Source organism: Apis mellifera, linkage group LG8 (genome assembly GCF_003254395.2).
Source record: "Apis mellifera strain DH4 linkage group LG8, Amel_HAv3.1, whole genome shotgun sequence".
NCBI lineage: Eukaryota > Metazoa > Arthropoda > Insecta > Hymenoptera > Apidae > Apis > Apis mellifera.
Window position 1 is genome coordinate 6,920,181 of NC_037645.1, and position 576,716 is coordinate 7,496,896.

General features: G+C 30.4%; 45 protein-coding genes, 7 long non-coding RNA genes and 6 other non-coding genes across 133 annotated transcripts in view; 38 read left to right on the plus strand and 20 right to left on the minus strand.

Annotated features, from left to right (window-relative positions):
* LOC551806 (aquaporin) overlaps positions 1-12,523 on the minus strand; it is a 34,204-nt gene extending 21,681 nt beyond the window's left edge. Inside the window, exons 1-5 of one of the 2 annotated variants that reach the window (XM_006563770.3) lie at positions 12,290-12,523; positions 9,408-9,567; positions 1,990-2,177; positions 1,123-1,266; positions 381-814 (exon numbers count right to left, since the gene is read on the minus strand). In XM_006563770.3, the coding sequence (XP_006563833.1) occupies positions 395-814; positions 1,123-1,266; positions 1,990-2,177; positions 9,408-9,543 (888 nt within the window). In that variant the 5' untranslated portion in view covers positions 9,544-9,567; positions 12,290-12,523 and the 3' untranslated portion in view covers positions 381-394. The remainder of the gene's footprint in view (positions 1-380; positions 815-1,122; positions 1,267-1,989; positions 2,178-9,407; positions 9,568-12,289) is intronic. The other variant, XM_026442515.1, reaches the window with a different exon arrangement.
* LOC113218961 lies at positions 5,578-13,549 on the plus strand. The gene is made up of 2 exons (XR_003305227.1): positions 5,578-6,449; positions 12,271-13,549. It is a non-coding gene; the product is annotated as an uncharacterized LOC113218961 (long non-coding RNA).
* Positions 13,550-19,581: 6,032 nt separating this feature from the next.
* Positions 19,582-25,728, plus strand: LOC409990 (coatomer subunit beta'). Its single transcript, XM_003250292.4, has 8 exons — positions 19,582-19,946; positions 20,509-20,860; positions 20,938-21,876; positions 21,973-22,208; positions 22,282-22,620; positions 22,691-23,290; positions 23,473-23,559; positions 25,433-25,728. Exons 1-8 carry the CDS (start codon positions 19,944-19,946, stop codon positions 25,469-25,471), a joined length of 2,595 nt encoding a protein of 864 aa, XP_003250340.3. The 5' UTR covers positions 19,582-19,943; the 3' UTR covers positions 25,472-25,728.
* A 4,354-nt stretch (positions 25,729-30,082) lies between these two features.
* Positions 30,083-43,499, minus strand: LOC726165 (fork head domain transcription factor slp1). Of its 3 annotated transcripts, none has more exons than XM_026442307.1 (9): positions 43,224-43,499; positions 40,859-41,242; positions 38,154-38,286; positions 31,930-32,517; positions 31,655-31,853; positions 31,532-31,580; positions 31,359-31,437; positions 31,139-31,258; positions 30,083-31,021 (listed from the first exon to the last, which is right to left on the minus strand). In XM_026442307.1, exons 2-9 carry the CDS (start codon positions 40,913-40,915, stop codon positions 30,858-30,860), a joined length of 1,389 nt encoding a protein of 462 aa, XP_026298092.1. In that variant the 5' UTR covers positions 40,916-41,242; positions 43,224-43,499; the 3' UTR covers positions 30,083-30,857. The 3 variants fall into 3 exon arrangements, with proteins under 3 accessions (XP_026298092.1, XP_026298091.1, XP_026298090.1); XM_026442306.1 differs by having other exon boundaries at positions 31,139-31,279; XM_026442305.1 differs by having other exon boundaries at positions 31,139-31,288.
* LOC102655491 lies at positions 32,524-40,849 on the plus strand. 2 transcript variants are annotated; one of them, XR_003305171.1, is made up of 4 exons: positions 32,524-36,730; positions 37,596-37,758; positions 38,446-38,953; positions 39,098-40,849. It is a non-coding gene; the product is annotated as an uncharacterized LOC102655491 (long non-coding RNA). The 2 variants fall into 2 exon arrangements; XR_003305170.1 differs by lacking the exon at positions 32,524-36,730 and having other exon boundaries at positions 36,792-37,758.
* A 4,108-nt stretch (positions 43,500-47,607) lies between the features above and the next one.
* Positions 47,608-50,273, plus strand: LOC409991 (dnaJ homolog subfamily C member 11). The gene is made up of 8 exons (XM_393479.7): positions 47,608-47,679; positions 48,058-48,187; positions 48,261-48,504; positions 48,570-48,883; positions 48,967-49,174; positions 49,284-49,848; positions 49,922-50,051; positions 50,127-50,273. Exons 1-8 carry the CDS (start codon positions 47,608-47,610, stop codon positions 50,147-50,149), a joined length of 1,686 nt encoding a protein of 561 aa, XP_393479.3. The 3' UTR covers positions 50,150-50,273.
* A 576-nt stretch (positions 50,274-50,849) lies between these two features.
* Positions 50,850-51,897, minus strand: LOC413612 (uncharacterized protein C1orf50 homolog). 2 transcript variants are annotated; one of them, XM_397054.6, is made up of 3 exons: positions 51,602-51,897; positions 51,200-51,531; positions 50,850-51,085 (listed from the first exon to the last, which is right to left on the minus strand). In XM_397054.6, the coding sequence occupies exons 1-3, from the start codon at positions 51,630-51,632 to the stop codon at positions 50,903-50,905; spliced, it is 546 nt and encodes a 181-aa protein (XP_397054.2). In that variant the 5' UTR covers positions 51,633-51,897; the 3' UTR covers positions 50,850-50,902. The 2 variants fall into 2 exon arrangements, with proteins under 2 accessions (XP_397054.2, XP_006563827.1); XM_006563764.3 differs by having other exon boundaries at positions 51,200-51,528; positions 51,602-51,758.
* Positions 51,898-52,156: 259 nt separating this feature from the next.
* LOC409992 (importin-13) lies at positions 52,157-56,302 on the plus strand. Its single transcript, XM_393480.7, has 8 exons — positions 52,157-52,619; positions 52,694-52,858; positions 52,934-53,083; positions 53,205-53,458; positions 53,680-54,442; positions 54,610-55,519; positions 55,618-55,764; positions 55,830-56,302. The coding sequence occupies exons 1-8, from the start codon at positions 52,479-52,481 to the stop codon at positions 56,099-56,101; spliced, it is 2,802 nt and encodes a 933-aa protein (XP_393480.5). The 5' UTR covers positions 52,157-52,478; the 3' UTR covers positions 56,102-56,302.
* Positions 56,303-56,326: 24 nt separating this feature from the next.
* LOC409993 (5'-3' exoribonuclease 1) lies at positions 56,327-63,324 on the minus strand. Its single transcript, XM_393481.7, has 17 exons — positions 63,066-63,324; positions 61,975-62,866; positions 61,646-61,896; positions 61,442-61,569; positions 60,991-61,373; positions 60,631-60,926; positions 60,286-60,551; positions 59,950-60,229; positions 59,605-59,883; positions 59,361-59,524; positions 58,905-59,287; positions 58,388-58,836; positions 58,123-58,170; positions 57,886-58,050; positions 57,585-57,806; positions 57,072-57,500; positions 56,327-56,992 (listed from the first exon to the last, which is right to left on the minus strand). The coding sequence occupies exons 1-17, from the start codon at positions 63,138-63,140 to the stop codon at positions 56,801-56,803; spliced, it is 4,902 nt and encodes a 1,633-aa protein (XP_393481.2). The 5' UTR covers positions 63,141-63,324; the 3' UTR covers positions 56,327-56,800.
* A 711-nt stretch (positions 63,325-64,035) lies between these two features.
* Positions 64,036-65,564, plus strand: LOC409994 (INO80 complex subunit E). Its single transcript, XM_006563763.3, has 6 exons — positions 64,036-64,144; positions 64,453-64,609; positions 64,675-64,856; positions 64,925-65,051; positions 65,115-65,287; positions 65,356-65,564. The coding sequence occupies exons 2-6, from the start codon at positions 64,466-64,468 to the stop codon at positions 65,438-65,440; spliced, it is 711 nt and encodes a 236-aa protein (XP_006563826.1). The 5' UTR covers positions 64,036-64,144; positions 64,453-64,465; the 3' UTR covers positions 65,441-65,564.
* Positions 65,565-65,679: 115 nt separating this feature from the next.
* On the plus strand, positions 65,680-66,740 carry LOC102655138 (E3 ubiquitin-protein ligase MARCH3-like). The gene is made up of 2 exons (XM_006563759.3): positions 65,680-66,072; positions 66,146-66,740. The coding sequence occupies exons 1-2, from the start codon at positions 65,830-65,832 to the stop codon at positions 66,644-66,646; spliced, it is 744 nt and encodes a 247-aa protein (XP_006563822.1). The 5' UTR covers positions 65,680-65,829; the 3' UTR covers positions 66,647-66,740.
* LOC409995 (sin3 histone deacetylase corepressor complex component SDS3) lies at positions 66,530-68,504 on the minus strand. The gene is made up of 8 exons (XM_393483.7): positions 68,099-68,504; positions 67,935-67,998; positions 67,762-67,875; positions 67,465-67,666; positions 67,207-67,387; positions 67,032-67,146; positions 66,878-66,962; positions 66,530-66,794 (listed from the first exon to the last, which is right to left on the minus strand). The coding sequence occupies exons 1-8, from the start codon at positions 68,220-68,222 to the stop codon at positions 66,699-66,701; spliced, it is 981 nt and encodes a 326-aa protein (XP_393483.2). The 5' UTR covers positions 68,223-68,504; the 3' UTR covers positions 66,530-66,698.
* A 923-nt stretch (positions 68,505-69,427) lies between these two features.
* On the plus strand, positions 69,428-77,613 carry LOC726339 (protein ELYS). 3 transcript variants are annotated; one of them, XM_006563757.3, is made up of 7 exons: positions 69,428-69,457; positions 69,562-69,945; positions 70,010-70,298; positions 70,381-74,172; positions 74,323-75,744; positions 75,910-75,985; positions 76,217-77,613. In XM_006563757.3, the coding sequence occupies exons 1-7, from the start codon at positions 69,428-69,430 to the stop codon at positions 76,383-76,385; spliced, it is 6,162 nt and encodes a 2,053-aa protein (XP_006563820.2). In that variant the 3' UTR covers positions 76,386-77,613. The 3 variants fall into 3 exon arrangements, with proteins under 3 accessions (XP_006563820.2, XP_001122084.3, XP_006563821.2); XM_001122084.5 differs by having other exon boundaries at positions 70,381-75,744; XM_006563758.3 differs by having other exon boundaries at positions 70,381-75,744; positions 75,910-75,981; positions 76,217-76,586.
* A 408-nt stretch (positions 77,614-78,021) lies between these two features.
* LOC411435 (coiled-coil domain-containing protein 50) lies at positions 78,022-79,795 on the minus strand. The gene is made up of 5 exons (XM_394908.7): positions 79,504-79,795; positions 79,350-79,412; positions 79,168-79,285; positions 78,933-79,098; positions 78,022-78,859 (listed from the first exon to the last, which is right to left on the minus strand). Exons 1-5 carry the CDS (start codon positions 79,559-79,561, stop codon positions 78,233-78,235), a joined length of 1,032 nt encoding a protein of 343 aa, XP_394908.4. The 5' UTR covers positions 79,562-79,795; the 3' UTR covers positions 78,022-78,232.
* Positions 79,796-82,436: 2,641 nt separating this feature from the next.
* Positions 82,437-83,858, plus strand: LOC726380 (protein-S-isoprenylcysteine O-methyltransferase). Its single transcript, XM_016913810.2, has 3 exons — positions 82,437-82,708; positions 82,802-83,281; positions 83,369-83,858. Exons 1-3 carry the CDS (start codon positions 82,511-82,513, stop codon positions 83,549-83,551), a joined length of 861 nt encoding a protein of 286 aa, XP_016769299.2. The 5' UTR covers positions 82,437-82,510; the 3' UTR covers positions 83,552-83,858.
* Positions 83,859-85,444: 1,586 nt separating this feature from the next.
* Positions 85,445-239,156, minus strand: LOC409722 (basement membrane-specific heparan sulfate proteoglycan core protein). Of its 33 annotated transcripts, XM_026442391.1 has the most exons (53): positions 238,611-239,146; positions 185,800-185,953; positions 185,606-185,730; positions 185,359-185,509; positions 185,118-185,286; positions 184,798-184,958; positions 184,287-184,436; positions 183,691-183,900; positions 183,388-183,504; positions 133,776-133,883; positions 126,416-126,532; positions 124,050-124,163; positions 123,526-123,639; positions 120,999-121,106; positions 115,466-115,582; positions 113,813-113,962; positions 111,579-111,728; positions 111,023-111,133; positions 109,748-109,861; positions 105,104-105,211; positions 104,656-104,793; positions 103,414-103,635; positions 102,258-102,365; positions 101,795-101,938; positions 101,630-101,689; positions 101,478-101,492; positions 100,799-101,026; positions 100,577-100,714; positions 100,249-100,497; positions 99,280-100,156; positions 99,087-99,211; positions 98,836-99,013; positions 98,536-98,746; positions 98,097-98,237; positions 96,214-98,020; positions 95,772-96,068; positions 95,279-95,418; positions 95,032-95,212; positions 94,936-94,965; positions 94,397-94,657; positions 93,753-94,307; positions 93,048-93,465; positions 92,780-92,966; positions 92,421-92,700; positions 92,069-92,329; positions 91,730-91,996; positions 91,192-91,359; positions 90,379-90,648; positions 90,060-90,211; positions 89,667-89,974; positions 89,101-89,567; positions 88,812-88,977; positions 87,621-88,550 (listed from the first exon to the last, which is right to left on the minus strand). In XM_026442391.1, the coding sequence occupies exons 1-53, from the start codon at positions 238,692-238,694 to the stop codon at positions 88,436-88,438; spliced, it is 11,796 nt and encodes a 3,931-aa protein (XP_026298176.1). In that variant the 5' UTR covers positions 238,695-239,146; the 3' UTR covers positions 87,621-88,435. The 33 variants fall into 33 exon arrangements, with proteins under 33 accessions (XP_026298204.1, XP_026298176.1, XP_026298184.1 ...); XM_026442399.1 differs by lacking the exon at positions 183,691-183,900 and having other exon boundaries at positions 238,611-239,145; XM_026442395.1 differs by lacking the exon at positions 126,416-126,532 and having other exon boundaries at positions 238,611-239,145.
* On the plus strand, positions 197,742-199,898 carry LOC113218951. Of its 2 annotated transcripts, XR_003305206.1 has the most exons (3): positions 197,742-198,835; positions 198,990-199,065; positions 199,759-199,898. XR_003305206.1 is itself a non-coding variant. In XM_026442420.1 (2 exons), exons 1-2 carry the CDS (start codon positions 198,683-198,685, stop codon positions 199,847-199,849), a joined length of 474 nt encoding a protein of 157 aa, XP_026298205.1. In that variant the 5' UTR covers positions 197,742-198,682; the 3' UTR covers positions 199,850-199,898. The 2 variants fall into 2 exon arrangements, 1 of the variants encoding a protein (XP_026298205.1); XM_026442420.1 differs by having other exon boundaries at positions 197,742-199,065.
* Positions 204,683-237,156, plus strand: LOC100577444. Of its 2 annotated transcripts, XR_003305208.1 has the most exons (3): positions 204,683-204,873; positions 205,073-205,332; positions 236,214-237,156. It is a non-coding gene; the product is annotated as an uncharacterized LOC100577444 (long non-coding RNA). The 2 variants fall into 2 exon arrangements; XR_003305207.1 differs by lacking the exon at positions 204,683-204,873 and having other exon boundaries at positions 204,973-205,332.
* Positions 212,218-213,273, minus strand: LOC102654944. Its single transcript, XR_001703931.2, has 2 exons — positions 212,530-213,273; positions 212,218-212,461 (listed from the first exon to the last, which is right to left on the minus strand). It is a non-coding gene; the product is annotated as an uncharacterized LOC102654944 (long non-coding RNA).
* A 3,488-nt stretch (positions 239,157-242,644) lies between the features above and the next one.
* LOC107964797 lies at positions 242,645-244,702 on the minus strand. Its single transcript, XR_001703836.1, has 3 exons — positions 244,615-244,702; positions 243,823-243,920; positions 242,645-243,085 (listed from the first exon to the last, which is right to left on the minus strand). It is a non-coding gene; the product is annotated as an uncharacterized LOC107964797 (long non-coding RNA).
* A 1,691-nt stretch (positions 244,703-246,393) lies between these two features.
* Positions 246,394-248,596, minus strand: LOC552151 (dnaJ homolog subfamily C member 1). Its single transcript, XM_624530.5, has 7 exons — positions 248,203-248,596; positions 248,019-248,120; positions 247,737-247,955; positions 247,410-247,654; positions 247,024-247,318; positions 246,738-246,956; positions 246,394-246,669 (listed from the first exon to the last, which is right to left on the minus strand). The coding sequence occupies exons 1-7, from the start codon at positions 248,350-248,352 to the stop codon at positions 246,604-246,606; spliced, it is 1,296 nt and encodes a 431-aa protein (XP_624533.1). The 5' UTR covers positions 248,353-248,596; the 3' UTR covers positions 246,394-246,603.
* Positions 248,597-249,064: 468 nt separating this feature from the next.
* Positions 249,065-253,834, plus strand: LOC413006 (leucine-rich repeat flightless-interacting protein 2). 5 transcript variants are annotated; one of them, XM_396457.5, is made up of 9 exons: positions 249,065-249,438; positions 250,290-250,500; positions 251,019-251,145; positions 251,217-251,356; positions 251,456-251,719; positions 251,799-251,940; positions 252,031-252,156; positions 252,259-252,473; positions 252,543-253,834. In XM_396457.5, the coding sequence occupies exons 2-9, from the start codon at positions 250,417-250,419 to the stop codon at positions 252,651-252,653; spliced, it is 1,209 nt and encodes a 402-aa protein (XP_396457.1). In that variant the 5' UTR covers positions 249,065-249,438; positions 250,290-250,416; the 3' UTR covers positions 252,654-253,834. The 5 variants fall into 5 exon arrangements, with proteins under 5 accessions (XP_396457.1, XP_006563816.1, XP_006563814.1 ...); XM_006563753.3 differs by having other exon boundaries at positions 250,319-250,500; positions 250,993-251,145; XM_006563751.3 differs by having other exon boundaries at positions 250,319-250,500.
* A 314-nt stretch (positions 253,835-254,148) lies between these two features.
* LOC100577382 (targeting protein for Xklp2 homolog) lies at positions 254,149-256,672 on the minus strand. The gene is made up of 2 exons (XM_003250290.4): positions 256,501-256,672; positions 254,149-256,419 (listed from the first exon to the last, which is right to left on the minus strand). Exon 2 carries the CDS (start codon positions 256,348-256,350, stop codon positions 254,308-254,310), a length of 2,043 nt encoding a protein of 680 aa, XP_003250338.1. The 5' UTR covers positions 256,351-256,419; positions 256,501-256,672; the 3' UTR covers positions 254,149-254,307.
* Positions 256,673-258,112: 1,440 nt separating this feature from the next.
* LOC113218968 lies at positions 258,113-258,303 on the plus strand. Its single transcript, XR_003305264.1, has one exon. It is a non-coding gene; the product is annotated as a U2 spliceosomal RNA (small nuclear RNA).
* A 106-nt stretch (positions 258,304-258,409) lies between these two features.
* On the plus strand, positions 258,410-258,581 carry LOC113218972. Its single transcript, XR_003305268.1, has one exon. It is a non-coding gene; the product is annotated as a U2 spliceosomal RNA (small nuclear RNA).
* A 106-nt stretch (positions 258,582-258,687) lies between these two features.
* LOC113218971 lies at positions 258,688-258,859 on the plus strand. Its single transcript, XR_003305267.1, has one exon. It is a non-coding gene; the product is annotated as a U2 spliceosomal RNA (small nuclear RNA).
* Positions 258,860-258,965: 106 nt separating this feature from the next.
* LOC113218970 lies at positions 258,966-259,140 on the plus strand. The gene has a single exon (XR_003305266.1). It is a non-coding gene; the product is annotated as a U2 spliceosomal RNA (small nuclear RNA).
* A 109-nt stretch (positions 259,141-259,249) lies between these two features.
* LOC113218969 lies at positions 259,250-259,425 on the plus strand. Its single transcript, XR_003305265.1, has one exon. It is a non-coding gene; the product is annotated as a U2 spliceosomal RNA (small nuclear RNA).
* Positions 259,426-260,199: 774 nt separating this feature from the next.
* LOC107964909 lies at positions 260,200-266,056 on the minus strand. Of its 3 annotated transcripts, none has more exons than XR_001704091.2 (4): positions 265,982-266,056; positions 260,696-260,890; positions 260,540-260,588; positions 260,200-260,449 (listed from the first exon to the last, which is right to left on the minus strand). It is a non-coding gene; the product is annotated as an uncharacterized LOC107964909 (long non-coding RNA). The 3 variants fall into 3 exon arrangements; XR_001704089.2 differs by having other exon boundaries at positions 260,696-261,004; positions 265,982-266,051; XR_001704088.2 differs by lacking the exon at positions 265,982-266,056 and having other exon boundaries at positions 260,696-261,046.
* Positions 266,057-266,159: 103 nt separating this feature from the next.
* LOC100576880 lies at positions 266,160-268,523 on the plus strand. Its single transcript, XR_120200.4, has 3 exons — positions 266,160-266,224; positions 267,673-267,811; positions 267,924-268,523. It is a non-coding gene; the product is annotated as an uncharacterized LOC100576880 (long non-coding RNA).
* Positions 268,524-269,502: 979 nt separating this feature from the next.
* LOC552623 (vacuolar fusion protein CCZ1 homolog) lies at positions 269,503-272,019 on the plus strand. Its single transcript, XM_624997.6, has 10 exons — positions 269,503-269,902; positions 269,990-270,084; positions 270,195-270,288; positions 270,407-270,622; positions 270,698-270,873; positions 270,937-271,080; positions 271,148-271,293; positions 271,384-271,645; positions 271,738-271,865; positions 271,967-272,019. The coding sequence occupies exons 1-10, from the start codon at positions 269,828-269,830 to the stop codon at positions 272,017-272,019; spliced, it is 1,389 nt and encodes a 462-aa protein (XP_625000.3). The 5' UTR covers positions 269,503-269,827.
* A 637-nt stretch (positions 272,020-272,656) lies between these two features.
* On the plus strand, positions 272,657-278,584 carry LOC413460 (sorting nexin-13). Of its 3 annotated transcripts, none has more exons than XM_396904.7 (10): positions 272,657-272,848; positions 273,443-273,555; positions 273,640-273,739; positions 273,801-273,887; positions 273,982-274,106; positions 274,184-274,745; positions 274,809-276,371; positions 276,608-276,796; positions 276,878-277,092; positions 277,185-278,584. In XM_396904.7, the coding sequence occupies exons 2-10, from the start codon at positions 273,443-273,445 to the stop codon at positions 277,513-277,515; spliced, it is 3,285 nt and encodes a 1,094-aa protein (XP_396904.4). In that variant the 5' UTR covers positions 272,657-272,848; the 3' UTR covers positions 277,516-278,584. The 3 variants fall into 3 exon arrangements, with proteins under 3 accessions (XP_396904.4, XP_006564567.2, XP_006564566.2); XM_006564504.3 differs by lacking the exon at positions 272,657-272,848 and adding an exon at positions 272,883-273,341; XM_006564503.3 differs by lacking the exon at positions 272,657-272,848 and adding an exon at positions 272,883-273,336.
* Positions 278,585-283,174: 4,590 nt separating this feature from the next.
* On the minus strand, positions 283,175-284,126 carry LOC113218943. 2 transcript variants are annotated; one of them, XM_026442335.1, is made up of 3 exons: positions 283,989-284,126; positions 283,665-283,912; positions 283,175-283,495 (listed from the first exon to the last, which is right to left on the minus strand). In XM_026442335.1, exons 2-3 carry the CDS (start codon positions 283,789-283,791, stop codon positions 283,287-283,289), a joined length of 336 nt encoding a protein of 111 aa, XP_026298120.1. In that variant the 5' UTR covers positions 283,792-283,912; positions 283,989-284,126; the 3' UTR covers positions 283,175-283,286. The 2 variants fall into 2 exon arrangements, with proteins under 2 accessions (XP_026298120.1, XP_026298119.1); XM_026442334.1 differs by having other exon boundaries at positions 283,665-284,038.
* Positions 284,127-284,168: 42 nt separating this feature from the next.
* On the minus strand, positions 284,169-294,536 carry LOC726657 (transcription cofactor vestigial-like protein 4). 4 transcript variants are annotated; one of them, XM_026442331.1, is made up of 5 exons: positions 294,341-294,536; positions 292,489-292,763; positions 286,662-286,826; positions 285,813-286,016; positions 284,169-285,717 (listed from the first exon to the last, which is right to left on the minus strand). In XM_026442331.1, exons 2-5 carry the CDS (start codon positions 292,544-292,546, stop codon positions 285,638-285,640), a joined length of 507 nt encoding a protein of 168 aa, XP_026298116.1. In that variant the 5' UTR covers positions 292,547-292,763; positions 294,341-294,536; the 3' UTR covers positions 284,169-285,637. The 4 variants fall into 4 exon arrangements, with proteins under 4 accessions (XP_026298116.1, XP_026298118.1, XP_026298117.1 ...); XM_026442333.1 differs by lacking the exon at positions 294,341-294,536 and adding an exon at positions 294,208-294,336; XM_026442332.1 differs by lacking the exon at positions 294,341-294,536 and adding an exon at positions 292,883-293,177.
* Positions 284,295-284,394, plus strand: Mir29b (microRNA 29b). Its single transcript, NR_034291.1, has one exon. It is a non-coding gene; the product is annotated as a microRNA 29b (primary transcript).
* A 379-nt stretch (positions 294,537-294,915) lies between the features above and the next one.
* On the minus strand, positions 294,916-305,006 carry LOC726637 (ubiquitin-like modifier-activating enzyme atg7). Of its 3 annotated transcripts, none has more exons than XM_006564506.3 (9): positions 304,991-305,006; positions 297,862-298,064; positions 297,301-297,769; positions 296,908-297,224; positions 296,521-296,821; positions 296,108-296,455; positions 295,920-296,035; positions 295,480-295,774; positions 294,916-295,402 (listed from the first exon to the last, which is right to left on the minus strand). In XM_006564506.3, exons 2-9 carry the CDS (start codon positions 298,053-298,055, stop codon positions 295,346-295,348), a joined length of 2,097 nt encoding a protein of 698 aa, XP_006564569.1. In that variant the 5' UTR covers positions 298,056-298,064; positions 304,991-305,006; the 3' UTR covers positions 294,916-295,345. The 3 variants fall into 3 exon arrangements, with proteins under 3 accessions (XP_006564569.1, XP_001122360.3, XP_006564570.1); XM_001122360.5 differs by lacking the exon at positions 304,991-305,006 and adding an exon at positions 298,750-298,923; XM_006564507.3 differs by lacking the exon at positions 304,991-305,006 and having other exon boundaries at positions 297,301-297,780; positions 297,862-297,994.
* Positions 298,758-303,873, plus strand: LOC413462 (cyclin-G-associated kinase). Its single transcript, XM_396906.7, has 7 exons — positions 298,758-298,978; positions 299,535-299,596; positions 299,673-300,258; positions 300,321-301,105; positions 301,409-302,128; positions 302,202-303,290; positions 303,386-303,873. Exons 1-7 carry the CDS (start codon positions 298,855-298,857, stop codon positions 303,491-303,493), a joined length of 3,474 nt encoding a protein of 1,157 aa, XP_396906.3. The 5' UTR covers positions 298,758-298,854; the 3' UTR covers positions 303,494-303,873.
* A 390-nt stretch (positions 305,007-305,396) lies between the features above and the next one.
* LOC100576645 (probable serine/threonine-protein kinase DDB_G0276461) lies at positions 305,397-307,886 on the plus strand. The gene is made up of 5 exons (XM_006564505.3): positions 305,397-305,773; positions 305,878-306,172; positions 306,247-306,411; positions 306,488-307,609; positions 307,698-307,886. The coding sequence occupies exons 2-5, from the start codon at positions 305,882-305,884 to the stop codon at positions 307,800-307,802; spliced, it is 1,683 nt and encodes a 560-aa protein (XP_006564568.1). The 5' UTR covers positions 305,397-305,773; positions 305,878-305,881; the 3' UTR covers positions 307,803-307,886.
* A 433-nt stretch (positions 307,887-308,319) lies between these two features.
* On the plus strand, positions 308,320-315,860 carry LOC552552. 3 transcript variants are annotated; one of them, XM_006564511.3, is made up of 8 exons: positions 308,320-308,684; positions 309,035-309,561; positions 309,632-310,647; positions 310,723-311,584; positions 311,663-312,012; positions 312,092-312,464; positions 312,533-312,603; positions 312,696-315,860. In XM_006564511.3, the coding sequence occupies exons 2-8, from the start codon at positions 309,118-309,120 to the stop codon at positions 313,636-313,638; spliced, it is 4,059 nt and encodes a 1,352-aa protein (XP_006564574.1). In that variant the 5' UTR covers positions 308,320-308,684; positions 309,035-309,117; the 3' UTR covers positions 313,639-315,860. The 3 variants fall into 3 exon arrangements, with proteins under 3 accessions (XP_006564574.1, XP_624931.3, XP_006564575.1); XM_624928.6 differs by having other exon boundaries at positions 308,320-308,640; XM_006564512.3 differs by having other exon boundaries at positions 308,320-308,640; positions 312,536-312,603.
* A 1,527-nt stretch (positions 315,861-317,387) lies between these two features.
* LOC411679 (kelch-like ECH-associated protein 1) lies at positions 317,388-320,811 on the plus strand. The gene is made up of 7 exons (XM_395147.7): positions 317,388-318,330; positions 318,419-318,718; positions 318,815-318,979; positions 319,064-319,731; positions 319,831-320,079; positions 320,155-320,453; positions 320,546-320,811. The coding sequence occupies exons 2-7, from the start codon at positions 318,428-318,430 to the stop codon at positions 320,722-320,724; spliced, it is 1,851 nt and encodes a 616-aa protein (XP_395147.4). The 5' UTR covers positions 317,388-318,330; positions 318,419-318,427; the 3' UTR covers positions 320,725-320,811.
* A 777-nt stretch (positions 320,812-321,588) lies between these two features.
* Positions 321,589-323,347, plus strand: LOC552516 (glucoside xylosyltransferase 1). Its single transcript, XM_624892.5, has 2 exons — positions 321,589-322,465; positions 322,541-323,347. Exons 1-2 carry the CDS (start codon positions 322,028-322,030, stop codon positions 323,189-323,191), a joined length of 1,089 nt encoding a protein of 362 aa, XP_624895.1. The 5' UTR covers positions 321,589-322,027; the 3' UTR covers positions 323,192-323,347.
* A 465-nt stretch (positions 323,348-323,812) lies between these two features.
* On the plus strand, positions 323,813-327,646 carry LOC552503 (PDZ domain-containing protein GIPC3). The gene is made up of 6 exons (XM_624878.5): positions 323,813-324,222; positions 325,133-325,461; positions 326,336-326,432; positions 326,518-326,900; positions 327,015-327,096; positions 327,221-327,646. Exons 2-6 carry the CDS (start codon positions 325,141-325,143, stop codon positions 327,376-327,378), a joined length of 1,041 nt encoding a protein of 346 aa, XP_624881.1. The 5' UTR covers positions 323,813-324,222; positions 325,133-325,140; the 3' UTR covers positions 327,379-327,646.
* Positions 327,647-328,069: 423 nt separating this feature from the next.
* LOC409157 (succinyl-CoA:3-ketoacid coenzyme A transferase 1, mitochondrial) lies at positions 328,070-330,830 on the plus strand. The gene is made up of 7 exons (XM_392681.6): positions 328,070-328,589; positions 328,824-329,204; positions 329,277-329,702; positions 329,789-329,897; positions 329,962-330,178; positions 330,292-330,503; positions 330,606-330,830. The coding sequence occupies exons 1-7, from the start codon at positions 328,500-328,502 to the stop codon at positions 330,794-330,796; spliced, it is 1,626 nt and encodes a 541-aa protein (XP_392681.2). The 5' UTR covers positions 328,070-328,499; the 3' UTR covers positions 330,797-330,830.
* Positions 330,831-331,080: 250 nt separating this feature from the next.
* Positions 331,081-334,188, minus strand: LOC726513 (ATP-binding cassette sub-family G member 5). 2 transcript variants are annotated; one of them, XM_006564513.2, is made up of 7 exons: positions 334,100-334,188; positions 333,566-333,689; positions 333,117-333,345; positions 332,470-333,045; positions 332,177-332,399; positions 331,879-332,093; positions 331,081-331,801 (listed from the first exon to the last, which is right to left on the minus strand). In XM_006564513.2, exons 3-7 carry the CDS (start codon positions 333,310-333,312, stop codon positions 331,134-331,136), a joined length of 1,878 nt encoding a protein of 625 aa, XP_006564576.1. In that variant the 5' UTR covers positions 333,313-333,345; positions 333,566-333,689; positions 334,100-334,188; the 3' UTR covers positions 331,081-331,133. The 2 variants fall into 2 exon arrangements, with proteins under 2 accessions (XP_006564576.1, XP_001122245.1); XM_001122245.3 differs by lacking the exon at positions 334,100-334,188 and having other exon boundaries at positions 333,117-333,566.
* Positions 334,189-334,190: 2 nt separating this feature from the next.
* LOC413844 (ATP-binding cassette sub-family G member 5) lies at positions 334,191-342,176 on the plus strand. Its single transcript, XM_397283.7, has 7 exons — positions 334,191-334,330; positions 339,122-339,246; positions 339,316-339,812; positions 339,906-340,188; positions 340,252-340,757; positions 340,900-341,366; positions 341,429-342,176. The coding sequence occupies exons 2-7, from the start codon at positions 339,134-339,136 to the stop codon at positions 342,023-342,025; spliced, it is 2,463 nt and encodes an 820-aa protein (XP_397283.1). The 5' UTR covers positions 334,191-334,330; positions 339,122-339,133; the 3' UTR covers positions 342,026-342,176.
* A 6,553-nt stretch (positions 342,177-348,729) lies between these two features.
* Positions 348,730-353,730, plus strand: LOC411820 (dual specificity protein phosphatase Mpk3). Its single transcript, XM_006564514.3, has 5 exons — positions 348,730-348,859; positions 349,575-351,726; positions 352,237-352,422; positions 352,526-352,768; positions 352,849-353,730. Exons 2-5 carry the CDS (start codon positions 351,333-351,335, stop codon positions 353,226-353,228), a joined length of 1,203 nt encoding a protein of 400 aa, XP_006564577.2. The 5' UTR covers positions 348,730-348,859; positions 349,575-351,332; the 3' UTR covers positions 353,229-353,730.
* A 1,067-nt stretch (positions 353,731-354,797) lies between these two features.
* Positions 354,798-358,723, minus strand: LOC409219 (phospholipase A-2-activating protein). Its single transcript, XM_006564515.3, has 6 exons — positions 358,327-358,723; positions 357,343-358,212; positions 356,911-357,241; positions 356,602-356,836; positions 356,084-356,502; positions 354,798-355,994 (listed from the first exon to the last, which is right to left on the minus strand). Exons 1-6 carry the CDS (start codon positions 358,500-358,502, stop codon positions 355,677-355,679), a joined length of 2,349 nt encoding a protein of 782 aa, XP_006564578.2. The 5' UTR covers positions 358,503-358,723; the 3' UTR covers positions 354,798-355,676.
* LOC552051 (dolichyl-diphosphooligosaccharide--protein glycosyltransferase 48 kDa subunit) lies at positions 358,511-361,449 on the plus strand. The gene is made up of 4 exons (XM_016913662.2): positions 358,511-358,667; positions 358,916-359,168; positions 359,877-360,503; positions 360,596-361,449. Exons 2-4 carry the CDS (start codon positions 359,036-359,038, stop codon positions 361,138-361,140), a joined length of 1,305 nt encoding a protein of 434 aa, XP_016769151.1. The 5' UTR covers positions 358,511-358,667; positions 358,916-359,035; the 3' UTR covers positions 361,141-361,449.
* A 383-nt stretch (positions 361,450-361,832) lies between these two features.
* Positions 361,833-377,566, plus strand: LOC412701 (vacuolar protein sorting-associated protein 13D). The gene is made up of 24 exons (XM_026442033.1): positions 361,833-362,230; positions 362,423-362,613; positions 362,682-362,913; positions 362,978-363,174; positions 363,262-363,429; positions 363,503-363,740; positions 363,810-370,585; positions 370,695-370,851; positions 370,922-371,150; positions 371,235-371,478; positions 371,549-371,917; positions 372,021-372,209; positions 372,272-372,595; positions 372,710-372,902; positions 372,979-373,161; positions 373,234-373,464; positions 373,988-374,014; positions 374,217-374,377; positions 374,963-375,577; positions 375,640-375,822; positions 375,888-376,259; positions 376,326-376,438; positions 376,507-376,936; positions 377,000-377,566. The coding sequence occupies exons 1-24, from the start codon at positions 362,134-362,136 to the stop codon at positions 377,099-377,101; spliced, it is 12,021 nt and encodes a 4,006-aa protein (XP_026297818.1). The 5' UTR covers positions 361,833-362,133; the 3' UTR covers positions 377,102-377,566.
* An 825-nt stretch (positions 377,567-378,391) lies between these two features.
* On the plus strand, positions 378,392-380,297 carry LOC726713 (tumor protein p63-regulated gene 1-like protein). Of its 2 annotated transcripts, XM_006564516.3 has the most exons (6): positions 378,392-378,725; positions 378,906-379,116; positions 379,192-379,368; positions 379,472-379,579; positions 379,906-380,039; positions 380,105-380,297. In XM_006564516.3, exons 1-6 carry the CDS (start codon positions 378,611-378,613, stop codon positions 380,290-380,292), a joined length of 933 nt encoding a protein of 310 aa, XP_006564579.2. In that variant the 5' UTR covers positions 378,392-378,610; the 3' UTR covers positions 380,293-380,297. The 2 variants fall into 2 exon arrangements, with proteins under 2 accessions (XP_006564579.2, XP_006564580.2); XM_006564517.3 differs by lacking the exon at positions 379,472-379,579.
* Positions 380,298-380,996: 699 nt separating this feature from the next.
* Positions 380,997-383,153, plus strand: LOC100577546 (C1GALT1-specific chaperone 1-like protein). Its single transcript, XM_003250459.4, has 4 exons — positions 380,997-381,183; positions 381,265-382,234; positions 382,303-382,604; positions 382,680-383,153. Exons 2-4 carry the CDS (start codon positions 381,433-381,435, stop codon positions 382,830-382,832), a joined length of 1,257 nt encoding a protein of 418 aa, XP_003250507.1. The 5' UTR covers positions 380,997-381,183; positions 381,265-381,432; the 3' UTR covers positions 382,833-383,153.
* A 483-nt stretch (positions 383,154-383,636) lies between these two features.
* LOC411597 (hemocytin) lies at positions 383,637-398,640 on the plus strand. Of its 4 annotated transcripts, XM_026442034.1 has the most exons (28): positions 383,637-383,784; positions 383,852-384,001; positions 384,072-384,199; positions 384,284-384,443; positions 384,523-384,650; positions 384,796-384,891; positions 384,958-385,331; positions 385,425-386,004; positions 386,085-386,372; positions 386,456-386,880; positions 386,961-387,222; positions 387,303-387,533; positions 387,600-387,825; positions 387,901-388,106; positions 388,186-388,548; positions 388,648-388,986; positions 389,223-389,561; positions 389,637-389,971; positions 390,044-392,753; positions 392,946-393,096; positions 393,178-393,536; positions 393,610-394,025; positions 394,104-394,402; positions 394,486-395,128; positions 395,204-395,534; positions 395,600-397,543; positions 397,783-397,986; positions 398,177-398,640. In XM_026442034.1, exons 1-27 carry the CDS (start codon positions 383,687-383,689, stop codon positions 397,971-397,973), a joined length of 11,772 nt encoding a protein of 3,923 aa, XP_026297819.1. In that variant the 5' UTR covers positions 383,637-383,686; the 3' UTR covers positions 397,974-397,986; positions 398,177-398,640. The 4 variants fall into 4 exon arrangements, with proteins under 4 accessions (XP_026297819.1, XP_006564581.2, XP_026297820.1 ...); XM_006564518.3 differs by having other exon boundaries at positions 397,783-398,640; XM_026442035.1 differs by having other exon boundaries at positions 383,766-383,784; positions 383,941-384,001; positions 397,783-398,640.
* A 530-nt stretch (positions 398,641-399,170) lies between these two features.
* Positions 399,171-411,986, minus strand: LOC409122 (mitochondrial carrier protein Rim2). Its single transcript, XM_006564524.3, has 7 exons — positions 411,847-411,986; positions 411,710-411,772; positions 410,063-410,248; positions 409,251-409,528; positions 403,802-403,920; positions 401,294-401,504; positions 399,171-400,847 (listed from the first exon to the last, which is right to left on the minus strand). Coding segments are annotated over exons 1-7 (1,137 nt in total). The 5' UTR covers positions 411,849-411,986; the 3' UTR covers positions 399,171-400,569.
* LOC411596 (pachytene checkpoint protein 2 homolog) lies at positions 410,081-414,309 on the minus strand. Its single transcript, XM_026442046.1, has 7 exons — positions 414,058-414,309; positions 413,733-413,889; positions 413,476-413,667; positions 413,037-413,264; positions 412,625-412,972; positions 412,273-412,567; positions 410,081-410,248 (listed from the first exon to the last, which is right to left on the minus strand). Exons 1-6 carry the CDS (start codon positions 414,105-414,107, stop codon positions 412,274-412,276), a joined length of 1,269 nt encoding a protein of 422 aa, XP_026297831.1. The 5' UTR covers positions 414,108-414,309; the 3' UTR covers positions 410,081-410,248; position 412,273.
* A 138-nt stretch (positions 414,310-414,447) lies between these two features.
* Positions 414,448-428,062, plus strand: LOC409243 (A-kinase anchor protein 9). Of its 11 annotated transcripts, none has more exons than XM_026442042.1 (22): positions 414,448-414,715; positions 414,949-415,071; positions 415,125-415,382; positions 415,456-415,638; positions 415,702-418,302; positions 418,794-418,934; positions 419,073-419,347; positions 419,428-420,110; positions 420,170-420,297; positions 420,715-420,771; positions 421,378-421,545; positions 421,941-422,009; positions 422,299-422,613; positions 422,677-423,048; positions 423,127-423,333; positions 423,398-423,550; positions 423,612-425,196; positions 425,268-426,259; positions 426,335-426,619; positions 426,693-426,866; positions 426,938-427,321; positions 427,402-428,062. In XM_026442042.1, the coding sequence occupies exons 1-21, from the start codon at positions 414,653-414,655 to the stop codon at positions 427,319-427,321; spliced, it is 9,216 nt and encodes a 3,071-aa protein (XP_026297827.1). In that variant the 5' UTR covers positions 414,448-414,652; the 3' UTR covers positions 427,402-428,062. The 11 variants fall into 11 exon arrangements, with proteins under 11 accessions (XP_026297827.1, XP_026297824.1, XP_026297821.1 ...); XM_026442039.1 differs by having other exon boundaries at positions 425,268-426,253; positions 426,938-427,317; XM_026442036.1 differs by having other exon boundaries at positions 414,449-414,715; positions 426,938-427,317.
* Positions 428,063-428,329: 267 nt separating this feature from the next.
* Positions 428,330-432,193, minus strand: LOC409244 (2-phosphoxylose phosphatase 1). The gene is made up of 4 exons (XM_392767.7): positions 431,012-432,193; positions 430,418-430,585; positions 429,737-430,302; positions 428,330-429,674 (listed from the first exon to the last, which is right to left on the minus strand). Exons 1-4 carry the CDS (start codon positions 431,100-431,102, stop codon positions 428,934-428,936), a joined length of 1,566 nt encoding a protein of 521 aa, XP_392767.4. The 5' UTR covers positions 431,103-432,193; the 3' UTR covers positions 428,330-428,933.
* Positions 432,194-435,881: 3,688 nt separating this feature from the next.
* LOC413676 (patched domain-containing protein 3) lies at positions 435,882-463,716 on the plus strand. 4 transcript variants are annotated; one of them, XM_026442146.1, is made up of 10 exons: positions 435,921-436,230; positions 452,419-452,695; positions 453,359-453,569; positions 454,242-454,427; positions 454,491-454,834; positions 457,187-457,387; positions 457,474-457,605; positions 459,883-460,196; positions 460,695-462,315; positions 462,437-463,716. In XM_026442146.1, the coding sequence occupies exons 2-9, from the start codon at positions 452,419-452,421 to the stop codon at positions 462,171-462,173; spliced, it is 3,144 nt and encodes a 1,047-aa protein (XP_026297931.1). In that variant the 5' UTR covers positions 435,921-436,230; the 3' UTR covers positions 462,174-462,315; positions 462,437-463,716. The 4 variants fall into 4 exon arrangements, with proteins under 4 accessions (XP_026297933.1, XP_026297934.1, XP_026297931.1 ...); XM_026442147.1 differs by lacking the exons at positions 435,921-436,230; positions 452,419-452,695; positions 453,359-453,569 and adding an exon at positions 453,811-453,835 and having other exon boundaries at positions 454,232-454,427; XM_026442148.1 differs by lacking the exons at positions 454,491-454,834; positions 457,187-457,387; positions 457,474-457,605; ... (1 more) ...; positions 460,695-462,315; positions 462,437-463,716 and adding an exon at positions 453,790-453,835 and having other exon boundaries at positions 435,882-436,230; positions 454,242-454,374.
* Positions 463,717-506,762: 43,046 nt separating this feature from the next.
* Positions 506,763-576,716, plus strand: part of AChE-2 (acetylcholinesterase 2) — a gene marked incomplete in the record, with an annotated part of 134,894 nt that continues 64,940 nt past the window's right edge. Inside the window, 6 exon segments of the mRNA NM_001040230.1 lie at positions 506,763-508,107; positions 538,308-538,316; positions 538,319-538,325; positions 538,327-538,329; positions 540,724-540,729; positions 551,135-551,146. Of these exon segments, the coding sequence (NP_001035320.1) occupies positions 506,960-508,107; positions 538,308-538,316; positions 538,319-538,325; positions 538,327-538,329; positions 540,724-540,729; positions 551,135-551,146 (1,185 nt within the window).

Here is a 576,716-nt window from a genome sequence, read left to right on the forward strand (position 1 = left end):
CAATCTATTTTCACATTTCTCTTTCTTGGTTTCAGTGAAATAGATTGGATAAAGGAATAAATAAAAAGGATGAAAGAAATTTCTTGTATAGAGAAGAAAATACAATACAATAGAAGAAATTGTATAAAACTTATGTGAATCAACGTTTTCAAGATCATTAGGATTTTGAAATTATTAATAGATTTGATTCGTAGAAATAATACGTGATTTTTTAATATTGAAAATTAAAGAATGAAAATAAAAATAATAATTAAAAATATTAGATAAGATATTTTAACCAAGGAAATGAACATTTGCGTCATCTTTAAATTAAAAATAATTCTAATTTATGAAAAGAAAATAGGATTGCACAATCTTTGCCTATTTTCATCTCTACCTACCATTATTTTCCTTCCTATTCTCTTTGTCCAAAATCAGTCTCGCTTCTCTTGTATAGAAATATATATCGATATATCATCGACGCCACAATTGCGCCACAGATTGGACCTAACCAGTAGACCCAATGATTTCTCCAATAGCCATTCCATATGGCTGGGCCCAATGTCCTTGCTGGATTGAGACTGCATCCGGTATAAGGAATGAAAATTAAGCAAAGCACCGTAATACAAAAACCAAATCTTATGGGCACCGAATCTGTGTTCTTTGAATTCCTATCGTCCCATAAACCGCACGCGAATAAAACCAGAACCAAGGTCGCTAAGAATTCCGCCATTATGCCCTGAAATATGTTCAGATTTGTGTGGATGTCGGTCATGCAGAAAGACGATGCTGTGTCTGGAGTAGTGGTGTACATTAGATTCACTGGGGTTATCACCTGGTGGAAAGAAAAAGTATGATGATTGATGAAATAGGCAAATGTCTTATTAAATTACATCATTAAGAATCAAACAGTGAAGTAAATTTTTAATATAATAATTATCTTTACTATAATAAATACACATAAACGGGAATGTAAAAATATATTTAAAACAAAAAAAGAATAGAAAATAAAGCATGTAAAATTTTGAAATAAAATAAATTAAAATATATTATGGATATTATGCAAGAATGTATAAATAGGAGAAAAATAATAAATTTAGAAAATAAAATATTAAAGCATTGATCTTTAATATAGCGTTTTACCTTAAGAAGGCCATAGCCTAACACTCCACCGATACATTGGGCAATAATATACAAGATTGACATAGATAAAGATTTTTTCCCTAAGATCAGTGCTGCTACTGTTATAGAGGGATTTATGTGTGCACCACTGATATGTCCAATGCTCTGTGAAAAATAAAATAAAAAAATTGGAAGGGGTATAAAATATATTTAAAATAAAAAAAAAGGATTTATGGAGGAATTTTATAATCGAAATGAACCAAAGATCTCTAAAGTAAGTTTTTATTTAAAAATAGAATAAAATAGAGCTTTAGAGGGAAAAAAGAGGTTGTACATGATTGAAATGGAATTGGACTGCCGGAAATTTAAAAATAAAATTTCAATTTAATCATTGACCTTTTGATTTTCTGTTTAGATTGGCTTGATTAGCAATTGTAAATAGAGGATGAGTTTTAGAAGTATCAAACAGAAAAGTCGAATTGAATCAACTATCTGAACTTCATTAACATCATTTCTTGTCCAACGAAACGAAAATTTAAACTAACATTGAATTAATTATAATTAAATCTTATGCGCCATGCAAATTCTGAACAAATATCAAAAACTGTTAATTAGAACATTGTAAAAGATTAAAATTCTTATATTTTTCTGCTCTAATTCTTTTTTAAATTAGATGATTCTTTTCACTTAAATTTATTAAATATTTTCTTAATCTCTTCTCTTATTAAAATTCATTTACATCTTTCAGAAGATAATAAAAATTCAATGAAATTTTGAATCATACACTCCAAAATACAATTGAAAAGTTAAAAACAAAATTCATTTTTTCTTATTTAAAAAAAAATAGCAATCTGAAATAATATAGAATCATTTTTCAAGACTTCTCACCTGTATAGCTATCAAGACAGCTAGTCCAAATGTTAAAGAGATTTGTAATACTGAAGGATTAATCCCCAAACTCCCAATGCAGCCTGCACATCCTATAAATACCAAAATGGCGGTGCCAATTGTCTCACTGAGGGCAATGGTAAATATTTCCCAATTGCTGACAGTTTCATCTGTCAAACTGTTCAAGCCTGGAACGAATAGAAAAAAAAAACAAATCTATGATTTTCTAAAACTAAAAATTGAATTCGATCTTGCTATAAAAAAATTTTTGTGAAGAAAATTTGATGCATCATCGTTGTAACACTTAAAATATGTAATACAAAATATTTAATAATTGCAGGAAAAATATTTCACTTTTGGTCATTTTTAAAAAAGATAGATTTCTTTCAAAAAATTTCCTAGATTACATAATAATCATATATTTTCTTAAAATTCAAGAACATATTTTTGCACAAAAAATATAAAGTATTTTTAACCGTATTTGAATACAATAACACGTTATTTTGTTAATCAAATTTATCGGCAAAAGAATAATAAAAATTCGTAAAATCATTTTCTTCATTTTCGATTTAAAATCCTAAAGAACTTTTTCGTGATGGTATATGAGAATACGGCTTATATAATACATCACTTCCCTAAGAGTTCGTGCGTCAAAGAGAATGAATTTTCCTTAACGCACGTGAAATTGAACGGTTCGAATAATTGTGAAAAATTATAAAACCAATTGCAGCCACAATTCTGCGGATGAATTTCCATTTAAATTTTTACCGCGCGTTACATAACCTAACATCTAGATCTCCCCAGTTAGGGAGATTGGGCGAAACGGCTTAGAAACATGGTAATGGGAGATGGTGGCCGATATCGTTGGCGCCAATGTAAACAGAGGCTTCGGTGGAATACAGATGTCAAGGAGATGGGTATTGGTCGAAGAAAGAGGTTTAACGAAGGGACACGCGGTGAATGCATAATGAAGAAACCGCGGCAGGAGAAAGGTGGAACATTAGAGGAGCCGCCGTGGCTTGATATTCGAGCCGAGATGGAATAATGCTCGCAAGCACGTGCGAGATTTTCGTGGCGCACGGTAGATCCACGCTCGATCGGCTGCAATTTTCTTAATTACGTCGGCAGCCCCTCCCCGACTCATTAAGGTAACCGTGGACGTGCACGATCGATGCCGTTTCCAGATGGAATTGCCCCTGGATCATGCGAAATTTCCTCTTTGCACCACTTGCACTACCATCTACAATCTTGTAGGGTAGGGCATTAGACGAGGGGTGGAAATGAGGTCTCTGGAAATTTATTCGCTATTCTGCTATTAGAATTGTTGTTTAATTGTGTTAAATTACGTTACTTTAAAATCATTCTATATATGAAATCTTATATACATATATATTTTGTAAGAAATGTGATAAGAATTTAATTTACCTTTGGTTTTCCTAAAAAGTTATATTTAAAAATTTATTTGAACGAATTGATGTTATGTTATTTTTAGGATATTTTGTAAATCTTGTGTAAGAGTGTTGAGGATCTTTGATTTGATATGAGGTGTTCTAAATAATCTGTTTGTATCTTGAATTAATTCATTTTGAAGCACTTTGTATGTGGAATCCTAGATTTGTAAAAAGATGTTGAGAATATTTATCCTGTGTATATGAAACTATGTGCTTATAAGGGAAACTAACTTACCTTTCAACACTATACAATCTTGAATTACTCACTTTTGTATTATTCTGTATATGAAATTACACTTATAAAAATGATTAAAAATTTGCAGAAATTTTGACTTTGATTACAGACTTTGAGAACAGATTACTCAAAATCAAATATATCTGAAAGTGGAAAATGAATTAAATTTTTTTATCGAGAAAATTCAATATGATTATGCATAGAAATATAAATTTGCAGAGTGATGATCAGTATTATAAAAATTTATCATCTCTTTAAAAAATCTCTTAGGATTGAGAAAATAAATAGTTTTAAAAGAAACTTAAAAAATTTTCCGAAATAAATGAATAATTAAAAAATTATATTTTTATAATCAATATATATTTTTTCGATAAGTGATGTAGCAAGAATTATATACTTTTATTTAACAATATCCAAGCCTGATTATAAGTATTTCTGTTCCATTTATCGCAGCGAGCCACTAATCTCGGGTCACTATTACGTATACATATATTAAGAATGATAAAATAATGCTATCAATGATGAAGAAATCAATAGCATAGGTCATATGAATTTCTGGATAAATGTGAAATATAGAATCTAAGATTTTTCATTCACAATATTTATAACATAATTATTATAAAAACTATATTAACATTGAATATATTTTACTAGATTCTTTTTTTTATTCAATCTCATTTCTGATATATTAAATAAAACAAGTTGATATAACTGATAATAAATGATAAAAAAAATTATTTATATTTTTCATATAATATGTAAAGTATACATATAAACTTCTAAATTTTTTAGTTCTATAATTTATGAGAAAGATTTTCTTGGAATATTAAATATGAATCACTATTAAAATATACCTCTTAAATATTTTGTTAAGTAATTTTCAAAATCTTCAGCAGTATTACGATAAATGAATTATTCTATGTATTCAGCCAAATCATCCACATAATTTCTGAAAATATATTTAATGAATCATTCTGTATACTTTAATAAATCAATTAACTTTGAATTTATCTTTTAACATATATGAAAAAAATCACTAAAAAAAAAAATCTATCATCGTTAAGGCAAAAATTTTTGTATATTTTATAAAGCTGTAATAAAAGAATCACAATTTTGGTTAGAAATTTCGAAACTCGTTGACAATTTTCAGATAACCCAATTTTATCCATAGATTCTCTCGTGTGCATAGTTAGACATAGGATATGCGGAAACACGTTTGGCCCAGAATTACGTAGAGTTCTCGTGATTAACCGTATACCGGCCGGATATAATTAGAAGGCAACATGTGTCACGCACAATTTCCATTAACGTCCCATCGAGAGTGACAGCGATCACTCATTGACGTTTACCTCGGTTTTCAGGTTTGATTCCATATTGACAAAAGCCTAATTATTGGAAGACCCAAGTATTATTCAAGTCTATAGAAATCCACTAACTTTTACAGAGTATACATTCTTTATGTAAAAAAATTAGGTTATGTATATTTGTATATTAGGTTATGTATATATGTATATTTTATTCGAATTGTAAAAAAGAATAATTTGATGTGAAATAACTTTAAATTGATAATATATAAAGTAGGAAAAAACTGGTTTTTAGATTTATAGTATATTTTTAGATTATGAATATGAATTTTTTATATGTAAATTAAAAAAGAAAAACATTTAATAATATGGAAACCAGAATACATAAAAACTGAGATCAATCGAAATGTTCTGATATAATATTTAAACTGAATGTAATAGCTTATTAATGCTGTAAAATATCTTTAATGTATATTTAAGCTATTACTTTTTTATGTAACAAGAATTTTCTTGTTACATAAAAATGTAAAGTAATGTGAATTGCTTGAAATAGCAATTAGGAAACTTTTTTTTCACAACATGGTACAAATTTTATTATAATTTATTTAAGAATGAGGAAGTTTCAGAAAATTATATATAGCTAATAGTAAATTAAAATTTTTGTTTCATAAGACTGTTTATATAGAAGTTTGTTGATGGTATCTGAGTTTCATAATTGTGAGTAGAATTATAAGAAGTTTAGGTGATACCTGTAATTATGATGAAAGTTACTCGCCCATAATTAGAAAATATGATTTAGAAAAGTGAAAGGATCATCATTTACCTTTCGAACTCGATAAAAAATCCACGTTCTCCTCATTTCCTATACCAATTACAATTTATAATGCTACTCTACACGCCATCTATTCATAATGAAAAGAATTACCAATCACTCAATCGTATGGCTCGATAAAGAAGAAAATGATTATGTCGATGAAAAATCCTGATGATAAGTCTGATAAATTGATAATTTTATCATATAATATGCACTTAATTTATCTGAAATAGAATGAAATTTTTTCTTTCGTTCTTTCTTAAGTCAGAAATTTTTTTCACTTAATATACGCTTGTAATGTAGCGTCATAAACTTGAAGAAAGTACATCACGATTTCTCGATATATCTAAAACCGAAACAATAGAATCCCTCTCGAATTAATAGCGTGTCGAGAGACTAGAGTAGAAAGCGCGCATGGAATTAATTTCTGTCTCGCCGCAGTTTAGTCGCTGCCTGGTTCATATAGCACACGATTCGATGAGAGCACGCGCAAAAGCTCCCTAAGATCGAGGACTACTTCTTGCTCGAGCGTTCCACGCTCCAATTAACGTCGCTTCCGTGCTTTCCGCAACATGTTCACCTCAGCATCTCTTCGCTTGACAAATTCTCTATAATCTAAATAAGAAAAAAATTTTTCTTCTTCTAATTGAATTCAGGTTAGTTTACTGAGATAATAATATGCAATTAAGATTAACTAGATATTGATTTAAAAAAATATTTAAAGAACATTGAATAGTTAGAAATCTCCTAAGAAATCTTTATTATTATTATATTAATTTTCATAATTTTGAAAAAAAAACATTCAAAATATCAGGCTAAGATTAGTTATAATGATTAATTTGATCATTTCATTGAAATCAAATTTTATCTTATCAATAGATTAACTGCATCTTTTCATATCTGTTAAACTCGAATGAGTTTCAAGTATGACAGTAGGTCAAGTTCGCAATGAGTGTCTATAGACCGGTTTCCAAAACAACACTATTTATATTCTTTTCATATCATATCGTATGTCAACTATATAAAAACTCCAAGTAATTAGCGTTATGTTTAATAATAATAAAATCTTCATTTAAAGTTTCTTCATTGAAACATAATATTTATTTCATTTTCAGGGTTATTTTATTATTTTGTATACTTTTTAATATTTTGTATACTTTTTAATATTGCATATTTCATAAAAATACCATAACCAAGGGATTTTCACATTAGCAATATCATATCACTTTATAGAGAACAAATTAAATTCCTTTCACTTATACACATTCATAAGATAGTGCATCTCGTTAACTTTCTAAGTCAAAGTAAAATATCGTAAACAGAATTTATGGATCGATTTTCATGAGATGAAAATACGTTTGAAAATCCTCCTGAAGGATCATTCAGTCGAATTTACGAATCCAAATAATAGATAAATTATGAGTTGAATATGTTCTAATTAGAAACCTCTTGAAGAATCAGGTTTATCGATAACTTTTACGAACTGGAAAGAAAGTATCACTCGAAAGTATTTGGAACGAAGAAAATGAGGGAAATCACTATGATTATATCGATATTGTGGCGCCACCATAAAAGATGTTGTTTCACGCGATTTCGCGTTTCGCAAGTGGGACAACCATAAGAACGTATTTTGTTAATGGATCTAAATCAGAATAAATAATCAGTGCGACGATAAAGTATTTAGGAAGTGGAATTTCGTTTTCTTTATTTTAAAACCTTATTCAGATTATTCGAATTACTACAAATTCAATCATCAATTGAAACTACTTTATCATTGTGAGTCTGTTATTTCTTTCAATTGAAATGTCTTTTAAAGTTTTGTCATCATTAGACAAATCAATTCGTATTAATTTAAAAATTTTTTATTAATTAGTCGTTTCACGGTGGATTATTCGAATGAAATGATAAAATGATTATTTTTTCAATTATATATGTAAATATTCAATTATATTGTATTACATATGTAAACATTTCTAATTAATTTTTTTATCGAGAAATATAATTATATTAAAAAAAATATATCTATTTTTTTGAATCAATAATTAGTTTACTTTATGCAAGGATTGTTGATCAATGATTGATAAATATTTGTTTCTCATATTAATTCAAGATACGTTATTATACATTATAAAAAAGGCTTAAAAAGTTGGAAATTAACACGATACTTTCAACAGCCCTCAGTTTCCATAACGGTGCTTCTAGAAACCGGGTTTAAGTTGCTGAGTATCGACATAGTTTTGTGGACTTGATAGAAGACGAAGATACCCTTGATATTTCTTGAAAATCATTTTCATGGTATAATCTCATTTCATTTTTAAAATGAGGCATTAAATTTTCAATATCACAATTAATTTATCAATTTTTTAGGGAAAAATATTTATTTTTGTGATCATATTCGAAGAAATATAAGATTTTAAGGTTAACGATCCCTAGAAATATTTTTCTAACCTTAACAATTCTCAAGTTCAAATAATAGATCTGCTAATTTAAAAATAAAATTAGATGAAGCGTAGTAAAGTCATATCAAATACACGATTTTATTATCCGGCAATTTGTAGCTTGTTGATTTACACACATGGTAATGACTGTTTCTCAAACGGTGATAATTACTTCACACTATGTCACAACTATGTAACGAATGAGCTATCTTCCGGGTTATTATTCATCATAGAATCATTCAAATCTCTGACATATGCAAATGCAATTCATCGAATATTTTTCAAAATTTAATTGAACTAAAATTTGACACGCAAGAACGAAAGTTTAAAATTTGTATGTATAGTTTTCATTTATAATCTAATGATATTTATAATAGTAAATTGAAGCCACAAAACTGCCTTAATCTTTCTCGCGACTAATGACATCCATTTAAATGGTATTCTAATTATTTTTTTTATTCTAAAAAAAGAATTAAAGGAATAAATGCACTATAGATAGATATTCTCCACTATGAAACATTTTTTCTAGCAACATAGGCAAATTTTTTTCGTTTTTCACAATAAATGACTATATGGAGCGTGGAATATAATTAAGGTCGATTATTCGCCGCTCACAACTTCCGTTTCACGTGATGTACTTTCCGGTTGATCTCTGGCATCTTGTTTTCTTGAAATGCATGCCGCGTTCCCCGTACTTTCTTTTCTTTCACCGAGTAGGATCGAATGTACAACGTTCACCTTTCTAAGCGGTATGCTCGAATTTTTATATCTGGTAGAATTTCATCGGGATTAAAGGAAACTCCTCCTCCAATCATCTTTTCATTTCCTTTTCTTTTTTCTACGCGTCATTTTTTTCAATCGTTATATTTTACACGAAATTAAGAACGAAAACTTTCGTTGCTCTTTCATTGAATGGAATCGTCTTTGATTTAATTTTATAGAATTAAAGGAAGAAAGAAAATAAATAAATTTTTAAATTTTTTTTTTTATATTCAATCCTTCATACTCGAAATAATTGAAAACATCCCTCAAACTTTATTAGGTACTATATTTTTTTTAATATCTTCGAAATTAAAAGGTTTTTTTAATCTTAAAGATCTTCCAAGATTTAAGAAGCTTTAAAAATTCAAAATATCCGCGGAAGCTGAGATAAATAGTTGAAAATAGTTGACTTACATGGTGTCACGATCTTTTCCTTTGCAGCCTGTATGCTCGAGCTCGGATTGAACGTGATGCCAAGGTCTTTCGATTTTCCACCCGCATTGTCCGCGATTCCATTCGTCTGTATTATCGAGATTCCAGCTGGTTCCATGTCGATCGAGTTTGCCTATCGAATCTGTCAAAAATTCAACCGAATTATATTTTTCTTATACTGGATAGACGAGAAAATCGAGTATTTCGGGATAAGATACTTGAAGGGGAATGAAAAATGAGTTAAAAATTTTGAATAGAGCACTTTTATATAGAGAAAAAAATTTTCACAAGAATAAACGAAAATTTCTATTTTTGATCCAAGATTATCTCTGATCAATATTGTGAAATTAGCATACGTCGTTTCTCGACTTTCTTTGTCGGAAGAACGAAGTTTTTTTTTTTTTTTTTTTTTTACGAAAGAAACCGTAAATCGCGCGTTGATTTACGAAAAGCAAAAAATAACGCGATTGTAAACCATTTCGATATTCATCTGCGTCGAAAATGAAAATTGATAAGGAGGATAACGTGTCTCGTTGCAAATCTGATATTACGTTTTCTGCATTCTCAATGTCAAGAGTATTACGTACGGATTTTACTTTTCTTCGCATTATATAAATTAATTTTCAATTTCTTCTTCAACGAATTAATTGGAGCATCTCTATATTCAAAAAATCAAAATTAAATTGATTCTATATTTATTCTTATTTATTCTATATTTATTCTATTCTCTATTTATTTATTCTATATTCTATATTTATTCTTATTTACAAAAAAAACCTTTTACTTAATTTTCTTTATACATCTTCGATAATTCGAGGAACATTGAAATATCCTTTATTATTTTTTTATTTTAATTACAAGAAAAAAAAATTATAATGCAAATAAATTAAAAATCCTATAGATACCATTCACAAATGTTTTAACGCGGATTCAAAACGGCTTAGTTAATTATTCTTCAGAAAAATGCACGCAAGTTCGAGGATTTGATTAATTTTTCTTTTTTTTTTTTACAGCCAAATTTAATTTCCAATCGAGAAAACTAAAAATAGAACTCGATCAAATACTTACCATCCTGATCCTGCGTGCGCCGGATAATATTCGCGAGATGACAGGAAATCGAGGGTGTATAATCGAAACAGAAGCCAGTTAATTAGCCAACCGCAGTCACACTTTGACGCCGCGGATAATTAAATTCTGCCGATTGAAACTGAATTCGTCTAATTGATACCGAGTTCCGCTAATACCCTGCCAAGACTTAATGACCGGCGTTAACGAGCCACATTATCATCGTGTTCCCATTACACCTGGATAATTACTTATGGAAAAACAATTTCGTATCTTCTCATCTATCGAGATTGGATTAATGGGGACGTGACAAAGAGGATGTTTCTTATTTAAAATAAAATTTGAAACCCTTTATCTTGGCAATGAAAGAATATTATTAGATTTAATCCATTGTCACGCTTGCTAATTTCACATTGTTTGTAAATTTATTATCAGAAGGCATTATCGATAACAGAGGTTTGACAATGTTGAAAATTCTGGGTGAAATTGCATTACTTGTTAATTCACATTTGACACGTTTGTAAATTTATTATCAAAAGGTATTATTGATTTAATAATGTTGAAAATTCTGAGGATGGAACATGATAAAAGGTTAAAAATAATTGGAAATTAATTTTAAGAAATTTTGTCGAATCGAACAACTAATTGAAATTTATTTTTAACGATTTCATCTTTGAATTTGTAAAATCGTTTTATTCTTTTTTTTAATTTGTGGAAAGGACAAGTTTATTTGCATTGACGATTCGATTCATGATAAAGAAATGGAACAAATGATCTCAAAATAAAAAAATAACATTGTTTCTCCATTATTTTGCGTCTTACGATTTCAAACTGGCTCAAGCTAACCTTTTGATATTTACAACTTTAAAATTCTCGTTCCTTTATTTGAATATATATCTTAGAAATACAAAATATTTCACCATAGTGATTAACTTATTGCTGCATACACGATTCACGTTTATTTAATATTTTGTAAATGTATTTGTATTTTGTATTTATAAATAAAGTAATAATCATTCGGTTGATTATCATAGACAAAAGAACTTTACTGCAACTTATTCCGGGCCCTGTAAAGTCATGGATAATCATATTTTAATCCCGAACCAAGGATTTCACGATAACGATGTAATCTTTCATGCGCGCGCGTAAACATAGGCATTGTTGGTAATCAAAAATCATGTATGTGTGTGCATACATACGTGAAATTTAACGTACCGTGACCAAACTGTAAATTAGCAGTTTCCAATGTGAATTGCCCTTGCGATTAGAATTCGTATTAGAAAGAATTCAAATAATTTCTCAATCTTAACAACTCTTTTAATCTCCCCGCGCGTTATCCGAATTTAATTTTTCCTTTTTTATAAAATCACAATCACACCTTTACTTACATAATTCACCTTTCAATTTCATCATTTTATCCCATTTATTCGTTCATTCTTCGTAAATTTAATCATTATTTAAAATAAAATTTGAAACCCTTCATCTTGGCAATGAAAAATATTATTAAATTTAATCATCAAGCTTGCTAATTCACACGTTTTGTAAATTTATTATCAGAATTCATTATCGATAACAGAGGTTTGACAATGTTGATCTTCAAAATTCTCGAAAATCACGATTTTCTTCACAATTTTAAATTATCCCTAAATTCAGAAATTCATATCTCTCGATTAATTTTTTTAAATTAATCCAAGTTCCAATCCAAAAATTACAATTATTAAATATCTTACTCGACTATTTCGAGAAATAAAAAAAAAATTCGAATATTATTAATTTCCAGGAGAAAAATTACGACACACCTTAAGCGAGCTGGAGATCGGCCAAAGGGGTTAATTTATCTCGCAGCCACCTCCCTCGCATGGGGCGCCGCAGATTGGAAACACGTGGTGCACCAGCACTTCCCTTCGATGCTGCGACCACGTTGGAGAACGGCTACCGTCACACCTGGACGAGAGAACAGATGCGGTTTTACTTCCGCGATTCGGCACCGAATGTCGCGTGGCTTCGACGAGACTGAATCGTTTCGCGACTCGTTTCTACCTCTATATGTAGAAACCTCCTCCTCTGCCAGACACCGAGTCTCCCGTTACTTACTGCCAAATCGATCTGCCGACACAGTTTCCCATCCTTTTCGATCGTGAGGACGATACTCTTGGAAACGCTTCTTTTTTCTTTTCTTTTTTTCTTTTTTTTGAAATTAATTTACAATAATTAAAAAATTTTTCCTAAATTATTTTTATAATTACGAAATAAGACAGTATATTTATCGAGAATTGTATCAAACATGATTTTGATTGAGAAATTATTTTTATCATTTTTTTCGAAACGTGAAGCGGGATTAGTTTATTTAGGTCGGATCGGTTGTTATTGAGACGTTCGATTGATTATATGAAATTCCACGCAACGTGTGAAAAGTATTTGTCGGGAAACATAATAATATTTTTCTCTCGTTAAAATTGCGTTCTCCGTAAAAACATAATTTTTCTGCGAATACAATAACACATGGAGATAAGAAAGTTTCTTTATCTCGAGAAAAAAAAAGGAAAATTTTCCGTCTTGAATTAATAAAAAACAAAGAGGATATAATGATTCATATGCGAGTAAAAAATTTATTTCTCGATTTCAATTCCCCTTGATCCGAATATATTCATTTATCCGTTCAAAGGATATTCTTGTGGAATCTCTACGATATATCTTTTTTAGAAAACGTTGCAAAATTACGGAAATACGGGGATTTCGATTCGGTGATCGTAAATCTATGGTGGGAACAGTCAGAATTGGAAACTTCACGGTGACAGGGATCGGTAAAAGCGCAAGTTTTATTGCGGAATACTTTCAAAGAGAATGGATTGTTATGTCACGTAGTAGTACGTGAACGAGCCTCGTCTTTTACGAGGTAAAAAAACCATGGCAATAGTTCAAAGATCCTTAACGTCGGTTTATTAAAAAGCTGATCTTTTTCTAAACACGTAGAGAGCTTATATACGAGAGAGCCTCCGTTATTATACAGCTCGACGAGTCTTTCTTATCCTCCTTTTTTTTTTTTTTTTTTTTTCTTTAAGAGATAACAGATCACCGATGATCGATCGTGGAATAATAATCGCAATAAGTTCGCATAAATCGCGATGCACGTACACTCGCGAGCACACGAGCAGAATTTAAATTTTCGTTTCAATTTCTGTGAAACTTTAATTTCCCTATGTAAATGTGTTCAATTTAAGAAATATTACAACAAATTTAGGTAAGTTCTCTATAAACAGAATGAACGATTGAACAATTTATCGTCAAAAGATGAAATTGGTTTTCTAAAAAACGTAGAATTATTTCTAACCTCTTTAACCTCTTTGTGTCAAATGTGTTTTTCGATAATATATTTGTTAGATTCAGAAACTTTATTATACTTTATAAGGAAATTATATCGATTCATTGATTTTCAGAGTATAAATAGGAAAAAACACATTTTCTATATTTTCAAAAAATATATCATAGTATCTGGATTTATATGTAATATCCAATTTAAAAGATACTGAAGGATATCGATAAAAAAACAAAAATTGTTCGTTCGCTGTGACTATTCATTTGTTTCGTTTAAGAAAAAAAATCAAAATTCAAAAACTTTCTATTACAAATCATAATGCGATTTATTATTGGTTTTTATAAACATGTGTCGTATGCATAAAACGTAAAATTTATGATTTTTCCAATTTGATGCACGTGAAAAAAATAATAAATTAATTCAATTTTCAATTTTTCTCGCGTATGTAATGCAATGTAAAGAATTTTCGTTCTCATATAGCTCGATTTATCGTTTATGAACCGGTCAGAAATAGAGAAGAGAATTATTTGCGTTGCCAAATATTCCCGCGTTATTTCTAGCCACGCGTATTCTTGCACTGTTGCAATGTTGCATAATTACGCGTACAATCACTTAATAGAGTGGAAAAATTGCACGGAAACGAACAAGTTCGATCTATCGATCGATCATTTTCTAAATAGGAATCTTCGAATCGCGTTATCGATCCATAATTTCCATCATCGAATTGCACGATAATGAACGAGTGAGGTAGCAATCGAAAAGATTCGTTTTCTTGGTGAAACAGTTGTTGAATTATTGTTTCAAAATTTTTCAACTTCGTTAACATTAATCGAACGAACTCGTTTCCCGAAGAAAATAAAGAATGCATGCATATTAACGTTTTATCGTTTTTAAATGAAATATTATTTTTTTTAAGAAAAATAGCATGCCTTTTGCATTAACGTTATAATATTGATAAGAGATAGAGAAGTAAGTATGTTAATTGCCAAATGGTTGTTACCTTGATGAATACTTACCATTGACGTAAGGGGGTCACAGATGATTGGAATTGAATGAGATATATAAATTAGATAAATAGTTTTTTTTTTTGTATAATTTTAAACATTTTTAACATTGTAATAATAATATATTGTAAAAAATATGAATTTAATTAATTAATTTTTTTCAACAAAGTTATATAGAATATATTCCATCAACTCTATCCACCTGAAATACTTTTGTCACTTGAAATAATATGACAAAAACATCTATTTATAAGATTTAAGACGAAGAAAAGACATAATATGATTTAATGATTTTACAAGTGGAAGTATGTGACAGATTTTAAGGTTAATTTTATTTTTCTTCAAATGAAACATCTAATTTTTTATAACAAGTTCATTTATATAAATAATTGAATATTAAAATAATAAAATCAAATCTTATATATGTAAATTTTACTTGCAAATAAATCATTATTCATAGTATTATCTCTTTTCTGAAATAAAATTTCATGCAATCATATTTATTCCGATTGTATTTATTTCAATGTGAATCAGCTATTTATATTATCTCAATTCTCATGTGATAATCAAAATGAAAAATCAAGCTATATAAATTACTCCTGGTATTTAACCTGTCAAGAATAGATTGTAAATGATTGTAAACAGTGATATGACATTTACGTTGACACTAGTTTTGATAGATTCCTTTGGCGCGAATCGATGATTAAATTAATCGCGACGGTAAATATGTAAACGTGGGATTTACCGATTGAGAAAAAGTAGGTAAATTCGAGCAAATTGCGCGGATTTTAGAGGATCATTTTCCATCTGTCTCAATTTTCTCATATTAATCGATTTTATTCTAACCATAGTAAAGGATTTTACAGGATATCGAATGTGAAGCTAAATGTATGCAATCGATAGTGAATCGTTCGATAGAGAAAAAAAATAAAAATCGAAATGATTGTGATTCTTATTTATTTTATTTTCATGATTGTATTTATAAAAAATATTTATATAAAATACAAGTATTAAAATATTCTGTTTATAATAAATTTGATAAAAAAAGAAAGAGATTCACATAATAAATTTTATAAATTCTTAAATATTTATTTATCCTATTTGATTTGTAGTTATGTAAATTATGTAAGAGGGCTCTGAGGGTTCTGAGAAACTTCAGACATAACCTAAGTTAATGTCATCACGTTTGTCATAGTGACTGATTTCAAATTTCAATAATGAAAATATTTTTCCAATAAATACATTGTCATCTAATATTGTAAGAGATCAAGAACATTTTTCTTACCCATCCTGTATGAAATATTTAGTAGGCACGTTCTTGATTTATTGGTGACCCATTGTTCCTTTCCAGGTAACAAGAACTTTACTACAATTACGCGGCGAATACATTATTTATTTATTTCTCCTTTTGTCATTAATGCTTTTCGTATTTTTTTTATTTGTTATTATTTTTTTCAGTTCTTTGCACAGATTTTTGTTTCACAGTTTCATCGATCATACATCATGTTATTCCATAGATGGAAACGCTCTTTCTTTTCTTTTTTTTTTTTGTTTTTCTTTCTTTTGAACGTGATCGTCGATCAGTCTGTGATCTATGCTATCGATCGACGCATTGCTTTGGAAAATCGTCACAGCAGAAGTTATATCGCGTATTGATATACGAGAACACGAAGATTTAAGATTGGAGACAGTTTCACGGGAGGAAATTCCTTTCCCTTTTTGCTAGTATTGGTTGTTGGTTCTTGCTTCCGGCTACCAGAGACTTCTGGTATCCGTTTCCCGGTCGGGTTTTGTTCTTTTGAAATATGACATCCAGGAAGTCAGGTATGTACCTGAATTACTCTCACATGATCATTCCTATAATCACTCATTTTTCCTGAGTCTTATCCTTTGTTTTCGTTTTTTTCTTTTTTTTTTTTTAGTTATTCATGAAAGAGAGAATTGAATATTTTTTGAATTCTTTAAGCTGATAGTTTTGCAAAATTAACATGTTAGAAAATAAGTGATGACTTGACTCTTAGAAAATAGGTTATGTTTAAAAAAAGATTAGAAAAAATTGTTTTAATATATATATTTCATCTCCTCAAGAAATAGAATATATAAATCATCTTTTATAATAATTAACAAAATAAGATCGTTTAATGTATTTTAATTTTAACGATAAAAACTATTATTTATTGACATATCATTATGTCATTTATTATGCAGTATATATCAAGATATATATATAATTTAGCTTCTAACTAAAATTATTTTATTTTCATAATTATGTAAGAGAAAGTTCTATTACATTATAATCAATAAAACTTGCATATGTTTTCAGATGTCAACTTTTCACTCTGCATAGTCCGAAATCCAATATTCATCGATATAATTGGTGCAGCTGTTAACAAATATAATTATGCATATTCGAATTGATAAGTCGATCATCGTTATCAGTGAATATCGATATGATTTTCTATTTGTCAAACAAATTTAGCTAGCTAAAATATAATATCAATAGTATTTCTGGTTGAATCGTGGTCGATGATAAGCCAACGAATGGGCTAACTAACCGATCATGGTTTCGCAGAACGTTTTTTCGCAACCGAGACGGGTCGACGACTCGAAGGTAGAGACGAAAACGTTCCCTTCCGTATTCGTGGAATTTCGAGACGAGTAACTCGGTAAAGCAGTAAACGGTGTGTAATATTAAGTTGAGTAATAAGTTCGCGTTTCTCTAATAGAACATTAACGCTGAGAAAATTGAAGAGAAGTTCCTAGATTTATTATTTAGAAATTATAATTTAAAAATATAAAAATAATAAATATATAAAAATATGGAAATATAGGAATTGAAATATCTTTTAAAAATATAAAATATCTTAGATAAAAATATAGAAATTTAAAGATATGAAAATATGGTATTTTTTGTAATATTATAAATTTAAGAAAAAATTATTACTTATAACTTCAAAGTTGTTATTAAGAATCAATTTTGATTTAATAAATTTAAACCATTGAACTTAAATTAAGTACAACTTGAAATAAATTAATTATATATTTATTACATATTTCTAATTTAATTCATAGTTTTAATACAATATTCATATACGTATCTATTATATATTTATATTTGATATATTTGATAATTATTTCTCATTAAACAAACTATAAAAGAATGAATATTTAATGAAATAACGACATTATCTAAAATCAACCATCAAATATAATTACAAATTACATATTTTGCCAATTATTCATCATTAAATAAATATTATTGTCATGTTAATAATTCTAACAATTCTATTTGTATAATAGTAGTTGATTATAGTCTAAAATGTAAAATGTAAAATGTAAAATGTATATATAAAATATTCTTATAAAGTATGAAGAATAAAAAAAAAAAAGATGAAGAAATCTTATTTCAAATCTATTCTACTTTACTTATTTTTTAATATTCATATTTCCCTAGAAGCAAAAATAATTCGACCGCAAAATCATGATTACCAGATCTTCAGAGGCCATACCTAAATGGTTAAAGTTCAGAAAGCGGGTCACCTCTTTCTGGATCGAGAGGAAATAATCACGAACTCATTTTTTCTTTAGAAAAACTTTTATAATGATAATTTCAGCTGTTCGTTTGGATAATTATGATTTGACGATAGAAAATTCACAGATTAATTAATAAAACAGACTTGTCTTGTAATAATCATCTACTAATAAACAAATTCTAGAATACATGAAGATTATGAAAGAAATGTTATTATTATTTGATAATTTATTAAAAATTACAATTATTATTAATCGTAAAATTTGATAGAAAACTGCTGAAAGATAACATATGCAATAATAATTTAAAATTTTGAATATTACTATACATTACACTAAAAAAATTGCGAGAAAAATATTGAAATTTTCAATATATAACAAATTTAAAATTTATATTCATTCCACAAACATGATATTTGTAATTCATAAATATTTAAATGCTTCATGTTTTATACGTTTTATATTTCGTAATATAAAACTTGGAAGGTTAAGAAAATTAAGAAAGAAAATATAATTAATCGTTACTCAGTATTTTGAAGTTCTTAATAATTAATAATCCAAATATAATTTATTGGTATAAATAGTATCGTTATTACACAAATTGATCTATCATAAATATTAAAAATATCATAATTTCGATAAAAAATAGTTTTATTTATCAAACTGAAAATCCATCTTTTCTCAAAAATTAATGCAATACTTGAAAATCAACTTACAGAATAATAAAATCAATAATTATGAAATAAATGTTTCATTTTTACTCAAAAGAAATATTGTACACTAATAGATATAAAAATAATTACATTTTCAAATTATTTCGTGAAGATATAGAATAAAAATTAAACATGTAACGCCATCTCTAGAGCGCCATTGCTACAAATAAAATCAATATATAAACAAAGAAAACGGTAAAATGGATAAGAATTAACATTCAACGCTATATCAAAAAATATCTTTCTGAGGCAAAAGTTAGAATAAGAATTGAAGATTAACGCCATCTCGCGTTTGAACTTCTAGTTTTAAAGCAGAATGTTAGTTAAACATTTTCATTATTTTATTTTTAAAATTAAATCATATATGAGATAATATATAATATTATATTGAATATTAGATCTATATCTCGTTTGTAAAATAATAATCATTTTTATTATATTACTCTATAATATATATTTAGTTAATGATTATTAAAAGAATTCTATTTTATCGATATTTGAACAATATTTAAGGGGTCACATATGATTTCAGACAGTACGTCATGAAAGTTCAGGTTAAGAATTTGACACATTGTATATTGCATCATTAATTTATAAATAAATCTTTTAATTTAATAAGTTTAACTATAAAAATTGTCAATAACATTATTATAAGATCGGATAGTATATTCTATGAATGATTCATCTAATGATAAATATATTTAGTCGATTGTTCAATCCATGTGTAAGAACCTTTAGATCAACGCCATTTTTAGGAGGTGTATATTATTGTGTAGTGGCAGAGAGGTTGGGCCACGTAGTTACTTCATGGGAGAAAATTTAAATTTTGTGTCTACGTTATTGGGCTCGGAATTGTTTAATATTGTAAATATACATTGTACAATAAAAAATGGTATGTATTTTAAAAATGTAAATAATGTAATTTAACAAATTTATCTCCTATATTCCTACTCCTATATTCTAGTTTTAATGGTAGTTTTTATATTTCGCTTTAATGGTAGTGACAAAAAATTGTAATAATAATAGCTATATTATAACTTATTCTGTAATAAGTAATTATTATATGATTCTTCTGATATAAAAATTCTAAATTTAAATGATTTTTAACGATACATCATTTTATTTTTTTATTTATTTTTTTTCTTATTTTTGACAGCTGGTTATTTTTTATGATAACTATATATTAAATAATAATAAGTTCATATTAAAAAATGTATATAATATGTATATCATTCATTTAATGATAATTCATGCAATATACTTTTAATACATAATTTTTTTTATTAAAATATCATATATTAAATATCAAGATATTCCAAAATTGTTTATTATTATTTAAATACATAATTCTTTTAATGAAATTCCTTTATTATATTAACATTATGTTGTTTTATATATATTTTGTTATATTTATTATATTTTAAATAATAAATTTATATTTTCTTTTTCATTAGCCTCTGAGGTTAGATATCAAACGAAAACTGACTGCAAGGTCAGACAGAGTAAAAAGTGTAGATCTTCATCCGACAGAACCATGGATGCTTTGTTCCTTGTATCAGGGAAATGTTAATATATGGAATCATGAAACCCAAATGCTGGTCAAAACATTTGAAGTGTGTGATTTACCAGTTCGTACAGCTAAATTTGTGCCACGCAAGAATTGGGTTGTTACTGGTTCAGATGATATGCAAGTTAGAGTATTTAATTATAATACTTTAGAACGTGTGCATTCTTTTGAGGCACATAGTGACTATGTCAGATGTATTGCAGTACATCCAACGCAACCATTTATATTAACAAGTAGTGGTATGTATTCATTTATTTTTTACTTTTAATAATTTTTTAATTCTTTTTAAAACTAATTTTTGTGTATTTTTTTTTAGATGACATGTTAATCAAATTATGGAATTGGGAAAAAGGTTGGATAGGACAACAAGTGTTTGAGGGACACACACATTATGTAATGCAAGTTGTATTCAATCCAAAAGATAACAATACATTTGCAAGTGCATCATTAGACAGAACAGTGAAAGTTTGGCAACTTGGATCTTCAACCGCCAATTTCACTTTAGATGGCCATGAAAAAGGTGTAAATTGTGTTGATTACTATCATGGTGGAGACAAACCATACTTAATATCAGGAGCGGATGATAACTATGTCAAAATCTGGGATTATCAAAACAAAACTTGTGTACAAACATTGGAAGGACATACACAGAATATTTGTGCTGTTTGCTTCCACCCTGAACTACCAATTATTCTCACTGGTTCTGAAGATGGAACAGTTCGAATATGGCATTCTGGAACATACAGATTGGAATCTTCTCTTAATTATGGTTTTGAAAGAGTATGGACAATTGCTTGTTTACGGGGTTCGAATAATGTTGCTATTGGTTATGATGAAAGTAGTGTTATAGTAAAAGTAGGTAGAGAGGAACCTGCAGTTTCAATGGATTCATTGGGTGGTAAAATCGTTTGGGCGAAGCATAGCGAAATACAGCAAGTAAATTTGAAAGCCTTAGGAGAAGAAACACAAGATGGAGAAAGGCTTCCATTAGCTGTTAAAGATATGGGTGCTTGTGAAATTTATCCACAAACAATTCAACACAATCCAAATGGAAGATTCTTAGTTGTTTGTGGAGATGGAGAATATATTATTTACACATCTATGGCATTAAGAAATAAAGCCTTTGGCCAAGCATCAGAATTTATTTGGGCAGCTGATTCAAGTCAATATGCTGTTAGAGAAAGTAACACTACTGTAAAAGTTTTTAAAAACTTTAAAGAAAAAAAAAGTTTTAAACCCGATTTTGGTGCTGATGGTAAATATAATAATTATTTATTCTAAAAAAAAAATATAAAATATAATAATTATTTTTCTCTCTCATATTTTATTTAGTTATATATTTTTTATTTAGGTATTTTTGGGGGATTTTTATTGGGCGTTTCATCCGGATCTGGCTTATCATTCTTCGATTGGGATACATTAAAGTTAATTCGTCGTATAGATATTCAACCTACACATGTCTATTGGGCCGAAAATGCCTCTTTAGTAGCATTAGCAACATCTGATCAATACTTTATTTTAAAATATCACACTGATGCTGTTGCAAACGCACCAGAAAATTCGGAAGATATTGAAGATGCTTTCGAGGTTTGTCATTTCCATCATTAACATTTAAAATAAAAGATAATGTTTTAAAATCTAATCGTTTAATATCATACAGATGGTAGCAGAAATGAATGAAGTTGTAAAAACTGGTCTTTGGGTTGGTGATTGCTTCATTTATACGAATAGTGTAAATCGAATAAATTATTTCGTTGGTGGAGAAGTTGTGACTGTATCACATTTGGATAGACCAATGTATCTTCTTGGATATGTACCGAGGGATAACAGATTATATTTATGTGATAAGGAATTATCTGTTGTTTCATATTCACTATTGTTGTCTGTGTTAGAATACCAAACTGCTGTTATGCGAAAAGATTTTGAAACGGCAGATAGAGTTCTTCCCACAGTTCCCAAAGAACATCGTACGCGTGTGGCTCATTTCTTGGAGAAACAAGTGCGTATTATTGAAGAAATATACTGCTTAATATATTTTCCATATTGCATTAATATTTCAAATACTCTAGGGTTTTAAAGAACAAGCATTAGCCGTGTCTACGGATCCAGAGCATAGGTTCGAATTGGCTCTAGCGTTGGGAGATCTCGTAACGGCACATTCTCTTGCTAAGGAAGCAAACAGTCACCAAAAATGGCGACAATTGGCATCTCTTGCAACGCAAAAAGGAAAATTGTGTTTAGCACAAGAGTGTTTGCATCAGGCACAAGATTTCGGAGGACTTTTATTGCTCGCCACAAGCACAGGAAATGCGAGTATGATTAAAAAATTGGGCGTAAATGCAGACGAAACTGGCAAGAACAACATTTCTTTCTTATCAAATTTTATTCTTGGAGACCTCGACAAGTGCCTAGATATTCTCATAAAGACAGATAGAATTCCAGAAGCTGCATTTTTTGCAAGAACATATGCTCCTAGTAAAATTTCATCTATTGTAAAATTATGGAAGGAAAAACTATCAACTGTAAGCAAGAAAGCCGGACAAAGTTTGGCCGATCCTGAACAATACGAAAATCTGTTCCCTGGATATAGAGAAGCATTGAAAGTTGAGCAGTTTCTTAGAGAAGAGAGTAAAAAAAAGATTCCGGCATCTGCATTTCCGGAAGTACAAGTAAAAATATTTTTTTTATATTTATATTTTTTTTAAATATTTTTTAACTTTTTTATAAATTTAATATACGAAATTTTTATTTTTTCGATAATTTGAAATATCATAAAACATATTCTATAATATTAAGTTTCCAAAATAATTAAGTTTCTAATTATAATTTTAATTTTACGTTTTAATTATAGTCGAATGTCGATCGAAAACCATTCGAAGAGATGTTGGCAGCTGATTTGGATCTCGATCTCGAAATTGACGATACTATCGATACTACTGTAAGTAGCTTCAGGTGATATAAAAAAGTTATATGAAATTGAAGTGATATAAATTCAAAATTATTTAACAATTAATACAAATTAGAATTTGGTATACAATTGTTTTGATTTTTTGTTATATAATTGCACATTTGTTTTAATTGTTTTTAATTAAAAAACAAGAAAATATATATTATCATCAGTGAAAAGTCGCTTACGTGTACCAAATCTAATATTGACATGATATTATTAATATTATAACATTAACATTTACAATAAATAATTATTTATTTTAAATTTTTTATTTTGACAAAATTTTTAGAATATTTTTTTTTTCTTTTTCGATAGTTACGTTAAAGTTATATCGTTAAATTAATTATCCTTATGTTATAATAATGTGATTTCTTATCGTGACAGTATCAAAAATCAAGTATATTTTTTCGTATTATAAATTCTTTTTTATCATTTCTTTGGTTTTGTTTTTATTTTATCTTATTTTTTTGCGTTTATTAATAATAGCTTAACTGTAGAAATAATTAATATAAAATAATTTTATTATTATAATCAATTGCAATAAAATAATTTGGTTATAAATAACCGATCATATACACCATCATATACAAATCATTTATTGATAGAAGTTGAAATAATATTTATAAATATGTATTTTTATTTTACACCGATATGTATATCAGGGCGAGATAAGGTTATATCAATATGTAATAAGATCAAGATATTAAAATTATAAAAAGGAAGCAATAGGTGAATTGAGATCAAATGGAAAAGTAACAAGGGGGTGGGAGAAATAAAAAGGGGATAACTAGACGATGCCTTAATACCCTTAAATACAGACGCGTAATTCTAGAAGGGTATTACATTACTAAAACAGGCTGAAATCAAGCGTAACACGCACACGCGCGTTTATAGCGAATGTATGCGTGACGATATATCGATCTTGACCGATGTATGTGAACACGTTCCAGCTATCGAGCAGAACGAACACTTCATTAAATAAAGCAAAGAAAAGTGAAACATACGCAGGTATAAAAGGAAGGGAAAAACCGTCGCAGGTATGTGAAAGTAAAAGATTTTGAGACATTTATTCCAAGATCGATAATGATATTTTAAGAAATCATTTTTTTTCTTTTCTAAAAGAAATTTTTTTACTCTTTTAAATATTGATTATCAAGATTCTTGAGTCATCAACAATCATGTAGAGAGAGTTGTGGGACCATAAAGTTTGTTGACTTCTCGCCAGTCACGGTTCATTCTCTTTACAGCCTTATTGCCATAACATTCGTGTACAGAATCCCTCTTTGTGTACCCTTTCCTTCGTTTATATTGTTTTATCACACTTTCTTCTTTCAGACAGCAAATATTTCTTTTATGGAATCTATATGTACCCTCATTACATATATGGTCTATCTATTTCTTATTAAAAATTGTCAATAAGAAATAATCGATTATTTGTTCAAAAAATTATAGATTCATTTTCACGAATCGAATTTTTTAAAAATAGTAATTATTATTAAATCCTTTATTATATGACAATGAATTTGTTGTGAGTGCAATTTTGATTTAAACAATCTTTTATAACATAAATATAATGAAAAAAATATTAACAAATTTGTAAATGAACTTTAATTTAAAAAAAAAAACTTATCAAAATTATATTCTTATAAATTTTAATTAAATATATATTTCTTTTAGTTAATCATTTTATTATATTACATAAACAAAAATAATTGAAGAACTTTGTTAAATTTTCTCAAAGAAAAAAAAATTGAAAGAAAATTAATTTATGGTAGTGACAATTAAATATATCGCATAGCACATAAGTTCATGATTTTTTAAAAATTGTTAACTTAATACAAAATGCAATTTTTTGTTCCAGGGTGTGAATCTTGACGATGACCTTCTTGAGGAAGATTAGTCGATTGGAGGCTAGGTAACGTGTATTTCACACGTGTAATATCCATTCTTCTTCGTCAATCATTCCCCACGAGCCAATCAGAATTGTTTAAACTCAAAGTATTAAAAAAAAAAAAAAAAAAAAAAAAAGAAATCGCGAAAGAACATTTTTGTGCGCGAGTGTTTTTATCATGCACAATATTCAACCTGTGCACGCAGACTTTATTCATGTACCGAGAATTATATAGTATATTGTAATATAACAAAATATTCACATAAGTTTTCACCTGTTTTTTTCCATGGCCATCATTGCCCAATCTTGAGGTATCTTTTTTATCGATGCTTGGAAATTTAGGAAATCTATCAAATACAAATGTTAATATATAAAAAAAAAAGTTCAATATAATTTAATCTCCATTTTATTTTGCAGATAAATAATTTCCGTGTTGGAGAAATAAACAATAAATATTTATATTCTGAAAACAAAAAAAAAAATATTATATTTCCAATTTTGTTGTCAATCCGGTTATAATCAATCGCAACAAAATGAAAGAATGATTCTCCATATCACCATCATCCAATTTTTTCCATGCTGAACAAATGCTTCCCTCTCAAAGGACCCAAAAATAATTCAAACACTTTATAAGGAACACTCTTAACTCTCTTTGAAATCCGAATAGTCGACGATTTTCATGCATGCGTACGTGTCGTGAGCCACTAGAAAGAGAAAGAGATATATTTTGCGTGACTGGTACGTGCTCTGAGGTTCCCTAACACAACGTGCACTCAAAGAAGTCGTTAACTATCGTATTCCATCTTTATTTTCATTGTACCAGTTACAGATCAGATAAAAAAAAAAAAATAATACATTTAGAAAAAGAAACAGCAAATCTCATGGATCATGCAAAAGAGAGGTGTAACAATTTTTTTTCTTTTTCAAATCATTTTATTGTCTGCAAAAAAAGGTTAGAAGTATTCAATTCTTTTTTTTTATTTCTATTAATTAAAAAATAACAGTAATGAGAAATTGTGATCAATTCTGTAAAGAGATTAAAATTACCGCAATTTTTTTTTTTTATTAGTATTTTTATATTTATCTCTGTGTCTTTTTGCATTTTTGTTATTTTTATGGAACAGATTGAGGAATCGCGTGTCTGGATAACAAGAGACGGCTACGAGGACGGATTAATCGCGTGTAAATTTACGCCACACCGGGGTAACTCGGTGCAACAGGCTGAAAAACGATGGAGTAGTAGGTGGAGACAGAGAAAGACGAGGGAACAGGGCGGAAAGATAGCCACGCACGTCGTCTCGAAAATAGAATCAGCTTCGTTGACACTCTGCTACAAATTGTCCGCGTCGTTATGCTCTTTGTAAGAGGCGCTCTTTCTTTCTCCCTGAGTGCTCATTCGAATACTTAGCAATTTTTGAATTCCGATCTCTGCCCTTTGACTAATCGGGCATTAAACATTAGAAATATATAAATATATAAAAAGCTATTACATATCACGTGAAAAATTTTAAAAGATTAATTTACAAAACTAAGGTTAAAATTATATCATTAAATTGATATATTTTCACAGGAAATTAAGACAAAATAATTTAAAAAAAAATAATAAAGAAGTTGGATTTTAAATTATTATTTAAATTAAGTTAAGGTAAAGGTAAAGACAATCGTATATTTTTTTTTCTTTTTTTAGTTTTGAAGAAAAAGAGGAAAATAATAGGAAACAGTATTTATTTCTTATAAGCATATAAGCTTAAAGAATTGATTCATTATTGATTAGTCTATATAAACTCTAATCTAATTTTTACCAACAATAACAATTTCAGAGAATAAAGGTTCAAGCATTTGAAGAAATTTAAATACCTATTATTTCTATGCGGCATCCATTTCCGAGTTTAAATGGAATTCCTTTCTCTCTAGTGTTTGAGATGATTCCCGGGCGAACATTACTAAAAACTAAAAAAGCTTATAACAAATAAATACTGTATATTGATTCTGCTAGGCCAAGTGGTTGGGTGTGTAGATTATAATTAACTGATTTTAGGTGACGTCTCGAAAAGTAAATGGACCGCGTAACACCAGTCCTACTCTCCAACCAGTGTCGCTGAGAATTTATTACCATCCGTTCTGTGCGAGGATTACCAGAACTCGGTCGAACGATATCTGACACACTCTCCCTCGTTTCGTCCAGTTAAATCCACTCTAACGACCGCGTAAACGAGCCGAGTAATTCTTAAGGCGGAGCTAAATATAGACCGGCAAAAATTATTCCAATAAGATTCGACGTTCTCTTTCTTTGCTTATTCTTTCATAAAATATAGAGATCTGAGGAAGGAGGAAGGTATAACTCAACTCTTGAACTCTCCTTTGATATCATATCCTATCATCCTTCTTTCTATAAAAGCACTAAACTAATCCTGAATCCTGGTGAGTTAACAAAAAAATAAAAATAAAAAAATTCAATTTATAACTAATTAATTAATAATTAAAATAAATCAATTATAATATATATTCATTCAGGTACTGTATTCCTTCGATTGTTTTTTTTTAATTTCGAATATAACGTCTTCATAATTATCGAGTATCGTTTATTATTGCTATAAAATGATGCAATTATTGATTGTGAGCAACGCACGGAGGAACAATTTAACCGGCACCAAAAGTCGGAAAATAGTATCGAATCGCACGTGCGTGGAAGAAGCCGTGAAGCTGCTAATAGTCGCCTAAATGGTCGACACGCTTCCTCTGGCTGTCGCTATATGTCACCTCCGCCCTCTATTTACACGACATGGACGATGCACGTGCGTGTGAATCTCGACGCGACTCGAAACGAAAGAATTCTCGGCCGCTTGCTACATTATACTCGTTCAAAAACTCGTTTATAAAGAGAGAGAGAGAGAGAAAAAAGAAAAAGAAAAAAAAATGCAACCGGTCGAATTTTCCACATTAAAAATTAATTCCACTTGGTTTCAGTAATTTCCTAAGCTAATATAAGCCATTTACGACTCTACTTTAACGTCCGTAAACAATTACATACACTGTCGCTCGTAAAGTCAAGAAAATTATTGTCTCTGTGATTGTCAGTCCAACTAGAACTGATTCAATGGGAAACAATAACTGCATAGTGGTCGTGTCCGTTGTAAAGCACTGCGACCACATCTCTGTAATCTGAACCTACAGAGAAACACCAGGAATGATTTACCTGACTCCCGGTGGATTCGTTCCACAGAGAGGGGAACCACCGATGATTAACGCCAGTGTTTGCTTATAGAGACTCTTTGCGTGAACCGAACAGTAGCCGACGTTTATGTTTCGAGTTTCTCGTAAGATTTACCTATTGTATACTTTTTTCCATCCTGGCCAGATGAATGGTTTATTATTTCATTTTCTTCAGGACACCACACTCGATGCTGCTCTCTTCTTTTTAATCTCACCTGTTTCACCCAACCAATGAGAATTTAGATGTTTCCATCTGTCTCCGCGATGCCTTCTGTCTCTCGAAGGAAGAGGGACAGAGTTGCTTCTACTTGTGCTTCTAAAGTGACCAATGAGAGAGTCAGAATAACGTAGACCCTCCCCGTAGCTGGATTTACATTGTACCTCATTTACGGTGAAATACACGCTTCTTTTTTTCATAATGTAGAAATAAAATGTATAAAAATTTTAAAAGTTTTATAGAAAAAAATTTCATCAATTATATACATATATATATATGGAGAAAATTTAATAATTCAGTTTACAATTCTAAAATGTTGTATTTATTATCTTTTTAAAATGATATAAATTACATTACCAAACTATATATTACTATACCTGGTTAATTTGTAATTAAAAAAAAAAAAAAAAGAAAAAAAAGTGAAATTATAAAGTAAGGAGATATTATAAAAACAGTAACATGAAAAATGGAATTTCTGAAAATTGAAGAAAGAAGAAATTATAATGATGGAGAAATAAGAAGATTTCTGTCCATTCCATTCATGCCATGCGTGCTCTTTTCCATCGAGCTGGCAAGATTTATTTTGAGGCGGGCATGCAGAAGGGACGTGGCCGTACGATCGATTTCCAGACGAAAAATAAAGTGCACGTGCTATTCCTGCGCTGATGCACGTACGGTGTTGACTGGCTGTGCACGGCCAACCTCTCTTTTACGGAGAATATTAAAGCTCGCTTGTGTGCACCGTGTTTGTAAAACATCCTCGTCGACGCAAACATCCCCATTGCTGGCCATTGGCTACTTTTCCCTCTTCCGCTCTTTTTCTCATTTTGCCAGGGATATTCTGAGCCCTGGAGCTCGCATTGAATCACAGGAAGCGACTATACTTTTGTTCTGAATATCGGGCAAAAATAGAATCACCATAAGAATGGATGATAATGTCTTCTAATATTTTGTAGAATTAGAATAAATTGGAGATCACGATGATTAATTAAATTAATTTACAGGGGATTGTGGATTTTGTGTTAAAAAATTTTTTCATAATTAATTATATGCAAAATCTAATTACACAATCATATACATCATATAAAATACAGATTATAGAAATGTAAATTGCATTTGATTTCTTTTTTTCTTTTTTGGAATAAATGATATGATGAAAGGTAAATAATATATTCTTGTGACAATAGAGATTAGACGATAAATAATAGAGATTTATTTTTGATTTTTCCATCTAATTACAGGAGCTGCCACGTGCGTTCGTCTTTGGAATAGCTCACAATTAGTCAATCAAACTAAGTACTTAGGCTTAGATATGTACAACTGATGAATAGTCTTCCAGAGAAATTGTTTTTTTTTCTTTTTCTTCTTCTTCTTCTTCTTCTTCTCACTATTGCAACCTACATATTCAGATACACATTTATCTTTTTTCTTCTACAATTACTAGTTATTTATATAATATATATATATATATATATAAAAGGAAACATCTTCGATGTGCTTTCCTATTTCGCGAATACGCCTTACAAACTACTCGTTAATTGTTATCTCTAAATTTGTCCCTCGCAGATCCATCTTTTCTCTTCTCTTCTCTTCTCGGAGAAACCAATTCACGAGGCACGAATCGGCCCCTTATCTCGTTTTAAATAATCGAATACTGTGCAGCAGTCGAAAACGCACGAGGATAGGGTTGCAGTGTTTATCGTTTTTTTTCAAGTGGAAGAGAGAAATCTTTCACACTCCTCTACGGGCCGGAATTATGTATCACTACTAGGCGACCAGCAGTTCCAGCAGTTTTCCCATAGAATTTCATCATCAATGAAAAGAAATACTTTGGAATATTTCGCTTTTCCGATCGAGAGCCACACTCGTGAAAGATGATCATTTCAATTTGAAACGTCGTGGAAACGATCCCTTTCAGACTCTTATGAGATGCCCAGTTTTTTATAACTCGGGTGACAAATCGATTCACATGAAGCACTTGGACCGCGATTGGAACTCCATGGGTGCGAATCCGGTCGTGGAAACCCCTGACGGAGTTGTAGAGCCCATCATCCCCGAAGGGACGCCCACGCTGCCCACGCTGGTGCTGGACACTGCCACAGTCCCTGGCTCCTCTTTCACGTTCACCACTGGAATCACGAAAGAGAAGTGCTTGGATTCGTTTACTTTTAACGAGCGAAAGAACGAGTACAAAATATTAATGTAAAAAATTGTAAAAACACCGGGACATGGAAGAAATTAATTACTTTCAGGCCAATAGCACCTGGTAGGCACCGTTTCTTGCGTCATCGCTGCATCGTGCCTCCTTGCGAAACTACTGCCGAAAGAACCGCTCGTCATCGAACCCGAGGAACTCGTGGTCCCACCTGGAACATCCAAGTAATTGCCTTGAAACGCTTTGTCTGATCGTGAAGCATTTCACCAAGTCGAATATCGAATGCGTTGAAGATCAGAGTGGAGACTCACTTAATGAGGTGCCCAATTGACTGTAACCATTCATGTTAGGTATCTGCATGGACTGCATCGGTTGCAATTGCGGTTGAAGCTTCAAGAAAAATCCAAATTTTTTTTTTTTATTATTATTGACCATACGCGATAAAAATGGCGAGACACTGATGATGAGAGGAAGAATCACTTACTGATGGACAGTGGCTGTAGGGCAGCTGGGACTGTTGAAGGCTCCATGCACTGGAATAACAAGGAATAAGTAGTAGAAACTTTAAGAGGCGGATTCCAAGAGGCGAGGGAGGGACAATTGATACCTGGTGTCGTATCTGGTGTACGTAGACGGAGCGTAGGACGGTGGTGAGGGGCCGAACAAGTTCCTGGGGCCTAAGTGGACGTGCGTGGGTGTGAAAGGGTCGCCGAATAGAGGTTTGTACGGTGCGTTCCTGTACGGTCGCTTCATGCGCCTGCGCCTCCTATAGTTACCATTCTCGAACATGTCCACGTATTGCGGGTCTAGAAAAATGGAATATATCGCTGATCCTAAAATCCTAATTGTATTTTTCCAGATTTAAAAAGAGAGGGCACGAACCGAGAGTCCAAAAGTTCCCTTTCCTCTCGCCACCTCCATCGCGCGGCACTTTAACGAAGCACTCGTTCAACGACAGATTATGCCTGATGGAATTTTGCCAACCCTTTTTGTTCTTCTGAAAGTACGGAAATCGGGCGGTAATGTATGCGTATATCTCGCTCAAAGTCGCCCTCTTCTGAGCGCTGTGCTGTATAGCCATTGCGATCAGAGCGACGTAACTGTAGGGCGGCTTCTTGCTGGCCGAATCGTTGCTTGCATTCCCATTTCCGGTCACCGTCGCCGTCGAGGAACCGTCCGCCACCGTCGTAGGGGTGGAAGGCGTCGACGGAGTCGATGGATTGCTGTTGGTCGTGCTGTGTAGGGCACCGGTCGGCGACGACCCCTTCTCATCGAGGTGATGATGAGTGGAACCCGTCGAGTGCATGGAAACAGCGGAATTCGGGCTGTGCAGGCTGTGATGAGAGTGATGATGGGTCAGAGACGTGTGGTGAGACGCCAGGCCCCTGGTCAGGTTCACGGAAGAGTCCAGCTCCTTGGACGATGCGACACCGATGCAGCCATTTTGCATCTCCGATACAAAGCTGCTCACTGAAATACGTTGGGGATTATTCGATGTATATTTTATTTATAAATTATTAAAAAACTCGAGGGAGGATGGAATCTTTGTCGTTAAATTTCACGGATTCAAATCTGGAAGAATCCTCCTCCTGTTACCGGAGGAGGAGACGAGAGAAGAGAGAGAGATTAGATGATTTTTAATTCGAGACTAAACGTAGTCCTCCGAGAAATTGGACAATGGAACCGACTCGATCGATCTACACGACTGGTACGACTTCCTAGAAATCTCAGTCGAGGTAAAACAATTCAACCTTTGAAAGGAATTCACCCGGCGTCATTTGAGCTTCGACGATAAGCTGTTTGGAGAAATGAACGTCTCAGGCACACTGGGTGTCCTTAAGAATAAAATTATGTTTTTCATCAAGGGAGGGGAGAGGGAAAGAAAAATAGGGAGGGAATTTGGAAGAGAATTTGTAAATATTTCACTCAATTTTGATGATAAATAAGGTAAATGTAATTACAGGATAATTTATATAATTTAATATTTAATTCGTAATCCTGTTTTTATTAAAGCATACATACTGGACGAATCCAGTTGGATAATTGGCCATCAGAGAGTTTTTAAAGGTGGAAGAAAATCAGCGGGAAACACGGAGATATGAGTCAGAAAAGGAGTGCGTACGTGCATGGCGTCGAATATTCACCGGTGCCTCGCGGCACATGTAACTGGAACCGTAACTAGACACCGATAAGTTAAGCACGGCGCACTTGCACAACAGAGAGGTTTGGAACAAAAAGAAAAACAAAGTATGAATTTTCGCAAATTCAGTCGGGTCGGTTACGAGAATAGAAGAGAGCCAAGAACCCAATATTTCGCGATTTAAGTAACAAAACGATAGAATATCCAATTTAATTCCCGTTAATCTTCCGCAGGATCGATCCGAATGTTATCAATCGCTAGAACCTGGCCCCCACGAACATATCCATTCCCAGCATGATACGCGAATGATAGGCAAACATGATATCCCTAAACCAAGCTCCAGGGTATATGATTTTCGACGCAGAGAGGTCTCGTCATTTGGGAGGAGAAGAGGATAATATACTCCATATTACATGTTCTCGTGTCAGGTGTTTAAACTCGAGAAAAATTAATTAATAAATATATTATCATGGAAAAGAGTAATTATTCGTATATGCTGGATAAATTAGAAATTGGAATAAGTTGCGTTTAATTATCTTCAAGATTGAACATCATCTTTTACAGATCACGTGCCGGAGATTCGATATACGATATCGACCTACGAACACCTAAACATGTTCCACACAAGCTCGTAGGCCCCCGCGTGTAGATTTAAGGTACACAAGCGGACGACGAGATCGCGATAACCCGAAGCGTTTGCCAACACACCTGACTGCAACTGGAGATCCATTGCTACGCGACACCTACGAGACCGCATCTGCTCTCGTCATGGGATCCCTTGTTTCAAATTGTATGCGACAGACAATCGTCGACGAGTGAAAAAACATTCGGAGGAAAAGTCGAATAATTTTTCCTCCTCCCCCTCCTCGACCTGTTCTTCTTCAAAAAATTGAAATTGATATTAATATTAACTGGTGTAAGTAGATCATCGTACGATGATATATATTTCACAATGTGAATATGGAAGAAAAATGCAGTGTTCAGCTGTTGTGAAAACTGTTGTGACGTAATCACAAGCTTGCGAAAATTTGTTGGCCTTCGTCGAGGTATTATATTTGTAACGATGATTTAACGATGTCTGCAGATTTATAAAACAAGTTCATCAGTTCTCGATAAGTCTAATTAGGTTATGAATCTGTTTCGTTCTGTCTTATATATATTATAATGTCAAGGATCGAGAGAAAATTCAGCTTCCTACGATGAAAAAGAAAACGAGAAGATAAAGAGGAGAAAAGAAAGTTTATGCGAGGATCGATTAAAGCGATCCTCGGGGCGAAGGTCGTTGTCTTCGTGATCGTTGTCGCGCTGAAAATCATGGCATTCGCATTCCTGAAATGCTGCGGGTTCCGCGAGGAATCGGCGTCGATAAGCGAAATACAATACATCGTGACATCACGCTGCGAATCGCACGCCTTTGTCCTCGTCGTCATTGTTTCTCTTTGATTAGGTCGGCTGGCTACTCCGATCCTAGCATCGACCTTTACTTCGTATCTTCCTATAATTCGATTTTCCATTATCAACAATTCCTTCTTCTTCTTCTTCTTCTTCTTTTTCAGATAGGATCTTTTTTCTGAGCCGATTAATTAGCTCAACTGAGCGAGCGAGTAATCGTAATACGATCGTTGAAATAAGGTGAAAGTCATACTCCTTTCGATATCGAGTATCATGGCGATTGTAGCGAGGCTAGGGATAAGCATTAGAGGGCGTCAGGGCACGTGTTCGATGATTCCATTCCTGCCCAGCTACTAAAGGGATCCCATCGGGCTAGGCCACTCCCACTCTCCCATGGAATAGCACGTGCCTTCCTACAACGATACCCATCAACCCCGAACCCCGTATTTTATGACCCGTGTACAACGGTAAGTACTCACTTCCAAGTATCACGTTCCACTTACTTGTATGATCAATCTTGGCAATCTTCGTTTAACGAATTTGAGAGAGAAATGCTCTTCTCGAAATTTTTTTTTTTTTTTCTTTAAAAATAATATTACAGGGATATTTAAGCGGGACGAAATCGAGAGCGAATTTCTCTTTAAAGAAGTGAGCGCGAAGAAATTATGAAGTAAATCAAGGGGCCAGGGGGTCATATGCACGATAACTCATCTTACGATATCTTCCACCGTAAGCCAATCACCGAGTGGTATCTCGACCTCGTCAAACGTAGCGACATCTTCATAGGTATTCCCCTTCTCCGTTTCGCAATTAACAAAGGAAATAAATATTAATTTTCTTGGTTTAATTTCGATCAACAATTGATCGGCTTTTCATCCTCCTTTTTTTATAAAGTAGAATAATTTCTTTGTATCTTCGCTTCTCCATCTAACAACCTGTTACTGTATAGAATTTTATTTATATATACATTCAATATTTTGCAGCGAGGCCGAATCTGGACGAGTCAACTTAGATACAAAGAGATGATAATAAATTGAGGGGGCCCGACTTGGTTCTTGCCACTTGGTTCGTCGTCGAACATTTATCTCATTTTCTTTTCTCGCGGCCGTTTTGCAACCGACCACCCGTCATTTCTGATCGTTTTATCGTTTTAGAGAGCCAAGGAGCCGGTCGGTTTAGACGCCGATAAGGAAATCGAGTACAAATTGCGTGACTCTCCACCTCCTTATCTGCCTTCACTGGACTTCTATGCAAGCTGTAAATGACACTTCTCAGATTTACCTACCTTACGTGGTAGGACATCTAACGACGAAATTATCAAAAAATCAAAAATTATCGTTTATCACCGGCTGGCTCGTTTGTTAAATTTCGATCGATCGATCGAAATTTCCATTCGAGGATCGAAAATTTTATTGCATTAACAGTTGTTGTTAATTGGAATGAACGCCCGCGATTTCCTTATCAACTAAAGAGTAACCCAGAACCGTGCCCTTGTTTACTAGAAATCTATTTTAACGCGGGTAAAATGATATTACGTTTCGCGGCCTGGTTTCCGAATAAATAAATAGAATTACGTTATCGACGATGTAAATGAGGCGCTATCTGGTTGGTTTTTTCGGAAAGGAATCATCGAGATTCTTGAACTCGTTCGAACAGGAGTTGATAAAACGGATAACTGTGCTTTAAAAAAGGAGGAAAAAAAAAAAAAAAAAAAGAAGAAGAAGAAAAAAAAAGCGAGTATTATAACTACGGTATAATTATGATAATGGAATTATCAACGTTTTGTTTGTTAGTTTCGTGTAATTAGAAGGCTCTAAAGAAGCTAAACTACGACCCCAGTTAATCAGAGCACCGCTCAAGCGCTGCACAATTAAACGTGTCAACTTTCTATGGAGCTTTATCGGTGAGTTTTTATTAGCCCGATAAATATGCATGCATAATCGTGAATATGACTATTAAACGCACCACGAAAATGTAGAACATCAGTCGAGACACTTATTAGCTAGTATTTATACTGTTTACGATATTTTTACAGCAAAAAAAAAATTTTTTTTTTTTTTTTTTTTCAAAAGTCATCAAAAAGTGCCGAAGTTTCAAGATCGAGGAAGAAAAAGATCTTAAATACACTTTTAACACTTTTGTAATAATGCGGTAAGTGGATGATCGATTGTAAAAATATTATCGTTCGCCAAAATTAATAAATTAATGATTTGAAATCTCTTTCTGTTCAAAAAAAAAAAAAAAAAAAATAAAGAAGAAGAAGAAGAAGAAAAATCATCGTTCGTTGTCTCTAGAAAAACTCGTATCTAGAAAAATTTTTCGACTGCTACCTACGAGGAAGATCCTCGTCGTAGCCTCGTCGTCATCGAGACTGACTAATAGCTTTATCTAATCGAACGGAGCAGACTAAAGATTTTTGCGACGTGTACGCGATCAAATCGCGTGCACACGCGCATAACTCGCTCAAGATATTGATACCAAGCTTCTTAGATTTCAACGGAGCCCCGTCTATCTTCAGCGATTAGCGAATCAGAAAAATCTGGTAACACGAAACTCCGGGTGCGATCATTTCCTCCTTTATCAGAGGATTTATATGCTCTTTTAACTCTTCCGACGTCATTCGTCTTCCATCGTGTACAAGGAAAAACTCACTCTCCCTATATTTCCCTATGAATCGATGTTATTTTTTTCTTTTTTTTTTTTTTTAATCACAATCTACTATATATATATAGTAGTTATCGCAACGAACCGAAGTATAGATAAGAATTTTACTTCAGTTTTTGATCGGATTCATTATACTTCCATAAACAAATCTATCCACCGAACGTGCCTTTTTGCATCATCCCGACGAATGATTAATGGACATTGGCGTTAACAACCAACGTATGAAGCTGGACACGTCCATCAGCAACATAATATTAATACAACGTGTATACACCATCTATACGAAAACAATGCATCTCGCTGATTGTAATTGATAAATCATCAGAGTATATATATATATTTCTGTTTCCAGGTATACACGCATCATTTGATACACAGGGTATATTTCCATTAGTGATCATTTTTAACCCGAAACTGTCGAGGATGAGCAACTGACAGCTTCTCGAAGAAGCGCAATCGAGGCAGAGAATGTGAACTGAACGACACGTGGAGAGATTAGGATGCAGCCTCCACCGGTATATCATCCATTACTGTCTTTCTCTCTCTCTCTCTCTCTCTCTCTTTTCCCTCCAGTTTTTACTTTCTTTCCTCGTTCTATTTATTCCCCCTTCCCCCGTAACAGTTCCATCTTCTTTCAGATTATTCTCGACCGGTTTTTCCGTCTCTTTTCCGGCTCCCTGTCCCGTGCCTTTCAGTCAGTAAGGAGTCACGCGACACTTGAGCAGCATTTTGTATTATTAGAACGCGGTTTTCGGCTACCGTGAACACGAAGAAATCATTGGTGGCGGCATCCCGATGACGTCAAGCCAGTCTTTCAACGTCACTCAACACGTTTTTAGATACATGCTCGGATGGTAACGATTTTTTGTTGAACGTGGTTAGGCACGGCGCGAAATGGAACGCTACTTACCTTGATGCAGGGGGGGAAGGGGCGATGGCGGGGACACCTGAAAAGGCTCCTGCTTGATCTTCAACGAGTGAGACGACTCCTGCATCCCGCCCAGCCCCGTGACACCCAGATTTCCATTACCTTGCTGTAATTCCTGAAATAAGGAAATTCGTTTATTTTAAACGTATCCTTCCCTTACCGACGTAAGGGAATATAACCTAACAAATCATTTCAAAGGAAGAATTTTTCTATATTCTATGTATAGTGAGATATATATATATATTATATTTTAATATCTATTAATACGTTGTAGGACGTGATTTAAACGAAAAAATGATAAAGTGGATCGTGTAAATCTATGTGGAGGAACAATCGGACGGTATGAATTTGTATATGAACAGTATTATGATGGACAAGGGGAGGGCAGTGATGAAAGGTGAACGAACCGGAGAATCGTGCAACGTGAACGACGTTGGCGCATCCACGAGGCCGGGCCAAAAAGACTTCTGGCTCGTAGCTGGCAATGTTTGAAGTGCCGTCGCCGGAAGCTTACAAACACCGGCCCGGTGTTGTGACATCGTATTATGCCAAGCGAAACTTACGATCTCGCTAGATCGTTAATTTGCGATCCAGCTTTACGACGTCTAGTTTGCACCGAACCACCGATGTACTTGGCAAAAATTCGTCAAACAACTAGCCCACCAATACTCCATATAACTATCGCACGATCTCCTCCGTTCCAGGCAAATTATTATTCAAACAACGAATATAGTAAAATTTTGTAAGAGTACAGTGCAAAAATATTGCATCAGTAGAGATAAGTAAGTAACTCTTGTTCTTTTTCAAAGCAAAATTAATAGATTAATATGTATATATATGTATATATTTTGGATTTATTCTATTATTGATCGGACAAAGGGCAGTGTCGTTGACCCAGAGTTTATATAATCCGTTTCATCTTTCAGTTCACAATTATTTTCGCGGGTAGGATTGTCAAAAGCGGTTTGCAAATGTGGCAGAATATACAGAGATCGCGTGGAAATATACCGGAGAAGTGCATCAGGGGTTGACACTGAAAAACGTTCTCGAGAAATCTGTCGAGGCGGTTGGCTGGAACACGTGGTCACCTCGTTAATTCGCTAGACAGCCATTAAATTAAGCTCCTATACCGGTGAATGCTTTGAACGAATAGGGAAAAAGAGGATCGACATAGCTGGATTCTTCAAAGGACAAAAATTTTAGAAATAACTTTTGGATTACTATCGGTGTACTTGCTGGAAGAAATATTGCTTGGAAAGAAAGTGGTAAATGATTAAATGAAGTGATATATCTCTAATATATCATTATATATCTATATATCTAAGTGTGTTAATCATGAATCCACAGAATCCATAGTCTTTCATAGAGATATTAAGAATTGGTGAATGATAATTTCAATTTTTGTAAATTAAAAGAGAAATAATAGGTGGAAATATGGGGAAATACCGCTTGATAAATTACATGTTTTATAAACAAACAAATGAAAGTTGGTTTATTGTTTCTGATGATTTAGCTTGTTTGCACTACATACAGAGTTCAACATGACTAAAGATAGAGGGCCTATAAACACTTCTGTAGATCAACAAATGAATGAGATTTAGAACGTCAGGATAAACTTATATCTTTGATCCTTTGTTTTTCATCATATTTTAACTCTATTTCATATAAGAGAGACGATCAAATAATTATAAATCAGCAAATTAAATGATTCTTCTCGGAAAATTAATAGGTTAAACTCATTGAAAATTTTGAAAATCGATCAAATGTAATCCGAGATTGAAAGATTGAATTATGCTTTAACAATTTACATTCTATTCCTTTCCCTAACAAGTGTATCAACATACAAGCGATGGAAGTCAGGTCGTGGGAGAGGAAAGATCAGCATAGGTCGACAATGTGAGAGGCAACTCTTCTCTTATCTGCTGCCTCGATAAAAAGCTCCTCTCCGCTTTTCCTTCAACTTATCAGCGGTTCGTTTATTTTGAATAACTAGTTCGCGTGTCTGCCCCAGAATTATCGTCCCATGACCACCTAATAATCACATATTCTTCCTTCGATATTGCTTTAATTTAAACTCGGCACGGAGTACACTCCTACACAACTGGCCTGATTTAGCCTGTTAGCCATAGTAAGACGAGCTTCTATCGATTTCTCGAGCTCGCTTTGTAAGCCTATACCACATCCGATCGATCCACAGGTTGAATCAAATATAAGTTCATTCATGGAAGAGGGCTATTCAATAAATTCAACTGTCTATGCTCAAACTGGACGATTCTACTCTCTACTCGAAATTTGAATAAAGAAGAGACGACGATTATTTAGAAATGGAATGGTTAATAATAATTCGACGAAGAGACGCAGATCGGATAGTTGCGAAATTTTCGAGGTCACGACCTCCATTTTTCTCTTTTTTCTTTCCCTCGTATGCGACGATAAGCAACGCTGCTCAACACTCTCGATTATCGGTACACTCTCGACTGAACTGTTTGACGAGCGTTAATTTGAAAATCCATGAAAATTCAATGATTTATAATAATCAATCCTTCGCGATGATCAATTGCCTGTGTGATTTTACAATTGTAAAAAAAATTCATGGAATACCATGCAATTATTTTTTAAACAAACGATCTCTCATGGTCCTCCATGATTTTACAGATAATTAAATGATTAAGATTAAGAAAGATTACCCCAGCGACGGGAATGACGTGCGAGACCATCCTCGGTTTGTCCAGGTCGTAATTCATAAAAATGCTGGCCGTTGCAGCTGCATTTACACTATGCTGCACGGCTAAGTCCTCCCAATAGGCGGGCAAGCCCTCCACTGTTCAACACTGATTCTTTCAAAATGTTCTAATTTTTTTTCTTTCTTTCTTTCTTTCTTTGAAAGGGATTTGTTTTTCAAAGTTTCTCAAAATTGCACTGGCACAAAATTGTTCAACAATTAACAATCACTGATCACAAGCTACACCTTTCAATAGTTGATGTTACATCTTTAAGAGGAGGCTACCTTGGCACACAAGAACAGCATCAGCAAAAATGGTTGAAAATAATTATTCTTCCAACTTGTTGATCTGCAACAAAAAAGATAGGAGATACAAGTATCCATAAAACTAATTATAATATTCTTGCTTAATTTATTCAATATTAAAAAGAACAATTTTCAAATTATTTTATCAATATTTATGCATCCTAACATCTTCATTAAATAGGAAATAACCGAAATCCCCCTGACAAATGAAGCTAACACAATTCCCTTCAACGATTCTCAACGTTGTTGGAAAAACTCGTGTTGGAAAACTCAAAGCCGCCGATTCGATGGGATAAGGAGTTCGACACAGGTCTGGAAGGGAATTCGTTGACGGGTGAGCAACAGCTGAACACTTAGCCGAGAGGAGAGAGACCCCATCCCGGGGGAGCCGTTGAGACTTCCGGCGGCCGCCGACAGAGGATCCTGGACACGTCCTCTGACGGACATCATCGTAAATTTCGACAATAAGAGGATGCACCGTGGCCATTTATTTCAAGTTTAGGACGCGCGCATTAAGAAATATTCATGCCGGTATTTATCGGTGTTGAAGGAACTCGTTAATTGGATATCAGCATTAAAGAGCTGTGGATTTCTTAATGCATTAATGTTTCTTTAACAATTAAGATTATTAATATTGAAAATTAATTAATAAAATTTATCTAGAGAATCTACTTATAATTGAAAAACACTGATTGCAATCCGCTATTGATGATCATCAAGGAAAACTTGTTGAACGGATTCAATGAATATCTATTAATTAATATTAAACAGGGAGAATTGATCTGAATAATCGTGAGAAAATGTAAAGTCTTAGGATTGTAAAATAGGCAGAAAATTGATTAATACAAGCAAGCTTTGAAATCAGTAAATTAATTCAATAATGAGTGATTCTCTTGTTGAAATCTTTCAAGAATGTATATTATATATTAATTGATGCCTGATTTATGGAAGTGGAGACAGTTGTTTTGACGTAATTAGGAGATCCCCTTATCTTACTCTGACAGAAGGAAGAGCCGTTTTATCTGGCTGTTTACTAAACACACGCGTTAAGTTCATAGAAATTCTTGCTCGATCGAAAAACGAAGTTTATAAACTCCACTTCCCGCTGATGATATTTTAGACATTTCAACAATAATATTGCACGAAATCCATCTTTTTATTTTGGCTCGTGTGTTGTACGATAGTAAACCGTCTCTCATTCATAAGTTTCTCAGATCATAAATGTAAGACGCAAGACGTTTAGATCAACAACGTTTCAAGATCCGCAGTTTCTTCAGAGGTGATGAACTTTGCACATGACGTTGCAAACGAGATCGTCGACATCCGACGGCATCGTAGGTTAAGACCGAAACCTAAGTTAACCGAGTTTCCCTTCCTTTTTCTTTCTTTCTTTCTTTCTCTTCCTTTTTTATTTCTTTTTTTTTTAAATTACGATTATTTAAAAATAATCGAAACATTTGCACACCGAATCTTCGATGATTGTTCTTAATAAATGCAGATATAATTTTTACAATAATTTGATACGAAAAATTGTATTTTAAAAAACAATTTTCATATATTTCGTTCTTCTCTTTAATTTTCTTTATCTCTTTAAGGCCCGTTAAACTTTCTTAAAGCAAATCTCTGGAGATAGGAAGAAGAGAGAGAAGATATTAATAAAAAAAAAGAAAAGCCATACTCATCTCCTTCGTTAAAATAATCCAAAACTCTTCGTTCTCTATTTTCGAAGAACGAATAGAAGATTATGAATATCTGAAAGCTTGAAAGACCCTCATTAAATAATCACCAATAAGGAAAAAACCAATCACGTTTTCTGCAACTGAAATCACGAATCAAAAAAGAATCAAAACCTATTCGAGATAAAAGGAAATGTAACCAAGAAAAGAAAAAGGAAAGAGAAGCACCACGATGGTTTGATAAAATAATAAGATGATTAAAATTCTGATTATCAGAATAATTAAATCAAACGGATCACTTATAAAAAGCTTATAAAACTATGAAACAAACTGAAACAAACAACTCACAGTGATCAAGAAGCCTATCTGAAATCTTCGATTCGGGCGACGAAAGATGGATCACCAGGGAAGTTTTTACCTCGTTCTTAGCACTTAGCGAGGACGAGATTTCTCTTTTTTTTTTCTTTTTTTCTCTCTCTTTAAACACTTGTGTCGAATCGCGATCGCGTGGAAACGGTCGGATAGGAGCGGAAACACGATGAGCTTGAGAGGAGAGCCAACCGAGATTGAAACTAATTGAGAATGTCGAAGCGGACCAGCGAGTGTTTCGAAGCGGGTGGAGGCGCGCAGAGGCGGAGTTTCGTGGTCACCGAGCCGTCCAACTTATCAGAGACCTCCCACGTCTCGGTTCTCCGCCCCTTGTGACTAGAACAGCCAAAAATCCTGTCTTCGTAGGCTACTTCCATACATACTCTCTCTCTCTCTCTCTCTCTCTCTCTCTCTCTCGGCTTTATTGTTACGTACTCGTTATTAAGGCAATGTCAAGTACCCATAAAATACCCATTTTGATAAACTTCTTTTACAGGAAATCGGGCGGAAAAGAAGGATAAAGAAGGATGCGTTTGTCGGAGGAGGAAGGAAGGATTATTTTTATTGAGACTGAAGAAAGGAGCAACAAGTGAAGAGAATGATAGATTAAGAATAAGAATGTCTGGCTTATTCGTTATTGTTGATGCGCTGATTTATTATTTGTTATACTTCCAATGGGGAAGTTTGTAAAGAGAGTAGAGTGATTATTAAATGGTATGAAACAAATATTACATTTAGAATGATAATATTATTTATTTATCAGGTTTTACAAGTTGTTGAAATTTCTGGATTATAAAAATGTCTTGGATGAAATACGTAATTGAAAATGGATTATTGGATATTGTATTATAAGTAAGATTGAAATTATATTTATTTATTTATTCTGAAATTTCAATGTTACATTAATTTATATTAATGAAATCATATATATATCTAGGTATTGTGCGGCCAAGACCTTTTTTTACAATCTATCTGACATCCTTCCGATTTCGACCAAATAAAACACGTTTGTTGTGCTCTACTTTAGAAAGAATTGGTCCAATATCGGTCATCAAGCGCAATTATGTAAGCGTGTTCAGGTAGCGCTTAAGAAATCACATTAGGCAATCGTGTTTTGCACGATAATCATTACCCAGAATCCTGAAGGAATTAACGAGGTCATCGACGAAAGAATTGCTGAACTCGATGGAAAACGCCTGGTCAGGTTTTAATCGCGCCTGGTCTGATCATTGGATTGCCGTTTCCACTTTGCCGGTTTTCAATGCGCACGCGTTCATTTGGATCGATACCGTGCAAAGTTTATATCTATCTAGTGAAAAAAAAAAAAAAAAAGAAGAAGCTTCGTCTTATCAATTATTACATTCAAATTATATTTCTATATCGTGTACACAATATTCATTTTTCAAATCAAAGATATTAATTTTTTTTTTTTTTTTTTCTTTTGGTTTCGAACGAAAGATTTACAAATTGTTTGGTGGAATCGTAAATCTTTAACACGATGGGCCTTTTTTTTTTTTATTTCAAAAATTGAAGCACGCAGTTAATTTATCCATTAGAAACGTGTTTCTGATCAAGTTCCGTTTTTCGTGTTACACAAAGCATAGAGGGGAAAGAAAAGCGGTCGCCATGCTTTGGGCGGAGACTGCGTAACATTTGCCTCCTCCATTGGATGAAAAGATCGATCTGGTGCATCAGCTGCACGCGCCTGCTCAGTAAACGTCCTCTAATACCTCGTGATTCGTTTCGCTACGGAGTACTTACAGATTCCTACTGTACAGAATATCCTTTCACTTCCATAAAAACAATACCCATTGTTTCCCGGATAGAAAATATGTTTGAAGTTATTAGAAGGAGACTGTATTGAAATTTTTTCGAACCAGATCTGAAGCATTTCTGTTAGTTGCTATAATTAAATTATAGAATTTCGTTAAAATTTTATAATAATTGTATATATATTCTGAAGCTATTTTTTTTTTTTTTTGATAAATTTCTGAACAATTATAAAATTGATGGAGAGTGAAATTCATTGTTGAAATATGATTGATCCTTCAAGAAATTTATCGTTGAAAATTTTTAATTAAATAAAATTCACAATTAATAATTTTTATCGAAAATTATTTCGAAAGAAGATATGGTTTTATTTCAAATTGATTTTTTCTAGATCTCGCAATCGGTGTACAACAATGGTACACAGTCATTCTAAGGAAGAATTCCAAAGGATCAGTTTCTTTTTATGGCATCTCTATCGGAATCGAAATCTCCGGACAAATAAACATCGCACAAGTTCCCAGCCATTGATCGTGAGCAATATAAATACTTCTTGCTTGATACGAGTATAATTCTGAGAAATGGGACCGTGATACGTGCCACTGATTACGTAATGATTTAGGCAGGATACTGATAAGCTCTGTAAAACCGAAGGGGTTAACATTTCTTTAACTCTGCCTCAGAATGATTTTTTTTTAATCATTCTAGTAATTATTATATGTCTATTTTATATATTTAATTTATTGCTAAAGTAATATGAATTAACAGAAAAATAATTCTTAAGATTTTATAGCTTAAAAAGGCTTTTATTATTATTCGTATAAAATTATTATATTATTCATATAAAATATTATTAGAATTTATATTTTTCTATCTCTATTGGATACTTTCATTTTTAGAATGATTTTCTTATTACATTCTTTTTCTTTTTTTAATATATTCCTCGTGATCAGTTTATCATTGATTCATTTATCTAGCGTTATGTCACATTGATAAAATATAGAATAAAAATTCAGAGAGAAGAATTAAGTTGATCCACAATCTTTTTTCGAAGATATAAAATATTAGATATCGCAATCGTAAATCTAAATATTATTGCATTGATCATACAATTGCTCGATAAATGTTTTTAATTTAAATTTATGATAGAATTTTTATGATAGAATTTACTATATCACTCGGCACTATTAAGTCCTTAAGTATTGAACTATTCATTGAAATTTCCTATTCGAAAAAAAAAAACGATGGCCGGATATTTTTCAATGGTGATAACGGATTGTTGATCTAAGGCTAAGACTCACCGTCCTGGATGTTGTCACTGTAACAGTGTATTGTTAGAGTAGTACAATGAGCGTGTTTAACAATACCGCCGGCCGATCCAGCCGATTGTTTCCTCGCCTCTTAACGTTACTGTTGCCATTAGCCGCGGCGATTGCGATTAATTTGCTACTAAAACAACGTGTGCCTTGCCTGTCCAATTATTATCACGTGCACGATAATCTATTACAAGCGAGCTGATTATATCAAAAGAAATATACCATCTCTCAATTTGTTTGAAATAATTTTTAATCAAAACTTATGCGTACATAATACTTTAATTATTTTATATAAGCTCAACTTGGATTCTTATAGGCGAGGAGCAAGGTAATTATTTTTATGAGTATAAGCTATGGAGAAACTATAAAAATTCCTGTCATTCATTCGTAACAAGTCACGCTTATGAAGAAACGATAAATTATTAGGAAATTCAATCCTTCGGTCCCTTTAAAAATTATAACTGACCTAACAAGCGCAAGGAAAGACGAAAAGAAAGGGAACTCTTGTTTTGATTAGGGAATGTCAAAGCAAACTGACTCCGTAGCACTGGGCTGCCCTTTTTTCTTAGTCTCTCCCTACCAATTTTATTGGATTTTTATGGTGGTTTGTCGTGACTGGTCGTGGTCACGTTCTATAGCAAGTCACTGCAAGCTATTGTGTCACGGTTATAGTATTCTTAAGTTAGCAAAAGATATATGTAAGCGTAGAATTATTTAAAATTATCGATTTGAAATATATTTTTTTTTTCTCAAAAATAAATAAGTATAGAAATAAAATCATCGTTAGAGTATAGAAAAATTGTTTAAAAAAAAAAATTATTGCAAACATTTCGTTTTTTTATTGGGAATGCCATAATGAATTATATGATAAATGATATAAAAATTAAATATTTACCTTTACAATTTTTTTTCTTTTTTTCTTATTTATGAGTAATCAATCTTATGTAGACAAAAATAATAAAAAAGAAGATAAAATGCAAAAATTTAAAAAAACAAAGAAATGAAGAAAAATTCTTGTAATCAAATCATTGCAGTTGTACTTAAAATGAATCGAATAAATTTTTATCGTTATATTTATAATTGTTGAAAGTCGATAATGCAGACCAACAAAAATGAGCTTTTGCTCATCTAGCACCATCCGACGATGATCATAAGTACTAAATGATAACCGGTTCTCGACTGAGTCTTTCGTAACCTATAGAAGCAGAAGACTAAGTTTTAGGGAATCATTAGTACTTGTAATTCGTCTGAATCAACGAAGAAAAAATCGAAATTTCGAAATGGATGACGACAATGATCAGGAACATTTAATAGAAGATGATTATTACACATTCCTGAATATCCCAAGAAATGTGAGTCAACACGACATTTCGAATTATGAACGTGTTTTTCTTGTCCGGTTTATTGTGAAGATCAATTCCTAATTTTCCACGTGACACACTATTTCTCAATGTCTGATGTAATCGATCTCTTCGTAACAATATAATATAAACTTTATTGCTAAGAAAAATTATCAAGCACTATTACGTTCTGATATTAATTAATTTCTTTCAACATTGTAACATACTTTCGTCATTTTTATTACTTTTTTTGTTGTAAATCTTTTCTTTTCTAATCTAAATAATATAAAAGAATATATATTTTAAAATTGAATACTTTTATAAAATTTTCTGATATTAAACGTAAAAGTTATTTATAAATATTTTAGTTACATTAGATTTGTTCGTTAGGCTACACAGGAAGAGATCAATTATGCTTATCGTAGGCAGAGCAAACTTTATCATCCTGACAAACATGTCGATCCTGTACTCAAAAAGGAAGCAGAAATTTTATTTAATCGCACTAAAGCAGCATATAAAGGTTTATATAGATTAATATTGTAAAAATATTTCAATCTATCTGTTATATAAAATTAATATATTGTTTATGTTAGTTTTAAGTAATCCCCATCAAAGAGCTATTTATGATTCAGTGGGTATTAGAGGATTACAAACTGAAGGTTGGGAGATAGTAGAGCGTACTAAAACACCTCAAGAAATTAGAGAAGAATATGAATATCTTGCAAAAGAAGCAGAGGAAAGAAAATTATTAAGGCTTACAAATCCCACTACTAGTATCACAATGAATATCAATGCTACAGATCTTTTTAATAGATATGACAAAGATTATGAAGATAGGTAATGTTCTGCAAATTTTAATATAGTTGTACATATTATAAAGTATATTGTATTTTAAAATATAGCAGGGACATACTTTCATGCATAGAAGTCAGTGGAATGTCTTTCACACAATCCATTGAGGCACCTCTTACTTTGCAAGACATTATAACAATGTATGGTCAATTAAGTACAAGAAATGGTATAGGTTCTGGTTCCATACATATAGCTGCAAAGCGATTACTTTCATCAAAAGGTTGGATAGAATTGGAAGTTGGTGCTGGAAATGGACCGACAATATCATTTAAAGGTTTCCGTTTACTACCTCATAAATTGATGTTTAATGGAGCAACAGTACTTGAGTTCACTCCGGTCGAAATTAAGGCTAGTCTTGTAGGCAGTATGTTCATTCATCTTATTAATTGTAGATATGAAGCTAATGAAAAAATATGTATAATTTTTTAATTAAAATATTAATTTTAGCACTTACAATGCAATTAGACACACATACAATAGGAGAGCTTACATACAATGCAGGTTCAGAAAGTTCTATGAGCACTGGCATTGTTAGAGATACAGATAGATCTTATACATCATTTTCCATACATCTTGGTATCATACGGTCATTTATTAGTTTTAATTACGTATATAAAATGCATGAGAAAGAGATGAAATTACGCGGAAGTGTGAAGTTAGTATTAACATTATTATTTTATTCATAATTTTTATATATAATTGTTTATATAATATATAGTATTTTCAAATTATACGTGCAAATTATAATGTTTTGTTAATTATAGAGCTGGTACATTTGGATTAGTTGTAGAATATGGTGCGGAAAAAAAAATTTCGCGACACACTAGACTCTCTGCAACAGTATCTGCAGGAGTGCCAACAGGAGTCATGTTAAAACTTAAATTGAACCGTTCCTTTCAAACTTATGCATTTCCTATTCATCTTAGTGATGAAGTTCTTCCAGCCACTGTGTTCTATGCTACTGTAGTTCCAATAATGACATGGGTCATACTAAAAAAAATTGTGATAGATCCCATGGTAAAAAAACGAGAAGAGCGTGAAAAGGAGAAAGAAAAGGAAGTAAATAAAACGAGAATGATGGAAAAGCAGAAAGAAGCAGAAAGTGCAACCAAATTGATGAAAGCCACTGTAAGTAGGATAAGAGCTACGGAAGAATCAAAGAAGGGCTTAATTATCTCAAAAGCTCTATATGGAAGATTTGTTTATCCTCAACAAGATCAGTATAATTCAGATCAACGGCCCATACATAGAGATGAAGTAATAGATGTAACTATTCCTTTACAATGTTTAGTAAAGGATTCAAAGTTAATTCTTTATGATGCATCTAAGGTATTATATAAAATTATTTACATTAAAATTAGTTCATCTCTTTTATTGTAAAATGTAAATTTTAACATTGCAGAGTGAACTTCCAGGATTTTATGATCCATGTGTAGGAGAAGAGAAACAATTATTAATACAATATCTATTTCGTAATCAAACACATGAATGCATAGTAAAAGATAATGCACCAGTCAGAATACCATTACCATGTAAGAATTACGAAAATATTTTATAATCTTAATTATAATTTTACAAATATTAATAAAAAAATTATTTTGTTTTAGCACATAGAGTAAATACAACATGACGCATGCGCTATCATAAAAAATTAAAATAAAGTCACAGTGGTTCATGGTAATAGTCTGTACTGCTTCACTGAATTCTTTCGATCATTTTTAGATTAAACTTCTACAGATATTTTGTTGAAGAAATTGAGTGTTCATTAATCATTAATTAATTAATCAATCATTTGATGATAATTTTATTTTCCTTGATGTAATCATTTGCATGAAGTCCCATGTAAAAAACACAGTGAAAGAATCAGAATATTGTTTTCATAAATACTGCCTATGAAATAGAAACGAATTGCATTAGATAAAACGACTAAATTGTCGTTATATAAAAAATCAAGGGAGAACAAACTTATTATGTCTTTGTACAATTATAATAGACATATTTTTCATATCTACTATTCACATTATCTTGAAGATTAATAATTATTTAAAGAACCGTTTGTTGATAAAAAAACTGTATATCTAATATGCAATTCATTAATATTTAAAATATTTTTGTTGCATAAAGTGCAAAATGTATATAGAATTATATACATTATTTTTTAGAATTCGTATATTTTATTTGTTAATAATAATAGTATCATATGAATTACTATGAAAAGTGTAATTGATAAATTATACGAAATCGTGTTTTAGATCACTCATACATAATTTCTTCCTATAATTGTTTAAAATTCGAAAAAAATAAAAAATAATTTAAATTTTAGTTGAATATACATGTTTGAAATGAACAAATTTATTTAAATTGAATACATTATATATTATTTTTACATATTTACATTTAAATCAAGACTTTTATAAGTAGGAGTTGAAATATTAGACCAAAGATTGGCCAACATAGTTATTTCTTTATTTTTTTTATCAATTTCCTCTAAAGATGTCCATGAACGATCATGTTCTAATCTGTAGGAACCTTTATAAATTTGAATTGGTCCAGAATTACCCCATTCCTATACATGATTAATATATATTTTATATATATATATATATATATATATATATAAAATAGTTAAATTTTTAACATATTTTTAAATCTAGAATAAAATAAAATATAATTGACTCACTTCTGGACTAATCATTGAAAAGTACAGTTGTCCAGTTTCTCTTTGATATAAATGATATACATGTCCAGGATGTTTTACAAAATTACAAGAAACATGATGTAATTTCATATTCCAATCTGCTTCTGTGAGGATATTTTCAGCTTGTTTCTTTAGAGCTTTTATTTGCTCAACAATTATTTGCAACTTGCTACAGGTATTTGCTTTGATAAAGTTGTCTGCTTTTTCAATTTCTGTTGCCAATGTAATTAAGTCTTGTTGACATGTTTTAGCTACTGATTCTGGATCATTTAGCAGAATACCTTGTGGTTTAATATTACGCTCTACAAGAGCTACTGTTTTCATATTAATAATAGATATTAATTATTATATTAAGCAAAAAATTTAATAATAGAAAAATTATACCTTTAGTAAGCAAATCCTTAGAATTATCCATATTGCTAGGTTATCATTTCATAAATATTTCATATTTTACTTTTAATTAAGAGATAATTTATAAACACTTAGAAATAATTTATAAAAATTGTAAATTAGCCGTAATAGTACAAAAATATTAATGCAATAAAAACTTTATAATATCATGGATAAAATAGATCAAAAAGTTCAAATAATAAATAAAAAATAAACTGCCTTTGAATTATGACAATCTCAAAAAAAAAAATATAAAGTGCACATCAATGTCTCTCTGTCACAAAGGTAAGTATAGGTAACTAAACTTAACTAAAGCAAGGTTATTTTATTAAATTCTTGTTCACATGGAATCATATTAAAATGTAAGATATAAATTTTCTATAGAAATATTTTAAGAATATGCAAAAATTTGTACAAGATTTTCTTTATTAATATATATTTATTTTTCTCAAATATAATAAATTTATATATGCTCAATTCATTTTTCAATGATTGAAAATTGTAATAAAATTAAGGTGTGTTTCTAAAAAAATATAATAAAAATAGAGCTGTTGGCCGATAACGAAAGATGTCGTTTTTGCGCGCAATCATGAAATTTTGAAGACGGTCGAAAAATCGAAAAGGACTGTGTAAACAGGGATTAAGCAATTTATGTGCAAGAATTTCATACGGGACCACGCTTTAAATGATTTACAAAGAAGATGATAGAATACTTATTAGTGAAAGAAACATTGAAACGAACTAAATATAAAATTCTGACGAAATTAGACGAAAGAAGTAGTTCTTTAATGACAATGAGGTCTTTTCAAGTATAGATTTAGTAGTTATCGAACATATAAGATTATTTATAAAATTTAGCAAACAATTTACGATGGATTATGCAACTGTAATTGATCAAGCTGTGAAACAGTTTTACGCGGAAGGAAATAATGATGTGCATGCATGGCTCCTCAGGGTTCAGGCCTCTCCAGAAGCCTGGACTTTTGTCTGGGAACTTCTTGATCCTTCCAAGGTACATGAAATATTCTTTTTTCCATGTAAATATAAATATCTTGTTAAAAATAACAATTCTGATTTTTATCATAGTCAAGAGAAGCTCAATTTTATGCAGCTACTACATTGCATGCCAAAATTTCTAAGCAATGGGAAGAAGTACCCAAAAGTGAGTATCCTGCTTTGCAGGAACGTTTGATAAACTTCATGAAGCAGCCAAATATGCCAAAGGTTGTTCTGTCTAAACTCTGTCATGCGGTAATATTTTATTTGAATTTATTCAATTTAATTTAAATTAATTAGATAATTAAATAAAAAATTTTATTGTTATAGTTAGCTGGATTTGTAGCAAATACTTGCGCAATGGCAGAGAATGATGACAAGAATAAAAATGTTGTAGATGAACTGATGCGGATGTTATCATATAATTCTCTTCCCATGTTAGAATTATTATTACGTACACTTTCTGTCTTACCTATAGAGGTAAAAAATATATATATATAAATATATATATATAAATAATATAATTTATAAATTTAATAAAAATAATAAATAATATAATAAATATAATAAATAATAATATTAATATTGATAATATTATCAGTTTGAAAGAAGACATGAAGCAAGAAGAGCCAAATTACATGAATGTTTAGTAAATGGATGGTATAAGACAACCTGGCTTTTACAACAAGTTTTTTTAATGTGCAATCCAAACTCTCGTGACATTGATAATGATATGCACTTATTAGCTATGGAATGTGCATTAGCTTGGCTTAAAGTTGGTCAACTTCCGCTTGAGGCAACAGGACAAATATATTCTCATTTGTTAGCAGCTGCAGCATATTATGCTCCAAGCAGGTATAATATACATATATGATAATAATAAATAAAATATAAAAGTATATTTATTATAAATTAATAATATAAAGTTAAATATATATGTATACTATATAATATATACTAATATATACCATATATATATATAAATATAAATAGCATATTTTTTATATATAAAATTTAGTATATTTATGTATATATGTATATAGTATATTTATAAATTAAATTGCACTATTTTAAAGGGAAGGACATGATGAAGAAAATATCAGAGGCTGGGAAGTTGTACAAGAATGCTTGAATATGATAGTAACTCATAGTGAGCTTACAAAAAGACCACAAACATTGTGGGAATGGACACATAGTTTGGTAACCATGGCAAGGCAATATAATAGAAAATATTTTTGTGAAATTTTAACTGCAATTGGAGAGGCTCATAGTAGAACATTTCTAAATGCTTTAGTGGAAGAAGGAAACGAAACACAAAAATGGACTGTTGAAGGTTTAATTGAATTACTTTTACAATGTTCTGAACAAGAAGGAAGATATCCTACAAATGAAACTCGCAGTTCTATTCCATTTGGATTTTGGTACGCCTTACAGGACTATCTTCCTACTCTCGACCAGCCTTATGAAAGTCGTGCTTTGTTGATTCTGAAACCTGTTTATGCAAGATTAGTTCAAGCATTATTAAGAAAATCAACACTTCCTTCGTCTCTTAGCGAAGCAGGAGATGCAGATGAACGAGAACTTTTCAGATGTTATAGACAAGATGTGGCAGATGCTTTGGATTATTGTTACAGAGTGTTAGGACAAGATTTACTAGTGCTTCTAGGACAAAGGCTGAGTCAGACATTAGATAACTCCGGAAAATGGACAGAAGTAGAATCTACATTGCATGCTTTTGAGGCTTTAGCAGACAGTGTTGGTATTGAGGAATCCCACTACATTCCTGCTTTGATGGATTTGGTTCTTAGTCATATCCCATACGATCATTACCCTGGAGAGGTACAACAAATTCTCTTGTATTAAAATGGTGCATAATCAAATTATATGTTATGATTGTTTGTTTATAAAAAAAATATTATCATGTTTATAAAAAAAAATAGTAAATTTAAATTTACTTTACTTTATTTAGTAGTATAAATATATAAAATTTTATTTTATGTTTTCAGGTACTTGCATGTGCATGTTCAACAATGGGAGCATATGCGGAATGGATTGGAGAACATCCAGATCCTTGGCTTGAAAGGGTGCTCCGAATTGTTACTTTAGGATTAACAAGAGGTTCGGTAACAGCACCTTTTGCTACTATGGCTTTAAAAGATTTAGCTCGAGAATGTGAGCAACAACTTACACCTTTTGCTCCATCTATTCTCAATACTATTGAACGAACTCTTCCAAATGTTACTCCAGGATGTGCAGAGGGTTTGCGATTAATGTATGCAGCTGGAAAATTATTGAATACTTTACCTTCTGTTGATGAACAATTAGCTCATTTAGATGCTACATTAGGTTTATGTATAATAAAAATTCGAGAACTTCTGCAACAGCCTTGGTTTATAGCACGTGGTGCAGTGATAAATCAATTAAAAATGGCTACCATGTTTTTCTCTACATTGGAAGGTTCTATTGGAAAGGCTGTGTTAGATGGTTTATTACCAATATTTAGTCAAATCGTTGCTCATCCCGAATGGGGTCAAGATAATTTCACATTAGAAGAAATGTATATTTGTGCTCAAAAATCCTTAACGTCATTGTTGCATCCAGAGGAAGATGCTCGACCTCTGCTTCTTATCTTGGCAAACTCATATAAGACTTGGCCTCATCCCGCTGCCTTAAATCTTCTTCGACAACTTGTATTATTATTTGGACGAGATCCGAACAACATAATAGGTCCCGTTTTCGCGGATATAAGCTCAATTACTCTATGTGGTGTTAGAGCTTGCAGATCTGTAAATGGAAATTTATCTGACTGGGCAGAATTAATGGAAGCATATCTTGGATTATTGGCTCAAATTTGCAAAAAGAATACCAGAATGTTATTACAAATTCCTGATCAAATTCCTGAAATGTTACAATGTGGTAAATTTTAAATTTCAATTTACGTTATTTTTTTATTTATAAAACTTAAAAATCTATAGTAAAGAGTAGAATTTTTAAAAATGTAATTTTTATTACAGGAATTGACTGTTTGACGTTACCAGAAACGGGTACTGTTAGAGCAGCTGGACATTTTCTTACTCATGCTATTACTCAAAGTCCACACTTACAGACGTTCGTACAACCAATTGGTCAACAATTAGTTTCTGTGATTTTACAGTGTGTGGGTACGTAATAGATAAATATATTTGTAAAAATTTTGAACATTTTCGTAATAATAAATATATAATAGGAGGCGAAGTACCAAGGAGTAATCTGGAGCCTCACGCAGAAGTTTTATTGACATTAAATAAGACATGCATAGAATGGACAGCACAGTGGCTTCGTGTTGCCTTCGAGAAACATGGTGCCTTATTCACAATTTCGCAAGCACAAAAGGACGCTTTCGTTAAAAATGTGCTGCGAGAACGAACGAACAAACGGATGTGTGAATTATTGCAAAATTTTAGCTTGCAGAATTTATCTTCAGCAAATAATTGGAATGTAATGACACGCAAGCAATAAAAGAGAAAAAGAAAAGGTAACAAAAAATAATTAATCACAATAATGAATTAAAGAATAAGCCAATTATTAAATAAACGCTACTCTATTCTATGTAAAATATCTTTTGCCGCGGATTGATTTGATAAGGGTAACGTTTATCTTTTATATAACAAATAATTTTAAATAAAAACTATAATGTGTATATTAAAAAAATTACATATACAAAGAAAAAGCGATAAACAAATGTATATTACATAATACATTGACTTTTTTTTATTCATTCTTATTGATCAGCATGTTTTAAAAGTTTACAAACGAGTCATTTTTCTTCAATATGATGTATATACTGTAGCTTATAGTAATCAATACTGTTCTTCATAAAACATTGAAACATATAAAATACTCATTTATCCTTGTTACTTCGTAATTACATTAAGTGAATATTACGAATTAACTTGGACATTTTAACATCATTCACACGTATAACGAGTTCATATGCTTACAAAAAGGGGGCAAAAAGGAAACTTTAAAATAAAAATTATTTATAATTGAGTATTATACGCATGATGAACTTCAATGTTTTTGAAGTTTTTTTCTGCATACATGCACCTTCATTTTTTTTGGAATTTTTATTACATAATATCAAAAAGAAATATATGAAAAAGAGATAAACACGTCGAAGTGCATTTATTGCTTATCGACGAATATTCTTTTTCTTTTTTAAGTTGAACTTTTACTGTGATTGTTTTCTTCAATTTGTGATGATATGCAAAATTTTGCAGCAACTCGCGATTTTTTAGGTTTAATCACGGTCTGTGTATTTTGTACTTGGTGTGATGGTACTTGATGTGAGGTACTTTGCACTGGTTTTTGTTTTTCGACAATTGTGCTGACGGTTTCTACTTTTATCGTCTGAAAAAATTAAGTTTAAAATTGAATATTTACAATTTATAATTATTTCAAGGAGAAAAGATATATTTTTTTAACAAACCTTTGTAGGCAATTCCTTTTCTTTTTGTTGTATTATAGGTTGAGGATTGTCTTTGGCACTTTGATTTGCACTATCTTTACTAATAGCCTTTTTAGCTATTATATGTCTACTTTTTTTTTGTGCTTGTAAGGGTACAAAAGTTGTTGGGCACTTCTTTGTCTCTGACTTTGGTTCATTTTGAGATGTTTTTGATTGAATGTGATGCTTATACTGATTATTCTGTTTGGACGTATCTTGAGAACTAGTACTGCGATCTTTTTTGACCCATTCAGGGGAAAGTTGAAGAAATTTAGGTTCTGGTGGATAATATGGTGTGGCTGGTGATCTTATATTTTGTGACCAATTACTATTCTGGGGATTAGAATACCAATGTTGAGGAGGTGGCAAAAGTATTTTCATATTTGGCAATAAGTTAGCTAATTTTAATTCCTGTTAAAAAATTGGAAATAAATTTAATTAATTAAAATACAAAAATTTAAAAAGATAATTCAATGAAATAATTAAATAATTTACTGCATAAACTTTTTTTGCAGCACTTCCTGCTGCCTGTTCGTGATTCACACATGGATCTCCCACAAATATCCTCTTATCTGGTAGAAGAATTTGTGCTTGAATCAAATTACTTTCTCCAATACAAAAATAGCTATATCGAGGCATTCCTGCTCCACTAAGTTGATAGTAATTCAATAATTGCGAGCAATACCATGTTGGTGTCTTATCATTCTGTCGAGCATGCTGGAATAAAACAATTATTTTTCTTCTAAAAAGTGAAACAATATTTAAATAACAAATAAGTATTGAAATAAGTATTTACATCGAACATTTGTTGCACTAAAGGTGGTGTATCTAATGCTTTGTTTTCTTTCTGTGAATTATTTGAACATTTAGGTGTTTTACATACTCCAGATTGTTGATGTTCTTGAGCACTTCCATCAGGAATTTTTAACACTGCCTTCAAGAAAGCACTAGGATCTTGAGGCTGAAATATGATTGATAATTGTAAGTAAATTATTATAGTAAAATGAGAAGAGAATTATGTAACTATGCTTACCGGATTTTCGAGTTTTGTTGAAACTTGTGATGTAGCTTTGTTTAATTCCTATAAATTATATTTAATATTTAAAATTTATTAAAATATTATTAGACATAATTAAAATAATTTCAAGAATTATTTTACAAGAAATAATTCTTTCAAAATTAAATATAATATACAATATAGTATATATATTATAAATTCGAATATATTAAAAGCAAAAAAAAAAAAAATTTTAATGATTTTGTTTAGATAAAACATCTTATATTTATAAAATACTAACTTGTTTTTTATGCAATTCATTCCATATTGCCTGGAATTCAGATGTTGGTTCTATAGATGACTTTTTCTGTGTGTTCTGAGGGAGTTGCATATTTTTCATTGTTTTATGCGATTTTCGAATATTCACAGTATTCTGTACATTGTACTGTTTAAATTTGTGAGTTAACTGATTCTTTGCCGTTTCTTCGGTATTCTTATGGACAATCCATTTTGGTGACATCGCTGCCTCGATTGGCAAATGATTTTCATTCTTATACGATGTACTAGCATTTGTGCGCGATTGTGTTTCCTGATTAGACATAAGATTTTTCCATTGTTCTGTAGATTCTACACTTGTATTTATAGTTTCTTTACTATGTTCTATTCTTTGTCCATAACTAATATTTATAAAATCAAGAGCTGCTAAACGATATGCGCGGAATTCAGAAGAGCCATTTATACTAAGACCACCTAAAAATAATAAACTGAATCAAATTTATTGTTAAAGAAATAGTAAATAAATGGAAAATTACACACACCTATGATTGGTTTATCGAACAAAACATCATACATAGTATCTGACACATTTTCCATTTTTTGTATTCCAATTACAGTTCCTTTATATCCAAGAGGTACAGTGAAATTATCTTTAATGCAACAAATTCTATCTAACAAATAAGTTTCTGCTTTTGGATCAGGTGAAAGATTGCGTACACGCAAACTTGGTGTATAAAGCAAATATGGTTGTACTTGCATATCTACAACTTTTCCTGTACTGTTTGGTGACTTCAGATATGTATCCACTTCTTCTTCAAGTTTTTTTACTATAGAACTTTCAATGGTTTCCCTGCCACACGTCCGGCTTTCTATTCCATGAAGTTGTTCTTTCAACCATGCCACTGTATCATTTAATTCTCCAGAACTGTAACATCAAAATACTGCAAATCAATGATCAAACTTGCTAAAAATTGATTGTTAATTAAATTACTCTTTACCCTTTAATAAATAGATCTTCCTCTTGAAAGATACCTGTGGTTGGATTTTGAGCTAATCGCTCAAACAGAGTAGGACATCTCAACATATAACTACGAATTAAATCGAGAACTTTGGGACTGTAAAACCAAGGACCATCTTCTGCTTTTCGAGTATAACCAGGAATCTAAAATTATGGAAAAAAATAAAAATTGTTATATTAAAGAAAAATAGAATATATACATATGTATATATATATATGCATACCTCTGCATTCTTCTTAGTGAATTTTAAATTGAATCCAATGTTGTGTGTAACTTCATCTTGTTGAAGTCCATTTGAGGATTGTTTTACAAAAATCGTACCGGTAATTCTGCTTAAAAGTAAAGGACTTATACCCAATCTTTGTGAAGCTATATTTCCGCGCATATATTGAGTTTGAAGATCAGCTTGAATTTGTTTAATCCCTTCGAAAGATGGTTCTCGTACCGTAATTACGGATACTTTTATCCGACCTGATTTTTTACAAATCGCGGATTCGCGAACCTATAAAAAGAAAAAAAAAATGGAACTTAAAGGTTCATTGTTTTCTTATTACTTTGCACATCATACTTTTCCCATTGCTCCATAATATGGATGTCCCAACATAAAACATGTAATCCCTGGTTCGAAGATATCATTAACAGTTTTATATATTGGTATATTATTATTACAATGAATTGTGATTTCTTTTACTATAGTTTGATAAGCATAACAACTTGGTATTTCACTCCAATGCTTTTCAATATGCACTTTTCCATAAGAACCGAAAGTATATTTTTTGCCTACCAATAATCGTACATGAACTAAAAATTTAGTTTCTCCGATATCCACTCCGAGACGATCTTTATACCTGCAAATAATAATTATTATAAAAATGGTATTAAAAAAAATTTTTTAATTACTTACGTTTCTGTTATACGTTTTTTCTCCACAGTCCATTCTGATCCATCAATAGTATCATATAAACGTTTTATTTGCGGATTAATTAAATTCATTTTCATACAAGAAGAACTGGAAACACCAATTACCAAAGCTTCCTTTAAATGTGGCCAATTTACAAATACTATTTGACCTAATAATTTTGATCCTATGGTCGTTAAATTAATCTTGGGTTGTGGTTTTATATGTAAAATCATACTTTCTCGATTAGATTGTCGTTGAAATACTTTTATCTATACACGATGATAATACTTTAATAAAATAAATAATAGAATAGATAAAATAACGAAGAGAAAATTTTAGATAATTTACTTTAGCTTTTTCCAAACTTGCAGTATGCTCTATATGTTGTATAGTAGAAAAACCAGGATAGTATATATCTGGTCTTACACCAGAACACAAGCCCCGTACTAATTTTTCTCGAGGAACGTAAATATCTTCACGATTAATTAGTTGCACTTTTGCATAATTATTAATAACATTAGGAAAATATTCAGGTGCATGATACATGCCTAATTCTTCTTCTGTGTAAGTGAATAAACACATTGGTCCATGCTTGTTTCTTGCTTGTTCTTCCAAAGATAATTTTGAATAATGAGGTGCCATTGCTGTAAAATTTTAATTAGTAATTTTAGTTTATAGAAAAATGAAATTTTGCAATCTTTTAGTTACCATCTAATAGATCTTTTTCATTTATAAATGGAATAAGTACTACAGCTTCCCACTCTTGCTCTTTGCCATTTAAATCTGTTTCAAATTCTGATGGATAATAGTTAATTATAGGAGATTGCTCTTCAGTTAATAATGTTTGGAATGCTGATGGTAATAATTCTTTACTATAAGATGGTAACACAGCCAATAATTGTTCGAATGGTAAAAATGGTTCTCCTAATTCAAATTCCAATTTCAAATCTTTAAAATCTTTTATATCAGAAATATAAGGTGCATAATGATGTGGATAATACCACGACCAGCTACAACATCCGTTATAATAATAATTTAAATTCCATTGAATTGCTCTAACATAACCCTCAGCTTGTGAACGTAAAAAATCTCTAAAATAGTTAATATAATATAGAGAATATATAAATTAGATTGCATAATTTTTGTTAATTACACTTACTCATCTATATTTTCATATTTTAGTTTATTAATATAATAATCTTTCTTGCATTGAACAAATTCCATTGTATACATCTCACTATCTGACTTATCATCTCCACCGTCTTCATCATCATATCTTCCTAATGACTGCATTAAGAATCAATATTAAAAATCAAGTATTATAAATTTCCATTATTTAAATAAATAAATACGATTTAAATACCATTTCCGCGGCAGTTCTAAGTAACATATCGAATTCTTTATCTTGTACTTTTTTTGGAGAACGAATTTCTTCATTACTTGATTTTTTCTCATTGAGTTTTTCAGTTTCAATAAGAGATCTTCCTGTTTTACTTTCGAGATATTTCAAATCTGCATAATACTCAGAAAATTGTAATATATCGAAACGACTAAGTCTTTCCATGAATTTTTCGAATCTATCTAATCTTAACGTTCCCGCTTCATTTATATAACCTAAAATAAATTTTTAAATTTAAATAACTTATAAAGTATATTTATATTATATGCTTTTTTTGTTTTAGATTATCTGACCATCTAATGTAGGCATTACGTCGATATATACTTGATATAGTACAGACAATGCACCATGTATAATATGTAAATTTGGCAGATGTGGTATAAAATCATTTCCTATAAGAAATCCCATTAAAATCCAGTCATCGATTATCTTTTCTAAATCATATGAAAAAGGCAATTTTTCCTTTAATGAGGAAAACTCATGATTTATATATTCTCTTAATAGAGATAAATGAAATAGACAAAACTTTGTCTCCTCTGGAGTTAAACAAACTTTTCTTTGTTTTTTACCAAATGTCAATTCTTCCCTCAACAATGTAAAATGTATTTCATGAGTGCATAAACCTAACATTATTAAGTCTGCATCTAAACCATATAAACAATGTTTAGTATTTACATCATAATTTGGTTGTGCTTTCATATGACGTATGTAGTCCATTATTTTGTGTTCTCCTTCTCCAGGAACCTGAGATCCGCTTAATATAACTTTACATTTTTGCCAAAGTTTGTCAGTTGATATTTTATATGTAATAAAATATTTTAATTGTTCATCCAGTTTGGACATAAAAAGTGTTCCTGGAGTTATACAATTAGAATCAAATCTTTTTTCTTTAGGTAAATTTATACCTTTAGCTCTTGCTTTAGCTTCTTGAATTTGTGCATCTTTCGCAGCTTTAAAACGTCTGCTTCTTTGTTGATTAATTTTCGCACGTGGCGCCACGCCATCAATCGCTATAAAAAATAACTTTTGAGGCTGGATCATGCAAAATAATACCTGAATATAACGAAATATATTTTTAAATATAATTTCTTCTGAAATGCGGAACGTAATATCCGTATCGTCCGGATGCGAGCATTCATGTATAATACCATTTAAATCTAAATATAAATTATCAAATTCAGGTATCTGGAAATAATCATACATTGATAATACATGAAGATATATTTATTTTTAAGATATTATTTATATAAATATTTTAAGAAACTAAAAAATTTACAGTAATAGAATGTATGAGAAAAATGCAAAGAAGACACTATCGAGTAATGATAAAGAATCGTAAAAACATAAAGGGCAAGTACTGTTGACAACTTTTTTTTTTAATTACCTGATAGTCCTTCAATTTTTCTGTGAGACAAGGATATCTTTCATTTATGTATCGAAAGAACTTTGGTATACCCATTTGGAATGCAAAAATCCTTTTTTAACTATTAAAAACGTTTTAAAAGATTTGCACTGTGACAGTAACACTTAATAATTTCTTCTCTAAAGACTGTTTTATAAAAACTAAAAACTTCGACCATGTAAGTTTATTAATTTTACTTCAATATATTCATAGACAATCAGTTTTGAGAAGATAGGAAACTCTTTGAAACAAATTAGAACATGTAACATAGCGCATCGATGGCGACAATTATAAATTATTTTTTTAAATATTTTAAATACTCATTAAAAAAGAAGAAAATATGGTTTTTTAAAAAAATAAAAAAATAATAACTATATCGACTTTTTAAATATTAAAAAATATTTTATTTGTCATTTCAAATTTAAAAAAATTTATTTTATTTATAATATTTAAATTTTTTGACGAAAAATATGTATTATAAACATTCATCATTTTATTATTTATAATTCAATCTTTTATTTTTATCATCATTATATATTAATTAGATATAATCAATATTCATTTATGATTTATTATTAAAAGATACATGATATAATAAATAATTAATAAATAAAATAATATATTTATATATTATAATATATAAAGATAATATATTTTTATATATTTTTTGTATGATTTATTTATTTAATAGATATTGCACAAAATTATGAAATTTTAATTTAATAATTACATAAATTTATCGCTTATTTCATAAATAAGAAAATATTAATTTTTCTATTATTATAGATTTAAAAAATATATTTAAAAACTATTGATTTAATATTTAAGAAATTTATAAAAATTTTTATTGTTTATCTTTTAAAAGAAAAATTTATTAAATTGTAAATATTTAATTTATAAATATTTAATTTAATATTTCTTATCGAATGATAGCATTTTGAATTTACTATAGAATCGATAAAGAAATTCAGAATGGAAGCCAGTCATAAACAACTTATTTATCTTCCTAATTGTTCATCTCGATTATTCGCATCACAAAAGAAATCATCTTAAAGTTTTGCGTAAGTGTTACTGCATTTTATTTTATTTTAATTCAGATTTTACAATTCTATCTGATCATTCTTTAATTATTTATTAAATATATTGTCAACCTATCTTCTATTGCTGAGAAGTTAACCTTAAATAGCATTAAATTGACATTAATAATATATTTATTATAATATATAAATTATAGAGAAATTATATTGCATAAAAATATTTTTTATAATTATACGAATAAACAATATTAAAAATTTATTTTTTTATTACATTTTTATAAAATATATATAAAATAATGTTTGTAAATAATTTTATGTTTATCAATTTTTAGTTGCGGATGATCAATGTTGGAAGAATGGTATTGTCGTTCAATTGCAAACAACAATGCAGATGCAGAAGATGATGACGATGATAGTCCAGAGGAGGAAGTGCCTAATTACAAGGATCAATATCGAAATCTTAAAAGAAAATTAAAATTTTTAATTTATGTGTGTATATTTAATATTATTATATATATTTTAATTGCAATTGTATTATTTAATAATTATTTTAGGAAAATGAATGTTTTCAAGAAGCTTTACGATCTACACAAAGAAAACTACTTAAAGTAAATAGGGATAAAAGTTTTTTATTGGATAGATTATTACAATATGAGAAGGTAGATGCTTCATTCAGTGAAAGTGATGAAACAGAATCATCTGATGAAGAAGTTACACGTCTTGATACTTCAAAAAGGTAATAATTAAAGGAAATTCTATTATAAACAAATTACAACTTATATTGATTTTATGTTTTGTTCTTAGAAAAAAAATAGAAATAGGTATTAGTAATCACACACCACATCATATACCAACAGTAACAAAACCTCTTAATACAAGTAAAAAGAAGAAACCCACTCCAAAAGTGACAAAATCAAATAATACACCCATAGTAAGTAATTATGTGTAATTTTAATGAATAAACAAGTTAGTTCATAAACATTTTATATTTTAGGTACAATCATCAAATAATATAGTACCAATGTCTTTAATGTCAGATGGTCATATGACACCAGAAGAAGTAGAAAGACATTTAGAGTCTCGACAAACTTACTTGGAATTAGTACCAGAAAAAGCACCACCTACTGTTCCAACTGAAATGTTTAGCAATGACCCTTCATTAGACAGGTAAATAATGATATTTTAAAAATTTATATTCTAAAAAGTTTATAAAAATACATATATGAAATTTACAGCGAATCTAATGAAATCGGAGAATTAGAAACATCTCCGAGTAATATAGGTGAAGATTGCCCCAGTGTGGATATGATGGCTGAGTGACAAACGTTTATTCATAATTTAGTGATTAATTACAAACTGCACATTATTACATATTTCATTAATAATATCTTAGTTAACTTAACTGTATTCTTCGTAACATAATACAAGTTTTTATACATGTAAAGAGATACTTCGATCCTCTTTTCCCTATTCATGTGTATTTATAGTAATTAGGATAAAATTATATAAATACATAATGAAAAAAATTGTCATTTTATAATGAATTTTATCTCTCCATAACTTCATAAAAAAATATATATATCATAAAATGATATAAACAATAACTGTAACAAACTGAAATTATCATGTAATTGATATATTTTCGTTTGTCTTTTTTTCTTCTGAATACATTAAAAATATTCAGATTAAACAACTAAAAACAGTTTATAATGACCAGTCAAAGGAGTTCTATCGAAAGTGTGCTAGAAAAAATTATAGCGAAAGTCGAAGCGGAATGCGATCAAAAGAATAAAGATGTCAAGCTGACAATAAAACGGAAACTTGATATAAAACATGATTCGAATAAAAGGCCGAAATTAAGTTTACCCGAATCTTTTAATGAGGAGATACACTGTCGCATTTGCTATGATTCTTCCCAACATTTACCTATTACATATCCTTGCAAGTGTAAGGTTAGCTAATTGTCATTAACATTAATGAAATTTCATGAATTCCAAAGAAATTAAAAGATAAAATTTTTTCAAGGGAACTATGGGTGCAATACATTTAAAATGTTTAGAACGTTGGCTAGAGGAAAGTAACAGGAATAGTTGCGAATTATGTGGATATCACTTTGATGTCAGGAGAACTCCTCGTTACAATATTTTACATTCTATAATAATTTGGATGTGCCTTAATCAACAACAACATCAATTATACGTTCGCAGTTTGAAAGCTGATTTACTTCGGAGCATTATTATTACGCCTATGGCGATAGGATGTTCTTACATTTGTATAGTTGCGGCCGATTTTTACGCAAAAAATAATTATGATAATTTTCCTCCAGCACGATGGACAACTTATTTATTATTAGCTATGATGTTTCTGTTACTTTTCTCTTATTTTATATGGATGTATATGGCAATACAATATCATCAAAAAGTTTGGTTTTATTGGTGGCAAAAAACAAGTACAGTAAGAGTTATATTGAATCCAGAAAATAGAACTTCAATAAACTACAAGTCTAATATCATATCACAAGTGTAACAATTACTGAACACTTAAATTTATAACGATGAATACTTCATTATGATAGTCATTATGATGCTCTTCTTTTGATCGAAATCTTCCCTCGACTTAATTGGGATAAGTATATCCGCACTTTACTTCCATCTGAAACTTTCTTCACCCAAATCTATGAAATGAGTAAATTATTATTAAAAAAAAAATATAATAAAAAAATAAATAATGTGAATTTATTAATATTTATTTACTTACGGCTTCTGTTCCTATCGCAGAAATATTTGCAGCAAACCTGGTTAAATCTTTTCCCTCTACATATACTGGTTGTCCGCGATGGAACCTAATAATTTATTTATTTGAATAAAAAATATATCTACATTTTATATGAAGATGTAAAAATTAAAATTACCATCGCCTTTCATGTAAAAGTTTTCCATCTTCTATTCTAGTCTCTATCATAGGACTATCAGAGGGTGGAGGAATATGTTGTGAAGGCATGTTGATTGCATTGTAATGTGGTAATACTGTTGTAAGATGATGCAAAATTAATGTATGCATATTGTTTTAAAATTTTGAATCAGTACCTGGTTTGCGAACAGTGGTCAGTACTTTACCGCGACTAATAGCTTTTAAATCACTTTCTATTTCTTTTTCATCTAATAGATAATTTAATTGAGCAGGAGGTGGTTTCCTCCGTTTTTCTACTTTTTCAGGTACAGGATCATTTGGTCGTCTTCGTAATTTTCTTGTCATTACAGGTTTCACCTAACAATGAATATAAAAATGAATATTTTATAATAATCATAAAGTATGTTGATATACTTATATCAAATTTATATTACTTCCATTGAATCACCAGTAAGTTCCATTGTGTGTCGATCAGATTCTATCATTTTCCGTTTTTCTTCCATGTCGGTTAGTAAATTTTCTTTTAAATCTATTTTCTTTTCCTCAAATTCTTTCACTGCTGCTTTTTTTTCTAATATGTAATCTCGTTCCACCCATTCTGTCAAATAATCGCGATAAATTATATTCAATCGTAATCTGTAAATAAATAATTTAATTGAAGCAAGAATATGATATATGAACATGATATTATAATTATATTTAAAACAAATCTTATAGCAGAAAATATGAACCTTTCTTTATATTGAGTCTCTAAACGTTTTAATTTACGATTGTATTCTGGATGTGTTCCATCCTTTAACTGTTGTAATTGTTTTTTCAAACTAGCTAATTTATCTTGATAAACCCTGGAAATTTTAAGTTTCATTATTAAAAGAAAAAAATTAATATAAATTTATTTATTTACTGTTCTTTTATTTCTGTGTATTCTTCAGATTTTCCAAGATCTGTCTCACTTGCTTCCTCTGTGTCTGAAAATTTATATTGAGTAAATATATAAATATTATCTACAAATAAAATTTTTTATAAAATAATATAAATAAATTATAATATTATAATAAATAATTATACCTTCATCACTTTCATCTTGTTCTTCAACATCTCTGTCATCCTCTAAATACTCATCATTGTCTTCATCAATATCATAATCATCTTGACCATACATAGTCGAAAACGGCGAATCTTGATATGACATTTTATAACACAATAATCATTTCTTAATATTTTGTTAATAATTTTAAACTTTGTAAGCCAATTTAACAAAGCTAATATTAACAAAGGTTAGAATTATTAATTAGTATATATTTATGATAATATTATTATAGTTTTAATTTTCATAATTTACAGAACTTATTCTAATAATAAAATAATTATAATTATAGTATTAGATAGTATTTATTGTGATAAATAATATAATAAATATTAGTTTTGAAATTTATAAAAAAATATTTTGACACAATCAACTGGAGACTAGCCACTATAGAAATATCATTAAGAACATTTAATATATTTAAGATATTTTCATTTTTTTAAATAAATTATTTAATAGTTAAAATAGTTGAATAAATAATTATTAATAAATAATAATTCACATCATTTTAAATATATATAATTATAATAAATAATATAACAAATTAAATAAAATAAAAATATTTGAAATTTAATATTTTAAGTGCAACATATGTAAAATTTAAATATAGGAACTTTTAAGAAATAAATTCATCTATTAAAATATTAATTTTAATAACAATACAAAAAATAACATAAAATTGTTGTTTATTAATTTTATATCTATTTACATTCTCTTTTTTTATAAATATTATTTAGATTTAAAATATCAAATATTTTTTAAATGATTAATATAATTAATTAGAATTTAATAATTAGAAACAATGCTTTCTTTCTATGAACATCGAATACGATAGATAATCAAAATTTTTTATTTCATAATCTTTTAGTATAATTATTCTAGAATATTTTTAGATTTCATTATCTTTTTTAAATTTTCCATATTTCTTTCATTTGATTATATTTAAAATTATATAGTAATTAATATTTTATGTTTGTATTAAATGTCATTGATAAATCATGCTATTGGTAACACTTCTTAACGTACTTCGCAGTTGTATAGTTACAGTTTTAAAATGTACGCACGAATAGCGGAACGAATTTAAAAGTAATATAAATTTTCTTCTGTATGATTCTAAATTACGCCGTTTTCCGAATACTCTATCATATTTTACTGTGAATGTACGCTATTCAAGCTTATGCCAATCGTCATTATCGGTATGTAACAGGATCATTGAAATTTGGCGGCAACATAACCTTATGGTGATCTTAGTGAGAAAGTTTATAAATGATTCTTCCTTATTTCATCTATTTTAATATCACGTGTAAAATATGAAAGAATTAGAAGAAGTTAGCTGCGAGGTAATTAATAATGTTATATTGCATTTTTAAAAAAATTCATATGATTATTACAATACTTGTTTATTATAGTGATATTACTTCTAATCATATTATTTTTTTTATAGAATCGTAATGTTATAGATATTCAACATTCTATAACAAAATATTTAAATAATATAGAAGATGATGATCATAGATGTGGATCATCAAATATTTCACGAATATATAATAATACTGATAATGTACATGGAGGTTTTCTAAATGATATTACGTATGCTTGGCTAAGTTATGGTTGTCATTTAGTAGTTCTTAATGTAAAAACTGGTGAAAGTACCAGTTCATGGACTTTTCGAGGAAAAATCACTTGTGTTTGTCAATTTCCTGCTCAATGTGGTGAATTACCTTTACTTCTTGTTGGTTTAGATAATGAAGCAACAAGAATTAAAGATTCTATGGGTTTATTGTGTATATTTGATTGTACTACCTCTCGTGTTTTAAGAGCTATTAAAGTAAGTATTGAAATAAAGCATTTAGAATGAAATAATGTTTATAATATTTATATTTTTTTTTTAGATGCCAGCTGGTATAGAACAAGTTTGTATTGTATCTGGTGGAACACAATGGGAAGAGTTCAATGATAAAAGACCAGAAAATATTCTTATGCAAATGGATGGTATAGCTTGTGTAGTATTACGCAATCTTCATCATCTTATGATTGATCTTCAGAGATCTATTTGGGAGGTTCCTGATTTATCTGTGATGATGGATGAAATTTCTCCTGCTGAAATAGAAATTTTAACAACAAAAGATTCCTTCCATAGAAATAATAGCAAACATATGACTTGCAATTTGCTAACTCAACGTAAGTTGCTAAAACAATAATATTTTTCTTATTCTTTTTTTATTCTATTCTAATATATATATTTTCATTTTTATATTTGTAGGTATAGAAAAACATATTGGCTTTAATAGAGAAGATTTTGAATCTAATGGTTTTTTAGATGAAAAATTAACGAATACAATAATTAGTTCAACAAAAATTGGTTGTTTAATATCAGGATGTTTAGGCAGAATAATAATATGGCAAAATAATGGTTCTGTGGGATGGATTAGCATGCCTGTAGATGAAACTATGATAATAACACATTTAGCATTGTTAGAACCAACAGATGATCCCAGACCTTTTTATTATTTATGGGTGGTTTTTCAAGATGACTCATTTAAGATGCCTCCTCTCTTGAGAATGTTTGCCTTGTTGTTTGAACGAAAATATTGTGATAGAGGAACCAATTTATATTTTAATCTGGAAGCTGAGCCTAGTCTTAAATTTGAGATCGAATTAGATCCAAAAGATAAAGTGATTAGTTTGTCTACAATTGAAAGAGGAAATAATCTAGATCAAACAGAATCAGAATGTAAGAGAGGTGAAGATAGTTTGCTTTTAATTTCGACTATAAATAGAACTTTCTTATTTGATTTGAATCAATGGTATAAGGAACAAATGCCTCAAACTATTAGTGAATGCAAGAATCCAAATAGCATATTAGCCTGTTATAATACAAATAATAGGTCTTACAACATGAATAATAATGAAATAATAAGTTGTGCTTATATTCCTCGCACTCTGCAAGAATTTCCTAATAATAACATAACTTCGTCAGAAGAATTATTCTATCCAAATTCTTTATCTCTTGAATGGATAGAATTAAGTTTATCAAAACTAACTTTTTGGCTTTCTAGAGGCGTTCAGGCCGAGTTGCTTCGTGAAATTGCCATTACAGGCCCAATTATATTAATGCAACCTTCTGAAATATTTCACAAATGTCTCTCTGTTGGTTTGATACCTTTCAATACAGAAGTTTCTTTTTCTAGTGATCATAATGTTCAAAGAGATATGTTATTATCACTTTGCTTGGAACAACGTTGGGCGACTTTTTTAATCAGATGTGCTAAAGAATGGTCAGATGGAAGTGCCGCTTACATGTATCCAAGTTTTTTAAAGTGGGGAATACAGCGTGCATCTTCTATAAAAATGATTGCTGATCATTTATGTGTTCCTTTATTTGACCAATCAGGTAATAATATAGGAGAATCCGAAGTAAAAACATTAAGATTTTGTTATCAGCAACTGGAATGTTTATCTAACGTAGTAGGAAAACTGCCTTTCGAAACCAATAATTTAATGAAACAAAAAAGAGCATTGAAACGAGTATCTATGTATTTCAAAGTACTGCTATGGTTTTATGACGTAGGTTTATTACCTGAATCACAAAATTTAGATGATAGTCCATTACCAATTTCTCTTACTCTGAAGATTCCATATCCATTTGAAAAACTGTTCACTTTATATAAAGAGAAACGAGAATCAATTAAAAATAATAATCCGAAAGACGAAAAAGAAGAAGTACTTTTCATAGATGAATTAATTAGTCGAGAATGTCCTGCTTTAAATTTACAATGGGAAAGAGAAGCTGGAGATGCAAATACTAATGGTTATTATCCTCCACCTTCTTTACAGTCATTATTAAGAAGTTATTTGACTGATTGTGATCAAACAGAAACAAATGAAATTGAATGTAAACATCAAATTACTATATATCTTTTGATGGATTTAGCTATGTTATTGCAAGGATCTTATCCTGGAGTTGATCAATTAATCAAATATCCTTCCTCTTTTAAAATGAGACCAAGTCTTATAAAACTTACTCAAGCTTTTTGGCTACTTGATCATGAAGACTATCATGGTTTTCTGGATATGATGACTGGTCAATTAGTTAGTGATTCTGATGTCAAAGATTGGCATCATAAACTTGTATTAAAGACATTGATAAGAAGTAATCAACACAAATTAGCTTTAATGTATCTACGTATAAAAAAACCACCTTTGTCATCAATTCAAGATAAAAGTACATTAATAAGTTTATCAGTAGAACATGGATTAGTTCAATCTGCTTTTCATCGCAGACCACACTCACATTATACACAGTTACTTACGTGTTTCTTTCAAGCTTGTAAAAATTATGATAAACTCGGAGATATTTTACATTTGGCTCTAGACTCTGAAGAAGAAGAAATGTTTGTCAAATTTCTGGAGGATTCAAAATCTGAAGATATAAAATTATTATATTATTTACAGCGGTGTCGTTATATGGAAGCAAATAGTGGAAATTTGAATATGTGGTTCAATTCTTCTGTTTCTAAAAATATGCATACCGATATGTTAAACGCCTATAATGCAACTTTACCTGATGTAGTGAAGCGATTTTCTGTAAGCATAAATAAAACAAATTTAGATACAGGTTTAGAATCCAGATATCCCAGACCCATGACTCATAAAAAAAGTTCTCAAAAAAATTTAAATATTTATGAAACAGTTATTAAGAAAGCAAAAGAGACTTATCTTAGAGAAGAAAAATCTGTAATTCCTTTTGTCACTGCTCCTTGGGCTACATTAAAACCAAGTAATGAGAGAGTTAATATAAGCTGTGTAATGACTCCTAAAATAGTACAAAATAATAGAAAACGCACTTTAGAACAAGTTACACATGATGAAGAAGATAATGAAATGAGAACGCCAGATAGAACAAAGCGTAGAAAGTTGCTGGATGATGATGAAACAGTTTTAAATGCTGTATTTAATACTCCATTGGTAAAACGAAAAATATCCAGTAATAGAAATACTCCGATTGAAACTCCGCATTCTATTCTGAAAATTCGGCAGCTTATAAGATCCTCAACTTCTCCGACTATAGGTAGTTTACAAGAAGAAATCATGGAAAGTCCTGTATTAGATAAAGAGCGTAAAGTTAATCGACAAATACGATTCAATATTAGTCAATCAAAGAAAAGTAGTTCTGATGACGAAATTAATGGAAAAGAAGATTTTTCTAAACTTAATACTTCAGAATTAAGTGAAGAAGTTTTTGAAAGTCCAACAGTGAGTGAAAAATCTTCAATTGAAAATGCAATCTTATCAAATAATGATTATACTTGTAAAAATGTTTACACAGCTCGACCTAGACCAAGTCTTAGAAGAACTTATTTGCAAACATCCACAGAATCTATAAACGAATCTTTAGCTAATTATTCAAAGTCAAAAAATTATGTAAATTCACATTTAAATACTTCTTCAGTTAATGTATTGGATGATCATTCCATAAAAAATATCCCACAAATATCTAAAAGATTTTCTATGTTATCTTCTTCCATTCATTCTACTGCAATACTTTCTCCAGATAGCAGTTTTGAAACAAATGTTTCTTTAAAAAGAACTGGTGAAAATGAATTTCAATGTTTATCAAAAATTTCTAAGGAACAGAATACTAATTGTATTTTTGCGTCGACTCCTTTGATAAAAAGTTCTATTCCAGAAGAATCGCGATATAGTTCAAAAGAATCTATAAATACAGAGATCGAAAAAGATATTATTCCAGAAATGCTTTGTAAAGATGGAAATAAACTTTCAGAAAGTATACATCAATCAAATCATTTAGAATTATGTGATGATGAAAAATTAAAAAATGAAAAAAATAATTATAAGGATGTTTCGAGTGTTAAAATTTTGGAAACTATTAGAGAAAATTACAAGAATAATGAAGAAGAATGTAAAAATATTTCTAATGTAATGAAAAAGAATTTAAATCATTCAGAGAACAAAGAGCAATGTTATCAATCATTTCGCGATAAACCGAATGAATTTATTCACGACATTGAAGAATATACAAGTTCAAAGAATGGTGAGCATTTTGACATTACTGATGATGAGTCTTCAGATAGTGATAATGAGATAGTTTTAGTTCTTGATGAAATAGAGAGTAAACAAAAACAAGAATCGAAATCAATACCTTCAGACATTAATAATATATATGATGATTTAAACATTACAGATGATGAATCTGATTCCAATATGGAAGTACAAGATACTCTTCAAAGAAGTGTTATATCTTTAGATAGACAAGAAAACAGCCAATCCAAATTTTCTATAAAAAAGAAAGAAGTAGCAGATGAAACTAAGATAAAGAAAGAATCAATACGACTTGATAACAATAATTCTAATAGAAAAACAAGAAAGAACTCAGTCCATGATATACCAGAATGTACAAATTCAAAAGATATTGTTAATATATCTACTTTAAACTTAGAAGTTACACCTAGAATAACCAGATCACGTAGAGCTTCTTCCATAACAAAAGAAATCAATTCATCTCCTTTAAGTTCACCTTCTAAAGTTCCATCAAAAACGTCACGGTCGAGACGAGCCAGTTCGCTTGTGAAAGAAGTATTACTTGGATCTATAGTATCTACAGATGAAAATATTAAACAAACGATCTCTTCTGGATCAGAAGGATTATCTGAAATGTCAACTCCAAAAAGAACTAGAGGTAAACGAGCATCTTCTATAACCAAAGATGTTTCTATAGAAACAGAAGGTGAAGAAGTCAAGATTCCAATAAGAAGAAGCAGTAGACGTTCTGCTTCAGTACAGAAAGAGCTAGAACCAGTAAAATCTTTATCAAAGAACGATGAAATATTGTCAACATCTAATATATCAACAGAAGGTAACATGAAAAAAGTTCAAACAAAAAGTACAAGTTCAAAGATGAAACAATCTTCTGGAGGAGCAAAAAAATCGAATGCAAATTCTTCTAAATTAACAAAGGAATATAAAACAAATGAACAAGAAATAGAAGAATCAAGTACTATTAAATCGTCAAGAAAACGTAGTAGTTCTGTATCTAAGGAGACAATTAGTCTAATACAAAGTCGGAGAACTAGTAATGTAACTAAGGAAATTATCTCACAAGAAATTAAATCACCATTAGAAGAAATAGAAGAGCAGTTTTTGATGAAACAAGTAATAAATAGACCAACTGCGAATACACGTAGTCGTAGATCATCGATACAGTCAATACCAGAAGAACTTGAAGAAATTCTAAGCGTTCCATCAAAAAAGAGAATATCCACTGCAAATAAAAGGCAACAGAATTCCCGAATGAGAAGAGCAGCAAGTGTTGATTTATCGCAAACAGAAATAAAAAGAAAAACCAGAAGTACTCGGAGCAAAGGAATCTTTGAGGAGACAATAATAGAAGAAGAAATAATAGAAACCACAAATCCAGTAGATGATTTTAATAATAAAGAAGTTGTTATGAAAAAAAAGCGTACTACTTCAGATTCCTCTAATCAAAAAATAGATGGATCAAGGAAAACTCGAAAATCAATAAAACAAGATACTAAGGATAAAGAAGCTAACCAATTTTTATTTTCACAACCAGAAAAAACAAAAGATCTACCATTGGATCAAAAAGGTATTTTTAATACTATATTGAGATTTAAATATGATATTTAAATGATATTTAAATTTTTTTCATTAAAATAATTTATGAAAATAATGCTATGAATATAAATTATTGAATATAATTATTGAAATAATTATATTAATTATAATAAAAGTAATATTATTTTATTTACAGCAATTGGAGAAGTTCCAAAATATATGTTTTCACCTCCCCATACTAGATCAAAAACTACAACTTCCGATCTTCGTAGGTGGTTACTTTTCAATTAGATTAATTTGCTTTTTTTTTTAAGCATGTTATTAGCTTACTTTTTTACCATTATTCCATCAAATAGTTTTAAGACTTTTCACATTCTATGCTCTATAACAAGTGCATTTCATTTATACTTTTACTAAAGCGGCTAAGAATTTAATGATTTATGCTTTTTAAATATTTTAAATACGCAAATTTAATATAGATTTTTTTCATTATTATTATACAGGAAGATAAATTTCATTCCGATATTGAGTGATGATGAAGATGAGGGAGAAGATGGAAAAGAAACACAGAATATTATACGAAAAACCACAGAAATGAGAAAGCCAGGTTATTATATTCGATGTAGAACCAAATTTGTGCTACCCATGAGATCAAAACATACATCAAATTAAATAATTGTAATTTTATGAATATTTTTTAAACTCCCTTTTTTGCTCAATCGTACATTCAATATTGTCCAATTTTAAATAATTCACAACTTACAATATATGATAGATAATATACAGTGCTTTCTTCCAAATAATATGTACAGTTATATGTAAAAAAATATGCAGTTGTTTTTCGAAATACTTGGTTGCACAGGGAGAAAAAGATGAATTAGAAATTATAATATGTGGGACCATGTGAAACGAAACTTTTGTTACATCATAATGATGCAAAGTTTATCACAGAGCAAGATTAATTTCTAAAATATACAACAAAAGAAGCAGGTAGTTTTTTGCTATCAATTTAATAATATTCAGTATAAGGTATATTTTATCAGTAAGTAATCTCATATGATGTTAATTGTATACTAACATAATATTTTGCAAAGTATATTTTTTAAAATTAATGTTTTATGTAAAAGATTATTTTGTATAATCTATAAACTTTTTTTGTTTAATTAGTTTAATTAACATTTTTGCGCCATAAAATGAAGTGTTTTGTTCTAATTAGAGCCATTAAGTTCCTAAATGTGTGGACAACTGTACAGAAAAGATCTTTCACTGACTTATATTTTCGGAGTATTAAAACAGCAAAGAATTTCAAAAATGTATTATAAAAAACAAAAATAATTAGCATATTCTGTAAATTGTAAAACTAATTACTTTTATATTCATATGGCAAATATATTTGTTACTTTAAATTGATCCTTTCTTTTTATCGTAATAAGTTCATGGAATGAATTATTGTCGTGTATTTGTACGGGGAATTTTGATGAAAATGTGTATCATAACTTTGTAAATAATTTATTAATATACCATGTATAGAGCTGTATTCATACAATAAATGTAAAAAAGAATTAATATTATCACTATTGAATAAATTTCCAATCACCATAAATAATGAGTTAAGCTTAAATATTGAAGCAATATTAAATAATAATACTATAAATACTGCGCGTCTATATTATAATAGATTAGTAAAAATTATAACATAATCATTAAATTTGTTTTTTAAAATAAAGATTATTAAATTTACGAAGCACTTTTTTTATAGCACGCATTCGTAACTTCATTTTTCAAATATTTAAAAAAAAAATATATATTCTCATGTTGCTAATACTAAACTTTGTCTAATGTAAAATGAACGTTATGAATGTCTTCTTTGGCAGTAAGTTATTCTTGGTTTTGCCTTAAATAATTAAAAGAAAAAATATTGCTCTAAGAAAAAGACAATGAGAATGCATATATTAGATATATAGTAAATTTAGAGAGCAGTATTTATGTTTAATTAAAATCTTTAGATCATTTAATATTCAGTCTAAATTGTCAATATTTGTACATTATTACTTATTTAATATAATTAAATATAGTAACTGAATCTTCTTTTTTTAATTTTAATTCTGATTGTCTATCTACTATTTGTTTTTATTATTTCTTTCTTTTTGCATAATTTTTTTTTTGATATTATTAATATATATAACTGTCAATATATTATTTTCAATTCGATAAATATATATAGAAAAAGGCAGATTTAAAATTTAGGACGGTGCAATTTGTTAATAAATTGATGAATTATTGATATTCGTCGATTTCTTACACCGTATCATTTTAAAAGGCACATTTATTTTTATATTGCTTTCGTTAACTATATTTCGTCGTAAACGAAGGATACAAATTTAATTCTATTTTGTATTGATTTTTAAGTTGCATATATAATAAGAATTTCTATGAAACTTATGATAAATAAAATATCATTTCTTCATGGCAACGAAAAAAAATATCAAAAAATATTTCATTAAAAAAACAGACTATTTCTATTGTTGTTTGCAACCATCTTTCACTCGACGTTTATGCTTTTCTTCATGAGTTTGGGACGGAGATTGCATTTGATTTCTTCGTTGTCCTTGGATGGGCATGTAACATGGAACATCATCATTCATAAGCTCCTGTGGTGGTGTAGGCAATGCATATGTAGGACTTACTGTACTGCTTGAACTACTTGAAGTATTTTTATGTATATTTCCATTATATGTAGGATCAATAATTGCAGCCACATTTTGCACTTCTCTTATATTTTCAATTGAATCATCTAGTGTTTGTATTTCTTCAGGATCAGGATATGGAGGATAATTTAAAGACTGTTGTATTCTAGTCTTACTTTGCACATTCTTCAATTCTAATCTATCAGGTCGTTGAGGTTTCTCTGTGAGATTTTGCTCTTCTAATTCTTGAAGTTGTTGACGTTCCAATTTTCTTTGTCTAGCTTTTTGTCTAGCTTTTCTTATTTTTGCACGTTCTTTTTCTTGAAGCATTCGTGCTAGTTCAGCATCCTGTGCTTCCATTGCAATTTTTTGATCTAATAATAATTGCTCATTAACAGGATCATCATGGTTACTTATAGCACTTTCTTCTTCTTCTTGCTGCAATTTTCTTGCTAATTCCTTTATTTAAAAAAATAGATTAAATTATGATAATGCATATTAGTAAGTATAAAATTAAAATATCTTTAAATACCTCATCTTTCTCTTCTTGAATATGTCGTTCAATTTCAAGCTGTGCAGCTTCGTCATCCAACCTCAATTGCAGTCTCATTTGTTCTTGTAATTCTCGTTCTCGTTGTCTTTCTTCACGTTCTAAAGATAATGCAATCTGTTTTGCAACAAGTGCATCTCTTTCTTCTCTAAAAATAAAAATATTTAAATGCAAAATAATAAATATTTAATAAATAGTTGAAAATATAAATACTAACTGCTGCTGAATGTAGGATTGATATTTGAGAGTTTCCAATTCTTGTTCAACTTTAGCTCTTGGTAAATCTTCTCTGACTTGTGCATTACGCATTTTGTTGCTAGAGTAATGTTCTCTAACTATAAAACATAAACATAATGCTAGAATAAAATCAGTAATATTTTATAAATGATCTAATCTTACTTTCTTCATCCTGTAAACGATATGCGAGAGCTCCATCCTCATGCACCAGCCATTCACGACATACTGCAACATTTTTAAACAAACGATTATTAGGATTAATTAAATGAGTTATTTTAATAGAGAATGACAGGAGATATTCAAAAAAAGAAATTACCTTCATTTACCCGACCTGCTTTTGGCAATGTGTCAGAACTCAATACAGATTTTGCCATTTCTCATTGATTATTATTTATTACTTAACAAATAGATATTTCTTTCCAATTTTCTTGTTTACAACCACCTTACAGAAAACATACGTTGTTTTCTCTCCATCTTGAATAGCAATAGAATACATTCATGTATTAGTGCCGTTCTCATTATATATATGCATTTCTCCTTTCATAGTCATATAAGAATGTATCTAAACACATTGAAGACGTAGTACAAGACATGAATACACATATATATCGACACACTTTTGTGCAGCTTCTTATTAAATACAACTGATAGTAAATAATGTTATTTATGAGTTTTAAAATTATATGTTTATTTTCTTAATAATATTCGATGTTAATAAATAACTATTCATTATTTAAAAAATATATTAAATTTTTATTTTTAGTTTTTATAGATATAAATAATATAATATAATAAATATAATAAATAATATTGAAAATATTTATAAAAATTAAATTTTTAGAAAATTATTATAGAAATTATTAGGTTAAATCCATCACTACTTTACATAAAATACATAGCTATAGAGTAGTAATAGTAGTAGTAGTAGTATTTCTGCTAAGAGTAGTACATTAGTAATAAGGCAAGTGTACTCATGTCAAACATTAGTGAAGTGGATAGATATTTAAGACTTTTCTATATTAATATCTCTCTTAAAAATTACTTAGTAATATAATCTAATTGAATAAATGATTTACTTTTCATAAAAAAAGAAAAATAAAATTTCTTCATTTAAAATATATTTCATTTAATTATTATTTTATTGTTCATCATTTCTAAATTATAAGAAATATATTTTTACATATGTTTTATATATAAATTAGTTTTTCTATATATTGTACACATATTTTTATTTTACATTTATTTTTATACTTTTTAATGTTATATATACTATATATATACTGTATACATTTTTTTCTTACAGTTTCAATCTGCTTGAAAAGATAAACATATATAAGATAAGTATAAAATTAGAGAATAAATATATCGAATTAAAATTAAGTAAAATGATGATAAAAATCATTTTTAAAAATATGATAATAAAGAAATAAATATTTAAAAGGTAAGAAATAAATAAGTACAAATTATATTTTATTGATTAATATTTGACAAGTAGTATAAATTAATCATTTATTTCGAGAAGTAGTATAAATTAATTATTTTATCAGATAAGTAATGTACATTAATAATTAAGTCAAAGAAAATATAATATAGATCAATAATTTTATTAGAGAAGTAATATAAATTAATAATTCAATTAGAGAAATAATATATGAAACGATACAAAATCAAAATTTACATTTTATATTAGAGAATATAATTCGACGAAAAATGGCAAAATTTTTTCAAAATAATTATTTCAAAATAAAAATTTTCAATTTTGCATTAGAAGAATGATTTGAAAATGGTATACAAAATTTTTTTACTATCTGCAAAAACAAGAAATTTCTTGAAATTTTAAATATTTATTTAAAATATTTACTTTCATAAAAATTTTATTTTTATAATACTGAATGTTTCTCGACGTTTTTTTTTAATTCTAAAAGATTCAGAAATATAATGAGAAGGTTACAAATAAGTAAGTAAAAATTTAAAAAGTTAACATTTTAAAAATTAACTATCTACGCCATCTATTAAATGTCAAAATATATTTCTAAAAAAATTCAAAAGATGGCAATGATCTACGATTCTTATTCTATTGCTTTGAAAATAGATGTCTTCTGAAAATAGATTTAAAAAATGATATTGATGATTAAATCTTATCTTTCTTTTATCATTTGTTTTATTTATTTCTTATTTGTTTTTATTTTTTTATTTATATTAATTTTATTTGCGATATTCTGGATATGGCATTAATTTCCATATTTTTATTTTTTTTTTCAATATTTAGTCTTTTTATTTATATTTCCAATATATATATATATATATATTGATACATGATTGTGATCACAAATAAGATAAATTAAAAAATAGATAATATAAAATATAGATAGATCTGTAGGATAATGATCTTATAAAACGTAATATCTGATATATAATATGATTTGAAATGAGGATTTAAAAAAAACTGACGCAACAAACAAAAAATTTTTAAATATTTTATTGAAAAACAATACAATATAAAATATTCGTTATCAAATATGTATTAATATGTATCAAATACATTTTTTGCCATTTGTTAAACATGTAAATACTTTATTGAATACGAGATTTGATATTGTATAATTTTAATGAAAAATCATTAAAAATATAATTCACAAATATTATATAATATTATTTAATTAAAAATTCATAAAATATTAATATTAATAAATTATTTTTTATTATTATATATTATGTTTATATATTTGATGTATTATATTTTATCATTTAATTCTTTAATTAGTAATCATTTGATATATAAATATTTTTTAAAAAATTATATTTTGTAAATATTTCATAAAAAATATATATATATAATAGGATTGTATAAAAAAAAAAATCCTGTTAACAGTATTATATATAGTAAACAATATAATAGTTTACTATATATTATAAAATAGGATTAATCTTTAATGTTATTATTGTATAATTAAGTACAATTTTAATTATTTTAAATGTAATAATTTTATTATTTAATCTTTAATTTATTTAGTATTATATATATAACTTATTTATGTATTATAATTTGTAAATAACTGAAGTATATTTACTTGTCAAAAATTGTTTTTTGTATTTATAAATACAAAATTATTTGTAAAAAATGAAGTTTGACTATTTATATTATTTATTTTTACTTTTTAAACGTAAAAGATAATTAAAAACATAGTTCACAAAATTTTTGTTCCGCAAAATACATTTAATTTTATTTATATTATATATATAAGTGAGGTTAAAAACAAATCTATAATCAAAATTTGATAGAATTATTTAAAGAAAAAGAAGTTAATATAAACTTTAGAAAAATGTTATGTTATGATGGAAAACTTAGTTTTTTCTGTTTTATATTCACTGGTTTAATCGCGGTTTTATCAGAAATATTATTAAGGTTAGAATTCGATATTTTTCGAACATATTTCAATAATATTTGGCTTATGCATTTATTTCAATATGGATTGTTAAATATACTTTTACTTCTTGTATTTTATGGTTTCTCTTATCAGGTATTTTAAATATGTTATTATAAATTATTATAAATTATATGAATTATTATAAATTATTATTAGTATAAAGCACTAAATATTTATATTTAATAGGTTGCTGTAAGAGCTGTATTTTTAGGATATGGATTTGGAATTGGAATTATATTGTTTTTTGTTGCACCACCTTCATGGCAGATGTTTGGAATATACATTACAGTTCTAGCAACATTTCATTATACAGAGTTTTTAAGTATTGCTTGGATAAATCCGTCTTCACTTTCTATCGATAGTTTCATTTTAAATCACAGCATAGCTTATGGAGTGGCAGCATGCTGTAGTTGGATAGAATTTATTATAGAAAGACTATATTTTCCTGGGATGAAAAAAGCTTCCTTTATATCATATTTTGGATTAGTACTATGCATTTGTGGAGAGTTTTTGAGAAAGCTGGCAATGTTTACTGCCAAACATAATTTCAATCATATTGTGCAAAGTGAAAAAATGGACAATCATGAATTAATTACCTATGGAGTTTATAAAATTTGTAGGCATCCTAGTTATGTAGGCTGGTTTTATTGGTCTATAGGAACACAGGTAATTTAATTTTATACTTATAATAATATATTTTACAATATTTTATTAAAATACAAACATATAACTTTTATGTATTTGTTTTTATAGTTAATACTTCAGAATCCATTTTGTCTCTTTGCATATACTGTGACATCTTGGAAATTTTTCCATGATCGTATTTTAATTGAAGAAGTCACTCTGCTTAATTTTTTTGGACAAGATTACATAGAATACCAAAAAGAAGTTAGTACAGGACTACCTTTTATATCTGGTTATAAATTGGATTTATAGCAGCCAATATATATTTGAAATATTGTGATTGTTTCAATTTCTTGGGAATAATCATATCATTATTTATATTAATATTCTTTTTTATTGTACCACAAACAATAACAAAAAATTAAGAAAAGTTTTTAACAAAATTATATTTATTGTCTCATTTCATTTTGAAGAATTATTCATATAACAATAGACTATACTTTCATATATGATTACTTTCAATTGATTCAGATTATACACTTATTTGTATATTTACTTATTATAATATGTGTATATATACATATGTATGAAATGTAGTAGATAATAAATATGTATAATGTTGCAGTTAATACTTGCATTAATATACCTAAAGCATTCAAGTCGAGTAATAAGAAAAAAAATTCCAGCAATATTTTAGTAATATTACAATAATTTCATTATGTCTGTACATGATCATTTACAAATCTTAATACTGACAAAGCTTTTTATCATATTAATCAATTCTGTTTGAATATTTCTATCTATTTATTATCTTATCTTAAAATCAAAGAATAGATTGAAATGAAGAGAGAATATATATATTATTATTTGAAATAAAATAAAAAATTTTGTTGTGCATAAAAATTAAGTCATTAGAATTATATTATCACATTTTGTTTATCATACAAATTAAAAAACGTTTAATTTTTAAAAATTTTTTTTTTATGTAAAATAATTTGCATTTGTTAATTGATAATTTAATAAATGGTCACATAAAAAAAACGAAACGATAATATATTGTTATATTTGATAATTAAATAAGTAACGATTTGTAAATATATTCTTCGTCATATTATTCATTCCATATCTATTTCTTTTTTTTAACAATATTATCGATAATACGATATTTTTTTTGAGAAATAACGGTTATATAGAATGTAAGAAAATGTGTGAAGGTTCGGGAGACTAATTATAATTATTTACATATGTTTATCGTATTTTGTTAAATACAAATTTCCTTAGAACTAGCAACATATTATACTAGCACCGTATTTTAACTATGCAAATATTTGTAATTTTTCTTCGTTAATATCACATAAATGGAGATCGAAATGTTTTGATAAAAAAACAATTCTTATAATTATTAAACAATCAATAATAGGACCTATATTTGGTCCAGATAAATATTGATAAAAATTTAATTCTAAAACATAAATCATTTTTTACAATTTTTTGTATACTGAAGGCATTGATTTATTATATCTAGGCCTTCTCATTTTTAATTCAAAGATAATTCAACTAGAATCATAATTAGAGTTTGCTAATATATAATTAACATATATTAAAGACTGGAAAATGCCTATAAAAAACGAATCAGACAATGGCAGTGAAAACTTATATGAGATATAATATAATATTGTTATATTCACAGTCGCCTTAATGTTCATTTTATTTCTTTTTTTAATGTGAAAATTAATTAATTTAAAAAAATATTATTGTCAAGTAAAAAATAAATTCAAGAAAAGAGGAAAAGAAATCTAGCTTATTTTATAAAAACAAAGATTTATATAAAATATAATTATATAATTGTAGAAATGTAATTTATATATGTACAGATATAAATCTGTTTATATAACATTTATCGCGCTTATTTTCATAATGAAGAAAATATTTAAATTCTTCTTTATCATAAATAAACTTTTTCATATCTTTATAAAATCCAAATCTTATTGGAAGTATCTTATTGCTTAAATAACTATAATAATAATATAAAAAAAAAAATTAAAAAAAAGAAAATTGTTATTTAAAATTAATAATTTTTATTGTAAAATATTATTAATTTATCTTGCCTTCAACATTAATAGTAGTTAAAAATAATAAATAATTTACAAATTTAATCTTTCAATTAATTTCCACAAATTATAATTGAATACGTAATTTTTCGTTATAAAATGCGCTATTAACGAAGAAATACGTATTCATTTGAAAAATAACATTTAACTTAGTATACATTTCAAAATGTCTATGTATAATATTGTAAAAAATACGCTTTGTTCTCTTACATCTATGATAAAAACGAGCAGATTTTGAAATAAAATTAACAATGAATAATGTTTGATATTATAAGCAGCTAAATTGGCCGCTGGTTTTGGGTGGATTATATTAACAGGAGGTGGAGGAACGAATGCATCGAACATATCAGTATCTGCATTAGTAAATACCAAAGAAGAAGGAATCCATCTTGCTCTAAATAGCGTGAAACATTTCATTTTATATAATTTTTATAATTTTCTTTTTAATAATAATCAAAAAATAATTCAATCATTTACCTAGTACATGGTGAAACATTTTTTCCTCTTATAGCTTTGTCTCCGATGTCTATGGCTCCAGAATCTTGCACTTCCATAGTATAAATGCAACCAGAAAATCCTTCTTGATATTTTCCATAAGTCATAGCATAATCTGGCACTCCTCCCAAGTACACATTACCTTTGGTATTTAAATCTTGTTGTGTTCCATAACTAGTACTACTTTCCATATGTTCACCATTTAATTCAATACTACCGTCACTTCCTTGACGTTTTAAAATTATTCTATGTCTTTCTCCATCATCTACTTTCTGTGCAGTGACACGAATCACTACTGGACCTGTTCCTAAATCATATTGATATTCTACATAGCTGAAAAAATAAGAATAAATTAAATATTAGTTTTAAAATCAGAAATATTATTAATAGTTTCTGCTTAAGTAATTATAGTATTTATTTAAAAATGATTATTTATGATTACCCATCAACCACAGCAAGAGCCATATAATGATCGGGATTCAAATTATTTGGCATCTGTCCATGCCACATGATCAATCCCCTAGTCTTATTCGTCGAAATTTCAAAACCTAATACTTCGCGCTCTTCTTCATGTATCATTACATTCTTATCCAACTCTAACCAACCATCTCCTTTGAATGCAACGTCATATGTTATTTCTGCGACTAGAAATGAAATATAAAATATGAAATATTGATCATATGATAAAATATATTTTATATTGAATTTCCTGAAGCAATTACGTTTTTCACAATTTTGTCCATTGTAACCCAATTGACAATCGCATTTGTAAGATCCATGTAGATCTGTACACGTGCCTCCATTTCTACAGGGAAGGAGTAGTTCACATTGTTTTAGAATATTCTCACAATTTCTGCCTACATAGCCATATTCACAAGTGCAAGAATAGTCATAAGAATCAGTATTCTGACATATTCCATGAATGCAGGGATTCGAGGCACATGGATTATAGGGAGTCGTAGTAGATGATGTTGTGGTGATTACAGTAGTTATTTTGATTTGATTAGGATGCAAAACGTTACAATCATCTATATTTGCTGAGTCTATAGCTGATTTTAATATGTCTACATTTACTGAAGAAACTCCAAGCTGAGAACATAATAGAATATATTTTAATTAAATAGGTTCTTTATTTTTTAAAAATTTTCATAATGAACTTACATCACTGATGCAACCTCGAAAAGTTTTATTCACACCAGCATTTTTGTTTATTGTGATTTTTCTGCGATCAATACCTCCAATGTAAAGGGGTGTATTAAGTGTCATAATGCGATCACTTCCTGGAGATTTGCCTATTACTGTAGGTTCTCCATTCACAGTCAAATTTCCTTCCTTGAAGTCCCTATTTATGGATACATGCGTCCATACACCTGGCTGAAGGATATGATTTGATGTAATGATTGCAGGACCAGAACCAATGTCGTACCGGAACTCGACGCGTTTTTCCTTGATTATTAGTGCCACAAAGTCTCCTAATCCTTCGTCACTTTGAGCACAATACATCAGGATGCCGTCCTCGTTATCCAGAGGATTAAAGTTCAAAGCCACTTTTAACCTACGATAACATTGAAATTATTAAAATAATTGTTCTAGTTTGATATTAGATATACATAGAAAATAATTCCTGTTAGTGGGAAAAAAGTATTAAAGTTAATGGAAAAGCCATGAAAAAATATGAAAAGGCAAATTCCTTTGTATTATGTAACTTACCTCCTTGATGTTCATAAACTATGGAGATGGGTAATCAGCAAAATGAATATATAATTCGGTAAAAGTCCTGTTAAATCAATTTTTATTTGCATCTCAAGACATATATTTATACTTATAGCATCGTTCGAAGCCCGTCGAATACATATAAACGGTCATTCTGGCCCTAGAAACACACCACTTATGGCACATATACCAAATAGGTTTTTACAAAATAAGTACAAACATTTTAAGATGTGCCTGATTTGAGGTGTGTGTGTGTTGCGTGTGTGCTTAATACACAAGTCAATGCCACAACACTAATAATTGTTTTAATAAGCTCTTCATATTACTGTAAAATGCAATTCTCGTTTGGCAGTGACCTTATTAATGGTTTATTTTAAACAATAATTAAAATAACTAATACAATGCGTTAAAATGTACTATTTTAAGAAGCTGTACAGAGAACTCTTTACGGTCCATTAGGCAATGATCTAAAAGCTATCTTAATAAAAGAGAGCTTTCTTTAACAATAAAAAATTGTTTTTATATTGTTACTATAAAAAAAATTGGATCCGTAAAAAGTCAATATATGAGAATAATGTAAATATATTGACTGATATTCTAATATTACAGCACCATGAGGTTCATTCCAAGGAACTACTCACTATACAGGCTTCAACATAATTATCTATGATACGTATGAGGCAGACACAAAGAAAAAATCTAATTGTAAATAAAATTCTCATAAAAAAAATATATATAATATACATATATGCTGACTGACAACTATAAATAGCAGTTAATGTTTTCTATAAACATTTAATAATAATAAATGACTTTTCCTTCTTTTTTCTTTTTCTATCATTATGTGCATCGAAAAAGTTTGATTGTGAAAAAAGGACTAATGTTTCGTGTGGTGCAGCTTATTGTGGTGATGTGGCCTTGATCGCGGCTTTCTAACTTGTGCGTTGCGTGCTCTTAATCGACCGTATGTTTTGATCGGGTTCATTCTCGCCCTGAAAATTATTGTTTTAATTAAGATCAAGATTCCTTTTCAATTGAACAAGTTAATGTGCGCCTGAGGATCCTCCAGGAAGATTTTGCATCCATTGATTAACATTTAAACATATATAATCAATTATTGAACATGAAATTCTAAGATAAAAAACTTTCTAATTCTCTACTGACAAATATAATATAAGAACTATAGAATAGGATATATGCAGAAAATCTGAATTATTTTTTCTAATCATGCATCATGCACTATAGATAATTACCGTCTGAGAGCTTTTGGTGTTTCATGTGCTATAAAGGATTTATCATCATAGAAGGCTGGTTCGTAGATTTTTATCGAGTTCTCACAACGAGGGCCGGTTCTTCCAGGAGGACAATAACATTCGAAGCCAGTTTCCTTGTTTACGCAATTGCCTTCACCACAAGCACCTAATATAAAAAAAATAATTACAATTCTCTGAATAACTCTAAGAAAAAAAAGAAAAAGAAAAAGAAAAAAATCAAAAAGAAAATAATTAAAAATAACGAAAAATAATTAAAGAATAATTTCACCTGGATAACAGGATTGGCCAATGTAGTCACAATGTTTTCCACTATAGCCAGCACGACATAGACAAAGGTATCCATTTTTTGTAGCAGCTTCTTGACATACACCACCGTTGTTGCAAGGATTTTCAGCACAAGTTTCACAATTAGTGATTCCAACACTATCAGTTTGATCACCAATCAAATCGATTTCTTTCTCTCCAATTATTAATCTGCTAATACAGCCAACAAAACCACTATTGATTTCTGCATATTGAGTTATTATGTTATCACTGGGAACTCCACCGATAAACAATAGTGCTTTCAAATCTAATCCTTGCTTTTTGCCAACTGCGACACCTTTGTAAGGACCTTCACCATCAACTAACATAGTTCCTTCTTTTCTATTCCGTTGAAGTTTTATAGTATGCCATTCTCCAAGTGTTACAGATTTATCCGCCCGAATGATAGCAGGTCCAGAACCGAGATTGAAGCTTACATACAAAAATTATTATTAGTTAAAAATAATTTAATTCATATAAATTTTGACTAATTTATATTAATTTAATTATTTTAATTAAATTAATAATTACCTGAATTGTGGATAGCCTCTAACAAGTGATAACAAAACAAAATCACCATTTCCACTACTGGATTCATCATTATATAAGATTATACCATCATAACTTTGAGGTTTGAAAGAAATTTCGATATTGAATTTTAGATAGGAATCACGTAATGGAGATAAGGCAATAAAACTTCGAGGAGCCTGACTGAAATATGGGACAACTCCTGTTACCACAAGTACTGTGGGTATTTCTATATTTTCATGATTGTTATTTACACTGCAGATATAGGTTCCTGCATCCTCTGCTTTGACATTAATTAACTTCAATTTACTCTAATAGAGAAATAATAGATGAAATTATAATTCTTAGCTTATTCTTAATTATTTTTTATTGATCATAATATTATGATTAATGTACCTCGAAAATTTGAGCATCAGGTGGCAGAAAACCTCCCAATTTACTCCAATGAAATTTCATTGGTGGGTCAATATTAGGACGGCAATCCATTTCTAGGCTAGATCCATAAGGAGCGTATTTAGTTTCAATTGCTGGTGCATCATTATTTCCACCTATAAAAAATATTCTCAATTAAAAAATTTTATATATTTAAAAGATTGCAATGAATGTATTACTTACATTGATATATTATTTTGTTAGCAGGTAAAATAAAGATTATATTAATTATATTAATCTAATTAATAAAGAATTAATAAAGAACTTAATTATAAAAATTTACCATGTACAACAAGATTGAAGTCTTGTTTGAAAACACCTTCAGGAGTATCAGCAGTACATCTATATAATCCACTGTCACTAACAGCCACGTTAGATAATCTCAAAACATTTCCATATTCTTGAGCATTTTCTGGTAGACTCATATGGTTAGGTCTAGACCAATGATAACGTGGATTATGAGTTCCAGAACATGCACAACGTATATCAATGGTGTCTCCGATATTCACTGGATCCTGAGAGACTTCCACACTAACTGCAGGTATCGGAGTAGCTAAAATATAAATAATAAAATTAGCAAAATATATTAAATAATATTTTTAACATGTACATAAATATGAATTTTTTCCAATATTAAATACTTGTTATAACATTGATTTTTAGGATAAATTTCAATAGATGACAATAGACAACTGCATACCACTTAAATAAGGAGCAGACTACTTCTATTGAATAATAAACATGTATGAAAAATATTCAAAACTACTAATACTCTAAAGTATTAATAATACTAATTATCTAAAATATTAATTTCCTTTTGTATAAAAAGGACATTGTGTAAATTTTCTAATTTTCTTCATGTTTGATAATTTTTTAAAGATGTCTAAAATGTTTTAATATATACAATGATTAACACTTTTGTGATCATTAATATAATATGTCATTGTTTTATTTTTATTGAAAATTTAATAGGTATAATGCAATATTAGTGAGAAAAAAATGACCACAAAAATGTTAATTTGTTTAATAAAAAAAGAAAAAAGCGTTAATTGTTCACGTTACACATCGGGAACACATAATTTTTTTCAAAACAAACCGCCTCGATTTTGAAGATAGTGGTGAATCCACCGTTTGCTGTTGAAGTAGCGGTTATCACCAGAGAAGAGAGGATTGACGTTGCAATAGTAATCCAATAGAAAGCATCCTTGAATGCCGCACATACAATTGTTTTGCCTGCACTGCGTTTGGTTCACACGCATGCAATCTGTACGCAAATTAACTACTAATAAACAATACCGTGACAACTATGAATAAACCTCTGTTCTCTTAGATTTCTGATCATAACTTTTCGATGATGATTTTGTATTAAATTATGTTTTGCATTTTTGCAATTTGCATAATTGTATTTGAATTATGCGAACTGCATATAATTTAAGGTATTTGCTAAGAAGAAGAACAATCTAATACAATTTTTTTTAATTATAATAAATATTTTGATCATGAATATTGTTTAATTTATATTAAAAAAAAAATAAAAGATGTAAAATAATTTTTAAAAAAGTCCTAAATTAGAAATGAAGTCCTAAATTAGAAAGAAACCATGCATGATTACTAGATTACAAATTCCAACTTACGCGAAACATTTAAATTAATATAGTCACTGGAGACTCCATGAGAGGTTTGTATTTGGCAGATGTATCTTCCACTGTCTTCTGGTCTTACTCTAGGCAGCTCTAAATAATCCTCTTCTATTCTAACATTAGATGGCAATGGTTGTCCATCTCTGACCCAGTGTATAGTAGCTTTTTCTCTAACCATACATTGTAAACGTACAGGTTGTCCTATATAAGTGACAATGTCTCTTTGGGTAGCTTTGACTTCTGTATTTTCATATGGATGTTCTGAAAAAATATTATAACATATTTTATTTGATAACTACATTTTTGAAATTAGAATTTATGCTTTTACCATACCATTCACCAGAACTTCAGCGACAGCTTCAGCAGTTCCTGCATCGTTAGTAGCTTTACAGACATATTTTCCGGCATCAGAATAAGTGATTCCATGGAATTGAAGAAGTCCACGATTGTGTGTCACTGAATAAGGTAAGGAGCGCCCGATAGCATTCCATTCTATAGTCATGGGTTCATCTCCATTTGTACGACATTCGATTGACGGACTTTCTCCAGAACGAACAGTTTGTCTGGGTGGAATTAATACAATCCTGGGTGGAGCTGAAAGAATATTTTATAAACATATATAAACAATTTTCAATTATATTTATTTATTTATACAAACAAAATGAAGATTAATCGAGAATCTTACATAATACTTCAAGATGAGATTTAGCTTTAAAGAGAAGATTGCCGGCTTGATCCATTCCAGAACAAACATATTCTCCTGCAGCGCTCTTATCTACAGCTGGAATGATTAGTACACCATTGTGAACAGAACTACCATTTGGCAAAGCTCTATGATCTGTTCTCTTCCAGTCTAGATAAATATGATTTCCATCATTATCATGCACATGGCAACGCATTTCTACCTTGCCTCCATTGGGAATTCTAAGATAATCTTTTGGTATGGGGTCATCGCTTGTAGTATCCTATAATGAATATTGTAATAATAATATTCATTATATTTTAATGCGGACTTTAATTCCTAATAATAAGGAAAAAACATACATGACAAGGAACATCGCCTCTGCAAGGTGGGTAAACCTCTGAATCCTCTACTCTGATATAAACGCGTTCTTCGACAATTCCTGCTGCGTTATTTGCATGGCAGGTATACGAACCTTCATCATTCGGAGATGCAGAATATATTTCATAAACAGCTTTTTGAGGGGTATCAATTACTTCATTTGTTGTACTATTATAAAAATTCAAACATTATTTCTATTTTATTTTTTTAAAATCATTTAAAATCATTTTTTTTTCAAAAGTAACTTACAGAGGTACTATATTCATGTGTTTACTCCAAGCGACTGTAGGTTGCGGATATCCGGTTGCGCTACAAACTAATCGTACTCTATCTCCAGGTTTCACGGTTAAAATTCCAGATTTAGGTGTTATTAAGATGATAGGCACAGATTGAACTTCTATATATACAGTTGCAGAATTTGAACCAACGGAATTGACAGCAGAACAAACATAAGAACCCCCATCATTAGTTGTGATATTGGAAAGCCTTAAAACCCCTCCAGGAAGATGTTTAATATTAGAAGCGAATGGTCGGCCATCTTCATGGGACCATTGAAGCACTGGTATAGGAATTCCAGCGATTGCTCGACATTGAAGATCTGTGGATCCACCCAGAATAACTGGAGGAACGTTTTTGGGATAAATCTCTACCAATGGAGGTTCTCTCGCTGTTTAAATGAAATCAAAATTACTTGAATATAATAAGATAAATATAATATACAATCATAATATAATTACACATATATTTAATTATGTTGACTAATGGAATGACACTGAAACAAAGAAACAATTTCTTTCTTATATGATCTTATTTGTAGATAATTTTTGGATAATATGCGCATTTATTTTTATAATGTAGATATAAATGTATTTATCGAAAACTATTAATTCCGTATTCCTTTCATTCCATTAGTTTTTTTTAAATTTTATGGTATTAAGTTTGATGATAACTCACGTTCAACTTCAATGATAGCGCTAGCTTCGTGACTTCCACTTGATCCTGTGACTCGACAGACGTAAACACCACGATCAGCAATCTGGATGTTAACAATTCTCAAAGTATCTCCAATTTGTTGCACATTAGGACTCATTTGTTCAAGATATTTACTCCATTTTACTTGTACACCAGGTTCTCCGGTTGTGAAACATTTTACTTCAGCTATACTACCTTGAGGAACAGTCTGTTTTTCAGGTGTTACTTTAACAGTTGGCAAAGGTCTTCTAGGTGTTACTGTTATGTTGATGGTTTTTTGAGCTACTGTTCCGATATAGCTGATTGTAGTGCATTTGTAGATACCAGAATCATACGTGCTTGGATTTACAATTGTTAAAATACCATCGCGTTGATTGGCTGTAGGAGGCAATGGAATATTTCTTTCTCGGGTCCAAGTAACATTGGCATCTAGAGATGGGATGCAAGTTATCACGATTGTATCTCCAACTGATCCAATCCATTGTGGAGGAGTTATGATAGGTGGTATTGAATGTGATGGTGGAGTTTCGAAATTATCTATAAATAAATTTATTATAAAGATTTTGATATGCTATTATACTTATTATACTATTAGTAGAATAATTTTGATTAAAAATTAATACTACCTTTAACGTAGAGAATAACAGTTCTTTCATCTACACCAATATTATTTCTTGCTATGCATTTATATTCGGCGGCATCACTTTTTGAAACAGCTTTTAGAATCCACGCTCCATTGTAAACTATGACTTCCGGATTCATGGGACCATGAACACGAATCCATTCAATTTGTGGCGGTGGATTTCCGCTGGCTTCGCAACGAAATTCCGCAGAATGTCCCTCTACTACTTGTAGAGATGGAGGTATGACAATAGTCCTTGGTGCAGCTGATTTTAATGTTTAAATAAAAAATATGTAATTTATGATAAATTATGAATTAAAATGTATAAAATGATGAATCTCTTCGTATATAGATAATATTAATGAAATTTTATAATTCACAAATCAAATTCTATATAGTTTTTATCAATCCTTATATATTGTTGTAAAAATATCATTTTAAAAATAAATTTTATGGAATAAAATTGTAAAAAAAAAATCTATTAAATTTAATTTATCAATTCACTAATATTATTATTTAAATTATTATTCATTTCAATCTTACTTGGAATATCCAATAAACTTTGTGGAAAAGCTGCATAAGGTATATGATATTTTAAATATAATAAATATTTCCAAAAAATTTCAATTTCCTTCTTACCTCCAACAGTCAGAGTAACATTTTTGTAACCAATGTGTACTCCATCACTGACTTGACACACATAAATACCGCTATCAGATACTTTCACGTCTCGAATAACTAATAAACCATGATTATCATCTACACTTCTTCCCGGCGGTAGTTGACCACCTTCTTTCTCCCATTTGATATATAAAGATCCCTATATGTTAAAAAATATATTTATATTTTTTAAATATTTAAATATTTCACAATTTTCTCTGCTTACATTATCTACAGATGTTCCAGAACAATGATATCTAACAGTGGTTCCTGTTTCAATTATTTGGAACTCTGGTCCTCTAATATAAATCAAAATCATTGGTGGAGTTATAGTAGTAAATGGAGTGGTTGGTATAGTAGTACCTTCTGTAACAAACAGTAAAAATTAAAAAATTAATTAAAGATGCAAATCTTCAAAATGCTTCACAATCATATAACATAGAAACATATAAATAAAGATTCCACCACTGCCCATATCCTTTCTAATTTTCTATAATCAATATAAATACAATTAGAAGCTCCTGAATTAAAAATATGATTGAAAAATAGGAGAGCTAGCAAGCAATTGATAATGTACACCTTTTATTGTATAGGCGTTACTACGGGAAATGATCATTTGATGAATTGTCAAAACACAAGAATGAAAATGAAGATCATGATATTTCTGCCTTCCACGGACGGACAAACACGAATTATTCCTTTCATTTGATCCGTCAAACCTGGTAAGACTGTCGACACAACTTTGATTAACTCTTTTCCGTTCAGATCCGAGATACAGCATTCCACATTGAAAGGATGTTGCCGGACGTAAACATACCAAGTCCTCAACGATCCGTTTGTTGTTGTTTTGAGAGAATACGGCTCGGTGGCAGTCGCGGTTACAGGATAGCCATCACATGGACTCATTGTAAAAGAGATATATAACGGGTTTGAGAACTTGTAACTGCATGTGAACAGAACCCACGAGTTTGCCTTTACTTCACCCGTCATTGGCGTTAGACTTACCATCAGTTCACCTAACCGATCCAATGTTTGAAACATTTTATTTAATTTTTTATTTTTTATTCGACTTTTGCAGAATTTTTTTAAATCCTAATTAATATCTAATTAAATTTTATATAATTTTTTTAAAGTTCTTTAATTTATTTATTTTATACATACCAGTATCTTGACAATACTGGCCCACATATCCTGGTTGACAATGACACTTCACTTGACCAATTCGTGTCATCTCACAGCTTTCCTCATTGTTGTTGCAAGGGCACAGAATGCAGGATCCCAAGTAGCTGACGGATCGATCATTAGTATCTCTATAATAACCCCTGGCACAGGATTCACAGGATGTTCCTACATAACCAGTAGGACAGCGACAAACTTCCACTTGAATCGCTCTCTTATTACCAGTTTGATGCTCTACAGCTGTATCTAGACTTATGTCGCTGATATAAGTAGCTGTCATCCATTCACTATGCGTTGCACGAACCAAAATTGCTTCCAAATTAGATAGCACTGTCATCAGATCGATTCTTGATGTAACACGAGGTCCTTCGGTAGTTAAACGTTTCCATTCCGATTCTCTAAATGGTACTGAATAGGTCAATGGTATATCAGGTTGAATTTCAGTAGGATTTGTCCAGAATAAAGTGATCCCATTTCCAATTAGTATAATATCTTGATCCTTGTAACTTTGAGCACCAGAATAAGCAGTAATGTGTTGAGTTAATGTTAAATTACCACCATAACTTTTGACTTTATTGCCAGTGAAAATAGTTGGTAAGGACCAGAATAATCTGCGTCCTCTGCTATCTGGATAACGATATCCTATTTCGTTTGTAGCAAGATTTAATTCGAAACCATCATCTATGATTTCTTGTCTCGATGAATCTGTTAAAGTGAAACCGTGTTGATTGTCATAGACCCACATAGGTATTTGTTGAACATATAGAGAACTCTCATGACATTGATCGGTTAATCCACTACAGTAACATTCGTTGCACCCATTCGGATTTTCCGCAGATAATCCAAATGTACCTGAACGACACCTATTACATTGAGATCCCTCAACGTTCCGTTTACAGTCACATGTATTTCCGATACATACACTACTGCGTGAACCAAGTTCGTTACACATACAAGGTCGTTCTGTACTATAAGTACAATCATAAGGAGTTCCTCGAGTTGCATCACCCTCATATCCGCTCTCGCAAATGTCACAAAAGTCACCAGTGGTATGATGAGCACAATTCTCGCATACTCCAGTGTCAGGATTACATTGGTTGGAATGACCATTGCAATTGCAAGGTTCACAAATACCCAAATAGAGACCTTCGCTTGCTCTAGTATAGCCAACATCACAATCCTCGCAAGATAATCCTTTATAACCAACTGGACAAGTGCATTCTTCTACTTCTACCGCTCTAATTTTTCCTGTATTGTATTTTTCGGCTGTATCTAAAGATACTAGTGATAAAGCAGCCTCATCGGTATGAGTAGTATATGTGGCTTTGATTTTAATTGCACGAATATCAGCAAGGGCCATTAGCAAATGCTCTCTGTCAGCTTGTGTTCCATCATTGCGTTGCCAATATTGTTCTAAGAGAGGAACGGTAAATGTTTGTGGAGTATTTGGTTCGGGAAACTCTCGAGAGAAATATAACAGATTGATATCATTGGCACTAATTAATTCAACATCAGCAGCATTATTCTTTGAGCTCTGACCACCTGGTGATGGTACATAACGAACAGTATATTTGAGGTTTCCACCGTATGAAGTAATTTGGTCGCCTAAAAAGATACTCGGCAATTGCCAATAATAAACATCATTGTTTCCGCGATTAGGGAAATCACTATAGATAATTTCACGATTAACTGCGTCTAGACGAATACCATTTACAATTGGTAAAGTGTCTGGACTTTTAGATTCGATAAGAGAGAAATCTCTGATAGAATTAGTAAAAGAAACTCGAATCTGAAAAAAATATTATGATGTCATGTTAATTTTATAGAGGATAAGTTTTTTATTAATTGCAATATAAAATACTCACATCATTTCTATACCAATTGGAGGAAACGCATTTATTAGTAATGCCCATGCAAAAGCAGCTGATACAACCAAACTGATTTTTCGTTGCCAAATTGAATGTATTTGCCTTGCATTGATTGCAAGTAAGACCCGTGGCATATAACTATAAACCATTTTATTTAAAACCAATACACCAATATCCTTTATCATACCATAGTTATAATTATTTTTATCTATTTCAAATTGTACTTACTTTATAAAAGAGTAGAAATATTTCCGAGTTAAATGACAGCATAAATAACATCGAATACATCATACAAACTTATTTTATATGAATAAATAATTTCTATTCTTTTTCTTATTTCTATTTTTTTTACAAATTTCTATATAATTATTCGATTTATAAATTATATAGAAAAAATATATATATATAAAAGAATTAAAAATTTAATTTTAATTACCTTGCACCGACATCTTCCAGTGATAGGATCTGCAACTAAACTAAGGCTACCATCAGGATCGCAATGAGATATGGGAACACACATATCTCCTGGAATAAGAGGATTTCCTTGATATCCTACATCACATTGTTCACACCTACGACCTATATATCCTGGTGGACAATTGCAGGTAGGCTGACCATCTGAGCCAAGCTGACAAGTACGTGCAAATCTATTTCAGACAATTTATATGTAGCATAATCTTTTCATTTTAAAATATTTATAATATTTTTTATTAAGTATTCAATTATACTATCTTACTGATTGGATGGATTGGTGAGCGGGCAAGGACACATTTGACAAGGAATGTTTCTTGAAGGATCTCCATAATATCCTGAAGAACATGGTGGTTCATCTCTGTAACATTGACCAAGCCAAGGACCAGACTGTCGTCTTAAATATCCAGGCGCACACTGCTCGCATGACAAACCACTATATCCTAAATAATTATCATATGTCATGATTATTTTAAATAGAAATTGAAAGATATATTAAATTAAAATAACATTTACCTGAAGGACATTCACATTCTTCGACATAAGATGCTGATCCAAGTCCAGTATTTCTTACATCAGCTGTGTCCATTACTATATTAGTAATTCGGATATCCAAGTATGGAGAATTATCATACTGTGCTCTAATAAATATTTTTTTTTATCAGTTTCAGGTAATTTTATATAATATTTATTAAATTAGCATACATACTTAATCAAAATATTGTCTACATTCTCTAGTGTCATCATGATATCTTCTCTTGTAGCAGGAATTTCATTCCATCCTTGTTGTTTATACCACTCGCCTTGAAAAAATCTCACAATTTCCTCGTTATCGTAATTCGGTATTAACTGTTTTCCTCTATGCACTAGACGATAATTGTTTCCGCTTAAAATAACTGATGGTGCAGAATTTGCTACACCAGTTCCGTTAAAACGTACTCTGTATTTCAAATAACCACCATAAGATTTCAATTGATTTCCATAGTAAGTTTCAGGTAGGGCGAAGTAAGGAAGTTCCTTATCGGTATTCGATAGTAAGTCTTGTTGATATAATTGTACACCATTTCGATCTATGCTTCTCAGGATTGAGATCTGTCCAGTAATATCATTTAGAATTTGAATATTTGGTTGAAATTTGACTTCTATGATATTATGACGATCCATTGGTGGAGGAATATGATAAGTGAAGAGATTGGCACTATGACATTCAGTAGCGACACCGAAACAGAAACAGGAGATGCACTCATCTGGATTTCTGGCTTCAGAATTGAACATTCCTTTAGGACAAATATCTCTCATAGATTTATTTACCATGACAATAGCGTCAGGTATGGCAAATACGAAACCAGCATTGTTCAATCCTTCACAAGAATAAGCTCCTTGATCTTCTGGTTGAATGTTAGGACATGTGAGTGTTCCAGTTCCATTTATAGATGTCATGGTACATTTGGGAGGGACATGGCCCCAATTAAGACGCCAATTGATTTCAGGAGTAGGCACACCAATTGCTGTACAGGTGATTGTTAAAACTTCCCCTATATTCAGTGTAATCATAGGGACAGGTGGCTTCACTATAAAAACTGGAGCTATAATAAAAAAAAAAAAAGGAAAAATTATTTGTATCAAACTTTTTTTTTTATATATTCTATATTTAGATTATATCTGAAAAAATACATACAACATCCTACTTCATCGCTAGCATCTAAACAATCTTTTTCCATATCACAATGATAACTTTTAGGTATACATTGGTTATTACTGGCACAAGCAAATTCTGTGAAGCGACAGGGAGAGCCTGGTTTGTTCGGAGCACAATTTTCTTCATCGCTGCCATCGGCACAATCTTTGTCACCGTCACAACGCCATAGTTTACTTACACACTGAGTATTATTGCAACGGAATTGATTGGGTTCGCAACCGTGTGGACCTGTTCGATACAATTAATTTCCCTCCAGTAAGAAAATTTCCAGAAAAATATCAATGTTAAATAAATTATGAAAACTTACTGCAACGCATTTCATCAGAACCATCGGTACAGTCTAATCTATCATTGCATACATATGACTTAGGAATACATTCACCGTTGCTACAAGTAGCTTCATCATATTGACACACATGAGGTCTGCTTGTCGCTGGTGGGTCAACTACGTGAAAAATGAAAAGGTGATTAATTTTATGTTTTATGTAGTTTTTCAAACTATAAATTTTTCAAGTTCAAAGATACATACATTTTTCTACAGTAAGATATACGCTAACTTGTTGGCCAGGAGTGGATGGAGGATAATCAACAGCCTCACAAATGTATGATCCCGAATGATTCAACTGGATATTTGGAATTTCCAAACGTCCATTGATATCTCGACTTCCAGATGGCAGAGGAAGATTATTTCCTCGTAGCCAGCGTACTTTAGCCCGAAGAGGACCTTCGTCGCGACATTGAAACACAACTTCGCGACCTGATTTTTAAAACAATAATATTCTATTAAAATAAAAATAATTTTCTTCCTTTTTGTCATTGTGTGTTATTTGTGTGGAATTATTTGTAATGTTTTTGTAAGTAGCTTATATTAAGAGGAAATTTTCATTATTTGGTGTGAGTAAAATTTGTACATGTAACGATATATGATGTTGTTTTGAAAATTTTTTAAAAACGATTTCACAAAATCATTAAATTAAAATATTTATCGTTGTATGAACATATTTACATGCATATTGTATTTATTATCAATTATAAATTAATTAATGCGAAGCTTTCAAATATGTAAACAATTCTGGTATTATAATTCTTAATGAACAAAATGGTTTTCTTAAATGGATATCCATAATTAAGATGAATCATTAATCACATATTTTATAAATCAAAAAATTACATAAGAATACTTGCACTTTTTCTCCATAAAATCTTACCTTGCTTCGCCGGATCTGGCCAAGATAATAATTAAAATTAATTAAAAATCTTTATTATTAATCAAGAGTTTATATTCTACTGTATGTATATTTTGTGTAATTGAATTATTATTATTTTATAATTATAATCATTGCAAGTTTTTCAAACTTACTTTCTTTAATCACTTGCTCACTTGGATAAGTCTTCAAGCTAAGGCTAGATGGTTCTGTGGCTATATAAATAAGTAAAAAAAGAAAAATCAATAATATGAATTACATGATACAACTAAATTTTAACTTTAATTTTAACTTTAATTTTAATCAACTTAATTACGTACTACAATATTCTTCATCAGATCTATCTCTACATTCTGGTATTCCATTGCAAAGAGAAGATTGAGGAACACAATCTCTGTCTCTGATGCACATGATGAAACCAGCTGGACAAACTCGACCAGACATTGGATGGGGACCAAAATGATCTGATGGAATTTACAATTATTAATTAAATTATTAATTAAATCTTAGAAAATTATCATATTAATTTTAAAAGTCTAAATAAACTAAAAAGTATACAAAAATAATAGGAGATGATGATGTGACAAAAATCTCATCCTCAAATAAATCTCAAGATATTTTTTTTTTTTTACACTATAACTTTTGTATTTATTTTGATTTTTAAAATCAAAAAATATTTCACGAATATAATATAATATAATAATAGCCTATATATATTATAAAACAGTATATTATTATATAATAATAGTTATATAATGTATATAACTAAAATATTATACTTACCACAATCATCTTCATCAGTTCCATCAGCACAATCAATATAACCATTGCATTGGTCCTCAATCCTAATGCAATTTCCATCTGCACATTGGAATTGATCTTTGCCACAGCCTAAAAATACATTAAACATTATAACAAATAAAATCTATATCTTTATTTTAAAAAAATGATTGTTCGTTAAGAAAAAAATGTGCGTTCGTTTAAAAATTTGAACAAGACACAAAGAGACTCTAATAATCTGGAAATAATAATGTTCTAAGGGATGAAAAAGAGCATGAATTACCAGGTACCTAAAAATGCTAAAAACAGATATAAAATTATTAATATATGTACAAAAATCTGCACGCATAAAAAAACAACGCATAGAAAAATTAAACATCTCATATATATTTTTCTATGCGTGTTAATATATACTAATCAGAAACTTTCACTATAACTACTATAACATTTAAAATACTAGATAACATCAATCGCTTCCAAGGAGAATATTTATAAAATACTAAGATATACTCTTTCTTTCTAATTTTTAATCTACTAGATTAAAGATTAACTATATCACATGCCATAACAACAGTATCTATATTAAGTTTGTATTAACTGGAATTCAATACATCATGTCAGGCAATGGATGCATTAAAAATTACATAAGAATGCGTTGCACGCGCGACTGTGCAAGTAAAATTCATTCAAGTATCTACTCGAACAACCTATACTATTCGGCTGCTAACACAAACTCAAAAACAAATACAGAGTCCAGAGAATCTGTGGCGTCCAGGATTTCCAACAAATGTCTAATTTCATTCATCAAATCATAAATAATCTTTCAACCAAATTATTTTCAGTTCAATCAGATTATATTGAAATTCCAAATACATAAATAGTACACTAGGATAATTAGTTCCTGTTTTAAGTGATTTCATTTCTTTCATTTTCTTTTCTTGGATCTTATTTATTTATTTATTTTTGTTTTTAATAAACTTTCACAAATAATCTTATTAATCTCATTTATCCAGGAACTATAGTAATTGTTTGGATAAATGCTAACATACGTATACTATTTAATTTGACAATTGGAGTAGAGCTAATTGTATTCAAAAATAAAATGAGGCGAAGAGAGATGGACGCCAACAGATCATCAAGATCTGCCCAGTGATCTAACCGAAGCAATACTGTTCGTCGGTAAAGTCGCGGCAATCGTAGAAATGGTCGCAGTGGTGAGTTTCAGGGATGCAAGTGCCATCAGCACAAACAAAATCATCGGGAGCACAACTTCTTGGAGTACTGTGATTAGCAGGCGCTTGATAATCCGGATTGTAATCCTTGTTATCCCGAGTCTCGTGGATTAGCCCTACCAGGTTGGTTCTATCCGACGTGTTCTTACCTAGAAGTAACCGAAACTGAACAAAACACCTCGTACATGGTGTTTCTCTTTCATTTTGCTTTTCTTTTTTTTTTTTTTTAACGATCTTTGCCATCTCTGCAATTTGAAATTTAATCCTACTGACTACTTACTACTTGAGAATCCAGTTTTGTTTTCTCATCTCTGTAGGAAGAGGTAATCTGATCAACTATTTTATATGTGATTTTCCACGTACCTCAGATTGACAGTGTATCATGATTAGCATAAGAAGATTGATATTAATATAAAATGAATTTGGATTCTAGAATCTAGACTATAATGTCTGACGTTATACATCTCAGTGTGATGTACAATCTGAAGCACTTGTGACTGAATCAGTGCACGTACAAACTGGGTGCGGCACAATTTAGATTGCCTCTAGCAAGCGGTGAACACGGTGTCACGGCCAAACACTGCGTGTGCACCTGGTGCGTTGCGTGATCTACTGTGGATCAAGTGTGCAATATCGAATAGAGCTTATGTACAAACAGTGGAAACGGCCACGACCTGGTCAGACATCAAAAATCCTCATGGATCTCTTATTAGAAACCTTGAGAAACGTATTTCACTATGAATTATCATTTGTTCATCCTGCACAAGTATTTTTCAAATATTGAAACAATATAATTCTCCTCATTAACAGTAGTTCTCATTTGAGAGTACACACATCAGAAATGCATGTAAAAAAGTGTTTAAAAACCTTCTTTTTCTTTTCACATATTGTACACAAACACACACACATACATATCAGAGAAATAAATAGCTAGCAAACTTGACAATATTTTTTTCTCATGGAATTAGACAAAGCTTAAAAGATGTTCAAATGATTCTTTGTTCTTTGCTCCTGGTACTTGCAGCCTTTTCCACCAATTTTTGGCCAAACTATATTTCCCTATACATGTGATAACTAGGACATGTTTCTGCCGGTGCACACGTGTTCCTGCTCAATTTCTCTTTCCCACCATTCTAACCTGTCTCTTGGTGACGTGTCCCTTGACCTACCTTGAAGACAATTGGCCTCGTCCTCCGCGTAAGGACAGTCGGGTCGTTCGTCGCAGAGGGCTGATTGCGGAATGCAGGTTCCATCGCGACAAGTAAACTCGTCCTCGCGACATCTTGGTGGTTGAGTCACGGCATTATCTGTAATTTTAAATATTTTTGTAACTTTTTTTTCTCAACAATATATCACTACTGACGACTCAGGATAAGTTGGATGCACTAAGACAACATAATTGAATTGGTTTTTTCTTTTAACACTATAATAAGTAAAGAAAAGAACTGAAACTAAGCATTTTCAGAGATTGATCGTCAATTCAAGAGAGAGAGAGAGTTAGAATGCTTCGAAGAAAAAAAGAGAAACAGATAAAGAGTTCCAGAAAGATCCGGAACATTGAAAAAGCACCATCTCGAACAGGTTCGAAACAGTTCGAAACGGTTTGAAAACCCTTACTGCAATCGCGTTCGTCGCTCCCATCGTGACAATCGATGTTGTTATCGCAGAAGAAGTTTTTGTTGATGCACACTTTGTTGTCACATGGTAACTGACCATCGGGACATTCTGAAAAGACGGGCGACAATTAATAGAGGAAATGACGATTTCAAAATCGATAAATCCAAAAGAAACTAAAAAATGAAAAAAAAGAAAAGAAGAAGAAACAAAGAGAAAGAGAAAAAGAAGTAGGTAGCAGTGTGCTCGCTTCCCTAAAATCCATAAATACCATCCATAACATAATGCCGTGTATATTATTCTAAAGCGACAGGAGAGAGAAAGAAAGAGAAAGAGAGAGATCCGACTAAATAGTGAGAATTCAATAGAAGAAAAAAAGGAAACTAGAAAAATAAAAATGGATGGACAGCCATTTGATCGATTTTCTACAGGCCTGTGGCATAATTAAATGTAGAGAAAGAGAGAAAGAGAAAGAGAAAGAAAGTATAATAAGTGGCCTGTGATAATTAAACCGATCGATATAAACCGTCGAGATATCAACAGGGATAAAAATCGTCGGACAAACAGCGTGCACACTGCCGGATGTCATGCGACGTTTTAAGGAGCGCACATGTACACCGAACCCAAATCGGCCAACTCTCTACGACGTTTATCATCGGTATTTATAGATAACGATAAGTAGAAAAATAATAATACCAATGGAATATTGTACTAACTTTCTTTTTATCGTTCCTTCAATATTATTTTTTATACATAGTCTTCCATTTATTTAATTTTAATTTCGAATCTTGAATCTTGAATCGTTTCGAATTCTTATTCATATTTCGATATTTTCCTTCTAGGAAAATCGGAGGAATTTAACATGAGATTTCTTCCAAGAAAAAGAATTTATAGATATATCAAAATCGTTTCGTTGCACGATAGCCCTTTATCAAAGAGCACCATTGTTATTGCGTAACAAAATGCTCTTCGATTTTGAACATCGTGTTACGCTTTACTGTGATTTCAACACGGGAAGAAGCAATACTGTTTCTAATAAACGATTTCGCGATATTAATCGCGCGTGAGTCGATTCGATAATGGAGAAATTGATAGCTATTCCATTGGTATTGTATATTGGTAAGAATATCGGTAAGTAGGAGAAATTCTACTATGCAACACGATAACTCCACGTGAACTACGTCCTCCCTAGGGAGCAAGAGTGTGTAATGTAATTTCAAAAAGCTACATGAACGGTTTATAAACGGTATCAAACAGAAAGATCTAAAGGCAAAAGGCGATGCCTTCGTAAATTCTAAGGCTATGAGGTGTGTGATATAAGATGGAAAAAAGAAATGGTGAGAGAAAGAAGAGAGAAGAAGAAGGGAGAGACATACACTGGGGCTGGATCGAAAGTTTTCCTATAATTTGTGAAAATGAATAATTGCGTGCAAAGAAATTGTAAAACGTAATTCAAAATTTTCCTCTCGACTCCAGTGTATGAGAAGGAAGTAATAATTTGTTAAATTTATCGATCTTAGGATCCAGTGTACGTGCGCTGTGTTAAAACTTATGATCTAATAGAGGATGGAAAAAAGATATGTAATATATAAATTTAAATTTAAATATATATATATATATATATAATGTACATAGGTATATATACAATCAGATATGTAGAATAGAAGAGGTAATACATAACAAGATCAGGCAACCTGTGCTGAAAGAGAAGATGAAGAAAAAGAAATGAAACAACATATGTGTGAGAAACAGAGAGAAGAAAAATGGGAAAGAAAATATAAGACAGATAGAATATTCGAGCCACAGGGAGATATATATAGTATGTATATATATATATAGAATTCCTTGCAACAAAGTGTTTCAAGTATTTTCAAAGTATCAGTTAAATAGTTTTGAATTTATTAAAACGAGATTTGATGTCGCGCTGAAACATAAAGATACGTCGATAATTAAAACAAAGCTATATAGAAGAGGATATGCAAAGAGAAAGAGAGAAAAAGAGGGATAGATTACTTGGAATTACATTTCTGATATTATCCCCATATATAATAAATACCTTCAATAGGTCAAAGGTTCTAATGAATCTTACAGGCAAACAGTACATTTAATGCTCTTAAAGCAATTAAACCAGCTTTGTTTTTGCCGGTAGAACCGACGATTTATATTTGATTGTTATTCTAACGCGAGAATAGCTCTTCTGTAGGATTCATTCGAAGCAGAGTATTTTTTTTTTTTTTTAAATAAAATACGAAATAACTTGCGAGAGTGAGTTAATCGTGCGATTGTTAATGGAGAAACGAGTCAAAAATGTGCAATGCATTTTTTCAGCCCGAGTTTCCGTTCTCAAGAAAAACGACTTGAAAGTCGGTCGCGAGTGAGAGCTTTTAACGTAGCTATTCCAACGGTTCTCAACCTATTGCTTTTAAACTTAATTAATTCGTTTCATTTTTTTTAATTAAATATCAAGATAAATTTTTAACGCAAAATCAATTGCTCTTTCAATAACTTCAATACATAAACAAATGAAAATCGTTAAATTTACAAAGATGTTTGAAGAAAATTAAAAATTAATTGGAATTAAAGATAGATTTGAAGATATAATGAAAATAATATTACAAACAATTTTAAAGAGAACCACTGAAATGCCACGAAGAAGTGCACCACCTTTCAAGTTCGATTAAAAAAAAAAAAAAAAAAAAAGCTTCTTAAGAAGGAACTTTTCCTCCATATTTTTTTCTCTAAAGAACAGTCCCACATACAAAAATCAAGACCACTACCCATGTGAAAAACCCAAACTTTTTTTTAAAAAATTCATCAATTCCCCTTCGAACCAGTCGATTAATTTACATCTTTCGTTTTAGAAGATTTCAAGCATCGAAATCTCTATGTTGTACATGAAAGCTTCCATAACCTCAACGATGTCCCTCTATCGTGAGATTCTGATCGCGGCGTCGGGATTCAAGCAGCGAAAGACGGGCAGTCAATGTCCGCCTCGGTCGATAAGAACGTGGAAACGAGATTAACGGCTCTGCACGGGCGGACAAGAGCAGGCTGGCATTAGTTACAGCTTCTTAATTGCCGTCTTGAAGACCGAGCCGCGACCAGGGAAGAGGTGGAGGGCTCTCTCCACTATCCCCTGTGTACGCATCGATTTCCATTCTCTGGCTTCTCCTCGTTTTTCACGCTCCACCTTGTTTCCTCGCGCGTCCATCCGATGAACCGACACGTTCTATCTTTTTAAGGTACTCTCTAGTTCCTTTCTACCTTTCTACCATCAAATTTTTGGATGGAGGATACGAGGAGGAGACGAAATTTGTTACAATCTGAAACTTTTTAATTGGAATTCGAAATTATTAATTGTTAAAAATTAAAAATTAAAGTTTCCTGAAAGATTGATATATCGATATATTTTTTAGGTTAGGTTAAGTGATAGAGATGTTAAGTAAAAGTTATTTATATTATTTCAAATATGATTTCAGTGATCTTATTATATTTTAAAAGATCATAGTTATATATAATACGACTTCTTGATTCTATGCTTTTTTTTTGTCGTAATAATCCTTCATTTTTCGAACTCACAAAATATTGATATATGTGTCATTCGATTTCTGAAAGAGTTACAATCCGATGAAACTTTGAAATATTACTTTCATAGGATGCGTCTTATATCGAGAAGTCTCAAATTGTAACAATGATACGAATTCAAGTCACGAAAGTTTAAAATTTTTCACAGTGGAACATCTTGCGTACGTTGTCATCGAAGAAAAGTTAAGATATATGGAATAGATGCATAAAAAAAAAAATTAAAAAATATATGTTAAAAAAGCTTCTATTTTTCCCTCCATGAAAATCGGTTCTTTTTACGATACAGTCCCAAAAATATCGAAACCCAATCATGGAATAATTTATGATGCGATTTCATGGGTTTAATCCGAAAAGATTGGAAATTGACAGACAAGGAAAACGAGAATAAAAATAGAGAACCAGTCCAAAATTGGTTGATTTGTATTACAGGCTGCTATATCGCGATCGAAGGATATTAAACATTGATTGTTTAATCGCAATCCTCTGTGAAACGACTTTTTTCTTTTTAAATTTAGAAATTTATTCTTTGAGATACTCTATTGTCTAAATATAAATTCGCAAAAAATGGAAATGTGTTGTTGCAGAAGAAGGGTGAACCCTTTCGCGCAAATTATGCTCCTTGCATTATGAAAAATAGGGCGCAGGTGGTTTATGACAGCAGTTCTCAACTTATTGTCTCAGTAATCATAAATTAAAATTTTTAATTCATAAATTTTTATTACAAAATAAAATTAAATCCAAGTCAAAACAAAGCAAATTTTATTTAACGATAATAACTTCGTCAATAATAATTTTCTTTTATTCAAAATCGTATAAAAATAACACGATCAAAAAGAAATTCTCAGGAACTTGATTAAAAATTTGCGACATTAAGAATGAGAACCACTGATATATCAATTTGCCCAGGGGATTCCCATATAGTTTTTCTATATCGACCGTCGATCACTAGAGGACCGATCCCATTCGAATTTATCGATATAGCATAGCTTGCAATGCGAATCAGTTTAAATCGATAGATAAAAAAGAGGCAAGCAGATAAATTGAGAAAAGTGGCGATCGTACGGCAGTTGATTTCGTCCGAGCCGTCCGAACATTGTGGTCGACCATCGCAACGTCTCTTATTGTCCAGGCACAATCCGTCGTTGCATCGAAACATTCCAGCTGGGCATTCACTTACTACAAACACGATCCCCAAAAATAGCCAGGTGGTTTTTCATTAGAGCATTTCGTGCAATGGCGCGTATACGGACGAAGAAAATAACCTTACCGACAGAGTCCATGTCCACTTTTAATTATCATATGTCGATAACTTTTGCGATTAATATATATTCTAATATAATATATTTATTCAAGAAAAGAATCGTTGAAATTATTAAAAGAGACATATGAGACTCCGTTACCACTCTTGGCCTTAGGCTTCTTTGCGTGCACGTTGGTCCATTAATTCAAAAATGGAAATGAAAGTACTCACATCTATTTGATATCTCCAATAGATATCCTGAGGTGTATACACAATTCCTTAACCCTTTCATTGTACAAAACACATTTTATAATGCTTAATTTACTATTATATAATTTGGAATTTTTTTTTTAGTTATGAAACTTGGAATTTAGAAGACTTAGAAGAATAATATCGTTTCAATGTTACTTTGAAAATATATGGAATAAAAATTTTCTATTTTAAACCCAAAATATAGTTCAATACAAGGTGTGGTAGTCCATTTCAGAAATGAAACAATTATCACTGATGTTTTACAGAAGAAATAATACACTAAAAGTCGAGATTTAAACAACGAATGGGTTAAAAAATGACTAGTATACGTTTCAGGAAATGAAAATATAAAGAGTATCCATGACGCAATATTCATGATGCCATACATGCATTTATAAGAATAACATGCAGAAACATGCATTTACATCATAACGGATTAAACAGTCACATTCTGCACGTATAAACGTTTATAAAAAAAAAATCCTGCTTGCATTGACACGAAAAAGAGCGAAATTGATTTTTAATAATATCAATTATATATTTTCCAGCAAGGAAATGCGAATTGTTAATTAATGATTAAAATTGTGTCGTTTTGCATACAGATGATAATAAAGGATCAGGGGATGGAGTTAGAGATGCCATGAAATGTGCCTCATCTGTTAGTAAGTCTTTAAATAATATCTACTTATCAGATCCTAGTGTTCAAAACTAGTTTCAATCAAATTAAAATATCTTCGATTTTGAAACGATAGATATATATATATATTTTTTCTGGAAAGTCACACGCAAAGGAACAAGACCAAGTGGGCCAGGACACTTTTCATCGATTGTCAGGACATAGTTACCGCATCCAGATTCGTCAGATCCGTCAGCACAGTGGATAACATTGTCGCATCTCTCGATTTCCGCTATGCATTCACCACTGGCACATTTCCATTCGGCAGGTGAGCAGACACCTTGACACAAGTCACAACAGCTCAACAACAAGCGTTAAAGAAGCTTCGACAAATAAGGTATATAACGAGGTGACCTTCGGTGCCTCTAAAGTGACCACCAGGATCATATTACCTCCTAGTCGTCGCTCAATCCTCGCGAGTGTTTTGTTTTGTTTTGTTTTGTTTTCACGACGGTTGAAGGCACCAAAGTGGGGGGGGGGGGGAGGAGGAGGAAAAAGGATGGTAAATGGAACAAATTCGTCACTCGAAATCTTGCATCTTCTCAAATTTGAAAATCTCACAATTCGATCATATTTTTATCATTAAAATAATAAAATCTCTTATTCTTATCTCTTCGATATCTATAGTTTAATTTTTTTCTTGCTTGATGAAAAAAAAAGTATATATTTGGAAAATGGCAAGAATTGCTCGAGTGACTCGAAACGGAAGCACAAAGGGGTCTTACCACAACCACGCTCGTCACTGCCGTCGAGGCAGTCGAAGATATTGTCGCATTTGCGTCGAAGCAGAATGCATTGTCCGTCGTCGCAACGCATTTCCTTGCTCGGATCGCATTCCCTCCGGCTCTCGGTTGCACCGCCCGGCCACGGCTGGCCTGAACGTACATACACAGACAAGCACATTGCCAGCTACTAGACACAAGCTTTTCTACCAATGTGGAAGAAAAAGAAAGAGAGAGAGAGAGAAAGAGAGAGAACGAGGACAACGATGCTGTTCGTGGAATTAATTCAGAATTGAATCTAACTGTCCAGTCAGTCAAGGTCAACTCTACACAAGTTTCTTTTGCACGCGTGAAGAAAGAAATTTAAGGGGTCAAGAAAGTTAAACGCGTAACGTAAACAGGGATCAATGAATTCGTTGGCCGTCGGTGGCCCTCGAGTCATTTTTAACCCGTCTCTATCTTGAGTTGACATTTTGAATTTATCGACGCGAGCAAGATCACTTTTTATCCGGATATATTTTTCGTCTTTTTCGTTACAATATCACGAGGTTTGAAAAGAGTTAAATTAGGTATCGAGCGGTTAGAAGTATTCGTGGGACACGGAGGTCGGAACGAATATATAAAAGTTGGTATGCAATAATTCGTCCGAGTTCGTTCCGACTAATTTAAGTTCTTCGTTGAACGAAGAGAGATGGATAGAGATCGATATTTTCCTTATATCCATTTCGCTTCGACTAAATCGGAGTTAAAAAATTAGTTAATAAATTGATAAATTCAATTTTTTTTTTTTCGTATCTAGAGAGAATCTAAAAGTGTTTCTGCATTCAGAGTGTCGAATAGTCTTCCATTTAAAGCGTACTCAATCTTATCGATATTATAATGTCAATAATATAAACAATAATCAACACGAGAAAAATTTGTTTTTACAACCATTATTTGTCCGATTAAAACGAGGTCGGATAAGTAGGAATCTACTGTACTTTTTCGCTCTCGCAATGGCCATTTTCAATCCAATATGATATGAAAAAAGTCAATCAGTTCAAATTTTCGATCAACAAAATCAATTAATCGATTTGTCAACTGAAAATTTAAAAGAATTTAAAAGAAATTCTTGATCCCCGTTTGACTTCTCCCAATCAGTGTTAGACTCTCACACAACAAGGGATATTGATTTTTGAAAAAAAAAAAGAGAAAAAAAAAAGGACGCGGTTTCAGTAAATTGGAAAAACTAAAGCCGGAAACGAAGGAGGCTTCTTAGCCAAGTTTTGCTTATATATCAAGCTAATGAATTAATTAGCGGTGAGTAAGCCAGCATCGTCATCCCCGTTGTCAAGTGCTAAGCAAACGAGAAAAACGCGTCTACCCAGCCAGGGGTTTCTACTACCCTACGTGAAGAGGAGGGAGGGAGGGAGGAGGCCCTCCCTCCCATAGTGTATTCGTAAACACGTTTCTTTGAAACGTGCAGTAGGGCAGAGATGGAGTGGGGGGGGAAGGAGGAGGAAAGAGAGGTCGAGTGTAATCGAATAGTGGATGGTATTATACAGCAAGCGAAATGTATCGTAGGGCTCATTTGTCGTTGGAACAAACTATCCTAATGTTTCCCGCCATTCTCTCGAAATATATAAAATCTCGCGATATGAAAAATTTTTTTTCTCCTTTGTCGAGATGTAAAATTTTTCAGGATTTACAATATTAAATTATATGGAAAAGAGAAACGTGTTAATCAAATTTCCTTGAGATTAAATTTTTATTCACTTTTCTCCGAAATCATCGTAAAATCATTGGAAACAGAGGGAACGTTTCTTCCAACATCGTCGAACGCATCACATCGCATACAACAAAAAACTCGCTGGATCAATGTTTAGATTAATGTTCAAAAATTGCATCAATTGATTTCGTTCGAATTTTTTTTTTTATTCCATTGAATTATTCTTTATTTATATCGATCCAATTTTTACGAAACCATTGATCGAGCAAATTTGTGGATAAAAAAAAAAATGCATTATATCACAAAACTCTCAAGATCAATGTTAATGATTTGAATTGCATTGGTTTTGTTCACACTTTTTTCCCTTTTTTATTTTTGTGTCCTTCCATCAACTTCTTCTATTCTTTAAATGATGATAAACACATGCATGTAGCAGTATCAATTTTTTTTTTACGGAACCATTGATCGAGCAGATTTGTGGATAAAAGAAAAAAAAAAAATAAATGAAGAGGGTGAAAACTGAGCGTACTGATAGGTGGAGTGGCGTGTGTAATGGTTTCGTTAGCGCAATCTTCGTCGCTCTGATCCGGACAATCCGGTTGGCCGTCGCACCTGTAGATACCCTCGATGCACTTGTTCCCGGTGATACATTTGAACTGGGTAGGTGTGCATTCCCGTTCTGTTTATTGGGGGGTCGTTTGTGTCGCAGCAGGAATACACAAGAGCAGAGAATACACATTTATATATATATATATATATATATATATACACAAGTTGTTATGTCGACAATGAAAATGCTGTTTTTAAAAATGCTGTTTAAAGGGAAGGAATTTCTTTTTGTCCTCGGGAGGGCAAGAGTAATCGTCGTCGAAGAAGAATCAATCTTTTTCTCAAATAAAATTGAAATTTTTCTAGCCCTTTCGATGGCAATATTTATTTATTTCTTTTTGATTGGAATATCACGAATAAAATGTAAAATGTTAAAAGTTTTATAAATTAATTTAATTTGTGTTTGAAATGGTTTTAAGATAGTTTTCCAAAGAAAATTCGAATTTTAATTTGGGAATAGATTTTGCAAGACGAGTATAATATATTAATTGGATTTTTTCCACTTCTTCACTTTCTCTAATTTTATAAAAGAAAAATGATTAAATTTTATCGATATTTTATAAAAGCAAGAAAAATTAGGTTCCTTTTTTTTTTCAATTTCCTTCTTCGACGTCGAGAGACACCTTGTCCTCCTCGATAAGGGATAATAGTTGATTAATCAAGAGGGGTATCAGTTGTAGGGTTTCGATTCTGTTATGACATCACGAAAAGCTCGAAGCTCGTCCACGAACAACGAAAGCGTTCGACGAACAACGATACAGAAAGCTATATTTGCTTATTGAACGATACGCGAGGAACTCGTAGAGAATTCCTCACCGTTCTATTCTAGCGTTTTCGAACTGGAATTAAGAAAATTTCTATAACTTTCTCGTATAAGACTCGTGAATCTATGTACAATTAATGATCTTGGAGAGGCAAGGGTTAAAACTTTGAAGCTATCAAAATGTACAAATGTAGGCACCGTGGATGAATGAAAGCTTCAACATTCTCTTCTTTAAAAAAGAAACAAGAAATTATCGTGAAAAATATTCCATAGAAAAAGAAATAAAAAAAATTGTGTTTACAAATTATTTGTTCTCAAAGTTTTAATTCAAATGTTTTTCATCATTGTTATTCTCCTCCAACCGTTACGAGGATAATCCTTCCTTCGATCTTAAAAATATTAAAGCTTTCTTCATCCAGGTTGATGATCCACTGTAAGTTCAGATTACTTTGCAAGCAGAAGCAGAGGCCATCAGAACACCGGACGATATTTTCAATTCCAACGCGTCTCGAACTTCCCCTTACTCGATTCCAATTCGTACAAAAATATAATAATAAAATAATCCAAATTTCGTTTCACATTTTTACATTCAACGAAGATTAAAATATTAAAAATCTCGAATAAAGTTACTTTAAATTAAATTTATTCTATATAATTATAGTTGATAATCTATATATTGTTTCAATTTTTTTTTTATTACAATTATCTTCAAATTCATCATTATTTCGAATAAATTATGACAAATAACGTTAAATTAAATTTTCCCCGGCGTTGTAATGGCCTCACACGATACGTAAGTGTTTAATATACCGCAGTGAAGCTCGTCTTCTGCCCGTGGGCAGTCGTCGAATCCGTCGCAAACGGAGCTCTTCAATATGCAAGAGCCGTCGCTGCAGGTGAAGTCCATAGAAGGGCACGGGGCCAAATCTACAGGGGCGCCACCGGCAAAAACAGACACAGCCTGGTATTCATGGTCAACGACCGCCGTCTCGAGCTCCTCTTTGTTCCTATAGTTTTTCGGCCCGCACCGATAATGTCGAAGCTCGAGCCGAGGTGGTGATGGTGGGGTTTACACGTGGTTCACACACATGTATTTATATATATTCGAATGTAAATACACGTATGTACACAAAGCACGCGAGAGGATCCACCACGTGGAGACGAGACGCACGTGTGGTGAGAAACACATTTAAAGCGTGGGGACATATCGGTGTATATATGTATTATACATTGAAAGCATTTGTTACACTGCTGAAAATGGTATATATTTTTATTATATGGGGAGAGGGGGGGGAGGGGGGACTGCCAGACTGCGATACTGGATCATGACTTCACTTCGTGCTCATCCTATTGTTAGTTCATCCGAGTTTTCAATAACTATTGTCCATTGCTTTTGGTATTGTGCGTGTCCTTTTTTGAATATATATTTTTTTTTAACAGAATATCGCTGCATACGTGTTTCTTGAACCGATGATTTAATTTATATCTTTTGGTTGTTTTCTCGAATAAAAGAAATTCTGATTACTATACGATATTAACATTTTTCACTCGAGAGAGCACCACTTGCTTGACGTGAAAGTTTTTATAATTTCTGCGCGGAATTATTTTAAGTTAAATTGTCTTCAGTAGTTGGTTCAAATGAGCTAAAAAAGGTTAAAAATATTTTTATATAACATACATTTCTCACTTTTCTGAGAATAGAAGAGATTGGAGACTATGCTTTTGCACGAGGATCAAGATAAAAAAAAGTGGAAAAAGAATTTACAATTTTTTGTTCGTTTCTTTTATAGTTTGACATATATCTCGAGCTTGCTTTAGTTGCATAAAAATCTAAAATCAATTATTCTTCTTTAAAATTAAAATTGAAAAAAAAAATAATTCCTCGAGTCATTTTTCATCGATCGTCTTTCTCCAATGGCAGAAGGATGAATTACACGAGCCACGATACAATATTCACAACCTGGCAGAGCATCACGACTCGTCGATTACTGGGTATCATTTTATGTACAAAGGATTCCTTCGAAGCTGACTAACACTTAAAGCAATCCGAACCAAGCCTCCCCCTCGAAGGCGATTAGGTATTATATAAAAGTTTTTTGTACAGTGTGTGAGTTTGATGGACGTGTAACTAATTTCTCGTGTCTGCCTTAACCGAGGCTTTAACTGAGAATCTCGAACGATCAACCAAAAGAAACGGGAACGACGTTGTTTGATTTCCAAACAGAAATTCAATCCCCAGTCTCGGATCGTTCAACCTCGAGGATAAATAAACGGATCAACGAATTACCTTACTGTAATTCTTTAAACGGATAAAAAAACGGATTGTTAGATCCAGATACAACTCCCTTTGCATTCGTTATTGATCTCGACATGATCTAACAAAAAAAAAAAAAAAAGAAAACTAAGTTAAGCTCATTCAAGTTTCTCAAGTGCAATTGAGAAAATCTTACGGATCGAATGCAAAAGAAGAATCCAACACGTGTGGAGAAAGAAAACTATTAACATGTTCTACTCTTCAAGGCCTTTGTACAGCAAGAAATTGAACGTCACAAATTAAATACTGACACATACACAAACATATATCTTCTTCTTCATAACATCTCATATTCTACCATTGAAGAAGCCACCACATTTTACAGCACTTTCAATAGAACGTATAGAATCCCATATTCTTTTTTTTTTTTTCCCCTCTCTCGACATCCAACGATATCATCGAAGAGCAAGTGTTTCGAAGATTTCCCACGAAGAGAGAAGTTAAAGAGTTGCAGTAGTAGAGTGGAAGAGAGGATATGTCGAAGAGTTAGCCTGTTTCTACCTTCCGTCTCACAGTCAGCTTCGTCAAATCCTTCGTCACAATCTATCTTGTTATTGCAGAGGAGAGAGAGATTGCTGATACAAGTCCCGTTGCAGAGTAACTCCCATGACATGCAAGTCGGACCTTCGTCAGACTCGTTCGATCCGTTCCCATTTCCATTCCCATTTCCATTTCCATCGTTCCCATTGTTATCACAGTTGAACTCGTCAGTGCTGCCCTCACAGTCCATCACACCGTCACAGACCTTGTCTTTCTCGATGCACGTTCCATCCTCGCAAAGAAATTGATCCTGATCACACTTGAATGTCTCGGTATCCCACCAATCCGTGCTAGTCGCATCGACGAACACATCGCCGTATCTTTTGGTAATCGTCTCTTCGTTCGGATTGTAATCTGTTATCCATTCCATCGTGCTATCTTTCTCGCAATTTTCCCCAAATTCGTCTTCTCCATTTTTACTATTTTTGCACTTTGTTCTACTCGTGGGAAAGCTGTTAACCACTGGGAAATTCGTGGAATACGTTTTACCATGTTGAGCTTGCTGCTCCCTTCGTTGGTCCACCGTTTCTCTCGATTGGAATTCTTTGAAAGTGTGCTCCGTCGGTAATGTCGAGTTCACCGAAGAATTGGAATTATTATTGAAGTTGATCCGATCAACGTTACCTCTTTTTCCCTCCTTGCTCGAATTTTCTTCTCGAGTTTTCTCCTCGCTAATAATCTTTATCAAATTCGGTGGTTCGGTCGGTAACGAACGATTTTGATAAAGAGGTCTCGCGAAGTTATGACCGAATACCGCGAATTTTGAAACGTCTCGAGAGGAATCGGGGGAATTGTCGAAATCGGGATTGGAAAACGTGATACTTTTCTCGAAATCGATCAATCCGGAATCGATCCTCCCGTCGTTTTTCAGAATTTTCTCGATTAACTCTTGATAATTCTTTTCTTTCATCTCGTACAACCTCTTCCAATAATTCACGCACTTCGATGTACAGTCGTACACTTTGTCTTTGAAATTTTCCCTCGTAGGAATGGAGAGATCTGTGGACAATCTCGAATCGCTCAACAGATTTATGCGAACTTTGGAATCGTTTCGACCCGTCTCGAACAATTCTGTTTCTACTTTCGCCGATAAATCGTAATCCTCGCTCGGTATCGTAGAAATCGTCGAAACCGATTGAGTCGCGTTTTGAAAATACAAATCGGTAAAATCGTGCTCCTTTCCATTTTCCCATTCTGCATCCGTAGAAATGCTTGAAATGGACGGCGTCACGCTGTACTCGCGAAAATATTTAGTGAAACGTTTTTTTGCCTTCGAATTAACAATATCCGATTCTATAGAATTCTTACTGGAATCGTCGACGAATACGTCAAATAAATTTGAATTTTCCGTGGTTCTGGAAGAATTTTCCAACGATACAATCTCGTCCAACAGAGATGTCGTTCTTTCCCAAGCCATGTTTTCCTCGGAAGAATTTTTTTCTTCATCCGCGATGGCCCCCAAACGTTTGTCCAAATCTTCCTCGGAGGACCAATTCGTGTTCGAAACGTCCGAAGAGTCGACGAAGCTCTCTCGTCGCCTTGATATCCATTCCATAACTGTCTCTGTACTTGTTCCGATACCTTCTTCCAGATCTTCACTTTTGGTCGACAATAATTTTTCACTTCGTTCCGTGGACGTAACGAATTCATCGCTCGTAAAAGACGACACATCTTTCATTTCTGATTCCGTAGTTTTCGCCTCGACTTCAACTCCATTCAACTTTTCATCCTCTTTCATCGTGGAACGCTTTATCTCCGTCGTAACCGAGATACCTTCCTCAAATTTTGAGACTGTGATACCGTTTGTAGTACTGGTCTCATCACCTTTCGAACTCATAGTTTCTAATTTATTGCGAAACGTCTCGCTTTTCATTGTATTCGTTTCATTATCTATCCAAGTACCATTCTCTTCGTTTCCTCCCTTAGAACCGATAATTTCCAATTTATCGTGAAATATCTCGTTCTCCATCGAGTTTGAAGTGGTCGAGCCGATAATTTCCGTCGAATTTTCGGGGATCGCGTGGCCAAAAACTGGAAATACTCGATTTCTCGATTTCTCCTTCTCCCGTTCTGCCGTTTTCTCGCTTTTCTTCGATTTCTTCTTCGCGCGCACCCTTCTCCTCGACACACCGGCCGAAGATGTCTCGTTTCTCTTGTCGCTTTTGAACCTCCTCTCCTCCTTGCCCACATGCTTCTTCCTGTTCCTGTTTCTGTTCTTTCTCCTCTTACCGACAGCAACATCTCGATCGGTAACGTTTCTCGCTTCCTTCAACGAACGTTGAAAATTTTTGCCAGGTTTCAAGTAATTATCATCGTCAACGACATTCTTAACCTCGTTCAAATAACTTGGAAAACTTTTGCCCGATATTTTTGAATCGTCCCAATTATTTTCCTCGAATCTTAAAATATTCTCTGGATGCATCTTGAGATACTTTCTCGCGAATGGATCGACGCTTCTCTTCAAATATTTCTCTCGATTCCTCTTCGAGTTGCGCCGTTTATTAAAACTGTTGTTATTGTTGTTCTTCTCGTTGTTGTTATTCGAATTCCGTTTTCTCGATTCCAAAAACTTGAGAAACAAACTTCTATCGTTGTACACGTTCCTCCACAACGATTTTTCTGCGACGATCATCACGATCAACATATATATATATATATATACGATTTTTCAACCAATTTTTTTTCTCCTCTTCGAAAAGAGAGAGAGAGAGAGAGAGAGAGGAGATGAAAAAGGGGAAAAGAGAGATGATATCGAGGGAAAATCCTAGAAATCCCTCGACAGAGGGAGACATCAACGAGGGAAAGAAGAGGAAGAAAGAAACAAGATGGCGCAATCTCTCCAATTGATTTTGTTAAAAATTCAAACGAATTATTATAGACGCATAATATATACAACAATTGAATGATTTCAATTTTAAATATTCAATAACAGGTGTGTGTATGTGTGTGTGTGTGTATTCGAATTCTATTTCCAAATATTACTGTAATAAAATTTCTGTCAAAAGACACGAATCCAATCGAATCGAGTTTAAGGGTTATTTCCCCAATTTCTTCCTCTTCTTTCCAGTCTCCGAATCAATTATTAATATTAAAACCTCATTCTCACCACGCACCAAGACCTCTCCTACACAATCCAATCCAACGTTTATCGAAATCTTATCGAATCTTTCTATCCAACTCTCGCCATTCCGACTGAACAATAAAATCTTATCCCTCGATATTATCTAAACGAGTGAAACAATCATTATTTATTATTATTATTAACGAGAAATACAAAAAAAAACACGCGAATTACTCTTCGATTTCAACTTCATTCTCATCGAGTTGAAAGAAGAAGAGAGGAGGAGACAGACACGGTGTTTCAAAATCCATCAGAGTGTGCGGTATCGGTGTGTGTGCGTGTGCAATTGTGAGGGTATATATATATATGTGTGTGTGCGTGTATGTAACAGTAACAGGTGTGTAGAATGGTGTGAATGGCATAATTACCGCAGTCCCTCTCGTCAGAGCCGTCTGAGCACTCCTCCACCCCGTTGCACTGCAACTCGTAACCGATGCATCGTCCATCCGTGCAGCGAAACTCGGTCGCTCCGCAACCTGCTCCACACACCACACTCATGCACATTTAACCCTTTAACGGATGCCACCCGATCGTAGCAGCCGTAACGGTTCGACGCGGGGTGGAATGAATAAAAAATGGAGGGAGAGGGGGAAAAAAATGTTTCTCTCCTTCTCACTCAACTATTAATTATTTATGGAGGAGGAAGAGGAGGAGAATTCTTGCTCGTTGGATTTTGGATGTTTGGAAGAAATTTCGTAAATCGTATAACTGATGTTTCAGAATATCAATTGTAATAATTGAATGACAATGTGTTAATTAAGGACATTGCAAGCATTTGTAAGAGCCTCTTGATGACAGTGTTTTGATAATGGGAGTAACGATGTTAATTGAATTGACGAGTAGATTGTATAAATTTTAGGATAAAATTATCGGTTTTTAGTTCTGTTGTTGAGATATATAATCAGCTAGCATCTGTGATTGATTTTTAAGTTCTATATTAACTTTTATCAAAAGTTTCTTGTTATTTTTCACTACGTATCTTTCTTTTTTTTATAGAAAATTCAATTGTTCAAACAAATATAATTATTGAAGAATACTCTTTCCATGATATTGATTAATAAAATTTAATCTTGTTAAAATCCATATCAAAAGAAGGTATCTTAAAAAGAAAAAGAATTCACTAAACTGTGATTAAATCCATAATCAAATAGGAAGGACAAATAAATGTATTTAACTCCATCGAAATTAACGTCCACACACACAATAGTGGATCATCAAGTAACGTTCTTCTTTCCCTCCACTGTCTCGTCGAGGAAGAAGAGGAGGAGGAAGAGGAGGAGGGAAGGGGGACTCTCCTCCGTCCAATTGGTGATTTGGAACGAAAAGAAGACCCGAGTGAATGGCACGGTTAAAGGGTTAAAAGCGCAGTCAAGCTTCTCATCAGCTCCTGCTTCACAAAATAAAACACGCGCTGGCTTACGATTCACAAGCGTGCTCCCCCTCTCGACGTGTTTTTCCCCCTTTTCACCCTTTCCAGCCGTCGATACCCTCATTGTAAAACCCCCCACCCCACCCCTTCCCCAGTTACAGATCGTTGGACCGTTCAGAATTCTCTTGCGATGATCAATAGCTTGGCCGAGTGAGCGATGACTTCAGTGCGATTCATGATTAATGAATGGTGAATGAGCCAATGATTCCGTGAAACTTCGAATCACTTTGAATTTTATGAATCGCGGAGAAATTCTTTTTATATACAGGGTGGTCACTTTGAAATTGTGGAAAAGATGACGATTTTGGATTAAAGAAGAGATGAACGTTGAATAACTGAATAAAGTATTTTAAATTTTGTGATGTAATAGGAAATTGTTATACTTTAATAGATGTTAATTTAATGAAATATTCTGACTTATATTTTTTTTATATATATATATAAAAAAATGGATTTTTATCAAGTATTTTTCTTTTCGTAGCGTTTAAAATCGAAACACGAAGAGAAAATCCCTAGCAGAAATGGAAAATCCCTAACTCGGGATTGCACCACGATTTCAGGGACATCTAGTTACATTTTCGAACGAAAGATTACTTTTTTACGCGAAACACGTATTAAATAGATTTTTTTTCGATCGAATTATTAAAATTCGAAAGTGATTCGAAGTGATTCGAAGGTTGTGGCCCGATCGAAGGGGTAATCTTCGGGGGGATGGAAATCTGTTGAAGCGTGCCATGGTGGAAAATTACAATTGGGGATGGGGAAGAGGCCGCTTCCGGTCAGGGATTTCCAACACGGAGGAAAAAAAATACGTTCCAACCAAATTCACTTTGGATTCAATTTCCCATCGCTGAATAAATTTTCTTCTAGGGATAACTTTAGGGGAAAAAATTATATCTGCCTCTGGACAATTTTTCCGAGCGAAGAAGAGAGATTTCATTCATTTATTCGGAGCTGACGCGATTCTTTTTTTCTTTTTTTTTTCGCTCGAAATCGAAGACCAAATTGAAAATAATATAATTCATCGTGGAAGAAAACGAGAATTAACGATAAATAATAGTGGACCCGATGCAAAACTCGTCTCTTTCTCGAAGAGAGAATAATAAATTAAAGAGAAATGAAAAAAAATCTTGTCTCTCTCTGTTCTGCAAATTGAATAAACGTTTTTTCCACAATGAGAGTCAATCCGGATCAATTAACAGGTCACGATCACGATCACTGTTTCACGATCGACTTGTTGCTTTCAAGAAATGAGCTCACACACGACTAGTTCTCAGATACCTGCCAGATAACGATTTCGAAATTACGAGCAAACAACACGGTAACGATGACGAGGTTATCGATCGTGACGAAGATTCCATCAGATCATTGGAATCCAACGTCTCTTTAAGATTCCTATCGTAACTTGGCAATGATTAAAGCAATTTCTTCTGTTCTGTTAAAAGGCAAGAACTGGGCTGACTCACCACACTGCTTCTCGTCCTCCCCATTGCGACAGTCTATGTTGTGATTACACCTTTTGTCGATGCTGATACAGGTACCGTCTAGACACCTGAATTGATCCCCGCTGCAGGTGGTCACTGGTGGGAAAAAAGAAAGAAAGGAAAAAAAGAAGTTAATTTAGGAAAAGAATTCTTTTCTGATGTTATTAAAAATATATATGTTTAATATTTATTAAATAATGTTAGTGGAGCAATAAAAGTAAAGAGAAACAAAATGAAATTGGAAAATTGAAATTGAAAGTGAAATTGAAATGATTCTTTATAAATTGTTTTTTTTTAAATTTTTAATTATTTAAAAAAGATTGAACAAATCAAAAAATAAAATTAAAAACTGGACCGTGGAGAAATCTTTGGAATTTGGATCATTTAATTTTTATTTTATTTTGTTTTATTTTTTGTTTTAGATTAGAAGTTGTATAAAAGTATATAAGTGATACGTCTCCACGGTCCAGTCGAAAGGAAATAAAAAGAAGGAAACATAATGATACCGGTGCAATTGTACTCGTCAGAACGATCCCTGCAATCGGATCTTCCATCGCATCTCGCGGTTTGGCTCACGCAACTTCCGTCTAAGCACTCGAACTCGTCTGACCGACATCGAACTACGAGCCGAGGAACAGAAAATAACGTAATAAATAAAAAAGGTGCGAGATGTAAAAATATAAAATTCATTTTAAAAACAACGAGGCGCAACATAAATTTTAATTACAAAATTAAATAAAAAAAAAAGAAGAAAAATGAAATACAAGGTACGATAAGAATGTGACTATGAGCCTCATAAATTAATCATTAGAATTATATTTAAAAATAGAAACGTTTTTCTTATTAGTAACTTTTGTTTCTTGAATACGGTATAATTAAACTAAACGAAGGAATAAAGATATTTTATTTTTAAAAATTTTTAATTCTTTTAAATATTCGTTTTTAAAAAAAAATATATCAGTTTGATCTGGATTAGATTTCTTTTCTTTTAAAAAGAAAAAAAAATTGTAATGATAAAAATATAAACGAAGACTTTATACTTTATACTTTTTCTTTTCCTATAAATAATTTTTTACATATTTATTGCGTGATTTATTACGTCTCTCTTGGAATAAAATATATATTTTATTATGGTCCAACCCGAATGAGATTACTTTAAAAAAAAAAAAAGAAAAAAATATAATTTCTACAAAAATAATTTATCTACAAACATCATATGCTGAAATATTTCACATATACTTTTTTAAATACGCGAAAATAAATTTCAATTCAATTCTGTACAGGTTAATTTATTTTAACGAAAGAATTTATATAAATAAATATGTATAAACGAGATATATACAGTATGTACATATCTACATCATATATATATTTTATCATATATATATTTTATATATTTATTATTTAAAAAATGCAAGCTGACATAACCTATTTATAAACTGTTTAAAATTGCTTCGAAATATCTATAAAAAATTATATCGAAATATATATATATAGATTCAGTGATCAAACTTTTAAAAATGGAGGCCGACAAACATAACCTATTCGTAAATTATTCAAAATCGTCTTAAAAAAAATTTAAAGCAAGATATAAAATTATACACATCGATTCGATAATCAAATTTTTGAAAATGGAAATTATTCTCAAATCTAACTTATCTTCGTAATAAGATCGTTCAAAATCGATTTAAACGAAATTGAAAGGTGACAAACGTAGAAATATAGGGCACGTCTGAATGGATAATCGATACGCGTCGTTCGAGCGATCGAATTTTTAAAAATGGCCGACAGACCTAACCTGAAACCGTCGTAAACCGTCGTTTCAAACCGTCTGGAACAGATTTTGAGGGGGATTGATCGGCAAGGGGAGGTGAAATGGAGCCGGGAAGGTCGGTTTATCGGGTCGACGCTTGTTCACAGTGGATAATTAGGCGGTGGAACGATGATAATGAATCGGATTATTCCGTTGCGCCTCGTCTCGAAACGGGGAGGAAAGGAAGGGAAATAAGATTGCAAGGGAGGAAAAGGGGGAGAACGATCGCGACTGCTCTCTCCGTGCAATTAATTACTCGAGAAACAAGCGTCCATTATCGGGGCCAGTAATATGCTTCGGCTCGAACGATTACTCGGCCGAATAACCACGCGACGAGCGTTTCCGTTTCATCTGAAATCGAATCTTGCGCCATGTTCGCACGTACCCCTTCTTCTTTTCCACTTGTTTCTCGAACGTACCGGGTGTCTTTTTTTTCCCAACACATATCGAAACATTCTTTTCCTTTTTTTTGCAATTTTCTTAAAATACAGAGAGGAGAGTTTGGAGGAGGAATTACGTTTCATTAAAACTCGTATTTTAGATTCGATCACTTTACGAATTTTCTTTCTTATATCTAGTCGATATTTATATAGGACACCCGATATGTATATCATTCCCCTCAGAGAGGTTCTTTGAATGTTGAAAGAAAATTAGTTTCGGCGTAGAAATTTTGCTGAAAGAAAAGTATTTTACATATTGACACCATTGCATAAAAGATTCGTTCGTTAATTAAACAGAACTATCATCATGCTTGAAAAATTCTTCTCGTGTCATCTGGTATTAAAATAAAAATCATACTTATTTTAAATTTCGCAGAAAACAAGCATCTTTCTTCAACGCGTGTAGCAATTGTGAATTTTAAAATATAGGTTAGGTTATGCATGTTCTTCAATCAAAAACCAAACGTTTTCAAAACCAAAAAAAAAAAAAAAAAAACGCATGCCTCTCGTTCACATGCTTTCACGAGGCAATTAGAATGAGCCTTTTTTTTTTTTTTTTTTTTTAGTCTTCCTAGAGTTCCTGCTTTGTGCTTTTCGTTGGTGCGGTTAAGTTTCGTACTTATTTTCCGACAATTTTCTTCATCCTTCCCATTGTTACAATCCATGACGCCATCGCATTGTTTCGACTTGGATATGCAAACGCCCGGGGTGCATTCGAATTGGTCCTTTCCGCAAGCTGCAAGAATCGTATATATTCGATCTGATAGGATGAAAAAATTGTCCCAAGGACTTTTCCTTTCCTTTCCTTCCTCCCAATTTCCTTCGTCCAATGGATAGACGATGACGGCACACGAGTTGAAAAAGCTCCACGAAGGCGAACAGAGAAGTTACGAAGACGAGCACACAAAATATATATATATATATATATATGTGTATCAAAAAAGAGGCACAGTAGAGAACACATATTGCCATGAATGAAGTTTTATTTTTCGATAGACGTGACAAGCTCGATGTTTGAGGTTAAGGAAGGGTTAGATTTGAGAAATGATTCGCGCCACTTATGCTTCCATGAATTTTTGGAAAAATTTCTTACAAATACGAGCAAACGAGATTCTATACAAAATCACAGATTGAAAATGCTTTCTTGTTTTAAACATCATCTCGTTATATACATAGAATATATATCCATCCAATTGAAAGTATCTTGAAAACAATATCACGAAAAACTGTCGACAGGTGTGAAGCACGACGTACGAAAAATTAATCAATTTTTCCATTTCATTTAAAAATATATCTTAAAAAATTGCGTATAAATATTTATATACGAATCGAATTTTACCTTTCATCTCGAAACGAATCCTAACATTGAAAAATATGTAACATTGTATCAGGAATTGACAAATTTTTTTTACATCTTAAATTAACCTTGAAAGAAAGATGAAAATGGGGGGAGGAATAAGAGGCATAAGTAGGTGAATGGAAGAGACGAAGAAAAGCAGTCGTGGAATTAATTAGTGGGCAGATGTGGGATAGAGGAATGGCCCGCTGGGCTACTGTGGTGTGGTCATTAATTAACACGCACCTGAGGAAATTTCGCGGAAGAGATTATAAATGAACAAGGAGTTACGGGCACGCGGTGCCTGTCTAATTTACAGCGGCAATTAGCTAACGATCGAGGATGAACGGCACTTCGAACGAAGCGCACACGGATGAATGGAAACGGAAGGCAGGCCACGAATTTCCATCAAACTTCTATCCACCTCTCCTCAACCGATTCACCAACTGAAAAATAACTTAACGCTTATTCGGGATCTCTTCTCTCAAATTTAAATACCGGGTGTATGTCGATTTTCGATCGAATTTCACAATTTTTTAAAACTTTTTAATACACGCACACACACGATTCGTGCTTGTTTTCAAGTCCATGAAAGTGAACTGAAACTTTTTTAGAGTGTATATACCGAGTGTCTATTTCGAAAAGAACTCAAGCTTGGAGAAATTTTCCAAAAAATTTTCTAACAAACTGTCGTAACTCGTAACTCATATCATCGACTTTAAAAAGTAAGGTGAAACTTCGAAATTCTTAAGGTATACAGTGAACTCAAGTTAGAAAATTTTGTAGAAAAAAATTTTCGAAAGAGACACGCGTCACAAGCATCGAAGTTTTTTTTTTTTTTTTAATGAAAATTAATACTCCTCCTTTATACCATACCAAATCGTAAAAAAATTCGTGGAGACGGTGTGTCGATAAGATCGAGACGAAATTGAAAGATGGATCAACGACAAAGGACGGGCCAACAATACTCTGCTCCGTTTTCACACGATGTATTCTTATCGGGGAAAGATTGAAATTTTTGTCGATTCATTGTCCTCTCCTCTTTGGAGAAAAAAAAAAGAAACTCTCAGATCGAAATCTATGCATAAAAAAAAATTTGACCCGGCAAACGCCATAAATAATTAAACACCCCGGCAGAATGATAGAACGTTCGCGATAACGGACACACCAAGTATAATATACTTAGAGATGCGTTTCTAATTACAATAAATATACGCGATATACCGGGTATCCAAAAAATTATTATCAACAAACGGTAAAAAACTATCGCTTCTTTTTCTTTTTTTTAAGAGAGGAGGGGCTGAAAAACAAACACGGGTATAGTAATTAATAGGGACAAAAGGTGGCCACCGCCGTTCTTTCAACCAATCCCTCCCTCTCCCCCTCCCCTCCTTTTCTTTCCCCAACGAAAATTCGTTCCAACGTGGCCGGCGAGCATTGTTACTCGTCGACATGCGAAACACAACTCTCACGTGCGCAATAATTACACAGAAGCTCGACGTTACGAGCGTGTCCCCGCGTGTTTCCATTAAACGTCGACGTTTACAACGCGTTCCTCCCCTTCCTCCCTTCGTCGTCGTCGTCGTCACCTTTGCACGCGAAAAATGGCGGGGCACGCGATCGCCGGTTGAACGCGGTTATAACTCTCGTTCTGGATCTGAATTTTAATCCACGGGGATCGGTCGGCCAATTGCCTGTTTTTCTGCCATTATCTCTTAAATAATAGTCGCCGTACGTTTGGCCAACTTTCCTGCAACGATAAATGCATTTCCGCGGAGGTGGAGAGATTCGTATTCACGATCGAAATCGTAATCGTAATTTCTTTAAAACGGTCGTGTTCACTTCGAGTTTTAATTGTCGTCGATATATCTCTTCCTTATATCAATTTGATTCGATCTCTCGTTAAGAGACGAATTTCTTTTCCCACGAAAATTGATGCGATCTTCAACAACACACATTGCAGAAAAGGGGAAAAATTATCACGAAATGCAACGATTTCGAACGATATTCGACGCTCAACGACGAGTCGAAACGATTCTCGATAATCACGTTCCTTCATTGGACGAATATTCGAGAGAGAGAGAGAGGGGGAGGGGAGATAGAGAAAAAAAGAAGAAAGGGGAGAAAAAATGGACACAAGTCCAAATTAATTTGATTCCATGGAGGCAACGAATCGAACGGTACGTGAGGTCGCGACTGCGCGAAAATCCAGTTACGATTGTAACGCGATTTGCCAAGTGCGTGCTCTCCCTTTCTCGCGCTCTAACCGCGGTGATCGACGAATATAAAGCGAATATATCGCGGCCACGCAAATTGGGGAAAAACGGGCGTGACACGCCTCGCCAAACGGCAAGTTTTCAGAGAGATTCCGCGCAATTTCTTTTTTTTTTCTATCTCTATCACATCTTCTAAGTTCGAGGTTGGGCTCGTTGTACGAAACGATCAGATTAATAGATGAGATCGCGACGATTCTTTTCTACGATTTCGTTTCGATTACGCAGAGCGAAACTTTCTAACCTCACTTTTTGAGGTTAGGAATCGAAGAAATAATGTTTCACGATATCTTTTGGAGGAGTTCAAAGAGTTGCAGTCGATGAATTTGAATATGTAATTTTATTTACGAGAAAGGAATCATATATTTTCGATTTTTTGAACAGAAAAGAGAAATACGGTGGATATTTCGAGAATAATTTATATAAACACGTGCGAAAATCGAATATGTTAATCTAATCTTTTCTTTTTCGAAAAAGATAGAATGATTTTTGAGAGTTAGAGTGTACAGACATCGATCAATATATTGCATAGATTTTAAAAGAAAAATCTGAGTTCCCAAAGATTAAAAATAAAAGAAAATTAACTTTTTAAAACGTAGAGGTACCACTAAAAAAGAGAGAAAATTGGATGAAACAATCAGTTTTTGGACAACTTTTTTTCCCTTCCCTGTTAATATTTCTCTCCCCCCTTCTTTTTTTTTAATAATTCGTCATTCAACAAACGTCATTAAGCGGCATTAATATCGACGTCGCAAAAACGGACAACGCGGCCCTCCCCAAACGCGGCCGAATTTAAGGCAGCCCCCGTGGCCGAACGAGATTTACTCGCGTTTATTAAGCCGCCCTAATAACCGGCTGCAATTTTAATCCGACGTTAATCTCCAGCGAAGCTTGCCGGCCCTTTCGCGGCCTCGGCCCTGGAATTTCATCCGTTTTCACAGCGTTTAATCCAATTCTGATTCATGTCTGGACCCTTCACGTGTTGCCACAACGCACCAACGTTGCGTATCGGACTTTTCACCCTTGTATATATATATAAAATATATATATTCATGATTTGGAATAATTACGTATATATAATTACGTATTCTTGGGTAATTTTTAAAATTTTCTTTCTCTCATTTTACTACTTGAATATGAGATAAAATCTCAATGAAATTTTTCGAAAAATCATTCGAAAATATAGCGAGTTGTATTCGATATTTAATATGAGTAATATTCGATATTTTTAGCTTTTATCTATTTTGTTATTGGATCTTAAATTATTGGCCAATTTCATTAATCTGTAAAAATTATAGAATCGTTTACATGGGTAATTGTAATTGTTGGATGAGTTTTGAAAATCACGATATTCTTTTAAAAGCTTTTTGCTCCGCTTATTTTATCTTATCTTATTATCATTAAATTGATGCATACAAAATGGTCAATTTCATCAATTTGTAAAATTGTAAATGAATAAATGTATCATTGAGTAACTTTTTTTTTATCAATTGTTTCATTATAACAAATAATTCGATTTTGTTTTCTTACACAGTTTTAAAATTCAATGCAACCTATAAATCTCTCTCTCTCTTTTTTTTTAAACTATCCAATCAATTCATCTATCCAGTTTTGGTAGCGAAGAAGAAACATAAGCCTGGATATGGTATCAACTCGTGAAATTCGTTTTTTCAAGAAAGAAAAATCAACAGCGTTAACGCGATATCCCCAATCCTGCGGTTTTATTGAAGTTTCCCAAGCTGAAACCCAGTTTTCCTGCTTCTTCCAAAACGCGTGCCAATTTTCAGGATCGGTGGATCGAATAAATTTTTCAATACTCTTTTCGGAAGAATAAAATTTAATAAGACTCGAACGCAATTAACCATTTTCCTCCAATATTTCAATTCTAATCCAAATTCTAATCCATATTTAATTTTTATATAAATCCAATATTTCAATTCTAATCCAAGCTCGTTCCATTTCTTTTTTGAACAATCAAATATATATTTGAATCATCAAATATAAATAGATATAATTAATTTTCGCACCATCATGATGGAATCAAAATATTCGAGAAACAACAATGTTCCAACAAGATTCCACAAAAGTCGAAACAAGCGGAAAAATTGATTGTATAAAAATTATAAAGTGATCGAAGTTTATCTTACGTCTTCTTCTCGATTTAACGTTAAACTCGAAATTTAAACTCGTAAAAAACAGCAATAAACCAAGGCTCGAACACTTTTACGTTTATTTCGACTTGGCAAGAATCAAAACACATATTTTCCACGCATCAAATACTCTACAAATAAATTACTGTGTAAAATAAAAAATGTGTAATATTTAATAAATGTGCCACAATAATTACTTTCAACGAAAATTCTAATCGTCATTTTCAATAATATCAAATATATATAGTTTCCACACTTATTGCTTATGCGTTATATCGTGGCCACCATGCACCAGTTATCTTGGTGTGCTGCTAAGGGTTAACTATGAGCGTGCAGCTATACGGAGCGTGCCTTCGCAAAAGACGATGGAAATAATAAGAGGTTAAAAGGAAGACAGAGGGTAGCTTGGAAAGGAAGGGGGAAGGAGTGCAATGGCCTGAAAATGACTGAAATGCAACCCCTTCCTTCTCTAGAATCTCTACTACCTTTGCATACCTGGTCATCTTTTGAACAAGTTATTGTCACACAGTTTTTGCAATTATATCTTGTAATATCCGAGCGATTAGTGAGGATATTGTGGATTCTATGGATGGTGTAATCAGAAAATTGGCTTTTTCACGTGGATTTTATTCGATTTTAAGTGTAAATTGTTCATCATTTGGATATATATTGATAATCATTATGAAGGATAATATAGATTCAATAGAATCTAAATGATTGTGAATTTGTTGAGAAGAGAATCTTAGAAGATTTAAATATAAGTTGTTGATTATTTGAATTCTCAAGTATGGATATTATTATAACATGATGTCAAGGAGAATTGAAAATTTGGATATTTTTGGATCTGGTGAATATATGATTGTGAGAGAATTTGAGAGATATGAAAAATCTCAGAAGAATGAGGATTAATTATGATTTTAAGTATAGATATTATGACATGATGTGATAAGTTTGAATATTTTTGGATCTGAACCTGTGATTAGGATTGAGAGAAGATTTAAATAAGAATTAGTTGTGATACTATTTGTTATGATATTTATACATATGACAATGGTTATGTAAGTGGAATTTTATTTTTGGATCTAATGAATATTTGATTGTTTTGAGAGAATTCATAAGAATCTAAGAAGATTTAAATAATTTGATTCTATATGAATTGAAAAATATTATAATATTTATACATATTACACATGACATGATTATAAATGAAGCTTAATTTTTGAGTCTAATGAATCTTTGATTGTTATGGAGATTGAAGATTTAAAAGAGGTTTAAGGAAATTTTGTTTGAACGTAACACTGGTAATTATTACTGCAAATTTGACTTAAGACAACACTAAATTGAAACATTTAAAGCTTAATAAGAATTTACTGAATATTGTTTTGAGCAAATGTTTTTTATATAAATGTTAGAATAGTGTTGTGGTGTTGAATAGTATGTATACATAACAATTTTAAGATAATATTGATTGATATGTAATAAATGAATCAATTTGAAACAAAAATCTGAGGATACTTAAAATACACGAAATAAATATAAAATAATACTGATATTGATTTTCAGAAAACGATTAAAACTTGTTTAAATCTTTTTCCAATTTTTCAGTTTGAAAACTATCCAGACTAGACTAGACTATCTACGTTAGACTAAAGATTTTAAATGAATATTAATTTGTTCGAGGACATACGAGAGAATTATGCTCATCACTACCACACTATTTGCATTTCTGAATGTCAACAGGGAATTGGGATAAAAAATTCAAGCGCATTTCAATTTCAATGGGATACAAGAACAAAAGGAACACGATAATTCCAGTTCCAGTCATTCAAGCGATAATTCTACTACATTTAGTGATCCAAAATAGCAACATAATTGGCAAATTATTTCCAGATGCATGCCACAAGCCAAAGGAATTATCTATCAAAAAAAAACTTCGCCTGGTAAAACTATTATAAATATAACGTGAAGACAAATTATTAATTCTTCGAACAAATAATTCTTCGTTAGCAACAAGCAATTCTTCTACACTGTTCGATTCATGCCATGGTTACGCGCTCATATCTATCACGTAACACCCCAACAGATCTATCGCAAGACACCAAATACCAAATTTTACCAAACCCAACGAATTAAACGGATCAAGAAAATAATTATCCAAAATGATCGTAATAGCTAATAGCAAATCTATGATGGAAAGGGATAAAATTTTCTGATACTCACGGCAATTTAACTCGTCGGAATGGTCTGAACAATCGTTCACGCCATTGCACCGTGCGCTGCTGTCAACGCACTGCTCGTTCCTGCATTTGAATTGCGACGCGGTGCAAGCTGGAAAGTGGAAAAAAAATCACGTGAAGAAAGAGAGAGAGAGAAGAGAAGGGGGATAGAAAAATTCCCGATCGGATGGAAAAACGGTGGATGGAAGTAAATGATGAGGGAGGGGAGGAATATTTCAAACTACTTGACTCGGGATTCGATCCGTCTCGGGTCCATCTTGGATCACATAGTGCGCGGGAAATTGGAATGGCGAAAGTGGCGACAAAATTTCCCAACTTGATTCTCGATTCGTAAATTCGATGTAAATAAAGTTTAAAGAGAGATTCTGTGGTTAAAAATATAATAAATTCTTAATTATATATAAAAAAATTATACAATAAATTCTTTGTGAATGAATAATAGGTTATGTCGAATTATGTCGAAAATAAGGAAAAATAGAGAGAATATACTTTCTTATGAATAAATTCATCGATTCCTTGATTTTACATCTTGATGATTTTTTTCAAAAAGTTTAAATTAATTTTATTCTTATTTTTACAATATACAAATAGAATCCAATCAAGAATTAATTCTTTCCCTCGAAAAATGTTCAAAACTTCGATTTTTATTAGAAAATGAAAAAGATTTAATTCTATATTTTTGTTTTTTTATTTTTCGAACTATGGAATCTCTAACCTCGTTTCTATCATTCCGTAAATAGTCTCGATATAATTTATTTAACAAGTACATAACGCGTCTCGATATCTCCACATTTCGTGATAAAATGAAATAATTCATGTATGAAATCGATATTTCGGGATTTAATTTATTTTTCAATAATTTAATCAAAAGGATGTCGTGGTTAGAAATTATAACAGTCGACTGTGATTTCATTACACGTTCGATTTTAACTCTGCCTCGGATAATTGCTTTTATTATTATTTGCAGATCTTGGGATTTAATGATTTTTATACGTGTTTATGTTGCATCGTGTGGTGAACGTATCAACTTGAATTTAATGTACCTTCCACATATATTATTTGAAATCGTTCTTCTTCCTTTCTTTTTTTTTTTTTTTTTTTTTTTGAATTACAAAGAGAATGGACATCAATAAGACTCGAATTTCTGTTCCCTTATATACGAATAGACGAAATAGGGAATCCAATAATGTCACTCGAATACCGTTTAATATAAACTCGTCGAGAAACGAGGAGGAAAGTCAAGTTTCAAAGAGCGGGGTTTTCCATGCCCGTTTCTACGCCATTTCTTAACGTTCGTACTTTTTAATAAAACGGTACAATTATAAATGTGCAATTACAACAATTCCTTTTTTTCGCTTATTATTAATTACGGATTTAAACGGATATTCTTTCATCTTTAAAAAAAAAAAAAGGATCTTCTTCTCGCGAATACATTATTTTCCCGCGTTCAACTGATGGAATGGCACTGGTTATGAAATTATGCGCCACCTGATAATGGAAACACCGCTTCTGATAAATTCTCACCGCGTGTTTTAAACCGCGTGAAGATTTGCAAAGCGATTCGAGATAAGGGGGAAGAATATATTTTTTTTTCGTTCCCTAGGCGAGCCATTAAATTTTAATAATCTCGCGAATAGAGATAAGATATAAAACATTAATAATAACAATCCCTTTTTTTTTTCAAAATTTTCCTTCAATTCGAACGAAAAGAAAAATTTATCTCGATATAAATTTGAAAAAAAAAAGAAAGAAAATTACATTTCGAAGAATTTTTTTTTCAATCTGAATCGTTTCCTCTACGAAGAAGGGCATCGTAAGATATCTCGTAACTCATTTCGAAAGAGTTAACAAAAGAAATATTATACGAGCCACGATCAAACGTTGCTTATCACACGTAACTTTTTCTTAAGAGTTAACCTCTGTGCAATATAATTATATATATATATGTGTGTATGTATAAATACATATATATGGGTATATACAATCGTAGAACAATACTGTCAAAAGTACCCCCTCCCTCGTATTACGTTTCAGATAAACACAAACCGTGGCTGGATGCTCTTGTTTCAAGCTGACAGACCGGACTTCGCTACCACTTCAACGTGATATGAGAGTACGTCGACCACGGTGTTGTTTCAGCAATTGGATCGACACTGGTTCATCTCGTTTTCACAATTATGTCATGCTCATTCGAGACAATCCGATCGCACCCCGTTTCGGATAGCGTTACAGTGAGAAGAGAGTACGTGTAAAGTAGATCAGGTTCGTATTTCCACCGATTTCCCGCGCTTTCGTCCGACTTTAGCCGATATTGTTACCGACCAACGGTAACACACGGCCAATTTCAAGAGAATCGAGTAGTACGTTCTTTTTTTTTTTTAGTTTGTTTTGTTTCTCGTTTTTTTTTTTCTCAAAAATCATCGAGAATTCCTAAATGTATTGGATTGTTTGTTCTATGTAATTTTAAACGTTGAAATGCGATTTAATTTTTTAAACATTTATTCGACGATAAAATTAGTACTACGGAATATTGATTTTGAGATTGATTTATCTCTTCAGACGATAATAAGAGAGAATTTTAATGTCTTGCGGTTATTTCAAAGTTTAGATTAGATTATTTTCAAACAATAGATAAATATAAAGTATGATAATTCTTTCTATCGAAGATTTCTTTTTTCAGTTTTGAAAAAGTTTTCGATTCGAGAGTTTATTAATAAATAAACGAAACCTAACCTCGTTCCGTTTATCAAAGGTATATCTTCATTGGCAAAAGACACCTTTTGTGCACCATGATCTCCGTTGCTTGGCTATAAAGTAATACGAGATTTAAGGTGACCAAATTGATTTCAACCTCTCTGACGAAGGTTAAGGAGAATTCCTGTTGGTTTTCATGGCAATATAGCGGCGAATGGGCAGTCAGAGTCAAGTGAGGAGATTGTGTGACAATCTCTCGTGTCAAAGCATACTTCAAGTCCCTTCACCAGACATAACCTGATCGTGCCTCGTGTTTTCCATATTCTTATTCCTTTCCACTCTTTGAATACCATAATGGATATGTCCATAGACTCGTACTCAGCAAAACTAGTTATATATCCTCGAAAACGACTTTGGAATCCATCTTTTCCATCCATTTCGAAATAATTTTTATTTCATGAAGGTAGACGAACGTTTAAACTGATGTCGATGAACCCTTTCTTTCTCTCGTATAATATCGAAGTCACACACAGACTTGTATGTATGTGGAATTTTAATTCAACGAAAGCAGATTGTCTTTGATAGAGAGATCAGCTTAGACTTTAATTTCAATTCTACGTTACGTGCAATTTAACTTTCGTTTTGTAGAATTAAAATAATTTTTCGCTCCTTTTTTTCTTCTTTTGCGTGTATTCTTAATAGTAAAACTCAACGGGAACCTAAAAGTATCATTTTTTAAATTTAAGAAATTTATTAAATATTTATAATTAAAAGTTTTATTTTGGATTGGATTCGTAATTACGCCATTACGTTTTTTAATTTTTAATTTCTTCAAAACCAAGTTTTCATTTTATTTCTATAATGCAGCATTCGTTCCATCTTCTAATATTCAATAATTTCACGCATATTTCTATCCTTCTAAATACAGTGCGTTACAGATGAATCACTAACAAGAAGAAATCTATTTCTGAAAAATATTTACCACTCTAGAAATAAGGGACCAGCTACCAACCACTCTATAAAATAAACTTTCGCGAAATTTCCTTCCAACTTTTCCACCATCATTTCTCGTGAAATTCGAAACAATCGAATTCCATTGAAATTCAGCATTAACATCTTTATCGAGAGCGAGGAAGCAGGAAGGAGAGAGAGCCGCGAGATGGAGTGAAATATTGAGGGAACAAGGTGTCGCGAGGATGTTGGAGGTGGTGTGCCAAGGTGGATGGAAAAGTTTCCCCGGTTTCCTTTCTTTTCTTTTCTTTTTTTTCTTCTTTTTTATGCTCTAAAGATGCATGAGAGCGTGTCTCGAGGCTCGAAAAACCCACGGCTTCAAGATGCATCTTTTTACAGCCGCGATTCTCTTATCACTCCTCCCCCGCCCCATCCCCTCCCGACATCCTGCCGCTCCTTCGATCATAACTATTTAAAGCACCGAGAAGTTCTGCAAAATTGCCGCTCCGCCGTCTTCCAACCACTTTGACGTCGCGAGTTTACCAACCCAAAGGTTGATAAAACACGCAATTTTTGCAGACTTGAAACGCCATTTTACCTCTCCCCCTTGGACACCCGTGGATGTAACCATCGAAACAGGGTCAAAATAGCACGCAATATATAATGATGAGAGAATCGCGGCTGTATATATGTCGCAGTGTATAGGTTACCATCATTCGTACCATCATTAAAAATAAAAAGATTATTTGAATCATCGATATTCGATTCGTCGAAAAATCAATTGACTTTTTTTCTTTCTATTCGTCCATAATTTTCGTTCTACTATCTATTCTGTTTTATCTTTCTCATTTTTCTACTATATTCGTTTATAAAAATGTCAAGGTCGATTAGAGAGATGATCTCCCTTCTCCCTCCTCCCTTCTCCATCAAGAAGAAACACACAGTTTTTCGAGCGCAGTAACGAGGACATTAGTATCGCGTGCAACAACCCGTGCGAAGCTGCACCGCAGCTTTTTCACTAGCATCAACCTGGAAAAGATACCATCTTCGAGAGGTATATCACGAAAGTTGAATTAATTTGTCATATACAAAGGAAGGAGGAAGAAAGAGAGAAGGGATTTTACTTCTTTTTCGAACAATCGTTTGCAACACCACGTTTCTTCGAACGGCAATTAACGGATGATCCCGTGGTTCTCTCGAACAACAATTTTGGAAATTGCCTTTTTCTTCGTAAATTTTTTTCCTCCTATCCTTTTCTTTTTTTTCCCTTCTTTCTTATGACACACGTTTATTAGAAAGCAGAGGAGAGAGAGCTGAAAGCATAAGGGGTATAGTGGGTGATGAAGAAGGAACAACCCCATGGGGACAAACTTCCCCCGCTGGCACTCCATTAGAAGAGCACGGACGATTTAGCAGAGGGGCCGCTCTTGCTTTTAGGTCCAGCAATTTGATGCTGCCTTTTGCCTGTCATGTTAATATCCCAAAGCTTTATATCGAGTCGAGTTTTTTCTTCACCGCGACTGATGTACGTTCGCTCCGCGTAAGCATTTGAGGGGACACGCGCTGTTGAATATCCCCGAGACGTTGTGCTTTTGTTGTTGTTTGTTATATTGTTGTTGAAGGAATTTTTCCTCGAGAAATAGTGTGGTTGTTGGTGGCTTCTTGAGAATTTTTTTCTCTTCCTTTGCACACAAATTTGTGTTCTATCTTTCTCTTTGATACCATTTTACATCGTTTTTTTTTTAGAATTTTGAAACTTTTTATTATTATTTATTTATTATTTATTTATTATTATGAGTATTATTATTTGATTTTATTTGTTGTTTAATCAGAATCAATTAACTTCACAGTCATTAACTAAAGAATTTTATTTTAAAATGTATTCTAAAAACCACAAAGCAACATTAACATTGGTACTTTTTGCAAACGGTCACCCATCCAAGTTCGAACCGTGACAATCGAAACTTGACTTCGATGATCAAATAAGAATCAACTGTACCTACGTCGCAAAGATTATTAACTCGAAATTCTTTGTTTAATATTCCATATAATGGTTTTTCTTATTAATGTCATCTCTCATTTATATTTTTCATTTCATTTTTAATTTCTTTGAATATCTGGAAATCTTTTCTACGCTTTATACATAATCTAATAAAAAATTTTTTGAAAAATTCATCTTCTTCCTTCTTATCACCTTCGCATTTAACGTATGTACATATACATAGATAACTTCAAATTATATCACAACAGATTTACTATAATATTATCGTAATTATCTTTCGATTTCTTATCATTGATCCAAAAATGAATATTGTATTGATCCTAATCCATTCGTTGGATTAGGATAAAATGATTTTTCGAACTAATCGGATTTTTTTTCAACTGTATATTCGAATATTCACGAAGAGGAACGAACTGCGTTTTGCAGTTCGGAAAAAGCAGTACGGTAGATGAGCAAGTATTCTCGCAGTATTCGCGTGATTTAGGAGATAACGAGTTCGGGGCTCGTCCTAATGAGACACGGAAACAAAAAGGGCGTGATTTCCCTTCGAGAAGCGGAAGCAGTTCCCACTCTACTTTTCCTCTCTTTGCAACAATAATAATTGTCGAACAACAATAATAAAAATTACGAAAATCAATCTCTTTCCAAGATATGATAATTACTTTTGAGATTAGAATTTTTATCATCCATATACAGTTTTCAGTCGTATTTAAAAAAAAAAAAAGGAAGAAAATGAAGATGCGTTTCTTCTTCTCTCCAAAGATAGGAGTAAAAAATTCAAAATTTAATTCTTCTTGGACTGAAGTAATAAAAATATATTCAAGTATATCGAGTATTAATTTTATTAAAAAAAGAAAAACTTATCTCTATTTGCTCAATTTTAGATCGTTTAGATTTATAATTAATAATTGGAATAATAAATATACATATATAGATCTCACAGTTACACGGAATACTAATCGTTTCAGAAGAATTACCATCGATCTAGCGGGCAAATTTGCATGAAAAATCGCCCCTCGATGGGCAACGGGCGAGCCAACGTTTCCAACGGGACAGTCGCGATATATGAACGCGGCATATAAAGTACAATCGCGTCATACATCCGAGAACGTTCTCTTCCCCCTAACCACCAGGGATTCGACATATTTTACCGGCCGATTTGCAATTTAAACGTTATAATTAATCACCGTATATATAGCCGTATATACTTGGCTAAATCCAAGATAATTCTTCGAAATTATTTTTAACGAAAAATTCCACGTCTTCTTTTTTTTTTTATCTTATCTTTAATTTTTATTTTTCTTTTTTTTTTCGCATCGAAGGATATCGATATAAGCTTTTTCTCCTGGCAACGTTTCCTTTGCATCGTGTATTATCATATATACATTGTGTATGAAAAATAAAAAAAAAAGAAGGAGAAGAATGGGACGAGGATCGATGAATAAATCGTCGAACGTTCGAATCGTGTGCACAATGAAGCCGCGCGCCGAGTGGCGCAATCGATAACTCGTTTACAATTAATTTCCCCCCGAATGACAAATACTTTGGCGAGTAGGAGCGCGACTCGAGCCGGGCGGAAGTCGCGGCTGCGCCTCGATTTAAGCGTTCTTCCGAACAGTGGCTCTCAACTTCCGTTTAGACTTACTACTCGTAAAAAGGAAACCGCCTTTTATCCTTGTATCTCTTTTTCTTTCTTTTTCCTTCCTATCCGGATCTTATTTTTATTTTCTACAACGCGAAGAAATCTTAGAAGTAACATTGTTACACTGGTTCTCTTTAGATAGCAAATTCTTTTTTAGGTTTATGATTCGTACCGGTGGAATTCTTCCAAGCAGTGGTTCTCGATCTGTTTAACTTTATTTATTTGTTTGCTTTAAAAAAATTATACATACTCCGAGTTAAAAATACAAACAAATAAATCGATGTAATATAAATTTTTCCATAAATCTGAACGAGTTCTGTTAGGAGAGAAAACTTATTCGTCTTTGAAAGTAACAATTTTTTTTCAAACTCTCTATCGATAATCACCTATAGTTTTTTTTTTTAATAATTCAAAGCCTTTCGAACTAGGAAAAATTAGGAATCGAAGTGGTTAACGACTCGAATGTACGAAGTTGAAAATTTTCGAAAAGAAATACTTCCTTTCGTAATTGAATATTAATTCCTCGAACGTGGTGGCCGCTTCCGTTATATTTCTAGAGCGTGAAGCGTTTAGCCTTTCGCGCGCGTGCAAAATCAACCGAGTAATCTACACCGGTCTGCATGCGTAAACTCGTGCGATAACCACGGCTGAGCGTACGTCTCGGCCCCTTATCGCGATCCAACCCGCCATAATTCCCATTTCCACGGCCGGATCATTGCTATCTTATGAAATCCAACGCGGAATTGCTCGCGGCCCTCTCGAAAAACGGCTGCTCCAAGCGGGGAAAAAAAATTCCTCGCCCGCGAGAGGAGATCTTCGCCTTCGATCGATCGATTCCACAATCTTTTTATTATTTCGAAAATCACGAGTTGAAGAAAACTTGGATATAACATTGGTTCGAAACAAACTTTACGAAAGAAGAATTTCTTTGTCTTCTGTACACGTTAAAAGGAGTTAAAATGTATCATTTGATAGAATTTTTCAAGTGTTGGTATATATATATATATATATGTGGCTCACGAATTCAGTGAATTCGAATAATTTTTGTTTTATTAGTATGTTAACGAACGTTTTGTATTTTTTAATGAAAGGACACTGTGTGTGGAACTGTATACCAAGGGAATTTCCTTTTTATCAGAAATAATAAAATTTTAAAAAGGCTAAATTTTCGTGTCTTTAAATATAATGATTACTAAACAGAGAAAATTGTTAAATTACAAAATATTTTAATTTACTGTTTTTCTCGTTCTAAAAATTCAAAAATTGTATTAAAAATTGAGAAAAATTATTATGTTCTTCGTAGGACATCAGAAGTTGAACGAATTAAAATAATGTTCGAACATTTTCTGTCTTTAAATATAATGACTACTAAACAGAGAAAAATATTAAATTATAAAATACTTATAATTTACTGTCTCTCTCGTTCTGTAAAAGCTCTAAAAATTCAAAAATTGTATTAAAAATTGAGAAAAATTATTGTTCTTCGTAGGAAATCAGAAATTGGACGAATTAAAATAATGTTCGAACATTTTCTGTCTTTAAATATAATGACTACTAAACAGAGAAAAATATTAAATTATAAAATACTTATAATTTAATGTCTCTTTCGTTCTCTAAAAATTCAAAAATTGTATTAAAAATTGAGAAAAATTATTATATTCTTCGTAGGTGGAAATCAGAAGTTGGACGAATTAAAATAATGTTCGAATATTTTCTCAAAAGTCCCATTGCATATATATATATATATATATATATATATATATATATATATATATATATATATATATATATTGAAACACGAATTATTGACAAATTATTAATATTTTTCGATGATTAATCGCATGAAAGAAGGCGTTTGAACGAAGAAAAGTATTTCTTCATCATCCCACCGCCTTATCTCCGCAATATAATCGCACGTTTCTACAAACCGACTACAACGGACTATTCTGTTCTCCCTGCGGAATCGTGCCGCTTGTAAACGGGCCCCGTGGCTTGTCGTTCAATCAATGGAGAGGTTGGCAAATTGAGAGGGACGCGAAAAATCGCGGCAGGAATCGAGGCAACAGTTTCGCGCGTCCCCACGGGACGACTACGGATGAAGCGTTGCTTGGATTAATAAAGATATGCACTCAGAGTTCTCAGAGGTTAGGTTGAAAAATTGTAATTGTCAAACCGTCTAATTGCTCCCCTTTGATTAATTTCGACATTGTACGTGAAAATAGTTTAAAATTGATTATTATCTTAATCATTTATCCTTTCATTTTCCTTCGAAAGAGATAATTTAAATATAATTCAAAAATATTCGTACGTATATAAAAAGCAATATCGAAGCAATAAATTTAGTCATCTCGAACGAGGCTTCAAAAATTCTAACCTAACTTTAAAATATTCAAAACAGTTCCTAACCTGAATATTCTCTTCTATTATACAAACCATTCTTTAAAAAAATCTTCCTGCTACATTTAAACTTCATCATTAAATAAGAACAATCTTTTTCAAACAATCTAATATAATTCAATAATCTGCCTTTCTTCTCCAAAAGACGAATATTCTTCGAAAGTCTAACCTAACCATTTCCGTTTCCATCATGGAAAGAGATAATATAACTCGAAATTCAGATTAAAATATTCGTATAAAAAGGATTATTAATTATTTGTCATCTTGAATAGATTTCAAATATCCTAACCTAACCTCTTCTTTCCTTTCAACAATATTCAAAACTAACCTAAATATTCTCCTCTCTTATATATATCTTCTTCGAAAAATCCTGCTGCTTTAATTTAAACTTCATCATTAAATAAGAACAATCTTTTTCAAACAACTTAATATAAATATAATTCAATAATCTCTTCTCCAAAAGACGAATATTCTTCGAAAGTCTAACCTAAGTTCCGTTTCCACCATGGAAAGAGATAATTTAACTCGAAATTTAGATTAAAATATTCGTATAAAAAGGATTATTAATTATTTGTTATCTCGAATAGATTTCAAATATCCTAACCTAACTTCTTCTTCCCTTTCAACAATATTCAAAATTAACTTAAATATACTCTCTTCCCTTATATATCTTCTTCGAAAAATCCTGCTGCTTTACATTTAAACTTCATCACTAAATAAGAACAATCTTTTTCAAACAACCTAATATAAATATAATTCAATAACCTGCCCTTCTTCTCCAAAAGACGAATATTCTTCGAAAGTCTAACCTAAGTTCTGTTTCCCATGGAAAGAGATAATTTAACTCGAAATTTAGATTAAAATATTCGTATAAAAAGGATTATTAATTATTTGTCATCTCGAATAGATTTCAAATATCCTAACCTAACTTCTTCTTCCCTTTCAACAATATTCAAAACTAACCTAAATACTCTCCTCCCTTATATATATCTTCTTCGAAAAATCCTGCTGCTTTACATTTAAACTTCATCACTAAATAAGAACAAATCTTTTTTTCTCTCCCTCTAAAAAAGAACGATCCAATAACTTGCCCTCCTTTCCAAAACAGGAATATATTCTTCCAACCTAACCGAACCATTTCTATTCGAGGTTATCAGCAACAGTCACGAGAACGATCGGCAGGATCGATCAATCGGCAAGCGGAAAAATTTGCCGCGGACAAAGGGAGTCTCGTCGAATGGATAGGTTAGTCGACGCGACGAGTGGAGGGCACCGATTTCGACAACGGTCAACGATAACCGTACGCGGCACCCAGCCTCTTTCCGCCCTCGAGTGTCGTAAATAACGTCCAGGTAAAACGAATTGTCGATAAATAAATGCTCGAGCCGCGGATACGTGTCACGCGTGGGTGGACAGCGGCCGACCGGATCGTTATTTCATAACAGGTCACGCTATCGTTTGTCCGCCGAGCATATGCAGTCATTGCCATCTCTCTCTCTCTCTCTCTCTCTTCCTCCTCTCTCATCTCGCTCACTCACTTTTTCTCCACGCGACGCGTTTTCGTTCGTTAACTGACGTGCGGTTTGTTCTCGCCAGACACAATTAGAATTCAACCGAGCGTCCCCTTCTTCTCTGTCGATCGGCCATCCTATCTCCTCCCTCGACTTTTCATTCTATCTTTCATTCTATTGTTTTTTTTTGTCTCTGTTCTCGTAAACGTTCGTTCATCCCCCGTTTTCGAGGGAGGAGGGAATGAATTTCATTCCACGGATCAAATTCTGTGGATCCACGCGACACTGGCGATAAGCGACAAAGTTAAAAATACTACAGAAAATCTAACACATTTTCTATTTGGATTCTATTCTCTTTATGGATTTGATTAATGGGATAATTTTAGAGAAGAAGAGATACGTAAAATCGTTTGTAAAATTGGATAAGACGGGTAAATTTGATTGGCAGATTATTTCGGAATTACGTTTTTTTTTTTTTTTTTAAGAAATATTCCTTTGGCAATTCTAGTTCTTAAAGGTTGGCGAGAACGGTAAAAGATGCCGAGCCTTCGTAGAAATATTCATATTTCGAATTGAAAGAAGTTTCGTGCGGAAGATATCTCTTTATCAACGAGAAATTCTCGGCTATGCAAGTCTCCTAGCCGGTGGGAAGGAATCATATTTTACTGCATCCGCAGCTGATACGCCGAGAGGATGCCTTCCACCGGCACATTTTTAGACACCGTTCGAAATCCCAACATAGCTTCGACGAGCAGACTTTCGAAAGCCAGATTTTGTTTGACACTGTTCTCTCTCTCACACATACATATCCGTGCTGTAAATTGTCTACAAATTCCCCAATTCGTGTATGTATATATATATTTGTATCTCTCATAATCCGATTCTCTCGTTGACAGTTATCTTTCGCATTACAGTTATCCATAATAATTATTTTTTATCTTGTGCTCGTTCGATGCCATTCAACCAAAACCGCATCAACTTTTATTTCGCATTGGGAAACTTCCCTCTTGCTATTTTAAATATAATAGATAAGCTATGAAGTTGAATTTTCATGGAAATAATTGTTGCAGTATCCTCGAACTTGATAACACAGTTAATGGTCGAACGTGTTTAGAAACTCGACAATGAATGTATCATAAACAGATATAAATATTTTTGGATTTAAGGATCGACAAACGATTTAATTTTCAATATAATCAATCATCTTAAAGACAGAATATAAAAATATATTTTTAAAAAATGCATTCGAAATAATTTTTTCGTTTGTAAAATCCATTTGTTTTCTTTAATTGTCGATGCATAATTCATGGATCGATTCAACCGAACGATTTTCGCATACGACATTTCTGCATTCACAAAATTCGCCCGTAATTGGCGGCACGAGTCACCTGGAGGACGCTTCCTATTGCCTTTTCAATCGGTTGACAATGCACGGTTAATTACTCCACAATTATGTGCACGAATGAATATACGCAACGACGCACACTCAGAAGGGGAGTCGAGTGTCCCTCTTCTCTTTCTTCTTTTTTCTCCTTTTTTGTCCTTTTTCTTTTACCAATATACACAACTCTTCTTTACGAATCTATGCGAAATATATGACACGATCGAATCACGTTAAAGGGAACTCGTTGATGGTGTGCACATGCATCGCCAGTTATGTCACCAGTCGTGCGTTGCACACGATGAGTTCATCGAGCACGGTATCGGTGGTATATCGCGGAAAACGCGGTGACATCACTTCCCCTTTTCCGCTCGGCGAGATCTCGATCTTTTATGTTCGATCAAAAGAGGATGAGCAGAGCCGAAGGAATCTATTCGATATCGGAGAAGAAAACTGCAGAGAAAATGTTGTGTTGCCAACGGTTATTATAATAATATTAATATCACATACGTATTTGGATCTCGTCATCGAGATGAGAAATAACATCCCCCCTTTCTGGTTCCATCATCGGTTGTGAGATCATTTAGCATTTTTTTTCTCTTAGAAAAATCATATTAATTACAAATTTGCGATAATTCGATATTATAGAGATATTATGATGGGATAATGAAGAAATTTGAGAGAAAAAACCTGGAAAAACTTTTTCGTGGAAACTAGGGATCGAACTCGGAATCTTCGAGTTACTGGTCAATGTCTTAATCGATGAAGCTAATCAGACAATCGATATACGATACTTTTTTAATTCATATAATGGAACGTCATAACTGCGATACAATATTGACGTATATTATATATTACATAAGGCAATACATATAATAATTGAATATTATAATCTATTTTATATATATAAACGAAAGGATCTGTTATTAAAAATGATTAAAAGTTAAATTGGAGGCATTTACCAAATTTCTTCAGAATTTTCTTATTTTTAAGAAACGTGATACAAACATCTTCAATGACGCAATGAGTCAATTTAAGTTCTCGTAACATAATCGAACCGCGACATTCAAGTAGCGCACATTGTAGGCTAATTGTTCATCAAGCCACGAGTTTCCTTGGAAATGATTCGTCGCCATTTTGTTAACGGCGACATTATTATGTATCCGGCCAAGACACTGGCTGACCTCACTTTTCGTCATGTGAGTTACTGTGTCAATGTCTAAATGAATATCCAGGCGAAAGCCTCTCTTTTTCGTGAAATGTATCAAACCCACCTACGTGACCATTATTAGTAGTCTGAAGATTCTAATCGAGCGTTGGATGGAATATTCTCGATTATGCAAACGGTGAATCGGCTTAGATTCGATCAATCAACGATATTCAACGATAATGAATACGAAGATGATTGATGTGTTTTGACAGTTGGACAAAACAGGAAGTTTTACATCTTCATACTAATTACTTAAGAGATGGTAATCTTTGGTAATATAAATTCTTATCGTTCCTCACGATTTCCTATCTTCCTAGATCACCATCTACGAAGAGCAGTGTGGGTGTGAATGGAAATTCAATGAAACGTATAAAAACTTATACAACGAACGTGGGTCCGAATTGTCACGAGTGATTTATCGGCGGCAGTGAACCATGCTCGAAACGCAAGAGAACCCGGCTCTGGCCGTATAAGGTGATTTGATATATAGAGACGCCAGAAATCTAACCAGAAGATTGAGAAATTCCACCCGTTTGGAAATCTCTGATGCGTTGGCAGATTGAGCAACAAGATAAATTTAAGTTGGTATCTGATGATGACATCGGAAGATCTCAACCAAAGAAACTTCCTTTTTTTTGGGCGAACCGAAAAGCTTTTGCACGTAGGAACGTATAACAATTAAACAAATTTAAGATAAACACGTCGTGGAATCTTGCTTGCGTATTACACGCAACACACAATTCCGCAGAACATTGTCCAACGGCCGCCTTTGTCACCGGCCGTTTAGCTTTTGCAAGAAGCGCCTCTAATTATAACAGTGGTTCAGTCTGTTTCTTTTTTCTTCTTCTTTTTTTTTTTTTTTGTTTTTTTTTTCTTTGTTCCGTATCACGCGGTGACATCAGCGGACCGCTAATTCTTTCCGTTGGTTCGAATGCTCGACACCCACGGCCATGATGAGATCAACCGAGCAGAGTGGCGTTTTAATTACCGCGTATCGTGGGTGTTCCTCCACGTGGCTCCATTCCTTTCGTACCCAGCGCACGAGGAAACCGAGAGAACCAGACCTCTTTAATTATTTATCAGCACGGCTAGAAGGTTCGTTTGATCCGGTCGCGCCTTTTTCTACCACTCCAATTAACCTTTCTCGCGCATGCGCTCTACTGAGGATCGTTCTTTACCACTGCGAAGTCGCTGTTGTGCGTGCACAACGAAGTTTCATTGATTTGAAGTACGAATTGGACGATAAATGATTCGACGAATGTCTAAAAAGGGAGGGAATGTTATGTTATATAAATGTTATAAGCAAGTTATTGCTTATGGGATATTTAGAGTTCCATTTCGAATCTTTCGATTCGTTTCAGGTGCGGAATTGATCAAGCCAAGTTTTACATTCCAGATTCGTACGGTTTTAAATCGTTTGAAATCGTTAGAGACGAATTACAATTACTATTGATACGGTTTTTTGCAACGCATTATCTATTACAATTATATTTCAGTTGTGACGAAACCATAGAAGAAACTCTTGGCGAGAACAACAATCAGATTTATTCAAATCCGTCCAATTGGTGTCAATAAGTAGTCACAGTAAAAGGCAAACAGAAGGAACTGGTTTTGCCGCCGCTTTGATTGCCCCTTGGGGGTCACTTTCATTGAGCTTCGTCACGCATATCGCCTCGTGTGAAATTCTTTCGAAATTATCAATAAATCATCATTCATCATATCATCAATCCTTTTATCTCGAATACCAGAAGCGCCTCTGGTGTCCATTATTTTATCGTATCGAGAGAAGATCTAATTGACAACCATTCTATATGCGCGCTAATCGCAAAGTTGGCTATGTTGGAGAATTTTAACAAGACATTCTTCTTCTTCTTCTCTATCTAAAGATATTTTTTTTTCTACCAGAAAGCTAAACCTGTGTGTGGCAGCGAGATAATGCGTTTCACAAGCATTTATATTATTCACGGTATGATTTCTAATCACACCGCATGTAGAATGAATAATTCACAATGGAACATTGTTAAACAAGCATGACGACAAATATTTGAGATCAAAATCGATCGATATGGAGAACAAAGTGAGAGGAAGCGAGAAAAAATGGATGAAAAAATTTCTGGGGGATAACCGAGATTCGATCTTGAGCCACACGCGTGGAAAACAAACACGCTGATGACTTATCCAATATGCTATTTTTATGTTTCGTTCTTATTCTTATTTAAAAAGATAAAAATCACTTGTAACGTATGTTGCAATAATATAACTTCATAACAAACCGATTTAAATTTTAACTAACTCAGTTTTTCTTTTTTAAATTTGCAAATTTCATTCAATTTCTCATATTGATTAATGAAGAAAATCGTGCTTAGAAAGGACTCGATGGTTACAATTACAAGGACTCGATACAATGATTTATCTTATATAATAATTTTATCATCATTATACTGGTGTTGAAGAAACCTTGGCATTACAATGGTATAATATAATTGATCGCACTATCGATCAGAAACGAAGTTCATTTGTATAATAGGGATGTAATTGTGTTAACGATGGCAATTATCGCACGAGAAACATCTAATTCAAGGATCATTTATCAATAATTGATACAGCATAGATGATAAAAAATAAATGAAAAAAATTGTTTCGATATTCTTTGAGAAAATACAAATAGGATTAAAATAGTTTTGTTTTTTTTACATTGACATTGAAACAAATAAGGAACATTAATGAATTTAAGTAGGTATGAAAAAAGTTGTCATAATCATAATTTATATATCGATAAAAATATTTATGAATATATTTATGTAAATTTTCAATATTTGAATTTTTCAATTTTTTTCAATATAATATTTATATATTTACTGGAATAATATGCGGCGAATGAAAATACAGTTTTATACAAATTTTCAAATTTTATTTTCAATTAATTTTAACGTAAAGAGAGAGAAATATGGATATACTGTTAACCCGAGAAGAAATTGCTCATTATTTGAAAATGCTTTTTTTAAAACATGAAAACAATAAGAGTCAGTTAAATGAATTTTGATAAGAGAAATAACGTTTCGACCGACATCTTTAAAAAATTTTTTCTTTTCCCAAATTATTATATTATTCACGTTTTTAAAAATAACAAAGATTAAATTTAAGCATCGTCCTCGTTTCGTGAAACGTTTCATTTGTTGCAATCCTTGCAATTCTTAACGGATAATTAACCTTTTTTGCTCAAAGAGATATCGAGATGAAAGGAACGATATATTTGATACAAAAGTTGAACAATCGGAGATCGAACGATTTTCCATCCGCTAAAAAAAGGAATGAAACCATAAATAACAACAAATTGAGATTGAATCGAATGTACACATGTGGAGATTAGGTATTTTCGCGTATGAAAATACGCGAGATATCATTCATCAATGAAATGATGACACGATATTGTAATCAAGCGAAACAAGCGTATTATCTCAATCTATTATATCAACGATCCACGTATAATAAATTACATCGAAACGTAAATAAAATTCTTAATTATCACACACACAGCTTTCGTTTCGTAATCTTTTATTTCTCGTAGACTCCTGTTGTCTCCTGTTATACACATGTGACGTTACACACGTATACGTTCAAGTATATCGCCATACATTTTCATCATCACGCGAGAAATCTGAGACGTAACGAACCATATCGAGAATCTTATCGCCGATTGGATCTATTAGATTCATCGAACAAGAATTCCGTCGATAACGGAATGCCAACGAGGGGAATAATCGTGGAGAATTTAGGGAGGGGAGTATCCGCCACCACTGAAAATTTCTAAAATTCACTTAACGCGATTAAACCGTGCATTTTCGCGAGCTTCATCTTCGTAAGAGCTTAATAAAATATTGAGGAAGGAATGGTGGCGAGGAATACCGTAAGAGAAGGAGAAGGAAGGAGCGAGGTGGACGAGCAGGGGCGGGGGGTTGGAGTTAGGATAAACGCGTTAAATCTGAGAAATTCGGTCGACCTTTGTACTTGGTCGAGACCGAGTGCACGACCATTATGCACTCGAATCGCCGTGAACTCTAATCTCGTCCTGCCAGAACGGAAGAACGTAACACCTACACCTCTTCCTCCTCCTCCTCCTCCTCCTCCTCCTCCTCGCTCGTCTCGCGTGACGAACATTTGCTCTTCTCAGGATTGCGCACGGCCCTTGAAACGTTTCCAACTACCCGTACATTTGAATTATTATTAATATTAATAATTAATTATAATAATTATTAATTATACACGAATCAAAATGTTCGTTATCGAGATTATTGAGCTGAAAAAAGTATAGTCACCTCTCCCTTTGTAAAATTCACGAAAAGTTATTTTCTAGGGTTACCTAGAATAGCTAAGAACTTGAAAAAGATGCATCTGTCTAGTGACTTTTCCTATTCCCCTTTCTGTAAAATTTCTAGGGATAACTAGGATTATAGAAAAATATCCCTATCTAATATCCTTATAATCTTCTAATCTTTATTTTTTTATATAGTTCTAAGAGACTTCCGCAATTATTCGCGCAATTAGCTGACATATTGAAGACGTAAAGTTATTTTCCTTCTTTTTTTTTGATAATTTCGAGATGAAATTAACGATTAGCCACGGTTATCTAGAATTGGCCACGGCACCGTGTTGAGCAAAGGCTTCGATCAGGGAATCTCCTTGGTTACAAGTTTGGAAGAGATTGCACTCGAATAATGAGATTTACGTAATCTAGATAAAGAACACGGAAGTGGGAATCTCGATCAGATAGCGGAATGGCGCGGAGCGACAAACACTCGTGGCAAGCGGAAGCGGCGATGAGGAATGATGGAGTTCGCACAAAGGAACGTTTTGCGTGCTCAACCGCGCGTGTAATCATCACTTTTCACCGATCCAAGCCAAATCCATTTCTACGATTACTCTACCCTGCAAAGGAAAATCTAACTTAACCTTAAATCATCCCAAGCCTTAGGCGTCAAATCCGATACGAAATTATCGTTTATTTTCGAATCGAACGTATAAAATCGAAGTCAAAAATTGGCACACTTTTTACGCGAGATTTGATACATTTGATGTAATCCAATGAACCAGATTTCTTTTCGTCGTAACAACGCAATTTTTCTAATTTGAACTGGCACTGCTCAAGATTACAGTACAATATCCCCACTGGAAACATCCATCCTTAAATAAATTCTTTGCGCGAACTCAAGGGGTTACGTACGAGTGGCTTATTTGCGTACCATGCTATCTAAATAAACACACGAACTTTACAAGATTGTACAACTTTACGTACGCCTATATACCTTTACATTATTCAATTCAAATTGGAAACAACATCGAACAACATAGATTTTAACTTTCGAGAACAATTTTCAAGAATATTCTAATCATTCAATAGTAAAAAATCCATCAACTTGCCAAACACAAAAGAGAAATAAAAATAATAAAGTGACGAGACTCTTTTTCAGACCCAGCTCAAGGAGAAAATCATCGAAAGAAACAAAAAGCCAAAAGCGCAAGGATTACAAAAATCATGCATGTTCGAGGCTGCACTCGAAACGTCTAAAAACAGAAACGATAATGTTCCAGGTGAAATTCGCGCGCGCGCAACTTCGCGGGGATAAGTGGATCGACTGCATCACGGGAGAAACATCTTAACCGTATTCGAGGCGCGCGTGCACACACACCCACGATAAAGCTGTTCCAATATGCATTAGAACGCCGTTACATGCCAAGGTGAACGCGACCGAATAATTTATTATACCGTCACCGCGAGCTTGCGCGCGCGCGCACACAGTCATGATCCTCCCGAGTCTTACACATTTAGCATTTATTATCGCATTGCGTGCCATTTTCACGGTTACGTTTCCTGTCATCTCGCTCGACCTGCTACGACTCCAACATATTTTCCTCCTTTCTTTTCTTATTTTCTCCTTCGAGAAAATAAGAATCGACATGGAGGATATGGAAAGTTTCGACCTGACCAAACGTTATTATATTATTTTTAAAAAAATGAAATCGTTACAGAGATTCTTTGGTATGATTTTCTTGGACTACTTTTGATTTTAATCGTGAAAGAAACCATGCTGAATAAGGTTTATTTAACATTTTCAACATTCTGTTCTTCTGTACGAAAAACAAATAAAAATTGTTACGAAGATTCCTAATAGACTTTAACGTTCACACGTAAACAATCGGATATGTATAAAGATCTAACATTTCTTCCATTCTTTCCGCAGTAAAAATAATTAAAAAATGTTGGAAAGATTCTAAAAAGATTTCTACATCCACATTGTTTCCATTAAAGCGCTCGTCATAAGAATACGTAAGAATCGGATGTATCTAATCTAACCTAACATTTTTAACGCTCTTCTCTTATGTGTTTTCTTAACTAGAAATAATTGCAAAATATGTTAGAAAGATTGTGAAAAGATTTCTAAATTCACATTGTTTCCATTAAAGTCGTAAAGGAATCGATACGAAGGAAAAATATATTTAACTTAATCTAATATTTTTTCTTCTGTTACTTGCATAAATTAAAAATAATTGAAAACTTGAATTACAGAGATACACTTCCCATATTCCCTTTTGTTCCCATTTAGAATTCGTGGTAATAGAACAAAAATAGAAGAATACGAAGAATGTCTCGATCCAACCTGATCTAACATCTTCGAACATCTCTCATTTATTTCCGCCCTAAAAATAATTTGTTGCACAGATTCCTCGTGCACCTCTACATCCACTTTGGTTCAGTTTCAGCACTGGATAATCGTTTCCTCCCTCTGTCAAATCTCAAAATATACCTGGTACGTATATATATATATGGTTCGATGAGGTCACGGTTCGGCGTACGTAACATCGTGGCGTAATTTTAGCCGATAGAATCCCGATGAATATGAACAAAAATACTCCAACGGTTTGCGGAATTCGCTTGCTTAAGCCTATTACCATAACATATTCTCATTCCACAGAAATACAGAGGAGGAGGAGGAGGAGGAGGAGGAACGAATGATGAATCCAGAAGCCGACACAGAGGAGGCCACCGAGATTGCAGGCTTTTACGATCCTCTCGCGACAGTCGAACATTGTACTTAATCGCAATCGTATACGAGATCATGACGCATTCCTTGTCGAGATGCAACACGAAGATGGCCGTTGGGGTCGGCTGGTGTTCGTCAGCCTCGTAAATATCGCAATTCAAACCCCTCTCTCCACACGTGGATTCCATAACGGGGAGGTCGATGATACCCGAGGCGAGCGTGCCACGATTCTAAGCCCTCCGGATAGATGCGCTTTCTAATGGTAATTTAAAATCGCTTAACGAGACACGGTTAACGGTTGACGTATGGATCAGGCCAATGGAAAATCCGAGTGCCAAATCAATACCCGATCATCCTTTGACATTTCTCCTACGATTTATCCATGCACGGTGGATTTTTTGCGAAGTTCGATTTCGATTTAACCCTTTGAGGGCCTAAATAACGCTCTAATAACGCTGAATCCCGAAAAAGTTATCCAAACTCTTTTTAATCTCCTATCGGAATCTCTTAAAATCCGTACGCAGATTTTTTTCTGGATTTTTTCGGTTAATTATTCGTGAAAATGTTTCTTTCGAGAAATGTTTGTTTGATATTTCGCAACGTTGAGGAAAAGCAAAGAGGCATTTGTTCCTATTTTCGATTCGAGGGTAGATCATAATTTCCACAAGATTGTTTTTGCCTTGGAATAATAATGTTTCCTTCGCCGATTGTCGAAATTTGAACAGCTGTACGGGATCAAACTTTCCCCCATACGGTTTTTAATCAAACAAGCAAGTTTGGAAACGAACGATATAAACGAAGGATTAAAAACTGAAACTGATCGAGAGCAACCGAAGAATTCGAGAGAATCCGACTATTCGCTCGAAGCAAGAAGTAAATCTAACAAAGTGTTCGATAGGGAATCGAATTTAACTCTTACAAACTCGATTCTCGTGTATAATGAAATCAAGAATACTCATCAACAAGTTCTCAACTAATTTTAAAGATTCACGATTAAATATATATATATATTCTCTCAAGAATAATCACCCCCCTTCTCCTTTTCTCTTTTGATTTCATCGATTATGAGATATATCGTTCAGCGTTTTCTTTTTTTCTCTTAGAGAAATTATATCAATTATATATTTGCGTGAATAATTCGATATTATAGGGATATTATAACGGGATAATGAAGAAATTTGAGAGGAAAAACTTGGAAAAACTTTTTAATGGAAACTAGGGGATCGATCCCAGAATCTTCGAGTTACTGGTCAATGTCTTAATCAATGAGGCTAATCGAACAATCGACATACGATACTTTTTTAATTCATATAATATCATTATATATTATATCAACTATTATATAATATATATAACCAAGAAACAATAATCTAAATCTAACAAAAAAAAAAAATATCGAAATCGAATTTACTTGCAAACTCGATTCTCGTATATATATAAAACGGGCCAAGAAAAGGACTCATCAACAGTTTCAACTAATTTAGAGAGATCCACGATTAAATATCCCCCGCCCTCTTGTCTCGGATTGCCTGGATCCAAGTTTTCTCTCATCGATCGTGGTCTAGGATGAGCCTTCGAGGGTGGAGGGAGGGGCGAAATTCGATAGACAACCGTGGAACATGTGTATATCTCGAAAAGTGTGTTTACCCCGGCAGGGCCACGAAAGTCAGCCAGAAAATCTAATAACTCGGCAGATCAAATATATTGGCGGAGGAAAACGTAGTTTTCGACCCGAGGGCTAAGGGTTGTTCTCGCCGGCCGGGAAGAAAAAAACTTTTCTCGATCAGCAGTTCCAGATTAGGCGAGATACCGGTCAACTTTGGACCGAGTTACGTTTTTATGGATCTCGATTTGTCGTCATTCTAATTTTTTCTTCAATCTATCGCATACAATGAATAAAAACAGAGACTTTAAATATCACGTGTTATCGATGCTGATTCGTCATTAGACATAATAATAATTTGGTTAAATCTATATTCGTCCAGTAATTTCGTAAGCAGACTGTTAAGAAACGATTCTCTGACCGTTGTAATTTATTTATAGAAAATTTTCATAAATTTTCTCTGCAACTGCTTGCAAAATCAAATAAATATCCAAAATATCAAATATCCATCGGATGCATCGATTATCTTACATTTGTTTCAAACGTGTTTCTCCGCTACGTATTTTGAAACAAATTACATTTTGCATATTAAACGATGGGAAAGAACGTCGAAACATTTTATCTCGTCAGATTCGATCGGGCGAAATTGGGATCGTGAACGAAAGATAACGTCAACTAACGCGGTTCGTGTATCAAATAGTTCAATTTAGGTTAGTCTTGGATTGGATTGTTTGTACGGTTACGCTCTTAAGTTGGAGGGAGTCACGGGGTGTCAAGTGCTCGCGTGCATCATTTGCAAATAGATTGATGAATTCAGGGTGACGTTGAAAACAATCCTTACGATTCTTACAAATATTCGTACAATATACCGCCACTTATCAATATTAAATGGCCAACTTTAACAGCAATTGGTGGATCAGGATGTTAAACGATTATCTGGTTCGTGTTAAAGTGACCGGATGTCGGATATTAACCGTTTCATTCCGTTTGTTAAATGGTTAGATTCGACTTCAAGGCCAACCATCACTGCGTGTATCACATATGTGTGTATTGTTCCTCTACTTTTAAACCCATCCATATCCTTCCCCATATTCTTCGTTCAACAATTTCTCTCAAAGCAAGAAAAAGAAAAAGAAATATACTCGTCGATCGAATTTTCCCTCCCCTCCATTCTTTTTCCTTGCTCGAACATTCTCCAACATTCTCCTGACGGTGGACACACCGTGTGGGATAATTTATTTGCCAATGGTACGAGAAAGCAGCAGGAAACGGTGGATAAGGGCCGCCGAATAAATCCTCTCAACGGCGCAGGAAGTAGCTGCATCTAAGACTTTGACCGGAAGTGGTACGTCACCGGCACCCCGTGCACCCCGAGAACCAATCGAACGGGACGGAGAAGAGAAGTGGTAACGATTAATCGATACTCGAATAACAGGGGGAGGGGGGAGAAAAAGAATCGTCTCGAGTTGCTTCGATATATATATATATATATATATATATAAAGGGAGATAGATAACTTTGTATATATAAATACCGCGTGTTTCTATACACGATATTTATCCTTTACGATAAACATTGGATAAGTGGTTCGAAACGATCTTAAGGCTTAAGTGCTACGCGCTATACACCGTTAGTCATTGCCCATTCGCCATTCGAGGTAGATTGATTCTCCTCCGATACAAGAACGTATCGCGTATATATTTTTATCCCTTTTTCCTCCCTGTTTTTTTACAAAGGAGGAACAGGAGATCGATATTGAATTTCGATTTTTATCCACTGTTTATTCGAAGTTTTTATACGTCAATTTCAGTTTTTTTCGATACATGGATTTCTTGATTTTTGAGGAAAATTCGGAACTTTGAACTCGATATAATAATCGATTAATTAAATTTCATTCGGTTCGAATGCTTGGGAATTTTTTCTGCATAAAACAAATTTCTTGTCATTTTACAGAATGAATGCTCCTCGAAAGTTGTATCGAACGGAGAGGGAAGAGAGAATGGATTCTCCTCGAAGTAACTTACACTTTTCTTTTCTTATCTCGATCTTGTTGGCAAAGGAAAAAAATAGAATATTCCTTACATTATATTACATATTATCATGTATCTACAAACGCAATATAAAAGAATCAAGAAGGATGAGACGAGAAATCGGGTCAAGCATTTTAAATCATTACACGCTAAATTTAAAGATAATCGTAAGGGATCGTTCAATTCGAAGGGAGAAGAAAAATTATTTCTTCAATTTTTAATTTAAATTCTTGATAAACGAAGAAATCTGCGGTTTCGATCGATTCCGAGCTTTCCTCGCCGTCGAAACAATTCAAGGAGACGAAGGAGGAGAGATATGAAGAAGTTAAATGGTATTCGAACCGGTTGAATAATACGTGGATGAATCGCGTTGTTGCTGACTTTTCGCCGAAAAGGGGAGGAAGGAACGATGGAGGAGAAGTTTCGCAACAGTTTGTCGCAAGATGGAAGGCAAGAGGCGTCTATGGATCGTCAAAAACTATCGAGAAAGTGTATTCCGCCGCTTGGAAATATCCAGCGAGAATAACCAGTTGCATTCGGGTCAGAGGAAGATTCGCTTGGATGTACGTAACGCGCACGATGCTCATCGACAACTGTTTCCACTTTCATACGCGAAATTTACGATCCGGTATTACCGTACACCAGTAGCAGTTGGGAAAGCGTGTACTATATATCCTCCTACTGCGAGGAGGAAATTTATCGAATTCATCGGGCCAAGAAAATTTATCGATCCCGATAAAAGTTTGAGCGCGATATGATGTAAATGCGGTTATCAGTAAAACGGTGTGAAAATAGATCACGTTATGCGTGATCGTTTTTTTTCTTTTTCTTTTTTTTGGAAGGAAAATTTCTTTCGAATTCTTGTGTAAAAGAAATAAGAAAAATTTCGAGGATTAATAAAACGGAGTTTCGTCATTTTTTTGGAGGGAAAATTTCTTTCGAATTCTTGTGTAAAAGAAATAAGAAAAATTTCGAGGATTAATAAAACGAAGTTTCGTCATTCTTTTTTTTATCGAATAAAAATATAGTGAATTTTTAAAAAAAGTCACTATATATAGTATTGTGACCGATCGATGGTAATGAAATTTTTTTTCATCGGAAAATTTCCTTGAGAAATCAATCTTCGTTTTGGGTGTTATTTTTCTTTTTTCTCTTTCGAATACACTCGTGAATTTTTGCCTTTTTTTTTTTACGATTGGCTAATTGATATAAAATTTCAAATTCGAATATTTTTCACATTTCGCAAGTTTCACTCTATCCCGTGCTATTACAAATTTATTTACATACGTAAAAAAGGGAAGGGGGGTACGTTGAAAAAATTGTGAAAAATTTACGAGTTCATTTTACCTCTCAAAGTGACTTTTCTCTGTAATAAAAAAAAAAAAATAATAAAAAAAAGAATAAATTACGACCTATTATACATCTATCTATCTATATATATATTCAAAGTTTTATTGAAAACAAAATTGGCATTGATTACACGCCTGTGTATAATTTCGCCACTGATTGTACCTGCATCTCATAAGTGTGCATTGTTTGACAGATACGATTATTGATTTAGAATATATGCAAAGTTGTGGCAGTTGTGTACCATTTAAACCGTGGAACAGATTTTACATCTAGATTGGTAGAAATTAGTGTGTACAGATCGGGTCAGGTTAATAGTTTACACTTTGGATTGGGTCACTGGTTAAAACTGGGTTTTGATCATATTGATCGGTATTGATCTATACCGAGTTGTACTTGCCGAGTTCGTAAGCCTTTGTCAAGCCTCGTTTCCAATTTTAATACGAGAAAGAGATACCACTTATTCTTTAAACGCGAGCTCGTTTGAAAAATCGTTGCATCATTTTCGAAAGCTGTCGAACGGTTTAAAAACGTGTTTAAGGCGCGTACGTAATACGAAGAAAGGAACGGAGAATCGATAAAAGAGCAAGTTTTTATACAAGTAGTTTATTACGAATATTATTATTTTGTAGGGGAATTTAAATAAAAACTTTGTCCCAATTTCCCCACATATGATTTATTACACTCTATTCTCATAGTTTTTTTATTAAGCAGAGATGAAAAATTGTTCGTTAATATATAGTTAAAAATAATAAAGATGAGATAATTACTCATTGTATTAGTCATTATTACATTAATCACTCGCTGTATTTATCTTCAACTCTTATGGTTTTTAATTGTGAGAGCGAATTCGAAAAGAAAAAAAAATAAAGAGTTTAAGAGGAATCAACTATGAGAATAGAATTGTATTCTCTCCTTTTTTTTTTTTTTAAAAATTCTATATCAATTTTTAATGATTATCCATTACCAGTCAAGAAAGAAAAAAAAATAGAGGATTTAAGAGGAATCAACTATGAGAATAGAATTGTATTATTCTCTCCTTTTTTTTTTAAGAAAAATTCTATATCAATTTTCAATGATTATCCATTATCCGTCAAGAAAGAAAAAAAAATAAGTTTAAGAGGAATCAACTATGAGAATAGAATTGTATTATTCTCTCCTTTTTTTTTTTAAGAAAAATTCTATATCAATTTTCAATGATTATCCATTACCCATCAAGAAAGAAAAAAAAATAGAGGATTTAAGAGGAATCAACTATGAGAATAGAATTGTATTGTTCTCTCCTTTTCTTTTTTTTAAGAAAAATTCTATATCAATTTTTAATGATTATCCATTACGTCAAGAAAGAAAAAAAAATAGAGTTTAAGAAGAATCAACTATGAGAATAGAATTGTATTGTTCTCTCCTTTTCTTTTTAGGAAAAATTCTATATCAATTTTCAATGATTATCTATCACCCGTCAAAGTGGCGTAATTAAATGTCAACCATCAAGCGAGCATCAATTATGATATAAAAAAAAAAGGAAAACGTGATTTTATGCCAGGAGCTGTGACGATTTAAAATTGGACTTTGATTTACTTAAATCGGCCATTTTCATCCTGTCTTAATTAAATCTCGATATTCTCTTTCCATTTTTAGAATTTTTTTTAATCAAATTCTTGGTGCAAATTTTAATAATGGATAGTGTGTAATAACACACTATTTTAAATAGAAAAGAAGAATTAATCAACCATTCACAAGATAACAATATAAAAGTTAAGTTAACCTGAATGAAACGAATATCAACGATGTAGGTTAATTCTCATTACAATTAGAATTAGATCTACAACTATAGTCAAAATTATTCGAGACAAATCTTGATCACAAGATCCAGAATGAAAACCGTTTCTCTCTTAATAGGAAAGAGGTCGTACAAAAATGAAAAGAAAAAAAAAGAAAGAAAGGAAAAAAAAAGCAAAGGAGCTTGGATATTCGAACAATGCTCCATCCCCGGAGTAACCAAGTTACTCCCCCTCCCCCCCTAAAGGGAAATAAACCTTCCACGGAAATCTTCGCCCAGGCAAAATTAAGCGACGAAAGGACATTCTTTCTTCAAGAAGGAAAGAATAATTCCACGGAATACACGAAATATTCAAGGATTCGCGCGCTATATATAATCACACTATGGCGTAGTAATTAAATCCTTGGTCGATTCTTTCGTGCAATATGCATGAGAGCAAATTCCTCTTCTTCTTCTTCCCCCTTTCCTTTTCTTTTTCCCTTCAAATGTCCACGGAAGAGGAGGAAGAACACGATGGTGGACAAGGAAAGCATAAATTTTTCTCGAATAATCTCGGCTCACACAATTTTCTCCCCCCCCCCCCTGTTTAAAATGTAAACTTGGGAGGGGGAGAAATTTCTCCGTTGGATTTTCCCATCTGACCCTCGATCGAGTCAATTTAATCGGACCCCGATTATTCGACCGCTAATTTCTACCGCTTTGTCCACAACCCCCTCCGCCCACGTTTGTTTCCTCGAGGCTCGAGGTCTCAACACGACTCTCCTCGTCGAGATTTCGCGCCAATTTCGATTTCGACGCATAAAAGTTTCGAGCGATTGAAGTTTAGAAGATAAAGGGAGATGATGATCGAAGAAGATATTGAGATTGTACATGTGAGATATGTACATTGCGTATAAATTGTAGATTGAATTTGAATTATTTCCATTATTTTTTTTTGTGATTTCATTCTTTGGAAAAATAACTCTCCGATAAATGGAAACGGGATGTGAATGCGGTTCACAGTTTTATATTTACATGGTAACGAATGTGAAAATGTCATTCCTTGCAAGAATAATTCTTGAAATAAATGGAGTACTATTATATCTGGGGAAATCTCCGAAAGATTCGGGTAACTGCAATTAATTTTGACCGTAATTTCGACTACTAAAGCCATTCGGCTCTAATCCATATTTAAGTCAAAACCTAACCTCAAACCTGCCAGGGATTTAATCTATTTATATAAACATAATCTTCCATCGATTCGAGTATTAAATTCGAAGGGGCGCCACCGAACGAATTTGAAAATTCGTTACGATCGAACCTAACCTCACTTTCTTCGAAGGCAAAACACGAAGATATTATTATTTTCGACTCGATGAAAAATAATCGGCGTTTATTTAAATCGGCCGATATTATAAAACGGATCAAAGAGCGGAGATTGTTGCGAGCTTTTTTCCTTTTTTCGTTGGAATTTAAAAAATTTACGAGGTAATAAAAAACGATCATTCCACGTTAATTATTCCGGGGAACGGGTGGTAACCCAGATTTCATGGCTTCGTCCATCAGAATCGAGGATTCTGCGCGAGGGAAGAGGGAGAGAGAGAGAGAAAAAAAAGAAATTTCTCCGGGTGGAGGAAGGGAAGAGAGAGAGAGAGAAGAATCTACGTTTTTCCTGTTTATAAACATAACATTTACGCGAATAACTACGGTCGAAGTAGTCAACGACGCATGCAAAAATGTCCACGTTTTAGTTCGCGAAAAGAAACAGCGTTGGTTAAGTCGGAACAATTTTCGAGAGAATTGAAAATATTCAACCAGAGGAAAAACACTTTTTTCTACCGAATTTTTGAAATTCACTTTAAATCATTTGAATTTTTATAAGAGTTGTTTCCTAAATTTTAACTTAAATATTCGTGTTCGTGATAGATAAAAAATTAATTTCATTCTTGTGATTCGATCGAAGAAAGCTTCGATATCTTTCGAATATCTTCGATAAAGAAAGAAGAAGAAGAACGATCTTCCGTCAAAAACATCGCACAATTAGAGTTTTAATTGCTGTTTATTAATCTATTCGCGTAATTTTGCGCTATTTGTTCCTCATTTATCTTTTATTTTAGTTTCTTTCATGCAAGTTTCACGCTTTAGTTGTCGGTTGGTTCTAGTGTTATATAACATGTACGCTTTACGACTTTCAAACTCGAATTAGCACGTACTTTCACGATATGCGTGAACGCCAACTCCGATGCAGATAAAAATTAAAAAATTACGAAATTCTCGTGGAAAAAGAAAAAGAAAAAAGAAAAGAAACATTCCTGTAATAATACGTTAAATAAATATGTATTCGGAATCGTTGTAACGATAAAAACATTATTAATATTCGAAAACGTATAAAAATATTCATAAAATAAACCTCGAGAGGGATGGATCGATCTTTTTTAAAATTATTAAAAGACTTCTTTGTCCTCCAAACCGATTCTCGGAATAAAACTCGTCAATCCCTGCCACAAATCCTTCCTCCAATGCAATTTTAAGATTTCTGTAAGATTTGTATTTAACATCGAACGGTTTTAAATTTTGTCGCGATTCGTTACAATAATTTTTATTATTACTTTATTGAGAAAAGAGAGGGAAGGAAAGAATAATACAAAGCTGGAAGAACGAACACAGTGATACACATTTTCCAATCGAAAGAGATATCAAACCCGTTGATAGGGAATATTGATGACACCTTGTCATTATTTCCCGAATGAAAAGGACTTCCAATCCTGTGTCCGTTCGTATTCCAAACCTATTGAAATCGACCGAGGATCGTTCCATTAACGGACATCGTAAATCCACGTTGACGCGACGCAGCTTCCAGGATCGGTCACCTCTTCGACCGTTTCTCCCTCTTTAATACCTTTCGACCAAGTTTTACGAACGATCAACTCTCTATTGTAAAAAAAAAAAAAAAAAGAATCGAAAGTAATAAAACTAGCGATAGTGGTGTCACGATATCTAAAAAGAAAAAAGAAGTGAAAATAATTGATTGAATTCCTCGCCTTTACATCGAAAACATTATTGGATATCTATAAATAATTGGATATCTAAACACCTGGTACGAATCAAAATGATCGAGTAATTGTAAGCTGCATTGTTGGTTTGCAATCGACTGAGCGAGGATTAAAGTGATTCAGAAATTGATGAATCGCCTAGAAACATGTATTAAACTTGGGGATAAAGAGGTTAGAAGGAACTAGACACGCCTCCTCTTTTGAAATTACCCTACTAAAACTTATTAATGGAATTAAATTCTTGTAAGAAGTTATTAATAGTGTCTATCAACGATCTTAAATTATTGCATTAATTAACTTTAATATATCCCTCCTCCGTATCGCTAAATTCATCTCTCTGTATTCCTAAAATACGGAAATATAGATTTACAGGATTTATTCATTGATCTAAAGATTAAAAGGATTAAAAGTTTATTTCTTTTTTGGTAACTCTTGACTTGTCTTCCTTGAGACAAATTTTCTCATCTTTCTTCCACAAATGCATTCTATTCATTGGCTAATTATAATATATAAATTTGATTTCTTTTCTAAATTTTTATTTATACTTGAAAAATAAAATAAAGTCATAAAGTACTCATCTTCCTTGAAAAAGAAATTCTAAGAGTTCTGAATCTTCCAAATTCTTTTTTCTAACACTCAAAACAAAATATTCAATAGGATTTATTCATTGATTCAAATTAAAATCTACTCCTGTATTCTACATTTCTGTTCAACTTGTCATCAAATATTTATCTTTTTTGAGAAAAAATTCCAATAGAGATATTTTTGATCTTCCAGATTCTTTCTTCTACTATTTCTCAAAATTAATGACAAATCATTCAATAGAATCTATTCATTGATTAATATGGATCAAACCAAATTATTTATTTTTCTAAATTTTTATTTTAAACTGTCAATCAACTACTCATCTTTCTTGAGAAAAAAATTCTGAAAAAAAAAAAAAGAAAAAAGATTTCTTCTTCTTCAATTACATCGATTGCTCCATCAAAACCAACAACTATCCCAAGCAACAATAGAACGCTCAATGTTCTCTTTTCTTCTCTAACAAATGAAAAACCGATGCCCGACAGGCATAGAACACGAGGGGTGACCATCGAACACGTAAGAAAAGGAAACTGGCCACGACAAATCGAATTATTCTTAGCGAGGGGTTGGAAAGACTAACAGAAGCTTACAAGGGGAGAACACATAAACAGAGCAGATCGTTAACGCCGGTTATGGACCTTCCTGGTTTCCCGGCCATTAGGCGTCGTCGTTTTTCGTTCCCGCAACTTGTATTTTATCGTACAATCGTAAACGTATTAATAAATAATAAGGAAGATTCTACAAACTCTGCGTTATGAATTTGCCTTTTCCACACGTCTATAATTACATTTTCTCTTTCCCTCTTTCTCGTTGTCACGTCCGTTTACGACGAGATGTTAAGTTGGATGATATTAAATATTAAGACGACGAATAGAATATTAAACATTTTGTTATGGAAAGAGATAATGCAAGAGATAGGTACTCTTGTATTTACGTCCTTTTACTTTATCTTTTTTAGACGATAAACGTTTTTTGCAAATGTTACAATTTTTTTTCTAAATTAACGATTATTTATTAATTTATAAATAATCATATTAAATAGAACGATAACAAAATGTTATAGTTTGTAAATAAAAAATTTAACAGGTTTTTGAATCAAGCACAATTTTAAAAATGTTTGCTTGATCCAACAAAAATGAAGTTTGTAAGAATTAAAATTAAAAATTGAGAGATACCTTTAATTATCGATGATCTTGTTTATAACATAAATCTGGAAATTTCAAACAAAATGCAATGTAGCAATTCCAAAATAGATCTCCAATACTTGTCACTTCTCAACCGTTTTATTCGCCATTTCGTTATATCAAAGCTCGCACTACAAGATTAAAATTTTATAGGTTATGTACCACATGGTAACGAATCTTTTCGCACATAACGATAATTTATACCATGAATGATCGACCAGGCTGAATGAGGCGCATACACACATATACACAAGGCAGGCGTGCATTGGTTAAAATAAACGTAATGCATGCTATGTACGCGGAGGTAACGGTTTTCACGATTGTTTCATCCCAAAAATGATATTCACGGGCCGCCACGCCGGCAGCTCGTAAAAGGACTTATCTTCCTCTCTCGCATGCTTCTACCGTTTCCCTATTCTCTATCTCTGTCCTCTTCTACACTTAACCATGCCTCGTCCTTTCCTCCAAAGCTCGGCTGTCGTACTTTTTTAACAAGAGAAACAACGTAGGTAAGATTTACCCGGAAAATACATCGCGGGTCCCGGCATCATGCAATTAAACGTGAGTACATCGGGGTAGAGGGGGTATGGAAAGGAAAAACTATAGAGCAGTAGATGGCGCACAGAAAAATCTATTGTCGGTATGAACGATGGCTAAATAGTCGACACTTTGTCGATGACAATCTCCAGTCTCTCGAAAAGTAATGTAAAAATTATTTTAATTTTTCTCTCGTTCGTTTTGAGTTTTATATTAATCAAATATTGAAACTACTCTTTTCATATGTATATATAATAAAGTATATATCAAAGATGATTCTACGAACATTCGTTTGTAAGTTAAATAATTTCTTTGTCATTCGAAGGTATTTATAAATATTTAAATTTATCTCAGTCTAAAATTAATTTATATTTCGAATTGAAAAGTAGATTAAATTTAGGTTAGAATAATTTTTAAATTTGATCACAACGAATGAAATTTAATATAGATTTAGAGGTTAAGTTAAATTTGTTGTATTTAAATTAAAAGATTAGTAATATTTTATTCTAATTTTATTCTAATTTTTATTCCAAAGTCAATTTAGTTATAAATATAAATTAGATATTGTTATCGCACATAATTTAGATACGAATATCGACAATCGTAGCGATTATTCGAGGAATGTAATCAGGTCAGGTTAGGTTAGGTGTATGACATAAAATTCCACGATCAACCTTCGGGGAAACGTTTCACGCGATTTTTCGTCGCGTAAGGGAACAAACGGGCAAGTAATCGATACCGACGACGCTGCTCTTCGAGTGCTCTTCATTAATGCATAATACGAGGAGGCGCGCGATACGATTTCGAACGAGTATAAGTGAGATTCTCCCCATGGAGTTTAACCCTGATGCGAGGGACAACGAAACCCGACAACTATTTCTCGCATCTACATCGAAATTCAAACTTGCATTGAAATTCATTTCAATACCGACTCCCCTCCCCTCCCCCCTTCTCTACAATTTATTACACAAAATAAAATTATCACGTAGAAATTCCTTCTTAATAATAGATTGCATAATATAATTTATGCATTTAAAAGTATGTCGAAATATGCATATAAAATAGAATATAAAATATATGTTATGTATGCAAAATCATGTGCAATATAACGTGTTACGAGTAATAAGAATAATGAAAATATTCTATGATAATAATGCACAGTTATTATCGAAGTTATTTTAATTATAATTTAACTTCTCACGAAACTATAATTTTTCTTTACATTTACTAGTCGTAAATCATTATTGATTCAAGCTAATTTTTAATCTATTTGTAATTCGACACATATACGTTCCATATAAAAATATAATTTAAATTTTACCTTTAATGAAATTGATTTAGCTCAACACGATCATTTTTAAAATGTTATTGATTCATAAGTAGTTTGACCAAAAATTTAATTTAAATTGTTACAAAGTGATATAGTATTCAATTAAGAATTAAACAGCGAGTCGACACAAATTTCTGGCGAGAAATCGTGACGTTGAGTGGAGGTTAGGTTCAACAGGTGCATAAATCAGCAAAGATTCCTAGTAGTGTAGTTACCTCTGTTCCGTTGACGATAAGATCTCCTCTGCTTCTGGCCAAGGCTCGCCTGTACCAGTGCCAGCAGGAGTAAAAGGATCACGAGGAATCTTCTCGCCGGAAGTTCCATTTCACTCTCGACTATCGTTCACTAGCGTCTCATTTGCAGCGCAACAAACACCTTCCAACGATTTTTTCCCTTCTTTCTTCGCTCGATCGAGCTCTTCACAGGTCGCAGGACGGAACTATTTTCACCAACTGAATTTAATTTTCCGAATTAATCGATCACGATTGGGATACGAGTAACACCTTCTTCGAGGTTGTGGAGGATTCTGGTAGAGTTTTGAAATTTTGATCGGTTCAACACTTGGAGCAGTGTGTTAATTTGTCTGCACTCTTCTTGAGGAGAAGGTGTGTTAAATCTTTTGAACTATATTTAACGATGTTAAAAATTTAATTACTATCTGATTAATAACAAGTACTGGTTTCACGGACCTTTTATTATTTCGTTTAAAAACTAATGAAAATAATTCATTACAATTCTTTTCTAAAGTATAAAATATAAAAATAAAATAAATAAAATAAATTCTTGTGTTGTTAATTCGTCTCATTCGAGAAGAAAGTATCGAGTATCATTTGCTATGGCGAAACGATACATGAAATGTAATCACCACCGATAAGAAATATTCTTCTTAGACAGATAAAACGTAAATCCGCCTGATTAATGAGAATGGTTTCACGATGATAGACTTCCCATTGTTTACGCTACCGATTCTAAAAACAATATATATTGGAAATAATCCATAATTTCTTAAAAAAAATCAGCGTAAATTTATATTAACAACAAGCTCAAATCTTTCGTGAGAATTCCATACACGAAACCAATCAAGCTAACGTGACGAAAACAAATCAACACGCACGTGTGCGCGTAAAAAAAAAAAAAGAAAAAAGAAAAATCGATCTCGCGATGCATAGATGTAAAAAATAAAAAAACCACCCGCATATTCCCGATATTTACAAAAAAAAAAAAAAAATCTAAAATTCGTCAATTCCACCTACTCCATCCATCCATCCATCCTCGAAGAAAACGATTCGAGGTGGCGACAAAACTAATCGAACTGAAAGAAGCTCCCAGAAGAGGAAGAAGAACTCCGGGAAACCACGGGCAAGAAGAGGAAGCCACGATGATCGCCGCCGAGTCGTTCGACAAGGGCGCAGCCCGAGGTCGATGAAGATTCCTTCGCCATCGATCCCAACCCGATTAATCACCCGTGCTCGTGAAGAAAAGAGACAGAAGAGGGAGAAGAAGAGAGAAAGAGAAACGGAGAATTCGAAGAGTACTCGAAACCGGGAAGAACCGAGCTGGTTCTCGTTAGTTACACGAGCTTTTTTCCACTTTGGAGGAGGAGGAGGAAGGGAGGGGAGGTCCGACAATTCGGTTTTTGTTTTCGCGGGATTACCAGCACCGTGGAAACCGGGAGGAGGAGAAGAGGAGGAGGAGGAGGAAAGGAAAAGCGCGCGACGGTTCGCGGCAGAAAGGCAAGGAAATTGTGCAGCGAGCAAAGCACAATGGTTCCGCTGTGGCGCGGCGACACGCTGTGTTTTTCAATTATTTTTAATTATTTTCTGAAAGCCGCGACCGCGTTTGATGCACACCCCCCCTCCCCTCTGTTAACTCCCCCTCCACCACCCTCTCACCCTATCGATCCCTCTCGCTTTTCCACGTCCAATTTAAAAAACACCACGTCCACTACCGTCCCACCACCCCTTCATCATCTCCGTCTTTTGCCCCCACCGCCTCCCCTTTGTTTCTCGCTTTTTTCTGTTCTCCTTTCATTCCTTCCTTCCGCAACGGGATGTGTCTGATCCGATGACCGGACAAAGAGAAGAATTCGAGAGAGAGAAGGAAGGGGAGAGAAGGGAGATTTGAGGTTCTAGCTTTGTGGTGCGGGCGAGAAAGATGGAAATAATTGGAGGAATGCACCATGGGTTGAATAGAGGAGAATGGAATCGAGAGAATATATCGGGGCGAGTTTCTTTGACGCTGGATTTTTAATATTTTTTCGATATGAACGGGCGGTGATCGAAGAGATCTTCGAAGTAAGAAGAAATTATTTGGAATTATAAATATTCTTCTCTGCAAGAATATTGTGATATGGTAATGATATTTCTTTATTGATATAAGAATCATTGTTACTCTTTAAAAATTATATTATCGTAAATAAATTTAATTTCGATATTCCGCTCGTGGCTGATTATCGTAGAAATAAAAAAAAAAAACGACGTATCTTTCTTTATTGATATAAGAATGATTGTTACTCTGAAATTATATTATCGTAAATAAATTTAATTTCAATAATCGTGGTTGATTATCGTAGAAATAAAAAAAAATGAATGAAACGAGTGAAGAGGAAGAAGAAGATTAATCAGAGACATGGTATTTCTTCCGGAAAAAGGAAAAATCCAAACATTGGAAAAATATTACTTACGCGACCTTTCGTGATCTTGATATTGCATTAATCGATGAATTTTTTCATTACGTAAAAAACAAAATATTATTACTACATAATTATCTTCTCCGATAGCATACTTGTTTTCCCAAACACTCAATGGAAAGATAATTCGATAGAACAATCCATCATCGTGACGACATCACAAAGATTATCCTCCTCCCTGCACGCATCCTCCTATTATACATAACGCACAACGATATAAAAAAAAAAAAAAATAGATCCATAAAGATCGATTCGAGAAATTTATCATTTCCGAAAGAAGAAACACTCCACCACGTATTGAAAAAAATTTTTCCTTTTTTTAAGATACGTTCCAAAAAAACACACTTCACCAACGCTCCAGAAATATCTTCTCCTCCAGAATCCTCCGGAAGAAGGTCCCTCGATCGGATCCTCGGCGAATTCTCCCTCCCCTCCCCTCGCAAGAGATAAGAGGGCGGCCGGTATAAATTCACGAGGTGTAAATTTTAATCCTCTGGAGGATATTCGCGTGGAAAAGTAATACGAGGGGGATACGCACGTTTCTTCGATGCAGAAGAAGCACCGCGCTGGTTCGAGGCTCTGACAGACTGGCGAACTGGCTGGTCGCCATCAACCGGACCAAACAACAGAGAGACCACCACCCCACCTTCGGCTGTCAACAAGCGTGGGAGGCACTAAGCTACTTTGAATTTTTTTCCTTTTTTAGTTTTCTCTCTCTGTCTCGAGTTAACATCGCGACGAGTAAACGTTTGTTCTGGTATGATCGAGTTTTTTTTTTGAATTTTTGACGAGTGGAGAAAAAAGTTTGGAAAGTTTTTCGTTTCCTTTCCGCGAAAAATTTCCTTTCTTTCGGGTTTTGAGAGAATTAATTTTGGGATAAATCGTAGATAAAAGATATTTTAAAAGGGGGGTATTTTGTTGAGAAAAATTTGTAGGAAGAGTAGTTCTTTTTTTTTTATACACGTTTTTGATTTAAGCTGATTGAATGAAAAGAAGAAAAAAAAATTGACGATAAATCTGTAATAATTATCGGCTATCATGACAATTTAATCAAATCCGTTTCGAGATAATAAAAAACAAATTTGTACGAATCAATCGTGATCCCCAAATGAAAATTTATTTATTTTGATATTTTATTTTAATTATTTTATATTTATATGAATGAAAATATGTGATGAATGGTATGGAAATTTTGAGAAAAAAAGGTATTAATTTAAAATAATAATCAATCTCTTGTTTTTTTTTAGAAGTTTAGAAAATCTTCTTTCTTATATTCAAGTTTTAATTGGTGAAAAACTTTGATATATCGTTGGAATGGTTTTCATTTAAAAAAAAAAAAAGAAATACGGATTAAAATTTTTGGAGATTTGTATGATTTAAGAGAAGATTCGGAAGAAGATCGTGGTAAGTAGGCTCGTTCTATGAACGAGCGTGGATTTGTGTAATTTGTGACAGTAAGTTGAAAGGATTTGCTCTGGTTCCGTGATCGGCCGGTGCTTTAAGAGATTAGGAGCGACTGACTTTCTTTCTCTCCTCCGCCTCCGCGGAACTTGTAACGCGACACCGGTTTCGAACAGAACTATAAACGAGAAAAATACGAAAGAGGTAAAAATACGAAGGAATTAGAATCGTTTCAAAATATTTCCATTCGAGCAGCTTGAACAGCCACCACATGATGCACGTATAAAACTGACTATAATACGATACAAAAGAAGAAGAAGAAGAAGAAGAAGAAGAAAATAGAAAAAAAAGAAACAAATTTTTCATGCCATTCAAAAACTCTCTCTCTTTCAATGTTCGTTTCCACGAGGTATTTTAAAAATTGAAAAAAAATTCGAAAATAAAAATCAACCATCGAAGAATAATTCAAAAAACGCTTGCCGAGGAGAAGTAAAAAAAAAGATAAAAAAAAAGAACTCGATTCATCAGAGGAGAATTCAGCTCGAGGATCGTCACCCAGGCCTCCCCGGTTGGCGAGGATCGACGATTTACCGAAATCGAAAGTTGAAAAAGCGTGGCCGTCTATCTCTCGAAGGAACGAACGAACCGACCCGCTTCGATTCGAACGAGTGACTGGCGGACGCGTGCAAGGTGTCGCAGCCACGGCGGCTCTGCCGCATCGCGATTGCAAACGCACCGTTTGCCGCGCGAAAATTCATCCGCGCATGCGCACCAGCGCGCGAGAGCCGCGCACGATAAATTGAAAACCGTTCGATCGGCGGATGATTTTATCGGCGTCCGATACCTCCGTTTCGAACGAATATTTTTCGCATCGATGATTATCAATTGAATCCTTCGTTTTGGGGACGATTATACTCGTAGAGAGAGAGAGAATTTAAAGATAGTCGAACGATCCGAGAATGAAAATCCATTTGACGAGAACCTAACCTCTTTTGTTACTTATGCGTAAAATTAATTGCACGATAAACGACGAAGTAAGGGAAATCAGGACTCGAATCTAGATCACTTATGGAGTACTTAAATTCGAAATTTAAATTCTTTCGTGATTCGAGGTGTTGTTATTTAAAATTAAATCTGAAATTTGAAATGAGCGCAATTAAACGAAACAATGCGATCTTAAAACGAGTAATTTTAAAAATACGGATTAATATTCAGATTCAATTATTTCTAAGCTAAGAATTTGAACTGAAAAACGAATTAATTTTAGATGACAAAATAATAAGAGGTTGAACGAAATTTAAGATTCCGATATTTTCGGATTCGTCTTCGCATGAATAAAAAATAAGATAATATTCTCCGATCTATTTAATTCTCTCCGAGGAAAGATGCCATCCTCCCCTCTCCAGATCAGAATTCTAATTAACATGAGGCAAACGAGATTATTCTACAGGCTGATCCAATTTCCATCGTCATAAAGCATCCCAGGCCTGGGATGAATGGACGAAGCATAAGAACACGTTCCGTTCCGCGGATTATAAAAGTTTAAATAAAATAAGTTCAGAAAATCACGGTTCGTGATATGACGGCGGCGGTGGGAAAAACGTGTTGGTCCCGCGCTCCGTTTATTCGAACGAGGAGCTTTCGAGCTCGCATTTTCATACTAATGGACTTCTTCAACTTCCTCGACACCGGTGTAACCACTCCTCGAATTATCTTTTTTGTCAGTCGGATTGACGCCCGTGTCTCGAAAACTTGCAACAAGAAATAGAATTTTTCCAAAATTTACAAACAATGTGTTCGATCATTCATGTATTCGAGCCTTAAAATGCATCGAGATTAAAAAAAATTATTATATAAAGGAATATAATATAAGCGTGAATTTCTCATATTCAAACGCAAAAAGAATAATAACCAATCTCCACTCGTGTCTCTTTAATAAGCCAGGAAAATTAAAAAATAATTTACATTAAAAAGTTCTATTATTATACTTCTTTCACCTCAGACATTTCGAATCGAAAACTTGATCCAAATCAAGATGAAATCTCTCGATATCCTAACCAACGATTTTAAAACTTCTTACCCATCAAAACCTTAGAAAGAAAGACGAATACTCCTCCACCCGAATTTTCCAATCCAATCGCAACTTTCTCTCTCTCTCCGACCTTCGTCCTGAATATTCCTTTTCCACGGATTAAACGAACGAATTCGGGGGAGTCACGGCGGGGGGGATAGCAATTCGCGCGGTTTCGTATCCTCGTAAATTACAAAAAAGCCCGGGAATTGTTGCCTCGAAACAACCCCTTCTCTACGCGAGCAAAGCGTCTACGAAGCGAACCTTCTCGCCCATCCTCGATGATGTCCCGCGTGCATGCAGAAACGGATTGTCGAGGGAGGAAGAGGAGGAGGAGAGGAGGAGAGGATGGCGAAGGGGTGGTTCTCGTTACTCGAGAGAGACCTTAAGTGCGGCAACAAGCATGGGTAACGCCTACCAATCTGCCGTTTGTCCCCTCATCCCTCCTCATCCCTCTCCATACCTGGCGCCAGCTTAATTCCGCCCGGCCGAGAAATGAAGCTTAAAGCCGAAAATGAATTCTAAAAAGCGCGGATGATGTGGAAGTGTGGTTGGTCGGTTGGCTGGTTGGTTGGTCGGTCGGTCGGTCGGTCGGTTGGTTGGTCGGTTCAGCTTGGTCTAGGCGGTGGAGGTGGGTGCGGCTGATGGGGGATTGCCTGGCTGTCGTAAATCTGGCTGAAGTGTCGCGGATGGATTATAATTGCGACGTGACCGAACTGACGATAAATCCTCGGATTCGTCGTACTTTTTCTTTTTTTTTTTCTCCTGCCATCTTTTTTTCGTTTCGTTTCGTTCTTGTTTTTTGAAGGGAAGAGGAAGGAGGAGGGAAGGGGGATTTTAATTCTTGGTTCTTTCTTCTTCTTCTTCTTTCTTCTTCTTTTTGTTCTTTTTGTCTTTTGGAAATAGGAAGTTTTTAGAATGTTTGGGGATGTTGAATAAGGGGGGCGACGAGTGGAGAGGTTCTTCGAGGGAGAGGAATATTTTGAGGGTTTTTCTTCTTTTTTCTTTCGGAGAAAAGATGTGTTTTAGGATGTGTTTGGGAATTGAAGAAAAAGGGAGACGAAAATGGATTTGATTCTTGGTTCTAAAAGAGATGTTGATTGTGATTTGGAGGAATATTTTTAATTTTTTTCCTTTTACTCTTCTTCTTTTTTTTGGATTTTAATTGTTGGTTTCTTCTTCTTCTTCTTCTTTTGGAAAAAGAGATGTGTTTAGAATGTTTGGGGATTGAAGAAAAAGGAAAAATGGAGTTGATTCTTGGTTCTAAAAAAGATATTGATTCAATGATTTGGAGGAATATTTTTAATTTTTTTTTCCAGCTTTTTTTCCTTCTGCTCTTCCTTTTTTGGATTTTAATTGTTGCTTCTTTTTCTTCTTCTTTTGGAGAAAGAGATGTGTTTGGGGATTGAAAAAAGATGGGGACGAAAGTGGAATTTCCTGGTTCTAAAAGAAATGTTGATTCGTTTCGAGGGAAATATTTTTGACACAACGAGAGTTTTTAACATATTTGGATACTTAAACGCAAAATAACAGAGTTTAAAGTTTGGAATTTTTATCTTTTTGAAAAAAGGCTTTTTAGAGTGACATTTCAGAGGAGATCGAATAATAGAGGGTAGGTAAAACAGAGACAAAGTCAAAGAGCTACCAAAGTATTTGTACACATTTTTCTGAAATTCTGTTAGACTTACAAATAAAGGAGAAGCATAAGTTTTTACACCGAAGAATCGTTCGAAGGATTTAACGAATTTAAAAATTGCAAATTTATTTTCACCACGTGCGCCGTAGTTATTCCGATAATGGCGCTCGATATCTGACCGATCGAGGCCTCGATGACCACGCCATTATCCCACGGTGTTGATTATTTATGAAATGAGCTCAAGGCGCATACGAAGCTCGTTCGTGCAGAAACTTACAGTGTCCACGAAATTTCGTGGCTCGTCGGAGTTCACGCGACCGATCGGGAATTATTTAGACCCAGCCTCCCTGCTCTCTTATCAGCCAATAACACACGACGGGTTAATTGCCTTAGGCTCGATCTCTCAATCTTTATCGGGATAAATCGGGAAACCGATTGGGAAAAAGAACAATTGGAATTCGAACTTTGACTTTCGTCCCCATCTTTTTTCAATCCCCAAACACACCCCTTTTTCCAAAAGAAGAAGAAGAAGAAGAAGAAAAAACCAATAACTAAAATCTGAAAAATCGACAATAATTCTTTTTCCCAATCAACGACGAATCGTGCTCCAATAAAGTAACTTGGAAAAAAAATATGTGTTCAAAAATGAATTTGAAAAGAAATTTTCATAATTTCTCTCAAATATCGTTGAAAGTAAAGTGAGATAGATCGAATTTTGGACATAGAAATTAAATTTAAATATCTAAAAATACAATAAAAATTAAAGTTTGGAATTTTTATCTTTTTGAAAAAAGAAACTTCTTAGAGTTTTAAGGGGATCGAATAATAGAGGGTAAAAAATAAATAATAAAAATATAATAAATATATAATTCATACTAAAATATTTGATTATTTGAATCGATTTGGATTGGATTTGAAAGAAAGAAAGAACTTCTTCCTTTTTTCTTTACCTTTAATATAACGTAATTGGGTCACGTGTTAAATTTAGATTTAACTGGAAATTGAATAAAAAAATCTCCCATTTTTTCCCCCAGAAACTGTATTAAGACGCGATTACGATATTTCTGGTACATTACAGAAATTGGAGGAAGAAGATGTAATGATTTAATACTCACGCATGAAACGGGCACAAGAAAAAATTTAAACCGGAAGTTAAGTGGTCTCGTTAATTTATCGATCAAGAATCACGCGATGCGGCTGAAATTCGTGACGTGATTTATAGGCGGAACGAACGACTCGGGCGCAGGAAGTTTTCAGACAAATCACGCCGGCCAACCATTCACGACACATTTGCATGTGCTTATTTTGTCAATAAACCGTGCTTTTTTCCTTCTCTCTCGGCAGAGACGAAAAGAGGAAAACAACAACAACAAAAAAAGAAAAAAGAAAAAATTGTATTCGAAGAGTTGGGAAAGAGTTTCTTGTTCAAACAAGTGTCCGATCGAAACTTGTTCGTAAAAATATTTTTTCTTCTGGATATCAAAACTTATTTAAAAAAAAAAATCACCGTATACAGATATCACAGAATCAGTTGAAACCAGGAGAATTTAAAGAATCAATTTAAATGTTACGTTTCTAATATCTTTAGAAATGTTATCATCTCTGATATTTTTTTTTTTCCTCCTTCAATCATCTCCATCCTCGAAAGAGCAATACATAATAATATTATCGATATATTATGATAAGATATAATATGTTAAATAAATTACATCTTGATTTCTTGAATAATAATTCATTGAATAAAACTATTTGAAAAGATGCTTTAAAATATATCGAAAAATAAAAAAAAAAATATCATCTCCATCTTCGAAAGAGGAATAATATAAGAGAATATATAATAATATTACAGATATATTATAATAAGATATATTATGTTATATTATAAAGAATATTATAATAAGAAAAATAAATTACATCCTGATTTCTTGAATAATAATATTCATTGAATAAAACTGTTTGAAAAGATGCTTTAAAATATATCAAAAAATAAAAAAAAAAAATATCCTTCAATCATCTTCATCCTCGAAAGAGGAATAATATAAGAGAATATATAATAATATTACAAAGAATATTATAATAAGAAAAATAAATTACATCCTGATTTCTTGAATAATAATATTCATTGAATAAAAATAATAAACTGTTTGAAAAGATGCTTTAAAATATATCAAAAAATAAAAAAAAAATATTCTTCAATCATCTCCATCCTCGAAATAATATAAGAGGAATAATATAAGAGAATATATAATAATATTACAGATATATTATAATAAGATATATTATGTTATATCATAAAGAATATTATAATAAGAAAAATAAATTATATTTGATTTCTTGAATAATAATATTCATTGAATAAAACTGTCTGAAAAGATGCTTTAAAATATATCGAAAATATAGTGAGATAAAATGAATAAAAATTAAAGAACTTAATATCAATATATGAAATAAATGTTAAATGAGACGTTTCAACTGAAAAAAAAAAAAAAGAAAAAGAAAAAAGGTTTGCGAGCCTATTAAAGTAAACCGTGTTTTAGATGTATCAAACTTGTATCATTTTCGTTATCTAATTAACGTTGTCGTTACTGCCGCTGCTAAGTGTGCTGGGTCAAAAATGACTCACGCCATCTGATCGCGAGGGTTAATCGCGGTTTATATTTATCTTGGCGAACGATTCGAGGCCGAAGAACGTAAAAACGTACGATCTCGAATCTAGAGATTCGATGTTATTCCGTGGAAAATATCGAATTTGCTTGAGCAATCGGTCATAATTATAATACGGTGAACTTTGTTGGAACAACAACCTTGGAAGAAATCTCCGACAAATCGATTCTGGCGCCGTTCCAACCCATAACAGGTGATCGAATCATCCAGATCTGGATATAAATCTTGGTGTATATTTTCTCTCGAATTCGTTCGCGATATTAAATTATCATAGCGACAATTTTAAAATTTCATTGACGATGGAAAATAGAAGAAAAGGAATTGAACAGCGAAAAATCGAGGAGAAAAAATTTCTCCGTTCATGGAAAATAAAATTTGGTTTGAGATAGAAGATTAATTTTCAATTTGTTTCTCGATGAATTTTATGGAAATCCGAGGAACTTTAAATTATTAGACAAGTAGTTGTTCACTTATCCGTAATATATGTACGAATTCTTGAATTTGAAATTCGTAAAATATCGAATCGCGTTCAGTTTTACGATCACCTTTGACGTCGAGTCGACGTTGATGTATTGTGCGCCTGTTAAGTATATTACACACGCTCATTATCTAACTATCTGAGTGGATAATCCTGAAGATACGGCTCGCAAACAACGGCAGTGTATTCTACGCGTGAGTTTTATCTGGAAATTATGATTTTAAAAAAGTATTGTTACGTACGATAATTACGCGTGATAAGAAACGATCAAAAAAATTGATGTTTTTCAAAAAGAATTCGCGATTTGATTCTACCGCAGATCCTTCTTAATTCCTGCCAAATTACGCACAAAAAAAAAAGAAAATATTCTCAAGAATAAAACATTCACAAACATTTCTAAATTTCTAAATCTAATCTTAATTAAATACGACATCATCTTCGACATACAACACACAAAAAGAAGAAGGAAATCTTCATCTATCCAATTAAATTATCCAAGAAAATTAATAAAAAATGATATTAAATTATAGAATTTCGATCAAATTACGCACGAAAAAAAAAAAATATTCTCAAGAATAAAACATTCACAAACATTTCTAAATTTCTAAATCTAATCTTAATTAAACACAACGTCATCTTCGACAACATACAAAAAGAAGAAGGAAATCTTCATCTATCCAATTAAATTATCCAAAAAAATTAATAAAAAATGATATTAAATTACAGAATTTCGATCAAATTACACACGAAAAAAAAAATATTCTCAAGAATAAAACATTCACAAACATTTCTAAATTTCTAAATTTCTAATCTTAATTAAACACGACGTCATTTTCGACATACAACACACAAAAAGAAGAAGGAAAGATTATTATACCTATCTTCATCTATCCAATTAAATTATCCAAGAAAATTAATAAAAAATGATATTAAATTACGGAATTTCGATCCCCGTATACGGTGATCAAGTTTGAAACTTGAATCAATGAGACTCTGTGGTGGCAAACTAAAGCTCAACACCCTCCTCGCCCCTTCCCCCTTGCTGTATATATAACAAAGGGCAAAATATCGACGACGGGTTGTAACCCGGTGTCACCAGGTGACATCCTTTTCGTAACCCTAATAAATATCCCAGAAACCACCACCATTTTCAACCGCCGCTACCAGCGCTCATTATCGATTAAAGGGGGAGGGGAAAAAGCAAAGGCAACAACCGCTTACAAATTCATCCCGGCATGATGATGCAGCACCGGTTGCCGCATAGATGAACTACGTCTTTTTTGCACACACGGTATATATATATATATATATATATATGTATATATACACACACAGGTGGAGAGGACGCAGCTGAATAATGTCCTGGGACGTTGAGCAGTTGACGTTTGTCGTGGCGGTGCCTAGCGTGCCGTCGTTCCACCTACCAGCCTAACGTAGGCCTTCCCCCCCCTCCATGTTTCCACGTTCCGCTACACCGAAGCCTCGTTTTCCGCCTTCCAACCAACGCTGGGCTCATCCCGAGCGCCCACCAACGCTCATAATTGTCCCCGTCCGAGTTGGCATATCGCGGAAGCAGCCAGGAGGGAGCACGAAAGTGGTTATGCGCATTCCTATCCACTGTGGTGGTGGTGGTAAGTGAGAGGTGAGAGGTGGAGGGTCATCGATAGCGATGGCCTCAACGAGGATGAAAGGAACGCGATGATCAAGAGAGAAAGAAAGAGGTTTGATATTCATAGGAATATGAAGTTCATTTTGCAAAAATGTTTGGTGTAAATTGGGGATAGAATAGAGTTAATAGAGCCTCTTTAAGATCTATGGAGGATTATTGGAGTAAAAATTTTGAGGTGAGAGGTGGAGGGTTCATTGATAGCGATGGCCTCAACGAGGATGAAAGGAACGCGATAATCAAGAGAGAAAGAAAGAGATTTGATATTCATAGGAGTGAGGTTCATTTTGTTTGTTACAAATGGGGTTGAGGATATAGAATAGAGTTAATAGAGCCTCTTAAAGATCTATGGAGGATTATTGGAGTAAAAATTTTGAAGTGAGAGGTGGAGGGTCATTGATAGTGATGGCTCAACGAGGATGAAAGGAACGTGATGATCAAGAAAAGAAAGAAACAAAGAAGTTTGATATTGATAGGAGTGAGGTTCGTTTTGCAAAAATGTTTGGTGTAAGTTGAGGATAGAATAGAGTTAATAGAGCCTCTTTAAGATCTATGGAGGATTATTGGAGTAAAAATTTTGAGGTGAGAGGTGGAGGGTCATTGATAGTGATGGCCTCAACGAGGATGAAAGGAACGCGATGAAAGAAGTTTGATATTGATAGGAGTGAGGTTCGTTTTGCAAAAATGTTTAGTGTAAGTTGGGGATAGAATGGAGTTAATAGAGCCTCTTTAAGATCTATGGAGGATTATTGGAGTACAAATGTTGAGACACAAAGAGATTATATTAAAAAGGTTTGAAAAATTATTGGAGATGACTATTTAAGGAAGTTTGGGGATGTTTATAGAATATTAAAGTTTGAAAAACTTATTTTAAGGAGGAGTTATTTTGGGTGCCAAAATATAAAACTTGTTAAGTTCAAACTTGAGAGATAATTATTAGAGTATTTGAAAGTGAGATTTCAAGGAAGGTTACTAGAGTACCAAGTTTTGGAAACTTGAATTAAGATTCATAAAGGATTACTTTTAGAGCACCAAACTCTAAAAATCTATGTTAAGATTACCAGGCTTTAGTTAAAATCTGAGAAAAGTACCACTTAAAGTACCACCAACTTTGAAAATTTGAATCACTAGAATTCTTACATACTAATGTTAACTGTAAAATTAATGTTAAATTTAATATAAAAAAAAAAGATTTCGCAAAGTATAAATGAAAATCCAAAAATTCGAAAAATAAGAGACAATGTTCTGTGAAAGGATCGCGACATGGGGAAGTTGAATACCCATCGCTAGTAATGAGAGGATAAGGTCGATGGTTTCACAACGGTTGAATACTTGAATATTGATTAAGCATGCACATCGCGATTACTGGAAGCAGTAAAAGCGCTGGGCTGCGTGTCTGCAGATATTTATAAGGAATGTTGGTTTATCCCTGTCTCTTTTTTCGTTCTACAACTAGGAAGAATGTCAAGTTGAAAATGTACAACCAGATCGGGCCACGTTTCGTACAATCAAACTTTCCAGGATTTAACCTTTAGGCTTATTGTTCTGTCGCGATCTGCCCTACTTTCTGGCCTCTTTCGAACGATGAATTTAATATCCTTTGTTGCGTTTCTAGACCTCGCATAGATGACGTATACACTCTATTAGCCGAGAATAATTCTGATCGAGAAATTTGACGAGATTCAACTTTTCCCAACTTGCTAACTTATAGATGACAATTGGTACTAGAAGTTTATATATACTTTGGTTTAATCTGAAATTCGTTAGAATAATATGAAATAGAGGATTGATTTGAGGACAACAGTTGTAAACTGTTGCTTCTTCTAATTCTTTTTTTTTTTTTCCCCATTTCTCTTATCTTTATTCCCCTTAATTTTTTTTTGTTTTCACTTATCAAATGAATACTACTTAGGTGAAAATTTAATTACACAAATGGATGGATAATAGAATGATCCATTTTATATATAAAAATATTTTTATAACTTCGTGATAAAAAATGATCGGCAACTTTATGATTCAATCTAGAATCACTAATTTTTATAACAGACTTGGTGACACGCCATGCTTACAAAAAATTCGCGTTCCAGCATCACGTGACCGACTTCCGTGACCGTTGACATAATCATCCGCCTCTCAACGACGAAAAAAGCGCGGTAAAACAGAGCGGAAGGGGAAAAGCCCTCGAGTTTTGAATATTCAGTAGGTATATTCTGGTAGACTTCCACCTGACCCTTTTTTTCGTGGGAAAAATTGACGTTCCGGCTTGTCTTTCGCGTTGTTTCATGTCTCTTTTTTTTTTTCAACGAACCAGTTATATTACTTATAATTAATTATTGATCAAATAAAAACTCAAATCAAAAGATATTCAAGATGAATCTGATATGTGGTTAGAAATCTCGTCGATTTAACGTATCGATAAAACAGTTTTACACTCTACCGACGAAACGAGTTAAATTATTTATCAATAGAGCAAATCAGTCGATATTTAAGTCTTCGAAGGTAAGTTACACGGTCGGTAAAAACGAGAAGTAGATACCTATATTTTCCCTAAATGATAAGTAACGTGTTTTAATAATGCAATTTAGCAGTCGATTTTGTTTCTTTTTTTTTTAATTTGAAATAACAATCGACTGTTGTAAGTTGGGAATATTTGTCGCGACTTAATAATTAAAAATATCTTATTTATTTTACATACGAAAAATAAAGTTGTATATAATAGAAAAAAATAACTTACCAGGATAGCTGCAGTCATATTCGTCACTTCCATCGTCACATTCTTTTATGAAATTACATCGATGCGATGCGAGTATACACCTAGATACGTCGCAGGCGAATTCTCCAGGACTGCATCCTATAAAATCGATCAATTCATAACTTTCTAATCATCAAAATTATTAACTTTTTTTTGAAAACAAAAAAATACAAAGAATGTGTAATAAAAATGTGTAATAAAAGTTTAATTTTATATACAATTCTATGTACAAAAATGTAATTGTGAGCAAGCATTATGTAATTGTGAGCATCGGATAACCTATACCTGGATGGGGACAACCAACTTCATCATCTCCATCATCGCAGTCCTTGACGCCGTCACATTTCTGTACAGAGCATATGTAACGACTTTCATCGCTGCAACGAACAGTGTCATCGGCGCGACATTTGCTTAATTTTACTCCTTCAACGTCTTCTTCCTTTTTAATTTCCTTAGTTATTTCCTCGTAAAATTCTGTGATATTCTCGCTGACATCTATTGTTTCGATGATTAGGACAGTCGGAAGTAGCGTAATATCGAAGCGAAGATTAGCAGGATGAATATAAATTATAAACATAAAGAAAGAAAATAAATATATATGAAAAGAATATCATGGCAATAATGGAGTTTATGTAGTTGTAAAATTAAAATTGCAAAATTAAAATTGTAAAATTAAAATACGTAATCATTCTATTCTCTTGATAAAAGATTGATAAAATAAAAAGAAGAAAAACATGCAATAAAGTTAATTACAAATGAATATGTAATAATACAAGTCATCAATATGATGTAATATTACACACTATTAGAAATATACAATTGTGTGTATATTTACAAATGTCGGATGATTTGATTTTGAATTTTGATCTACTACTACTTACGTGTCGTCGTTTCAGGACAACCTTCTTCGTCAGAACCATCCTTACAATTAGAAATCCCATCGCATCGCCATTCGACCGGCACGCATGTACCATCTTTACACCTTATCTCGGTCGATTGGTCGCATTCCGGTTCCTCTATCTCTTCTCCAACTAATTGTGTGTGTTTCGTACGTGTATGGGTGTAAATACGGTATCGTCGGATGGATAAAATAATGCAACAAAAAAGAAATGTCAAAAAAGAAAAGATAAACGAAAATTCGATGGAGGAAAATAAAATTTGATCGTAAACACTATCAAAGCAAGAAGTAGTATTTTACATGCAGATCAAGAGTGTGAAAAAAAGGACTGATCGATTCTTCCAAATTCATATACTTCCAAATAATCATCCATCTTATTTTAAAAAGATTCTCCTCCCGTTCCGGATAATCGATTTACAGATGATATAAGAGGAGTTCGAAGTCTTCGAGGAGGAATCGATCATTTCCACGTCACTCGAATAATTTCAACTTGCCTTGAAATACTCTAAACGAGAATTCTTCTGGTCGAACTTGGACGTTGCCCAACGAATGTAAGTGCAGCTGTTGCTCTATGACGTTCCGCACCTCCATCTCATCCGTGAACGTCGAACCGATGTCTAGGGTAACTTGTGACGTGAAGCTGTCGGACGTTGGCCTGAACAGTAAAGAGAAATCGTTATCGTTCCATAAATACTTGCTTGGTTGAATCATTTCGACTCAGCATATCAAGCATATCATTCTCCGTTTTCAAAGAAGACTGGTACTTTTTTTTCAGAATATTATCTTCTAAATGTACATATCATATTGCACTCACGAAATTTTAATAACGTTGGCATGGTGACTTTCATTAGGAATATAACGGTTCAACAACTCTTCCAAAGGTTGAGTTAGATTGCCACTTAGCTCCTTGTACTCTCTGCTGTTCCTATCCACATACTCTCTTCTGAACGGTTCTCCAACTGTCAAGGTTATTCTATAATACTCTGCAAAATTATCGCCAGAAAGTTAGTAAAAGTTCCAATTAGATAAATGACAATGAAATACTAGTCGTCTACTTTTCTCTTCTCTTATTGGTATAAAACTGTGCAATCGCGTATCATCAGCGCTGCCCTCCATTTCTCCAGATCCAGCAAGATCCTCGTCGTCGCTGTTTCCAAAATTTGCTGATTCTCTTCGACCTTCAGCCGCATTTCCAACTTCATTGTCCTAACAACATCAATGATATTTGTTAAATATTAGTATTTATTTGTTGTTGGAATCGAAAATTTAGATTTAGGTTAAATTAGATTATTGAAAACTGACCTCATCAGCTTCCACTTCGAATTCATCTGCAGTATCATGGGCTGATTTTTCCAAATATTCGTCATCGTTGGATTGAACGAGAGGATCGTTGTCCAACTCATTGTCCGCGTTATTTTCTCCAGGTTCTGTTAACATACAGCGATTTCAACGATAATAGTAAAATTTATTGTTAAAGTATGGCACAAATTATTTACCTGAAGGTTCAGTAGAAGTAGATGTAGTTGGATTAAAAAAATCGAACAATCCTCTTCTTAACCTGTGAAGTATGGAGTCTTGTTGGCGTGTCTCAATCAAAGGTATCTCGTCTAAAGATTGCTTGCCATCCTGATCAAATACTAGATCGTCATTCTGCGAAAAAAGAAACTTACATGTTACAAATATCATTTTTCTTAATTTTAGCAAGCATTCATAGAGATGGGCTCAAATAATTTTTTAATTAATGTGACAAATATCATTCTTTAATCTTTAGAGCTGATTATAAATTAGATTTGTTTGAAAAACTAGTACATTAACAATATATAGAATGTCTTGACAAAAATAGATAGAAAATTAAAAAATTGGTAAATAAAAATTAATTAAAATTTATTTAAAAAAGAAACAAAACTACCTTTAATTTCCGACAAAATTAAACTATATTTAACTTAATAAACAAATCTCAATCGAATTTTTGCATATTTTTTAGTATCATCTTTAGAATCATCTTTTCTCCGAACATCCAATATATAAATATATATGAATTACACATCATGAACATCTTTATAAATATTTATAAGATATCTTACGCAAAATGTCTTATGTCAAAGTACCTTTCTAGTTCTTTAAATGTTAAAAGATTAAAAAGAAGACGACATTATGAATAAACATACGAGTTTTAAAGAAAACAACCGTTATAAATGAGAATATTTGGTGCAATCAATATACGTAACGAGTCAAATCTATCGAATATATTTTGAATAACGACTATATCTTGAATATCGACTCTATATCGAGTATCGACTATATCTCGAATATCGACTATATCTCGAATATCGACTATATCTCGTATATCGATGTATCGCGTAGTGTGCTCACGTGCGATTCATAAAGAACCAATTCTCACCTAAACACGCGATATAAATTCAGGATCGGCCGCCCATTCGACCGGCCAAGATTCGACATCGCGGGTCAACGACGTTTCCTTTCCTCAAGGAACAACACGATACACGTATATAGAGCGAGAAAAAAGAAAGAGCATTGGTTGGTCGAGATAAAGTATCGTTACGCGAGAAAACGACTGACGAGCTTATGCAACCCGGCACCCGTGTCGATATTACGACTACGAGGCGAATAACAAACCTAATGTTTCCCACGAATCTATACGTGACAAATCAAACGTCAATGTTCCAATGTATGTAAAATCTCTTTTCTTTGATACTTTTGCATTTGGAAAGATTTCACGTTTTGAGCTATATTGAATGCCTTCGAATGAATCCGAATTCTTTAGATACCTATATTTGAAAAAATCCGATTTTTTTTAAATATTAAATATCTTCAAGTATATTGGAATTCCTTCCTTTTGCATTTGGAAAATTTTTTTTGAATATTAAATGTTTTCGAATGAAATGAATTAGAATTAGAATTAGAATTAGAATTCTTTTCTTTGGATTTTTTTGCATTTAAAAAAAATTAGATTTTTTGGAATATTCTTTGTTCGATCTTTTATCTTTCCAAAATGATTTTTTATTTTTATTGAAAAAAATTTGTAAATATTTCATTTAATGGTTTTTTTTTTCTAAAATATCCTTTAACTTGTATATCTTTTTATATTTCAGTTTTGTGGAATATTTGATTGAGTTGAATTTATAATTTAAAAAATATTGGATATATAAGGAATAAATGTAAGAATAAACCTGAAATATCATTTAATTCAAACAAACTTCAAGAACCCATTATGGTACATCAATGACAATAAAAATCCAATCTACTAAAATCACCAAAATTACTATAGAATCTTACAATCCCTTACTGTTTCCATGTTTAGAAAACGATGACTTGGAATTTATATTTAGGATAAAAACGAGCACTTGAGAGAAAATAAAAGTTACAGAAACATCTGAAGACAATTATCAAGGCAACTCATGCTAGGATTCGAAAAATTGATCGAAAATAAAAAAATTTCATATTTACCTTTAAATTTTCTGAAAGTTATTTTAATTTTCCGAATAATCCGAATTCTAATTCCTTTATACATAAAAAAAATCTAAATCACATAAGATTATATTTAAACATTCGTAACTTTTCAGGCAATAATTTCCAAAAATTAAAATTCATTCCTTAAAAAATTTCTTCAATTCATTTCAAAGATAATATAATTTGTTTTTAATTATCTTACATTTTATCGATTCCCTTAACAAATAACTCACGCACTAACCTCACTGCCATTCTCTTAACATCGTGACGCGACAACACGTGGCATCCGTTTTGTGGCGCCCAATCAGTGTTGAAAAGCATGATCCAGCAAAAACCGGCCATCTGGCGGATCTTGCTAATCGCGATTAATATCTTGGGTGTCGCGTTTCCTTGCGAACGAGATGATGTTTGACCACGTGACCGGAAGCGTATACGCCACTTCCTGCTTATAAACGATATCAAACCGATTTCTAATCGATTTCCAATGCTTCCATTTAGCGCTAAAATGATGATACGCGAAATAATAACGAAACATAAGAAGGAATATTATTTATAAACAGAGAGATTGTCAATGATACGTTTATTTTTTAACGTACGAAAGGAAATGAAACTTTGAGGTTCATTTAAGCAGAATTACCTAGGTTAAGAATTCTATTTCCGCATGCAAAATGGTATACGCGTGGGTAGGAGAATCGACGTAACGTTACGTAACTGGGAACAAAAAACTTCATGGAGGATAATGACACGAATGTCGACTCATTAATTCTCCAGTTAAAATTAGTTTCAAGCTTCGAACGATTTGCAACTGTTTCTGATGAATGAACGGTTTATTTTTATAAATGATTGATGAATAGCTGGTAATATGTAATGAAACGAGAATCGTTTCGATCGATTCTATAGAATTGATAAGACCAAGTAAAGATATATTATTAGTATTATTAGAGATAGATAAGCTACGAGATATTTTATTATCTGCCTTTTGCCAATCACGTATCTGGAACACGTAAGACTTATCCTAGAGGAAATGAACATTTTTTCGTTACGTATTTAACTTTTCTTACAAGGCTGTCGAAATTTATTTAATGGAATTTATGAGATTAATAGATCATGGAAACTTAGATAAGAAGATATCGGGAAATGTTTGTTAATGATCAATGATAATGTGAAATCGTATGTTTAACAATTAAGATTTATTGTTCCCTGTTATCTCGTTGTAATATCAATGGCGAAAAAATTGAATTAAAAGGCTTACTTGTGGTAACTGGAACAATTTTTTCATACAGCTTCTTCAATATTCTTCTTCAAAAATTTTAAATAAACATTTATATTCTTTCGTTTAAATTTGTCGTAAAATTTTGTTTTGAGGTTATATCATTTAACCCTTTTTTTTCTTTTTTAATATGAATAGATATAAATATTTATTTTATACATGTAAATTATAAGAATGAAAAAATAGAATGATTGAGTTTTATCAAGATTTATGAAGATAACTCGTAATCATGTTAAAGATTTTACTACTTACTATAGATACTGATATTAAAGATAAATTTCGTCACTTATGTTATTTGGCTTTTCTTCTTTTTCTTTTTGAAATATTAATCGAAATAAATATCGATTCACTCTATGTAAATAATAAAAATGGAAAAATAAAAAAAGATAAATAGAATTTTGTCAAGATTTGTGAAAGTAACTCGTGGCCATATTAAAAACAATACTGATGTTAAAGAAACTTTGTCAGTTGAGGTTATATTGAGTCATTTACCGCCTTTTTCTTTTTTCGACCAATTAATATCGATATATGTAAAGAGTGAAAAAAGATCTAGTCAAGCTTTGTCAAGATTTCTAAAAAATATAATATAATAATAAATATAATAATAATTTACCATATTAGGAATGGTATTATATGTGAGAAAGAAAAGTGTTTGGACAGAGTATGTAAAATTATCGTACAAATGAAGAGGCAACCTAAGATTTTACGACATATTTGAATCCGTACGATCAATTATAGTTAAATAAATTCAATAATCAAATTAGGACTGATTTCTTTTATTAAACTATTTAATTTAAAGAAGAAAGAAAAGAAAAGAGAAATATGTAAATACCATTTATTTTGAAAAATTTAGTCAAAAAATCAAAGAAAATGAAGTTAGGTCGATTAAGGATCGTTTCCATGAGGGCAAAGAATTAGAAGATGGAGAAGGTAGGAGACAAAACTTTGTTATTCCAGCCAAGTTTTACACGGGATTCCCGAGCTAAGTCCACTCTATGATCCTTTCACGACAACTACGTGCTCATACTTCGACAAAACACCGGGCCCCTCACACTGTCCGAAATCCTTAAAATGCATGGGAAATACGTGTCGGCGCAGTTTAAGTGGCCAATGGGAAATTCGTCCTCGAAACTTCCACTGTGGCAAATATCGAATCCCTTCGATCAACTTGTCAACATCCTTGATCAATTTTCTTGCATTTTACTGTTGTCTTTTAATCAGCTGATCAATTGTGAACATTTTTTATTTATCATAATAAATAATAATGAATACTTATGTATTTTATAATTTAATAATATTAATTTTTATTGTATTAAATAGCAAACAAACATTCTTTATGGTAATAACGATTATGAATATTATTCCTATCTTATTGATAAAAATTTGTTTTATTGAATAAAATAAAAATTCAATTCTAATTTCGTAATAAAATATTCTCAATTATCTACATATTATTCGAAAATAAATCTTTATATATAATATACAAAAATCAATTATAAATTAAACGGTATTACGAAACGAATTTCGAAAAGCATCCAAATTTCAAGATCTCGAGAAAAAAAAATATTAACGCAAAAACAGGTCGATCAACGAGCTATATAAAAGAGAAAAGAGAGAGATAGATACAGATAAACGGGGTCGTTAAACCTGGTGCAAAAATGAGTCCAGACCGATGACTCACCGGAGAACTGGTCCCGAAAAAAATAAGCGAGCGCGTCTGCATATCGTTAAGCCAATCCCGTGCAGTTTGCACGCACGTGTTGATTGCATAACGCGAGAATGTTGATTCAATTCATTACTCGAAATTTTTGACTTTGAAATAGAAATAGTAATATAGATTTTTTGATCTTGATCACTTCTTTTATAAATATATATATAGAAACTGAAAAATAATAGATATTGGAAATTAAATTGGAATTAGATTAATAGAAAAATAATCAAGCGATAATTTTAACCTGAGCTTTTTTTGTGAGGTTAAGTGATGTTGGACAATATTTGATAATTATAAATAATTCGTTCTTTTATGCAAATCTTAATCAAATAATGTAATTTGTTATTTCGAATATGCATTCAGAAATTGAATCTTGAAGTTCTAGGTCTTTTGGTTACTTTTGGACTATTGGATTTTAAATTAAATTTTATTGACTTTTAAAATGTCTTTGATATTTCAGATTTTTTTTACAAATCCTTTTAATCCTTAAATTCCTATATATTCAAATTTATGGATTCTTTGAATTAAAATTTGATCCAAATCCAAATTTTAAAGCACAACTTTCGTTTATACTTATTTACTCTTTCATCTACACTTATTCACTTGATACACTCGTTTCCAAGGGTCTAAACGTAGAAGATACATATTACACATCATACAGAAAAATCCTCTGATCGTCAGGATCACTATGTCCCTTCCAATCACTCTTCCTTCCTTTCAAAAGTCAAGATTCAGCACGTATGGAGGAGAGCAAGAAATCCTCCAATTTAAGGGACTTTCAGGGGCTTCAACTTAACGAAAATTTACGCGCTAGCAAGCTAGATGGCGCTGCAGTCAAGTACACCTTTCTCGAAGGGAGAAGGGCTACAACGCCGATCGTCTTTTGTCTTAAGCCGCTCTATATTAATGTGAAGAACATGCCTCGTCGAAGCAGGTTACCGTGGGAGGATGGCCGTGGACGGTTAGGCGTGGAAAAGAGGGCTGTCAGCACATAGAATACTAAACAGCGGCGAATCTGAGGCTACATAGGTGGCGCTAGTCTTGTTCGACCAAGCCTTTGCATTTTAACTGCCTTTCAAGCTCGAGAAAAGACCTCGTGCAGATCTTTGGCAAACATAATAACTTTGGATAGCTACCCTGTACATGTGTTTGTTGCGAAAAAAACAAAATTATGATTTCTTGAAGGAAAATACATAGTGTCAAATATTGAGGTTAGTAACATTCATAACATAATTAGCCTTTGAATAATATTTGAATCGAATTTCGATTTCTTAAACAAGTTATAAGTTATCAGAGCTATGGAATGATACATCGTGATATTTAGAAATTTATATAAATTTGTATTTTTAAGAGCAGTTGTATTATCACGCATTTAGATTAGATACTCCAATACTACAATAATCACTATACACTATAAATATTAATACTTTTGAAAAGTCAATAGGATCAATTCTAGTTCTTCTTTCAATTCAAGTTTTTGAATATTTACAAATATGAAAATTTTCATTAAGTTGACAAATCTGCATTAGTAAAACAAAATGCAAACTTTAACTAACTGTTATACTGTTATGTTATGTTGTTTTGATCTTTAGAATCGAATTTTCAAGATGTTTTCATATTTTGTTTAATAATCTAATGGTATAATTGTATAATTAAATCCTATTTTTGCAACATTTTCTTATCTTTTCTAATCTTTCTGTTTAAAAAAAAATTCTATTATCAAGAGTAAAAGAATCCTAACCTCAAATTTCTCGTTTGCGATCGAATCAACTTGTGTCATGTGTTGATTCCCATGCTATAAACCGAACAAGAGGACCCCATAAGATTGAAAAAAAGAAACTAGAGATCATCTTATACGAACTTTCATATCTCCTAGAACGTGAAAAAGGCGAATGCTACGGGCAATCCTCTTGGAAGGGTGAAATTGCGGAAATCACACATTTCGACTTTCCGACAGAAACGTTCCGACCCTCGGGCTACGATCACTCACGCGTCGAAAACGTTCGAAAAACTGAACTATACTATCGTGAAAGAATTAAAGAGAATGAAGAAAAAAAGAGAGAGAGAAAAAAAAAATAATAGATACACTGTCGATACAGAATTTCAAACGAGCTTACTTCCTTCATTGACTCTTTCCATTCAACGTGAAGATCAACGTGAAATTAGAGATAATCATTGAATTAATTTCACAAAGAAATGCCGATAAAATAATATTCTTTTTAGGTTAGGTTTAGCTGAAGTTTTTTCGATAGGAAAAAGTTAATGACATAATTTGATTGTTTTAGATAATTATTATACGAAGGTATTTTAATATGTATAGAAATAAATTATAAATGATTTTTAGTTTAATAGCAATATCATATAATATAGTGATATCTTAAAAAAAATAATTACTTTTTAACAATTTAGGAGCAGAAGTATATTACGAGATTTAATACATCAATGGATTTAATATCTATGATCTGAAAAAAAATGTGCTATTGCAAAGTTAAAATTTTAATATTTCTTCACTGGAGTATATCTTTTTGATCTATAAGATATCTATCTAAAAGAACTGAAGAAGAAAAGAAAGAAGAAGAAAATATAAAAAAAAATTATAGCTTTAATGATAATTTCAATACAGGTATATTATTTAACTAACAATACACTTATATTTCATCAATCTAAAGATTCTCTGAAGAAGTCACAATATTATGACAGATTAAAACAAGATCTTTAAAAATATACAAGAATATGAGTATAATTACTTAGGTTATTATTCAAGAGCACTTATCCTCATGAACAATCTAAACATTCTCTGAATAATCAAATAGAATCATCAAGAAATTTGTTACAGAGATCTCTACTCAAAAAAATATTTTTAATGGCAAACATTAATGTGGTTATTTAATCTACCACTCAAGAGCTCACTTATCCTCATCAACAACTTAAAATACTCTTTGAAGAAATTACAAAGATAAAAAAAGAACTGGAATCAAAGATTGAACAAGATCTTTAAAAGTCTATCCAAAAAAATAATTACATCTTGAATGACAAAAAGTTACTAATAAAACTATTTAAGCTACTAGTGAAGAGCTCACTTATCTTCATTAACAGTCTTTTGAGGAGGTTACAATGCCCTGACACAAAGGCAGAACTCGATTCAGAGAGATCGAACAGGATCTCTAAAGTGCTACACAGGTTTGTTTTTACAGCAAACAAGGGAGATAGTGTGCACGCCTTCTAAACATGCCGCTTAACCACAGCTTTATCCACCCTTCTCCTCGCCCCTGGATCTCGGCCACGACTTCCTCCCTCTCCTATTTTCACCCGATGTTCACCCCTCTGGGTGTAACCTGAGGCGGTTCGACAAATTACGAGGCTCACTTAACGGCTCGTGTTCCCTGTCATCGCATTCTGAATCCAGATTCCTTCGTCTTTTATAGTATCCTTGCAACCTTAGGTTCACTATTACAAAACTGTTACGTCAACAAGGTCGTTATTCATTGTCGATAATGTATTCCAACTGAATTTGTATTCTTTATAGAATGAACAGTGTAACACGATCACTTTCGTAATGTGTGAATCAAAATATTTCCTTTCTTTTTTTTTCTTAGGTAATATGATTTCGAAGGTCATTACATAATATTATTGATCAAATATATAAATAAATTATTAATGTGTTCTATAATATTTAAAAATTTTAAAAGTTAAGTTATCACAGAAAATTTTATGAAACGTGAAAAACATGAAATAATTATTATTTTAAAACATGAAATAATTATTATTTTCAATCATCAATCAATATAAGATATCAATAAAGAAATCGATAATCAAAATATTATTCAAGAAATTTTAATTATGGTACGCATATTTGGTATACATTTTATACTTGGTATACTTATTTGGTATACTTTTTTTATTTTCAATATCTTCAATTATAATTCTTCAACTTATACTTCAATTATATCTTCAATTATAAATTCATCTGATAGCGATAATCGTAAATCGACATGATTGAGTAGAAAGTTTCGTATGGCCTTCGAAAAATATGTTAATATTTTTTTTTTCTTTCAGGAGACACAATAATTTTCAAATCTTAAATCGGAATTAATATCGGAGGAAGGCATTGAAGAACGACATCGGATGAAGCAACGATGAGTAAATACCAACGAATTCGGTTGGATGGCTCATTAATTCTCGACGAGAATGGAGGAATCACATACGTGACACGCATGAACACATTTTTCACACTTTTCTCCAAACATCAGGCGGTATTTTGATTCTCGACATTTTTTTGGCACACGATACTCTTTTATAACAATCAAATAAATTGCCACTTTTCTTCTTTTCATATTTAATTCATTGTATAAGTTTATTTTTAAAAAGATCAAATAGATACAATGTATTATTTTTAGAGTCCGTATACACATAAAGATCTGATAAGAATATGAATAGAATGTTAAATGATAATATGATATATAAATATTCAGAGTCTATACCATGACGAATATAAAATATTTATTATTTGCAAATATAATAACTATGATGAATTTTTAATATTTTTCTCAATATCTATTAGTATATTGGAATAAATAAAATAAAATTCATCATAAAATTTCTATATTATTCTACAAACTTCTTTTATAAATTTTCCATAAATAAATCCAAATGAAAATAATTATATCCATCCATACATCAAAAAACATTACAATTTTAATTAGTTACTCATTCTAGTTAGTTCGATCGATTGATAATCAATATTCTGTGAATTTCATTAAAATTATCAAGAATTCTTGTCACCCAATCAATCGATAGAATCTAAAAATAGCAGATAATTCTTAAAGAATTCAAATTAGGAGTAGAGATATCATTTTTTCCTGTTTTTACAGGTGTTTGAGAAAGTGTTTTCTTTGAAAAATTGAAAGAGGCAAACCTTGTCCACTGGAGGCTCTAATAATAAATCTAAGTATCTCCAAGAAAGTTAAATCTTTCAGTTCAATTCTCTGAAAAAATTGATGTGTTAAAAGCTAAAAGATTACCTGTATCGGCCATCGAGAAGAAAAACATGAAGGTCACATGCCAAGAGATCATCCTGATACGATTTACATGAAACGTTATGGATGTTATCTATAACTCATGGTTTTGAACGTCCATTAACCTTAGATGGTGTTTAGAAAAGGTAAAATAAAAATATTAAAAATACAGAATAAAAATAGAATATATACATACAGCAGTTTGATTGCAGTTCACTTCTGCTTGAACAAATCATTAAATTGTTAAATCTATAATGGAAATGAAATTGATTGATCAATTAAAAAGTTTGAAATTTTTTGAATAATTATTTAATTGATTTTAAAAATTCTAAGTTCATTTCTAAAATCTGGTTTATTAATTATTATTTCTATATTTATTTTTTTTTTATATTCATATAATCAAAATATAAAAATCAAAATCTTTTTCCCGTTACAATAAATACAATAAAATACTATTGAAACTATAATCTAAATTTTTCTTATTAAAAAAACTCGCATATTAATCACACCTAATCTAAATCATTTTTTCATAGCGCAATTCACAATTTCATTTTTTTTTTCAGCGCGATATGATGGAAGAGTGATTATGACCTGATTTGGCGGAAAGGGAGGTGTATTTGTTCGTCGAGAGTAAACAATCCGTCTAGAGACCCATTTCCGCTTGATCGAAAATAGTCGCACGGAGAAAGGGTTGCTATGGAAAACCGCAATAATCGATTTTTTTAAGAGAACAACAAGAATAATGAGAGAATATTATGAAAATAAGACGCAATTGGCAAAGATTCTAATTTAAGAGGGACAGGATACAATGAAATCATAGGAAAACCAAAAAACCGCAAACATTTAAAAAGAAAAGTAAAATAATGATGAGGATAATCCACATCCTGTTGATATCGAATTTTGCCTTTATTTCGGTTCAGAGTATCCGTTGGCCAAATTAGGACAATCCTGGATATCAAATATTTGTGACTAAAAGCCGAAAATATTCCGTCCTAAATATTCACAATTGAGGAATCACGTTATCAAAACCGAAAAAAATTAGTTTTCTCTTTTGAAACACGTGGTTAATAAGCCGACCAACCGTCCATGAAGCATATTCTTGGTGAAGTTGAATTCCATTTGCGGAAGTCTGTCGGTTCCGCCACTCTTTTCATATAAAATCAGGCTTTTATTCCATCGAAAGCTGGAGAAAACGAAGAAAAAAGAGAAAGAGAGGGGGGAGGGGGAGAAACGAAGCTGAACTTTCGCTGAAATCCGATAGCAACGTCAAAGACAATGTTTTTCATTCTTGAAACACGCACAATTACATCAGAAATATAATTATAATCGATTGCGTAATCTGATCATCCTCGAGTCGAATGCCAACGCACACATGACTCAAATCGTTTATTTTTGAGCTTCGTTGCGTTTTGATAAGAAAAATGTACAATGATGTTGTTTTGATGTTTCTTCTTAGCAGAATGTAGAGATTTTTATGTGATTAAAGAGTTTTATGTGATTTTTTTACTTGTTAGGATATAAGATTTGTAATAATCAAAATAATAATCAAAAAAGTTTTTTTATATTTAGGATTTTTATAATCCAAAGAAAGAAAATTCTTTCTGAATTTTTAAATGAAAAGAGATTTATCAATTATGTCAAAAGAAGAAGTATCAAGACTTCAAGTTTTATTCATTAATATTTCTACATTCTGTTTATTGAATGGTTCTGATTCTGGTTAAAGATCAAAATTTGAAATATTTATTACACTTTGATTAGATTTGTTAAAAGGATAAAAGATAAAACTGAAAAAATTCTTTCATGAATTCTCATCAATTATAATGAATAAAATACATAAATGTTTTATTGAAAACAATAAAAGAATAAATATCTCTAGATTCATATTTAAAAAATTTCAAGATATACATTTCGAACTTATAATGATTTTTTTTTCTTCATTTTGTTTACTGATTTTGACTAATCAAACGTGAAAATTTGATCTATAAATATAAATATTTATTACATTTTAATTATTTATTTTTTAAATCATTCTTTAAGAATAATGAAACTGAAATCAATTCTTATCAATCACATCAAATAAAAGAGCACTAATTAAAAACAATAAAAAAATAAATATCACCAACCCTATTTCCTACTTCCATTCTAGAGCAATTTATCTTGAGTAAAAATTCAAATATTACGATATTTAATCTCTTAAAGGACCTCTTAAAGGATAAATCGGTTTTGAAATTGTATATCGTAATCAGCCTGAAAGAGCATCTTCATCATGCCCAATTCATGCTTATACTCCATCCCTAGCCATGACGTAAACCATACTTCAGTTTCGTTCAGCCGCGGAAAATAATTTTTGGATCGTGTTTCTAAAACTATTCGGGGATTGAAGAAGCCTCTGTTGCACTTCTATTTAATCTAAAATATATTAATGTTGATACAAAGCGAAATATTTTTGGAAAATTCTACAGGCGAAAACAAAAGTTGGTGTATAAAAATATCGATCGAGTCTTGTTTATCGAGCTATATCGATAAATCGAAATTTATGTTGGAACAAGCGAGATAGAGATAGGATAAGCGAGCAATGTGACAGAGACGAAGTGATCTCGCTTCGATTAATTACAAACTTCAATCGTAACTTTACAAATAAAACTCGATCGATCTATCTATATCGATTTTTCTTTTCCTCTCGATATATAGAATCGATCGTTAACAAGATGGCAACGTGTATATATCGACTTTTACTTTGTTAAATGATTAAGAAGAAAATTCACGAGTCAAATAGATCTTGAGAAAAGAGAAAATGTAAGGAATTGAATTATCTCGGTCTCGATTATGGGTGACGGTCGATTTATCAAAGAAGAAACGATTGATATTCAATATATTCGGTATCTCGAACGAGCAACGTGTATTTCTGGATAATGACTCATACCCGTTTCTCCGCCACGTGCTTTCTCCGTCCCATCGAGTCACGAATAAAAAGGAAGCTGTTCTGCTCTTACTTGTCCCTTGTTGTGTGTACACACAGTGTGCCAAAAGTGAAGTCACCGCTTTATTGGATAACCGATTACCGTGTAAGTTTGAATCACCAAGATAAAAAGAGTTATTCTCATCATTTATTTCGCCTTTATCGATCCTGCATCTATTTCCGATGTGTTGGAATTATCGATGTGTCATCCAGTTGCACGAAATCAGAAAAATTTACACTTTTTTTTGTTTCACGAAAAGGTATACGAGTTAAAGATGAAAATATAAATGAAGAGTGCTGTTGGAAACTGAATTATGAAAGATTGATCGAGAATCTGTAAGTTATTTTTCACCATTTTTAATTATTGTATAGCGCTGTTAGAATTTTACATTACAAATTTAATTCAAAGTTAACAATTTTCACAAATTTTTGAAATCATGTGTTCTTCATTGTTTTTTGCAATTTCGTAGTCCAAATTTGAAATAAAAACTCAGTTTAATAACTGATATACTCGATCATATTGGAAAAAATGGAATTTTTTTCTAACTTCTTAAAATTAAATAGAATCTGGCCTATATTTTATTCCTGTTCTTAATTAAAATATCAAATGAAACTATGCTAATCGATCTTTACTTATTTTTTCACAATATTGCATGCATCGTCATACTTTTATGGTAAACATAAAAAATAGACACGAAAGAATCATCAAATAATTCTATTCGGTTCTTACTTCTACTAGTGTTAATATATCCATGGAATATTTTTAATAGATCTGGAAACAAAAAAAGATACACAAAAAAAAATAAATAGACTATTTATTAAATACAACAAAGATCGAGTTCTATTTCGTTTCATCTAATTCAAAGTATTTATAATTTAAACAAAAACACACATATGCATACATATTTAGTTTTTTTTTCTTTTTTAATTAAAATTATTCCAAATAAAAATAATAATAAAAAAAAGTAATTTCTTCTGAAGAGATTAATAAACAAGTTTCAACTAATTTTTTCGTGTTCGCTTTTTCAGTCGCCTCTCCAAAGGTCAAGTATATATAAATATCCACGTATATATACGATCAATATATCAAGTCGCACATTGTCGCGTGAGAGAGATCTAAATCGATCTTCTGGCGATCCAAAAATTATAGATCTGGCAAAATAAATAAATAAATAAATAAATACAGGAGAAAAGGAGAGCGAAATTTGAACAAGGAGAGATCGAAATCGAAGAGACTCGTTATTGGGGGAGAAGCAGTGGCTTGTCGTCGAGCCGGATGCCGAGGTATAGAGACGAGGATTTGTCGGTCGGATGTTAGACAATGGACTATTAGGGCAGTTTCGCGGTATAAGCTGCTGTGCAGCCTCTCTTGGTTGCGCGGGTGAGCCACGGCTGGACCTGGAGAAAAGAGGGTAGTCGAGAGTGCTTCGCGACACATTCTACCCCCTCCCATTCTTTTTTCTACCTATTTGTACCGTGACTGGTTGGTCTTTGTGAAAGTCGAATTTCTCTCTCTCTCTTTTTTTCTCTCTCTGTGCTCTGAATTTGTTCTGTATACAAGTTTCAACGATGAGGAATCGATGTCCTGTGAGATTGATAAAGTACATATGTATATAAAAAATTTGGGATATAGAGTGGAGCAGAAAGTTGGAAATGGAGAATTGGTGTTTTGGAGAATGGAAATCTGAGAGAATGTTTTTCTAGATTATGAAACTAGGGATATATATACGTGCTTGTTCTTTGAGATATAATTCTCTGAGATGTAATTCTTCTGGTTATTAGATAATTATATAGACATGGAAGAATGAAAGAATTTTTTGGGTTTTCTTAAATTATGAATGAGTGAAATTTTGAATGCATCCATTTTATTAAGGTAATTTTATTTAATTTTGTAATTCTTATTTAATTTTAGATTTGGAATTTGGAAAGATTGAATTGTTTTAGATTATGGAATAGATGAAACTTTGAGAATATGATTTCTTCTCTATAGATTAAAGTATATTATATATTCCAATATCATTATCTACTATATATGAAATATGATAGAATGTAGACTTTGATGATCCAAAGATTTTTGTTTTTTTCTAATAATTAATTATATAGTAATGATAATTCATGGAATGAGTTACTATTATAATTAATTATTGTGAAAAATGTAAAAGAGTGTAGAAGAAATGAAATATTTATACAAATATTTATACATTCAATTGAGTTCATTATTGAGTTCATTATTAAAATTATAAAGATAGATACGTTAAATATGACTGTCATCTGTTATGTCAAATTATTAATATTGCATATAAATATGGAACATTCTCCAAATATTGAATTTATAATTAGAGAAACTTATTTCCATTTGAAATTCAATAAATTTAATAAACACGTATGATAAAGATCATAAACTTTTGTTCAAGAAATCATAAAAAATTCATACGAATATCGTATTCGTGATAGCTAATGTAGAGAGATTTCAATACTTTTATATAATAAATCACGGTAAATTTTTTCGTTAATGTGATCAAAATTGATTAGAATTGACAATAAGACAAGATTTAATAAGTAAAATAATCGTATTATCATCAATAATCAAATTGTTTAAGATCAGAATCTTGAAATGCTTAAAAAAAATTTGATAAATTTCACGCTTGATCATTCTCTTTAAATTTTTTAAATATTTTCAATTCGAATTTGGCAGAATTCTCCGATCATTTATAATAAAACAAATTTGAAAAATATTCAAAATTTTACGATAGTTTTTCGAGTATATAATATTTATGTCCAGTCGAACTGTCTATCTATTACCGATGACTAAAAGATTTCTTCATGCTTCTCGTTAACGGCTAATCGCGTTATACGCTTGTCTGATCCCTCATATACTGAGATGTCTGCTTCAAAATTGTCCCTCCCTTTCTGGCATCTCGTCATCCAGTAATTAAGAGATGCAAACCATAAAAATTATTATAATTGAAGCGCGTCTCCGCACATATATGACTTCAAACATCGAAATGATGCATACCGGGTGTCTCAAATAAATATATACATGAACAAAGGATAAATAATATTCCGTATGCGAAAATGAATTTAAATAAAAACTTTGCTATAAAAAATAGTTGTTCGAAGAATTTTCAAAAATAATTTTCTCGAAAACTATAATACGATGCTTTAATCGTGTCTAATCAAAACAAGTCGTTGATTAAGAATAATACTACCAATTCCTTAAAAAAAACTTTGTAACTCTCTCATAGATAGCCAGATTGAGAACCACTGCTTTAATGAAAAAGAAACATTTTTATTCTTCAACCCTTTACCTACTTGAATCGCCGAGACACCCTATATACCATGTATTCCTGCATACAGAGATCGCGACAGGGTCGTCACGCAAAAGACAAAGAAGGGGCGCACGCGTAAAAGCGATTTACGATCATGTCTGCCGTGGAAAAAATTGTCTGCGACTTTTCTCGGCCAGTCGATCGACCGTAAACTGGTGGATCCTAGGATATCTGTGTTAACGAGAAACGAGAGTTCTCTATTCATTCGTGTAAACATTATAGTGAACCGACAATTGACGTTAATTAAACGGGTGTCTAGAAGAAGGGCATATGGTACAAGTTTATCGAAACGAGTTTCTTCCGTGGAACAAGGGCCATTGTGATGTGCGAATACGTTTTGGCAAAGTTTCTACAATGTTATTCGACAATAACAAAGATCAGGAACAAAGCAAAATTTTAATAGTTGACGTTAAGAATAAAGTTATTTCGATAATTTATCACTCAAAGTATCGAGTAATAATTATTATAGTGCCAAGATTGAACGAAAAACAGATCAATTACAATCAACTAGAATAGCTATAAATAAGTGTTGTTTAAGTTGTTTTTAATAAGATACTTTTTTAAGGTTGGTGGCCAACTTTCAGAAATTATTCAGAAAAATAAAATGAATAGTTAAAATGGAAGTGGAAGAAGGTGGTATGTATTTCAACTTTTATCATATCTCACTTGTTCATTAAAAAAAAAAATTTTATCTTGTGAAAAATTGATATACTAATATCTAAAAATAAATTTTGAATTTTTATAATATCCAATTTTGCATTTGGAAAATTAATTTTAAATTAATTTATTATAAATCATTATTTATTTTTACTTGCTTGGAATATGTAATAATATGAATTTTTACGAAATGGAACGTTCGTCCTTCTAAAGATTTATTCAATTGACGCGTCATCATTGCGAGGGAGAATCAACAATGATCGCGCCATCTACGTTCGTTTCCTTTCACTTCGAGTTCCGACATTTTTGCAAGAATCCTTTGAGCTTTCTGAGTCATCGAAATCTTTACACCGTGTAGAAAATTCGATCCCTTCTGGACCAAGATCAAACGGGTTTCTATCATTTTTTACGTCTTGCGAATCGTGTGATTATTGATCGTAAAGTTGGACTTTATCTATTGTTCGAATAATGAATAATAAACGAAGAAAAAAATTTTGAAAGATTTGTTCGTGAATAAATAACAATTTTGTTTCCAGAGAAATTACAAGGGAATATTTACGATGATTAAAGGAATTTTTGCTTAAGATGTAAATTAAAGTAATTGGTAACATTAGATATAATGCAGAGGTAATTACATTTGATCCGAACATAACCTAAATTTTATCTATTCAATATAATTATATTATACGAAAATAAAAAATCGAGTGATGATTTCGGATTGTTAGTGCTTCAAGCTTTATAATTTATTCATTGCAGGTTTGCTTTATTTTTTTCAGCGCGCTATTTCATTTTTGGTAAAAATAAATTATTTTTTGTCAGAGAACAGAATTAACTTAGCCAAAATCGATTCGTCTAGACTAAATTTTAACTTCGTGGTTATATGGAATGTTATTCCCAACAATTATTTTAAAAATAAGTAAAAGAATTTTAATTTAAAAATTTTTAAAAACACGATAATTAAAATTTCAGTATTAAAAGAATATACAACTGAAAAAAGTAGTACAAGGTGAAATATTAACGCTAGATCCAAACCTAACCTATAACCTTTCATTAATTACAATTTTAAGAATCGCACAATATACATCAAAAAGACAGTACACAAATAATAATAATATTTGAATATTGAATTCAATTTCTTGAAAAACATTTTACTTGAATAAAAGAAAAAATAACAATTGATATATGTTATTATTTGCATTCATATTCAGATTCAATTTTTAAAAAATTGATTCTTTCAAAAAAAAAAGACTTCTCAATAACTCAATAAGACTAAGTATATATATATATATATATATATATATATATATATAAATATATTATTCTAAATAATAATATTTTAAAAATAATTCGACAAAAAGAGAAGATAATTCCAACACGATTATTGAACTTGCTAAATAATCAATGATAGAGCACACGTGCCATGTGTTGCGATCTCGATTAGACCACACAAGCGAGACAAACGATAGAATTGAGCGTAACGAACCATACCAGACACTCGATTACCCTTCGTTCTTGACTTTGAGAACAGTGGCTCGACAATGATCGAGACACGAGTTAGAATGGAGAGCCGACCGGTTTTACTTCCACTTATATCCTTCTATTCTAATTTTGTTAGAAATTTTTATCCATTCCAAGAGAATAATACCTGACATTTGTTTTCAGGTTTCGGTTACAAACCGTTACAATATGTTTATTCCAGTCTCGATCAACGTAAAATTTTATTATCATCGTATGATGTCACGAAGGGCTGACGTAAGATGCGAAACAGTCTTTGCAAATCGTGCCACAGTGACAATATAAATAATATTTTCTTGGATCAAGACCTCTTTTAACTTTTCTTAATAGATCATTGACCACTCACTTGCGAATGCATCCATTTATGCGATTATTAAAAATACAAGAAACAAAGGATAGCAATTCCACGTATGAGAAAGATTAGAAACGTATATGTGTACAGAGTGAGTTACAAAACGTCAATTCAAATTATTAATTGAAAAATTTATAACGATACAAATGGGAATTTTAAGTTTATCTTTTGTAAATAGACCTGTAAATTTTTACACAGATCCAGAATCTAAGAATATATATTTCTCCATCTGTGATTAAAAAATTTAAGAACTCTAAAATTAAATTAAAAAATTCTTCCACAAAAGAAAAGGTAAATAATATATATATTTTTTCCAATTATCAACAAAATTAATAGATCTTAAAGATTCCAAATTTTTCACAAATTGATCTAATTTTTTTTTCTTGCAAACAAGATAATCCACTCTCTCTCTCTCTTTCTCCCCCCATAATAATTCATAAAAAGAGCATCTAAGAGATAAAACATTCCCGTTCAATTAATTTCCACACAGAATTCCTTGACACGGGGAAGAAGAGGAGAGGGAGAGCTTACATTTTCATCGTAATCAATCGCTGATGAGCTCGCCGTCAGTAATGACGGCCGACGTGTGCGGAAGTGTTGGATGGAAAATGTTTGGATAATCGCCGCTTAATTGGAAACACGATAACCTTCGGGATTATTAGGTTCGTTTGCGGGATCTGGCCCGAATCAGGGAGAAGGTCTAACGGGTAGTAAATTACTCATTGGCCGCGAACCTTCGTTTTCGACCAGGTATGTTACTTTCTATTTTTACACCGTGTGTTATAACACCGACGTTTACGTAAATCGAACACAGGTGGAGGAAGGAGGGGGGAAGTGGGAGGAGGAAGGGAGAAGAGGGGCTTGGCGATGACTCTCGATTAAAATTCGAGAAAGACGAGAAATAGCGTGACTAATATAGGGATGGGATTTGGAACAGCTCGAATCCTTACAAATCTGATTCTAAAAATATTGAAAATACTCGAAATTGTTGAGGGAGGAATTATTGTGTTTCACTATTTATTTTTCATTCTCGAATCTTTGAGACTTGAAGTCGGACGAAATTGAACAATTCTCGAGAAAATGTGGAGAAATAAAATAATTTGGAATCATTCTGAACAATCAGAGTTCGAATAGAAGAAATGTGTAACGCGAATCTCGATCAAAGTTTAAAAGAAAAAGAAAAATGTTTAAATTTCGAATCAAAGTCGTCTTTTTTTTTTGGAAGAGAATTCGAAGTAATTCGAAAGATCGCAAATCCTTAAGAATGAGCACTCTCGTTAGAACGACGAGGACACACGCGTTCGTTCGAGACGACGTATAATGCCAGGGTCACGCGTGGTCGTTTCCTATGGAACGTTATCATCGCGCATCCGTTCCTTTATGCCAGTCAACACACGCGTTCCTATTTGCGAAATTTCAATGGTAAACGATTCGAGTATATTCTGAAAGGAGAACAAAGAAAATCTTTTGTAACGGAAGGAATGTAAATTATATATTTTAACACTTTCAATTTTTTTTTTTTTTTACTTTTTTCATTCATTATTTTTTCAAATAATGCTTTGACGAAGAGGCGATAAATAGATGGATTCAGAATCTAGGAATGATATCGGTTAGGTTAGGTTATTCTTAGCTAATACTATATACGATTTAGGTTATTGGCATCACGCAATAATATTTGATGAAAAAGCGAAATATGAGGGCTTTAAATATATATATATGTAGAAATATAATATCGATATTCGAAAGTTATATGTACTTGAAATTTAATATTCTTAACATATTTTGCGTGCCTTTTAGGTTAGAATAGGTTAGGTTTCGTTAAATCTAAGAATATATCGATTCGAAAGTTATACGCCTTTGATTAAGATAGCTTAGGTTAGGTTAGGTTAGGTTAAGTTACTTAACAGAAAAAAAAAATAGCTTCCACGATAACGAATTCATGAGATGAATTTAGATGGAGAAATCAATCTAAATTCATTTTCGATCTAATATAGGTTAACTAGTCTAAATCTATCGTGGGGAGCAAGGTTCCTTCCAAGGAAATAAATAGACCTCACCCTATCCACCCTGGGCACAGAGCGGCCGATTCATCCGAATGTAAATTTCGCAGAGCTCTCCTCGTCCAACTAATCTCCACTAACACTCAGCCCATTTCCTTCCTGCGATTCGTCGAGTGTAACCCACTTTTTCTCGCCTTCGATCGCGCGACTTATCTGCGTCCGTGTTAGACAAGATAATCGGACAACGGAATAAAAAAAATCCCTCTGCTTCCTCCAGAGTAGACGGATACCGTGTGAACAACGAGGAGAAAAAGAGGGGAACGTAAAGAGTAAGACTTCTCTTTTCTTCTTCTTCTTCTTCTTCTTCTTTTTCCTTTTTTTTCCTTCAATATCCGTAAATGGACAAATTATGCATCGACGAGATGATGAAACGAGCCTTCGACTCGCGACTCGCTTTCTCTACGGCAAGCAAATCGATGTCGCGCCGTTGCGAGGCCAATTGCATAACCTTAAAAAGATGGAACGATTTCCTATTATGGGGTCGAAAAAGGAACCGGATCGAGTTTGACAAAATTTGATTAGCACGATGTTCTCATCCTCTTGGACAATTATATTGCTCTTAGGGTTTTCTAAAAAGTTTTAAAACTTCTTTTTCCTTATTCTTCTTATTTTTCAAGATACGTTGAAATTGAAGCGATACTTATATGCTTCGATAAATGAAGAATCAGTTTTGATTCATTTTTCTCGAAGAATAGAGTAGTCAATGGTACAAGAAGTTCGTCATTTTATGATATTTTTATTTAAAATATATATATATACGTATATTGAAAGCAAAATCTAACTTTATTTAATCGCAATCGAGTAAAATATTTCTTTACAATTCAACTGGAACCTAATTATGCGAAAGCCTATATGGAAACGTTTACGAGTAGAGATCATAGAAATATTGGGGGATAAAGGTTACCTATACTTTTCTAGGAATTTTTGCGCCAACTGAGCCCGCGAAAATTCAAAAAATTTAAATTGCCAAATATCGAATTTACTTTCAAGGTGAAAGTTTTTCGAATTTTCTGCGAATTTAAATAAAAGTAAAAAATATTCACGATTCAAATTTTCGAATATGAATATATATATGAAGTTTTTTTTAAAGTAAAGAAAGAAAAAGACGTTCGAACTTTCTAGGGACATTCGAATGATGGGAATTAAAAAATTTTCGAATTCATCGAATATCGAGTTTTTCAAGATGATGAGATATTGAACAATGAATTATAAATGGAGGCTAATTATCGTGATGGATAACGAGTCATTTTTATTGAATTATATCGAATATTAATGTCTCCGCAAATACGAGCAACCTGTTAATCGTTATTCTTTCGCGAAATTTCAGGAAGCTTGTTTAAATTTGTTTAATTTCGATAAGGATATTTATATTCACGTGCCGATTATCCGATTTTTTATTTGGAAAACTATCGTAATACCTTTGTAAATTTTATCTTTAAAAAAGAAAAGAAAAGAAAAAATTCTCGTCAATCGACACGTATTCGCTGTGCGTGAATTGTAAATTCGAAATTCCATGAAATTTGTTGAAAAAGTTTTTTTTTTTTTCCTCGTCACTTACGTACGTACAATAAAAAAAAGCGTTAAAACAAACGTGGCGTCATCGCCCGATTATAAATGGATTGAGTAATAAGTCTCGATCGCGTTTATTTAAAAAAAGCATCAAAGGTTACTACATTTTGCACCGAGTTTATCTAATCAACGATGCGTGTGTCAAGTTGTTGCATGCGAAATGTGATTTTTTTTTTTTTTTTCATCAAGTGAGAAAAAATCCTCCTTCCCTATCTAATCAATTTTTGAAAACATTTTACAATGTATATGATAATTACTAAAGAATATTTCACACTGATATTATATTGATCTTATCTACTAATTAATCAAATCCAAATTATTTTATACATTATATTACGTTATATATTTAATTATTTTTTGTTTAATGTTATCCAAGTGATGTCGATAAAAATTATATTAGAATACACAGAGATATGAGATATGAGATACACAACAATGAAATTCCTACATGAAACGAATATCAATGATTATAGAACAGCTTATAATTAATCCAATCGCGATTCTTCTTGTCACATACATTCCTACATCGTTACATTTTCATTTCCTTCAAAATCCCTCTAATTTTCATCGTATCGAGGCACATTTCCTCCAAATATTTTTTTTTTCAAATGGATCCTATTCACGGATCTTTCCCCAGCACAAAATCTGCCATCCTTCAATTCACGTTGCTCGAGAAATCTGATTAAGCGACAGTGCTACACGGTTGCAATTCTCAATAGCAAGCGAGAATTTCACGTATTACGTAAATCATACGTATCGTACGCTTTGGTTTTTTATTATTATTAATTTCTCTCTTTTTTTTCAAGTAACGTTTCTCCTCGTCGAAGATCCGGTCCGGTCAAGCCACGAAAAAGGGGTCACACGTCTCGACAAAACATGTTTCCTCGCGAGAGTGGAGATAAGCGAGTTGGCATCGTCTCGTTTTTTTTTTTCCTTTCTTTCTTTTTTTTCCCGCGGAATAATTAATTCCCTTCATTGTCTCCTCCTCTGGATCCAGTTCTCTGCAAATTCACGCCACCTCCAACTATTGTTAAATTTGTTAATTAATCGTACAAAGTTTTATCGAACGTAAAAATCAAATTGTTTATCGATTCAAATATTATCTCGAAAAATTTCCACGAATCTGTCGATAATCTTTTAACTAATTTTCATCTGCATGATCCAAAAATCACAATCTCTAGTTCATCAAACCCTATTTCCAGCCACACTGTCTCGAATTAATAAAGAATAAAAGTTTTGTATAGGATTATATATACGGTAGGATTAAAATTATTCGTGTCGTAAAAATTTATTATAAAAATTCAATCACGTAGACTCGAGCAAAACAGCAAGGTTATATATATATATGTACACGCGTATGCATTTTTATAATGATTATTCAAAGAATGTACATACGTATACGTACATCGAATACAATATTGAGAACGTAGATCGACTCCACTAAACAATTCTCGATATCCGAATTTATAGAAAAAAAAAAAAAAAAAAATCATTCGTCCTCGACGAGGTGTCGATTCTGCCCCTCTTATCTCTCCATCGCAGCTCAATGAACCTACGACAACAATCAATCAGCTATTTGTCAACGATAATCGTAACATTATCTTCATTTAGAGACGTCTTCCAACGGCGTGGGTGATCAACAACGTACGTAGGGAGGAGGAGGTGGAGATGGAGGAGAGAGAGAGAGAAGGGGAAGGGAAAAAAGCGCAAGCCGGACTGCTGACTAATTGACCGCGTTGGGCTCCCTCCTTGAACCGGAGCGGCGGAGTTCGTTGCATATTTCACGGGGGATCGGTGTAAGTGCGTATTTATAGAGCCGGTCTCTCTGTACGTACGTGCGTACCACCGAACAACGGCAGTTTTTCGGCTGATGAAATTGCTGGAAATAGCCGAGACGATGCTGGGCTACCGCCTCGTTACGTGCCCCAATTCCACGCATTTCTTTCGTTATGCCCGATATATAATCGACCTCTCCTTTCGCCCGTGTCAACCGCCATTTATTACACCGATTATTTATTGGATATTACGCTTTATCGGTAAGGAAGGAATTTGATCTCATTTTCGATAGAAAAAAAAATTATTCAAAATATCCCAGAAACATATATATATATATATATATATATATATAGTTTCCTGGTCGATTGTTTAGAAAAATGACCACGGTTAAACGTGGTTTTATTACCAGTTTCGTAATTGGCTGTTCGCTAAAACGCTCGGTGTAGACGCAATTTTCGATCGGTAAACAATTCGTTTATAGAAGTATTACGCTCGGTCGGTAATTGATTGTTTTTTTCCGTGCTCGAATCCGAATTGGTACGATTTGTAATTCAAAGGTGTACGTATATCGCACGAGGATTCAGAAAAAGTTCAACCCTTGAAGATTAATGATGATTTTCAAACTGGATGGCGAGTCGAACGTGGAAAGTATAAGCGATATATAACGCGTCAACCGTTCGCGAGATATTGTGTCGCGTGTATCTAGAGCCGTGTAAAGTGATCAAAGGAAACGTTACGTCGTCTTGCACAAATTCTAAGAAGTCCCAGGGAAAAAAAACCGATCCTTTCACGTTTGAAGATCGTCCAACGAACAAGTGACCGAGATTTAAATATATCGGTCGGTCAAAGTTCTGAATCTCCGTATTCTGCGTGGCGTGTCAAGGAGAATGGCCGAGTGATAGAGATTTTCACCGAGTTATAAATGATTTCATACCCCTCCCCTCTCAAAAAAAAAGAGAGAGAGAAGACTCGCTACTTGAAAAAAAAAAAAAAAAAAAAAGAAAAAGGAAAAATTTACCGATAAAAATGATCTCGACACAGTTAATACACGTGCACGAGGCAAAGAATCGGAAGCTTATATTCGTGATTATACACATTTGCGAATGCGAGGTCTGCGAGGAAAGGGGAATAGTTCGAACAGGCAGGAATCTGTCCTCGAGAAATACCAGGTCGACGATTCGCCATTCTTCGCCCACAGGGAAACACGAGAAGCGGACAAAATGGGGGAGGAAGAGAGAGAGACAGAGAGAGAGAGAGAGAGAGCGAAAAACAGGAAAAAAAAGGAAGAAAGAAAGAAAGAAAAGAAAGGGGACGAAATTACGAAGCGGAGGTAGAAAACAAAGGGGGAGAAATTTGATTCATCCCGCTCGACCTGGCCGCACAAAAGGCCAGACACACACGGATATAAACAACCTCGAACCAGCAGAACAGACGACGGTAATCGTCGTTAACACCTGCAATTAACTTTGACGTGGCCGGAATGTGGGACACGCGACCCAAATACCGTTCGAGGGGAAGAGGAAGAAGGAGCAATTTCTTTCCCTACAACCGCCGGATTTTTCACCACCTACCCCCCCCTCATCCCACCTTGCTATCTTCACAAAAGAAACCAGCACCGATACGAGAGCGAAAAAATGTACACGGGGGTGTGGAAATTTGTCGCTCTTTTCAAACAGTTTCATTCCTTCCTTTTTCTCTCTCTTTTTCTTCTTCATTGTTGTTTCGGATGCGCATGGAAAAGTTCGAGATTCTTCTCGACGAAGTTTCGATGGAATCGGTAATGGCTTCTTGGCTTTTTGAGTTAATTAATTAGTGTAAGAGAAAGGCATTCTATAAAATTGGATTTTGATAACGTTTATTTCTTTAGAATTTAGTTCTCTTATATCCTTTTTACTTTAGGTATGTAATCACGTCTTCAAGATATTATCAGGTTTATTCATTTTGTAAATTTAGTTGTACTTTAAAAATATTTCAATTTTAAAGTTGAACATTGATCCAGCATCTCTTAATTCGATTGTAAAATACAGCAATGAATGTAAGGAAAGAAGAATTCGAAACGGGAACTTTGAAACTTGGAAAGCAAAATTTTAAAACTCTAAAATAATCGATGTCTCGATCATTTTATTACATCAGAGTTAATTAAGAAGAGCCATTGATCGTTGAAGAAATAATTAAAAGTTAAAAATTTCGAATAAAGTTATTTTATTTATTAAATAATTAATATCTTTAATAGTAATTAAAATGCTCGATTTAATATTTATTTAATATTTATCCAAAGCCATCATAGCCGATCCATTCATAATAACAGCCATATTGATACAGTTATTTACGGTTATTCGATACTTCGAATAATTAATTATTGAATTTATCGAAGCAACTTTATTCTTAATTTCAATAATTAAATTGTGCCCATTTATGAAATCACGTTTATTTTCATCGATATAAATATCCTTTTATCAATATCTTTTCCTAACCTAAAAATCACAAACTTCGAATCAATTTTTCGATCAATACATATTTCAACAACAAAAAAGATCCTTACCTTGTGATCCAAAAATTGTGAATTTCGAATCGACCTCTCGATCCTTGTATCACCACCATAGATCACATTTTATTCCATCAAATTAAATATCTTTTTCAAACCCATCTTTTCTCGACCACCTTCCAAAGCATCTAGTCCCCCTAGCGAGCGAATCGAGAATTCTTTGCGGGGCCGCTTCTCTTGCATCGTCGATGTTGTCGATCCATAACCTAACCACCGTACAGTATCCGACCGGTGGCTGAGATCTCTCCTCGATTTCATCGCGCGTTAATGAGCGCACGCACGTTTCAATAGGTGTCGTGTCGTCGTCGTCGTCGTCGAGTATCGGTGGAACGCTCGCGCGACGGTTTCCTTTTTTAAATAAAAAAAGAAAGGGAAAAAAAAAAAAAAAGGAGAAAAAGGGCGACGAGCCGTAGCAGACGCGGTGAATAAGTTTCAAACGACTATGTCTTGCCGCATAATGACGTCTGCTCGCGACTTTAACCGAACCGTTCGAGCAAACGACGCGTGAGATTCGAAGAACGAGGGACGATTCTCGTACTTCGTCGAACCACTGTCGCGACAGTTGATCCTGCGGGTTCGTGATGGCATCCATGTTGTGCCGTTTAACACGTCCCACCACTGCTTTCGCGCAATTCTACTCCACGTGTATCATGGAAGGGGCATGTGAAACGCTGCTTTATAGCGAGCTTCTTTTATACCAGAGAAATTTTAGTGGCTATCCCATCGATCCGATTATTTATGACGAATTATCCGATTATATATATCTTGTTATTTAAAATATTGTTACATTCATATTATATACATACATATATTTTTATAATATAATATAATTAAAAATACAAATTAGTTCAACATTAGGTGATTGAAGATTGATTAAGAAGTAAATTAGAATAGTAATAAAATTTTAATCCAAATTCTAAATCAAATTATCAAGTAAATTCCATTTTTAAAATTAATGAAATCTAATTTAATGAAATTTAAATTTTAATTTAAATCTTGACATAGATCTATGATTGACTAACCTGTAATTGATCAAAATTAGTTGGATATCCAATTAATATAATTAATCGCTCTGACCCAAGTTTGAAAAAATTTTTCAAACGAGAATTAGACACGAGTATGATTCGAAAATGTGTACATGTGTCTCTTTTGAAACATCCTGTAGACGTGGAGCTAAAGATAGACACGACACAGGGAGTGACGTGAACTGAGTGCTCGCGCCTTGTAATTCCTGCTTCCTATTTGATCGACAATTTCTCTGGCCACTAAGAATCGATCGATTCCGATGTTTATTCCCACGCCACCGTTTAAGTATCTATTATTAAATCTATTATTAACTTCGAAATATCGAACGATCGATCGAATATTAAACTTCGTTTCGCGAGAATTGATAGATAATATAAGGAAAAAAAATTGATAAAACGTGAATATAATTACAATAATATTATAAATTAGATCAACAAAAAAAGAATAATTTGAGATATAAATGATTAATTGATCGCGTATTAAAAATATTGTGTATTGTATGTTTATAATTTGTCACAATGTCGCAAGTCACGTGAATAAATAAATTGATTCTTTTAAACAAATTGAAGAAAATTGAAAAAGTGAGTCATACGGAGAACCGGTTTTTCAAGTATAGTAAATAAGCGTGAAAGGGTAATATTAGAAAATGATGTCGATTTCCTGGGAGGATGAACGAGGTCAGGCGAGAAATATGTGAACAACTTGTCAAACAATTACGCAATTCTATTCCAATGATGTAAAATTGATTTTTGATTATTGGCGGAGAGATAAGTGGATGGTAACATTTACACGATTTCGTGCATTGAATTGCCGAGTGATAATATCGAATAAAAACGTCTTAATTTTTCCCGATTTTATTTAGCGGATCGGATGATAATTAATTTCTAATATTTATTCACAAAACTAAAAGTTACAGATTGTACCTGTTTATCAAAGATCAAATTGACTATGACTCAGGAACGGTTTAAGATTAACAAGTTTAACTTGGAAACGATTCAAGTGAAATTTGAGATCGAATCACGAATCGTAATAACTCGAACAATTATTTAATCGTAACTCGATAGAATCGAACAAAGCACGATTTCAAATAAATATATCCGTGTAAAAAAATTTTAAATTTATTTCTTTTACTCGACGATTAAAACTTGATAATGATTCATTGACAATTCAAGAAAAATTTTTGAATTATTTCAATTACCTCGAGATCAATTCTTCAAGCACAAACTTTCACCTTGCTCGAACTCGAACGCCACTCGAACCCGTTGCTACCTTGAAATATGCAAGGCGCGCTAAGTGTTTCAGCAAGAAATCAACCTTGCGGTCATCCAATTAGATTCGTCCGGCTGTCGCGTGTTTGCCTATGGATTAGCAGCCGATGCATCCGAGCAACAGTTATGGAATATACATTATTTTACATACTCAATGATTTACGATACGTATTATTGTCTCATTGCGTAACGTTAACCTTGTACTTTGTAGCATTTAAGAACAGAAAATCGTGTATGAAAGTAATTTCAAAATCATATCTAATATTTGGAACGTCATTACAAGTTCGTACATTTATATTTGACATGTAAATTGGATATGGATAAAAAAAAAAAACATGAAAATTATTTACAGTATATTGAAATTTGCATAATGCAGATAAAAATATTTTTTACTCATAATTTAATTTAAACAAGCTTGTAGAATCCTTGAAAAAATATGCATATATCGTTTTATATAATTTAAGAAACAAAAAAAAGATTGAAGAAATTGGTGAACAATTGATACTCACGATACGTTAAAAATTATGTCATCGGTATGGTATACAGCGAATAGAAGAAACTGTTTATACGCTATCTAATTTGTGCATCTATTTCCGGATCTGACGTTAATACACACGCGTTCCGTCGCGAAGAATGTATTCCGTGAATCATTATGGGTAAATATCGGCTGCACTCGCGCAGAAAATTAAGCGTGAAACTATGATTGAGTGTACGATCTATGGTCGGCAACATGCGCCGATATTAAGTTCAACGACTGTACGCTGTTGAATATAATCTTCAAAACATCATAATTTCGCTCGTCAATCGAGAATATGTGAATATTAAATTTAATAACCGTGTGTTGTGCGCACGCATTCAACAATTATATTATTATAAACCTAACCTAAATACGGATTTATAAATAAACGAAACAGGTTAATCGAAAATACTGCTCGAGGTTAATTTTACCTTACCAAATTTTATTTAAACTTGATCGATCTTGCGATTTCAATTCGAGTAATCGAAATTTTTTTAAATTAGATTCTTAATGAGAAAAGAATTCAGAAAAGACTCAAGCTCACCATCGAATTGTCTGCGCTCGCACGCTTCTTCTCGAACCTCGACCTATTTTCTCTCTTCGAATGAAAAAAAAAAAAAAAAAAAGAAAAGAAAAGAAGCAACGTCACCAAGTTCTTGTTCAATCCTGGAAAGATTTTTATCGGTATATTTCCATCGTCAATCTTCTGTATAATTTACATTGACGTATTTATCATCCAGTGACCATTACATTATTTACAATTCTCCACGGGTTTAATGCGACACGCTCGTTACAGATATTATCTATTATAATACAATTACGAACGATTCTTTTACGCAAAGGATGGATTTTTAATTCGTTCTTTTCAAATCGTGAATTCCACCCCAAATATATTATAGTTTTATAGATAGTTATTTATAGTTTATTATATTATTATTTATAGTTATTTATAGTTTATTTATAGTTATATAGATAGTTTTATTATCGAATAATATAATTGTTCGAAGACGATAATTGGATGAAAGAAAGAAAACGAGAATACGTAATTCCTTAATTTTGCTTGTTGTCCAGTGAGAAATACGTGGGTCGTAAATTAACGATAAGATTAAAAGGACATCACATTTCATTCTCACGCACTTCATCTTCCCCGAATATTACAATCCTGCCGTGAATATCATCGTGGTTTAAAATTTACCGCAAAATGAAATAAAGATCTCGTTTAGATTTAGATTGGTCGAGGGAGAAAGAAAAGGATATAATTATAGGGATTCGAGGGAGATGGAATGAAAGGGAATCGCGCCAATTAACAGAAATTCGATAATTACGATGTAGGGAGAAATTGTTTAACGAGAGGATAGTTTTGCCTTTGACTTTCTTCCTATCCGGAAACGGAGGTGAATGAAAAGTATTATCGAAGATTTTTTCCGAATCGGTGGACGATATTTTAATTCGAATGCAAAGTAATAAATGGCGCGGTTACATCATTGAACAAACGTGGGAAATGGTGGAGGCGTGCCTCGAAGATGAATGAAAATACGTGTGCATGCACATCGTGTCAAATGTTCAATGAGTATCGTAAGTTATTGTTAGACGATAACCCGCTACGTATTAATTTATGACTCGTCTATATCCAATGATGATCTAATCTTGGTACTGTTCGATCGTCATATACGTATAGAAGTCGAGAAATAAAAATTAAACGTTAACATGTTTCGATTCGATCGACCATAGACTTAAGAATATTGGAAAGATGTAATTTATTCAACAATTACGTTGAAAATTTTTATAAATATTTTAGCTAGATTTTATAAATATTTGGAAATTTTTTTTTCACTTTTGAAGTAGTGAATAATATATCATTTGATTGAAGTTTGTCATCCTCCCTCTTAAAATTAAAATTTTATCACGAAGATATGACCGATATAAAAATTAAACGTTAACATGTTTCGATTCGATCGACCATAGACTTAAGAATATTGGAAAGATTCGTGTAATTTATTCAGCAATGATTTGAAAATTTTTATAAATATTTTGGTTAGATTTTATAAATATTTGGAAAACTTGCGAAGTGAATAATATATCATTTGATTGAAGTTTGTCATCCTCCCTCTTAAAATTAAAATTTTATCACGAAGATATGACCGATATAAAAATTAAACGTTAACATGTTTCGATTCGATCGACCATAGACTTAAGAATATTGGAGAGATTCGTGTAATTTATTCAACAATGATTACGTACGTATTGAAAATTTTTATAAATATTTTGGCTAGATTTTATAAATATTTGGAAAACTTGCGAAGTGAATAATATATCATTTGATTGAAGTTTGTCATCCTCGATCCTTCTTAAAATTAAAATTTTATCACGAAGATATGACCGATATTGGGCACAAACTTTAAATAATTCATGCTTGCAAAATCAAATAAAATATAGATAATTCAGAGATAAATATTAATAATATAGTAGAGGCTGAATTAGCATTCTTCTCGAGATGACGAATAATTTACATAATTAAACAACATTGTGTTGGGAAACTGGTGAATCCTTATTGTTTAATTTATAAATAAATGCTAAAACATTTTCTTCGTACGTATTATTATTATACAAGTTTAATTTTTATTCAATAATCGATTTAGATACGATGCTTCGTGTCTAAATATCATGCTTCTTGAATTTTTAATTATTCTATTAAATGAAATGCGTGATATAAACTATTTTAAGTAGCGAATTCAACAAGTTGATGACTCAACAAGACGATAACTGCATCTTTTTTATCGAAATTTGAATTTTATTTTACTTGACTCGAGATTTTATAATCTAAATTCTATGTACATATGTATATATAAATGTTTCAATAACAAAGTTGATTATTTTCTTGCATGAGGAATGAAAATAGATATGACATAATGATAAATAAATAAAATAGCAACAATTATTATTTTTACTATTCAATACTATTTGATACCATTCGAGTTATATAATTAAATTCATTACGATTAACGAATAACAAAATTATACGTTTGTTTTAATTTGATACTATTGTCCTATTGTAATAATTGTACAAAATTCGTACTAAAATTAAACGAGTTTCCATTGAAAAAGGAAAGGATTATTACGAGCAGAAATATCGTCGAATCGAGTCCAAATCAATTTTTACCGAACTATCATAAAATGATATCGTTTGAAAATATATCAATCATCTCGTTCGAAGGTTGGGTCTATCTTAATCGATTCGAGTTTGAAAGATCGAGCTCAAGATTTTCTTGTGAAACAAATTCATCAGATAAATCGATGTATTTAATTTTTAAATTTGATATAACGATTTGAACATTAAAATTTTTTAAAAAATTGTAATTAAAAATATCCTCTCAAATCTATTAAAAAAAAATTAAAGAAAATTTTCGAGAAAGAATTTCGAATATTTTTGGAGAAAAACGAAATCGAAATAAATCCGAACATTTTTTTGACCACGTGCATAGAAGAATCGATTCAGACCAGCAACGTGGCTCCTGCATGGTTCATCGAGTCTCAAAGGTCTGATTTATGGCGGCTGATAAACCGAGAATTTATTGATACCGCGGTTTTCTTAAAATAAGACGATGATTTCTGCGTGCATCGTCTCTAGGAATTTTATCGAGACAGATATTCTCTGGAAGCCTATCGTTCGCAACGTTGTTCGATGAAAATCGGAAAAGTAATGATGGGTATCGACTGCAATCAATTTCTGATCAAATTTATTTTCTCTACAATTGAGTAAATTCTTTGTAATAAATTAAAATTTTGTTCTCGTAAACATTGATGATATCAATGTTTGAATAATATCAAAAATATAAGGATATTCGATAATAAAATTAAAAGAATTTTAATTAATATGAAAAAAAAAAATAGTTCTAAATTATTGGCTGCTAATGTATACATTATTGCAACTAAAAAAGAATAAAATATTTACGTTTGAATGTGTATATGTATATCATTATCATTATCTTTTTATTATGAGAAAGTAAAAATAGATAAAAGATATATAATTATATATCCATGACCCAATTTAATATTTAACCCACTTCACAATCATACATAAATATTTAAAAATATCTATCAGTATTAGATATTATAGATTGCTTTTATAGATAATAGCTATTGGATATTAATAATTAAGATTAATAATTGGTATTAAAAAAGATATAGCAAAAAAAAAAAAAAAGTAACATAGTAAAAAAGGAACAAAGAACAGTTAATCGATCAATTAAACGAAACAGCCATAATGACTATCAAAACTACAAACATAACAGAAATAGAGCAGCAATAATGCATACTGATAAGCGTCGCTGATAAGAAAAACAATGCCATCCATCACCTCAGTCACAACTTTTTTCTACTTGCGTTTACGAAGAGAAGGGAGAAAAAAAGAAATAAAAAAAAAAAGTATATAAAGTTATTTTCGAAAGCAAATGTAACATATTTTTCTTATAAATCGTGTTGTTTCTTTTTTTCAATAATACATATAGATATATTAAACAACAAATTCTATTGTTTTAACATTTGGTTGTATATGTCAATATGTTATATTTATCTTCGATTTTTCTTTTGATTTTAATGATAAAATTAAATAATATTTCAAAATAAGTAATGTATAAAAAAAATGTTATTAGAGATTCAACCATCAATGTTTTCTAAAATTCGTAACAAATAATTATTAGATATTTAAATGTCTCGAAATATATTAACGTATAATTAGACATATTCGAGAGACTAGAATCGTGAATAGTAAGTGATTAGGATCGACTATTGTTCTTTAAATACCAACATTATTAGCGCTAGAGTTATTTTTAAACTTTGATTTTTGACTCGCAAAAAAACAGAAACGGATAAATTCATCTATTTAAAAAATCTTTTATGCTAGAAAAGATAAAGTCTTATATAAATAACTAATTGTATTTGATTTTTAATATTATGTGTAAATTTTTTTTATTTATTTATTTTAATTTTATTTTACATTCTTAAAAATAAACTATTTCAAAAACTTGAAAAAAAAATCCTTCATAAGTATTGTTCATTTTAATTCAAAAGTGAAGAATAAGTACAATAATAATATTGGGAAAAATTATATTTAAATTAAAATAAATTAAAACTCGACAAAAATGAAAAATTCATCCGATTATTCATTCTTTAAGTAACGATTTTCATTGTTAAAATTCTCTAGAATTTCCCTATTCAAATATTCTCTCTTTATCGTTGATAATCTATCCGTGGCGCTAAACGCGCGCGTAAATTGAAAGGGAAGGGGAAAGCGGCGCGCGCATTCGTAAGCCAATACACGAGAGATAAACACTTTGGTACAGAATGCATTACGCGGCGGATTCTTTCACTCGATCACACGAGGGAATCGCGAAAGCATATGTAGCATTGCGTGTAACTCGTTTACATATTACAGCAGCCACGATATACGCCTTCAATTTTTTCCCAAATGATATTTCCTATTACCGACCTCTTCTCATCGTTTCGTAATTAATGAAAATATCCGCGGTGTCTCGTTATTTTTAATTCCCGCGTTCTAATTAAGATAAATCGATTCGAGCTTGCGCGACTCGTTTCCCAACATTTCGAATGCATTTCCGGGTTCCTTTTTTGCGCCCAAACTCCGCATCACTGATCCGACCACGAGGCGGATATATCGCGATTCGTTTCAAATCGAGTGTACCGTATGTCACGCGTACAACAGTATATGGGGTAATTAACCTTTTTGCTGCGTTGAGGTTAAGTATTGAACATATGTAACAGATGGTAAATATTCAATTACGATTGATGTGTGTATTGTAATACAATCAGTTCCTGTAACGACGTAATATTTCTATAATATGATTTAAAAATTACACTTTAATATGATTACATATCTTATTAAAGTTCATTGCATTTTGATAATATAATAATATTGAAAATTTTTGTGTATTAGTTTTCTATTATGAAGATATATAAGATATAATATTTTTTTAATTTATTCCTTAATGTTTTGTGTTCAATAATTATTATTATCTTTTCAAAATCAATTTGTCATGAAAATATAAATTTAATATGTACTAATAATGAGCTATATATTTTTAAATTATAACAACAAAGAAAAAAAGTTGAAGACTCGAGGATTTATTCAAACAACTACACAACGGGTGTAAAAATTTGTTGGATAACATCTGGTATGACGTAAGATATTCTAAAAATGCGAAAATCCAGAAGTTGCAAAATCATACATATCGTATACGTCGAGGTTGATCATAAATCCTATGAATCACGCTCGTTTCAAACAAAATATTCTGTTTCATCTCTCTTTTTTTCTTTTTTTTTTTTCTTTTTTTATTTATTTCCAATGTTTTTCGAATCCAATTCGATCTTGTTCAAAGTAGAGATGAATCGTCATAAAACTGCCCAAATGTAAATACGATAAAAATATTTTATAGAGGTGATGAAAGATTTCTCAATGGCGATCCAACAAATCCAACAAAGTATATATTAATCCAAGTTAATCGATTTATATATATACTGTTATTCTTATAATTTAAAAAAAGAAATTAAAAATAAATACATGCATATAAATACACATATTGTTCATTTGATGTAACAATGACGTAATTGAAATTTTTTTGACAATATGGCGACCAGTAACGCGACACTAGCGCCATGTGGCTATTAACTACTATCACCCAATACACTTTTAACATTATTTTTATGCAATTTTCTATGATCTCGCACATTCTATGTATTGAAAACTCCCTCGGATCTTTTATAATAAATAATTTTTCGTCCTACATTATTATCGTCATCCTGGAAAATAAAGGATATCACAGATTTGGTAAAACGTCGCCATGTTGATATACGCGGTTTCTTTCATCAAATGCAAAAAAGGAGGATCGAGGAAGCTATAGCCGTCCGGCGATATTTTAGGTCCGAGAATTTTCACCTTGCATTATTCAAGCCCCTATGAATTCGAGATATACTTGCCGATCGAAGCCACGGAGCTTAGCCCTTTCGAGATTGCCGTGACAAAACGCGCGCGTGCCAAGGAAGAAAATTCCTGGCAACAATAAGCCACGGATCGTGGCAGTGTGAATCGGAAAGCAGCCGGCTCTCCGCTGCACCTGATCTCTAATGTAAGATGCATCCACAATCTTCGATCCTCCGTTCTAGTTACAATGAGAAATATGAAATACGAATATCCATTTTTTTTTTTTTTTTTTTTTGCTCTCTCTTTCAAGATTTTCACCGTTATCTTTGTGAACTTGAATTGGAAGATAACAAGATACGATTATAAGACTGTGGATACTTATGCAAATTCAAGATTTTTCATGATTCATAATTAATGATACTTACGTAAAAATTTGTTTATAATATATAATTGTTTATAATTTGTTTATATAACACCGTATAAATATTAATAGTGAGCATTTTCACGCATTTCATGTATTCTTGCATACAATTATTTCCACGCATATTTTATTGATTTTTATACGTAAAAAAAAAAAGAAAAAGGGGAAAAAAAAAAAAGAAAAAAAATCTCTATTGTTCAATCGCAATAAATAAGGAAACTGGCGGTAGAGTTAAGGTTGAAAACGAAAGGTCACGATTCCCACTTCGAAATCGTTGAAATATCGCAAATTATTATCGAAAATCTTATTGAAAATATTTATTTACGGCAGAGTTATTTTAAAGAAATTGTTTTGGAAAATGATTTTTCCTTCATCATCGTGATTTCCTTCAGATAGTATTACACGCATTGCCGTTTTAGAAACGTCGTAAAATCGATTCGATTCCGCAACTGCGTTATAAACTTCTCTACGGGAATACCATATAACAGTGATAAACGCCAGATTCTTCACCGAATGAAAATGAAATGTTTAAGATCCTTCAACACTCAACACTCGAGAAAATCAATCTTGCAACGAGACGGATATACACGTATATATATATATATATATATATATATATATTTTTATCAACACTTCTTCACCACAAATTTTCATTATTTATATCCCAATTTTGCACGCAATATATAATAATAATCATCGAGTTATAATCAATCTTTATTCATTCGATTTTTCACGAGTTTTTCGCATTTCGAAATTCCCACCAAATCGAAATCCTTTACAACAGTAAATTGCTATATTCTTATTTTACCGGAAATTAAATACATAAATTATTGAATTCAATCAACTTTTTTCCACATTAACAAAAAAAGAACAATTAACAAAAGAAAAAAGAATGAAAGTAAAAATAGTGAAAAGGAAGAGAAATTTTTTTAAAAAAATTTCCCAGAAATGGATCTCCTCCTATCTCACGATCCTCCTCCTCCTCTCCAATTTCAAAGCGAATCGACTATATAAAGTGGAAAGAATTATTCATGTTATCGTTGTCAAAGATGTTGTCGATCAATTATTGAAAAGAGTGTCTTCGTTATCTACCGATTCTTTATAACAGAGAGGTGATGCAACACCTAGCCGATGAAATATTTTCAATATCGAAACGAGGATGCTTCGACCCTCGGATTGGCCTTATTAAGCCATGAATTACTGGCTCCATTAACGGGAAGACGATGCACGTGCCCGAATCAGGGCAACTGCTAATTATTTCTCGTTCGGGTGCTTCTATTATCTCCTCCTTTTATTAATGTATCCGGATTCTAAAAAAGGAGCAGATCGCGTGCCGATACCGTCTGATGAATAATCGCGATTTTTTTTAATAAATTAAAAATATGGAAATTATTCGTTCCGCGGATGTGAAATTTCGATAATCGATCTGGACTTGATTAATCGTAGATCGATACGAAATTCTTCAACGCGAAATATCGATTTTATGAAAGGAGGAAAATTATTCTTCTCTAGAGAAAAAACTCTATTTTTGATTTGATGCAGATGATTGGTTAAGTTTTATAACAATAGAGCCACGTATACGGTTGTATAATAGTTCGGAGAAAAGATTTTAAAAAGAACGAGAATCGAAGAAGAAGAAGAAGAAGAAGAACGAAGAAATCTTTATGTATGAATCTTGTGACGAAAAATCTTTTATAAAAATGAATTTACTTTAGAAAATTAGATACAATAGGTTTTCATAAAAAGAATGCATGTTTCTAAAAAAAGAATGCTCCACAGTATTGTTTCAAGTTTCAACAATTCAGATTTTTACGAACAATTGTTGATATTTTACTCTATCACGAAAGTAATTACACTTTGTTGATAAAAAGATATATATATATATATATAGAGATTTTAACAGAAATAATTTCAGGAAATGATGATTATATTGACTTGTTATATTAATTATTTCTATTAACAAAATGTTTTCATGCCAATAAGTGAAAAAGAAAAAAGAAAAATAACAAATTTTACAGTTATGTCATTATTGCAAGAAACATACAACACTTGGAGAATCAATAATAGTATAACCTCATTTCCAAGTGAAAAGACATTTATGAGAGAAATAATAATAATTTATATAGATACATAACATCTCTTCAAAAGAATGTTGGCAACATTGTTTAACGGCCTTAGAGAGAAGATAATAAGGGCAACATGTGACAAGTTAAACAAAGAATAGACGTGTGAGATACGTCCTGTACGTGGGATTCAAACGTCTCGAAACAATCTCGTGCTAGGAATAATTATAACTTCAACGACTTAGGAATATTGCAGGTTACGCTGTCTGAGTTTCTTTTTTTTTTATTCCAAGCATTTTTACAATTGACCCCAGTCTATTAAATTAGATTTATCGCGAAGAAAAGTTAGGTTAGGTTTATATCTTGAGTGTAAAAAATGGATTGTTTTTATTTAAAATATTTTATCCAAAATATTTTTCGCTACTAATAATAGTAGATATGGTTATTTCAAGTTTGATATATCAAAATTGAGAATTTATCGAAATCTATTAAATTCGATTTAATAGGACAGATGAATTCAATCTTTCTAATTTTAACCTATCTTCTCATCGTATTATTGAAACATAACATGTAAATTCATTGTGAGCTTTTTCGTACACATGCTTCTCAACGTAATAATAAAAATAATTAAAAAAATTTTTTTTCATAAATTCATCAACAATTGAAATAATAAAATGAGCCAAGATTAAAATAAAATAATAATTTTAATGAGTTCGAATTAAAAATAAATCTCCACTCTATAATAATACCCTCTCAATTTCAATTTTACCAAAATCGAATTAATAAATTAAATTTAGATTCAATAAGAAAATTTTTGCAAACAAATTCAATAAAAATTATATAATCTCATTCTGTTACATTGAATATATATTGAATTAAAGATTCTCGAGATATTCCTCCAATCTCAATTTAATTCGATCAAATTTTGAGTATACGAGCCGTTAATTCGATAATTTCGATTATCGAGAAATTCTGTCATCGTCGTCCGTTTAACGAAATAATCCACGTGTAAAAAGATTCTCTGCTTGCTTCGACTATAGAGAGTTGCAGATCTGACGAAGTGGCCCCAGATTATAGAGAAGAAGGGCCGGAGGAGGAGAATGGACCAGTTGCGATATATAACGCGTATACGTGTATACCACCTCCTCCCTCCCCTTTCAGCCTCCCCGGCCCTTTCTCCACAGACGACGATATATGCATACACGCGATGTTGGAAACCAGTTTCACCCGCCCACACGTAGCAGAAAACACGCGAGCATTCTGACGTGTATCTCCCCCTCCCCGTCGTGACATCGAATCTTAATACCCCCGGACTGGACACACGCGGTCTGAGACCTCTTTGTCCCGGCCCGTATATACTTTACGACTTACGATCGAGAAACAAGAATAATCAGACAAGCGTATCCTGCCGGCGAGAAAGAAACAATCGAACGATCGCGATTTGTCCGCCGTTCGAGACTATTAATCCGTTCCTTTAAGGCTATATTTATCCGTTCTCTAACTCTGAGTTAGAGATCGATGCAAATATATGTTCAAATTTTAAATCGTTACAAATTTTTTTACTAATTATTTAAGTAATTTATCTCTATAGAGGGTTTTTTGGTTTTTCTTCTGGAAAGATTAATATATGATTTTTTTCTTTTTTTGAATTTTGAAATACGTATTACGCGATATTACGGTCCATTGCAGCGGATATATTCGGCTAGGTTAAGTAGCGATTTAATTATCATCAAGAGCAGATATTGTGATCCGCTTAAGAGGTTATCTTTAAAGGGAGAGAGATAAATGATATTTTATATAAATTGCTTTTATCAATGTAAATGGATATAACGCGGGATATTGAGGGAAAAAGAATTTCGATGCGTTCGAAAAATCGGAGAGGAATTGAAGAGAAGAAATCGATCGATTCTTATCTGATCGTTCGATAAATAAAATTGCCAACGAAAGAAATCGAAGAATCGTAAATAATTCTCTAACTGGAATTACAACGCCGAGAATAAATTTGAAATTTCGAAATTATACGATCGAAAAGTATATTTATATACGAAATATTCGATCTCGCTTTACCGATCATACAGGTATCTACCGTATCGAGATAAAAATCGCGTATACACACGAAATACACACTTCGGGAATTTCCGTGACTCACGATCGAGACACGAAGCCCGGCAATTCCCCGAGAAATCCTTCCTTGGTGAAATCGAGCTACACCTCTTATAATATTGCACGCGGGCTGGAACGGATCGCAAATCCTGGAGAAAATTCGAAAAACGAGGAGAGGCAACCAATGCGGAAACGGATCGATACGGTGGGCCGGAGAAAGGGACGCGCAAACACGTTATTTACCAGTGCATGCGTACCAGATGCACCAAAGCCTCGAGGATCCTACCTGTCCAGGCGTCGAAGTTACTTCATTCGGGCCAGATACTTATTACCATTACCAGCCGCGTTCCAACACCTTCCTCGAAATAAGATCACCTTTTTCCGCAATAATTCGGATAATTAACGATGCTGGCTATCGATTATTGACATACCTCTGAATAATAAATATATCGTTAAAGTCTTTTTTATCGATATTCGAAAGTTTTAAACGCTTGCATCGAGAAGATTAATTTATTGAATTTATCTCGATTCGTTATTTCGATTCAATGTAATAATTTTAAATTCCGATTAAATTAAGTTTCAACCGTCTCTTAGTTCTTTTCTAATTTTTTTTTATAGAAATGAAATCACCTTCTGTAATTCCAATCGATGGTGACTTTTGATTCGATATATTTCTAACTTTGAATAATATGAAAATTTTTTGGAGAAGATTAGATTATTAATATTATTTCATATTCGACTAATTTTCGATTGAATTGATTGAATAAATATATATAGAAATGGAAATTGTATAGAATAGAACTTTATCGAAAACAAAATATTCGATCTAGTGAATTGTGGCCTAGTGAATTCCTAGTCTTTCTATAATAAAACTAACACGCTTAATAATTGAAAAAAAAAAAAAAGCATAATCGATAAACTTCTATTACATGAATTATTCGTCCAACTGTGTACAATCATTTTCTAATAACGAAAAATAAAACTTTTTTCTGATCTTCCAGATTTATAAGTGCGAAACATTCTGTAAGATAAATTTGAAGCAGTGCAAAAATCTTTGAGAAACTTTTTATTACCTTATATTAAAAATTGATCGTACAAATTTCATTTTTATCAACCGATTATTGACAAAAATTTTATAATTTTGATTATTATAAAATTAATAATGATTAATTAATCACTTCATTGTTCAAAATAGAATTTCGATGTAAGAGATGGTTAAATTGGGGTGCACACGTGAGTGTGTAACACGCAGGAAAATTGGGGAAAGGCAACAAACAAGCGATTATGAAGAGGCTGATAAACCAGACCAGGATTACGCGAAAAATCGATTAAGGGAGTCGGTGGTCCAGACTCGTTACAGCCTCTCCTCCGATCAGAATACCCACTTACGACACCGTAACTTTTCCATCGGATATAAAATCGTTCGATTGCAAAACGAACCTTGAAACCAATAATCCTAATCTTGTTGTATCTGTACTATCTCTAAGCCAATATTCCCCTCTGCAATAGCAAGATAATTCCTTCATTTCTCGTAATACAAGTGGAAATATGCAAATTGAAAAAAGGCAAATTTAAACAGAAATATCGAAGAGGACAAGTTGTTTACGATTTCAATTTCCAAATAAATATATAAAGTTTTTATATATTTGTTATTAAAAATAATAGAATGCTTTCCATATTGCTTTTATAATTTTGAAAATGATCCAGCCATTCAAAACTATTTTCAACTGTATCTGATTAATATTTTTTTCAATACTTGATTATCGTATTTTCCATTTAATGCTGAAATAAATGAATGTTAAATATTTTTGTAAAACTTGTCGTGTGAATAATTGTAAATAAAAATAACAACCACTCCCCAAATCCTTTTCATGATCCTGCAAACAAACTTTCAGGGACTGAAAAAAATTGTTAAGCCATTATTAACAATTATAAAATCTTCTCCTCGAGTAGAATTTGTATTGTATTATTTAATTTTATCGTTACTCGATTGTCTGGGACACAAGTTGCCTCTGGTTGGACTGGAATAATTGATGGATGAACTCGTCTGGTCTCGATTCCTTCAAAATATCAAAATCTGTTTGTGGCCAGGATTGATTCAATTAGATCGTCTCAATAATTTTAATAAACGATCTCGATAATTGTTTTTATGGAAATTCATAAAGAAATCGAATCTCTAAACCGTGATTTGGATAAAAAGTCAATGGATGAAATCGACGAATAATCAATCAATTACTTCTTCTAGGAAGAAGAATCTACGAGGACAGGTTAGGTTACACGATGCGTTCATTAATTGATCGAGTCATGAAAGAAAATTCGATAATTCTTCGATCTGAATTGCTAGTTCTGACTCGTAGAAACAAGAAACTGGGTCAAAGATGTGACAATCCGAAAAAGATGATGCTAAATGTACGATTGTATCATTTCAAATTACTTGGTCATGCCTTTTATCTCTTTCCTTGTGTTAGGTCATATTCCATAATGAATTGGTATATACACGTTTTTTCATTATAAAAAGGTCAATTGATCAATGAATGATCAATTGTTTGAGTAAAAATTCATTTACACAATGATTATAACAATCATAAAATTGGAAAAAAAATTTTCATTATTTTTCACATTGGATCTTCAATTTTTTTTATAGGTTAAGATTTAAAATTTTACATTATCAATGACATTTCATCTTTTTCTTTTCTTTTCTTTAAGAGAGAAAACATTCTCCTATTTTATTCTAAGCAAATATGATTGACAAAAAATAGATAGAAGAAAATCTCATTTTCTTCCAAGCTTCGTACAATTAGTAATGTTTCAAATTCTTTTTTTTTTTTTTTTTCATTATTTCTTACCTTTAATACTTTTGATATATATTTTTTTTTATAAAAAAGTCTCATTTATACTTTCAGTAATATGATATAATTTTTATCTCCTTCTTATAAAATTTAAAAAATTTAAAATTCGAACACTATCTTTGGTATCTCATTTTAATTTTCTGTTAAGAAATAAAGATCTGTTGATCGATCGAAATCGATCAGCATAAAATCTCGAATTCAAGTGGGAAAAAGTGAAGAAAAGTGTTTAATCGCTTGGTTGCCAATCGATCGAGATATTAATTAAAAACTCGAACGCAATTCACATCCTTCTTATATCTCGAATGAATGTTTAAGTAACCGTTTGGCTTATACTTGTCTGCGCATATATTTATACGTAGGATGAGCTTTCAACGACTGGAACACCGACAGAGAGTCTCTCGGTCACCAAGAGACTTTAATAGATACTGTTGCACACGACGAGCAATCTTCGACAAACATTCTAGATTTTATAATTTAAACACATTGATCGAGATCAATGATCCTTCATGGGCGGTGATCTAAATCGGATCCACCGATAGAAAAAGAAATTAATTAATCATTTCCTTATTTCCTCGAACGAAATCTAATCTGAAATTCATGATTGAATCATGTATGATTCTGCCCAGATTTCATAATATATATATATTTCCTTCTAAATGAATGATTAAGGAGAATTTCGAATTATCTGTATTTCTAACATGTATCGGAATTTGTCCAAATAAACGCAATTCAGTTCAGTCTAAACAAAGAGACGAATCATTTCCCTGGAACTGTCATCACGTTTTATCTCCTCGTGATAAAGCATAACGATTCGCCACCTTCGCCTACACACACATCTCAATGAAATGTTGTTTCAATTTTAATGAATTGCATACGCAAAAATTGTTATCAATAATCATTCCTTTTTTTCAACGTCGGATAACGATTATTAAATAAAATTTGTATTTCGTTTCTTCGATTTGATTATCTCAACATTATTATTATTATTGTTTAATTAAAGATTACAGTGTATTCAAGAAAAATATTATTTTATATAATATACAGATATTTGTTATTTGTTTGCATTAGGAAGATACGAGATATATATATATATAGTGTGTTCCATTCAATTAATTTCGATTGATTATTTACGAAGACGATACGTTATCTCTTCGATTCTTCTCTCTCTAAACTCACTCATTTGTTTGTATATTATTATAAATTGATTTTATTTTAAAACACATTTTTAACTAATAAATTCCTTCTTTTGAGAACTTTATTCTTAATTTAATTTCTTCAATACGATGGAATGGAAACGAAATAGAAATGCATCAACTTAGAGAAGATAGGTTAGGTTTCCACTTCTGAGTCGATATATTTTTATAAACGTTTCAATAAAAATTCATCGTCATCAACACGATAGAAAAAAAAAAGAAACGTAATAAAAAGAAAATAAAAGTTTAATCGCCAAAAATAAAGAAATCAATTAGCACAATATGAATCGGTCGTCAAACGACTTCCTTTCCCACTGGGCCAAGAACCACGCGTAAAAGTGGTCAGTGAAATTGCCTGTGAATCGACTCGCGTGAACAAGTCGCTCCCTTCAGGCGATAAGGCACTCGAGCTTGCACTCGTCGCGAGGCATTTGAGCCCACGGTACTCAGAGACAAGCTGCACTTGAAAAACACTCCTTGGAGAACTCGAAACAAGGCTGGCAATGAGAAATCGATCGCCGCTCTATCTGGAAATCATGTTCCCTCTTCTCTCGCGAGATTTAACGCGATTTCTATGACATTTTATAAATAACTAAATCGCGACGAAGGCCTTGTAAAGAAGGCAGGTTGGAGGTGGAAGTGGATTCCTTTAATCTTGGATTTTCTCGAGTGTCGGAATGCTTTTGAGATTTGCGCGTGAAGGCTTATGGAATACTTTTATGGATTGTGGAATTTACTATTTAGAATTCTCTTCAATATTCTTTTCAAATATCTTTTCAAATATTACGAATTGTAATGAATTTGAATGAATTAGATATTTTTTAAGATGGCAAAAAATTTTTTTCAATTTCAATCTTTGAGGCAGCGATTTATTTTTTTTTAATGTTCTCAGATATTTGGATTCTTTGGATTCTACTTGAAGAAATATTATGGATTGTTTTTAATTTTTTAGAGATCAAGTCTGATTTTAATCCTTGTGACAATATCTAGATATCCCTTTGCTTGAGATTGAATTTGAATTTTGTTATTTCAGAAGATTTTTAAATCCATTAGATCTTTTATTTGATGTATAAATATATGCTAAATTTAAATATAAAAATTGCAATTTCATTATTGAAAAATTATCAAAAAATGATGTTAAAAATTTTAAATGTAGAATAAGACTTTGTCAGCAGTTAGATTTTAAAAAAATCAAATAATAGTTGAAAAATAAAAAAAAATATAAGAAGAAGATTGTGACGTTGATCTATCTTATCCGCAAATATGAGTATTTGTAAGATAATAAAATTTTGTATTAATCTAAATTGGCCTCGATAAATTTAAAAAAAACTGGACAAACAAGAAGTTTTATTAAATATTTCATATTATCATTTTAAATTATAAAGTATATTTTGTGATTGCTTGTGTATAATTAAGAAATTTATAAGAAAAATGAAAGGAAATGATACTCAAATCATAAAGAAAAATATAATTATGTACACATTTAATGCATCAATTTTTTTCAATATTATAACAATTTACAGAAGGTCATATCCATTTTTCTTTTTATGATAAATTAAACTAAATTATACTCGATAAAAACTTGATTCATAGATTCGTAATAGATAAGAAACATTTTTTCACATCCCTCCTTATTAATTGTCATTATTTTCTTCTTATCAATCTGATATTTTAGAGACCATTTAATATTATTATATCCATATTATTAATACATGACCTGTAATATATAATCAATATATATAAATATATAAATTTTCACATTTGAATAATAATAAAGTGAATTATATTAAATTAAACTTAAATTAATTATTTCTATTTCTAAAAATCTTGCAATAAAATAGAATCTGAATAATTTCTCTGAATAAGTTAAATAAATTAAACGATATAATTTTATTTATAATGACAAATATCCTTTCAAAAAACTATTAAATCACTTAGAAATTTTAACATTCTCAAAAAATACGTTCCAAATAATCTTTGAATATAACCAATTATCTGAAACAAAATATTCTCAGAATATAACAAAATTCTAATTTTCAAACAGTGATATAATGAAAAATGACAAATACACTCTGAATAATGTATCGATATATATTCTTACGAATTTATTCCCAAAGAAATTTCTCAACAAAATTTCCCAAAATAATACGAGAAAATAAAAATAAAATCTTACATTGTCTTGAATATAATAGAATATATAAAAGAAAGATCCCTCTACTCTATCAATGCACGAAATTAAAAATAGAATCATTCATGAATTAATAAAAATATCCTCGCACAACTCGAATCCTATCGTAGATTCGAGGGAGAGAGAGAGAGAGAGAGAGAAAGATGGAAATCCTTTTTACCTCGGCTGTCACCGGTTGTATCTTTTTCTCTCGCCGAGGTGGACACGTCCAGCTGGCCATTTCCAGGCCGGAGAAAAGCTCCAAAGATTTGTACCTTATGAAAAATATGGTAATGCACGCGGCCTTATACTCGATACCTCGTTCTCCCTCTCTTTTCCTCCTTCGCATCAGGATGGGCTAGCGTTTCCTCAAGATTTTTAGGGGCTTCCACGAACTTGATGGAGCCCGTAATTTGAAAAGTTACCCAATCCTCGGTATATATAAATACCAATTTTTTTTTTCTTTCTTTCTTTCTCACGATTGTTGTAGGTTTCTACTTGATAATTTCTTTCGAAAAAAAACGAGAAGAGAATTGATTTAATTTGGACACTCGATCGGAGGAGACAGATGCGAAAGATAAATTGTGTGTGTGTGAAGTTAAATTTATTTCATCGTATGCAACATTTTGAAGTAAAAATAAAATTAAGTAAAATCAAGAAGTTAAGGATAAATTTGGATTTATCGGTGCGATTCATTTTTATTAACCCACGATAACTGACAACACTGCCGTTGATTAGTATCTGTCAAAATGTCTTTCAAAAATCCATAAAGCAACAGGAAATCCAATATAATATAATTTAAAATTGTTTCAAAGCCAAATGTTACATCCGTTGATCATTTCACGAACGAAATTTTATTCTTGGCACTGTTCATCAACAATATCCGTGTAAATTATAACACTGATGTTCGTGGCTGCCAAAATATTTGAACAAATTGCAAATAGTGAGACAACAAAAAGGGGTACATGAATATAAAGAAGAGGTTCTCGAGTTTCAGAGGAAGCCTGTTTTTCGAAGCAATCGAATCACCGATGAACCGTAACCACCATCCCTCTCCCCCCCCCCCAGAATAGACTATTTTAATTCAATATCCTGTTAACTTCACAGTCGACTTATTTTCATTAATGTCTCGCGTATTAATAAGGGAAAAGTCATTGGAATTGAATCTTCTGAAACGAAAATCATCAAAAAATCTCTCGATAAGAAGATTCAAGAAAAGAAGAAAAGAAATTTTACTTGTGAATGGTTTTATTGTACAAAATCTCACGAAGATTGGCACATCTGTAATTGCGAGAGAATTTAATTATTTAATAAAGAAGAATCAAATCAGTGGAGCAGCTAGAGATCTCGAGGAGACGTGTAATTTTTCATAGAGGACGGATATTGACATAACTTTTTTATGTAATCGAATTAAAAAAAAAGAAAGAATTCACTCGAATGTAATTTATTTGATAAACACTAGCTTTCGAATTGATAAAATTTCGTGATATTTTTAGAGTGAAATTTATTAAAATATAAGATAGAATTATTTAATAAAATTATAAGCAATAAAAATTTAAATGTATTGTTGTAATTGAAATGTTGTAAAAACGAATCGGTATGTTCAATATTATATTTAATAATTCGTGGCTCTCTAACCTCGTTTAAACATCGATGGGTATTTCAGAATTTTTTTTTAGCTTCTTTGAGAGCCTTGAGAATGGTGAAAAAATAATCCTAGATGATCCAGATTGTGAAAGATATATTAGCAAGTGAGAATCGATAAAAAACGATATTAATTTTATTAAAAATATTCTTCGATAGCAAAACAGTTTTAAGCATATTTTGTTATTAAAACAAGTTTTTTTGTTATTAAATATTCTTTTTCCTTTTAAATACAATCGTCGATTCCACGAGGTTATGAGCAACTTTTCCACTTTTTTTTTTCCCCCACTTTCCAAATTCGGCCTTCTTATTATGAAATAAAACAAACAGTACAGATAATAAGTTCAGCAATGACTAATGTATCAGGTGATAAAAGAGTTAATGAGGAACTCGTTACTTCTTTTATCAAAATTTCCACTTGACATGTACACACGAGCAACCACGAAATACCATAATTAATCCACGCTAAAAATACAATCAAAAGATAATGAATACAATTCTCTCTGCTCCGTGTAAAGATTCTATATTTATCTTTGAGAATCTAAGAAAGGAAAATGAAATCGCTATCGCAATTACGTAACAATCGCTTAAAATTAATCACTTCTCCAAGGAATATTTAAAAATGAATATTTATTTTTAAAGTTTAAAGAGAGAGAGAAAAAACTGTAACATCAAGGGCCATCTTTAATAAATCCGTGCCTTAAAGATCGTTGCTCCGATTCCACCTATAAATATACCGCTCTATAAATGCGTTTGCACGGTTCGAAGATTTGCAGAAATTTTCTTCTTCTACTGATCAAAATCTGTTCCTTTAATTCTCGACCGGAAGTTACTTTTGTTAGATCCAAAAATTGTGTGTCCTGTATCACCAAGTAGTTTTCATCGATCAGACATCTCGAACACGAACGAAGGAACAAATAACGCAATCATCCTCGAGTTATCGCGGATAATTCAATAGAACTATCGTAGTGTGCCAAAGGCATGGCTAGACTATATTCGCGACGGAGGATTTTCACTTAATACCCATCTCAATATCTCTACCTCGCGACCTCAATTAGCTTGACATCTATGAGAAGTTGATAAAAAATAAATAAATAAATAAATAAAATGGTAATTCGTGAGGATAAGGTGAGATCGGAAATATTGGTTGGGGAGAAGTGTGGTGATCGGCAACGCTGTGCTCCAAACTTGGCCAACTTTGGTTATCTAATTAGCATGAGATGTATACGTATATATATAATTCAACGTGGCCGAGGAGGAATTTAACGGGTTATTGATTATCGAACGAATATCTTTTTCGATATATAGCGATTCAGAAATTTTTCTTAGAATTTTTCAATGATGATGCAATAAATAAGGAATCAATGGTGGAGAAGTTATAAATCGAAATAAACCGATCGGAAATAGACGAACGATTTTTACGATTTTATTATAACTTCGACAAAAGATAATTAAGCACTTTGTTCAAATATATCGTTTTGAATTATTTTCAGGAATAGCTCGAACGAAAAGTAGATCAATACATATCTTACCTAGATGGTCAAACAAAGTTTTCAACATCCTTATCACCGCGTAACATAAATTGGTAAGATTACCAAGTATTGCAAATATCTCGGGAATTGGATCGAGAGTGTTAAATAGATTAAACAAGATTATCCTAAATCTCGTTATTTTTTTTTTCCTTTTTTTTAAGCATCAACGCTCTCGTCGAGAGGTAAAATTTAAAACTATCAATTAAATTTTGAACGAGAAAGAGGACGTTGGATAAGGAGGGAAGAAGTTTGGAAGAAGAGGAGGGGGAGGAGGGCACACGATGGCAAAAATCCGTCGAAATCGGATGACATTTCGACGGTTTGGCAGTTTGCAAAGCTGACGCGAGCTCTGCCCGCCGTTTCTCTCAACTTCTCGATGTGATCGGAATACGATCGAGCCAAGCAAATTATTCGTATCGTGCGAACCTTTACGAATAATAATCGAGGAGAAGCCAAACTCGGAGCCACTCGGATCGATGTGTGTACTTACTTGTTGATCACGTCTTTCTCTGTTTTTTTTTTTTCTTTAACCAAACGTATTGCACAATTACGTTTTGTAATTCGATTAAAAGAATTAATATATGTACGTATATTGGATTATATAGGATATCTCTATGTTACTATTCATATTTGTTAGTTATTTCAAATTATGATATATACGTGTGGAGATATATTGAAATACGGTGCGGACTTATGCTGGAGGTAATGAAGGATTGGATAACTACGTTATTCAAGCAATATTAATTTTTTGTGAAATGTAATTACATTGAAACGAAGAATATTGGATAGTTACGTGATATAATATAACCACGTGATATATCTAACTGTGATATAAGTACCTGTAGCATTTAAACTTTGCAACTTTGCTACGAAGAATAATGAATAATGAACAAAGAAATTGAAATAGTGATAATGATATTACCTTACCATATACCTTGTGTTGTGAAATCAGGTGAGTATAATGATTGATCATATTGCAATGCTAAAATGAAATCGAACACTTGTGTAATTAAAATTTTCTGATTTCTTTTTTTTACCTCTACTTTTTTAATTAATTACATTTTATTAATTTATTTGATCAATTCTTAAAGGCGACAAGATGATTTCTACGAGAACATAACACATTTTATATATTATTTTCTCGGAAATATAATTGCAATCGCAATCTAATCTAATCGTTTTCTTCTTGTTGAATATATCGATATATTTTTTTTTTTTTATCGAATAAATTCTAAACTCGTTTCCGTCTAAATTAGCATATATCATAGTTCATCATAGTGAATTATAATTATGACATCATTCAATGTTATTATAACTTATTCAATAATACCGTGACCAAGAACTGTCCAAGCTTGGCTATGTAAACAAAGCAAGAGTGGCAATTCAAAGGTTAGAAATTCGGAACTGAGATTGAACTCCGCCTAATTTATATTAGACTCTCTCTCGGACAATAATGTTCCAAATTGAATTTTGACCAACACGAAGAAACCTATCAACCACACGTGGAAACCTTCGAGCATTAATAAATTAAATCCATTCAATGCTATTTCCAGAACTGAAAAGAAGAAACAGGGAAAGACTTATGGATGGAATTATGTAATGTACACGATTGGAACGGCATTAATTAATCTGAGCATTAATTTCATATGTGTTTAGCCACATATTTGAATGTTTATTGGAGAACGTAAGTTATCGGAGCGACAGATAAGCTCGTTTCGCCGCGGAAAATATGCGAAGATCCTTATCATTCCGACATAACATGCCGCGAATAATCAGGTGACTGAACTTTACGGGCCAGTTTCAAAGCTTGCCAAAAAATTTGACCGGTCTGTGCCAATTGGCCACCGATTCCTTGAACCTTGCCTCCTCCTGCCTTTCGGATCTTGGAACAGGAGGATTAATTATTCAATTATCTCGTTGTTTCCTCGATAATTCGCAGATTTCTCGCGCGAACCATGAACCAAGAATTCTTTAGAATTCTTCTTCTGTTAGAATTATTCGTAATTTTCGAGAGGAAAAAGTTGAGAAAAAGGATCTAAGAATAAAGAATCCCACCGACCTGTCAGTGAAACATGACATGCTCGATTGATACATTTTAAAGAACAATATCGATCGGGGCAAAGGTTAGTAGAAATGGTTCAAGGATCTTGTCAAAGCTTGACACAATCCAACTAACTTAATCTCTCCACGATGCTTTCGAAGCATCCCCAAGAAATCTCATCCTAAGTCCACACAAACTTGACCTGTTCTCAAGAAGAAACTCATTGGAACTCTCTATTCTCTACTCTACCGTTCAAAAATCCCGTTTCACGGGATTAATTAATTAAAAAATTTCATCGATATCGATATAATACTCACTTGAGAGGCGGCGTCCACGAGGAAAGTGGCGGCAACGAGCATCAGCAACAGCAGACAGCCCTTCGGCAAGGTAGAGTCCCTCATGATGAGGACCTGTTCGTCCCAGTTCTTCTCCTATGGTGCCTCACTCGCGTTGCTCTATCTTCTCTGTATCACTCTTTGTCGGATCGTTCGAGATGGGAAACCTCTCGTCAACGCATGACGGGCGGAATGGAAACGCGCGACCGGTCCCCCTTTCCAAGGCCACTTTGAAATCTTCGGACCTTCACGAGGCGACGCGACGAGGAGGAGAGGGCCAGCAGGCACGGGGAGCTTGGACGTAGTACTACGAAACTTGCCTCTCGAGTCGCGGGACACACGGGGACCGTACAACAGCGCACCGGTGTTCGGTAGCGTCTGAAAGGCCGAGCGCGCCGGCAAGATAAAACTTTTTCAAAAGCCCGGTGCTTTTCCCTCACCCCGCCGGATCGCCGACAGATTCAGCTGCGTTCCCTTGCGCTCCGACACTCTGTCTCTCACCCGCGGACTTCCTCTTTCTCCCGCTCTCCCTATCTCCGTCACAGTTTCCCTCTCCTTTTGCTAGGCCGTCCAACCTCTTCCCTCTCGCTTCCTACTACTTTCGCGCCCCTCGCGGCGTCCTTGTCTAACCGTGCGCGTTCCGCTGCCGTGCTCCATCCCCACCACCGCCGAATCCACGGTCCTCCCCCCCCTCCCCTCCTATCGACTCCTTTGGTCCGTCTTTCTCCGTCGTGCTCCCCCCACCCCAAACCGTCTTTCTCTGGATACCCCCACCCAGCGATATTTCGCGAGGATCCGTTGTCTTTCTCGTTCCGCCACTAGACGCGCGCGTATCGTCTCTTTCCCGATCGTACCGGCTCTTTCTCTCTACACGCGTAGAGAGAGAATGGGGAGAAGTAAGTTGTTCCTCCAACATCCCTTCCACGATTCACAATCGTTCCATGCTCCTCGCACGAGGCGACCGGGGACCAAAAGTGGATGTACGTGTATACGCGGTTCTTTTAATGAGATTAAATTGCAGGTCCTGGATACGCCAAGTTTTTTTTTTTTTTTTTTATATATTTGAATTCGATGGAATATATTAAGATTAAGATTTCTCGAAACTGAGTCATAGTCGTGGAGAGTTCATGGAAATTAAAACAAGATCAAGGTATCGTTCATTTTTTTCCCCGATCCGAGGTATCTTTAAAAGTAAATTCTAAAAAATGCTAATTTTAAAGTGTATTTCGTTCTTCGTATCGATTCTTCCAATTTTTTTTTTCTAATTCTATAATATCAATCTAGATTATCCGGTTGAAAATTCGAACGAGAAAACAAATCGAATGGCCATCAGCAGCGACGAGTCATTCCGGAAAGGAAAAAGAAGATAAAAAAGAAGGGGGGAAAAAAAAAAGAAAAAGAAGAACCGCGTGCGTTCGCCAACGCGTATATTCCTTCCTTGTCTCACCTCGACATAACCTCTTCGTTCAACCGGAGGATCTGTTGCGCTCAGCAACAGATGCGAGGGTGATCTTTTTTAAACGGGTCAACCTCGCCTCACGCGTATCCACTCGCATTTTCTCCAACGAGAAGCGAGACTCGTGGACCTGGACTTCGTACGTAGAGTAATTATAACAGTCAACCCGTTGATTATAGTCACATTAATTCGTGGTACACAACCTACCGCAACTATGATCAAACAAATTATAATGTAGAAAGACTCAATTTCGAAATTCGATCTACAATATATTTAAGTACAAATAAGAATAGACAATTAAATATCATTGTATTTAAAAAAAAAAAATCACATTTTTAATTTTGACATAATCTAACTATTTTTACACGAAATATTTTATACGCACAATTTTAAAAAAATAAATATGTTACACAATGGTTTCACGGAACAATATCTTTTAATTTAACTACGAAATATGATTAATAAAAGATTTCTAGATAAATTCTTATCGTCGAAGGAAAAAAATATATATTATTACAAGATATCCTTATTTCAAGGAAAGAGTTGGAAATCAAAAGAATACGATGCGTTAATTAGAAAAGCACGCATCGATAAATGAAGGAAAATAATATTCTCTTGATCTTTAAACCGTATGGATACGTGGAAAAAATGAAGGAGGATATACGTCGTGGTTATAAAATTGACCGGTACGAGGCAAAAATGTCCAAATAAATTTCCTAAAAACAAAGCAAACTTGTCGACGATTTATAGTCTGACAGCTGAATTCCTCGATTGCGTGTGCCTTTCGGCAGTTTTTAGACAGTAGCTCGAACTTTTTTTTTTTTTTTATTTGATCGGAAGATCAGTTATTTTCAGTTGTTTATCTATAACTCTTCTCCTTCAGCATCTACTTTATCTTTTTTTTCTTTCTTCTTTTTAATAACAATCATCGAATGAATATAATATAATAACACCATATCCGATAACTTGTATATTAAACAATATTTAGATTACATGTAGAATATTATTATTGGAATATATTAAATTAAAATTTAAATAGAATTGAATAGATTTTCAAAGAACTGATAAATTAACTTGCATTTACTATTATTTATATTGAATCATAATTCAAATAAAGCCAATATTAAATCATACTTGAGTCAATCAGATAAATTTAATCACATTGAAAAATCGCAATAATTATCGAGATGTTATTATAAAAATGAATAATTCAAATAACTCAAAGATTTGTGGTGGTAAAAATAATATTTTTATAGCATTAATAAATAATTAAACGTATAATATATTCAAAAAATTTTTATAGGTATCATAATATGATCTATGATCATTTTCAATGAATTTATACAATATATATTAGCATATATGTATAAATATAATATATTTAATATTTAATCTAATCAACTTATCATTTTAATTAACTCTGCGAATCAATGGCAACAAAATATAATTTATTACAATTTTACTGTCGATAAAAAAGTTAAATTTAAGAAAAAGTAATTTAAATTTAAATTAACATCCCTTATTTAATATCTGTTTCTAAAAGAATGTAAAAACTTTTTCATAATTTTATTTATAAAAAAAGTTTATATTTATGTTATCATATATTTATATATACAATATATTTACCTATTTTATCATCAATCGATATATAAATTATTAGAAGTTGTTAAAGTTATATTCTGAAATACCGACCTCAAAAGTAACTATATTCCTTACACTTCTAATATGATATAAATTTTATTCATGTAACTATTATTGATCCTAAAACAACAAATTGAATTTTCACAAATATTTAAAATAAATAAATGATATGCAAAATATTAATGATTCAATTATTATTTTAATTGAAAAATTTTTAAATGATATTTAAAAATTTTATTATAATTATAACAACTTTAAATAATACAATGTAATAATGTTTAATTATTATTATACAACTTACTGAATTCATTAGGTGATCCAGAGATACGAACGTATTATCATAATCTCAATGCAAAAGCATATTAAAAACGCGATTATTTATCAATGTAAAATTAATTCTTGCAATGAATTTAATATATTATTTTATAAATAAAATATAAACATTAAAACATTTTAATATATATATATATATATAATATTATTGCGATTTAAACATGATCATCATTTTATCGTACTTTATAATTAATTAAAAAAATTAAGTTTCTTTCTATTCAACTCTAATTGAAAATACAAGAGATTAGATTATTTCGCAATTTTAATTCAAATCATAATTAATTAATAATATTTTCACAGCATTAATAAAAAAAATCGCGATGTCTATGATATGATTGAATAACAGGCCAACAAGTGTACCGGCTGATAAATCTTCTACTATTATTACTTCTACGTATTAGTGCACTACTGCTATCACCATTGCTACTTTTAAAAACGAGCAACGTGATAAAATAATAACAAAAATAACTTTTTATTCTTTGAATAAAAAAAAAAAACTATTCAAAGAATGAGAAGTAATTCGTGGCAATTTATCTTTTCCAGTTCGCTGAAACTCTGAAAATTTAAACTAAAATTTTTTAATCGCAAATAAAAAAAAAATAACAAAGGAAATTAATAATGATCGTAATGATCGTTATCCGTAAAATGTCAAGCGCAACGCTCGTTTCAAGATTTCTAGAGACCGCGAAAATTCGAAAAACCGATAGGCAAAGCCAAAAATGAGCGACATTCTTCACTCGTTCCAGCTTTACCCTCGATTCTTCAAATTTTATTTCCAGAAGCAGGTTGTCACGCAAAAATGTCCCTAACCCGACTAGAGACTGTGACAATCTGCCCGGCCCTACCTATTTATAATTAGCAGACATACCAGAAAATATACTACCTGGCAAAACAGGCACACCAACACATTTACTCCGCATGTTCTCATATATGACACTCGGGCACAAAAGCCTACATTAGGGAAAACGTCCCGAGACACCCGAGCTTGGCAAACAACTCGCATACTCTAACTTTATGTACCATTTTCCTGAAATCGACCAACGATAGTTAGAAACTATTGCGTAAAACGCGATAAAAATACATGCATTTTTTAATTTTAACTTATTTGATCAATTAGACATCAAGTTAATGTTTTTTAATTCAATCTATTTGCCAATAAATATATTTTATGAATTTAATGAATTATTAATAGTTTTAATATCGAAAAATATATAAAAAGAAAGAAATTAATGTATAACAATTAATTATTTATGAAAATAATTAATATTCTTTAGCTCATTTTCGAAAATGCAAAAGCAACATTTAAAGTTGTTATTTTGATTTATTTTAATTATTTGTCCCGAAATATTTTCTTACATTTAAAATTAAAATTTAATATATTTTTATACGGAGGAAACAGAATTAATATCTTAATATTTCAAATTATATTTAATTATATAATATAATCGAAATTAAATTAGTAAACAATTGTTAATTTTTATAAATATTCATATATTCAGTATATTTTGATTTTAAAAATAATTTTATGTATTGAAATTATATTTAAATAAATTAATTGCTGTTGAATAATAAAATAATTTAATCTATTTGAAATAAGAGAATAATTAAATTAAATAAAAATAACTATAAGTATAAAAATAAAAATTAATCTTTTCTATTTTCATTCTAAGATTTTCAATACGAATAATTCTATTATGAATGCTTAATGCAATTACAATTAATACTAATTAATAATGATTAAATAAAAACAGTATAAATACATACAATACAAAATATCAAACTTCATTACTTCTTTATGAAATAATAACATTCATAGTGAAATTTCCCATCTTCAAAGTCATCCCAACAATCAGTATAATAATCTGCAAAAAAAAAAATCAGGATTTTTAAGTATACTTATAAAATATTTAAAATTATACAATTTATCAAAGTAAAATAATTAATTTTATAAAATTCTTTCTTAAAAAATCATATTATGAAAAATTTGTAATTTTAATATTTAAATATATTATTATATTATTTAATAGTTAAATATATTATAATTATCGATAGTAAAGCACCATGCAATTTCGATTCACAAACTAAAGAGGGATATATTCAATGATTCGACAATCAATTGAATTCATTGATTAATAATGATTTGAATAATGAATTGATTACGTTTTTCTTTAATACGTAATTTAATAAATTTAATAATAAAAAGATAATCAAAATCTATTTTCAATAATTTTCTAAAAAAAAAATAAAACATTACTAGATTAGAAAGTCATTAACTATAAATCTTTGTGACATGCTATAAATTATTTTTTTAAAATTATCTCAACATTATCTCTAATTGAATAATTTGCACAAAATAAAAATCAAAATTATAAAACAAATGTATGCAATTAAAACTATATAATAAGATGATACAATAATTACATATATATTATATAAATTTTAATTCAATTCAAAAATTAATTAGTTTATAATGAATTATTAAATAATTGGAGCCAATCAATAACTTATTAACTAATAATTTATAAATTCAATAATAAAATATATGAAATTACTTACTACGCAATTATATGTATATCCAGTAACATGAACTGTCATAATTTTCGGGAGAAGAATACGTTATGCCATAGGTTCGTTTAGAAGCTTTCTAATTGGTTTGAGCGACGTAATTTCCTATTTCTTTTTTTGTTCTTATTCGCGCGAAAAATTAAAATATTGTATTTAATTTAATTTATTATTAATTAATTATAGATTTTTATTATAAAAATCGAAATTCCATAAAGATTATTAAAAATAAAAAGATAAATTATACGATTTATTTAATATAAAGATTAATGAAATTAAAAAATCTCAGATATTATTAAAAATGGAGTTTAATTATTCATTTATTCAGGATTCAAGATTTTTACATATTAGTAATTATATAATTAAAAAAACTTATTATTGATAATGAGAATATTTTTAATATTACCAAAGGTAGATATAAATGGAATCTTGTCTATGTTTTAAATGGTTTTATCTATCTTACTTTTAAACTTACCTTTCATTTTATTTATAAATTCTTCAAATTAAAAAAATATTAGTTTTTAGAATTCAAGAATTTTGAAAAATTTTTTTAATTTAATAAAAAGATTAATAAAAAAACCTGAATATTATTACATTATATCTAAATCGAAAATCAATTTAATCATTTAGAATATAATCTAATTCTAGCAGATAATCAAGTTATTTACATATTCACCTAAGTAGCATGTTATTCAAAAAACAAATATATTAGTAAAAATTAAAAATTTAATTATTACAAAAATCATATAATTATTTTTTCTTGTATGAATTATTATTGATTCAAATAATGTACTTTGATTATTCAACAAAAAAATGATATAAATTTAAAATGATAATATAATGATAACATATGATAATATAATCATAATAAAGTTCTCAATATTTTTTAAATTTAATTTTGATTCAACTAAATTAATTAAAAAATCAATAAAAAAAAAAATTAGATTTTTATAAAAAATATAAAGAATTGAATGCTTGGCAGCAAATATCAAGAGTTCGAAAAAGACATATTTAAAATGTTTATTGTATCATCTGTAAATAGTATTTTGTACAGATTTATTGTTTAAGAATTAACATATGAATAAATAGTTTAAATATGTAGTTCTTTTTTTACTTTGTTTTTTCATGTATGATACAAAATTAAGTTTTAATTACATAAAATGTTATTTTTCGCTTAGATAATTATAAAATACGCATAGTGTTGAAATAATAATAGAATTTCTAAATAAATCTATAATACAAATACATGCGTATTTGTACTTTCTTATATAAGATATAAGATAAATATATAAGATAAATTATATAGAATAATTTGTGGGCAATTATTTTGTTCATTGCAAAATAGTCTTTTAAATATTTACACTGATAGTGCAAGAACAGAACCCACTGTTTCATTTCAAAATATTATTCTTCGATTAATCTTTAAAAAATATTAAGACACAGTTTTTTAATTAATTTCAACAAATACTATACAAGAAACATAGTTTTCTGAATCTAATATTGATTAATTTCATATAATTTACTTATATGTATGTATGACTTATATTAATAGTACGGAAAGATGTGTTATACACTTTGGCATGATTACTTTTTACAATTTGTTTTTGAAGCTAAAACAATGTAGAGCGTCAGTCTCGGAGAATAGGAAAGTATTTAATTATCATATTTTGTCAGTCTTTTCCTCATGATTAATTATTAAATTTATTAAATAAATACATTCTCCACAAACATTTAATAATAAAATGATGTAGGAGTAATTTTTTGTATATAAAGTTTCTTTCTTTCTTTTATTCTTAATGTATCTTCTTTGCATAAGAATACTTTTAAGAAATTGTTAATTCACTTTATAAACGTAAAACAGCCGTGAGATAGGTAACATCTTCATGATCAAATGCTATATTTTTTTTCTTTTCTTTTCCTTTTTGAACTTGATCAAAATTGGACTATCTTTGTTGTTGAAGGAACATCTTTATACATGGCAGGCTATTGAATGTGTTGTTTCTTTTTGACTAATTCCACTAATTGTCTATACCTCGTTTGGCATTCATCCTTTAAAATATAACATCGATTATAAGTTAACTTATCGATAAAAATTATGAAATATTCATACATCATACCTTGCTTTTTCCTTCAACACAATTTGCGATTTTCTCCCATCTATCTGTAGATGTGCCTTTAGGATATTTTATAAGGGCTGCTTCCAGAGCTCTTTGTTGTTGTTGACTCCATTCACTAATATTGTCCACAATCTCCGCACGAGTCTTCGTCTTTTTTGAACGTTCTTCTACTACTGTTTCTTCTACGGACGTACCAGGTTTCAACCCTTCATCTTTTATCTAGTAAAAATTAAAAAAATTATCATTATGATTAAAATAAAAATCTTAGGACAGATTAAAAATTAACCTTTTTTGCCATATGTGTAACTTCGAAAACTGTACGATTCATCGCATCCGCGATTTTATCCCATCTTTCTGATGTACCACTAGGATATTTTTTTACGAGTTTTATTAATTCTAATATATCATCATCAGTCCATAATCCCCCAGAAAGAGTAGGTTTCTGATAAATATGATTTGTTTGGTCTTTTTTAAATAATTCTTTGACATCATTACCACTTCTTTCTTGTGGAGTAAAACCAGTTCTGCGTTTTCTTGTACGAGACGTAAATTCTGATTCTATTTGTTCATTCTCTTGTACTCTAAAATCATATAAAAATTTTAAACATATCCAATGAGAAAAAAATATTTAATTAAAAAAAAAAAAAAAAATAGAACAAACATTTCACTCACAATGTTTCTTCTTCTTCCTGTTTTTTTCTACGTTTTCTTTCTTCTAACACACCATACATTACACGCACAATATCAGGTATAGATAGTGTGAAAGCTATTATCCACCTTGGAAATTGAAATGGAAGAGTATTCCAAATAGTTGGTGTAGGAATTTTTTCCAAAATGTCTGCCAAATCTGGTACATCCATTTTTCCCTTTTTATTCTTTTTTTGCATTTTTTGAAGCTTACTGCCTAAAACTTGTTCCTATAACATATATTAATTAATAATATTAATTACTTGATAAAAAAATTTAATTTCTATCACTTTTAATAATTATTTTACATACATATGTATATCTTTTTTCAAAATAAGCAGCCCATGCAACTACATATTGTCCAATCGTAATGAGTAAAAATAAAATTATTCCTAATTCTAAAAGTCCCATTTTCCGTACGTGACGATAATAATATACAGCTGATCGCCAATTTGGCAATCCATTAATAAGCACATTGTCATATCTCTGACGCTTTCCTGGATCTTTCAATATATCATATACAGCAACTAACTGAAAATGAAATTTATTATTTCTATGAAATTTGTTTTATTATTATGATAATATATGACTTACTTTTCTAAATTGTTGCTCTGCATCTTCTGCAGAATTTTTATCTGGATGTAATTGTAACGATAATCGTCTAAAAGCTTTTTTAATTTCTGAAGCATTAGCAGCCTAAAAATTTGATTCATAAGTCATTCTTTTTTATACAGAAATTAATTGCATAAATAAAAACAATCGAAAAAAAGAAAAAAACCTGTGGAACACCAAGAATTTCGTAAAAATTTTGGTTGACTTCTTCGACAACATCAAATACTTCCAATTCATCATTATCCCAAGCACTTATGATTCCATATATATTGAAAAAATATAAAATTCGAAAAATTAGTAGTAATGACACTCTCATTTTTTTTATATGCTAAGTATATATATTCATATCCGTTTAGAAAATTTTGCTTTTTGATTTAAACACGTTCGTTGCTGAAACGCTATACTATGATCATTTCACCCAAATTAAATCAATCTTCTATAAAACAAATTGAAATATGTTAAACCTCTAAGTGCCACATCGCAAATTCAAATGAGGTTAGATTCAGAAAACGTAGGCCGTGTGTATTAAATGCGTTAACGATATAGAAAAAATAGAATTTATATTTGTGTTAGTATATCTGTTGCACTGAATTAAAGCACTATTTTCAAATCGCGATATGAATTTTATGATGACTGATCTAATTTATCGACTAAGGATTATCATCTACAAAAAATTTACTTTAATATTTTAATTGTATTTATTATTGATTATTTAATAAGAATTTCAAATTATATATAATTTTTTACGTAACCTTGTATAATTCTTTCAATTGTTAACATTAAATATAAAATTTGTATTAATTTAATTAGATAAAGATATATATATATAATATTTATATAATATATAATTTATTAAATTCTTTACGAGAAAGATTATTTCATATAATTATATTTTATCGATCCAAATTAAACAATCAAAATTAAATTTAAAAAGTACACGATTACGATTCGTAAGAGACTGTATTTCCGATATAGCAAATATAGTGTTACAAATATGTTACATAGATGACTCCACCAATTTTGGTTATTCGAGGCGCGGCGCACAGTGTGCTTTTGCATTCGCATGTATCACCGTCCAGGCTATTCGATCGAAAAATGTGTCTTCCGCTATATTTAAGTGCGATTACACGCACTGTTTTTACAAGCTTTCGTCTATAGGAGGTACAAGGTTAACTGTTGAATCGCGTAAGCGTAATTCGGACCGGTAATTGGAAAATTCCATGGACTCGTGGGTCAACTAAACGGAAACCGCATCGTTAATTCTCTGGCCACAGATGGTCATCGTGGCGAACTCATCCGATTTCCATTGATTGTATTTATAGTGTCCTCCAGTTTATTTTTGCATGCGGTTCCTTTGAGAAAAAGATGCGCCTATCCGCTGGCTGACAGCTTTTCTCGCATTGTAAGTCCCTTTAATCATAAGATTATAAAATTAGGAAAATTTTTGAAAAAAGAAATCAAAAGAAAAAGAAAGAAGAAAAAGATGATTGACGACTATAGTAAGGTCTTATTTGCATGTGTTTGGTCTGACGTGATGTGTGGGTGTGCAAGTCTATTTAATACATTTCGTTGAACGTGCAATTCGATTGCTAGCCTCTTTATTTCGTTTGTATTATAAATTCATAATCGTATATGTCGTTCATGTCGTCGTTGTCAATTATATCGATAAAAGCGAATTTTTATGGGGGAATCATTAGACGCGTTATGGTACAATAAAAATGAATCGAATAAATACATAATTAGACTGTACCATGAAGATGTTATTCTTAGCATGAAAACGTAACGTTAGAACTACGAAAGACCATTTTTACCTGTGCTAGATTCTTTTTTATATTTCTATTTCAAATATATCTATATTATCCATGTCAATCTATAACTTTTAAAAAAGTACGAAGTTTCTTTCATATTTACAGTTAAAATATTTTAATTTTCCGTTATTAATATTCATTATTTCTTGATGAAATGATAATTTTCCATTTGTGTCATTATCTACATATAAAGTATTTTTGTTGCATAATGTATAATTATCAACAATTCAGAATGCAATTAAGTTGTATTGTAATGGTTGAAATATTATCATAATGTATCACAAACAACTTTTTATATAATTTATCACAAATAAGTTTTTATATAATATTTTAATATTAATGCTTTATGTCTAGTTAAATTGCAAACATTATTTTCTTATTTGTATAATACATCCAGTCATCATGCCTATATTAATCATGCTTTAAATCATGCTCACATTTTTAGCTCTACCATATTGTCCCTATGTCCTTTAGTATGGTGGTTTCTCTTCTTATACGGTGAAGGAGCCGGATCTGCCTAGCTCAAGTCCTGGATACAAGCAAAATATAAATATTATAACATTGAATACAAAATGGAGTCTGCTATAGCTGGACGTAGGCGGACAACCGCAAGACATTCAGCAGAAGATCAAGCTCTTGATCAGATAGCTAAAGAGGTATGACTTGATTACTTTATAAAAATATAATAAAATGGAGTTGACAAAAAAAAATAATATTAAAACCTCTAAGTTTTATATAATTTATAAATTGTATGTTATTTAACAAGAACAAAAATATGTTAATATGTGTTGCTATAAGTGTGCTTGACCTTCAGTATTTATATATGTGTGCATGGTTGTAATAGGTGGGGATTTATATCTTTTTTGATAAGTTTATCTTTAAAAGAGAATGTGTAAAGGAAATTATTAAATAGGTGAGAAATAGGTGTGTATATTGTATTTCACAATTATTAATCTAGTCAATATTTATCTTTTGATTGAAATTAAATATAAAGTAAATATTTGTTGATCCAAATTGATATTCCAACATGTTATTTTCATATAAAATCTAATAATATTATTTATCTAATACATTTATGACAGTGCTTGTATATCATGTGTCAATGTGTTAATAATAAATTGAATGTAAAACTATGTTTTTGGTAACAGGATGGATTTTCCATACATACTTTCAGGCAGAAGCTAGATTAGCTGCTAGAAGACAGGCAAGAGCAGAAGCTAGAGAAATACGAATGCGAGAATTAGAAAGACAACAAAAAGAAGCAGAGGAGAATGCAGATAGGGTATACGATATGTGTTCAGGTATTTCTTTAAAAAATTAATGCTAAAAAAATTTTGTAATACAATAAAATATTTTATTTCTAATTTTTCAGCCGATGTGAATAGAACAATGAGAGTAACTCCTGATTCTGTAAGAACGTCACGACTTCTTACGAATTCTAATAATTTTCAATCCAGTCGTAGATCTTCCGAAGATTCACTGGAAGATGCTGGCCTAAGCAGAGATCTTAGGGTATTTACATCTTTTTCTTTTCTCACAATATAGATGACAATTAAAACAAACTATATTTATTCAAATATATAAATATTTCTTCGAATTTTTATTTTGCAGTTAGAATTAAAAGAATTTGAAGAAAAATTTAGAAAAGCAATGATAGCTAATGCTCAGTTAGACAATGAAAAATCTTCATATGCTTATCAAGTCGATCTGTTGAAAGACAAATTGGAGGAATTGGAAGAAACAGTTGCACAACTTCGTAGAGAGCTTAGAGAAAAGAATCGGGAGTCCGAACAATTGAAAAGACTTAGTCAAACATTGAAAGATGAATTAGATGTATGCCATGCACAACTAATAGAAAGAGATACGCTTATACAAGTAAATAAATAGAAAATTCGCATTAATAAATATATTATATTCATTTTATTTTTATAATTAAAATATAAAATTATTTTAGGAAAATGGTCTAGTTATTATTGATGATGAAGGAAGTGAAAATGAAGATAATGATATAGAGAATGGCTCACGTCCTAGACGAAGAGTACTAGTCAGTACAGAAGCAGCAGAATTATTGCAAAATGCTGGAAAAGGTTCATTAGGTACATAATTGTAAAAAATAAATCATTTTTTTTTCAAAGAAAAAAATATATTAGCATAATAATATGTACATATTTTGTAATAAATTATAGATGTCCGACTGAGAAAATTTGCTTCCGAAAAAAAAGAATTGCAAGACGAGATACGACATCTAAGATTGGAATTAGAAGAAACAAGAAATCGTATTAGGTCCGAAAGATCGCCTGGTTCAGTATTAGGTTTGTATTCTTAAGATGTATTATTATCAATAAAAATTTTCTTATATTTTAAATATGATAACAATATTTAATATTTTAAAATTAATATAATATTTTTTCTAGGCTGTTTATCAGATTCTGAAGATGTGCAACGAGAAGCAAACAAGCTTTTAGCAGATTATAAATTTAAACTCCAAAAAGCTGAACAAGATATGTCTACTTTACAAGCTACTGTAGCCAGGCTAGAAAGCCAAGTAATACGTTATAAGTCGGCAGCAGAAGCATCTGAAAAAGCGGAAGATGAATTAAAAGTTGAAAAGAGAAAATTACAAAGAGAAGTAAGAAATTTTATTTAATATTTTTAAATATTCTCGTTGAATAAAATAAACGAGAAACTTTTGTTATAGGTTAGAGAGACTCAAGGACGTGTAGAAGAATTGGAAACGGCAAATTCTCATTTACAAAGGCGATTAGACAAACTTAAAAATGCAAAATCTGCTCTGTTAAAGGAGCTTTGACGAGACGATTTCTTGGGATCTGTACAATGAATCTGCCATTTCGATTCACTGAGAACCGTGTGCCTCATAACACGAGATATTACTTAACGCATTGCATAATTTATGCGAACGGAACACGTACATATAGTGATCGTTACGCGGATTTTATGATTTTAATTGATTTTTATTTGTACAATATTGCATACAAGTATGACATTCCAAAATGGCCACTATTGTACAATGGTCTTTTGGAATTTTATACTTGAATTAATTATATACTAAACTGCTGTGAAAAGAAATCGCTGTTTTATATTCAATACATTCTTTTCTTTCATTAATTTTTTTCTTTTTTTTTCTTTTTTGGTACTAACAATTATCTTACAAATTTTAAAGAAAAAAAAGGAAAAGGAAAAAAGAAAAAGAAATAACAGCCTTTTCGATGCATTTGAAACACCGAATATTTTTTTCGTGAATTTTGTAACAGTTATGGAGTCGATTCGTAATATATTATTTGAAGGGAAAAATATTCTGACTCGTGTATTATAAATGGAATTCAATATTCTTTCTGCCTTTATTTTTTTGAGGCACAATCTTTTATGTTACTTCAGTTTTTGCTCATTAGAGCAACATTGATAATAATTAAAAATAATTAATCATATTATAATTCTTCATTAGTTTATGATATACGGGTCAATTAAGACATTGCGTACGTCGATGAGTGTAATTTTTGTGTTACATCGAATAATTTATAAACGATATTTCTAAAGATACAAAATATTTATAACTCCTACGAGAAACGTGTTATAGTTAAAGCTAGCATTTCGAATGGAAGCAACCAGTCTACAATATTCATTTTCTACTGTGACCGTTTACTATATAAATGTTTTTAATTTTTTATATCATACTTATATCTGAAAAAAAAAATATTAGAATTTATATATTTGATAGGATGATAAAGATAAAACTATTTCATTGGCACATTACACTGATAAAAAGAAAAAAATATTGCTGCTGATTATATTGCCTGATTCAATGATGGTATTCAATTTTTTAATCATAGCATTTTTAATCAATTGAATTGTCTCCAAAACTGATATTTTTTATTCCTCGGACTGATGTGAAGTAAAAGAAAGTAGATGTATGATATAGTGTGGTCTTTGTACATTCGAAATAAATTAAACTATGTTGTTGAAGCTATATAATATTCTTGGTATACAAATTTATTATATATATTTTATATGTGATACAAGAAAAAAGTATTAAAACAATTATTTATGATCTTATCAGTGAAAATATATTTAAAAAAAGTAGTGAATCGAATAGAAAAAAAAAATCATTTAATTATATTTAGTTTAATAATTTGAAATATTATAATATTTCTAAATTATTTTTAGTTTTTAACAAGTCATTTTTTAAAATCTTTTAAGAAAGGATAAATTTTTAATTTTAGAAATTATAGGAAACAGAAATATTTTTTATATTTCATTAAGATCTAAAATTCAATTGCACCATTCTATAAAAAGAAGTTACTTTATTATGATACTGTATATGCGCATGTGCGCGCGAGTTTAAACATTTGTTACATCTTAAAGAAATATTATCTAACATATCATAGTTTGTTACTTCTATATATTCCATGTGTAATTAAATTGTATAATGTAGATCAAGATTAAAATTAAGATACACTTTTTGTTTTAGTTCTTGCAGGAGTTTGTGGATTGGCTGGAAGCTTAGTTGATTTTGCAACAATTAAAGATTTATACACTGGCATTGGTCTAGCTTTTACTTCTGCCATTTTGCGCAGTTCTGCTCTTTCCAATTTTTCTTTCAATAATTTATTTTTTTCTTCTTCTAATTTTTTTGCTTTTAATTCTTCTTTTTTCTTGCTTATCTTTTTATCAAACTCGTTTCTTTCTTGAGTTTCTTTTTTTTCATTCAATTCAAATTTATTTGTTTTTTTCTGATCATTATTTGATTTTTCATTTTTAGTAATAGGTTTCATCTGATGATTTACATGTTTCTTTATTTGTTTTTTTTTTGTATCTATGCAATCTATTGTAACATTCATAATATTAGGTTGTTTATTTTCTTGATCATTGCAATTCTTTGTTTGTTTTTCTTCAAGTTGCTTGGAATTATATTTTTCCTTGCTATGCAAGTTTTCTTTAGATAAACCATGAATCACAACAGGTTTAAAGTTTGGAACAGGATTGGCATGGAATACTCTAGATTTTTGATTCTGTTCCTGCAACTGTTTAACAAGTTCTTTCTTTTTATTAGCAAGAGATTTGTTCCTTTCTTCAAAACTAAATGGACATGGGACTACTATTCTCTTTTTTGTGTTTTGTTCTTTTATTGGATTTGTTGATTTTAAAAATTTGGGTGCAGGTTTTGCATGAAACTCTGTTTTAATGCTATTTGTTTCTTGAATCTGTAAATTTTTCAATTTTTCTTCTTTTTTCTTTTGAAACTCTTTATTGCGAGTTTCAAAATTTAATCTTTTAAGCTTTGTACTTTCTACAGTAGATTCTATACAAGTATTTTCTTTTTTAACAATATTTGAAGCACTCATGGAACGAACAATAGGTAAAATTTTTTTCTGTTCTTGCAAATTCAGTTGAGAATTTGTCGTATGCCGAGTTTTCTTTGATTGATTTTGATTAAATTTTTCTGTAACTTTTTCTGTAATTGTGGCTGATTTTTTGTCTACTTTTTTCAATATTGATGAATTTTTTAAAATATTAACTGGTATAGGATTTGCTTTGATTTTATATTTCTTCATTTCTTCAAGCATTAACATTTCTCGCTTTTCTGGATTTAATATTTTAGTTTGTCTTATTCTCTGCTTACATCTTAATGCAGGAGAAATTGGATAAGTAAGTTTCAAGGGAGATCGTTTTAATTTCATCAATTGACTAGGTTTTAAATCTTTGTTACTTAATGTACGAAATCTTTGTGGTGTTCCATTTTGAAATTTGAGAATTGCTTCTGCAAGACTTACAAATTGATTTGAACGTTTACGACATTTTATTAAGCTTGTTCTTCGATACTGACAAGTAAGTACTCTTGATTGTGATTTGCCTAATGAACATCGTTTCATAGATGTATTGGATTGTTTTTTTGGAAATATATTTTTTTCAATTTTTGATTTCATTGGTTTTTCTTCAATTTTTGTAAAATTAATTTGTGAATTATTTTTTTTCATTATATCATTATCCTGAACATCTTTTGATTTATGAATAATATGTTTAGATTCTGAATAGATGTTCTTCTTAATTTTCTCTGGCATAGTTCTTGTAGCTGTATGTTTAGATTTTATTACTTTAAATGCAGAAGTTAGTTCAGTTATTGGTATATTCCATGTTTGATGAATCTTATTAGACCTTTCATCTAGAGTAAAATTTTTTAAAGATTTCTTTGACTCATTTTCATTCTTTTTTCCTACTGAATGCTTTTTATTGTCATATGGTATAAAATATGCTACACTATTACGTGCAGGAGATTCTGTCTCTAAACTATCATCAAATTTCATTTCTGTTATTGATTGATCATTTTTATTTTCATTTAGACATGATAAAGATGAATTTGAATATGTAGTAGATTTTAAATATATTTGCGGTTTGTGCACTTCATGTTCTACTTCAAAATAATTATCAGAAGGAACTTGAGGACTATGTGTAAAATCTGCCCATTGTGGAGCACAACAATTATCCATCATTTTTAAAAAATTATAACTGCTAAATAAATATAACAGCGGATGTTACGTTGAATAATATTGAATCATAATCTGAAAAGAAAAAATGTTAAAATTACGAAAAAGTGTAAATACTTACTTTGTTTACTACTTTATTTAAAATGATATATGCACCTTTAAAATATATATGAAGCAATTAAAATCTTGCAATCTTTACACAACTCGATATAAATAAAAATTTATATCTCATACAATAATTTTTTTATAATTTTTTTAAATTTCTTATACAGTAAGAATACTTTTATTTAAAATCTTTTATCGAATATAGAAGATACCAGCAACTGATTAACAGATTCGTTGACAAATTTAAGTTTAAAATTTTCTATCTCTTCAGTTGATTGGTTGAAAATAATGCATATAATACAAAAATAAAATATCCCTAGCATTATTATAAATATTATATCAGTTGTATTTATTTATTTTTATACAAATAGATTGAATGATTAATCAAATTTATTTATCATTATATGAATCATTTATATATGTCTTATACAATAATATTATTTACGACTTTTATATATAAATTTATTATCAAGTTTGGAAATCTGTTTATTACCAACAAGATATTAACCAATAGCTATTAACCAATAATTATTAGAGTTGAATTTCATTTTAGGGAAAAAAGTTAAAAAGTTTTTTTTGTGTTTGATAAAATTTAATGAATAGAATTCAAATATAACAATTTTAACTTTAAAAATTCATTCAAAATTTATACGAATGTAAAGTTACATTTTAAGAGTTACTTTAATGAGTTTCCTACAATTAATACAATTTATATTAAACATATTGTTGATCATAAATCTATTTTATGCATTCTTTAGATTTATGAATATAATGAAATTGAAAGTGAAAAATATCTTTAAATTCTACAAAACAAATTCTAAAAAACAATTATATATTTTAACTATGTATAAAATTATATTAATGTAAATTACTTATTAGAAATAAATATTAAATAATCTATTATATTTTTTATACTTTCAACATAGAAATATATAGACTGTTATAATTATAATATACTAAATTCTTAAGGAAATTGAAAATTATAATTGAAAAAAAATAATTATGGAATAGTTATGATTGTAAATTTGCCTTAAATTTTAATATTTTTGTCACGAAAATTTAATTTCAAGTTATTTATTATTCATTAAATATTATTCTTTATTATTATTACTAATTATTATAATAGTAATAAATATTTAATTATTTAGTAATAAAAATTTTTTATTTTAATTACTTATAACATAAAAATATTTTTTTATTCATTATTTGACATTGAAGAATTAAAAAAAAATAAATTTTTTGTTAAAATATATTAATAAAAAAAAATTTCAATTTTTTCCTTATAAAAAAACATACATAACAAACATACATAATATTTTATCTATATATATGTATTTATACATTCATGTATACATTATTATTATATGTATATGTATAATTATTGCTTGCAATATATTATGATAATTATTATATTTATATGCTACTACGTTTTTAATTTATTATTTTTTACGGAAAAAATTTATTTTATTGCATAGTTTATTTAATTTTATTGACACATTTATTATATATATTATATATAAGAATGTATTAGTATCACGTTCCCTATGTGTGAAATTCGTAGTATCGAAATTCACCGCTAGGTGCTCCCTATCTTTAGAGCCATTCTCACAAGTACTTTTGAATATTCTAGTATATAATAGACGCGTTTCAAACCGAGGTAGTTATCGCTTCTCGGCCTGATGGCTAAGATCAAAGTGTAGTATCTGTTCTTATCAGCTTAATATCTGGTACACTCCCCACCGGGAGTCAGAATATTAGTCTGATTTTTGGAACCGGGCGGAACCCCGGGGCTTGCTCCGCTTCTGCCGCGAGTCGGCTCGGCATTGCAGTGCCGTCGAGATCGGCTCAATAAGTTACCCCAAAGATTAAAGAATTTTTCATATATTCTAGGAAATTAAAATTTAGTATTTCATGAAGTAAAATTTTTTTATTAGAATGAACAGGGAGATATGTAGGAATAAAAACTTGTTATTAATGTTCAGTATCTGTTCTTATCAGCTTATCTGATACACTCCCCATCGGGAGTCAGAATATTAGTCTGATTTTTGGAACCGGCGGAACCCCGGGGCTTGCTCCGCTTCTGCCGCGAGTCGGCTCGGCATTGCAGTGCCGTCGAGATCAGCTCAATAAGTTACCCCAAACATTAAATAAGTCTTCATATATTCTAGGAAATTAAAATTTAGTATTTCATGAAGTAAAATGTTTTTATTACAATGAAATGGGAGATATGTAGGAATAAAAACTTGTTATTAATGTTCAGTATCTGTTCTTATCAGCTTATCTGGTATACTCCCCATCGGGAGTCAGAATATTAGTCTGATTTTTGGAACCGGCGGAACCCCGGGGCTTGCTCCGCTTCTGCCGCGAGTCGGCTCGGCATTGCAGTGCCGTCGAGATCGGCTCAATAAGTTACCCCAAACATTAAATAACTCTTCATATATTCTAGGAAATTAAAATTTAGTATTTCATGAAGTAAAATGTTTTTATTAGAATGAACTGGGAGATATGTAGGAATAAAAACTTGTTATTAATGTTCAGTATCTGTTCTTATCAGCTTAATATCTGGTACACTCCCCACCGGGAGTCAGAATATTAGTCTGATTTTTGGAACCGGCGGAACCCCGGAGCTTGCTCCGCTTCTGCCATGAGTCGGCTTGGCATTGCAGTGCCGTCGAGATCGGCTCAATAAGTTATTCCAAAAATTAAATAACTCTTCATATATTCTAGGAAATTAAAATTTAGTATTATTTCATAAAGTAAAATTTTTTTATTAGAATGAACTGGGAGATATGTAGGAATAAAAACTTGTTATTAATGTTCAGTATCTGTTCTTATCAGCTTAATATCTGGTACACTCCCCACCGGGAGTCAGAATATTAGTCTGATTTTTGGAACCGGGCGGAACCCCGGGGCTTGCTCCGCTTCTGCCGTGAGTCGGCTCGGCATTGCAGTGCCGTCGAGATCGGCTCAATAAGTTATTCCAAAAATTAAATAACTCTTTATATATTCTAGGAAATTAAAATTTAGTATTATTTCATAAAGTAAAATTTTTTTATTAGAATGAACTGGGAGAGATATGTAGGAGTAAAAACTTGTTACTAATGTTGATTCAGGGACTCCTAAAGAAATGCTACCAAATGCTAGTCAGTTTACTTTGAGTAATTGAAAACTAATTTAATAAAGATTGTTAATAAAGATAATTTGAATTTTGAAGTCATTTTTTAATGTTTTTTGAATCGAGCAAGAATCGGTCTTTTTGAATTTTTATCTATGAAGCAAATTTGGTTAAAATTCATTCGAATTTTTGTTTGTACAATGCTACGTATTGCGCGTGTATAATATATATACTCTTTCGGGCATTGAATAAAAAAGAGGATTTTTAATAAAAACAAAAATTAAATATTGATTTTTTATAATTTATTATCTATACATATTTTAATATATTATAAAAATATTCATATTACACACATATATATATATAAATATATAAGAGATATATAAGAAAATCATAGTTGTATAATATAAAATCAAAGAATAATGGAAAACAAAAAATAAAAATCAATTTATTAATAAAATTAAATTATTATTAAATTGCATTTATATATTTTTAGGAAAATAATTCGAAATTGTTTAATTTTTACACTTGAATTAAATATATATAATTAAATTTCAACAAAGTTATGCTTATTCATTAATGTTAAAAAGAATTTATTTAATTAAAAAAAATTTGTGATTTTTAAATTGAACACTTCAATAAAATTGTATTGATTGAAACATTATCATAATATTAATATCACAAATAATTTTTTTTATATAATATGTGACAAAATACTTCACTATTATAAATTTGAATATGATTAACTTGATAAATACATTCGAATACAGGAACAATGAAGCGTTTGAAAGAGAAAATTCAATTTTTTCCATATCATTGTTCAGGATCTCCTGCAAACTTGTATTCCATGTGGCATTTTTTGTAAACAATAGGAAATTCTTCTGGCTGTAAATAATATAAAAATGTATATTTTCATAGAAAATAGATAAATAAATAAAACTAATGATAAAAATTTTTTTTATCAGAAATACTTACATCAGAAGCATCTACATATGCAATATTAAGCTACATATCAATTACAAATCTGTAAATTAAATTAGATATTTTAATTGAATATTGATTAAATAATATTAAATAATATTAAAACACTTTATTATTACTCTTATTTAATAAATATTTAAAATTTAATACCTTGTATGTGGATTCATGTGGAATTTCTTTCCAATTCAGAAATTTTTATAAGAATCTATGATCTGATGAATTCTTTCAGCAAAATGGCAATAGAGAAGATCCATTACCATGTAGAACGTGTTTCTCAAATTCTTTATCGTGATATTCACGGAATAGATTATCCAATAATCTTATTTCCAAATTTATTTAGGATATCTACATTAACATAATCTTCACAATTGTTAATATTTTCTTTTACATTTCATTAAGTTGTAAGAAAGTTGAATAAGTTGTTGAATAAGAATAGAAAAGTAGAGACAACCAGAAAGACTATAAAAAATAATGTAACAATACAAAAAGATAATAAATAAGAATAACATCTTCATCCATAATTGGAAATTTTATTATAATTTATTGTTATATAATTTATTTTCTTGCAACAGAATCTAATAATATTACTTAAATCCTTTCCAAGAATTTCAACTTGAAAGAAATCTTAATTGGAAAATAAAATGAATTAATTTCTATATATGAGCTTATCAAGAATTACAAAAATGATTATCTTTGTAAGTGTATAAAGAATGAAACAACTCGAAGAATTGGACTTGTTCTTCATATAGTAAAATTGAATTTTTCACAAACCAGAATTTGTTTTTCGTGAATAATATAATGCTCTCAAAATATTCAGTTTTAACTAAAATAAATGGATTTCAAATAACAATCATAGATAAATGCCTATTTATTTATTTATCAATTTATTTATTTTATTTGTTTTCTTTGTTTCAAGTTTTTATCTTCTGTTTTGTTTTATCAATTTGCGATAAAATAGAATATTTTATGAGTAAAACAAGTATGAATTCAATTCAATTTCCTGTTGAATACCACTACCCATTCAGTTATAAACCAGGAATAAATATGAAGATATGAAAAGACATATCAGCAGCGCGAGAATCTAGAGAAATACCTCAAATTGTATTTATCTATTATTAAGTAAGTATTTATGAATACAAATGAAATGATAATTGTATCGCGTGCTTTTTGCTACCTATTCTGTTACAAACTGAAGACAACAAGAATGAATAGTGGCTAATAAAAGACTGTTAACAGTTTTAGCGGCGCGATAACCTGAAGAAATACCTCATAATATCATACGTAGATTTGTAATGAATTCATAAATTTAAATGTGGACAATATACAAATTGAAAAAGCACAATAGGACTGAAGAGGATTCTGTCCATGAAAGAAGTGACTTGTCCATCAAAATTATTGATTAAATCGTAAATTAAAGTTTTGATGGAAGAAATAACATAGCTCTTTATCATTTCCGTTACAATTATATTGTCAACATGTTTCTAACTTAAAATTTTAATTCAAAAAATATAAAATTCAATTGAGATAACTTGAATGATTATAAGAAATATCAAAATTATAAAGATAACAAGTAACAAAGATGAGGATTACAACAGCAGTGACCTTAAAAAGATTTTTAATTAATTATAACCAAACAAAAAAATTATTAAATGCACTATTTGCATGTATAAAAAGTATCTTCCTATCGAAAGAAGATATCTTATTAAAATTTAAAGACAATATATTCTTAAATAAGACATAGTTTCTTAATTTTTTTAGATTAATAGAATAATACATAAATATTCCAAGATAACTTTTATAAAGATTGTAAGTTTATGATATTTATTGATATGAAATTTATTAAAATTTCATTAAATAAAAATCTAAATAATAATTAAAAAATATTATTATTATGCATCTTTATTCATTTTTGTCAAATGAAAAATTTATCTCAAAAAAGTTTGTATTGAAATTGAAGTACACTTATAATGTTTCATTATAGTTTAATATTATTGAATAATAGTCAATTAAATTAAACTATTATAATTAAATTATTATATTTTTATAAATATTTTTAACACAAAGCAAAGCAATTTAATAAAAAACTAATAAATTAAGTATTTATATAATTTTTAAGTTAACAATTTTTCAACAACAATGAATAGAACTTATTTCTAATGATTTATTTTTAATTAATAATTATTTCCAATAATATTTTCTATTTATTAAATAATTTATTAAATTTTATTAAATATTTCAAATTTTAAATTTAATATGCGATTTTAATATCAATTTCATCCATGTCTATTGCTTTTTTTTATAATTATATTATCTATTTTTATATTTTATATCAAATTGTATTGTAAATATTTTTTTTAATATTTTTCAATTAAATTTTTTTTTTTAATAAAAAAATCTTAATTTTTTGTACATGAATATATTTTATTTATTTACTTTTTTCTATGTAGTCTTCTTTTTTTTCAATATACCAAAATTTTGGAAAAATCTTTTTTCTTTAATTAGTAGTTTTTTAAAATACATAAAAAATTATTAAATGATGAATTGTTTTAACTTGTTTCTTCAAAATAGTTTTCCATCCAAGACTGATCGGCTCTATCTTATAAAAGAAATAATATTCCTCTTCAATCTTCATCAAATCATCTTCATCAAATGGTTAATATTATTTAGTTTCATTCTTCGAATTTTTTCGAGTAATTGTAGCATTATTTTTCTAAAGTATACCATTTATTTTTCTTGCTTGACAAATTCATGAATTTGCTTACAGAATAAATTTTATTACATTGTAAATAAAACATAATCATATGATTATTCAAGATATTTGATTATAAGATATTTTCAAAATTTCTTAAATAGATGTACTGTACATAATACAAATACAAAAACATATATAATAAAAATTGTATTCTTCATTATTTCTTCATTAACAGATATAAATTTTTTATAAATCATTTCTACAGAATTCATTAAGAACTCAATAGATTGCTTTAAAAAAGTAATGGAATCTAATTATAAATAATTAGATCGCAATTTATTTCTTCTTATTATAAAAATATTTTTATTATGCTAAATATTTGCATTTTTTAATGTTAATTTTTGAAGTTCTAAATTTCATTATATATAAATATATATTATTTATAAATTATTTATAAATAAAATTTCTTTTTTGAAATAACTTAATAGTTTCAAATTAATAATGATTGATTTATCGAATCTCAAGGATTGATATATCAAGAAGACTGATCGATTGCACTTTTTTTGGTTGACATTATTATTTCTTCTTACATTGAACTGATTTTTTCATTTTAAAAATTCTTCATCCATTCATCAAGGAATATTGAAACTATATTTTTTGGTTAATGAATCAAAAATTAATGATTAATATGTATTATATTGATAATGTTATCAATTGTACATAATTGTTAGAATTAGTAAAGAATTGTAAAGAATTTTTCTCACATTATTTAGATTGTTCTGCCATAACTGTATTCTTCGTATTCTTCGTTACCAATAAAATTTGTAGATTTCTTGTTGATACTAAGGAATCCATTCTTTTCAAAAATTTTTTTAAAGATTTCATAAAAGATTTCAAAACTTTCATCTTTGTTCTTCTTTTTCTTCATAGTTGTTTTTATAACATTTTGATTTATATGTAAGTTGTTTTATAAGTATATTGAAGTAAATAAATAAATTATATTTTATTAACATTTAATATAATAAATAACATCAGAAATTAATCTAAAGACTCTAAATTCAAATGATTTCTATCAAATGAAAAGATGCATGAAATTGATTTTATTGATTTTATTTCATTAGATAATTTATATAGTAATTATTTGTAAAAACTATATCTTATAAAATTAAGAAAAATTGTTAAATTAAAATTATTGAAGAATATTATAATTTCAAAAATGTCAATAGATATCGATTTTTGCATGTATTACAAAAAATATTTTTAAACACATATTTATTATATTAAATATTCATTATAAGTGTAAATATGTATATATAAATATATAATAATGTATACAATAATTTACAACTTAATTTTCGTTTTTTCATTTGTTATCTAAAGAATGTATTATTTAGATCAATATTTCTCAATAATAATTATATAAAACATTTAATATTTATAATCATATTAAGGCCAATTGATTGAAAATTGACTAACTTTCATTAATAATATAAATCTTTCAAATTATTGAAAATATCAGAGAATGTCTACATTAGAACAAAGAATAACAAAATTTCCAAAAATCTAGTACTGATTTGAAATTTTGAAGATATTTTACATAAAAGATATTCTATATAAAAATAATATTGAAACATTTTAATATTTTATCTAACATCATCGATAATGTAGAAAAAAATATAACAGTAATCAATATTTTTTATTTATTACTTTATTTAATAAAGTAATGAAAGAATTGATTAACTTTCTAACTGATTTTGAAAAATTGTTTGATGAAATACGAACAAAAACTCGGAAAATTCTTGAAAACTAATGAAATATGAACAAAGAACTCAGGCAATTCCTAGAAAATTATTTGTTTGATGAAATATAAACAAAGGATTCAAACAATTTCTAAAAAATTATTTGTTCTATAAAGAATTTAAGAAATTACATAAAATTGTAATGTATAATACTTAATATTAGCTTACATATTAAATCATATATATATTTATATTGATTGATTTACATTAATTATGATTTATCATTAAAAATTATTTTGTATTAAAAAAAATATTGATAAATAAAAACAATTAAATTTGGCAAAACCACAATATTCAATAAATAAAAATAAAAAATTAAATTTAATAAAAATATAAAAATTAGAAAAGCTTCCAAGATTAAATCTATTCTACGAAAATATTGAAACGAATAAATATTATTTTGTTTTTACTTTTTATGGTACGAGAGCAAAAAATAGATAACGAACGAACGACTTTGTTGTGCTGTTTCAATCGTTAGAAAAATTCGTTAGAACAATCAAAACAATGAACGTTTAAATTTGCAATGCATGATTTCTGATTTTGTTGATATTATTTTTATAAAAATTTTACGTATTTTTTATTAAAAAAATTTTTAAAAATTCGTCTAGCTGTTAATATTCATGAATATTCTTATTTAATAATAAAAATATGATACTTGTATGACAATCATTAAAATAAGTATATAAATGTGGATTATAATCTTCAGAATTTATATTTTTATAAATTCTGAATATTTATAATATTATATTATATTATATTTATAATAATAAATTATAAAAATTTTAATAGAATATAATAAATTACGAAATATATATAAAAAAAATGTACCAAGAATCTTAATTTCATATAGAATTAAAAAAAGAAAATAAATAATGAAAAAATTGATATATCATTTGAAATATTTTTGCTAAATTTGACTTTTTTCATAAGTTAACAAATTCTTACCTACGTAGATAGAAGTTTTAAAATTTGCAATTTCATATTTCTCCTACGAAAGCATACACTGAACTGCGACTGGATAAACCTAACTTTGGCATAAACTATATCATTGCCTTCCCCCCCAATGTATCGGACAAGATCGGATTTGTTCGTAAAATTTCGTATGCCTTATATATTATATAAATTCATATATAGCGAACAAGCAGTCTGCTTTGTACTGTGGTGTAAGCATGTGTGATTTTATATAGTGTAAGCATTAAACTATAATTTCAAATTAACTTTTTCTAATTATTTATTTATCTATTTCCGATATTTTATTATATCAATCTTACTTCTGTGAGCAAAATTTTAACTATTTTTGTATTTAAAGTTTGTTATGTCTTTATTATACCGTCTTTTCTGTTTTTCTCTATATGCTAGTGTTACGAATGTAGCTTGAAACACGTGCGTTTATATTATGAATATTATATATTTATATTAATTTAATTTAAATTATTAAGATATAAATATCTTCTAAAGTAAAAAGAATACAATTATATAATATTAAGTTTAATTAAGAAAAATGAAAATTTATTTACTTTTATATTATTAAACATATCAAAATGAAAAGATTGAAAGAAGCATAAAGCTAAAAAATATTCGTGAAATTAAAATTCGTTAAAATTCAAAAGATATATAATTTATAAAAACAATTATATACAGTTTTATATATATATATATATATATATATATATATATATATATATATATATATATATATAATATAATTATGTATATAATGTATATATATATATATATATATGTATATATAAATCTTAATATTATGATGCTTGCTATAACGATATAATGCAGAATTGAGAAATATTCATCAAATTATTTTTGAACAGTCAATACGGATAGATAAATAAGATTTAAAAGGTTAGAAAGTTTTTCAATTATCATCATTATTATTACATTAATTTATGAAATCAATAATGTGATCATATTTAAAAAAACGAACAAGTGTTTCGAAACTTCATATTGATGCAGCAATGAAACTGAGTTGATAATATTTCCATTTCCGACCGATGTAATTACTTTTTATCAATAGAACTTTAAGATATTTGTTCATCGCCATTGTATAGCTTTCAATTCTAGATAGAGAATAATGATAGCTATCAGAAATAAACGATGATAATAATAGGAGATGATTGAAATGAAATTGTAATGATATAATAATATTAGATTCGATATTTTATCTTTTGTATCGATTCAAATTGTGATTGATATCAAGGTTTAAAGAGATAGTGTTTTAAATTTATTTTAACATAAATCTGTTAATTAATTGAGTTTATATTATTTTATATCTCTGAATAAATAGATTTATTACTATAATTATATATAATAAATATATATAATACGATTCTTTTTTCGTTCAATTCAAATATTTTCGTATCAAATATATCAAAGATGTGAAGGCGTTTCAGCTCAAAAGGATAATGAATTCTATAATCATTTAGAATCATACTAATGGACATTTGCATCGAACGAATCCTAAAATTTGTCAATTCACGATCTAGGCAATCGTTTAGATATTTTCCTGTTATAACGACAATCCAAAAAGAAAAATTCATTATTTTATCAAATGCAGAAATTTGTCTAATTTTAAATAAATAATTTGAGAATTTTTTTTCACTGAAAAAATGTTTCATAAATAGAGTTTTCATGATGGAGAGCTGTTTTCGAACACTTCGGCCAAATTCTGTTTAAATCATTGAACCAAAGGAAAAGATGGGGAGATATATCAGCGGCGCGAGAACCTGCAGAAGTACCTCTAATTATATTCCAATACATTATGTAAGTTCGTTCGTGGAATGTGTGATTTTATCGAATCTATGCATTCAAAAAGATGAGAAATCATCACACAGATGAACAGTTCATATCATTAATATATTTTTTTCGTTTACAGAAGATTTCGTCTATTGAAGAAATCAACGATTCACAATTTATTACAACATAATGCAAGCATGTGAATTATAGAATTAACAGAAGAGATAATTCCATTTTTCTTATTATATTTTCATTATGTGAAAATATAATAATTTTTATCTTTACTGTCATTAATACCCCATCGTTTTTGATTCCGATTCTGAAGAATGGAAAGTAGGGACAACCAGAACGACTATCAAAAGTAATATTAATGAAGCAACAATAATGTACATTTAGATTTGATCATGGGATATGTAATTGTACAAATTCGACTATTTACGCATTCAAGAAAATAAGAAAATCTCATGCGGACAAATACGATAATATTCACAATATTACAATTCAAATAAAGATTGTTTTCAAATATAATCTAACAAAATACATATATTCAGAAAATTGCATATGATATATAATATTATATTTGAAAGTATCATGTTTGTATATCAGTTTCCTATATAAGCATGATTTCGTTAATTTGCTGTTTCAGAATAATTAAAAATAAAATTCATATTTCCATTTTCTGTTGAATTCCGCTACCCCTTCTGTTACAAATCTGGAGAATATATCTATTGTAAATTCATATTTCCTGTTGAATTCTGCTACCTTTTCTGTTATAAACTCGAAAAATATTTCTATTGTAATATATGTAAGAAAATTGTATACTTGTTAATACTGTTAACAAATTCTATTATACTTATTATATTTTTATTATATTTTTTTATATTATATTTATAATTATTTATTAAAACTTTTATAATTTGTTTATTAAATATGTCTTTGTATTATTATACATATAAAGTTTATTATATATATACTTTATTTGTTAAAATTTAATTACATTACATAGTACATGCATATGCAAAAAATTTATGTAATATAAAATCTAAAAAAAAATTTTTTTTAATTTATATAAAGAAAATGATAAAATTAATCAGACATTAAAACTATTTTTTAATGGCACATCAAATCAAATTTTGTAAATTAAATATAGAAAAGTAAAGAGCAAAAGAAGATAAAGATAGAATGATCAGCATCATTTCTAGATGTAGAGATAGAGTAATAATTAATCTTTAGCATCATTTCTTAAATAAAAAAATTTTTGAATGAAAAATCATTTTTCTCGAAAGATGATATTAGAAAGATAAAATAGAGTAAAAATTAGTCGTCAGCGTCAAAGATGTTTCTAAAAATATTTAAAAGATGGCGATAATAGTTAATTCTTATCATTTCTATCCTTTTATTATTTTATTTAGCTTGAATAATATTACATTTAAATCTATTTTTATAAAAAAATCTCATAATTTGATATTATTTTTATTATATTAAAAGATATAAGTGTAATTTTTAATTTATTCATTCAATAAATCTTTTTATTATTTGTAACAATCAAAAGACCATGAATATAATCCAATATATATAATACATGAAAATATTTATGAGAAAAAAAATATCAAAGATTATTTTTAAAATTTGTTAACTTTATTAATGAGATTTCATCAATTTTTGTGAAATTAAATTGAATATAATTTCTAGAGGGCATACCAAACACTTTGATTTTTTGAGCAATCGGTATTTCAGAACATGCAGTCCCATAAAATATTATATCTTTCCTACATTTCATTTGTGCTGAAATGCTGATAAAATAAAATTTTTATATTAATTTTATCTAATTCTATTTAAAATAAATTTATTCAAGTTTTAATTTATATTATATCTTATAGTTAGTAATACTTCATTTATGATTTTGAAATTATTTTTAATTTGTTAATTAATATCTAAAATGTTTAAATTAGGAATGTGCAAATAAATATATATTATTGTGCCAAAATTTAGGCATTTTAAGAAAGGTATAATATTTATCTTTTGTTTAAGTTATTTGTTACAATGTCATCAAAAACAGAGGTTACATTAGAACATTTTTATATATTTAATGGTACATATGCAAAAAAAGAAGGAGAGGCAAGTAAATCAAATTTAACTTTGAAATATTTATAATTTTTTTTAAATCTTTATAAGTTTTTTTATGTTTTTATTTGTTTTCTATAGGAAGAAAAAAAAATACTTTATTATTATCCAGAAAGAGACTTGGATATTCAAATTAAAAATATAGGTCTCAGTGAAGCAATTATTAAATTTGCACAGTAAGTATTTTAATTTTAAAATAAAACTTCTAAAAATTAACATTATAATATATAATATTTTACATATTAATATTTTTTAATACATTGTGTATCTTATTTTTTAAATTTAGGTCATTTAATCCTGGACAACCATGTGATTATTGTCATACACATAAAACTCGTCAAATTTATTATCAACCAGAACCAAATTTTTGGATGGTAATGGTAAGTTTTTATTATTATCACAAAAAAAATATAAAAAATAAAAAAATACAATATATTTTATATTTTATATAAAATTGAATATTTGGTAAAATTTTAAAACTTTGTAATCATTTTGTAGATTGTCGGTGTACCATATGTATGGAAAGAAAAAGATGGTAATAAATATACAGAATATCAGTATGATGAAGTTTCTAGCAGTGTTTGTCAAGCTATATTAAAGCAAGCATATGTTATGTTTAGACTATTTATGGGATCATTTGATACTATTATTAATGAACCTGAATGTGGTTCTATAACATTATTAAAACATAAACTTGAACATTTTTATTCAAGGGTAAATCCAATTTTCAAAAATATTTATTATAATATTTTTTTAATATAATTTTTAATATAATATATTTTTTTACAGTATTTAATGTCTTTAAAGTTAAATAACAGTGATATTTTAGATGTTTTCCAAGGTTTACAATTTTTGCCTCTTGATAAAATAACATTTTTACGAGTTCAATGCTTTATGAATCTTGTAGAAGCTATGTTTTCTCAAGTAAAATACACTGCATTTCTTTATAATGATCAAGTTGTATGGTTAGTATTATAAATAAATATTATATATAACAGTTTAAATATTATTGTACATTGTTTTTTTAGGAGTGGTTTAGAACCAGAAGATATGCAAGTAGTTTATAATTATTTAGTAAGTACACTTTTACCAGCTCATCTTGAGAAAGAACTTCATGAGGGTTCATTGCCCAGAAATTCACCTTCACCATTTACTACTATTCATTATGGAAAGTTAGTAATCACATAATTATTTATTTTTTTATGTACAACAACATAATGAATTATATAAATCTTATAGATTTGTCACTGGACCATCTAGTATTAATGAACCAAGTTTAATTGGAAAGTCTCCTAAAGTATTTATTAATTATTCTACAAAACCAGTCTCATTATATTTGGTTGTTTATAGAGCATTAAGTGCTACAATATGCTTGTTTGTTGATAGTAAGATTTCTTTCTTTTTAATTTTAAAGTTTTTTTATTTTAAAAATGTCAAAAAATATGTATAAAACTAATGTACTTATTTTAATATAGGTAAAACAAGTTTATTAATAGATTTCTTTAAAAGTCTTGATAATTTTCTTGGTCCACAATTGACTACACTCGTTAGTTCTGTTGCAGAACAATGTGCTAAACATGTAATAGTTTCTTCAGAATCTTGCAAATATTTATATTTTAATAAACTTAATTTAGCTTATAAGAGTACAATACATCCAGATAATAGGCGATGTTCTAATGTACTTACAACATCTGAAGTATTGAGAGTTATTACTGATATATATAATGATACAAATAAGTTAGTATATAATACAACAAAATTTTAATACAAATTTTTTATTTGACGATTAATAAAAAAATATATTTTTTATAATTTTTTTATAATTTTAGATTAAAAGAAGCTGGAGAAATTATCATAAAAACTATGAGTGATTATTGGGTTGTTGGAAAGTTATCAAATTTAAGAGAATTTTTCGTAGTTATTCAACAAAAAAGTGCAAGTATAATGGAAATAGAAGGTAATAATAACAATATATATTTTTTATGATAATCTATATTGCTTTTTAATTTAATATTATATAATTGAGAATAATATAAAAAATAATAATTTTTGTTTCAGATGACGTTAAAAAACTTTGTGAAAAAGAATTAAAAAGTATATTTTTCCATTAATAAAAAAATCTATCTAATAAATTTATTAGGTATAAATATTCAGTGAATATTTTATACAACGATTAAATAATTGTTTACTCTTTTAATTAATGTATAAATGATATATAATCTAAGAAAATTAATATTGTAATTATAGAAATAATTTATATATAAATTTTAATATAAAATATAAAATCTGTATATACACATATATATTATATATTTTTAATGTATTTAAAATTTTAAAATGGTATATTTTCAAATAATATAATTATTATTAGATCAATTAAGTAATATATACAAATTAAACAAATTTATAAATCAATTCATATTTTGCTTTTTGTTAAATTATAATATATTTTATATTAAGTTTAATTCTTATTAATAAAATATTAATATCAAGTGATAAACAATAATATGTGATCTTGAATAAAGATCTATTTTCATATTATTGATCATATTTTTTAATTCGTTAAAATCATCATTTAATCATTTCTAAAATTTCCTGTAAATTGTATAATAATGAAAAAATTTGAGATTAAATTATCACTAATTAATATATTAAAATACTACTAAAAAATAAAAATTAATCAGAATTGAATTATATTTAAATTCGTAAATAATCGAATAGTATGTGTAATATGCATAAAGTTGGCGCGCAAAAGCGCCACTAACATTCACACTCAGAATTAATCAGACATGTCGTCGGACGTATTTGCTGGATTAATGTTCACTTGTAAAGATATAAATAAACTGTTAATTAGTTGACCTGTTTTGTGCAATGAACCGTATGAAGACCGCAATATGTGCGTAGTTGTATGTACACAACCTTTTTTCCGGCAATCCAAAGGTAAGCATACAAGAATGGCGCGCGCGCGCGTGTCCAATGATCGACTTTACCGTAGCAGACGGAACATATTGTTTCGTCGACATTTATTTCTACTTTAATGTGCGCAAATTTTCTTATTGAGCACGCACTAGTTGATGAAATAATTTTCCTTTAATATTTTTGTTATTTATTCTATTAAAATTTAATTTTGAGAAATTCTATCTCTATTTCTTGTCTCTACTCATTCTTATATTTACTCAAACCTGAACTTCCGATCCATACTCTAAATGTCAATTTGACAATTGTTGAATGATGTATTGTGATATGATGTTGATAAAATTGTGATACTGATGTTGAATAAATTAAAAAAACTAAAATGGGGAAAGATGATTTGGTGAAAATAAAATTCTATAGTGAGAATAAATGAAAATTCAATCTCGCGATAATGCGAGAAGAAAACTGTACTTCATACTGATCATTGATAAGGACCATCAAATAGGAAATTTCCAGTAATGTACATTTTTCATTTATTATCTAAATCAGGAATTATTATTAAACTTTGTTACAATATAGTTACTTTATTTTAATATGTTCTATATTGTATTTTTTTTACAGATGAACGTTCCACTATATGGACTTCTTGGAGTTGTAGCTGCTTTACTAGTATATATTGTTGGAATTGGAATGATTGTGAAGTTATTCATTTGTCTACTTGCCTTAATTTTAGGGTATGATTCAATAGTTGTTATTTTATATAGTGTATATTTTATAGTGTATATATCAAAAATATTAATTTATATCTTTTATTGTAGAATAATGACATGTATATATAGAACATATGGCGCAAATCTTGACAATGCAGTTAAATCTGAAAGAGAAGACTTAGATAAGAAGACTGAAAAGTTACGACAGGTAAATAGATATTAAATTAAATTAGTATTTAAAAATTTTAATAATTCTTTTTTTATTTTAGTATATTCTAGATCTATCTAAACAGAAGATGACTTTTACTTTAGATAGAAGAATCACTGGCAGCCGTATTATTGATGAGTCCCTGCAAGTACATAATCAATTTATGAACTTTTATTATTTTTATGTACTTCAATGTAAAATAGAAAGAGTAACATAGCGATTTATAATTTTCCTCTATGTAGGAAATATTAGATTTTGTAATCAGAGATTATGTGGAACCATGGTACAGCGTTATTACAGATGATGAAGAGTTTATATATTCTGTTCGAGATACTGCTCAAAAAATAGCTATCAATATTGCAAATCGGTACATAATATATATAATTTAAAATATTTTTTAATTTTATTTTTATTTTTTTTGAAATAATCTAATTTTCTAATTAGAGTGAAAGGTGTAGATTGGATACCATATTTAACCACACGCCTCGTAGACGATGCAGCTTCTCATGTTAGATTGTATAGACAAGCAAGAGCAAGAATAAAACAACTTCGAACGAAAAAAGTACAGAAAGGTAGTACCAGTTCAAGTACTTCTAGTGGTACTCCTAAAAAGATACCAACGCACAGACGAAATAAAAGTGAAACAGATGTATTTTGGTATTCCCAATCTAAGTTTTACATTCCCAATTTATGCTCTCTTACTGAACCTATTGAAAGTAATGAAGAGAAAGAGGAAGAGTCATTAGAAAAAATATTTTTTGATTTGGAAGTACAGATGGAGAATAATTTGATTTGTAGAGATCTTTTATGTACTAATAGTACTCAAGAACTTGAATTTCTGGGAGAAATATCTGAAATTTTGTTATATCTTGTGTTACCAAAGGGAGACTTTGATTGCTTGACTGTAAGATTTATTTTGAGGGAATTGTTAGTAAACGTAATAATTAAACCATTATTGGATTTATTTTCTGATCCTGATTATATTAATCAGGCATGTATATGGCTGGTAAGTATATTGTAAAGACAATGTAAAAATTATAAACGAAATCTAATAATTTCATTTTTTTAGTGTGCTAAAGAAGGTGGTTTACCCAGTGATGTGTTTCTAACAGTGATCAAAGTAACAGATAGCTTAGATGAATTAACAGCGACGAAAAATATAGTTTGTAAAGAAATAGCTCATCTTCGTTCTAAGGATTCTGGGGGAGAGGATGATCTGTTAGTGAAACAACAATTAAACAGTTTGCTTTATGTAAAAAAAATTCTGGAAACTAGGATTATCGGAATGCAGGAAGGATTGGAATCTGAGGCTGATGGAATTGGTGCTCAGCCCGATTGGAATAGGCTACTGATACCCGGACAAAAACTAGTGAATTTACCTTTAGATGAATTGTTAAAAAATAATATTGCATTAAGTTACTTCATTGATTATATGACTTCCATAAATGCAGAATCATATCTGTTTTTTTATCTGAACATTTATGGCTGGAGGGTTTCAGCAGAACAACAGATATCAAATATAGAATTACAAAAACTACATGCAACACAAACAACTCCTGGTCTTATGGGTACTAAACGTAAAAATACAGATTTAGAAAACTTAAAGGAAGCAGCTACTAAAATTTATCAGCAATATCTCGGCGATAAAGCATCCCTCAAATTACAATTGGATGATGCCTTAGTAAAAACTTTATTGACTAGAATAAGAACTGAATCTGTGAAAGAAACATGGTTTGATGATCTTAGAACTTGTTGTTATGAAAAATTGCAAAATGAAGATCGATTCCTACCAGGTTTTAAAAAGTCTGTAGCTTATGTAAAACTTCTCGCTGAATTAGATCTTCTGAAAGATCCAACGTCTGAAGAAGATACAAAATCTTTGGACAGTATTAGTTTGTCAAGTACGAATAATGAATTGGAAACTTTAGATGAAATATCCGAGATATATAAATCTGAAGACACTAAAATTGAATTAAAAGATAGTAAATTAAAATCTAACTCTTCTACAAGTTTAGCTAGTATTGTAGAACCAAATGAGAACAGAACAATTGAACCTGATTCTGAAATTAATATGAGAACTATGAAAAGTATAAGGAAGGCAGCAAGCATGGATACAGATCATATTACTGAGGGCAAAGACATTTCTTTTTTTTTGGAATCGAATGCAGATCAATTTGTTAAATTAGATGAGAATACTTATGATCAGAATGCCATTAAGAAGCTACAGCAAGGAAAATTTGAAATAACTGCAAAAATTATTGAGACTGGTATAGTTAACGATCGTGGAAAGACTTATGGAATCTACGCAGTGGCTGTAACTAAAAATTATGATTCTGGTTATCAAGAAAAATGGCACATTTATAGAAGATATTCTGATTTCTACAATCTTCATCAAAAGATTAAAGAAAAATATTACGATCTGGCAAAAATTCCTTTTCCGGCGAAAAAAGCATTTCATAATATGGAGAGAACAGTTTTAGAAAGAAGAATGTTGATGTTGAATGCCTGGATGCATCAACTAACGAAACCAGCTATTGTCGAGGGACATATGGGTTTGCAAAATTTGTTATTGAATTTTTTGGAGCAAGGAGATTACGATAAAGGTGTTACCGGCGGACAGATATCCAAAACAGTAAGTATAATAATTAAAATTTTTCAATAACTGAAAATAATTAAAATATAGATAGACAAAAATATAAAATGTATACATTTTTATATTGTTATTATTTTATAATTATATTGTTTTTCAATTAAAAAATATAATAAAAGTAATTAGAAGTATTTTATTCAAAGAATTTCAGTTACTCGGTACATTTCGCATATGCATAAGAACATTATAAAAGATATTTAATTCTTAATTTAATATAGATAGATACTCTGATGAATCCATTAAAAACATCAATGAAAAGCGTAACTCAAGCAGTAAAAACTATGCCAGATAATATGTTGAATACTGTAGATGGAGTTATGGATAATATAAGTAAATTTTTTGGCAATCCAAAGAAATCAAGCGCCTTATATGAAAACACTAAAGTTGGTGCTAGTCTAGATGTGGAGGTACTTATTTTTTCTTTTTAAACTGTATTAATAATCAAATTTAATTATTATATCTTAATTTATATTTTTTTTTTATTTTAGACCGACGATAACATTCCTTTACGAATAATGTTGCTTCTAATGGATGAAATCTTTGATTTAAAAGTAAGAAACCAATGGCTTAGACGAAGAATAATTACGTTACTGAGGCAAATCATTCGTACAATGTTTGGAGATATAGTAAATCGAAGAATAGTCGAGTATGTTTCTTTACTAACAAGTCCAGCTAGAGTAGCAGGCTATTTAAAATTATTTAAGTAAGTAAATTTACATTTTATCATAAATAACTAATTATTAATAATTAATTAATTAACATTAACTAATTATATTATATTATATTACATTATAGGAATAGTTTTTGGCCCAATGGGATTAAAGCCGACAAGAAACCGCCCAGAGATACAGAAATGAAAAATAGAACAAGAGTAGCAGCCAAGATTGCTCTTCTGTCATGTCTTTCGGATGAATTGAAACATATCATAGGCAGTGAAACAACCAGGAAAGGTCTTCTGAGAGTATTTGAACTTTTCCAACGACCTGTGCTCAATAGGAGACTTCTGTACGTGCTTCTAGAAGGAATTATAGAGACTCTGTTTCCTCAGAATAATTTGGTGGATATTTTCCGAAAACTTTATTCAGTTTCACCACGAGTACAAAACAAAAACTATCAAAAATCTTAAGATCTAACAATGTTCTTTGGAAATTAGCAATCTATGAGTCTTTTCGTCGAATTCTATCTGCGCCAAAGAACAAGAACTAGATAGTGGAATAAGTGATTATTATGATTATTCAACATTTTTGGGTGAGCAAAATCGATTTCTCTCCGATTGTAAATGATTTGGAGAAATCATTTAGACGAATAAATAGTTCACAGAAAAAATTAGGAACCAATATTCATGCCTAGATGAATTGTAAAATATAAAGGACGTCAATCCATGCTCATGTGAAAAATTATCTAACTTATTAAAACTAAGCGATCATGTACATTATTATCTCAGTCCATTTCATTGCAATAAGTGAAAAAAAAGAAGAATAAAGAACGAAAATCGTTTTTCAAACTGGGAACAAATTGAAAGTTTAAAAAAAAAAACTTTCTGAACCGTAATCTTTCAATTTCTAATATGTATATTCAAGTAAAAAAAGTGCAGTAACTCAGTGGCCAAATAAGTCTAATAAACGATATAATTATGAAAAAAAAAAAAATGCACGAATTAATTCGAGCACGTTCAACAGTAGGTTTCGACTTAACGAATCTCTTAATTATTTCATAGGGACACACATATTTAAGGATATTATGCATTCCAATTTGCATTTCAACGATGTACTTCACACTAAAAAATATGAAAAAAAGAAAAGAACACTTTTTACACGTGTACTAGAAGACCAACTTTTTCACGACGGCGTTATTCTTTCATACAAACCGTCGCGAATATATATACTTAATTCGTAAAAGATTTTCAATGTATTGTGCCATTTTAAATCCGCATGTAGTAAGGGGAAAAAAAGGTAATATAAAATTTCTATTTATTTTGAATTTTTTTGGAGAAAATCTCATCGGTAAGTTATAAGTTTGTAAAATGTTAATTTAATTTTCCAATTGTCGTTAATGGATAATAATTATTTTCAACGACAGTGTAAAATTATTGTAAATGTCGTACAATTGTATATATACATAAACGTTATTTCTATCGTGTTAAGGCGCCATATCTGTCATCGTTTACTTATTATTAAAGAAATTGTTTATAAATCGATACTATTTACTCTCTTCTCGCATCCCTATCTAGCATTATTGTACAAAAGTTATAATTGACTGTTAATATATCTTTAAAAAACTTTCTTTTTAAATATAAAAATTTTTTTTTATTTTTTTTTTTTTCACAGATCTAAAATTAAATCAAAATTATTGAAATTTATGAAAATTTGTGAAATAAATTACAAACATTTCACATAAAAAAGGCAGAAAAAAAAAGACCAAATCTATAGAGTTGTATAATCGAAGATTCGATACTACGTTATGAAGATCAAAGATAGAAGAAACTAAACTTTTCTGATTATGTTAAAAAAATCACAGCGATTAATCAGGTTCGTACTTCAAAAGCTGTGATAAAGAAACTTGTTAATTACCCCGAATCGATTAACCGTAGTTACTAATAATAGCGGGGGGACTCGCGACGAGAAGAGAGAAAAAAGTGAGCGAAAACAAAGAAACTTTATTACCGGAGGCCTGCTGCTGCAAAGATTAGGGGATGTATTAGGAGAAAAAGAGGGGGAACGGGTACAAGAGCATCGTCTCATCGTTGTCGCGTCATACGGGGATATTTTGCTCGGGCAAAAAAAAAAGAGAGAGAGAGAAGGGGGTTCTCTAAGTGTTTTTAGCGTCTGAGGAAGAAGGGTCAGACTAGACCATCAGGCCATTTTAATCCTTGTAAATTTCTTTTCATTTCATCAACCTCCTCATCTCCTTTTACAAATTTCCCTTCTTCGCAATTTGTAATCGTCTAAATGGCTTCTTAAAAATTAATTCCTTCCTCTCAATAAATGTTCCTCTCTCCTTTTTTACACCTTCTTTCTCCTTTATATAGCAATTTTATATAGATGACCTGTTGTTCATTTATTCATTTACTATTTACTCATTTCTAAGAATCTTCCTCCTACTTTTGTTACAGATTATTTCTTTGGAGGAAGGTCGAAGGAACTTCTTATCCCCTCCCCCCCTCTAAATCTTATCCTCTTCCAATTTCCAATCCCGGAAACCTTTATCCAGATCATGGCTTCGATCTCGAGACCGCTAAAAAACGTAGTACCTACTCTACCCATTGTGGCAAAAAGAATCGGCGGTGGCGGGACTAGCGCATTTTCAGAAGGGGTTCCAGCAGCGGTCGGCCCCCGGGCTCTCTCTCCGCGCGAAAGCAGAGGGGAAGTACATCGTCAGAGGCGTACACAGGCCGGGCAACGACTACCGAACGACGTACTAACGAAAGAAAATCGATATGCATGATTCACGCACGCGAGAGAGGACGCCTCGAAGGGGGTCCAAGGGGCAGGGGTACGCAGGGGTGGGTATATATATATATATACGTACTGGTGAAAGGCTGTAGGAGAGGCAATAGAGGGGAAGGGAGAACGGAGAGCCACTCTTCTCCCTTCGTGCTCCCTTTTGCCGCGAACTAAGGGGACGGAGAGAGAGCTGTATGCGCGATCAACACACGTAATTCTATACAAGCGCACGAGGAGGGGTATTCTTACAATGCTACCCCCTCGGTCACTCGATCAGTCGTGTCCAGAGTCCCATGCTCGTTGCGAACCTTCATGGCTCTCCTCCTCGTCGCAATTCTTCCCGTGTCTTCCCGTGCCTTCATCAATTTATTTCCATTTTTTGCCTCTTTGTATTTTCGCTCTGCAGTTTCTTTTTCTCCTTATGACATTTCCGGGATCTATGCGAACAGTTGTAACACAGTCGGGGGGAGAGAGGCGGGAGGAGGGGAGGGGAGGGGTAGTGAGGGTTTTCATCGAATGCGTCGGCGTCGACTCGCTAAGATGCTAACTCCAGTGCGCGATCGCCGATGATCCCCCGCGTTTGTGATTTCGATTTTGAGAACTGATGTATCGATACATCCGAGGAGGATCGAGGTATATATCATCAGTGTACCGGTGTTTATAGTGGTGACTGCCTATGTTAGAGAAGCGGTGGGATGATGTCAATTTTTGCGTCGTTCTTGTAAGGCATCATTGACAGGAAGGACATCCTGTGGGATATCAATAATTTTGGTAACAGGTAAAGAGATTTTTAAATTTATCGAAATCGACGGATGATACGATATGCGGCTTTTTGATTCGTTTCATAATGATGGACCAATGATTTTTTTTCTCTAATTTCAAATCAATACGATATTTGATAATCTTTGTATATATATATATATTTGTTTTATGAGAAATTTTTATCTTATTTTTATATTGAAAAAGTTTCTAAATTAATAATAAATATACAAAATTGATATTCGGTTTAATGAGAATGATAATTTACTTCTGGTAAATTAATTTTCTTTAATCCGAATTTTATTTTCAATTCAGTTTTAACTTTTCGAATTTATATCTTTTATATACGTAAAGTTTGATATAGAAAAAGAAATCCGTGAGCGGAATATGCGACTGCATCGCTTCTTTCTTCGCGTTGGGGTGGCTTGGGGATTTCGATGCAAGGCTAGCAGCGTGGTTTCTTGGCGCGTCTAAAACTATTATTATTATTATTCGTTATTTTAAAGTCATTGACCATCAACATCACTCATTAATTCCATTAATTTCGTAATTATAACGTTAATTATTTTTAATCTTACCTGTTGCTAAAGATTTAACTTCAAAAATTCTTCATTTCGGTTAAAACAATTTTATCAAATTTCTTTTTCGGATCCTTAATTCTTTCTATAAATTAAAAAAATTCTCGTGTATTAAAAGATTCAAATCCCTCCAAATTTCTACCACGAACTGCTAAAAAGAATGGATAGAATTGCATAAAAATACACAAATTTAATTGCCTGGAATATCAGTCGGATTAATAATCGTTATTCCAAAAAACCGAATCGATCGTTCTGGAAATTGCGTGCATCCGCTTCACGGCGTCGATTTTTCTCGCTTAATTCGCACCACCGACACCAGGTCGATGCGTAACGCAAGAGAATAAAACGAGAAAACGATGCCAGGCTGCGGTCAGCTGGGTCTGGTTCCGAAACAAGATACGCCTGGGACTTAAAATAAACAAACAGTAATATGCCACGAACCGAATAGAAAAGTTAGTCGATCTACTATCGATTCTATTATAAGATCAAACTACATACTGTACCACGCCTCTTCTCCTGAAAAAAAAAAGAAAAGAAAAGAAAATTGCAATAATTTTAATTAATTTTAACGTTAATTAAAATGAACGGTATAAGGAAAATTTTTGGAACGCGATTCGATCGAGGACGAGATAGAAATTTGAATCGATACCTATCTCGGCTAGAGCGTAATGGTAGAGCCTCTTTCTACGGAGGGAGACCATCTGTACGGGGTGACTGTTGATCCATCCGTCGAAGAATCGTTGCGCACACAACGGCGCGCATTACGAATTCGATTCACTTTTCTACTTATAAAATATAAAGTGTCTTTTAAAAGATCATATATCTTATTTGTTACAATACAAAAATAAACAATAAATTTTTTTTTTCCCTAATTTTTATCATCGAATAATTTTTTATTTATATTTAAAATATTTTTCGGTATAAAAGAAATCATCTTCCGAATTTTTTGACGATTTATTATTGTTAAGAATAAAATCCAAATATTATTAAAAACTTTCAATTTCAGAAAGAAATATTTTTAGAATATTTAATAATTTTAACTTCGTAATTTTCCTTTCCCAAATAATATCCGAGAGAAATTGTAGCATTTAACAAGGATGGAATCACAAAGTCAGTGCTGGGGAATGTGTTTCATGTCTAATAGGAGGGTAGAACTACTAGGGACAATCGTAGAAACACCTGCGCGCACGGGGAAATAACTTCGACGAGCATCTGCCCGAGGTTTAATGGCCTATTTTCAATTACATTTTATCCTCGGAGACTTATCCTTGATTAATTCTCAAAATTTCCCAAAAGTATAATAGTTATCGCATCTCGTTCAAAATCTTTAATTATAAATTATATTAATTATTAAAAACTAACCTGCACACACAATGTGTCATGGCACAAACAAATAATAATGATAATAAAATTAAAAGGCTTACCATTGAAGAAGGTAATATTCTTTTATTATAGAATTGAAAATCTTTTCATCAACTTAAATGAATTTGTTTGAAGCATAATTAGATAAATTGTTGTAAACTCGTCCGATCAGAATTCCTGAATAAACAGATGAAGAAACTGTCTGGATCTCGGAACATGCGACTCTCGCGACTAAGGCGTATCAGTATCATTTAAAGGGGCTGCAAACATGATCCGCAACCGGATTAGCTTACTCTACGTCCAAAGAGATATACGTAGACCACTGGTTTATCCTAGTTCTTCGCAGCGCGAAGGTCGTCGCACTTCGGGGAGCGCTCACAGCGGCATTTGTCTGAAAAAAACATTGAAAAACGGGATCGTATTTCTGCAATTCCGCGTCACGGATGTTATATATCATTAATAAGAGAGAAAGAACGTAGAAAGAAGCAAGTTTCTTTCTAAATAAATTTACCTATTATTTGTTTTTATCCCTAGATTCATCACTTGGATACTTCAAAATTAGGCAAATATCCTAGCCTTACCATTATTCTTTGCATATACATTGCAGGATATATTGAAAATATAAAATTATAACAACTTGAACTAGCTAAGCATCCATCTTCATTAAGAGAATTAAAAGAACATTCTTTCAAAATTCAATTAGATTGCACATTTCTTCATTTCCACCAATCTCTTAACAAATAGATATCCTAAATTTAAAACCATCTTAATGCTAAAGATCCACTTAAATAGATGTTATAATCCAACGTAGTCGCCTTTTCAGTAAGTCTGACCAGAGTAAGAGAACAGAGTCGTCTTCTCGAACGACAGGCTAGAAGGAGCTTGCTGACAGGAAGAGAGACGCAGGTACAGGCTGGAAATGGAGAAACAGGGACGACGATGCATAGGTGGTCGCAATTTGCACCTAGAAGCACAGAGAGTACCGATATCTAGTATCCCGTCGTATTATTACGCTCGAGGGCGTTCGTAAGGGGGAACTGAGGTCCAGGGATGGCCGGCCGAGTAGGTGTAGGCTTACTTTGGACTCTGGTGTGGGATTACCGTACTTATATTCAAGTCTAATATTAAGTTACCATTTTGCTTTACGGCAAGTGAACAGGCTGCCTGCATATAGGAAGCCATCCGAGCGCTCTTGGGACAGTCTGGGTTAGGTCTGGGCCCACCTACGACACATAAAGCCTCACTCTTTCTTCCCATCATTCTTCTCGTTGTGTCCAAAAAAAGTGTCACCAGAACTTCCAACTTCTTCAAACATTTTGAACGAAGAACTCGAGCAGGAAATACTTTTCTGAAGGAAGAGTACGTTATGTTTCTACTGGAACTAGAAGAAATACATTTGTGGAGTGGAATTGTTGATTAATATGATATTAATTGTTGGATAAAAGTGGAGTTTTTACTTGATCGATTTTGTACAAATGGAAGTTGGAGTAGGAATATTTTCAAGTGGATATTTTTGTCTTGAAAAGTGATGTCTTCTTCATTCAGTTTTAATAGTTTTCCCTCGTCAGTGGAGGATATAAAACTTCTATAAGTTTCTTAGTTCAAAGAAAGTGCGGCTCTGAAAGAAATTAATCTTCTTGATCTTCTACTTGAAGTGTAATCATTTATCTCAATTTTACATTAATTAAGAATTGTGAATGACAACGTTTAATCTTAGAAAATATTGAAAGTCAAGGATTTGAAGATAAAAAGAAGTGAAGAGTATTTAAAGACAATAAGAAGATAGAGGTACTGACTTCTATGCGTGCTGGGGTTTGTGCTAAATCTCCTAGCACCATTTGAAATCAGTACTACTCTTCTTAGCAATCTTCATCATCAACCATTGGGAATCTACTGAGGAAGGAAGGATACGGATCTTCAACGGCGAAATTGGTATTAAAAATATTATCAATAATCTTGTTATGTATCCTCTTTCATTCTTTTCTTCTCTTCTCTTTAATATGACGTGTATAAATATATATATACTATAATATTGTTATATATATATATCATTATAATATTATATATATATAGATACACACGAAGTGAACACGTGTTACAAGTTTGTGCAACGATCAGTTCATACGGTTTCGCGCTTATTATATATCCTTTACATTCTTTATAAAGATTCTCGGTTTTCTATAATTACGTATTAACTATATATATGTATTGTAATATACAATATATAATATATACAATATATATATTTATATACGTAATACATATATACATATATGTAATACGTTTAAACGAATTATAATAATTAATTACAAACAAGTCGCTCCGTTCATCATAATCTTTCTTCCAATAGCTGCGGTAATTTGAATTCTATATTGATCTATAATTAAATTATAGATTAAATTTGATATTCCAATATTTTCCATTTCTAGTCTGAAAGTTAAAAAAAATAAAATGCTTCTGTTCACGATTCTTCCTGTGTTACTTTAATCAATATATATAAATTTTTCATTAAAGAGTGAACAATTAATTTTTTTCTTTTATTACGTTATCAAAATAAAATAAAAAACTCAAAATATTAGGATATTGGTACAGATATATAAATATATCAATTTTTTTTTAATATCACAGCAAAAAAGAAGATAGAAAGAATGAACAGATCTACTATTTAGCGAGGCAGTATGGTACATCGTATAATAAATAATTTGAGACCTCTAGGGCCACGATGATGGCATGATTAAAAGAATACGCGTCTATATATACAATATTTCGAATACAATTGTCGCAAGGAGTTAAAAAAATCGCGTGCACAGGTCACGATATATCGTCGATAACACCTAAGAGTATCTGTGATAGTTGAAGGACACTTAGGTCTGCGTCTGCGTCCCATGCGAACCAAATAATAATAGTAATGATAATAATATTAATAATAAAGAGTTCGTTGCTTGCTCCCACTTATGTGTCTTCCACAAATATTAATAGCAATTTCATATTGCTTTGTGGGTTTAATTAAACAAGTGATGAAATTTTCTCATATTAGATGTCACAATGAAAAAAAACGGCAACGACGCAATAATAATAAACGGACTTTTGGTTAACTGTCCAGCAGTTAGATCGAGTCCTTGTTTCTGCTAGTGGCTTGTAGCCTCGTCCAAGTTTCTCCAAGAGCTTTTGCAAAATGATCATCCACTAAAAATGGAAATTTATTTTAAAAATATAATTTTTTTTTTTAAATAAAACAATAATTCTTTTCCATAAAGAAATATTTCTTAATAATAATGTACCACTGAGACCAGCTTCTTTATCCGTAGAGGTGGCGTTGAAAACTGCAGCGTACTCTTCCAGACCTAAGGATCGTTTGAAATGCTCGTCTATTGCAGGATCACTCACACCACCTACGACTCTGATCCCAGTTCTTTGGCCTCCTGCTGCTGCCGACGGCGTCAACGATGGGGTGGGCGTCACTGCCGTGTCTTCAATGGTTGTTCCTGATAATAATAATTTTTTATTATTCAATTGAAACAATTTTTTGTAAATTATAATATAAAATATTTCAAAGAAGAACAATTGATAAACGACATTATTCCTAATATTGAAAATATTAATGATCATTCTGTAAAATATTTCTTTTAAACAAATATATAATTATTTTATAATTACTTTACTATTATATATATATATATATATATATATATATATATATATATATTACTAAAAATTAATCAAAAATAATGAAATAGAATTACAAAGTTTAAATTTAGATTTAATTATAAATTATAAAAATATTTTTATTTTTAAATCTATCTAAAATATTTTCCAAACTATTTCTTCATATCTTTAATTTCAAATTTATTTTAATTTAAAGAAATGTTGAATTGGCTTGTTTTTCTCTTTCACAGTTTTGCACAGAGGAATTTCAGCTAACAGCCGATGTGAATCGTGTATTCCTCTATTCAACAGCCAAGCATCTGCGCGACGTGCATCACGCCACATTGTCAAAGCACGTAGTCACCCCATACGCGCCAGACAATAGCCCTTCTTGGCTGCCCCCTGCGAGGCCAAGAACAACGGTAGCCAGCCTCTTGCCTAACGAATTCGCGTGGAACACTAGGAACCAGCAACCAGAAGCTTACCAGGTTGCGGTGTGGTAGGCACAATCACGCTGGGCCTGCTGTGATGATGATGGACTCGGGCCGCAGACATGTCTAGGGCTTCACTTTGAATTGGATCCCTCCTACGCTCTTTGCGCCACGCGCTACTTGGTTTCCGGTGGAGATTCGTCGTCTTTGGCCTCTCCTCTATGCAATAAAAAAGCTTTTGCATGAAATTCTTTTACATTCTATTTGATATTGATATTGAAAGTCTTTCTTAACATTTTTTATTTTTTCTTTTTTTTCCTTTTAATTTTTGAAAGTTTTAATCATTTTAAGATAAGCTTGTAAAGTGTGAACATTATGTTTTTGATATTAAAATTTGATTAATTATTTGAGATTCTTTTTATAAAAAGATATTTATTTCAAAATTTTAAAATGGTTATGAAGATATGGAGTAAGAATAATAGAAAATGATACTCTTGAAAGATAAATAAATTTGGAATTGTATTTTTTAAAACATTTTAAAAGAGAACCTATAAATAAATATAATAGATTATACATTTTAATTTTAATTTCTTTTACTTTAATACCTAAATTGCATGCAGATATTTGATATTTGATTTTAATTAATTTTTGCATGTGCAACAAAAAAGTGTGTAATAGCTCGGAGAAAAAAATTAAAGGTCCGGGTTTCCCCTAAGCCATCCCCTAAATTTCAGACTTCCTTCTTGAATCTCTCTGAATACATATCGAATTTCATCATAAACTATCTTAAATCCATTACAAAATAAATGCAAATCTCTGTTCTCGAACCTTGAGCAACAAAGTATTTAATTTTATTTATAAAACATCATGGTTCATGTATTATTATTCCCTGTGATAAAATTGGAAACCGATCTAGCAACCCCTTGATCGAGAAATATGCGGAGGAGTGCGTAAAGAATAAAAAAAATGAGGTGGGAGAAGAGAAAAGCGCGAAGGGTGAGTAGAGAAACGAGTCTGGTTCCCAGGATGGGGCAGGAAGTACCTAATAGCCGTGAGAGGATCGTCAGGAAGACGGTCAAACTGGTTTAAAGGCGAAGGATGAACCAGCGCCCGGGAAAAAGATGAATGGACCGAACGCGTGGACGAAGCTGACATGGTTCCGTTCAATTAATTCACTGGCTGCTACCATACTTTCATCAAATTCGGTTATTTATAAAAGGTACCAGAGTCGTGGATTCTAAAACATTGGATGGAAACTGAGTTAATAATATTTCAGTGTAAAATTAATTTAACAATGTTTTGAAAATTACATTACACAATTGATACACAATATGATAATAAAAATTAATCTATCACTTTATTTTGAAATTTATCTAATTTATAATTCATCTTCATTTCTTTAAGATTTAAATATTAAATGTAGATATGTTTAAATCTCTTCAAAATTTAAAATCATTCAATATTCATATAAAGATTATCCAGCGAAACTATTGAAGAATTTCAGATTTTTTATAATCAGTCAAAAACATTTCCTCACGTACCTCTGGATTTATATCTCGTTTGAAAGTTCTCTGTAGTAAGCCACGGCTGCCAGAGGCACCTTCTCCTCGACGAAATTTCCATGTTTCTTAAAATCCTCAGATGTCATGAACTCAACTTATAATATCACCACGAATAATCATAAATCAATGATTTTTCTCTCTCTTATTTCTTAATAAAATGATAAAGATAATTTCAAGGATAAGAGAACACTACAGAGCCATTGGTTAGTTCTCGTTAAATTATTAAAAATACACAGATTAATCCACTTTTTTCTATCGAACTTTTTCTTTTTTTCATAAAATCAACTTCAGAGAAGAAAATATGTGAAATATCCTTTTCACGGAAGAATCTTCTTTTCACCGAAGAAAGCAGCTTCCATGATGTCCTGGTTGCCGCGAGGAGAACTCGAAGAAAGCGGTAAGACGCGATCTATCGATGAATTCGACTGGTAATCGACAAGAAACCAAGATCATTGGCTTTTAGAACTATAATCCTATGTTGAATGATCACCAGATTGTTAAAATTAGCACGTTGAAGGATATAAGATAGCTTAGGACATTGGATACGAGGTTTCTGGAAAAATAGACAGAGTCAAAGATACGTGGATTCGTGAATGCCCCTCTTACACGACTGTCTTAAGATTCATTCATTCATCCGCCTCGTCCCGTCGTCTGCCCCCTCCACATACAGTTGGTGAAGCTTGCCTTTTACACATGCATACGGTCTGCACGCTTTGATATAGTGATGGCTTGATTTTATCAATAATCCTTGAACAAATTTGATCAAAATATATGTGAATATAAATTGCTACTTTTCGAAATTTTCTGACGAGATTTATTCTTCTGTTATATAGAATTCCGATATTAGCATTGGCTTGAAGACAGGATTATTTGAAAATCTTTAAATAAGAATCCTTCAAAATTCAAATTAAAAAATAATAATCTTAGATTAGAAATGCTACGAGAGTTGATATTATGATATTTGAAGATTAAGAAAATTATAATTATAATTTAATATTTCTATATTTGAACAATATGCAATTCTTGTTGTAGCTATAAAACGATTCAAACCCATTACTGTTTGACTCCAACAGTGTGAGTGTATAGGGGATATAAGCATCTTCGGCCAACTAATTCGTTTCTTTCTTCTATCTTCTTCCTCTTTTTCTTTTTTTTCTGTGGCAGGTAAGTAAGCGATCGATGCACATGGCGTTCAGTACACGTGCACACTACGTCCACGCTGTCACGCTCGCGTAAAAAATTCACCTGATAAGAATCCTCAGATTCTTTCCAATTCTACAGAAAGTATATATATATATATATATATTCGAATTCAAATACTATCACATCGTCTGAAGAATTTTTATATACCTTGAATACATTCTTTTAATTTTTAAAACAAAATACATATTCATTTTTTGTTTATAATGATCATTGTATATTAATGAAATACCTGTTAAAGAAGATTGGAAAAGCTTGATAATATATTCGATGATAATAATAATAAAATAAAATAAAAATGATAGAAAAATATCTATTCATAAGAATTATTTTACAGATTTTATATATCTATCTATAAAAATTATTATTTTTTTAAATTTAATAAAAAAAAAAATTGTAATAAAAATGAAAAAGAAGAATCATAATTCAAATGTTAAGAGAAATCAGAACTCCCAAGTAATTTCAATTAAATCGTATCATCATTATTATTATTATTAAGAATAATAATAATATCGTTTTTGAAAAATATTTTATATCCTTTGATAAGAAAATAAAAAATAAAATTAACGATAATAAATAAATAATATTTAAGAAAATCTATCTATTTGAAGATCAACCTATAAGATTCTATATTATTGTAACCACGTAATTCCTAAGCAAGATCAAGGTGGCAAGTTATCCTCGAGGAATCGTGAGGCATCGAACAGGAATGCCGGGCATTTTAATAGCAACGCAACCAGGTAATCGCGTATGGTTATCAGACGTTGTATATATGCGAATTGCGGCTTTGTGGGTGTACATTCATCGAATATTTCAGCACATTTCAAACACACATCCCTATATTTCTTCCTCATGCTTCAAAAACTGAATTTAATTGAAATATACATTCGATATTCCTGCAAGACGAGCGTAATTCACACCTTATGGAATCTGCTGAATTAAAAAGAAATCTGTGATATCACACATATTGAAACTCAATATTTTTAAATGTAGATTAAAATATGTACATTCCATTTTTTGATATAGAATTGATATAGAATTTAAATAATACTCCCTTTTTTTTTAAAATAATGATTTTTTTTCCCATTCTTTAAAATTTTGAAAGTATCGAAATTTTTATGCTTTAGATTACATACATGTTTAAATCTCTTTTTCAATCGCATTCAAAATAAATATTTTGAATCTACAATTCTTTTCAATATTTGTAACTACATTAAAAAATTAAGTTAATCAAACTATTTACCCTGTGATATTGCAATGAAATATTAAGGCTATGTCGATAACTAAGTGAAACCGACTGGGAAAACGTATTTTTGGCTCTCGAGAAAGTCACAGAACGCGCCATCATTCGCAAGTAGACGTAACTACGTCTGGTATTCGGAACAGGTTCGAGGCACGGCATTCCATCACAACAAACCACATACAAGAGGAACCAGTCACACTCCCGAGAATCGGAGCTTGTTACGCTCCACTGTTCGCTCCAATAGCAATCCGATGATTTATGAAAATCATCGTCGCGGATGCGTTGTCATGCTCCCAATTACCCTCGAAAGTGGAACCTTTTCTCTAATACGTCATACTTTACAGCTATAATTTTTTCCGACCATTCAAATTTTTCACTGTGTCATTTAAATCAATTCCATTTGATTTATATTATAAATAATATAAAATTTACAATTCTCAAATAATTCTTTTTACAAAAGATAGAAATAAGAAATTGATTTCAATTTTTAATTAAATAATCATTATTTCTTTTCGCCTTCTTATGAAATATTGTAAATATTCCTTTTTGCCTTATTTTGAAATATTGTAAATATTTGTAAATCTTTGAAGTGAAATAAGAAAGAAAATTTCGGACTCAATTTCCGTTAAGAAACGTAGCTTCGTACTTCCACTTCCTCTTTTCGCATAACTTAAATTACCTAAAATATAAGAAATAATTAAATTTATCGATTCTTTGTTAATAAAATACTAAAATGAACTTCATTATAGCAATATAATGATTCAACAATTCGAATGTGAAAAAAATGATTGTTTACGTTCAATTACGCATTATAATATTGTCAAAATAGCATACAAATATCTAACAAATATTTCATAACAACTTTAAAATACAGAATACTAGATTGATTCTCTTCGACACAAAGTTCAATTCAATCATTATTTTCGAATATGTTAAATTGTGTAGAATGAAGATTTTTTAATTGAAATTAAACGTCACAGAAAATTCATTTGAGGCTTTTACTAAGAAACTCGTCAGAGAAGCTGCAAACGCGACGAATCTAAAATAAACGCCGCACAATGTTATCTAATTCGACGCGAAATTGGCATTTCACAGGAATGCGTGCTCGTATTAGCCTCTCTTCTTACATAAATCACGAACAATCCTATTGGATAAATTTCATCAATCGACAGACCGTAATTTATGTTTTTCAATTAGTCATGGAAATGCGATTTTTTTATCGTCTTCGTGGATTCAGGAATTTTTAGGAAGAAAAGTGGATTGTTTTTAGTTGAAACTTTGGAGCATATATATATGTATATATATATATATATATATGGTAAACTAGATATCTGCAAACAATTTGGTTTTAGATTTTATAGAAATAGAATTTAAGAATTAATTATGATTTCCTACTTTTTCTGTAAAATAAGAAAATAGAAATTGATATAACTTCTCTTATAGGGTACCATAAAAAACATAATCAATAATACAATTTATGTTCTTGTTTCATTTCTTGTAATTTTAATTTTACTTTTATAATTTTTATTTTATGACTTATATTTTTGTACTTTTATATTTTATATTTTATAAAAATCTGAGCAATTCAAAGTGTACTAAATTAATTTTTTTATTGCTATGGATTTTACTGAAATATATTATTATATTTTTTGTTGTAGCTTGTACACCAATTATAATGCTTTCAATCTTAAGTAATCCTTATTTTAAAATAGAAACTGGCTTTAATAAGTTTGTTATTACTAATATATATTATAAGTTAAAAAATATTCTACCATATAGACTCCAGCTTAATCCCAACCCACTAGAACCTTGATCATCCAATAATCACGAACAATCTCCAAGTCCGTTGAAAATATAAGTCACGAGGCAAACTGACCTTGCACCATAGTGGCCGCCCTGGAGAGGACATCCAAGGCGCTCTCAACGGCAGACATCTCTTCTCTTCCTTCCAAAATTCCAAAATTCTCAAAAGATATCCTTGATTCCACCAATTTCACCCCTTTGAATTTTAATTTAAAAACCAACAAACTTCACTTATTCACGTTTAGGCAGATAGATTTTCGTTAGGGATGCAGCAGGTGTTCAACACGGGTTGAAATTCCCGCGATGGAGCGCTGACGAGCCCAACACCGTCACAAGGATCTCTGCTTTCTGGGGACAGAAGTCGAAGTTAACTGTTTGGGGACCTTCCTCGCGACCGAAGCAAGCACAAATAAAGTAAAACGAGGATTAAAAAACGTGACATTGTCTGTGGAATGCGGACCCCTCACCAGAGATCTGCCGCCCGCGTCCTCCGTAGCCCCGCATATAGCCCACCCTACGTCGCTTCGCGAGTCCCCACGCGTATCCACTCGATCCCACTCCTCCCACTGTTAATATGCCGAAGTAATGGCTTCGAATTGTTTTTATCTAAATTTTTCTTCCTTTTTATATTTTTTTCATTTTTCCATTTGTCACTAATTAACAATAATGTTTTGATGTATAGGACAATAATAGTTTAATCATTGGTTCTTATCTTCATTATTATTTAATACTGTGAGATCGAAATGTAAATTTTTTTAAACAATATCTAAATCATAACATTATCTAAATATGATATTTGATTAATTATCTAAATTAATAATGGTCTCTAAATTTGAAATGTATTTTTGATCTTTATCATCGAATATCTTTATGAAATATAAAAATTGATAAAAAATATTTGGTATGCTAAAATAAAATTTACTTAAAATCTTTGATGAAAGGATATATATTAAAGATATAATCAATGATAATTATTGATCACAATATACGATGAGCATTCGTATATTGTAAAAATTTGAACAACATATATAAATTTCGAAAGTACTCTCGAAGCCATTACTACATTGTTCCTCTTCTTGCCCTGTATTGTGCCCTCTGCTCCCTTTCCAAACTTCCATGCAACCGGCATCATAATTTCATTTCTAATAACATAAATGCCTTTTAAATAGTTTTCTTTTTTAATTATTCCATTTTTTATGTTTTTGTTAGGAATAAGTAAATATTAACATAAACAGTAATAAACATTGAAATTTTTTTTTAATGAAATATATAAATTGAGAAAAAAATTAATATTGAATTGTAATTCAAATAAAAAGTTATAAAAATCAGTTTTATAATTTCAAAACTTTATTCTTATCTCAGAAAATTTTCTCAAATTTTTGTATGATCCTTCTTAAAATGTTATTATCTTCTTAATTATTTCTCATTTTTTCCGCATTAACTTTTAAATTATTATTAAGAAATAAATTACAAAAAAATTTGAAAAATTAATAATTATTCAATTACTAATAAATCAGAAAAATTGTAAATACTTATCTTTTGATAGATAGAATTCATTGAAAAAGATGAATCAATGAAACACCGGACGCAAATTCTAATATAGTGTAACAACAAATATATACATAAAAACACATGCATAATTATAAATTATAAAATTTTAAGGCAATAACAAATGATTTTTCGAAATTATCTAATAAAAAAATTTTTTAAATTATTCTTAATAGAAAGTAGATGATCGATAACAATTTTAATACTTTTTTACCGACTAAGCAAACGAAACGTTCTTCCTCACCTCTCCACCCGCTTTGAAGCAGGAATCGATAGAAGAATGCGACGTAGCGTGAAGAAAAAAAGGAACAAGTCACGCATTCCTCGAGGTAAATCGAACTTAAGGTGGTTCTCCCCCCATTTTCATGATAACTCACCGTTGGTTTTGCTATGACAAGCCAATGAATATAGAATCAAACATCCGGCACAATGTCCGCTGACACGTCGAACTAATGTACAGTACGTATTTTCATTGAAAACGATGGAAAATCTAATGGTATGCGGTCGAACACACACGGAACACAGGCTGTTTGACACACGAGAGCCAGCCTCGATTCCCCACTACTTAAACATTACATTGGAATGTCAGGCATTCATTCGTCACAACGCGCTCTATCGGCAAAATTGTCAAAGACGCAAGCGCGTCACAATATTCATATAAATATAATTTAAAAATTTCCTGTTTTCCCCCCAACAATTATATCTGTATTTCACATAATTTTTTGATTGATATATAAAATTTTATCAAGGAAATTCTTTTTAATTTTTTTTATCATTAACATCAACCTTTAAATGAACAATTATTAGGAAATAATTATAATTTAATTAAATAATTTTAATTTAATTATAAACAATTTTTTTTAATAATATAGGAAATGTTGAATAGAATTTTTTTTTTCAAGAAATTTATTTTATTTGACGATATTTATAACGTTAAAAACAAGAGACATAATCTCTATATATATATATATATTATTTCGATTTTCATATAAAATTTCTATACAAAAGTTATACCAATAATAGAACAAATTCTAAGTTTATAATATATTTTGATGTAAATAATCTACATCAAATGTCAATATTATAATAAAAAAATTTAAAATAAAATAAATAAAATTGATGAAAAAATTGAAAATGAATATTAGATTCATATAGTCTTGAAATATATTCCATGATAAATTTTCAATATTTTTTTCATGATAAAATTAAAATTTTTTAAGTATTATATTATATGTCAAATATATTTTCGTCAAGAAAAAAAAATTTAAAATATCAGGAACCGAAAAAAAAATAAGGAAGATGAATCCATAATTCTTTTCCTCGATGATTGTGCTTATTTAAATGAGCATAAAATCTCTAATTTTGTAATATAATAATATTTATCACATTTTTTGATCGTCTTCGTCTTCATCACTTATGTTATCCAATGCATAGCAAAGCTGTAATTAAATATATTTAAAAAAAATTAACAAACTAAATAATATCAAAATTAATAAAATTTATAATATTAAGATACCTCATCCAAATCGGGTCGTTTAAGAATTTCTTCTAAACCTGACAACTTTTCTAAATAATTTGGTATATTACACGCATCCAAAACAAAAGATAAACCCCGATTTTTATATTCAATAATAACAGGCACAGAGCAGGCCGTGCAAGATGTAAATCTATGAGTAATCGTCAATTGGGTATCATAATTCCATAGAGATCCGCGTATAGTATGTGGTACACATCCCAATAAACCAACCAATTTTGCATCATTTGAATTGATATTATCTCTGCTATTTCCCACTAATGCCTCTGCCTCAACACTGTTTAATATGAAACAATAAATCATCAAGCGTTAATAATAAAACAATTGAATAAATTCTTTTATTCTTATATACTATACTATACTATATATGTATAAAGTATAATATCTAATAAAATTTATTTAAATTTAAATTCACTTCTTACCCTTCGGGATGTTGCAATAGAGCTACCAATAATTCTACTGCTAATCCTGCAGCTATTTGTGATAAACCTGGCCTACTAACTGTGCATTGTTGATCCAATGTTCTGTCAGTTTGTGACTATAAAATAAAACAGCTTTCATTAAAAAATAAAATTCGTACAAATTCTTTAAACTTAGTTCATAAACTTACATTTCCCGGTTGTGTTACGTCGTTGCAAAAATAACAGCCAAGATCCATACCACGAGGATTTTTAACTTCCAAGTCTGGAGAAATTTGATTATTAAAATTTCGAGTACCATGTCTCTGTACAGTATAAGAATCAAAACCTAAAGCTGCATTGATAGTAATTTTGTTTTTAGCAGCACAAAGAACCGTAGGTAACCATCTAGCTTCCCGAGAATCCAATAGAAGAAAGACAACATCGCTTATTTCAATAAGTTCCTCTAATTTTTTCAAAGATTGCTTTGTAGATTCCAGCATGCTTTGACCAACAACATGTCCGGGCATTGGAATATGTAAAACTATACCTTCTGTATTCTATATTATTAATAAAATTAATATAATGAAGTTTCATATAAAAAAAAATTATTTATAATACCCACTATGCTCGGTCGGATGTTGAGCAGAGCATCTTTGGCTGCATGAGCTTTATATTTATGCTTTATAGCATCCTGATGATTATACAAACTTTGACGTACTGTATTACTATGAGATACATGAGAGCTATCAACGAAAATTATATTATTTACTCCCCAACCTAAGAGAACTCTTGCTACAGAACAACCCAAAGTTCCAGCACCCAATAAAAGACATTTAAGATTACAGATCTTTTCTAGATCTAGATTAGGAACAAGACGCCATTTCATTAGTTTTAGGTTTAAATTAATAGCTTTGTCTGATAACCTAATAGAAAATAAAAATATTAATGAAGTAATTGATACATTTTCAATATTTGTATTTAAATTATTATATTGTATTAAATTAATTACTTAGTTGGATCCATAGTATCAGATAAATCAGCTATTGTGGGACCTAATTTATCATTTGAATTGCTCTCCCAACCCACTAGATGACTCAGAAACAGATTATCTCTTATGTTTTTATAATTTTTATATTCTTTAGTTTTTAATTTAAAAACGAGACTTTTCTGTGCCTTATTTCCTCGTATGGATATGAATTTAATAATTTTTGAAAAATAATGTGTAGGGCAATACCAACATAAAAGACATAATAAATTACGTAAAGGCCAGCCTGGATTGGAACTTGTGCATGGATCATAAAATGCAAAATAAATTTCAGTATAATCCTAAAAAATATATAATAAATAATAAGAAAATAATAAATATATTAAAATATTTTTATTTAAAATTTTTTTATCTTACCTGTGATTGTTTTTCATTATTTATGTTGATAACATTTATTCCTGTTGCTAGATCAACAATGCACATTTTATTTTCTTTTGATATTAGTACTGTGAAATAATTTTTTGTTCTACAGTCCAAATGTAAAAAATTATTACATAAATCTTCAACATGTTTCTCTGAGAATTCTTCTGTGATTGATTTTGGAATTTCTTCATAATACATTTCTGGTAACTTTAAGGGAGTAGGATGTGCAACCCAATAATAAAATCTATATTTTTTTAAATCTGAATAAGCTAATACTAAAAATAATGATAGTTTCCATGGATTTTGTAATATTGTTCCATCTTGAATACTGTTTATAATATCTTTTCCCATAGAATCAATAAATTGTTCAGGATTAATTTGACGAAATGCTTCAAAAGTATTTGTATTAATCATATGTCCAAAACAAATAACAGATGATTTATTATTTATTGTTTCCAAGTCTCTAAAAATTACCTATATAGAATTAACTCTGACATATATATCTATTATTTAAGATAAATCAATTACATATATATGTTACAGATATAAACTTACTCATTGAATGATGTGAAATCCAACACCAATGGATTAAAATTATCTTCATTCAACGATTGAAGACTATAACTTCCCCATAAATTGATACTTTTCTCATCCAATTTGAATTTGTCAATCTTCAATTCTACAAATTTTGCCCAAAATGTACAATCTGTAGTAGATCTGAGTTTTGTAAATTTTACAAATTCCGACATTTTTAATTTCTGAAAATGATTTAATCATGTAATAATGTAATATTCATGTATTTAATAAAAATATAACACTGAGATGATAACAATAATAATATTTATAAAACACAATTATTAAATCTGCTTATTTCAGACATAAATTTTACTATAATTATCAATAATTGAATTAGTAATACATGAAGAAAAAATTCATAGAATCAAAGAAAAAATATAGTTTGTTTTGCTTTAGATAATGAATTTGCGAAATTTTCTTTACGCATGCGCGTCTTTTGTACAATGTAATGAATTATACTTCTTTTAAAAATCAAGCAATAAGATTTTTATATACTATAATTTTCTCTATAATTTTTTATCTATAAAAAATAATATATTTTTTTTATATAATTATTGTTACAAAACAATCTCAAATTTTTATTAATTTAATCTCGAATAATTAATGCAATATAAAAAGCATTATATAATTTCAAAAACCATAAATTGAAAAATTTTTCATTAAATAAAAATAAAAAATATAAACTATTTTTAATTTATATTTATATATATTTAATTTCATTATTATTGCTAAATAGAAGATCTAATTTACATAATTTACATAATTTATATCATAATAGAGTTTTTTCTTAATTTTTTAATTATTTAAATAATTAATATTAATGAAAATAACAATTATTAAAATATAAAAATATTGTTGGTACGGTACTGTTGATGACGTCACAAAGACAGTATGGCCGGACAGCATCGGCTGTCTGCATTGTAACGTACGAAAACGCTTTTTGGGGGTTCGACGGGATATTTTAAAGGAAATATGTCAGATTACTTAAGATCCGCTTTAGGATACTTGAACGGAGCCACGAATACTAATGAATACGTCGGACAAATATTGGAAATCAACAATGTGAAATTACGCGTGACTAAGCTACTCGCCGAGGGTGAGTCTGTCAACCCTTCTAACATCTTATTACTAAATAATTTTATTTTAATTAAAACATTTCTGCATTATGATCGTTTTTAACTATCAAATAAAGTTATTTTTTTATGTAATTCAGATGATATAAAAGGATGGTTGACATTGTGCCAACAGTGTGAATTATTCTCCTTTTGACATGTGTCAAATTTGTTTTGACATTCAGCTATATAATACGAAAGTGACCGAACTTTATGATCTATATTAGTGTTAAAGAAAAATAATTAGTTATCTAAATGCATTTAAATATCAATATTTATAGATATTGTTTTTTGAAAATTTAATATATAATTCATTATTTAAATATTATATAGTTTATTATAATAAAAGTATATTTTCAATTTAAAAGTTTTTTTTCATACTAAAAAAATTTTAATTCATTCAAATATTGATATTTAAAAGATATCAATAAAATAATAAAATTTCAGTAAAAAATTCATTAAATATTTGCATAATATTAAAAATTATATTTATTTTTAAGTTATTTGTTATAATTAATATTAAAATACTTGTATCAACAGGTGGTTGGGCTTTAGTATTTGCTGTTGAAGATATAAAAACAGGAAAAGAATATGCACTTAAGGTGAATCATCGATTTATATTCATATTATCCTAAAAAATTAAAAAAAAATCATTCTAATATAGATTTATATTTTCAGAGACTCATAGCAATTGATGAAGATACTAATAAAATTATTATACAAGAAATAGAAACTTTAAAAAGATTATCTGGTCATCCAAACATAATTCAGTATCTTTATGCTCAGCGTTTGGATCGTGAAGATCGTAAAGGATATGAGTATTTGTTAGTAACAGAATTATGCCCTGGAGGTACAGTAGCGGATACACTTAGAAACTTATCTACAAATGCTCTGACTCTTGCTCAGATTTGTAAAATAGCCTATCAAGCTACAAGAGCTGTGCATCATATGCACAGTCAACAACCTGAACCATTAGTACACAGAGACATAAAATTAGAGAATTTTCTTATTGGAAGTGATGGTCTGATTAAACTTTGCGATTTTGGAAGTACTTCCAATCAGCAGATTTTACCTAATCCTTCTTGGAATGCTCAGAAACGAGCTACTTTAGAGGATCAAATGGCAAAATATACTACACCAATGTATCGAGCTCCAGAAATGATGGATACATGGAACAATGAACCTATTGGTCCTCCAGTTGATTGTTGGGCGCTTGGCTGTATAATATACTCCTTAATAACACTCAGGCATCCATTTCCTGAAGGTATAAAATTTATATTATGTTCATAATGAACCAATTCTTATCTTGTTTCATTTTATTTGTAGGTAACAAACTTGCAATAGTCAATGGAAAATATGCTCCACTTCCACCTAATCCTCGTTTAATTTGCCTTCACGACATAGTAAAAGGATGTCTGGAGGTATCTCCTGTACGAAGATTGACTACATCAATGATTTTGGAACGTTTAGCGGCGATAGCTGAGTCGAACAATTTTGATCCCAGAGAACCCCCAAAAGTGGAAATCCCAATGAAAACCCCACCGCCTCCCAGACCTGCTCAACCACCCAGCACACCTACTCCACCACCGAGACCGTCTCCTCCAACAAATGTACCTCTTTCAAAACCTGTCTCAATGACTCAGACTGTTGCCAAGGTCCCCGTAGCTCAAACAACAGGCCTATTTAGCTCATTGAAAGGCGGTGCTGGTAATATTTTGCGAAACCTAAAGGATACTTCAAGCAAAATGATGTATTCTATGCAACAAAGCATGGCCAGAACTGAATTAGATGCCAGTTACTTAACGTCGCGTATATTAATTATGCCCTATCCGGCAGATGGAATAGAATCTGCTTACAGAGCTAATCACATAGAGGATGTAAGGGCATTTTTACAGGCTCGACATCCTCCACCAGCTCGTATACAATTATATAATTTATCTCGGGGACGACCAAATATGTCTAGACTTCCTGGTAGACATATTGACTGTTCTTTTGCCTATGCTTCCTCGGATTCTAATGCTCCGTTATTATCAGCCTTATATCAAATATGTCAAGATATTTATCGGTACTTGAATGCCGATTTTAATCACATTGTAGTATTATATTGCAATGTAAGTATAGAACATATAAAATATTTGAAATTAAAAAATTACAAAATTAATGAAATTATTATAAAATATAATAGAAAAGAAAGATTTTTATTTTTGCATCAAACAATGAAACTTTAACAAAAATACAAAATTTATATTTTTTATTTTATTTTATTTATTTATTTATTTTTTATTTTAATATATTTTTCTTTTTAAAGACTCTATATTTGTATGTTATAGCATTAAATAAGTATAATTATAAGTATAATTAATTAATATAATTTATATTAATTAAAAAATATAATATATTTTTCTTTTTTTTAGGATGGGTACACAACCAGTGCCACAATTGCCTGTACCTTGTTAATTTATGCTAAAGCGTTTAATACTCCTAAGGAGGCAATAGCGATGTTCACGACTAGGCGACAATCTCCTCAGTTGCAGCCGTCGGAATTACGTAGTATTAATTATATGAGTTTGCTGAGTGCCGGTGTACAACCTCATACTAAGCCTTTAATTCTTCGTTCTTTAATAATTAAACCAGTTCCATTATTTACTAGGGCAAAAGATGGTTGTAGACCTTATATTGATATTTATAGCAATGGAGCTTTAGTATTCTCTACTAAACGACCAGAATATGAAGATATAAAATTGTTTGGAATGATGAAAGGAAAAGTTTCATTAGCACTTGGTAATGCTACAGTTAGAGGAGATGTTACTTTAGTTATATTCCATGCGAGGCAGCAATTAGGACGTATGATTGGAATTAAAATTGCTTCTGTTCACTTTCATACGGGTTACATACCACATACTGAATCTGAATTAATATTCAAGAAAAAGGATTTAGATGATGCACCTGAAATTGGTGGAAATTTTAATGTTATTTTAAATATCGCGATGTCTGAAGAGAATTCGAAAATGGCTAGAGTTCCAGCTCCTTGGGAAGCAGAATTACATTCGGAAATAGAACCAGATCCATTATTCGGATCTACTTTAGAAATGGAAGAGACTTTAGAAAGTTTTAGAACTACTAAACCTGAAGAAGTAAGTTATATGGTTTTAAAAATATTTAATATTTCAATTGTATATTTTAATTATTTTAATTTTAAAATAATAGACTCAAAAGGAAACTATAGTTCCATCACCAGTTGAAGCACAAAGCAATGTTAATGTACAACAAGAAGTACCTCAACAATCTGTAGAAAATATAGAGAAGGAAGAAGAAATCAAGTTACAAGAAGCTGATTTGTTAAACTTAGGAATGCCAGGCACCAGTACCATAAACAATACTCCACAAATTGCAGCGAATCCGGGATTAGATATCTTTTCTAATTCTAGTCAAAAAGAAAGTGATCTCTTAGGAGGATTCGGTAATTTTATTCAACAAGAAACGAAAAATACTGTATCCACTATTACTAATCCCGTTCAGAATGACCTACTTTTTGGTCACGATCAGCCTATTAATAGGAACGATAATAGTAACAATAATCTGAGCGATTTGTTCTTCAATCAAAATCAGTCTATTACAAAGCAAAATCTCGAAGATTTATTTGATCCACTTGGTAAAAGCACTGTAAACAATCTGTTAGGAAACACTAAATCGAATAATGCAAAACCTCCACCTGAAGAAAACTTCCCAAGAAATTCAAGCGTTCCGAATTTTACAGCTCAAAACAAAGATCCCTTCACAAATCTTGCCAGCTCTTTGGGAGCTGGACTAACTTCTAGCTGGAATGGAACACCAAAAAATTCTAACACTCCACAATCAACTAGTCCTGCTCCTGCTAGCACACCAATCCATTCGAGTCCTAATACGCACAGAAATACAATTAACGAGACCAATACTTCTGATAATACTGCCTCAGGCAATAAAACGAATAAATCAAGTGGAGATGCTTTTGAAGATCTATTAGGTAGTCAAGGATATAATTTCTTTAGTTCACGGAAGGCAGAAAAAGACAGTCCAAAGACAATAAATCAAATGAGAAAAATGGAAGCAGCCAAGACTATGGATCCAGATAGATTGAAGATAGCTGAATGGACAGAAGGGAAAAAGGGTAATTTAAGAGCTCTTCTTTGTTCATTACATACAGTTTTGTGGCCTGAAGCCGACAGATGGCAACGGTGTGAAATGCATCAATTAGTTACTACAGCAGATGTGAAAAAAGCTTATAGAAAAGCTTGTTTGGCTGTGCATCCAGATAAGGTATTATTTAAAATCTGAAATTACTAAATAAGAAATTAATGTAAATATATATTGTATAATATGACTTTAATGTTTTTTTTTTATATTTTTTCTAGCAAGCAGGAACGGCTAATGAGAATATTGCAAAATTAATTTTCATGGAACTGAATAATGCATGGAGCACATTTGAAAATGATGCGTCACAACAAAATTTATTTAGTTAATTACTTCGATATGACTGTAATACGCTTGTTATGTCCACGAGTTAAGGTAGTTCCTAGCAAAAAGAGAGAGACCCGAGAAATTATTAATTATTATTATTAATTGTAAGATATCTCTCTATGTTACATTCCGGCTAATGTTATCTTAGCTGTAGTGAAAAAAAAAATAAGTAAGAATTTTAATGAATGCAAATTTTCGAGTACTGCATTTGAATGGCAAAGTGTGTACATGCATCTCTTTATGATATAAAAAAGCCTTGTAAGATTACTTAAAAAAAGTAAACTCTACTAAGTGTAACTGCGGCATAACGTATATATGTATATAAAGTAAAATGTAAATTAAGGAAGATTCCAAATATATAAAGATATTTTCCGGTCGATTATATTAATGTCTTCGATACTAACCCAATTTCCAATATTATCAAGAATTCTTTAATATTTAAAAAATTTAAATATTTAATTTTGAAAATCATAATTTGTAATAAAAAATTTATTACATTCTATAATAAAAAAATTATTTTAAATATTTTAAAATAATTAGTTATTACCAATAAAAAACACAATGTTATGATTTCTATATTTTTTAAAAGGAAATTACAAAATATTCAGTAAATTCAACTGTTATTATATTCATTTGAGAAGAAATAATGTCATTATCGCATTAAATATAATGTATCAATACATCATATATATATATATATATATATATGTAAGTTTTAAAAATTGAAAATTTCTTAAAAATAATGTATAAATATTAATGTGAATAAGTTATGAAAAATATATTCTTTTTCTTAAAGTTTATAACAAAATATTTATCATATATATAATACTAATATTAAAATATTATACTAATTATCACTTTATTATATTAATATTAATAAAAACTAATGAAATCTAATTTATAAATTTTTAACAATTAAATTAAAATTTTAAAAAAATTAAATTTTATCAATTAAATTTAATTTAAAAAAAATTTAATTTGGAGATATCAAAATTTAAAGATTTCTATTTTGTTAAAATTCCATATCTTATAATTTTAGAAAATAAATATTAAAAAATTATAAAGTTATAGATATTATACAAAATAATTATAATTATAAGAAAATTTTTTATAGCAGTAATTTGTTAACGTACGATATTATGTTTTCTTTTTATAACTTACCTTATTTTTTTTTATTATGTTTATTATTATTGAAAACTCATTATTGATTAGAAATAAATATATTGTTTAAAAAAAAACATTTTCCTATATTTTATCTATCAAATTTATAAACGTTAACTTAATCTCCTAAACATAATTATAAACTAATATATATATATATATAACGTAACTGTATTTATAATTTTTAACTGTTTTTTATATATTTTTTATTTCATTATATTTTCTCTGTTTTCAGTTTATTAAATTTATGAAATTATATAAAATGAAAAACACAAATATAACCTAACTAAATTTTAAGAATTATATTAAATGATTTTAAATAACACAATGCAACTCACAAAAATTACCAATCGTATTGGTTACACGTGGTGAACAGTTTCAAAAATAAAAGCCCAAACCAGTACTTATGTACTCGATCATTAAAATGAAATAATTGAAAATTAAATGCGATCATACGTATTATTTCACAATTAAATTTCTACTTATTATATGTTTATTTCATTTTTTATTCCAGAATTATTATTTTATTATTTTATTATCTTGACAAAATTGAATTATTTACGATTATAGTGACATAAATATTATTATTTTTCAATCATTTCTTTTTACGTCGTTTGTTCAATATTTGGCGCCTAAAGTTTTGTCATACACAAGAACACAAAATTGACTACAAAAATAGATAATATAATACATATTATTTAAAATAACCATTCTTAATAATATATTACCGTCTTTTAATAATATATTAAAGTAGATGTTATAGCAAGTGTTGAAAAAATATATATATATGCACAAGAACAAACACTAATGCATTGATATTTATTTTGGATAAAGACAAAATTATCAATACGCAGAATTTCAATACGTGCAAATTTAGTATAAATTAATATTAAGATTATAATCGTTATATCATTATTCTATCTAATTTTTGCATTAACATTGTTAGTAATTTATTTAATAAATAGAACTTTATAATAAATAACGCGAATTATGATTATTTAACTGCATCTCTTCTCCTTTTCTTAATGTATTTCTATGCGTCGAAGATACTATCAAAATTGTTAATTTTTGCATAATTCATATATTTTTTTCTATTCTGCCGACGATTTTTGATTTTTTCAGTAAGTATAATTAATATTTTGTTAATAAAATGTTATAAGTGAAGTTTATTTATAAAAATTATGATAAATTTTTTATTAATAAATTCGATTTTTTCATAAATTAGTTTAATGGATGATGAATATTGTTGTATAAAAAGAGAAATTAAAAACAATTTTCACTCCAAGAATCTTGAATCTAATTCTTCATTCATGATTGAAGATGAAGTTCTAAATACTATAGAGAATCATGGAAATCTTGGAAACATGACTTTTTATATGGCTAATTATATTAAAGATACTATGAAAATGATGTTCATTATGCGTAGTCATCATATGTTTACTGATGTTATATTAGAAATAGAATCAGAATTGTTCCATGCACATAAAATAATTTTAGCTGCTGCTAGTCCATATTTTAAGGTAATTCTTTTTAAAAATTCAAAATATGTATCAAATAAGTACAAAATTACATTGGATTATTGGTCATATTTTAGACAATATTTACAGAAGACTTAAAAAAATCTCCAATATCTAAAATAAAACTTCAAGGTGTCAACTCAACAACCATGGCGTGCTTAATATATTTCATGTATACTGGCAAAATAAGAATTACAGAGATTACAGTGTATTCTCTTTTATCAGCAGCTACAATGTTTCAGGTATGCAGAAATATTATCTTAATAAAAAAAAATTATTTTATAATACTTATTATATTTCCCATCATTTATCATATAGATTAGTAATGTCATAGACGCGTGTTGTGTATTTTTAAAAAAACAATTACATCCTACAACTAATATTGAATTTACTAATTTTCCCGAACAATATAATTATTTGAATATATGTCAAAAAGTAAGCGTAAAGCAAGAAGTATCTCAACAATCAGCAGAAAATGTAAAGGAGAAAACCAAAAATATATCCAAATTACAAGAAACTGATTTGTTGAATTTAGAAATACCAAATAGTAGTAGTATAAATAATATTGCGAATTCGGAATTAAATAATTTTTCTAATCAGAAAGAAAGTGATCTCTTGGGAGAATTTAATAATTTTTTTCAGCAAGAAACCAAAAATACTATACCTATCATTACTGATCCTATTCAGAATAATTTAATTTTTTACGATCAGCCTATTACTAGGAATGATAATGATAATAATAATTTGAATGAATTATTTTTGAATGAAAATCAAACTACTACAAAGCAAAATCTCGAAGATTTATTTGATTCACTTGGTAAAAAATCTATAAACAATCTATTAGAAAATATGCAAAACACTAAACCGAATAAGAAATCCTCATTGGAAGAAAATTTTCCAAAAAATTCGAACATTCAAAATAAGAATTTCTTTGCAAATCTCGTCAATTCTTTGGAAGCTACTGAACTAACCTCTATCTGGAATGGAACAGCAAGAAACTCTAATGTTTCATCAAGTACTTCTGCTAGTACACCAATTCATTCAAATTTTAATAGACACAGAATTAATGATATTAATATTGCTAATACTGCATCTTCGGACAATAAAACTAATAAATCAAATGAAGATGTTTTCAAAGATTTATTAGATAGTCAAGGATACAATTTTTTTAATTCACGAAAGACTGAAAAAAACACACCAAAAACAATAAATCAAATGAGGAAAATAGAAACAACCAAGATTATAGATCCAGATAGATTAAAAATTATTAAATGGACAGAAGGAAAAAGAGGTAATTTGAGAGCTCTTCTTTCTTCATTACATATGGTTTTATGGTCAGAAGCTAATAGATGGCAACAATGCGAAATGCATCAATTAGTTACTACTGCAGATGTAAAGAAAGCTTATAGAAAAGCTTGTTTGGCTGTGCATCCAGATAAGGTATTGTTAAAAAATTTAGAATTACAAAATAAAAAATTAATATAGATTATACATTTGATTTTAATATTTTTCGTATTATTTTTTCTAGCAAGCAGGAACAGCTAATGAAAATATTGCAAAATTAATTTTTATAGAACTGAACAATGCATGGAATACATTCAAAAACGATGCGTTGCAACAAAATTTATTTTAATTCTTCATTATTTTTTTAAATTTATTATTTCAATTATTAAATGTAAAAAATTTTTTTGTTTTATATTCCGACTAATTTTATCTTAGCTGTAGTGAAAAAAAAGAAATCGATAAAAATCTAATTCGAAATTTAGCGATTGCAAATTGAAATTATATTTGAATGGTTCCATGCATCTCTTTATAATATAAAAAAAAATTTTGTAAGTGAATTGTATTAAGTGTAACATAATATATATATGTATATAAGATAAAATATAATTTATGAAAAATAATATTTCAAACATGTAGAAATATTTATCGTCCGATTTTTCTATATTAACTCAATATTCAATTGTTATCAAGATTTCTTTCATATTTAAAAAATTTAAATTTTAAAAACCATAATTTGTAACATTTTATAATAAAGATAATCATTATTTATTCAAAAATGATTTGTTACTTTCCTTAAATAAAAAAAAAATATTATAATTTTCTGAAAAAAATTAAAAAATTTTAAAAAAAATTCGATCTTATTTTTCAGTATCTTATAATCTAAGGAGAAATGCATATGATATACATACATGTGTAGTATATGTGTGCGAGAAAATAGTATGTGTATCGTAGGGGTGAAATTTAAAGGGAGGGGCTGCTCGAAAATGGCTGTTATGCACGGGGTAGGACGTTTAGAAAAGGGCAAGTGACGGTTCATCCCTGTCTTCCACATTGACCAATTGACATTATTTTACGACAATTGATACGGTTACCTAATCGATAGCTATTATGTGGCGGCTAAAAAGCAATCTTCGTGCTCTTCTTCATCCGCCCCCGGATCTGCGACATATGATTCGCTTTGGGAAAAGGTAAACTATCTCCACTATTTGCCTTTCCTAAACATTAAAACTTGGTAAGTTTAATCATTAAATTTATTCAACTTTGTGCTTTGTTCTATCATGTGTAAAAAATCCAATTATGTTTTAAATAAAGTAAAATTTATAAACGGAAAAGTGGAAGTGTGTGAAAAACATTTTCGGGCAAAACGTTACACGAGATAAAAAAAAATATTTTTTATGAGGGCAGAGTTATTTTTTATTAGTAAGATTTAATCATGAAAAATATTGTTGATACGATAAAAACGCAAAATATTCGAATTGTTATTGTCAACAAAGTGTTTTAATTTATAACGTGTCTATAAACCATATGATATAATTAAAATATAAAAGTGACATTATTTTGTTCTAATTTTAATAATTACAGATTGGAACCTTACATGAATAATGTAAACCAGACGAGCTAAGTCGAAGAATAACGCAGAGGAGAAACACATATAAGCAAAGAAGATGTTTGGCTTCTTTCGAAGAATTTTATTCCTTTTTTTGTTGGGAACTTCTTTTTGTTTCTGCTCCACAGATCCTGCCAGATCTGTGAGAGCAATTAAAGGACGATTTCGAACGTCTTATGCTGCATGGCGTATAGTGTTTTCTTTGACACAGCCACAAGGTTCGCTAAAAACGGATGTACAAAAAGCATGGGAAAAAGCAAGGCTGGAATCATCTCATGCAGACATGAACGTATCTTTCATAGAAGCTCCACCCAAGACAGATTCGCTATCTTATCCTCTGTCATTATTAAACAAATTTTGCAATGAAATTAAAGGTGGAAGAACTGCATTAAGTATCATTATTGGAGGAGGTTCTGCAGCTAAATTTCTTGTAACTGCTGCAGCTTCATTAAATATTCCAGCATTGTGGTTACCGTTCACTCATGAAGATTTTCTTAGACAGGTTTGTTATAAGTTCAATTATTTATTATAATTAATTTTAGCATAATTAATAAAAAGATTGTAATTTACAGGGAAATCTTGGTCAATTCGAAAGTCGTATAGGGTCTAGTACAAAGGAAGTGGGAGCAGCTGCTGCTGCTTTGATGCACAGAGCAAACTGGCATGCATTCACTCTTCTTATAGATACTACTTTGCTTCCAATCAATGATTTATTGCATGCAAATCAAACAACTTTAACACCTAGAACCATTATACATCTTCCAACAAATGATAAAACTTTGAGAATTAGACTGAGAAGAGTTGCCGAGGAAGGAGGTAGTGGAGGAGTCATAGTAATGGGTTCTGATTTGAACAGTGCACGAAGAATATTAGCTGTGGCTGGCAAGTATGAAATGCTTGCAGGAAGATTTTTGTGGCTCTGGCTAGACTTGAAAGCAGAACTAAGACCTAACGAACCAAATGTTATCAGCTCTCATATTATATATAGCTCAAGATCATCGATAGCAACGAATGAAAATCCTTCAGCCCTAGAGAGTATAAATCGAAACATGAATCTCGTAGCAGAAAATCAGTTATCTTTAAATTCCTTGCCCAATTTATCGAATGATATACATCGATTACAAGAATATAGGTGGCAAAACGAAATGTCTATGAATAAACAAGAAGATAAAAGTTTTAATTTTGATGATGATGAAGATATTAGAATAAAGGACAAGGAATTGAATTCCAAAGATTTTATGCCAGTTGGTATGCTAGTATTAAGGCCATCTGGCATAAAATTAATGGGTAGTGATACTATATTATCCAGAATGATCAGGGAAACCTCTCAGGCATTGGACGAAACATTTATAGAAGTAAAACCTAGATTGAATCGTTTAAATGAGGCTCAAATGGAAGAGAACTTTATACCAGAATGCTTCTCAAAAAATAATGCCAAATTTTTGACAAGCAAAATGAGGCACACTGTTTCAAAGACTTTAACTCAGAAGTTGAGGAATTCTGTAAGTCAACTTTCCAAGGATAAAGCTAAATTTCATTTGTTGAACTTGCAAGCCATAAGATTTCCAGGAAACAAAACTCAATTAAGGTATGTTTAAACAATATTCGTTCTTTCAATTAAATATAAATATTCATAAATATTATTTCAATTTTTTTTCCACAGATGGACCAAAGTTGGCACAGTGAAAGGTGGGAAAGAAGTTCATTTGGATACTATAATTTGGCCAGGAGGTGGTATTGTGCCAGCATATTTAGAACAAGGAGGCGAAAAAATTGGCATGCCAATGTATCGCATAGTAACAGCATTGGCACCACCATTTACAATGGTTACAAATCTACAGGAAGGTCTCTGCTTGAGAGGAGTTTTTTGTCGTCAAGAAAATACTCTGATGTGCTGTTATGGTTTAAGCATGGACCTGATGTCCTTGGTGTCTCGTGAATTAGGATTCCGATATGACTTATATTTGGTGAAAGATGGTCTGTTTGGAAAGAGAAATGGCAGCACGTGGAATGGGATTATGGGAGAATTAGTTTCTAGTCGAGCTCAACTGGCCTTTGCACCGCTCAGTGTATCTGCTCGTAGAGCGGAAGTAGTTGACTTTACCACGCCATATTTCTTCAGTGGAGTCAGCTTTCTTACTGCGCCAAAGCTCAAATCAGAAATATCGCTATTTGCTTTTCTATTTCCATTCAGTCCAGAGCTGTGGATCGCTGTTTTTACATCGTTGAACTTCACTGCCACAGCAGTGGCACTATACGAGTGGTTCAGCCCTTTCGGTCTGAACCCATGGGGTAGACAACGAAGCAAGAACTTTTCGATAGCCTCTGCCTTGTGGGTGATGTGGGGTCTCCTTTGTGGACATTTAGTTGCCTTCAAGGCACCGAAATCCTGGCCTAACAAATTTTTGATCAATATTTGGGGTGGTTTCTCGGTTATCTTTGTAGCCTCTTATACAGCCAACATAGCTGCCCTTATCGCAGGCCTTTTTTTCCATCCTGCAGTAAGCAATTATCATGATAAAAGTGTAAGAACATATTTTTATTGCATAATAACATTGAATATATATTATCTCGATAATGAAAATTAATAATATCTGTTGCAGTTGTTATTACAGAAGGTTGGTGCACCAAGAGCGTCCGCAGCCGAATACTATGTACAGAAAGCAAACGCACAATTATGGTCCCACATGGCTAGATATTCTTTATCAAATGTTGCTGAGGGTGTAGAAAGATTAAGAAATGGTAGTTTAGATATACTTATAGCAGACACTCCTATTTTAGATTATTATCGAGCGATAGATGATGGTTGTCGATTGCAAAAAATCGGAGATACTATAAATGAAGATACTTATGCTGTTGCCCTTACCAAGGGCCATCCTTTGAAAGAAAGTATATCCAGAGTTATAGCTAATTATACAAGTACCGGGTTACTGGATATTCTGCAAGAAAAATGGTAGTTTATTAAAATAAAATTATATAATTTTAAGTATAATCTAATAAAAAGATTAAATAAATTAAAACTAACTATATAGGTATGGTGGTTTACCCTGCATTCGAGGAAGAGAAGGAATGGATACCGGTTTTGAACATGAGCAAGGAGGACAACCCAGACCATTAGGTGTTGCGTCCGTAGCTGGCGTATTCTGTCTTCTAGGAATGGGTGTTGTTCTTGGTACAATTATTTTAGCTGGGGAACACTTATTTTACAAATATACATTGCCCAGATTGAGACACAGACCGGAGGATTCTATATGGCGCAGCCGTAATGTGATGTTCTTCTCACAGAAACTATACAGGTTCATCAATTGCGTAGAGCTGGTGTCGCCACACCATGCTGCCAGAGAACTGGTTCACACGGTACGACAAGGACAAATTGCCTCTCTTTTTCAAAAAAGTGTTAAACGAGTAAGTAACTTTTTGTTTCAGTAAATTTGTAATATTTTTCATATATCTACAAGGTATCCATGTTCCAGAAGGAACACGAACAACGTCGAAGACGCAAAAGTAAAGCTCAGTTTTTCGAGATGATCCAAGAAATTCGAAGGTGAACTAAAAAATTTAAGAAATTTTAAGAATATTTCATGCTTTGGTGATTTTACAAGAATTTAACAAGAATAATATTTTAATATTTTACAGAGTTCAACAAGAGGAAAAAATAGAAACTGTATCAGAAGAGCAAGAAAAGATATCCACCGTCAAGAAAGAAGAGAAACTTATAAAGGGAAGAGAAAGAAGCAAAAGCAAGAGTCCTTTAATGCCTCGGAGTCCAAAAAGATCAGAGAAGAGTAGAAGTTCGACCAATCTATCAAGCTCTAGATTAGGATTGTCTCCAATCAGTTTGGAGGCTCCTATGAAGCCCAGAGAGTTTACTTTAAGTAGTACCAATTTAAGAGCGAGAAGTCCTCTTGAAACGGTGGGTCGTCGTTTGAGTCATGGAGATGGTGGATCACCACCTCCACGTTTAGGTTCTCATTTCGGAGGTAGTGCAACATTAAGACCTTTAGCTCCGACAAAAAGCGATTCCACCGGTAGTACAACGCCAACGATCAAAGGTGAATCGACTGGAGGAGGTGCACCTACACCTAGATATGCCAGAAGTCCAGCAAAACGAGGACAATCGTTTCCAGTGTTCGCTACCTTGAGACCACCACATTCTTCTACCTATCATATATCCAAAAGTCCATTGTTATCGCCGAATAACGAGTTAACTTCGGCCATAGGGAGAAAGTTATCTCGTGAATGGGGCTCAGGAACAATAGACATCAGCAGGTCCTCAGAAGCGGTGGCTAGTGGTTCTACTTACACATTAAATCAAGAAATGACATTGTCTTTAGAACGGCCATCGCACGAGAAGATCCAGGATGATACTTTGCCCATTAAGAAGCCTATAAGAAGAGCAAGAAGCCATGAAAACAGAGATACTGGCAAGCTGATGGCCGATTTACCATCACCAAGACTTACCGCTCAACCGGTAGTGGGAGGCCGATCGGTAAGCGAACGAACGAAAAAACAATTAGAATCTGAATTGAAAGCGATTTTAAGTGCTAGAGCCCATCATCGCGATTTGCATCCTCCTTGATAGACAACAGGCTATGTCACTTAATTTTAATAAAAAAGGGAGAGAAAAAGAGAAAATTCTTACAAAAGTGAGTCTTAAAAGCTTCAAAAATCGTTGCCTCTGAGGGGCTTTGATCGATTTAAGCAATATCAGATTTATAGGTCAATTTGTAGAGCAAAAATCAGACAAACAGTAAAACAAAAAAAAGATATATATAAACGAAAAAATATATACATAGACACAATGTCTTCAGGAAGTATTTAAAATGTAACACAAGAAAGAGATTCTCCCATAAAGAAAAACGAAATCTCTTTATCTGTTCATGTTGTTACATACATTGATAATACTGATAGAATATGTTGATTAAAAAAAAAAAAACGGAAAAAAAAGTGCTATAAAACTTTAGTAGATTGTCTCTAATAAGTAGCGACTTAAATGAATAACTGAAATATTTTCTTGTTGGCATTTTAAACTCTACAGATGTTGTCGGTCTGAGCGAGTCTCTCTTTAAATTATAATACGATTATTAGACATCGTACACTGCCGTATTTCTCGACTTTATTTTAATCATTTGTAGATGATTCATCAACTTTTTTCAGTTCGCTATTTGAAAGAAATATAATGAAGATTTAAATGTTCGTATAAAAGAATGATGAATATTAAAATAAGAAGAATTAACGTTGAATAAACTTAAGTGAAAAGTAGGGAATATTGGTTTATGAAATTTCACTGACTCGCATACTGCCATATACCTTTTAATAATTCTCTCATGGAGAGGGAGAGACTCGCTCATAGAATTCTCGACATAGAATGACCATTTACTAAGAAAAAAAAATGCATAATCTTATTAAAAATATTATCTTATTCAGAAGAAAAAAAAAAGAATGAATAATAAAAATATTTAAAGGCGGATGAAATTTTAATCAGATAAATCTTTTTTACGAATTGCTGGTATGTCATTATATAGAATCAAATTCTATTAACAACATTTAATGATGATCGTATGCACACATCAATCATTCTATTTGTAATTTCATTCATTGGTAATGGAAAAAATCATACGTTTACTATATACGTTTATTATAGTATCCTTCATCCCATTATTGTTATTATTATTATTATTATTATTATTATTAACTATTGAACATATTCAGAAATTGCACATATGCGTCGCTGGATCATCGGAATTGAACATACATATACATATGCACTCTCTGTTGTTTCTTCTTTTTTATTTTCTAGAAAAACTGAAAATAGACTAACGTCCTTTCAATTTAATCCCAACTATCCTAACTTAGACTTTTAGAATGAATGTGTGGGACTAAATTAATTCAAAATAATTGATGAGCGAGGCCTTAGGAGTAGTCGATCCGCCCAATTCTTTACTTATGAATATAGCATTTAATCGTATTACTGAGCAATTCGCTATACAATTATAAATTATACATAGAAGATAGCGATTTAGTTTCATAGTTTCTCGTTAGGCATTGTATCTGACATTCATAATTGAAATTCCTGAAAATTTAATGAGGTAGACTCTCATGAATGCATGTTAGATCCCTGAAATTCAAAAATACATTTAAATAAATTCAAACTACACGTCAGAGATTCAATAAGTTAACAAAGTTGATGATTAATTACGTACATTTAAATCTTCATTCTGCTGCATGATAACAAATAATCATTATGAATGAAAGTGTCCCAACTAATTGCATTTGTTTCACTATTTAAATAATTATCAGCATTTATATATTATCATTTTTTAGCTAACAGATTTTTGAGAGTATCTCATATGTAATGATGAAAGAAAATTATTATTATATTAAAAATGATAAAATTGATTTTTATAAATTTTTTTAATTGGATTAAATAATGAAAAAAATGAAAAAAAAGCAACTGTCTTGCTTACAATAGCAAATTCAGGAATTAATCAAAATACAAATATAGGGGGCCAGTTTAGAGTCACCCAAGCCTAACTAAATCAAAGATAGACTTATTAAATTAATTAATAGCTGTAAAATTCTTTAATATGTGGGTTCTGCCAGTAATTTGGTTCAGTAGTGATATATTCATTTTTTTCAATTGATATCCAAATGATATATTCATTTGCTTCAATATGTATAAAAAAAAAAAGAGAAAAAAGAAAGAAAGCTGTTTTCTGAAAGTCCTTGTACATATGTGTCTTCTACTCTAGATACCTGAAGAGGCATTATTGCACTGAATTAAAGGTCGAGCCCCCTATTTCATTGTGCGCCAACAAGAACCTATATAACATGAATATTTTGTGGAAAGATTAGAGCAAAAATTATTTTTAATTCTATCTTTATTACTATCTTTATTAATAACTTAAAAGTTATTACATGTAAAAAAATTTAATCGGCCTATTTAATATAAGAAAATTATATTTTATTTTTTGGTTAAATTATATGAAAATTTATAAATCTTTTCATGCTCTTTTCTTTCCATTTTTTTAAATTAATATCATGAAATGTTCTCTTTCATCTATAAATTCCATAATATAAAATAATAAATTTTAAAATTGAAATATTCGAAAATTCGAACTTTGAAGAAATAATAATTAATTACTTAATAATAAATCTAAAATAAATTTTTACAATTTTACAGTTCTTAAGAATAATTAATATCATAATAGCCTTAATGTTATTTCTATTTTTTATGGCAATAGAATTATTCCACATCATAGAACACTGCCATAATTTTAAGTATTATTAATTTAAAATTAATTTAAAAATTTTGTTAAATGTTACTATTATATTAGATTGTAATATCTTGAAACATACATATTCTTTAAATGTTTTTTAAAAATTTTTTAAATTTTTCAATAAAATTCGAATTTTTCAAAGTTCGAATTATGGTATATAGCAAATAAATAAAAAAAAATTTTTTTTTTCTTAAATTTATAACAAAATATATTAAAATCAATATAATTATGAGAACATTTCTAATATAAAATATAGAATATTAATAAATAAAAAATTTTCATTGAATTCTATGCATAAAAATATCTTAATTCACAGAACAAGGTTCCTATTATCTTTGAAATTTATTTTTTCAATAACCACTACAAAATGGAACTTTGTATGTTGTGAAAATCTAATAATAAATTTCTTGAATGCATAGAATACAATGTTAAAAATCTCAAGGCTCAATATATTTTTCATTTAGCTCATATGAATAAAAATTTTTTAATGAAATGTAATACATAAATTCTTATCAAAAATTAAATATTACTTTAAAAAAGATTTCTTTTAATAGATATCAAAATTTAAAAATCTATTTCTATTATAATAAAGTTACGCACATTATAATTTAAATATAATGTGCGTAACTTTAAGGAAACGGACTAAATATTATAAAATTATAAAAAAGATTAGAAAATTACACAAAATAGTTGTAATACATCACAAAGATTTTGTCGACAGTGACTTGTTGGCGTACGGTATTAGGTTAGGTTCCTCGTAACCTACCTCGTCTCTCTTGTTACGCCTACTATTATACTGTTATTGTTGAAAACTCCATATTAATAAGAAATAAATATATTGTCTCAAAATAATCATTCTTATTATGAGAATTTGATGAGATTCTCTTAATCTTATAAATTCCTAAACATTAATCTACAATCTCTATTATAATATTAAATTAATTTATAAAAAGAAAATATACAAATATATAATGTAATTATATTTAATTTTTTACATATTATTTTTAACAATGTTTTTAATTTATTAATTAATTTATTCGTGATTAATTTATTGTATATTTTGTGAAATTGATAATAGTATAATTTGCAAATATATACACATAACCTAATATATTTAAAACATATTAAACGATTCCTAAGTAACAAAATGCCAGCCAAAAAAAAATTACCGGACGTATTGGATCAAAGGTGCGTAAATGGTCTTAAAAGTAGAAACCGAAGTGAGTAGCTAAATGCTCGATCATCAAAGTAAAATAAGTGCAAGTCATTCACGTCATCTACGATCACATCACAATCACGAGTATTAATTCACGGCCGAACTTTCGTTTGTGTTTGTTTCGTATGTAGTTCCGTGTAGCACCCAATCCTTAGACAATCTAGACATTACTTTCTTATTACCTTATTATCTTGGCAAGACTGAACGATTATAGTTAGCGATTATAGTGACATATAAATATTATTGTTAATTTTTTCCCAAACAATTTCTTTGCACTTCGTCGTTTGAATTTTCGCTATTCACACATGTAAAAAATTAATATACGAATTATGAAAATAGATACTATAATGCACATTTTTCATTGAGAAGCTCATTGAAAGCAATAGAAAATAAGTTGTTCTTATCAGTTGTTAGACAATGTGTTAAAATAAGCATACAACAAGTATTGAAAGCTGTGTACATGATTATTGATATATTGATGGTCATTTTGGACAAAAATATAATTGTCAATACAAGATTTCAACACGTGCGAATGATAATTTGGTGGAAGTAGTATCAACATTGTAATAGTTAATATTCGTCATTCATCTCATACCTGCGTCATCAAGTATTGTTATTAAATTATCCGATAAATAGCATTTTCGAATTATGATTATTTAGCTGCATTTCTTTTCCCCTTGTTAATTTTATTTTATATCGAGAATATTATCAGAATTATTAATTTCTTCCGTAATTTGTAATTCTTTGTTCTACCAAAGATTTTTCGATCTTTTCAGTAAGTATAACTAATATTTTGTTTACAATTTATGAATTTATATAAAATTTATATTTATCTTTTGTTGATAAATTTAATTCTTTCATAGGTTATTTTAATGGATGAAGAAGACTGTTATATGAAAAAAGAAGCTCAAGGTAGCTTTCATTTCAAAAATCTTGGATCTAGTCCTTCATTCATGACAGAGAGTGAAGGTCTAGATTCTACAGAGAAACATGGTGATCTTGGAGACATGACTTTTTATATGGCTAATTATATTAAAGATGCTATGAAAATGATGTTCATTATGCGTAGTCATCATATGCTTACTGATGTTATATTAGAAGTGGAATCAGAATTGTTCTATGCACATAAAGTCATTTTAGCTGCTGCTAGTCCATACTTTAAGGTAATTCATTTTAAAAAATATATATAAATATATAATAATATATAAATAAATATAAAATAAATAGAAAATTATATTGTATTATTATATATATTCTAGGCAATGTTTACTGGAGGTTTGAAAGAATCTGAAATGTCTAGGGTAAAACTTCAAGGTGTCAGTCCAACAACTATGGCACGCTTAATGTACTTCATGTATACTGGTCAAATAAGAGTTACAGAAATTACGGTATGCTCCCTTTTATCAGCAGCCACCATGTTTCAGGTATGCAAATATCTAAATATCATTTTAACAAAAAATAAAATATATATCATATATTTATTTTATTTGCTATTATTTATCAAATAGGTTAGTAATGTCATAGATGCGTGTTGTGTATTTTTGGAAAGACAATTAGATCCCACAAATGCTATTGGAATTGCTAATTTTGCTGAACAGCATGGTTGTCAAAATTTATATCAGAAAGCGAATCAGTTTATTGTTCAACATTTTAGTCAAATATGTCAGGAAGAAGAGTTTCTACAATTATCTGCAATGCAATTGATTGCACTTGTGAGAAAAGATGAATTAAATGTACAAGAAGAGAGAGAAGTATACAATGCAGTTTTAAAATGGGTTAAATACAATGAAGAAGCTAGAGGACCAAAAATGGAACATATATTGCATGCAGTAAGATGTCAATATCTCACTCCTAACTTTCTTAGAGAACAAATGAAAAATTGTGATGTTTTGAAAAAAGTACCTGCATGTAGAGAATATCTTGCACAAATTTTTAAAGATTTGACTCTTCATAAAAAACCAGTGGTGAAAGAAAGAACTCCTAATACTCGTAGAGTAATATATATAGCTGGTGGTTTCTTGAAACATTCTTTAGATCTTTTAGAAGGATATAATGTAGATGAAAAAACTTGGACTCAACATACTAAATTAATTGTTCCGAGGTCTGGATTAGGTGGAGCATTTTTAAAGGGTATGTTTTATGCTGTTGGTGGAAGAAATAATTCACCAGATAGTAGGTAAGGTTCTCGTAAATATTGATTGTACATATTTTTATTTATATAAAAATATAAATTAAAATTAGATAAAAAATTAAAGAATTTATAATAAATTTGCAGATATGATAGTGATTGGGTTGATAGATACAATCCACTCACGGATCAATGGAGAGCTTGCAGTCCAATGTCTGTTCCAAGAAATCGAGTAGGAGTAGCTGTGATGGATGGGCTGCTGTATGCTGTAGGAGGTAGTGCAGGTGTAGAATATCATAATAGCGTTGAATGTTATGATCCAGAACATGATTCTTGGACTAATGTAAAGCCAATGCATATCAAGAGATTGGGAGTTGGAGTAGCTGTAGTTAATAGGTAAAATTTAAAAATTATTTAAATATTTAAAACTTCATATTAAATTGTTATGTATATAAATTAAAATTATGACAGATTACTTTATGCCATTGGTGGATTTGATGGAACAAACCGATTAAATTCCGTAGAATGTTACCATCCTGAAAATGATGAATGGACAATGGTTTCATCTATGAAATGTAGTCGATCAGGAGCTGGAGTAGCCAATCTTGGACAATATATATATGTCGTGGGAGGATATGATGGAACTAGGCAATTAAATTCTGTAGAAAGATATGATACAGAAAGAGACATATGGGAACATGTTAGTAACGTCACTATTGCTCGTAGTGCACTTAGTGTTACTGTACTAGATGGAAAATTATATGCTATGGGTAAGAAAAATAGAAAAGTAAATTTTTCATAGTAAATTTTATTTATATTTAATATTAATTTTATTAAATAAATTTGCTTTGAATATTTTTAGGAGGATATGATGGTGAACATTTTTTAAATATAGTCGAAATTTACGATCCTGCAAAAGATATATGGGAACAGGGAGTACCAATGACATCTGGAAGATCAGGTCATGCAAGTGCAGTATCATATCATCAATGTCCCATTCATTGTGACCATTTAGATCATAATATACCTTTAGAAAAATGACCATCATGATATATGTAATTGTTAGGCATTAATTTACATATTGGTATAAAATATTTAAATTGAGGAAATATATAAAAAAAGCAAAAGAAAAGTAATAGAAACAGTTTTTAAAACTTTGAATGAATTACAGACTGATATAATTATATATTTTTGTGTTGTGGAATAAGCTCTTGAGATTGAACTTCATTAATATTTTATAACTTTTTTTCTGAAAAAACGAATAACTTCGTTTGATTAGAAGCAGCATATAATATGTCGTAAAATCATAAGGATCTTATTTATATATATGCGCGACACATTATGTATATATATATATATTATTTTTAAAAGAAAATTTTTATAAAAACTTTCTTATTTGTGAAAAGCGCTGTATATTTGTAATGTATTATTAAAATAATATATTATAATATATATATTATATATTATATATTATATTATATATTATATTATATATTATAATATATATATAATATGATATGCACATATACATGCATGTGTATATATATATATATATATATATACACACACATATGTATTAACAAGCAAATTGTGCATTTTTTATTTTATCAATTAATAAATATCAATCAATTATGTCCTGTCTTTAATTAAAAACTATATATTAAAAAATATTTAATTATGATATATAATTTTTTGAAAGACTTAATTCAGAAAAATAAAAAATTTATATATATATATATAAAATTCTATATATATATATTTTTAATTAATATTTCATAAAATCTTAATAATTTTATAATCTTTATTTTCTAATAAAAAAAAAGTCTACTAATTAATATATAACATAAAATTATTTCTGTTGCAATTATAGTTTAAAAACAATTAATATTTTCAAATCTATATAGTCTATAAATTATTTATTATAGTAATTACTTCGAAAAGTAATTGCATGTGTCAAAAACTGGTTCTGTTAAAATGGACCATACTAATCGATATTTTCAAAAGCGGAGAAACGCGGATGGTTCAATCTTTAATATTAATTTTCATATTTTATAAAGCAACAATTATTATAATTCAACGACAATTAAAAATTCTTAATAATTTTTTTTATAAATTTTTATTTATAATATATTTTCACATATTTAAAATATAATATCTATTGATTGGTTATAGTGATTTTTCGATAGTGAGGTTAAATAAAAATGTAATGATTGAAAAATTATTAATTCAATGATAAATGAGACAAAAAACAATAAAAATGATAGATTCTTTAGACTTTATGATAATTAATCATGATATAACAAAAATTTGACGGAGTACTTAAAAATTAAGAAAATATAACACAATGAAATCTGTGTATAAATTATTTTTTCTGTGCCTTATCTTTATTGCACTGATCATACTACTTAATTTAACAAATTTCTCCAATAAAATCTATGATGCACGTGTTAAAGAAACAGTTGTTTCTACTACTGTTAAAAAATTTCAAGCATCTTCTGTAACAGAAGTCACAATTTGTGTAGTGGTTTGTGGAGATAGAGTAGATGAAGCATTGACTATGCTCAAATCTGCCTTAGTTTTTACACATAGATTTTTACAATTTATTATTCTGGCAGAAACCAACTTAATTCCTGCTTTTAATGAGAAGTTAGCAGAATGGAAACTTTTGTCAAACAAAACTTTTGATTTTATTGTTAAACCTATTACATTCCCTAAGGGCAGTGATGCTGCAATGTGGAAAAAACTTTTTAAGCCTTGTGCAGCTCAACGATTATTTCTTCCAGTAAATATATGAAATATATTAATTAAGAAAAAATTATTAATGTATATTAATATTTACATAATTTGTTTATTACAGTCAGTATTAAATACTATAGATGCAGTTCTCTATGTGGATACAGATACATTATTTTTGGCTCCACCAGAAAAAATTTGGGATGAATTCAAAAAAATGAATTCCAGTCAATTAGCAGCTCTAAGTCCAGAACATGAAGATCCTAATACAGGATGGTATAACAGATTTGCTAAACATCCTTATTATGGGAAGTTAGGTGTGAATTCTGGAGTAATGTTGATGAATCTCACAAGAATGAGAGAATTTAGATGGATAGAATATGTGATACCCATTCATAAGCAATATAAATTGAAGATAACTTGGGGAGACCAAGATATAATAAACATTATATTCCATTATCATCCTGAAAAACTATATGTCTATTCTTGTAGATATAATTACAGACCTGATCATTGTATGTACATGCCTGTTTGTATAAAGGCAGAAAAAGAAGGTGCTTTGGTTTTACATGGTTCCAGAAGTACTTTTCATTCTGAAAAACAGCCTCCTTTCAAAGCAATTTACAGAGCCATGCAAGAATATCAGTTAGGTACAGATCCCTATGATTATTTATTAGTGCCAATGAGAAATTATTTAGCTCTGGAGCATAAGTCTAACTGTGGTAAAGTGTGGAAAGCATTTATTATTCAGCCTGAATTACACTTAGGACAATAATAATATTTAAATGTTTTTTTAACATATAAAAAATAATCAATAGATCAATCTTTTGATCAATCATCAAAATAATTCATGTTTGATATACAGTATAAATAATTTTATCCATACGTAAAATAACTATGTTCCATAATATATTCTGATTTTATTAACAAATGTGCTGTGATTATTATTGTTTAATGTAAAAAAAAAATCGTGTTATTAGCTAGCATTGTTTTGACAATACTCTTTGAATAGCTTTAGATAACATTTAAACAATTTTTTTGTAAATTTAAAATTCGATAGATTACTTTTATAAAAACTTTATTATTAAGCAAAAGATATATTATTCATAAAATATTTAAAAAAATTTTTTACAAATGTATTGTCGCATTTTTTTATATCTAACTATAACTATAATTATTTTGTTATTTCGAAATACATATATATATATATATATATACATATATGTTTTTGTGATACTTTTCTTATATGAAATAAAAAAAAATCATTCGAAATTAAAATATTGTTATTTTTTCCTAATGAATGAATTATAATAATATAATACATAATAATAATGTAACTATAGTAATTTGTCTTTACTTGAAAGAGAGGGGGAGTCATTATATTGAAGATTCTGAATAAGGGAACCATAGTACGTTGATACGTTCCTGTGAGTCATGATCATTCGTGTGAAATTGTGTTACCAAATATTCCAATATTTTCTCTTGAAAATCCTATCATAATTAAATAATTTAACTTACTTGGAAGATCCCAATGAGAGACCAACCACAAAAAACTTTAACTAAAAAAGAAAAGAAATGAGATCCACAATTCACGATCCACAATGAAACACAACGATCGCGTGGCCAGTGAATTACTGTTCTGATAACGATCAAACGGATGGTAATAAAAGCGATAAAAACGAAATCCATTAGTACAAATTTAATTAAAAAATACTATTTGTCAGATATGAAAGACGTTTTTTTTTTTATGTTAATTTGCATCTTACTCGTACGATAACATTGTTTTCTACTCCATACAGAGCAAAGGTAAGAGATTTTGCGATTACATGAAGAATATTTATCTTTGACTTTTCATATGTGAAAAAATCTATTTGAATATAATTTTTATAGATGATAAAATAATCAATTAAACAAATAAAAGTAGAATATAATAATTAATAATTGTGATAATTGTAATGCAAATCAACAATTCAATATCAATTTCTAATAGATTTCTTCTGTAGATTAGTTTTATTATATTATTGCATTTTTATTTTTGATATTTATATTTTAAGTATATTTTAGATGAAATTTAAATTTAATATTAAATTGAGAAATTTAGAAATAATTTTTTAATTGATTTTCTGAATAATTGAATTCTTTTTAACATGATTGTTACAATCGTACATGGAAAGATCATATCATCGAGTTATAAAATTCTGGATTATTTAAATATTTTTTAAAATACTATTTTCATTGAATTATTATTAAAAAACTTTCTTACTTTACAAACAAATTAATTTTCTTTAATTATTTTATTTATTAATCTTATCTTATTTTTATCTATTTTTTATCTCTATATCAATAATGTTATCAATTTAACATATATATTAGAAAAGACTAATAGTATTATTTATTTGTAATAATATGAAAGATTTTGTAATAAAAAAAAATAAAATAAAAAAATATTAAAAATAAAAAATAATTTAAATAAAATAAATAATTAAAATAAATAATAAAATAAAATAATTAATAAAATTTTAGAATATTTTAAAAAATACAAAATTTCTAAGCTTTGTATATGAATTCCAATTAAATTCTATGAATACAAAAAATTATATATAAAATATTTAAATATTGCAAAAAAATAAATTTAAAATTCATTATTCATTATTTATATTTAAATTCTAAAAGAAAAATTTTTAACAAATTGAATTAATCACGTTTTGTTCCGCAGAAATAGTCATGCCGTTATTTAAATCACGTGCTGCTCCTAGATCTTCCACACCAGAGAAAGAAAAAATTTTGAATAATGAAACTCATTACTATAATGATCGCAATCAATCGAATGGAAACAAGAATGATCAAGAAGGCTCTCAAGGAATTTTTGATCAGCAACAGAACAGCAATCAAGAGCAAAGGCGATCTTCTAAAATTTCTAATTCTCTACCTGTATTCCATTGTCAATTAGCACATGGGAGTCCAACAGGATTGATATCGGGATTCAATAATGTACGAGAACTTTATCAAAAAATAGCAGAATGTTATGATATACCAATCGAAGAAGTAAGTCTTTTTATGATTTAGACCTATCTTTTTCTTTTCATAATAGTTAATAGTTTGATAAAAACAATTTATCTATATTTGAATATGTATAATAGCTTTATATATAATTAATTTTCTAAAATTTTTTTATAATTTTCTATATAAGAATAAATAAAATTTTTTTTAATACATATAATTATTTATTATAATTATTGCAATTTATAAAATGAAAAAAGAATAAAATATCAATATATATTTAATATTATAATAAAAAAATAATTTTTTCTGCGATTTATTTACTTTTATATACAAATAATGTTCTTTTCGTCGCATAGGAAGAATATCCCGGATACAGGAAATATCGGTTCCGGACTATGGGCTCCGGCTGATCTGGCGAATAAAGTTAAATGTAGTTTTCCATATAATAGATCGTAAAAAACAATATTAATATCTACTTATCAAATTACAGCATATATTTTTATCTATATAGTAAATAATTAAATCAGAAATAATATTGAATCAACTTTCACTATGAATATTTTGTGTTATTTAAAAACTTTTGTGAAAGTTAATTTGTAATTAATTATATTACATTTTAATTGGACGAATTTTTAAAAGTAAAAAGTAAAAATTGAATAAAAAACAAAAAAAATAAATCACAGAATATAATAGGTAAAATTAGAATAAATATTTAAATAAATATTAAAAATAATAATTATTTTTAATAATTATCTTTTTTATATTTTGATTCTTTCTTATAATTAAATATATTAAAAAGAATGAACATGATAAAAGAAATATTATAATGATTGGGAAGTTTATTTCGATAATCTTCCCATTTCGATAATTACAAATTAACTAATATTTCATTAACTAATATTTTTAATTATTTCAGATACTTTTTTGTACTCTGAATACTCATAAAATTGATATGAATAAATTGCTGGGGAATCAAATAGAAATAGGAGACTTTATATTTGCACATAAGAAAGGTAATCGCGAATTTATAATTTGTTTAACATTATTTCGAATATTATTTAGTTTTTTTAATTTTTATTAATTATTAATTTTTATCAGGAACACCTAAAGAAATAGAATTAACCAAAACGAACGATTCTTTTGGATTAACAATAACCGATAATGGTGCAGGATATGCTTTTATAAAACGTATCAAAGAAGATTCGGTGATCGATAGGATAAAAGTAATTCAAGTTGGAGATCATCTTGAAAAAATTAATTCTATTAGCTTAATTGGCAAACGTCATTTAGAGGTAGCAAAAATGTTAAAAGAAATTCCTAAGGGAGACACATTTACTTTAAGAATTGTGGAACCATTGAAAAATGGGTTTGCCAATATTGGCCCTCGGGGAGATATGAAAAAAGGAAAGAAATCCGGTTATGGAACTGGAAAAGAAACTCTTAGATTCAAAGCTGATGGAAGTGCGCAAATTATAGAAAAAGTAATTTTTTAATTAATTATCTACTTTATTAATTATCCATTATTAAAAAATATTATTTATAACATAAATATTTGTAAAAAATTATTCTTTTTCTTTTTAATTTTTAACTAATAGGTGGATGATGCTGTCACTATCGGTATAGAAAAAATTAACGTAATATTGGAAAGTTATATGGGTATTTACGACACGGAATTAGGTATACAATACATATTATCAAATTGTATTTTAAAAATACAATATTTTTTTTTTGCAAAATTCAATATTTAAAAATATTTTTTGTATTTTTGAATAATATTCATCGAATTTATTTATGTAAATAGCTACACAAATCTGGGAACTCGCAAAAGACAAATGCAATAGTATAGAATTTGCGGAAGCAATCGATAATTCAGATTTAGAAGATTTTGGATTTAATGATGATTTCGTTATCGAGTTATGGGGTGCTGTGACTGATGCCAGAGCTGGAAGACATCGATGATATTAAGATTTACATTAAGAAGTTATATCAAGATTATATAAATTAAATCAAACAAATATGAATTATTCTCTATTATGATGAGCTTATTTGTATTTTAGAAATATAATATATAATGGAACTGTAAATTATTTATAAAAACATTTAGATTTGTACAATTTATATTATATATTATATATATTATATATATATAAATTTATACATTTATATAATTTATATAATTATATATGTAAGAATTAAATAAAATAAAAAATAAATATATTTGTACAAATTAAATAGCATATTTCTGAAATAATACGTAGATAATATAATATAATGAAAATAGAAAATAGTTAACTATTCATTATTTTTTCAAATGATTAGATCTTTATTATATTTTTATAAATACGAATTATATTATAATTAACAATAATTAATGAATGAAATAGATTATATTTAATGCACTAATTTTTATTTTGATTTTTTTTAATATAATCCTTCAAAATAAAAAAATTTTATTTTATATTTTCAGTTCGATTTTTAAGTTTCGAAATTACTTCTCTTTCGGTTATATTATAATTTTAGAAATATTTTATATATAAAAAAAAAGTAAAATTTGAATGAAGCTTATTACATATCGTGACTTGACATTATTATATCATCATTTTATTATGTGATTTTTATATTTTTTGTTATATTTATAATATTTATAAATAGTTATACTTATCTTATTACATACTTATCTTATTACAAAAACAGGAAAAAAATAATGGATTAACTAAAAATGAATTATTTTAAAGCTCATTTTATGAAATAATACAAAAATAAGTAAAAATTTAGCAAAAAAAAAAATTTTTTAATGGAGTGATAATTGTGCAAATTATAATTGCGTTTCATTTAAAAGAATTTCACAACTTAATATTTTCTCTTATCTTAATCTCGGTATAATTTTTTCTTATGTAAATTTATAATTAAACTGATAATAAGTGATATTTTAAAAAATTATTATTTACATTTTATATATGTGTGTATATATATATATATATATATTTGACACTTTAGTATGCTGCTAGTTTAGTAAGCTAGTACATTTAAATGCACCGAAAAATTTAATGTATAAAATTTGAGAATTTTATTTATAAAAAATGGTTTTTGCCATAACTAGAGCCTGTTGTTTATTTTTCCGTGTTAGTACAGGATTTAAAAGTAATTATAAAAATAATAAACTCTTAAAAGTAAGTAATATTGATATAAAAACTAAATAACCTATACTTTCTTAAATAATTTGAGATAATATTATATTTAGATTAATTATATTTAGCATTATATATATTTTGAAATTTGAATATATTTTATTTATAATTTTATTAGTTTTAAAATGGATAATTTGTTTATAAATAAATTTAGATTATTATATCTATTATTAGTTACCTCTTTCATTTAAATTAAATAAATATTTCTTTCATCAGATCTGTTCAGCAAATTTCTCCATAAAAACTGATATCTCTCCTCTAGAAGAAGAGATCCCAAAATTAATACCTCCAGTTGGAGATGGAAAAATATTTGAAACTGTGGAAGATGCTATATCGGATATGCCAGATGGTGCTAAACTTCTGATTGGTGGATTTGGACTTTGTGGAATTCCTGAAAATTTAATTTCAGCTGTGTTAAAACGAGGTTCTAAAGATTTAACTGTTATTTCAAATAATGCAGGAGTTGAAGATTTTGGATTAGGTATACTACTAAAAGAATGTAGAATTAAAAGAATGATTTGTTCTTATGTTGGTGAAAATCCTGAATTTGAGAAGCAATATCTTAGTGGTAAATTAGAAGTTGAATTAACTCCACAAGTAAATATTAATAATAAGAATTTTTTATTTAATTATGTATAGAAAATTTTATATTACACTTTTAAAATTTAGGGTACACTAGCAGAACGTATTCGAGCAGGAGGAGCTGGAATTCCAGCTTTTTATACTCCCACAGCATATGGAACAATAGTACAAGAGGGTAATGTTATTATAAAATATGATGAAAATGGAAATGCAGAAATATCTGGAGAACCAAAAAATATAGCACAGTTCAATGGCAGAAATTATGTCTTAGAAACTGCTATTACTGGAGATTTTGCTCTTGTGAAAGCTTGGAAAGCAGACAAAGCTGGCAATCTAATTTTTAGAAAATCAGCTAGAAATTTTAATCCAGTAATGTGTAAAGCAGCTAAAATTGCTATTGCTGAAGTAGAGGAAATTGTAGAAATTGGACAATTGGATCCTGATCAGATTCATTTGCCTGGAATTTATGTAGATAGAATTATCAAAGGTCTTTCATATGAGAAACGCATAGAGGTTTCTTTCATTTTTATTAAAATTATTTATTTAATTATTTAAATTATTCGAATTAAAAATTTTTGTTTGTTTTTTTTTTCAATTAGAAACGATTCACGAAACAAAATATAAAACCTAAAAAAGTAACACCAGCAAGTAAAGCAAGGGACAGAATTATTAGACGAGCTGCATTAGAATTCAAAGATGGAATGTATGGTAAGAAAGAATTTATTTTATTTTTAATTAAAATAATTAAATTATTCTAAATATATTTTTATAGCAAATTTGGGAATTGGTATACCTATGCTGGCTTATAATTATATCCCTAAGAATGTAAAAATAACTTTGCAATCCGAAAATGGTATCCTTGGTGTGGGATCATTTCCAAATGAGTCAGAAGTTGATCCAGATTTAATAAATGCTGGAAAAGAAACAGTTACAGTTTTTCCAGGAGCTTCTTTTTTTAGCAGTGATGAAAGCTTTGCAATGATCAGAGGGTATATATCCAAAAATTTATATATACAATTATATGTACAAATAATATATACAATCTGAACATTAAATTATATCATTTCAATAAGAAAAAAACTATGAATTTCAATTTTTTCAGAGGGCACATTGATTTAACAATACTTGGTGCTATGCAAGTATCAGAGAATGGAGATTTGGCAAATTGGATGATTCCAGGTACTATGGTAAAAGGAATGGGTGGAGCAATGGATTTGGTTTCTGCAGCAAGCACAAAAGTAATAGTCACTATGGAACATAAAGCTAGAGATGGGAGTCCAAAAATTTTAAAAAATTGTACTTTACCTGTTACAGGTAATATCAATATAAAATGAACATATAAAAATACATATTCATATATAAAGATCATATCTGTTAAAATATTTTGAAAAAAATATTCACTCATATTGATTTTAGGTCAACAATGTGTCGATCTAATAATTACAGACATGGCAGTATTTGAAGTGGTTCAAGGAGAAGGATTGAGATTAATTGAAATCGCACCTAATATTGATATTAGTGATATTGTTAGTTCTACTGGTTGTGAATTTTCGGTAGTTGATGATCTTAAAGAAATGAGACAAGTAAATTTAGATGACTGTCAATAAATATACATTCTTATATTCTTTTAAATATAAAAAATAGATATCAAAAATTTGTTTTTAAGAAAAACAAAGGGAAATATTGATATTAGGAAAGTAACAATTAAATTAATTATTATCTCTAAATTATAAAATTACAAAATTATCTTTTATCTCTAAAAATTGTAAAGTTTTAAGAATTGTAAATTTAATATAAATACTTTATTTTATGCAATACATATAGTAGTTAGGATTTAATAAAGGTAATATATTTTTTGTAATATATCTTTTAAGATTAAAAAAATAATAAATTCTGAAAAGATCAAATTTTCTTATATTTTTAGCATTTTAAAATTTCCAAAAATTACTCTCTGAATTTGGCTTTTATTCTTGCTGGAAGTGGTAATAAATATAAAACACTATTTAATATACTTAATCCAACAGCAAAAGCCAATGAAATTAATAAATTTAAATCAACATTTAATACTTCTGAAATATTTTCACCTTCACGTGTAAAGCGTTCTATTAAATAAGATCTTCCATCTGGATATCTACATAGTTCTGGTATTCCTGGGCATGTGAAACTCTCATTATAATGTAAATTTAAAAATATGGGCACATCAATTGCTAATTGATTTAGAGCTAATGATGCATATCTAGCAGGTAATGTGGTGGAAATTGCAGCAAGCCAATAAGGCAAGCCTTTCAGACTTCTGATGGTGCCTGATGAAACTATCAAAGATACTAATGTCATGTACAAGACTATTATTCCACCTGTAAAAGGTTTGCCAATAATCATAAGCACAGCTACAGTTATTTGTTCTGCTGCTACATAACTAGCCCATAAAACACCACAGGCATAAGCCCAAGTGGATAAATCTAATTCTAAAATAGGTACGAGAATACCAATGGTAATCATAGTGGATATAAAACTCAATGGCAAACTCAATAATGCATATGCAGTTAAGAACATAGCTCCGCCATATAGACCTTCTCTTTTTTCTTGATAATATCTGGCTCGATATCCTGGAACTTTATAAACAAAATAAATTTTATAATATTAAATAATCTCTTGAATTGGATAAAAAAAAAGATTCGTTAACACTTACAGAGAAGAGCTGTGCATGCTATTCCAACAACATAGAACAATGTTACTACATTAAAAACTAAACCACCTGTTTGTAGAAATATTCTGGATTGTACAGGAGTCGAATGTGAATATAAAATGCTCATTAAGGCTATAGAGAATGGCAGCAATAATAATCTAGCAGCAAAGTGCCCCAAACCACATTTATTGAAAGCAAATGTTGCTGCCATACCTCTTCTAAAATGTGAAAAAAAATATTATTTAATGCTAATTATTTTAGAAAAAGTATTTACTATAATATTATATTTATAAAAACATACAAATAAAGAGCAAATAAAGTAGAAAAACATCCTGGCTTGATCCCTCGTCCTAAACCTTTGTGCATAATTCCTAAAGGCGTATCTTTGATATTGGGTGGAACTTGGGGTGCCTCTTTCATATAAATAACACCCTCGGCTTTAAATTTTTCAACCAGAACAGATATCTGTTGATTAGACTCTAAAAAACGATCTCTAGAGCGGCGATCGACAGTTGATAAACATACTAAAATTATAAATATTATTTAATAGAATTTAGAATTATTTATTTTATTTTTTAAACTTGAAATACTTACAATAATACATTAAAGGATTTTCAAGTTCAGGACATGGAAAACCGATATAAGTAAAATAATCTAACATACTCCGAGTTGGCCCTGAATAAACTACTGCTCCTAAACATAAAAGAGTCACTCGACTAACGAAAGGTAGTACATCTGATCTAGGAGTTTCCATCGTTAGAACAACAATGGATCCCCTTCTAGTTGCATAAGACCAAAGCATAGAAACGATTAAATATGTGTTCAAAGGATCGGTATCCCATGTAGGTTCGTCCAAAAGTAACAATGTAGGATCTTTAGCTAATTGCACTCCCAACATCAGTCTTCTGTACTCCGGCTTTGTTAAATCATTTACCGATCTATTTGCGACTTGAGATAAAGCCAGATCAGCTAAAGTTTGTCGAAGCCTTGCTTCTCTATTATTTAAATTAGCAAGCCATGTGGCATATATCAATGTCTGTCGAACTGTTAGACTAGGTAATAAATGACATCTATGAGCAACATATCCACCATGTCGTCTGAATAATTCTGGAGTTAATAAATTATTATTTAAGGTGACTCTACCCCTAGTTTCTCCTTCTGCTCTTCCGGCTAAAAAACAAAAAATTTCTAAGTGATTTTTGATCTAATTAAAAAAATTTATAATTGAATCATTATCTTACCGATTACATCGAGTAGAGCTCTTTTTCCAGATCCTTTTGAACCCAGAATTGCTAATACCTCACCACCATGAACTCGAGCGGATACATCTCTTAACACTGCAGTCGGTTCTGACTTGCTTAAACAACTTCCTTCAATAACTACAGTAGTGGAATGAAATACATTTGAAATATCTAAAGTACAGTCCGATGGGATCATTCTGAATCTATTTGAATTACTTCATAACGATCCCTTGAAAAAAATAAATTTATATTTAACGAGAATAAATTACAATAAATTTTAAGGATAATTGTATTAAAACGAAGAAATAATAATTTTTCCAATGATAATATTTGAATACAAGGATTACGTATTTAGAAACACGCGTAAAACAGACAAAACGCTGTAAAGTCTAGCACTGTGATTAGAGAAGTGAACATTGCAAGTAAAACGTAGCCAGTAATAACGATACCTGGCTGGGAGTTGGCTTCATGAGGTGAATGTCTCCTTTGAGAAGAGTTTGGTGGGAGGAAGGTAGTATCAGTAGTAATTCAAGAATGTATTCATTAATTTCAGTTCCCAATCCTTTCTTCAGCCTTCTCATAACGCATGAAAAAAAAAGGACCTTTTAAGTAACTTTCCTTTCAATTATTTATCCCTATTATCTTTTAAAAATATTTACAATTTTATATACAATATTTTTCATGCTTTAAATAAAGTTTATATATGTTTTCAATTATAATAACTTACTTTTAAATGTTTATTGAATATCAGAGACAATAAAATACAATTAAAAATTCATTAGAAAAGAAAAATAATTGTCAATCAGTTTGGAAATTCATATAAATTGAAACTCAGGGCCCAGATATTCTATAATTACGTTACTGCGAACTTGAAAGATCAACGAGGAAGGAAGGGAACATAGAGAGGGGAATCCGTTGGAGGTTCGGAAAGCACGTCTGTCAAAAGGCAGCGTTTAGAAAAGGCTCTTCAACGTTGAACATACCGATGCCATTGCGGTATCGCAATCGCGGATCGGGTGATGCATTCACGGGTCCTTTGTTGTGCGATTCTAAGTTGACGACTGTAGTGTTTGTCTTTAAAATTTTCATCTGTAGAAAAATTTTCATCAAGAAGAAAAATAACAAAGAAGATCAGGAAGGAATCGGCGGAATGGAGGAACAGCATCACCTTGACTCGATCAGACTCGCTTGAAAGCTCATCCTGAATACCGGTGGTGAGTCATTCTCACAAAGATTCCCCAGGATGTATCAGATTTCGTGGCACGCGCAATTCCTGACATTCACGTTTCTCTTTTTTATATATTTTGCTAAAAAAAAATAGATAAACAAATATAATTTTTTTTTCTTCTCCTGAGTAAAAAAGTGTGATTCATGGATAATTGCAACATTTCTTATCCAAGTTCTTTAAAAAGTGTTAGAATAGTGTCTTAAAATGCCTTAGATGATTTTCATGGATCTTTTCATGGAAAAGAAGAAAAATATAATATAAGGAATACGGGTACATAATTCCATGGCTAGTCATGGTTCAATGACTGGAAACCTGATTTTGCATAACAAGGAAAATTCTCTTGATACAGGTGACATAGATGAAAGCAATAAAGATTAAGAACTGCTTTTCTTAAAAAAAAATAAGAATAAAAATCTTAGTTATTTACAAATTTTTCAATAAATTAGTAGTAGCTTATGAAACATTGAAACACTTTTTAACAAAGAAAAGAAACTCAATGAACGTAGTTAATATTCCGTAACCACACTTTCCTCTTGATGATTTTCATTTCACTGTCGATGCTTTCACTCGCTCGATAATAATATTATAATTTGAATTAATTAAAAATTAATTTAATTAATCACTATGTTAATCTCATCATATTTCTTTTTTTCCAATTAATAGTTTAAGTTGAACGATTGAAAAAATTGTGAAGGCTGTATATAATAGATAAGATTAATTAAAGATAAGATCAAAAAAAAGAAATGAAAAGATTTTATTGTGAGTTTTAATGACATTATAAGGATAAAAAAATACCTAAATTCTTTGAAGACAACGCTGATGTTTGGAGATTTCAATGAACGCATAAGACATGTTTCCTACACCTTCCCACGTGCCATAGACGGCAGTCTGGTCAATTTGCAATGTTAATTAATTCTTTCTTGTCGCCGACAGGGTACTTCCATAGAATATTGAAAAATCCGGCAGCACTGACCTCAGTGCACATCTCTATAAAACGATTTTTATTCTATTGTGTGTCTCAATAACGGAATGAATACAAATAATTGAGCTCTTCAAGTAAAGTAAAAATAGAACATAAAATAAGAAAAGTTTAATTGCTTTTTGTTTACAAAAATATAAAAAGCAAATTCTTCGATTGTTTTTAATAATATTTTTATGTAATATTTATTTTTTTTTATTTTATTATTTTTTTCTATTTTACTTTATCAATGGAATATTTCTTTTTAATTTTTAAAATTCTCTTTGGACTAACAAAATAAAATTTTTTATAAGTAATACTGTAATGTAAAATTTTGTGTTATAAAAAAAAAAAAAAGATAGAAACTTACCAAACCAGCATAATTTACTTTCAATAGAAAACATGCTGGTACTCGTTATCGTTTCTGATAATATTAATGTCAAGGTTTGTATTTTGATCAATGCATCAATTTGCTCAATAATTCGGTGAATTTTTTATACTTTCTTGTACGCGGTATCCAGGCCACGGTTTATTCAGACACGTTCTTTATCACGTGTATACGAGATTGAAAGACATGTTCATAGAAATCAGTGCGTGGGATAGTCTCACAGTTAGCGGAAGAAATTTCGAAACCAGAAATTAAATTATCCAAGTCTACTAGATTTCTGAAAAACGCTTTGATTAAAGAAAGAACGTGTATGTCAATCTCATGTATTGTATATATTCATTGAATATAATATTTATGGATTAAAAATAAAATAAAAGAAATTAGACTCTCACGAGATTATTATATATTTATTATAAAAAATAAATGAGAAATAAATTTTCTAAAAAAAAAAAAAAAAGAAATTGTTTCTATTATTCTTGTTCTTGTAAGAAAATAATTTATACTTTCTAATGAAATGATTTTTCTCTCAAGTTTCACTACGATAAATCCTATTTATTAATTTATATTTCATAATTTTCTAAATATAAAAACAAAAATAATGGCAAGGATTAAAAATCAATAATGCACTTCGCTAAAAAAGAAAAAAGAAATAATATAAAAGAAGAATGTTATCGCCACATCAAGTTACATGCATGTTCATGATAGTTAATCCATTTAAAGTGGTTGCTCTACTGGCACACAACTATTGCTTTTCATTATGAAAGCCTATATTCAGTGAATTGAAAAGTGAATTAGCATACTGCTTAATATTTGACGAGAAAAATCATCGAACCGTAAAACACATATTAATTATATATTATCTTCTACAGAGCTAAATTATGCTTCATATCGAATCCAAGATATGTCGACATTTTTCAGAAAGTGTAACTAGAAATTTTTAGACGTTGAAGAAACGAGGATATAAGGAAGAAAAATGTATAGCGGCTAGTTTGGTACAACTGTTGCAGAAACGGGATATGCAAATGAACAGTTAACTCGAATATAAGATAGTTATCTGATTCTAAAAAAAAGCTATGCATGATGTTACGTAAATCAAGAAAAAAACATGATCGATGATCGAAACTTATTGGATCATAACATTAAACAAAGAGAAATCAAACAATGTAAACATGAAATCATATAGAATTTCTAGTTAAATTCTCAATATGATGATAAAAGTAATAGACGATAAATTTCTATCTCATATGGATATACTTTTTTGGAATATGAAATTAAAATTATAAATGAGAAAAAATTGTTCTATGAAATTATTAAAGATAAATAAAAAAAAAAATTTTAAATTTAACTTAAATAAAAATTTCTGATTACTTCATAGAATTCTTCTAGTTCAATGGAACATGATGGAATAAAGTTTGTTAGTTGCCCATCGAAAGTAATGATTAGTAGTAGAAATAACATAGAATCTTGACTATTTTCAATTGTACCGTTATACGATGATGAATAGAAATCTCAGCTGATTTTGAAAATGTGTGGAATTTTATAAATAAAGAAAATCCATTAAATAATAATAGACTATTTTCATTTAATGGATTTTTCATTTAGGTCATTAACAATTTTTATGTTATTTCAAATTCATCAAAGAAACTATTCATTTATAAGTACTTGCAAGAAAAAGGAGGAAAAGAAATTGACTAAACATAGTGATTCACAATAAAAGTCTAGAGAAACATCCTTTGTTTGAAGGAACTGCTGAAAGAATGCTTAGTTTCGCGCAAACATATAGCAAGTGAGTCAACATCTAACGGGAAGTCACTTGGTAGATGAAAAAAGATGTTTCTATGATGACATCTGACTAATGTTATTTGCATGGACCCGATATAAAAAGAATATTATCTCAGATGACTATTCTATTGTGCTTATTAATTTTTCGAGATTGTTAAGCTTTATGACTTAAAACAATTTTAACATTTTATGATTTTTAAGTATTTTGATGTCATTTATTAACGCATAACATGATTTACAAAAATAAATTTTTATAAAAATTAAAATGATAAGGATCAAGTTATAACACGAAGTAAAAAAAATATTATTTTAAGAATTTCAATAATTTTATAATTATTCAAATTCAAAAATCTTATATATATTTTCAAGTTCATCATGAACTGCACCGTTAAAAGGAATGTTGCTTAGCTTCTCTTGGCCACGTGTACCACGCAATGAGTATAGTTATGTGAATGTGTAAGACTAAATAGCATTCTATATAAACTTACCGGGATATGAAGCAAGGTACTCTTGCGAAATCGGTTTATTCGTTCCAAAGATATTCAATGAACTTAGTTTGCGATACGCGTTCTGAAGTTAAAAGCATCTTTATAACTAAAAAAAGAAATTGAGAAAAAAGAAAAATTAAATTATAAATTGTTAAACACAATACTTTAAAAAAGTTTTAATATCTTTTAATGAAAAAAATGTCAAACTATTAAATATATTTATAATTTTTATAATCTTATTAATTGAGATGTTGATGTTGATGTTTAAGATTTTTTTTTCTTTTTATAAAGTTATGATAAGAAATATTAAATAATCAAATAAGCAAAGAAAAAACTTTATGCATTATTTTAACAATAATGGATGATTATTAATATTAAAAAAAGATTATAAATATATATAAATATAATTCAAAATTAAAAGAATATAATAATAAACTAATATTAATTTAAAAATTAAAGATAAAAACAAAGGATTTAATTCAATGAAATTTAATTAAATGAATTAAATTAATTGAATTAAAAGATAATAAATATTCAATTATATACAATAAAAATAATTATATTTGAAACGAATTCCAATTCTAATTTCTTCTTTTCCATAATATAAATAGAAAATTATTCAAGAAATGAATAATTTTGAATTTTCAATGACAAGTAATTTAAAAGAGTACTAATATTATTCACATAATATGCATATATATACTTATGGAATATTACATGTTAATTTTTTTAAATCTATATATGAATACATATTATATTTTCTATATTAAATACTAATATTCATTCCAATATCAATACTTGTGTTTTTTGTTAATTTATAATATGTAAAATATAATTTTCCAATCAATATAAACAATAAATGAATATAAAGTTATTATTTAAAATAATTTAAACAAAAAAATAAATTAATTTCAAAGATTTTTTCCTTTAGAATATTTTTCAATTACACACATAATCCTTTAAGCATATAATCATAATAAATATAAATTCTGATCATAATAATTTGATTAATATTAAAAATTTAATGATAAATTATGATATTGATTATTTTATAAAAAAAATAAATAAAATCACTTACATTTTGATCACATAGTTTAATTGAAGCTATGAATGTAATGCAATCCGCAGATTATTTTATTCAGTCTCACTTGAATTGTTCAGATACCACAAATCATGGGATCGGAAGCGTGGGAGCTGGAACGAAGATACTCAGTGCCTGGGGCATTAGACACCAGAGGCCTAGAGCCTCCAGCCAGCGAAGACCTTCATGCTTGGTCAATCTACAGGTATTCTTACTTCATTTTTAATTTTCAATTCTAAAAAATATTGTAATTAATCATATATCATTCTTTCAGACAAAACTTGAATTCCGATTTTACGGATTCAGCACTTGGATCAGCAGAAAAATCTCCTCTCCCATATGGAAATTTTCAATTGAGAGACTCCACAGTACAGAGTATTCTCAGACATCCAAGATACGGGCCAAAAAGTCCCTTAGCCAGCAATTCATATACTTACCTAAAATTTGGTCTTCCAAGGGTTCTTCCACCTAGTTCCAGAAATAGAGATGGCTCTAGTGGTTACGATTCCAGCGAAGAAGGTCGTAGAATATCTCATGCAGGAACTTCTGCACATGGAACTTCTGCTATGAGATCTGCTAGGAGTGATCCTGATTTTAGACACGTTCATGCTGTTCCTAGAGAACATGCACATTCTCAGTTGACAGTTTCAAGGGAAAATCCTAGATTGAGAAGTGTCAGTGAAGCGAATCTTCTTCACGGAGGTAGTAGAACGAATAGAAGACATAGTATTGCGCCTATAGATCCAGGATATGGGGTTCACGAACTCAGAGGTGAATATCCTATATTTTAACATTTATATTTTTATATGCATTTAGATGTTTTTTTAATTTCGGTTATAATTAATAGAGAAAATTAATTTTTAGGGCATGGGATCCTGGGTCCAGAGAGTTATACATTACCTCTAAGGCCGGTACCATGTCTTCAACATCCTCATCTTCAATTACGAGGTGTAGAAGCTTCAGGATCTGATGGTTTGCCTCTTTTGCGAGGAATTACTTTAGAAGCTGGAGCAACTGAAGTATTAGCCATTATGGCTACTACAGAGAAAGAAGGAAAACATATTGTAGAAACTATTGCTGGACGAAAGAAAATTAAAAGAGGAGATATTTTGCTAAATGGAAGATCTGTATCTTTTAGAACTTTAAGGTATAATTTATTTTTTAAAATTATTTTGAATTATCAATTTGAATTTTTTTTTTTTTTTTTTAGATCTCGAGTTGCTTATTTGTCGACGGAAAATAGTTTAAGTCCAGGTTTAACTGCCCAACAAACTTTAAGTTTTTATATGCTTCTTAGAGGAGGTCCAAATACTTCTAAATTAGAAGCCGACGCAATTCTTCAGGAACTTGGTTTAGAAGCAACCAAGCATTGTCTTGTGAATTCATTGACAACCTCTGAAGCAAGAAGGTTGGCTTTGGCGTGTCGTTTATTACAAGATTCACATATTCTTGCACTAGATAGGCCAACACATGGTTTGGACATTTTCGACGCTTTCTTCCTCGTAGAATATTTGAGACAATGGGCTAACAGAGGTCAAAGATTAGTAGTATTGACCTTACATCCACCAACTTATGAGATACTGACGATGGTATCAAGAGTGGCACTTACGTCCGGTGGAAGAATCATGTATTCGGGTCCCAGAAGGGATATGTTGCCATATTTTGCTCTTGCAGAATTTCCTTGTCCTCCATTTAAAAATCCTTCTGATTATTATCGTACGTAATCTTAATACTATTGATATTATTAATAAATTACAAATTATCTATTTCATTATATTCTGTTTTTGTTCATTTTTTTTCGTATGATAATAAAAAACCAAAGAATTATTTTTAAATTTTTAACAATTTTCTTTTTCAGTTGATTTAGTAACACTCGATGATTTATCTGCGGAAGCAATGCTAGAATCCTCCCAAAGAATCGATCATCTAGCCGAGCTTGCAAGAACCAGGCTCCCAGCACTAAGTGATCCTGGACCACCTGGAACACTTCCTCCTTCTATTTCGAGTCCTAATATATTCTCACAAATTTACGCATTACTTCTGAGGACTCTAATCTATAGTCAACCATGGACATTGACCAGATTACTTAGAAAAATAGTTATTTCTGCCTCCTTAAGTATTTTACTTGGTGCAATATTTTGGGATGTAGCTGGGGATTCAAATTTATATCTTAGAGACCGAATTGGTTTTCATTATGCCAGTTTAGGAATTTTCTTCTGGCCTTTAACTTTAATAGCCATTTATGAAGTGGCTGATTACAGACCAAATGTGGAAAGAGATATTAAAGATGGCTTATATGGAAGATTTGTGTGTATTTTAATGGAGGTAAATCTTCAAAGATAGTTATATTCAATCATTCATTTTATTAATTGGATCTTTCTTTTCAGCTGCTCTGTGGAATACTCTCTTGGTGCATAATTTATTTGATCTATTTGGCACCAGGTTATGCTATGTCTGGTCTTCACCTAATACCAGATGAAAATCTAACTTCCTTATGGAATTATCTTGGAGTTGGTTTACTTTATTTAATGCTGCAACATTTAATCTGTATATTATTTGCTCACATTTGCAAATGGACATATTTAGCTTCTTTATTTTCTGGCATTGTAATTGGAGAAATGACTTTAGCTGGAGGAGTGACATTGCATCTAGAGAATTTGCCAAATTGGTATCAAAAAATTAGTCCAATGCAATGGACTCTATCTTTGTTGTTACCTCCACTTCATCAAACAGAAGTCATGAATAAATTGACAAATTGTAAACCAAAACAAATTCAAAGGCAGGATATTATAGTTCAAGCTGCTTGTGAACCACCTGATGGCATATTAGCATTGTATGAAATTGCACTGCATAAATTTAATGTAAGAGGAGAATTATGGCTAGGAATAGGAATAATTATTGTCAGTATCCTAATTATATTAGTATTCTTATGTATTAGATACACCACTCCTAAGAGACTTAGGAGTGCACCAAACAAGCCATAAACATAAAATGCAACAATTTAATGACTGAATCAACATCATTCTCAATTCATGAATATATCATATCTTTGTATTTTATTAATGTTAGTAGAATATTCTTAATTAATGTTATAATTTTATAAGTACAATATAATATAGCTATAGATAAAAAATATGATTATTTACTTCATCATAAAATATAAGTATTTTATCATATCACGCTCATAAGCTTTGATATTTGTCTATTATCGTTATTGCGATTTTCTAAAGTAATAGACTTCAGAAACTTGCAAAATAGACTTAATGAAATTCCAAAGCTTGATGAGCCGATACATTCTCTTCTCCAAATGTTTTAAAATTATCTATTTTTTGTAACGATATATAATCAAATCAATCAATACAAATGTTTTTATGAAATAAAAAAAGGATTATTGAACTTCTATTATATATTGATTATTTTTTATAATTTTAAATATTTTCTTTTAAATTTAGTGAAAAAATTTTTAAATTTAAAATTAAAAATAATTTAGTTACATTTAGTTTATATTGAAAATAATTGATTAATATGAAAAATTAGTTTCGTCAGTTACTTTACGAAACTTGATCGCAAGCTCCATCTACAACTTTAAGAATATCGGTAAAGTTCAATCGGTAAATATGATTTTTCATTTACTGGAATCGAATTATTTTTAAAAAAATATATGAATATTAATTAATCATATTATTTACAAAAAATTATTAAATTTATTTCTCAAAAATCGATTTAGTTGTTTTTAAATTTTAATCTATTCGTGATTTTACAAATTTATTATCAATTATTGGAAACTAAAAACGGCTAAATCGATATTTTATCTCAGACAAATATATCTGTCGACTATATAATAATCTAATGCATAATATAATGATAATTTTCAAAAAAAATAGATAACCTATATTTGTTAATTAGTTAAACCATATAATTTTTTCAAGAAGATTATTTAATCAATTAATTTTTTAATTATTTTCTATTTAATTTTTAATTTTTATTTTAACGATTCTTCTTATCACAATGAATAAAGATATCTTAAATATCATAAAATATTTATATTAATAGTTTCATAACTTCGATATTGAAAATCATGAAAATGAAAAAGATGGCTGAAATTTTATATTTGAACATATTATTTTGCAATATTATTATGAAAATTTTAAATATTTTTCGATGATTTTCTTAATCAAACTTATACATCTTGAAAATTGTTATTTATCTGATAAATTATTTAATTAATTTACAATATTCTAAGAATGTTATTATAAATTCATATTAATTAAAATTCTTTTTTTGTTTTATAATATTCTCAACACCCTTTGCAAGTTTCAAGGCTCCGTCAATTCGTTCACTGAATTAGTACAAATTGGCAACAGAGCAATCGTCGTAAATGCCAACTTCCGTCGATAAAAGTAATTAACTCATAGTTGTAAGCTGGGTAAGCAGAATTCTTGGAAAAAGCGTGGGCTTGTTAGGCAAAGATCGCAGAACAGAGTCACGTTCTTGTTTCGCGAGCATTAAACTTTAGCGTGGTGTCGTTATACTTCAAAATCAATGAACCACTCTCTATTCCACATTCGATGTGCGTACATCGAACTTTTGATTCATTGAGATTACATACTACGTGCATTCATTCTTCTTATTTTCATTTCATAGCATTGAATTATCCTTAAATATTTCTTCTAATTTTTCAAACTTGTTTTAATATCTTTAACAAATTATTTTATTTTAATAAATTGTAGAATTAGTAAAATTATTAATAATTCGAAATATATATAGAATATCATTTAAATATTTTTTATTATTTGTTGATTTAAAAAATATATATAATTTTAATAAATAATTATTACTAATATTATTACATACATACCAAACGAAAATTATATTGTTATTGATTCAAATATAAATCATTTGACTATATTTCAAAACTAACCTCATTTTTTCTCCTTTGTTTATATTTAATATATACATATATTTTATATTTTATATAAAAAAAACTGCTTATATTCTTTAAATAAATTACTTAAATACTGCAAAAATTTAAATTAAATTACTATCGACGATTATATACACGAATCATCATTCCAATTCCTAGCAAGGTCTTTCTACAGGCAGGAAGAACAAAAACGGCTTGAGATAATAACAAGAACCTGTGAGTCGCGTGGGCGCGAATGTATAAAGCATATTTCGTTTTCTCCCTCCTGATCCCGTTCGCCTCTTCATTGATTATTTTACTTCACCACCTACCAACATGCGTCGGCACATTCTATATTAGCACGTTACTTCTATCCACAAACCATCATACACGGACACGTATTCTTAGATATGCTAAAGCAAATTACTAATTAAATTCTTCCTCAATTTCATAAAAAAATTATTTTGTCATTAATGGATATATTTTAATGAATTATTATAAAATTATAACATTATAGTTAATGTTATTTATAACATTTAATGATTTAATTATTAAATATATAAATAATATATATGTTTATATATTAACTTGGTTGGAAATCAATAATCTTTATTTTTTGAATATATCGATAATTGCATAAATACTCAATCGATACTTAAAAATTTTAATAATCGAATTTCGATATATATTTTCGATACATACATATGCATAATTATATATTTTTATCATATTCATTTATTATTTTTTCGTAATTTTTTATTGTAAATTTAATATTTCGTTTAAAAATAATTTTTTTATTTCAATATTTTATGTTATATGTTCTTCTAAAAGAAAAAATATTTGATTAATTAAAGAAGATGCAAAAAATATTTTGATTTGATTATTATCAAGTAACGAAACTAGCGAAAATAAGTATAGATTAATAAAAGTATAATATATATTATAAATAAAATTTTGATATTGTTTAATATACCATTCATTAAGCTATTTAAACAAAATCATTAATACTTCGTTATATATAATGTAACTTTTAACATTTAAGTATTTAACATACAAGAATATAATTTTAAAATGTAAGGATGCTATTTACATAATAATAAATGTAATTATTTTAATTGTTGAATGAAAAAAATTATATTACAAATTATATTCCAATATATTGAATAATAATATATATATTGATATTATATTATATAATTAAAAATATTAAACTTTAAAATTTATTTCTGCAAACCAACGAAGAGATGCAAAATGTCAAGTATTAATAATATAATTCATAGAAAGATTATTTAAAATTATTTAAAATTTAATAATCATAATAAAGATAAATAGTCAAATTGCGAAATACATTCACTATTTTAACAATTTTAACAATTTTAACAATTTCAACAATTTTTTGGAAAAAACAAGAACATCTCAAAAACTTTCATCTTTCAAAAAAATCGAAAACAAAAATACAAAAATTGCTATTGTCAAAAATTTATTTTAAATTCATATTAATTCTTAACATATAATTTATAAAATATTTAATTAAAATATAATTAGAAAATAAAATTCTTAGATTTTTTATATTCTCAAGTATTTTGTAGAAATTTATATAATCAGAATTGAATTGTAATAATTGAATTAATAATTAATATCGGAAATGAAAATAAAATTCTCAGCGCCATCTATTTATTAATAGATAATAATCAATTTATGAACTATATATTCTCTCTAAATATATTCAAAACTTAAAAATATTCTTAAAAACTTAAAAACAATTACAATTTAAAAATTAATTAATAACTATTATTTTCATTAAAAATAATTAATGAAAAAATATATAAAAAAACATAAAAAATATTTTTTTATTAGCACTTTATAGTATTCAATTTGTTTAATAAATCTGTTATACTTGATAAAAATTATTTTTTTTCTTATAAATGGTAATATTCAACAAATGCATGAATAAAGAACATTATGACATTTTAAAAATTAAAATTAATTATACGCTAATAGAACTTCAACAGAAAATTTTTTTTTTTTAAATTTAATAATAATATTTGATTATAATTTATTTTCATTATTTATCAATCTATAATCGAAAATTATATATCGATTAATTTATAACATCTTCTGTTCGTCCATTTAATCCATTGAAATATAGAAGAAATTGGATAATTTTGAAAGCTAATAAATATTTCTATAAAAGAAATTTCAAATTTTATGTAAGCATATAAATTTTAAAAATCATTTAGAGAATTCATTTGTTCTTTAAAATTTTTTTTAGAATGAAAAAGAAATATTTAAATTCTCTAACCTATAAAAATCTACTGATGATCTATGATTATCAATTTGAATTCAATATTTTCATGACTAATTACAGCAAATATTAAATAAATTGGATTTAAATATTTAAGTAGAGATTTGCTTCGTTTACATTGTTATTTTACTTGAATATTTTATTTGTATATTTTGAAAAATCCTCATAAAAACTCAAATGTTATTTTTGTATAATGCAAGATTTTTAAGAATTAAAAATATCATTTTGATTATTTTATCTGTCATTTTATTTTAAAGCTTAAACAAAAATTTGTAGATTAATTGAAAAAATCATTTTTTTTTACTTAATTTTGAGAAAATGACGAGAAGATTTCTGAGAATTTCAAATATTATTTCAATAATAATTTATTCGGAATTTTATTTACTTTATTGAATTTTGTGAAAAAAATTTTGTAGATTTTTTTACTATATATTTGGAAATTGAATCAATACCTGTCGCCGAGTTGCAGTAAGAAAAGCTTCTCCAACGTCCAAGTAACGAAGAAAGCAGCCGGATGCGAGAGAGGCAAGGGACGTCATTATCTTATCTCGAACCATTTCCTGTCAACCTGGGGCCGCTTTTCGTGGTAATCACATGCACACGCCTACGCAGTAATATATACAAGCTAACATATATCACATACATATATTCGCGAGTGCGTGCACTAATGTCCAGTCAAGTGCCAGGGAGTATTGCTTCCGGTGCGTATACCAGCATCCATTTCGGTATTAGTACGTTTATGCATGTGTAGAAGTGTTCGATGTTACATCGGGTAAGGTACTATGAACCCGATAATCGGCTTCCTTCTCCGGTAGACAACAGGAACCAGATGTCTATATGATTCGCATTGTACAGGTTCATAGAAACGAACGTTTTTTTTTAAATTTTATTCCGTAGATCCGAGACGTGATTTTAACAATCGATTTATTTTGTCAAAATTTGGAAATTCAAAAAAAAAAAGCAGATTTCACATAATCTTTTAATTATTAAATTCTTAATAAAATAAAAATAAAAAAAATAGAAAAGAATATTAATAGAGATTTTTTTAAGAACAAGAAATATGTGTTTTTATAATCATGAAAAAAGAGCATCAATATCAACGAAACTTATGTACACTATAGAATCATGATTTAATAATGCGTTGCGACTTCCGACTGCATCACGAAATACGTAATGCCATTGCCATTAAGTATGCACACCTGTTAAGGTCATCAACAGGTATCACTTACGTCATCTTAGCGTACACATTTGTTGTGACTACTATAGTGATACTGCATATATATTCCCTACTGTTTTTCTTGAGAACGGATCGATAGTCCCTTTAATGGGATTCGTTTAGCAATATATCAATTCGAAAAGAAAAGATATTAATAATTTTTCATTCATATTAGTATAAATAATTTATAATATAATTTACAATCCGAATATACAAGAAGAAATACAAAAGAATTGTTTGTGAAAGAAATAAAATTTGATAGTGAAAACTATAAAAATTTATAAAAATTTCAATACAAAAATATTTAAATACAAATTAATTTTATATTTTGAAAATTTTTCTTCATAAAATATAGAAATATCTTTTAAAAATGTATAAAAGTTACATAAATTTATAAAAATTATATAGATATATAAAAATATAGCCATGATTCTATATAAACATTAATTCATATCGTTATTTGATTAATTTAAGATTACTATATTCCTTCTACTATATTACTATATTACTATATTCGTTTCATAGAAAAAGAGAATATTATCTCTTTTAAAAAATAATTTAATATAATAAATCTGCATAATCTTTATTTCATATTCCAATTTTAGGCTAAAAATACAGTTCAAGTTTTATAATTATTATAACAATACTATTAAATGCAATTCTCAAATTTATATATTATTTTAAATATAAAGTAATAAAAATATTTTTGTATAGTTATTTCATATAATTTGTAAGTTTTTTTGATGATAAAATTTATTTTTTAATTATTAAAATAATAAAATTTTAATATAATTTTTAAAATTCTAATATCAGGTATTCTTATTTTTTAATAAACGTTTTATTTTCAGAAAAATCAGTTATGTCATTCTAATAAGATTCATTAGCATCTCGCATGATGCGTTGAAGTTCGATTAAATTTTAATCCATTAGATATATTGTATATAGATAAAGAGAATTTATATTTCTCATAGAAATATTGAAGAAATGCAAATATAACAAAAAATTTACATACAAGTATTTATATGTAGAGATGTATGATATACAGGTTCTTACGTAAATTTTTTATAACTGTCATTGATCGAAATAAACGTGGAGTAAGTACCAAGGACGCCGTAGTACGCTCACCTTATCATGTTCCTACACAATTGAAACGAAATTCGTCTTGTGATTTGTTGAAGCATATGATAATGAGAGTTCTTTTTACCTCTCTCTTTTTCGTTATCTATCATTCTACCGACTTATTCTTTTTCCTAGCGACAGTTCTCTCGGGGTCATGATAAAGTGGCCCTGCGCCGTCCGCGTGATCGAACGTGAAAATCTTCAACGACAGCAGCCCAAATGAATGGAATACCAACCCACGCCCGAGAGCCGCCTGATAGGCTACCCGATTCGAGGTGAGGCTTCACGTACAGTACGACGGAACTCAGGGACGTAATATTTTGAATAGGACATAAAAAAAATATAAAAAATTGAGAATTTATATTTATTATAATATAGAATAGAATAGTATATTTATTTATAATAATAAGAAAATAAATAATGCATTTTAAAATATAAATTTTAATTTTATCAAAAATCATAATAATTTTATTCTTGATATTATTTTACATATTTTATATATTGATATTTATATATTATTGATATTGTGTGTGATGCATTTTTTTTAACAAAAATTTTGAATATTGAAATATAGAATTTTCATATCATTCTATATTTTAAATAAAATTCAGATAAAAAAAAAAGAGAAAAATGTTTCAAAATTTTTAGATTTTAATATCTTTAAATAAATTTTCTATTGATATTAAAAATTTCAAAATATAGTAACAATTCTAAAACACAAATGAAGATATAAAGAATCATGCATCATTGCATCACAAAATAAAATTCACAAAAATTTCTTTAAACAAGAATTACGTTTTTGTGTTCCTTAAAATTTTTTATTCATGTTTTAAATCTTAAACTTAAACCAGATTTGTATCTTATAAACTCTTGAGAAAGAATTATTTTAATTTGATTTTTGTTATCTTCAGATAATAATGAAGAAATATTATGATCTATAATAAATATTAATGAATTATGTAAGAACTAAAAATTTTTTAATTTCTGCAGGGTGACAGAGAATATCATGCCGATCCTGACATGCACACAAGTGTATGTGCACGTCGATACGATGTAGCTTGGTAGACGATGCCGTGTCTCCTGCGGATTGTAATAATATGCGCCCACGCACGCGTGAGAGAGTGAGTGTGTAGTGTACTAGCATTCCCCGTCGTCTCCTCACCTCTGGCTCATACTGCGGCTCGGTCAGTACCGATTCCCCGACCCATCTACCCACGCCTTGTTAATGAAAACATCTTTTGTCAATGAACTGACGTCAGTCCGAATCGGGATTGGTCCGATAGTGAGCACCACGTGACCTGGCGCCAATCAATGTAAAGACCAGTTTCCCCTACAATCGAGGATTCGAGCGCCATTTGCCCATTCTGGACGGAAGAACGCTCGAGGTAAGGTGTGGCCTGCAGCAGGCTGGCTAGAAGGCCACAGAAGAAAGACAGAGATAGTATATGCTGTGCTTTAAACGTTAGAGAAAGACCGGAAGTTAAAAGAAAGCGAGAGGAAGATAGAAGGCAAGACACGAGAATTGTAGCTGAGCTCTACTGCTCTCTCCGTGTTCGGTGGAGAGTCAGAAGAGTGACGTAAAAGAAAAAAAAAAGAAGAGGAAGTCGGTACGGCATCTTAGGGAAGACGCGTCGAGCAATGTTGGAGGGATTTGTAAGGTGAGAACGACGGTCTCGAGTCGCGTAGCGCCGAGATACGCGACTGATTTTTTGAACTATGTATTTTGTTCATTCGGACCGATTCGAATGGACTGTTCACGGCTCCAGCGTATAACGCAGCATCTCTGTGTTAGTGAAGTGTTGAAAAAGAAGCTGAAGTTGAGAACATGTGTTGTAGTTGTGATTGGATTGAGTTCACATTAAAGAAACGATTGAGGAACGAAGAATAAAATTAACGTCTAAGAAAAGATACAAACATATATTTGTTATATGTTCCATTGTGAAAAAACAAGAATAACATTAACACGTTTTTTACGAGACATGATGTCGAGTAAACTGTCGATGTGGTTGTTGAGATAAAGAGATAGAAAGAAGTGTGTGGTGACACAACGCGTGGGATCATGCATTTGTCGAGTGAACTGAAACATTCCGCTACTGTGGCGTTAATTGGACCTGTCGTCTTTATTTACAAAAGGATCAATAATCGAGACGAGCTGCTGGCAGTGCCAGCGGTGGAGGAGAAAGAGGAGGAGGAGTAAAAGAAAACACGGCATTGAGATGCCGTAAGAAATGATGAATACACGTGAGAAAACGTTGAAATAAAACACAGATACATATGTATAAAGTTCAAGAAAGACACCAAACATTTGGATGTCTGTAAGAAATGTATTCTATCATACAATTCTAAGTGCCATTTCGTATTTGAATATTTAAGAATAAATGTATAAGACGCGTGTACTTATAGAATGCGTCCAAGCACTTAGTATTCATACTGTCCTCAGTTACTGATAAACATGTAACCAAGATTGATATTCAATTGAATACAATCCTAAACAGATATCATGTATATACATTAATCATTACATAAAAACCAATGGTAAAGTGTTACTTGAAAGTGCCATATTAAAAAGAAATTTTTTTTCAACTTTGTTAAATCTCAAATGTTTTGGTTCTCAAATAGAATGTAATAGAAATCAATGATTTCATTGTTAATATGAACAAATTATTCTAGAAAGAAGACAAATGTGCTCTAAGGAAAGAAAATTACAAAATCAAAGAAACATTAAGAGTTTTATTTAATGCTTACAACATGCCAGGTGGAAGTGTTATAGAGGAAGATTTGGTGGATCCTGAGTGGCTTTTTAAGCAACTAAGATCACCAGATGGTCCTAACAAGCTTCTTATTTTAGATTGTAGAGCACATTCTGATTTTTCTGAAGCTCGCATTAGAGGCTCTGTACCTTTAGCTATACCTAGCATTATGCTGAGACGACTGGCAGCTGGAAAAGTTGATTTATTATCAACAATAAGGTGCTTAGAATTAAGAAACAGAGTAGAAATATTTCTGTGTGGTGATGAAAATAGTAGAGGGACATTTGTATTGATTGGTGACTCTACAGATCCTGCAGGACATCAGGGTGAAACAATTCAAGTTTTAAGTCGAAGACTTAGAAATGGTGGAGGATGTGTTGCTATTTTAATGGGTAAGATGATTAACACATGTTTATGAATATTCTTATTATTTTTTTAAAATACATACATTAAAAATAAAAAAAATGTATCTCAATATTTTTATTATATTTTGAAAAATATAAAGTGATTATAGATTATATTATAAAATTTTTTAAATTTTTATCATAATTATATTTGCTATAAGTCAGTAAAAATATATTTGAAATAATATTGTTTTTTTTAAAGAGTATTATTATCTAATATTTTTTATTATTTTATTGTTATTTATTCTCAGTTATATAAAATTTTTATATTCCTCACTAAGTATATTTATTTCATTTAGCCTTTACTTTTTGTTTATTATTTCTATAATATATATTATTATATAAAGTTATTATATAATAAATGTAAATAATAAATAAAATATAAAATAAATAAATATAAATAATAAAATAATAAAAATAATAATAAATAACAAAAATAATAATAAAAAATATATTTCTTCTTATTAAAATCCTTTATTTTGTTTTATTTTATTTTAGATGGTTTTGGAGCATTCAAAGATAGATATCCCGAGTGGTGTGAAGGTAGTCAAACTAGTGGTGAAGGTCCTCCAGGTCAAGATTCTAATGAAGGTGAATTAATGGGTCTTAGATCACTTCGAATTTCCACATTACCTACAAGATCATATTCAGATTCTGACAGTGATAGTACATGTGATTCCGTTGGTTAGTATATTCAAATCATCTTTATTTATTTATGAAATATAAAAAAAATGCATTTCAATGAAATTGTGAAGAAATCATAAAATTGCCTTTGTGATTTTTTTAGGTCCTGAAGAGGACAAAGATTTTCCAGTCGAAATTCTACCCCATCTATATCTTGGAAATGCAGCAAATAGTGAAGACAGAGAAGCTTTAGCACGTCATAGGATACAATATATTTTGAATGTGACCCCTGATTTGCCAAATGTATTTGAAAGCGCTGGTTCGATAAAATACATGCAAATACCTATAAGCGATCATTGGAGCCAGAATTTAGCTAGTTTCTTTCCACAAGCAATTCAATTCATTGGTAAATATAATCAATAAAAATAAAAAAAGAATCGGTTAATATATTTAAATTTGAGACATAATCATTTGTTTATTTTTCAGAGGAGGCTCGAAGCTCAGATAAGGGAGTGCTGGTTCACTGTCTGGCCGGAGTATCTCGGTCCGTTACAATAACCGTAGCCTATCTTATGCACAAATGTAGCCTTAGTCTGAACGATGCCTTCAATTTAGTGCGCAGTCGAAAATCTAATATCGCACCGAACTTTCATTTTATGGAACAATTGCATAGTTTTGAAAAAGAACTGAGAGATAGAGGTGACAGAAGTAATAGAGGAAATGATCAAAGATGTATAGGAGCGTGCCGACCTAGTGGACCTTGTAATTGTCCAGCTCCCAGTTTTCTTAGTCCCATAGATTTGGGTCTTAGTCCAGATTCGGGAATAGAATTCGATAGGTGGGCATCGAGTACGCCGGCTGAATGAGACGGGCCAGGGGGGACCCAATATAAATTTTAGGTCCCTCCTAGTATGCTGCCATAGCAGAAAGTAGCAAAGAGAAGCCCTAATTGAAGGGTGCGGGAAGTTCACATTTCTGCGGAAAAGAAATATGTTGCTATGATTATACGATAAATTACGATTATAAATATATTGTAAAATATATTAAAAATTTAGAATCAGTCAAAAAAATTTAGTTTTGAATTAGCTCAAGAATTAAGAATTTTCATTATTAGCTAAATTATTATTAATAATTAATTCTGAAATGAAAATTAATAAAAAATTCACTATTTGTATAAAAAGCAAGATTTTAAATTTTTATGATAATGTATAATATATAATTAATTATATATTAATTTGCATACAATGAAAAAGGCTTGAATTCAAATATTAAAATAGTTTTTCTAATATTTTTTTATTAATTGAATAACAGAAATTGTTTTTGAGAAGATTTTGCAAACCATAATTCTATATTGTCGTAAAAAAAAAACAAAAAAACAAAAAAAAAAAAAAGAATTATTAAAAAACATAAATAATGAGTTACTTTCTAAAAGATTATTTTTAATTTAATGAAGTTATAATTCTAAATCAGATTTAAATCTTATTGTAATTTAGGGCGAAAAAAAATAGATATGACTGCTAAAATGTTCTATAACTCTTTTCTAAGTTGTCGTGATATATGATGTTAAACACTGAAAGTATTTTATAAATTTAAGTCTATACTTTCTTATAGATAATTATAATATCTGAATTATTAGATAAAAATTTAAGATTCTTTTTTGAATAATGTTTCAAGACATTTTTTTTGGCTTGATCTATTGCTAAGATACATTTTTATACGTATGAGATGTCTATATTTTTAATACTTGTTCCCTGAACCCTTCAATTATCGAGGCTGTGTTTGATTTTACTGCGAACAATGCTTATTCGAAAAAAAATGAAACGAACGAAATGAAATGAAATTACAAATCGTAAAATAGGCAATCATAAATAATTGAATTAAAAACAATTAATAATGAATAACTGCTTGATAAAAAAAACACACTTTAAATTCAGAGGTACAAAAAATTGAGAAATCTCTCAGCAGTTTAGATTATAATAACAGAAAGAATAAAAAAATATATATTTAAAGGCTACAAATCAATACTATTTGAATGTAATTTTTGACATGATTTTTCAAATCCACAAATGTGACTTATCTTAATAAGGAGTACATATTTCCTATGCAAATCTATCTTTTCAAAAGATTTGCAATTTTATGTGCACGTTCTTTATCTCTGTTTATCTTTATCCCTCTTCCAAATATTTAATCTTGATTGATAATTCAAGACACATCTTTATGGATCAGTGCATTTTTATAGGGCATTCCGCGAATCTTTATTTCTGAAATAAAAAACTTATTTTGCTTTAAAAAAAAAAAAAAAAAAAAAAAAAACTATAGTAATCATACTCATATATTTCAAAATTTTAACAAAAAATTCTTCATAGTAATTATATATTATGGTTTTGATCCTCAGCGTTGGTACAAAATGAAAAGATAAAAAAAACTAATTAATCATAGATATACATATGGTAATGTATAGCAATTTGAAATACACTAAAAAATTTTTAATTGTAATGATCCAACACTGTTTCTATTATCTTACAGATCTCAGATTATATATTTCAAATTATTTTTGTAAGAAAAAAGCAAAGAAAGAAAAAAGAAAACAGAAATTACATATTCACATTCCCACGAGCCACAAATGACCTGATGATACTATAAAAAGAAAACAAAGAATAAAATAATTATCTTTCATGTATGTATTGTTCATCGAAGATAATTGAAGTTAATGAGTGTACACAGTGAATGTTATTATTTTTCATTGTAATTAACTACGAAATCTGGTTACTTGACCGACTCTTGACTTACTCGTGAGAGTGAATTGGTATACATATACATACATATATATGTATATATATGTATGTGTGTGTGTATTTGACGTTAATGTAATAACAATATTCTACTATTACACTTGTTGTCTGTTGTATGTTTGTCGGGCAAGTGCTCGAAAGATTTAATTACATTACATGTATATTACATAAATTATTATTTTATATTCATTGTTGTACATATATTTTAATTAATTTTCATTTTAAAATACACAGATTATCTTATCTAAATTGAAACTAAAGCAACTGATCTTTACATATAAAAGGAAAAGGATAAAAAGAAATGTACATGTTTTTTTGATAAACAAAGATTGTTTCTCAATTATGGCAAAATGTACTTTTATTAGCAATGAGATAATTATAATGTTTAAACCATCAGATTGCAAAAAATATAAGAAACCTATTTAACGCAATATTGGTGAATATGTTCGTTAATTACAACACTTTATAGTTTGAGTCTTGAGTTCCATTGTTTTTTCCAATTTTTTTCTATATTTTATATATTTAAATAATTAAACTGATTATCTGTTTTGAACAATTTGCCAGCTTATCTGTTGGAATTGTAGTTTCTGATATAGTATAAAGTATGTTCAATGCAACTTCTGATTGTCGTACTGCTTTTATTAAATTATTTCGATCTTCTGAATTTGATGTCGTACTCAAAAGCGTTCCTAATGCAACGAGAGTTCTGAATACTGCTTCAGATTCATTGAGACGTGGTAATAATGAGAACATTGCATTCAGACATTCTATTTTACCAAGGGTATCATTATATTTATTCAGAGCTACAGTTAAATTCAATATATAAGTTGAAATTGCTACCTAAAAATATGCAAATGGAATTTTTTATCAATTATTTCAATTCATACTTTCTTTTAAATGATATACATTTTTTTATTTATTATTCATACCTGATTATTTTTATTTGTAAGAGATTCTAACTCTGATAAAAGTTTTAGTATTTCATCTTTGCAATTAAGACATAGTTTTTCACCTTTCTCGTGACTGAACATGTTTGCCAGTAAGCGGAAAGTGAGCATTTGATTAGAAGGAAGTGCATCAGGTTTGATGTGCTTTTTTACAATTTGCAAGAGTTCTTCTGTACATAATACATCATTGACTTCTCTGCAAAGTACTGCAAGCCTAGTAATATCAAGCACAGGAAATAATATATCATCTGACCAGTTTAAAAGTATTTTCAAAGTGCTTAAAGCATCAGTTTTTAATTGCTCAGAAGCTTGATCACCAGCAAGTTTCACCAAAGATTCCAATTTATCATTTGGTACTTTAAAAGGATCATTTTGTTTAGTATTTAATTCTTTTATCTTTTCTACAAAAAAATATTTTAAACAAATATTTTAAACAATTCGTTAATTAATTCTATCATTATAAATGAAATAGAAATAAGAGCAATAAAAAATATGAATACCTAAAATTTGAGAAAGATTAGCTTGTTCCAATTTCAAGTATTTTGTATGAGGTATATAAGAAGGTACAGATGCGTCTGAAGAATTTGATGCTGTTGATCTCGTGAATTCGTGCGAAACTGTATTTGTTGTCGACTGTGGAATGTACCTACTGCCTCCTGTGAAAGGATCAGCATATTGAGCATCAGTTTTCAAAACTGGTGCAGATTCAGAATTTTTTATTATAAAATTTGCAACCTATAAATAAAAATAAATTGCCATAAAATTTATTTGTCATTAAAAAGCAAATATTTAATTTTCAAATTTTATACCTGATCTAGAAACAATTGACTAAGACCATTATCATGAAGGAACTTCTGGGCAACATGCCAAGGATCCTGATCATTATTATAAGGTAATTTTAATGGAGGAATACCATCTTGTATATCCACTGAAAACACATAATCATATTCTATGCCATTATAAAGCTGTTTTCCAGATGTAGCTACACTACCACCTGATGCACCCATAACATTTCCAATTTTTATCCATCTTTGCTCATTTTGTGACCAGCTATAGGCTCTTATAGCATCTCCATCATTAATTATTTTAGTTTGACCATCTCTCTGTCCAGGTTGCAGCAAAGCTTTGGCATCTGGTAAACTGTTAATACAATTATGTTAATTAAAATTATTTATAACTTATTATTTATAATTTAATTCTTATATATTATTATAATTTAAATTTTTAATTATTTGACTTACTCCTTAACTTTGATCCCACCTAATTCTTGTTGAGCATTAAGTTTAACACTAGCTACTTGTTGTTCAAATTCTTGCAATGTCTCTGAATCTGCATAGCGTTCAGGATTACATGAAAATATCCTAACAACTCCATCAGAACTTCCAGTAACTACATCACCATTAGGAAGTAAAGCCAAACACCATACAGATTGAGTGGGCAAAGTAATAGTTTGACTTAGTTCACTATTATGCCATATCCTAAGTGTCCGATCTTCACTACAAGTAAATATGCTTGTACCATTTTCTAGAGCTAAAATGCTATAGATATAATTCTCATGTCCACAATAAGTTCCTAAACAAGTTCCAAGGGACACATTCCAATGACGTACAGTGGCATCATTAGCACAAGTTAAAAATTCATTACTACTTATTGCAGATATATCACGAACACAATCAGTATGCCCAATCAATTTATGATGTATAGAACCATCGCTTGTCCATATTATAACTAGCTTATCTGCAGATCCAGTTATAATGTATCCACTTAACAAATCTGCCACACACCATACAGCAGCTGTATGGCCCAGTAAGTTTAATTGTGGTTTACTTAAATCACTTAAATTCCATAATTTAGCACTCATATCCCAGGAACTTGATAAGAATGTTCCTTCCTTTGTACCAGTTGTCAATTTGCAAACAGTATCTTGATGACTTTTTATAATATTTATGGGCTCTGCTTGGTCCGAAATATAAATACGTATAGTCTTATCATGACTACCAGTAATAATAAAACCTGTAGGATTTTGCTCAGAAGGATTTATAACACATACAGAGGTGACAAAATTTGAGTGTCCTTTTAAAGTTGCAGTGTGCTCATAATCTTTATCATTTCTGCAAAATAATAATATCGCTTTTATAATCGTGTAAAATATATAACTTATAAATATAGAATAAATAAAGAATTTTTTTTTTAATTTTAATACAATCCTCGAATAGGTTAAATACCCGCATGATTTCCAAATACGTGCAGTTTCATCCCGGGAAGTAGAAATTATAGTTCCGTCGGCAAAGGTTGCTACAGCTCTCACGTCGGATGTGTGTCCGAAAAGAGAAGTTCTCAATTTGTAATACGGTTTAGCCATACCACTCTGATAATCGTGCGAGGCACGCAACAAGGACATAACTTATGCGAAACTGTCAGGAAAATCTTAGCGATTCTCGATGCAAATAAATGTGGATAAATTCGCACGGTTTTGACATTTAAAACGCGTTCGAGCATGCGTAACAATAATCACTATATTCGCATGATATTATAAGAAATTATTATTTAAATCATTTTTGTAAATGTAAACAAATTTTTGTCTTTTTGTCAATATCATTAACCTAATATAATTGTTTGAAATTCAAGGTTATTTTATAAAGAATCATAGCTTGAAAATAATTTTATATTATATAATGTCATATAAATTGAATTAATTGATTATTTTTATAAATATATAATCAAAATATTAATGCACTAAAGATAATATATTATCTTTTTTTTACAAAAAACTTTGATCAAATATCGATAGTATATGGTAAATTTGATTCATAGGGTTGAAGCATGTCATTTCCGTAAAGTGAACAACTTCCGTTTGGTTACGTGTTGTATGTGAACCCGCTACTTTAAGATAGAGAAACCGGTTTCGTAGAAGAATATTACGTATAATACATAATGAATTTTATAAATAAATTTCTCTATTTTGTTATGATATTTGGAATAGCGAATGCTGGAGGACCGACACTCGTTTTATTAGATAATTTAGCTATAAGAGAAACACATTCCATATTTTTTAAGACACTGCAAGGTACGTAAATATTCAACTTCAATACTGCAAGTTTCTGATAAATTCAGAATCAAAATCAGTTAGAAAAACTAAATTTTTCACTATATGTTCAGAAATTAATATTAAAAAGATTTTAATAATATTAATTAAGATTTTAACTAATATTAAATATAAGATAGATTATTAGTATTATAAATGAAAAAATTACAATACAATGAATAAATATAACTTATTACAAAAGACTTTAATATAAATCACATTGAAACTGTTATATTATTATATTATATGAATAAATGAAATACCTATGAAATGAAGTAGCTATATACTTTTAAACATGTTAATTTCATAATTCTATAAATAAATAAGATAGATAAATAATACAAATTTGTATTATTTTATTATCTATAGTTAATTAATAAAAAATTATTAATAAAACTTTATAGATAAATAATAAAAATTTATATTGCTTTTTTCATTTGCAATACTCATATATTTAATAACAAAAATATTTTTTAAAAACATATAATGAAAAATTGATTGAAAATTTCTTTTATCTAATAAAATAATTAGTTATTATCAATTGCTTCATATGTTTTTCAAATTATGATGGCATTGTTTATGCTTAATAATATTATAATTGTATTAATTGTAATGTAATTTAATGTAATTTAATATAATTTAATGTCAAAATATATATATTGATTAATAATGTTTTTAATTTTCTTATAGATAATGGATATATATTAACTTTTAAATTAGCAGATGATGCTAATCTGCAGCTTTCTAAATATGGAGAATATTTATATCAACATTTAATAATATTTGCTCCTTCTGTAGAAGAATTTGGAGGAGCATTAAGTGTTGAAACAATAACAGATTTCATTGATGGTGGTGGTAATGTCTTAGTTGCTGGTTCATCTCAATCAGGAGATGCTTTACATGAATTAGCATCAGAATGTGGTTTTGAAATTGATGAAGAAGGTTCTGCAGTCATTGATCATTTAAACTATGATGTTTCTGATAATGGTTATCATACAAAAATAGTAGCAGACCCTGCTAATTTGATAGATGCTCCTGCAATTGTTGGAAATAAAAACATAAATTCTTTACTTTACCAAGGAACTGGATTGATTGCAGATACAGAAAATCCTTTAATTTTACGTTTATTAACAGCATCTAGTTCAGCATATTCATATAATCCACAGAATTCTATAAAAGAGTATCCTCATGCAGTAGGCAAAAATACATTGTTAATTACAGCTTTGCAAGCCAGAAATAATGCCAGAGTAGTATTTTCTGGTTCTTTGTATTTTTTTAGTGATGAAGCTTTTACTAGTCCTATTCAGAAAGCTCAAGGTAAGAAAATCAGATTAAACATCATAATTCTTTTTTAAATTATTAAATATATATTTTTTTATAAATATATTTAATATTAAAATAATATACAGGTGGTCAAAAGTATTTGAAATCTGGAAATGAAGCTGTAGCAACAATGATTGCTCGCTGGGTGTTCAAGGAAAATGGTGTGATACGTGTTTCTTCTGCTCATCACCATAGAGTAGGAGAATCTGAACCTCCAGCAGCTTATACAATTATGGATGATGTAGTTTATTCTATTGACGTTCAGAAATTAGCAGGAGATAAATGGATTCCTTATGAAACCAATGATCTACAATTAGAATTTGTTAGAATAGATCCTTTTGTTCGTATGACTATGAAACCTGTAGGTAATGGCCGATATGAAGCAAGATTTAAAATTCCTGATGTCTATGGTGTTTATCAGTTCAAAGTAGATTATACTCGTATTGGTTTAACGCATTTATATAGTACCACTCAAGTATCTGTCCGTCCTCTACAACACACTCAATATGAACGTTTTATACCTAGTGCATTTCCTTATTACATAAGTGCTTTTTCGATGATGGGTGGAGTATTTTTATTCTCTTTGGCATTCTTATATTATAAAGAAGATACAAAACCAAAGTTTGAATAAATTTATTATTAAAAATATATACTAATAATTTATTAGTTATATAAATATATTATTTCATTAAAAAGAAAAAATGCTTAGTCAATTTATTAATAAAATATGTTTAGGTTAAATTAATAAAAAAAACTCAAATTATATCTAAATATAACAACAGATTTTTATTTATTTAATAAAATATTAAAAAACAAAAGAAATAATGAAAAAGTTAAGATTAAAGTTATACTAAAAGTTGCATACTGTTTTTGGTATAAATAAATAACTTTGAAACATGTTTTTATATCTCTTATAATAAATAAAAAAAAAAAAACAACACTTTTTCTTTATATTTATAAGTATATATAATGAATTTATTACATAGCAGATATTTCCCATTTATTAGAAATTAAGTCGAAAATAATAAATTAGTTAATAATAAATATAAATTGCATAAAAAATATATAAATAATAATATAATACAATAATTATTTTTTCAATTCTATATTCAAAAATTTTATTTAATTTCAATTATTATAATTAATAATTTCTTTGTTAAAATTTTAGCTAATTTAAAAAATTTTCACTAAAAGAATTTCGAAGTTTTAATTTGATATTAGTATATAATTATTATCTCAAATATTAGTATCATTGTTTAATTTTACATTATAAAAAAAAGTTTTATTATCAGATAATCACTAATTTCAAAGTTTTTTTCGTGATGTTGAAACTCTAACATTTGGCACGATGGTATTCATGATCGATGAGGATTGTTTGATATGATTCGCATTGTTGATTGATCTTATAATTTTTATCATAAAATAAAGATTGAACGTGAAAAATGTTTTTTTTATGTGAAAGAAGTTGTATCTTGTCGATCGTACGATCTTTTAATTGCTGTTACATCGTGAGTTTTGAAAATTTGAATGAAACTCGACGAACATAACCTATAGAAATTATACTTATGCCTGCTTCTGTATATAAGCTTATTCTTATAGTTAAAAAATTATTCAATCCTCCAAAATGTTGGAAGGACTTGTTGCTTGGGTATTAAATAATTACCTGGGGAAATATGTTGAAAATTTAAATACTGATCAATTGAGCATCGCTTTATTGTCTGGTAAGGTTATATTTTTCTTTTCATAGTGAAACTTAAGAATAGATTTTTATTAAAAATATCATTTGTTCATTGATAATTTGAATTATTTTTATTTTATTTATAGATTTTATTATTTATTAAATATTATTCGAATTTAATTTTAAATTAAATTCCCATGAAATTTCTATTTTAAAAAAAATTATTGTATTTTAGGTGAAGTTGAATTGGAAAATTTACCATTAAAAAAAGAAGCCTTACGTCATATTGGATTACCAGTAGAAATAAAAGCAGGATTTATTGGTAAAATAAGATTGCAAGTACCAGTTCGTCAAATAAGAACAGCTTCATGGGTCATAGTGATAGAACAATTATATTTAGTAGCTGGACCAATTAGTTTGAATGAAGTATTTATAAATTGTTATTCTCTTATAATATGTTTTGTTTCATATATTATAAATAAATATGTTCACAGTTTGATAGTGAAGCAGAGGAACAAGCAATTTTAGAATATAAATTAAGCCGATTAGATTCATTAGAAGCAAGATGGAGAGCAGATACAGAACGAGATCCTGGTTATTATGCTACTAGTTATAGTTCTTGGGTGAATTATGGTACATCTTTAGTTACCAATATTATTGAAAATTTACAACTTAATATTAAAGATGTTCACATAAGATATGAAGATGGAGTAACATTGCCAGATAGTAAGTAAATTATTTAATAAAATAAAAAAAAGATATATTATTTAAAAATAATTTTAATAAATAGATACTGGCATTGCACTTGGTGTAACTATTGGAGCTTTAACTGCACAAAGTTGTGATGCTAGTTGGATACCTGGTTCTACTTCCTGGAATCTCACAGATGCTTCTTTCAAGCTCATGGAACTTGACAGGCTTTCTATTTATTGGAATCATTTGAAAAAAGACGAATTTCTTGGTTTTCTCAATCTTGGTGATTTAGCTGTATATATATTTATTTTTCTATATATTATTTTCTTTAAATATTTAAATAAATTTAGTTATTAATTTTGAAATTGATTTTATTTTTAGATTGCAATGAGTGAACCAAAAAATATAATAAAAAATCTCATTTTATTGCCTGTTAATGCAAGAGCTCATGTCAAAAGAGATAGATCTGAACGACCATTAAGATCTACAAATAAACCTAGAATAATCGTCGATCTTTTATTAGATGATGTTCCACTATGTCTTACTGATGTAAGTTTAAAATTTATATATACAAATCTGATTTTTATTTAAAATCTATAATAATAAAGTTATTTTTTATCAGATACAATATGATCAAATAGTTAAATGTATAAAAGGTTTAAAAGATATAGAGCGTCGTAAGCAACAGAGATGCTGTCGTCCAATAGTTAATGTGTCCACTGCACCAAAAGAATGGTGGAAATATGCAGTAAGATGTCATATTGGCAAAGATGCTTTGAGACCTAAACTATCATGGAAAGATATTCTTCAAAAAGGCAAAGAAAATATTTTATATGTGGAAAATTATGCTAAATTGCTAGGTATTTAAATAAAAATTATACAAGTTTTATTATGTTATTATTTTTTTATTAAACAATATCATTTTGTAGGAACACCAACTAATGTTTTATCTCCAGATATCAAACAGTTTAAAGAAAAGATAGAACAAGAACGAAGTTTTGACGAATTGAGAATATTAAGAGAAATAGCAATGCAAAGGATTAAACCACCAAAAATAATTCAAAATTCTAATGTAAATGTGCCTCAACCTAGAGGAATGTTAGAACAGTGGTTTCCACAATGGTGGGGATGGTATTCAAAAACTTCAAATACAAATACTCAGAGTACATCTTCTACATTTGATGGTGAACTTTTGGATGTTTTGGCAGATACTATAGATGATGACACTTTATTACGTCGAGATACAGTATTTGGACAGTTTAATTTTACTTTGTCTAAAGGCACTTTTTCTCTTTGTACTATGAAAAACAATGAGAACACGAAAGCAATAATAGAATTGCAATTCGAACGAGTAAATTTGAGTTATGATTCGAGACCTAGGTATGGATCTCACAAGTTTTTCATTAGTTTGGGAGCATTATATCTTCATGACTATCTCACAGAAAATTCCACTTTTCCTATTTTGATACAACCTCAAATGATTCCTACAGTAAATTCAAGGATACGGAGTTCTGCGGAGAAGTTAACTACTCAATTACCTCAATATCTCTTTGAAATGACTTATGAGAAAAGACCATTGCACTTAAATGCTGATCATTTGCTGCAGGTGAACTCTAAGTCTTTGGATGTAGTTTATAATCCCACAGTAATACATTGGCTTATAGATTTCATATGCAAGCCTCATAGATCATCTTCCAATCAAAGATTTCAAGCAATGAAACGTCGAACTCGAAGACAGCTTATCAAAAACTGGGAACAAATTTTAGATGGAGATTTGGTGTATCGTTCTTCCTGGGATTTACAGTTCAATATATCTGCACCACAAATTTTATTAGTTGAAAATTTTATCGATTCCAATGCTGCAGTAGTAGTCGTAGATTTTGGAAAACTTCACTTATCAAATAATGTACAAAATAATGAAGTAATTATTAAATCTAATTCTTCTGAACTTAATAGCGACGACGAAGATGAAAGATTTGAGACACCTTGTTCTACACCACCTGGAAGTCAAGAAAATGGTTCCATACAAGATTTCCAAACTATTTCTGAAACAGCATTGCATCAGAAATTATATGATCATTATTCTATTGACTTAATAGATTTACAAATTCTTGTAGGAAAGGTAAAAGACAATTGGAAGCACGTACGAACTAGAGGAATGTCCAGCTTACATGTTTTGGAACGTTTTAATATATCCTTACAAATTGAACGAAGAGTGTTCGCTTCTTCTGATCCGAATTTACCATCTGTAACAGCATCTGGGAATCTACCAAGACTAGTAGTACATGTTAATGAACAAAAAGTGGAAGCAATTAGACTGATATATAATTTATTATCTAATTTTACGAAATCCACTGGTATTTCTCAGACTGATGTAATTAATATAGAACCAGAGAGTCCTAAAAAAGAAGATAATCTAGATAAATCTTTAAGTTATGCAATGATGGTACAATTTATCATTGATCAAATGACTTTTGAATTGCAATCTAGAGGACGTAGTGTGGCAGAATTACAAGTCTCTGGAGTTCGTGCTGCTTTTAGTAAAAGAACTGCAGACATTAGTATCTCTCTATCTGTTCATGGTTTACTTCTTGTTGATGCTCTTCAAGAATTTGGTCCTGATTTTGAATTATTAGTGGCTAGTCACAAGCATGTAGGAATGGATAGTATTTCTGGAAGTTTAAGAGATTCAGAACCAACATCTCCTGTCTCTCCAGTCTCTCCTGGTTCTCCTGATCTTAATATGCCAAGAAGATTAACTTCTCCAATTGCTTTGACTAATGCTTTATCTAATCTAGCAAGCAAAGCAAAAAATGCTCAATCTCCTAGAAATAATTCTTTAATTGAACTGGATAAAATGGATTCTGAAGCTCTGATTGTAATTGAATTGACCGTGGTATATGATACATTAGAAATTCTAAGAGTAGCCAATATTCAATTTAATAACTTGGATATTATTGCCAATCAAGAAACCATTGTAGAACTTATGGGATTTTTTAAAAGAATATTTCCTTCTCGTAAAATAAAAGCAGGATATATTGAAAAACAAGAGTCTTTTTCTAATCAAACTATAGAGCTAAAAATTTCGACTAGAACAGAGATAACTTTCGATTTTCATAGATTAAATGTACTTCTTTTAAGAGCAGTGATGCAGGATAATCATTTAGTAGGTCAAAAAATTGCCACAGCTACAATGTGTGATGCTCGTATACAAGCTACTTTGGCGATAAATGCTTTCATTTCTGGTTCACTTGGAGGCTTACAAATTTTGGATCAAACATTAATTGGTAAAACACATCAAAGAATCGTTAGTGTTGGAAGAGATCCAATAGCTGATCCATCTCAACATTCATTGGAATATTTCACTGGTTTTCCTGATCAACCAGAAGCTTTACGGTTCTCAGCCAATAGATGTACCAAATTAAATACACAGCAACATGACGGAATGGAAACTTTAATAGATTTAACCATCCGTATAGGTAGTGTTTGGTATACTCATGCTCCTCATTTATTATCAGAATTACGTTCCTGTGCCGATGAGTTCAAACAATATTTGAGTAATCTTGCAAGACAAATCAGTGCAGCTGCCACAGATATGGCTATAGGTCTAGTCAATGCAGAAGATTGGTCTATTCCACCTCGTAGACGTTTACCAAGTTTGTCTATGGACTTAGAAAATTCAGGGAGCTTATCTTTAAAATTAGATATCCTGTTAAATAGTCCCGTTTTAGTAATTCCACGTTCATCTCATAGTAGACAAGTTTTTGTTGCACATCTTGGTACTATGTCTTTGCAACACGAACCTCACTCAACTTCCATGGCAAAACATAAATTAACTCTGGAAGTTAGGGAAATGAATTTATATTCATTAGAGATATCTGCCAATATTGGACAAATTCATAATAATCTTCCTTTAAGAGCTGAAGAAATTTATTGCTGTAAGGAATCAGGCAAACCAATCTTACATGATACTATCTTAAAAATTGTGGTTGAAAAGGAGAACACATTAGCACAAAGTCCTAGTTTTTTGCTTGATAATGAATTTTCTAACAATCCAGTTGTTCAAGTCCATGGAATCATGATGACGCCACTGAAAGTATCTTTGTCTCGAGAACAGTATGAACAATTACTAGATACTACAAATAGACTTTTTTCCATGCCAGTTACAGTACCGGTTGTTCAGAAATCTGAAACAATGAGTAAAGTATCAAATTATTCTGATAAACTCGATCTCTCTATTAAAGTTCTATTTGAACTACCAACTTTAGGTGTAGAACTGAAACAAGGTCTTCAGGAACAGCCTCTAGTTGAATTATCCATGAGAGATTTCGTAGTAAAATATGAGAAATTACAAAAAAATGAATCTACAATCCAAGTTGCATTACGATCTCTTCTTATGGAAGATCTTTTGTGTCCTATTGGCTCAAGACATCGATGTATGATGCAATCTTCAGCGCCAACTCGTGCTAAACTTCCAGCTGGTGTTTCTAAATCCTGTCCTAACTTTGCATTTGTACAACAAATTAGAAGCGAATTTGGACGTGGGAGTTTACCTGATAGATTGGAAACTGATACTTTATATGGAACAATTCCTGCCCATTGGCGTAGGAAACCAATTTCTTTAGCAAACACTCCAAATACTCCACCTCCATCACCTGGTGCATCAACCACTGAAGAGAATTTGGTATTAATGAGCATTACTATAATTGAACCAGATTGTCATCAATCAATGAAAGATCAATTTCATCAAAAAATTGTCACTGTCGATTTTAGTTGCCTGGATTTAATCATCAATGTTGAATCCTGGATGGTGGTATTTGATTTTTTTGGATTTGCTGGTCCCTCAGGAATTAATCCAAAAGTTACTATGCACCAGGCTTCTATTGACATAGATCAATTAGATAAAACAGATAATTTACCTTTGCGTTCAGAAACTGAAATAGAAGTTAGATCTTTAACATTGGTTTTGATACAATCTGAGAAAGAAATTGCTAAAGCTAATGTATCCAATGCTAATATGCATATTTTGAAAGCAAATGGAAAAACGAAAGTATCAGGATCTTTGGGATCAATGTCTTTATTAGACTTAACTCCTCATGGAAGATTTTATAGAGAAAGATTTCTTTCATCTGGTAGAAAAGCTCTGAATTTTCAGTATTCTAGTTATGTAGATTCTGAAAAACGACCTTACGATGCTCAATTAAAATTAGAAATGTCTGCAGTACATTATGTACACACTCAAAGATTTATAGCAGAACTTCAAGCATTCTTTAGTCATTTTTCTCAACTTTGGACTATTATGGCTAATTTGAGAGCTGGAGTTGGAGCTATAATTGACACCAACAAAAGAAGCATGAGATTATCTTTAGAACTAAAAGCTGGCGCACCAGTAATTCTATTGCCAGTTAGTTCTAGATCAGACGAAATGATATTATTGGATTTGGGAGAGCTTACTGCTTATAATAGATTTGAAGTTTCAGAAATAATAAATCAATGCATGTTAGATATAATGTTTCTTGAATTAGTTAATATGGATATTTATGCAGCTAAACGAATAAAATGTGATGATCAAGATAACGATATGGATACTATAGTTGTTGGAGGTTTTCATATTAAGAAACTTGGATCATCTTTACTTACTGAAATGTGTCATTTGAAATTACGCATTGAAAGAAATTTAGATATTTATATTAGTAGAGAGATTCCTGATTTGAGCATTCATGGAACACTATCTACAATGGATTGTGCTTTGGATCCTGCTCAATACATGCTAATTCGAGGTTTACTTTCTTATAACATTGGAGAAAATTTAGATGATTTGCGTCAGTTTATGCAAGATTTAAACGAAACTATTGAATATTCCATAGTTAATCTGGATAATAAGGAGAAAATTTGGAAAAAATCATGCATAACTTTGGAATTAGTAAATGTTACTGTAAAACTGCATCCAAATCATAATATTGCAGCTTTAGCTTGTGTTAATTTCATAAAATCCAGGCTGACGTTAGATTCATTGAGTGATGGATCACAAGATATTGACTTAGTATCTCAAGAAATATTAATTATGGATATGAGATTTCAGGATGAACCTACTAACAAACAATCTAATGTTTTCACGAGTATTTTACAGCCTCTAAGAAATTCTAAAAATGAAAATCGTGTTCAAGCTGAAGTGCACCATAGAAGACGTAAAACAAATGCAGCTACGACTATTCTAGTTCATAGCATGCGTTTAACTGCTATTTTAGATTGGTGGGAGGCTGTAAGAGATTTTTTAATGTTGAATTCTATTGAACCAGAACCCATTCTTGGAATTGTACAAATAAATACTGAAAACAATCAAGAAAATGAGAATAACGCTTTAAGTGTGACTCCATTTGAATTAAAAATCAATATTACTGATTCAGAATTAGTTATTGTAGAAAATACATCAATTCGTGATACAAATGCTGTTATTCTGAAAAATACAGCTGTTCTTTCTTATAGATCTATACCTCAAGAAGGTGAAAAACCTCTTTCTTGTAATCTCTCTCATTGCGAATTGTTTTCTTGTATTTTAGGATTAGAAGAAGAGACTGCATTATCTATAATAGATCCTGTTGGAGCTAGTTTGGATCTAACATTAGATAAATGCTTAGAAATACAGTTACAACCTTTATGTGTAAGATTAAGTTACCATGATGTGACTATGTTTTCCAGAATGCTTAGTTCTTTACCAAAACAAACTCTAGTAGCTAAACAACGTTCCAATGAAGTATTGACACCTATTGAAAAACAAGTACAGAAGTTAATGGCTCTTGGATTTACCAATGCTGATTGTAAAGCTGCTTTGAATCTCTGTAAAGGTCAATTAGATGAAGCAGCTTTGTGGTTAACACAAAATGCAGTACCTTATTCAGATATTAATACAAATAACGAATCTGTTTTTCATGTTATTGAATTACAAACATCTTGTGCAAGAATATGCATCATAGATGATTGTAGAGATGCTGATGTACCATTACTGGAGATTTCTTTACTGGATCTCAATTTGAGACAACAACGCATAGGACCTGGTATAATATCTGCTACTTTTAATATTGATTATTATAATAGAGTACTCAGTGGTTGGGAACCCTTTATTGAACCTTGGCGTGCTACTATCCAATGGGAGCAGACATTAACTAATTCTCTTAATGCAAAGAGATTGCAAATGTCTATTGATTCTCAAGATTCTGTTGATGTTAATATAACTTCAACATTGATAGAATTAATAGAATTGGTTAAAAACAATTGGATGCAAGATTTTTATTTAATTTCCAATAAGGATGTTAATGTAAATAAGCCAAGTAATGGACAAGCATATAAGCGTCGAATGCCTTTCATTCCTTTTGCATTAAAAAATGAAACAGGTTGTAAATTATGGTTTAAAACGATTATTGCTGCTGCAGATGATACCAAAAATTTAGGACAAAATTTCAAGGCTAAAAATGACTTTAAGAAAGATGATACATGGCTTGAAGTTCCTCCAGGTGAAACTGTTCCATTTACTTTTGAAGGAAGAGGTAAATTAAGACATCATGCCACACATACTGTCAGACGGCATCAGATCACAGTATTGGTGGATGGATGGAGACCTGTAGATCCTGTTACAGTCGATCGTGTTGGAATATATTTTCGTCATGCAAGTACAAATATCACTGGAATACAAATAGATACAACATTGGTATGTAAAGTTTTTTATTTTATTATTTGTAATAAATTGTTGCATATTATCTAACTGTTAGATATAATATATAAATAAATTACATTTATATCTAAACAATTCTTTTCAGTTTCAGATGCTAATGCCAAAGGCTAGAATAGTATTTGCTGTTGAATTAGAGGGATCAGCTAGAAAATTAGTAACTGTTAGATCAGCTTTACAAATATTTAATAAATTAAAACACACAGTGGAAATCAAAATGGAGAAATCTTTAAATCAACTTGGATGTAGGTTGCATGTACAAAATGAATTCAATTATTATTAATTGAATTTCTATTTTCATGTTCTTTTTTTTAGATTTGCCTTTAAATTTGTCTGTTAGCGACAGAATTCTTCAAGTACCTGCACAATCTACGATATCAGTCCCCTTAACGCACACTGGTGTACAAATGTGTCTGAGACCTATTAATTTGAACAATTTGTTTCAATACTGTACTGAAACAATAGATTGGACTGTAGTAAAGAAGCCATTAGAAGTTATAGAGAATCGTATCACATGTAGAGCTAATCATAATAATATATTTAAGTATGTTTTAAAATATAGCAAATAAGCAAATTATTAATCAGTATTATTAATCAGTAAATGTTTCTAAATTGTTTTATCTTATAGAATGTGTATAGCAATGATGAGAGATAATTATCCATTAGATATGAGTCAAATGTTGCCAGCACATATTATAACATTGATGGCTCCTCTTACATTGACTAATTTATTACCTCACGAATTATTATTTGAAATTGGTATAGAAAATGGGAGAATTCTGCCTGGTGATAGTGCAGATTTGCATTCTGTAAATGTTGAAGAACAATTAGAAATTATTATACAGCTAGATGGATATCCTGGATCAGGAACAGTAAATAAAATTCTTTTTTTAATATATTTTTTTTAACATTATATTGATATTTAAAATTTATGTTTTTTAGATATTATTACCATCAAATACAAATTCTTTCACTGCTCGTTTAAGATTAACAGATTCTTCTGGAAGAATATTATATCTTCATGCAGCTGTTAATATAGAAAAAGGATCTGCTGTACAGATTAACATTACTGCACCATATTGGATCATAAATAAAACTGGTTTACCATTGGTGTTCAGACAAGAAGGAGTTGGTATAGAGGCAGCTGGACAATTTGAAGAAAATGAAAAAGCCAGAATGGTAGCTCCTTTGTTATTTTCTTTTAGTGATGAAGAAGCCAGTAGAACTTTATCAATGAGAATTGGTACTTCAGTGCATCCTCAAGGAATTCCACAATGGTCTCAGCATTTTCATTTACAACCTGGAATACAGGTCCATAAACATATAAGTATTAAATATAATATTGTTTAATTAAATATAATTATAATTGTTTAATTAAATATAAAAGAAAAATATAAATGAATTATGTTTTTAGGTACATCGTCTTAGAATATCTTTACGTGATGGTAGGCCCGACATAGTATATCTGATTAGCGTCGCTACCAGAATAGCTAGAGGAAAATACAGAGCCACAACTGTAGTCACATTATCTCCTAGATATCAGTTACATAATAAATCGAGTTCTACTTTAGAATTAGCCCAAAAATGTTTCACCACAACAATTGTAAGTAATAATAGGAAATTGATTTTATTTTAGACTATTGTCTCATTGTTTTTCACTTTTAGAGTCATCCAGATGCTCAAGCAACATATATTAAAATCATGCCTGACTGCCACATGCCATTTCATTGGCCACGTCTTGACAAAGATTTATTGCTTTGTGTTCGCATCATGGATGTTAAAGATTGTATATGGTCAGGTGGTATTAAATTGGATGATAATTATTCATTGACGATTAATATCAGGGATACGACGGGAAAAATGTATTTTCTTCGTGTAGACGTGGTTTTGCAAGAAAGTACCTACTTTATAGTATTCACTGATGCAGATACTATGCCACCGCCTATAAGAGTGGACAATTTCTCAGAGGTGCCTTTAGTAGTGAATCAGGTGATTAATCAAAAAATTATAAAATATGCTTCGAATTATATTATCATTAGATATTATTTGCTAAGTCAATTTAACTGAATTAATTAGAAATTATTTTCAAGATTATTTTTGTAGATTACTGTACACGATAATTTGCAATGGACAGTCAGACCACATTCCTCTGTACCATATGCATTAGACGAACCCATACAATCTGCTGGTTTGGTTCTAACTGCACCAGGAGGTGTGACAGCTACATATGATTTAAATATACTTGGAGAGGGCAGAGTTCTGACTTATGAAAATTTTATTTATATTGCTTTTACAGGTAAATTATATTTTTCTGTAAGATATATATATATATTTTTGTCTTATATATATATTTCATAATCTTTTTAAAACAGGAACCTTTAAAAATGATTGTGATCTGGGAACAGGAGAAAGTGGTTTAGATCCTTTGGATGTTGAAACACAGAGATTAGTTTTAGAAGCTGGTCCTGGTGGTTGGGTTGCTTTGCGCAGAAAACAATATGGAGCTAGATCTCAATTATGGAGAATGACTGGAGATGGTCAATTACAACATGAGGGTATAATAACTTTGTTAAATTTCTTGAAATTTTTTGCAATTTAAAGTTTAAAATAATTTTTTAAATTAATAGGATCTAGTCCACCTAGAGATAAACATTCAAAAGTTCCAGAGACAGTATTAGTATTAGATATAGCAGGCACAGCACCTCAACCATTCACTTATTGTGCTCTTGCCTTAAGAAAGCCTGATCCCCGAAGGAGATCTACACAAACTTGGCGATTCACAGATGATGGACGATTGTGTTGTGCACATAAAAATATGTGTGTGCAATCGAAAGATGGATTCATGGGATTACATGAAGGTTTGAGCAATTATTAAATCTTATATTAAATTTTATTCTTTAGTCATGTATATTCATTCACCTACATCATTTTTATTTAAATTTTTTATATTTAGAATAGAATATAAAATTGTGTATATATATAACTAGAACTTAATAATTTTATAAACATAAAATCGTATAAATTTTTAAGCTTTATAAACAATTTTATGAGTAAATAGTTTTTTATTCATTATCATATCTTTTTATTTTATTTGCCACAGCTTATCACCACATATCTAATTCACTTATGAAGTTACTGATACTATCATTATGTCATGTAAATTAAAATTTCATTTAATAAAAAACGATATTTTATTAATTCTATTTATCGTTAAAATTAAAAAATATATATTTCAATGCAAGTAAAATGTAATTTTATATGAATCAATATTTATATTATTTAATTTAGATAAATTAATATGAAATATTAAGCTGTTTTCTCCGTTTATTATCTGAAATATATTATGCTTGTAAATTTATACTCATAATGATAATGTTGCAGGCGGCAGTGTCGCCCGTTGGCAAATGTGTACGTATAGATTCGGAGTACATTAAAATCATCAATTATAAATATCTTATGTGCTCGAACTTCGCTTGTTTTTTTATTTTATTAACGCTACGTTCATTGGATAATAAAATGCATGAAATATTATTTTAATTTTGAATTCTTGATACAGCAACTGGATCTTTATAGGAATATACATGTATACAGCTTTTGCATATCTTTTTAGGGAGTGAAGCAGTATTAGGTCCTCAAACACATACTAATCCTCCTCCAATTGAACAGCGTGTTGGTAGACAAAAACTGAGACCAGGATCTGGATTTTTGTCTGTTACGGTAACTACTGATGGTCCAACAAGAGTGTTACAAGTGTTAGATATCAAAGAAAAGGTATGAATATTGGACAATTATACAATAGAATATAATAATATAGTAAAGTCAAAATATTAAAGAAATAAATAATTACATATATTTTTATTGTCAAAATAAAAACTTAAAATATTTGAAAGAGATAAAAAGCATCACTCGAAAACGTCATAGAATGTCAATTTAAATTACAAATAATAATAATAATAATAAGAATAGATTATAAAAAATTAAAATTCTTTAAAATAATCAAAATAACATATCATTAAACATATATCAATTTATTAGCAAATTAATAATATTTTATTATATAATATAATATAATAATTTATTAGTAAATTAACAATAATAAAAAATTTTAAAAAAAAGTTTTCAAAGGATTTAAAGTTTTTTTAATATTTGAATTGAAATTAAAATAAATTGAAATTTAATTCTTACTAAATGAATTAAATTAAAATTAAAAATAATTTTTTCATTTTCTGATTTAAAGTTACAATATTATTTCAATATTAATTAATATCGCTAAATATAATAATTTACGATCTTTTTATATCTTTAAAACTTTAAAGATAATATATCAATTTCTGATGTTTTTTTTTTTTTTTTCAGAAAAAAACATTTGCTTTATTAGAAGAACGTGATTGGTCTCATATTGCAGTCAGTCACCGACCAACACAAATAAATAGTGATGCAGAAAAAATTAATTCTAGAGAATTGGAATTAAAAATTAGCTTAACAACTGGGTTAGGACTATCAATTGTTTCTCGAAGACCAGTTGAAGAATTATTGTTTATTCGTATGGCCGGTATTTCTCTGGAATTGGTTCAAACTCCTATTAATACCACTCTAGATTTAAGCATGAAGGATATACAAATTGATAATCAACTCTTTGAAGCACAATGTACTTCTGTTCTTTATGTAACACGTCCAACTAGAGCTGAGAATGAGCATAGACCAGCTATACACGTGGTTGCAGAAAAATTAAAATCGAAAAATCAAAATGCAGAAATATATAAACATGTTGTAGTGAGCATTAAGCCATTATGTATACATTTAGAAGAGAAATTAATATTGAAATTGGTTGCCTTTGTCGGGGCAGGTAGATCAGAATTGGAAGTACCTATGGATGAGAATGATTTCAAAGCTCAGAGATTTATTTCCGAAGTATCAGCTGCACATGCTAAACGATACTATTTTGGCGCTTTAAAGATTGTTCCTAGTCAGGTTAGTTTTATAAATTAAAATTATTTATTTTAAAAATATTTTACATATTTTCTTGTATACAGGTAAAATTAAGTGTACTCACTACAACAAAACTACCACGACATCTTCAAGCTATAAAAAGACAATTAGGTTTAACATTAATTAAATTTGAAGATGCTACTATTGAACTGGAGCCATTTATTAAAAAACATCCATTTGAAAGCACTCAATTCCTAGTACATTCCATTATAAAACACTATAAAGATGTATGAATCATCATAATTTTTTATTTATTGATTTATTTCGAGTTATTATATTTTCTTTTTTATAGGAATTAAAATGGCAAGCTGCCGTGATATTAGGATCGGTGGACTTTTTAGGTAATCCTTTAGGTTTTGTGAATGATGTCACAGAAGGAGTCTCTGGTTTAATCTATGAAGGAAGTGTGAAGACTTTAGTAAAAAATGTTACTCATGGTATATCAAATTCTGCTGCCAAAGTAACAGAGTCTCTTTCTGATGGGTTAGGAAGAGTAATAATGGATGAAAGACATGAAGAAGCTAGACAAAGAATTCGAGCCAATACTGCAGGCAGTAGTGATCATTTAGTAGCTGGATTAAAAGGCTTTGGCTTTGGATTACTTGGAGGAGTAACTAGCATCTTTAAACAAACATATGATGGAGCAACAAATGAAGGATTTCCTGTGCGTTCTTTAAAATTATAAATAAAAGTGATAAACTAATATAATTGAATATATAAATAATTCCAGGGTTTTTTTGCTGGATTTGGTAAAGGAGTTGTCGGAACTATTACGAAACCTGTTGTAGGAGTTCTAGATCTTGCCACTGAAACTGCTACTGCTGTAAGAGAAACAAGTAGAAGGTACATATCTTCTATATTATATTTAATAATATTTAATACATAATTTTTATTTCCCGTAATATCTTCAGTGCTCATCGTACAATACCAAAACGCGATAGACCTCCTCGTGTGGCAAGTGGTTCTGCTGGTCTATTACCACCTTATAATCGCCAACAAGCAGAGGGCCAAGAATTTCTTTATATAATAAATGAACATAATTATTCAGAATTATTTGTGGCATATGAGTGTTTACGTAGTGGAACGGAGAATCTAAGAATTCTTGTTTCTAATGAAAGAGTTCGAGTGATTTCCGGAGGTACCAAAGGAGTTGTAACCGAAGTCAGTCTAGCGGACTTATTATATTGTCAACCAATGCATAAGCTAGAAAGTAATGGTGTTACTTTATACTATATTGAATTAATATCTAGATCAGATTCAACGATAACCGTTAACATGGACGGTCCAGAACTTCTAAGAAGACCTAAAGTTCGATGTGACAATGAAGAAGTAGCCAAAAGAGTCAGTATATAGAATTTATTTATTCATTATTAATATATTTATATTATTTCAATTTTATTATAGGTATCGCAGCAAATTAATTACGCTAAAGGAATGCACGAGGAACGTAGCTTGACTCTTTCTTCTTCGGATAATATGTTAGATGATGTACAGTACTATAAGTAGTTACAAACAATCATATATGAAAATTTATTTTGTATTTGACAAAAGTTTGGAATCACTATGTTTTTACAAAAAATTTTTATGGGAAATTAATGCATTAAAATATTTTCATTTCAATGTTAATTCCGAAGTAATTAAAAAGAAATAAGTGATCCAAATTTTTGGCTAATAATGTATATTTTGTATGTTAATTTATTTTTTGATTTTCTTGTATATTTCTTGCTTTTTTTTTTTATTCTTTTTCAATAACACATGTAATAATGCCTTATTACGCTTAAAACTAATTTGATAATAAGACTGATGCAAAACACCATTTCTGCAAAAAAATTCGAATATAAAGGCAATCAGACAATATTCTTTAAAAAAAAAAAAATATTAAGTTGTCGCACAGATAGCACATACATGTACAACACATTTTGTATATTAACGTACAAGTAAAATCAAGCAGAAATTCTGAAAAAAAAAAAATACCAAATTTTTTTTTATAGAATGTATGTGTGTGTGTGTATGTGTATGGTGTATATATATATATATATATATATATATGTGTGTATATACACATACCATACATATATATATACATATATATATTTATATTTATATATATATTGTTGATGAATGTAAGATATAATAAATTCATTTGTTTGGGATAAATACTACTTAAAGCTGAATAGAAATAAAAATAGAAAAAATAACACAAACCAAAGTTTTTATAGTAGTATAGGATATTTATTTTCTATATTAACATATTTGATATCTTATAGATTATTTTTTCTTTGTGACTATAAATTATATATTTTTTATGTCATTCGTTGTATAAAAATAACATAATTATATCATTAAGTATTATTAACCATACATTTTTCTTCTAATATTACGAAAATAAAAAATAATAAAAGAATATAATTTAAAAAATTTGTACAGATATGTAAAATTCAAAATGGTCAACTCTATTCAAATATGATTTTTATAAAACCAATGCCTATATATATATATATATGTATAATAATTAACAAATAACAATCAACGTATTAACAATGTATACAACGATTGTCTAGATTTGTTATACTTTGAAATTTTCACATTGTCAATGATATTTAATAAAGAAATCCTATTTTTGTTCGATAATACTGTCTTTTATTATAAATATAACGAATATAATTTCTAAATATATTTAAAGATTTTTTATAATAATTTCTTTACATTTTTTTCATACATAGTTAACATTATATTTAAAAGAAAATCACAAATTTCTTATTTGCAGATAATATTATCAACTGGAAATATAAATTTCATAAATATGGCGCTTCTTACAATTACTTAAAATGTCAAACTATTCATAGCATTTTATTGAATAATATAATATAAATATAACTTGTTAACGTTACAGAAGTTATTGAACGAAAAAAAATATTGATTTAGATATATTTTAGAAATTGTTTAAATCTAACGTTGTAAATAACGAAAGAAAAAGAGATTTTTGATTAGATAGAAAAGTCATAACCTGTAATTATGGATGAAACTTATTTCGATGAAGGACTACCGGGAAATTTCGAAACAGCTACATTAGAAATTACTAAAGAACTTGATAGTAACGAATTTAACATTCAAAATGCTGTTTTTGCTGGTAAATATTTTATATATAGCATTGGTTATAATATTTTTATGAATTTATTATCTTAATGAAATTAAAGTGATATAAATATTGATATTTTTTGTTTCTTTCAATTTTGATCTTTTAGATTTTTATGAAATTATTTTTTTATAATTTTAACATATTAATATATTCATTTCTTAATTTTTATAGATACTACAAAAAAGAACAGAGAAAATGAATCGTATATTTCAAGTCAAGTTCCATCAACAAGAGATGTATCTAATATGCCTTTCAAGCATATAGATACTCATTCATTTTTCTCTGATAGAAATGAAGTTGTTGATAGAGCATTAAAAGATTGTCAGGAAAGTTTGATAAATGAAGAGGAGAAGGATATTGTTGGAAGCTGGCTTTTGACAGAGTAGGAGATTTGATATAACAAATTTTTATTGGATTATTATATAACATATAGATTAATATTAAAAAATATTTATAGAATAAGTCTGTGGGATATTGAAAAGGAAAGATTAGTAATATTAACTAACAAAGCTATTTATTCAATAAAATATGATTTCATTTCCTTAAAAATATTAGAATATAATCGAATACCTTTATTGCAAATTGATACACTTGTTTCGGGTGAATTAGTTTATCCTCCTTCATCTCTAGCACCGTAAGTATTATTATAAAATTCACAAAAAAAATTTATAGTTAAATTATAGATAAAAAATTCATAGTTAGGATTCATTTTTTATAAATTTATGAACGATTTTTAGACGATTAAGTGGATTGGCTGAGGGTGTATCATCAATAATTCATTGTGCAGGTCGTCAAGAGTGGTCTTCTCTTGTTTCTTGTACAGGTCTTGCACAGTTTGAACCTAGGTACACTGTGTTTTTATATAAAGCAAAGACCTCTCTTATTTTAAAAAGAATTGCACTATTTTATTGCTTTTTGTTAACAATATTAATGTTCTTGTATATTCTAAATTCATGTAATTATTTTTAAATAATTTTCTTTTAATTGAAATGCAAATTATATAGTAAAACAACTTATTTATTTCATCATTATTTTTTATTTTTATGCTTGCTAGTGTTTGCTTAGTGAAAATACAATACTTATGTTTCAAGTATATTTATTTTTAGATGTCAAATATAATAATTAAAATAAAAGTAATAATTGCTATACAAAATTTAAATTGAATTTTCAGGAAAAGGCACATGTCTGGAATAAGATTGATGTGGAATAAAGGCAATCCATTACCATTAATAAAAAAATGGAATCCATTTGCAAAAGATATACCATGGCTTACTTATTCTAGTCATCCATTATTTTGGTACAAAGGTAAACATATTTTATTTATACAATTATATCAATAATTTTTTGCAAAACTATAATATTATTTATAGGATCTGAAGCTGAAAAGGCAAAATTTAAAGTTGAAGATTTCCAAACATATATTAAAGATTTTTTGCCATCAGACTGTAGTATAAAAAATGGACTTATTATCATAGAAAACTATTTTGGTGTAGGTGCATTAGTACATAATAGAAATAATTTAGGTTTCTTTAAAATTCGTGGAAAAGTTAGTTTTTAATCAAATTTGCAAAAAATTATAATCTTTGACTTTTTAAAATTCATATTTCAATTTTTAAAGCTATTTATCTATTTATAAATTTTATGGTATTTATAACAAAAAAATATTAAAACTAAATACATAAGTATAATTTATCTATAGAAAAACATAAATAGATTTTTGTTTACTTTCTAAGGATTTCATTGTGAAATTATTAATCATCTTATAAATTTTTATTATATAAGATATAAATATTTTCACAGTACCTGGCTAACAAAAAACAAAAAATAGATATTAAGCATTTATATCATATTATGGTGATTCATTTCTTAATGTAAAACTATGTTTTGTAATTATATATTGTAAAGACAAGGTTTAACCTTTCTTTATATATAATAAATAAAAATAATTTATCTTTAAAATTTAAAACATTTTTTTATTTTGTTAATCATTATCTTTTATAAATACGTATTTAATTTATTTTGAAATCTCTATATCAATATTATAGGTTTTTAATTAATATTACATAAAAATTTGCGAGTAAAAATTAATTTTTTAAAAGTAAAAAAATATTTTATGAAAAATATTTTATATTTTATCTAAATAAATAATATACATATATATATTAATTAAATTTATAATTATTTTTATTATTTATGTATAATCTTATGTAAATAAGATTCTTCTTATATATATATATATATAAATATCAAAATGATTGGTTATGTCACGTATAATGGCATATATATAATTCCACCTGTTGACCTAATTTATTATAGCGTTCAATTTTACTTAAAAAATTGCGCAAAAGTATAAAAGAAAAGTATATTTCATAAGAAAATAGCGTTATTGCAGTTCCTAACTTAAGTTTCTTATTAATAAAATGATTAGCAATATAAATAAATAAGAAACGTAATAACAATTTTTTGATAATTCTTTGTATAATTTTTGTAGTAATATATTATTTATTATTTTCATTTTTTGATATTTTAGATATTATGATTTAAAATGTAAAGCTTATGATTAAAATGATTTAATACAATTGAATATTTATGAATTTAACAAGAATCAATTAATATTATTAGATCATAAATGGACATTTCAAAAAGAAAAGTACTATAATAGAGATGTATTATATTAAATCAATATCAAAGTTGTAAGATGTGTCTTCATCGTTTTAAATTACGATCCGTGTTTCTGATTGGATTTGGAATTGGTTTTCTTTTTGCAATATTTTTGTTTACTAATCAACATTTATTTTGCAATAATTGCCAAAAATCTGCATTAAATTTATATTCTACAAATAAGAATAGTCTTTTTAAATGGTTCATGTCTGATACATGGGTCAACAAAGAGATTATTTTTCAAAGTTGGAATAAATCAACATATAGTGAGTGGTTGAATAATAAAAAACTAATATTAAATAATATTGATATGGATATTTATCTTTATGGATTTGAAAAAAAGGAGGAATTAGAATCTAATTGGTTGAAATCACATGTTCACATCACTTGTGCTGTATTTGTAAAAAAAATTAAATTGGCTAGAGCTATCCAAAATACTTGGGGAAAACATTGTAATAGAATATACTTTTTTGGTCAATTAAAAGATATCAAAGTGCCTATTATAAATTTTGAAATAAAATTAGTATCCTCATGGCAACTTCTTTGTGAAGCTTTTAATTATATTTGGAGAAATAATGAAACTTTAGAGTGGCTTATCTTTGTAAAAGATGATACATTAGTGATTCTTGAAAATTTACGTTATATGCTTGCTCCATTAAATCATACTCAGGATCATTATCTAGGTCATGCAATACTTTTATGGGGTCAACCATATAATGTTGCTAATGCAGGATATGTAATTAGCATGGGAGTTCTTAAAAAACTAATTAATATGTTTGATGATTCAAAGAAATGTATAATCAGTGGCAAATATTGGAAACAGGAAGATTATTATCTTGGTAAATATTTCATTAATCTATAATCTGTAGATCTCATCTAAATAAATTGTCATTTTTAATTTTTTCAGCCAGACATTTGGCTTCTATAGGAATTTATCCTTCTGATACAAGAGATCAGTATCAGAGAGGCACCTTCCATGGATATTCTTTGCAATCTTTATTATGGGGTGTTGTTAAAACTAGTGCTTATTGGACTCATGCTTTGTATCCAATAAAAAATGAGTGTTGCTCATTTATGTCTGTTACTTTTAATATAGAAGAATCTGAAAAAATGTATACTTTTAGTTATTTATTACATAATTTTTATGTCTTAAAAAAGAAAGCTGTGTTTGGAAATAGAAAAGTGACAACATCTATATCAGATGAAGATGTATAATTATTATCTTATTGTAAAATTGTTATAATAAGAAAGAATTTGGAATTAATCAAATATTATTGTTTTCAGATATGGAAAGTCGCATTAAAAGAAGAATTTAATATTACACATTTAAGTAATATTTCTAGTGAAATGTATTATGAAATATGGCACTCAAAATATTCTGAACCAGAACAATTAATTAAGAACAATTATCAGATTAAAGATTCAGAATCTAAGTAAATTATTCTTCCATAATTTTTATATAATGATGTTTTATCAATGTAATAAATTTTTTGAAGCTATTTTATATTAATATAATTATGTATTATTTATTAATAATTTTAGAAAACAATATTGTCTATATTACATTATATAGTTTTATAATTATTGAAATTATTTAAACAATTTTTAGAAAATAACATTGTTGGAAATTTGAAAAGTTTACCAAGTTTTATATAGTTTATTAATGAGTTACATTGATGTGATAAATATGGGAACTGCAAAGTGGTGCTGTTTGATAATTATTTCCGTTGTTACACCATTGTTGCCTTATCTAACTAATTAAGAATTCATCAACGCTTATAACTCTGATAATAAAACTATAAATTCAATTTTAAATATATGTTATGAATATGTTGAAATAATCTTCATGTTTCTCTATTTTTGACAGCAATGATAGCCACAAAAATTGTTCAAAAGAATAATTTTTAATTGCAAGTGGATTATAATAGTACCTGGTATTATATTTTTAATAAACATTACATATTATATGTATTATATGTATTACATTTTTAATGTGCATTTTCATCTAATAGTTATTGTATAAATAATTCTATGACAATAAATTCTTAATTTTTTCAGAATCAAAGTTTTATTAATTTACAAATTTTAAACTTGATATCAATTCTACTAATGACCTATATATTTCGTCTAATTTATTTATCAAGACAGATTTTAATTATCGGTTACCCGCTTCCTTTTCAAGGTGGCTATATAAAAGAAGAACTTTATTAATTCATATATTTTGTGAGAGGAGATTTACTAAAAAGATTTTATAATTATTTTTTTAATTATAATATATCAAAGACAATAACATGCTGTGGAAAATTTTTTTCAATATTGCTATAATCATTTCAATTTTTAATCAATTTGTCATTGGAGATAATTTTCTGAAATCTTCTGACATAACAGAGTAAGTAACTTTCTATCTTTCTTTGATTTCTTTAAAATTGAATTTAATTATAATTTAAATTATTTAGGACCACTATCTCATTAAATGATATTTCAAAATTGAACTATGAAGATATGAAGAATGTAAAAAGTAAAACAAAACAGCTTTTATTTCCAGGAGGTTGTAGCAAGCAACCAGATTCACCTATAAATGGAGAAATAAGATGTTCTATAGATAGGTAACTCTTCATAAATTAATAACTAATTTTTTTTTTATTATATTCAAATATTTCATAAATTTTTTTATAGTGGGTGTATTGCAACTTGTAAGCATGATTATAAATTTCCTAATGGAGTGACACAATTAGCTATAACATGTATGAATGAGGAATGGTATATTCATGGCACAGATTGGATTTCTATTCCTCATTGCGAACGTGAGTTTTATTAAATCATAAAATCATGAAATTCTTCTCATTATAAAAAATATAATATGAATAAATATATTTTTATATTTTTAGCAATTTGCTTACCAGAATGTTTAAACAATGGAGTATGTATTGCACCTCATCAATGTAATTGTCCTGAAGACTTTACTGGACCACAGTGTCAATTTGAGAAAAAACCATGTCTAAATTATCTTTCTCCAGTGCTTAATGCACATAAAACATGCAATTCACAGTATGTTCTAAAAAATTTCAAATTTGAATTTATTTAAAATATATTAAATATTTAATTGATTCAATATTTTTTTTATTAGGTCATGTACTATATCTTGCTTAAAGAATTTTTCATTTCCGGACGGTACTTCCGTAACTAATCTTTTATGCAAAAATGGAAATTGGGAACCTACCAGAAAAGATTGGGTCTCAATACCTGATTGTGAACGTATGTTTTGAATTTTTTTTATAATTTTTTTCAAATAATGTAATCTTGACTTGAGAATTTATCCCATAAAATTATAAATAAAAAAATGTTCTCATTTAAATGTTATATTTTATATTCATAAAACTTCCATATTTTTTTTTTATAGCTATTTGTGAACCACCTTGCCAGAATGGTGGTAATTGTCTTCCATCGAATCTTTGTCAGTGTCCTCAAGCATATAGAGGATCTCAATGCCAATATTGTAAGTATAATTTAATTATTTTAATATTATTTGATTTAAATAATTGAATAATTACTTTTAATATAGCTGCTGATATCTGTAATGGAGAAAAAATGGGTTTCAATGGAGGTTTTTTTTGCTCAAATATAGATGATACTTATTCATGTACTATAAATTGTCCTGCTGGAGTGGAATTCGAATTTCCACCAGCTTCTGTATATATTTGCAATTACGAAACAGGTGTTTTTATGCCTCAACCTATTCCTCAATGTAACTACAGTGAAAATATGAACATAATTTCTTTGGGTACTATATATAATTCGTATATAAAGGAAACTAATCATACTTGGACTTATCAAGATATTTTTAATCCTCATACAAACCAATTTCCATTGATTCATGGCAATTATGGAATTAAAGAACATTATAGTAATCATAAATCCAATATAACTACGAATACGGTAATAATTTAGAAACATCTTAAAATCATATATGAAATATTTATAATATTAATAGTTTATTAATTAATATTAATAACTTATTCTAATTAATAGATGATATTTAATCCTTTGGAAAATAATATGCTATTTATTGAAGAGAAGAAACCAACCCCAAAAACTTGTTTTACATGGAATGGAGTACATTATAAAACTTTTGATGATGGTATATTCACTTTTGACAGTGAATGTTCTTATATTTTAGTACAAGAAGCACAAAATAGATTGTTCACTGTGACTGTAAATAATAGTCCAACATGCGAAGTTCAAGATTGTTTTAAAGTTATTAAAATCTATATTCAGGATAAGGAATATATTCTGTCGCGAAATAAAGAAGGTGTTCCAGAATTTAGAACTCGAAAAAAATTGCTTCCAATTCCAGCACAATTGTCAACATTAAGAGTTGAAATGTCTGCACATTTTATCGTAGTAATATTGGATTCTTTAGGAATTCAATTAAAATGGGATGGAGCTCTTATGCTACAAATCGAAGCTGCCGAAAATATGTGGAATAAAACTATCGGTTTATGTGGTAACATGAATGGAGATAAAAGTGACGATTTAATAAGCAAAAATGGAAAATACACTAAAAGTGTTGCATCATTTGCAACTTCTTGGAAAACTGAGGATATCGGAGGTATTATTTTATTATTTTACAATATATAAAAAATATATTTCTTTAGTTGTCGATTTTTAATTTTTATTTTATTTTTTTAGAAACATGTGACAAATATCCAATAATTAAACATTCTTGCGAATCTGATTCATTAATCACCAAAGATGCTATTCAATTTTGTGCAAAATTATTTTCTGATTATCGATTTAAAACTTGCTCCAATACAATTAGTGTTTCCGAATTACAGATAGCTTGTTTATGGGATTATTGTTCTTGCGAAGATTATGATAGAAGGAAATGTGCTTGTAATACTATGAATGTATATATTAGACAATGTGCTCATAAAAAAATTATCTCTGTGTCTGGTTGGAGAAATAATGATACTTGTCGTAAGTTATAATTTTCTAAAATATAATTTTCTTCAATATATATTATTGATAAAAAAATTACTAATCATTTTATAATATTATAGCTATGACATGTAATGGTGGACGAGTATATATGCCATGTGGTCCAAAAATAGAATCATCTTGTTGGACGGAAAAGGAATTAAATATAGAAAATTGTGAAGAAGGTTGTTTTTGTCCAGAAGGAACAGTAGCTCATGAAGGAAAATGTATTTATCCTAATGAATGTCCTTGTAGACTACGTGGAAAATTATTTCAGCCTGGAAAAATCGTTCAAAAAGATTGTAATACTTGTACTTGTTCTTCTGGAAAATGGATATGCACTCAGTTAAAATGCAGTGCCAGATGTGCTGTGATTGGAGACCCTCATTATGTTACTTTTGATGGGAAGCATTATGACTTTATGGGAAAGTGCAAGTATTATTTGATGAAGGATGATGATTATAGTATTGAAGGTGAAAATGTACCCTGTTCTGGTGCAATATCAGAGGTATATTTACAATATTTATATTATTTATAAATTATTATTTGTAGAATAGTATCATATAAAGATTATAATTTTACTTATAGAATATGGGACTTATTCCCTCTAATGCACCATCATGTACAAAGACTGTTACAATTAATTATAAAGATACTTCCATGAAATTAAAGCAACATAGACAAGTATTAATTAATGGAAATGAGTTAACAATATTTCCTACACTTATTAATGGCATTAGAATACGTATTGCAAGCAGTATATTCTTAATTGTTCAATTGCCAAATGGTTTGGAAATATGGTGGGATGGAATTTCTCGTATTTATATCAATGCTCCTCCTGAATTCTATGGTTAATTAGCTTTCATTCTTCTTATTTATATGAAATATTATACGTATTTTTATATATTCATTTTATATTTTGATTATTAGGTAATACTAAAGGGCTTTGCGGCACATTTTCTGAGAATCAAAAAGATGATTTCATTACACCAGAGGGTGATATTGAAAACACAGCAATTTCTTTTGCCAACAAATGGAAGTGTGATGAAGTTTGTCCTAATGTTCCAGAAAAGGAATTGGATCATCCTTGTGATCTTAATCCACAAAAACGAGTTACCGCGAAACAATATTGTTCTTATTTATTTAGCAACATTTTTACTGGTAATTATTTAAATTTATGTAGTATAACAAATTTTTACTTTAGTTATATATAATTCTTCTTTTTAGATTGTCATTGGTACGTAGATCCGGATACATTTTACAAAGACTGTTTGTTTGATATGTGTTCTTGTAAAGTTGAACTTGAATCTTGTCTTTGTCCTATATTGGCTGCATATGCAAAAGATTGTTCTACTGCAGGAATAAAACTTTTATGGCGTCAGAACGTGGAAGAATGTAAAATTCATTGTTCTGGAAGTCAAGTTTATCAAATTTGTGGAAATAGTTGTACTAGGTATATATAATTCAATGTTAGTAAAATATCAATAATTGCAAGATATTTATAAATTTTTTTTGAAAATATTTTTAGATCATGTGGAGATATATCTTTTTATCAGAATTGTAAACAAGATTGTGTAGAGGGATGTAATTGTCCAGAAGGAGAAACGCTAGATATTCATGGAGAATGTATTCCAATTGGACAATGTCCATGTACTTATGGAGGATTAGAATTTAGTTCAGGGCACAAAGAAATCAGATCTGAAAATAAATTTCCTGAACTTTGTACTTGTGCAGGTTTTAACTTTTGTAAATCTAATAAATATTAGAATTTTAATTAAGTTGAATTTATAATTTCATAAATTTTTTTAAATAGGAGGAATCTGGAACTGTCGAGAAGCCATGCCAAATGAAATTATAAAATATCCAGCAGTCAAAAACTTATTAACCTCATGTTTAATAAGTAACCATCAAGAAATAACTGATTGTATTCAGACAGAACCTAGAACTTGTTACAATATGCATAAACCAATCCAGAAGCCATCAATTTGTAAATCTGGTTGTGTTTGTAAATCTGGTTACGTTTTAAACGAACCAAATGGTAATTGCATTAAAGAAGAAACTTGTCCATGTCATCATGGAAGTCGAAGTTATGAAGAAGAATCTATTATACAAAACGAATGCAATACTTGTAAATGTACTAATGGAACATGGAAATGCACGGATAGAATATGTGCAGGTAACATTATAATATTTGTTCTATATAAACATTATAAATAACTATTTGTTTTATAAATCATTAAATAAAATTTATTTGTTGAAACTTCTACATTATTAGGAATCTGTTCTGTCTGGGGAGATTCTCATTACAAAACATTTGATGGTAAGATTTACGATTTTCAAGGATTGTGCGATTATATTTTAGTGAAAGGTTCCTTGAGTCAAGAAGATTGTTTTGATATATCTATTCAGAATGTTCCTTGTGGAACAACAGGGGTATCTTGTTCTAAATCAATTACCCTTACTATTGGAAGTGATCAGAGTTCTGAAAGAATTGTTTTAACCAGAGGAAAGACTCTTCCATTGGATAATTTTAAAAGAATCATTATGAGAACAGCAGGATTATTTTTATTTATTAATGTACCAGATATAGGATTGACTATGCAATGGGATAAAGGTATTTTTTTAATATGATAATTTTCAAATAATTAACATTTTTTTTTTCAATTAAGATTTTACAAAATCAATTTTTTTTTTAAATTAGTATATAATATATTATATAATACAATATATAATTATAATACTTTAATTATAAATTTAATGAAAAATATGACCTTGTAAATTTATTTTTTGTATTCAATAAATATATTATCATAATTCTTTATTATTATTATATTTTTCTTAATAATATAGGTACTAGAGTATATGTAAGATTAGAACCTAAATGGAAAGGTCGTACAAAAGGACTTTGTGGTGATTACAACAATAATAGTGAGGATGATTTCAAAACACCTTCGGGTGGCATCTCGGAAGTATCTGCCAATTTATTTGGAGATTCATGGAAAAAAAATGAATTTTGTCCTGAGCCCAAAAATATCCAAGATCCTTGTGTACAACATCCAGAGAGAAAATTATGGGCTACACAAAAATGTGGAATATTAAAATCATCGATATTTCAATCTTGTCATTCTGAGGTTGAAGTTGAAAGTTATATTCACAATTGCATTTTTGATAGTTGTAGTTGTGATACAGGTAATGTTATATTGTATATGTATAAATTTATAAAAATAATTATAATTTTTATTTATATTATTATTTTTATTTTAGGAGGAGATTGTGAATGTCTTTGTACTGCTTTAGCAGCATATGCTCAAGAATGCAATGCAAAAGGAATTCCTATAAAGTGGCGCAGTCAAGAACTTTGTCCAATACAGTGTGATGAGAATTGTAGCTCATATTCTCCTTGTATCACAACTTGTTCTCAAGAAACTTGTGATAATCTTATAATTTTGAATGATAAATCTCATTTATGTTCTCAAGATATTTGTGTTGAAGGATGTTCCATTAAATCTTGCCCTAAAAATCAAGTATACAGCAATAATAGTTATACAGAATGTGTTTCCAAAGAAATTTGTAAAACACCTTGTACTGAAATTAATGGGGTATAATTAAGATATTTATATATTCAAAATTAAAATATTTTTCCTTTTCAATAATAATGATTTGTATTGCAGATAACATATTATGAGGGTGATAATGTAAACAATGACGACTGTCGAACGTGCTATTGTAGTCGTGGAAAAGTGTTATGTAAAGGAGAACCTTGCACAAATATTATTATGCCAAGTACTGTACCATTAGAGGAACCACAAAAATGTGTGAATGGCTGGACAAATTGGATAAATCAGGATCCAGCAATTAAGGGAAAGAAATTTAAAGATATTGAACCTTTACCTTCAACTTTGATCTTATCGAATATTAAAGGATCTGCTATATGTGATAAGAACCAAATGATTGATATAAAATGTAGATCAGTAAATGATCATTTAACACCAAAAGAAACTGGTTTGGATGTAGAATGTAGTTTAGAACGTGGTCTTTATTGTCAATCACATTTTAATCTTTCATGCATTGATTTTGAAATCAGTGTTTTATGTCAGTGTCCATCAATTACTACAGAAAAATTAGATATATCGACTGCAACAGAAACAAATCTATTTGGAAAATGTAATATAGAATTTCAAAATGAACCTCATCCCACAGATTGTCATTTGTTTTATCAATGTATTCCTGGAATAAATGGTAATGAATTTATAAAAAAATCCTGTGAAGAAAATATGTTATATAATCCTCAAACACAAGTATGTGATTGGCCAGCTACTGTCATATTAATAAGACCAGAGTGTTCAATGAAACAGATAACACCAAACAAAATTGAGTGGACAAGCGACAAAAAGATTAAGTATAAAACTACTACATCTACTACTTTGGAAAAAAATATCATAATATCCAAAACTTGTAAAGAAAATGAAATATGGAATGATTGTGCTATTAACTGTAATAAGGTTTGCGATTATTATAAATATATATTATTAAAGGAAGGAAAATGCAATGGCATTTCTGATTGTATAGCAGGATGTGTTTCATTGGAGAAACCACAATGTCAACCAAATGAATTCTGGAGAGATGCAATGACTTGCGTGAATGAAGATGATTGCAGTTGTAGATCTCATAATGGGCATCCAGTTATTTCTGGTGCTATTTTAATGGAATCAGAATGTGAAATTTGTCAGTGTATAAAGAATTATTACACTTGTGATAAATCTTCATGTTTTACTGAAATTAACAATATGACTACTGAACAACCAAATATGCAATCATCGACAGAAACGATTTCTTCTTTATTTGAGATTCATACCTTCATAGTACCAAGTACTGTTAGTCCACCATCTTATTGTATTAGCAATAATTTTGTTCCTTTAATTCAATATTTGGATAACCAGGTTTCTTTTGATGCTAGTACTATCAAAGATTCTAATTTTCAATCAAAAAATGCATTGTTGAAGAAAATTGGATTTTGGGAGCCTGAATATGATACTACAGATCAATGGTTAGATATAAAATTTCAGAAATCTGAACCTATCTATGGCATCATTATTCAAGGCAATACAATAGAAAATAAATTTGTAACCAGTTATAGAATATTGTTTTCAGAAGATGCTCATTTGTTTTCTTATGTTATGGATAATAAGAAGAAACCACAAATATTTAGAGGACCTATGGATCAATTCAAGTTAGTCGAACAGAAGTTTTATCAACCTATTGAAGCTAGAATAGTTAGAATCAATCCATTATCTTGGCATAATGGTATAGCTATGAAAATAGAATTACTTGGTTGTCAAGAAATGGTAAGCACGGTGATTCCTGTGACAGAAACTATTCCAATAATCACTACAACAATCACAGAAAAAATCATAGTACCAATGTGTGATGAGCCAATGGGATTAGATGATGGAATAATTTTTTCTGATCAAATTTTGGTATCCTCTTCTTCCACTGATTTACTACCAAATTTAAAATTATCTTCTCCAAAAATTTGGCATCCTAAATTACATAATCCACATCAATTTGTAAAAATTGATTTTTTAGAACCTCGCAATTTAACAGGAATTGCTACTAAAGGTGGTGAAGGTACTTGGACCACAGTGTACAAAGTGTTTTATAGTAACAATGATTATCAATGGAATCCAGTTATGGATGATAATGGTAATGAAAGGGAATTCTTAGGTAATTTTGATTCTAATACTATCAAAAAGAATTATTTTGATAAACCGTTGAATGCAAGATATTTAAAAATACAACCAATTAAATGGCATGAACAAATAGGCCTCAAATTTGAAGTTTTTGGTTGCTTTTTGCCCTATCCTTTAAAAACAACAACTGAGAAATTAGAAATAACATCAATGACTACACAAACATTTGAAAAATGTAATGTATGCGAAGGAATACAAAATGAAGATCAAATAACATGTAAATGTAAAGAATCTCTTTGGTGGAATGGAAATACTTGTGTTATTAAGCAGGAATGCCCTTGTGTAGTTGAACATATATTATATAATGTAGGTGCAATTTATGTAAATAAAGAATGTCAAGAATGCATATGCACTTTAGGTGGCACTTCTTTCTGTCATCCAAAGAAATGTAAACCTTGCCAAGAGTTAGGAAAGAGACCAGTAGTTAATGAACTATGCAATTGCATATGTAAATCTTGTCCAAGTGGTACACGTCATTGTCCTACAAGTGATGTTTGTATTGATGATAATTTATGGTGTAATGGAATACAAGATTGTCCAGATGATGAAAAAGATTGTCCAAATATTACAACAAAACCTGAAGAAATCACAACAATGAAAATAGAAAGCACAACTATTACGTCAACTTCAGGTATTAAAAAAATTTTTAAGAGATATAATAGATATTTTAATAATATTTTAAAAAACCTATTATATATCTCTTATTATTATTATTATTAAATATTTATTATTAAATTTTTTATTGAAATTATTTAAAAAGTTATTTGTAAGATAATATAAAAAATTATATCATTGTATTAATATCTTATGATTTCTTTGTTAGATATTCCAATTGTGTGTCAGGATCCAATTTGTCCGCCAGGATACAAAATAATTTTAAAACGACCTCAAAATTCACTTTATTATACTAAATCTTATGTAAAAGAGGGAATAAAATCTCTTCATACAAAGTTATCAAGAAGAAAAGGATTAAGGTATATTTTTATCTTAGATATTAAAATCTGATTATAAATATTTCAATTTAATAATAAATAATACAAAATATTTATCATTAGAAAATCTATGCAATATCATATAAAATATACTGATGAAAATGAGAAATCTAAAAATGAAATAGAATGTACACAATTCACATGTGTGCCTATTAAACCATGGACGATTTTTAATGAAAATGTATCTCAATCTTGTCCAAAGATATTTTGTCCACCAGATTATACTATAATTTATGAAAAGATAAGCATGTATAAACATCAAAAATGTCCTAAGTATTCTTGTAAGCCTCCAACACCAAAAGAAGTTATTTGCAATATCACAGGAAGAACTTTTAATACATTCGATAAACTAGAGTATAAATATGATATTTGTAATCATATTCTGGCCAGAGATATGTTTGCTAATACATGGTACATCACAAGTGAGTCTTTTATATTAAAATTATTATAATTAAGTTTTTATATAAAATATTATTTTTAATCATGTTTTTATAGTGGAAAAACAATGTGATTTACATATGGGCCAGTGCACCAAAATTTTAGTAGTGACTTTAGATGAAGATGTAATTCTTTTATATCCTGACATGCATATAGACATAAATGAATACACTTTTACATCAAACCAGATTAATAGAATTGATAACAAATTTCATTCTTTCAAAATGTCAACTATAGGAAATGTTATATATTTGGTATCAAACTATTATGGATTCTGGATAATATGGGATATAAATTCAAATGTAAAAATAGGAATTTCCACAAAATTGATACATCAAGTGGATGGTTTATGTGGATATTTTGATGGATATTCTATAAATGATAAACAATTACCTGATGGAAGTCAAGCTCGAAGTACTGTAGAATTTGGAAATAGTTGGGTTATAGAGGGAACTCCGGAATGTGATCCACAGGTTTGACAATATATCTCAAATAATATTAATATCACAAAATAATAATAATATTTAATAAAAACATATTTAATTTTTAAGATCTGCCCATATCAGTTACAAGCTAAGAGTTGGGATATCTGTAACATAGTAAAAGATGCCTCATTAACAGAATGTTCGAATATTGTTAACTTAGAAAAATTTATATCCAGTTGTATGGAAAACATATGCAATTGTTTACACAGTAATCACTCATACGATGATTGTCGTTGCCGCTTATTAACCAGTTTTGTTACTGAATGTCAAGCTGGTGATTTAAATATAGATCTATCTACTTGGAGAAGTATTCATGATTGTCCAGTCATTTGTGCTTCACCTCTTGTTCACAAAGACTGTTTCAGGTATTTTAAAATTTACTAAATAATCTAATATCTTTATTTGAAATAGTTTATAGAATATATTTTTATGAATAATTTCATTTTAGAAACAAATGTGAAACTAGTTGCAACAATTTACAACAGATAGATCCCTGTCCAATAATGCAGGGAGTATGTTTTTCCGGTTGTTTCTGTCCTGATGGAACAGTACGTAATGGAGATGAGTGTGTACCTCCTACATATTGCAAAGATTGCATTTGCGAATGGTTAGGAAATTCCAAATTTATTAGTTTTGATAGAAAAAATATTAAATTTGATGGAAACTGCACATATATTCTCTCTAGAAATATTGTTGAGAACGTAAAAAGAAATAAAAAGTACACTTATCAGATTTTAGTGTCAAATAAAATTTGCGATACTGGTACATGTACAGAGATGATTATAATTCTTTATCAAAATCATGTAATTAAAATTAAAGAAAGTATACCTAATCAGGAATTTGAAATAGAAGTGGATGATTCAAAAATATATGAATTACCTTTTAATAAATCTTGGTTGATTTTGGAACATACATCTTTAAAAAAACTGCGATTATTAATACCATCTATCCAATTAGAAATTATTGGTTACCAACCCAACTTCGCATTTAGTTTAAGTGTACCTTCACATATCTTTGGAGGTGCTGTTGAAGGTCTCTGTGGTAATTGCAATGAAGATCCAGAAGATGATTTAAAACAACAGGATGGAAAAGTATGATTATTTTACAATAAATAGAAAAAATATAGATTTAATAATTATATTTATTATTTATTATTGATTAAATAGGTCACAAAAGACATTCAAGATTTTATTACAAGCTGGTTGGTCACAGAATCTCCAAATATCAATTTAAATACAAATATATGTGTTTTTAATAATCAAAGCAAATGTATTTCACCAGATCAGGATTTATGTCAAAAGTTATTAAATATAGCAGATTTTGGCTTATGTCATAATCTTGTCGATCCAATGCCGTATTTCATGGCTTGTAAAGATAACATGTGTTCTGGAGGAAGCTATTGTAATAGTTTTGAAGCATATTCAAGGAAATGTCAACAAATGGGAGTTTGTTTAACTTGGAGAAGTAGCAAAATATGTCCTTATATTTGTCCTTCACGTAAATATTTTCTTTTTTATTATCCAAATTAAATATTATCATCTAAATCAATGTTTATTTTTTAGACTTAGTATATCAACCTTGTAATTCTACTTGTAAGCAGACGTGCGATATGATCAATGAAATGAATGATATGTGCATAAAGAATTATGAAGAAGGCTGTTTTTGTCCTCAAAATCTTATCTTTCATAATGGCACTTGTATTTCAAAAGAAAAATGTTTATTGTGCGACGAAGAAGGTCATATTGAAGGTGATATATGGTTTCTAGATATTTGCACAAAGTGTACTTGCAACAAAAAGACTGTTAAATGCGAAAAAACCGAATGCCCTGCAGTGGAAACTATTTGTGAAGAGAATATGACACCTATGATCATTAATGGCACAGAGAAAGATTGTTGTGTTAAGTATCTTTGCATTCCAAAAACAGTAACTACTATGACACCCTTCTGCATTGAACCTCAAATTCCTGAATGTGGCTATGGACAAATTATAAAAGCATTTGTAGATTCGGATGGATGTAAAAAATTCATTTGTGAATGTGTACCATCATCAGAATGTCCTATACTCAATGAAATTTCATTAGAAGTTGATCAACTACAACCTGGTTTTAAACAAGTAACAAACACCTCTGGTTGCTGTCCAAAATTTATGACTATTTGTGATCCTCAGACTTGTCCTTCAGCACCATCTTGTCCAGAATATCATGAGCTAAAAATTGATACAAAGAATGCTTGCTGTAATATTTATAAATGTGATCCACCAAAAGATTTATGTTTATATAATATTGAATTCGAGAGTAAAATAGAAATGACAGAACATATAGTGGCAAAAAAACTTGGAGAACAATGGATGGATGGAAAATGTACTTCTTGTATTTGTGAATCTTCTGAGAAAGGCCCTAAACCGACGTGCTTTACGACAGAATGTCTCAGAATTATGGATCATCCAGATATATCTGATTTCGTCGTAGAAGAAATCCTTATAGAAGATAAATGTTGCCCTAATTTTAAAAGAACAGCTTGCAAAGATGGAAATAAAATATATAATGTTGGTGAAATTTGGCAACCAAATTTAGAAGATTCTTGTAGTTTCATAGAATGTTTTAAAGATGAAAATGGTATTCAAAAACAAATTAAGATGCAAGAATGTAACACTACTTGTGATCTTGGTTTTGAGTATCAACCTGTAGATAATAAGAGCACTACTTGTTGTGGAAAATGCATTCCAGTAGCTTGTGTGGTTTTGAATAAAGTAATAGATGTGGGAAAAGAATTATTTTCTTCTGATTTTTGTACTAAATACTCTTGCAAGTCCAATAATAAGAGTATTTATATAGAATCTTTCACAGAAAAATGTCCAGAGATAGATCCTTGGGAAGAAATTGAATTTGAGATAGAAAAACAATATATACCAGGACAATGTTGTCCAAAATTTATTAAAACTGGTTGCCGTCATAATGGCATTATATATAAACTTGGAGAAAAATGGAAGTCTGTAGATGATAAATGTGCTACAGAAATTTGTGCATTGGAACCTAATATAACGAAATATAAAGAAATAGAAGTTTGTAATAAAAATTGTACTCCTGGTTGGATATATGAGGAAAAAGAGAATGAATGTTGTGGACAATGTAAACAAGCTTATTGCATAATTGAAGATATGTTTTATAAGCCGAATACAACATGGTATTCAATTGATAATTGTACTATTTTTACTTGTATAAAACAAGGAGAACAATTAGTTATTAGCAGCAGTTCTGTAGTATGTCCTGATGTAACTGATTGTCCAGATACTTTACTTTACATGCAAAATTGTTGCAAAATATGTAATTTAACTTCATATAATCATAAGATTGAGTCTTGTGTTGCTAATGTTTTGGAGGAACAAAATACGATTGGTATGTTTAGCATTAAACATCGAGTACATGGTCTTTGCAAGAATTTGGAACCTATTAATGGAATTACAGAATGTCATGGCATATGTGAATCTAACAGTTATTTTGACACAGGTGAAAAAAAATAAAGTAATATTCAAATAAATAATCATAAAACAAATTTATCTATCATATTTAGAATATTCTTTTTTAAAGAAAAATAATAAAAAAAATCTAGTTATAAAGAAATAGTAATAATAAATTTTTATAACAAAAAATTTTAATGAGGAAAATGTGATTATTTATTCAAAAATTACTGTAGAATATCATATATTCTAAAAAAACTTTTGATAATTTGATTTTTTTAATTATAGATAATTGGAGTCAAATAGTTAACTGCCAATGTTGTCAACCAACAGAATATAAATCTCTAATTGTTGAATTGATTTGTGAAGACAATAAAAAATTCGAAAAACAAGTCACTGTGCCAGTTTCTTGTGCTTGTTCAACTTGTATGTCTAATGAAAAGATTTACAAAAGAAGAAAAGATGGAGTAAAAGGCTAATTAATAAGTTAAGGTTAAACAACTAAAAATATCATAATTAAGTTAATATATATTATACATTTAAACTTCAAAATAAACTCAAAAATACAAAAATATTATTCGTTGATTTTATTGATGAATTTACATATTTATGTGTATACATATTATATACATATATTATTTTAATAATATCGGTATTCTCACATTACAATTCTTATTTTCAGAGCCATACTAAGTACAGTAAAATCTAATTCAGTCTTTCTTATCAAGACCTATGACCTCGAATTTTTTTTTGTACTTCAAAATTTGAATATTAAATAAATTTTTAAGAAAAAAAAGTTATGTATAGAAATATTTTAGAGCACAATATTAAATTTTTAAATGAAAATGAAAATATATGTAAATTAAAAAATTACAATTTCTCTCATTTTCCACTGGTCATTGAAATCATTAATTATTAAACAAAAAAAATTCAAATTTTTTAGTACCATTTTTACTAAATTGCAAATCTCAAATTGCAAAGTTTTGATTTATTCGATTTGTTACGAATACAAAAATAGGACTTATCAAAAATGTTTTAGACTAGTTTTCAAAAAACCTGAGCTATCGAATTATCATCTTAAAAAACGGTACTAACGAAGAAATACAAATAATTCGTTAATAACATCGAACCAAAAAGAATATAAAAGCTATATTACATTTTTCATCATCGTATGGCATTAGATTGCAAACATAATCAAACTTATAAATATTATGAATGTTTCTCAGTAACAAAAAATTATTAATTCTTTTTTATGTACGTGTATATATGTGATATAATTTATTTTTTAACATTTTCTCTTCTTCAACGAATAATTATTTTGAACAACAACAAACGCACTTCAATATAATATTTCTCTAAGTGCACAGTATTTATATAGATATTATTGATTCCAAAAACAGGATAATAACTATAAATAGTTTCCTCTCCAAACATTACAAAAAAGAAAGGAAGTAACATTTTTGTTATATTGTTTTCATTTGGCGTAATAACGCACTCTCAAAATATACAAACAGTTATATTAATATTGATCTAAATTAATTTACATACATGATTCCTACATTATAATTTTATAGAATTGATTGATTGTATTCGATATATTCAATACAATGAAATTTTTTTTCTCTTAATTTAATATTATATATGAAATTGATATGCAATTTTTCATGCATTTTTAATTTTTTTTATATTTTCTTCGTTGCAAAAGAAATTGATGTCAATACATATTTTAAAATAAATTTCTCACGTACAGAAAAATTAGGTTTCAATCAATAATGCACAAATTTTGAGCATTTTATAGAAGAAGCATTTTCGAAAATAAAATTTAATATGAAATACAAATTCTATGTAATGATGAACAACAACAATGATAATAATACATCTCCTTATATTAATAGAAATAAACATAACAATCGTCCACCTTCATCATCTTGTATTTATATAGATTGTAATTATAATGATTATTTTCTATTCTTCTTTTTGTTAAAAGAAATTGAAAAAACAATGATCGCATTTTTTTAATAACCATTAAATTCAGAAATGTATTTGCTATTAATGATATAGAAATGAATATAATGAATCAAGAGCAATATATCTCTTACACTATATTTAACAATAATTTTTAGTTATAGTTATAAGTGTATATTGCTCTAAAGAAATCACAATACTGCATAAAAATGAATAATGAAAAATGATTTCTATCATATCAAAACAAGGGAAGTATGAATTTTCAATATTTAAATTCAAATAAAAATATTAATATTATTATATAAAATAACTAATTAGTGAAAAATTAAATCTATTATAAATTTTTAAGAATTAAAATCCATTTTTCCCTGTTTCGAAGATCTTTAGAAACAATTAAGATGCCTAAAATGAATCTCCCATGATACCTGTTATTACCAATGATAATGTCAATGATTCCATTAACCTGTTAACTAGAAAAAACAATATTATCAATATTTTTGATTTAAATTTAATTAGTTTAATCATAAAAAATACGTTATCAAATTTTAATTTTTAAGAGATTAAATCAAATCAAATTAATTTGCTTTGAATCAGATTTACTAAAAATAACATAAACATATTTGTGCAAATTTTTCATTAACAAAGCAGTTAACAGATTAATAGTAACGAGAAGCTGACATAATCTTACTTTTGGAGCATTCTGAGTCTATGTAATTGACTCATTTAATCCAGCTTCACGATCCTCGCCTCCGTGTATGTGTGTGTGAATGTGTCGACGAAGGTACAGACAGACAGTTTAGGCTGTTCCTCGCGTACGTAGGTACGCTACCTGAAAGGAGGAAGGACTACTTTTTGCTACACTTATAGAGCACACAGCAGCGTACAACGCGCTGTGATACCTATTTTGCTACCTTCGACATGTTCGATTGGACCTGGCCGGCCGGCATGGCCCCAAACTCGGAAATGCGTTCTCTCCCGGCGTATGGACTCTCTCTTGGACGGCGTTGTTGTTCTTATGGTTCATTTTCTTTTTTTCAAAACAGATGCAATTTCAAGACTCGCCGCAGCATGCGAATTATTGGCCCTTTACTCAGGGGCCGTGAGTAAGTCCTAGGCCAATTCTCGTTTACCCTTTGGATCTGTATAGAACTTGGACTCGCTTTCATTGTTTATGCTTAAAGATCGTTCGTGAAAGTGCTTGCTTAGCAAATATACCACCGCTTCATACGTAGCCATAATAATTGCTGTATTTGGAATTTGTCTAATTAGATGAGTACCAAGACCACGATATAGACCATGAAATCCTTCTTCAGCGTAGACTGTGCTCAATGTTTGCCAGAAAGTCTGGTATTTCGTACCTTCCTCTCTAAGTCTCGTCCTTGCTACTTCTGAAACAATAAAAATAATTTTAATTAATATAATTTAATTTAATTATGTCAAAATTATTATGACAAGTGAAATTATTGATTTTTGATTAGAATTATTTTAAAAGAAATTAAAAATTTGAAAGTATGAAGAACATAGTGTCGCTAAATAATAAAATTCTTCTTTTAAAAAGAAGTTATTTTTTTCTCCAATCAATTCTTTTCTTTTTTTGATATTCTGATACATTAGTCATTCATATGCGTAATGAAGATGAGTCGTACTAGTGTGCAGGATGTTTGCAAGAATTATAAAGATTTTTGCAAGTAAAGAAGTTTGTGCAAACTGATGCTTTACTCTTGAACCACAGCCAACTCGCTGAGCAATGCCTTAAAAATAGAGCTTAATTGAAGTAGGAAGCAGAAGCCTTGCATTTTATGATGGCAAAATTGCACAATACAGCCAACCTTACCATGGGGGTAAGCGATGGTGGAGGCAATCGTTTTTGAGAACGAGCCAGCCGCCATGAACTCTAAGAAATCGCGCAATGTTTTTCGATCTGCATTGGGAGCCTTGTATGTTGCTAAAGAGGCCTTCACAGCCTCGTAGATCACAAAATGTATCACAGTCTCGCTTATTCCTATGTAGGAGGCCATAATGCCTTTGTAGAATCCCAGGATACCCTGAAAAAATAACATATAATTTTAATTTGAATTCTATCAATCATTCAAATTGTAACCCTAGATTCCTATGAAAGGATTGTTACAATATTGTTTAATGCTACTAATTGTTAGTTTTGAATAATTCAAAACACCCAACCTGCTAACAAGTTATAATTGAATGATCAAATAATAATTATTTAAATAATGATCTAAAATATGAATTATATGAATAATGAATTTGAATAAAAACATGAATTAAAGAATATTCTTAATATATATATATATATATAGACATATATATATAATCATATTTTATGATAAATTTGATAAAATAAAAGTTTTGTTTTATTATATACGCAAGAAATTAAAAAAAAATTCAGAATATCACAAATTTAAAAGAAGATATCGATCAAAAGATGTATCCGTAATACATATTTTGTTGACAAAAGATTAAGATATGCGCTTGCCTCCAACAAAGAAATTATCTGAAAAATATATATGGGATATATTTTCAGAGATAAAACATTAAATTTCAAGAATATGCGATATACTGATACAATTTATGATTAAATTATCACATTGACTTCTCTTAGTAAATACTCATTTATTTTACTTTTGGATTCGCAAATATGCGATAATGGAAGTTTCCGTGATTTAAAACTTATCACTGAATTTATAATAAAAAAAAATTACGATATTGTAATAATTAACTTCTATACGATAAATATCTTTCAAATTGATTTTCTTATTTGAATAAACAATCCTTTGATTTTCATAAACAATACAAGTGAAAATAAGAGTCACAAATAGATGTGATTAAACAATATAAGTGAAAATGAGTATAAACATTGGAATGAAAAAAAAATTATAATGAATGAAAGGTTTTTCTGCAAAAAATTTAATACCTAATAAATCTTATCGCCGTATACATATGCATGTTATGTAATCATATTAATATAATTATTTAAAAATTAATTATAAATTTTGCTATATAATTCTCTTTTTTCCTTTTTAACTGTTATATTTAATTTTGCAACTATTATTTACAAAAATTATTTTCTTATTTATTTAAATGAAAAATTGGAAAAATTTGAATTTTATTAAAAATTATAGAACAATTTAAATTCATAAATGATTAATAAATATTTCAATTATTTGTTAAAATATATCTCTTATATTTTATTATTTTATCTTATTTATTTTATTTTTATATAATATCCTCAATTTCATTTTATTATTTTATCCTATCTATTTTTATATAATAAAGGAAAACAAAATTAATGTAACCGAGACAGTTACAAATGTGACAAAATGACATACAATAATTCAACAAATCAACCATGAAGAACGATGTTGTTTTCTCATCCACGAGATATTTTCGGCACATTTTGACTATTTGTAGATTGCAGAGACAATTTTAAATCTGGCTCTGCTGCAATTGCGATGCAAATGTCTGAAGAACGCAATCGAATAATAATAAAGAAAAATCTCAATTCGATAACTTAAATAAATTTTGTCTATTTTAGTAGTTATCCAAAGAATCATTATCTAAATTGTTCAAAGATTATAAGAATTATATAATAATTGTAATTTTATTATTTTGTATGAAATTATATAAAAATTGTAGATGTGAATATTTTAAAGCAGTTTCTATGCATGTACGATTGTAAAAATATCCTTGGCTGCCGGATTGGCTTGTTCATTGTACATCACAACAATTACAACATTGAATGTTGATTTTTGATTAACAAAAGTTCGAGACTTTAATCTTTTTCAAACTATAAACAGTCAGATTTATCAATATACTAAAAAAGTTTTTAAATTAATAATTGAATTATAAAAAAAAAAAAAAAAAAAAAAAAAAAAAAAAAAAAAAAAAAAAAAAAAAAAAAAAAAATGTTTCGATATTCACTTCGTTCTATCTACATTTGTCATTAAGCTTTTTCATCCTTATTCTCTCTCTCCCAAAAAGGATCTATATCCTTAAACATACAACATTTTGTTTCCTAAAATCAAAATATGAATATTTTACTATCTAGGATTACAGTTTAAATCTCATTATCCCCAGAATATTACAGAAACTATCTAATTAGTGAATTGATGATTACAAATTCAAAATGATAAAATTCAAAATACAAGAAAATCTATTATAAGCTCTATACCAGCATGTTTAACTTTAAGGGTAGAAAAACTCTCCAATGATATGCTACTGATTATATGCAATGATATAATGGATTAAAAAAAATCTTCCAAGATGTTCCAATATGGCATGTCTCATGGAACGAAGAGTTTCTTTCCTCAAAACAGGATTTTCGTACCGATTGTTGATATATCCTTTGCATACATTCCATCGCAGTGATTTTGTTGGTTCGATGGTCCAGTTGCAGCCTGGTCTTCACGAACCAAATAGGATTTGTCAATGTGCATGCGACGAAACCTGAAAAATGAATCTATGTGTTTTTAATCCGAGCGGTATGTGGAGAAAAGGGGGAGGGATTGTGTGTAGCGTACTGCGACTGTCTGAGCTCTCTCGTCAATTTACTGGTTTTCTAAAGTTGTTTCCGAAAGATGATTTTTGAAGAATCAGATTGACGACTTATCTACCTAAGAAAAATTAATAAAGCTAAGTTAAAAAAATTAAAAATATTTTATATATAATATTCCTACTATTAAAAATAATGAAATTTAAAATTGCAATAATTTACACGTTTATAGTATTCTATAAAAAATGATGATAGTTGGTTTGAATATTGTGTTTACATTGAAATCTCGAATACTATAAAAACTCTATTAATTAATAAAAAATTCTTGTTTACAAAAAATAAAGCTGTTATAACCACGGATGATTTAACCTTGTACCAACAAATTGTAATTCAATAAGAGTTGCGCCATCAATCTAACAAACAACAAACACATTCGAGCCAAGAAACCGACTGGTCGAATTCTTTTTCGCGATTCCAAATCTAGTTAAGCGTTGGCAGAAATTCTCTGATTGATCCTCCGATTCCTGTAAACATGCCAACTTCTAAATTTATCGTAGTTACAACAGACAATTTTGTTGTCAACTAAAATCAACAACAAAACTGGATGAAGTCAGAAACAAATGTATATATTCGATATTCACAATTCTTCTTGATCAATAAATGAAGTTATATTTAATTCATGTATTCCTAATCTATCTGAAATTAGAAGCACGATATAGAAAACTATATTGATTACAGAGATGCCACAAATTAGAAAAGGCGATAAATTGCCTAATATAATTTTGTACGAAGCTGTACCAGAAAATGAAATCAATATTTTAGATCTAGTGTCTAATAAGAAAGCTATTATTTTTGGAATTCCTGGAGCATATGTTCCCGGATGTTCTAGAGTCCATTTGAAAGGATTTATTGAAAAGTAAAAATCATTAATTATTTTTTTAAACTTTGTGAAGATTTTTAGAAGAATACAGAAAAAATATTTAAAAATTTTAAATTGAATATATAATATCAATGATATAATTTAATTTTGGAATGTATAAAAATTGTTTGCATAGCCTATTTTTGAATTGGATGATTTAGATCAACAGACCTGAAATGCATGGGCTTTCAAGAGATAATCTGCGTGTCCGTGAATGATCCGTTTGTGATGACTGCTTGGGGAGATGCCAAAGGAGCAACTGATAAAGTAATAGCATCAATTATAGAAATTTTTTAAAAATTTTTAGAATTATCTTCAAAACAAAAAAAAATCGATTGTTTTTGTTTAATAAACTATTAACAAATATGATACAAATATAATACAAAATTAATTTAGGTGAGAATGTTAGCAGATCCTATGGGATCCTACACCACAGCTATTGGAATGGATGTAGATATTCCAGAATTGGGAGGAAGAAGAAGTAGAAGATACTCAATGGCTACCGTAAATGGTATTGTAAAGGAATTATTTATAGATGCACCTAACGTAAAATTTATATGTTTACAGACAGAAGGTTTACCTACATATTGTACTTGATTATTTTATTAAAATAAATATGTTTAATCTTTAGATTTGAAAAATTTTAAATGATCCATTTAAGTATAAGATTCATAAGTACATCACCATAATGAAATTGCACATGCATTCAAGGTTAATATAAATGAACAAATGGCAATTATAAGAATTGTCATTGGTTACTAAAATAGACTTTGAACGAGTGTAGCGCATATTGTGTGGGCGGTATGCGTGTACTTCAATGAAGACACGCAAATGGTTTCCCACGTGGGGTACTCGTACACGTCGTTGTAAATGCAACGTGATTCTATCGTAAACATGTCTCATTTATTTTTATCTTACAACATTACAAATCAATAAGATTACGAGCGACGAGTTACTTCCGTAAATTATTATGGATAATTTATCTTATCGTAGTAGTATACATATCATGTTGATTTGTAAAAAAATAAAATTCTTGCTACGCAATAATTCATTCTCACCTTTATTTCAATTATGTATTTAACGTAGATATAAAAATAAAATGTATATTTGCAGTGAAATTTATTTTTATTTATTGAATATTTTCTATTAATTAATATTTATGTATTTCAAACAATTAATTGTTTCAGAAAATATTAAATTTTAAACAATTTTAAATTGATGACCTGATTTATGAATTCCTGTGTTTATCATTCTTTCGAGCGGATTTAATAAACGAATTCTTGAGTTCAACAGGAACCTGGTGGAGGTATTGACTGTTTCTGTTTGACCTACCTCACTGTGGAAACACTAGAACCGCAGTATATCGATTCCAAGCAAAGGATTCCACGATGACACACTTTGAATCTGCCTCTTAGATTTAAAGATGAAAATACTAATATTAATTTTTCAGAATATCATTACATAATAGAAATAGAAATAATAGATGTATTAATTTTGTAATATTTTTAAATTCAAAATTCCAGTATTCAATATATATTTCAAATATAATCTCAAATATAATTGAGATACCACATTGTCTGTTTCAAATATTTTTTTAATCTCAATGTTATATGATTATATATTTTTATATATTTCAAATATCCAAATCTTTGATATTTTTGATTTAAATGTTTAAATAATAAATAATAGATAGATTAATATTAGTATTTTTAAATTTAGAAAATGCGTATGAAATACTTGCGTAATTTTATAAATGTTCACAAGCAATGCACTGGTGATAAACATTGTCTATGAATTAAATTAATATGATGAAATAATTGTGAATAAACAATCATATTTTTAATAGTTAATTTACAAATCATTTTTGCTTTTCATTTTAAAATAAATATTGTAAAAAGTCCCTATAAAATAATTTAACTATAATTCAAAATTTCTCGCAATCATTTTTGCTGAAAAATTTGCATAATATGAAAAATATCAAGAGGAACTTATTTCAAAAAATAACAGAGAGTAAATTGAAAATGAAAAAGACTGAAGATTAAAGTGAGAAAACAATGCTTTCGCTAGTCAAGTAGAAGTGATTTTTCATTGAACTCCGAGAAGATCCGAGAGTCTTCTATTTTTAGCCAAACATAATTTCAATGATAATTCTTGTTGATTATTTATAAGCGATGAAATACGTAAACAACTTATAAACTTGGTTTTCCTCAATGATAATTTATTGTAAAATAGTTGATCTTTGTTATTAGATTTGATGTAATTAAATTTTGGCTGCAATTATTGAAATAATAAACATAATTTATTTTATGAAAAAAAAAGTATAAAATGAGAAAAAATATAATTTAATTGTATATAAAATATAAATTAAAATAATATAAAATATTAAATATAAAAAAGTTGCAAATAAAAAATATTTAATTCAATATTTAATAATAATAATTATTATAGTCTAATAAGGCAATGATTAAAAACATTCCTTGTTTTTTTTATCTTTCATTCATAAAATCGTATAATACTCATGAACTTAAGACATATTGTTTTCAAAAGATTCAGATGAAAATAATACGCAGCTTTAAGAAGATATTAATCTCTTATATGTTTCTTGCTGCATACAACGTTGATGTAGCATAAATAAGCCATAATTGTCCTAATAGCGAGTGTCTCAAGGTTAGTCGTACTTGAATATAATTCTACGTATAAAATAGATCTTCAAGAATTGAGAATAATAGATCTTTTGCATAGCTGAAAGCAAAATTACAATGAGAATGATTTAAAATTTTGAAGAAATATAAAATATTTATTTTTTGAAGAACAATATACAATGAGAAAATAAGTTCCATAATTTTAAAGATTATTTAAAATATATTGTTAAATCTTTCATTTAACAAAATCCTATTTAAAAATAATTTAAAAAAATAGACAATAGACAAAAAATAGATTTTTTTAATCTAAATAAAATAATATTATAAAGAAATATTATATCATGTCATATATAATATTAATATTTCTTAAGAGATGAAATTAAAATTAAGATAATAGAGAGTTTAAAGAATAAAATACCGCTTTCAAATTGTGAGAAAAAGTGGGTCACTAGCCAAGATAACCAAAAAGCCGTTGAGCAACTATACGATCGAATATGTTTAATCTGATAGAAAAGAAGAAAGAAGAAAGAAGAAATGTGGACCATTTGATGTAAATCAACAATATCAATCGAAATATATGTGTATTTTATTTTTTTTCTGATTCATTTGAATTATTTTTCTTTAGAATTAGTTTCTGGATCATTTCTTCACATATTACTGACCTCATACAATGCGTTTATTGAATACTTCGAATGTTTAAGAGCACCCCTGCAGAGAAATCAGTATCTACAACAATGTGCAATATATGTATATATAATCCAGAGGTTGAAGTTCAGCCCTCTTCTGATAAGCTATCCATTTAACAGACTATGTAAACACTTCAATTAATTTGAATTACATATCATAATCTCTGAGAACTAAAAAAAAAAAACACTGCTCGATACATTCATAATATCAAACAAGCAATTTTCATTAAGACAGTTAATTTTTCATTATATAAAAATTTATAAAATAAATTAACGATAAAAACACCAGTGTTACAAGGAATTTTAAATACAAATTAATATAAGTATTTTTAATCATATGATATTTAAATATATGCAAATTATTAAAAGTACAGAAATCAAATTAAATCAAGTTAATCAAATTAAATTAGGTTATCATATTATAAAAGATTAGAAATATGAAATAAAGATTAAAAATCAGTTATTTGTGGCAATCCATTCAACCAGATAACAGCAAATGACACGAGATGTGACCTCACTAAGTTCCTTATCAATGGTCAATTTGATTGTTCCGGGAGAAAAGAAACGAACAACGCTATCCAGCGCTTTGATTAAAAAATGCTTTGCTTAGATCTTTATATATTTATATCTTGTCTTTTCTTAGTCCGTATTCAATAATGTTATGTTCAACAATTTTATATTGTATTTATTTTTTTAATTTTTGTTAATCATCAGAAAGTTTTTTAATTCATAGTAAATCAATTGTTAATTTAAATAATACTAGATATTTGAAAAATATAATATAATTGAAAAAATATATTGTAATTTTATTTGCTTTGATATAATAATATTTTTATACTTTATATATCAAATTAACATTTATATAATTACTTTTAATAAACATTAGTATTTTTCTATTATTTCTCTTGCTCCTTTACTTTAAGAGACACACGTCACACCACAGCAGTGGCTAAAATTATTCACATTCAAATACGGCATAAGAGTCGATGAAAATACGAGTTTAATCGATAAAAGCGGAAGTAAAATGTTCGACTTACCGGCGCAGAATGCGGAGAATACGTGTACAAGAGCGGTATCCGGGGCAAAGATCGCGTTAAATGCGACTTTGCTTTTTGAGTAGGCGCAGAAATAGATTGCTCTGGATGGTGCAACACCTACAAGGTTAGGACCCAATCCTTTGAACAGGGCACGAATACCCTCATTTTGAACGATATATCTGATACATTGATATACACCTGGCGCAGAATGACTGTGAGGAGAAGAACCTCCTGAAGAAGCAAACGCGCCAAAATGAGAGAGAGCAATCAAAGCATGCCTGAAACACAAACAAATTATTGTAGAAATGAAATTTCAATTAATTAATTTTATTCCATTAATTATATGTAATTATCATTTTTTTATTTTATAATTATTAAAAATTATAAAAAATTAATATAACAAATTTATAGTAATTAAAATATAGCATACTTTAAAGTATACATTGATTGTATATGAGATGTATGAATATAAGATTACTTGAACTAAGTAAAAGCTGTAAAGTAATCATTTAAAATTCTGTACTGTAATGAACATTATAATTAATAACTAAAGCAAAAGACAAAGTTGATATAAAAATAGATTTTATAATTTTTTAATCGAAAAAAATAGGTAAAATTTCTAGAATCGACAATGGGAAATAAGCGCTTCGTTAAAGCTTTATTTTTAACCAGCTATGTCACGAATGCGGGAATTACTTGAGAGTTAACGTTGAATTCTGAGATTTCAGAAATATATTTGAATATTATATATATATATTATAATATTTTGATATTATCATCATATACTATATATCAAATAAGTAAAAAATTACCTTGTATAGCCACCAGTGCAAAGCCTTCTCCTCTGTTCTGGTTTCGGAAAACTTTTACATGTGACATGACCGGAAGTAAGTTCCTTGTTCACCGGAGGTGGATAAAATCCAGAAGAAGAAGATTGTAAACGTGTTTTAACCACTTCTAAGGGACAAGTAACTATAGCACCAGTAGTTCCAGCCACTCTATATAAAACACAAAATGCATCCAATGTGAGGATTTTTCTCGAAAAATTAATATTTAATCGATTAATAAATAGTAATAAAAAATTACTATTTTATATTTAAGATTAATTTCATCAAAAATCGATAAAAGATTCCGATAATAGATATTTTAAATGTTAAGATTTAAAATAAAACGTAACAAAATAAATTGAACAAATTACGTAAAACTTACATTATTTGATATGCTATTCAATATGATTAATAATTAAGCAATCTAAAGTTTGGTTAGAGATAAAAAAAAAATTTTTTTAAATTTTAAATGGTATAAAATATTTTAATTCAATATATTTTTTTTAAAATCAAAAATACCGCTTATTTTTATAAATTATGTTCAAATTTTTAAAAACGTATTTACATTGTTCATATATCAGGATAAATTTTATTCTTAGAATAAAAAATATAAATAAACATATTATGTTTTTCATTATAAATGAATAACAATATTTTTTTCAATAGTCTTCATAATAAAGTAAATGAATTTTGTTAATCATTAAAGTTTTGAAACATTAATTAAAAATTTGAAATATTTTAAAAAATATTAATTCTTTAGCATTATATTGTAACAATTTTTTATGTTTAATGTTTCAAAAAATAAATATATATAAAAAATGCAAAAATGCAATTTAAAAAGAAATATATTTGCATTATTTATGCATATCATTGCATTTATGAAAAAAATGTAGTGACGTAGTAAAAAAATAGACATTTTTATACTAATCTATTTTTCTCCTGTATACATACCTATATGACACTAGAATGTTATTAATTTATCAAATTAAAAATTTGAATATTATACACTAAATAAAAAATAATATATCTTTTTACGATATAAAAATTCTTTCAATAGATAATCGAACTTGGTTACGATAAAATCTAATCGATTTATGTACGCTTCAGAAACGACGAAGAAACTCGTATATTATACATTCGTTATGAAAACATATATCTTCCTGTTGGAAAGCCGGTTATGGCGCGTATTATACAATATATGATATTATTTCGATTTATATAAAGTTATCGATCATCGAAGATTGAATAATCGATGTAGTAATGAAAAATTATCACTGACATAAGTTGAAAATACATCGCAGTTTCTAAATTGGGACGATAAGTTATATACATGTAACATACGCACGAAAGCTGTAAGAATGATGTAACACATGAACCGGTAACTATGTCGCAGCATTAAACACTAAAATTCACCTATGTTATGATACTATAAAATTTTTTTAGAAAATAATATTTTTATAAATTAGAAACATTATGCAAAATGCACATTTATTAATGAATCATTTTGGTATTTTGATCAAAATCACCGGCACGAATTTATGACGCACATTTTTTAATCCGATTATTTTAATAAATATAAATTGCAATTAATCGAAAATTTAATAAAAAGAAAAAAAAAAATAAGAAACCCACCCTCCAGCAATGAGATGTATCGCGGTATCGCGATCCAACATTCTTCCACTCGACCCTGTTACCCTGGGAGCATGAACTTTAAGAAGAAACAAAACTAAAAATCACAGATTCACACGCGTGAAATACACAAAACCTACATTCAACCGCAATGCTTTACTTTTCCGACAGTATAACTCGATTCTTCTTTTGAAAATCGAATTGTATGAGAAAACACAAACAACGAATATCACCTTCACCTTCAACAACTCGACAACAACTGGTCGCATTGATCGTAACAAGTAACAAACGTACGGCGCACCGCACGCCATAGACTAATTCAAGACTAGAGAAGTCGCAGCATTTCGACAATTGGTACAAGAGCGGGAAATCGATTATAATTTTAAATATTTTTAAACAAAATATTTGCAAGGAATTTAAATAGAAGGAAAAATAGAATATTAGGGAAATTTAAACAAAACATACACGTATTTTAGAAAAAGATTAAATAAATATAATACTGAATCTTACATTGAAATAAATTCAATTACAATAAAAAATGAATTTAAAAATTTTAGAGCAAATACCTCAGAATTCCAAATGTTGTAATACTTGAGATACATCTTCAGTGTTATCTTCTTTTTCTCTTTTAAGAGCCAAATGCATAGCTCTTAAAAATCGTGTTAAAGTACACTTTTTTGTTCTTAAATAAAAAGCATGAGCTAAAAACGGTATTTTTCTTAAAATACGTCCGCTAAAACCCAAACTTTCCTGACTTAATTCCATTAATTTAAGACTATTTTTTGTTTGAGATGTTTCTTCATAGCCCATTCTTTTTAAATATGATAAATCATATATTTCTTCTGATTCCATTAGTTTTGTCTGAAATAAACAAATATAAATATATTTTATAAAATACAAAAAGAATATTTTTTTTACCCTCATTAGTTCTTTCAAACATGAAGTATATATTTTATATATAGCTTGATGCGTAGGATGTCCAATATATTGTTTTATATCTGCTCTATCAATAAATGCTAAATCAATAGCTTCTGATAAATTACTAGTCGTTAAAATCAAAACATTGGGATATTGTTTTATTTGATCCAATTGCGTTAGTAAAGCATTTACTACTCTTATAGAATCAGTAGGTTCCATTCCATTACTACAAGACTTCCGAGCATGTGCTAGAGATTCCACTTCGTCAATTAAAATACAAACTAATGCGTGCGAATTTTCTAGAAGATTTTTTACTTCATTGAATAGTTTCATAACTAATTTACCACTCTGTAAATAATATTAATTTTTTTAATTTTATTATTACTTAATTCAATATTTTTTCTAATATTACCTCTGAAAACCATTTTGAAAATAAACTATGACTATTTATTTCAATGAATTCTGCATGAGTAAATCTTTTGCCTAAACGAATAATAATTTTTTGAGCAAGAGCTTTGCATAAACTAGTTTTTCCTGTGCCTGGTGGTCCATGTAATAATACCACTTTATTCCAACTTATAATGTTTGTATCAACATTATGATCTGCAAATATCATTGCTGTTTCTACAAAATGAAGCAGCTAAAAAATTATATAGATTCTTAAATTTCTAACTGATAATTATAATTATTATATTATATATAATTATTAAATTATATAATTATTATATATAATTATTATATTAATTATTAATATTAATTAATAAAAAATAAATTAATTAAAATAATGTTATAAAACATTAATATTTTATAATCATAATTATAATTTAAAAGATTTAATATCTTCAACTAACATAATCTTTTATGCTAGAATCAAAATAAAGACTCTCCCATAGATAATGAAATTCTTTTGTTGGTAATATCCAATGAGAAGAAACTGCAAGATCTTCTCCATCATTTTCCATTGTTTCTGTAGCTGCAGATTCTGTAGTTAACCTATATACATGAAACTTTAGAGTAGCATTTTGTATTTTCATATGACTTCTCTGTAACAACAAATTTTATATTGCTAATATATTTTGTACAATTAAGTTTACTTTTGAATTATTACCTCTCCATGACTAGATGTGCATATTATGGAATCAATATGAGTCTGTAAAATGCAATTTTTTAAATCCTTTCCATAAATAATAGTGTTTAATATAATATCCTCTAATGTATTTATTTCAGCATATATTAAATTTTCTATTTTTTCAATAGAAAGTGTGCTGAAAATTAAATATTTTAAATCATAAAAAATATTAAAAATTTGTTATAAAATATTAAATTATAACTTATTAAATAATAGAAGAATTAGATTTCAATTAAAAAGAGATTGAGACATAAATTATTAATTTAAAAAAATATATATAATTTGTAATTAAAAAATGTAATACCTATCAATATTTTGACAGATTTCCACGTGCAAAACTTCGGATCCTTCCATTTTAATTCAATTTTCTGAACTTTAATATCTTTTTAAAATTGAAAACTGATTTAAAACTTTTCTTTTATCGATATATAACAATTTTAAAAAGAATATGAAATTGTGTATTTTAGAACATTCAAGAATTTAAAACTTCAATAATTTCAATTTGAAATTAATTGCGCAAGTGTTTTTAATAAGTTTTGTAATATACATACATAGATACATATTAGGAAAAGAAAGGAAAAAAAGTTTTAAAAAATTTCAAGGTGGTTTTCAATGATTGAATGATTGAAAATTGAATATAAAGTTTGTGAAGTGTTTTTGATCAGTGTTAGATCACGATCTATCTCATGAAAAATTTATGGTACAATGTCAGACGCTATAGTAATTCGTATTTTTATAAGTCGACAACGGTCAAACATTTTACAGTGAACGATTTGAGCACATGGGTTTGAAATGTAGTGTATATCGAATAAGCTTGTAGATTGTCCAACAATTAATAATCGATTTGCTTTTTATCGTCAATTACTAAACAGCTAATTGTTGGTCAGATTTTTAATGAAATGAGTAAAGCAATAGAAGATGATGAGCGCAGAAGACGCTCTTTGGAGGCGGGTAGAGAAATAGTAGGTCTTTTTTCTTAAGATTAATTATTTCTTTTATGACATTAAGTCTCAAGTATTTTTTAATTATTTTTAAGTTATTCCTATGTTATATACAACATTTATTTAAAATTTATTTAATATAATGAATTTGAAAAATAAATAAAGTATTTAAAAAAATTTTAATTCCTTCAATAAAAAATTATATAAAAATTTATTTTGCATAAAATATTTGATTTGATTTTAATTTAATTTAGTTGGAAAAATATAAGGCAGAAAAGGCTAGCAAAGTTCAAGGTACAAGTTATAATCAAATGGATGAAATATCTGACGAAGAATCTTTCCGAAATGACAAATCTATTGGACATAGGGAATCTTACGTAAGAATAAAAATTTATTAATTTGTTTGAAATTCTAGTTTTGTTAATTATAGGTACATGAAGGAGTTTCTTCAAGAGATGTGACACAAAGCAGTGTCAGTATGAGTGAAGGAGAAGCAGATGGAGATTTAGAAGGTCTTGCAGGAAGAGTGGCTCAATTAGAAGAATTATTACAAGGAAAAGAAGCCATAGTGGAAGCTTTAAATGCAGAAATAGATCATTTGAGAGCAGAAGCATCATCTCCAAATTCTTCTCAAAGCCAGAATAGTAGTATACCTAGCAGAGATGTTATACCTTTGTATCATACAAAAGTAAATGAAATATTTTTTTTCTTTTTTTGACATAGTATATGTAGATAGTTATGTCTTTTGTTTTGTAAAACAGTTACAAGAGTTTGAAAAAGCAGTGAATCAAAGAGATAACCTAATAGAAGAATTAATGTGGTCTTTACAACAAGCAATATCTGCAAGAGATAATTTTGCTAGTCAATTGAATGCTTTGAATGCAATGGAGATACCTTGTAAGGATAATACTAGTTCTATGAATAATAAAAGCTTACAAGAAAAGGTAAGATTACTTTTCAGATCAAAAAAATGATTGGAAAAATTATTTTTTGAATTTTTTTTTTAGATTGATACTTTAGAAAAAACTCTAAATGATCAAAGATCAATGATACAGAAATTAAATAGTCAATTGGCTCAAAACTTAGAGCATGTACAAACTCTTGAAATGGAGAGAGAAACTAGAGTTGCAGAAATAAATGATTATAAGTTACAAATTAATAATTTAAATGAACAAATTCGTGTAAGTGCTGCTGATAAAAATTTAAACATCACTGAGACTTTAGAGCAACAGAAACAATATGAAGCACGCGTAGACAAAATAAAGCAAGATATGCAACATATATTAAAAAAATTTACAACTGAAACAAATATAAATACTACACGTCATCAGCAGGAATTGAAAGATCTAGCTACTAAACATGAAAAGGAAATAATAAATATTCAAGATAAGTATGAAGAAGAAATAAAACAATTGAAGGAAGAGAATAAAATTCTAGCTGATCGTTTAAATAAGGAGCTGCCAGATTTGGATACTAGACATGCCAAAGAACTTTCTATTTTTCAAACACAGTTAACTCATTATAAAAAAACTGTAGAAGCTTTGAAACTTGAATTAATGAATCGCTCAGAATCTCAACAAATTGCCCAAACTGAATTAAACGAATATAAATCGAAGTTTAATGAGTTTAAAGTACAGTCAGAAAGAGCTAGACATATTCTAAATCTAGAAAATCAAAAAGAAAAAGAGATGTTAAGTGAACAGATTAAGTTACATAAACTTCAATTAGAAGAGATTACTTCAAAATACATTGCAGTAACTGCAATTCTTGAATCAAAAGAAAGTATTGAACGTTCTTTGGAACAGGCTTTATCAAATGCTGCTATGTTAAAAGAAGAAAATGAAAGTTTAAAATTTAAGCTTGATGATCTCTCATCAAGATACTCAGCAGCACAATCATTAATAGAAAACAGCCAAACTCATGAAAAAACTTTGAGTAATAGGATATATGATTTAGAAAAATCATTATCTAGACTTAGTGGTATAAATATGAGTACTTTGAGTGAATTAAATGAAACCACGTATCAGACTTTTGATGAAGTGGCAGTTCAATATCAGTTAACAAAACAAAAACTCGAGGAGAAAGCAGAATTAGAAAAACTTCTAATTCAGAGAATTGAAGGTCTTGAAGAGGATATTCGCAAGTCAAAAGAGGAATTGGAGCAAACAGATTTAATTAAGAAATCATATGAAAAACAACTTAAAGATATGAAAAATGTATGCGACAAATATAAATCCGAACTGATTTCCTTGAAAAAGAATGAGCTAGATGATCAGAGTTCCTTACTATTAGAAGAGGAATTGAAGTTATCTAATCAGAATATGAAAGATACTGTTAATGATTTATTACATAAAATTGAAGAGGATCAACAAGAGATTAAGAAATTTAAGATAATCCTTGAACAAAAAGAAACAGAATTTGCAGAGTGTATAAAGAAAATGTATGATTTAACAGATAAATTGAAAAAATCTGAACAAGAACGTGAACAATTGAAAAATGGATTGGCCACAGCATGGGCTCAATGTGCAGAGGTAGAGGAGAAATTGAATCAAACCTTAGCTTTAAATGACAGTAAATTAGATATCTCTGTGCCATCATCCAGTTACAATAGTGCCTTGATGAAGCAATATAAATTAGATAGAATTGTTGATGATTCTGTTAGTATGATGCATGATCAAAGTTTAGATAAAAATAAAACTTTATCCGAAAAAAATGAAAATCTTGATAGTAGTAATAAAAGAGTATCATTACAAGGAAAATTAACATTTGTATTAGAAGAAAATGAACGATTACGAAAAGAATTAGAACATTTAAACCAACAAACAGACTATGAAGAAATTAAAAGCAAATTGAAATATTATATTAGTCTCTCAGAAAATCTTACCACAGAAAAGGAACAAAAAATGGAAGAAAATAGAGTTTTGAAAAAAAAATTAGACAATCTATATTTATTAAAAGAATCTATAAATCAGTTAAGATCAGAAAAGGAAACTTTACGCAAAGAAATTGAAACATTAATTCACGTTCATGATGAGCAAATAAATGCTATAAAAACTGAAACTACATCTGAAATTAGAAAAGTACAATCATTGATGTTAGGTTTAAAAGAAGGCACAACAGAACTAAATGATCTTAAAATCGAATTGGAAAAGCGACACGCAAAAGAGATGGAAGAATTGCGTATGTATTTCGAACAAAAATGTTTATTAATGGAAAAACAATATTCTGAAGAAATATTTAGTCAGCAATCAAAAAAAATGTCAGATAATGACAGTGAAATTGCTGATATAACTGAAGATTTATATTTCGGAGGTGCAGGCGATTGTTTGAATGTTTCTAATATATCCGAACATAATTCAAGACTTGGTTCTCCAATTGGAGATGAACAATCTAAATATTCTAGTAAAAATTTTAATACTTACAATAAATCTGAACTAGAATATGAAATAAAAACTTTACAACAAGAATTGCAAAACAAAATAATAGAGGGACAAGAAATGAAATTAAATTATGAAAAAGCTTTGGAAGACCAGAAAAATATATATGAAAAAGAACTATACAATAATAAAGAAAGGAAACATGGATTTTTAAGAAATATGGTGAATCAGGCAAGTAAAATTTTCAAACATTTTATGCACTTTTGTATATTTAATGCACTTTATTTGTTATTTGTTATATTAAATGTTGGATATCATTTTTGTGCAATACAACTGCTTTTTTTTTTTTTAGAAATATATGTTACATGTTAATGTAAATTGAATTTTTTGATTTACTTCTTTATGTATATTAGATTGCACTTTAAATGTTTTATTTTAATTTAAATGATATGTTTTTTTTATAATAGCATTTATATATTTTTTAAAAAATGCATGATTTTTTAATTTGAATGTATTTTGTGTTTTTCTTTTTGATTTTTTTTTAAAATTCTTAAAACATTTTTTAATAAATTTTATCAATTAATAAAAATTATAGTAGGAATTTTGGATTATGAATTAATTTGGATATGAATCAATTGGAAAATAGAAGCCCAAACTAGATAGATTCACAATGTACAGTTTCTCTTGTAACTAACAGCTATTGTGTGATCGTGTGCATGCAGCATTGTCAAACAGAATGGGATGCGGGTGCATTGGAAAACGGTGAATTAACGCAACTGCGAGCAGCCTACAACCATCAATTGGAAGAACAAGTTGCGCTAGCTAAATTGGATATTATTAATGCACTTCAAGAACAAATTCAGGTAGCTTTAGATTTAGCTACAATTTACAATGTATTATAGAACTTGCAAAAATTTATTAGAACATTTATTTGATTTAATTTTGTATTGAAATATTATTTTCAATTTATTATTTTTATATTATTGTAATTTAACGAATAGGTACTTTTAACGATCGAGTCGGACGTAGAAGACAATTGGCCAATAGAATTGCTAGAATTGCGAGATAAACTAACTGGTAATGCAAAAAAAGAAATGCAACTGCTCAAAAATACACATATTGAAGAGGTGCAACATTTAAAAGAAGAGCATTCTCGAACTGTGACTAAGATGATTGATTGTCATCGAGAAGAACTTAATAAAATTAAATCAGAATATCTCCAAAATTATTGTGGTGATAGAAGTTTGTTAATAGATAATAAGATTTTTGAAGAAAGGTATTTACATTTCGATAAAATTAAAAATTATTTTTATTGATATTTATTTTAAAAAAATATATTTTATTTTTATTAAATAGAAATAATTTAACTAAAACATGCACCACTCTTAAAACTTTAATTGAAGAATTGATAAAATACTTTATTGTTTGTGAAGAAGAAATTAATAACACTCTTTTTACTGAAATTACTAAAAAGCAATTATCTGATAGTGTTAATAATGAAAAAACCATGCAATTTGATGAAACTGAAGGATTGAAATGTAATGAATTAAAAATGAGTTCAAAAAAGGATTCATTGAATTTATCTGAGATGATTGTCCGAAAGGTGCATTTTGCTCCAAAAACTACAGAAATAGTTTCAATAATAAACAGCAATGTTGAAACTTTACCAACTATTCTAGAAGAAGATGATAATATAACAGAAAAATTAAAACAAGAATTAAACAATTGCATACTTCGTTTGAAGTCTGAGAGTGCTGAAATTCTTAATACTTCATCAATTGAAGGAAAATTATCTTCGAAAGATACTTTTTGGTTGAATAAAATGAATGAAGAATTAAATTTGAAACTTCATCATGCTGAAACTTTAATTATGGGTTACCAAGAAGAAATTGATCATCAGAAAATGACTATTTTCGATCTCCAAAGAAAGTTGGTTAATGCAGAGAATAAAAAAGAAACAATCACAGAAGGTTATGGGGAAAATTATGATGTGGGTATTGATACTACATTACAAGACTTTTCACAATTACAAGAGAAAGGTATGAAAAATGAAATAATTTTTCAGTATATATTTTTATATTTATATTTTATTTTTTAGTCAGACATGTATTATCAAATGGAGGAGGAGATTGTACAGAATTGTTACAATTGATAGATGAATTGTCTAGACAGAGTGATAAATTGATGGAAGAAGCTAAAAAAGAAAAGGAAGACTTACAACAACAGGTAAACTAAAAATTTTTCTTTTAAAGAATGCACAGATTGCATGTATTTTTATTATATAGAATTGGTATGCTATATACGAAATATTTGTGGTGTATTGCATATTGAAAATGAGAATTTAGTTTTTGGTAGTTCATTATTTTAATTTTTCTATGTACTTAAGCTTAATTATTTATATATATTCCACAAAATTTTTTTTTAATTCATAAATACTGTTTATTTCTCTATATCAATATTTTTATTAAGATTTAATTTTGATTTTCCTATTATTTAATATTTAAATGATTGAAATAAAAAAAAAACATTTTCAAAAAGAAATATATGGAATAAAAAAAAAGTGAAAAAACAGAACGACAGATAAAAATGTATAGCTTTATAATGCAGTTTTAAAACGATTGATTAGCGTTCTGTTATCTGCAGCAGGTGCCTTTAGAACCTACTCCTACCCCATACATTCACAGGGTTTGCCACCGAAAGGTAAATTATAGACTTACTAATACTATTATAAAAATCTGCTCCGTAAGTTAATTTTAGCGCTAAACTTTAAAACTGCACATATTTTGTAATAAATTAATAATAATTTTATAAATTTTTTGCAATTCTAACAAAGTTTATAAATGGTATTACAAATGATTAAATTTCGTGCTAGTATATGTAAATAACAATAATATCTTGATGAATATTGGAGACATATATTATATTAAAAATGTATTTCTCTCTAATGCTAGTTTATATGCATGTAATTAACTTTTCCTTATTCTTTCAGATTGCTTATTAAATATCTGAAAATAGAATCAAATATGCTTGAAAAGAATTACTGAATATTTTTTTACAAATTGTAGATATATATTATTTTATTCAATTGATGTTTGTTTTATATTTTTTTTTATATATAATGTGTTTATAATTTCATTTTTTATAATATAATTTATTGAATGCGTATTAATATAAATATGATTAAAATTTTTAATTTTAGTTATTAAAAAATATATTTTATTGATTTTTTAATTCAAGATTGTTGTTAACTTATTTTAATACATCATAGAATCTTTATTTATATTAATTAAAAGAATATATGTGTAGATCGAGGCAGCAGATAAACAATTAAAAGCAACCCGTAAATTTTTGGATGAACAAGCAAGTGAAAGAGAAGCAGAGAGAGATGAAGCTGCAAAACAAATACATATTCTGCAGGAACAACTTAAAGAGCGTGAACGAGAGAAAGAAAGAGATCAACGTATCACATCTGAAGTGAGTTTCAAGAAATTTTATATTGTTTAAAAAATGATCAACAAATTCGAAAAATGAAATATTTGTTTGCATTTAAGGCATATGGCTTTTATGAAAACTCTTCTTGTATAATAATAATTCATTTCAATCAGATACAAAAACTTTCAGATATAGAAATAATTCATTTTATTTGTTTTGGATTGGGATTATTTTCACAATTTTTACTGATCTCATATAAATTGATGAAACTAATAGAAAAATTTTAAGATATCATATATAATTTAAATCTATTTTTTATAATTGTCATTAGCTATATTGCAGTAATTAAGCAGCTTATTATTAACACGCATTTTTACTAATCTCTTAACACGAGTTTTTCTGCACTTTGGTTTTGGTTTTCTGTTTGTCGCACAAAGCAGTCCACATTATCACCTGAAGCAACATCAGACATCCCTACGCTTCAAGCATCTGACATCGATGCAACTGTGAGTGGTTACTTACTTATAAGAATTATAAGTAATATTATAAGAATTATAAGAATATACTTAATAATATTTTAAATTTGAACTATATTGAATAAAAAATAAAGTAATATATATTTTATTTTAACAAATGTATTATGCATGAAACTTTTAATTCATTGTAACTTTGAACAAATTATATATTTTTGTGTGCTTTACATATTGGTGGTGCTTTCTAGCAGCTAATTATGGTTATGGTAATTAATTAAACTTAAAAAACGAAGAATTTATTAAAAAATTAAATGTAATCTAGGTAGAAGTTCTGGAATCTCAAATGAGAGAGATGTCCTCTCTTATGTCTGATACAGAAGCAAAAAAAAATGAAACCGAGAGTGAACTCAAAGCAGCTATTGACAAAATCTGGGTACTTAGAGAGATTATCACAGACTTAGAACAACAGTTACAAATTAAAACTGAGAAAGAAGAATCTTTGCAATTACAAATCAATCAATTAGAAACTGTGATTGCTGCACAGACTAAAAATCAGCATGAATTAGTTCAAGAATTGGATGCTGTTAAAATGGGTAGTGAAAGCAAACAACTGAATGAACACATTATTCATTTACAGGTAAATTTAAATTTATTATCGAAAATTGTATAGAATATTTGTTTCTAAAATACGATTTTATAGGAGGAATTAAGAAAACATAAATTAAGTTCTGAACAATTCAACGTAAATTCTGCTGCATTGAAACAAATGAAAACGGAACTTCGTGATATGCAAAATCAATTAGATAAAAGAATTAAAGAATTAGAATCTGCACACATGTGCAGTTCCAATTTAAGTTTAAGCCAACCAAGTGAAGATGTGTCTATCAGAGATCAAATAGATGCTACACGGTGTCCTACACCAGATGATCCCACTGCTCCACCTATGTTACCTCTTGACCAACTTTTAAAACTTAAAGAGAAAATGTTAAAACATGCTAGAGCCGAAGAAGTAGCTTTCAAAAGAATCAAAGACTTAGAATTGCAAGTGACAGCACTTAGAAATCAAAATGAAGTAAAGAAAAAAAATTAAATAAAAAAAATTTGATTCTTATATAATTTTTTATAAAAATTTTCTTTTTTTTTTTTACAGGAATTACAAGCAGAACAAGAAATTCTTCAACAAACAGCTTCTGAACAATTATTCCAAATACAATCAATGCGTGGTAGATTGGAACAGCATAAGCAAAGTGCTCCATTTGCTCAAAGACAAGCAACATCTCGCTTAGAATTACAACTTCATGAAGCTAATACAAAATTTCAATCTTTGGAACGAACCATTGCTGATAAAGATTTAGAAGTAAATATTAAATAATATATTTCTTTTTATCGTCACTTTCTATGAAATATTTTTTACTTTTTAGTTAAAGGATATGAAGAATCAATTAGATAGAATTAACCAATTATTACAAGAGAAACAAGCAGAGATTGCAAATGTGGTACAAGTAGAAAGTGTTACAATTCAAAAGTTGAAAGAACATCTGGAAGTAGTAGAAGAAGAAAAAAAAATTCTCCAGGTATATAATTTAAATTAAATATCTATAAATATCGTATTTAACTAAATAAAATTATTATTAGGCAAAAGTTGGCGTTCAAGAACATGCTCAATTGGAATTACCAAAATTAATAGATAGTATGTTAGCAGATAAAAACGAGGAAATAGATCATTTGAAAGAACAATTATCCAAAAAAGAAAAACAACTTGAAATGTATTCTTCGCTAAATCTAGATGAAACGCAATTAAGAGAGTTAGCACGTCAAACAGAGGCAAAGAATAGTGCACGTACATTAAGCGATATATTATCAATTCATTCGGAATGTGAAGAGACTGCAGAAGCTATTAGAGGAATTAATACAACTCAAAACTTACCTAATGTATCTACTTTTAAAGTTCCATTTACTCTTAAAAATATAGACGATTCAATTGTGCCTTTGATGGACAGTGCTAAAATGATTCATCCTCAAGTTCCTCCTTTGGATCTTGGTTCTCAGAGCTTATCTGCAACTTCTAGTCAACAATCTGGAATGTTAGATTTGTTACACAGTGGTCTAGAATTAAAGACTTCCTCATCAGAAAATAATCTTTCCAATGACAAAACTGATCATGTTACTCAGTCAAGACAAGAAAGACAGAAATCTCCAGAAAAACATATTGATGAGAAAAATGATAGTAATAAATCTTGTGTTACATCAATAAAATATACTCAAACATCTATTAATGAAACTTTAAATGAAATGGAGAAGTTAGAGAATCAATTGCAGATAATGAAAGAGGAATTAAATACAAAATCAGCAATTTTAAATAAAAAAGAAAATGATTTAATTACTTTACAGAAACATTATGATGAATTACAAACAGAATTCAAAGAGGTAATAGAAACACTTTCTAGAGACAAATATTTCTATCAAAATCAATATGAATTATCACGAGTATCAGAGAATAAAATAAAGAAAGATCTTCAAGAAATAGAAAATGTTTTGAAATTAAAAGATGAAGAAATACAAGATCATAAGAACAAAATGCAAATGAATGAAAGAATTATAATGGAGCTGAATTCAGAAAATATTAAATTGAAGAAAAATATAGAAGAGAAGGAACAAGAATTAGAACAGACACGGAAATATACTACTTTGCTTCATGAGAAGATAAAAGAAGTGCAAAATTTTAGAGATATAATTCTTGATAAAGATATTACCATTGAAACAATTCAAACTCGCAATATTGAAATCGAAAATGAAAACAAACAATTATACGAATTTAAGACCAAATATCAATCGATTAAACAAGAATTATTAGAATGTCAAACCGAAATTCAGAGACTGACTGAAGGTCTAAACAACAGAGATCAGATTATTAGAAGATTAGAAGAAATGGCTAGACGCACTAGCGTGTCAGAAACATCATCACCATCTAATGAAAAGGATCAAGAAATTCATCATTTGCAAGAATATTTAAAAGAAAAAGATAAAATGATAAGACAAATGAATGATGATGGTAAGAATTTACACAAAGCTTTAGAAATTATACAAAATAAAATGAAAGAATCTGGAAATGTAGTGGAGTTGAGAAAAAAGTTAAAGGATGAAAAGAAGTTAACTGCTGAGTTAAGAGATATGGTGGACAAAATGAGCAAAGAGTTGTCTGATTTAAAATTAATTGCGCGTAAGTATTTTTTTTTATATAAGATAATATAAAATAAAATATTATTTATTTTAATAATCATGTACTTACAGAACGATCACAGGATGATACTGATATTGAAGACATGGTACAAAGAGAATTAAATTTATCAGTTCATTTAGACAAACAAATCATGAACGCCATTGAAAGTGACACAAAGACACATAAAACTGAATGTGAAAAACAACATAATTCTGCTCCATATCAGGATATGGAATTAAAATTAAAACTAATTCAAGCTAACAAGATCAATGAAGAATTGAAAAAATTGAAAGACGATTTGGAAATTGAAAGAGAAATGCTTAAATGTCAGATAGCGGAATATGAAAATCGTATCTTCCAGCTTAAATCAGATTTGACAGAAGAATCAAAGAAAGTTGTGAAATTAGATGATGAATTATCTTCTGAGAAAAAATTAATGAGAATGTTAAAGATTGAAATTGAAAAAGAACATAGAACAATGCAAATTGAACATATCCGGAATTCAGAATTAATAGATTTTCTTCAAAATAAACAAAAAAATTCTTTAGATAATGAGGCAAAGCTTAAAAATGAATTGAACTTACTACGACAGGAATACAAAAATTTAGAAATGCAATTGAGTTTGATGAAAGAACATGTACAATCCCAGAAAGCCGATGACTTACCGAAATTAACAGATCTTTTGGAAAATGAAAGAAAGAAATATCTATTATTAATGGAAAACTTTGAAAAAGAAGAAAAAAATAATGTAGAGCTCAAAGATACTTTGAAAAAATTACAAATAGAGAAGAATCGTATTGAGAAACAACTTGAAGTAGAGGAAGAAAAAAAAGAGAATTTAATAAGTAATTTGATTTTAATAGAGGGAACCAAAGATCATTTGCAAACTGATCTCAGGCGTACCAAAGAAGAACTAAAAGCAAAAGAAGAAGAATGTGAATGGTTACAGAAAAGAATCAAGACCATGTCTGATGCAGAAACTAGAAGACAGGAAAGAAGTACTTCTGAACACAATGATCTTAAAGCTTCAAGAAGAGAAATTAATAATGCTAGAGAAGTAATAGTTAGTATAAAGATATATATTTTTATAATTATTGATTTCTATCATTTTTAATAAATAATTAATTGTTGTTTCTAGATGGATCTAGAAGCCGATATGAAGCAGTTAAAAAGAGAATTGACAGAATCCCTTGAACGTGAGGTAAAATTAACTGAAACTATGGAAACTCTTAAAGAAAGAGAAAGTGATCTAATTAAAAAACTGACTACTGCCAAAGATGAAGAAAAGAACTTAAAAGATGTGATCACTGAGTTACAGCAAGACATAAAAACATACACGATAAGAGAATTAGAATTAACGAAAGAATTGAAAAATAGGTTCTCAAACGAAAATGTTCCTGCTAAATTCTTACAGAAGATTGAAGTAATAACTTTAATAATAAATTCTTAATCATTTTATATTATTGCATTCTATAACTATAATATTACATTTATAGGATCTTACGAATATCAACGAAAAATATTTGACAGAGAAAACTATTCTTCAGGAGAAATTAATGAAAGCAAGGGAAGAAAAAGAACAATTAAATCAACGAATTAAATTACTTGAAAGTCAAGTGAAACGAAGTAAAGTACCTCAAGATTTAAACACTCGAGAACATACAGAAAAAGTAATTTCTATTTTATACATATATATATATTTATTTATTTATTTCATATTTAATGATATTTTTTTTCACAGTTGCAACATTTTTATGGGAAATTTCTGCGAGCAGATAGCAGACGAAAGGCTCTAGCTTATCAGAAACGCTATTTATTATCTATTGTTGGCGGCTATCAATTGTCTGAAGAAAATACTTTATCTGTACTTGCTCAATTGACTAAAGTGCAACGATCCTATGCAGTAATAGGTCGCAATAAGAAATCGCCAAAAGTACGTTTTAGAAGTGCAGTACTTGTTGTGATTAGTATTTGTAGAATGAAATGGTTGATTGTGAGATGGAACACTGGCAAACGAATAGGCGTAAAAACATTATTATGGAATATAGATCAATCTTTTTTACCAATTCAGAAAACCGCTATGAATCATTCACCTCCTGTTCGAGATAAAAACACTTCAAAGTAGGTAAATTAATTATTTTAAATTTAATTTTAATTATTTTAAATTGATATAATTAAAATAATTAATTATTTGTTAATTTTCAGCGGAGATGGTGGTTTCGATGGATTTACACTTGAACAGTATTATCAACGTTTGAAAAATATTCAACAGAAATTGGGTTTAGCCATGGCAGAAACTGGAAATCTTCAAATTATTCCAGAATAGTATTATGTTTTGTATCTAATTTTTCTAATTATTGTAGACTATGATTTAAATATCACGTCATTGTTTTGTGAATGCGGTTATTATTGTATAAACCGCATGGGATTGCTGTTTTCGGTTGTGTTATCAACCAAAAACGTTCAAAACTGGGCATTTTTATTGGAAAAGATGTTGTTGAAAGTTTAACTGTATTTTTTCTACAAAATGTATATAGAACTGTAGTATAGAAATTATCATTTGTCGAACACATGTTAAGATTCTACATTATTCTACATTATTAGATAATGATATATTGTGTGCTATAATTTCAATACTATTAATATTTTTAACAAATTGAACAAAATTATGTTATATTAGCGTTTATATATTGTGTTTTACCAAAGTTACTGATAATAGATAATAGATAAAGAAATTGTTCTTATATATACATTGTTATTATAAGAATACAAACTTGTGCCTTGTACATTGTAATAAGTATTCTAATATTTATTTATTAAAAATCTGTACGTTTTTGTATTGTGAATAAAATATAAAATGTCTTTTTTTGTAGATTGTTATTCAGTGATAGGAATTAATAAATCATCCTTCAATAATATAATTTATGATAAATATGTATTTTAACAAAAAATGTATCTATAATTTAATTTGACATTGTTTTGTATATTTTTTGGATAAATACTGATTTGTACAATTTTGCAATAAATTTGAACCGTGCAATTTTTTTCTAAATAGATACGTAAATTTAACAGCACTTGAGTGTGATAATTATTCTTATACAAGGATTTTGGTCCATTTTAAGTATAACAAGAATTAATTTTAACAACGAAAATAATATTATTTAATTGTAGCAAAGATGGGGAACTACATAGGATTTTAATTTTTTCAACAATTTTAAAAACAATAAACACAATTTTCGTTTGATAAAAGTTATTTACATATGTACATTAAGACATGTGATAAAATATATATGGCGATCATTTAGCTTTGTATGTATATTTAAAGCTATATTCGATTTTGTAAGATATAATCTAAGAATATAAGGCTTCCTTTTTTTTATTCGTTTGAAAACAGTATCTAAACAGTGCAAATTTTACTATCATTTTTTATATTTTATACTTTGAGATTTCCATAATAAAGCTTTAATAATAAAAGAAATTCGCTGAGAAATTCTTTGTAATATATTTTTAATACTTTCTTTGTAAAATATTAGAATATTAAGATCTATTATTTTATTTGAGTTCATAAAGATTTAAATTTGCACCGATTATATTTCACTTCTAGTTTGTGAGAGCTTATAGAATATTCGATTTTTAATTTTTGGTTATTTTTCATTTTATCAATTTCACAAAAAAATTAAATAAATTATTATACAATTGATAATTTATATCATTTTAATAAATTTGCCGCGTTTAAACTATCCATATTTATGATTAGTGCATGCATCTTTGAAATTAGTTGCATTAAATGGTCCGAAATAATCATCGTGAAGTTGTCTGATGATTGTCTCGATTGGGCACAATTTTGAATCTTTGCGTTTTTCCACTTCATTGCGTTCGATATAACTGATACTATAAAAATTTGCATTCCTGCAGAATGGAATTTTCTGAGTAAAATCTTTACCATTGATCACTACTCGAAAATAGAAATCGCTAGCTACGTGATTTTCATTTTTCGGATTTATTCGATAAACTTCGATCACGAAACGAGAAGCATAATGCGGCATTGTTAATTTGTCAGAAAATATACCGAGAGCAGTTGCGAGGTATTCTAATGTTTTATCATGACCAGAATATAAAACTATTTTCGGTTTAGCTTCAGAAATAATTCGTAACATATAGGAAACAATATTTCGAAGTAATCCATAAGCCCTTAGCAATCCATATTTTCTGCGACTATTATTTTTTGCCACTTGCTTAGATTCCCATTCCGTATAAGTGAATAAGCTTGTTACATGTTCAGTTTTCACGCAAATTCTTTGAGTATTAAAGTCTATGCAGGGCAGAGAAGCACCATGGCAGATATAAGTTAACAATGCATCCTTTAAGGTATTAGGATCTGTCATCTGGGCTTGATCAGGAATTTCGAAGACTGCATTGGAAGCTTGTCGTATAAGATCAGCTACTGCTGGATGAGATTTCAAATGATCTGACATTTCCTATAAGAAGTATTTCAAGAAATTTAATATCAAATTCATGAAAAAGATTAAAATGTAATTACCTTTAGATATTGCTTGTAAAATTTTTCAGCAGCAGGACATGCACAGTCTGTATTACAAAAAGCATAGCTTTGACTTTCTTGCATAGTAATTTTAGCTAAATTCTGGAAACCATCTGTTTCTAATAGAGCATATAACAATGCAACTGCACTTTGAACTGTCCTTCGGTACCTAGTGCTATATACAATAATATCCTTATTGGATATAGAATTATTTCCCAGATTCAATTTATGATAATAAGCATTTTTAAGTATGATTCCAGTTTTTAATAATTGTCCAATGCCAAGGGTTGTCAGTTGGCCAATTTTACAATCTTTAGAATTGCTGGGCAACATTGGAAAACCATGAAATGGTCCTAAAAATTGTGCCCAAGCAGTTCTGGAATAGCTGGAAACATTTTGCAAAAAATTTACATAATTATGATATAAATTTTCTAATTCAGGTATAGAACTAAAATCTCCACCGCAATTCACTAAACTTATATTTCGAATATGTGCTAAAGGGCCTCTGTCTCCATGTCGAATAAACACTAAAATTCCTCCTAATGTTAAATTTCCATCTAATTTTCCTAAAAATGAGAATTAATTATTTAAATTTTTTATTAATTTAAAATAATTTAATAATATTATAATTATTCATAATTTATTAAAATAACTTACTAATATTACAAACATTTTATTTACCTTCTGTTTCTGTTGTAATTTCACTAGGAGGATTACAAAATCGAAATATTTTTTTGGTTTTCACATCAGCTTTTAAATTTCTTGGGAATTCTCTTATAGAAATGTCATTTTCTATAACTCTAGCTTGCATAGAACTTTTTTCATCTATGCCAATATATTTGTACATACCTATAACGGATAAATTCATATAAGGAATAAATTCACATTCAATTTTTTGCTCAGAAAAAGATAGAAAAAAAAAATCTCAGATAATAAAAGAAATTTTAAACGTGTTTATATATATGCTTAACACCAAGTTAACAAAACCGATAATATGAAATCGTGTATGTACCAGTTAATTGCATTGTTTCGCGTGTTTACTTTTAAGCGCTATGTTAAGATAAAATAGCGCATTAAGATATCAAAAGGATTTTCTAAAAAAACAGTAATTAAACTATTATGTTATTCCATAAAATAATATAAAAAATAAAAAAAAATATAATAAGTAATCAGTTTCAATAAAAATTAAATATATAATTAATAAAATTATAAATAATGCATAAAAAAATTAGAATATAAATAAAAAAAATAACTGCCGAAATTTCCTTCAATTACCAGCAACAAGAAGAAAAATCCACACACTCAGAATCACATAGCAATAAAATGCTCGATGCTGGTACGAAAGACGGACCATTTCCGCCAACATCCTGTGGCTGACCTTGGATCCAGCCAGGTCTTTCTTGAATTTCACGACCTCGATGAGGTCGTTGATAATAATACCGAATCAAACAACCAGAATAAATCCGGTTCAACGACACTTCTCCAAACTGCATTTTTTTTGTTCAGCGATCCTGCATTTTATCTCAATAATTTTTGAAAAATCTAGAGGAATTAAAATCCTATAAATGATATAAAGCAAATTTTTTATGACTTTCCACGATAACGGTTCCAACCAGAACACATTGGTGAATGCAAATTGCCTATCTTCTGACATTTCTTTATACTTTTAATATTTAATTTTATTTTATTATTAATTATTCGTTTATTTTTTTGATTTATTGCTGTTAAAGATGTTGAACAGCTAAGCTAATTATTCTTTCTCATCATGGTTGGTTAGAAGAATGTAAGTATATATAATATTGCCAAATTCTTGTTGGATTTTTTTTTTTAATTTTGTTGATGAATCTTTTTTAATATTTTATGAATTAATATTTATGTATAGATATTTTAGGAATTTTTAAACGGAAAGCATATCGGGTATTTCAATACTCGCATTCTGTTGAGACAGGTTAGTATCGAATACAAAAATCCTTTTTTTCTCTCACAAAGCTATTAATTCATGTTTTAATTTTATACTTTCAGATTCGTTGTCTGTATTTTGTAAACAATTATGAAAAAAAATTGACAGGATCAATGAATAATTTTTTTCTTAAAAATTTTTTTATCACGAAAGTGCTTCCACATAAATCTTCTCTTTTCTTTAAAGATCATTTATCCTTCTTCAATTGTCAAACTTTTATAGTTACAATTATCCATTTTTACAATAATATTAATTGAATTGATTGAATTGATGAATTGAATTCAATTAACATATGAGAAATGTGGATTGTCGGAGATGCATTTCAATATTTTAGAAATTATAAAAATTATCACTTCACATCTTTATTATTTTACTTCATAAAACAAGATTTGAAAAAAATCATTCACGATTAACCGAAGCTACGATCTTACTAAAATATTTTTCTGTGTCTACGACAGATATGCGTTCCTTGTTACAAGAGTAGGTTATCAAAGTACGCATGCGTACAAAATATGCAACCTGATTGGTTTGGCCTTCTGGTTTTAAATCCATTTCGATCCGCGGTTGAGAAAGGTGCGAAAAAATTTCAATAAAAGTGCGCGACATCCAATGATTCATAAGTGGATATAAAATAAAATAAGATTATTCCAAGATAGAAAATTGATCATCAAAAATAAATGAAACTTTTTTAATTATTCAATATTTTCACTTACAATATTTGTATAAAAAATTTAATTTAAAAAGTTTTTAATATCGTAATATTGTCTTTTTACGTATATATATATATATATATATATATATATATATATATATATATATATATATATATATACAAATTTATATTTTAGGATTAATTGCGATAGTATTTATTACGTAAATATTTATTAAACTCAAGTTTATCTCATAAAAAACATGAAAATAATATAGGTTAGTTAAGAGCGCAGGCGCTACTATATCTATTTCCAATTTCAGATATATATCTAAATTTCATCTTATTCATTTTCCACTGAAACTATTCCACTGGTGTTTTCAAGTTAATTTTAATAATTTGAAAAAAACTTATATTTTGATATTTATTAACTAAGGAAATAGATAATAAACGAATCCATCAAATAACTAAAATGTGTAGAAGATAATTCTATAATATATATTTTAGATTAATATTGATTCATTTTTTATTATTTTTAGTTGTTAAACATCCATCTACAGACAAAAGGAATCTGTAGATATATGAATTAATAATTAGGCAGACAATGTAAATAGATCTGCGATTTCACGAGGCGAACTACATAGATAACTCGAGCTGAATGGTATGATATAAGAGTTCTAGACCGTCAATTACATCAGTCTTAAATAGAATGTATTTACATTAAACACGTGTGTTCTTTCTAAAGTTACAAAATTACGTCAACATCCGTTTCCTCATCGCTGCTTGATACATTCAAAATGATTATCAAGATTTTTCTAAATATAGGAAAATGAAATTTTATATTATGTTATTTTTTATTATGTTATTAGATCATTGAAAAGTAAAAGATGCAATTAATAATCGAAAGAAATATGTTAATCAAATAAAACATAGAGTATGTTTTACATAGCTTTATCGAAATCTAGGATAATGTTTGAAAAATATATCAAATACGAAATTTATCTTTTGTAGAAATTTATTATAAAAAAGTAATGATATTATATAAATTTTTATTTTTTATTATTTTTTGAAATAAAAGTGATGATTATTAAGAAAACCACGTATTACGAAATAATAAAAATCAAGATTTTATTGAATTGAAATTTAGATTGATACAAGGACACGAAAATTCTGATTAAAAAATTTCTTAATTATGAATATAGAAATCTTTGAACTAGATTTTCAAGAATCTGTGCAGAATAATTGAATGAGATAATAAAATCAAAATTAAATATGAACAAAATACTATAAAATCAAATAATAAAGTAATATTAAGATAATGAATCATGAAAAATTCAAATATAATAATCCTTGACCGATCATTTTGTAAAACATATCAAATCCATTTGATCTGGCGCATTCATATAAATAGCTATTAAATACAATTAAATAAGGGCATTCCATAATAGAGATGCAGATAATCACTGATTGTTTCTCGTGCCATCGCCACAGTGGCAATGATCTTGTCAAGGTTACAAGATCAAGCATAATGATTATGATTATTGTGATGGATAATCAACAGAGTTACATCATCATGAAATTAAATTTCATAATATGATAACAACTTATGATAATAAAAAATTATTTTATTTTATTTTTTTTTTTGTGAATAAGTATGTTTTATATTATGAAGATTTCGCAAAAGGATTTGATTCAAAAAGCAAAAAATCATTATAAATTTTTGTGATATTGAGAAAAATGAAGAAAATCATCACATGAAAATGTCGTAATTCATTCTCGTCATAAACACAAATTACTATTGATTTTTAATTAATTTCTTAATACTCTACAATCTTTGAGAACATGCATTTTAACAAAATTCATTTTAATAAAATATGAATTATTGCGTTAAATAATAATATGTTTTGAGCATTATCTAAATTGCAATCAGAGAATATTTATCTTAATATTTATCTGAAATATAAACGAAAATAAAATGAAATTAATAAAATATTAATAAAATAAATAAATAAAGTTAACAGTTGGATTTGGAATGATTAAAATATGGATATTTAAAATTAAATTTTATTTAATAGAGAATGTTAAAATTATTTTATCACTACATTTTAAAATCAACATTGAAAAGATATGATAATATACACAATTTTTTTTTAAAAATGTTTTAAATCTTTGAGTAAATAAAAAATATGATATTAATTTTTATAAATATCTGTTAAAATATCACAAGAACTTATTATATGTGACTATCATTTTTTTCTTTCAAAATATAATGTAATTTATTATTATATTACTTTTAATATTTCAGATGCAAATCATATATTCTATAAATATTTGAAAATAATATAATGAAAAAAAAATATAACGAATAATAACATTGATTATTAACATTATGCTATTACGGTTATATGAGAATTTGAAATTTCAATTATATAGAAATTATATTAATGATGCTGCCTATCGATCGAATCGATTATAGATCATTTATAACAACGATGTCAGCAGAAATTGTATATTGAAATGATTATTTAATAATAAAAAGAAAACTTTACAGAAATTATCATGATTTAATGTAAGCTAAGAATTCAGTTATTTGTAAAAAATAATTATTTTTGTCTATATATAAATTTATAACATATTATTCTTATTCTTTTTTTAGGAAATATTTTTTATTTTCAATAAAATGCAGCGTTTTTCATTTCAATAATAATAAGTATTTTATAAAATAATAATATTTTATAAAACATATTCAAGATTATCAGTTGTATAATATAATTAATATTATTTGATAGTTTATTAAAAATGAAATATAATATAATATAAATAATGTAATGTAATATAATATAATATAATTATATTTTAGAATAAGAAAAATTACAAATACTTAGAGATATTAATTGAACTAAATGATGATAGTAATTATGATGATATCCATAGAAAGTCTGCCTACGCTCTTGTATAAATGCCTGTAAGCTGGGAAGGAAGTATCAAACTAGATAAGCGTAGTAACGTTCATTACTTCCGTCTAGTGTGGATGTTGTGCGTTTTATTCGTTCGTCCGCTGCGAGATTCGTGAATTGGTCCTTTTCTACCGCATTCATGCAATCATTCTCATGAATGAATGTACATTCTTAACATTTTCTACGCTGTTATTTTCTTTCTTATTTCTATAGGATTAAATAGCTTCAAATTTGCAAGTATTTTTGAACAAAATATACGTTAAAAGACGAAAGAAGATTGAAAAAAAAGTCATTTTTTAAAATGATAAAAAAATTAAAAAATGGAAATATAAAACAAAAAGTCGAAATGTCTATATGATATTTGATATTTTCTTATTTTTTATTCCTAAAAAAATAATAAAATTAATGAAATTTTAATTAAAAATTGAAAAAAAATAAAGAGAAGAAGAGAAAAGAATTATATCTTATCTTTCTTCTTTGATAACATCTATAATTATCCAAAAGAAAATCATATGTAATTGGAAGAAGAAATTCACAGACAAGGAAAGTGAGAAATTATGGTGGAAACTTACAAAGTGGGGCGAATGGTTTCAAGACCGAACGAAAGTCGACGATCGCCGCGCACTCATAGTTGTAGTAGGAGAACTTGCGCGCGGTGATCAGTTCGAATTTAGCGTTCCGCGGCGAAGCAAGTTGAGTAGTCGCGTTTTGATTTTTTTGTGTGGTGTGTTTCGTTTCTGATTATTTGCATTGTCGACGATGACACGCCGGTGCCAGAAAACGTGCAGGTGAAATATTATTGCAAGAGGAAATATTCTGTTAACTATACTTCCGGTGTTCTTCGTACTTAGTGCTCTTCGAAAGTAATCAACAATTCACGTGGAACGACGATTCTTCAGTAACGGGATTCTGATCATTGTGAAATAAGGTTTGTGATTTTTTTTTTTTTAATATTGAAAAAAATCATATGGAATATAAGTATTTTATTTAATATTTAAGAAATTTTTAATTTTTATTTTTAATATTTTAATTATACTTTATGCTACATGTGTATAAATGTGATTCTCTAAATATTTTTTTAAATGTAATTCTTTTTGGTATTAGATAATATACATCTGTATATTTGAATTGTTTAAAACAATAATTTGAAAATGATTTTGCAAAATTTAATGAGGATGCTCCGATATTTTTGTATATGAAATTTTTTAACACTCTTGTAAAAAAAATTATAGAGTAAAAATATTATATGATGGTAAATTAATGAGAATTTAACTGCGAGAAGATATTTTGATTAATTAAAAATCAAAGTGAAGTAAAATTAAAGTTAAAGTTAAAAACTAAAGTTAACTATTAAATATTTTAAATAAATATTATCTTTAATCAAACTAGAATTTTTAAATTGTATTTATATAAAAAACTAAATATAAATTGAAAAATTATACATGAAATGAATCTGTTTACAATAAACTATCATTATTATCTAAATCTTCGATTTCTTCATATTGATATTTTTTTTTTTCGATAATAGATTATTTATTAGGTATTGGATTTCTATTTCAATCTCGTTAAGAGAATGTAGACTTTTACTATTTAAAAACAAACCACATCGTTTTTAACTCTGTGACTAATAATTTAACAGGTTTGCCGTTATCAAGCATAAACAGGAAACTTCCTTATTGCTACGAGAACTTTACGTTGAATTTATTCCACGTTACCCTTTCTATTATGTAATATTGAATTCTCTCCATTTCCTGAGAAGTCCTTCTCTTAAGTTTCTTAGAGATTACTTAAAAAATTTATTATATTTATTTAATATATTTTTAAAGTTTTAAAATAATTTTTATAATGATTTATAAAATTTTTCAAAATATTCTATAATATTCTAAAATTATATATTAACTATTACTATTAATAATTTTTATATTTCTTTCAAGAATGTAATATATTACATATTTTTTTTTCAAGAATACGTTTCTTAGAATTTTTTAATTCTTTATATTTCAGAATTTTTTGAATTACTGTAATTCAAAATTTTTTAAAGACTTTTTTTATAGTCATTAGAATTGTTTTTTTAGAATTGTTTGAAATTTAAAAATTTTTCAGATTCATTTTCTATAATAATTTAAAAATTCTTTATATTTTTTTAAAGATTTTCCTGAATCTTCTCTCTTAAAGTTTTTTAAAATTACTTTTTAAAAATTTAAAAAATCTGAGAATTTTTAAAAAAATCCATCATCTGTATAATTAAAATGTTCTCGAAATTTTGTATTTTTAAAAACTTTTCTAAAATTTTTTTATATCTCAAAACTTTATATAATTTTTCAAGTCTTTATTTTAATGAATTTATGAATTTCTCATTTTGTTATTAATTATATATACCGTTTTTCTATAGAAGATGGCTAGTGAATCGTATCTGAACTATCATCAAGTTGCCATTACATTTAATGCACTCGATTGTTCTTGTTACGCGGCGAAGGTATGCAGCTGTTGAATGTGCGTCGCGGCGACGGGTCAATCAACCGCGGGTGTTTATATCCCCTTGAGGGACGATCCCCGTAACAAACTGTTGACCTCGGTTCAGAGGGGAACTTGCGAATCACTAAGTCGAGGGGGCTCTATTTTTATATCGTTTTTTAAACCTGTGTCGATTGGCATATAAATCTCAACATTAATCAATGAGAAAAATGGAAAAATAATAAAAAAAATTATGCATTCTTGAAGATATTCTTTATTAATATTAATTGAAAAAGTAAGAAAATTATTGTAAATAATAGGTTAAGCTATTTTTTTTTATAATTCTATTTTAGTTTTATATATAATATATTATATATTTATATATATATATATATATATATATATATATATATATATATATATATATATAGTAAAGTTGTTATTTTCTACTTATTTCAAAATTTTATTTTATATTTTGCATTATGAAATAGGAAGCGTGTGATCAATGTTGTTTCTCTGGAGAAAAGTCTATTACGTCGTGAACGTTTAATGGCTTGCAATGGATTATGGACAATTTCATTTTTAACATCGGTTGAATGAGTTAAACGGTTCTGCGCTCGTTTTTCTAGAATGTAATTTAGCCTAGGATCTTGAATGATGAATTATTTGTTCTTTTATTACTTTTGAAAGAAATATAAGTACTTCCTAAATATATTCTTTAAATCTAAATAGATTGAATAAATTTCCCAGAGTTTTTTAGATTAATTAATATTATGCTATAAATATTTTATACATATTATTAGTGAATTGACTTGTAAAATTCACATTATTATTTTAAAAATTCTGTAGATTGTAAAGAAGTTGCATAAATATGATATTATAATTTATTTTTAGTAAAATTTAATACTTTATAATATTAATAAAAATTAGAAATAGAAAATTTAAAAAAAAAATGAATTATAAATTTATTAATTTTATGTTTTCTTCCTGTCTTATGTCAAAATTCTAATTATTTATAATATTCAAGATGAAGTTGAATCAAGTCAAGATTAAGTTGAATTAAATTAGAAAATCCTAAAATTAAATTTTGTATTTAAATTCTGATTTTGTTTAAATTCTTAGAGATGTTTTTTCTATTTTATTATAATCAAAATATAGAAAAATATGAGTAATATTATTTTCTTAAGAAATAATTACAATATTCGGAAATATAGAAGAGTTTTCACAATACAAATCACTTTCACAATAAAGTACTCTCATAATCGCAACTATCGCGATTGGTTGTAAAAGACTCTGGAAACAGGTGCGTGGTTAATGGCGCATAAATTTTATTCGATCGCATAAATCAGTAGCAAATGACCAAAATCGGTAGAAAGTCTCCATAGTTATTGTTCCGATATTGAAATTGGAAATCATGTCGAACTTAAATAATAGCTGTACAATCTTTTGGAATTTTCTAAAAAATTCTAAAGTTTCAACATTTATTTACGAATAATTAATCTTATTTGGATGAATTACTTTTATTATTTAAAAGATTATTCTTGATATTGCATAAATATATGATATTTAATCTCATATTTCTATTTAAACTGCTTTAGATTTTTGTATCTTCATTCTTATTTTTATATTTATATTTATATTTATCATTTATTAATTTTTATTTTTTAATTGCAATCTATAATATATGCTATTTTTTAATTTTTTTAATTTTTTTATCTAAAAAAATAAATTAAAATAAAATATAAAATAAAATAAAAGAATAAATCTATAAATATGTTTTCTTATTATATATCTTAATTCCACTCACAAACCTTCGCAAAAAGGAATAAAATTCCTGGAAAGCTAAGAGAAGGGAAAAAAGGATGAAAGGAAATGAATGGTTTCTCCATTGTCACGAAAAATGAACCTCACCATTTCCCTTCATTGGAGCATGCTTTCGAACCGGAAGAGATATCAGAGAGTTTAATTTATTGATTGCAGAGAATCATCTTAATACGATATATAGTCGTTCATAATACTAGAAACAAAAAAATAAAAAATAAAAAAAAAGTCAACATAAGAAAATTTGAAAGGAAAGAGAAAAATTTGTATCTTTTATTTCTTTAATTTAAATAAGATACATTTGTATTGGCTTTTGTATAACATGTAACACACCTGATTAGACATGAGTCATATGCTGATGATTTTAGAAACTACATTATATCAAACTGCAAGATATTTTGCACGAGCAGGATCAAAAATATGATTCTGGAAGATATGAGTTTTAATTCAAATATAATTCATATTAAACTCTCAGGATGAATATTACATCATATAATTTCATTTGCAATTTTTCAATTTACATTTAATTTTATTTTTTTAAGAATTTTATTATGAGAGGAAAAAGATCTGTTTAATATTTTATTCTTCGATATTTTTATTTTCATTTAGATCTCATAATTCATTTCAAAGTTTGAAAAGTTATAATATATTATAATTATTTAATTTTTATTTTAATTTATGGAAATTTTTTTGTGTTCTTGATTTTTGTAGACAACTCGCGTAAAGTATTTATTACGGTAGTAAATATTATTATAAGTTTACAATATTAACTTATTAAAATAATTAAAAATGGAAATTATATTTAATTTTAAAAATTATTTAAAATAGTCTGCTAACATACAGGAAGTTAAGTTATAAGGATCAACTAATTTTTTTATTTACTATACACTAAGTAAATTAATAACGGTATGAATACCACTCGAAGCATGAAATCGATTATACTCGAATAATCGATATTTTCTTTACATTCTCTTGCAGTGAAGTTCAGGTTGTTAGACGGTTACAATTAGAGACAAATGAAACTTCATTTAATCAAAAAATTATAAGTTTCTGATTTTTAAACTATTATAACTTATCATTTTATATTGAAATAAAATACAATATTTTTTGAATACTATGATTACGAATTTGTTTGGTCGACAAACTTACTTTTATCATCCTGGCTGGCTATTGTTATTTCTATACGTGTCGATCACGAGGATAACTGATTTCACGACGAAGTTCCTTCAATTAGCATGTTGTTACTATTCTAAGCTATTCATACTAACAGATTGATATTTTAATACTTTCTGCATAATATAAGTAAGTGACTTATAAAAAGACAGATGAAATTATTAATTATTTTTAATATATTTAATATTTTTTATATTTAATGCAAAATAATATAATTTGTATGAGCTATAAAAACTGTAAATAACGTTTGATTTGTTTCAACAAATTGTTTAATGAGATATAGATTAATAATCAGTAATTAAATATTGATATAAAGTAAAATATTTTATTAGTGACTCATGGAAATTTTTAATTTTTATCTTTTATTAGATAAAAAAGAATAAAAACAGTGATTTAATATAAATAAATATCTAATTAATTATATTTAATTAAATATAACTATTTCTAATTTAAATATTTAATATTCTAATATTTTTTAGGAGATATTGAATAAATTTTAAGAAAAAAATTATTTATTAGACAACTATTTAATTAGTTACATCAATATACATCGATTTCACGTGTATATTATCTCTCATTTTATAATTGAGAATTTACAAAAGGACTTTAAAAACCTCAATAAAATGTGATTAATTAATAATATAAGAAGAAATACTAAAAATTTCTCAAACTTAAGAAAAGAAATGAGTAAAAGAAAAATTGACTTCTGAGTCAAAAAGCAAATGTTAAAAGAGATTTATTACTACTAACTTGTCTAATAAATCTAAATCCATCTAATCAATTTCTACAAATGTTGTACACACGCGTCCAGTTTGCATAATCGGGTTATATCGCGAGTGTTTTAACGATCAATCCGGATATCCGATTAATGCATGTTTCTAGAAGTGTAAATTGTGAGAAAGCGTGATTTTAAGGAAAGATCGATAGATTTTAATTAATTTTAATATGTTAAAACATTTGTTCATATGAGCAATTGGTTTGATTATAAAATAAGAATCTAATGATTCGAGCACGCAAATATAAATATTTTATATATATATATACAGATTTCATATTGAAATTATGTAACGTGCACTTGAGTATTATAAAAATAGAGAGATATAAATGCAATTATAGTAAAACTTTCTTGAATCATTGTTCATGAATGATAAATTTGATTTTTGTTGAAAGAGACATATGATTTGTAAAATGTATATATTATATCAGAATGATATTTTTGATAATCAGTTGTGACAAAATTCTTTAGAATTAAATAATTGCAAATATTTATTGATATATATTTTTGAAATATTATATTATTGATATATGATATATATATATATATATATATATATATATATATATTTAAAAATTATAAGTTTTAATTATAAGAATAAGTTTTATGAATAAAACCACTACTTTTATAGTAGTATAAGATGTTAAATAAATGGTATATATTTAAATATATACTATATTAAGTTTACTTTAAACTATGATAAAAAATTATGAATGCATAAGAAGAATGAGACAATTACACAAGTGTACTGGCCCATCTAAATACTTGCACAAAGAAATTGCTTTAATTAGATTTAATTAACACATTCTCTCACGACAGACAATTCAATTGTTTGATATACTTTAGAAATATTTTATTATTTCTTTTTTTATGATTTATTAATAAATCTAACATATATAATATAAATATAAAATTATTATGATCATAGAAATCTAATAAAATATATATATATATATATAGATCATAACAATAAAAAAAAAGATTATCTATTGAATAATTTATTGATAATAAGAGAATATAATTGCATGTAGTCTCTAGTGAAGAGACATGGAATTCACGCATACGGCCTTGTTCTGATTTTTTCACGGTTGACCCGTTGATTTTGCAACGCATAACGGATGATGCGAAAAAAAGGGCACGTAACTGCATAATTTTGCAGCGTAAGTAGCATGTTTTCGAGGTCGACCTGTTCCCTTCGCATCACTATTTCTATGTATCTAATCTGAATGATATTTTTTCATTTTATTTATAGGGTAGTAAGTCGAATCAAAGTTAATTTATTAAAGTATTAAAATTTAATCAAATTATATTCGAATTAAAGTTAATGTTTAAATCTGATTAATCTAAATTTAATAGATTTAAAAATTTAGAAATAATCCATAAATGTAAATTATACTTAAAATTAAACCTGAATTAAATCTAAACTTGATTTAGATTTGATTTTCAGGGATCAGAATAGAATTTAAGTTTAATAATAAATTAAATTTTGTTAGATCTAAATTCATTTTTGATTTAGATCTATATTGAATTTGAATTATATAATTATATATATTGATCATATAAAATTAATATTTTAATTAGTTTTTAGTTTTTTTATAATTCTTTTGGGAACCAAAAGAAAAAATGCATAATGGATTCAATAAATGAATGTTTTCATTTATTCTGAACGTATTCTGTCTTTCTAATTTTATGAATAATAGAGATCTAAATGTTATTGCTAAATATCATTCATTTTGTGACACCTTGTTTCGCGATCGGCTATAGATCATAGTTTCATACTGCTTTGACGTCACGATGAATAGAGCAACGTGACTGTCATTGATAATCAAGCAGGGAAACTGTGTGCTAACAGTTTTGTCTGATTAATAGCCCTTCTTCCATCAAACGTACGGTCACACAGGTGGATTGTTTCGCGGAATAAAAATTTCAAGGTCTGATGAACCGATGATCAGTCTTCTTGAACATTAATCATTTATTAAAATGAATTATCATTTTGGTCAACAAATGAAACTAAAAAGAATAATCTCTTGAAAATAATTTTAACAGCAGAAAAAAGAATAAAATACATTTATATATATATAATAATAATAATGGAAATATAATAATGGATTTATTATTATAATATAGGATATATTATATGCAATTTTGTTCTCTTATATTTCTTCTAGAAAAACTTCAAATCAATTTTGCTTTTATGATTGCTAAAATCTATATATTACATTCCTCATAAAAAATTCTTGTAATTATAGGTATAATCTTGTATATATAGATATAGTCATTTTTGTTTCTAGGAATAAGAAATATATTCACCAAGGAAAAAAAAGAAAGAAATAAGAATTAATTCTTCTCTTAAAATATAAAATACATAAAATATTTTATCAAAATCTATTTTTTTCTAAAAAAATTTGACTAGGTAAATCTCCATCACATAACATATGTTTAATTTTTATTTATTTCAAGCTTAAAAAAACTACTTTTCAATTTTTAAAATATTATTTTTTCATTTTAAAAATACAATATATTGATTTTTTAAAGAAAGCTAATTTATAAATATAAATATAAATTAATTTATAACAACATAATTCTTTTATTTCGATTCATTTATTATTCCATGAATTTTTTTTACAGGAACACAATTTTTTTTTATAATGAACACAAAAATCAAGAAAAAAAAGAGAACTGTCAAGAATTGCAAAAGCAATTTGATTTAAAATTCTTAGAAGACGTGATTTTTGCATAGTTTCAACAGTGAACAACGAAAGTAACAATTATTATTCTGTTACGCAAAACTAATGCTCCATAAAACTAAAATCTGTCGTTTCCTTATCGATTTCTCGTAACATTCAATGAAATTTTCTCCAATCAAACAAGAATGAAATTCAAAATAAACAAAATCAATGATATATTAATTGCTCTAAATCTTTCACGTAAATATTATCTTTATTTCCAGCTATTAATATGATTTAGAAAAAGTAACAAATGCGAGGAAGTTTCTTCGAGTAATTACTTTGAAACACAGCATGTTCGTGAAATATTATTTTGCATTCCTGGCTTATGTAGTATTGGATTATGTGAATGATAGATTTATGTTACACGCTGTTTTGTAAAGTACTTGAAAGCTTTTTAAAGTACAAAGCTGAATGAAGATTTTTGAATCATTTTTGATCTCGAATTTTGAAAAAGTTTTTTTATCAAAATCTATGAAAGATTTAAAATACTGAAATTCTTCAAATATCAATAACAAGTTTTTAAAAATTCGCGGAAATTTTTAGAAACTTACATATGCTCTGAAAGATTATAAAAATCTTTTAATTTTAATAATCTTTGAAAAATTCTAAAAGCCTTTAAAAGATATTGAGAAAGATATTCAAAAAAATTCTAAAAGTCTTGAAGAATTTTCACATAAATTCTAAACTAAATAAATGTTAGGATGAAGAATTGGTCACTTATTTCCTGGCCATAATTTTCTTCTTCATTGTTTTGAAAGAATTATTTCGTCACTGGTTGATGGACGAAATTGTGGCTAGGGATGATTGGGTAACATTCATCGCACTTACTTTCGTTTCACGTAACATCCATCCATATTTGTACACGCACGAAATTGACCTAAAATCAGGTTTTAATACTTTCGCGGTCAATTAACAAACGAGTCCGCGTGGAAAACCGGTATAACGTGACGTAAATACTAGCTTGTGAAACTTACCCTCCAGGGAACTCGTTTTCTGAATTCACCATTATTTATGAATATTATTTATGAATATTTCAGAGTTAATTAAATGTTAGCGTGAGAAATTACTTGTAAAAGATATTTTCATGAAATCTTAATTATATCAAAAGTGTTTCATGTTGAAAATTTAAGTGAAACAATTTTTATAATTGTCATCAAAATTATTTAATGCAATGATTTAATACTTTTCAAAATTTATTCAAAATCAACAAGTATTTATGTATCATTAAAAAAATATATATTATAAAAATCATTAAATCAAAGTATTAATTAAATCTAGTTTTTACTCACTTTGCTTTTAATATTGGACTGTCACTAATCTTAATATTTATGAATATTAACATTATAGGTATTTGAATCTATACAAGAATCTTAAAAATTACATACACAACAAGTACAATAATACTTAGATTGTGAAAATGTCGAGGACATTGTGCAAAATAATTTATTATCGGCCAAGGGATAGAAAAAGAATAACTACGACGTCAAAACATGAATTTCGCAAGAGAATGCGGCAAAAATCTTATATAGCTTTCTACTAGTTGTTTTCTTGCAATCTACAGTCAGCATTTTAAGTATTAGGTACGGTTTTTTCCGTAATTTTCCTCCTCTTTCCTCGAATAGTACACGCGCTGTTTATTAATTTTCCTTTATTTTTTTATTCCCCTCATGTGGAAATGAGTTGCAAAGTCGAATCCAGAGAAGCAAGAAAACAGAGAGGCATCGCCGCAGTGAAGCGGCTCTTGTACCTCGAAGCAAGCAACCACCGTGTCGACGAGAAAGCATATCAAGCCCGAGGATTTTCCATTTTTTTTTTTTTTTATTTATAAATGTTACTTTCGTTCTCGGCCACGTGCCAACCTGAATTTAGAATCAATTCTAACATTGTAATTTCTGGTATCTAATTATATTTAGATCGATTGTTAACATATCATTATAAATTATTTTGCATTTACTTTCTCCGGAGATGTGAAATTGAGTTAAATATTATTTTGGCAATTAAATTTATTCCCGTTATTTCAATTAAAAGAATTTAAGATCTAAAGTTTAAGGAATACTTTAAAATATGAATTAACCATTTAAAGAATACTGAATATGGAATAATAGATTATTTATAAAATGTAAAAATAATATATTTAAGAGATAAAAATTTTAAAAGATTTGATACAAGATAATTTTATAATAATTTCATATATAATTTATTAAAAATTTTCTTTTCGAAGGAGAAAGGATAATTTGGACACGTTACAATAACGTGATCGCAATTTTCTTGTCTTGTGATGATATAATGATGATATGTTAACCCGACATTGATTCTCGAGCAAAATAATCGTCCCCTAGATGTAATCTTCACGTCGTTTCATAATTTATCAATTCACAAGTGAAGATATATCAAGTCTGGATAACTCTTTATCGGTTTACGTTTACCGTTACATGATACGGTTATGATTTCACAGACCTATTTTGAACTTGTTTGATTTCAATTTTAATCGATTTAAAATAAAGTTCTGATTAATAATAATAATTAAAATTAAGATCATAATTAATTATGTTAAACATTTTGTTAGGATTTACTATAGAAAGTTTAAACAGAATTAATTCAATCACAATTAGATAGAATTATATCTATCTATTATAAAATTTTACAAGGAAATGATATTTAGTTTTTAAATTGTAGAGTTTATCTTTTGAATTTTAATATAATTAAATTTTTAAACATATGTTTAACTTTATTATTTTATTATTTTTCTATATTTATTATAATCTTTTTATTACATTATTTATAGATTTAATCAATAATTAGGGAATGATTATTTTAATCTTATTATATTTTGTTATATTTAATTCAAATTATCTTAATTAATTATATATAATAATTAATTAATTATCTCAACATTAAATTATTTTATTCTAGTAAATTTATTCACATTTATACAGCGTAATTTTCTCTCTAGTGGATCCAAAGGAAACAAATATAAGATAATTTCAAAAGTTGATACCGAATGTTTTGTCGCCAGTATCATGTAACATGCAGGAATTATCGAATAAGATAATAGTTCTCAAATATTTATAGAGACTGAAATTCATTTTCATCCAATGATTATTTTATAAATAGAGAATTGCGATCCATAAATATTTAGGGATTAAGAATCTTTAAAATTATCTCATCGATGTTTCCTTTTGTTCCATTAACGAGAAAATTATCTGTGTATATTTTACTATAATTAAAATAATCGCCAATATTCTTTTAGGTTCCAAATTTCAACCAATAATTCTTCAAATATGTTCAATGATAACAGCTCTTTGAAAGGGCAGTCATGATTACGAAGGGATATGACACGCGGCATATTTCGAGCACAAGGTCCATGGAGCGAAATCGAGTTGATATTCTCAATGCAAACTCGCGTGACCTGCGTCTCAGATGAAACACCATTACGAGAGATCGTTCACATTATTTCAATCATTTTTCAAGATATCATTTATAATGATGGGATTTAGAATAAATATTGCACATCAAACGAAGGAAAATTCAAGTTTCAATTCATTTTCAATTGATTCTTTTAAAACAAATTTTTAATTAAAATTCTTGCGAGTTATTCTGTCTCGCATTACCTTTTATTTTTGTCCTTGAATCGGAATACGATAATGTTGGTCAATTCTTGAAAATAGGTAAAAATGGAAAGTAGGTAATGCAAGTGAAATAATTCTTAAGAATTTCGAATTGATCAAGAATTTTTTTTCAAGAATTTTTAGACTTTGAATCAAGTTTAATGATTATAAATTAAAAATAACATTCGAAACATTCTAAATCCCATTCCTTCAGCATTCGTTATTATGAAGTTTTATTATGAAGATTTTTGTCCTGTTCAAAGGTATTAAGGAATCGTTTAATTCTAGAAAAACATTATTCTTTTTTTTTTATTACTTTCTTATAAAACTTACGTAAATTGATTCTACGTAACCTATACTATCGAGAGCTTCGCAAAAAAATATCAAAAAATTAGTGAAAGTATCGCAAATATGTGTTTAAACATTGGTTACGCATTTTCTACGTAATATAAACACAGTTTCTCATTTCCTTCTTACTTATCAAAAGTTATTTCTGGCGTTAGGGGTTATCTATTTAAATTTCCGTCTGGTCATTAGAGCGATTTAGTCAATTCATCGAATTGAAAGTTGAGTATCCGCTAGTAGATATCACTGCTATTTCATTGCTATCGACATTGTGATTTAATCTGATGATTATTATTCAATATATTATGTTACCACATCGGTTGACCAATCTACATTCTGATCAATTAGGCAATCCGGTGTATGTGTATCATACTATTTCACATGTGTAAATCTCTGTGCAAATGTTGCTAAATTCTTTCAAAATCTGAGATCTAAAATATATATATATATATGCAAGAAAAATGGATAAGATCAAAATATCATCATAGAGTTATTGATCAAACTTCTAATGAAATCTAGATTAACTTTGTAATTTCATAAAAGAATAATTTTTCGAAATTATTTTGAAGAATGTTGAAAAATTTTAAAAAACTATTTCTTCATTCTACTTTTTTTTTTTATCTATATAATGCAAATTTACTTTTAATCCAAACTCGAATATTATGAATTATTTATTATCCTCTTTCATTTATTTCGTAATACTACATAAAGTTAATATTAATCTAAGCAAAATTGAATTATAAAATCAGTCTATTAATTTAAATCTAAATCAATTAAATAAAACCGATTAACGCAAATACAATTTCAAAAAAATCACTTTTCTAAAATTGTGCATTTTTTTGATTGTATCAAAAGAGAAAGATATTACATAACATTGTAAAGATTACTTTCCAAATAATGCAAAACTATACAACTAGTGAAACTTGTTAGTGTAACGGCTGTTAATTAATCTGATTAGACTGATTACGTACGCGAAGTTACTATTCCGTTGGACAGCTCGAACAAAAGCTTGGATCGATTGTTACGCGATTGGTTATTCAATCGAGCGATCGAATAAGGAGCGAGTTCTGTTATCCAATGACTGGTAGGATCGGCTACTTTCTCCGTGATGAGAAGAGAAAGATGGCCATCTCAAAGATCTGTATGTTTACTATGTTGGAAAACCACGTCATCGGCACCAGCCACCGTTCGAGAAGCAAGTTGGAATCGAGTGCAAGTGGTTTTAGAAAGTCGTTCACGCTCGATTCTGCCATGTCCGGAGCCAATGTCCTTCCGTTTCTACGGATAACCGCGTCCACGCTTTCGAATTTTATCGATAGTATCTTATATTTTTCTTTGATCTTATTCTAATTTTCTCAAAAATTTTGTCGAATCAAATAACAATTTTTTTTTTTAAATATTCTTTTTAGAAGATATTTTTTTTTAAAATGCTTTGAGATAATTTCCAATTATACGAGATATTCAGATTGAATTTTGAATTATTGATAGTATTTTGTATTTTTCCTCGATTTTATTGTAATTTTCTCTAGTAAAACAACATTTCTAATATTTTTTTTAGGAGGAATCCTTTCATAATTTTTTGTAAGAATAATATTGAGAATTATATGAGGGAAGATATATGGGTAGCAGAAGGATGTGTGAATTAAATACAAAGTAGATCTTCCTTCAAAAAATGTGAAATATGAAACGCTATTTAGATGAAATGCTGGGAAAGAATCCAAACTATTATATATGCACACGAGCTACCAAGGAAGAGTGGGAGGCACTAGACATGCGAGAATGATGAGATGCTAAGGAAGAATGTACGGTGTACTGTTACTTTTATTCTGTATGCGGGTTGATGATCCAGAAAGAACAAGTTTCTTCCCGAACAAACAATGAACGCAGGACATTGATCCAGGGTATGAAATAGGAAACTTTGATCTAGAGCTACCGGTTTATTCAAGTGTATAGTATACATGTTTTATTTTATATAACTATTGAACAAATTTCAATTCCAAACTGAGTATTTACGTTAATATAATATATTTACATACTTTAAACTGAATATTGCAAAAAATATTGTGAATGTAAAAAATATTTTCCTTATCAAGTAATCAGGATCATTCCATTTCTTTGAAATTCTTATATTTTGCCTTTATGTACGTTTTTCAACGGAATCTGAAGTAATGAGAATTGCAAGTCAATGAGTTCTCTAGAAAAGAATTGTGGATCGTTCCTTATAAGTATTTACAACGACTTGCAATCCCGTCTTGAATCCGAAGAATCGACACACAATAATGATTTCGCTATGCTAAACGCGTATTGTCATTATCTGGGTCAAGTTTTCGTCACTTTTTACTCCCCGTTTTTCAATGACATTTTATTTGAATTCGTTTAACCCATTTCTCGTTTGGAATTTTTAATCCGTCCTTTTTTTTTTTCTCGATTAGGATACAAGAAAGATAATGATCTTGGTGTATAGCGAAAGTGGATTTCATGATAGTATGATTGGTCCGAGGAGGACGGATGTGTGCGATTTTCATCGTTAAAATTGAACACGAATTTCAGCGTGAAGACGCGGATGATTACTTAAGAAGAGGGACGGATGTCTGTGTTATTAGACTAAGTATGTTTTTCCATTGTGACATAACTACAATACAGTCATATAACTCTTGATGCACTTTGGAAAATGTTTGGTCTGTTGTCGTTGTTTAGAAATTGTGCGTTCAGTTGAGTCTAGATTAGGTATAGATATGGATGGAATATACGTACACGAGCATTTCACTTGACTTTATTATTTAAAATCATTGATATAATCAAGATTGCATAAAAATATTTCAAAAGATAGATTATTCATTATAAATTGTATATTCCATTTGAAAAGTTATCTAGATCAAATGATTTTCCTTTTATGATATTAGGAGTATTAATACTAATTTTAGAGATATTAAGATATTAAGATATTAATTATTGCAAGTGGTTGACTTTTATATTAATTTTATAATTGTATTCTTGTTCAACTTACTGTGTCTGATAAGGAAATTATAATTATTGTTTGTGGGAAATTACAATTACTGTGTATAATTTTGCGCGCATTATATATTTATACAAGAGAAGCAGGAAAAAAAAAAAGATTGATAGAATCTTGAATTCTAAAATCTTTCGTCACGCATCAAACGGACCGTGTGATGAATTTCACATATTTTACGCTATAAACATGTGGAAAATATAAGCAATTTTATTGTTTAGTTTCTTAATTTTTATTATTATCGCTATAAAAAAATAATATTTAAAAATAATTGGAAATATCTTGTATTATAAAACAATTACAAATTAGAAAATTGAAAAATTAAGAATTTAATTAGTTTGTAAAAATAATTAAATTCTTAGAAATTATAAATTTTTTAAATTAGTGCAAATTTCTTTTATATTAAATTCTATTTAAATCAATTTTTTGAAAATGTCTTGAAGTTTTAGAAAATGTAAATGAATTTTTCATTTAATGAAAATATATGTATATAATTATTATATAATTGATACAAATTTTTGCACAATAGGAGGGTTAAAATTAAGACTGTATTAATCCCAAATAATCGTATCATAATATCATTGATATAATAATATATTGTGATATAATCTATCTTTAACATTTGAATTTGTTATTTGTTTAACCAATAGTATGTTTCACTTTCCATTATTTTTTTTCCGTTTTTAAAATAATATTATGAAATTATAATAATCAACAAGTCGTAAATATCTTCACGTATGTTTCAGGAACTAATTTTCTTTCGAATTACTGTTAGTCGTCATAGAATCTTCAATTACATCTATATGGAACGAATTCAGTTATAATAGGATAGACATACAAAAATCACGTTCATTTTTTTTTCATCTTGTATCAACTATTTTAACAATAAAAGAACAATAAAAAGAAAATAACAATAATTAAATAAAACATGAAACATTTGAAACATTTTTACTATTTGTAAATAATATTATAAGCATTTTGTAGGCTGATAATTATAAATATCAAATAAAATTCCATTTTTTATTATATATTCTATTTCTAACGGTAAGAAATAAAAATAGAATTAGATAAAAAAATTTGGAAGCATCTTCATTATCTTTTTACAAATACTATTATAAACATTATACTCTTCTGGAATAATTGTGAATTGTGAAATATGAGTAAATGTGAATTGTGATTATGTATCATGTAATATTTTTAGATGTGGAACAATCTGACGTGTGTGGACGATTTCTTGAACCGAGCCTTTCACAAATTAGGTCTAGTAGTTGGCCATCATCCCGGTTATTTCGTCATAGTTCCAGTTCTCCTGGCCTGCATCTGCTTTACCGGATATCAGAGGATCCATTACGAGATAGATCCAGAATACCTCTTTTCTCCGATTAATGGACCAAGCAAAACGGAAAGAGCGATTGTCGAACAGTATTTTAAAGTCAATTATAGTCACAGATTCAATCTAGGTCGCATCACTAGGCCAGGTAAGTTGGATTTGAGAAAAGGGAAGTTCTTCCATCGAGAAAAAAAATTTCATACTTTCAGTTTTAAATTTTTGACCTTTTTTACTCCACAATTCTTTAATTTACCAATGATGCAATATATACATTACGGAAATTTCTTATTTTATAGCAATTGATGCTGAAAAAAACTTTTTTAGATATTCAATTTTTTATTCATTTTTATTTCTTGTAAAATAAAAATTAATATTCGCAATCAATTTTCAGTGCAATCTCGAATATCTTAAAAATATTCGTTTTTAAAAATTTTTAAGTTTCAATAGAAATATATTCATTACATTACATATGATTTAATGACATATTATTATATGATCCCACAAGGAGAACAATAATGGTGATGGCGAAGTTCAAGGAGAAAGTGCTCACTTACATCAATTACTCTGACAGTGTTTCCTTGTTTGCATTATGTGTAATTTGCTGTAGAGCGATTGAACATGCAGAGTATAGGTTGCTATTAGTTTGAGAACTTCCATGTTTCATTGAGCCATTGTTAATTAATTGATTACAAGAATATAATCAATGTAGTTTTGTTATGTGTATTTTATTATTTTTTTTCCACATCAATATTTTCTTCAAGAATTTCTCTACTCGTTTGTAATTGAATATTATTTTTGGGCATGGTATTAGGTCGATTCGGGCATGTGATTATCACATCTAAGGATGGGAATGAAAATCTATTGAGAACAGTGGTATTCAATGAGCTCAGGGAATTGGATAAGACTATAAGAAATGCGAAAGCGATGTACGAAGGAGAAGAATTTAATTATAGTCAAATTTGTGCTAGATGGTTAGATACATGTTTCAACAACGATATTCTAGATCTACATCATATCATAGAGTAAGTATCATTATAATTATAAATTGAGAAAAAATTTAAAAACAAACAACGATAATGGCATATTTATTATATGTTAAAAAGACAAGGCATTTTTAATCATGAGCAAACACTAACTGAAATTCTATTTAATCACTAAAAATTTATTTTACATTAAACAAATTAAATGGAATTTTTCTTTATTTATATATAATGCATATGTGATTTTACCAATTACTTGCAGGTATCATCCATATGTGAGTTTGAATAGCTACCAAATATGCTCATAAGTAAGCGTCATTACGCGATTGTTTATATGAAACATGACACATGACTTTCTAATATCTTATTTTATCTTGTTTTTATAAAAAATATATATATTTTTTTAAATATATATATTTTTATTATTATTTATTATTATTTATTATTTTTAATAATTTTATTTATATAATTACAATTATTGTAATTCATTATGATGACTAAAGGCATTAAAAAAAATACCATGCACAATAACACATGTTTCATAAGGTCATATGTAGTTTCATCGTACATGGAAGACCATTATAAAATATCACTTATTTTTGTTCATGTGTCATGGCTAAAAATAAATATAAAAATACCCATTTGTCCTTTTATGCAAATTGAATAAAAAATATCATAGTAGTAGGGGTCTAAGTACTCGGTAGCATTTTGCAGGTATGTGGAGAAGAAAGAGCTTAATCTGACGTTTCCTGTCACGCTGAATCCTGTCACCTGGGATTTTTACATATTACCGGTTTATTTTGGAGGAAGCGTGATTGACAAAGATTTAATGATCGAGTCTGTACCCTCTATGCAATTGGCCTATTTTCTCACAGCTGACAATGCTCGTCAAGATGCGATGTAAGTCGATCTCTAAAATTCTTACATCCTTTTATTTTACATTTTCTTTTATTTTTGAAATAGAGGAGCAGCCTGGGAAGAAGCATTCCTGGAGACGTTGAGAAAAGTGGAAGAGGAGAATATTTTCAAACACATTACCACTGCCAGGTTTGCGTCTAGGACTTTGGAACTAGAACTGGAAGAGAATACCAAAACTATAGTGCCTTATTTTTCGAGCACATTCATACTGATGGCTCTGTTCTCCGTGGTCACTTGCATGATGACCGATTGGGTACGCAGCAAACCATGGTTGGGACTTCTTGGCAATGTTTCCGCTGCAATGGCAACGGTGGCAGCTTTTGGTCTTTGTATATATCTAGGTGTCGATTTTATTGGTCTCAATTTAGCTGCACCTTTTCTCATGATTGGTGAGTGAAATATTATTAAACGAGATTTAAATAAGCTTCAATAAGATTTGAACATAGAATTTTACTGAGAAACTAAAGAAGAATTGTAATATAATAATTAATTATTCTTTGGACATAAATTCAATAGTAAGTGTCTGTAGAATTCTGACAAAAGAATGATGTACTGCTTTTCACTAAAGTTTAGTGCACCTGCACTTTCTTTTTCCATATAATATAATCATACAGGAATGCTATATAGGTTAAATAGATTCTGTAACATTATAGTTAACAAAATATTAAGAAAATAATAATGGTATTTAAAACATCAGCCATTTATTTTTAAACGTGTGGAATTCCCAATTAAATACGAAAGAAAAAATAAAACTGAATTATGCTAATTTCAATTTACATTTCTTAGATTACAAGAAAAACCTGTGACACATAGTTCTGCATGGAATGAATGATTGATGAGAGGAATTATTATGTGAATTCTGAGAATGAGGTGAATAAAACTACAAATTAATATGATTCGCATATCTTTTTGAAGATATTATACTTTTTTTTTATCAGAAAGATTTAAAATTAAAAAGAATAGGTTCGAAATGAAAAAGAAAAATTTCACAATAATCCAGTCAAACGTGTGCAATAATGAATAGTCATATTGCTTGATGATTGATACACGCAAATGCAACAACAAAAGGGAAAAGTTGCAGCGAAATTTCCGCTTTTCACGTAAATCACTCTGTGTTTGTCGATCCTATTGCTTGACTCATGATCATTCATTCGAGTCGAACAGAGCTAAACACAATTTCGCAAAAGACTTTCGTCAATGGCTGTTGCGTTATGAATCATTTAGTTTCTCAAATACATATATTTTAATTGGATTATTATGTTTTTTAAAAGTCATACATATGAAGATTAGCTAGGGAGTAATATTATTTACTTATATTTCGAAAATGAAAAGAGATATTTAAAAATCTAAAAATAGGAAAAGATTTCGGAATTGCATGTTTATTTTTTTATATCCTTTACTATCCAAGGATATTAAGAATAATATATAAATTTTTTTCCAAAACAAATTTTTTCGTTCCATGAAATATATTGAAATATTCTCGTAGTCGATTCTGAATTAAATTTTATTATTTTTATATCACTTAATTATTTGTAGTGAACATTTTTAAAATTTTTATCGAGATGTAAAAGAAAATCATAAAGTGTCAAATTACAATTGTAGCTATTGATTGATCGATATTTTATCGATATATATTAATAGTCTTCGATATATCTATGATATTCGATATATCTATGCAAAATATTATTAACAGATAAAAATGATTGGATTCCCATTTTTTTTAATTAAAAATTATTATTAAAATATCGTGAAAATTTATTTTTAATAAGGTAAAAATAAATAAACTTTAATGAAAAATTATATTGTAATTAAATTAAATCACTTCGTATTATTGATATTTTTAACAATATTTTCAATATGTAATTCAAAAAATCAATTAAATATCATTTATTTATAAATGATTGTTAACAATATTAATATTAATAATAATTTTGAATAAAAAAATAGAAATTCTAGTCATTTTTATTTGTAATCGATGTTCTAATAATATCGATATATCGAATTAATAACATAGCGATATTATCGATGTTTATCGATATATAAAAATATCGATAATATTGCTATCACGCCTGAAATTAGATGAAAATGGCGGATGTGGAATTTTTAATTTTCTTTAAAATATCAAGTATTGCATGTGATGTATATAGTCGATGATATAATGTGCTTATTAATCTACACTGTAAAATGTACAAGTTGCAAACGATTAAAGTAATGAAAATGAAGTTTGTATATTTGTAAAGCAAAAATATAATTATATTTTGATAACGTATACGATACTTTCTACGTTTTTTAATATCAAAGCTATGCACGAGAGAATACATTACATTTTCTCGAATCAAGAAATTCGAATACTGTGAATTTAAAATTTAGATGGTTAGGCGAAAAAACATAGTTAAACTCGAACAATAACGCGGGAAAGGGTTCTGAAAATCGGTCGTCCTTGCTTGAAATTGAATAAATGCGTTTATTAGCGGTTATAAATCGCCATCCAAATGTAGACAGGCTGAATCACGAATAAGCCGGCCATTCTGATTCACTCGACGTATTAACTGCCGCCTTGTTATCACGATAATGACACCGTGGTCGTTTTTATACCGACATAAGGGGTGTTTGCGCCGACAATTCGTTCTTCGTATGATTCATCAGTGTCATGATTTATTTATTTTTTATCCCAAATAATTTACGACAAAGCGATTTAATACTCTAAGCGATTAATTCAATCCTTTAATTAATGTTCGCAGGTATTGGAATAGACGATACGTTTGTGATGCTAGCTGCTTGGAGGCGAACCAGTATAATGAAACCGGTACCTGAAAGAATGGCTGCGACTCTTAGCGAGGCTGCTGTCTCGATTACTATTACTTCCTTGACTGACATGATATCGTTCTTCATCGGTATTCTCTCACCTTTTCCCTCTGTTCAAATTTTCTGTATTTATTCAGGTGTGTAATAACAGATACATCGGCCAAAGAGAATTGAAAGCTTAACTTAAAAACTGGTTAGGTGACATATCTCTTTTTTATCTTAGGATTCGCCGTAGTCTTCACCTTCGTGTTTCACCTGACCTTCTTCACAGGCTGTGTAGCCATCAGTGGCTATTGCGAGCAAAAGAATCTTCATAGTGTAGTATGTTGCAAGGTGCAACCTCTCTCCAAGTCTTGTGAGTTTTTCTTTTATTATTCTTTTTTTTTCTTAGTTAGTTTCTTAAGTTCATAATCATATCCTTTAGTAGTATTATCTAATATATCTTATAGTATTTATCTAATATATCTTTATTATTCTTTTTTTTTCTTAGTTAGTTTCTTAAGTTCATAATCATATCCTTTAGTAGTATTATCTAATACATCTTATAGTATTTATCTAATATATCTTTAACGAAATTAATTAATAAATATTCGCGATAATATTCTCAAATTATCTAACATATATATTTTCAAATTGTATATATTTAAATTTTATTATATTTCAAATCAATTTGACAAAATTATTCATATTTAAATAATTTATATAATACAATATTTGAAGAAGTATATATATATATATATATATATATATATATATATATATATATATATATAAAAATAAGAATTCTTGAATAAAAAAGGTGAAAAAGAATAAGAAGAAGGAAGTAGATATATGTTTTCTCGTTACATAATTGTCCAAGAACTCACGTGGTAAAAGTAAGAGTTTGGCGATCGGAGAATTCCTTTAGGTTACTACATCCAATGTAACCATTTTACATTTAAATATACTGCATATATGTATAGGCATATATATGTGTAGGTAACAAAAAATATCCAAAGAAGACGTTATCCGGAATACTTTCACGGACAGAGAATACGTTGAACGTATCATTTGCCAGTATCTGTTTAAACTTTCATGTATTCTCTACACGACACAAAACTTTCTACACTATAGAAACCTATAACTAAATCTTCGAGTTTTGGAATCATAATTCTTTACTATTTTCAATTTAAAAAAAAAATGATGTCATTTTAAAAATCACAGAACCACAGATTTTTTTTTTCTTCGTTAAAATTTTTTTAACAATATTGCTTTATTTCTAGAAATCGATATATGATTATTAAAAGGGAAAAGTTGTTGCGAATGATTTAACATTTCGATCGTGAAAGCCGGAAGATCCTGGCTAACCGTTGTTAAGTCTCTCTAAAATGATTTATAAATTGTAGTTTGATCGCATCAGGAAGTCTTTTATTATGAATGGTTATACATCAATGAAACACTTTGATAATATTGTTATAATTGGTAAATGGCTCCCGTTAAAATTGATTATTGTGAGATTTAAATTCGGTTACTTTCTTTGTACACACATTCGCCACATGTATCTCGTTAATTTAATAAAAATTCAAGATATATCGCTTGTGGTATACCACCGGTTACGTGAGAAAAACATGCTAGGTTATGTTCGAGCCTCGCTAATTTGTTAGATCACCGTTCTATTACGTAAACATGTCACTTTCTCTCGAGACATTGTAAACAGTTACGAACAATGTCATCTTAGTCACATTTTTACGTAATTTCTTGTTGTTACCGAAAAAAATTAGCAAATACATCAATTTCCATTTTATTATCTATGAACCGAAATTGTCTTGTAATATTATTAAAAAATGACATTTTTAAATCAATCATTTTTTGATTTTGACACAAAAATGATATATATATATTTATTATCCCTTGAAGTTTTTAGAAAAATTGGTGCTGATTCGTTATATATAGCTTATTATCACAAAAGGACGTGAATTGGAAAAAATTCTTCTTTATCAAGATTTATTCGAAAATTATCCCAATTTTGGAAGATGATTTATTCAAAGAACAAATCCTCGAAATTGACGGGGCAGAAAATTGTCTGTGGAAATCACCAACTTTACGCTATTGTTATATAATATTGTTATATAAAAATTTTTGATAAAGTTTTTCCTTTTAGAGAAAGGAAGTAAAAGGTGTACAAGTTGCAAGAGATTTGCGTCTTTGCGTCGTTGCCCAATTTAACCTAATCTAACCTTATCTAACGTAATCTCGGAGAGATGGTTTTAAGAATTTAATACACGTGAAACTGAAGTTATTCGAATTTATCAATAAAAATTTGATATGATCGAGAAGAATTGTAATTAACAATCGGTAAAGGTGGAGATATATGGTCAACGCATCTTGGAAATTGAATTATCCTCATCACGAATGCGTACTTGGAATCTTAATGTAATTAACATTGTCGGTTGGCGCGTGACATTGTACCGACATTCGCCAATGCCTTTGTTCTCACCACACAATGGCTTCATCATTCTTTTTCCCACAATGCTTAGAAGTTATGCTTTCAAAGTCAAAGACAATGGCTTCCTTACGAAAACGGCGATTGTCTTGTATACATAAACAACATCAATTGATTTATGGATTAACAAATATCTTTCTTATTTTTCAGCAAACAGATCTTGGTTCTATAGAGCATTATGCACCGGGGGCGTGGATCCAGACGATCCTTACAATCCTACCGACAACCCGGAACACGGATGCATGAGTTGGTTCAGGGATTATCTGGCCGCCGCACTGAATTGCAGACCAATCAAAATTATTGTTATTCTGATATTCGGCTGTTATCTAGCCGGCGCTCTTTACGGGCTGACGACTCTTCGGGAGGGCTTGGATCGACGCAAGCTCTCCAAGAATGACTCTTATTCCATTGTTTTCTATGACCGTCAAGACTACTATTTTCGGGAATTCCCATATAGAATACAGGTACAATCAAGATTTTAATCGGATTTTATGTTAAATTTGAAAGAAATTATGCTATAATGTGTGAGATATATATATATTAAAAAATATTTTAATGTAAAATTTGTAAAATTTTACCTGGAACGAGAAGAAATTTTTCCATTCAGATCGTTTTCCAGGATCGTATCAATTTTCGAAGATTCGTCGTTCTAGTAATAATTTCTTACTCGCAATTATGTCACGTGAGTGACTTTCTCTTAGAGTCCAGTCGAAGAAAAGTGACTGGCATTGCGTCAGACGGCACTATCACGATTCAGGCTACACAACGTTCGTTTAAACATTCGAATGTTGAAAATACCGCATTCTTTACAAGCTCGATGATTATATATATAATTTCCAATTTAATATATTTGAGCTTGATTTTTATCGAGTCGTAGAAATATCTTAATAGAAAAATTTAAATAAAATTTTTTTGTTTAAATTGATTTTTCGAGTAATTAAAAAAAAATATCACAATTTCAGGTGGTAGTAAGCGGAGAATACAATTACAGCGACCCAGTGATTCAGGAACAGATGGAGAACTTAACTCGATCCTTGGAAGCCAGCAAATACATCAGCAGCGCTCCTATCTACACGGAGAGCTGGCTCAGAAATTTTCTCAGCTATGCCAACAACAGTGCGACCGACGTAGATATCGAAGACGAGAAAAGTTTCATCAAAGAGTTAAAAGACACTTGGCTATCCCCCAAAAGTAGCTTTTCCTTGGATGTGAAGTTCGACCCGAGCGAGGAACACATTATAGCCAGCAGATTTCTCATTCAGGCGGTGAATGTGAGCGGGACCAATCAGGAGAAAGACATGGTGAAAGAGCTCCGTCAGATTTGCGCCCAATCTCCATTGAACGCCAGCGTGTTCCATCCTTACTTTGTGTTCTTCGACCAATTCGAACTTGTTAAACCCACCAGTATTCAATGTATGGTGTTCGGCGCCCTTGTCATGATGCTCATCAGCTTCATCTTCATTCCCAATGTAATGTGTTGCCTCTGGGTTGCCTTTTGCATCATTTCAATCGAATTGGGAGTCGCCGGTTACATGGCTCTGTGGGATGTAAGCCTGGACAGCATATCCATGATTAATCTTATCATGTGTATAGGTTTCAGCGTCGATTTCACTGCTCACATTTGCTACGCCTATATGAGCTCCAAGCAGAAGACACCGGAGGACAGAGTGAAAGAAAGTTTATACAGCCTTGGCCTTCCCATAGTACAAGGGGCCACTTCTACCATCCTTGGATTGATAGCCTTGGTTCTTGCCGGAACGTACATTTTTATGGTATTCTTCAAGATGGTGTTTCTGGTGATATTTATCGGAGCCATGCACGGCATGTTTCTACTCCCTGTCCTGCTGTCATTATTCGGCCCTTCATCTTACCACAATGATGACAAAACAGACACGGATAAAACTCAACAGAGAAAGATTTCAGAGAAGGATCTGAATTGCGAGCTCCAACATCCTTACGTGATTCCACATCCAACGCTAACTTATTATCATCATTCCTCCGGGCCCGATAAGAATTTTCAAGGCAGCCCTGCGACCAGTTTAGCTGCGTTCGACGACAGGGATCCCGGATTGGGGACCAGCGAGGACAGCAATTCCACGGAAAGTGGATCGTCTCAAAGCAGAAGAAAGGAAGGTCAGCTGGAACATCAAGAAAATCAAAGGCGGCACGATGTCTGCAGAAAATCCATAGGCGTCCTCTATGGAATGTCTCAGTTTCAAACCGCTTCATCACCAGCTGCACCACCTCCGGATTATTCTGGAACGCTTCCAGAACCAGTTTCAAATGAGCAGGAGCGACGAGCGGTTAGGACAGTATCTTACGTAGGCCCATATCCGGCTCAAAGGCCTGCCAATCAATTACACAGAGATCATAGAAGAAGTAGATCGTACCATAATCTTCATTACTCGTCGAGGTACCTGAGTGATTCGCGTTATCCTTAATGATATATCATTCAATGAAGAGTAAAAATAAGTGTTAAACAGCTTTTGTACGGTTTGCGCAGAAGTAACAAATTTAAAGTTTTTCTTGGAAGGAAGTCAATATCTTGAATTTTCCTTTCTGTTCTTAGGATAATTATTGGAGGTATGATTTATATATATTTTTTTTTTTTTTTTTTTTTACTATTGATTCTCTTTATGGTTGTAAATATAAATTGGTGTCTGAAAGATCAGTGAATCATTTGGTTTTCTTTTTTTTGTTGAAGAAAGGATCTTTTTTCGTGGAGAAAACTCCGCGAGCCGTGTTCTATTTTGGAAAGAGACTTGAGTGAGTTTGGAAGAGACTATTTTTCAAGTGTAAGTTTTAAAAAAACTGTCGGAGGAACTATATCATAAAAAGTTAGAACATAATAGATAAAATTACATCAGCCTGTATTTTTAAAATCTTTTAAAACTGTTTCTTTGTGGTTAAATTAAAGAAAAAAAAAAGAAAAAAGAAAAAAAAAAGAAAATGAAAAATAGATTGTCGTGGAATTTTAAAAATTTAGGCTGACGCGATTAAAACTGTGAATTTGATACATTTTTACTTTGAGCTGTATGCATGATAATGAATTTTTTCCCCATTAGTTTCGTGGAAATCTTAGGATAGTAGAAATTTAACTATATCAGCAGGCAACAGCAGTTACTGCGCACAAGTTAGTCAAAAATCGTGGAAAATAATGAAAAAATGATTTTCCACCATCTATGGATAGTGTGTAAGAATTAATCTGCTCAATAGAAATCAAAACCAAAACGCAACAGCAGGGAGAGCCAATTTTTTAAACACAAAATTTGAAGAATCTGTCGTGCCTTATTATGAAATATGTTCATGATGAAAAAGAGGAAGAAAATAAAATTTTTGTGAAATAAGATAATAATTTTAATTGCACAAAAGAGAAATGGAATCAAATAGTGTCATCACAAAATTTTTACAAGTACATGTGAATCAAGTTCAATTCTCCACCAGTGTTTCTCTTCTTCCTTATTTGATCGCCCATTCGTGTTAAAATATCGTGACACATGGATGTACAGTATGATTGCAGGTCAATTTGTACGCGCAAAGGAAATAATGTTTGCTCATCTATTTTGAAAATTTTTTAACAATAGTTTGAGAAATTAGAAACTCGCATGAAAGTTTCTATTCAGAAAACAATAGTAAAGTAAATTGTAAATTACATATGTTAAATGTTGAAAGAATTGCATGCTATTCTTTATACAATAAACAAGAGAATTTCAGTCTTGGTAAAAGCTTTTAATTGCATAGTATTAAAATTTGATTAATTGTTAAAAAAAAAAAAAAGATGGTGTGTATATTTATCTACAATTTTTAAATGGATGAAATAAACGATGTATCCTGAGCGTTCAGCACAATTTTTTCTGTATAGCACTTATGCGTGCGTGTTGATGAGTGAGAAGAATGTAATAAATATTAAGTATTATCAAACTGGCAGTTGCCATTGAAAAATTCTTGTAAACGAAATATATTCTGGTGACGATTTCCTCGTGACTATTTTCCAAATATATTATCATCCCATGTTTCCTATGCAAAATAATTATAAGGAAGTTTATTTAAGGCAGGAAAGCATAATTAACCATTTGAAACAAAACAATTTTATGCATATAAAGTTTTTTTACTTTTGGAAGAACAAATAATAGCAAAAGAAATGTGCAAACAAGTTTAATATTAATACAATGTAATAAAATGCTTAAAATCACCAGATGGATTTAAAGAAAGTTAAAAATTTTTATTAATTTTATGAAATTATTGTGTTCATTATTGTAAAACAAAAAAATTTAATAGTTTATAAGAATTCTTTCTATTTTTATATATTTTTGTATTTTTAGTACAAAATTAATACAAATTAGTGTAAATTTAGTACAAATTAAAATTTTGTTTCCGTCTTATAAATTATTCTCATAAAATTATATTTTAAATATTTTAATACAATTATAAATCAAAAATTAATATTATAAGAAGTATAAATCTAGTTATAACAATCAATATCATATCAATATCAATATCAATATCAATTACATTTATTATTGTCATAAAATGCTAAAAATAATACAATTAAAAATAAAAATTTAAAAAATTATAATGTATATTATATTTTAAAAATTATTTTTCATCGACACAGATCACATATTTTCGTTAAATTTTGCAACGATTGCTGAATTTCTTTCTATTATTCATTAAACTTTTCAAGCTTTAAACGAATAAAAATATACCAATTGTTCATTTAAAAAATTAAACAAAAATTATAATTAAAATTTAAATGAAAATAAATCATTAAAATTGAATTATCAACTGTAATATTTTTTTCCACATGGAAAAATATTTCTAGAACGATAAATTCTGATAAATTAAATATTTTGTATCTGTAATTACCTGTTGAAATCAAAGAAAATCAATTAAATAATGATAGAAATAAAGAAAAGAATAAGAATAATAAAGAAAAGGACAGAGATAGAATAGAAATATTGAAATCAGCGCCATCTCTAGAGTGCCGCAAATGAAACTCATTGTAGAAGGACAAAAAATAATATGAGAAGGATAGAGATAGAACAAGAATTGACCGTTAGCGCCATCTCTTAAGAATCAAGAGAACTTTTTGAAGAATAATTAATTTTAGTACTCAGGAGATGGCGCTAGTAGTTACTTGTTCGTTATTTCTGTCTTTCTTTCATTATTTGTTCTCTTTGTTTATATGTTATTTCATCTACTCCAGAGATGGCGCCAGTTGTACAACTTTTGAAGAATAATTAATTTTAGTACTCAGGAGATGGCGCTAATAGTTACTTGTTCGTTATTTCTGTCTTTCTTTCTTTATTTGTTCTCTTTGTTTATATGTTATTTCATCTACTCCAGAGATGGCGCCAATTGTACAATTTTTATCATATCTCTATCTTTCCCTTACTATTTATTTTTTATTTATATTTGCTTTGCGCGGAAGAAACGAATTTGATTAATTTTATTATTTTTTTTGCTTAAATTTCTTGATTAAAAATTTTAACAGTCCATTTGATACATATTTTCATATTATGTATTTTATATATATATATATATATAGATAGAAACCAATGCAATATTATATAAAAGATTTTTGCGAATATTTTGGAAATTAATATCGACTGCCCATTATAACTAAAACAAAAAATTATTTAAAATATTAATTTTATATTTATATAAATTTTAGTATCTGTAGTCCAGTTTATAATAATTGAAAATAATTAAATCGAACTATGAAATATTTAAACTGGATTACAGATACTGCGTAGTTCTTAGCTTGGTATCGATTTTCCAAAAATTAATCTTTGAAAAATTTTCAAAGAATAATCGATACGAAAATTGATACCAATTACCGGATCTCACCACGAGGAGGTGACTACGCATCGAGATCCACTTATAAAAAAAAAAAAAATTAAAATAGAAAAATTATAAAAATACATATATAATATATAATACAATATAAAATATAAAAATTAACCAAATAAAATTTTATATATTCATTACATAAATATATTAAAGAAATTTAATATAAAAATGCAAATATAATTATATAAAAAAATTAAAAAGAAATTTATAAAAGCTGAAACATAAAAAAAAATTAAAGATATGTGCTGAAATATAAATTTTAATATAAAAATTAACTACAATTAGATACAAACAACTAAAAAATCTAAATTAAAAATTAAATTCCATCGATGAGATTTTAAACTAACTTAATTTAGACCTTAATATTAAAATTATATTATTAATATTAAAATCCAAAAAATTTAATTAGCGTCCGTATGATATTGATATCAACATCCTAATTTAAAGCGATCAAAGAATAATACTACTCTTTATTAAAAGAAAGAAAAACTATTCCCTTATTAAAAAGAAGCCCAGTGGAAGAAAAATAAAATCCAGAAGAGAATAAGGAAAAGGGAAGGAGAGAGAAAAACGAAGTCCAGTGGAAGAAAAATAAAATCCAGAAGAGAATAAGGAAAAGGGAAGGAGAGAGAAAAACGAAGTCCAGTGAAAGAAAAATAAAATCCAGAAGAAGGAAAGAGAAGAAAAAATAAAATAAAACAAATCAATCGAGAAGCAAAACAATCAACAGTCGCCCCCAATATCGCTTACGCCAGTTGACTTAAGAAAAGAGAATGGACAGATGATACTCGTGACCAGTCGAAGATTACGACAACGAAGAAGAAAACGACTTATGTTTCGAAGACGTAAAAAGGGATAGATTTTCAACTATCAGAGCCGATTTACGAGAACAACGTTCGACCATGAGATCTCATTCCGATCGAGTGCTCGAAGATACCAATCGATAGAGGCGCCATCATCGACTGGACACTGAACTAAACCATCCACCTATGCAACTACTGCGCATGATCGACAATAAATTCAAATTCGATTTCGAACTCGAGGGAATATTCAATTATTAAATTTCGAACTTGAGGAAAAGCGAAGAACTAGATATTACGAAGATAATTCGAACAAATATTTGACAATTGGCGAGATTTTTATTTTTCATTATATAAATTAGGAAGCGTATCTTTGGAATTTAATGCTCACAGTAATTTTAATATAAAGTATCTATCTTATTGTATATTTAAAATTAAGATTTAAATCTATGCATTATAGATTGGATTGCAGCTACTGCGTAGTTCTTAGCTCGAAATCGATTTTTCAAAATTAAACTTTGAATTTTCAAAGATAATATTGAAAATTTTTCGAAGAATAATCTATGAAGATCGATTTCAATTACCAGGTCTTAGCATGGGGAGGTGACTATGCGTCGAAACTCATCTGAAAAAAAAAAAGAAGAGAGAAAAAAAATATATAAGCAAATAAAATATCAAAATAAATTTACAACGTTAAATAAAAATCTGAAATAAAAGAAAAATTAAATTAAAAACATAAATTAAATTGGAACATAGATAATAAAAGAGAAACATAAAACATGAATAATAAAAAAAAAGAATATAATATAAAGTTAAAGTTATTAATATATATAGAAAAATCTAAAACATAAAAAGAAAAAATTAATACAATAAAAATTATTTACAATAAATTTTTACAATGATCATTACAATTTATCACTTATATATTATAATAAATTACAATAAAAATTAAAATCTAAAAAATTCCCACGTCGTCCCTCCCTGGATCGATATATATTGTAAATAATAAATAATTAATATCTTTTCTATAATTACAATGATTTTAAGCAATGCTATAAGAATTAAAAAATATTTGCGTAAACATTTTCATTAATAAGCTGAAAAAGAAAAGATGGGCAGAAGAGCGTGAAAGAATTTTCTTCCTGCTCTTATAAATCTATTAGGCTAATACAAAATTAATAAAAAATAAAATGGTAATAGATTCTGATAGTAATAAAAATTGAAATTTTAATTGAAATTTGTAAAAGCTGAAAATTTAAAAATTAAAAATCTAAATGATTTTATATGGATAGAGGAATAAAAATTTAAAGATAATTACCTTTTCGCGTGATAGAAAATCCTCTTGAGAAATGATACTGACTCTAATTTGTACACGAAACGAATATTTAAAAAATATTGATAAAGATCACCGTTAAAATTATTGTTAATCGTCGAATAAACACTGATTTTAATTTCGCGTTATCCATTAAAGGATTTAAAAAAATTTTTACGAAATAAAAAATGATTCTATCGACCGCATTGGGCGCAGTCACAAAATATTTCTGAAAATAAAACTGTATTAATAATATATAATAAAGGAATAGAAAAAGAAGGAAAAATATTTGATATTTCGAACATTTTATACATAGAAATTATATTACTATTATATCTAATATCTAAAAATCATAAATAAATAAATAAATGCACAAGAAATAAATAAGCATATTAGTAAATAAAAAAAATAAATGAACAAATAAATAAATAAAAATTAAATTAAGAAACAAAAGTATAAATAAATAAGAAATTAAATAAATGAAAATAAAAATTAAGAAATAAATCAAGAAATGAAAGTATAAATAAATAAAAAATTAAATGAAGAAATATTTAAATTAAAATAAAAATTGAAAAATAAATTAAAAAACAAAAGTATAATTAAATTAGAAATTAAAAGAAAAAAAAATTAAATGAAAATAAAAATTGATAAGTAAATTAAAAAATATAAGTATAAACAATATTAAATGTTATTTAAAAAATGATTAAAAATTATTCTCTATGATATAAGAATTTAATCAGTGTTATAATATCGATCTTTCTGTCGGCAAAGTTCATTGAGAAATGACATATTGTTCGAGCCGTCTCGTATTCTTAAAAGGTCGCAACAATTACGAAATTCTACGAGAATATACGTTCTTTGCCGAAAGTATCAAAATCGATTTTTTCAATATAATTATCAATAATTTTTTTAATTTTTAGATTTTTATTGTTAATTTATGCATTAAACAATCTATTATGATAATAAAAATTCAATAATTAATACACATTCTTCGTTAATAATATAAAAAATTATTGTTTATCAATTTTAAGAAAATAAAATAATAATTTTAATAATAATTTAGAATCATTTTATACAATAATTTTATACAATAACTTTATAGTTACCTATATTTGAATATTTGATTAAAATTAAATATATATATATATATATATCGAACAAAACTACTTTTAAATTTAAATTTTATCTTTTAGTTTTTTTTAATTTAGTTATATTTTATATTTCTTTTCTATTACAATATTTTCAGATTTAATTAATTTTTATTTTAAAGTTCAATTATTATTTTAATTATAACTTTTTTGTAATTTATTTAATTTTTACGTCAAATTGATTTTAGTGATTAATTCCTATTGTATTTTTTATTATAAATGGATTTTTATATTAAGATCTGAATATTATGAGAAGTTATAATTTATATATAATACTTTAATTTTCGCGCGGCTTAAATAAATAAGGTATTGTATCGCTTCAACCAATTAGAAGCGTCCTAGGTAATTCGTGGTTTCTTTAGTCGAAAATCATAGTGGTAGAATATGTCTCGCGTCATGTTTGTGAATTTTAACTACGCAGTAAGTAATTCTATTTTTCTACTTTTATTCTATTACTTAATTTATAGATTATCATTAGCTTTATTTAATAATCTATTATTTATGGAAATAATAAAGGTAATTAATTAATTTTTTATACCTTTGTCTTCGATTTTGTATTCGATTATTGAGGTTATCGGTAACTTGTCTAGTATTTTATCTTTCGGTTGATTTTATTTTAGCTTAAATTATTTTAATATCTTATTATTTGAATATTATTATTATTTTATTATTATAATTTAAATATGTTATATATTATTATAATATAAATATTATTTCTCATTGTTACAATTTTTTAACTACGCAGTAAGTAATTCTACTTTTCGATTTTTATTCTATTATTTAATTTATAGATTATCATTATCTTTATTTAATAATCTATTATTTATGGAAATAATAAAGATAATTAATTAATTTTAATTAATTATTTTTTTATATTTTTGTCTTCGATTTTGTATTCGATTATTGAGGTTATCGGTAGCTTGTCTAATATTTTATTTTTCAGTTGATTTTACTTTAGCTTAAATTACTTTAATATCTTATTATTTGAATATTATTATTATTTTATTATTATAATTTAAATATTTATTTCTCATTGTTACAATTTTCATTTGTTCAGATTATTGTTTAGGTGCTGGCATGACATCGAGAAAATTTACAGCATGTACATTTTATATTATATGACGACAAATTTTTTATGAAATTTTCTTAATATATTAGGTAAGATTTTTTTTCTCAAAAATAAATGTATTTAAAATAGATTTTTATTAAATTTTTATTTAATTTTTATTTGTATTAAAACGAGTACATGATATGATTTCATACGATTAATTTTATTTTATCAAACATGTTTTATGTTATTTCTTTTTAAATATTTAAAATATTTTATTTATGTATTCACTTCTTTCGTATATTTATGTTATAATCGAAATTAAAAATATTTTTGTATATTAATTTTGTATATAACCTTTTTCGACAATTATTCGCATTCGTTCCATATTCGATGTGTGTTTCGACCTGTCGAGCATATCCCCTCTCTCAATAATTCGATAATCGAAATTGTAGCGCGAGAGGTTATTATACTATCGATAGTTGTAGAGTGTAGTTCCTTCTTGAGGTGTGTGATTTATCTGTTGCTTTCTGTATAGTTTTTTACTTCCATAATTATATTTTGTTATTTATACGTTAATATTCAATTACGTGTTTAATATTTGTGCATCAATTAATATTTTTTATTATAATTCGAAATTTTTTGACGATTAAATTATTCTTTCTTCTTCGTTCATCGATCTTTTAAGAGTTACAGGTTAGTATTACATATCTTATATTATAACTTTTTAAGATACAATTGCATGCTTGATTATTATTTTGTATTATTTTAATTGATTAATTCAATATATTTTATATGTTTATTTGAAAATTTTGATCTTTTTGTGGAGATTATTAGTTGACAATTGAAGTAATAAAATAATGAAAAGGCGGGAGAATTTCCAATATGGCCGCCATAAGGATCGATGATTTGAATAAATGGTGAATTTGATGTATGTATATATGTATTTAAAATAGTTTTTAATTAAAGTAGTTTTTTAATTAATTAATTTTTTTTATAAATTAATTAAATTTATATATAACCTTTTTCGGCAAATTAGTTCGTATTCGTTCCATATTCGATGTATGTTTCGACCTGTTGAGCATATCCCCTCTCTCAATAATTCGATAATCGAAATTGTAGCACGAGAAGTTATTATACTATCGATAGTTGTAGAGTGTAGTTCCTTCTTGAGGTGTGTGATTTATCTGTTGCTTTCTGTATAGTTTTTTACTTTCATAATTATATTTTGTTATTTATACGTTAATATTCAATTACGTGTTTAATATTTGTGCATCAATTAATATTTTTTATTATAATTCGAAATTTTTTGACGATTAAATTATTCTTTCTTCTTCGTCCATCGATCTTTTACAGAGTTACAGGTTAGTATTACATATCTTATATTATAACTTTTTAAGATACAATTGCACGCTTAATTATTATTTTGTATTATTTTAATTAATTAATTCAATATATTTTATACGTTTATTTGAAAATTTTGATCTTTTTGTGGAGATTATTAGTTGACAATTGAAGTAATAAAATAATGAAAAGGCGGGAGAATTTCCAATATGGCCGCCATAAGGATCGATGATTTGAATAAATGGTGAATTTGATATATGTATATATCTATTTAAAATTGTTTTTATTTAAAGTAGTTTTTTAATTAATTAATTTTTTTTGTATATTAATTTTGTATATAATCTTTTTCGACAATTATTTGCATTCGTTCCATATTCGATGTGTGTTTCGACCTGTCAAGCATATCCCCTCTCTCAATAATTCGATAATCGAAATTGTAGCGCGAGAGGTTATTATACTATTGATAGTTGTAGAGTGTAGTTCCTTCTTGAGGTATGTGATTTATCTGTTGCTTTCTGTATAGTTTTTTACTTCCATAATTATATTTTGTTATTTATACGTTAATATTCAATTACCTGTTTAATATTTGTGCATCAATTAGTGTTTTTTATTATAATTCGAAATTCTTTGACGATTAAATTATTCTTTTTTCTTCGTCCATCGATCTTTTAGAGTTACAGGTTAGTATTACATATTATGACTTTTTAAAATACAATTGCACGCTTAATTATTATTTTGTATTATTTTAATTGATTAATTCAGTATATTTTATATGTTTATTTGAAAATTTTGATCTTTTTGTGCAGATTATTAGTTGACAATTGAAGTAATAAAATAGTGAAAAGGCGGGAAAATTTCCAATATGGCCGCCATAAGGATCGATGATTTGAACAAATGGTGAATATTGATATATGTATTTATGTATTTAAAAATTTTTTAATAATTAATGCTTAATTTTCAAGAAAAAAGAGGTATATTTAATATTTTATTTTTTATTAAAGGTGCTAATGGACTTTAGAAAAATTTCTTTTAATGTTTAGTGTAAAAAATTTATTTGCGATTGCGTGCAATGCAATCAAAATAGAATCAGTGTTTGTTTCGTAATAGTACTTTTAATATTTTTTTTTAGAGCACAATAGCTCTTAATTAAATTTAATATTAAATTTAATAATAAATTTTTCGTAATTTAATATCAATGTTTGTACGTGAATTATAATAGTGTTATTAGTCTTTTATTTATTATTATTTTTTTTTTAATATTTATTTCTGATATATATTAGAGTCAGTGATTCAAGAAAAAGAAAAGACAAGAAAATAAGACAATCATTCATCATATGAAGAAGGTTATTATGTATTAATTATCTTTTATTCTTCACTTAAAATAGACTTATTAAATATTTCCATTTTTTAACTTTTAGATATTTATATTAAGATTTAAATTAGTATTATTATTATAATTTATTAAAATATAAGTTTTATTATTTTAATATAAATCTGATAAAGTTTTATCTTTTCTTATTTCAATTTTTTAATACTAATTTTATTAATAAATTATATTTTAAATTATAATGTTCCATATTTTGTTACAGATATTTCTCTATTTGAACAATGACTTTCTGATGGACCATACAGAATTTTGATGGCAATGTTCTTCACATCTAATGGTGAGTTGCATGCTTTTTTATTCCTCTGGTCATTCAATCATATCGTAGGATGAAAGGTCCGAATCGATACGGATGACTAGTTGTATACGTAGATTTTTTTTACGAGCACAGTGATGGCAGATATTCTTTATATCTGCAAAATAATAACATTTCATATTTTATTTATTAGATTAGGATAGATCTTCTTACATATCGCGTTTTTTAAATATTTTTTTGATTTTTACCTTTTATCTTTTTCTTTGTAATGTTTTTTTTCATTATTCAATTTTCTTATTATAATCATCAGTTATAATTATAATTACATTTTTGTTCAAAAATATATAAAGTTTTATGTAAGAAGACATTTCGCGACAGATAGATCTTAAAATCAAAGCGTCAAATTTTGAACATTGCTTTTATATTTTCTAAATTATGCTTTGATTAAGAGATCGTCTGAGGTTATTCTCATTAATAAACATTTAGAATTAATTGCTTTTTATTATCATTATTATTAAATAAAATAAAATCAATGTCTTTATTCACATTTTTCATATAAATTTTTCTTTAATATTAAAATTACTAATAGTTTATCATATAAAATAGATTTTAATTAAAATTTAAAATAAAGTAAGATATAGAATTGAAAAGCATTAGCCCGTTAGATATGAAATAAATACACTAATGCTCTTTTTAGCTCAGGATTTTCAGATTTAATCCCTTCCATGTTCGTTGCCAGGATCTCACTCACGTGCCCAGGTGCTACTTGGGTGAGAGAAAGGCGATGAGCATGATGAGCATAGTTTATAAGCTTATAACAATTTTTCAGCGACCGATGATGCGTTAGTGTATCGTGCACGACGTATTTTCCACATTGTGTGTGCATGATTAGGCTGTGGAATTGCGTCGTTTCGTACATCATTTTACATAATTCACTTGTTTAAATATTCACAATTATTAATTACCATTACAATCTTTGATAACAATTTGTACTATCCTTACAATAGTATCATTCTAGTTTAATTTAATTTTCCTTAAAAAGATATATCCTTTCATCGATAAATATCCACATATAATTAATAAAATTAAGGATGTACGCGTGTTTTTATCGCGTTTCAACGCAATGGTCACTAGCCATCGTCGGTCGATTTCAGGAAAATGGTACATAAACTTAGAGTGTGCAAGTTGTATGTCAAGCCCGGGTGTCGGAGGCGTCCCGGGACGCTTTCCCTAGTGTAGGCTTTTTTGCGCCCGGGTGTCATGCGTGGGAATCGTGGAATGAATGTGTTGGTATGCCTGTTTTGCCATTTTTTTTAAATATAGAACTAGGTAGGATAGGTAGCATACTTCTGGTGCGACTGTTAATTGGATAAGTAGGTAGGGCCGGGCAGGTTGTCACAGTCTCTCTCTGGTCGGGTAGGCGCGTTCTCGTGTGACAATCTGTTTCTGGAAATATAATTTGAAAAATCGAGACATGGGAACGAGTGGAGAATGCCACTCATTTCTCTATTCGATTTTTCGAATTTCCGTTGCGCTCGAGATTCTGCACGTGGTCATTACGATCTTTCTTCGTTATTATTTTTTTTTTTTTTGTTTGCGAATTAGGAAATCTCGAATTAGCCTAGTTAATAAGTTTCAGCGGGCATCGCGCTCGAAGAAAGAAGACCGAAGAGGCCCGACAAACTGTCACGAAGAGGGCTGCAACGAATGGCTTCTCATTTTTTGGATTTGTTTTGGGTCCAAAGGATGGGAAGTCATTGTTATTATTTTATCATTGTGCTCGTTTTAGAATATAGTAGTAGTAGTAGTAGTAGTAGTAGTAGTAGTAATAGTAGTAGTAGTAGTAGTAGTAGTAATTATATTTGATGTACATTTCCATCATCATGGGCAAATCGCGTTTTTTCAATTAGTGTTGCGATAAATAAATTACGGATTGAATTAGAGTTGCGAAGAAATAATAATCGCGTTTGTTTTATTTTGCTATTTTTTTTAATAGTTTTGATTATGATAAAGTATAATTTTTTGAAAAAGTATCAATTATTAATATTAAAATTTGTTTCAGTTTGAATTTTAATTATAGAGATATTAATTTTCAATTTGTTGATATTTTTGTTAAATTCATTTTAAAAGTAGTGTTGCGTTAAACATGATCGCGGTTTTTAAAATAGTATTACGTTTATAACATGCCCAATAGAAGCGTTCAACGTTTTCCACGTTGAAATTGTGGACGTTCCTGAATCACTTACTGCAGCTAAATAAGCTGTAAAAGAGGTGGTTTAACATAGCAGCTTTTCATGTGATTGAATCCATGGAAGGGTAGGTATTTTACACGGTAAGATCAGTAGATGGCGTAAGAAATACTTTTTCTGGGTCGGTATTTCAGGACACGTGTCCAAAAATCTCGCAAGATGTCACATCTATCTTCACATGATCGATAATTCAGAATATAGAAACAATCCCATAAGATCATTGGTCTACTCTATGCATTATTACATTCTATGTTTCATTACATTCATTTTCATTCTGATTTTATACCTTGTTGATACTACAGATTTCTATAATCTTAAAATAAGGTTACAATATATAGAAGATTTTGACAGATGTATCTCTTTAGATATCATCTTTAGATGCAATTTTACGATTTCTTATGAAAAAGAAAGAGAAATATATGGGATAACATATATATACATATATATATGTATAAGAAAGTTGCAGAATGAAAGAAGAATCGTATTCTAAGAAATTCTTTTATTTCCTCTCGCAAACCCAACCATGCATGAAACACCGAGCTTTAAGTCGACCTGCCTCTTTTAGGATATTGCATCCTTCACGTTCTAGATAGCAGACCATTTTCAAAGGCTTCCATCGAAACAGAGATTACCATGAAATTCTTGTATACGTATAGAAACGTTATCAAGACGTAGTATACGTTTTATATCGAGGAAATAACCACGTTTACGAGTCTGTGAAAATTTTCCACGACTTCGGACTTCGGTCTTGAAAATTTTCATAATATTCAAGGCGGAAACGTTTAATCGCGCATTGTTCTCAAATTTAAAATAGTTGCCAATTTCGTGCGAATTTCTCTTCTCTTTTCATTTATTTTGTATCACAACTAACCTATCATCTCTTTCGAAATTGTTGTTTAGATCTTTTATTTTTGTTTTCGAGCGGAATCCTTCCATTGTTCGAAACGCGGAACCGTTTTAAGCCGTTTTATCCCGTTATTTCGTCAAGATAACAATTCCACCTATCGAACGCAACGCGCCTCGATAGAACAATTCGCTTGTCGGGAGAAAAATAGGAACACGGACAGAAAAAGTCTTGCCAAACTTGTTACCATTGTTGTCTCTTTCCTTTCTTTATTAATCATTTTCCATGTTCCCCATTAATTACTATAAATACTTTATATGACTTCAACAACTATAATTTTTCATAATTTTCGAGTTTATATTTTTATATATACATATATAAGAAACAGAAGTTAATTGATTCCAGTAAGCGGAATTCGATGGCATCACGAACTATGCGTGTTAAACGTAATTGCTACAATTATTATCCGTGCCGTGTAGTTTCACGTGATTCCCGTGTAGCCCGAGCCATTGATCGGACAAATTGATTTGCTTCCACCTGGAGGAGGATGAGCATCCTCGTAATCCATTCCTATTCGACCCGTCTCCTGATATCATCGAATGAACATCATTCTGCGAGGGTAGCACCGCGACAACATCACGCGAACGTCGACAACGTTATTGGACATGGGACGTCCAATCAAACCTGTATTCACACGTAGAACGTTGTTGGCCCCCCTCTCCCCCCTACCCTACTCGTTTTACGACCTCGCTATCTCGCCTAGCCGTACTTCCTCTCCATCCTCCTCCTACTTTTTTTTCGCCCGAACTCTAAATTTTAAACCATTCTCTCTCTCCGTGCTCGGTCTCGTTTCCTCGTCTTAATTTCCCGTTTCCTGTGCTATGATGTGTGTACGTTTTTTTTTTTTTTACCAGAGAATATCAAAACAGAGAGAGAGAGAAAAAGAGAAAATATTCATCAAATTCCTAGAAAAGAAATTCTTTTTCCATCTTGTTTGAAGCTCTTCGATGGAAATATCGAATAAATTAACATATCGATTAGGTATATATATATATATATATATACAAATTCGTCTGTACGGATGAAGATAGAACTAAATTTTACCTTCGTGAGATATCTCTCACGCTGAATTCCACCTAGTCTTAGAGTAACTCGATCGAACCTCACTCGTTCCTCTCCTCCTCGAATCTCGTCCTTTGAGACGGATGTCTGGGTTCAAAGGTATTTCGACTATTGTCATCAAAGTGGGGGAGGGAGCTATTCCCCCGTTCAGATCGAATTATCTCGGTTGAGAAAATACTTGCGTTTGGACAATTATGGTTAAATATAATACTACTGTTTTTATACTGTAATTATTTCTTTAATCGATATAATATTTCCTCGTTGTACGTGTAGTAATACGTACTTCAATGATACGTGTGATAATACTATTACAGTATTACACTACATTATTTCAATATACTATATACACGCATACACACACGTGTATATCGATATCATAATACTACATTATTACATTACACTACTTCAAGCGTATTACATCACTCCATTACGTCACATTCTATATGCATTATCTATATTACCACACAACGAGTACTCCCTGCGCACAATATTTATCCATTACTCCATTATCTCACTGTATACATCAGACCGTACAATGATACACTCCCTATCACAATATTTGCCTCAACGCGTTATTCCATTTCTTACATTTCTCATCACTATCCATCTACATAGCTCCATTATAATAATCTATAAATTATAATATATCACACATAGAAATAACGAAACGAAAAATCAATCGTCATACTTTTCACTTGGTCACAAAAGGTTATTCGAATCTATCGGCAGGTTATGTCCTTCCTCCACACAAGTCTCCTTAGTCGAGTTTCTAGCCGGGGAGAGGAACCTGACGAGTATCCTGACAAGCAGCCTGTTGCGTGACCTGCCCGATCAATATCTGTACAGGCGCAACACCCGCAACCGTTCTTCCCATCTTCCCAAAGCGCGTCCCGTTTCATCCCTCTCCGAGGTAACTCGTCCTTTTTTTTCTTCTCTTCTTCTTCCTTCCTTCCTTCGTTCGCCCTTTGTCGTCGAACGAGGCTTCCAAGGGGAAGATACCTTGCCCCTTTCTCGGTGAATTAATCTCGGAGACACAGAAGGAGGGAGGGGTATTACCTCGAAACTCCGCGCAAGAGAAAATCAAAATTGTGGGATTGTTTATTATATTAGAGGGAAGAATGGTTTTTTTTTAAATCGGTGGCTTCTTTTTCTCGCCTTGATTTTGAGAATATTTTAATGAATTAATGTTTGTAGATGCTTGGATTAAATATTGGGGATGAGAAAAATAAGTATTTATCTTGATTGAAGATTGAAGAACGTTAATTTTATTTATATATCTCGAGTCAAATATTATATTTTCTGAATAACGCATTTTTCTAAATCCTGAAAACAATATTTTTCAGATATATTTCGAGTGAAATATATAATAACAAATCACGAATTAAATTATTTATTTAAATAGGAATAGAATAATAACAATTTTTTCTTCACAAGCTTCATCATTATCTTGTTTGTTTCAAATCGTACTTGCGAAAGAAACGTAGTTTCACAAGATTTATAAATACAAGACGTATAATTTCACTCCCTCGAAGAAGGAAGATTTTAATTTCGAAAACGGGTTATCAATTGTTATTGATTTCGCGACAACTGTGTTTCAATCACAGCTATATTAATCGCGTTATTTCCAGCCGGTGTGTGGTTGGCAACACTTCCGGCTTAGCAGTTTGCAATAATTATCAGTAGCTCGGATCAATTGAAACCAATCGATGGATTTTGGATATTCTTCTCGAGGAATCGCACTGTTCGCATTCTATCTTTATCCTTATTTATTTGGAAAGAGAAAATATCGAGCGTACTCTCGATTCGGGAAGGGAAGGGAAAAAGAGGGATAGAGAGAGAGAAAAAATAATTAACGCGGCTTTAAAGAGCTTGACCCGCTTTTTCCACGTTTGACGTCAAAACTCGTGCACAAGTTTCGACGACGAGCCGTGCCGGTAATAATTTCCATTCCTTCGTGCATTGAAAGCATTACAATTTTCACCATCCTTTCTCCCTAACGTTGGAAAATTAGGATTGAAAAGAATGATAAACCCGATCGAATGATTCGAAATTCGATTCAAATCGTTCCGAGTGGAAAATCGTGCATTTTACGGAAGGAGGAGGAGATTATTAAGGATTAATTAGCGATTTGAAGGAGGAATTTGTTCCTCTTTTGTCAATAATTTCGTATCGATGGATCCATTGTGAACGTTCGATCGTATTAATTGGATAGATTAAGTAGGTTGGTAAATTTTCTTCGTTTCAATCAGGTAAATGTTAAAATAATATTGATTCGATGTTATGTGGAAGGAAATGGATCACGAAGTTTGAAATATATTGAATTGTATGTTTAAATTATAGTATGTCCTTCTTTCGTTTTATTTATTACATAAAAATTCATTAACAGAATGTTCTAAAGCACGTATTTATAGATCCATATTAAATAAAATGTCTCGTTAGTTTGAGAAGAGAAAATTAGAAGCAATAGTAGATTTCAATAATCACGAAATTCGATTTCCTTTAAATTTCATTAGATATATTTTCAACTTGGAATTTCCATGTTAGGTTTGAGAAATCTATCGAGTCCCTCCACGATACTCCATTGTTTTGATCACACGATCTCTTTCCTTTAAATTTCATTAGAATATATTTTAAACTTATAAAAGTTTAATAAAATTTCTCTCCTTTCTTCCATTCACATAAAAATCCACGATTATTAATAAAGAATACTCGTATAAAAATTAGATTTGAGGTTAGAATCCATCGAGTCCCTCCACGATACGCCATTGTTTTGATCACACGATTTCTTCTTTTTAAATTTCATTAAAATATATTTTAAACTGGTAAAAGTTTAATAAAATTTCTCTCCTCTCCTCCATTCACATAAAAATCCACGATTATTAATAGAGAATACTCGTATAAAAGTTAGATTTGAGGTTAGAATCCATCGAATTCTTCCACGTTCCTGCATATTTTAAGCTTGTGAAAGATTAATAAAATTTCTCTCCTCCATTCACGTGAAAATCGATAGGAAATAAAATCGTATAAAATTCGATGAAAAATTCACACGGAATTCATTCTCTTTAATTCCTTTTCGAATTCAGAATTTCCAGGTTAGAATCTTTGAGGTTAGAATCCATCGAGTTCCTTCACGGTACGCCATTATTTTGATCACATGATCTCATTGTTATCGCGTTGACTGCATATACACACACACATATACACGAAGTTCTCGATGCGGGGTGGAAAGAGGGGTGTGGGAGGAGGCGTTGTTGGCGCCAAGAAGGCGTCGTTTACCGAGGGTTGGGTCGTTCACGAAGACGCAACTCGACCCACGAAAATCCCACGAATTTAAACGCGAGCCTTGCACAGCTTCGACAGCGCAATTTAACTAGCTACTTGTTGAGAGATGAATCCCAATCGGACGCCCAATTCCCCCTCCCTCCCGCCTTCAACGGTGGAACCAATTATCCTGATCGAATAATTTATTCCCGAAAAAATTTTTTTTCTCCTCTTCACGAGAGAATCGAAACGAACAATTTCGATCAAATTAAAGGGAAAGCAATCGTTTTTTTTCCGGGATAGATGCGTAATACTTTAATTACAATTATGCTTCTCTCGTTGTTTAAATTGCAATTTTAATTCTCTCCACGCTTCCCTCTCCCAGCCTTCTCCTGATATTTTTGCACAAAATTACCGTTGGAATTATTACGCTCCTCGCTTGTTTGTATTTTATTTCTGAGTTTTATTTCAAAAAGTGCAATATTTCAATTCCAATTACACATCCCTGTTCCTCATTTTCGGCGACAATTTTAACTTCGAATTTAAATCAGATTTATGTGTTTTTAATTTTCATTGGTAATCACAATATATATATATAGAAAGAGAGAGAGATCTTTAATTATTAGATTCTCGTGGAATCCGGCTCGAGTCGGGGGGGGGGGGGGGGGGACTTTGCTCCAATTCGGGATAAATAAGAAAGATGGAAGGCTCGAATTAATCATTTTAGTATTCACGGGTCGTTCTACTCCGCCGAGCCTCCTCCGTTTCCTTCCAGGATGGCTCACGTGTTTCCCCCTGAATCGATTGGAGGCGCGCCTCTCCCTGAGCTTCCATTTTTGCTTCCACTTCTCCGCATCGCGTGTGCCTCGACATTGCCTTCCAACTACGCCGCTAACGACGTCGACCCGCTTTTCGAACATTCGAATTTCCCGGACATGCATTAAATTGCATGAAAAATTTTCATTCTCTTTCTTTCTTTCCCCCTCCTCCACTTCCATTTCTCTCTCTTTCTAGAAACGCGTTTCAAATTCGAATTGATCCAAGGATGTATACGTATATCCGTAAAGGGAAGGGTTTGACTTTTATTTGGACGAAACGCTTTCGTCGATTCGAATGTTGCTTCGAGAAAGAAATTCTTTCTTTTTGGTGAAAATAAAATAAACGGGGCGATGTGAGCAGAATCGAGAAATGAATTATTAGAGTATAAAGGATCGGGCTAATAGGTTTCTTCTCCATTCACTTGGACGAAATTTTCCTCGATGCTTTCGTGTATGGTTGCCGAGAAATCCTTTCTTTTGATAAAAATAAAATAAAACGATGTGAGATAAGAAATAACATAAATTGATTAATGTAAAGGATTAACATTTAATTGGATGAAATAGTGATTCCTTTGAGGCACGATTTTTTTTATAATTCTTTCTTTTGAAAATATAACAGAAAGTAATAGAGGAATAAATTAATCAGATTCGAAAATTTGGTTTAAAAGATTACAATATTAAAAGTATAAAGAAACGTCTCGTGCATCTCTCTCTCTCTCTTCTAATTTAATTATATTATTCGTAACTTAATAAATAAATTTTTAACAAGTATCTTCAATAATCCACAATAAAATCCAAGATTACTCGTATTTTTCGCTCTCTTGTTTACTTATTAAATCGGGACGATCAATTTACTTATTCAACCGATTAATCTGTTCGACGTGATAAAAAAAAATTCATTATTCGATTATTTTTTTTATCCTTCTTAATCAAGCTCCACTCACTCGTTAATTCATAATTGTATATTGTCAAACGTATATAATGCAACTAACTCTTCCCTCTGATCTTCGCTGTATTATATTTCTCTCGTGTATATTTTCCCTCAAAATTTCATACGTATTCATCCTTATTTTTGCCCTTTGAAAAGACAATTCTCTCTCTCTCTCTTTGAAAGACCAGTCCAATTACGATCCTTGGAGCGTTTTTTTTTCCAAAGTCGCAAGCAACGATGCGACTCGTTGGTGTAGGATTGTGAACGTCGATGACCCGGATGCATGGATGCAGATCCTTGTTAAACTCGACCATTTCTTTGGTGGAAACAGAGGGAGGTAGGGAGGGGGGGGGTGGCCAGTTGTTTATCCGAGGCCACGTCAATTCCAATAATTGGAGGATCCTGATAACACGGTTTAGCAACGGAGCCCGGGGGCGGCTGGCATTTATTAGCGACGAGATTTCTCTCGGACGCAGCGGACCCAAACCCCCTTTTCCATCATGTTAATTCCCTTGGAGCCTGGAATCGTGAAATTCGGCGAAATTCCTCTCCTTTTTTATCCTTGCGATATTTAGATAACCTAGCGGATTCTAAATTCTTTCTTCGAGGAACCAAGGAAATTGGATTCTTTTTTCTTTTATCGTCGTTGAACGAATTGTTGAGTTAATTAGAGAGTCAAATTGAAAATCAGGGATATGGGATAAATAATTGTGTATAAGTTATATCTTCTAGTTTAGTTTTCTTAATTCAAAATTATATTGATGATGAATCCTTTTCGTGTGTTAAAAGTGTTTTTGTCGTCACTGGAATGGCATTGTTTCTTAAGTAACTAGTTAAATAAAATTTGAAAATGTTCTGATATCGAAAGGAAGAAGTGTTAAATTAATATTTTGAATTTTAGATGAATGAATAAATTGAAAATCATAGGGATATGGAATGATAATAAATAATTGTGTATAAGTTATATCTTCTAGTTTAGCTTTCTTAGTCAAAATTATATATTTGTGAACTTTCATCTTGTGTTAAAAGAATTCTTTTGTCGTTACTGGAATGGCATTGTCTATTAGTTAAGTAAAAATTTGAAAATGTTCTGATATCGAAAGAAAGAAGTGTTAAATTAATATTTTGAATTTTAGATGAATGAGTAAATTGAAAATCACAAGAGTATGGAATGATAATAAATAATTGTGTATTAGTTTTCTTAGTCAAAATTATATATTTGTGAACTTTTGTCTTTTCACGTGTGTTAAAAGTGTGTTTTTTGTTGTCACTGGAATTTGTCTCTTAGTTAAGTAAAATTTGAAAATGATATTGAAAAGAAGAAGTGTTAAATTAATATTTTGAATTTTAGATGAATGAATGAGTTGATATTGATTTATAGGTTTTGGGAAATTTTTTTGGGAATTATAGTTAATTTTCTGGAGAATATCAACAATGCAATTAATCTAATTAAAGTAAATAAGTATTAAGAAAGTGATTAAATAACGATTATTATAATATCGTGACCTCTTTCTGGATCACGAACGAAGCGAATCTTTTTTTCACGCATAGACGTGGAATCTAATCCAATTTAACTTGTCGCGAGCTTTGAAAAAGTTATAAAATGGATTTCTGATGGATCGTTATTAGCTACCTTTATGCAAAATAATTACACGAAAAATAAGAATGAAACGCTGAAACTCATTGATCAACTCTTTTCTTTTTTTTTTTGTGATCGCGATTTACTGGATTGGAAATTCCAGTTGCGTTTTAATGCCATAATATATTTTCAATCGAAATCTAATAATTTTGTACTCGTTCGAATTTGCCACGCACGAATTAAACTTCTTTCGTTCGTTTTTTTTTTTTATCGTTCATTTTCAACAAAAATCTTGCATGGAAATCATTCCGCGAATATAATTCCTTGTCGCATAGTGAAAGCTATATTTTTGTATATACATATACATATATATTTTTTAATAATTTACATTGCAATTTGATTTCAAGAGAAATATTTTGTATAAATAATTCGTCGAATGGAATAATAAAATTACAACTTGTGCACAAATTGTGAAAAAAAAAAAGAAGAAAAATTAATCGAACTATAGTGCATGTAATGCATATTCATCGAGATTTAAATTATATAATAATAATTAAAAGCACGCGCGTGAGCAAGCCACAGAATCATCGAAATAAAAGTATTAAAAGAATAAAAAATAACATAGAGAGAGAGAGAGAGAGAATTTTTCTGGCAGATTTAGCGTGCATTATTTTTCGATCGAAGCATATTTTAAAAGTCTGCAAAAATAACTGGCTTTTATACTTTTCCAATTGCTACCGATCCTCGAAAACGTCAATTTTTCATATTCTCCAAATACAATCAAATTTGTATATATCGGAAAATTTATCGCGAAATTAATATCTCGATCAATTAAGGGAGAAACAGTGAAAAAAAATTTGTTAGAAAAATCGAAGAATATTGAGATGAGCGACTCTCCATCGATTCGTACATTCTTTTATACAAAAACGATTGCCTTTAAAAAATCTTTCTCAACTATTCCTCTTCTGTAAAAGGATAATTGTAAATGTTTACATGAAAAAACCAAAGTAAAAATTAATCGAATCTCTCTCTTTTCTTATAAAAATTTATCCTATCTCTGTTCTACAAGAATACAACTCTTAAATAAATGAAAGGAAGAAGAAAAAGAAGAGGAAAAGATCTTCGTCTATTGGAGGCTGAACAAAGGAATCTCCTTCCTCGGATGTTTACCTCCTTCGTAATTAATCATAGCGCCGGTAAAAAATAGGAAGATTTTCAATAGCGCGTTTTAGAGAGGAATTTTCATTAAAAAATAACGAAAGAAGAAGGGGAGAAGAGGAGATTCCTCCTCCTCCGTTTGAAAGAGTGGACGAAACGTAACATCCAAAACTCTTATATGGGATTATATCGAGTAATGTTCGAGGATAAATGCGATAAAATTCTACGAGGAACGAGCATTGCGCCTTTGAGGTTTTCGAGATTAGAAAAAGGATACTCTTTCTTCGATATAAATCGAGAGAATCCTCATCGGAGACAGTGAGATTTTTCTGCTTATACGAAATGGAAGAAGAAATGTCGAGAAATTAATTGTTCTCGAAGGAGAGGGTGCTGTATTTTTATCGTTTAACGATCATTCCCTGCCGAGATTATATTCCAAATATATTAACTTCGATGGAACTTTAAAATGAGTAAAATTAGAAAAATTACGAAGTCTTCTGGAAATTTTCAACGATCGAAACGAAAGAATATCCAACAAGACGAAGGGAAACCTTTCTATAATTAATAGACACGTTCTATTTCTATAATCTTCAGATTCAAATATTAACTTTGAAGCTTTTCTGAAGAAAATCTCGAAATTATTCCACAAAAGAAAGAAAGAACTCAAAAAAACCAACCAAACACGAAAACTAAACATCTTACAATCGATCACATTTCACTTCTATCCTTGAGATTCGAATATCAAGCTTCAATCCGACTAAAAAGAGACTACCCAAAATTCCCTTCAATATAAATGAAACTCTGAAACAAACAATCATCAACGATCAAATATAAAGATGAAGATGAAGAAGAAACATTTTGACATTCGACGAGGAGGAAGCATTCTACTTGGACGTCGTCAATTGCACCACAGGACGTCGGTCGTCGAAACGACATTAGACATGAGAATAGGCTGTGCTCCCGTTCGTCCTTGAACTTTAATCCAACCAACCGATGGCCACCGATTCGTGCACCGACCGGTGACGAAGCACCACGTGGGACAGGTTTCCCGTGAAACGCATCGTGGGCCGACGATTTATATATATATTATATATATGTGTGTGTATACATATGTATATATGTACGATGGAGAGAGCGAGAATTATTATAGCCTGTGACACTGCGATGCGATGGTAATGGCAGGAGTTACTTTACAAATGGACTGTCGCGCAATTGTGTAGCGGAAGTCACTTGTTTGTAGTCCCGGCCGAACCGACCAATCGTTATCCTCTTGGTCCACGATCATTGCGGCAAACGTGACCCGTCGATCAAACGCGCGATACTACAACTGCGCGCGGCCGTTATTTGCCTTCGTTTAAGAACAAGATTGTTGTTGGGAGGAGAATTGGGAGAGGATTTTTAATGAAGGAGATCGTTTTGTTTGTTATTATTATTTTTTTTTGCTTTTCGATTAGGTATTTTGGATTTTGAGACGATGGAAGAATTTAGAAGAAACTTTTGAGAAAAAAATTGTTTGAGGAATTTGAAAGAATTTGAGAAAGGAGAATTGAGGAAGGTTTTTTTATCTTTTGGATATTGGGGGATATTTTGGATTTCCATATTTTGGTGGAAGTGATGATTAAACATTTGAAAGGAATTTGAAGGAATCTTAATAAAAGAATCGAGGAAGGTATATTTTTTTATCATTTGGAGAAGATATTTTGAATTTTGTGGGAAGGAATAGAGATTTGAAAGAATTTTGGAGAATCGATTTTAAGAAAGGAATTAAAGAGGAGATATTTTGAATTTTGTGGGAAGGAATAGGAATTTGAAGGAATTTGGGAGAATTGAAAAGAATCTTAATAAAAAAATCGAGAAAGATATCGTTTTTTAATGTTTTTTTATCGTTTAGAAAAGATATTTTGAATTTTGTGGGAAGGAAAGGGATCTTAATAAAAGAATCGAGGAAAGTATATTTTTTTATCGTTTGGAGAAGATATTTTGAATTAAGGAAGAGATATCTTGGATTTTGTGGAAAAGTGACGATTGTAAATAAGAATTTGAAAGAATTTGTGAGGATTTTAAGAAAGTAGATCGAGGAGAGAATCGTTTTTTATGTTTCATTTCGGAGTTGTTTCCTTCGGAAAATATAGGGAGGATGGGAATTTAATGATCGAGGAATTTAGAAGAGCCGAGGAGGAGGATTTTAGAAGAAGTTGAGGAGGAAAACCGTTTATTATGATTTGTTTTCTTTCCGAGAATTGGGGAGAACGAGGATTTACTTTCGATTTTGTGGAAAATTAAGAAGAATTTATTTTAAAGAAAGAAGAAGAATTGAACTCGTTTCTTTTTGAAAATTGCGGTGAGCAATTGTGGTGTTAAAAAAAATTAATCAGCTTGGACGGATTTAAATAGAAATTTGTACGGAAGAAATAAACATTTTAATTATCTCCGAATTTTTTTTTCCTCTCTTGAAAGAAACAGATCGTTTTTCTTTTTTTTTAATCATTTGAAGGATATTTTAAGAAAGTAAAGGAAAAAAAAAACTTGGAACTTCCATCATTCAGGAAAACTGAACATCGCGCGCGTTGCTTCAACTTTCGAGTTTTAATCTAAAAAAAAAAAAAAAAAAAAATTAGTTTTATCGAGACACACGTTCCATTAAAAGAATTTCAAGATAGCGCCATACGCTTCATCGCAGTAATCCTCTTATCAAAAAGAGCCGCTCTCGCTTCCCTTCGAATCAAACCCGCCGTAACAACGATGCCTCTGCTTTTTAATACAATAATCCAATCGCTCAGACGCATTTCTCATCATAAGATTATTCTTTCTCGCAACGTTAACCCATTAACCGATCCCCTCTCGCTAATCGTGTGAAAGCGAAATGGTGTCTAATTATCTTCAACGTTTCATAAGAATCGCGTATTCCTTTATTATTATATCTGTTCATTGGCCTTGTAGGAGAATCTTATAAGAAATAGTTTTTTCATGATTTTTCTTCATTTCTCATTTTTGTTCAGGTAAACAGATAATATTAACTTCTTTCGATAATATTCGAGTTACGATGCTATCTTTACAGTCTCAATCGTGAGAAAAATAGAAGAGAAAAGATTATCGGTAATCGTCATCGATAGATCATGATAACATTCGTCAATAACATTATCTTCACGGTCAACCGTGAAAAGAATCTATAGAGAAGAAAAGATTGACGATAATTTGATAGATTATGACAGCTCTTGTCAATAATATTCGAGTTACTTTCACAATTATTATAAAAGAATTTGTAGAGAAGGAAATATTGACGACAATCATCATCAATAGATCATGATAACAATAATATTCGAGTTACTTTTATAATCAATTGTGAAAAGAATATATAGAGAAGAAAAGATTGACGATAATTTGATAGATCATGACAACCCTCGTCAGTAGCATTCGAGTTACTTTTATAATCAATCGTGAAAAGAATCTCTAGAGAAGAAGAGATTGACGATAATTTGATAGATCATGACAACATTCGTCAATAATATTCGAGTTGCCTTTATAACCGTGAAAAGAATTTGTAGAGAAGGAAATATTGACGACAATCGTCATCAATAGATCATAATAACAATAATTATATTCGAGTTACTTTTATAATCAATCGTGAAAAGAATCTATAGAAAAGAAAAGATTGACAATAATCGTTATCGATAGATCATGATAGCAATAATATTCGAGTTATTTTTATAATCAATCGTGAAAAGAATTTATAAAGAAGAAAAGATTGACGATAATTTGATAGATCATGACAACCCTCGTCAATAATATTCCAGTTGCCTTCACAACCGTGAAAAGAATCTCGAAAAGAAAAGATTGACGACAATCGTCATCGATAGATCATGATAACACTCATCAATAACATTATTTTCACGGTCAACCGTGAAAAGAATCTATAGAGAAGAAAAGATTGACGAGAATTCTCTCGAGAGTGACTCGCCACAACACAAGACTCGTTGCAATATTCGATCCTTGTATCGCACAATTTTTAACATTACAAGCAACGTAACAATACACTGCTCTAAACTCTTCTTCTCACCGTTCGATTGCACAACAGCGAAATAATCTACTGTTTTGGATCGCGTTTCGAGTTAAACTTTCATGATATCCTCGAACGAGTTGAAGAAGAAGTGGAAAGAAGGCGAATTCTGGCGGCGAGGAGAGCGATGATACATCCTGCTTTAATGCGATGTCAGGAAGGAGGCTCGGTTAGCCGAGGAGCGAGAAAGAGATGGGAGAGGGAGAGAGAGAGAGAGAGTGGATTAAGGCTTATAAGGGGGAACGGTGTCAAGTGCGCGCTTAAAAAAACTCTTCTAAAAAAAGCAAACTTTTCAAAAGCATCGTGTGTATTAGGAGTAGAGTGCAGTTAAGAAGATCGTGGAGCACCAACTCCACGTTTCGTCCCTTTGCTCGATCCTTCCAATCTCTCTCTCTCTCTCTCTCTCTCTCTCTCTCTCTCTCTCTCTCTCTCTCTCTCTCTCTCTCTCTTATTCGAGGTTTCGGGATTTATACACCGGATTTTATATCCTTACTTATCGTTGCCGTGTTTTACGTTCGAAACGAAATTCCATCGTGAAATTTATATACTATATACTATATATATATATATAAAATTTAATCCAGTGAGGATGTGTAATTGAAATCGTAAGGAATTTTTTATCACGAGCTAGTATCCAACGAGAATATAGAGTATATAAGGATTTATGAAATTATAATAGATGAAAGTATAATGCAGCGTCTCATTCAGTTTTAATAATACTCGCCTGTAGTATATATTCCTCGCTTTTTCGATGATCTTTTTATCTAATTTTCGAACGAGAGAGATCGCGTTGGAGAGGTTTCAACTTTCAAGTAAAATATTCGTTAAACACCTTTCGAATGTTTAAATTGTCGTTTTAAACGTCCGTTTGATATTTCTTTGTTTCTCGTATATGTTTCAACGTATTCGAGGGGAAGATTGGTGGAAAATTATCGTTCGCAGAGTTAAAAGAATATTAAGCGAAAAATATATCGGTGAGAGAGGCAATTCTTCAGAGAGGAGATTTCACTTTCGCATCTGAAAGCATTATCTCCCTTATAGTTCTATGAACGAAACTATACTTTCGTCGTCTTGTGATGAAACTTGCTCTCTCCTCCCCTCCCAATTTTCCGCAAAATCTGACGAAACAGGCGAGAGAAATTATCCATCCTTTTGTCTCCTTTTTTTTTTTTTTTTTTTTAATTTATTTAACGTCATCTCAGCCGATTGGCTCGGGTTATTAAAATCACGTGCAGCCTCTCCTCTCGTTAAAATTCCACGTGTACCGGCCCCATATAGGGTAGATGGACACGTTATATAGCTGGTAACGATACCCATTAAGTCGGACGTGGCCCGAGTCCCCGATCGCATCGATGATCCTATCTTCCCCTTGACAAATTCGTGCCGCGTCTTGCCATTCCTGCCAATCTTTTCTTTTTCTTCTTTTATTTTATTTATTAATTTTTCCTCCTCCCCAGCCTATACGTACGTGAATAGTATTTAATTAAACGTAATTGTATTTAATAATAATTAATATACGAGTAATGGAAATAAAAGAAATGCCTGTGTCGAAAAGAGATTTTTATTTTATCGTTTGAAGGAATATTGTTGTTTGTTTGGAGGAATTTTTAAATACGGAGAGAGAATAATTCGATGAAAGTTTTATATAGGCGAGTCACGAAGAGGTTTTTTTTTTTTTTTTTTTGAAAAAGATTAAAAATCTGATTTTTCGCGACGATATCTCTCGAATTCGAAAAAGTTGTTTGAGCAAGGTGGTTCAAAAAGTTTCAGACTTTAGGATACTTTTTTTTTTATCTCCTCTCGAGGATTACGTATTTTCTTTCTTGTAAAGAAGCTTAGAGCTACGAAAGATGTAATGAAGATAACGTTATTTTCAATTTGGTGAAATGAATTTAAAATTTTGTCGAATTCTTGAAAAAAAAAGGAAATTTTGGATCGATGCAAGTTTTTCGAAACTTGTCGAATTTGTTTATTTATTAATCTAAATAAATTAATGTAATTAAATTTCAAATTTAATTTAGCACTTTTTATGTTAAAATAATAAATTTATTTATTAATTTATTTATAAATTAATTAAAGTTCTTTCGTACAATTAATTTATCTTTTATTATAGATAGAAACCAAATCATGTAAGATTTTAAAAGTCGAATAGACTTAAAAACTTAAACTTCTGCGTTTAATTTTTATTTTAATTCAACATCGAGGTCGCAAACATTTTTATCAATATGATCTTTATCAAAAGATATTACGCCGTTATTCCTAAGATAATTTATTTTTGTAATTATAAATGACAAATCAAAAATATCTTTTAATCAAAATTAATTCTTAAATAAAATTTATCAAATTTACCAATTTTCCTCGCATTTATGTATTATATATTTTTGTATATTCCTTCGATTTATTCTTATTGGATCACCGATTTATTCTTTTCTTTCTTTTCAATCCTTTCCAATTCTTTTTTCCAATTTTATCCTCAAATCATCCATAACAAAACCCCCTTTCTCCTTCTCATTCTCCTCCTCCTTCTATTATTCTATTCTTATCAATCTCTCTCTCTCTTTCTCTTCGTCCAAATCTTCTTCCTCTTTCATTCCTTTTCGTCGATTTTCGTGAATCCTCCTTAAAAAAAAAAAAAAAGAAAAGAAAAATCTCGGTCAGGTGCGATTCACGACGTCACCCAACTCACCCGTGTTAACGGATTAAAGTGGCCATTGTGAAGAGGCGGTTAAATGAAATTTAATCTCGGCCACTTACGGCCGCCTGTATGGGGTCACGGATGAAACGCAAAAACGTCAAACGCATCGTCCAGCTTAACGCGGGATAATCGTCCACCTCCCCAATCCAAGCCAGGGAAGAAGGGAGGGGGTCGAGAGATATTTTTCTTCCTTTTAAATCGGACCTTTCAACGAAGATCCATTGGAATTTTTAAGTTAAGGAAGAGAATTAATGGGGAAGGAGGAATTATTGTAATCGAAGGATTTTTGTAATCGAAGAAACTGATTGACTAAAATATAAAAAGGATTCGAACGGTTATATTTGCGATTTTTGATGGACGAAAAAATGTTTAGAAGATAATAAGAAGTGCATATTAGGAGAGAAATATTGAACAAGATTTGAGAACGATTCACCAATTTATATAGTTATATACAACAAGATATATATATATATAATATGTTTGTTAAAGTATTTGTTATATTATTTAACATTGATATTAAGGAAGAGAATTAATGGAGAAGAAGTAATGATGATTTTTATAATGGTCGAAATTACGCAGAGAAACTGATCGATTAAAGTCGATATAGATATAAGATATAAAAAGTATTCGAACGATAGATAGATAAGATATAGAAAGTATTCGAACGCTTATATTTGCGATTTTTGATAAACGAAATATATACGTCGAAGGAACTTGTTTAAAAGATAATAAGGAATGTACTAGAAAGGAAATATTGAACAAGATTTGAGAACGATTAACCAATTTATGAGATTGTTATATAATACGTTTGTTAAAGTATTTGTTATATTATTTAACGTTGATATTAAGGAAGAGAATTAATGGAGAAGGAGGAATAATGATTTTTGTAATGGTCGAAATTAAAGGAGAAATTAATCGGAGAAACTGATCGACTAAAATATAGAAAAGATTCAAATGATTATATTTGTGATTTTTGATGGACGAAATATACACGTCGAAGAAACTTGTTTAAAAGATAATAAGGGTTGCATATTAGGAGAGAAATATTGAACAAAATTTGAGAACGATTCACCAATTTATGAGATGGTTATATAATATATTTATTACAAAAGTATTTGTTATATTATTTAACGTTGATATTATTATTTTTGGTGGATATATATAATTTTCAACTTGCGTGAACTTTTATAAAATTACGATCAATAGAATTTTCAGAAGATATTTGAAATTTGTTTGATCTTTTGCCTATTTCGATGGTATGATCCATGTTAGGAAACGATCCCAATTTAAGGCCACTCTCTTCGAGATTGTCCCTTAGAATATCTTGTGTCTGTCGAGTATGTAATAGCTAGGAATAAATGTTACTCGTTTCAATAAATAATTAATCAAAGTAATTAATGCCTAATTGAATGAACATGGTTAAGTTTACTTGCAAATTATCAATTATTCTTTCTTTTGGACGATTCATTCTCGAGATATGGATCTGAGATATTATTAATATAATGAGAGAAATTTGTTACGAGAAATAAGGAAACACTTTTGTAAAATACGAAATTCGTACGTATTTGAAATATCCTCATATATCGTAATACAATAATAGAATCTTTAGAATATTTCAAGGAATAATAAAGTATATATATATTTTATTCTTTAATTAACGACGAAAAATTATGGAAATCGAATTAAATCTTCGCTCGACAGAAATTGTCGAATAATTCCCTCCGTCGTCGATTAATAAAATATTTCTCGAAACGTAAGGAAAATTCTCTGAATTCAATTTTGGGACGAGAATTTCTCTTGTCAATCGTAAAAGGGAAGGGGGTGTTTTTCGAGATCGAGATTCACTTTCACGGAATATTGGAAAGCAAATAGGCGACGTTCGAATAGGGAGGGCAGGAAGCGGAGAAGTTTTGGAACAAGTGTGGGCGAACGGCTGGAATGGAAATAAGCTTGCGGCCAGCGGTGAAATTACGTGTTTTCGTCTTCGAATCGAACGCTTTTACCTCCGCTTCGCGTATGAAAACAAATCGGCAAGAGATTTTTGGAAATGGAAAATTGGTTTTATTCAATCGAAGTCGTATCGAAACAAGAACTCTCTCTTAATTTTTCCAATCATAATTTGCATTCTTCTCCTTTATTTAATAGAAATAAAAAGGGAAACGATTTAACTTATCCCGAAGAAAGGTGTTTACTTTTTTACAAGCAAAATTAACTCTCTTCCAAACGATTGAAACAATTGCTCTGTTTCTTAAACCTTCTTGGTGAAACTTTAACCTGCCTCTCATATACGATATTACAATTATCCTTGATCCTTTGAAAAAAAGAATCGTGATACTAGACAATATAATTCCAATTATTTTATAAATTACAAAAAGTATGGTACAAGTTGTTATTAGAGAAACTTAAAAATCTCAAGATTTATACTAAAAACTTCGTCACACATATATTACATTTTGTTGAACGCGCCTTCTCAAGGAACTGGAAGAAGTCGAAGGCTTTACCCATATATTAGGAAAAAGTTCGAGGAAATATACTTGAGGAAAGAGACTGGAATAGCCGTCAAAACGAGATTAAACTTTTATCTCGTGCTAGGACAGAAAAAAAGCAAGCTGAACGACAAACTATTCGTAACACCTTACGATAAGAATCAACGATAAGAAAAACAAAACAAAAATAAATATATACATATACACATTCTACAATTTTAAAAGATTTTTATTCTATTTTATATTCATTTCAATGCTCACATAAACCACCCACCTATATTTGATATTAAAAAATATATATATATACATTCTAATTTTAAAACATTTTTATTCCATTCTATTTTATATTCATTTCAATGCTCACATAAACCACCCATCGAATATTTGATATTAAAATTACAAAAATTAACACGTTTACTCGCCTATAATTTCAATATCTAGATGATTCAATATCTAATTTGATATTAAAATATATATATACATTCTAATTTTAAAAGATTTTTATTCCATTCTATTTTATATTCATTTCAATGCTCACATAAACCACCCATCGAATATTTAATATTAAAATTATAAAAATTAATACGTTTACTCGCCTATAATTTCAATATCTAGATGATTCAATATCTAATTTGATATTAAAATATATATATATATATATATTCTAATTTTAAAACATTTTTATTCCATTCTATTTTATATTCATTTCAATGCTCACATAAACCATCGAATATTTGATATTAAAATTACAAAAATTAACACGTTTACTCGCCTATAATTTCAATATCTAAATTTACATTATATATCCATTACATTTATATTTATTATCTATTCTAAGCAACTTTTGAAGGATCAAATCAATCCCTCAAAAGTGAAAATCAGAAAAGGGATTCTCCTCGGAATTATTCCCCTTTCTCCCAAATATGTCCCTCGCGAGACACGCGCGCGGCCTCCCGTAGGATGGGGAGGGAGATGGTTTGGAGGAGATAGGCGGCGAGAGATAGGTTCAGGGCCGTTTTACTCGGGAGCAGCCCGAGATCCCCGGCTGGATTCGTAAGAAATCGATACGCGGCCAACCTGCCACCTGCTGGCAACCTCTGACCGACCTACTACCTACCGGCTGGCCGCAGCAGGTTGTTGCGTCCCATTTCATTCCGCCGATTGGCCGAGGAGGATCGTCGTCGGTTGTGCGCAACCGATATCCGAGGACAAATTGTGGAGCTTGGCTCGGGGCGGAAAAATCTTTGCAAACCTTTTCGATTTGTCGATCTTTTTCGTTTTTTTTTTTTTTTTTGGTTTCTTTAAGTAGAGCGATATTGGGATGTCGTCTACGTCTTTCTTTTTTGGAGGTGGAATTTTTTGGTTGCGGCTGAAAAATTGCAGGGCATTTTTATATAAATTTGGATTCGTTGTTGATTCTTCTTAGCTGTTTTTTAAGAAATGGAAAATTGGAATTGTTTTTTTTTTTAAATTATTTGAAAAATATTGTATAGTATTTGGGGGTTTCGTTAATCCTTTTCTCTATAAAATAGAATATTATTGGAAGAATAGATTATTTTTTATTGGTGAAAATTTGAAAATTTTTAGTTATGATATATATCTTTCAATTCGTTTTTCTTTTTTTTACTTTCTTTGAATGATATTGGATCATTAATAGTTAGAATGGGGGAAATTGTGAAGATTTTTTGATTATGAAGATAATAGATAATAGAATGGTATTGGAATGTTATCAAAAAAGATTTGAAACTATTTTTTTAAACTTATTTTTTCTCAAAGTAAAGTATTGATATTGAAATGTTGCATTTTCTTTTTCTTTTTTGGAGATGGAATAATTAATTGAAGAAAATTGTGAAGATTTTTTTATTATGAAGAAATAGAATGGTATTGGAATATTGGAATGTTATCAGAAAAGATTTGGAGTTATTTTTTTAAATTTCCTTTTTCTCAAAGTAAAGTATTGATATTAAAATGTTGCTACATTTTCTTTTTCCTTTTTGGAAATGGAATAGATGGAATAATTAATTGAAAAAAATTGTGAAGATTTTTTTATTATGGTGATTTCTTTTAAGAGATAGAATAATATTGGAATATTATCAAAAAAGATTTAGAGTTATTTTCTTAAACTTACTTTTTCTCAAAGTAGAGTGAAATGTTGCTATATTTTCTTTTTCTTTTTTGGAGATGGAATAGATGAAATAATTAAATGAAAAAAATTGTGAAGATTTTTTGATTATGGTGATTTTTCTTAAGAGATAGAGTAGTATTGGAATGTTATCAAGATTTGGATCAACTTCTCTTTAATTTATCACATCTGAAAAAAATATTGCGTATTTGAGTCTCCTCGAGTTCGTTGATCCGTCTCTTTGAAATAGAATGTTATCGAATAGAATAGATTACCTTTTATCGGAGGAAATTTTTTAAAAATAGTTTATTGTCCATTGAAGGAATACGTAAGAATATATATATATACATATATCACGACGAATATTTCAAATTTTTCGAAATTTCTTTATTCATCTCGATGCACAAGTATCGACGAACGTCGAGCACATTGATACATACAACATAAAAAGATTCCAAGTTTTCTTTCATCGTTTCGCAATTCCTTTCGGGGCCATCGATCGATACGCGCCTCTGTTATCTCGGTTGATATTCCAAAACGGAATATTTAAAGGGATAGGGGAGTGGTTTAAAAAAAAAGAAAAGAAAAGAAATAAAGCGAGGGCATATTTCATCCGGAAGAACGCGGAGCTTAAGTCTAAATGGCTAATTAAGAAGAACGAAGGCTCTGGCAAGAGACATCAAGGGGTGGAAAATATTTCGCAGGCGTGAAGAGCTAAGAGGATTAAGTCTCAGACTCTGCCTGTAAATCTCGAAACCTTAAGTCTCGAACTCTCCAAACTCTCGTTATCTTGCTCCGATCGAAACCGTTGTGGATGAATTATTTTTATTCTCATCTTATATTCATTTCGATATGTGTATAAACCACTTTTATTCGATATTAATCAAAAAATTAACGCATTTATTACCCGCCATACGAATGTCTTCTCCATACGATTTTAATTTTATTAATATTATCCAACGTACGACAGCTTTCGAATGTGAATGAATCATTAAATGTTCACTGGCACTGAATTTCTTGAGAATAAAACTGTGTTTAAAACTGTGAAGAATTATTTTCCTTCTCATTTTATTGATTTATTGCAACGAAAGAAACTCACGACGAATAACGAATTGATCGAAAGGAATCGTCGTTGGTTATCGATCTTTAGAAGAAAATACTTTGATATATTAAATAAAGGAAGATAAATAAAGATCGACAAACGAGAAGTTAAGAAAATTCAATAAAAAATTCTCTAGACTTTTAGGGAGAGAAGAATAGAAACATTAGACAAAGAGAAAATTTTGCAGGAAACGATTTTCTATTTCTCCCTTTTCTTCTATTAAATAAAGATAAGCAAAGAAGTTAAAAATATTTATAAAAATTCTCTCCATAAGAAGAAAATATTTTTAATAAATTTCTAAATAAAAAAATTATATTAAATAAAAGAAGATGGATAAAAATGGACAAAGGAGAAAATTTATAATATAAATATAAATATTATATAATATATTATATAATATAAATAATTATATAATATAAAATAATATTATATAATATAATAAATATTATATAATATAAATATAAATATAAATATAATATATATATAAATATTCCCTTTATAAGAAGAAAATATTTTTAATAAATATTTAAATAAAAAAATTATATTCATAAAAGAAGATGAAGAAAATTCATAAAAATTTTCTTATAGTACTTATATATACAACCAAACACTAAATTAAGAAGAGAAGAGTAGAAACATTAGGAAGAGGAAATTTTGCAGAAAAGGAATTTCCATTCTCTTTTTTTTTTTATTAAATAAAGAAAGATAAATAAAAATCAAGAAACGAGAAGTTGTAAAAGTTGTAAAAATTCTCTCACCTATATATATACAACCAAACATTAAACTAAGAAGAGAAATATAGAAACATTAGAGGAAGAGGAAATTTTGCAGAAAAGGATTTTCTATTTCTCCCCTTTCTTCTATTAAATAAAGATAAATAAAATAGATAGACAAACGGAAGTTAAAAATATTTATAAAAATTCTTTCCATAAGAAGAAAATATTTTTAATAAACGTTTAAATAAAAGAATTATATTAAATAAAAGAAGATGAATAAAAATGAATTCTTATAATACATATACAACCAAACACTAAATTAGGAAGAGAAGAATAGAAATATTAGGAAAAGGAAATTTTGCAGAATGGATGAGAAGTTAAGAAAATTCTCTTACCTACATATACAACTAAACACTAGACTAAGAAGAGAAGAGTAGAAACATTAGGAAGAGAAAATTTTGCAGAAAAAAAATTTCCATTCTCCCTTTTTTCTATTAAATAAAGAAAGATAAATAAAAATTGGGAAACGAGAAGTTGTAAAAATTCTCTCACCTACATATACAACCAAATACTAGGAGGAGGAGAAGAATAGAAACATTAGAAAGAGGAAATTTTGCAGAATGGATGAGAAGTTAAGAAAATTCTCTTATACCTACATATACAACTGAACACTTAGATTAAGAAGAGAAGAAGACTAGAAACATTAGGAAGAGAAAATTTTGCAGAATGGATGAGAAGTTAAGAAAATTCTCTTACCTACATATACAACCAAACACTAGATTAAGAAGAGAAGAGTAGAAACATTAGGAAGAGGAAATTTTGCAGAAAAGGATTTTCTATTTCCTTTCCCCCGTCGTTCTCCCAGCCGAGAAAATTACTAACAGCGGTTCGGTTAAACGTGCCGTGGAATATCACTTTTGTTATCGCGGAGGAGGTTTATTATGCGCGTCTTTCGTCGGTTTCGAGCGACGCTCGTTTTTCAGATAAGAGTTTCCACGGTTTCGTATTTCGACGAAGGAAGAGAGGGAGGAAGGAAGGAAGGTCCAGCGAGTGGACTTTGCAGGCCTCTGGGCCGAAGAGGGGAGGGAGAGGAGGAGGAGGAAGGACGAAAATACCCTTCGGTGATAAAATGGTTGGTACGCTTCGAGTCCGGAGACGGGGACCAGTCGATTAATCCCGGCGAAACTTCCGGTGGACCGTGTAACTCGATGGATTACTCCACCTCGACCTTGCAACAGTCGTCCTCTTCATTATCGAGGGAGTTGAGGGAGGGATCTTTTCGTCCGACTTTGCCACTTTGGTGTTGCTCTCGCGATTCTTCTAATAGGAAATTTCGAAAATTGGCCGAGGAAGAAGGCGAAACATGGGATAAAGGAGGGTATATTTTAGGGGAATACCCATAATAAGGAATTTTTATATAATGATTGAAAATTCGTAGAAAGATCATTTAGACGTTTATTTCTTTGGCAATTTCTAGTTGTTTCGAACTTTATTTTCTTCTAAAAACTTGTAATTTCTGAAAATTTGAAAATTGGCCGAGGAAAAACGTGAAATATGATTGGTGGAGGGAGGGGATATTTTGAAAGAGGTATTTATACCCTTAATAAGCGATTTTTACATAAGTAATGATTTTTTTTTTCTTAGTTCTCTATAGTGATAATAGAAATATTCTTTGGCAATTTGTCGTTTTATTTTTTTGTAAAAATTTCAGAAAATTTGAAAATTGGCCGAGGAAGAAGGTGAAATATGGTTGGGGGGAAGAAAGGGATATTTTGGAAGGGGTATTTATACCCTTAATGAGCGATTTTTATATAAATAATGATTTTTTATGGTTCTTGGTTCTTTATAGTGATAATAGAAATATTCTTTACCAATTTGTCGTCATTTTTTATTTGTAAAAATATGTAATTTCGGAAAAATTGAAAATTAGTGGGAAACAAATATGCATATTGACATCCTAGAAAAGATGAAAAATGATTTTTTAAGGTTCTTGATTAGTTTTCAATAATGGAAAATTAAAAATTGTTCTCTAGTTGGAAATATTCGTGTTCCTTTAGATCTTCTCGTTTATTTCTTTGACGGCTGTAACGGAGTAATGAAACTTCGAAGATTGCTCATTTTGCTCTCTCCTCGAGCAAAATTATTTTTTTCTTCTTCCGATCTGAGCTCGTAATTTCGGAAATTTGGAAATATTTCGCAAGAGGGATTAAAGCCTCTTCTCTCTTCAGGATGTATAACACCGCTCCCGATCTCTTTATAGGACGAAATTACGAGGTGAAGAAGCCGAGTGGGTGGGAGGCCGTGCTGGTGGCCGTGTTAATTAAAATATCTGAACAGGTATCTCCTCACTTTTCAACATTTTATATCTCGCGATATTTAAATTCCACGCGAGCTTAGCGAGGCGAAGTTAAAAAAGAAGGGAACTTTTTGTTTCCAGAGATCCAGAACCTGGTGTTTAATTTATATCAAACAAATCTTTTAACAAGAAGAAAATTGTTTTACGCGATAATATTTCGCAATCTTTCCGACGAATACTTCGTTCCCCGCCTGTTCATCTATTTATAACGTTATTTATTAATCTTCGGTACTTGATTTCTCGTATCTTATCTTGTCTTTCAACGCTTGCTACTTAGCCAAGTATTAATCCCTCGTATGATAATACCGTGTCACGTCCAAAGTGGCAAAGTTCCGCGCGATGAAATTCTCAGCTACACCGCGAATCATGAAATACGAATCGCGTAATAATTCTCCGATAATTCTCGTCTCTGACGATATCTAATAGAATAAAACGAACGGATCGAAAATCAGATTAAAAACAACGTTTATAAAAGAAGTGCGTATTTTATCAGCATACAAAATATACTTTCACCTTTTCCCATTCAATAATGAAATTTAATTAATCATATTAATTAATTAATTATATATATATATATTTCTTCGTTTCGTTATTAAATTACATTCATACGTTTTTCAACTCGAAAACTTTTATCAAATAAATCCTCCTCACCTTCGCTCGCAATGTACACTCTTTCTCCGCGTGTATGGTACATGTAATTTTAAAATTAAAATACACTTTGTCTCTCTTTCCTTCCTTCCTCCCTCTCCTTCCCTTTAAAAATAGACACGTCTCAATATTTCTCTTTTCTATATATATATATATATATATATATATATATATATATATATATATATTCGTTCTTGTCACAGCGTATCGAGAAAGAATCAAAACAAAATCGAGAACTCGACGCGTCGCGTCTGCCAAATATTTGTCTTCCAATGCGCACGATCCCCCCCCTTCTTTGTGTTGACGAGGAGAAGAGAAACGTTTCGTATTCCACCACGAATACACTTTCAACTGTACATACACGTATCGTTTCAGCCAGCCTCTCTCGTCAAACGAAATTTTGCAAAAGATTCCCATTTTGTACAGTGACGTTGCTATTATTATATGGCTCTCTATAATTGCTGCTGTTTCAACCACTGTGGTCCAACACCGGCCCACGAACTCGGAGAGATTGTGCGCGAGAATAAGGGAAAGGGAAGAGATATATATATATATATATATATATATATATATATATATATATAGGGTGTTTCCAATTTTTAGCTCCCCCTTTTACGTAAGATTTATAAGTGGAAATAAGTTCTTCTTTTTAAGATTGTTGGCAAATGTTTCTTCCTCCCTGGTCTGCGAGGAAACAATAGATATTAGTTATACTTTTCGCGGCAAATTTAAAAATCTCTTCGGCCGAAAATTTTAAAAATAATTTTTTCGCTTATAAAATTTAGTATACTAAGCTTTCTATTTCTCATCGATAGAAAATCGATTCATCAGAAATCAAAATCGAGAATTCACGAGTTAAAGCAAAAGTTAATTTTTAAAATTCACATATTATTTATATTCTCTGACGTATAACGAGAGAGTATACGTGTCGAAATGGTACACCCTGTGGAGAGAAATCCAAAGAGAAAGAGACAGAGGGAGGGAATAAACAACGAAATTCGCGAATCTAAAACGGGATTCTATCCGTTGTCCAGGACGAAGGAATTAACTCGGCCGTGGCTGTGCAAAAGAAGGCTTTTAGGGAGGCGCACCGTGATTAGAACAAAAGAGTTCCCCCCTGGAAAATGGGGGGACTGGAAAATGGATAACGACGGCGTAATTGCGCCGCTTCATTAGGGCGAAACTTGTTTCTTTCTTTCCTCCTTTGCCATCCACGATTGTGCCCGCCTCCCTTCGACGGATTTCTTCCTTCGCTCGTTTGGATGCTTTTCTTTTTTCTTTTTTCTTCTCTTTTCTTTTTTTTCGTGGAATAATAAAGGATAAAAAGGGATACTCTTTTTATGACCTAGTGGATGCAAGTTTATGAAAGATAATTAATTTATTGAATTGATTCCTTCCTGAAGAATTGGATGATATACTTATATGATGATTAGGAGGATATTCCTTGATCTTGATGTCTTTGATAATAGATGCAAGTATTGAAAAAAGATCGAAGGTGTAATAAATCAATAGGGGAGGGATGATTGAAAAAGGAAAATTTTATTTTTAGTTTAGGGTTTTTGAGAGGTTGAAGATGTTGAGTTGAGGGGTTTTGAAGATGTTGAAGAAGAAAGATGCTGTGTGTGTAAGATTTTTTTATTGATTACGTAATTATTACGTGTGAAGGGAGAAGTTGAAAACTTTTAATGGAGAATGAAAATAGATAATTATTTTCCAAGTTGTCCCTTTCATTGTCATTTTATTACGTCGACAAAAAGGATTTGCTTACGTAACTATTAAAATTTATTGGCTGCGAAACGTAGAAAGTAATTACTTTTGTACTACGTCTGCCAACAGAATTTTCAAAAGTTTTTAATCACAAAGAAATAGATAATTATTATTTTCCCTTGTTTCGAAATTCTTTTGTAATTTCATTAAACACCGACAAAGGTGTTTTTACATAACTAACGCAAGTATATCTAAATCTATATCTATTTTTAACGAATACTGTATTTCTTTTTGACGTCGTGAATCGTCGAAAAAATTGTTTCCAAATAATTAATTTATTTCTATTTTCAAATCCTTTCTTTCGAATTTCATTACATTTGTAGAGTTTATTCGCGTTTATGTTAATTAATTTATTTAATTAACTTATTTCTATTTTCCAAAATAATCGCTTCGCCTATTCAAATTTCACTACATTGGCAAAGAGTTTACTCGTAATATAAATATCAAATTCATCTATTTAACGAATACTATTTTCCACTATTTTAGAATTATATAAAAATTATTTCCAAATAATTAATTATTATTTTCAAATTTTTCTCAAATTTCATTACATTGGCAAAGAGTTTATTTCTAATATAAGCAAGTAATATAAGTATCAAAATTCACCTATTTAACGAATACTATTTTTCACTATTTTGGAATTATCGAAAAATTATTTCCAAATTTTTCTCAAATTTCATTACATTGGCAAAGAGTTTACTCTTTAATATAAATAATATAAATAACTTTTAATATAAGCAACATAAATATCAAAATTCTATTTAATTTATTAATAACCAATGTCAAAATTGTCGAAAATAATTAAACGCAAGTTTCTTTCGTAATTTCGTAATTGCATCACGAAAGAACTCTTGCTCTCAAATAAAGCGACGACTAGTTGAATATCCGATCGAAAGAAACTGGAAGAGAAGTGGAGAAAGGAGGGAGGATATTGTTGGGCAAGTTTAGCATCGAGAGAATAGATCGCGATTCCATTCGTAGTTATACATTCAGACCGCGTCCGGACCGGTCTTCCTTCTAATAACATCACGCATTCCGGATGTCTTTGCATCTCGTTCCGTTCGGCTTAGCCCTCGGTGCGAATCCTTGCGCGTCCCTCGGTCACGTTTTCACACAGAAAGATCCCTTCTTCCCACGCCAATTTCGAAAATCTTCCCTGATCGTCGAACCCCCAATCTCGCGTGCATTTATGCAAACTCCTCCTCGACGAAGTGGAGGAGAAACTTTTGGACGAATTTGTAATATTTTTAAATCGAGGAAAATCAAAGGAAGTGAGGGAAAAATTTTTAACAACGGCAGTTATCCAAAGGATTTGGACGAATTGTCTTTTATCGTTTAAGCGGAATGTTACAAAATTTGAATATTCGAATTTCGCGCCGTTGGAAATCCTCGAGTATCCTCGAGTATCCTCGAGTATTTTCGTGGATGACGTTGATACGATAATATATGGATAATATTTCGCGTTGAAGTTTGAATTGAAATTTGGAAAATGAGCAGATAGATAATTAGATGAGATGATAGATCATGGATAAAAGTAGTAGTAGGATTTGGCGCCAATTTTCGATTTTTTTCGTGTCTGAAAAATTATTGATTTTGAGAATTTCGAATTTTCGAGGACTAAATGCAACGAATTAGTGATTATTTTTCTGCTGGATTTTAATCTCGTTTGACAAGATTGAGTCGTCACGAAATAGAATATTCGCTCTGGATGGAATATGATGATTCGTGTTAAGAAGTAACTTTTCAACTTTCGTTTCCTGTTTTTTCCCGCACAAAACAATATTTCAGAGATCACGAGAAGAGGAGAAAGAGAGCGCTTTGCTTCTTTAATCCTTCGTTTTTTCCCTCGAAACGAATCCTCAAAGAAGGGAAACAAGTTGTCGTCAAAGTTGAACGATGTAGAGACGACCGAGTCAAATATTTATAACTCTTGCTCCCGATGAATTATTGCGAGGATGCTTCATCGGTGTATTATACCTTCTTGAAAATAATTCAAGATACGGTTTCGCAAACGAGGAAATCCATTTCTCCCGCTCCATTTATCCTTTCTTGAATTTTAATCGTGCTAAGGCGATGGCAGGATACCGAATTCGAACAGACGTATTTCCTTTCTCCTTTTGATTTTGATTCAGCTTCTCGTCGTTCGAGAACGACGATTTTCAGATTTCATTCGTCGCTTGTTAACGACGAATTCCGTTAACCAGGATGCGATTTCTTCGCTCTGCAGAGAGTGATTAAAGGACGGAAGAACGAGATTGAAACTGGTACGAGTGTAGATGGACAAACGACAGCAAGAACAGCGTTTGAGGATCGACCTACTGTATATTGTCAGCGATGGGTATAAACGATCGATCAACAAGACGAACAATATTTTTGGAAATGTATTTAACGATAGTTGAATTTTTGATAAAATTGCGAGGAATAGTTTTTTCGAAATTTTGGAAACGAGATGAGAATCTTTGGATTAGCGATGGATATAAACGATCGATCAAAAGGACAAACAATATTTTTGGAAATGTATTTAACGATAGTTGAATTTTTGATAAAATTGCGAGAATAATCTTTGAAATATTGGAAACTTTGGAAATAAGATCTTTAGATTAGCGAGGAATATAAATGCTTGATCAAGAGGATAAATAATATTTTTGGAAATGTATTTAACGATACTTTAATTTTTATCTTGATAAAATTAGGAGGAATAATCTTCGAAATATTGGAAACTTTGGAAATAAGATCTTTAGATTAGCGAGAGATATAAATGCTTGATCAAGAGGACAAACAATATTTTTAGAAATTCAACGATTATCGAATATCCTGATAAAATTGTAGAGAAAAATCTTCTAAATGTTGAAAATGTTGAAAATGAGAGACATTTAGATACGATTAAAAAACATATTTACTTAAGAATATTCTAATCTTACATCGAAGAAGTAACTTTGAAAAACGTTTAAAGTTTCTTGATAGATATCCCCAGCAATTTTTTTAAATTAGCTAGCGATGGGTATAAAACATAGGATCGACTCACGAAAATTCACCGATTTTTCTATCCGATCCTAAGAGAAAATCGCGAGGAAACAAACCTTCGTTGAAACCATTTTTAAACTTTACCGAAAGATTTCGCGTGTGCGTGGAAAACAGAAGAACGGTGGGGATGTTTGGACGCGATTAGCGATGGGTACGAGCGCTCGATCAACACGTATCCTGAAATTCGATACCCCCGATAGAATCGCGAACAACCCCCCCTGTCGAAACTCGGAAAACGCTTGAAAACTTTCTCGAACGGGACGGCAATCTTTTAAGAATGAAATTGGCCGAGAAGTTTGGAGCAGGAAAGGAATCGAATGGCCATCGCTATGCACGGTCGCGAGGCTTGCGCCAACTCCATCACCACCACCACCTCCACCAGCACCACCACCACCACCACCGCCGCTACCAGGCAAACGCGCACCTCGACTCCGTTCCACCTCTACCGCCTCCATCAGTCGACCCCGTGCAACGCGGCTCGCCGGCCGCCGCGCGAAAATTTTACCCTCTTGCCCGCCTCGATCTGCGCGCGATCCCTTCGCTCGCCTTTCCGCGACGCAGTCGCGCGAATCGTCCTTTTTTTCCCCCCGGCCAGTGATCGAATTCTCCAGCGCTCTCTCTCCTCTTCCATCCTTCCAACGAACGAAACCACCACGACGGAACCACCGAGACGAGGAAGAAGAAGAAGAAGAAAAAGAAGAAGAAGAAGAAGAAGAGACGAGCGAAGAAGAGAATTTCGGAGAAGAGAGAGAGAGGAAAATAAAAGAGGTGATATCGAGAGCGCGCGTGCGTGTATATATATATATACAAAAGTTTGTACATACAACATATAATATATATATATAGGTGCGTGTTGTAAGGTCACGGTGAATTAGATAGAGCGAGAGAGGAGGGACACGGGGAGACACGGCGTGGTTAGAGAGCGGAGGCGAACGGAGAGGAGGAGGAGGAGGATTCCGCGCAAAAGCCGGCTCCCACGGCCGGTCCCCCACTCGCTAACTTGTTGAGCCTCTCTCTCTCCTTCCTCGCCAGGATATATATATATATATATATATACACACACAGACATATATATATATCCTCTCTCTCCCTAATAAAAAAAAGAAAACTACCCTACCCCCAAACCATCATCCCCTAAATAATCGACATGACTACGAGGATCCTACTCCTGTTCTTCCTCCTTCTCTCCTCGTGCACGCGTCCTAGCAGGGGCAACGCAGTTCCCTCCTCGCAGAGGGGCAACGTGCACAACGACCCCCTGGTCGTGGAGACGACCAGCGGCCTCGTGCGCGGTTTCCCCCGCACCGTGTTGGACAAGGAGGTGCACGTGTTCTACGGGATACCGTTCGCCAAACCCCCGATCGGCCCCCTCCGTTTCAGGAAACCGTTGCCGATCGAGCCGTGGCACGGCGTGTTGAACGCGACCGTGTTGCCGAACAGTTGCTACCAGGAGAGATACGAGTATTTCCCCGGGTTCCCGGGCGAGGAGATGTGGAACCCGAACACCAACATATCCGAGGACTGTTTGTACCTGAACATATGGGTGCCGCAGAAGTATAGATTGAGGCACAAGGGAGACGGTTCGCCGGGTGGCAACGGGGGTCCCAGGAACGGTTTGCTCCCTTTACTGGTGTGGATCTACGGGGGTGGGTTCATGAGCGGCACGGCAACCCTGGACGTGTACAACGCGGACATAATGGCGGCTACGAGCAACGTTATAATAGCATCGATGCAGTACAGGGTGGGCGCGTTCGGTTTCCTCTATCTGAACAAACACTTCACGAACAGCGAGGAGGCGCCGGGGAACATGGGTCTTTGGGATCAGGCGCTCGCGCTTAGATGGCTGAGGGACAACGCCGAGGCGTTCGGCGGGGATCCGGAGTTGATCACGATATTCGGCGAGTCGGCGGGGGGCAGCTCCGTCTCCCTGCACCTCATCTCGCCCGTGACGAGGGGACTGGTGCGCCGCGGCATACTGCAGAGCGGCACCCTCAACGCTCCCTGGAGTTACATGAGCGGGGAGAAGGCGAACGAGGTCGCGACGATACTGGTCGACGATTGCGGATGCAACTCGACCATGCTGAACGAGAACCCGGCCAGGGTGATGGCGTGTATGAGGTCCGTGGACGCGAAGACCATATCCGTTCAACAGTGGAACAGTTATTGGGGGATTCTAGGCTTCCCCTCGGCGCCCACCATCGACGGTATCTTCCTTCCCAAGCATCCTCTCGATCTGTTGAGGGAGGCGGACTTCAAGGACACAGAGATACTGATCGGTAACAACGAGAACGAGGGTGAGTTTTTCTTTCTAGTCTCCCCGTCTTCGATGGAAAAACACACCCCCTTTTCTTTTTTAGTTATACGTATATTTTTTTCGCGTCAGATAAGAAGAAGGAGAAAGTGTTTCGAAACGTTCGTTACTTTTAGACGGATAATCTATTGGCTAGTTCTATGTATATATTTTTTTTTCATGTCAAAAAGAGGAAGTGTTTCGAAATTTTCGTTACTTTTAGATGGAATAGCCGATAGTTATTCGCTGTTAAAAGAAAAGTCCAGAAGGAAGGAATGAGAAAGAAAAGGGATGTTTCGATATGTTTGTTAAATTGGCTAGTTTTATATATATATTTTTTTTCGCATTAGAAGGACAAGAAGAAGGGAAGGGATATTTCGAAACGTTCGTTACTTTTAGACTGATAGCCTATCAGTTAATTTTATAAATTTATTTTTCGCATCAGAAGGACAGGACAAGAAGAAGAAGGAAGTGTTTCGTTACTTTTAGATGGAATATTATTCGTTATTAGAAGGAATGAATGAGAAGAAAGAAAAAGGGTGTTTTAAAATATTCGTTACTTTTAGATAAATAGCCGATATCTTATATATATATATATCTTATCTTATATGTATATATATATATATTTTTCGCATCAGAAGGAGAGAGATGTTTCGAAACGTTTTTTAATTTTGGATGGAAAAGTTATTCGCATTAGAAGAAATGTCCAGAAGGAAAGAAGAAGGATATTAGATAAATAGCCGATAGTTATCTTATATATATATTTTTCGCATCAGAAGGAGAAAGGTGTTTCGAAACGTTCGTTACTTTTGGATAATTATTCGAATTAGAAGAAGTCCAGAAGGAAAGAAGACTTATATATATATTTTTCGCGTCAGAAGGGGATGTTTCGAAATGTTACTTTTAGATGGATAGGGAGGAAGGAACGTCCAGAAGGAGTGGACGAGCAGAAAGGAGGGGAGGAGGAGAACAATAGTTCCGGTATATCGCTGTTGGATAATAAAACCTCCTCCCCTCCCCAGTATATATATATATCGACGGGTGATCCTCCCTTTCTTGTTAATGAAAAGCCGCGGATGCGGCTAACACAAGCCCGCCCTTTCGAAGAGAATTATTAAAGCCCACGGCTTTCTTAAAACCGCGCGTCGTCCCACTCTGGCTAATTAACCTTTGCTAAATGCCTCGGGGATCTGGATATAATAAACGTCTCGCTCTTGCCGAGCACTGGAAATAGAGAAAAAAGAGGAAAAACAAATCAGATCCTCGAATTTGTATTTCTCGGTCGAATTTTATTGATAGTAGCTCGAAGAGGGAGAATTTCGAATAATGGGAGGAGATTTAAAGCGAGACATCTTGAATCTAAGAATTGATAGCCGATCAAGGATCGAAGAATAAAAATTTAACTCAATATATTATTCTGAAATAAGAATAAAAATTTAACTCAATATATTATTCTGAAATAATATATAATTTCGACGAAAATTTTCGTGAAATATTAACGTGTATGAAGATGGCGTCGATCGGCCAGAAAGAAATACGATTTTCGATTTTCCAAATGTCGATTAATAACAGTTTCTCTGCTCGAGTGGAGTCGACATACAATTAAGTATATATATATATATATATCTCGTCTGTATCTCTCGATATCTCTTTTTCTCTCGTTTGGAACACTCGATGATTATTCTCTGCGTCATAAATCACCCTTATTCGAGCTTCTCCTCGAATATTCGATCGAGGAGAACAAGGGATGAAAACCTGTTGGGTTTTCTCAATGAGGAGGGAGGAGGAAAAAGAGAGGAGAGGGAAAAATTACGCAATCACGCGAGATTAAATGATTAATCGAGTTCGTTTGGCGTAACGTTCAGAAAAATCTGAGGAGCCTCCATTTGTTCTCGCTTGAACGGAATCGTCGGATCTGGAAACTTTCTCTTTCGAGAAATTGGAACTGGATTCCGCCTCTTCAAAAATTCCCACGTCTGGTATATATAAATGAGGATATATAATAAATAACTATCATTTGTTTAAAATTATTTTTATCATGCCACTCTTTCGATCAAATTCGATTATTCTTTGACACGTGATGTGATATAAATACATTTATATTATAGCATCTTTAATCGGGTCAAAATAACAAGAAAACTTTATATTTCCAAGTTTAAAAGCAAAAGGAAGAAAAGAAGCGATAATTAAGAGGATAGGTTAGGATAGGTTAATTCGTAAGTCTTTTTTTTTTTTTTTCTAAATCTTTCTCTTTGTTTCGTAAATTGAATAAGTCTTTCCGTCCGAAGGTTTCGCTTCGAAACGATTTTAAATGTCAGTCGGTCGATAGCTGGCTCTCTGGGAAACCCGTATTACCGAACCTCTCGTTACCCCCCGAATAGCCTGAACTATTCGAAAAAGAGGAGGAGATCCTTCCATTGGTAATTGGAAACGTGTAGGTACCGGCCACGATTAGCCAGATCGCATAAAGTATCGGTTTTAGGAAGATTGTGGCCACTTTCTTTTGTAGAATCGCTGGTAACCTACTTTTCCCCCTTTCGAATCCACTTTTGCCAAGATTTAATTTTATACCTAAAGAGAACGGTAGTAGATCATCCGCGAAACGTTCTTTCAGATATAAAATGTGGGATAGAGGAGAGATTGTGAGATTTCTTTTTTTTTTTTTTTTACTGAAGCCTGTTCAAATACTCGACTATTATGAAAAATATATTGTACTTTTGAAATATTTATCATAATTTTCCTAATGTAACGTATGTTGAATCGATAATCCTTTCAAGAATTCAAGCATCATATATTACGAAAAAAATAATTTACACTCAATAACAATTTTTATTCGAATTATATACGTAATTTCATCTTTTTTTTTTATTCTAAATTGGCATATATTCATATCTGAAAAAAAATTTATTTACAATTTGTTGGAAATATCGTTCGAAATTTTTAAATTTATTTCCTCGATTATTTCTCTTCCTCTCCGTATTTGCGCGAGTTGCGTGTTAAATTATATCGTATTTAATATGGAACAAGCGTGCGTAATGTAAAAGAATAAGTTTGGGATTTTGCACGTTTGGGAAAATGAGCGATCTGAGAGATTACTGGACGGGGAAAGATACAGTCTCTTCGCGACAGATAATCGGGAGAGATAGAGATGAATTCATTTCACGTAACTCTGGGTCGATCTGACGCATCGCGAGATACATATATATATATATATATATATATATATATATATATATATATATATATATATATACGTTACTTGCATCAGTAATTTGGCCCATTCAGAGTTTACCGTTCGATATGATATCTTGCGCCTGACACCTGTGCAAATTCACGTTGCGACTGACAATTGAGTGTCGCTCTAATGCTGAACCGCTTAACGATATCCCCGTGCATGGGTTGAACATGGTAATTTCACGACCGTGCCCTTTAGGCGTGACCATTTATCACCGGCCTAACCTAAGAATGCGTACAAATCGGGCCGTTAGTTAACGTTAATTAGATAACGACGTTGCAAATTAGATACGATTTCTAGGCTTTTCCCCTTTTTTCTTTATCTAACGTATCTTTAGAAATGTAAAATTTTAAGAAATACTATGATTGCTAGATTCAGTTTCTATGTTTTATCCAAAATGTTGATGTTTTTTTAATACTTTGATAGATTTTTAGATTTAGAAATATTGGGTTATATATGATAATATTTATATATAAGTATTTGTAAGTGAGATTCAATTTCTAGGTTATATATTCAAAATCGTGCTAACATTTCAGACATGTAATACAGATTAGGTGTAGGTAAGATGATTTTATTTATTTCTTTTAAGAGTTTATCCAAAGCAGTAGTATTTTTGTAATCTAATCTAATACCTCAATATTCAGATTCACTATAGATTTAAATTAGATGTAGGTTCAAATGTAGATTAAATTAGATTGAACATTACAAGTGAGATTCAATTTTTATTCAAAAAAATGTTTTGTTAATATTTCAATAGATTTAGAAATAATTGGGTTATAGATATAAGCATTTGTAAGTGAGATTCAGTTTCTAGGTTATATATTTAAAGTTGTGCTTTTCTAACCTAACATTCCAGACATGTAATATAGATACAGATTAGATGTAAGATGATTTTATTTATTTCTTTTAAGGCTTTATCCAAAGTAGTAATATTTTTCTATTTTAATCTAATACCTCAATATTCAGATTCATAAATATAGGTTTAAATTAGATTGAACATTACAAGTGAGATTCAATTTTTATTCAAAAAGATGTTTTCTTAATATTTCACATTTTTTGGTTTAGAAATAATTGGGTTAGATATAACATTTGTAAGTGAGATTCAATTTCTAGGTTATATATTCAAAGTCGTGCTTTTCTAACCTAACATTTCAGACACGTAATACAGATTAGGTGTAGGTAAGATAATTTTATTTATTTCTTTTAAGGATTTATTCAAAGTAGTAATATTTTTCTATTTTAATCTAATACCTCAATATTTAGATTCACAAATGTAGGTTTAAATTAGATTGAACATTACAAGTGAGATTCAATTTTTATTCAAAAAGATGTTAATATTTCAATAGATTTCTAAATTTAGAAATAATTGGGTTATAGATATAAGCATTTGTAAGTGAGATTCAATTTCTAGGTTATATATTCAAAGTCGTGCTTTTCTAACCTAACATTCCAGACATGTTATATAGATTAGATATAGGTAAGGTTCTATTTCTTTTAAGGGTTTATCCACAGCAATAATATTTTCTTAATCTAACACCTCAATATTCAGATTCACAAATATAGATTTAAATTAGATTGAACATTGTAAGTGAGATTCTAGATTATATAATTCAAAACTATATTTTCCTAATACTTAAATTTACAACAGAAATTAAATGTAAATTAGTTGTAAATAAGATTCAATTTTTCTTTGTTCTACTTTATCCAACTCTATTCAATGATCCATCTAACAAGATATTTTATTTCACACCTAACCTTGAATCATGTTTAACGTTCAATTAAATAATCTAATTTACTTTCACTTTTAACTTAAATATTTTAATACTTCATCCACTTGAATATGAAATGAAAAACAATAGACACACGTGGATAACTTTTTCTCGCTAAATTAATTCGATTTTCACGAAAACGTACGTGTCTTCTTTGCCCCTGAATTATTATAAATTCACGAACCTGCGAAAAGTGATAAAAAAGAAAACGAGATTATTATCTTTTTCTCGCTTATAAAGAAACAAAGCACTCCTCCCATATTAAAATCTACGTTTGACAAACGAATTTAGGGTATGTTTGCCAGGGAACAAACGCGTGCAAGCAAACAGAAATAACGATGGAAGATGAAGGGGAGGGGAAACAGTGTCGAAGGTTGAGTTGCTGAGGTGAACAGAAAATTGAAAATGGGATTTGTTTAATTAATCTTCCGCCATCCGGGAAATTAAGGGTGCGACGGGGAGAGGTTTGGAGAGGAATGGAGGAGCGGAATGGAAGTTGGCGTTGAAACATGGCGTGTTTTCAAACATGGAGAAGGTTCAATTCTGTTTCCCGACGAGCAACTCCCGCGCCAACTTTGGAAAATCTAGCGAGTCGGATTCAAATTCTTCGCGCATCCTCCTCCTCCCTTCCTGCTTCTTAACTTCACCGCGATTTTAAATGCTCGAATTTTAATGGAACATTATGGAAAATAAAATTAAATATTTTCTATTTTCGCTTTGTTCACGAGAGAGAAAAAAAAAGTTGGTTGCAATGCTTGCAAAGAATCGAAGAATGGAAGAATTTAGCGAACTATTTGACGATGGAAAACCGTTGGATCCGGAATTGAATTCGCAATTTTTTCCCTTCCACTCCGTTACGTTCCGTGGAAAATATTTTTCGATTTTTGTTTTTCCTCCACGAACTCTCCAGCTCTCCAGTTGTGAAGATCGAAAAATTTAACAAAGTTTTGCTGAGGGATTATCTTTCTCGTGTCGATCATGTTACAAAGTCGGAATTTTTTCTTCCAGCCACGGAAAATATTTCTCTTCTTCTCGAAGGGAACTTCAATAAGTGTTAAAAAAAAAAACACTTCAAGAATAGACGAGAATCGAAAAAGGAATTTTATTTTTCTGTATAGATATCCACGTGCATCGAATTAAGATTGGAATTTATTCTCTCTTCTTCAATCTTTAAAAAAATCAGAAGAAGAATTTAACGACGAAATAAAAATTTTCTTTAACCTCAATTATCCAAATGTCCTTTCAATATTTCTTTTTATATCGTCTCACAAATCTAATCCACATTACGTGAAGAATAATATCATTAAATAAATCCAAACCACTGTATTATACTACAATCGATCTCCTTCTCTCTCTCTCTCTACCTAATATTTCTCCCCTATCTCGTATCTCGCTCCAATACGGTTCGACGGTTAATGGATGGTCGATTTTTTCCCCTTTTGTTTTCAACGGGATGTTTCAGAATTAAAGCATTGAATAGCGGAAAAAGATAGGAGAAGCAGGAGTAGTGAATTCAACGTGGAATTCAGGAGGGAGGAGGGGGGATTTATTCGAAATCGTCGCGTTGAAAATTGGGCAGGATGAAAAGCGAAAGTCCCCTTCACCCTTGACCCGACTCCGCTTCAGAATTTCCACCGGTTCTACGTGCCATTTGCATAAATAAAAAAAAAAAAAAAAGAGAGAGAGACAAGGAGGAAGGGAAGAGGGAGGAGGGGGGAGAGAAATGTAGTTATGGGAGGGACAAACGAAGCTCTCTCTCTCTCTCTCTATTTTTTTTTCTCCCTCTCCCCCTTCTCTACCTCCCCGTTTTTTCCAGGAAAAAACTGGCAGTCCCACTCGTCGTTGCCACCTCTCTATTTACATTCTGTTCCGTATGCGGGGAAAACGAGAATCGTTTTTTTTTTTTTTTTTTTTGGAGAGGGAAAAGGGAAAAAATACTCCAGTGTTGTGACGCGAAAAAAAAAAAAGAAGGAAAAAAATAGAGGAAAAATAAGACAATAAAATAAGACAGGGACGAATATCGTTGTATTATGAATCCATTTTCAGTATAAATCTATCCCTCTTGAATATAACCGTTCAATTTACGGGACAAACGTAAATATTGATATTCGATTAACGATTTTGCCTTGGATTTTTTTTTCTTCCTCCTACTCTTTCTTTTTTTTTCCCTCGAACTTTTGTCGCGACCCGAGTGAGAAATGATGAAACGAATTGTTGGAAAAAAATTGTAATCGTGTTTTTTTTTTTTTTGTATATATCTCTACAATTTTTCCATTCAGGGGAACGATGTATCGCTGATACTTGATACCGATTGCTGCAAAAAAACGAAACGTGTGCTGCGTCGTTTTGTCGTTGACGTGAATGAAAAAACGGTGGAACGAATTGTTGGAAATATATATAATCCTCTTATCATTATTCTTCATTATTTATTCAACATTTTCAACAAAATCGAGAGATTGAATTTTATCGGCAAGTCAAAAAGAGGATGATAAAATAACGAAATCGTTTAATGAAAAATTACAATTAATTCTCATTTCGCGCGCTCGTGTATGTGTGTGTGTGCGTGTGTGTATATACGTATATTCGAAAGAACGTGGGCGAGACGACGCGTTTGACGACGGTTCCTTGGAAACGAAACCCGGTATTAACCAGATCAAACGATGCCTCGATAATTACATGGACGAGGCTGTAGGATTATATAATACGAGCGTAAATTCGCATAGCGCGGCTATTAACCGAATAATGGATCGCCCTTTGCGCGATATTAACCGAAACGAAATTATGAGGAAAGTCCTACGCGCGGTAATTAGAGGCGACTGCCCGATCATAATGTCCTCTCTCGTTGTTTCTATCCTCATTAAGCTTCACCGCGATATTCATTCTCCTACCCTGGCTAAATTTTATTTAATCTTTCGCGTTCCATTTATTCCCTTCGCACGCTCGTTTTAATATTCGTGTAATGAGCGTTACTTGTTAAATTAATAATCGAGTCGCTCTACGTTTTTCTTTTTTTCTTTTCTCTGTACAATTGTAAACAGATCGATTCTTTTGGAAAATCAGATAGGTGGTAAATAGAAAAATTCTCTCGAATTTTTTTGGAAACTTTTCAAAATTTAGAGGAGAGGTCATTTTCAAATTTTCTTAGAAAATTTTAGAGGTAAATATAAAATCTGTTATTTATTTTCGAAAACTTTTCGGAAGAAGCTCCATCATTTTCTTAGAAAATTTGAGGTGAATATAAAATCTCTTGTTTACTCATTCTCGAATATTTTCGAAAATTTATCTCTTTAAAAAATTTTAAAAATACATCAAGTTTAAACAAGCTCTTTGTTAAAAATCTCTCTTGCATTTTTTATTGTTATCTCTTCTTATTACATGTCGAATTTATGTTCGTCGATCGGCGGGGAAATTTCATGAATGGCCGAGAAACGATCGACTCGCGCTACTGCGGCGTTTGCGTGCGCCGTGCGGGGGCGCGTTTATCGTTGATCCGCTCGCCAAGTGGAACAGCATTTCATCGAGATTCCTCGGCCGTTTTAAGACGATCAACTCGCGTGCCGCGATTTCATGAATATTCAGAAAATGAAAATCGTATCTGGAAAGATCTTCGTCTCCGGACGAACAAATTTATTTTCCCTCGTCACTCGCTCGCCCTTTTCGTATCCACGAAACGGATCGAAGAGGAACGATCTCGATCTCATTAAATCTCATTAATATTCTAAATTCTCACGCGGATCTCTCGAGAAACTTTCCAAAAAAAACGAGGATCTCTCTCTCTCTCTCTGTCCTTTTTTCTGGATCAAATTAAAATCTGGATCGAAATCGAAGCTTTTCAGAAGAGAATCGTTCGAATTTATTGCACATATCAATTTTTTATCGTTTCATGATCGTTTTATGATCGTTTTATGATCGATAAGTATCATAACTGCCATTGAGAAACTTTATTTTCCCTTTTTTTCCCCTCCAATTATTTTTATCGATATTTTCAAATGTCTCGATCGAAAAAATCTCTCTTTTTTCTCCTCCCTTCTTTTCTTTCCCTCTTTGTATCGATTCATTTATATCGAGGAGGATATAACAGCGGTTTACGAATCTCTCTCGCGTTATTACAAGGATTGTGGTGGATACTAAGCCAGGTTTTCGAACAATGGCGAGGGAAGGAAACGATTTATCGAGGGTGGAGGGGAAAAAAATTTATCACCTCGAAACTTGCTCCAATTTAAATCCCTTCTTCTTAATTGCGGGAATTATTTAATCGCAGCGGCGCGAATTAATTGAATGTTGTATCGCGAGGGAATCCCAAAGGAATCGTTTCGATGCCCTACCCTCTCTCATCGCGGATGATTCACTGCCCGAATCCGTTTCAAAATAAAATTTTCTCACGCGTTAATCCATTACCATAAAGATTCGAAATTTATGGGATAATTTATCGGTATGAACGCGGAGGTTTGATCTCGTTCGAACGTGATCCAAATCTGTCCCGAACTTAGCCCCAAATAATTTACCATTTCGTATCTCTCTGGATGATTTACCACCGAATTAAGCCTCGTTGCTCTGCCGATCTATCGTCTGAATCTGATCCCAGATGATCAAACAGGTGTTCAAACGTGATATCTTTAATTAAATATTCGGAGTAATTCTATCAATTGTCCGTTTAAAGTGGCCAGCATTGGTGGAAAGAAGAGAACGAATGCTGGTTCGATTTGGAGTAATCGGTATTCGTCGCGTAAAATAATCTGTAAATCTCGATGCATTAGATTAAAATCCACTGTATTCTATCTAGATATGTAAAAATTTTCTTTATTTCTCATCAATATTCAATTTATAATTCGTAATTTCGAGTGTTTGGTTGAAATAATAATTGTATCGAGGATTATAAAAGTGATTTTTTGTTTTTTCAATATTTTTCCAATACAATTCGAGATGATTTTGACACATTACGTGTTTTAGTACAGGATTTTATATCTAATATATTTTCTAATGAAGGAATAAAGTGAAACCTATTCACAAATCAATCCTCTTATTAATTACGAAAATCCAGTATAAATAAAGAATTATGGTGGCTCTCCATTATGGTGGAGCCAAGTAATCAATAATTTCGAAAATATTTTAGTCTTGGACTATTATCTTTACCTAATTTCATTAATGAAAATCACTTTTACGATTTTGAATATTCAAATTGTAATTCTTCCATTATTACAAATTTCTTTTATCAAAGAAACTTACAGGATCGAGATGAATAAGTTAAATATATTATTACCAGATTTTAATATTAATATTACATCGAAATAATCAATAATTTCGAAAGTATTTCAATCTTGGATGATTACGTAACTTCGTAAATGAAAATCATTTTTATTAAATTCAAGTCCAACGAGATCTCTTTCCAATACACGAAATCAAAATTGGCGAACTATTGTATTCACATTTCTTAGAAATTTATATTAAAGAAACGTAGTATATATATATATCTCGTGGCATCGTTTTTGAATATTCGAATTAATTAAATGTTCGAATTTAATTTCATCATTAAAAATTCCTTCTGTCAAAGACGCTTATAGAAATATTTCTTAGTGCGTTTTTAAACGGGATCGAGATGGATAGCTGTATAAATTAAATATACATTAATATTAATATCAAAATAATGAATAATTTCGAAAATATTTCAATCTTGGACTATTATTTTAATGTAAATGAAAATCATTTTTACGATTTCGAATATTCAAATTATAACCCTTTCATTATTACAAATTTCCTCTATCAAAGAAATTTATAGAAATATCTCGTGACCTTGTATTTTTAAACAGAATCAAGAGATGGATAGCTGTACACGAAATAAGTTAAATATATTATTACCAGATTTTAATATCAATATTACATCGAAATAATCAATAGTTTCGAAAATACTTCAATCTTGGATTATTATCTTCATCTAATCTCGTTAATGAAAATTATTTTTACAATTTTGAATATTCGAATTATAATTCTTCCACTATTTCCTCTATTAAAGAAACTTGTAGAAATATCTCGTGGCCTTGCGTTTTTAAACGGGATTTTAATATTAATATTACATCGAAATAATCAGTAATTTCGAAAATATTTCAATCTTGGATTATTATCTCCACTTAATTAATGAAAATTTGTACGATTTTGAATATTCGAATTATAATTCTTCCACTATTTCCTCTATCAAAGAAACTTATAGAAATATCTCGTGGCCTTGCGTTTTTAAACGGGATTTTAATATTAATATTGCATCGAAATAATCAATAATTTCGAAAATACTTCAACCTAATTTCGTAAATAAAAATCATTTTTACGATTTAGAATATTCGAATTACATGGTCCACACTGCTGTGTGATTGTCAACAAAAATTGTAAAGTGATAATAACCGGTTCTACTTCATTCCATCGATGAACATCGATTAAATCTAAATCGGCTCGTTTTCTCTTTCACGAATCGATTAATGCAAGAAGTTTTCGTGGCCATTAGGCGTAGCACGCTACGTTAACAGGGCCCTCCAGATTTTTATTAAGATTCGCGGTTCATTAACAACATAATGAACGAAGTCAGTCACGCGAGTACTTAAATTCCTCGATGCTATGATCGATACTGTTATCGATCTGGATCGTGAGAATAAGTTCACATCCATGTTTATTCACATTTATTCGATATTATATACAGATTGGTTCATTTGTATGCTCAGTTTCTTTATTTCGATGGAGAAGATGCAGCAGTAATAGAAATTGTGTCTCTGAATTTAAAACGATATCGGATTTCACTTATTGGGGGGCTTATTGGAACGATAAACAGAAGGATTTATGTTTCGAGGATTGGATTATTGATTATTCGAGGCATTAATAAGAATTGTTATTCTCGTTACACGTGTATAAACTTATTAACCGCTCGATGAACTGATCGTTTGTATACATTTCTTATATTATTTATATTTCGAATACGATGGAAGTATATAACGTAGGATAGCACAGTCTTGATTCATCGATGAACAGTACAAGTTCTCTTTCTGTGCTGCTCGTGTAACGATCGAGAAGATTAAAAGAAAGTAAAAAATTCGTGAACAATTAACTCTTCGAATCCGTAGAAATAAAATACGATATAATCATTTTGGGAAGAGAGTTAAAGGAATAGAACAAAAGAAAGGTAAGAAAAATTCGTAATTTTATGGCGTGATGGATATAATATTATTGCGAGAGAAGTGAAATAATAACTCTGTTTCGAGAAAAGCAGAACGTCAATCGATCCTTTTCTTTGAATTATTATTGGATTAATTAATTATGTAGTAATTATCGCTTGGAATTTTCTTGCCACGTGTTTAAATACAAGGCCTGGCGGACGTTTGATCGATTCTTTTTTCAAATTAACACGTCCCAAGAGGGGATAACACGTGCCTTATCGCGTATCGAACACTGGCATCCAGTCGTTCCGCTTTAAGGCACAGACAGCCGAAGGGCTTCGTTCTGTGTCACGAAGCCAGCTACTCGAGATATGTTTCGTCAAAGGGTTAAGGTCATCCAGGGAGGAGAGGCACGGTCGGCCTATTTAACCCTCGGTCGTTTCCATTATGCAGTTTCTCTTATCCGGTTTCCAAAGTACGACGTCTTCGATGCAAGATTCGATGAATCTTTTAGACCTCGATCTCTTCCCTATTCCGTTTTTGAAACGTGCTTTCATTATCGATGGAATAGGGGAGAATGGAGAATTCTTTTTCGTGGTATTCTTTAATTTAAATTTCGTATCAAATTACGAGTCTTTGTGTGAGTTATAACGAAATAATTAGGAGACGTAACAACGTAGACGAATCGGCGAAATAGGTAGAACGTTGGAATTGCAATCCGAATGACTTGGGTTCGAATCTTCGATTTTCACGAGTTCATTTTTTCCAAATTTTCTGTATATTTAACAAGCGTTTCCCGTTTTCCATCTTCGTTTCCATTCAAATTTCAAGTTTTCAAATCGAAAAAAGATGAATTTTTCAAGAATTTTTTCAAATATGTGGAAAAATCGAAGGTAAATTGATAGGATTAGTAGAAGCGTGAAAAGAAAAAAAATGACTTTACGGTGATGGAAAAAGGGTTAGAAGATAGGGTAGAAAAAAATTCAATAGCCAGAGGAATGAGGCTATTGGTTCTCGATGCGGTTTTAATTAAAATCATTTCGACTAATTAGACCCCATATGACGTCCATGAATTCTCGCGTTATAACTGGAGGCGATCCAGCCAACTAATCCTCGGTTTTCTAACGGGTAGTAGTACATCGGATGATTAAACACAGGGTTCTCGGGAAAGGAATTCCGTGAAAAAGTTCACTCCTTTAATTAATCCCGCCTTTCGTTAATGACTCGGCTACTCGTATCTTTCAAAGGCGGCGGGTTCTATCATTTTAAATCTTTGAGGGAACTACGTTTCGCGGTATACGTTATCGGTTGAGCAATTAGGTTATCCTTTTAACCCATTTACCGATCACGTTCACGCGCAATCCTTCCTTCCAATTTGCGTTATTCGATAAATAAAATTTCCAAAATTTCCTCCTCGCAAGTTTCATTCATTCCTTTCGTCTAAATTTTAAAGAGAAATATCGTTTGTAAATTTACTTTCTTCTTCTCAAATTTCCTTCAATTCTTTTTAATTAAAATTTCTAATCGAGTTGCACAAGTACAATTTTTACATATTATATTTGACTATATATATATATATATATATATATTCGCTTATAATAACTTGAGATCGCGAAGCACAGAGGAAAATTTGAGATATTTCGCCGAGAATTTCTCCGTCGTTCTCTGATCGATACTCCGGTTTGTTCCTCAACGTTCCTCAACAACTTGTGTCTGCTAATGTGATTAACCATCGCGATGTAATTACACGGATGAGGAGGGGGGAATAACAGTTTTCGCGCACTTATGAATGATGCAATAGGTAATTAGGCGATTCTGAGACAGAGGGAGAGAGAGAGAGAGTTTCTCACGGAGAAAGTTCATTAATTATTCCTCCCCTAATGCTTTCCACACCCGTTATACATACTTTTCCTTTCCCTTGGGTAGAAAAATTTCCTTTCGACCCGATGCCTCTATATATAACTGTCTAGGCGTGTCATTGACGCGAAGCGAAAAGAAAAAGAAAGAAAGGAAGGAAAGAAAAAAAACAGGTCGACTTCTCTTTCTCTCTTTCACTGGAAATGCATCATCGTGCACCTTTTTTCCTCGACGAGAAAAAAAAAAGAAACGAGATTCGAAAACTCCCAATGATACTTCCAGTTGAAAAGAGAAAAAGAAAAAGAGGAAGAGAGAGAGAGATAGAGATAGAGAAACGTGCGTTTTTTCAACTCTTTTTCAGTTTATGACCGACGCATCGGATAATTGGAAGCGTCATAAAGAATTCCGCGGAAAAAGCACTTGGTTAATTATCTTTTTCCTCCCCTTCTCTCTCTCTCTCTTCTTTCCTCCTTTTGAAATGGAGGGCGTTTTTCCCACGAAGGCAAGCCTTCGTATCACTCGGAACGCGAATGTAATCTTCCCTTCCGTCGGTTTCTCGCTTCGATCCTTTAATCTGATATCGACAACTGGGCCAGCTGTTGCGATTCGCCCCTCATCTCTCGTATCCCCATCGAGTTTTTAAAACGCTGGCAAACCCGATACGTGGAAAAATCATGCGGATTTTCTCTTCTCTTCCCTCCTTGCGAATTATAATCTCGGTTGCTGTATCGAACGATTGATGAAAAAGTTGAAAAGTGTGTTATATAAATGATGTGTTAACCAACCAGATTCTGAATCGAATCAAAAATTGATTCTGGGATCAGATTTGATTTTTTTAATTTTTCTTTCGTGCTATATTGACATCAATTTACTCTCTCTTTATATCGGTTGATTCGAGTGGAAAAATCGTGTGAGAAATTCGAAGAGAGAGAAGAAGAAAATGAGAAAAATGTTGAATATTTTCACTTGTTTTCAATCGCGAAGAATAAAAAGAGAAAAGGAAGGAATTTCGAGAAACACGGGACGATTGGGGATGCGATAATGAATTCGATCTGTCACGTGACGACGTGTTTCGTGTTTCCACGAAATCGAGGAGCCCGATAACGCCGATGATCGTCGTTCACAGCGAAAAAATCCGCGCGCGACACGATCGCGCTCCGATTTCAACCTATTCGTGCATCCGATCCTTTTTTCTTCTTTTTTCCTTCTCTCTCTGACACGCGATTCGACGACATCACGAATCCTATCCAGAAGCGTTACGTGACAATTTACGGCCCCTGCTTAAAGTCTAATTGCTATTCTCTTATTCTCTTGCTCTTCGAATTTGCCCAAAGAATTAGAGATTTACGTTCCTCCTCCTCTGAATAATTTAATTCCTTCGAATTCCATCGTCTTATAATAAGAGAAGTTTTTAGGTCAACGAAATTAAAAATATCAATTTGCCGTAAGTTTGATTTCGAGCTTGATAATTGATCAGTGTCGAGTCTTCGATTAACTTGTGTATGTGAAAAGTTTTTTGTCTTCTTAAAGTCAAAAAGTAAGCAATTATCGATTCTATTTGGGCAAATTTTGCGTATCCATTTTGATATTCGAAATCGTACGAAGGGTAGTTTTTTCTGGAAATTACATTTATTTGTTAAAATATTGTACGATTCTCGTTCGATTCGAAGAAAATTAAAACGATATGGTATGCAACGTGTTGTTATAACGAATGATCGATTTATTCATACCCTGTGTTTTTACTTGATTTTTACATACAAATACATATTCGAAAAGAAAAATTATTGCTCGTTAATATGCATATGGACTAATTATTCTCTTACTCTTAATTCCAAAGAGAATAAAAAAGTACTATCGATTTGCTTGCTTAACTTTTTCTCAAGTAACTTTTCCATCATTCGAATTATTTTCAAAAAAAAGAAAATCAAAATTTTGTACCTAAAAACATCATTATTAATTATAATATAACAACACAACGATCGATGTATAATTTATATTTATACATTTTATTTGCAATATAAATAATTTGTAAAACGCGGAAAATTAATAACTCGAGTCGACGAGTCGTAATGAATTTTTCAATAAATTGGGGAAATCGTGTTGATCGTTTCACGATGGAGGCGAATATATAGAAGTGAATGAGAAATCGTCTGGCAGCGATATAATTTGCTTATCCAACCGTTTATCGCCGATATTCCGGCCGCGATAATCGGAGGAGGAGAATCCGAAGAACGTTTGGAAACGTTTTTCCATTTTCGCGTTGGATAATAATCGGTCGTTGACACACTTTGGGAAACGTGGGAAAAAGTTGTAAAGGAAGCAAAACAAGTTATACATACGCGTATATAATATATCGGAGAGGATACAGAGTTGTGAAACAAGTCGTCAAACGCAAGTGAAGCTTGGAGGTATTCCCCTTTAGGCACGATTTAAGTGATAGTAAAGTTGGAAGGCGCGATAATAAAACTCGTGATTTTTACACGCGCGACGATGTGACATCATTCTTATGCGTGTTTTCGTGCAGTTTAACGCGCCGTGAGCAAGATAAATGGTGGTGGTTGATATCACGATTTAGTTACGGCATGAATTATTAACCGAGTCGAAGGATAAAGGTATTGCGAGTTCTCCAGATTTCTTTTTTTTTCTTTTTTTCTTTTTTTATTCGAACTTGTTACTTGATATTAGTTTTCGACGCTCCTTCATTCCAAGTATATATATTTAACTATTTCATATCCAATATATTTTCGTATCTTAGGTTCGTTATTATATATTATATATTCATTATCGTATTATAAATTCGTTTTTACATTCATTATTACATATTATATTTTAGATTTGGCATTATATATTATGTTTTCTTAGATTCAGTATTATATATCATATTTTAGATTCAGTGTTATATACTGTATATTTTTAGATTCATTATTATATTTTAAATTCAGTATTATATATTATATATTCTTAGATTCAGTATTATCATATTTTAGATTCAGTGTTATATATTGTATATTTTTAGGTTCATCATTATATTTTAAATTCTGTATTATATATTATATATTCTTAGATTCAGTATTATCATATTTTAGATTCAGTGTTATATATTGTATATTTTTAGGTTCATTATTATATTTTAAATTCAGTATTATATATTATATATTCTTAGATTCAGTATTTTATATCATATGTTAGATTCAGTATTATATATCATATTTTAGATTCAATGTTATATAATATATTTTTAGATTCATCATTATATTTTATTGTATTTTAAATTCAGTATTATATATTCTTAGATTCATTATTATATATTATATATTAGATTCAGTATTATATATTATATATATTCTTAGATTCAGTATTACATATCATATTTTAGATTCAATATTATATATTGTATATTTTTAGGTTCATCATTATATTTTAAATTCAGTATTATATATTATATATTCTTAGATTCAGTATTTTATATCATATTTTAGATTCAGTATTATATATTATATATTCTTAAAATCATTATATTATATTTTAGATTCACTATTAGATTCCTTATTTGAAAATTAAAATTTTGGAACGGGAAGGATAACGATCTCGCCGTTAATTCTCCATTTCACATTTTACATTTCCACTCTTAATGCACTCGTAATTAATTTTCTTATCTCACACGCGTACATCAGTCAAGATTCCGGGGAAACATCCCGCGGATTATACTCGTCAGTTATATTTATACATAGAACCGGTAACATGGCGGACAAAAATAGATGGAAGAATCGGAATCCGAAGAGGATCGCGATTGGATCGTAATTAAAATCCATCGCACGATCAAGAACGCGTTAGCCGAACCTCGCGTTGTCCGACCTCTCCCCTTCCTCCCCCTTCTCTTCCGTTTTCCGTTTCTGTGTGCAAAATGCCGCGTTGGCCAATCACTGGCAGAATTCCAACATGGCCGGTTCCCATGGCTTGTTCCGCCGCATCCATTCTTGCGGCCTCGTAACACGTAGCGCAACGTATGACGATAGGTGGAACGTCAGGTAGCCAGAGATTACCTCGTTAGTATACATTGGCTCGTATATCCGCAGCCAGCTGCGCCTCCAATGTGCTGTGCACCCGCCATTTCCTACATCTCCTCTTCGATTCCGCACTTGTTTTCCAACCAGTTGTCGGCACGTTCCAAGATTCCGTCTTTGATTCGTCTTTGGACGCTTAAGGACGATAATTATGTCTTCTTTCTTTCGCGTGATTTTCTTGTTTTTTTTTTTTTTTTTATTTTGGAAAGATTGATATTTTTTCCGTCTATGGTGAATTACTTGGGTGGATTTTGATGATTTTCTGGACGCTTGAGGACGATGTTGAATCTTATCTCTTTCCTCTTTTTTGTGATTTCGTTGTTTTTTTTTTATTAGGTTTAAAAAGAATGGGTCTAAGGATCGTGATATTTTTTCATCGTCTATGTGAATTATTGGTACTTGGATGGATTTTGATGATTTTCTGAAATCTTGAAGACAATGTTGAATCTTATCTCTTTTCTCTTTTTTGTGTGTGATTTCGTTGTTTTTTTCTTTTATTAGGTTTGAAAATAGTGGATCGTGATATTTTTTCGTCTGATGAATTATTGGTACTTGGATGGATTTTGATGATTTTCTGGACGCTTAAGTCGATATTGTGTCTTTTCTTTTTCGCGTGATTTTCATTTTTTTTTTTTTTTTTTTTATTAGGTTTGAAAAGAGTTGATCTAAAGATTGTGATATTTTTTCGTCGATGGTGAATTACTTGGATGGATTTTGATGATTTTCTGGACGCTTAAGGACGATGTTGAGTCTTCTCTTTCCACTTTTTTGGGTATGATTTCGTTGTTTTTTCTTTTATTAGATTTGAAAAGAATGGCTTCAAGGATATTTTTGTAATATTTTTTTCTCGTCTATAGTGAATTGTGTCTTCCCTCTTTCACATGATTTCGTTCTTTTTTTTTTTTTTAATTAATTTTGTGGAGGAAAGTGAATTTAAGACAAGATTTATGTGTAATCGATAATTGCAAAAAATTGATGTTATTACTATATTTAGGATTTCTTTCTGGAAATTATAGTACTTTTATTGAGATTCGATGAATTTGGAGGAAAATAAGATAGAGAACAATTCTCGAATGTATTTTGAATGGCGTGATATAGATATACTAACTGCCTTTTAAATGGAATATTATAAATACCAATAATTTTCATTTTAGCGATAATTGAAGAAAATAATTTGCAAAGCTACGCTTTGATGAGATAAGATCTAATAAACGAAATAAAAAATTCAAATATAATACAATTTTCCCTCTTAAACGATTATGAATGATTATAGTGTCAGATTGCCAAGTAGACGATATTTTTTCATCTCTTATTAACAATTTGCGGCGAAATATAAACTGAAGATCGGATGAAAGCCGTAACGTGACGCCATTTTGACACGGGTAACGTGACACTGTTGGGTGAGAAAATGGCGGTCGGGCTGTGTATGAAATCAATTCGGAAAACTGGGCCGGTTGTACGAATGATGGAAACAAGAAGCATTGCATATTCATGGGCTGTGCTGCTGCTATGCTGTCTGTCGTTAATCGTGTAATCCTAAATCATCTAATGGCTGCGCCAAACACAATCAACCCCCGATTGCGCGAAACAATAGTGTACAATTGTGAACGTTTATGTTAAAAAGCTTTCATCGTGTCATCGAATGGGGTGGAAAGATAATTAATTTAACGATTTCGAGGGATTCGTTCGTAGATTCCCGATTATAAAGCTCGTAACAGCTTTTTAATGGAAATATCGTACGTGTCAAATATTTTTTCGAAAGTGAGGTTATGTTCGTGCACAAAAGTGGATAATGGATGGATCTCGTTGGTCCAGTGATTAGTAAAAGAGAGTTTTCGACTACTCCCCAGAGATGTAAATTTCTTTTTTTTTTTTTTTAACAAAATTCCATCCTTCATCTCCTATGTTTCAGAGTGCCAAAAGTTGGAACCAAAAGAGGGAATGATTCGTAAAAATTGTGAATAGTTTGTGAAAAATATGTAAAAAATTAGGGAGAAATATAAAAACGAGAACATCTTCAGAAAATTTTTCTTCACTTTGGAAATTGAAAAATTGTAAAAATTTCGAATAAAATTGGAAAAAATCACGAAAAGAATCAAGATCAAACAAGATCTCGTTATTAAACTGCTAGGATGTTTGTTTTAATGATTTATATATGATATTTAATTATATAGAGATCTACAAATTGTATATAAAAAAAAGTACTTGATATTCAAAGTGCAACACGATACTAAATTTCTATTTAGTAAAAATTTCGCATAAATATCCAATCATCCATAAATTTCAATAATTTGAAACTTGGAATCGACCGAAAATTAAAAATTGTAGATCCATCGAAGCTTAACAGTTTAAGGCAATGGCAACGATTAACGAATGAAAAGATAGATTTTCACATCCAAAAACATTGCATTGCAAACGAGACTGGAAAAGAATGATTTATGATGGGGAGAGGAGCAACATGTTGCCAAGCATTCGTACGAGAAAAAGTATGCTCGATTCGTAGGGATACAACTCGAGTGGGATTTGGACGGATGTCGATAACAATCGCGTGCATTCTCGTTTCAAGAATCGTGGACGGCGAAGAGCTCGTGTTGTGCACGGTTATCTAAGGGATCGAATCGGCCATCTTTGAAATCACAAAACGATCCGCTTGTTTCCTCGCTATTTCGATCGACGAACACTTTGCCCCTTGGAGGGAACAACAAACTTCTTTGCCATTCACAAACTCGAAGTATTCTCTCTTTCAAGAATTCTCCTTCGAACGACATTCTCTTTTTATTTTTTAAAACGATCATTGGAATCTTTCCCTTCCGACTTATAATTAAGATACTTCGAATTTGTTCTTAATTCGTAGATTTTAAAAGTCGAGATAGTCGATTAAATATATTTTCGTCTATCGAATTGAATAAAATGTTATTCAATCGGTCGAGGATTAATTTCAGCAACGATTTTACTTTCGATGAAAGTGAAACCTGCTATTATTTAATTAGAGAATTAATTAAAAAATTTTACTACATCGAACCAAAAAAAAAAAAAAATAAATAAAATCCAACTCAATAACGTAAATATGAAATCGAATAACTATTATAATAATTTTTAAAAGGAAAAAAAAATCTCCAGTATTTCCAGTATTTCACGAATATTTTTCAACACGTTTCCGCAACTATCTCGTTGCATTCGGATACTTTCCGTTTCACCGCTCCGTTCGAATCGATGCAACACGACATCCGTCGGAAGCCATCTCTCTTTTCCACCACTCGAGTCGATTTAAGTCGATAATCGGTCGATAAGGAAGTTTCGCGAGCTGTCGAACGCACGCCCGGCCCCACGGAATAAGAAACAAGGGTTAACGTTGTTGCAGGAAGGAAGGAGAGAGAGAGAGAGAGAGAATCTGGCGACGCGCCAGATTCAACAGATGCGAAATGGATGAAATCGGTCGGCAGACCCGCGGAAATTGAGACGAATCGCCTCGATAACGGGCCGGGAACGTTCTAATTGACTAAATTCTAATTGACTGCTCGGAAGAATTGGAAGCTCGATTCGTTTCCCCGCTCGCTTTTCTCTTCGGTGTAAAGTAAGGTTAGGTTTCGTATTTTCGAGCCACGTTCGAACCTCTTTTAATTAATTTCCGCTCGCTCGCTTGAAATTCTTTATTTGACTTTCGATCGGGTGTACCGTGTCGTAATTCGAAATGGATTTACGTTTTATACATATATATGTATATATACACACATATATATATACACGTTTGACCAACTTTGAGGAGTGTTGCGTGCTTTCGAAGGTGCAGCACCGATTAAGTTTGCTAATGAGTTCGTGGGGAGAATTTTATGCGCATACATACGTACGAATAATGTGTAATGGTAAAGGATGATTTTAGTTGTGAAATTAGTAACTAGAATTTCGATGGGATGAAGTTGAAAATTTAACGTAACCTAAACTACGAAAAATATGAATATTCAGCCGTGGAAATAATCTAACCTATATTTATACAAGCTTAAAATAAACCACCTAACCTAAATTCTATGATCGAAAGCAGCAAAGATTTATCGCAATGTCGTTTCACGTTACAAACATAATAACAAACGAGAGATAAGTTTCGAAGATTCAAAGCAAATCTGTTCAAAAATTTGTAATCGAATTCAAGATATTATTATCATTGTGATAACACATTTTCGAGGTTATGTACGCACCCTTTGCCGAGGATATTGTCTCGAGGCACGATCGATGGATGGAATTCGTAAGAGTTGCCTCGCTGAGGACTCTGAGGACACGATTTCGAGATTCAGAGGGACGAAAATATCGCTGGTGGAAGCTCGATCGACGCATTCACGAGCGATTATCCGAATTGTGGTCTGCGGATTGGTGTAGGACACTCGAATATAGGTGGATATCAATTTATACGCATTGTTAGATATCCTAAACATGGTCAGCCGGAGTTATCTATCCACCATCGCCTCGCGTGGAAATTCAATTTTCACCTTTGCCCCTTTGGAATTTCGATAATTTCTCTTATTCTACTTGCGATATATATAATATTGCAATTTCAATTTCCAATTTTTGTTGAAAATTTCAACAATTGTTTGGTTACGTATTCATTCGATTCTCTCCATCGAGAGTTAAAAATTAATTCCTTTAATTATTTTATCTTGAGAAATTTTCATTTTCCTTGAAAAAGGTGATGATTACATAACGTGGAAGAGTTATGAATTTAATAAAATGAAATTACTGGTTAAAGATATGTAAAAAGGAAAAAGAATAGAAGTAATAGAAGAAGAGCAAAAGTCGGTGATAAATCTTGTTGAAATTACAACGAAGAAAGTAGATACGCAAGTATCAAGAAAAAAGAACAAGAATAAAAATATTAATCATTCAGTGTTCGCGTACATTGCTTATAAAAAATCTTATTTAAAAAAATCCCATTTTCGGGAATGGAAGAAAGAGGGAGAGAAAGAAAAAAGAGGAGAGAAACCAGACCGCGATGGTTAATAATAGGAACGCGTGTTGTTCGCGTGTTTGTTTCCTGCTTTAATGTCGCCTGTTTTTTTCGGACGTAGGATGCCATTTTTTCGCGCTTCTGACCCGAGAAAGAAGAGGAGACGGAGGGGGGAGGGACGCCTTGACGAAAGCTTTGTAGAGGAGCATCAAAGGGAGAACGCTTTAACCGCGTCTCGCGCGGCGGAAAGAAGTACTTTCCACTGTGCAAAGTGACGACGCGACGAATAAAAGCCACCTCTTTCCCTTTCTTACGCTTTGTCCACCGTAATTTCTTTCGGCGAAAGGCGACGGGATGCGTTCATTAAGCGAAGTCGAATCTCCTCGATTATCCAAAATTTCGCGGCAACCTCGAAATTCATTTTTGGAATTAAATTCCTCGTTCCGAGTATTGCTCGATCCTTTTTCGAGTATTTTTGGATAATGTTGCATGTTCGATGCTTATTAATTCTCAGATTTATGGACTGACGAAGTTGAATATACTCGGATACTCGTTTACTTGATCTGAATATTCGATTGTCCAGATTCAGGTATTCGAACATTCATTTAAAAGATTCGAAATTCAATTCTGAATATTTCGATATATTCACTCGATCATAAAATACTGAGATACTCATTCAATTTTTGGATACTCGAATACTCAATTCATAATTCTAAATATTCGAATGTTCAAGTACTCGATAAACTCTTACTGTTCGAATACACAGAATCAAGAATATTATAATTCGAATACTACTTGAGATCTGGGTACTCAATTGAGATCCAAATGTTCGAATATTCGTTCATTTAAAAGATTCGAAATTCAATTCAGATTTGAATATTTTTACTCGATCATAAGAACCCCAAATATTGAGATACTCGTCCAAATTTTTGGATACTCGAGTACTTTGAGTATTCAATTCAGATTTAAATATTCGAATGTTCAAATACTCGATAAACTCTTAATCTTCGAATATACAGAATCAAGAATATCATAATTTGAATATTATTTAAGATCTGAATACTCAATTGAAATCCAAGTGTATGAATATTCATTCATTTAAACGATTCGAAATTCAATTCAGAACTGAATATTTCAATATATTCACTCGATCATAAGATCCTCAAATACTGAGATACTTGTTCAATTGAGATTTTTGGATATTCGAATACTTATGGAGTATTCGATTCAAAATTCTAAATATTCGAATATTCAAATACTCGATAAAGTTCGAATACACAGAATCAAGAATATCATAATTTGAATACTACTTGAGATCTGAATATTCAATTGATATCCAAATGTTCAAATATTCGTTCATTTAAAAGATTCGAAATTCAATTCAAATCTGAATATTTCGATATATTTACTCGATCATAAAATATTGAGATACTCGTTCAAAATTTTAGATACTCGAATACTTGTGAAGTATTCGATTCAGAATTCTAAATATTCAAATACTCGATGAGCTCTTATAATTCGAATACACAGTTCGAATCGAGAATATATCGTAATTTGAATACTACTCACTCACTTTAATTACTCGAATAATTACATGTTTGTTTCGAATAAGTAGATACGGATGGTCATAATGTAGAAATAAACCGAAACATTGTTCGTTTTGTCCAGAGATTATAATATAGTGCGCACGTTTCCCCAAGAGGGGAAGATTCTCGATGTAATATTAATACGTGTAAGCCAGGTTGTTGCGCTCTTCTTTCCACGCTCAGTCCTCTCACGATTGTAATAATAAATAACAGGTGTGCCCGTCGCTTATTTCGCTCCCGACGTGTTCTCCATACTGTATTTTTAATTAACAACAACAAACGGGCCAGTTGTTTACCGATTAGCTGGATTAACAACGTCGAGGATCGTGATTCGATTTTAAAACGGGGAATCGCCGCAACGAAACTGTGTTCCCGACGCGTTAACCGTTTCAATCGAAAAGAGAAAGATCGAAAAGAAAAAAAAAAAAAGAAAAAAGAAAATTCATTACTCTTCCAATAAATATTACAACGGTAGAACGATAACAACGCGTAATTTAATGATTCTTCATTTTCAAATTTTCATTATTTAATCCGCTTCCACGTTGTAATATGAAAAAAAAAATATCAGATCGATAATTTCATCCAAATTCCATCCAAGTGTTTCCAATATATATATCAATGGCCAAGCGAATTCGATAATTTAAAATTACCTATTTTCCATCCTTTTTTTTTCAAAAGAAGAGAGAGAGAGAAGGGATAAGCTCATTCGAAATCGTCAAAAGTGTCGACTAATCTCTACTCCTAGAATCCTAGATTGGATAATCCCTGGGCACACGTACAGGATACGTTGGTGGAATACGTTGATGGCGCGTAATTGCAGACAGTGCAGCGAAAGCATCTGGCGAGAGACGAGCCCTCGGTTCAACGAAAACGTATCCGAGCATCGTCGTGGCGCCCCTGCTCGAAATGACAAATGGAATTTCCAGATAGCTCCAGTCGAGAGCCGATTGCAGACGCGATCGAATTATGCAACGGCTCGAAATTATTGGACCGCCTCTCTCCCCATCGGGCAGAGCCACCTGTCGTCCCCGTTATCCGCCATTTCGAATTTCATTCGGCCGCGATCGGCAATCCTCGCCACTTTTCGCCCCTTGTTGTCTCGGAATCGTTCGAGTGATCACGATTATATATATTGAGATTGTTACCTTCGTTCGTTCTATCGAGTATCCACGAAGCCAAAATATAGATATAAAAAAGAAGAAAAAGTATCGATTGATTTGTTTATTTAACGCATATAATGAATACATGAATATACGAGAATTCTCGTTTCATCGTTTCATTCGAAGCATTAATTGGTGGAACGATAAAGATAAACCTGTCTTCATCTCCATCTCTCTTCATTTTTAAATAACTTGATAAATAACTTGATAAATAAGTCTCAATCGACATTTTATATTTATTTTGTCTTCTTTCGTATTTATTTTAGAATCGACTCTTCTATATCATAAAATGTTATTTGAAATTCTTATGATAAAAATAATCGTATCCGAGGATTTTTATTCTTGCGAAGCAGAAATTTCTTGTCATCGATTCAATTACGTATCTACGAATATCCCTCAAAAAACGAGGAACAGAGATTAAAAAAAGGAAATCTTACACGCGAGAGAAGAATTTCTGAAATGGAAATTGGAAAAGAGTATCGGGTTAAAAAAGACGAGGTCGATATAAAATGGGTTCAATCCGTCGATTTATAACTTGGCCATTTCATCTCGACGAACCGTGCACGTGTGTCACACACATTCCCTTTAAACTCCCGTTTAACGAACATCACTGTTTTTTAGGAACCCTTCCACCACATTCCGCCACGTTGAAAATGAATGAGGTTTTAATTGCGGTACTCGGAGCATAAAAGTTTCCTGTTGGGACGTTTACGTGGCGAGGAGGATCGATTACATACCACTCATTTTTTCCCTTAGTTTACGAATTTTCCCGTTTTTGTTTCCCTTCCTTTCTCCGCGCCCGAAGAACCGTAAAATAAAAAAAAAAAGTTTGGGGAAACGGATGGAGGATAACGATTTTCCCAGTGTGGCAGGAAGAATTAGAAGAAAACTGCTAACGGACGCATGGGCGTAACAAAAGAAAAACTGTAGACTCGTCCAAATGTACAAATTGGATGGGAAGGGATGGTGTGGTGGATGGTCGAGTAAATAGGAGGGTTGATTAGAGGAGACCACCCCTCTCTTTAAACCGGCCCACAAAAATTAGGCGAAGTGCCCCTCAGTCTCGTTACGCCCCTGTTTTCGACCCGCGTTACGATCTTGGACTTCCAATTTAAACGGAACTTAACAACGAGCGAGGAAGAAAGGATTGTATGCGGGCTCTCTCTTTTCCGCTTCGTTGTCTCGATTTCGATTTTCGAAAAATTAATATCCAAAAGAAAGAAACGTTCAATTGTCATCCGATGTTTGCCAATTGATTATTATTTATATCCAGATCCCATTTGGATGGACGGTAATAGTTGGTTATATATGGGTTTCACGATTATTACTACCTCGGTTCGATCAATCAGAACGGCGAGTAATAGAGAGGGAGGGGAGGGGAGGGGGTTGGTTAACGCCCGTGTGTGTGTATGTGGTAAATATGCTTTGATGGGACATTAAAATGTATGAGGGTGTTCGGAGCCTCGGTTGAAGTGGGGCGTTTGGCTTTCGGACGCTCTGTAAACAGGGCTATGCTGTAATACATATGTACACCTCGTATACTGCGGAGTATTGCGCGTTCCTGTAGATCAACACGCGGTTCTTCTTCTTTTTTTGGGGGGATTTTGAGAATGTTGGTGGCGGAGGAACGCATGCAGTGTATATTTTGATACGTACGAATGAGTCGAGAATGGATAAATACGGATAGGAAGGATGATGAATGAGAGAGTCTGGATGGCCGAGATGATAGAGTATTTGACTGGTACCCCGAACGACCCGGGTTCGAATCCCCCCGTCCGCCCGGTTGAGACGACGAAATTTTTCACTTGTTATTTTCGAGAGAAAATAATGGATGTGTTTCGTGTATAGCTGAAAAGAAGAAATTTCGATAGAGAAAATTATTCGAAGGGAGAAAGAAAAAGAAAAGCTTCTCTTTATGTGCGTGAAATAAGAAGAAAATGTATACGACTTTTTGAAAAGAAAAGTTAAAAAAAAGAAATTGTGCGTGAATTGGAAAATGGAAGAATTTTACGAAATCGAGAAATTGTTGAAGAAATGAGAAAAATTGAAAGAAACAAGAAAAGAAAAGGGGTATATAGGTGTATTGTGTTTTTGTAAATATCTTACGAAAAAATGAAACTTTCTCGCAAATAATCTTCTACGAGTTTTAAACGTCCTCGCAATTTATCAAGTGAAAAATGGGGATTACTTTGCAATAGCATTTAAGGAAATTGTGTGCAAAAAGTCGAGAGAGAAAGAAAAGGGGGGAAGTTGTTGGATTTCCATAAAGTAAGACGGAAAGTTTTAGTAATACCGGATCTGGGAATGTGAAAAAACGATTCTCGTAGGAGTAGTAGTTGTTGTGCAGGGCCATTAAAGTTCTCTGCCATAATATCATAAAAAATGAAGACGTAGACACACACACACACATACACGTATACACACTAAGGCGTACTCGCTTCGATTCTCTTTATCGGAAGAAGTATCGCGCGACTCCGTAAAGCGATTTCAACGAGATTAAACCGAAAGCTATAGAAAAGAAATAAATATATATACATTCAAGCCACGATAATATTTTCTTTATCAACAGAAATAAACGATATTGCTTTGGATTGAGTTAAACAAAAAAAAAAAAAAGAAAAAGAGGAGAATATTCAAGCCACGATATTTCTATTATTTAAATCCCACGATACATATAAGGGTAATAAACGATTCCAACACAAATTCGAATTCTTGCTGCCCAGCCAACCCTGTTATCCCTATTTCCCCTGATCGTTCGGTCGTAAGGAAGTATACCGTATCTTTTTACGACCCATATCTCACCCTTAGTCGCTCCTATATGGGATTTAAGAGATCTCGTCAGGGGACGATCTGTTATTGCACGTGAAAAGGGAAACAGGGTCCATCGCTTCCCTTTGGAAACATCTTATCAGAGGTTAACGATTCCATCATGATGCCATCTGAATTATTCATAAACTCAAAATGACCATCGTTATTATATCGTTATTACAACATTCGATCCCGATCGAACGAGATATTTTTCCTCTTCCTTCTCTGCTTCACAAACTGCTAATCGGTCACGACCACAGCAGAGAGATAGAGAGAAAGAGAAAAAGAGAACCACGGCAAACTTTGCGGTTTCGACACGACGAAAAGACCCCCGAGGATCGTGTCCGCGTTAAGCGATTCTGTTCAAACCGCGGATCGATCATCGAACTTTTGTCTCTCAAACCTTACTTACTCACTACTACTTCCACCTTCCAATAAATTCTCTCTCTCTCTCACACATTTTGTGAATTTCTTCTCGAGAAAGAAAAAAAAAGAAAAGAAATGGAATATACTCGCAACACGGACATGGAAATGGAGCTATCCCCGGCTAAAAAGGGGATGGAAGAAATTTCCTGATCCCTTTCCCCTCACCCTTCCAAGTTTCTTATCGGGGGTAAACTAGTTTCTCCTCGAGTAAACGCACTTTATGTTACTTGGAGCGGAAGTTCGAAGGGAAACCCGGCCGTTGGGCTTTTCCCAGGGAAGGTGGGGAGCGCGTGGGTGGATGGGGACGGTTATCGCGCTTGGGGGAGGACGGATAGAGTAGTAGCCGGATGGGACGACACAGAGGAGGAGAGGAGGAGGAGGAGGCTGGCAAAAAGTTGATCCACGACGGCATGTTTTCACGGCACGGCGAGAGCCGGGACCGATAACGAATCGCCTATCCGGGGGGGAGGGAAAAGAGGGGGGTCGATAGCTGTGTGCAGCTTACCCTACATACCTCGACCGTCATGTTTTAATCAAGCAATCAATAAATTCTCGGGCCGGTTCTCACGGCGCTATAAAGCGCGGAAGTCGCTCGCAGCGACGTTAAACGATTAATCGCCTCGCCTTTGACCCGGCTTCCGGCTTCCCAAACGATATATAGTTCCTCTCTCTCTCTCTCTCTCTCTTTTTCTCGTGTCCAGGTGTCTGTTTGATTTCGTATCGGCCAAGGATTGGAAAGATGTTAAAGATGCTGCTACGCGTTTCTTTTGTATTCTTTTTTTTTTTTCATTTATTAGAGCGAATAGGGAGAGGAAGGGAAATGATTGTTTCGAAATATGAAGGAAGATATTTTTCATTTGAAATTATTTCGCAGAGTTGTATTCATAGTTGGAATAGTAATAATAAGTTTGTTAAGATGAAATTCAAATTCATTCAAATTCGTGAGATTAAAATTAGATTAGAACGATTTTTTGAAAAATTGTATCTTTATTGAAAATTTTCGAGAAGAAAGTTTGGAGAGTCGAGTCAATTTTTTTTTTTCTCTCGCTGTGAAAGATGAATGAAATGAAATCGACGGATCTCCATCGTTCCATATTTTGAAGAGGACTCTCGAAATCGCTCCAATTATCCAAAAAATTCTCAAACTCTCAATCAATTCTTCTCCATCAATTAACTATCAGTTGTGAAAACAAGTTATTCCTCCTTTCTTTCCACGGTCGTAACTTCCAAATTACTTCACCTTTACGTTCGTGGCGCCATCTGGAAGAGCGTTCTTTCGTTTCTTAAAAAGAATCGCTCCGACAATTTCCCGTGCAACAATTTCAAACGACATGGCGCGTCGTTCTGCTTACTTTTCTCGTTCCAAGCTTAGGAAATCGAAACTTGCTCAAACAGTTTTGCGCACCGCTGGCGAAAAGTCGTAACCAAATATTTAAACTTTAATTTCATAGACAACGATCGTAAGAAGCTTTGTAATATTTATCCTGAAACCGAAACAATCTTAAATAATCGAATTTAGAAAAAAGGGAAAAGAAGCAAAGAATCCAATAAATAGTCCCCTCGAATCTTTCATTAAAAAAAAAGAATATAGGACGTAAAAAGAAACGACTTCTCTCGATTCTGACAAGAAACAATCAATTAACAACAAATTTCTCTAAATACCAGCGCGTGCCGAATTCGCAAAGGTCGATTCTCAGATCGATGATATAATACGCGACGGAGTAGACGGGGTTGAGGAGGGGGCCTTCCATTATCGGGAACGACGGTTGTAAGTTGATGCGGCGTGGGTGTATATACCGGGTGTATCGATCGTATGAGTCACGTTTTGCATAATTAATCCTCCGTTTCCTCCCTCGGAGTCCAGCCGGCGACTCGTCACGTGCTTCGAAAACTTGGGGAAAGACAAGGGGGAAAGAAAAAGGAAGTCGAAGAAACGGGGGCGAGGAGTGGAGAAAGTTGGGTTAGGCAAAGAAAGAAAGAGAGAGAGAGAGTTTTATGGACGACTACGTTCACGCACGGACACGTGTTCAGCACGATGACATTTCCGCGATTTTCCAGGAAGTGGAAACTGCCTACCTGCGCTCGAGAAAAGTCGGACGGGGACCGCTTTTCTTTCTTTCTTTTTTTTTCTTTATCGAGGATGGGAAAAGTTCGATTGACGCCTCTTTGGAGAAGAAGTGTGGACTGTTTCGATGAATTAGTTCAATCATTACTTCGAGCTAGATTTTGGATTGGGTATCGCTCAATTCCACTTTGGACTTTGGATTAATAAAAGAATCGAGTGGAAATAACTCGTCGTTTGCCTCGTTCTTCATCTAATTTAAACTCGCTTGGAAGAAAGAAAGAAAGGAAGAAAAAAATATAGGATAGCATCGTCAGTTTTAGACGGAAGCCTCTCAAGTTAAAAAGAGTTGAAGAGACACGCGAAGAGTTTAAAGTTTCGAGGAATTAGTTCCTCTCTCTCTCTCTTTCTGCACAGAGACGATATCGAAATGGAAGCGAACCGAGAGGGCAAAATGAGAAGTGTCAAGCCCTTACGTTGGTAAATGGAGAAAACGGCCTCGGGCTGATTGGAAAATCCATTACTCGAGGGACGAGGCGGGGCGATTATCGGGTCGCGGAAATTCGCCAAAGAGACCCCTTGATTGGGGGGCCAAAAGAGGAGGAGGAGGAGGAGGAGGAGGAGTTGGAAAAATAAGGGAGGGACACGTAAGGGACATTATCGTCGGCACGCAACGTTGGCCAATTATTCTCCCTTCGCTTAGGCAAAGCAACAAGTTTCACGTGAACGGAATCCTATTCGGCTCCGTGACCCACTCGAGCGTTCCCTCCTCCTCCCCCCCCGATCAAAGCTTTCCATCCCTCTCTCTCTCTCTCTCTCTTTGTTTCTGTCTGTAACTCTATCTCTACACCTTCGTTTTCGTTCTCTCTCATATTTTCTGGAAGAATGAATTCAAGAATCCTCGGATTCTTCGTTGTTGTGGAAAAATGTTTATTTTGTTCGTTATCGTGTTGATAAACTTTTCCTCGAAAGTAAGAGCTCGATGAGAATTATTGAATTTCGCGAAATTGTCGATAATATCACGAATATAATCGAGATGAGAAAGAATGAATTCAAGAATCCTCGGATTCTTCGTTGTTGTGGAAAAATGTTTATTATATTCGTTATCGTGTTGATAAACTTTTCCTCGAAAGTACGCTTTTCGATGAGAATTATTAAATTTCGCGAAATTGTCGATAATATCACGAATATAATCGAGATATAAAAACATCGGTTGATGAGAAATTATGGTTGGAAAATTATGGAAAATTATTACAGCCGCGTTAAGGGAGAGGCAGAAAGTCGGTTAGAAGGATTAACGAGGCAGGATGGTTATCGCGTGGTATGATGGGTGGTGTGTGCCAGGCGGGGAATTTAGGCTGAACACGTAATGACGCCCGATAATGGCGACGTTGCAACGAGGGAGCACTGTGTTGATTATCGTCGTCGTTGTTGGGTATCAGGAAACCGAGCATCGCGAGCTTTTCATTCCCCTTTTCACGCGTGCACAAAAATTGGAATGACGGACGGATGGGGACAGGAGTTGACAGGAGCAGCGATTGAAAAAGGGAAAAAATTGAAAAATAGAAATTTTAGAACGGAGAACGATGAAAGTATCGTCGAATGAAAATTTAATCAAGAGATGAAATCGATCTCTCGTCGAGTTAAGCGACGATTTTTCGTCTGAAAATTTTCCCTTTTTAATTCAAAATTTCGCCCCATTCTCGACGCCCGTTAACTGATAAAAAGGGAAACTATCCATTTCGTAAGAATTTTAAAACAACGATTAAAATTAATAATACAAATTTCTATCTACGTCGAAACAAATTTTTCCCTTTCTTTTCTACTATCGAATCCAATGATCCATCCATGAAATTAACATTCAAATAAGTGAGAAGGAAGAAGAGAAATCGAAAGGAATTTTTAGCTCGTTCGGTTTAAATATTTCACTCGGCACGATATTGAACGATTTAACAACGCACGGAAGAGGAGACGTCATCCGCGTCGAGATAATCGGCGTCTTGACTCGATAAGGCGGTGAAGACACTTATCCACTAATCTCGCGGCAATTTCGTTGATGGCTGCCAATTGGCGGCCATGCTTGAACGACGTCGAACGGGTAGATTCGCGATTGTTTGCTACGCCGCCGCATCTTCCCATCATCCTCGTTCCAGACGTGTTCCTGTTTGTCGGCTGCTCGGCCTTGAGCCCCCTCCCCCTCCTCTCCTCTCTTTCTATTAAACGCTGAATCAGACTTAAACGCGGAGAGCCTCTTCGTTATTTTATCCCCGGAAAACAACCGGTCGGAACGATGTTCAACTCGATCTAATTGCCTCTCAAGTTGGATCAGAGTTTACGAATATCTTAAATTTAATTTAATTCGATCGAGCGACTCGAGTCATCTTGCACACGTTTCTGAAGAGAATTTTTAAAAATTTTTATGATTCGAAAGAGAACTTATTATTAACAATATCAGGTTAAAATCCTTTAATTTTAATACCAGGTAGGTATTAATTAAAATTTTAATCATCATGGTCTAATTTCCATCCTCTAACTCTCTCCCCAAACTCTGAATTAACAACGTGTAAATTAATTTGTAACAGGTTCAAATTAAACTTTCGAAATGATAGTCGAACAAAATTTGAAAAAATCCCTTGGAAATTGACAAGAAACCGAGTTTGGCCCAGTTTTCGAACTCGGCGATCACGATGATCTCTTTCGAAACCGTGCACGATCGATCGGCCGAGCGCATCGTTTCCCTCCCCGTCGTTCGTGACTTTTTATCGCGGGGTGTCGTCTGGTGGAACTTGGCCAACGTATCGATTCAACGCTCGGCTCTCCCCAACTTTCCTCGAGCAAACTTCTTATATTCCCTTTCCATTCCCTTTCTTCTTCTTCTTCTTCTTCTTCTTCTTCTTCCTCTTCTCTAGTTTTATACGCGAGAAATTTATACGTGGCGCGAGATTTATCTCGGCTGGGAAAATTTACCGGGCAATTCTCATTGAAATCTCCTCTCGATTCGTGAAAATCTCGATAACCGAGCTTAATAGCGAATGAGTGTGTTTGTTTTCGATGTTACGTCGAAGAGAATTTCAAATCCTTTATCTTTTCGAATCTATACGTGGCATATATTCGTGGAAATAGTGTTGTCTCATTTCGAAGATGAAGAAACGTAAACACGAATGAAGCATGGATCGATCGAGAGATTTGTAATATTGAATCGAGGATGTGGCAATACTTGAAAAGTGCGACGGGAAAAATTAGGGAATACACGATGTTTTCGTTTTAGAATCGATTACAAGATTTGAAAAATTACTTCTTCTATTGATTTCACTTAGTGTATTCGAGGATTATAATTAAATAATTGTAAATCTGATCGATGGAAAATATAGTTTCTATCTATTAGATAGAAATTTCTATTCTATTTTTTAGATATTTCTATCTATCTTTATAATTTTTTTTCGAAAATATCTAATTATACATGCAAATAAATTTGTTCAACACACAGAATGGTTCGAATAATTCTCTTCCATACATGAATGAAAAGAGAAGGAGGAGGAGAGAGACAGGGAACACGATGAAAATCATGCTCTTCGTTTTAGAATCAATTACAAAATTTCAAAAATTTCTTCTATTAATTTCACTTATTGTATTCGAGGATTATAGTTAAATAATTGTAAATCTGATCGATAGAAAGTGATTACACACGCAAATAAAGGAATAAATTTGTTCAACACGAGTACTTCGAATAATTCTCTTCCATATATGAATGAAGAGAGGAGGAGAGAGACAAAGAACACGATGAAAATCATGCTCTTCGTTTTAGAATCAATTATAAAATTTCAAAAATTATTTCTATTTATTTCACTTACTGTATTCGAGGATTATAGTTAAATAATTGTAAATCTGATCGATAGAAAATGATTACACACGCAAATAAAGGAATAAATTTGTTCAACACGAGTGGTTAGAATAATTCTCTTCCATATATGAATGAAGAGAGGAAAGAGACAGGGAACACGATGAAAATCACGCTGACTGCTCTTTACTCTGTTCCTCGCGATGAGTATCTGTCATACGTGCCGTTCGACGTTTTTCCATTTCGAGACGCGTCTTCCTTCGCCTGGTGGAAATTTACTGGAAATCTTTTTATTACCGCGATTCCTACCTTATCGATCGACGCGAAATTTTTATCCATTAATTCTTCCCTCGAAGAGAAGAGTTGGCAAGGGGAAAAACCCGTATTCGAAGAGAAGTTTCCTCGACGAAATTCTTTCTGAGAACGCTTATTCAACGCTCATCCCGAAGAGGAGAAATTGTTTCACGATGGGATTGTTTCCATCTTGGATTTCTCTTATTGCTTCGACGTCTTTTTTTCTCTCTCTCTCCCTAGAGAAAAGAGAAGGAACGAGTCAATCGAGACAAATCTATTCGAGAAAATATAGGTTTGAAAAAATATATTAATTTCGAATTATTTATTCGCATCGTTTTGCTTTCTTCGTTTGTTTATTTGGATCGTTGTAGTAAATATTCAAGCGGAATAAATAAGATGTTATCGAATATCTTCAATTTGTTTTTAGAGATTTAAGAGTCGTATCGGAAAATATTGGAAGAAGATGAACACTTTTTCGAAACCTGAGTAATAAAAAGTAACTAGATTTTGACAGACAGCGTAATTACGTACAATGTTGGAACAATACCGGAGAAAAAAGAAAAAAAAGAAAAACTCGGATCCAAACTACTCCGAAACTTCTTCTCACCTTTAAAAATTGAAAAATATTATTTACCAACTTCTTCGCTGCTCGTAATCTTCAAACTGAAATTTCTGAAATTAAGAAAAACGAGCGGAAGCGTAGAAGGAGCAACTTTTTCCACCTTTCGTATCGGTAACTTTCAGAACGAATTTCCTACGATTTACGATTGTAGGGAAAAAATTAAAGAGAGGAGGGAGAAAGGGGAAGGAAAAAAAATTCCCTATATCAAAGGAAATATCGCCGACTCGATACACTCTTTTTTCCTCCCTCCCTTTTTCCACGGCGCACACCGAATCTTTGCTTGTTTTCAATTCCTCGCTCGACTACGTTTGGCCACGACTACTACGTCGTCTCATAAACGTCAAACTTATTGGAAAACACGGTTGGGTTCCGGTTTTACGAGCGAACTTTCGTCCTTCTGGTTCCCGTCGAAAGGAGAGCCTCGCAGTCTCGCGAAATTCTTGGCTAGAATTTTCGTCTCAGTTTTAACGCGACATCATCGTATGGCGGTGAGTCACGAAACGAATTCCATTTTTTCAGAATAAATTGATTCACGTGGATCATCGATTTGGTTACTTTCACTTCGGATTGTTGGTAAAATAACATTGCTCGTTCTAAAAATGGGTCAGCCATTCGGCAACGAAAGTTAAAATAACGTTGATCGATGGGTAAAGTTTTACATATAGGACATGTGTTTCACGTTCAATGGCGAAGGTTTAACATCAAAAAAGTTTAATGCTAACGATACATTTTCGATATCCCTACTAAATTTCTAGTTTTTTTTTTCTAAGGTGCTTTTCCTTAATTCCTTAATTATAGAGCGAAAACATTCCTCAAAAAGTGTTTCCCTATATTTCTTTCCATGAATCACATAGAGAAAAGAATATTTTTTCTATATCAAAAGAGTTAAATTCTTCTCTTGGCTTTTAAATTATAATTAAAAGAACGTCGTTTCGATAATAACATCTTTCGATCTTTCTCGTAGTTGAACCAACCAAGGAAGAGGAACCCAAGACGGTTCGAAAACAAATTCCCTAGACTTTAAATTACACTTTGCTCGGCGGAAGATCTCCCACCAGGGGAATAAATCCCCGAAAGGGGGAAGTTTATTACGTTTACTACGTAATTGTGAGATCCACCTCAATTTTTGATCTAACCTAAGTAACCAAGTAAAATTATCCAAGTATTCCAAGATGCTAAAATCTGACAGTCGCACGCTCCCCTCATCTCTTCTCGAAAAAATAAAAAAAGAAACCCTCTATAATTTTACACGACGACCAAGAATAATTACCTTCTTTCTAATAAAATTATTATCTATTCTCATTAGATCACTAGAACTTACCAGTCATTCTAGGGATCACTAGAATTTTACAAAATATGAAAGAACGAAAAAGAGTTGGAGAGAAACTTGATACGACACATTTTCTCAAAAAAAAAAAAAAAAAAGAACGAATCGTCCCTTTCGCCTATCTGAACATCGCTTAATCGATGAAAAAGCTTTCCCTCCTTTCTCCTGAGGGAAGAAAGCTTTTAGTCGGTGGATAAGCCTATTAGAGAAAGGAGAGGGGGGGAGAGAAAGGGTGATGTAAGCGCATTATAACGAGGGAATGTTTTTGCACCCACACGATGATGAATCTCGCCATCGCCTCTAATTAACGGGGCTGTGGATGGATCCGGCTTTAATCTTCGCCTCATCATTGTGGAATCGCCGAGACGAGACACGTGAACAAACACGTGGAGGGGGAGGAGAAGAGCATCCTCTTCCTCCTCCTCCTCTTTCGTGTTTCGTTCTCGCGTGAGAGAAAGGTGAGGTTGATAAAACGAACGAGAATGATCTTGATCGAGGATTAATTAATTGCCGGTTTTCCAGATTTCTGGATTGCATTGAGGAGGAGGGAGAGGAAGGGAAGGAAGGGAAGATTGTTAGGAAGGAGAGATCTCGAATTAAGACACAAGGGAGAGGAGGACAGGCCGTTAGTTTGGATTGTTATAAGCTTATTATCGAAACATCTAGTTTTTTCGCATTGATATTAATCCGTTGAAGAAAGGAAATTGTTGTTTGACAATTTTTCAATTGTCATGTGAGATCTTATTCTCCTTCGAATTTTTCTTGACTTCCAGGATTCTCTTCCAAGATCTCTACGTTCTCTTATTCTCTAACTCTAACTCAATTCCTCGCGTTTTTCGTTAAATTCCATTTCTTTTCATCTTCGTGTCGTATTTGAATACGTTGTTCTGGTCGCGAATATCTTTGGAATTTGAGTTTAAAGGAAGAGTAGATTCGTTTCACTGTGAAGGGATATATGATATCGAATGGATAACTCGTAATTATCGAAATAGGAATATTTATTTCGAGGCAAGCGAGTGTTCATTTAACCGCAACGAAGAATACGCTTTTTGTCGTTGCTCGAGAATAAACGAGAATAAACTGACGTTTATATTCCAACGTTCTTCTATTCGAGAGAGGGAGAAGATTTATACAATTGGCCTGTGGCGCGTGTGACGGACAATGTATAATATAAAGATCGAACGCGCGCGCAATTTTTCTTTTACCCTTTTTTTAAAAATTAATAACGAAGAACCATAAGACACGATATCTCTTTCGATAAATCTCTCGATTTTCAGCTGCGTGGCATAATTTTTTTCCTCAAAAAAGAAAGAAGAAGAAAAAAGAAAAAACTGTGGAGCGCTACAAAGTCGGAAATAGCGAAACTATTGCTAACCATTCATCCGATTGACTTTCTTTCTTTTTTTTTTTTATTCATTTTCAATCTCATCCCCCGAAGTCTTCATTTATCGCACAGAATTGGAAATTTATCGAATTCTGCTCGTTCCAACTTGTGAATTCTATAAATCTGTATATAACCAAAAAGCAGAGCAATTTGTCAAACATTTTTTTTTCTCAAGCTTCGAGGCACGTATCGAATCGCCATGATCGGGGATATAAAAATTATCAAATTAAAAATTCAAGACAAATTTGAAAAATCAGCAAATGAGACGCGCTCACTTTCACTTCTTGAAAAATAATTAAAAATTGAAATTTCGTTTATTCACTTTCGTTCACTCGATTCGATCGATTGGTTTATTTATCACTTATCATTTCCATAATTGAAAAACTCCAACCCAAATAATCCATCGATAACTCTTCATCCTCCCCTCGAATCATTTATGAATCACCCTGCGCATCATCGTTCGTTCGTGTTTTCACCTCGGTGAGGGAAAAAAAAAAAAAAAAAAACGCGTTTTAATTGAAGCGAGGCTGGATCGCAAAAATTCCCTCCTCCCCTTTCACGAGGCTTGCCACCACGCGAGCGGAGCAGCGTTAAAAAGAAAGAAAAAAAAAAAAAGAAAGGGGGAAAAATTTCTTCGGCCTCTCTAATTGAAGGATCGTCATCTTTTTAATGGGCTCGAGTTTCTTTGTTGTTCTCCCCCCACGAGCGAAGCCCGCAAATATTTGCCAGGTTTTCCAACAGGTTTGCAGGTCACTCGGAGCCGTTTGCTCTTCCAGAGGAGGGAGAATCTTTCGCGCGAGAAATTCTCTCTTCCAATTAATTATCCTCCTCTCCTCTCCTCTCTATTTCTCTCGTACCGATGGGACCAAAAATGGCCCATCCTTCCTCTTAAAGAAGCTAAATAAACAGTGGAAGAGGAGAGAGAGAAAAGAGAGATTTAAAAGCGAGCTCGTTCTCTCGAGGAATCTTTCCTTTCTCCTGTTTCGATTCTTCGAAAAATTCTTCTTCTTTTTCGTTTGTGTATACACGAGATGAGAGTATTTTTTTCTTTCTTTCGTGAAGAAAAAGTGTTTGAAATGAAGAATGGAATTAATAGTAATAAAGAAGAGAAGATAGGAATGAAAAGAGTTCTGTTCCTTTTTTCAAAAATATTATATTTTATTGTAATACGAGGAGGAGGATGACGAAATAATTTCGATTTTGTCGCACGTACGTTGGATACGATTTTAGCTTCTCTAGAAATGGCGTTCGAATTGGTGTAACAGGGTCGAGGCTGATACGTTCGAAGGTACGTTTGGGTTTCGTGATGGAGGAGGGTGGGGGCATGTTTGAGTTGGAAGAAAGGTAATTGAATCAAGGGGGAAGCTGGCTAGTTAAGCCAGTAGGGAAGAGTTTCTTTATTCATTACTCGAGAAAAAGGCGAAGTACAAGTTGTAAGTTTGTGACGAGTCCTCTGACGTTTCGTCTCGAGAGACGAATTCCATTTTATTCCCCTGGAACGAGATATATATATCCATAGAATCCACTCCCCTATTCTTTTTCCTTCTTAAAATATTGTATTTATTATTTCTTTAATTTAATTATTCCTTTTTTTTTCATTATGAACAATTCAAGATCTTCCTTTTTTCAATATCGATATTAGTTAGAAATATTTATACAATTTTTCCAATCAATGATTCAACGAATTTCGAGAGATTTAGAAAGACGATATTTGATGCTTAATGGAAGAAGAATTTCGAGATTTTTTAAAAACGAAGACTTGGCGTTGCCCAACGTAATGGATGGTGAGAACGGCATCGGATGGAAAAATATTTTTTCCGTAATATGGAAACAGGGATATCGCTGGTTGCTTATTTGGCATTTTTGCCCGGACTTGAATTGCGTCAGCCGAACATGGTATTACGTATTCCATGCATATCGTTTGTGCCGAGATCTCGGCGAAAACACGGTTCGCCGGAAAACCACGATTTCAACCGCGAGCGGGGAGAAAGAGGAATCTTGCACCGCTTTCTATCCAACTCGAGGATTTTATTTAAAAAAAAAAATGTGATTTTTCCTTTCAAGAAATGAAAGATTCAAAAATTCAAGAGAGGGAGAGGAAATCGATTTGCCAATGATTATTAGAAAATTTTGTTACAGGAAAAACTATATATAACTATATATAAAAGTATAGGGAATTTCATTTTCCAATCAATGGTGATTCAACGAATTTCGAGATTAATTCTCAAATAGAATTGGCGAGAGATATCAGAGATAATAAATTTCGAAATTTTTTAAAAATTCAGTAACGAATGATTACAAGAATTGGATGGAAAAATATTTTCTACGCAAATTCTATTAGACGCTATTCTATTTCCACGATCTTCGTTTCATCGAGATTCCTCATATGCGATTTCTTGGACGATAAAAGGTCATGTTTTCCAATACGAATTCAATTTTATCCGACCATTTGTCCAATCCACTCTTCTCGATACACCGTCGACGAGGCGAAATTATTATTATCCCCTCCCCCCTCATCCCTCCGATTCGGAGGTCGAGCGAAATTCCCTTGGAAAGTATCGAAAGAAAAAAAAAAGCTCTCGTTTCCGAAATGAAATCGCTCGAATTCCAATCCACCCAGCATTCGAGCCGATATAAATTTTAATCTCTCTCCCCTCCACGATTCTCGAATTCACAGAGTTCTCGGGATTCTTTTGCCGCGTTTCCGTCGCGGAAGCGGCGAGGAGAGATCGGCGAATCGTCGTCCCGGCCGGAAATGGGCTTGCAAAGGGGGAGGGAGGGAAGGGAGGATGTTGTTGGTTGGGTGAGGCCTCTTTGTCCGAAAGAAGATCGGAGAAAATTGGTGGAAACATATTTTCCTGACAGATATCTGATGGAATCTTCGAACGTTTTCCAACGATCCGTGCTTCCTAATCTTCCAATATTTAATTTCGAAATTTGACATCCGAATCCGTTCCAATTTCTTTTCTTCTTTGAGTTGTTATTGGTACCTTCTCTGATGATGGATGATGGAAAGAAAGAAAAGAGTGGGAGAAGAGTATATGAGACTAAAGGTGAATTAATTTTACTATCAGAGGATATATCAAATATAATAATCCATGGAATGGAACTTGAATACATCGATTTGATATTGAAATAGAATAAAATAAAGCTGTTAAACTCAGTTAAGATCGATTTTAGATGAGGAAGACATTGAATTTGTCGAAAATTGGAAAAAAGATTCGTGAATAATTAGAAATGTATCCAGTATCAAATATAATAATCCATGGAATGGAACTTGAATACGTCGATTCAATATTGAATATGGAGCTGTTAAACTCGGTTAAAATCGATTTTAAACATTGAGTTCGTCGCAAAAAAGGAGATTCGTGAGTAATTAGAGATATATCCAATATCAAATATAATAATCCATGGAATGGAACTTGAATACGTCTACTAAAGGTGAATTAATTTTACTATCAAAGGATATATCAAATATAATAATCCATGGAATGGAACTTGAATACGTCTACTAAAGGTGAATTAATTTTACTATCAGAGAATATATCAAATATAATAGTCCATGCAATGAAACTTGAATACATCGATTCGATATTGAAATAGAATAAAATAGAGCTGTTAAACTCGGTTTAGATCGATTTTAGATGAGGAAGAATAAGACATTGAGTCGAAAATTGGAAAAAAAGAGATTCGTGAGTAATTAGAAATATATCCAATATAAATCAAATATAATAATCCATGGAATGGAATTTGAATACGTCGATTCGATATTGAAAATGGAGCTGTTAAACTCTGTAAAGATCAATTTTAGACATTGAGTTCGTCGAAAGAAAGGAGATTCGTGAGTAATTAGAGATATATCCAATATCAAATATAATAATCCATGGAATGAATTGAAAATGGAGCTGTTAAACTCGGTTTAAGATCGATTTTAGGTGAGGAAGGATAAGACATTGAGTTCGTCGAAAATTGGGAAAAAGGAGATTCGTGAGTAATTAGAGATATATCTAGTATCAAATATAATAATCCATGGAATGGAACTTGAACACGTCTACTAAAGGTGAATTAATTTTACTATCAGAGAATATATCAAATATAATAATCCATGGAATGGAACTTGAATACGTCGATTCGATATTGAAAATGGAGCTGTAAAACTCGGTTAAGATCGATTTTAGGTGAGGAAGGGTAAGACATTGAGTTCGTCGAAAATTGGGAAAAAGGAGATTCGTGAGTGATTAGAGATATATCGAGTAGATACGTTGCATGATATTAGCGATAACTTGGGTGATGATGATGATCAGGAACACGAAACGTTTAATCTAATTTTCCGCCCTTTTCGCTCGCGGTTCGTTAGCATCCAAACTTGAAGCGCCTCCCGTTTCCTCCCTCGTCCACGAACACGTCCAACCCTGAGACGCTCTTACTTGGTGAGGCGGAACAATTTTCACCTCACAATTTTCATTTCACGTTATTAAAATCGTGGAAATTTTTAAGAATTTCTTTAAACTCGCTTGAAATCGATCGAATTTTCGAGAAGAAATTTTTCAGAACGATCCTCGAAAATTCAAAAAATTTTACAAATTTTTCGGAATGATTTTCGAATTGGAATCGACTCGATTTGGTTGAAATTCGTGATCGTGGCAATTAGCACAGGGATAGTGGACTGCCTCCGCTCGTTTATAAAATCAGCAGTCTATATATGGTGCAGCCGGATATCTCATCTCCATAGAGATCGAATTTTTATTCAAGAGTTGCCGCTCTACGTGACTAGAATCACTTTCAAGCTAGGTTGCATCGATGACACCCATAAAGATTCGGCTACGCCCTCTTCGCCTATCTCTTCCTCCCTCCTCCCTCCTATTATCTTCCTGTTCCTTCTTTATCCAACAATATCTGGCACGATGTGTAAAAATTCTTATCTCCTTCGCGCAACTTGTTCACCTGTGTATATTGTGTACATGAAACACGTCGTTCACGACACGTGTATCGAAGAAAACGGTGGGGTTAGGTTAGGTTAGGTTGGGTTACGTTAGGTTGGGTTAGGTTTGGATGCAGGTGGGACAAGGGGATACTGTCGATGTCACGGGGAAAGGTGATGGGATTATTCGAAAATTCGTTGGTCGAAACGTTTATCGATCTCTTGTAATAATTTGAGCAAGAGTTGATGGTGATGGTGATTGTGCAAGAGCGTGTCCAATATGGAAGTCGAGGGAAAGATTGACGGACGCCTCGTTCGATTCGATTTCGATGGCGTGTCGCGATGAAAAGCTGCGGTGGTTGGTCCAGATCTAATTTAAGTATGGAATTATTTCGATCGAGCAACCGAGTTTGATAACTCAGTCTGTTCGATATGGGAATAGTTGAGACGATATCTCTATTGGATATGTTTGATCTGGTTTAGGAAGATGACGTAGCGAGGAGACAAAGTTGTTTTAAATTTTATTTAAATTTGTCTTGAATTAAGATAAAGTATTTAATTCATGGGATCTTTGGTTAATTTAATCTTATTGATATATATATAACAGTAAGAGATCTCTCTGAAGTTAGATGAATGAATTCAGAGTTTATAAATTTAATTTATAAACTGTACTGTTATTAATGGAATTAAAGATCTGGTATCAATGACCTGTAGTGTTCAATATAATTCAATCGCTTAATGGGATATTCGTGTCAATTTCGTGATGAATTAAATTAGACGCGGTCTAAATTTAAATGTGTCGAAGGAGATTTAACCTAACACGAGACAATCGACGCAAATCGAACCTAACCAATTTTAGGAAGATTAGAAAACTTAAATCTAAGTGTATCGATCATAACTTAACATACGATGTAAATCGAGCCTAACCAAGTTCGAAAGGTTATAAAATCGACCTAACCTAAACATATCGAATCTTAAATTAACCTAATACGCGACGATCGAACTTGACCAAGTTTGAAAAGTTAGAAAATCTATGTATATCTATGTATATTGAATCTAATCTAACTTAATGCTCAACAATCGATCCAAATCGAGTCTAACCAAGTTTGAAAGGTTATAAAATCGACCTAACCTAAATATATCGAATCTTAAATTAACCTAATACACGACGATCGAACTTGACCAAGTTTTAAAGGTTAGAAAATCCAAGTATATCGAATCTAACCCAACCTAACGCTCAACAATCGATCCAAATCGAGCCTAACCAAGTTCGAAAGGTTATAAAATCGACCTAACCTAAATATATAGAATCTTAAATTAACCTAATACACGACGATCGAACTTGACCAAGTTTTAAAAGTTAGAAAATCCAAGTATATCGAATCTAATCTAACTTAACGCTCAACAATCGATCCAAATCGAGCCTAACCAAGTTCGAAAGGTTATAAAATCGATCTAACCTAAATATATCGAATCTTAAATTAATACATGACGATCGAACTTGACCAAGTTTGAAAAGTTAGAAAATCTATGTATATCTATGTATAAAAAATCTAATCTAACTTAACCCTCAACAATCGATCTAAATCGAGCCTAACCAAGTTTGAAAGGTTATAAAATCGACCTAACTTAAATATATCGAATCTTAAATTAACCTAATCCACGACGATAGAACTTGACCAAGTTTTAAAAATTAGAAAATCCAAGTATATCGAATCTAATCTAACCTAACGTTCAACAATCGATCCAAATCGAGCCTAACCAAGTTCGAAAGGTTATAAAATCGACCTAACCTAAATATATCGAATCTTAAATTAACCTAATACACGACGATCGAACTTGACCAAGTTTGAAAAGTTAGAAAATCTATGTATATCTATGTATATCGAATCTAACCTAACCTAACGCTCAATAATTGATTCAAATCGAGCCTAACCTAAATATATCGAATCTTAAATTAACATAATACACGACGATCAAATTTGACCAAGTTTTAAAGGTTAGAAAATCCAAGTATATCGAATCTAACCTAACCTAACTTAGCGACAATCGATATAAATAATGTCTAACCAAGTTCGAAAGGCTATAAAACCTGAAATTCACCTTTTTCGGAAAGATATTCCGAAAAAATTGCAATAAATATGTCTCTCATCCACTCCCTTTTACCCAATCTCTTCCCCTTTCGCTCGCAACTTTCTCAAACGCGACTCTCGTCTCCTGATTCACGATCAAACTTTTCCTCCTTCCTTTGTATTTTTTTTCCTTTTCACTCCTCCCACCTAAAATCTCAGTCTATATACACGGGGCATAATATAAATTATAACAGGGCTGTGTCCTGTGGGCACATACCCCTATTGTTCGCCGCTTAACCAGGTTAATGCGGGCGACGATAAATCCGGGGTGTGGACAGCTTAACGACGAAGATCCCGATGAATGCTGACCAAAGTTCGAATCCTGTCTAATCACTCGAGTCAATTATTTCCACCCCTTTCCGACCGAATGAACAATTCTCTTCTCAGGAAATGACCATCGTCATTTCGTATTCGTACTCGAATTTAAGCCGGAAATCTGAGATTATATACATATATTCGACAAAATATTCATATATCGTTGTTATTATATCGAGTTTAATAGCCGGAAAGGAGGATTCGATCGTGTCTGGTATATAATAAATCGAGTACACTCGAATGAATGGATGAAGCATTTTAACGATCGAATTTTATTGGATAAGAAGAACAGGAGAATTAGTCCTGTATCTTGATTGATTTTCTTTGATTGCTTATTACGGAGTTTGTCGCTCGCTTTCGATCGATGATGAGAGTTATCGTGATGATACAAGTGCGTTAACGTTTGAAGTGGAATGAAAATATTTTTCGCTGAGAAAATATGGTATAGGAAGGAGAAATTAAGATAAAATTTATCGAGTTATTAATAATTTAAGAGAAGGAGAAGTATTTTAATCAAAGATTAATTGATTTCGGGTTCAACGAGTTATAAAGTTGTCTGTTAAAAATTTCCGAGAGTTGGAAGAGATGTATTTATGAGATTGATAGTATTTTATTCTTTTAAAATTGTAACAAATCGACTGCAACGCGTGTTACGAAAAGTGTGTAAATATCCTAAAAAAAAAAAAAAAATCAGGAAGGCTCGTTCAACCTCGTTTCTCACATTAACACGTTTTCGTTGCTCGACCCCATATTTCTGAATCCAAGCTTTGGCCCCATATTTCGAACTCCAATCTCGAAGTCCTATAGTATATATCAGAGATCATTGAACACGTCTTGTCATGAAACTAGTTACTGGTTACAAAAAAAAATCTCAAATTTCTATCACTGAAAAATGTCTCCTCGAAAATATTGTAAGATTAATCAATTAATTTTCAACAGTTAAGAATATTATTGATTTGGTTATTGGTTTTCTTGATATGTTTTTAAAATTGATTGGAATAGAATCATTAGAAGTTTTCTTTTTCTTTTTTTTTTTTTTGAAATTACAGTTAATCCAAGTAAAATTAAAATCTGAATACCATTTTTGAAACACAATTCTTTCAAATTGATTATTGCTTAAAAAAAAAAAAAATTTGGAAAATTATATTCCATATTTTAATTTTTCAAATTAAATATAAATTCAAATATATTTAAATCGATACATTTGTTACAATTTTAAAGGAATAAGATATTTTTATAAATATATCTCTTCCAATAATTGGAAATTTTACAAACTGTATAAATATTTTCTTTTTTTTCTAAATTATTAATAATAACTATTAAAATATTTTATTATACACTTTTTTCCCATATACATATATATATATTTATTTTTTCCAGTAAAAATATTTTTTCGTGATCTAAATTATATTTTTTAATTTGGAAAAGTAATTGGTCGTTCAATTTCATAAAGAGAAATTAAAAAAACCATGATAACAAAAATCATGCTTATGATTTTACTCATCCTTATCGATATCATTCCTTCAAATAAAGTCTTAAAAACCGAATTCTTCAGTAAGCCTATAAACCTTTGATATTATAAATCAAAATTCATAAAGTACATATATATATCCTTTCCTTTTCATAAAACATAATCTTTCTTTCGGTATCGTGAGAGAAGAGAAAAGAAATACGTTTCTAAGCGCTTCGATGCGATTTAAATTACCCGCCTTTTAAAAATTAGGCCACTGGTGGCGAGGGAAATGGAGAGCGGCGCGAATTTCGCGTTTCACCGCAGAATCTCGCAAGCGTATTCGCGTGCATCGGAATCATTAACCCTTTTAACAGGAATTGGGTTAGGAATCGCGGCTCCCCCCCCCCGTTCCTCGCGATTCGGCTCCCTCCTTGGCTCGCTTAATGGCGGCGGCCAACGTTCAGGGCAAACAAAAGCGGAGCAGCGGCCCATCATCCAAAGCGGATCCACCCTCATCCACGGCGCTCAACTCGACGAAACTGAGAACGCATTAACAGAACGAGTATCAGAAATTCAGGAATTCAGACCGATGAATGGATTAGAAAAATGAAAGAAGGATGAAAGAAGGATGAAAGAAGGATGGAAGAAGGATGGAAGAAGGATGGAAGAATCGAGGAAAGAAAATTCGAAAGGAAATATTTGGTTTTGTTCGAAGAGTAATTCCGTTTTTTCACACGAGCGTCGCTAATTGTTTGTCCGGCCAACTTCGTTCCAAACCTTATTATTATTGCATGTACGAGAGCTGGTATTCGTGAGAAAAATTCGTTTGATTCCGATGATGATTTTTATTAAATTAATAACGAAAAGGTAAGAATATTGTTGGAGGAAAAGATTATGCAAAGTATATAACGTACGCCAGAAACTGGGTTTCCAAAATTTCGTTGCGCCGCGTTCTGGAAGAAGATGAAGTCGAAATTGACGAAGACGAAATTTAAACTTGAGAGAAATTGAAACGAGATCGAATTTGTAGAATTTATGAAACGACTTGATGTTTCATTGTCATGAAAAGATAAAAGAAAAACGAAATTAGTTTCTAATTAGTTTATTATATATTATGACGAGGAAGAGGATTTTTAGACGAAGAAGAAATTAAAAAAGATGATAAGAAGATTTTTATTATAAACAAATAATTAGTTAAAGCTAATATTTAGCAATTTATTGTTAATAAATCATTTGGATATTAGATTATCCTAAAATTATTATTTAAAAAATTTAAAAAATTTTTAATATTACACTCTAAATATAAGCTATTTAAATTTAATTTATAAAATTTATTATATAAATTAATAAATAAATTATATAAATTATAATAGTTATAGAATATACATTAATTTTTAAATTTGAAATTTTTAATTTATGAAGATTTAACGTTAATGATATAAATTTATTATAGATAACATTTCAGTAATTGATTTTTCAATATTAACTTCATAAATAAATATTGCTGTAATAAGTCTTTTAGAAGTGATGAAAATATGCGATGGAGGAAGAAAATTTTTGAACAAAGATGAGAAGAAACAGAGGAAGAAGAAGTGGGAGATTCGAGTGTAATAGAGAGAAAGAAAACAAAAATAATAGATTTGGAAAAAGAAGAAATAGAGAAAGAAAGAAAAACCTGAAAATTTTTTAACAACAATCTATAAATCGAAATGCAAGAAGAAATACTATTACAAGTTCATCCTTGAAAAGAAACGAATAAATCTAGCAAATTTCTCTACTACATATAATACATATAAATACAAACCCAAGAATACATATCTATCCTCTACGAAAAGAATAAAAAAGAGGTTAAAGAAACAATACATAAAACAATAAAACAAAAAAAAATCTCTATATATCAAATATAATACAAATTGAAACACAAGAACGAAGAAACACAAGATTCGTCCTCGAAGAAACAAGAAATAAGGAAGAAATCGAAACAAAAACGATTCAGGACCGCTTATATAGAACTCGATGCATAATCTTCGAGACGAATGCCTTGAGACACGCGAGATCGAATATAAAATCGATCTTCTCGAAACGATTTTACGATTCTACGACAGGGAGAGAACAAGAGGCAAGAGGAGAAGAAGATACGATTAAAACTAATTTCATTCCCTTGCACGAGGAAATTTCCACGATCACGATGCAAGGCTTATTATCAATATACCCTTTCGAATTAAACGATATATATAATTTCATTTCGAACGAAAATTTTCATTATCGAAAATAAAGTGAGAAGCCAATCTATGTATTCACTTCTGAAGTAGAGAGAAGTAAAAGAAATAAAAGAGAAATGTACGGAACGAGAATATAAGTGTGGGTGGAGATTAAGTATTTGGGGAGGGGCAATGAGAAGGGACAAAAGAGACAGTCAGACATATCCAGGGATGCATCTGACCCTGTTTCAACGCGGTCGAAACGGGTAAACGATTCTGACGCACGCCGGTCCGTCGCGAAACGTCGCCGACACGACGAATTAACGTTTCCCGGCCACGGAGCAAATAGAAGTGAGCGTTGCGCTCTGGACAACTTTGCTGGGGGAATTTTAACGCGAGAAAACGAACTAGATATATGTGTATATATATATATATGTTTGAAAATGGAATGAAATACTTCAATAATTTCCTCAATAATCCTGAGCGAAACTTTTTGGTGGTGGTTTGTTCAGAGGATTGTGTAGACACGTGAACGAAATTGGAGATGATAATTTTTCAAGAGAATCTATCTAAATAGAGAATCTAGAGAGGAAGGATTTAATTATTCAAGAAAATATTATTGGAGAAGAATAATTTTCATAAAAATTCGTCTCGTTTCATTTTTTCGAGTCTTTATCGAATCTTCACAATATTTATTACTATTATATTAATTGTGAGTTTGAAACGATTTCCTATTTCTTTTCTTCTTTCTGTCTTATCTGCTTTATCGAACGAGTATAAATCCATTTCAATTTCAATTTTGTGAAGACGAATATCATGGGAATTTCCTTCGAATTTCCTATGAATGATCCGAGCTGAAATAAAATACAACGTTTGGACGACGTTTCAACGTTTCACCCGGAATTTCGTTGAGTGGAGGGAGGAAATTTCAGTTTCAGCGTGTGTTAAAGCGACAAATTTCCCTTTACTACAAAACTGGTACTAACTGCTTGAATATCCAGTGACTCCCGGCTTCCGGTAACATTTATCCAGCCAAAGGATAACATTTATCCAGCGAGGAGGCGCAATTAACGCGGCAAATAAGGCCGCGCCTCTGCAGGACCTTTCCTCGTCCTTGAGCCAGATACACTTCACAGCCGGAAGGGCCGGGCCATATTCGACCTTCTACCTTTCCCCTGTTATACACGGAGGGGAGGGGAGGGGGAGCAGGCCGCACTCTCTCTAAATTATTCATTCGCTTTCTCCATTCCTCCTCCTCCCCTCTCGGTAAGAAACTCGGTCAGAAGATGTGCCATTATCGCACACACGTCTCTCCCAAACGTCTCTCGCTCGTGATCCTCTTCCACTTCTTCTCTAGGATGAACACGATCGAGGGATGATGCAAAGTCGCGATTCCCGTAGAGTTTAATCGAATTGATGTCGTGCAATTTGTGCAACACGAAGAGTTTCCATTCGCGTTGGCGAGTCGGGTGAACAGATGGGTGATTTGAACATAGGACACAGGGATTTGAGTAATGTGGACGGTTAGGATCTTCTCTATTTTATAGCCGGTGATTTGAAGATAAGGTTTCCTGTTCTGTGGCGAGTAAGGTGAACGTCAGGATCTTTTTTATTTTTGGTGGATAATTTAAACATACGGTTTTCTATTCTACAGCGAGCAATTTGATGATCGTCTTTTCTATTTTATAACTGATGATTTGAAAATAAGGTTTTTTTTTTCTTATTCTATGGTGAGTAAGGTGAACGTCAGGATCTTTTCTATTTTATGGTGGATAATTTAAACATACGGTTTTCTATTCTATGGTGAGCAATGTGAACATCAGGATCTTTTCTATTTTATGGCGGATAATTTAAACATACGGTTTTCTATTCTAGAGCGAGCAATTTGATCGTCTTTTCCATTTTATAGCTGATGATTTGAAGATAAGGTTTCTTTCTTCTTATTCTGTGGCGAGTAAGATGAACGTCAGGATCTTTTCTATTTTATGGCGGATAATTTAAACATACGGTTTTCTATTCTACGGCAAGTAATGTGAACCGGATCTTTTTTATTTTTGGCAGATAATTTAAACATACGGTTTTCTATTCTATGGCGAGCAACGTGAACGTACACGTCAGAATCTTTTTTATTTTTGGCGGATAATTTAAACATACGGTTTTCCATTCTACGGCAAGTAACGTGAACGTACACATCAGGATCTTTTTTATTTTTGGCGGATAATTTAAACATACGGTTTTCTATTCTATGGTGAGCAATGTGAAAGTCAGGATCTTTTTTATTTTATAGCAGATGATTTGAACATACGGTTTTCTATTCTATGGCGAGCAATGTGAATGTACATGTCAGGATCTTTTTCATGATGGGTGATTTGAACATACAGTTTTCTATTTTTGGCAAGCAACGTAAATGTACATGTCAGAATCTTTTCTATTTTATAGCAGATGATTTGAACATACGAGTTTCCTATTCTGTAGCAAATAAAATGAACGTCAGGATCTTTTTTTTGGCAAGTGATTTGAACATACGGTTTTCTGTGGCGAGTAACGTGAACGTATACGTCATTTTTCTATCCCTTTTTTTTTATATTACAGATGACATGGTATTTCATAGGATTTTTTATTCTATGGAGATGCATCATAGAGTTTTTTATTTTGGCGGATGACGCGAACGTATTCGTCATAGGGATTTTTCTATTCTATGGTGGATGACATGAACGTATATACGTTTTATAAAATTTCCTATTCTATGGTGGATGACGTGAACTTATGCATCACATTTTTATACTGGGAATATATGTATTGTAAAATTTTTTCTATCTTATGGCGGATGACATAAACATATGCGTCATAGAGTTTCCTATAGTAAATCATGTGAATGTACACTTCACAGAGTTTTTCTATTCTATGGTGAATAGTATTTCATGGAATTTTCTGTCCCATGGAATAGGATTTTTTATTTTATGGCAGGTGACGCGAACGTATTCCTCGTGAGATTTTCTATTGACATAAATCTAGATATCGTAGAGACGACTTTTTCCCATCTTACTGTGATGCAACGTGTGCAGACGTGGAGATTTTCTATCTCCGTGACGAGTGAAATGAACGTACACAATTTCCTATTCTATGATAACGGATACGCGTTACAATGGAAAGAAAGTTTTCTATTTTATAAAGTGAAAACGATAATAAAAAGTCCGAATTGCCGAATTAATATGCATAACAGTTTCGAATCTCGTTGCATTTCTCACTATTGTTACAATTGTTTCGCGTGAAAAATCGATATCTGGAATCCGATCTTTCGAATTGGATTAAACGGCAATAATAATCATTTCCTCAGCATTCTCGTTTCTTTTCTCTTTTTCTCATAAATTTTCCTACCTGTTGTACCTCTCTACGTATTTTATACATATATATAGTGGAAAATTTTTTTTTCTCTTTCTATCTCTCCTTTTTTCGCAAACGATTGATGCAAAGGTTCGGTAAAACGGATCCTTGGAGATTTCAGTGGCCATCGTGGCGATCGTATATTCGTTGGACGAGATCGATGGATGTGGAGCGGTAAATCACGAGGAATCCCGGATGGCACGCGCGGAATCCTCTTCTCCTCGAAATGAAAGGTAGCCACCAACTCGTGGGGGATTAAAGTCGGACGTCGAGCCACGGGCTGAAAAGTTCCGGCCGAAATCCGATCAGATGGAAAACTTTATTTTCCACCAATGCTGCTGCTGCTGCTGCTGCTGCTGCTCGATCCTGATTCATGACTACTACCAGATCTTGTTAAACGTCTTGTATCGACTGTATCCCCTCCAAGATTCCCTCTAAATTTTAAAATATCGAGGTTATTTAGAAGATATGAATTGCTGACAATAATATATATTATCTGATTAATAATAATTTAACATAAGCTAATGAGAGAACAAAAATAGAAGAAGAAAATGAACTGAAATAATTTTTGAAAAGAAAAGTACTAAAGTATCAAAAAAAAAGAAAATGGTTCAAGTTCAAGAAGGAAACGATTCTAATCGATTCTCGATTATGGAACGTCGATTAACTGGTTTCAAGGAAGAGGTATCTCTTTAGAATACGAAACGAGGGTCGATTCGTAAATGGTTACTTACTCTTACTTGATCGATGCGAATTTACGGTTAAATAAGCCCTGACATCGAGGGGAGGTGGGAAAGTTTGCCAAACACCGAGAAATCCTCCCTTCTGTTCTCGGAATTACCTCGGGATTTGGGGCAGAGCCACGTGGAAACGTGGAATTTCATAAATTCAACCCCTCCCAAAAAGAGAGAGATACTCGATCGTTGTGCATCGAGCACACTTTCTCCACTCCTTTGCAGTGAAACAAAATATCGAGATAAACCCTCGAAATTTCTCGCCAATTTTCACCATCCTTTCTGAATAGGAGAGAAAAAAAAGGGGGAGGAAACAGAAAGAAAGGAAAAGTGTGGAAGAAAATAGGGGATGGTCCCGAGGGCACCTCGATCCGGAAGTTTTTCCACCCCGTTTGGAGAGGCAAAGAGCAGCGGCGAGAAACGAGGTGGAAGAAGAAAGGGGTTGGTTTCGTGTCCTCCCTATGAACCTACGTCGTGATGTTTCATTTTAGGGCGGTCGACGCCGATTCCTGACAAACATGTGATAAAAGGGAGCAAAGAATTCTCTCCAAGGTGTATATTTTCCTTTTTTTTCGTGATGAAACTTCTTGCTTTCGTCCTTTAAGGGAACTTGCGAAAGAAATATCTGGAAATATCGCCGCCTTTTCGATATCACGCAACAAATTATGCGTTTCGTCGTACGTATTTCATCCTCTAATTGTTTTCTGTTTACCGAAAAATCAATATTCAGGGAGGAATGTCCATCCCTCGACTCTTGGCGCCGCTTTGAACGGTTGTCAGTCGATGTTTCATTGTGTTTGCGCACGGTCAATGTCACGCTCCCTCAAAATCAGCCCCTTGTTTTGCTCCGACTGCTAATTACTTTCCCGTCGCCGATACGCCGCCGCGGGCGTCAAAGCGACTTTGTCAAGGATCGGGGACAGCGTAAAACTCGCTGGCCATCCAATTAATTAAGCAAGCACCTGCGCACATGTAGAGGGAGGGTGGTTGGTGGTGGAAAATTGAAAGTGGAGAAAGGTGTAATCGTTGCAAATTTCAATTTTTGGAAAGGGGGAAGAAGAAAGGATGAGTTTAGCTTGTGTTAATGTTGAAAGAAAGTATCTTTTATTATAAATTGAAATTGGAGAAGGTTTAACTTTTGGAAATGGAAAGGAGAAATGGATGAATTTTAAACGTTGCCTTTTCAAAAATTGAAAGATATTTTTCGAAAGGAGGAAGATGTTGGAATTTCGATTTTTTTTTCTTTTTTTTTTTAGAAAAGAAAGAAGAAGTGTGCGCACTTTTACGGTTTAAACGTTGGTTGGAGGAGGAAGAAGTATCCTTGGAAAAGGGATTGCTTCGAGGTGGAAGAAGAGTCGAGGGACAAGCTTTTAAGCTTTTCTAAGAACGTGTCATTTCTTTTTTTTCTTTCTTTCTTTTTTCTTTTTTCCTTCCTCCTTCTTTTCGACGTTGATGAATAACTCTTGCTACTTTTTTGATGCCAAGAAGATGTTTAATTCAGGCTGGATTAAGAATATTCGTTGACTTTCCCTCAATTTCCTTCTCATCTTTCTTCAAAAAATAACCAGGGGAGAGATTTTCGAGCAAAAATATCCTGTATCTTTTCAATCGATACTGCAATGACGTCTTTCGTGCCTCCTTTTTTTTTTTTCCTCTCCATTCCTTTTCTCCCACATTCAATCCCCATTATCTCTTCAGTTTCTCTCGTTGTCTTTGCACCTTTCCAATCGTTATTTCTGCGAGAAACAGCAGAGAAAGAGAGAGAAAGAGAGATGGATCCATTCAATCAGATTTTAAGAAATTAATGATCGGAATATTCATGTCTCGAAAAGAGGTTATGCACACGCCTCGAAAACTTTCGTATACATATGTATCTACGCGCATCCGATTTTCCCCGACTACGTCGGTAACGTGGTTCCCTGTATTTGTCAAACGACGAGGGTAAACATTTGCGTATGTATGATCGGCTATCGATCGACCAAGATTCCGTTAGAAACAGGAAAATGTATAAAGAATGTTTCCAAGCATAAATATATAGATTTTTATCTAAAAAAATGTTGCTTTCGTTTTCCTTTATACAGTTTTTCTACAACGAATAAATTATTTTTGAGGTTAGGAAGGAATTATTTCGCAATTCGTATCTGAGATTGTTTGATGATTGTTTTTTGATTTTTTTTTTGTTTCTCGTTCGATTTGCGAATTGTCGAAAATTTATCGAAATTTTTATTCTAAAATATGATTAAATTTGTTTGTGAAAATACGGTAATCACGAATGGTGCATAAATTTGCATGAAGAGACTGTGTTTGTTTATGTCGTTGATAAAATATACGAACATGAAAAAAATATTTACTCGCGTATTTGTCGAAAAATCTAGAAATATCTTTCTGAAGGTCGTATTCAATATTCTCAGAGACTCATATCAGCCCGAAAAGGCAACTCCCCGATCTTGTGTTAATGTTGAAAGAAAGTATCTTTTATTATAAATTGAAATTGGAGAAGGTTTAACTTTTGGAAATGGAAAGGAGAAATGGATGAATTTTAAACGTTGCTTTTCAAAAATTGAAAGATATTTTTCGAAAGGAGGAAGATGTTGGAATTTCGATTTTTTTTTCTTTTTTTTTTTAGAAAAGAAAGAGAAGTGTGCGCACTTTTACGGTTTAAACGTTGGTTGGAGAGGAAGAAGTATCCTTGGAAAAGGGATTGCTTCGAGGTGGAAGAAGAGTCGAGGGACAAGCTTTTAAGCTTTTCTAAGAACGTGTCATTTCTTTTTTTTCTTTCTTTCTTTTTTCTTTTTTCCTTCCTCCTTCTTTTCGACGTTGATGATAACTCTTGTACTTTTTTGATGCCAAGAAGATGTTTAATTCAGGCTGGATTAGAATATTCGTTGACTTTCCCTCAATTTCCTTCTCATCTTTCTTCAAAAAATAAGGAGAGAGATTTATAGCATAGTAATCCATACAATAGCAGTTTATAATTTACCTCATTTACCAATCATCACCATCGACTATCGACTATTACATTTCTGACGCACAAATAGATCCATAATTTCACGTTATATATATATATATATATATATATTAACTCAATTGATCTATAACGACTCCATTTTCCCTACGCACAATTTAGATCCGACGTGTTCACATTATTACGATTTATTACGTACAATTTTATCTTTTAACAATTTACCAACAATCTAACGAATACGAATATTTTTTCCTATTTCCTTTACATTATTATATAGAATGAAACAAAAATAGAAATTTTATTTGTTCCATTTACCAACAATCCAACGAATCCGAATTATTTTTTCCTATTTCCTTTTACATTTACATTCTACATTATTATATAGAATGAACAAAAAATAAAAATTTATTTGTTCCATTAATGAAATATTTCTCGAATCGTAATAATAATAATATTTAATTCGAGTTGCGGCTAATTTGCGAACGAAACGTGAAACGACAACAGCTAAGAGGATCGATATCGGCCACCGTGATTACCCCGTCCAATTGAAATGTCTCGTTTTCCAACCCTTTCGTTCGAATAATCCCACGACCAGCCACTATTAAGAAGCCCGCCAAGTTTGGAGAAGTAGGAATTGGTTCTTGGAAGAGACGAAACGCGATCAAGTTAAGAGGGTGGCAGGATTGGTAGGGTAGGTTAGGTTCAAGGGGTTTGCCACTTGTCGAGGTAAACCGCGTAACTGCGACGACTGATTTACTGGCTCGATAACTAGAGACCATTAATATCGGTCGAGAAATTGAGAGCGTAACGAGTTTCCTTTTCGATTGAAAGTGAAAATCCAAAAATCGACTCGAGGTGGAAAGAGAAATATTTTTAACGAAGTAAGAACGAAGATGTGAAAGGAGAAGTGTCGAGAAATCTTGACTCTGATAAATATTAAACGAAATAAACATCGAATATCAGATTTTTAATCGTATCTGAAATTCTAATTTTCGGATAAATTATTTATTTGATAATATTCTTCCCGATTATTCTCATTTTTTGTATTTCATTTGCGTTGGAAATTCCTTTCCAAGAATTTGTCAATATATAAATTGACAGAGAAATGAAAAAAAATTGTAAACAGAATATTGTTAAATGTTATACGAATTGGGATATACGCGTACTCCTACGCCATCTGGCGTGAAGAATTCACTAATTGAAGAGGCGTTTAATTGCAGCCCAGTTTCGTAAATACGAATTTTCCACGAAACTTTCGAAAACGATTTTAAAACGAGGGGAGAGGAGGAGTGTTAACATTGACGATCCTCGAGAGACTTCCAAAATTGGAGGAGAATCGTTTCGATTTTTCCATTCCATTTCGTTTTTTTTTTTTTTTTTTCGTTAACTGAATTAGCTGAATTAAACGAGATTTGAATCTAGGTTAACGAGTTATTAATACACACGCACACACACACATACATATATTCTGGACATAATTACGAAAATTGTCGTAGAAAATTGTTCTCTGAAAGTAATATTTTATTACCTGTGATAAATATACAAAGTCGATGGATATGGCGGGAAATTGATTTTAAATCCTCAAAAGAATCGTGATCCCTTTTAGAAAGGAAGAGAAAAAAGAAAAAAAAGCAATGGCCAATGGATCTGTTGGCTTTGTGGCTTTGAAAACAAATGCAGAACCAAAACGCAATACTATCCATCTTCCTCCACAAAAATCCAATTTTCCCAATCACGAAGCTTGCCGTGATTGGGGATCCAACGATCCCAAGGACGAAATATACTTGTTTCTTTAAATGCGATTTATAGATAAATAAAAATATGTGGAAGAAAATATTGAATATCGATATATCCTCACGGGAATGATGAAATTTGACGAGTAATAATTCATGTGCAATTTGCTAGAATTTTTTTCCAGAAGAAATAAATCGAATTTTTAAAAAGCAATTCGCACACGATTTAACGTTCAAATGTATTTTAACGATAAAAAATCGAAAGAATTTTCATTCATTCGAATTAGCGAATAAAAATTATTCTCGGGAGTAATTTTCAAGAATTTCATTCGTTCCCAGATGGATACGTACATATTTGAAATGTAAAAGAATTGCTCTCAGAAACTGATTATCTAAATAATAATTTTTATCATTCGCTGTCCATTAAAAATATTCTCTGAGAATTTCATCGTTTCAAATTAAATTATTTAAAATACGAAACTTAATAAACTTTGCATCGAGAGCAATGTCTATTCAACGATATTCAACAAAAGAAAAAAAATAATTATCTGTTAAACAGTTTTAGTTTCTCTTTTTTTAGATTCACTTAAACAGAATAGATTAATCATCTCTCAGAATCTTCACTTATAATAATTTCCATTCAATTCTTAATTTTACTCCCTACATTCGAATAATAATAAATACTTCAAATATAAAACTTAAAACAGTTTTAGTTTCTTTTTTTAGATTCACTTAAACAGAAAATTCAAACATATTTGAAACAAAATAGATTAATCATCTCTCAGAATCTTCACTTATAATAATTTCCATTCAACTCTTAACAATTTTACTCCCTATATTAAGAATAATAATAAATACTTCAAATATAAAACTTAAAATAGTTTTAGTTTTTCTTTTTAAATTCACTAGACAAAACAGAATTCAAACATATTTGAAACAAAATAGATTAATCTCTCAGAATCTTCACTTATAATAATTTCCATTCTTAACAATTTTACTCCCTACATTGAGGATAATAATAAATACTTCAAATATAAAACTTAAAACAGTTTTAGTTCTTTTTAGATTCACTTAAACAGAATTGAAACAAAATAGAATCATCTCTCAAAATCTTCACTTATAATAATTTCCATTCAACTCTTAACAATTTTACTCCCTACATTGAGGATAATAATAAATACTTAAAAATATAAAACTTAAAACAGTTTCTCTTTTTAGATTCACTTAAACAGAATTCAAATTATTTAAAAACAAATAGATAATTTTACTCCTTACATTGAGGAAAATAATAAATACTTCAAATATAAAACTTAAAACTAAAAATTACCCTTAAGAATAATTCTTTCTCACTCATCATCAAGAGAATGACACAATCCTACTTCCTATTAACTATTAACGAAATCCTCCTTTCAAACTTTCGCCTTCCAATATATATACATATGTATACATATACACATCTCCATTATCCACATTATCGAAAGCATTATCACGAGCAGACGCGAAAGCAACACGTGCGTCATTAGCATGCGGAACAGCGTGGTACGAACACGACAGGCTTCGATCAGGCTTTGGCTGGCCAAGATAAGGCCACGTGCCACATTTATAATTAACTCTAAAACCGTGGAGATACGAGCAATACGTCGAATAGCCTCCCCCTCCCTCCCCTTTCGATCGATCAATTATTCCTCTCTCTTCCTCTCTTCTTCTCTCCCTCACTTTTTCAACGGCTGCTCGCGTTTTCTCGCGGATAAATAATTTGTTCTGACGTCACGCTCTGGCAAGGACGAAACTGGAGGATCAATGGCTGCTTATGGAGGGAGGAGGGATCGTTTCAGAGATTTAATTCAACGGAACGGGCATTTATTTCGGGGGTTGGATAGGATTAGAGTGGACGATGGAAGGGATTAGAAGAGACATCGATAGGGAATTAGTTAGGAGGGGGTTTAGGGTGAAGTTTAGGCTGGTTATTGTGAGAGATCGTGCGAGTGTTTGGGCAGGTGGTGGCCAGGGCTTGATGGGTTGGGTTGATTGTCGTGCGCATCGAGTGGATTCCGATGTGGCTGCGGTCGATCACTGACTGCAGTGTTTGGGAAAACGATTATTGTCTAAATCTTAATTCGGGGGATTGTGATCCGAGTACGTTTCGTAAATCTTGGCGCAAAATTTAATTAAATCATGGAAGAATTTACGAATATCAGCGAAATGAATATATAGATTTCTCAAGATTCAGAGAAGAATAATACGTTATAACATATTAAAGAACGAAATATCAGATAACAGAAATATATACAACACACAGAAAAATATAAACATGATAATACAGAAATCATATAAAGACAAAAAGGTTCATTCGTTAATTGGATACCGATTACGACAGATGTCAAGCTATTACCGAAACACGATGCACGCGAGAGGCAGAAGCCAATCAGTAATGCTGACCAGAATAAAATAACAAAGAAAAAAAGAAAAACGTGTCGCGAAACGAAACGAGTGACGGAAATTTTCGTTGTTGTTTTCGCGTTTTCCATTTTAATTCGATTGACCAGCCACGGTTCCAAGACACGATTGAAGTCCTGAAATATTCTGAAGATTTCCTTCCGAGAATAACGTGTTACATCCTAAGTTACCAAATATAATTTACCTGAATAGATGAAAAGAAGTAAAATGAAAGATATAATGAGGTTATTAGTAGATAGTACGAACGAGTATGAAGAAAGAAGACAAGAAAATGAAAACGATTGCATCACTGCTCGAAAAAAAAAAAGATTGGAAAACAGAATTGGTTCATTTCATATTATTCGATACTACGTCATAGTTAAACTTGTATTTATCCACGATCATCGAAAGCTTATACATGAGTGAAATATCATACATTACCTTTAATATAATCTACATTCCAAGATGATACTCCTACGAATTTCATTCGATAGAATGTCACGAGAGATATAATAGTATGCTCGATATATCCATAAAGCACATTCTATCGAATATCACGGAATTGTGGTAAGAACGCATTGTCTGGAGAGAATCAAGATAAGAGCGTTCGATATAATCGAAACAGACATCCAAGAGGGGAAAGGTAACCAAAGATTGATTATGCAATAACATCCATTGTAACATCAGAATACGGTCAAAGAAAAAAATAATATAATATATATATATGATAGTATTAGTGGAATATATATCTATGGGAAATACGAGAGAATATCGCGAAATTTCTTTCGTTCGACTCGTTTCAACTACAGTTCCGGATTGGTTTAGTGCGCATGCTCGAACCGTTTGCGTTAACACACAAGGAGAGAAAGGAAAGGAAGGAAAGAAGGAAGGGAATTTCTCGCGCGAATATCAACGAAAGATGCGGAATTGGCTATTTAAAAAGTTCGCGATAACTTTTCGAAGCGGATAGGCAAGAAAGCTCACCTTCTGTATCGAGAATCTGTTTTCCGTGCATACCCTGGTCTAAACAAATAAATGTCTACATTTTTTATTTATATTATATTATCTTTTTTATATCGAAGAATATGAAATCAGCCAAAATAATTTAATCTTTTAACGGTAAATCATCGAAACGAAATATAATGATGATATAGTTTAAAAAGAATTTGAATGAAGACGTTATGTTAATATTTTTGGATAACAAAAAGTATATTAAAAGTATATAAATTTATATGAGTTAGTAAACTTAAGTAAAGTATACAGAGAATACGAATCTAACTAATCATTAATCACGATATACAAGATTTTAAAGATTGGAATTGTCGATTAATTTAAATTGTTATCGTGTATATCCTGTATTCAAATTATCAGAGGAATAATAATATACTATAATGGTTCCGAGTTTAAAATTTAAATTAAATATCGTTGATTAAATATATTCGATATACAACATAACCTAAAAACTTGTCCCTTATCCCCTGGGTGAAGTAATAAGTGGAGAACTGCCAGAAATTCAGCTTCACTCCGGGCAAATCCAATTTGCAGCAAAATTTTGTTTTATAAATTTAATCATGTTGTAAATAACACTCTGCAATTTAAATATGTATTATTATTATTATTATTCATTATTTAATTATGAATTGTATATAAATCACAAGTAGAAATATCCCTATTCATAACATGGACCCACGATCATTAGATAAATTTAAAAGAGCTAGGAGAACTCCAATATAGAATTTCAAACTAATATTTAAATTTCCGCGGACCCGTTATAACTAAATCATCACCCGCTAAAAACTAACTAAGCCTAACTACCTATAACCCTCATGCCCTCCCTCCTATCTACATATCATCATATTCACATTTTTCGTATTTTTATACGAAACTAACTATTATCTTTGAAAAATATTTGGACACACCCAAATATAGCATATACAAATACATACACATTTCGATCCTTCTTTTTTATCTAAATATAAAAAGTTACTATTTTACTCCAACACATCTAATATATATAATAATAAAATAAAAGAAAAGAAAAAAGCAATAATCACCGACACTTCAATAATTTTCCTTCATAAATAAATTACAAAGAAATATATAATTCAGGATTCCACTTTTTCAACCCAATAGATGTTACAATACATAAAATAAACACATTTTGCACATACTTTATCTCCTACGCGCAAAATATAATTTGATTCCTAACTATTCTGGACATACCAATTAAGACGGAAAAGAAGCTGTTTTTGCGGAGGATGGAAATCGAAGTTGAATTCGCCCTCAGGTGATAATATCTGCTATGGCGGACCACAGGTGTGCCCGTGAAATTAACACCCTTGTAATTAAACTTAAACTCTACACCCGTTGCACACGTTGTCGTATCAAGCCTTTTTTCCTTAGTCCCGAGGACGGGCGATATGGCTGGGAATATTCCGCGTTCGGAAGGAAAAAACCGCCCTGCTGCTTTAAACAGGGCGCATCGTGTTTTTAAAAAAAAAAAATAGAAAAAAGAAAATATCACCGTGGATATTGTATATAATCACATGCACGATTTACGTTTTAGACAATATGTAATAAAATTCGTGAGATGAAATTTGAAAATTTTCGATTCCGATGAATAAAGAATTTTATTTCAATTTTTCATTACACAGGATGATTCCCTGATAATATGGAACATGTATATTAGTCCGTAGTTAATATCTTCTTTTGGGATAGGGATGAATGAAGGATTACATTTTTCATACCTTTGTGTCTCAATAAATGGTAGATACATAGTAGCGCATTTTATATAATTAATTAATTTATTCCACAAAGGGAAAAATATACCTTTCGCTCAATATATACATAATATTAAAATTATATGAAAAACCTAACTAAAAATTGGACCGATTATTTTCAATATTACCAATAATTATTCTTATATACAACATATACGAATACACGAAAATCAAACAGATAACAAAGGAATCATTTATTTATCTGGAGAGGTTGTATGTATAATTCATTTGTATAAACTTCTCTCTGACCCAAAAAAAAAAAAATCGATGGAACAAAGTAAATAATTCATTCAACAAATAAACTATTCACCCAACATCCGCTTATCTCTTTTTCCTGTGGTCTTCATAAAATATAAAAACGATACAATACTTTTTAACAAAATGTAAAAATATAGATCTACAAAAACCCGTGACAAACTCAGTCAACCAGAACGATGAATACCGCAAAAAAGAGAACATAAAGAACGATAAATAATGTATACAGAATAATTTAATCAACATTATAAATAAATAACATATAAAATACTCCTATATATGATCCGTATTTACTTTTCAGGAGCAAAGAAGACGAGAAATATATAGAAATAACAGTATACCCGAGACTGCAGTTTGGATCGATACGTCCGAAACTTATATACGAAAACTATATCAGAGTATAGAAGAAAGGAGAAGGGGGAGGTAGTCGTAATCACATTGAAAAAGAGAGAAATATATTTCCTTCTACACCAAGGGATTATTTTCCGTCACGTAGACGGTGTTTCGTTTCGTTTCGTTTCGTTTTCGTTTCGGCCAGAGAAAAGAGCGACACAGATAAACAAAAGGAGAGAGAGACACACACACTTTCCAGTCGAGACTAGGAGCGGTGAATTGGTCCACCCCATCCCCTCCGCTATAGCCATGAGATGGAGTGAGAGTAGATCTAAACACGTAGAATAATTTCCCGGAAACAAAGGGTGAATGCTCGAATTGAATCGGCGACCAATGCACACCTCCTCAGAGGACTTATTGTTATAACATTCTACTAGTAATTTATACAATACATACTACCTATACTATCGTTCTTTACATGCTATTACGTTGCAGAAAGATCTCAATTCAGAGAGAGACAAGACAAAAACGAGAAAAGAGAGAAAAGACATCAGTTACGAACACTAAGAAATTGAGACAAGAAAAGAACAGCAGAGAGGAGGGGAAGGGCAGCTTTCTCCTTTTCCACCCTAGTTGGTGCTATCATTTCCTTTAAAATATGGGTCACCGGATATATAATACTATTTTAGAGAATTAGAGAATAATTCACTGCTTCGATGGAAGGACGTTTGTATTTTTTTTATTTTTTTTATTTTTTATATTATTTTTTATTCTTACATATCTTCGCCAGTTCTGGAAGGTTTTTTGGATGCAAAAGAAGTTGTGAACAAATAGGAGTGGTATCATGTGAGGAAGATGTAGAATGGTAGAAGTTTATAAGTTATGTATTATGGAAAATTAATCAGATAGAGAATATTTAATTAGATTAGAGAGATGTAATAATACGTATTTAAGGATCATAGTAATTGTATACAAGGAATATAATTAGGATATTTCTTCTATGAGAAGATATAATGTATATCTTGGATTTCTTTTATTTATTATATATAACACAAAAATTAGTGTGGAAGAAATATATAAGAATGTTGTAGAAAATAAAAATAATAGATATGTATTGAAAACGTTTTAGATTTAATTTATTACAAGAGAATTGCCTGTTGATGTTGGAGAAATTTAATGAATTTCTATATTTCGGATCATTAATATTGTTTTTAATTAAGATATAGAGGTAACAAGATGTAAAATGAAGCGATACAACATTGTTTCTAAGAGTGAAAGAAATAATAACTCATTGAATATTCATATTTTACACATTTCTATTTTATATATTCAAATATAAAGAAATTCTAGAGAAATGAACTAACATAGAGAATACTAGAGAGATATATATAGTATATAGAGATATATCACAAAAGAAAATTGAATATAGATAATCAATAAAATATGAAAAGATACAATTAATTTTATTATCAATGAATATATTGAAAATATAAGATAATACAGGATTACATATAATAATAAAGACCATGAGATTAATAAATACAGATATAAAGTATATACATATATTACATTACATATATATAATATTTGTTTCCTTTTTATTTCTTAATTGATATATATACATATATACAGATATATACTTAAGCAGTAATATGATAATATAGTATGATATAAGATATTAAACCAAATTAAACACACCTAAAAATCGATTAATACTTAAATACTAGCAAAAATGCATCAATACCACAAATACACACCATATTAAATACAAACTAATATTACAGACACGACATTAAACTTCAACATCAGCACATTATATAATAAGAACAACAATAAAAAAAAAATTAATCTAGACAATACACATACAACATACACATATACCATAGACCAGACATACATAATACACACTAGACATACATACTCATACAGACAACACAGAAATAGACAAATTAGATTCAATCAACTACAAAATACACACAATAATATACACATATATATAAAAAGACATAATACCATACATTACAACAAATCAGACACAAGACAATACATCACAAACAACATTAGCACACAGAGATATACACACAACAGATCAACCTAAAAATAGCCTAAAAGTACAAATAACACAAAACAAAAAAAATAGCAGAATATAATATACATATATACAATTACAATTACCAATACATACACATACAGAAACTAATCAGACATAAAAAAAATTAACATTTTCTGAAAAATAGAACGACACAATAGAATACACATACACAATATATACACAGATAAAAAATAAAATAAAATATAAATAATAATATAAAAATAAAATAATAAAAAAAATCAAATTGAACTATAACGGACTATACCAAATTTTTCAGCCTAACGACACAATTTTTTAAGATCCGACGTGTTCACATTATTTACGATTTTATACGTACAATTTATATCTTTTAATACAATTACCAACAATCTACCGAAAACAGAACATCATATAATTATAACACAATAATATTACACTATTACATAAAATATATATAATAGAAAATGAACCAAATTAGGAATTTAATATAAATAGAAAAAATCCAAAAAAAAATTACCACGAATCAACGCCTACGCATTAATAAAATTTCAAAGATATAATATACACAATTAATATAACAAAATTTACATCTAAAAAAAACAAAAATAAATAAAAATTATATTATATAGAAATGACAAAAAAAAAATAAAAAAAAAAAAAAAAAATATAAAAATAATATATAAAGATATAAACAAATATAAATAGAAAAAATAATTCTCAAGAAAAAAAAAAATCGTAAAATAATAATAATTTAATATCGAGTTTGCGGGCTAATTTGCGAACGAAACGTGAAACGACAACAGCTAAGAGGATCGATATCGGCCACCGTGATTACCCGTCCAATTGAAATGTCTCGTTTCCAACCCTTTCGTTCGAATAATCCCACGACCAGCCACTATTAAGAAGCCCGCCCAAGTTTGGAGAAGTAGGAATTGGTTCTTGGAAGAGACGAAACGCGATCAAGTTAAGAGGGTGGCAGGATTGGTAGGGTAGGTTAGGTTCAAGGGGTTTGCCACTTGTCGAGGTAACCGCGTAACTGCGACGACTGATTTACTGGCTCGATAACTAGAGACCATTAATATCGGTCGAGAAATTGAGAGCGTAACGAGTTCCTTTTCGATTGAAAGTGAAAATCCAAAAATCGACTCGAGGTGGAAAGAGAAATATTTTTAACGAAGTAAGAACAAGAATGTGAAAGGAGAATGTTCGAGAAATCTTGACTCTGATTATAAAACAGAATACAAAAATCGAATATCAGATTTTTAATCGTATTAAATTCTAATTTTCGGATAAATTATTTATTTGATATCTTCCCGATTATTCTCATATTTTTGTATTTCATTTGCGTTGGAAATTCTCAAGAATTTGTCAATATATAAATTGACAGAGAAATGAAAAAAATTGTAAACAGAATATTGTTAATGTTATACGAATTGGATATACGCGTACTCCTACGCCATGCTAAGAATTCACTAATTGAAGAGGCGTTTAAATTGCAGCCAGTTTCGTAAATACGAATTTTCCACGAAACTTTCGAAAACGATTTTAAAACGAGGGGAAGAGGAGGAGTGTTAACATTACGATCCTCGAGAGACTTCCAAAATTGGAGGAGAATCGTTTCGATTTTTCCATTCCATTTCGTTTTTTTTTTTTTTTTTCGTTAACTGAATTAGCTGAATTAACGAGATTTTAATCTAGGTTAACGAGTTATTAATACACACGCCACACACACACATACATATATTCTGGACATAATTACGAAAATTGTCGTAGAAAATTGTTCTCTGAAAGTAATTTTATACCTGTGATAAATATACAAAGTCGATGGATATGGCGGGAAAATTGATTTTTAATCCTCAAAAGAATCGTGATCCCTTTTAGAAGGAAAGAGAAGAAAAAAAAAAAAAAAAAAGCAATGGCCAATGGATCTGTTGGCTTTGTGGCTTTGAAACAAATGCAGAACCAAAACGCAATACTATCCATCTTCCTCCACAAAAAATCCAATTTTCCCAATCACGAAGCTTGCCGTGATTGGGGATCCAACGATCCAAGACGAAATATACTTTGTTTCTTAAATGCGAATTTATAGATAAATAAAAATATAGTGGAAGAAAATATTGAATATCGATATATCCTCACGGAATGATGAAATTTGACGAGTAATAATTCATGTGCAAAAATTTGCTAGAATTTTTCCAGAAGAAATAAATCGAATTTTTAAAAAGCAATTCGCACAGATTTAAACGTTACAATGTATTTTAACGATAAAAATCGAAAAATTTTCATTCATTGAAAGAAATAATTATTCTCGGAGTAATTTTCAGAATTTATTCGTCCCAGATGGATACGTACATATTTGAAAATGTAAAAGAATTGCCTCGAGAACTGATATATTAA

Coding starts and splice junctions, on each gene's coding strand:
- LOC411820 (XM_006564514.3), top strand. CDS start 351,333: ATGCCAGGTGGAAGTGTTATAGAGGAAGATTTGGTGGATCCTGAGTGG. Junction 351,727..352,236: donor ATGTGTTGCTATTTTAATGG/GTAAGATGATTA, acceptor ATTTTATTTTAG/ATGGTTTTGGAGCATTCAAA. Junction 352,423..352,525: donor TAGTACATGTGATTCCGTTG/GTTAGTATATTC, acceptor TGATTTTTTTAG/GTCCTGAAGAGGACAAAGAT.
- LOC412701 (XM_026442033.1), top strand. CDS start 362,134: ATGTTGGAAGGACTTGTTGCTTGGGTATTAAATAATTACCTGGGGAAA. Junction 363,430..363,502: donor TTCCACTATGTCTTACTGAT/GTAAGTTTAAAA, acceptor ATTTTTTATCAG/ATACAATATGATCAAATAGT. Junction 376,937..376,999: donor ATGAAGAAGTAGCCAAAAGA/GTCAGTATATAG, acceptor ATTTTATTATAG/GTATCGCAGCAAATTAATTA.
- LOC409157 (XM_392681.6), top strand. CDS start 328,500: ATGGTTTTTGCCATAACTAGAGCCTGTTGTTTATTTTTCCGTGTTAGT. Junction 328,590..328,823: donor AAAATAATAAACTCTTAAAA/GTAAGTAATATT, acceptor TTCTTTCATCAG/ATCTGTTCAGCAAATTTCTC. Junction 329,205..329,276: donor AAGTTGAATTAACTCCACAA/GTAAATATTAAT, acceptor TTTAAAATTTAG/GGTACACTAGCAGAACGTAT.
- LOC409994 (XM_006563763.3), top strand. CDS start 64,466: ATGTTGGAAGAATGGTATTGTCGTTCAATTGCAAACAACAATGCAGAT. Junction 64,857..64,924: donor CGTCTTGATACTTCAAAAAG/GTAATAATTAAA, acceptor TTTTGTTCTTAG/AAAAAAAATAGAAATAGGTA. Junction 65,052..65,114: donor AATCAAATAATACACCCATA/GTAAGTAATTAT, acceptor TTTATATTTTAG/GTACAATCATCAAATAATAT.
- LOC102655138 (XM_006563759.3), top strand. CDS start 65,830: ATGACCAGTCAAAGGAGTTCTATCGAAAGTGTGCTAGAAAAAATTATA. Junction 66,073..66,145: donor CATATCCTTGCAAGTGTAAG/GTTAGCTAATTG, acceptor AATTTTTTCAAG/GGAACTATGGGTGCAATACA.
- LOC409122 (XM_006564524.3), bottom strand. Junction 409,529..410,062: donor TGCACTGGTGGCTATACAAG/GTAATTTTTTAC, acceptor TTTGTGTTTCAG/GCATGCTTTGATTGCTCTCT. Junction 401,505..403,801: donor AAAGGATATATCAACAATCG/GTACGAAAATCC, acceptor TTATTTTTTCAG/GGTATCCTGGGATTCTACAA.
- LOC413612 (XM_397054.6), bottom strand. CDS start 51,632: ATGGATAATTCTAAGGATTTGCTTACTAAAG. Junction 51,532..51,601: donor TAAGGATTTGCTTACTAAAG/GTATAATTTTTC, acceptor ATATGAAAACAG/TAGCTCTTGTAGAGCGTAAT. Junction 51,086..51,199: donor TTTCAATGATTAGTCCAGAA/GTGAGTCAATTA, acceptor AATCATGTATAG/GAATGGGGTAATTCTGGACC.
- LOC726165 (XM_026442305.1), bottom strand. CDS start 40,915: ATGAATTACGACCTGGACAAACCGAGGATGGTCTCGCACGTCATTCCC. Junction 31,854..31,929: donor AGGGAACTTTTGGACTCTCG/GTTCGTGCCCTC, acceptor CCATTTTTCTAG/ACCCGCAATACGTGGACATG. Junction 31,438..31,531: donor CCTACAGCCACTGTCCATCA/GTAAGTGATTCT, acceptor TTTTTCTTGAAG/CTTCAACCGCAATTGCAACC.
- LOC411596 (XM_026442046.1), bottom strand. CDS start 414,107: ATGGAAGGATCCGAAGTTTTGCACGTGGAAATCTGTCAAAATATTGAT. Junction 413,668..413,732: donor GCACATCTAGTCATGGAGAG/GTAATAATTCAA, acceptor TTGTTGTTACAG/AGAAGTCATATGAAAATACA. Junction 413,265..413,475: donor ATTCTAGCATAAAAGATTAT/GTTAGTTGAAGA, acceptor ATAATTTTTTAG/CTGCTTCATTTTGTAGAAAC.
- LOC413844 (XM_397283.7), top strand. CDS start 339,134: ATGGGATCGGAAGCGTGGGAGCTGGAACGAAGATACTCAGTGCCTGGG. Junction 339,813..339,905: donor TGGGGTTCACGAACTCAGAG/GTGAATATCCTA, acceptor ATTAATTTTTAG/GGCATGGGATCCTGGGTCCA. Junction 341,367..341,428: donor TTGTGTGTATTTTAATGGAG/GTAAATCTTCAA, acceptor CTTTCTTTTCAG/CTGCTCTGTGGAATACTCTC.
- LOC726657 (XM_016913501.2), bottom strand. CDS start 288,230: ATGGAAATTTCGTCGAGGAGAAGGTGCCTCTGGCAGCCGTGGCTTACT. Junction 286,827..288,148: donor AACGAGATATAAATCCAGAG/GTACGTGAGGAA, acceptor TTTATTGCATAG/AGGAGAGGCCAAAGACGACG. Junction 286,017..286,661: donor GCCTACCACACCGCAACCTG/GTAAGCTTCTGG, acceptor TATTATTATCAG/GAACAACCATTGAAGACACG.
- LOC726339 (XM_001122084.5), top strand. CDS start 69,428: ATGAAAGAATTAGAAGAAGTTAGCTGCGAG. Junction 69,458..69,561: donor TAGAAGAAGTTAGCTGCGAG/GTAATTAATAAT, acceptor TTTTTTTTATAG/AATCGTAATGTTATAGATAT. Junction 75,986..76,216: donor ACAACTTCCGATCTTCGTAG/GTGGTTACTTTT, acceptor ATTATTATACAG/GAAGATAAATTTCATTCCGA.
- LOC113218951 (XM_026442420.1), top strand. CDS start 198,683: ATGACTCATACCCGTTTCTCCGCCACGTGCTTTCTCCGTCCCATCGAG. Junction 199,066..199,758: donor GAAAGATTGATCGAGAATCT/GTAAGTTATTTT, acceptor TCGCTTTTTCAG/TCGCCTCTCCAAAGGTCAAG.
- LOC100577382 (XM_003250290.4), bottom strand. CDS start 256,350: ATGATGGATAATTGTTGTGCTCCACAATGGGCAGATTTTACACATAGT.
- LOC726380 (XM_016913810.2), top strand. CDS start 82,511: ATGTTATGTTATGATGGAAAACTTAGTTTTTTCTGTTTTATATTCACT. Junction 82,709..82,801: donor TTTATGGTTTCTCTTATCAG/GTATTTTAAATA, acceptor TATATTTAATAG/GTTGCTGTAAGAGCTGTATT. Junction 83,282..83,368: donor ATTGGTCTATAGGAACACAG/GTAATTTAATTT, acceptor TTGTTTTTATAG/TTAATACTTCAGAATCCATT.
- LOC411597 (XM_006564518.3), top strand. CDS start 383,687: ATGCTGTGGAAAATTTTTTTCAATATTGCTATAATCATTTCAATTTTT. Junction 389,972..390,043: donor CTTGTACTGAAATTAATGGG/GTATAATTAAGA, acceptor TTTGTATTGCAG/ATAACATATTATGAGGGTGA. Junction 394,403..394,485: donor GTTCACAAAGACTGTTTCAG/GTATTTTAAAAT, acceptor ATTTCATTTTAG/AAACAAATGTGAAACTAGTT.
- LOC552151 (XM_624530.5), bottom strand. CDS start 248,352: ATGAGAGTGTCATTACTACTAATTTTTCGAATTTTATATTTTTTCAAT. Junction 248,121..248,202: donor AAATTCTTGGTGTTCCACAG/GTTTTTTTCTTT, acceptor TCAAATTTTTAG/GCTGCTAATGCTTCAGAAAT. Junction 246,957..247,023: donor TTACACATATGGCAAAAAAG/GTTAATTTTTAA, acceptor AATTTTTACTAG/ATAAAAGATGAAGGGTTGAA.
- LOC413006 (XM_396457.5), top strand. CDS start 250,417: ATGGAGTCTGCTATAGCTGGACGTAGGCGGACAACCGCAAGACATTCA. Junction 251,357..251,455: donor GCCTAAGCAGAGATCTTAGG/GTATTTACATCT, acceptor TTTATTTTGCAG/TTAGAATTAAAAGAATTTGA. Junction 251,720..251,798: donor AAAGAGATACGCTTATACAA/GTAAATAAATAG, acceptor AAATTATTTTAG/GAAAATGGTCTAGTTATTAT.
- LOC409722 (XM_026442419.1), bottom strand. CDS start 238,694: ATGAGGGACTCTACCTTGCCGAAGGGCTGTCTGCTGTTGCTGATGCTC. Junction 95,419..95,771: donor TGTGTCGACAGTCTTACCAG/GTTTGACGGATC, acceptor TGTTTGTTACAG/AAGGTACTACTATACCAACC. Junction 86,179..86,287: donor GCTCTTGCTGTGGTTGATGG/GTAATCATAAAT, acceptor TTATTTTTTCAG/CTATGTAGAATATCAATATG.
- LOC552623 (XM_624997.6), top strand. CDS start 269,828: ATGTCATCAAAAACAGAGGTTACATTAGAACATTTTTATATATTTAAT. Junction 270,085..270,194: donor GCAATTATTAAATTTGCACA/GTAAGTATTTTA, acceptor TTTTAAATTTAG/GTCATTTAATCCTGGACAAC. Junction 271,866..271,966: donor AAGTATAATGGAAATAGAAG/GTAATAATAACA, acceptor TTTTTGTTTCAG/ATGACGTTAAAAAACTTTGT.
- LOC726637 (XM_001122360.5), bottom strand. CDS start 298,788: ATGCTGTCCGGCCATACTGTCTTTGTGACGTCATCAACA. Junction 296,456..296,520: donor TCAACATCCGACCGAGCATA/GTGGGTATTATA, acceptor TTAATAATATAG/AATACAGAAGGTATAGTTTT. Junction 295,775..295,919: donor CTATTGCAACATCCCGAAGG/GTAAGAAGTGAA, acceptor CATATTAAACAG/TGTTGAGGCAGAGGCATTAG.
- LOC409990 (XM_003250292.4), top strand. Junction 22,621..22,690: donor CTCATTTCTTGGAGAAACAA/GTGCGTATTATT, acceptor CAAATACTCTAG/GGTTTTAAAGAACAAGCATT. Junction 23,560..25,432: donor ACGATACTATCGATACTACT/GTAAGTAGCTTC, acceptor TTTTTGTTCCAG/GGTGTGAATCTTGACGATGA.
- LOC552516 (XM_624892.5), top strand. CDS start 322,028: ATGAAATCTGTGTATAAATTATTTTTTCTGTGCCTTATCTTTATTGCA. Junction 322,466..322,540: donor CTCAACGATTATTTCTTCCA/GTAAATATATGA, acceptor TGTTTATTACAG/TCAGTATTAAATACTATAGA.
- LOC409243 (XM_026442036.1), top strand. CDS start 414,653: ATGAGTAAAGCAATAGAAGATGATGAGCGCAGAAGACGCTCTTTGGAG. Junction 418,935..419,072: donor CACTTCAAGAACAAATTCAG/GTAGCTTTAGAT, acceptor TTTAACGAATAG/GTACTTTTAACGATCGAGTC. Junction 422,010..422,298: donor CATCTGACATCGATGCAACT/GTGAGTGGTTAC, acceptor AATGTAATCTAG/GTAGAAGTTCTGGAATCTCA.
- LOC552552 (XM_006564511.3), top strand. CDS start 309,118: ATGTTTGGCTTCTTTCGAAGAATTTTATTCCTTTTTTTGTTGGGAACT. Junction 312,465..312,532: donor TTCAAAAAAGTGTTAAACGA/GTAAGTAACTTT, acceptor TCCATGTTCCAG/AAGGAACACGAACAACGTCG. Junction 312,604..312,695: donor ATGATCCAAGAAATTCGAAG/GTGAACTAAAAA, acceptor AATATTTTACAG/AGTTCAACAAGAGGAAAAAA.
- LOC409219 (XM_006564515.3), bottom strand. CDS start 358,502: ATGTCCTTGTTGCGTGCCTCGCACGATTATCAGAGTGGTATGGCTAAA. Junction 358,213..358,326: donor CGTATTTGGAAATCATGCGG/GTATTTAACCTA, acceptor ATTATTTTGCAG/AAATGATAAAGATTATGAGC. Junction 356,503..356,601: donor TAATCTTTCTCAAATTTTAG/GTATTCATATTT, acceptor ATTTTTTTGTAG/AAAAGATAAAAGAATTAAAT.
- LOC552503 (XM_624878.5), top strand. CDS start 325,141: ATGCCGTTATTTAAATCACGTGCTGCTCCTAGATCTTCCACACCAGAG. Junction 326,901..327,014: donor GTGCGCAAATTATAGAAAAA/GTAATTTTTTAA, acceptor TTTAACTAATAG/GTGGATGATGCTGTCACTAT. Junction 327,097..327,220: donor TATTTACGACACGGAATTAG/GTATACAATACA, acceptor TTATGTAAATAG/CTACACAAATCTGGGAACTC.
- LOC411435 (XM_394908.7), bottom strand. CDS start 79,561: ATGGCAAAATCTGTATTGAGTTCTGACACATTGCCAAAAGCAGGTCGG. Junction 79,413..79,503: donor AGCAGGTCGGGTAAATGAAG/GTAATTTCTTTT, acceptor AAAATGTTGCAG/TATGTCGTGAATGGCTGGTG. Junction 79,099..79,167: donor CAATCCTACATTCAGCAGCA/GTTAGTATTTAT, acceptor TTTTATTTTTAG/AGAAGAAAGAGATGCACTTG.
- LOC726513 (XM_006564513.2), bottom strand. CDS start 333,312: ATGATCCCATCGGACTGTACTTTAGATATTTCAAATGTATTTCATTCC. Junction 332,094..332,176: donor ACTTTATTTGCTCTTTATTT/GTATGTTTTTAT, acceptor TTCACATTTTAG/AAGAGGTATGGCAGCAACAT. Junction 331,802..331,878: donor AGCATGCACAGCTCTTCTCT/GTAAGTGTTAAC, acceptor TTGTTTATAAAG/TTCCAGGATATCGAGCCAGA.
- LOC100576645 (XM_006564505.3), top strand. CDS start 305,882: ATGGATGATGAATATTGTTGTATAAAAAGAGAAATTAAAAACAATTTT. Junction 306,173..306,246: donor CTGCTAGTCCATATTTTAAG/GTAATTCTTTTT, acceptor GTCATATTTTAG/ACAATATTTACAGAAGACTT. Junction 306,412..306,487: donor CAGCAGCTACAATGTTTCAG/GTATGCAGAAAT, acceptor TTTATCATATAG/ATTAGTAATGTCATAGACGC.
- LOC409992 (XM_393480.7), top strand. CDS start 52,479: ATGGATTATGCAACTGTAATTGATCAAGCTGTGAAACAGTTTTACGCG. Junction 53,084..53,204: donor TTTCTGTCTTACCTATAGAG/GTAAAAAATATA, acceptor TAATATTATCAG/TTTGAAAGAAGACATGAAGC. Junction 53,459..53,679: donor GCATATTATGCTCCAAGCAG/GTATAATATACA, acceptor ACTATTTTAAAG/GGAAGGACATGATGAAGAAA.
- LOC113218943 (XM_026442335.1), bottom strand. CDS start 283,791: ATGATGGGAAGAAAGAGTGAGGCTTTATGTGTCGTAGGTGGGCCCAGA. Junction 283,496..283,664: donor ACTTGCCGTAAAGCAAAATG/GTAACTTAATAT, acceptor CTGTGCTTCTAG/GTGCAAATTGCGACCACCTA.
- LOC409993 (XM_393481.7), bottom strand. CDS start 63,140: ATGGGTATACCAAAGTTCTTTCGATACATAAATGAAAGATATCCTTGT. Junction 58,837..58,904: donor GTTCGATAAACCAATCATAG/GTGTGTGTAATT, acceptor TATTATTTTTAG/GTGGTCTTAGTATAAATGGC. Junction 56,993..57,071: donor AAAAGGAATTGCCTACAAAG/GTTTGTTAAAAA, acceptor TAATTTTTTCAG/ACGATAAAAGTAGAAACCGT.
- LOC409244 (XM_392767.7), bottom strand. CDS start 431,102: ATGTTGGCGGAAATGGTCCGTCTTTCGTACCAGCATCGAGCATTTTAT. Junction 430,303..430,417: donor AATTACAACAGAAACAGAAG/GTAAATAAAATG, acceptor TCTCATTTTTAG/GAAAATTAGATGGAAATTTA. Junction 429,675..429,736: donor TTTACAAGCAATATCTAAAG/GTAATTACATTT, acceptor TACTTCTTATAG/GAAATGTCAGATCATTTGAA.
- LOC413460 (XM_396904.7), top strand. CDS start 273,443: ATGAACGTTCCACTATATGGACTTCTTGGAGTTGTAGCTGCTTTACTA. Junction 273,556..273,639: donor CTACTTGCCTTAATTTTAGG/GTATGATTCAAT, acceptor CTTTTATTGTAG/AATAATGACATGTATATATA. Junction 273,740..273,800: donor AGACTGAAAAGTTACGACAG/GTAAATAGATAT, acceptor TTTTTATTTTAG/TATATTCTAGATCTATCTAA.
- LOC413462 (XM_396906.7), top strand. CDS start 298,855: ATGTCAGATTACTTAAGATCCGCTTTAGGATACTTGAACGGAGCCACG. Junction 300,259..300,320: donor CAGGCATCCATTTCCTGAAG/GTATAAAATTTA, acceptor TTTTATTTGTAG/GTAACAAACTTGCAATAGTC. Junction 303,291..303,385: donor TGGCTGTGCATCCAGATAAG/GTATTATTTAAA, acceptor TATTTTTTCTAG/CAAGCAGGAACGGCTAATGA.
- LOC413676 (XM_026442146.1), top strand. CDS start 452,419: ATGTGGAACAATCTGACGTGTGTGGACGATTTCTTGAACCGAGCCTTT. Junction 457,606..459,882: donor GCAACCTCTCTCCAAGTCTT/GTGAGTTTTTCT, acceptor CTTATTTTTCAG/CAAACAGATCTTGGTTCTAT. Junction 460,197..460,694: donor AATTCCCATATAGAATACAG/GTACAATCAAGA, acceptor TCACAATTTCAG/GTGGTAGTAAGCGGAGAATA.
- LOC552051 (XM_016913662.2), top strand. CDS start 359,036: ATGAATTTTATAAATAAATTTCTCTATTTTGTTATGATATTTGGAATA. Junction 359,169..359,876: donor ATTTTTTAAGACACTGCAAG/GTACGTAAATAT, acceptor ATTTTCTTATAG/ATAATGGATATATATTAACT. Junction 360,504..360,595: donor TCCTATTCAGAAAGCTCAAG/GTAAGAAAATCA, acceptor AATAATATACAG/GTGGTCAAAAGTATTTGAAA.
- LOC409991 (XM_393479.7), top strand. CDS start 47,608: ATGGATGACGACAATGATCAGGAACATTTAATAGAAGATGATTATTAC. Junction 48,505..48,569: donor GACAAAGATTATGAAGATAG/GTAATGTTCTGC, acceptor TTTAAAATATAG/CAGGGACATACTTTCATGCA. Junction 49,175..49,283: donor AAATTACGCGGAAGTGTGAA/GTTAGTATTAAC, acceptor TGTTAATTATAG/AGCTGGTACATTTGGATTAG.
- LOC100577546 (XM_003250459.4), top strand. CDS start 381,433: ATGTGTCTTCATCGTTTTAAATTACGATCCGTGTTTCTGATTGGATTT. Junction 382,235..382,302: donor ACAGGAAGATTATTATCTTG/GTAAATATTTCA, acceptor TAATTTTTTCAG/CCAGACATTTGGCTTCTATA. Junction 382,605..382,679: donor CATCTATATCAGATGAAGAT/GTATAATTATTA, acceptor TATTGTTTTCAG/ATATGGAAAGTCGCATTAAA.
- LOC409995 (XM_393483.7), bottom strand. CDS start 68,222: ATGTCATATCAAGATTCGCCGTTTTCGACTATGTATGGTCAAGATGAT. Junction 67,388..67,464: donor TTACTGGTGATTCAATGGAA/GTAATATAAATT, acceptor ATTCATTGTTAG/GTGAAACCTGTAATGACAAG. Junction 66,963..67,031: donor CTTTTACATGAAAGGCGATG/GTAATTTTAATT, acceptor ATAAATTATTAG/GTTCCATCGCGGACAACCAG.
- LOC726713 (XM_006564516.3), top strand. CDS start 378,611: ATGGATGAAACTTATTTCGATGAAGGACTACCGGGAAATTTCGAAACA. Junction 378,726..378,905: donor TCAAAATGCTGTTTTTGCTG/GTAAATATTTTA, acceptor TAATTTTTATAG/ATACTACAAAAAAGAACAGA. Junction 380,040..380,104: donor TCCATTATTTTGGTACAAAG/GTAAACATATTT, acceptor TATTATTTATAG/GATCTGAAGCTGAAAAGGCA.
- LOC411679 (XM_395147.7), top strand. CDS start 318,428: ATGGATGAAGAAGACTGTTATATGAAAAAAGAAGCTCAAGGTAGCTTT. Junction 318,719..318,814: donor CTGCTAGTCCATACTTTAAG/GTAATTCATTTT, acceptor TATATATTCTAG/GCAATGTTTACTGGAGGTTT. Junction 318,980..319,063: donor CAGCAGCCACCATGTTTCAG/GTATGCAAATAT, acceptor TTTATCAAATAG/GTTAGTAATGTCATAGATGC.